The following is a 576,716-nucleotide window of genomic DNA, read 5'->3' as shown; positions in this document are numbered from 1 at the left end:
AGAATCGAAGTTCCAAACTTTGTTCGAAATTGAAAAATCATCAAATTTTCATTAAAATTTCCAACTTTTAAATCGGAATTTTAAGAAAACGTTTGAGCATACAGTTTTGTAGCCTATTTAATTTAATTTAATAAAAGCTATGTACAGCTGCGGTAAAAATAATAGCACCATAGGGTGTTGCGAAATTCAAACTTTAAAAAGTTTGAAAAAAACTCAATTTTTTGAACAAGAAATAGATTTACTTAATTAATTAATCTATCAACATATTTTTAATAAGAAGAGACCTCATATTTCTGGCATATATTCACTTAATAAGTTATTTCAGTCAAAATAAGGTGGTAACAAAACTAACACTATTTCAATCACAATGGCGAAAACAAAAAATTAACTTAAAAATTGAAAACAAAAGCACTTTTAATCCATAACTATGCTATTTAACTAGTGTGTTAAAACTTTGTTGAATATCCTTTATAGGCAATTACGGCCGCTCAGCGCCTTGGCATAGAATCCACTAAATGCCTGCATCTGGTAATAGGAATTCTCTCCCAACTTTCCTTTATAACCATCCAAAGGGCCACATTACTAGTTGGATCGCAAGTGTAAACTGCCTTTTTAACATCAGTGCACAAATTCTCAATTGGGTTGAGATCTGGAGACTGTGTGGGCCATTCCATGACGTTGATGGTCCTGCTGGAAGACCCATAGCATTACATTTTGCAGGATATCGGCGTGGACGTGCTAATCCATGATCGTTCTAATCAAATGAATCGGACCTACTCCATAATAGGAAAAGCACGCCCATATCACAATGCTGGACCCCCGTGTTTAATGGTTTTTTTCTATATACTTCATTTGGTGGTCCCCTAACATAACTACGAGACCAGTACCTCCATACAGCACGATTTTGCTTTCATCTGTCCACAATATGTTTCCCCACTTTTCCACTGGCCAATTGGAGTGTTGCTTAGCAAATTTCATGCGTTTAGCTGCGTGTTCAATGGTCAAAAGCGGAACTTTTCTCGGACTATAAGCCTTCAAATTATTTTTTCTCAGTCGAGTGCAAATGGTTTCAACAGATGCAGCAATATTTAGGTCCTTTTTAAGCTACATTGCTGCCTGGAATGGCTCCTCCTTTGTCTGTCTAACTAATCGCTTGGTGAGTAATGGCGACATAATAGGTTTTCGTCCACGAGACTATACTTTCTGGACAAATTTCTATTCAATATCATTTCATTACTAATTTTGTTTGAGCAGCCCAGTAACCGACTTATTTCGGCGAAGGTTTTGCCCTCGTCAAGCATTTTTTTAATAATTGTCCTTTTTTCTTTAGTGCAGTGCTTTCCGCGGCCGTTATTTGAAAAATAGATATTAATTAGATGTTTTATCTGTCTTGTATTTTAAAAAATCACCTTTTCTAACCAAAAGCAAAGTTAGAATCTCTGATAAATAAATTATTAAAAAATGAACTTTATTTTTATTGAAAATTAGTTAACATTAAATGGACTGAACAACTGCAGCGTTTTCTAAAAATTCTCATTAAGAAGTTTTAAATTTCAATGAAAATATGGTGAATTTTTTCGAATTTCGAACAAAGTTTGTAACTTTGCTTCGCATGGCTTTTGTTAAAAAATTAGCTCCATTTTTAATGAAAAATATTTGAAATTAAATTTAAAAAATTAAACGTCAGAATTTGCAATCACAAGAGGGCGTGCATTGTATTTTTGTCGACGAGCTTGAAACAAAATCCACTTACCTTGCTGGCAGCCAAAATTATGGTGGTGAGTTGCGAACGATCACCCCATTCGGCTAGGAAGGTCATTGTGAAAGCCTGCATTAGTATGCGCATGCTGATGTGCGTGGCACTCTTCTTTGGATTCTTGCGTACAACACCGCTTTCGGGATCCTGCACCAAGCTGGCGGAGCGTTCCAACTGTTGAGCGTGAAATTAGAATACACGAAAGCGAGCCATTAGAAGAGATTACAATACACGAGCGAGTTTGTGTTTTTGTGATTAGGAGTGAGTCGTCGCTTGGTAGTTGGTATACACCAAATAATACAATACTTTTTTTATTTTGTGGTGAAATATACAAGGACAAAAAAAAAACAAGGCTGTACATGTAAGTTGGAGCAGTTTTAACACTGGGAAAATAGATATGGTGATGTGATGAGAAAACAATAGAGGACTCTAATGACTGACTGACTGACTTAATGAATTTTAAAACAAATTAATCATAAATAGTTGAATAAAAGTGGTATTTATAAACAAAATGAGTAACGAATACAATAAAAATGTACAGAGCTTGCAGTGAAAGCAAAAGTTCAGCGTTATATTTTGAAGTCTACAGCTCGCACGGCAGTTGGAGCCCGGAGAATTATCACTTCGGCAGCATGGGGCATGCTGAAATTATTACAACAATAATAATAGTTTATTTTTGGCTAAATTAGAAAGCAAACAGTTACTTGCGTATATTGCAATATCATCTTCCTATTGAAATAAAAAAACAATTGTTTAAAACAAAAGCTTAAGCAATTTAGAAAAATAATATTTGGCCATCATAACTGAAGCCGTCAGAGCTTGTATTACTTTCTTACTATTCAGGATTTTCAGTATATACACCGGAGGCCACAATAATAGCACAGCAACAGTTTTGACTATTTATTTCTACTTAAATTTTTTTTTTTTTTTTTTTGTAGTTTTTTAATAAAATTATTCTAATTTAAAATTAAATATTTAAATGCAACTGTGCTATCCTTGTGACCACCTCTGTTTATTATTGTAATATACCTAAATTTCAGTATTTTGCGGCAGTGCAGAGCCTCAGAGAATATGAAAAAAAATTCAGTTTTTGATTTTTTCAGAAAAAAATATACCTTTGTTCAAAAATTGTGGATTTTTTGCCAATTATTAAGTTTCCAGCAAAATATGCACTATTAAAATAAAAATATTTGAGAAAAAAATTGATTTAATTTAATACACAAATTTCGAAGTTTTGTTTTCTAGTTTTGAATTTCCCAGATTAATTAATAAATACATTTAAGAAACTATCATGTTCAATTTGCATAAAATTTTACGAAAAAAATGTTAGTTTTCAAAATTTTTGAAGTGAGATTTCTTAGGTTCGTTTTAAAACTGCATTTTTTTTTAGAAAAATATAATTTTTAAATTAAAGTATTTGAGAAAGAATTAAATACGTACGTGTATTTAATTAACAAATATTTTTTTGCAAATTTTTAATTTTTCGGTAAAAATGTACTATTCAAATAAATATTTAAGAGGAATTAAACATTTAAGAGGAAATTTTTATTTAATTTCTCTTAAAATTGTGTGCATTTTTTTCTCAACTATTAAGTTTACAGGAAAACATACACTGTTGAAATAAAAATATTCGAGAAAAAGTTTTATTTAATTTATTACAAAAATTTCGAAATTTTTTTCCAACAGATCAAAAAAAAAAAATTGGTTGTCAATTTTCAATATTTTTTAATTGAAATTCGCAGGTTTTCTTTTAAATTCAATTCAAGTGATTTTTCAAACAAAAATGCACTTCTTAAACGAAAATATTGGAGAAACAATTTTATTTTATTGTCCAAAATTTTTGTTTGCGACATATTAAGTTTTCAGGAAGATATTAAATTAATGTCATTTAAATTAAAATTTTTAAATAAAAATAACTGGGTTGTCTATGTCAGTTTTGAATAATTTTTAACTGAAAAATCTCAGGTTTTTTTTTAATTCAATTTGATTTTTGAGGAAAATATACTTTTTAAACGAAAACGTTTGAGAATAATTTTTTATTCAATTTGATCAAAAATGTAGAAAATTTTTCTTGCTAATTATTTATTAAGTTTTCAGAAAGAACTATACTACCAATTTTATTTAATTTATACAAACTTCGAAATTTTTTTTTCAATTAACTTTGTCTGAAAAAAATATACTTTTTAAATAAAAATATTTGAGGCATGAAAAAATTGTTTGTCTGTTTTTAATATTTTTAGCCGAAATATCTGGTTTTCTTTTAAATTTAATTTCTTAGGAAAAATATATATATTTTAAACGAAAATAGTTGACAAAAAATGGCCTAAAATGAAAGAATTTTTTTTATTGCCAATTAATAAGCTTTCATGAATAAATATTAAATTAATTTATTTAAATTTTAACACAAATTTCAATTTTTCAAAATTGTTTGTCAGTTTTCAATATTTTTTAAGTGAAATATCTTTTTCAGGAAAAATATACTTTTTAAATAAAAATTATGGAGACATTTTAATTAATTCGTTGAATATTTTGAGATTTTTTTTTAATTTTTTAGAAAAAACGTACCCTTAAAACAAAAGTATTTGAGTAACAATTATAAATATTTAATTTATTTCAAATTAGAAAAAAGAAAAAAATGTCGGTTTTCAAAAACATCCTCAAATAATGATCTAATTTCTTTTTTTTTTTTGTAAGAATAAGTTTAACCCGTGCACTGTAAGTTTCATAATGGGGTTCCGCTGACATATTCGAGATACATTTAAACGCATACAGTGCAGCAGGCCGCTTCACGCTCTACCACCACAATAACTTCCAGGAAACTGCTTTGCGCACAACTCTACTGAAATGTTTAAGTGAATCCTACTTACAAAAAAAAAAAAAAAAAAAATTAAGCACATTTTTTGACCCGCCAGAGTTTACGGTACTATAAAATTTTGAAGTAAGCTAAATTCAGTTAGTCTAATAATTTGACGTTTTATTCATTAAAAACCAAATGGTCCTATAGGCCTCTCTGGTTTGGCAACTTTTTTAAAATCGCCATAACTTTTCTGGCAAAAAGTTCGTAACCCCATGGCATATTTTCTACCAATATACCGATACCAAAACATATATTAAAACATATATTATTTTTGTAGACCAATTGAAATAAAAAGTAACTGTTTTTTCTATATTCTTCAACTAAACCAGTTAACCAGTTGTGCAGTGACCAAGCAAAATACCGACTATGGCAATATTTTATCGTAACTCACCTGCAGCTCTTCTCTTCAAATGAACTTTTGCTTTCACGCAAACACAATTTTGCAATTTTACAATTTTTACAAAAATATACAATAAATTTAGTAATTCATAATACAAATAACTTAAATATAGCAAAGATAATTAAATAACAGGAATTAAAAAAATATTAATTTGATTACAGAAAAGATATAAAAAGCACAGAAAATAAAATGTGAAAAACGATCACTTCATAAACGATCTACAGCGCGGGCGCAGCGTTAGGAGGCCGAACGAGTTAGAAACAATTAATGCATTACGAGCGTATGAGCACAACATCCGGTATTTGATTAGCGAATCACTGTCGCCGACTGTTTTCGGGGGGTTTTTTGAGCACGACGACGTGAAAGGTGGCTTTAAAAACAACAAAAAAATAAGCGCTGGCAAAGCAATGACTTGCATAGGTACGGAACGAGCGAGTGTGTGTTCGTGTATTGTGTCAATTCGCATTAACAATAAATTAAACAAACCAACTTCTAAAATAATCTTCACTTTTTGACAACTTTTTCTTAGAAAAAAGGAGCAAATTAGTCAAAAAACTGAAATTTATAAAAGTAATTTTTGTTTGTTTGTTTATTTTTAAGGCGAATTATGGATGCTTTATGGCCAGTTGCATGCATGAATTAAAAAAAAAAACCAATGATCAGAATTTAATGAGTTGGAATGAGCAATCCGAAACAATTTTTGTTAAGACGCAGTGAAATATCCAAAACAACCACAAAAAAAAAAAATTTTTAATTTAAAATGCTTCGAAAATTTGTAATTTTCATGTTTGCAATGCATTGTTTTCAAAACATTTTCCTTCATTTTCACAGTTTTCACATCTGCCACATCCTTTTCGACGAATTTACGTACAGTTACCTGCGAATCAGGTTGCTAATTGTTAGTGTTTTTAAGGCAAATTGAAAAAATTTAGTAGCTCCAATGGTTCAGACATTCGCTGGGGGAATCACCACATTGAGTCAGTGTTCGGTGCCAATCACATATCGAAAAATCTTTAAGAATGGTAGTAAAAAAGCACCGCTAAGTTTGCACTTAACCATTGTTTCAATCAGCATTTATTTATATTTCACTGCATGGCCACTGTATGGAAGTCACATAAAAATGTGATTTTTGACTACCATTCGGAACTCAGAGAGAACTTAGGTTCGAATCTCGGTGAAACACCAAAATGAAGAAAAAGTTTTTTCTAATAGCGGTCGTCCCTCGGCAGGCAATGGCAAACCTTCGAGTGTATTTCTGCCATGAAAAGCTCCTCATAAAGAAATATCTGCCGTTCGGAGTCGGCTTGAAACTGCAGGTCCCACCATTTGTGGAACCATATCAAGACGCAAGCCACAAATAAGAGGAGGAATGAGCTCGGCCACCAAAAATGGTGTACGCGCCAAATATATATGTATATACATATAAATATTTCTGTTCACTGGTTTAGATATATAATATATATTATATATGATTAACACGTTGAGTGCTGCCATGTATATATGTATATAAATATATTTTTCATCACCAGATGAAATTGTTGTAATTAGTTGTGAATTCTAGGTTCTGTATTATTCTTTGATCAACGACACAGCCAAACAAAATGCAAGTTTTTATGCCCCCCCATTAAATGACGGCAAAAGTAAAAATTACACCTCCCATACCAAAATCCCAAAAGAAGTTTTAGCCTTTACAATTATTTTTAAAATTGTGTACAGGAAAAATTTAGTAAAATTCGATCAACTGTGCTTTGTTCCTGGTATTCCTCTGGCGTTAATTTTTATAATTTTTTTTCGCCACTTTTTTGTACTTTCATACCAAAATTTAAATAAATAAATAACATCTAGAATCATAAATTTTAGCTAAATAAAAAAGTCGGCTTGAAACTGTAGGTCCCTAGGTTTGAGGAACAACCTCAAGACGCACGCCACAAATAGGAGGAGGAGCTGGGTCAAACACCCAAAAAGGGTGTACGCGCCAATTATATATTACAATATATATATAAATAAAAAGTCTGGTTTGTAATAAAAAATAACTTTTCCTATAAAAATGCTATCTTGCTTATAAATCACTTGATTAAAATAATTTTTTTTTAAGATTAAGGCATTTTTTCTCTAAAAAAATAATAAAATGATTTTTGACACAAAGTGTAGCATAATTTGGAAAATGAAATATATACCAAAAAATGGACTTCTCATCCTAAAAACAGCACAAATACATTATTTCATTAAAAAAACATTAGAACGAAAAAAAGAAATTGTTCAACATTAATTTCTCGACCCAAAAAAAAAGGAGAAATGAGATACCATAACTTTCCAGAAGAATTCCAGGAAAAAAATGCATCAAAGTTTACTCAATTTAAAATTTATTTAAGTTTACTAAACCAAACAAAAAAAAGACAAAGAAAAAAAGAACAAAAAAAAAAGATCAAATATGTAGAATTTTTGTTGTACACAGCCTTATAAAGTGTCGCTTTTCTTGGTATCTTAAAATCTTTTTTCAGTACAGTGCTAGAAGAAATAATCGCTTTTGAAATTCGCTATGCATACATATAACTGTACATAACTGTTTAAAAAGTATCTAAAATTACATTTTCGTTTTACTCAAAAATTGCGAATACTTTTTGAACTCAAGGTGAAGCGTACAAAGCCAGCACAGTAAGTAACTCAACGGGTTAAATATGAATGAATACAAATTTGGTGTATTATTGCACTTCCAATCTTAGAAATAACATATTTCAGTTATGTATAAGGATGGCGTGGTTGCCGCTCGTTTTGGTTTAGAACTTTTGAGATGAGCACATCTTTCGAAAAGAAGCATTTAAAATATAGAAAATTAAACTATTAGTTTCTATTTCATTAGATGAGTATTTTTGAGGAACTTATGTTGTTTCTTATTTATTGAAAAACACTTTTTTCGAATTATCACTATAAAGAAGGAAAGCGTGAGTTTTGAGTGGCAGCCTCCTCGTGGAACGCCTACCAAACGGAACATACATATGTGGCAAGTATTGTTGAGATATTACATTTTTTTTTAGTTATCGCTTACATGGATAGGCAGGCAGATGGTCATGGATAAATCTATACCGTTATTTAAAAAAAAGTTCTTCTTCTTCTTCTTAATTGGCGCTATAACCGCTTACGCGATTTTGGCCGAGTTTAGCAAAGCGCGCCAGTCGTTTCTTTCTCGTGCTAACCGGCGCCAGTTGGACACACCAAGTGAAACCAAGTCCTTCTCCACCTGATCTTTCCAACGCAGAGGAGGCCGCCCCCTTCCTCTGCTACCACCAGCTGGTACCGCATCGAATACTTTCAAAGCCGGAGCGTCTGTATCCATTCGGACGACATGACCCAGCCAACGTAGCCGCTGGATCTTTATTCGCTGCGCTATGTCTATGTCGTCGTAAAGCTCATACAGCTCATCGTTCCATCGTCTGCGATATTCGCCATTGCCAACGTGCAAAGGTCCAAAAATCTTACGCAGAATCTTTCTCTCGAACACTCCAAGCGTCGCTTCATCGGATGTTGTTTAAAAAAAAGTTACATTACCGAAATGCCAGTGCGTGGGGTATAAAAAATGCTTATGCTGGTTAACTGAACGCTTTTTCGAGAGATCACACACAGTGGAGGACATAACACGGTATAGGTGATTTAAATCCATCTAAAATGGCATAACATCTAGCAGGCAAGGGACTCAGGTGCTAACTAGGCTATATTTTTAGTACAAATACATGCAAAATCATCAAGTGTGTGTGCTTTAGGAAAAGTGGTTCTAAAATTGCAGTTAAATTTAAATTGTGCCGAATTAGAAAAAAAAACACGAAAGTGTAAGACGGAAATTGTATTCCCACTTTAAGCACAAAATCTACTAAAAAAAAAAATAAATAATTGGCGCGTACACTTCTGTTAGGTGCTTGGCCGAGCTCGTCCTCCTATTTGTGGTGTGCGTGTTGATGTTGTTCCACAAATGGAGGGACCTACAGTTTCAAGCCGACTCCGAACGGCAGATATTTTTATGTGGAGCTTTTTCATGGCATTACAAAATCTACTATCGAAACTTAAAAGAGAACAATTCGCCGAAGAGTTCCAAATGCTGGTATACTATCAGAAAACCACCATTTATGCCGAAAATGCGCCAAAACGTCTTCATTGGTCTAAACTACATTAAAATTGTACTACAATTGATTGGGAAATAAATAATTTTCTTAGCTCAAATCAAATTTGAACTCCTTGATGCCGTTCATATATCAAATGTATGCGCTATAGCGACGAGTGTTCGAAACGCTGTTAGACTAAGTGGTAACCAAATGGTCTCGGGGAGCATTTCCTATTATAATACTCGTAGTGTTGAACAGTTGACACGGAGAGGAGCGACAGCAAACGTCATTAGATAGCGAAGGCTACGCGGAAATAGTTTGATGCTAACTATTGAAGATTGCTATTCAGTCAGATAATCTTTATAATCTTTGATAAAACTTTAAAGTTAGATAACAAAAATGTTCTATTTAAAACGCAAAATATCAATATCTAATCATCGGTTGCAGTAAGCTACTTTATATAGATATCAACTAAAAAATGGCTAAACATTCGCATATAACAAATAATACAGAGAAAACTTCAATACTGTAGGTGTCTGCATTTTTATATCCGCAACTGTACAAATATGGGTAGAAGTCAACGCCTAGTGGAATATGTGAATTGTGCAAAAAGCTTTCCAGCTCACAGAATAACTTTGGTTTCTGAGAAAAATTGATTCCGGGCAAATTCTTTCGATGCATCTACCCATATGGGATATTTATGATATGTCTCTAGCCAGCCATTCTTATTATGTATACACTGCATTGGGTTATACTATACGGCGATTTAAAGGTGATATTAAACTTCAAAATAAGTTCTTTGACAGTTTTGTATTTGGTGAAGTCAGCTGTGTATTACAGCATTTCAAAGTAAAGGTAAAAAAGAGAAAATTCGATACATTCATCAGTATCACTAACTAAGTTCGAAATTTGAAGCAAGTGGCCAAAAAAATGTGTGTTTTTATGGACTTAATAAAATATCGAGTGCAACAGCAAAGCGGTGGTTCCAGTGATTCCAGTCTGGCAGATCAATTTTCGAAAATATTGTTTAAATCAAGGAGATTGTCCATTCAGGCCGGCATTTGAGCGCTTATTACAATGTTTAGGAATTGGATATTAGTTAAAAAACTATTTGCACAAAGATTACTAATTATAGCTATAATTTCATTCTGCAAATAACACAAAAAAAACACTGAAACTTTCTACTTCATCTAATATATGCCAAAGTCAGAGGGACTAAAAAAATTTTAATATTCTGTATATGTTTTTCGTCCTAATTTTTATCAAAAAATTACAAGAGCCGTTTTCTCTGGTGTGATCATATTCAGCGGTAGCCTGAATCCCATATGACAAAGAGAGTTTTAGACATTGTTACGGCGCCGAGGAAGTCTGACGATTTTTATGAACTAGGAGAGCTGATCCTCTGTGAAGCGGGACAAATGCAAGGAAGAAGACCCACAAAACTGGAAAAGCCGAAAAGCAAAGAATTCTATAAAAAATGTTTGTGGGTTTAGCCAGACTCATTAAGCGCAAATGTGACTATCGAAATAGTTGCCAATGCGTGGGTTAAAAATACGCAATCTAGTGATTTACAAATAGAAAACGTCAAGTCGCAATGTTTTTAAGAGTTCACGAATGCATTGTTAGCTGAAGCATTAAAAAAATAATAATATGTATAAATGTATATACATATATATTGTACATATATATATATTTTATTATATTTTAATTTTATATACATTTTTTTTTAGATTTTGCAACGCTTCAACTCGCTCCTTTAGCTTAATAGCTTCATAACCAACCACTTTGCATGCAATTAAAGCCAACAGTAAAAACGCGTTTTGCTGAAGGCTCGTAAAAATGCCTAAAGCACGAGAACTGCTTTTAAAATGGGCGAATGCAAAAAAACAAAAACCCCTCTTTACCGCTGCTTCAATGATCGTAATGCCCCAGCGCCACCATGCGTTAGTTTTTAATGGCTTTAAGACTTTTAAAGTGCCAGAATATTTTGGGTTTGACACAAGAAAACATAAAATTTTAACACATAAAAATAACAATAATAAGCACCTTAGTAATGTATGTAAGTACTTAATTGTATGTTAGGGGAGAATGTTCGGGGGCGAGGTTAACAACTAAAACAGTGCAAAACATTTATTGGAATGGGTGGGTATTGGGTTCGAATTGATTGATGGCTAACAGAAAATTAGGATATGAAAAAATTACGGCAACAATGAACTTTATGACAATAAAATGTTTGGTGAATAGTTTTACAAATGAATGTAATCGATTATTTATGGATTGTTCGTGTGCGTGGGGTGTTGGTTGATGATGAGATTATTTTTGCTGTACGTTTTTTTTTTGTTTGTTTGCTTAGTAATGGCATTTTAATCGACTCTAACCCTCTTTTTGCTGCCAGCGAGTTGTTTCAATTCGCCATTCGGCTGTCCTCCGACGATGCCACCGCCTACGCCTACCGTAGCCACTACGTCGCCATTGCCGCCACCATTCGCGTTGAGACTTAGGCTATTTAAACTAGTTATACTATTACTGGTGCCTGTAATGATTCCATGCTTATTGTTGTTGTTGTGCAACATAACGACAGCTGAAGCAGATGCTGAACGCACCATGGCCGTCGGCTCATCAACACTACCTGCTCGTATTTGTTGTTTTCCATGTTTATTATGTATCGGTGTGCCACCATGACCACTATCGACGGTCGCAATATCATCGTCAATGCCTTCATCGTCACCGCTATCATTATTTGCCTTAAAATTAATCTTATTTGGACTATTAGTAAATTCATCACAATTCGTTTGTTCAGTTTGATTCGAAAGCACGGACGCTGACAGTGCGGGACTGCTATGGAAGGTGGATATTTTTGTGGTATCACCAAGGCCAACACCACCAACACCAACACCGCCATTCACATCATTGAGGAAGATATCGTTTTCATGATAACTGCTATTATCTGAATCAGCGCCATCCTTGCTCACATCACAGCCATGTTTATTAGTATTTTTTAAATTATTATTATTGTTGTTGTGTTTGCGTTGTCGATGTGACATATCGGGATTCATGTTTTGTGTGACGACAGCGATGGTGGTGGTGGTGGGAGTGCAGCCACTGATGATAGAAGTGGTGGCGCCAGCGCCACGTTCCAGTCCCTCATCTTCCTTGTCTGAGTTGCTGTTCTTACGTTTGACATCAGCGTCGTCGTATTTGCCGCGCTTCGAACGCATCAACTGTGCGCGCGTGCGACGTACATAATTAGGGGAGAATGTTGCATATGCGATTTACGGTCGAGTTTTTGTTTTAAGTTTAATATTTATGCATTTTTAAATTATTATTTTATTTTATTTCATTTTTTTTTTTCGTTATGGAAATCGTGCAACAAAATGCATCCGTATCCAAAAAAGAGAGAAAAATATCAAAAAATACATATTAAAACAATCCTTAACACTTTCGATCTTTTCTTATGGATAAATTTCATGTAATAAAGATTATTTTGGGGCTTATGAATTTCATTAGTTGGCGAGAATTTTTTGCTGGAATTTTGTTTTGCTATTAACAGCTGCAAAATCAAGTTCAAAAATTAAAAAAAAATGTTAAAAATAAGTTTATTTATATATTTATGTAAGTACATTTAAGGCAGATATAATGTGTAGTACATTTTTGCAGAGTGGCGCGTAAATTGAAGCCAAATGAACGTGCGATTAGTCACAAAAGTTGGTTAAAATACAGTAAAATAAATCATAATAAAAATGCGGTTTATGTAAATGTTGAAGTTGCGTTTCAGCTGCCAGCAGTCGGAGCTAGCCTTCGCAATTCATGGAAGGCAAGTTAACACGATATTTTCATTAAAATATTCAAAACATTTAGAAATCATTTACTATAAGAACTTGTTTAAATGTTTTTTCCTCACTCGATGTTGTTTCGCAACAGTTAAAACAACTTAAATTTGAGTCAAAGATACTTCACATGTTTTTATATAAAACTATTTTATACTTCTTCAGATAATCTTAACACTACGTTTGCAATAGCGTAAGCTCATATATAAGGTGGCGCAAAATTAATCATCCCCCCACCCAGGTCCTTGATTGATTGACTTTTACATTTTGAACGTATTTCTGAACTGAATATAACATCTTTCTATTACAGGGCCCAGCACTCAAAGTGTAACCAATTTCAGAACGCTCGCGCAGCTAGCTCCGTTAGTCGGCTAAATGATAGTCCCGAGTATTGTTTAAAAGCGCGCGGAAGCATTTTGGCGAAAGTAAACGCGAAAGAAGAAAATCAGTAATGGATTTCAAACGTAAAACTACGATTGCATTATATTTGGCTGGAAAATCACAACCAGCGATTGTTCGTGAGCTCGAGCACCTTAAAGTAAATCAAGTTTTTACTTACCGCACTATTACTCGCTACAATGATACTGGGAGCTTCTCGTAACGTCATGGAGGTGGCCATCAAAAGACTGCAACGACACGTGAACCATTAAAAAGTGAAGCGACTTGAGCAAAATCCCCGACGAAGTGTCAATCAAATGGCGAAAGAACTGAATATATCTGACCATATCATCAGCCGCATACAGAAAAATTATCTCAAAGTCAAGCCTTACTAGATCCAAAAGGGGCATGATCTCACACCAAAGCAGCAACAAGTCAGACTTGAGAGAGCGAAGGAGTTGCTTCGCTTGGCCGAAAACGGTTAATTTCCGTGTTCCGAACATTGTGTTTTCTGACGAGAAAATTTTTCAAATTGAGCAATTCGTAAACTCCCAAACGATAGGATTTATTTGACCGAACGATCATACGAGAATTTAAGTCATCGATTGGCCGCCAGGAGGTAGCACCCGCCACAGGTAATGGTTTGGGTCGCTGTAACCGCAGATGGGCGCTTTCCAATCGTTTTCATCGAGCCTGGCGTCAAGGTAAATATTATCGGGAAAGTATTCTGCAGGTTGCTTTGAAGCCGTGGGCAGACAAAAATTTGTGTGGCAGACAATGGGCGTTTCCACAGGACTCGGCACCGTCTCACAAAGCTCGAGTGAACCAAGATTGGCTAAAACACAACGTTCCGAAATTCATAACGTCCACACAATGGCTGTCAAATTCACCAGACGCGAATCCGATGGATTATTCTCTTTGGGTCATTTTGGAGAGCAAGGTCCGAATTAAAATATTTACCAGTCTCAAGTCGCTGAAAAAAGTCATTGTACGCGAGTGGGCCAAGATACCTGCAAGTCACATTCCAGCAGCTTACGATTCGTTTCTGCACCGTCTCAAGACCAAAGTCAAGGCAAAAGGTGGTCATATCGAGCAAAATAAAATTGATTCTTAATTTAGTATTATTTTCACACATTTTTTACTTTGAATTGAATAAAATTAATTTTCCAAATTAAATTTATGGCCATTTTAATTGGTTACCATTCGAGTGCCGGACCCTATATAGCTAAAGATTTGAGCTTCTAGGCAGAAAGCTTCCTAAAATTTTATTTTCTCCTTATTTATGGATATAACCTTTTAAAAAGCATTCTCGAACAGGACGAAACAAAGGCCAGACCCGAGTGCCCAACCGAAGGTTTTAAATAAGGTGTCCGATGGCGGCTTACCTTTTGACAATTGCGTCGTACGTCAATCATATTTGACACTTGTGAACTATATAGCTGCAGTATACAAACAGACAAGCAATGGAGCGCGTAAGATTGGGTTCCGTTTGAGTAGCAGCACTGATATATTTGTGAGAAATATACTTAAGAACGATTAGGTCTTCGACCAAAATTTTGTGAATTATATTCTGTTTTATAAAGTAACTGGTAAGTAAGTAAAAAATAAAGTGTCTGGAATATTGGAGTGCTGTCCACTATACTTCAGTTGTAACGATTCGTTTAATGCAAAAAAGGGGAAAATTGCACCCCAGCTCTTCGAAAAGCAGTCATAGATTTGCAAAAGAACGAATTATCCTGCAGTGATATTTCAACACAATTAAACGTTTCAAAAACGATGGTTTTAAAAGTTTTGAAATATTTTCGAGTGTTAAACAGCAGAAAACTTTCCCAGAAAAAAATACAGCGCGAAAGGCTACTAGCCAGATTGATATGATGATCGTTAGATTCTCAAATCTGGAACCTGGAATCCTGCCCAGGAATAGTGCTGCTGATATCCATTGAGCAATTTTTGTTCACCAAGCCAAAAGCGAAAGTAACTTCGATTGGAAGAAGTAGGGATTCACGGTCGATTAGCACGGAAGAAGCCATTTGTAACAGCGTCGCAACGATAACGGTGAATTGAGTTTGCTCTAGAGCACATATTCTGGACTCAAAATCAGTGGCGTTAGTTTTTATTAAGCAATGGAAAGAAATTAAATAGTTGGTCCAGATGGCAGGAAGTACGTGCGGCGGCCAAAACGTGTATCATTCGACCCCAAGTTCGAAGGTCTGCTGTTCGTGGAATGGTGTCGCGCTAATCGTTAATGCTATCTTAAGGGCATGCACATTTAACGGTGATTTGGAAATTTCAAAAAGAAAAATGATCCGAAGCACATTTCAAGTGTGGCAAAAAAGTTTTTCGAAGACAATTTTATCACTGTTCTGGATTTGGAACGACATAAAAAACGCACTCAGTACGCAGAATATTAGAAATTTGGATCCGTTATTTGAAAAGGCCAAGGCATCATGGGAAGCCATTCCTGTTGAACGCTGTAGAGGTTTAATAATATCCATACAAAGGCTTTTCAACAAAATATTTGTAGCTGCACGGCTGTCATTCTGAGCGATAAGATACGCATAGGTATAGTAAAAGAGTCAAGTTTTCATTCAAAGACATTAGCGATCAAGTCATATCTTCCTTTTAATGTTAACTTACGGTAAAGTCAGAACAAATTTCACTGCCAGAGGCTTTGTATATATTTTATATTTTATCCTACGCACGGTGGTTAAGCGATCTAGAGATGATACGTTAAATAGTGACAGTTCTGACGAATATTACTTTGAATAATAAGAAGATGAGGGCATAAGATAGAAGATGACGACATTACTTCGTCAAGTAGAAGAGAAATCCGTTTTTTATTTCATGAAATTTTTTTCTTGTGTTAAATAAGGCCTCAGTTTTTATAACATTCAACGTATTTATTTTCTTTACTGCGCACTCCAATACCTCTCGTCCTCAGGGACGCTCGCCCGGCTCCGTCCCCAAAGGGTTAATCTATAATTTTCCTTTTCGCCTGCACATTTTATGATTTTACTATTCGTTTGCTTTGTTCTTATTTATGTATTTTTCTCGAAGCATTTTCAAATTGTATATTAGTAATTTTTGTTTTTCTTAGGTAAAAAGACTGATGCAGTTTGAAAACATTTTAAATTTATAAAAAAATCCTAATATGCAAAACATTTAAGTGATTTTTGTGGAAAAATTTTCATGCGAAGAGAACTGGGTATCGTTCTTATGTATTTTTCAACGGCTGTACATATATGTATCCGTCCTCACAATAATAGCAAGGCTACGTATTGTAAAGTTTTAATTAATTAATTAATTAATTTGAAATTAAACAAAATTTTCATAAAAATTTCAAATTTTGATGTTTGGCAATTTTTTTGTTGACGGTGCTAGGACCCACACAAAGTACGCGCTCTAGAAAAATTTGAATTTTGATGAAATTTTGAAAACTTTTGTACAAAGTTGGAAGTTTAGCGCTATATGATTTTTGTTGTAGTATGAAACTATAAGTAAAAAAAAATGGTGTTGCGTTTATAATTTTGCAATGCGGTGTGCCTGATGCAGTATAATCATAGTCTAGTGGCCCGAGACACATTCGATAGAGGTTCCCAACACACTTAGAGGGGCAATTAAATTCTTCCAATCTAAAGATTAGTTAAAAAAAAAGTTGTAAGTTATATCGGAAATTGTAAGTAATACTAATTTTTGCAAATAAATCACAACGCTGTCTGGTCCAAAAAGACGGCAATTCTTAAAATCTGCTTTGACTTAACTCTCTCTTCTGGAGTTAGATGTGTTTAGTGAACAGTGTTTGGTTAATCGTTTCATATTCACATGATTACGAAAAACTTAAGAAGATCTCATGAATAAGTTCTTCGAAGATTGAAGTTCCCAAGTAGATATTGATGAGAAAATAAATATTTTTTCATAAATGAATGAATGAAGCAATCACCTTTTCTTAGAGCAAACCTCTAATGTACAGAAAAATTTAGAAAGTTATGCCTTTGGAAAATAGAGCACCAACAAAAAATAGTGAACCAACCGATTGAAAGAGAGAAAATGTTACTATGTAATAGTTATGCAACATTTCAAAGATCGGAGGATACTTGGAAAGCTATTCAAGAAAATCGTATTACAAATTCAATGGCATCGAGAGATGAACGGAATTTATTTAGCCATTTAGACATATTTTGGAAAACAGGTGTTACCCCATTTTATCAAATTCTGCAAAATGTGGCATATACATTTCCATTTGTCCTTATTAATTTTAAAATTAATGGAATCGATCAGCAAAATAACATCAAGTGACTTGCACCGTTCACACAAAAAAAAATTAATTATTATTATTTCTGTACATTCGATTGTTCGTGGAGTGCATAATAATAATAAAAATTGAGTTATCTCAACAATACTTGATACACACTTTGCAATAAGGAGGGATGGCCGTATTCCCAGGTAGTCGATTTGTATCAGGTCAGTCCACAAGTTCGTGCGTATTTTACCCATAATTTCACTTTTGTACGATTTTTGCATACAAAAAATTATTTGCGGAATATAACGAAACTATTTATATTTTCTTTGATATATTGTGCATTCAACAAGTGATTTTAATTGCGGATAGAAGCACGTGTTGTTAAAAAATAAAACGGAATCTTCGAACGCGTATAAGAGGCATATTTTGTATTTTTTTTTTATAAAAGTGGTAAAAATGCAAACAACTGCTGTTGCAGAAATAAACACGGAGAGGATACCGTGACGGTAAGGACTGCGCAAAAGTGGTTTTCAAAATTCCGAAGTGGTAACTGCGACGTGGAGGATGCCGCGAGCGCTGATCGTCCTGAAGTCTTTAACTCCGACGCCTTGCTCGAACTCGCTTAGCGCAATTTGACAGTCGATATGATAGCTCAGAGGTTAAATTCATCGCATGGAACAGTTCACAGGCACCTGATTCAGTTGGGAAAGGTTTCAAAGCTGAGAAAATGGGTTCCGCACAGACTTTCCGTCGCCAAGCTTCAGCAGAGAGTGAATGTGTGTTCTCAGCTGCTGCAACGGCTTGAAAATGAATGTTTTTTTGAAACGTAATGTTACTGGTGATGAAAAATGGGTCCCTTACAACAATCCTGTTCGCAAACGCCAATGGTTAGATAAAGATGAAACACCAGAACCGACCCCGAGAGATGGCCTTCACCCCAAGAAGATTATCCTGCCTATTTGATGGGATATGGCCGGTATTGTTTATTATGAACTTCTGGAACCAAACCAGACGATAACTGCTGATTATTATTCCCATCAGCTATCAAACCTGAATGAGGCACTTAACAAAAAACGACCGTATTTAGTGAATAGACGCAAAGTTTTGTTTCACCACGACAATGCAAGACCTCATACCACAAGGCAAACATTAGGCAAGCTGAACGAGCTCGGATGGGAGCTAATGCCGCGTCCACTTTACTCTCCGGATATTGCACCTTGTGATTATCACCTTTTCCGTGGACTTCAATCCCATATGAGTAACAATAACTACTCCTCAAAAGAAACTATAAAAAGGGATATCGAAGCGTATTTAGGCTCCAAGGACAAACAATTTTTTGAGCAGGGAATTAAAAATGTGGGGGAAGACATTGTAAATAATGAAGGAAAATATATTGTTGATTAATAAATACTTTAAACATCGTTTTTATTAATTTTAAAACCGCCTTTAAAAAACGCACGCACTTATGGACTGACCTGATATCACGGATTACGCCATTAGTCAGCCTTAAGAAGGTTGGTGAGAGAGTAGCAGTCACATCAAAGTTCAATACTATTTTATTCCCACGACAGTCGGTTTTACGATATCTGAATGACGCAGATTTATATCTGGCCAAGAACGTGCCAATCCGGCAACATTGCTATAGCTAAGTAATAGCTATCAGGTAGTAGTTCCAGAAAACTTACTGAATTTGTATAAAAATACATTAAGAGAGTTTACAAGTTATGCCGTTTGACAGGTATGTTTGGAGGAAGGGAGCTTGAAATAGTGTTTTAGGTCTCCTACCATTTGTGTTATTTATCAACGACATAAGCAAATTGTTTTTCATTTGCTCATTTTCTGTGGTAAACTGACGATTTTAAAATGTTTTCAGTTATAATTAACTAATGCATGTACACTTCAAGCAGATGTAGAAAAAGCGATTATGTGGTGTCACAAGTCACGACTAATTGAATGTGTTTCTAAAATTTCTACTAAGATCATTAAAGTATTCTGATTATTTATCCCATTTTCAAGTATTTGGAAAGTAGTAGATTGACCACCTCTCTCTTTCATCTGCCAGAATGCTTCGTAACGTTCATCCTTTCTATCTAAATAAGTTCAAAACAAATTATGCTTGTAATGTTCCTATTTAACGTGCACTTTCTGCTTTTAACACATGGCCTGAAAAGTCCCGGGTCTGACACATAGATGGCATTCGTTTTATTGCATTCAGCTCTGTTTCAGTTAGTACTAATCTTAAAAGGGTAGCTGTTAAAATTTCATGATGCATGATTGCATTCATTAGTTCGTGAGTTATTTTGCCAATGATGGGAATATTGATCGGAAAAAATACCGTTCTACCGAAGCAATGACTTGAAAAGTGTTATGGGGACTCCGCACCATCAGAAACAACAATAAAACGATGGTTTGCTGACTGACTTCCCGTCCAAATGAGGCGGTAACATCAGAAAACATAAAAAACTCCACAAAATCGTTTTGAATGATCGAAAAGTGAAGTTGCGTGAGTTAGCTGACATCGTAAAGATATCAAAAAAACGTTTTGGCTTTTCATTGCAAGAGCATTTGACTATGAGAAAGCTCTGTTCAAAGTTGGTGCCGCGCTTAATCACTGCTTTTGTTTCATCAAGACCACGCACCGAGTTACAAGTCAATCGAAACAATGGCAAAACTACATGAATTGAACATCGAATTGCTCCCTCATCCACCGTATTCGCCAGATTTGGCTCCCAGCGACTACTGGCTGTTCGTGGACCCAAAAAAATGCTTGCCAGTAAGAAAATTCGCTCGAATGAAGAGGTTATCGTTGAAACTGAGACCTATATTAAGGCAAAAGATAAATCGTTTTACAAAAGTGGTATTGAAGTGTTAGAACGGCGGCTGGAATGATGGAAATTCTTCTTCTTCTTCTTCTTGATTGGCGCGATAACAGCTTAAGCGATTTTAGAAATTATGTTGTGTAGGATTGCTCCTGCGACGATAGATTGGGGTTGGGTTACGGTACACAAGACAAGGCTAGTTTAATGAGGTGGAAATGTTTATGCTGCTACAACAGCAACAACAGAGTTGACTTGTTAACTCCCTATTTATAAATAGCGAATGCTTGAAGCATATCAACCGCCATATCTATCTTATCTGTATCTATTTTTAATTATTTTCAAGTTTTTACACAAACTTTTTTACTTCTAAAAATGTAATTTTTTTGCACTTGAAGAGTACTTAACCCATTACAGCATAACGTTCGATATATCGGACATGAGTTAAATTAAATTTGTATCAAGCAAGTGTGATGTGGAGGTGGCTTAAATGTGGTAATCGAAAGAAAACTATTTCTTCAACAATGGCAACCCTTCATTTGTCGACCCATCGCAAAGAGATCCCGTTATTTTAAATTTTTCAGGATGGCGGATTGCAAGCAGACTTTTTCGCGCAGAGTAAAATATTTTTTTATACAATATTTTTTTGGTATATTTTTAGCAAACAATTTTAGTGACAAGTGTTTATTAGAGAATAAGTGTGTTAGTAAGCAAAACATTATAAATTGTGAAGTTTGCTTCATTATCAAACATTTACTGTAGTATTTAGTTGTGGCGTCCGATATATCGAACGTTATGCATAGCAGACTCTAAGTGGTTTGGTTTTTTGCGTTTTCCAGATTGATTGTAGATGAAATTTTGAGCCTTTTGGAGAGCGATGATGGAAATATTAACAATGACGGAAAGCACTACGCTAAATAATTTATAAGGGGAAAGCCCATTAGGTTTGGATTTAAAAATTAGGCTTTGTGCGCAAGCACTGGATATATGGTTGCCTTTAGTTTATATACAGGAAAAAGTGCTGAGAAAAAACCTTTGGGCTAGGTGGAGATGTAGTCCTCACCCTTTTAGACCTTGAAAAGTTACCATCTAATAATGGGATAAAAATGTATTTCGATAATTTCTTTACATCTTTAAGTTTGTTGAAGCACCTCTGAGAAATAGGATTTTATGCAACAGTACTTTACGAGCCAATCGCACAGAAAATTGTCCTCTGAAAGATGTAAAAATGTTTAAGAGTGAAGACCGAGGCTACACCGATTTCAGGACGGCCGACGAAGTATTTGTGTGTCGCTGGAATGATAACAATGTAGTTACGGTCGCAACCAATTTCGAAAACATGACAATGACAACTGCCACGCGGTGGTCACACGTGAATAAAGCAAAAACTGCACTCCCCCAACCGTCTTTAATTTCTAACTATAATAAGTACATGGGTGGAGTGGATAAATGCGATCAGGCGGATAAGAAAATGGTGGTGGCCAATTTTTGCCTATTTCGTTGATGTTTCAATTGTAGATGGATGGTTACTTGCGAAAAAAGTTGGCTGTAATAAGGACACTGAGTCCTTGTTTGCATTAAGGGGCATGTGGCTCGAACTCTGCTTGTGACACACGGAACACCCCCACATCAAGGTCGAAAACCAGCTACACCATTGTCCACTACACGGTTTGATTGCCTCAACCATTGGATTGTTCCGATAAATTCCGAACGCCATTGTGCAAATAAGTGTGGTGGAAAATCAAAATACAAATGCCAAAAATGTGAAGTAGGCCTCCATCCTAAGTGTTTCATGGAGTATCATGTAGAGCCCAATACCTAAATATATGTTATATATAATTAATTTACTTGTATTTCTTCATTTTCAGTAATATTTTAAATAAATTTTGCTAGAAGCATTCGGTTTTTTTTATTTCTCATGGGATAGCTTGAGGTGCCGGTATGCATAACGTTCGATAAATCGGACAGCTTGTTTACAACAAACTACAGGCAAATGTGTAACTTTTCTTTCACCACTCGATTTATGTGATCTTCATAACCGGAAATTTTCACAGAAATTCATTATAAGTATAAGGACAAACTTTATGCAGTAATGGGTTAATAAACTAAATCAATGTGCATTGATTTAGTATTCCCATAACAGTCGGTTTTACTCGACCAGGCATGTTGAAGCAACGATCTAACCTGTGGTTGTTATTGTAACATCTTAAAACATTCCCCATAAATTAAGAAAAAGAAATGCTGTTGGAGTGCCAGTCCTAGGTCGGATATAAATCCGGGTCTTTCCAGTAACGTAGAACCGATTGTCGAAACGATCTAACCTTGTTAAGAACGTTGAATTCCAGAGTGACGAGAATATGGAAAGTTGTGCCTGTTGTGGTTGGTGCTGTAACAGCATAAAAAAATTCCCTCTATGTTTTTGGTGAATACTGTTGAAGTGATAATCTTTGGCTGCATTTAAAATCGCATCGCTCCGGTAAAGTAGAACCGACTCTTGGGGAAACATGGCTGTTGTGGTCCGTCCTTAGTGAAATTTCACAGAATTTGTTGTTGAGCTGACGTAATTTGAGACATTTGGGTGGAATTTTTCTTTACAAACAACTTTTTCTTATTTTATGTCTTCTCTTCTCTTCCAATGTTTACACTAACCTAACCTAACCTAACTTTTAACTGTTGTTCACAAATATTGGCTAATATGACATTTTTCGCGCTTGCAGTTCCTCTAAATTAATTTCACGGCAAGATTACTCTCAAAATTCCACAGCAATACTCAGCTGCAGCTCCACTACTTACTGTTGCGAGTAAGGCAGCTTGACAAAATTTTTTAAATATGTTTTGGAAAAATCATTACGACAGAAAAAGTCACGGCTATTTTATGAGTATCCTATAGATAGTTAGTTGAGTTGGAATATCATTTGCTTATATGGGATAAAATTGTTTAATTAATGTATTAGCTACACTTAATCGCCTTATTATCCAAAGTTTATACAAAATTGAGTTAACAGTGGCATCAACAAAATTTTTACATATGTATGTTTATATATCTTTTAATTTCATACTAAAAACGCACAATAAATTTTCGGTTTGGATGTGAGGCCTTTTTATTTAGTGTAAAGAGATTCGGGAATTAAGCTTCTTTATTATTTACAGCTTTTTGTGGATAATGCAATGTAAAATTAATGGCTTTTCGCGCGCTGAGAGTGAATGCTAACTAACGCGGCTCTACAGAATGAGTGATAAAATTTTGTAATAATTAACATTATGTTTGCCCATGATGAGAGTGTGAATCGCTCGATTGCTGTATGTTTTTGTATACAAAACAAAAAATAAATAGATAAAAAAATTGAAAAAACCGACTTTAAAGTTTAAAGTAAAAATAAAGAGATTTGCCTCGAATGAGAACTAGTTAATAGATAACGCTATTTTTCCAGCAAACGAGCGATATATGTACATATGCATATACACGTGTAAATGTATTTTTGTAATATATGTATATATACATGTATATGTATATATGTTATTACTCTTTAAATATGATAAATAATATTTTTTAAAAAGTGTGCCCAATTTTGCACATTTCTGTGATTAGCCAAACTTCTGTATTTATGTATGTATGCCCAATGTGTAAGTGTTTTTTTAAATTTCTTATATGACGGGGTGGTATGGTGTGTGCTTCATGCGCTGGATGATGAAGTGATCGCAGTTTCGTAAAGTCTCATAGTTTTGACAATTTTTAAAGTATTTTTCTTTCTTTTTTTTTTGCATTTTCAATTGTCACTACATACTTAAGAAAAAATACTAATAATAATACATGAAAATTAATGTTAAGGAAGTATACAAGAAAATAAATAGTTGAAGCAATCATTAACTAAAAGAAATTCATAGAAAAATGTTATAAGCTAAAAGCCAGCTAAAATCATAGTAAAATCAAATTTTAAATTGTCACTACACACTTAATATCGAAGGATCTACGCAAAACAATGGCATACGCACAATAATCTCTTCACTTTTCTTCTTTCATCACACTTCCACAACTCACTCACCTCATCCTCACGTTTACGCAATGTCGATTGCACCTCCTCCAATTCCTCTTGCGCATCACTGTCCTTCATGAAGTAACCCTCGTAGATCATTTTCAAGCCAAATATGGCAAACAACGCCGTTGAAATGTAATATGTATAAATCTTAGGAATAATGGTAGCTGCCATGCCAAACACCACCGAGAGTACGGTCATCAGCGCCAGCGCTGATATGGCGCCAACAAAGACGATTAAGCGCGGATGGCGCATCGCCATAATGGCAGCAATAAAGAAAGTCTTATCACCTAATTCAGTAAATAATATTACTGATATCGATGCGGAAAATGCATCGATAAAACCGGAATTAGTTTTGGTCTCTTTGGTGGCATCACTTTCATTTAATTCATTTACTGCATTTTCATTCATGGCATCTTTCATGTATTGTTTGTCATCGGGGAAGGCCTATAGAGGTGTATAAATGAATATTAGCAAATATTGGAATTGTTTATACGGTATATGGATGTGTACTTTTGTTTATGACACTTACGCTTGGTACACCAAATGTGGCAACATTTTCGTCAACATCTCTGCGTGCCACTTCCGCCTGGCATATCGTAGAGAATGTCAGCACGGCCATCATCGCTATGAGCATCTGTAATCTGGCTGAACGTTTGAGATAGACATTGTGTCTGGTGGTTTGCCAAAAATATGACTGATTCTGCGACATATTTTGGCGTGTTGTTTTTCTTTTAATATTTTAAAGTGAGTGTAATTATATATCTATTTGCTAGCTGTTTCGTCAAACGTGTTACTATTTAACAGTTCAAAACTATATTTTCTATTATATTCTGAATAATCCTCAAGCACTGCTTCGAATTGTGAGTCCAATTGCGACGAGCAACTGTATTGAAATGAAAAGAATTAAAACGTTATTACTTATTATTTTTTATTTAATGCGATAAAAAAATGGTTTTTGGTTTATTTAAAATATATGGCGTCAGCCGTCGTAGACGAGTAAGTTTGTGCGTGACTTACACACGGTTACAGTGGGTTCGAAACACACTGTAGGCAAGAAACATCAGAATCGTTCCTCAGCAACAGGCAAGAACAAACCTCTGAGCGTAAAAGCTTTTCATTAAAACCATTAGCCGAATATAGGTGCCACAAAACTGTAGTTTCCTCTAATTTTAGCCCATTAATACGAGAGAGAGAGAGAGAGAAGAGAGAGAGAGAGAGAGAGAGAGAAGAGAGAGAGAGAGAGAGAGAGAGAAGAGAGAAAGAGAGAGAGAGAGAGAAGAGAGAAAGAGAGAGAGAGAAGAGAGAAAGAGAGAAAGAGAGAAGAGAGAGAGAAGAGAGAGAGAAAGAGAGAAGAGAGAGAGAAGAGAGAGAGAAAGAGAAGACGCATTCCACAATTTGGAAGAAAAGCCCGGCCAAAAACCTCTTAAAGGATGTACCACCCAATTGCATATCTATTTGTATATATTACGACAAAGTATAAAGATAGCCGTTATCTGGTTTACTTGAATAGAGATAGCATCAGCATTGAGATAGCTCCTTTCATCTGATAATTTATGCCTGTTTTACGCGGCATGGTGACAATAAGCAATGCTACAGCACGCTCATTTGTAAAGAAGATGGTCACGTCGCTGCTAGATAAACAATGAAATTTTAAACACCCATTCACTGCATCTAGCACGGTTACTACATACACCTATGTTCAAAATAATAGCAGCGCGACGAATTACCAAGTGTTAACTATATTTTTGTATTATTTTTGTTTTGTAAACAAATTCTACGACTCAAAGCTCCAAAGGTGTCACAAAATTTAGCAAATTAAAAAATTTCTTATCAAAATTTCCACCAATTTTTAAATTCGAGTACTTTGAAAATATGATTTTGAAGACCGAAATAGGCGAGGAAGTAACTCTGGAAACGCAGTCTATATACGGGAAACCTGTTCTACCCACAGTAATGCCAAAATAAAGCTACGAACATGCAACACGAAAACAACCAACTTTATTTTATCACTCCTAAGGTAGGAATATTGGCTGGAAAACTGACGGGCATTGCCTCACTCCATATCACACAGCTAAAGTGGGATTGGTCCAGAATGACGCATGTAATTTATGCGAAGAAAGGGGTACGTTAGAACACCTTCTTTGTCACTGCCCTGCTTTAAGCAGAACTGGTTAGAACTGCCTGGGATCGGTATAGTTTTCATTTCCGAAGAATATTTGGTGAACTGTTAAACTGTTTGTTAAAACTCGCCAAGACATGTATCACGAACTATATTTAACACGACTCCAACAACACTGGTAATACTACGGACCCTTGTGGTCTAAGTTAGATATATTCAGAACAGCCTAACCTATACCTAACCTAACCTAATCCGAATCTTTAGAAAACTTTAAGGTATGCAATTTCACAGTCCATTCAATTAATTATAAAGTGTAAGTTTGAAGTCGCTTAAAAATTGCATTGATTTTTGACAATTTTTTTAGCATACGATGTTGAAAACGTTCTTCAATATAAACCATATGTTCGAAAATCTTATATATATGTGTATATACGTACACCCTTTTTGGGTGTTTGGCCGAGCTCCTCCATCTATTTGTGGCGTGCGTCTTGATGTTGTTCCACAAATGAAGGAACCTACAGTTTCAAGCAGACTCCGAAGGGCAGGTATTTTTTATGAGGAGCTTTTTCATGGCAGAAATACACTCGGAGGTGTGCCATTGCCTGCCGAGTGGCGACCGCTATTAGAAACAACTTTCTTCTTCATTTGGGTCTTTCAACGAGATTCGAACCTACGTGCTCTCTGAATTCCGAATGGTAGTCACGCACCAACCTATTCGGCTATGGCGGCCGCGGAAATCTTTTATACGAAAGAAAATGCTCAACATTTCAGAAAAAAAAAAATGTCAAAAATGAACGGCGATTTTGAGCAACTTAAAACTTGCCCTAATATGGAATTGGCTAAAAACTGCACACCAATATGTAGAAAGTTGGAAATTTTTATGTATTTTTTTATTAATTGGTTAAATTTTTGTGTATTTTGCACAAAGTTTGAAGATTTGAGTCACATGATTTTTGTTTTAAAATGCACTCTACTTTTATAAAAAAGTTAAAACTTGTTAATTTGTCCTCAACCCCAACAACCTTATCCTTCCAATCCTTACTCCCGCATAAATGTCAACGCACTACTTGCATTGTGGCTGCTAAAACAATAGTCCAGTCAAAAGAGACAAAAAAAATAGCCAAAATAGACAAAAAAATGCTGACTCACCACACCCCTACACTATCTAACCCACGGGTACCGAGTCAGACACAGCCCTAACCCCTAGAAACCACCCCTACCATACCGCAAGCAAGTGTAGGGGTGTGGTGAGTCAGCACACTTATGGTGTGAGACAAAATTTTAAGAAAAATAAGACTCAATTCAAGAAAATTAGTAATCGACTATATCATGTTCATGTTATCTTAATCGATTTTCAGGTGTAGGAAAATTTAGAAACATGAAAATTTCAAAATGCGATATCTCAGCGAAAAAAAATGATATTTGAGCAAAGGCGTGTATTTAAAGATGCCATCCTTTAATTTCGGTGAGAGAAAACATCTGCAAGGCTACATAACCTCAAATATGGGCAAAAACGGTGTTTTTTGCACTTTTAGGTTAGGATATCTCGAAAACCAAAGCTGATAGAGCAATTCTGAGGCCAGATTTGGATTCAGCGCATCATAAACCTTCGGAAATATATAGTCTGGTTTCTGGGTCTGAATGTTGGTTAAATTTTGTCGGCCTGTGTAATCATGTACGCGCTTCGCTAATGTAATGGTTGCTCCGCTTAGCAGCTCAAAATCATAAGACTAAATAAAGATAGCGAAAAAAACTTAAGGACAAAAATGTTCACAAAAGAATGCTCTATAAAAAAGCTCTGATGTATATTTTCCATAAAATCAATAAAAAAAAAAGTTATTACGCTTGAAAAAAATGCATCCCTTAATTTTTCGCGTAATTTTGTTTATAACTTTTTTATGATTAATTTTACAATAAAAAGTTTTGAATGAAAGTTGTAGATAATATTATTATCTACAAAAAAGTTTTCACAAAATTTTCGTAACTTTCGAAATTCACGAGATAATCGCAAAAAACCAGTTGCACCCTTATTTCCAAGATGGCGGCCGCGGGACACAACCCCCGACCCCGAAAACTCAAACTTAAGTTCACAGTGATGGGCTTTACATAATAAAACCATAAACTCGCATACTCCTAAAATTACTAAGTTAAATCTTCTTTTGACTGGACTACAAGCAAAAAACAAAAAAAAGACACAGTTACACATAGCATCAGTGGCGCCAGCAAGAGGAAGCGGGCAATCGGGGTAATAGCGCAGACACACCAAATTTAGCGAAGTCCCCAACCATCTGTGTGATCCTTTGCTAGAAAAATGTTGCACACAGATGGTGCTTCAAGCAGTAAAAAGGCGTTGCTCCTATGCAACGACAGGTGGGCATTCCCACTACTTAGGACTGGTAGCGGCAGGCTAATCACCTACCCTGCCAGAAAGCAAATAGATTAACGAAACCAACGCAAGACTGAGTCTTGTCGAGGCCCTATGCTCCCGAGTGGAGAGAACAAGGAAAAAAAATTTGTCGCGCTCCTATTATTTTCAGCACGGGTGTATATTTTCTGAACATAAATGAATGCGTTGGTTGGCTTTGGCAATCTTATCTGGTGGCAAAGTGTTGTCATACGCTAAACTACGTGTTAACGTTAATCGTACATGTACGTTCTTTTTTAGAACACGTAATTAATCAAACACAATATTGATATTTAACATTTCGTAATTCTCTTTTCTTCACTTTCAATACATTATCCCAAGCGAGCGAGACTTAACGTCTTCCATCAGCCAATAAAATCATTACTTTTATACTATAGCTCCAATTGATCTGATTGGCGAACTTTCCCTTATCGACTCAATGACCTAGTCAATTATATCGTAATCGCAATAGCGCGCAATTAAAAGATTCAAGTCAGGGCCATTGGCTTAAAAAGCACTCGTTCGAGTGAGTATATTTAGTGCGTTGCATTCTAACCTTACTATAGAAATAAGTAAATAAACTCCACTTAGTTTCGCTGGCATGTGCGCGAAAATTAGCAAAACAAGTTAACTGTGTACATTTAACTGCCGCTGAAAATCAAACAACACATTTTAAGCTTGAAAAGTATAAATTCACTGAAACAAGTTTATAAAACGTTTAAATGCAACACAATTACAGAGGCACGAAAATCTTGTTAGTTTTCTATTGTTTTTCTAAGTCTCTTATTTATGAGTATGAAGGGCCACTCATACATTTGCGGGGATTTCACTGCTTACAGAGATATATTTTTGCAATATATGTACATATATATGTATTTTTTCACATTCTTGTTCTGCTTGGGTGACTATCGCGTAATTGTTTCCCTTTTTGTTGGTATTATAAAAACTTTCTGTACTTACTACAAGTACAATGAGAAAAATTAATGGAAAGGGAAAGGATGCAAAATAATTGTTCTCTTTCACTTAGAAACAAGTATTTATTGCGATTGTGAGTACAGCAATATTTTCTCCATGATTTCCATACCAGTTTTAAATATTATTAACTCTCAGTATTAATAACAAAATGAAAGGCGAAATTACGCTGAAAGGGTTGGTATTGGCAATAGTAGCGCAAAGAACACATGCATCGCACATTTCTTTTGACTACTCCTGGTCAAATATGAATCTTGCGCCTGTTAACAACGTAAACCTGACCGCAAAAAAGTCTTAGAACAGAAACATCAGGCGGCTTTATAAAGCTGTGCAAGCAGTTCTTGTTAGGGTGCTAACATCGGAACCATACCAGTTGGCACTTGCTGTAGGCTACGCCACCTCCTAGGTACTCCAGATAGCATCTTAGTCAACTGACTGACGCGATCCGAACAGTCGATTTTACGTTACCAGGGACACCCTAATTTACATGACTCACAGACAGTCCATTAACCCTTTTAAGCGTTTTGTTTTATTTTAAAAATGTTCACGGGTGTGGTTAATTATTTTTAGGCGATGATTAGTATACTCCACGAAAACGTCATCAAAGTGTTGAAAGGATTTTAATTTAAATTATTTAAGTATATTCGGTATTAAAGAAAAAATGCCCTCATTTCATGACGAGTATACTCGACATAAACGCTCGCTCCTTAAATGTCGTTACCGGAGTCCAATCACCACATCATTGCAGGCGAAGAGTTTCAGCTCGTTCCCCCCGACAGTCGGATTTATTACAAATATATCCGGCCAAGGACCGACACTCTAGCAGCACTCCCCATACATGTATGGAGAATGTTTTTGCTGTTACAACAAAAACAACAAGAAGAGTTTCAGCTACATCCTAATAATCTATAATTGACACAGACATGAGTTATTTGTGTTTTTTTCAGGTACTGGATAATTGGTCTTGGCCGAAATTTTTCTCTCATTTTCGACGCCAATAAAATTAATAGTGTGCTGATCAATTTTCCTCAGCATTTGGGGATGTTTCGCTAGTTAATAACGCTATCGCATATTTGAATAAAAAATGGAATATTTCAAAATTAGCCTTGAAATAAACCAAGAAAGACCACTGATGGCAGAAAACTGGTTGGTTAGCTGGTGTAGTAACATAAAGATACTTGTTATGGGGTGGAGTGACAAGTTCTTGGCTGAATATAAGTCTAGAAATCAGTCCAAACTGTCCGAAGACGAATGGTTGTTTTTGTTGTGTTAACAGTAATAGGAGCCCCGTCAATGTAGGGTATATCACCGGTGGTCTTCGTCTGGCTCATCTAAAGGTAGGCCCAGGAAACATGCTGTTTCGACGGGTTAGGTGCAGAGGAAGAGGGGTGTTAGATGAGTAGGTTTTAAAGGGCATGTGAAAAGGTGGTTAGTGTCGTGCGGAGTACCTTCACATCTAGGACATATGTTTGGTATGTAGGGGTCAATTCTGGATAAGTAGGAGTTTAAATTGCTACAGTAATTGTGCCAGTGTTACGCGTGTCTCACGGGGAAGCTGGATCTCTTCGTCTGCTATAGGTGATGGTTGGACTCCGATTACGGCATTCACTGGACGGGAACTTAAGACGGTGGTGACGGTGGTGACGGTCTCCCGGTGAATGTCGTTTAATGACTGCCTAAATACTGCCTGGTCCAGATTTTGGACTTTAGTGACAATAGTGGTAGTGTGCGCGCAGAAGGAGAGCAAACTGTCAAAGGTCACACCCAAAATTTTGGGATTGTTTATTGTCGGAATTGGTGTGTCATCATCTTTTACCTTGAGAGGCAGTTTAACCAGGTGGTAAAGAGGGCCACCATGGACTTTGTGGGGGAAAGTTGTAGATTCCTCGCAGTGAAAAAGCGAGAAAGGTCGGTGAGATAGTTGTTTACTTTGGAACACAGACCATCGATGTCATTGCCCAACGCCATTACCGTGCAGTCGTCAGAAAATGAGACCAGGGAGACTCCCTCTGGTGGTTGGGGGAGCTTCGAGATGTACAAGCTGAACAGCAAGGGTGAAGGGACACCTTGCTTAATCCTCCTCTGCTTTGATGTTTGGTCTAGTTTGAATGGACGCATCGCTCGATGTAAGCCCAATGTAAAGAAAAATATGTTGTAAAACGGTTGTACTTTGCCAAATAATATTTTAATAGAAACCTTAATTTTTTTTAATTAATTGTCTGGATAATTTTCCACTAAGTCAATTAATGTTTCTTCGTTTATTCAAATATTCAAATTTTTATCGCAAATATCAAAACTAATGTAAAGTATTTCACGGCTGTTTACAGTGAAGGGGGAACCCAAAATTCAATAGATACATACGGTTAAGGTTATGTTATGGCTACGGCACTATGATGCAGCACCTATAATCGTTTATAGTGCTACGGTTACGGTCATAGCTAAGGTACGGCGCAGCTAATCGCCGTTTTAACCACAACTACACTAAAAACCATTAAATATGGTGGTTCGCCGTCATGGTGTGGTGTTGTTCGGACTGTAAAAATTCTAGGCAAAATTTCTAGAATTATGATCAAGGGAATCTTGTAACAACACTTGGTAGAAATTAATTAATAATTTGCCACCTGTTTGTTTTTCAGAAAAATAGTTATCCCAAACGCTGAAAGCTTTTAAACGCGTTTTTCTCAAAATTATGTTTTTTGAACTGGTGATCACTGTAACTTAAAAACCGCTTAGTAGATTTCAATACAATTTATACTGCTTTTAAAAAGTATAAAAAACTAGGATTTTTTCCAAAAATTTCGTTTTTTTTTTTAAACAATTAATTCTCGGTTTTTTCTCAAAAATCTAGAAAAGATTAAGATTATCTATTAATAAAACTATTTTATCCTGAATCTCCAAGGACTTGTGATGATCACCGCAAGGGACTTCTGAAGAAACGGGCCCACACAAACAGCGATAACTTTTACAATTATTGGTTTTTGTTTTGTTGAAATTTTGCTCAAGTCAAGTCGAAACATGATGTATTACCCCTAACCTCTTAAGTGGCCGATACAAGGCCCCGAACTAAATCCAATAGAGAATTTTGTGGGGAGGCATAAAGAGAGTAGTGCTGCAAGAAAACCGGCAAATTAGGTTTACCTACACAAGTAAGAGAACGAATGGAACAAAATCTCTACAGTGAAAGGTATAGAGTTAATAAAAAAAAATATATATTATATAATATAATTATCTAAAAATATATATTATATTATAATATATATATTCTTTTTAATTAAATTCGCGTTTTTGTCAGATTTAGTATATGTAGATTCGTACTATGCTATATGTTGACTTAATATATGAGCACAACGAATATTTTCGTGTTTGAGACTCGTGAAAGAAATTCGTGTTAACAGTTGACGCAGCCAAATCTCTTACTTTATTGGTGAATTTAAATTTTTACGTGTTAATATACGAACTTAAATTGTGTTGTCCGCATTGATGTATCTATAGTACCTAACTAAACAAATTATAGGGTACTAAGTACATACATACAGATTCTTTAAGCACAATCTTCTGACTCATGGCTTTTGCTTTCACAATGCTGTAAGAAACAAACCATTCCAATTTCTGGCCAAATCGCTATACATAAATACTCCCTGTTTTACCCACTTCACATGAAATGCAAGGTTGCTCAGAAAAAAAGAACAGATTTATATAGTATTAGCAATGCTGGGGTATAGGCCAATACACAATTTATTATTTAGTATGTCTGTAAAATTTGCCAATTGTGTTGATTCTACAATTTTTTCACTTGTATGGGAGCACGATTGCTTGAAGAGAACGCAACCAGACAGTCCATGTAACTTATCGATTGCTCTCGCTATTTATCTTTTCTTCGTCATACATTTTGCACTGCACTGCTAGTAATTTATTTAATTATTTTTAATAAAATCGTTAAAGAGCCAATTCAATGTTAAGCACCCTATGCAGCATATTTTTAAGTAGTTTTTGTTGTCGCTTGGAAATTTTATTTTTGAATTGTTATTGCCAGTTCGTCGCTGGTTTATTTTTAAACAATAAACATAAAGAAACATATATAACTTGTTAATCAATGCTGTGGCGGAAAAAATTTGCTAAACTCTTGGACGGAGGGTGGGCCGGCACCAACAAACTATTTAAATATCTGTCTTTGCCAGCGTCACTGCTGACGTAAAATGCTCGCGATACACACAAGTTTCTTATTCCCAAATTAACGCAAAGGTAGAAATTTTCGAACAATCGAGTCATATAAATTTATCTTTTAGGGAGCAGATATAAAAATTAAATTTTATTAAAGCTATTTTTTAATATTCACTAAATATTCGCACTTAAACATCTTCACTTACTTCGACTATTTTTCTTCTACTAAAAGGAATTTATTGCCCACTGAAAATTTATCAACTGCACAGTGTTGTCAATTCTTTGTAAAGAAATGCTGCCAGACTCGCTCTAAGCTGCGGAACTGCATTACCTACACATAGTGATTTCTCTTAATTCACCATACGAGTATGAGAAGTACCATGGTGAAAAGATTTTTAGAGGTTATTCGCTCTCAATCATTTTGACAGCATTAGCTGATGGTCTGATACCAATAAATCCACCAAATTAATCTACTGTCAATACTGCTTTGATAGGTTTTTCTTCATAGAACACACGTTTTTTTCTGTCAAATGAATCCCTAATTAATAATATTTAACAAACATTTTATTAGAATTATGTTTACAGACCACTTTTCCTTGCCGGCATCCATTTCATGTAGTTTTTATTTTGATGTTTCTCCTTAAATTCGTAATAATAATTCTCAATAATACAGAAAACACAGGGTTGTATGTCAAAAAGTATCGTTATTATCTAGGAATATTTTACAATTTTGGAAGAGAAATTTTGTATGGCAAATCTCGCTTTTTAATTACGGATTGGGAGTTAAGCACGTAAAAGTAGATCATCTACTTATATGTCAATGTATTATAAATTTCGTTTGGCGATAAGATTGTGTTAATGATATACGAAAAAAAAAACAATACAGCTTTCGTTCATGTTGCACCCATGAGGACGTTTCAAAACTTGGCAGCACTCACACTGACGAAAACAGTTCGTTTTTGCTTAATGGAGAAATGACGTGTCGAAATGTTTATAATTATTTGTCTTAAAATTAATTCACTTGAAATGTATTGTAATAATTTGAATTACAGAGAGTTTGTAGAATCCAAAGCTCGTTATATCCTTTTCGACTTCTACTTTTAATTAGTTTTATGTACATAATGTAATTTTATTGAAACCTGTGTGCTGGTTTATGTTAATTTGTATATACGTAAATATTCTATGGTTGAAAAGCGTAGGTAAGGGAATGGAATTTGAGTTTCAAATATTTTGCAAATCTACTTAACTATTTTTAGGTAATTAAAACTTAAAGGTTATCTGTTTTAGTTTTATTCTTATACTAAAAAAATTCAATATTTTATGTATTTATTTATACATTTTTGAGTTCATTACTTTATTATTATTATAAAGCATTTGTACATCAATTTTGAATAATTTCATTTACAATTTTTTGATTTTTTAGCTTATTTATGTATTTAATGCTGATTGTGCTTATTTTTATTATATGTAGGTGTATACGGGCTAATGTTATAGCTCAAAAAAAGTGCTTGTAGCGTAGTACACATAACAGAAGTGAAACTTTCAAGGCAGACAAAAAAAGAGGGAGGGACTCGAGAGACAATGAGAGAGAGAGAGAGATAATATATATCTAAATAAGTTCACAACATTTGCAGAGACAAATAGACAAAATTTACAAAAAACGGAGAAGGGTCGACCGGTGTAGGTCAACGCCGGACACAAATCGTGGCAACAACGCGCACTACTCCGAGCGTTTATCACCCGCACAAACGCAGCGATTCCAGAACCGCAGCAACGGCACAAATTACCGGAAGGCAATACGAATAAATCCGACGCCGGAATGTACGCACAAACACTATCCAGGAAATGGAAATAAGTGCGAAAAATTAGGCACAGAAAAAAAATCCAAAAGAATTGGGACCGAAAACGTAGGCACCAAGGAAATATAACGCCAAAAAGTAGGTGCCAAAAATATATTTCCTATAAGTTTGCACCAACAAACAAGCGCTAAAAAGTAGGCAGTGTTATTTCTTAATAGAAATTAGCAACCGTAAGGAAAACTCAGGATGTATAAGGTATAGCTCTCTCTCTTCTTTTCCTCTACGTTATATTCTTTTTCTCTCTCGCGGAACGAAAATGCCCAAAACGTTGCATGGCCTTGAAATTTTACTCTCCATTCTCGCTCGTCCATCGACCCCTAAGAAGTTATACTTCAAAAAAACAAATATGAACAATTAGGTTAGGTTAATATAAACAAGGAAGGCGAGAAAAGATAATGAAACGAATCAAATTGTTTATTAACACGAATTGTGTGTTAAAAATATCAAAAATTAAAGCAGATCCTGATCAGCAGATCTGTTTTGTTTATATGAGTTTTTGGAATTCGTGAAAGTAAATTAGTACAAAAGGGGCACCTTCTTTGCTTTAAATGATTTATGGTTTAAGCGTCTATTAAAAAACTGGTCCTTAAGTCTTGAAACGTTAAATCACAAATTAAAAGCCACATGAAACCACATATGACGCAATTATGCGAGATTTATTTTATACTTTGCTTAAACCGAGACCCCATCATTATTTGGAAACATGCTATGCTTGCGCAGATTAAATTTCAATACGTGGCGCTTCATCTTTTCCTACATATCAATAACATTAAGTTACAAATTTAATATTTTATCTAAAATTTTCATTTCAATAATTTTAATTTATGTTTCGTTGTTATTTATGTATAATAATAATCCTAAAATTTCTGTTTGATACGATTACTCGGACAATTTATTTTCGAGCCTTGAGGAGCCATCGCCTTTTTGTATTTTGATAATTGAACAACGTGGCATCACTCACATTCACCTCATTGACTACCTTATCGGCGTGCTGACGGAAGTTGTAGGTGACGTAAGTTAAATTAGATAATTTCAAATGGCTTGTAAGTAAATGTCATTTAATTGAAATATATAATAAAGATTTATAATAAAACAAACTGCGATTTTAAAAATTTGAAAATTTCATATTTGTGGTTTTTGTGCGGCGTTTTCTCATCAGATTATCAATCCATTGACTTCAAACCTGCTATGAATTCCTCCATACTTTTACTGACTGTTTCCGCGTATATAGTTGTTTCACTGCCGCAACCATTCATCATATCAGCCACACAAGCGCGTATAGTAATGCGATAAGTTAGATTTGGTTCGAGTTCTTCTAACGTATAGGAATGTAAGTGACCTGGTACTTCTATCCCATCGAATTGTTCCTGTGGCCGACAATTGTTTTGCAGCTGATATTCCACGGGGGCATCGAACAGCGGACACACTGGTCGCGGCTTAATAATAGGGAACATATCTGGGCCAGTATCCTGTGCTCTGAGTGCACGTCTCTCCATCTCCTCTTGGAATCGATTGAAATTGCGTATGGCCTCAATGAAATTCGGATCGCCTTCTAGGTCATGTTCATCTTTGATAGTTGTATTCTTTTCGTCTGATGCTTTGCTTTCATTATCCGATGATTTGCGTGTTCGACGAATATGACTATCAGTGCTTTCCGGGAAATCCATCATGTTATTGGGTGAGATGGGAGACACATCATCTATACAATTTATACCTTTCATACAAGTCGAGACCGTGGCGTCGCGGCGAACTCGCTGGTTATCTAATCTCCGGCTAAAATAGAGGGTGATTTGTATGCAGGGTTAAAATTAGAGGTATTTTTATTAGAATTGATTCCGAACTATTATTTTTCTAAATAAGAAATTAAATAAATACTATTTTATATGGCTTCTAGATTAGGTTTACACCTAATACCATCGGCGACCTAATTCGACTAACATTAAAAAAAAAAAACAAAGGAACGATAATGAGAAAAGAATAAAACGAAACCGAAAAAACCTAGTCACCCAACATTGAGGTTCGATAGAACTTTTGTAGTTTTTAAAAGAGTTAAATTAACCTTTGGCTTTCGATAAATCAATATTTTCGAAAATAGTGAAAATTTGGACTAAAAAATCGCGATAAAAAATATTATTTTTATAAAAGGTCATAATTTGGAATAAAAAATTGTGCAATTTTTAGTCCAAATTTTCGGCTGCGGCGCTTTTTTATTTTAAAATATCCATATATACTACATGTTGAAAAAAATGTGTTAAATAAATATATAAAATAAAATTTTTATGAAAATAATAAATTTTTCGCCTGAGTCACTTATAAGTTTTACGATAAAATAACATTTTCATAAATAGTATGAATTATAAAACCCAAGTTAAATGCTTGCTGGGTTAACAATTGCTTTGTACATTTCTCTTTAACGATATTTCAGTATAAGATGCAAATACGTTCATAAAAAACCTAATTTTTAAGCTTTTCCTGGGGGTTCTGTAGGGACCCCAGGAGGTTGGAACTTTCATTGTTATAATGGCGTGACCTTGCTCTTTCTATTGGGCGTGGTGGGTGGTGGGCAGCACGTTAGTAGTCGTAGCTTCACCTAGGAGCTAAAGATCGACCATAAAACGGTTTTAAACCATTTCCGCAAACATTTTACGAAAAATTAATAGATTTCTTTTCGCTAAACTAACATTATATACATATATACAGCCATGGACAGATAAATAGCACAAATGTGAACTTTATATGTTAAGTTAAGTTTTTAGTACGAACTCTGCTTTGATCAAATAAATTTCTTTGCTTACATTTATTACCGTTATTAAGCTTACATTTATGCCTGAATTTACCGTTTTTTTCGATTGAATTTTTTGCGTTATATTTTATTTATGCTTATTGCTGTTTTGAAGTGGACACAAAAATAGCACATTTTAACTCGAGCAGCGGAGAGTACAACTTTAATATTGTTTCAGCGATTTTTAGTATAATTTTTTGTTTCTTACATTAAATTTTAAAGTAATTACTAAAAATGGGATGTGGAAAACATTGCAAGCCTGATAAAAGAGCTTTTATATACCGTATGAGTCAAAACGGAAAAAGCTATGCAGAAATAGCTGAAATGATGATGTGCTCGCGGAAAATGGTTTATAATGCTCTTAATTTAGTAAAGAAAGATTCATCATATCTAAGCAAAAAACGGAAAGAAAACCAAAGCCGCGAAAAACTGATGTTAATGTGGATAGAGCTATAATACGCAAGAGCAAAGCAAATCCTTTTAAGTTCGCACGGCAAATAATGGTTGAGATAAACCAAGAATCTGGTCTACAGGTGCACAGAATGCTTGTAGGAAGGCGATTTAACGAATCCCAGCAGTTTGGCCGCATAAGCAGAAAAAAACCACTCCTCTCAAAAAAAAAAAATATCAAACACCGACTTGCCTTGCAAAAGCCCACAAATCTATTCAGTTTTGGAAAAACGTACTTTGGACCGACAAAACCAAAATAAATAGGATGGGACCAGATGGAAAAACTATTGTACGTCGTCCAAAAAATCAAGCGCTAAATCCTAGGTTCACAAAAAAGACGATTAAACACGGTGGCGGAAGCATCATGGTTCGGGGAGTTTTCCTGGCATGGTGTTGGGCCGATTTTTCGCGGTATAATTGATAGATTTCAGTATCTGGATATACTCTAGAATAAAATGGAGCAATTTGTGTTTGAGTTTATGCCATTAAAATGGACATTTATGCAGCACAATGATCCGAAGCATACTGCAAAGACAGTGAAGCAATGGCTCAGAAGAAAAAAAATTAATGTATGATCTCAATCCAATAGAAAATTTGTGGAATGACGTTAAGGTCAAAATCGCTAACAAAAATTTTGATGATTTGTGGGCCGCAGTTGAGGAGGCTTGGTACTCGATTCCAAAGGAAAGATGCCACAAATCGGTGGATATAGTATAAAATACTAATCTGGTAAAAAAATATTATTACTTAACTATCTGATTTGTTTACTATTTTTGCTTTTACGTGGAATTTTTTAGGATGTGCTACCCAAGGAGGAGTCGTGTATCCAGGAGGTATCGTGAGTTATCACCGTTCTCGTAAATTAAATCAGAACAGAAATTCTTTTTGACCATTTTTTTGTTTTAAAGTGGGAGTAAATAAGTCTTTTAGTTTTTATTTTGCTTTTTCCCCAATAAAATATAATTATTTAAAAACATATTCAACTCTTTGCTTTCAAAGTCTAGATGTGCTATGGCTGTATAAATAAGAATATAATGGACACTAACAGACTTTTTGGGTGCTTAGCCGAGCTCCTATTTGATTTGTGTCGATTGATATTTTTCTACAAATAGGGAAACCTACAGTTTTACACCGCCTCAGAACGGAAGATGGTTACACTCGGAGGAAGTATGCGCCGCACTACTGTTATTATTTATTGTTATTCTATAGCTTTATTTTAAAACATGGCGCTTATTCTGATTAAACTACAATATGTACAGATATGAAATATATATCAAAAGAAAGGTTTTGATGAGCATACTTCCGGAAAATTATAAAAATTAAAATTGGTTAATTTGTTCATGAAATATTTGCGAGTAAAGTTATCAAAATTTTCATATTGATAACGGCGATGTCTATGCAAAGCGGGATGACACACAAATATACGCATATATATGAGTACGTTTGCTTTGTTTAGCTCTCTTTCTAATGAGCACAGCATTGTATACTTTTGGATTCTCAATAATTGTTTTGTTTTGTTCTCTTTACTAATAAATATGTATTCATGAACATAGTCCCAACGGGAGCTGGAAATTTTTTTCAAAATTTTGTTGTGATGGCAATAATTGGTATGAATTGGCAATTGACTTGAAATTTGTCAATTCACTTAAAACAACGGTAACAGTGCAAATTAGAAAGAGTTTTGGACAAACGCAAAATAGAATTTATTTGAAGAAAAAAGTACATCCATATTTAATTTTAAAATATGCCTGGAGGACGAGTTCGTCGAAGAGTTCCTACTTTAAGTGGAGGAATAGAGCAGGTCAGTAAGTGATAAATGTTTGAAACGTCACGTATTGGATATGATTGGTAGAAGCATCCACTTTTGTTTTCGTTCATATATGGTACAATTGAACTACAATATATAAACGTATGTATGTATTTTAAAATTTTGTGTGCGTTTGATCCTTTTTGCAAAACTCAAAATTTTAAATAGTTTTAAAAAATGAGGAGACAGAGACAAATTAGTTATTTATTTGATATTATTTCAAAGGTAAACTGCATTTGGGCTATTCTCAGAAAAATTTTATAGTAATAGACGATGCCCAACGCCATTTAAAAGAACACTATTACTCATCAAATCAACGAACTTTTTGACACAGATATACATTTTTAAGTGTTTTTTTTTTCTTTGTATTGTATTCTATGTGTGTACATGTATATTTTTATGTATGCAGCCATTATCAAATCATATATGAATATGAACTTTGAACATTTTTTTTACCATTCTTATTAAAATTTTTTAAAACGTTAAGATCTGTGAAAACAAAATTTTTACTTTTGCAAATCCAAGAAATTTTACGAATGGCAAAAAAAAAATTTATAATTGTGTTGGTGAATGGCACACGACTTATCATAAAACAAATGCATCCGAATTGTTTGCACGCGGAAGTATTATGCGGAGAGGCTCAGAGAAGGCGATTTCTATTGACTCGTATAAATTTGCAGCCGAGCGAAACCACACTTCCTTTTACGTTGAAGCGCCGCCAATTTCCCACTACAATAGCCTTCGCCATAACAATAAATAAGGCCCAGGGGCAAACATTATCAAAGGTGGGCCTTCATTTAAAGGAGGATTGCTTTGCTCACGGCCAACTTTATGTTGCGTTAAGCCGGGTTAGATCCAGGAAAAATATACGAGTTCAAATGGGCAAATATTATATGCATAAGTTCTTACATATTACATATGTATAAAAATATACGATTTTCTAATCATCATAACTTTTAATATATAAAAGTGTCACATATGCTGTTTACCTTCCGTGGGAAAAAAGCCCACCCGATTTTCGGGGGTTACATACTAGTTATCATTATTTCGAAACGTATTGGAATTGTCTAGTACTCCACAAGTTTTTCAGTAAATTGTATTTCATATAAAAAATCTACTTATATGAGTACTTACGCTGCAAAAATCAAATTAGGCAAAGTTTCTTCGTAAGCTAATTGAACTTTGCTGTAGTAATTTTCATCAGAAGGTGCTGGCCCACTATTTTCTGGATTTATAATAGGGCATTCGCATGCTGTTGGATGTTTCAAAAAGTCTGGATGGTTACCCAAACTAATGTCTGCCAATAGATACATAAAACTAGTTAATAAAAGTGGGAGTTTAGAAATAGTTAAGTAATAATAACTCACTTTGTTTCTTAATAAACACCTGCTCGTGATGAATTAAATACTTTTCAATAGACCCATTGGGAATGCGTGGTGGCCACCAATGCAGAACCTACAAATACATATGTGCAATAGACCAAAATAGTTACTAAATAAGTATGTAGTTAAATATTTTATATGTACGCAATGAACTGCTTACCACTTTGTCTATATCAAAAGCAGAGTAATATAATCTTCTCACCGGTCCCGGTTTACTGGGTAACGTGCGTACGTATTGAATTTTTGAATAGGCATCCACTTGTATATGATAATCAGTCATAGTGAGTGTCTTCACAAAATATGCGTATTGTGTGTAAGGTTTCAAATTTGAGATGATATAACGTACATTTTTCGTGGGATTTATAGCCATGTGCCAACTGTGTAACAAACGAAGATATTTGAGTTGTATGATAAAAAGAAATGGGGTTAAATAGAAAGCATGAGAATCTAAAGCCATCTAGATAAGGCCAAATTGGCCTCAAACTTCATTGTAAGGCTTATTGAGATTTCTATGCATTTTTTGTTTGAAGAAAATTTTAATCAAAGTAAAATTTTTTAATTTTTGTGTTTTGTTTAAATTCTGTATAGCGTGTCGGTAGAGCCTGTAATAAACATTTATCGAATTTCGCTAACAGAAATAAAAACATTAAAAAAAATGTGTAATCAATTTGACCGTGTCAAGGCGCTTTGACTCAAGCGTCACTTTTGATTGTAATTCAATAGGTAAAACTTAGTAAATTGATTTAAAAATGATTATTCTAAATTTGTGCTTTATGCTTATACTGTCATCGTAGACTATTCGCATTGTGTTTTTGCACTAGATAAAGATTGGTTTATCGCACAACAAAAAAAAAACTATGATTTTACCTAATTTTACCTTAGAAATTACATACTCAAAAATTTAAGTTGGTAAAAATATTTTAAATATTCTGAATTCTGGCGCAACCTCTTTTAGTCCGATGCATAGCGTATTGAAAACTTTCTTTTTCAACGAGATTTTTCCCGCCAGCTTGACTCATAGGTAGAACCAATCCTGATTTATTGACTTGAAATTTGAACTGTACATGTGCTTACAATTAAATTTTGAATGGTAGTGTGATAATCATCAACAGTGTTTGCTGTATAAAGAATTATCGAAAAACATTTTTTTTTTTAATTTTCATTTCTTTTTTGATTTAAAAAAAATTAAAGCGATATAAAAATGATGATATAAACTTTTTTCTAGACTTCTATAGCTTTTTTTCTTTTGTCGGGACAACTAGTGCAGCACTCAGACATGAATTAAGTCCATTGTACTATACTTGGATTCCCTTTTAATTTTCCTTAAATCTAAAAATCTACCCCATCTCCGAAGAAATCTGAGTAGATCTTGTGGTGCCAAGGAGCCAAGATGGTCGCTTCTTAACACATCAATGCCAAAGACCTCAAACCTGATTTGAGCGAAGGCGGGGCAGACACACAGGAAGTGGTCCGCCGTCTCATCCTCCTCTTCACAAGCTGGGCAGAGTACACTGTCTGAGATGCCCAACCTTTCCATGTGTTTCGCCCACAGAAAGTGGCCCGTCAATAGTCCAACCAGCCGTCTGCACTACCCTCTACTTAATGACAGAAGGGTTTGCGACAGTCGATCGGACATGACAGGTAGTCCATCTGCAGCCTCTCAGCCTGCCCAGCTCACTTCTAGGTTGTAGTAACCCATTTGCTAATCGTGGCTTTGATGGCTGCAGAAGGGAGTGGCAAAGCGGGCTCTGCGCCAAAGAAGTTGGCCTCAGAGCCCATTTTAACTAAGGAGTCAGACGTCTCGTTACCAGCGATACCCACGTGTCCCGGGACCCATGTTAGCATCAGGCTATTATGTCTACCGACATAGTTCAACCTGGATTTACAGAACTCGACTATCACTGAGGTGGTTGGGGGGCTGTCTAAGGCCATAAGCACAGCTTGGCTGTCGCTGCAGACACAAATAGAACTGCCTCTCCATCGGTTTTCCACAACAAAGTTCATCGCTTCTTGAACTGCATACACCTCCGCTTGAAATACAGATGCATGCATTCCAAGTGCAAAGTGCAGTTTTATCCCGCTGGATTCCACGTAGATCCCAGAGCCGGAGCCATGCTTGGTCCTGGAGCCATCCGTAAAAATGCGAAAACAGTGTTTGCCGGGCTCATTTTCTGGTTTTGACCACAACTGAGCCTCTGGCAGCATTATATTGTATCTCTTTTCAAGTACGACTCTTGATGGCATGGAGTCAAGGGGCATGGAGAGAATCGTTGGATCGGATCGACCGTACCAGTTCACATTGTGTTTTTATCCTGCAGATGGCCTTCAAGGCCTCTCCTTGGATGAAAGCATCAAGTGGTGGCAAACCAATCAGAGCATCTAATGCCGGACCTGAAGTAGTCGAAAAAGCTCCGGTGCAACAGATGGCCACAGTGCGTTGTAGTCTCGATAAGGTCCTCCTGACTCCCATGAGAGAGAGTCTACTCATCCAAACCATTGATGCATAGGTGATAATAGGTCTTATCATAGCCGTGTAGATCCATAGGACCTTGCTAGTAGAAAGACTCCTCGTTTTCCCAAAGACACCTTTGCAATGCCAGAAAGCTATCAGTGCTTTGGATGTCTTTGTTTCAACGTGTGATTTCCCTAGGAGCTTACTTTCGAGGATTACTCCAAGATATTTAATTTCCTTGGATAGCTGGATTGTGACTCCTTTTAGCTTAGGCAGAACAAGTGCATCAAGCTTCCTCCTTCTGGTGAAGAGGACAATATCAGTCTTGGCGGGATTTGTCGATAGCCCATTCGCACAGCACCAAGTTTTCTGCATTTTCCTGCAGATGTTCATAATCGAAGGGCCTGTTATTAAGTAAGCAACATTGTCCGCATATGCTTGTGCGTAGATTCCCGAATCGTTTAAGGTGGTGAGTAGAGGATCGATTACCATGCACCAGAGCAATGGAGACAGCACACCACACAACACACAGCAAAGGGGGCAGCCTCTATTAACCACGGATGACACCAGCAAACCTTCCTCTGTTCGCACCGAGACGATTCTTTGGGCCAGCATCGAACGAATCAAATTTACTAGCACTCGGTCTAAGCCGTGCTTACTAGCAGAGCTAAACATACTGTCAAAAGTGGCATTTCTATAGCTATTAACATAGGTACATATATAATTGAAAAAAAAAAATTAAATGAAAAATTGTCACCGAAAACTTTCAATAAGATTTTTAAAAAACGACATTTTTGGAGGCAGCTGAGATCATAACTCGAAAAAATGTATACAATTGCACAGTTTTAAGTATACAAAATTTTCGAATAATTGTTTTTGAAAATTTTGAAATTTTGTGTAAAAGTGTAAAAGTTTTGTTGACCGTAAAGGAAAATTATTATTACTGAAAATTTTGAACACGCTTTTCTAAAAACGACAATTCTCAAGTCGTTCGAACTCGTAACTCGAACAAATCTTGAAAATTTAAGTGCATATATACATACATAAAAAATGGGTTTTGTCCACTGTACTTAGTCTTGCCATAAATTCTGCGACAAATTTTACAATGCATACGACGAGAAAAAATTCGCCGAAAAAAGTTCCGTTTTTTAGCTTTTGTTCGTACGCATTGTTTACTCCTAAATTGCGCTCAATTTCTTGGTAATTTTCACTTGTTAACAATGGTGTGGGGATTTCAGGAAAATCGCATTGCAGTATGGTAAAAAAATTTAATATATATTTCGAGAATGTTTGTTTACCACACGATCAATCGTTTATTCCACTCGTCTAAAGTGAGAGACCGAAAATGTAGTGCAGAATCCCATGTATCAACCAGATCCATGCCAAGATTAATTAGAGATTATCTCCACATTAAAGCCTTCCGTAGCTCAACTGGTCATCTTTTGATAACGCGCTTGAAGAAAATTAGACTCTCAGATACAAGCAGCTTCTTTGGTGACACGCGGTCAAAGGCCATGAAAATATGCTTTTCACAGATGAGAAAATTGACACTGTTGAACAATTTTTTAATAAGCAAAACGGCGAAAACTTCTAAATACGCAGAAAATGTTGTTCCAAGGGTTCGTCGTGCCCACCATCTACGTAATGGTTTGGTGGGGAGTGTTTTGTAAATGCGTTACATCACTTCATTTCTGCGAAAAAGGTGTTAAGACCGGAACAAAAGTGTACCAGGAAGATGTCTTAGAAGGCGTGGTGAAGCAGTTGAGTAGTACTCTCTTCAATGGCGAGCATTGGATCTTCCAGCAAGATTCCGTTCCAGCCCATAAGGCAAAAACCACTCAACAGTGACTAAAAAACAATATTCCTGGGTTTATAGCCGCATAAGATTGGCTGTCTGGAAGTCTAGATCTGAATCCATGGGACTACAGTTTGTGGCCAGAATTGGAGAACATGATCTGTTGAAGACCTCACAGAAATTTATAGAGTCTCAAACCATTTTTGATTCGAGCAGTGACGTCAATACCCATTGATATCCATGGAAATCGTACGTGCTGCTATAGCTCAATGGCCTATTCGTTTGAACGCTTGTGTGAAAGCAAATGGTGACCATTTCGCATGAAAATTTGAATTTTTTTTTAATATTTTAATTAAACTAACTTCATTAAAAAAAGTATTAAATTTCATATCTTTAACGGACTTAATTTGACCAAAAGTTATAGAAGTATATGAAAAATTGCAGCCGGAATTGCTCTGCCCGAGTAAGCTGCAAGCAAAAAAAGGGTTAATCGAAATAAAAAACTGTGCAGTCGTCATTTTGACAATATTATATAAGTATATATGTAATTGGCTTTTACACCCTGTTTGGGTATTTGGCCGAGCTCTTCTTCCTATTTGTGGTGTGCGTCTTGCTGGTGTTCCACAAATGGAGGGACCTACAGTTTCAAGCTGACTCCAAACGGCAGATATTTTTTATGATTCGCTTGTTCAGACATTTTAACAATATTACTTTAGAAAACAAAAAAAAAAAATAAATAATAAAAAAAATTTGTGCAGCTTATGACATGCAAAATATAGGACCCAAGGTAAATCCATGTAAGTTGATAGCGGTAGAACAGCTGATACATTTTTTTCGCTTGCGGTTTGGTGATTTCAATGACAAAATGATCGACTTTTTGTTGTTGTTTTACATTCTGATTGAAATTTTAACATTCAAACCGCCAAATGGTAAAAACCAAATAAAGCTTCTTTCAAAAGTAAAGCCTAGCTGTTGGTTGTGAATAATTCCTAGGCGGTACCGTTTTTGTGTCATCTTTGACATTTGTCAAGTATACAGATGCACAATTTTACACAATACAACAACGCGCTAAAATTATTGAAACTCATTATGAAAATGATCGATCTTTAAGCATATTTTTGATGGAAATAATCATTTGAAAGAGTCGACAATTCAAAGGTTGGTGAAGAAATATCCAGAAACTGTTTCTGTAGGGGATAGATAAAGGACTGGCAGACAACAAATTGGTCGTTCTGCTGACAATATTGCTGAAGTAGCGCAAAGTGTTGCTGAACAATTTTCAACATCGATATCTCGAAGTTCTCAGCAATTAGGCTTCATGATCGACTGTTTTGGTGGATTTTACGGATTTTACCGGTAGATATGATCTAAGTGGATTTTTAATTTAATTCATTATGTTCTATTTCACACATAATTGTTAGAGCCGTATGTCGTTTAAAAATTGTGTCATCTGTTACATGTTTTATTGTAAAACAATAGGCCCGCCTTTTGAAATAGCCTTTATGTGCCAATTTTATTTTTGTACTACTGCTATCACCTTGTATGAATTCTCCTTGAAAGTACCTTTTTCAGAATGCGGACGTATTTAAGTTGCAATTAGTGGTGCCGTAACCGTAACCATAGCAATCAGCTGTTCTGGTCAAACATATGGGTATTACTGTAAACGATTATAGGACCGCACCATAACGCCGTAACCATAACCGTAGCTGTATGCATCTATTGAATTTTAGTTTTTCCCCGTAAGCAACTGCGAAATACTTTATACCTATATATTTTAATTTTGCGATAAAAATTTGAATATTACAAAAGTGAAAGACGAACAATTAATTGACTTAGTGGAAAATTATCCGTATTTTCATGGAAAAACGAAAATGTTGTCATTAATTCAACTTGAATATCAGCTGTTTATAGTTACGGCATGACTAATCGACAAATGCTGTAATGCTGCGGCTATGTTTATGGTTACGCCTATGGCGTTATGGCTAACAAAACAAAAGTATTACCAAAATATGCTTATAATTTCACCGTTATATTGTAATAACCTAACCCTTAATGAGACTCGTAGAGCAGTGAAAATATAGTATGTACACTCTTGCAACGAAGTTTGAATATGAAGGAAAATATTAGAAGAAGCTCACGCGCAATTTTATATACTAACTTATCGTGTCCACAGCCATGCCGCCCATCGTAGAGTGTGACATTTTGGATAGGCGCTTCCATATAATAGTATACATATCCAAGTATAATTTGAATATTATCAGAAGTATACGGATCTATTTTCAGGCGTATAGCAGTGGAATTCTTATCCTCAAGAGTCACATTTAGAGTCTTCACTTTACTGTTACCTGCAGATCGTTTATCAGAGTGCACAAAAATGCAAATTATAATAAAATAATAAAATTATTATACAACATTACATACAAATCACACGTTCGCCATTCGAGTGTGGAGAAACATTTATAGTGGTAATGCTCCCGACTTTCTTCAATGATGGTTCCAGTTCACGAATCTTACTTAGGCACAATTGAGGATTGAAGTGGAAGTAAATGTTACCGTTAAGAACGGCAACATTTTGGTTTGGCGTCCAAAGCTCCTTTAAATGGTAGTTATCAACAACATAAAACGCATACCTACAGAAAATGGAAGAAGAATGTTTTTATAAAACAACACAATGCAATTGTTAAGACTAACAGATCCTCAAAAAGCTGTTCGCCGCGTATGGTAACTAAATTGCGTAAGAAGTGTAGCGATAGCAGCTGTGGTGATTTCACCACCTTGAGAGAACCAGTGATCTCAGTTATATTAACCATAGCCTTTTCCAATTCATTGATTTTCGCTGAAATTATATTAAGTTAATGTTTTAGATTTTCAGCTTTAAAAAGCGCCAAGCGCTACATATTTAAACTGCACACTCACTTTTAATATCCTTCAACTCGATGGTCAGTGAGCCGTTTATGGTAATACAGCCGGTTAAGCTTTCGGCATCGCTCGCTGTATTAATCACATAATTTCCAGTGCATAATAATTTACAGAATGGTTGTCCATGCGCATCGATGGTTTTCAAATGGTTCCTGGGACATGCTTCCACGCAAGAGTCGGCGTACGGTATCCAACCTAGCTGCAGGCACTTTGAAGCCGTTATGCAATCGCGTTTCTGATACTATATAAGACAACATGTATGTGCGTGTGTGTTGTAGTAAAAAAAAAATATGTACAGGGTGGCCCAAATAAGACCTACTAATGTTAAGCACAAATAACTTTTTTATTTTTTGGCAAATTTATTTTTCCCTTTTGGAGGGTTATAATTGAATTGTTGGAAATTTATTATGGAACCCTACCGCAAGACCACCAACAACGACTACGAGTACAATGCGCTATTCGTTTTACACAATTAGCCACGGAAATTGATTTTTTAAATAATGTTTTGATGTCGGATGAAGCGCATTTCCATTTAAAAGTTTATGTCAACAAACAAAACTGTAGATTGTGGGGCTCTGAAAATCCAAGGGCAACACACCAACATCAGTTGCACCCATCTAAATGTATTGTTTGGTGCGGTGTTATGGCCACTAGAGTTATTGGTGCATATTTCTTCGAAAATGAGGATGAAATGCCGGAATCGATTTCAGGATCTTCTTACAGAACATTGATTGAAAACTTTTTGCGGCCAATGGCGGAGCAGTACATTAATTTGTGGTTTCAATAAGATAGAGCAATTGCGCATACTGCTAGGCAAACTATGGACCTGCTGCGTGAAATTTTTGGCGAACTTCTGATTTCCAAAAATTCAGATTTCCCTTGGCCACCTCGTTCGCCAGATTTGACTGCGCCTGACTTCTTTTTATGGGGATATTTAAGAGACAAAGTGTATCTTAATAAGCCAGAGACTATTAGACAGCTGAAGCAAAATATTCGAGATGAAATACTGAGCCTTCAACCAGAGAAAAATGGTGGACATTTGTCTGATGATTATTTCCATAAAATATATTCAATGTATAAAAACAACTAACCAAAATAAATGATTATTGAAAAAGTTATTTGTGTTTAACATTAGTAGGTCTTATTTGCCCCACCCTGTATATATAAATACTAGCCAACGGATAAGTAAAAATAGAGGATGACAAAAGGAGGGTAAAAGATGTTAAAAGCCGAACGATAAAAAAAAGACGCGGAATAAATGAATTTTAATAAGAAAAAGTGGGAAGAACAAAACTCAAAATAACAGTATAAGTGTACAGTTATGAGTTTTAAACAAAAGTAATAACATAAAAAGAAAAAAACAAAGCCCAAATAAATAACAGCAAGGATGCAAAGCATAACATACCTGGTAGTAGTTCTGTGGACAAGTGTCAACGCACGTTCGATTCAAATTCAGATTCGCGCACAGCTCACAATCCGTCCCATTACAACTGCTTAGGCAATTATTCTCACAACATACACCATCTCGATTGCAACCACGTACGCTGCATTCATTAACGCAACCGATATAGTTGTACGTAGGTGGCCATCCTTGCGGTGTATAATAGTTCCAACAATGCTTGTGCAGTTTATCTGGAGTATTTTCCTCTTCCACAACTTCATCCTTGGTGCTGACGCATAGCGGGCAGTGATTGTGCAATTTATTATTCTAGAAAGAAGTTGTAAAGCCTTATTAAGTTGTTTAAAATTTGCAATGACGAAAAGAAAAACAAAGCAAAAACCAAACTCTACCTTATGCCAGAAATGTTGCTGCGTACTGTTGCCCAATAGATACACCCAATTCACAGTATCCACATAACACAAAGTTGGATTATTTTCGATACGTATATTACCCGCCTGTATGCGTAGCAATGACTTGAGACCCAAGTCGGTTAAATCACGATTTTCATGCACTACCAATGCAAATTCATCGAACAGCAACTGGCGGCCGCGTATAATTTTGAGATTTGGAAATATGAGCTTTAAACTGTGTAGGCCATGCATTCGATGCACTAACAGATAATCGGTAATCTCTTCTACGGGGATCTTGATTTGCAGCGTTTCGGCATCCATCGGCGTGAATTGTAAGTTCGCCAGCGCAACATGGCCCATCACACGTGTGCAGTTCCGCAGCAATGTTAAATCCTTAGGTTTGCGCACATCGATGGATTTACATGTGCGGGGTGGCGACGCCGGCTCTGATGGTGTATCGCTTGTGAGAGGGCGGACAACATTGGCTGACACTTCTGCTGTGACAACGGGCGCACCCCATTGTATGATTGCCGCCTGCAGGATGAACGCCCAAAGCAGTAAAACAAACGTGCCGCGTTGTAACGTTGCAGGTAAACCCAGATGATTTTCCATTGCCTCTAGGGTAATTGAGTGCCAGCAGCACTCAGTGCATATCCAGCTGACACTGCAGCTACTGAGGTAAATGTGTAGTTAGTTGTTGAACGGGCCGGGATAGAGACTTGCCTGCCGTTATTTATTTAATTTTATTTTAATTTTTTTTCTGTAATACCGTATTACATATATGTTTGTATGTATGTATGCACGTAATTCAATTAAAAGTTTGACCTCGCCGCCGAATAATGTCAATGTAAGACGAAGAACGAACGTTTCATTGTGGTTGTGCCGTTAAGTGAGTGATAATTACTATAGTGCTATTGGCAGCTTGTACAGCATCAATTTATACAATTTATTTAATTCTCGTTTCACTTTTCTAGGAGGCCTGCGCGTTGGTTAGAATGGTCGTGATATGCCGCAATTTTTGTCGCTTATACTTCGAAGTGCGCGCCAACACCGATGAAATTGAACTGTTCAAATTGGATCGTTGAACTGATGAGAAAAGCTCGTATCGACATTCTGTTTACAGTAAGTATTATAACGAGTGATATATGTAGAATGAAGAGCTTCGAATGCAAGAAGTTAGTGGAAAGTCGAAGGTGATCGCTTGGCGGAAAGAGAAGTAATGCGCGCTCAAGAAACATTCTCTGACATAAAGGTGAACTAAATCACTTTACTCAACTCCTGAGTGTTCTAACTGAGGCAAAGAGTTGCGAAATGACTTAATACATATGCATGCACGTTTGCGCGTATGTACAGGTGCATGTTCTTGACCATGTGCTTTGTTTACCACTCCTACTTGAGTTTTTTATTGCAGACTTTTTTTGACCCAAGTAGGCACACAAGTACTGTAGTTTTTGGACAATGCGTCTGGATGACGAAACCGGTTTCAGTAATGAGAAAATCGTGCTCCTTCAACTCTGTTAACAGGAGAAATTCACTTCTGAATTAAAGTTCGCATTAACCGTGAAAGAATTGCATAGAATTCATTTTTAAGCTACCCGGCTGGAATTATTTTTTGATCAACCATTAAATGTCACTTTTCCTATTGCAAGGACAGCACTGAAGTTAATTTGTGAAAGAAATTAGACTATTTGTAGACGCAAACAGAGTATCACCGGTAAGGTATATAAAGCATATAAGGGGGTTTCCATTAAGTGCGCACAAATTTTGAAATTTAATTAAAAGAAAAAAGAAACCAATGGTTTTTATTTTATTGGTTTTATTTTCATATGCATTCGAACATTATTTAATATTGCATTATTTAAAAGGGTAACAATTATACTAGGTTGTTCAATAAGTTTTGCGGTTCGATAAGAAAAACACAATATTTTACACTTGCGAACTAGACAGCTGATGTACGTAAACAGACAAACCGTGGAGCGCGTAAAGGTCAAACTAAAGATTTTCATTACTCAAAATCTTTTTTTATTTAGTAAAAAAGTTATTCCAAAACAAAGTTGGATGATTAATTTTCCGCCAGCTTGTACATATGAGGCCACCGTAGCAGAGTGCCGTACTAAGCATACAACTTCAAAAGGGCGGCAGGTAATGGCAAATCTCGAGGCAAACAAGAAAAACTAATTTTTTAAATAAATACTAGGTTGTCCAAAAAGTTTTGCAGTTCGATAAGAAAAACTCAATTTTATGGTTTGAAATATATAGTACTTTATTATGCAGTAGAATTGCCCTGAACATCAATCCATTTGTTTCAACGAGGTCCCATCCGTGAAGTGAAAATCTGGAAGGGCTGCGAAATGTGTTTCTACAGCCGTTATGACCTCATCGTTTGATGAAAAACGTTTTTCACGCATGAATGTGCTTAGGTAACGGTTGGAAGTCGCTAGTGACTAAATCTGGTAAATACTGGGGATGCCCCAATATTTCGAACTTTAATTCATGGATTTTAGTTATTGTCAAAATGCTCTTGTGACATGCTGCATTGTCCTGATGAAATGGATTTTTTTCTTTTGCAAACTGTGTATTTTTCACGAATTTTTTCTTCTGCTGTTAGAATAATATTCAGAATATATTGTTTTATTAGTTTGCAAGAAATCCATAAATACAATTCCTTTCGCATCACAAAAAACTGATGCTAACACGTTGTTGGTCGATTTCTGGTGGTGATAGACCCTAGTCTCGTCTACTATCCTTTCGCTCGTCTCGTCTACTTTATCCGTTCGAAAACGGTCTAAATGTTGCTGAGAAAGTCACATTTGAATGTGTTTTTGTTCCATTGAAACCCACTACGTCAGTCAAACTATTGCTTACGCTGCCCAATGAGATGCCTAGGTCTTCTATGACTGTTGCTAAGTCTCTTTCAGTCACTCGACGATTTACCAATGCGACATCCTGTAATTTTTTACCATTTCTTGTGTTGTTGCTATTTTTGGACGTCCTTTACGTGGATCGTCTACAAGGCTTGTACGACCACATTTAAATTCAGCAACCCATCTTTCTACCGTACTAAATGATGACAAAAAGTCCCTATACACTTTCAACATTCTTAATGCATCTTTAACATTCCATGATTGAATATCAAGTCTAAATTGGTTAGTTAGGTGTGGCAGCCGCATCGCACATAGAAACAGCGATGCCACTTACCATAGACCACGAAATGGGTCCGTTGTGAGCCGCAGGCACTGGGCTACATTTCCCCTTCCATATTGAAACATCCTGAAGTGTAAAAGGTTGTTGATACCTAAAGTCTATAGATTATCTATATTCATTAAGAGGAAGGATCTTAAATATCGGTTCTTGCTTCTGGGTAGAGCCGGGCATGTGAAAAAAGATGTTGAATTGTTTCCAACTCCTCCTCATTCCTGCAGCTACGACAGAAATCATGCATGTAAACGCCTAATCTTCTTGCATGATTTCCTATGAGAAAATGTCCTGTGAGGGCCCCAACTAAGGTCCTAATTTGAAGTTAACTCAATTTTATATTATTCTTGAACAGACGTAGATTTAACCTTGGCCATGTTTGCCTAGCAGTTTCACAGGTATTGGCACTAATCCCTCTTTGATTTACAGAACTGATTATTGCGTCCTAAATAAGAAGCTTACAAGTTGTGAGAGATACCCCCTTAAAATTACTTATGTTTGGCATACAGGCACCTTCTCTTGCAAGTTGGTCAGCCCTAAAGTTCCTTGGTAGATATCTGTGGCCTGGAACCCAGCATAAGATAATACAATATTTTTTGGCCATTTCATTAAGAGTTTGGCGACAATGCAAGAGACTCCTTGATGTTATTTAGAATGCATCCAGCGTCCGTAGGGCAGATTGGCTGTCTGATAGAATGCAGATATGTATCTATGGATGATATTCTGTTCACCTTTAGCTATTTTAAGGCTTCATGAGTAGAGTTTATTTTTTAGAGTTTATTATTTATTTATTTGAAAAACACTACAGTGATCCGGTAGTTTAAAGGATTCTCTAATAGAAAGCTCTTCGCAAAATAACCCTGATCCTACACCGGTGCCCATTTTAGATCCGTCCGTGTAAATCTTAACTCGTGTGTTGGGTGATGGATCTTCTTCAAGCCATTCTAGTCTAGAAAGGATTTTCATTAAGAAATTCCTCGCAGCAGAGAATGGGAGGATGATAGTCACAATCACTGGGCATATCCATATAGGAGTCTAAGATGGTTGAATGTCCATGTGTGACAGTCTTCCATTATGAGCTCGGTCTGAGCTTTAAAGCGGAACAGACCGCCGAGTATTTGCAGAAGAGATCTAGGGTTGTCAGATGTAATATGATATCCAAAGCCATGGATGGCGTGGTTTTCATGTTGCCGCATATTGCTGATTGCGCTGATCTCTGCACCTTTTTCAATAAATTAGAATAGGTTTTTTTTCTGCATAGCACACCACCAGACCACATTTCCATATAAAAAAATGGATCTGACGACAGCAGTATAAAGCCAATGAGCAACTTTTGTTCTAATTCACCAGGTCTTACCTAAAGCTCTCTTCTTACAGGCGATGTACATAATATATGATCTGTGTGTCATTTGCCAACTTTGACAAATACATATAATATAATCTGTGTGTTTGAATATTATCGCCCGTGGTCGAAAATTCGATCAATAATAATTCGCACTGTAAGTAGTAGGTTTGATCCAATTTGAGAGAGCAAGAATCGATCTTCTACTTTATAACAACTTTAAGCCCAAGCCAAAGCCTTTATAAAGACAAAAGCCAAAGTGATGTGTAAGATGGGATAGGATCAGAAAATTTTACTGATGCTAGTATAAATTTGTATAAATTTTTGTATAAATTTCAAAGACATCTTCTTTACACGTTCGAACCTGCCGATTAAAAATTTATGGTATATTTTTAAGTCGTCAGCATATAACAGAAAATTAGCAAATGAGAAGCAATTGCGAATGTCGTTGATGAATAACACAAAGAGTAGCGGACTTAAAAGATTTCCCTGAGGCACTCTAGAGCAGGCAAAGAATGTTTCAGAGGATTTTCATAAATAGGATTTCAACCATTGCAGGAAAACAGAGTGAAACTCATGCAAAGATAATTTATGTAGTAAAACGTTGTGAGATACTCTGTCGAAAGCTTTGGAAAAATCCGTGTAGATGCAGTCTACTTGCTCCCCTGCTGAGAAAGCTCTAATGTAATATCCACTAAAAACGGTGAGATTAGACACTGTGGACCGTCCACTGACGAATCCATGCGCATTGCACGAAATTGGGTGTTTAGTGGCGAAGGACATCTTTTCTTTGACAATGGTTTCAAGACATACACCACAAATAGAAGGAGGAGTTCAGCCAAACACCCAAAAAGGCTGTAAGCACCAGTTATACTCGTATACGAGGTGTGTTCAAAAAGTATCGCGAATTTTGTGTTTTTTCAAAAATTATTTATTTATTTATTAATATCTGTTTTGCCCCCTTTAAAGTAGTCTCCATTATGCACTTGTGACAACGTTTTTTCTAAGCTTCGAAGCACTTCAAAAAATCATTTTTTTTATCTTGTTCAGCTCTTCCCGCGATGCCGTCTTTATCTCGTCAATAGTAGCGTAGCGTCGTCCTTTCATGAGCCTCTACAGTTTCGGGAACAAGAAAAAGTCACAGGGGGCCAGATCTGGAGAATACGGTGGCTGTGGCATCATTAGTGTGTTGCTTTTGGCCAAAAAGTCACGCTTAAGCAACGATGTGTGAGCAGGGGCGTTATCGTGATGCAAGAGCCAATTTTTGCTCTTCCACAAATCCGGGCGTTTCTGGGGGATTGCTTCGCGCAAATTGCGCATAACGTGCAGGTAATATTCCTTATTGCTCGTTTTACCCTGTGGCAAGAACTCAGGCTGCACAACGCCTCTGCAATCGAAGAAAACGGTAAGCAAAACTTTTACATTCGACCGAACTTGGCGCGCTTTTTTCGGTCTTGGTTCGCGCGGCAGCTTCCATTGAGATGATTGAGCATTGGTTTCCACGCCATAACCATAAACCCACGATTCGTCACCAGTCATGACCCTCTGGAGAAAATTTGGGTCGTCGCGAACAGAGTCCAACATCTCATTAGCAATGTTCACGCGATGCTGCTTTTGGTGGAAATTGAACAGTGTTGGTACGAACTTTCCGGCGACCCGTCTCATGCTCAAATCATTGAAAAAAATCTAATGGCACGAGCCAATCGATATATCTAGGTCCTCAGCAACTTCTCTAATGGTGATTCGACGATTGGCCAATACCATTTCGTTCACTTCATCAATTGTTTCGTCTGTTGTTGAAGTGCTCGGGCGTCCGGCACACTTTTCATTGTTCACATCTTCTCGGCCGGTAGATATATGAAGGTTTATATGAGAAGTGTCCGCCCCCTTTTTCTATACCTACCATTTTTCACCATAAGTACGGTATATGAAATTTATGCTTTCGCGCCAAGTTTCAGTTCAGTTTTAGAGTTTTCTCATTTTGGTGTACATAAATATGTCATATGACATCTATACGCCTCCTAACATATATATCGGGGTTAACATTTCTGCACTAAAGTAAGGGGCTTAGATATTTCAGTGTGGTGCATTTAAATAATGATGACGATGAGGGGATTATGGAAGAAATTTCTTAACATCGTATGCCAAAAAAAAAAAAATTTTAAAATAAACAAATTGTCAAAACTGCATACCTACCAGTTTGATAAAAATTTTGATTAAACATTATATTATACAATTTTAAAGTAAATTTTTTTCAATTTTCTAAACTTTTGTAAATTTTGTATAAAAACATACAAATAAAATTTAATAAAGAAAAAATATGGGGTGTTAATGGAGTAGTGAAGCGATTATAAACCCTCTCCTATTCAACAGTTAACCTCTCCTACACGCTGGTACATCCTGTCGATAACAAACGAGGCACTGACGACCGAATATGGGCGGTATAACCTTATAACCACTTGGTTGAACTCCAGCCCCACTGACGTATTGCTGACAACTCACTCAGCGGAAACTTATTGTCATGAAAGCTACAGAAAAGCCTCGGATAAGTGCAGCGGTTAAGATGGCTGGGTCACATTACAAGAATGGACGGTACGAGGGCGCAGAAGAAAATCGTAGAAGCCAGAGTGTTCAACACTAGAGCAAGAGGAAGGCCGAGAACAAGATGAACCGACGAACTAGAGGACGACATCAAGAAACTTAGAATAACGAACTGGAAAAAAGTCGCAAGCGTTCGAGAAGTATGGAGGTCCCACGTGCAGCAGGCCAAAGCTCACAAAGAGCTGTAGAGCCAAAAGATGATGATGAAAGAAAAAATATAGTTAAATCTTAGTAATTCGTCGCGATCCTATTATTTGTATCACGAGTGCTGTCTTTTAGCTGTTAGGTTAGGTGTTTGGCCGAGTTCCTTCTCCTATTTGATGCGTGCGTCTTGATGTTGTTCCGAACAACGACGGCCACCGGGACTAACAACGTGACTATCAATCGGGCGTGCGTAGGTTAAAATCTTCGTGCATGAAACAGAAACGTTTTTTTTTAATTTACAAACTTATAATGCCATATAAATTCTAGCTTACCGGCGAGCGCTTACGTAACGGTTCACATAAGAGAGTTGTGAGCATCAAAAATAAAATGCGAGGTCAAGTTTTCTTAACGCTTCAAGGAGCCGCTGACGTCTTTAGAAGTACAGAGTACAGATTGGCAAAAAACGAATTGGAAAGATTTTATATGAACAGATTAGTGTGCGCTGAGTTCCGCTTGACAAGCAGCGATGTTTGGTGAGGTGTACTGTTACAGATCGAGTTGCGAGGCTTGCCTTAAAAGTTGCGCAATTCACAAAAATTTACCACGAACCCTACCATCTGAACTTTCTGGCTTCCCAGCAAGAATGATAGATTATAAGCTTTGGACGAAGCAAGATTGTGAGAGTACCTTTGGCTGTCACATCATAAGGGATTCTGCAGCGGAATTGATTCCGCTCATTTCAGTCGTATTCTTACGCTTCTGTGAGCATCGACTGTGTTGATTTTTTTAAATTTGTCGATGCAAGCCACTGTCCTGTTGCGCCCGCAAATCAGCTGATTCCTTCAAAATCACTGAGAGGCGGTTAACATCCTGATGTTAGCCACATCTCCTAAATTCTCTCCAGTAATTTTCCCTTTCTGTTTTAATTTAAAAACAAAGTTGCACAGATGAAGATTTTCGGGCAACAGTGGGATAAAAGCGGTTGCTTAAACTATTTTGCAGATGAATCTAAAGAATATTTGTTGAGCGGCTTAAAGGAATTACAGTTACAAACTGAAAGTGGTAATTAATTTAAGGTGATTACATTGAAAAATAAAAAAAAAATATAAAACGAAAACTTTCAGTCTCTTTTATTAAGTACTTAAGGGGTTATACGCAGTTATGACTTTCAAAAAAATCGATTTTTTTATTGCATTTTTGTAATGTACATATATTCAAAAGTATACGCACGAAATTTGAGGTAGATCTAAGCAATACTTTCGGAGTTATACCTAAATATGTAGAGATGCCTCGGCACGTTTTAAGGTAGGTATTGAAACTTTAAACGTGTTTTTTTCAAAACGGCATTTTTCAAATCGGTGTACACGATATCTCGAAAACGGCTTGTTTGATCGGTCAACCGTTTTAACTTAATCTTCAAAGATACATTTTCTAGTAATTAATCGTTCCTTTTGTAAATCTGATACTTATTTTCCATTTTATAATCAATTTACGGCCAAATTTTAACGTAAAAATCGAAATCATTTCTTTTAAAAGCTGCCATTTTGTGAAAATTCACTATTTTGATTAGCCGAACGATTAATTACTAGATAATCTAATATATTAACAAAATTTGTTTGGTTTTTTCGATTTCAGAGTTTAGTCAAAAATATAACATTTACAATTACTATACCAAGACTTTTTAATAAATATTTAATTCTGAAAAACATACTTTAGGGATTCAGAATCAGAAAATTGTATTACTTTTTTGCACGCCAATGGAATAATAAGATACTTTACGTAAAAAGTTCTGTACTAAGGTTTAGTAATCTGTGCATTTTTTGACGAAAATATTATATACATAGGTATTTTCTACCATAGTTGTTTTTAAAAGTTTAGTAAAGTAGTTGTATTTTTGAATAGAATCAGGGAAGAGTTAACCAAAAATCGAGGAAATGTGGTTCTAAAATCAGTAGATATAGTCATATTTTGCCGGATAAAGGCTTTTGGGTAAGTTTTGTTGTTATTTTTAAAGTGATAATTGGAAGATCTCTAAGACCAGATTGTGACAATGCATAAAAAATGTGTCATAATAGTTGTCTTCCGGCTAAAAAGTCACTGGTTTGTCAATAAAAATAAAAAAATCTCAGAAAATGGCAAAGCTTACATCACCACTTTAGGCTTTATTAATGGAAATATGTTTTTTGTTGTATGAAATGAGTGAATGAATTTTTAGAATGAATGCTAACTGGGCGAACGATAAGCGCAAACTTGGGTGACGCAGCCATTAAAAAATTTCCGATCAGGGGTACACCCCAAGGTGGGGTAATATCTCCACTTTTGTGGAACCTAACTGTCAATAATCTTCTACAAGAACTTGAAAAAATGGTAGGTAAAATAATATCATATGCCGATGATATTGTAATAGCAATCTCGGCGAAACACCTTTCAACATTATGTGATCTCCAACAAAGATCTCTCAACAGATTATTACTTTGGTGTAAAAGTCGAGGACTAGAAGTAAATCCGGAAAAAACGGATCTGATACTGTTTAGTAGGAAACACAAAAGACCTGCTCTTCAACAAATATTCCTAGGATGGAAACCACTTAGAGTAACAGAAAAGGCAAAATGTCTAGGACTTGTACTAGATAGGAAGCTAAATTGAGAGCTCACAGTCGCAGACAGAGCACGCAAAGCTATGACCGCAATCTACTCCTGCGGAAGGCTTATTGGGAAGAAATGGGGGACCCATAATGATTCATTGGCTCTACACAGCAGTGGTTAGGCCAATTCTCTACTATAATATTGTATTATGGTGGGATGCCCTCTAGAAGGGTGTGAACATCAAAAAATTTGACAAGGTTCAAAAACTAGCATCTGTTCTGATAACCGGCGACATGTCAACCACACCATCGAAAGCATTATATGCGACATTAAACTTCCTTCCGGCAGATCTGCAGGCAATATATAACGCACGCAATAAGGCTGAACACTCTAAATAAGTGGTCAAACACGGATTATAGCCACGGTAAAATCCTGGCTGGCACTTTGGGGCTTCCTGGACTGGTGTACTATGCACTCCCACCTATACTTGCCATTACATCGTTTACGACCCTCCTACCCTCAAGGGAAGAGGGGGGAACGGGACGATGTGAGACAGGGCGAGTCTATCCATGTATACACAGATGGCTCAAAGCTCGAGAGCAGGGTGGGCGGAGGTGTATATTCCGAACACCTGGGGATCTCTGAACGAGATGGCTGAGTCATTTCATCTAAAGGTAACATAGATTCCTGGCCATCGCGACATTGAGGGTAACTGTAGAGCCGATGCACTAGCGAGACTTGGCACTAAATTGACTGATGAGTACATAGATAATGACATAGGGATACCCTTGCAAACATGTAAGCTACTCATCCTTGAAGAAATTGTAAAGAAAGCAAACGAAAGATGGTGTAATGAAGCCACCTGTAAAATCGCCCGTCAACTGTGGCCGACTCTAAATGCTAAACGCACAGAATCTCTGCTAAGCTGAAATAAACACAGTCTTAGCACATTGATCTCAGTCATAACGGGGCACTGCCTCATAGGTAGGCACGCCCAAAGGATGGGTGTACAAAGACATGACTTCTGTAGAAGTTATCTAGATGAGGACGAGGAAGAGACAATCTCGCACCTACTGTGCCACTGTCCTGGAATAATTTTTTAATCAGTTGGAAGATCTCAGTTCTACAGTAATCAGAGATATTTTAATTTTTTTGAAAAGCACACACTGGTTTTAGGAGAGATGGGGACAAGCTTCGGCATCACAATGGGCTATGAGTGTGTCCCACAAGACAACCACTTCAACCTAACCTAACCTTGTATGAAATTGCATTCCAATTTGTTCCTAATGAAATAAAATGCCTGCACCGAAGAAGGTTTGACCGAAGATCGATTCCTTTCGCAGAAAGTCGAGCAAAACAAATCCAATGCAGTAGAGGCAAGATTATTGTTTGATCAGTTTTGGCTTGGTGAGGTAACTTCGATTTGCATAGTCGATGGCATGATTAGCAAGGAAAAATTCTTTGTTCGATCTGATAGTGATAATTACAATACCACAAATATTGGAATAGAATAGCATCACGATCTCTATACTTTGTATTCAGCCAAACTTAAAACATCTTCGACTTATTTGAAACCAAACGAGGGCTCTTCAATTTTCTGCTGAAAAATATTTCCATTTCTGGAATGGATAATGAAATGAAGTGTATTCAGCCAAACCTAAAACGCCTTCGACTTATTTGAAACCAAACGAGGGCTCTTCAGTTTTCTGCTGAAAAATATTTCCATTTCTGGAATGGATAATGAAATGAAGCGCATAAATCTGTTGCTGAATGGCATCTATGTCATTGTATAATTTTTTTGAGAACCAGCTTTAATACCGATAATAATGTTGGCCTTTAAGTCCAATGGAGCATCTTTCTAGCCAACGCGTTACTATTTTAGGGTAAGTAACTAACATAGCTGCTCATCATGCAAGAAGAGCAGGTGTCACAAATGTTGATTTTTGCCCCTTGGGTATTCCATTTCTAAGCCTCAAAACTAATAAAAAATAAAATAACTCAAAAATACAATGAACATAGCTTTGTAGAGCTGAAACAAAGCAAACAAATCGTTGTAAAATAAAATAAAATATAAAAACGCTATAAACCTATTCCCCAACTCAATACATGCGAGTAAGTAAAGGGTTAGACCTTAAATTGAATATATAGCCGGTATATTTAATTTGATTAATTATTTTCAACTTTGGCATTTAATTATGATTATCAGTACCCTCTGAAGGGCACATTTTAAGGCATTCTAATTAAGCGAACAATCAAAAAGTCAAAAAGTTTCCTAACATAATAATTATTGTAAGAATTAATAAGGCACTTCGTTGAAAAACATAAATTACCTTAACACATACAACTAATTATTTCCATAGAAAAGGGGGGAATACGAATATAAAACTTTTCTTTGACGAAGTGTCACTGAACACCAGGCAACAGCAGCAGCAGCAGCAGCAGCAGCGGCACATGGCCACAATAGCGTACCCAGACCTGATACGATCCGACCCTACCCTTATATCCTTGCCCTTAGCCGTGCGCTGGGCGTTGTTTAGGCAGCCATTGTCTTGCTCATGCTTCGCGCGACTACGAGTAGTGAACGAGTGGCACAGCCGCAGAGAATGAACAACAAAAAATATAGCTTTAATTAATTGAAACTGTAACATTGGCCTCAGCTGGCACCTAACAAAAAATAAAACTTTGTTTAGCGCTGTAAAAATGCCATGCGGCAGCAACAGCAACAGTAGCAGCAACGGTAGAAGTGGCAGCGGCATTGCAACACTTTCAATGGTGTGAAATGATTATTTACCAGTATTTGAGGACCGCGAGGCATCCGCTAGACGCATACTTATAAATATGTATATATATATATGTACATTCATAATACAAGCTTGCACAGTTAACCTACTTCAATGAGTATATTCGAAGAATGTTAAGTAGAAAAACATGCAATTCAAAATTTGAACTAAACAAATTTACCAGTATTCACAAATTTCATTGAGGGCACTGGAAATTTTACGCGAGAGAAAGAGAGAGAGAGGGAAAAGCGAGAGAGAGAGAGAGCGCTAGAGCGAGAGAGCAGCAGCGCGAGTGTAAGCTTTCTGCGTGAGATTGTGAGAGTACAATGTTGAAGTAGTTCGTAGCACGCAAGCGCGAAAATAGTGAAAGCTACAAAGCTCTTGCCGAAGCGTAATTTAACACGAGTAAATTTTAGAGAATTCTAGTATGAGCGTCGTTTCAAACGACATTCTATTGTTATATGTACGTAAGAGGCTCGTGCATGAATTCATGATGTGCTTGAATGCAGCGAGTATTGTTCCTGAAGGTTCATGGCTGGTTGTTTAAGAATTGTTTTTTGGTTTTTGGTACAAAGAAAATAATGCTATTTTGTATGACAGTTTACTGAGTAAAAAGCTGTTGAAAGATTAGTTAGGCAAAAGTATTGATAGTAGGAATTTGTTTATTAGGTAGGTTAGCAAGGAAACCAATGCAGTTATTATTTTAATTCAAACTAACAAACACCATCTGTGAGTAGTGTCCAGCTATTAAACATATTTCCTGCCTATCCCAACAAATTCCTCAAAGCAACAGTCGTTCCAAATATTTATTGCCGGAAGCTTTAGCACACATTCGCTCGTCGAAGGCTTTTGTCTCTCATACTCCCTCTCTCGCCCTCCTCTCTTGCGATGCGCGCACTCAATACACCATTGTTTATGCGTGTGCCATATATCGTATGCGTTTGTTTGTTTATTCAAAACTCAAAGTCTTTGCAACCTGCCACAACAAGCATTTCTAATTAATTTCATTGCGCGTCGATTTTCGTTGATACCACTACCCTCGCATAACGCGCTCTTCATTCTGCGCTCTTTGGCCGTCACAGTGTCGTCGTTGCTTGCAATCGGTTTGCCAATTTATAGGCTGAAGCTTTTTTTTATTTGTGTACTCAAAATGTACTGTAGTATATTTTGTTTTTGTTGTCGCTAGTCGGCGCACAGTGAGCTTTCATGAGTTAACAGTCCATTGTGCTTTCACGCTTCTATGATTCGTTTGTTATTGAGTGCAGCTACATACGCATACACACACATACATACCCACGTGCACACATGCACGCACTCATACTGGTACATGCAGTTTGGAAAATGCCTGTGTAAATGGCTCTTATCCTGTCGTCGTCCTCGCTGGCGTCGGCCAGCGACGGCTCACAAGTGTTTAGTCGGTTTTGAAACGTGAAACGGCGCTGTTGTATTCGCGGAAAAACGGCGACGATAAAACGAAAACAATACCACGAAGAACGCATGTGAAAAAAAGACGTCGGAAAAGTAGTCGCAAAAAAAAAACAAGAACAACAAAAAGCAAAGCCAAAAAAACGACCATAATGCGAATGTGAGAAAGCAGAAAAAAACACGAAAATTACACGATACGAGCACTTCGAGCCTTCGCCTGTGCTCAACAATAGTCGAACAGCTGTATTGCTTTCGAAACGTTTAACCTAATTAATTGTAGTTAGATAATATCTCTCATTAATGTGCAATTTACGCGCGGATAGCCAAAAACATACACACACAAACACGCATACGCACAGATGGAGATATACGAGTACATATGTATGTTATCTGTTTAGAGAGATATAAATGAGTGTGCGAAAATGAATGAATAGTCGCATAGTGCTAGAGAATAGGCAGTCAAACGCCTGTAAATAGATTAATAAAATAAGAAAAGAAAAGAACAAAAAACAAAAAAAGCAGAAACGCGACGCTGAATGTTCAAATAAACAATGGGATTAAGCGGAACGCCGCCGTGGCTGAGAAGTTGGGAGTTGATTTAGAGATTGAATGTTTGCTGGCGCTTGCCTTGTATCTGTAACCGAGACGCCAGTACATTACTATGTACATATATACATACATACATATGTGTGAATTACTATCGAAGCATTTAAATCTTAGCTGATTTGTTGTAAGTGTCTGCAGACGATTTGTGCGTGTGAATAGTAACACCAACAGCGCGACAAGCAGACAGATAGACGACTGGCAGGCAATAGAAAGCTACTAGGACTAGTTTTATTGACAGTGAAGTATTTGTAGTGGGCGAAAGAGAATACAAAGAAGCGAACAAGTTACAAGAGCGTGGACAAGACAAAAGGCGCGGCCAAGCTCGCAAGCGAGTTACTAGTAGACCGGAAACAGTAAGCAACTCTCTAGGGAAGACGGAAAAAAGGAATGTACTATAGAAGTTATGACAGAGTGCAGATGGGACAGACTAAAAGGCATTAAAATACTTTGCTGGAAGTTTAAAGAAATTCGAAGATTGATAAGATTGAAGATTGATTATTACCCTGCCATCTATGAAACAAAAGAAAAGAAAAATGGTATTGTTTTTGCACCGTAATTATAAAATTTAATATATTTTAACAACTGGGCTAAAATATTTCGGAATAATACAATATTAAGATTTACATGAGCTGAACCGGTTTGAAAGTACCGCCAAAACTCGGATTATATTTTTTTTTGCCAATAAATTTTTAAACCTCTACGTGCAGGCCATGTAACTTAAACTCCTTTATCAGTTAAGGTTAATTTTTGGAAAACATCTTTTTAAAATTATTATTCAAATTTTGGAGGTTACTTCATATCGAACCAGCTCGCATAAATTTTAAAATTTTACCGAACTATTTTCAGGGAAGTCTTAAAATGTAATGAATTCTGCAGCTCCTATGGGAAAATAGTACCGTTGTGGTACTATTTGTATAGAGCGTAATATATCCTAATGTACATACAAGATGGCGCAAAATTGTTCACCTCATTGGCAGATTTATAAATTGTGCAAATGGCGTAGTACTTGTACATAAATCATATTTGACACTTGTGGGCTAGACAGCTGCGGTATACCAACAGACGAGCAATGGAGCGCGTAAAAGTCAAAATAAAGATTTCCATTACTCAAAATCATTAGATTTAAATTAGTAAAAATGTTATAGTTAACAAAATTTCGTGATTAATTTTGCGCCACCTTGTAAATACTTTAATATTCTCGCTTATCAGTCTTAGAAATTCTTTAATTTTATAATTCCAGTGGAAAAACGGCAATTTTTTTTGGTGACGCACCCTAATGTACATACATACATACTATATATGGAGGATGGGAGAGATTTTTAGAGATTACCTACAACTTCAGACTCGCGAAAGTTAGCATCAAAGCAATAGTTTTGATATAATCGGGTGGCCCCCTAAAAAATAAGTGAATGGAAAGGCAGGCAGACACACTGTTACTAAAAATGGTAGATGCTTCGAAAAATTAGTACTAATGCTAGGGAGATGGAAAACCTGAAAAATCCATGACTGTTTTAAAATGGCGTTACTGGAAGGACATGCATTCATAACCGCCATCTATCTGATTTGATGTATATTCCAACAATTTTTGAGGAATTTTTAAGCTTTAAAATGACAATAATAATAAAAATAAATTTTTTCATGTAGCAGAAGTTGATAAATTGAGGAAGTCACAAATGAGCGGGGGTAGCTGGAAAAAAGAAACTAAATTTAAAATTAGTACATGAAGAATGAGAAGATGCTAGAATTGCGTGAAGAAAAATATATATCCACTGAGAAAGATAAATATTACGCTATTTGCTTACTTTTTCATTCACCGAATACAGATGTCTGAAGTTCTCTACCGGCTTATGAAATTATTTATTGGGGGCACATGCCCGTAGCTTATTATAAACAGGCTTCTAGTCGGTTACGTTCTCCTCACTCATTCACATATAACCTATGTGTAAAACTCTCAATTAGTTTATGATATCATAAATTGCAGGCGCTCGTTACTTGTTTATTTTGTCGATTGCTCGATTCAATTGGATCTTATCTTAAGCTAGTTACCTACAATAGAAAAGATCCAGCATACCTCGAGTAATCAAGAGCCACTGAGCTCACATGTTTTGCTTAATAAATGGTGGTTATACACAAGTCAGGCTAATGCTTCATTAATATGCCCTAACATCTACAATTCTTATTAGAATTATGGAAGGAACAGTTCAATTGTATTTACTTCCAAACCATAAGGAATAATATCTGAACTCAGCATGGTAGTCTGATTGACTTACAATCTAATAACTCTATGCAAACTAAGTGATTACATTGGGTCTTTAATCAGTATCCCTCGAGGTACCATAGCTACTCACCAACTGTAAAACTCTACATGAACAAGAATCAAACACAAACGAAAATAATATCAAAAATAAATATACACTAACAAAAAGGTATCGCTACCACTCTCGCCAAGCAGGCTTCACTCTGTCTATGCTAAGCAAGGTAATTAATGTTTACGTGAGATGTACAGTTGATGTGACTAAAAAATAGGAGTATTAGCTAGACACTAATGCAGAAATGAAGTGGATAAAACAGTCAAATGAGGCAGTTGCTTAATAAAGGTAGTCAACCGAGAATAATTTGTGATTATTAGTCAATACAGCTAGTAAGTCAATGAGTCAGAGAGTGCAATGTTTCAGTAAGCTTTTGAAGTATCTCATCAAGGAGAAAATTAGTAAATAAAAATGTCAGTCAACTACGTAATCCTACTGAAGCGCTCAATGTACTAACTCATCTGCTACCATTAGATTTACACATTAAAACAATAGTTACTTGCAGCGCGGCGAGACCCAGAGACATAGAAAGCTGGACAACAAGGTCGTAGGCTCACATTAAGATCCTCCCCTAGGGACCCTCGCTGCTCAAAAACAAATCAGACCACACATTCCCCGACCTTAACTTCAATAAAGGCTTTACGGTACGTTTTCCACCGAGAGCCGAACGGAGCAAAGGGAAGGTGATTGGAAGATACGATATCGAAATCTATACCCATGGTTCTAAGATGAACTGTGGTGTGGGAGCTGGCTTCCATTCGGATCCGCTCAACCTATCTCATTCAATTCGTCTTCCTGACTATGCCAGCGTGCTCCAGGCAGAACTATTGGCGATCAGAGAGGCATTTAAATTACTACTACAAGGAAGTTGGTGCAAGAGCAGCTATCTTCTCAGACAGTCAAGCAGCTATAAAGGCCTTAGACTTCAACTCCATTTCATCCAAACTAGTCTTACAGTGTAGAGAGGAGCTGGAAATATTTAGTCATTGGCTTGAAATCACTTTGATATGGGTTCCCGGTCACATGAACATACGGGGTAATGAGATAGCGGATGAGCTAGCAAGAAAAGGTTCGACACTAGAAATAGCAGATGCGGTGGCAGTGTCCACCCCACTCAACACATTAAAAGCATCCACACATTAAAAGCTTCACACTATCATGCTTTATCCGAAAGAAGATAGAAGCAACTAACTTTCTTTGATTCTTGATTGAGCTATACGCAAAATACGAGTATAGTTAGAGAAACTGAGTTTCGTCTAATGCGTGGTTGGTTATTTGAATAAGGGAGCTAGTGAATTTTTAATAGTAATAGTAACGGAAGAATAGATACTGAGGACTCAGCCGGCACACTCGTACGGTGCAACTTATTACTATTTAGAAAAAACTTTTGAGCTTTACAGTTCTACCAAGAGGCTAGAATTGTCGAGTTAAAATTATAAGCACGGTTCGCTTAACAAATTTAAGTTAATCATCAACTTCATCAGGCAAATAAAATTATGGCAAGCGAAAGAGTTGGATTTTTGTGGAATAATTAGTAGTTGATGATTCCAATAGGGTAGCTAAATTTCGAAGAAGCTTTAGCTTTTGTGAAGTCTTCATAGCTACCTAGTTGACGGAAATGTAGTCAATCAGTCAAAGTAGGAGACGAAATGACTTACTAGACAGTGGGTGGTAAATCAAAGAGGATGATGGATGATCGTGCGTCGATGAAAGGAGCAGAGCAATATATTATTTGAACGATGATGTGAATATTTTTCGTGAGGTGTTATATATTTGGAATTTTAAAAGTAATAACAATTTAATACAAATGCCAAGTATAAGTATATAAGACTCCTAAATGTATGCTTTAATATTGAAACGTGTTAGGCAGCAATTTACGAAAAGGATAGAGATTAAGATAATACAAGGATGAAGCTGAAGATGAATGAAGCGTAAGGCAAAGTTAAAATTGAAATGAAGATATTTGATGATAATGACAAAGATGAAGGTGCATAAGCAGATAAGCAAAATAGTAAAGAGGAAGAGGGGGACAAAGAAAAGGATAAATAAAAAATAAAAATGAAGATAAAGAGAAAGATAAAGATAAAAATAAAGACAAAGACAAAGACAAAGGTAAAGGTAAAGGTAAAGGTAAAGGTAAAGATAAAGATAAAGATAAAGATAAAGATAAAAATAAATATAAAGATAAAGAGAAAGACAAAGATAAAGGTAAAGATAAAGATAAAGATAAAAATAAAAATAAAGACAAAGACAAAGACCAAGATAAAGATCAAGAGAAAGATAAAGATAAAGATTATATAAACATAAAGATAAATATAGAGATAGGATAGAGATAGAGATATGGAAAGAGATAGAAGTAGATATAGGGATAGGGATAGATATAGAGATATGGAAAGAGATGGGGATGGAGATAGAGATAGGATAAAGATAGAGATAGAGATATGGAAAGATAGAGGATAGGGATAGAGACAGAGATATGGAAGGAGACAGAGATACTGATGTGAGTAATCACATGCGAGTGTCACTGTAATTAAAATGGGAATTGCTAATCCCTGAGTTTTCGACTATGTACCAGCGGTACCAGTAATATTAAAAAGAAAAGCAAAAATTATGCTTAACAAAATATTGATAATAGTAATAACGATAATAGTAAAAATTAGCAAATTAGTAGAAAACTGTACGTCGTAAAATTAAACGACACAGCAACCTCAAACTCCTTTTGTTTCTTCATATTATGAACTTAAATTTAATGGTAATTTACTTATATGGCCTGATCAAGGCTCACAATCGGTTACCTGATTAAAGTTGACTGCAACAAGTTTCACCAGGCGTCTATGTTTTGCGCGCATCTTCTTAAATTTGTTACAGCAGGCGATTATAGGGTTCTTTTGGTCCTTCCATTGGTGGCATAGTCTTCCCTACGTCTTTATTTTCTAACTTGCCATCTAAACACCTTCTTTGCTGGAGCTACTGCATCCATACGCTCGACGTGGCCCAGTCAGCGCATGCTCTGAATATTAATACGCTTAACTATGTCAACAACGTCGTCGAGTTCATACAGCCCGTAGATCAATCGGCGTGAGTAGTTATCGCGAACATGAAGAGGTCCGAAGATTTTCCGAAGTATCTTTCTATCGCATATCTCAGGAGCGGCTGCATCAGTCTCCGATACAACCCATGCTTTAGCGCCATAGAGCATCATGGTTAAGATGAGCGTCTTGCAGAGTGTTAGTTTTGTTGGGCGGCATAGGTCTCTGCTACGCATTTGCTTACTGAGTCCATAGTAACACTTATTAGTAAGCGTGATTCGTCGTTTTATCTCCAGGCTGACATCGTTTTTTGTTGTGGCGGCGGTGTATCTTTTCTAGTGAACAGCATATACTTCGTCTTGCCCTCGTTAGCCGCCAGGCCCACTCTAGTTGACTCTCTGTCGAAAGCGGAAAATGCTGCGGTAACATCTGGCTTTCTCCTTGAATGTAGCGGAGAATGCCAACTTGGCCAACTGCAGCCTAAAGAAACGTACATACGCTCAATCCATACTAGCTCTATCATGAGTTTAATAAAAAATCTCGGTCTGGATGAGGTACTGTGATGAGCAGAGAGCGCAAAAGGCTTTGAGTTCGAAGTGCAAACATCGAAGTAATACTTTTTTATTTTACTTTATTTTTTTGTGCAGGAGGGGAAGCATCAAAAGCCTACGCCAGAAGCCATGTCAACTAAACCCCCCTCATGTCCTAACCTATTTATCTAACTGCTCGCTTGCAGTGCTCTATGATGTCAATGTTATCGGCATAATGGCTAAACCTTCATGCTAAAAAGTTCTTGATAGAAAAATTTCACTATAGAATAATTGAAGTTTTTCTAACTCTGCAGGTTGACCATCAAATATGCTGGGACGACTTATCATTCTCAAAATAAAACTGACAATCTGTCCTAGTAGACTTAAGAAGTGCTCGTTTAAATGTATTCCATTGTACTCGTTTATGCAACCAGTGTGCGAAGTAATAGTAGTCCTGCTTAACGGTTAATTATCCTTCATTTCGATTATTTCTTAGTACTTTTTCCGCTCTGAGTTTACACACTCGGTAATTGTGAACATGAATAGCCTCGGTCCTTGAATGATTCAAGATTCATAAAGATGCTTGTCGATTTGCCTTTTGCCAGCTTCTCAACGTCTTCAGTCACGTAATGACCAGGTGGCCAACGGAGTAATATTGCGTTTTTTGCTGTCAAAGGCTTACGGCTGTTGTAACACTTCTAAACAAACTTCAATTTCATTGTTTGATTGAGGGAAGGCTTTGATGCTTGCTTGACTCTATGAAATATTCATGCAGCTTTCAATTTGCCTTTCGAACTATGCGGAGGCTTCTGCTGGTGCAAGATGAGATGGTTAGCATCTCAACCTGAAAAAAAATTAGTTATTTGGCAATTTCCAGATTCATATATCTTATAATCTTATATCTTTTTTTTCATGAGAAAGCTCTTCATAAAAATATCTGCTATTCGGTGTCGGTTTAAAACTGTAGGTCCCTCCATTTGTAAGCGTCAATTATTTCTGTTTTGTTTTTATCTCATCCATCTTTGATTACTTAGTCTCTGTAGCGATGCACAGATTTGGAATCCCGATGCGAACAAGAATTTTTTCTTTAAATATCAAAATTTCATACATATAATAAAATATGTAAACTGTTGCTCATTTTCATCCATTCCATTTTTTTATTTGAGAATTCATGAACTCGCTACTGCCTGAGCTTGTGTAACTTGTTCTGTGAAAGGGACTTTTTTGCATATGTTTGTAAAGTTATTTAAATAAAATCAATCTTTGAGAAATTTTGTTATGCCTTAACGAGCACGAATATTTTGCAAGCCGAGTTGGAGGGGGGCTGTGGTGAAAAGCGACTCTAAAATATTTTTTCTTATTTATTTCAAAAACCAATGGAAGTGTTAGAATTACGCGTAAAATACATATACATATGTACATATAACACAGTACTTAGAAAGAGTGCTTAGAGAAATGGCAGAAAAACATTTCCGATTCCGTTAGTTCTATAAGTATGCTGCCATCCTAATCACTTTCGACTTTATTCAATTTATGACTTATCTGAGGAGTGGCATATTTTGTGGAATGTATTTAACAATATTTTTAGCTAGCACCTAGTCCATGTCTCTCCCTTTTCTTCAGCTTACGCTCCGTCGCTAAACTCAATACTTCTATCAAATTGTGCGCGAAAGATTTATAACCAAATTTTGAATTGTCATAAAGCCAAATAAAGGAGGCCAAAATACACATATTTGTATGCATAAATGGGTGTATGTATAAATGTATGTATGTATATGTGGATGTATGTATACATGCAAATACAAGTTATATATATACAGATATGTGCATGTGTGTGTGCATATGCTAACGCCTTGCAGAGTTGTTTATAATTCAACGCCTGGGCGCGTGCAGTGAGTAAATAGGCAGCGCAGAACGGAAGTGGTGATGAAGTAGGCGCCAACATGTGTATGTATAAGTAAATAGACACGAATGGGAACAATAAAAGAATAAAAAAAGAAAACGAAAGAAAAAAATAATAGTAAAATATAATTTATTACAAAAAATGTGTTTATGTGAAGGCTTAAGGCGCCTTAATGTATGCAAATAATTATTGAAAACCACAATATCAGAGAACAACAACAACCATAACGAAAGCGATGCATTTTTCCAAGCGCAAGTCACACTGCATTTTACAAATTGCTTTTTTCAAAGGTGAGTTTCTACATTTACAGGTGTGTATGTATGTAGGCATGTAGGTAACAATATTTACAAGTATGAGTATTTAGGCAGGTAAAGCTGCCGAGAAATATAAGTAATTATAAGTGCGACAAAAATAATTAAAATTGCCATTGTACTGCAGTTGGCTGGCAGTGTTTTCTGCATTATGAGCTTGTGACTATGCATTTGGCAATGTTTCGTCATCCTTTACTCAGACACACACACACACACACGCTCATACATGGAACAACTACTGGTAGTAGCACCTGCACTTACCGCCTGACCATCTAACCAAACAATGCACCGCAGACAATGCACACAAATAGGTGAACGCGTACATTTACATAAACACAGACACACGCACATACAGACACATCTACAGCCATAGACAATGGGAGACAAACAAATTAATTGCTGCCTATATAGACAATAGCTGGAACGGTTGTGCTTACACTCACACATACATATACATAAATGTCCGCACAAGCATGCGTACATACATATTTATGCTTTGCGGCTGCTATACGTTCTGTAGGACAATAGCATAAATTTTCACAATGCCCTGCAGCAAATGTTAATTACTCATACGCCATGTTGTGCCAACAAAAAGCAAGTCAATGGAGGAGGCGTATGGGCGCATTGGACGTATGAGCGAGCGGGCGGCCGGCAGGCAGGCAGATAGATAGACAGGCAGCACGACTAACAAACAGAAGATCTGCAGCAAGCATTTGTTAGAAATAGAGCTGGAGGCGTGTGAAGAGTTGGTGTTGGCAAAGTGGAGTGGGGATAGGTTAGTCAGGAGCATGGGAGGGAGGTAGGCGTGAAAAGCGATATGTCCGGGAAGATCAATAATGATATGAAATAGGCAGCGGTTGGCTTTTCGGATGGAAAGTGTATATTTGCGTCGGTGTGTGTATGTCTGCGTCGTTTCACGCGTATCTGCAAAAGTGGGGTAGGTAAACAGAGCGTGTGAGGAGAGCGAGAAAGAAAGTGAAGGGTGCAAACTGTCTTTATCAATGGATTCTAATCAATATGCCAGCAAATCGGAAACACACACACACACAATGCGCACACATAACGCGCAAACACAGAATTCGCAATTTCGTCTGATAGAAAATGTGGGGCATCCACCTGAACAGGGAATGAGTAGCTGCAATGGTATGGAGGATCGCGTGGGCTGCAGTTTAAGCGGTTGATGCAGCAAGCAACAACAAATTGGTAAATTTATTCACGCAGCCACACACATACACACACATAGTAGCGGATATGGGTATGTGGTATAATGGTGTCAGCTGCGGCACATGGCACATGCGCCACAAAGTGGCCGCCGACACGAAGAAGGCCGATGATCGTGCGCGCTCTAGTGACAAGCTCATACACACACACACACACACACACACACACATTTATATATAGGCACATTTGCACTGCGTTGACAGCAGTAGAGTAAACAAAAATATTCCACTTCAAAGTTTGCAAGTCGTTTGCAAGTGAATATGTGTGAGTGTGTGCGTGTGTGCGCGTGGGCTTGCGTGCATGTGTGCCATCGCTGCCTCTACCACTTCCAGTGCAGCTACACCAATACACCAATACCCTTGGTTACGAGCAAGCATCTACAGTCACTGAGTGTAGAAGTTTTATTGTGATAAAGTTTAACCAAAAGGAAATTACATAAAAGGCTTTGTTTGCTGCCATCACTAGCGCCCCTCCCTTCCACCTCCTTTACCTTGCCTGTCAAACGTTATTGTTCGCGTTTGCTGGCTTAGTTTGCTTGTTTGTATATGTCGCCGTTGTACGTTGTGGTTGTTGTCGCCGATTTTTTGTTTGCTATTTTCCCCGTGTGCGTGAGTGTCCTTTTGTGGCTAAATATTTCGTGAAGAATGCAAAGAATTATTATTATTATTATATGCGCTAAAAGGGCGAGTGGTTGACAAATAGAATAAGAAGAGGAAGAAAAAGAACAAATTTCCTAATAATGGGGAAATAATTAAAGAAAATAGGTGGCAGTCAAAGTTAAAGATGAGCAATAATGCGAGTAAGAAGCGCTAGCGCTGGGGTTGGACGAACAGCAAAGGCTGCTACCAAAAGTAGTTGAAAAAAAATAAATCCAATTTTTCTACAAATAAAAATTTGGGTTAGGCTTTGATAACGTAGAATGTTCATTTTTCTTTTTCTTTATCTTTATTATCCTTTTTTGTTATTGTTGCTGTCTTACATAGCACTATCTACATACTTGCATCTCAGTGTCGCTATTCGTCAGGCAAGGCGCTCCCTTGTCGGCATATGAAATAAAGAAAAATGTAGGAATCAACAAAAAACAAAGCGAAGCAAGGAAAAATAATAAAACGGCAAGAGCTATAATCAAAATGAAGAAATTAAAAAAAGTTTTCCAAAAGAAAAAAATGTAAAAAGTGCCAGTTAAAAAATCTAAAATAAATTTTGAGTCCAAGCAAAAGTCACAGAAGTACTCATGGCAACTGTAGTTGAATGCCACGCGGCAAAGGCAGGCAACCAAAAAAAGGCTTTCCAGCAAAGCGCTGCCGCTTAAGCAGCGTAAGGGAGCCAAACAGTCAAACAGCTAAGCAGCCAGCCAGCAAGCCAACGAAGAACCAGCCAGCCAGCCAACCATGCTGAAATAGGGAAATGGGCGAAATTAAGAATGCCGCAAGCGAGTTGTGGCAAACTTTTGCACAGAGGACACACACAGAGCATAGCCAAATTTGTTGGTGGTACGCCGACACAACTAACGCTGGATGCCACAGTTATGCCAGAGCAACACTTTTCACCACCCTGCCACCCCCATTCCATTACGCCGTTCCATTCCATTCTTTCCTTATCTCCTCCTCAACCCTCAAGCCCATTTCGCTTATCGCACTCCAATGTTGGTCGCATAGACACTTAGATACATAGGCACACACACACCCATACACATATATGTATGTGTGTGTATATACATATATATTAAAATGCATTTACTTTCCTTCAAGTAAATATGCATAGAAAAACACACAAGCATGTTGTTTATATGTATGCATGCGCGTATGTATGTTTGTATGTATTTTCGTTGCCGTATTTTCGCAAATTCATTGCTGGTAATTTGCAAAATCAAACGAAATCGAGATGTCGGCGCGAGAGGGGGCCAAGCTTGTGACATGCAGGCAGTAAACAACTTTGTGAGGCACCCAGTAGTCAGCGCATCGGCAAGTTCCCTATCACTGCTGTTGCTGTACCGTGCATGTGGCAGCTAGTCAGCTGCTGACTTCTGAGTGGAGTGCTAAGACAAGCAGCGCGTCGCTGAAGTGTCACTGGCTGTGGCAGTTGCTGCAGTGCGCTATTTGCCGGCGTTTAATGTGTACATGCATGTGTTTGTATGAGTGTGTGTGTATTTGTGGTTGGTAGCGCATTTGTTTTAGGCCATTTGCTGCTTTCGACTATATACCCTTTATGTGCAGTTACTGGATAGTCGAACTGTCGTTGGGGTAGTTTATTTTTATGCTTGGAGAGATTCACACAAAAAAGAAATAAATATAATTTCAAATGTCTTCGTTTGCATACAAATATGTAATTTTTATATAAGTATAAGTATTTACTTTGGAAATTGGCTAGCGAAATGAAGTTAGCTTTTAGCATAATAACTAAAATAATAATAAACTTTCTGGAAAATCTTACGTATAGTTTATTTTGAGTAGGAATATCTAATTTCTTACAAAAAAATTTTATTAGCTTTGACAATTTTCATATTCCATGAATATTTTATTTGTGAGATTTTCCTTTTATTTTATTGAGAATTTAGTTTTCGTAGTTTTTATATTGAGAACTCAAAGCCAGTTCAACAGTCAATTTTTAATTGGGTTCGGAATATCGACGTTATTTATTATTTTTATTTTGCATATATGTAAATATAAATTATATATAATAAATGAATAGTAAATTTATATGTATATGTATAAATATATATATATATATATATATATATATATAATTGGTGTTGACATCCTTTGTTACGAGTTTGGCCGAGCTCCTCCTTCCATTTTTTCCACAAATGGAGCGACCCGCAATTTTATGCCCTCCTGTCTTGTTTTTTATTAGCAGATTTTTCACGGCAGAACTACACTCGGAGGTTTGCCATTGCCTGTCGAGGGCGACTGCCCAAGTTTTCGAACCTGGGCACTACCAGATGGTAGTCACGTACCAACCCATTCGGCCACGGCAGACAAAAAGAAAATTTTAACAGGTAACTATGAGGTACTTAAAGCTATGGTTATTAGGGCTTAAGCCTACTTAGTCTATATGCAGTTACATATACTTGTTAGGTTAGGTTAGGTTGACCTGGCTGGCTGAAAGCCATCACATAGACCTATTGATCCTTAGTGTTACCAAATGGAGCGCGACCTTTACGTTTCTTTGTAGCAGATATGTATTACGTCTTTTGCGAGTCTAAGTAAACTCTGAAGCTCTATCCCCGAGAGGCATTCCAACTTCTCATATTGTAAAGCTCCTAAGAATTTTAATCTGGTTCTAACTAACGCAGGGTAAGGCAAGTGAACTCTTCCAGTTCATTGCAAAATCTGCAGCTATCGTTGTTTGTAATTCCTATTTTGTATGCGTGCGCCGCTAGCAAATTGTGGCCTGCCAGGATATCTATGGTAGTTCTGCTCTCTTTTCTATGGTATTTATCTGCACTCTGTGTACACATGATTTTCGCGGTTTTGCAAGTGGCTAGATTATTCCACCTCCTATCTATCCGCGTTTTCATGTCCGCAGCGATGTCTTTGTATACCGTATTTAAAGGTTACAGTATGCCGTTTTCTTGTTTGAATTGTCTGTAAACGGCGCTTTTGGCAATCTCATCTACAATTTCGTTTCCTGCAATGCCCTTATGTCCGGGTACCCAATAGATATGCAACCGCCTGTCTGCGGCTAATCTCTCTATGGCTTCCCTGCTTCTTAGAACATTTTTAGATGGAATTTCATATGAGTTTATTACTTTTATCCCCGTTTGGCTGTCAACGTATATATTTATTTTGGCGTTGCGCGATGTCGTAGCGAATGCTGTTTCCGCAGCGTTTAGCAAAGACTTCTGCTTGAAAGATACTGCAGTGGTCAAGAAGCTTAAATAGCTGACTGATGCCTAGCTCTGCGTAATAGATCCCTGCCCCTACTCCGTCTAACATTTTCGAGCCATCAGCAAATATATTATGAGTATTTGGGTTAGGTTTCATTCCTTTTTTCCATCCTTCTTCTTCTAATGTTGTTCGAAATTTCTTCACTCAATTGCATTTTGGAGTCATACAGTCCATCTGGACTCTGTAACTTATGCCTATTGAGCTATGTCCAAGTGCTTTACAGGCGTGTTCGCCTGTCGCGCTGAGTCTTACGGCGTATTTAGCAGCTAGACATTCCGCTGAGTTGAGTATTCTTTCAAGTGCTGCCGTTGGACCTGTTGTGCAGAGTGTACCATGACGTTGAGTACTTTCCATAGGCTTTTTATATGTCGGTTTTCTTAGCACAGTCCACCACACCAGAGCACCGTATAGTAATATTGGCTTTACTCTAGCTGAGTAGCACCAATACATTATAGCAGGAGATAGACACCATGTAACTCCCAGCATCAGCATCATTTTACATGCGTACATGTAGTGCATTACTGGCCTTTCTTTCCTCTCTAATATATTGTACTTCCATGATAGTTTACTATCCAAAATTACTCCAATGTACTTTGTGTGGTTTTTAAGAGTTAGTTCCACGCGATTTTGTACCTTCTGGTAAAAAGTATCATATTCGTTTTATCAGCATTTATCTCTAGTCCTGCCTGTGCTGCCCATTCGTGCACTGTTACGAGTGTATTATTTATTATGTCACTCACGGTGTTTAGGTATTTCCCTGTCCCTACTATGGCTATGTCATCTGCATATGCTACTAGTTTCGATGCAGTACCTTCAAATTTCTTTAGTAACTCATTAACTGGGAGTAGCCAGAGAAGTGGCGATAGAACACCACCCTGTGGCATACCCTCGCATGCTATCATACTTTAGTGAGTTTAGCTTCGCTCCCTTTCGCCTTTATTATTCTACAACCTAACAGGTTCTTTATCCACGAATAAACAGCGGATAGTAGTATTTAAGCTCGTAGTATTTAAGCCCCTTAAAATTGCTTCTCTCGACACATAGTTGAATGCACCACTAATGTCTAGATATACTCCTAAAGCATATCCTCTGTACTCCAGAGCTTTCTCTATAACTAAGACTAGTGAGTGTAACGCAGTCTCTGTGGATTTGCCTTTAGTAAAGGGTTTTTCAATAAGAGCGGGTGTGCATGCAGAATGTCAATCGTGGCGCTGTCCTGCTGGAACCACATGTCGTCTAGGCCCATATGGTTCAATATGGGCCATAAGAAATTGGAAGGGCCACCACGTCTACCGAAAAATGGGCGCAATGCGTGCAACGTTTGCGTTAATGAACACTCATTTTGATAATAAAGTTTTATCATTTGAACGTGCTGTTCAATCGTGTAACTTGCCATGATGATTTGGCATAAACAACTGAATAATAAACAAAAGATTTGACAGATGTCACCAAAACAAAATGGCTGCCACAGGACGCCAAAATCGACCCGCGCCAATTGAAAAATCCTTTATATGCGTGTTGTGCCTTAGACATAAAGTCTGACATCCTAATTTCTCTGATGTGTGTGTCAAGGATTTTCTCAAGCGTTTTCAGAAGAAATGAGGTCAAACTAATGGGCCTATATTCCTTTGAGACTATATATACCCTCATATACTTTATTTTGACCCTTATGTGCTCCATTGCTTGTCTGTTTGTATGCTGCAGCTGTCAAGCCCACAAGTGTCAAATACTCGTATGATTGCCGTAGGACGATATTATAAATCTTTTCTTAATTGATTAATTTTGCGCCACCTGTTATATACGGCCTTAATGCACCGCGCCAAAATCGATTGATTGCGCGCCCATAAGTGCTTAGTTTAGTATTGCGAGGATTCGAACCAGCTCCTTAGGGGCGAGCATTTCTAAGTCTTCATCATCTAGTAGGTAAGAGCCCAGGATTATGAGTCTCCCGTAACTTAATGCTTCACAACTGGTGATTAAGTGATCCATGATAAAGGAAAATGAGGTTTGCACTTCGACCTTATGCTCTTTTGTGCCCTCTACTCATCACAGTACCTCATCCAAATCTAGTTACTTTGGTAAATCTAAGATGGAGCTGGGTTAATCTGAGCATATGTATCCTTCTTCATGCTATATCATTACATTAGATAAGAAGGTGTGCTGAAGTCTCCGGGTACTGGTCGTAAAAACGACAGAAGTCAGTGGACCGCATCAGAGCTACGCAACCTGCAGTATTGTTACTATTATTATTATTTGCTAGAGCGCCGGCCGCGGGCTGAAAGTGCCAAAAACGTAATCTGCAGTGACCTCAGTTCTAAGCCTATATTTGATGATGTGTTGTCCTATGGCAAGGAAGAGCTCGGGTCCTATTAATAACGACGCCGAAGCCTCTCTAGCCAAGCATCCGCTATTTCGTTCCCAGGTATACCGCTGTGTCTTGGCATGCATATAAACCGGATGCGATTGTGCATTCCTAGCAAATTCAATAAGCAGTTATTCTGAAAGGATGACAACGCAATGAGTGCCGATTGACTGTTGCTCAGAGTGGCAATTCACTCCTTCAGGAAGGGCATACGCTTCCACGTGGAAGATGCTGAGAAGTCTACCCATCATCTCAGACCCCTGGCAGAGCTGGTTTGGGACCTTATATTCCAGCGCCTGCGCCTTCCAGTGCCTTCGAGCCATCTGTATACCAGTGTAAGGTACACTCTTTGAGCTTCCTTACAAGAGCTTTTGTTCTCCCGTTTACTTTATCGTCCAGTTTGATCCTGAAATTCTTCTCTAATTTCACAACCTTAATTATATCATCCTTGGGCAGATGGTCAAGTGTGCTGTAGACTTAACGATTCCATATCCTTTCACTTTCCTTAAACCTTTTCCTTTCCCTAAACCTTCCCTAGTCATATTCAACAGGGCGCGCTTGGCTGAATGCTCAATATCTACGTGAAGCGGTGTCAGCTCGATCGTCATCTTCATCGCAGCTGTAAGGCAGGCGCGCATCGCTAACCGGTGTAGCCTAGTCATTCCTGCACGTACCATCGAAAAGGCGGTCCGTAATACCTACCGGACCGCACCATATATTGCTATTGTCCTAATAATTATGGTGTACTTCCATCTCAAGATTCTTGGGCTACAATCTCATGATGTTCCAGCTATGCGTTTGCACACCATGAGAGCTTTAGTTGCCTTGGACTCGGTTGCATCAGCATGGCTATTTGGTTATTGGGTGAATAGAATAGGAAGGGTTTGCTAAAAATGCCGTTTAGGTTACCGAAGAGAGATATTTTAGGCATGGTTGGAGAATGTGAGAGCTAGCGATTGGTGTGTTAAGATTGATTAATTTGATTGTACTAGTCATTGGATTGGTTTCATTCTGTTTGATGTCTTTCGTTGGCGTTTTTGTTAATATCCTTTTTTGTGTCGTTGTTTGTTGTGGTTTTTTGTTGTCGTTCGTTGAGATTTTTGAGCTTACTATGGCCTCCAGTCCTCTTCCAGCGTTTTTAATATTTCTGCGCACGGATCCAATTTAAAAGTCTTTAAGGGGCAGGCATTTTCACCCATTGGTCAACTTGGGGGAAATTTGATTCAAAATAAAATACGAAAACTAAATTTTGGGAGGCCACTAGAACTGTTTAAATAATTTTTTTTTGTCAAGGTTAGGTTCTAATCCGAATGTGGTTTTGCCTCATTGGGTAACCCTGTGCGCAAAATGGACTAATCACATTACACTAGATATCAAGGGAGATTTGAGGCAGTATACTTCATGTGTGTGTTGAATTTAAATTGAGTAAGGCCAAATGGAGTTTCTGCTAGACAATAAGTCTATGGCGAAAGGACGCCTTTCATTTGACGAACCCTAAAGGGAGCATCGGGATACGTTCAACGGCGCGAGGAAAAATTACGCCTTCACCAAAATAATGCACCACCGGATAAGTCTTCAATTGCGGTAACGCCCATGCCTAGCAGTCTGACTGTTTCTCCGTCAGATCCTCTAGTTTGACATCCTTCAGTCTCTCAAGGATACTGAAGGCTGAACGCTTGGTACGGTAGTACCTTTCTGAAACACCAATTTGCTTCCGGGGGTGGGTACTACCCGGGGCAGGGATTGTGTCAGAAGGGCGAGCTCCAGTAACCATTGGTTAAGCCATGTGGTCGGATGCCGCCGACGTTGTCAGTGGTGTTACTCCTTCTGGAGTTTCCGTATCAACTAGAGTGACGGACAGAGCAAATTCGACTTGTCGTAAGACAGGACCGTCATTGCTTCCCAAGATTTTAGTTGTGAGGTGAGTCCACTTCTGGCCGCAGATGTAGATGGAATGTCATCGCCAACTTGTTTTGAGACAGGGTTGGGATGGAGACCAGTAATAGGGCTCACACCCTGAAGGAACAGAGTGAGAACAAAGCCCTGGGTTAGCCACAGCCTTGGCACCACTCGTGTGTGGTCTTTCCTGCCGCAAGACCTGACCTTCCCGTAGGATTGGGTCTTGTTTTACTTGTGCCTTTATACGAGGCTACGGGTTTTTTAATAATTTTTACAATTCATACCTCCTGAGAACGAATTACGTATACATTCAGCCAATACTCGACTGATCGAAGAAGAATTTATTCACAAATCCTTGTCATAAGATCCTTTTTGTGAACATTCGTTACTGCGTATGCCCGATGTCCCGATGTGGATTCTTGAACTGGTCCTGTAATATCTCTAATTGCCAATTTATTTTAACTCTAAAACTATCTTGCATCAGTCTTTTTCTTTACCATTGCGCTAAGTTGTCTCATAACCTAACCATGCATCCTAAAAAATGCATTGTTAACTGTGATTTGTGATTTTATTATGATCATTAGCGAATGAGCTTAAGGAAAGGACCTGCCAACTAGCCGCCCATGGCGGTTGAATTGTACTACATATTGTGGGATTTCTTTAGGTTGTGATGTCCAAAAGACTTCTCCAGTTAGAGTATTACATTCTTTCAGTCTCTCCCAATTTTTTTGAGATTGCAATGTTCAGGTAGTCGAAGAAGTGATTCTTTAGGAATCTTGGACGCATTTTTTGAAGTGAGGACGTTTGCGCAGCTAGTGCTGAATGAAATTTTTCTATTCTGCCTTTCTGTAACTGCTGCTGAAATTATTATGCAGGATTTCCTATTAGCGGTCGTATATCTAATATGCAATTAAGTGCCGTTTTAGTATTACCGTAAGACTATGCAATTGTGAGTCTAGCATCGTGGAAGCCAAGTTTCAAGCTATCGGATGGGTCACAGGTTGCGGATGCTGAAGAATCTCTAGATATAGAGGTAAGCTGCAAATAAGTTGGCAATAACAAATAAGCTCTCGCGGTCAAGCAGTGAGTTTTATTCCGTAGTGGAGATGTGCAGTGGGCTTTCCACTCTTCCGAGATGCTAAGTGCTACAAGGATGAAAATAACATCGACGGGGCGAGAAGATGTCGCCTTTACATAAGCAACACGCGCAAAACACAAATTCCGCAGCATCTGTTCCATAGGGGGCAACTGCTGCAGCTAAATAAAATATGTCAGCCCCGGATTGTGGATTGGGGACCGTAGGCTGACAACCTATCGCTCTTGAAATACAATTGTTATTGAAACCGAAATCGGCACTTTGCGTCCGCAGCTTTGCGCGCTATGTTCAGTGTTTGTTGTTAAACCAGCTGCGATTGGTGACCTGAGGAATAGCATTCGGCTCGTGTTTAGCGAGAAAATGCCAGTTATGCAAGAAATTCACATTTATCACACGAAACTGGCCGACCGGAATGGCTTTATAATACATACATGAGATAGTCATTTACTTGAAAGTATTGAAAAATACTAACGTCCATTTTCTAATCTAACTTAGATAATGAAATCTTGTAATAAAGTTCTTTAACTATTGTAGGCCTGAGGCCAACTTCCTTGACCCGTTCTGCCGCTCCCTTCTGCAGCCATCAAAGCCACGGTTAGCAAACGGGTTACTCTAACCCACAGCGAACTTGGCAGGCTGAGAGAGGCTGAAGATGGATAAAACTGATGCTACCTGTCATGTCCGACCGATTGTCGCAGTTCCTCCTGTCACTAAGCAGAGGAGATTGAAGGCAGCTGGGCAAAGGAACATGGAAAAGGTGGGCATCTCAGACAGTGCACTCTGTCCAGCATGTGGACAGGAGGATGAGAATGAGAACCACTTTTTGTGCGTCTGCCCTGCCTTCGTTCGAATCAGGCTTGAGGCCTTTAGCACTGATGTATTAAGAAGTGACCACCTAGATTTAAAGAAAATTAAAAGGGAAGCTGAGTGCAGTACAATGGATTTAATTGTGTCTGAGTGCTTGCTAGTCTGTCCCGACAAAAAAAAAAAACAACAAACAAAAAAAAAAAAAACTATTCGTAACGTCAGTGTTCTCTCTAATTCTTTTCGGTTTCTCAACAAAAATTAATTTCTCAGTTCCGAAACTCCGGTAAGGCTGGAGTTAAAAACTACTTTTATCCAATATTCTGAAGGCTGGTGAGATAAGCTCGATGTTATTTGTTTACATTTCTATAATTGATTTAATTTTACTTCACTGTAAACCTAATTATACTTATAAATTTTAAAGACCAGTTCAACTAATCTGTAAATGCATATAATGATCTGGCATATTAAGAAGCTTTTGAAAAACTGTGTTTATCCGCATTGCAAAGGGAGGAGAGAAAATTAGAGGTTAGTTGAGAAGAGAGTCAAAAGTACTGTACTATAAAATGCGCTTATATTTGTACAACAAAGCCAAAAGAGTTTGTCACATCGTAACCATTTTTGTATTTAAACCTTAAAACCTTTAAAACTATCCATTACCTGCCTCAATTTCGTTTGGCAGCTACAAATAGTGAGCACAAAGTTTTAATACCCCCGTCAACTGGTGGTTTGCTGGGTATAAAAAACTTGCAAATGAATAGAGAGGACTTCTTCCTTTGGGAAGCAGGTTGAAAATGTGTATGAACGTATATGTGTATGTACCTCTTTTGTGCTATCTCATATCCACAAATACATATATGTGCTCTAAACAGAACACACATACATGCATACATGATATCCTGCCACATATTAGCACTACTTGAAGGGAATTAAAACTTTGTTCCAAATTTAAAAAGATAAAGTTTTTTAATGTTTTCATTTCATTTCATATTACTTGCCTCTACTTGACTCTTACATTGTATCTCAACTCTATTCTTCTGCTTTATTTATTTGCAGATAAAACGGAAACTCGAGTAACTGAGTAAAAGTAAAGAAAGTAAAAACAAAGAACTGCAACTAGATGGAGGAAGCGGCGCTCTAGCGAAGCAATAAAAAGTGATTCACTACCAGACTGCCACTGAGACAAAGCGTGTGAAGCGAGCTGAGGGCCCATCCATCCATCCAGCCAGTCAGCAAGCCAGTCAGTTAGTCAGCTAGTCAACCAGTCAGACAGTTAGAGTCAGTTGGTGTGTCAGTGGATGAGAAAAAGTCATCAGTCAGCGCAGACGGAAGAGTCAGTCAAAATAATAGTCAGTCGACACATCAGAGCACTTCAGATTGCATGCGAATATTGCTTGAGTTCACTTAACCATTAAAGGCCGGCATTTCCTGTGCACCGACACCCTCTAACACACGAGCCTGCTGGGATTTTCGCACAGCCAAAATTTTCTCGTACAAGGCAATGAACTTTCTGAAGCAGCTACTTGACGGTTGTTTCGTGTTGTGTGGCTTCAGTTTCTTGATTTTCCTATATCTACCGCTCATGCTGGCGATGCCGGAACAAACACGTCTGGCGAACGACTTCGATTACCGTCTACAGCGGGCGAAACATGTGTTGCGGGAGTCACCGCTCATCGATGGGTAAGTTGCCCACTATATTATGTACTGGTTAAAGTGATGATTTATTTACACGCATTAAATATGAGTACGTGCAAGTGTGCTTACAATTAAACACACATACGCACATTCATTTATACACAAAGGGTGGTCGTGTCAAAGTAAAAAATCATTTTTAAAAATTGAATGATTTGAACACAAATTGCATTCAGAACTTGAATTCCTTTTACACGAAGTATTTTTCCTATATTACGAGTTTCTTAAAAAAAGGAAACTTTAATTTTATTTATTCCAAATAATTTCATGTTTTTTCTCGCAGTCTTCGCCCATCGGCTGGCAATGGCAACCTTCCAAGTATATTTCTGCCATGAAAAAGCTTATCATAAAAAACCAACTGCCATTCAGAGGTGACGTGCACTTGTAGGCCCCTTCATTTGTCGAACAGCACTAAGGCACTGACCACAAATTGAAGGAGGAGCTCGATTAAGCACCTCACAAAGGATGTGATTGCCAAGTTTGTTGGCAATTTTTGGTGTTTTCTGGCTCTTTATTCTTTCTGGACGATACTTTCTAAAATTGCAGCTGATTACAGCTTTTCGATGTTGAACATTCTTTGCGTTGGTAGATGGACGTTTTTTGCTGCACAGCGGCGTGTACGCAGTTTGACTGCAACGTGGTAATGATCCCAGTCGATGTTGGGTTCACGGATCGTACGTACATCTAAAAAACTAGAAGCGTGTAATTTATCACAACATAACCGATCTGATTTCGCGTTTTTCGATCATGAGACAGCCAGGTAGCCCGGTGTATCTTCTTATGCTGGAATCTGGTGCTGCAGACTACCATGTTTCGGGCCCCGGCGAAGTCGATCAGCCTCTGTCCGTTACCGGATGTTTCGTTGTGCAGGCTGAATTTTCCGACTGTGGGACCAAAAATTCCCTCCTTGCCCACCCTGGCGTTGAAGTCGTCAAGCACAAGCACATGGGAACGTTCCTTCTTTTCCGTCGGGGTGTGGTCGCAAATGAGCGAAGCGCTCGTCCACCCGAGTGAACTACAGTACTTTGCGACGAAGTCTCTCTCCCACAACAAATCCGATCCTTTACATGGCAGCTGTAGTATACGTCGCAGGTCCTAAGTTTTTCTTGCCTTGTCCCGTCCATCGCATCTCTTGAATAACAGTGATGTCAGCCTTTACTCTCACGAGGTCATCAACCAGCCGGGAAGAGGTACCTTCCCCATTAAGGGACCGGACATTCCAGGTGAATGGCCTCAAATCGTAGGCCTTAGTTCGTTTGCAGGGGTCGTCGTCAGTATAGGAAGTTCTCATCCGAGGCTTTGTACATCTTTTCATTGGGAGGGATTCGGAAGCTACCCGGAGGATACGTGGGCTAGTCCCGGAAGTTGTGAGCTGATTGAACCATATGTAGAAGAATCGTCCTGGCCACTCCCAACTGAATGGCGATCAGTAACTTTCCCCACTTGCGTAGACTTCTACATATGGAACCATCCTCCGAACCATGTACACATTTACAAAATCGATAAATCCTTCTCAAATATCAATTTTTGTGAATGCATTGGCTGTTTTAAAATCACTTGATTGAATTCTAGAAGTGGCAATTTACCTAAGGTCCTAATTGGGCAGCTTCAATGGATCAGTGGTAAGTTTGTCTTCATCTATTGAGTTGATTGATTTTTTTAAGCGTATAACCGAGGCTTTTGTGCGAAATTATCATTCGGCTTATGCGTTAAATATTGAGTTGTGATGGCCGATTAGTACCCAACTAGTAAACTGTACATACATATGTATGTGAATACTAGACAGTACCAGTTGTTTAAAAAAATCTGATTCAAAAACAGGATTTTTCTTGAACCCCCCTTTATTCAGTAGATTTTATGCGGAGTTATATATTTGGCGGCCGCCGTAGCCGAATGGGTTGGTGCGCGATTACCATTCGGAATTCACAGAGAGGTCGTTGGTTCGAATCTCGGTGAAAGCAAAATTAATAAAACACTTTTTTCTAATAGTGGTCGCCCCTCGGCAGGCAATGGCAAACCTCCGAGTGTATTTCTGCCATGAAAAAACTCCTCATAAAAATATCTGCCGTTCGGAGTCGGCTTGAAACTGTAGGTCCCTCCATTTGTGGAACAACATCAAGACGCACACTACAAATAGGAGGAGGAGCTCGGCCAAACACCTAACAGAAGTGTACGCGTCAATTATTTTTTTTTTATATATATTTATAATGTCTATGATTGCCATACATTTTTTTCAAACAGACGGCATCTTAAAATCTCGTGCTTTAAAATAGATCTGTGTTTCAACCACCCTGTACTCAGATATTAACATGCACAAGTGCACATATATATATATATATATGATTACCAGAAATTTATTGCAAACAACCAATATATTATAAGTCGCATACAAATCTCTTAACTTAAAAGAGTCTTGTGTTTGAACCACCCTGTATTTAGAAGTTTATTTACAGAAATACATGTTTGACATTTTTTGTAAACAACAAGTGCCACATCACTTGTTTCAAAACTTCTGGCTTAAACGCAGTCTTATGCTTGAACCACCCTGTATTCAGATATTTATATGTGGAAGTATATATTGAGATATGATTTCCAAAAATGTGTTGCAAACGATAAGTGCCTTATAACTTATGAACCACCCTGTATATAGTTGGGTTTATCAGAAGTATAAAATGTAGAAAACACCAGTGTTTTATCAATTGAATAAGATCTTTTATTCAAAAAGACGCTTGTGCTTAAAACACCCTGTATATATGCGGGCGTACATAAATATTTATATATGATTACTAGAAATTTGTTGCAAAGTGCCAGCTCCGTTCCGATTGTTCGAAAACCTATTATTAAAAAGAAGCTTATGCTTGAATCCCCCTCTATACATATATTATATTTATATAGGAAGTAAATGTGTACGTATATAAGGCGATTTTCAATAGGTGCGCTTCAACTTTTTTCCGATAGGGAGGGCGAACGACGCAATATTTTTTATTTTTCGCTTGTCATTTGTAAACTTCATTAGTATACATTTCATCATGGAACGCTACGCACTTGAGCAACGCTTGCAAATCATTGAATTTTATTATAAAAATGCGTGTTCTGTTAAGAAAGTTTAAAGTCGAAAAATCATCTTCAGTGATGAAGCTCACTTTTGGCTCAATGGCTTTGTCAACAAGCAAAATATGCGTTACTGGGCAGAAAGCAATCCACACCTGATTCATGAGGCACCGTTGCATCCCGAAAAAATCACTGTTCGGTGCGGTTTACATGCCGGCGGCGTAATTGGCCCATATTTTTTCGTTGACGAGAACGATCGCCACGTTACTGTGAATGGAAATTGATACCGCGACATGAAAACCGATTATTTTTGGCCGCAATTGAATGGTATGGACTTAGACGACATGTGGTTTCAACAGGACGGGGCCACAAGCCACACAGCATACGCTACAATTGATTTGTTGAAGAGTAAGCTCGATGAGCGCAATATTTCCAGAAATGGACCGGTCGAATGGCCGCCGCACTCGTGTGATTTGACGCCTCTAGACTATTTTCTTTGAGGTTATGTGAAGTCATTGGTCTACAGTAACAAGCCGGCGACGATTTGTGAGCTCAGAGCCAATATTGAACGCGAAATTGCTGGAATTTCGGCCGATTTATGCAAAAGAGTGGTCGAAAATTGGGTTCAACGATTGGAATTCCTAAAACGTGCACGCGGTGGTCATGCGAAAGAAATCGAATTTCATACTTAAATGTATATGTTCAAACTCGATAATAAAAAAAAAATTAGTTAAAAAAGTCAAACCGTTTGTGTTTTATTCAAACAAAAAGTTGAAGCGCTCTTACTGAAAAATGCTTATATATATGCATTGCAGAAACTCGAAACAAACATGGTGCCGTATTAGCAGTATTTGAACCACCCTGTGTTCAGTTGATTTTATGAGGAAGTATGTACATATTGATATGTATATGATTACCAGAATTTTGTTCCAAACAGCCAGTGGCGTAGAATTTTCAAGTGGTATTGGTTTTTGTTACATTCATGTACACATACATACAAGCATACATATGCACGCAGCATTCACTTCCACAAAATATTTGCATTACTTTCCTGTAATTAATGTTCGCATGTCAACCGAGCTAAAAACAGTGATGTAATAGATTTTCCACTCATCCTTTAACTCTAAAAGGGCGCATCTCTCATTTATTCTACTCTCTCGCCCCAATGTTACTTGCACACTACTACTAAATGCACACACACGAATTTGTAGTTGTAGCCTTGCTTTCCTTTGCTGGCATTTGGCATGATGCTGTAGGTCACTTGCCTGCTGCTTCCTTGCCAGAAATAGATTACGAGTTATTAGTAAAATGTGTGTATATTTGTTGCATTAGTTGTTGTTGCTTTTACATGAGCGAGTACGTACTTGCTGTTATATGCCCGTACAAACCGATCTGGCACACACGCATATGTTTTTGTGTATGCATTTGTATGTGCTTAAGTGTTTTTGTAAGTGTGTGCAAAATAAATGACACTCAGAGTCGTAAATTGATGCACCAGCTGCGGTTCGAACAGCTTTCGGGAATGTTCAAGTAATGCAGGAACAGACAAAAAATATAATTTAATAAAATAACAAAGAAGTTATACAAATACAGTGGCGGTCGAATAGCGGGATGGTTAAGCAAGTTTTTCGTATAAGTAATTAATTAGTTTTAAGAAGATTTATTGCGGAAAGTGCAATGCAAATATTATCATACAATTCATTTTATTTTGTTTCTTTGATTCCAACCAAAATTTGTGGTAGCAGCTACATATTCAACCGCGCTGCCATATGAAGCTTTTTCTTCTGAAAAATAAACTTCAACTTAATCGATTATTCTTTTAAGTGCGACACGAAGTCTACCGGGGATTTCCTCCGACGGTTGTGACCCTAATTATTATTAAAAATTGCTTTTACGACATGTCTGGGACGCAAAGAGCTACATTAAAAAATCCCCACTATTGCCAGTTTCTCGCTATTGCCTTTAGCTGGTTCCAGAATAAATAACTCTCAACTGTCAGAAACTCAGAGTAGATAGATCTGCGCCAGAATTTGCGGGAGCTTTGAAGGTCTTTGGAAGAGTGGGCCACATTCATCTCCTTTTTCTTCCTCTGCTTTCCACATTGACCGGTTTTCGCTTGCTGCGCTTTAGAGGGGTTCGTTATTAGAAGCCCAGGTGTCTAACCACCATATTTGCATAATAGTGCAAAGGCATCAGTTTATAAAGATTGATTCTTTGGTTTTTTTGTGAATTCACAGCTATGGAGCAAAACAGACTTTACATTAAAGTGATTTACTTAGTTCTTTAGAGTACAAAACACGCTTAAAGCTAGAGCAAGCACCCTCTGCTTTCTTCATTCGCGATGCAGCGTCAGTTTTCGCTCTGCCATCAAAGACGAAGCGGATCATTAGTTTTCGTAGCTGTCGTTTTGCCAATACTGATCCTTAGGCCAACACTTGCTGTCAGAGGCCCTCTAGTGAATAAGTTTTGAGGGCATGTGACTCATTAGGCTCAAACAAAAATACTTATCGGGGTGCGGAAATATGGAAGACGCTTGTACCTTTTCATTCACCCAGTATCGTTGCTTTTGCTGCAGATTATAGACTGTTGCTTTTGTAGTAGAGCTAAAATTAAAGTACATATGTATAAACACTATGGAGCAGGCCAACTCGTCTAACACAACTTGGGCAAGGAAAATCTATCAAATAGAAAAATTAATTGGCTTTGAAATGATTCCAAATGGTCCCAATTGGATTTTGTGTGACCAATTCTGCTACCCAAGCGCACCAAGATTGCAGGTTCTTAACTTTCCTCCCTCATTTGTTCAATCTATAATTTCCACAGACTCAATGCCAAATTAAGCAGACTACTGAGCTCCGGCTAATATATAAAAAACCTTTACTAAAGGCTTTAAGTGTCCCTGGGTGAGGATTAGAAGACTCGCCGGAGGCAGTGGAAATGCACCTACCTCGTCTTTTGTGAGCTATGGCTAGGACCTCCAATCTGTGTTAAAAAGTATACGTAATTCTGAAACCCTACCCTTTATCGGCATTTGGCCCAGCTCCTCCTCGTATTTGTGGCGTGCGTCTTGATGTTGCTCAATTAATGGAGGGACCTACAGTTTAAGCCGACTCCGAATGGTAGTCACGCACCAACCCATTCGTCTACGGCGGCCGCCTTAGGATCCATAGCTTCTAAATATTATATAAATAGTAACAGAAACTGATCAAACTCATAAAGCAGGTGAGTGGAGAAGGAAATCTAAAGGGAGTTGTTGAGTACTAACAAAAATAATCGCATTTATGTAAGCACCTGAATGCTGCGATAGAGGGGACATCTAACCTGCTCTAAATACATATTCTATATTGGTCAGCCCTTTTAATACATCAAACCCTTACCTTCAGCGCTTGTCGGCCAGGTTTGTCCATCAATCATTTTTTAGTTATGCGAACTCTGAGGTTAGTAGTAATATTGACACCAATGTCTGCCGCTGTTGCGAAATGGACATAGAAAGCTTAGAACATGAGCTTTGTGAATCCCTGCATTAGGCAGACAAAGACTTTACCACCTCGGTGGTACCGTAGTATCTGTATGCAATCTTTGGAACAACAAACCCAAAATTGTGCTAAAATTTTTAAAAAGCCAAAAACTCTAGGGAATCCAAAATAGGTCATGCACAATAGATCAACTCTGGTCGCAGTGCGTAATGGCCTTCTAATAATAGTAATAATAATATTTAGTTATTCGAACCTAAAGTTCTTTTCGACGGAGAAGGCACTGGGATTCCAATATGGTATCCCAATGGGTCAAAATGTAAACACATTTAGCTCTGTTCATCATCTACTTAGATCAGCTCTGTTCATAATTTCATCAACAATCAAACTGGTGTGGGTGCCCGGAAAGTGAAATCTAAAAAAAGGACGAACTGAACCACAAATATGGCTCTGTTCTGATGGTTTATTTTGGTTAAAATACTGGTGATCGGTTCATATGACAATTCCATTTATCACACATTTCTTTGTGAGGACAGACGACAGATACAATTTTACTACATCTGCTAAGATGAAGTGCGAAGGTTTGAAGAAAGATGTACTGGGAAACATAAATCTTCGCTTTAGCAGTTAGTTTTGCCAGATGTTAGAAAAAAAGTTCGTAAATAGTGTACTTCTGCGCTACTCAATTCAGCGGTGTAATGAGAAACACATCAGATAGGATCTTTGTTGGTCACGCGAAAACTTATTTCCTTAACAGTGGGCAAGGGTGATTCTTACTTACATTTTAGCATGTGGTGGCTCGAAGCGAATTAGGTCTATGGCTCGAACTATACTTCCCAACATCAAATTAAACAAATGACGTACCCTTTTCGAGGCTTTCCTATTGACTATCTCAGTTAACACTGATATGAGTGGTTTGCAGAATAAAAGTCAGATAAACAACGATATGAGTGTATACCAGAATTCAGTCTGACTTCCGTAATTAGAAGATACTTTGACTATTTCACTAAAATTTCCGATGACGTTTAGGCAAAATTGGCACTCGACCCGGTTTACCTAAATTGCTATACAATTAGTATAGTAATAAAGCCCTTAAATTTTCCTTCAGAATAGAATTTTTATTCAGAATTTTAACCTTATTGTGCTGGCCTAACTCTAAAATGTTAATATGTTAGTAATTTTACAAATAAAAAATATCTTTAAGGGGTACTTTCAGACGCAGTCAGAGTTGTTACTCTACAAACGATACAAAAAATTAAATTTTCTTTTATTCTTAGTAAAAATATATTGTATTTGTACATATCTCTTCTAAAAAATGCAGCCAAAAACATAAACCTTGCAGATGATCGCCTTCTCAAAAAAGAAATTCAAACAGTTCTGTTAGCCTTCTGATGTCTGGATACTTTTTAACGCAGTTTATGATAATAACCAGATTACAGTCTGTTCCATAAGTTTAGCTTTATGCTCGCTGAACTTTATAGACATTAACCCGCTTTTTGTTATCATTAATTCTTGATACAAGGTGGCGCAACATTAATCACCCTATCGGAAGATTTATAATTTTTCTTTGTAAAAAAATGCTCTACGACATAGAATTCTGGGGGAAATCTCGATGTTTAACTTGAAAGGAATTGCAGAAAAGAAAATAGACGATATAGTCAGATTCGTAGCCGAATCAAGTTGGTTCAACTAATAAAAGGCAGTGGTTCTAATATACAAGTAGTGTAGCAAAATGCCATTTTTTGGGTTTTTGGCTAATTGGGTCTGGGCTCACTCAATACATCACTTCCACCACAACTACAAAGTCTATGCAGCAAACAATATATAATATAACATCTCAAGTAGCAAAAAATACTGTACCGATGATTTAGACAGGTGAACATCCAGCATACATCATGCTTAGATGGAGATAAAGACGCCACTACTTTGCATTTTGTTTTTTTAAAAAAAAAAAAAAAATCATAAGCACTTAAACAAAATTGTCCCAAGAAGATGTCTTATGGGGTGGGGTGACGAATGTAACAGAAACTCCCTTTAACCCTCTACTGCCCAAATTTTATTTTTGAATGAAAAAAATTGCTTTGGGTGGGGATTATGGTAAAATATGGGTTCTTTATCAAGAAAGTGAAATTTTGTTCCTTGATCCGATTATATAGGGATAAAACCTTACCCGCCTGCAGGCGGCTTTTGGAAAGAACGCCAAAAAAAAATCTAAATGAAAAACTTGCAAATTCAGTGTATTACGTACTTTTATTGAACAAAACAGAAAGTTTTTAAAAGAAATCAATACAAAACAAACAGTCAGTCTTATTTCAAATAGTTTTAGAAAAATGTCCACAAAAGAAAGGCATGCTTTTGGGCATAAATAGGCAGTTAGTGCAAATTATTTATGGTGAAAATTGTGAAAGCAGTCCCTTTGCTGGGAAAAACAAAGATTCAGATTACATTTTCGGCACACGATTTGAGTTTCGGAGGTGCAGCCAGGATATTCGCACCTATTTTTACCGGTGCGTGATAAAAACTTTGCAAAATGTCCAACTCCGTCGTAGCGAACGTCGTCAGGAGGTAAGTAAGCTTTTCTTCCAGTAAATTTTACTTGAGGAGTTTGTCAAGGACGACCTGGAGCTCTTGGTATTGAAGAATATTGTTGTTTGCATAGTACGTATGCGATCTCTGCCCGGAAGTTCGGCAGTTGGTACTGCCTAGCATGTGTGTCAATCTTGTTAATTCTTCTGAGCAAAACATAAGCGTTTATCATGGCCATATCAAGCAGGTGATTAAAAAGTCGGTTTGTGTACTTATTGCTCTTTACCGGAATCTTATATCGCCCAATTAGTCCATCCATGAGGTCGACTCCCCCCATATATGACTATTATATTCACGGACTGCATTGGGGCAATCGACATCAAGAATTTTTTTTTCAGAGCGGACGAACCGCGCCACCTTATTTGTAACATTTGTTTCATTCTGGAAGGGCTTTTCGCCTGCGTAACTCGATGCGAGTCACGCTATTTTATTGTCCTTCCAAACTGATAAAGAAATGTCAACTCCTAAAGCAGATCCACAAAATTCAGTTGAATATCCACGGGGTTGTTTCCTGAGATCAAGATTTGTCGGAAGTTTGCAATTCGGAATTCGATTTGAACGAATAGTTCCCAGCGAATGTATTCCGCGTGATTTTAGATAAACCAGAAGTGGCAGTGGTTTTTAAAATCTGGAATGTTACGGGACAATCGGACCACCACATTCGCTGATGCCCCAAGACCTGGTGTATCAGTCAGAACAGCATTGTCTCCTGCGCCGCAATATATTTCGAAGTTATAACAAAATCCGAAGGAGTCACACAAAACGAAGAGTTTTATACCCCATTTATGTGGTTTATCTGGCAGATATTGTCGAAGGAAAGTCCTCATCTTCGGTGCGCACATTTGTTCATCGTCACATAAACGTTTAGTCATCGGAATGGACTGAAACCTGTTATTGAAATGATCAGCGAGACATAAATTGACAACATGTACATAAATTGACACACACTTCTGATTCCAACATAGAATCTGACAAATTTACCGCCCTGTTAATCAGCTCGTCAATTCCAGTGTCGATAGGTAATTCTGCATCGTCCACATCTTCGTCTAAAAGATCTTCCAAATCTTCTTCCACGTCTGTATCATCGTCGATTTCCAATAAATCCAAAAATGTTGCAATATCTTCATCATTGAGGGATGATAATTTACACTTTTGTCGTTGATCCATTTCTAAAAAACCAAAACTTTAAGCTTAGCCCCCCTCTAAAAATATCAAAATTTCAAACTTACCGCATAATGTTATTTATTCCGAGCTATCCCAGGACCGCCTCTAGACGGGCTGTCTTCAAAGGTTTATAAAATACAGGAAACATTTTTTTTTTGTTATTATTTTTAACTTTCGTATTTTGAACACAACCAGCAACACTACGATAATTTTTATTATAAGCTAAATACACTTCTAATATTTTTATTTAATTTTTAAAATACACCACTTTTGCAGAATAATTAATTTTACCGCTTTTCACTATTTTCCGACTTCAAATGACTATGACGGCTGATTAAAAAACAAGACGCTGCTGCAACTGCACCAGCAATAATTTTGGGATTTTCCGGAATTAGAAAGAGTTTAAAAAGTAACGAAATGGTATTTTAAAAGGGAATAAGCGTGAAATAAACTTAGGCCGTCTACAGGCGGTCTTGGGTACTAGAGGGTTAATCGAAAACTTTGGGTGTTTCAAGAAGCCTAAAAGAACCCAAGAGTGGTGACATCAGAATATTCCGGCTTTTATTTCTACTGAAGAGTAGCCATCAGGCAGCCAAGATTAAAATTCTCTTGCCTCAAATCATGATCAGAGTTAGAGGATATGGCTTGCGAATTTCGCTACTGATATTTAAAGAATCTCAAGCAAGCACTTGTTGCATCAGCGCCATTCATATCTATGGAAACCGTAAGTGCCGCTAAAGGGCGGACCCTTTAAAGCTTGCGCATATTAAAATATAAGACATTCATTTTGTACATTTTTTCGCTTTCGTGAAGCATTATTAATTAATAAAAAAAAATTAATTTAAATACAATACAAATTTTAACATTTTCTGTAAGGCATTTTCTGTTAACTCCGTTCTGTAAAACAGTTAACGAGCTTTGATATGCAACAACTGCAAGGAAATTTGGGCATTCAAATGCCATGTTGAGCTGTAAATAAATGTAAACTACGGTCAAGGTTCGGTGGAAATAGGCTATTGAACAGTTTGTCATTTGTTTTGCTAAGGAAAGTCAAATAATCAATTGACTCCCATATTTCTGGAGAGTCAAGATTTATGAGCAATCTTTCCTGCAAATACTTGCGTACATACAAGCATAGTTCCATCGCCATTTGATATTCATTTCACTTTCGATATGTTGGCTTGTTCCGTTTGATTTTCTAAAAATATATGTCAGTATGTACATGTATGTGCATACATTTTTATGAACTAAAAATATACATACATAAATGGGTATACAAATATTTGTCTTGATTTGCTATTATTTCGTTTTGTTCGATTTTCGCATATCATTCAGATTTTTGGCTGAAAGATGTAGCTGATTGATTGGCATAAAAATGCTTGTGGATATGCGTTGCATACGTGTGCATGTGTATGTGTGCAAATCACTTAGTTATTTGATTCAAATTGATAGTTTGTTTCCATTTGAATTTGTTTCCAATGGCATTTGATGGTTACTTTGAAATTTAAATTCATTCCTTCGCTGCATTGCTGTGGAAAAGCTTCAAATGTCACATATCCAAATTCTTCTGCTACTACTATAGATACAAGTCTACTGATTGCAGCTGACTTATATTTTGCAATTGCTTATATTTCAATAAAATTTTAACTGCTATTGCAATTCTAGTGTATACATTTTACTGTTTCGCATTTAATTTTGAACTGTATGTAAAAAGAGAAAGATTTGGTGTAGTTTATACTACATACTCGTATATGGTATAATTGACATTTCCTTGCTATGTGTTATTGCAAAGGCTTATTTAATCGACTTTGATATATTCATGTTATTGTTTATGAAACGGTTGAATAACTTCATGCGAGAATAACCAGATGACTTACGTAAAATGCATACAGTTTTAACTGAGTGAGTATGCAAACTCTTATGTTATGTTTTTGTTGTGTTATGTTATGTTATGTTATGTTATGTTATGTTATGTTATGTTATGTTTTGTGCTGTTATGTCAGGTATATTATGTTATGTATGTTATGCACTACATTTTTATTTGTTGTGTCACATTATGTTTGCTATGTTATGCTCTGTTGTGCTATGTTTGTTATGTATGTTATTTTTGTGTTACAAGCGAAATAAAAGCGTGATTTTTCGTGAAAAAGCAATTCGAATTTTTTCTACAAAAAAGTATCAACATATCATCTCTATCAAAGATCTGTGCAATTAAAAACTTTAATTAACACCTCCTATCAATCAGTGATATGATTCATTTCCGTAAGTTCATTTAAGCTGAAATGAGTTAAGGGATTTTTTTTGTCAAATCCTGTAAGCAGAAATCATAAAAAAATGTATGAATATGTGTTTACATGACACTTTAGTTATACTCTGAAATTTTTGGTTTGGTTTCTGCTTCTGCTATGAAACATCAAATTGTTAAAAAAAATTGTTTTTTGTTTTAATAAATATGTGCTCTAACAAACTTCCTAGCCATAAAAATATTTCCCATCAACGCATCAGTCAATCGCAAGCGACCAGGGCATTGAGCATTATAGTAGAGAAAACTAAATTGGGAAAACTACTTTAATTTATCAGGTCAGTCCATAAGTTCGTGCGTTTGTTAAAGGTGGTTTTAAAATTGATAAAAAAGATGTTTAAAGTATTTATTAATCAACAATATATTTTCCTTCATTATTTACAATGTCTTCCCAACGTTTAGGCAAATTTTTAATTCCCTGCTAAAAAAATTTGTTGTGCTTGGAGCCAAAATACGCTTCGATATCCCTTTTTATAGTTTCTTTTGAGGAGTAGTTCTTGTTACTCATAAGGGATTGAAGTCCACGGAAAAGTAAAGTGGATGCGGCATTAGCTCCCATCCGAGCTCGTTTAGCTTGCCTAATGTTTGCCTTGCGGTATGAGGTCTTGCGTTGTCGTGGTGAAACAAAACTTTGCGCCTATTCACTAAAGACGGTCGATTTTTGTTAAGTGCCTCATTCTGGTTTGATAACTGATGGAAATAATAATCAGCAGTTATCGTCTGGTTTGGTTCCAGAAGTTCATAATAAACAATACCGGTCATATTCCACCAAATACCATAGACAGGAGAATCTTCTTGGGGTGAAGGCCATCTCTAGGGGTCGGTTCTGGTGCTTCATCTTTATCTAACCATTGGCGTTTGCAAATAGGATTATTGTAAAGGACCCATTTTTCATCACCAGTAAAGATACGGTTAAAAAAACTTTCATTTTCAAGCCGTTGCAGCAGCTGAGAACACACATTCACTCCACTCACTATAAATAGTTTCGTTATATTATATTTCGTTATATATATCGAATAATTTTTTGTATGCAAAAATCGTACAAAAGTGAAGTTATGGGTAAAATACGCACGAACTTAGGGACTGACCTGATAATATCAAAAAATATCTTCATTGTAAACATCGATATATGTTAGTGAATGCAGAGTGCTACTATACATATAATCAATAATAAAGGCGACCCAGTATTAAATTATCTGATCATGTAGCTGCAGTTACTGAGAAAACTATCATCGGAACTATTGCAGGAGACTCTGCTTTACTCACAATTGACTCCATCCCTGATATGGCTTCTCTTAAAATCCAAAAAGGATTTAATGAAATAACTCAATGGCTCAAATAATACTGGAAAATAATATCAAACGAGAAAAAATCTGTTCAAGCTTTCTTTACACTCAAGCGAAATACTCCCGTTAAACTCAATAACACAAACATACGCCAAAGTAATGTGGCAAAATATTTTGGAATACATCTTGACTGCAAGCTTACATGAAAAACCCATATCTTTACTAAACGGAAGGCACTAGCAATCAAACTCCGAAGCCTTTATTGGCTGTTAAATCGCAATTCCCAACATTGCCGCGAGAATAAGTTCTCACTGTACTCAGCTATTCTAGAACCGGTATGGACATATGGCATACAACTTTGGCGCACCGCAGCTAACTCAAACATTGAAACAGGAAATACTCCAAAACAAAAAGCATGCCTTATCACGCAATATAAGACTTCAATCGCACTCAAATATACACCATATACCCAAATTTACGCATCCGAATACATTCTTCATGAAAATGCCTCCGAAAAGTTTTCTCAGTAGTTTTCAATTCCTGGGTTATGGAGGAGGTGCTCGCATGTCGGTTCGATTCGTCGATTTCCCTTATTTTATAAACAATTTCGGCGAAAGACGTATGTACCAGAATCGTTGGAAGCACCGCTTTGCTGTTCCATTCCATATTGCATAAACTCCGTAAAGGGCACTTGTAGTTTTGGTCGTCTGTTCTAACTTTTCACCTCGGTCGTGGTGGTACTGAATCTACCGAATTTTCTCGTTTTTTACCTTTACTCTAGAACAAAACGAACCTTACCAAACACAAAACTTTCCAAGGACTTTTTTTGAAGTACTATTCCAACTACAAATTTCCGTACAGTATGATCCGATACCAGGTAGATATCATAAGATTTGGCTCACTAAACACATCTAGCGGAAAACGCTCAGAACTTTTTACTTCAGCGAATGTTTTTTATTATATGGTTATGCATTCTTTTATTATTAGTTAAGTGATTATTAAAATATATTATTTTATCATAGACTTCATAAGACTAAGAAAGAGTGTGGAGAGAGCATATTTTATTATAAGCACTTTTACGACGATCTCCAGCAAAAATTGTGGATTTAATCCCAAACTGGTAGTCTTACCCTATAATAAATAAATGGGTTTTAAATAAAATTTTGATTTATAGTGAAAATTAATTCATAAGTAAATAATTTAATTTATACGCCAATTCAAACGTTGCCCTGAAACTGACTTTCTTTAACTTACAACTGAAAGAAATGCCGGCGTATTCCGTAGTTAGACTCAGCGAGTCAGGACTGTGACAATTAAGGCTCTGTGGACATGGGTCGATCATTATTTGCATAAAAATAATTATGAAGATACCTAATACATACTTAATTGTATGTTAGCTAGTCTGAGTTTGAATAAAGAATTTTAGGTATGTCGTCCATTTAAAACAAGGTGGAGAAGAAATCAAGTCCTCGAAAATGAGTCTAATTTTCAATACACTGAAGGATGCCAAATTAATTTACATATAGGGTAGGGTTAGAATTTTTTTTTTGTTGGTGGGTGAGGTAGAGTTCAAAATGCCTTCGCACTTACAGCGACCGTCGTCTACTACGTCGTGTGGTGTGGCCCCTGAAACGATCCCTCCTCGCCTTCTGGGGAGACAGGCTTCCCGGAACTGCTTTCTATATTACTTCGGGAGGGCCCAGAATGCCATCCATAAAGGACCAATTCTATTCACCCACGTCTGGGTCCTCCATATTTGTAGCCAGCTTTCATGCTACAGGCTCGTCTTCTTGTGTCTCTATCTGTGCGGCTTCACTTTATTGCACTGTGTCGAGGTCAATCTTTTTTTTCGTAGTACGTTCTCGATGTATTTCATTACCGCGTTCCAGTTGTCCCCACGTTTGAGCTTTTTGCTGATTATGTTGCTTGGTGCGATTTCGCCATTCTGTTCCCTCAGATCATTTCTTTCCGCGAGCCATCTGTCACAACTAAAAAACGTGTGTTCAGCATCTTCGCTCGGTGGTTCGCAGTATATGCACTTGGAATCGGTTACCTTGCCCATACGGTATAGGTAATTCCGGAATTATCCGTGGCCCGAGAGGAACTGAGTTAAGAAGTAGTTCACTTCTCCGAAGTTTCTTTGGACCCATTTGTCAATTGATAGAATAAGTTTCGCCGTCCATCTGCCACTCGATTCAGTGTCCCATCGGCTTTGCAGCATGGTTTGGCGTCTCCGTTCTGGGAAGCTAGTGATGACGTGTTTCTTCTTGGAGTCCCACGCATCCATTCGTTCCTGGACCATGAGGTCGATGGGTATCACACCGCGGATCATGAAAATTGCAGCGCCTGAGACAGTGTGGTAGGCTGAGGCAACTCTGAGTGCCGCTGTTCGTTGCACAGCTTCCAGTGCTTTGCGCTTGGCTTTGCAGCTTAGCACAATTCCCCATACTTCGCTGCCGTACAGGAGAAGTGAGCTTATGGCCGCCATAATTAGCTTTCTTTTGCTCTGTGTTGACCCACCGATGTTTGCCATTAATCTACTTAGCATACCCGTGACCTTTGCTGCTTTGGTATCTGGGCCCAGAAAGTAAGCCTGCAGTCAAGTTGAATACCTAAGTATTTTACTACTTTTTGGGTCACTAAGGACGTGTCGCCTATTTGCATGCTGACCTCGAGTGGCATGTGACCTCGTGTCATAAGGATGAGTTCGGTTTTACCATATGTTTGGCGAGTTCCAGGCCGTGGTCCTCAAGCCATATATGCGTTCTTATCATGACTTGGTTTAGCTTCCTTTCTAGCGTCCTCAGTGTCGCGAGCTGGTATGACCGCCACTATATCGTCCGCGTATCCCACTAAATATGTATCTTCTGGCATTTCTATGCTGGGTTAGCATTTTAATTACCTTGGCGTTGCTCAGTCACTACTGCTGGGCAAATATGACAGTAACTTTGGAGGGTATTGCTAGGTATATGCGAGATCTTCAGAATCTTGGACAGTAAAACTATTAACAGAAAGAGAGTAGTAGAGAGAATAGGGCAACAGCCAAGTGGCGCTTTTAGCATTAGCACCATTCATTATTGGATCCAAACTAGTCAATCAGCGTAAACTCGAATTAAACTTAATGACTCTGTTTATGGTAATTGATTTTATCGGGGTGCCAGGTCAAGTGAATACAGTGACAATGCCTTGTCGCATATATCAAAAGAGGAGTTCAATCACATTTTTTCAAATTGGTCAGGAAAGAAAGTCAGAATATTAAAATAACCCTAGCATAATAGTGAAAAACCAATAATGGCAGTGCTTGCAGTTGTACCATCCATCACTGAGCATTGGATGATAGAAAAACATACTGCAAGACTCGAAGCAACTCAACCCATTGCAGCTCTACACCAACTCCAAGGAGAAAGTCCAACCGTGGCGCCTGAAACATAGCTCGCTTGAGAAGTATATATGTGAAACGATTTGAGCTAACGGTCTTATCAGAGGCCACAATAGGCGATATCAATAACTAAGTCGTTACCATGGATTTTACGGTGTCTCCATTCCACAAAGCTACCAATATTACTTTACAAGAATGTAAGTATAACCACGAAGCAAGCCTAGAATTTTTATTGCTATGTAATACTATGCAAAAATTTTGTTTAATAGTTCTGTTTGTTCCGGCATTAAACAAGGTCTTGGCTCTTTCGGAGCACTTTAATAAGCAGCTTCTTTGGCAAATGTGTCTAGTGGTGGCACATGCCAGACCAAGTCAAAAGTCTCTGTTGGATATGATTTGGTCGCCAAAATTATAGCAACGCAGATCGAATTTCGCAGTATATTCATTACTGCAGGGATATATTCATGTCATTCATCTCAATGGCTTTCCATGAAACCAAAGAATCGTAGGAAATGCTTCAAACCAAAACTACGTACAACCGAAATGAACCTAGAGCATAAAAGCTGACCTCAAGCAGATATTTAAAAGTTTTCCTACAACCTTACTCAGTAGTTTCAGTTTCACATAAATGTATAAGTATCTGTATTAGAAAAAGTTATATCCCATATGGGTGCCGCGTTTGCTCACTATTGATTACAAATTCAGTGACTTGACAACTTCAAAAGTGTGCTTGAAGTGTGCGGCTCTGTGTACCGCAGACGACAAAATGAATTCATTACAACACCTCATATACCAAAGAATTGGCGATACGGCGGACTTTTCGTAGTGAACGGAAGCTGTAGGAAACCGAGGTGGGTCCGTCAGCAAATAGGTATTTTAAGCGATTAATAGGTATACTTAAGACTTTTTCGGCGAATTCAACAGAGCGCGCCAGTCGTTTCTTCCTCGTGCCAACTGGCCTCAGTTAGATAAGTCCCTTTCCACTTTCTCTGCCATCACCAGCAGGTACCGCATCGAATACCTGCAGAGCTAACGTGTTGGTTTCATTCGGATGATATGACTTAGCCAGCGGAGCCGCTGGATCTTTACTCACTACACTATGTAGATTATTGGTAAGTATTAAGTACGTAGCCAAATGGTTTGGTGCGTGACTACCATTTGGTAGTGCGTAGGCTCGAATCTTCGTGCATGAAATAGCAAACTGATAGAAAAATTTTTTTCTAATAGCGGTCGCCCACGGTAGGCATTAGCAAACCTACGAGTGTATTTATGCCATGAAAAATCACATAATAAAAAAACTATTTGCCGTTCGGAGTCGGCTTAAAAAAACATCAAGACGCACGCCACAAATATTTAGTTGTAATTATTAAGAAGAACTGTTAGATCTTTTCGACGTCAATTTTAAGCTTTACCGAACACATTTCGCCAGGAAAAAAGGCTGCTTCCACCGGCACAACGCACCGGCGCACAATTCTGCACTCACAATGGTAAAATTGCTTTACTATATTTATTGCTCTCCACCAACATATTTCACAGATTTAACGCTTTGACAACTTTTTTGGTTCCGTAACCGCCGCTGAAGTTTTCTGATGAATATTTTCGTAGATCATTTCAGCCCTCAAATGTCCTTGTTAAAGGAATTTTTCACTTTATTGGAAAAAGGGGAAATTTCGTCCATAAAAACAGAAGCTGTAATCAGTCGGTCCTTGCTCGTGCTAAGCGGTGCCGGTTTGAAGAGTCCTTTTCCGTCTAAGAAAGGACGCTTAGCGTTTTGTGAATAGTTTCTCTTTTGAATTATGAAAAAATGGCTCGGTGGTAAGTTAGATCTATATTTCTGTCAATTACAAGTAATCGCTTACAGTGGCAAGTTTTATGTCTTCTGTAAGCAATACTGAAATTTTTCGTTATACATTCTAGCCCTCGAATGTCCTTTTGAAACGAATTTTTTGGGTTATTTCTGAAAAAGCGGAAAATTTGCCCCGTAAAAAGGGAAGCTACAGGGTCAAAATGTTCTACGACACTTATGAAATTCCGCTCTAGAAAACTATAATCAGAACTCGAATTGTAATACTTTTTACCCGTACTATAGAGATTTCTATGGGCAAAATTTGGAAATTTTAAGTAACTGTTAAAAAGAAATTGTGACGTGCTGGACTTTAACTTTGCTCTACAAAAATGGCCTATTAATGATATAATTCTAAAATTGAATGCCCGTTTTTCTGTTGCAGACAAAAAATCTGTCTGACTGTATGTAATAAAAATAACAAATTTTCCAAGCCATTGCTCATTAAAAAAAGTTGAAAATTAATTTCAATGGTTTTATTGTGGAGATTATTGTAAAATGTTATGAAGCTGGTTGCCATACTTGTTTAATAGTGAATACATTAAGATAAATTTTCCATGCTTCATAAAAATTTAAAAACAGCAGCTGTTAATTTCTGTTCGTCCTAAAAACAATTTCCTCAAACCAAAAGCGATAAATAAAATGAAGACCGAGTTAATAACGATATTCTAAATGTATCAGTGGATGTGTACACATATATACATGCATACACCCGCATAAACATAATGAGACTCTTAAACATAATAATCGCAGTATTTATCTTTTAATTGATGGCGCCTTAATCTTTGAAACTTTCTCTTTCATGCCTCACAATATTTATTATTCTGTTCGCTTCTTTTCTGCATATCCACTCGAATAAGCTCAAATGAAATGAATGTAATTTTTATGTTCATAGTGAAAATATTTCCACTCACCACAATCGAGCAAAACCATTATTGCTTGACCATCCATCCAGTCTAGGCCAATGTGTAGTAGGAAATGGCAACTAAAAAAATGCAAAGTTTGCGCATAAATCAGTTCAAGCAACCACACTTTTATGGTAGCCGCCAGTACAACAGAGAAAAAATACGCCTAATTAGCTAATTTGAACTTTTTATTAATCAAGATAATATTTAAGTATTTTGTACAAAACGAAATTTCTTCGAACACGTTGGAATCTTTGAAACGCCGTTATCTAATAAAATTTACGAACTGCTTGGCTGGACTAAAATATGGTGGTGGTGTGTGTGTAGAGGATTATCCTGAAGTAAGTAGTCTCTGTAATACAATAGGCGTGGAACGCAGCTAAGAGCGTCATTAACAGGTCAATGGGCGGAGAAGAACTTTGCTAATGAATGCATATTTTAAAGCAGCATCGATTTATATACAAACGTATGTATGTACATAAAGGGTGGTGTAACTATATTACTAGATAAATAAAAATAAAAATTGTGTTCATTAAAGTTTATCTATCCATAATCCATTAAACAAGGTGGCGCAAATTTAATAACTCTATAGGAAAATAAATAATTTTTGAAAATGCCGTTGTACGTCAATTATATTGGACACTTGTGAATTAAACAGCAGCTTTGTACAAACAGATAAACAAAGGTCAAAGTAAAGATTTCCATAACTCAAAATATTTTTTTTATTTAGTAAAAAGGTTATTCAAAAACAAAATTGGATAATTGAAATTGAAATTTGAAAAGGTCGAGACAAGGAGCACCCGGAGATTTGGTGGCTCCTAAAAACACGCAGGCTAAAAAGCCCATTGTATTTAAAGCTATGGAAAGGGGGTAGATAGTCAAGGAGGGAAGGAGAAAAGTATCAAAGAAAGAGATAGGAAAGAATAGAGACTGAGATAGAGATAGTTAGTAGGTTAGTTGGGTGATTAATTTTGCGCATGTATGACTTGTGTGATTTTAATCACTTGGCTGTCTATAGCCTTCATTCATCATCTTAAGTGGTCTAAGCTTGTTGAATGAAATAATGTGTAACAGAAATCACAAACTAGGCAAAGAAACTAACTTCTTCGGGGTATGCATCAATGTGGGCATAGTACTTTTCGTATAGAAGTACAAGAACAAAAATAGAATAGAATAGAAAATTTTCCTCCAAATTGGGGAACACCACGCAGACGTCTCTACATAGAATCCACGAAATCCTTTGAGTTATTGTCAATAGTAAGCTGACACGAAGGTTGAATGTGGAGAAGGAGTTAAGAAAACCTCGAAAGGAAAAGTCCTTACTGAGAAAGTCGTTCAAGTTACTTCAAAATGTGGACTTTAAAAAGATTTTAATAATGTTGACCTTAAGTATCTAGGCCTCCCCATTTATAGGTCTAGAGCTATTTAGTTTCCTATGAAAGAATAACTTATCCTCTCTTATTCAGGAAGTATAGGAAGGACAAAGAAGATCACACTGGGACAATCTCCCGGACTTATAGCAGTCAGAATTCACGAGAAGTAGCTTTAGCCTAAGCCGATTTAAAGATTGTATAAAATTACATAAAAATAAGAATAAATTCAGAATCTTCATAGAAATTTTAGCAGCACATCTTCTTACTAATCGACCGCCGTATCCGAATGGGTTCGTGACTACCGTTCGGAATTCAGAGAAGACGTATGTTCGAATCTCGGTGAAAGATCAAAAATGAAGAAAACGTTTTTTCTAATAGCGACTGAGCACTTTAAGTAAGTAGTCAGACACAGATTATGACCACGTTGGGGCTTCCCGGACAGGTGGACTATACAGTAGCGCCTATACTTGCCATTATAACGTTCATTACGCTCAAGGGAAGAGTAGGAACGGGACGTGGTAAGACAGGGCGAGTCCATCCATGTATATACTGATAGCTCAAAGCTCGAGGGCAGGGTGGGCGGAGGTGTATATTCCGAGCATCTGGGGATCTCCTTCAGCTTTCCGCTTCCCGACTAGCGTCTTTCAGTCTGAACTGGTGGCAATAATGAAAGCCGTGACACTGGTACAGTGTGATGCGTTATCTGGAGATGATATCTACATTTTCACTGATAGCCAGACGGCGTTAAAATCTCTCAGAAAATAGTCGACAACCTCCAAGGCATGAATTGCCGTGCATCTCTTAACGAAATGCCTAAGTCATTTCACCTAATGATAACATGGGTTCCTGGCCATTGTGACATTGAGGGAAACTGCAAAGCCAATGAACTAGCGAAAATCGGTACCAAATTAAATGACTAGTACATAGACAATGATATAGGTATACCCTTGCAAACATGTAAACTACGTATCCGCGAGGAAATTGTAAGAGTAACGAATGAAAGATGGCGTAATGAAGCCACTTGCAAAATCGCCCGACAGCTGTGGCCGACTCTGAATGCTAAACTCACGGAACTTCTACTAAGAAGAAATAAGCACAGTCTTAACACACTGATTTCAGTTATTACGGGGCAATGCCTAATCGGTAGGCACACCCAGAGAATGGGTGTGCAAACATATGACTTCTGTCTGCTCTATCCAGACGTAGATTAGCCATTTGGGGTGAACAATACTTTAATGAATTGGAAGATCTCGGCTCTGTCGAAATTAAGGATCTTACAGGGATTTTTTTATAAGTACACATTGGCCCACGCGGCATCACAATGCGCCATGAGCCTGAGTGTGTCCCACAGTGGACAATCGCTTCAACCTAACCTAATAGCGGTCACCGCTCGGCAGGCAATGGTAAATCTTCGATTATATTTCTCCCAGAAAAAAGCTGCTCATAAAAAATATCTGCCGTTCGCAGTCGGCTTAAAACTGTAGGTCCCTCCATTTGTGGAACAACATCAAGGCGCGCGCCACAAATAGGAGGAGTAAGCGCCAATTATATACTTTTTGCACATAAGTATATGGAAATCTATAAATCTAAGTCATTCGTGAAATAGAGCCAGTAATAGGCAACAAGAGCTTAGAAAATTAGCTGATGATGCAATACTCCGAAGTAAGATTGAGTTGAGTAAACTCCCATCAGTGAGCACATAACGCTGGCTGCTGGCTTCGAATGGCAAATGGTTTTTTATGAGTAGGCATCTTTTCATAGAAAAATGCACTTGGAGATTTGTCAGTCAGAGTGGCGACAGCTATTAGGAAAAACTTTTATTATGTCATGTTTCGTTCCCGGAGTTTCAAACCCATGCACTTCTGAATGGCCATTCGGCTCCGTTTGCCGTCAGATTTATTTATAATTATAATTTTTAAAGTACCTTATTTAGTCGAATGTGGTATAGTATATGGCATAGTTCTATAGTGTGGTATCAGTATAAGTTACTTGGCTTTTTCTTTTCTCTCCTGAAATCCTCTTTAATGGTGTATTTTCCTACTGCAAAAAAGGGCTTGGATTCTATTGGTGTAATTTCCGCAACTTCTGCATTCTATTTATTAGCTGCTCTACTCCTCTTAATTCTTCTTCACGCCGAAATCAAAAGGAGCTTGTATGATTCCGTGCCACGAGCGATTTTAGTCTTACTATTACTCTCCAGAACTAGTGAGGATTTTACCACAAAAGACGATAGAGCTTGGGGTGCAGCTTAAATGCCATTTATTTAACGCTTCATATGAACTGATGGCATATATCTCCGTTTGAAAAATAATATGAAAGTTGGCACGAACATCTTGTCTCCTTAACCTTCAAGCTTTTTGTGCATCCCACTCGGGTCCAGGTGACCGGCATGAATGAAATTTATATCTGGCTAAGAAATGTCATTTTAGCAGAATTTTCCAACAATTTATGTGGACTATTTTTTATTGCTTTAACTGCTATTAGTTTGGTTAGCAAAAATTAGAGATATTTGTGCAAAATTTTCATGAGCCTAGCACTTGAAATGTGGTATTGTCAAGTCGATGCTCTGGATTGAGGACCAGACCTTCGCTTACATTCCCTTCAATAAAAATCGTTTGACGGCGACAAGGACCGCATTGTCCACTAGGAAAACAGTTTGGCGAACTTTTCGCACATATTTGCGCACAACAGGCTTTATTTTGGCCAAAAGTTTCTGTTTACTAGACACATCGCTTGGACAACTCAACAATCACAAGTTTACAATATTTCCCAACTTTCAAGTGCAAGACGATTTATATTATTGTACTGAGATATAACGACGTCCGACAGTTAAGATTTTTTGCGGAAAAGCGCTGTCAGTGTCAAAAAAACTTGGGCTTCAAAAGAAAACTCGTATTGGAACCACCCTGTATGCCACACAGCACATGATGCTAGCCTAGAAGTGCGTGTGTATGTGTGTGTATATAAGCATTTACAATATGCTTTCCTGGGGTATTAACCCATTTTGCATATTTTACCGTTACACACCACCAACTACACCAACCAAGACAATAAAAGTAAACTGAAAGGCGTAATTAACGAATGACAGCCTCAAGAAGGCAATTAAGCATAGCTGTTGTGTATTTAGCAATTTGGAAAGGAATGCAAGAATGTGTTTTAAGTCGTTCGTTAGTGGAGAAAGCTGTTGGAGGTGTAGTGTGACTGCTGCTTTTGGCACTTATCCTTACAGTCCTGTGGTGCTATGTGACAATTCTTTAAAGAAGGGACTTAAAGCAACAGGCAGCTGCTAGCGGCAGTATTACTTGTATATGTGTATAAGTACATATGTATGCATGCTGAGAATAAACCTAAAGCCAAATGTACTTACACTTGCGTGCACACACACCCGAACACGTATGTAGAGCAGTTTGCGTGCAGCAAAGCGCATTTATGCCAAATAGTGATGCAAAAAGGTACTCAGTCACTCACGGTGAGAGTTGAAAAACTTTTGCAGCCCTTCATATATACCTTTTACCTTAATAAAACATTTATTTAGCGCAGTAAAAAAAAGAAAAAAAAAAATAAAATTTCTATAAAAAAAACGACAGAAACCCTTGGAAGTAGGGAAGCTAGCAAAAAAAAAAGAACCAAAAAAAAAAAATTACACACAACTAAAACCGAATGATGAAGGATGAAAAAGCGATCAATAAACAAATCTCTACAGATGCGCAACTTCACAACTTGCATCAGCTAACGAAAACGATGAGGATGACAACGGAAACGACAACAATATTCCTCACACCGACCGCACGAACAACGTACATTTGAGGCTACTGAAGTAAAGTACCTTAGCATAGTTGTAGACATATAAAAATGCTTACCTACTACGTAAATTCATAGTTACGTAGTAGTTGTTGGAATGATAATGCCCTGTCGGCAGGCAGCCAGGGCAACTGTAGCGCACAGTGACCGAATAGTGGTCAGAAGCAAGTGAAGAAGTAAAGTGAGTGCAATATTAAATTAAAATTATAATTAAGATTTTGATTTGACTTTTCAAGGAGATATTCAAGTATAAATAAATTAGAAAGACAAATTGGAATGAAAAATTAAAGCTAGAAATGTTGCTAGATCACAAAAATTTAAAATTTAAAAGTTTTCGTTCATATGGGCATATATACTCGTATAGATGTGGCCCTACGGCTCCATGTGGGAGCAAAGGACCGCGACAAGGTTCCTCCGCTGCCCTTTGTCGAGCACCAACCTCTTGATTTCGCTGCAGGTTTTGTTGGTTTTTGGCTACGTCAGCTTACAGATTTCTCCTCCAGGTCAGTGCTGGTCTGACTCTACGGCGGCTGTCTTGAGTGTTTTAGTCCTTTGCGCTACGGGTGATGCCGGTTTGGTCTCTTCTTAACACCTGCCCCAGCCAGCCTCATTTTCTTTTCAGGATTTCCAGGTGCATAGGTGTCTGGTTACAACGATTTCCCAGGCCGGTGATTGAGATCGTGGAGGCCAGAAAATTCTTAATATTTTGCGGAGTCAACGATTGGTGAGAACCTGCAGCGTTTAGAAGTCAGGGACTGCAAGGTTTCAGGTTTCGCAATCGTACATAAGAGCAGACTTCACGTTGGAGTTTCACACGAAGCACTGCTTTGCTTCTCTTTTTATACGGTTTTCGATGCTTTCTCTTGAGATACCTTTTTGCAGAAATAATACTTCCCAAATACCAAGAGTCCACGTCTTCGAGCTCAACTTTACTGATTCGGAATTTTTGCTCGTAGTTAGTGCTTACACGCATCTCCTTTATTTAGGCAATGTTTAGTTTTAGGCCTACTTCTGCGGCAGTTTGTGCTATCAGCGTTAGTTTCTTTGACATGCCTGCAAAAGTGTGAGCTATGAGACAAATGTCGTCAGCGTAATAAAGATATTCGAGCCGTTCATTTAGTCCCCATGTTATTCCTTTAGTTTGCCGAGTAGCTTTGCTCATCACGACGCCCAAAACAATGTTAAAGAGTAGAGGTGATAGGACGCAACCCTATGAAAAGATTTACAAGTTTTGCAAATTGCGTCGTTCGTCAATCATATTTGGCACTTCTGAAATAGGCAGTTGCAGTATACAACAGACAAGCAATGGAGCGCGTAAATGTCAAAATAAAATTTTTCATCACTCTGAATATTTTTCTTTTATTTAGTAAAAAATTTATTGAAAATCGAAATTGGATGATTAATTTTGCGCCACCTTATACTATAAATGTTCTTTTTGAACTGTACTTACTGAAACAAAAACCTAGATTAAAACATTTCCAGGAAAATTCTTAAATAATATTCAGATTAGTAACTTAAGAAACCAAATTTTTGGCTAAGAGAAATCAAGCGTAATGGAATTCGAAATTTCATTGCCCGCATAACTCGCATAATTCGCACTGAAATAATTTGATATAATAAAAACGGAGAGTACTGGTTGGAATAAGAAAGTGAATAACAAACAGCAGTGAGCGGCAATCAAAGCTGCCATTTATGTTATCACGCCAAATGCAGATAGAGAGAGATAGAGATAGATAGAGAGAGGATGGTGCTTCAAGGTTAATTAAAAAAATACGAAATTTATATCTAGGTACGGATGGGATCAGAAAATTTAAGGGCACTACAGACAATCAGTGATGGAAAAAAGTCTACGTACAGCTCCCCAACCATTATTTTGCCGATACCCAAGGTTGGGTATAGTTCACTAAATAATTAGTGAAATAAGCGGATTTAGTGAATTGAAGATTTAGTGATAATGAAACCCTTATTTTAACTACCACTAAAAAATAAGTGTTAGCCCAATTTAGTGGTAGTACAAAATGCCCAACCTGTTTGACAGTTGATACTAAAGTCTTCAGATTAGGTGGAGAATATTTTTCCTACCAACTTTTGCCATTCCATCGCTGCGAAATATATTAAACTTCAACTCATCTGTTAATACAATTTTTTGCCAAACATCTGTTCCTTTTTCCATAAGTGCTTTGGCGAACTCCAAGCGAAGTTTACTGATTTTTTTGTTTCAGAAAGTAGAGGCTTTTTGCATTTTTATTGGGCGGGATTTTTACATGGCCCAAACGGAGCGCACAACTATATATCCGGGGTTGATTCACCTTCTCACATTGGCGCGCTTTCGAACGGGTGTTCGGAAGCTACCCAGAGGATACTTGGGCAAATCCCAGAAGTTGTGAGCAGCTTGAACCCTATGCAGAGGAATCGTCCCGGCCACTTCCAAGTGAATGGTAATCAGTTTCATCAGTAATCAGCACTTCTATATATGGAAGCATCCCCCAAAAATCGCGTAAGCCGTTATCACGCTAATCAAGAAGAAGAAGCTTCTTGTGTTTTTGAGAAACGTTTTTGCTGTGCTTGCTACATGTCCGCTTATTTTAAAGAATTAACTTTTGGATTTTTGTCTAATTCTTTGAGAATCGAACTGACGTTTCTGTGAAATCGTTTCCTCGGGCGACCACTGTGTAGTTTATTTTCGGTAGAAGCAATATTTTTAAATTTTTTGTTTTTACTGTTGGTTGACTTCAAATTGCTATTGCTTCTATCCTATATAACCAAATATCTTACGTCAAGTGGTATTTATTTTCGCGGAATAAATTTTAGTTAAGGGGACGTGGTGGTCTAGAAATTTCAAAAAATCATGTCTTTTGTTTATTCGATATTTCGAAAGTATAGTATCTTAAGAATATACTGTGAAATTTTCATGCGGAAGTTCCCAATATTATAGCTTGTACAGCTCATTAACTAGGTAGAGCGTGGTCCGCGTGCTCGTGCACCTCAAACTTTAAACTCATTTATCTCGAAACGACTTTTTTCGGCCTGATGTTGTCAAAAAAAAAAAAAAAAAAAAACTGTTCAACCGAATCGTCTGAAATGTTAATATGTTATTCACAACATCAAGGGCTATCGCTCCTACTAGAATCATATTTTTTTTTTTAATTATTTCGTATATTTTTTATTAAATAACTGAAAAAAGCGCGAGAGTGTCAAATTCGAAACCACGCCATTTTGTCAAATATTTTTTTTTTTTATTCTAGTAGCGGGGCATAACTACAGTCATACTGATTAATAATTTTGTTGGTTTTTGTGTTTCAGATAATTAGAAGAGCCAAAATGGACAACACCGTCTAGGTCCAATTTTTCGGGAATTTTTTAAATTATTACAAGTAAAAAAAATATTTTTTTTTTATTTTTGCATGTAAAAGAAGTTAAAAAGCCTAAAAAATTTAAATATCGTTTTCAATTTTTTTTATTACAAAAAAAAAAACCTGAAAATACCCTAAACTTTCGAGCTCTAGACCACCTAAGGGGTCCCGTAGACTTTTGTCAATGCTGTTTTTTTTTATTTTTTCCATATAACTATTAATGAATGGTCTTTTTAATTTCATTGTGATTACAAACAGATTTCAAATAAAACTGTATCAACACTATTTTCAGTACACTTTATGATCTATCAAGCCAACAAAAATAGGGTGTGTATGTAAACTTTTGTCCATCAGTGTATTTACCATAAGAAATATCTCTTAAATATGCTCGATTCTATCATTGACAAAAATATGTTAAGGTATCCAAATAAATGGAATTTATTCAAGCTTAGGATGAGAAAAGATGTCCTCTGCAGATTCAAAATTAAAGGGATCTGTAAAGTTTGAACTATTTTGACGCAGAAAGCCTAGAGTCGCTTACAATTTACGTATCACAAGGTTTATGTGATTATTAAACCAAATATGCCAGTCATCATTTAGGGGTACGAAGTTGAATTAAAATCAAACCCGACGGCTGTTTGGAATTATATTCGGTCATAGGAAGGTTGCAAAAATATCTCTACTTGGATAACATTTGATAGTACATAGGTAGTCTCAGAGTTTAACTGATACCCCAACCCTTTTTGCTGATTTCTCTATGACAAACTTCATCCTCGATAGTGTATTAGGCATAAGTTCCAGGGCTCTATCTAAACAGGATGTTATCAATAAGACCTCTTCCATAGAGTAATAAAAAAAATGTGATTTAGGAATGCAGTGTTTCATTTTGCGTTTATATAGTTTCAATCTTCTACTCGCTACAGGCCAGGCGAAATTATTGACCGCTGGAAAGTTGTATCTCTTAACTCCAATTTTCAAACCTGGTACCAAGAATGATGTAAGAAACTATAAATCTACATCTAAATTCACCACTTGCTAAAAGCTTTTGTAAAAGGTGATGAAAGATAAAATGTGCTTCTATGTGAAAAAAATAATTGATCAGCATCATCATGTCTGTGGACACTCTACGGCTACCAATCTGACTGAACTCTCCCAGTTTTGCATTTTATCATTTATTATAGACATTGACTGCACATATTATATTTTTCTAAAGCTTTCGATACTGCTTGGTATGGTATCATATATTGTTTATATATATTTATATTTCGAAATTGGTAGTATCAAATCACACCTCTTCGTTGCCAACTTGGTCTGATATAATTTGTGCTTTTTATTCGTGTCTGCTTTACCAATGCCAAATTTCTGCTCTATCTGAAAATTTTCCGCAGGCTTATCTGCGTGTCGGATACCGAATAGAGTAACGGTTGCCTAATTTGGTTGCTATGGTTGCCTAGTTTGGTGGGTAGCTCTGCAGAAAGGTTACAGCACCACTAAACTAGAGAGAGTGCAGAGAACTGCATGACTGGGCAGAAGTGGGACATTTTCTACATGCAATGCCATTCTGCACTTACTTCTCTTGGATCTTCAAGTCAAGTCCATTGCTGCTCAGAGCGCTAATAGGTTGAAGGAGATTGGGCTCCAGAGGCAACTTCCTGCAGGACATAGTAGCATCTTGAAGCAGATCTCCCGCCCTTCTCTGTACTTCGTACTGATCTCTCCATCCGCAAACTGGGTTTTGAGGGTTGTGCTAGGGCTATTTTTCCGAGCAGGCAAGATTGGAAAGAGGGAAGGGTCGGCACGGACATAGGTACCTCTGTTTTCACTGCCGGATACAAGATGGAATCTGGAATGGGAGTGCGGGTTTTCTATAAATCAGCCAATATCCTTTAAACTGCCGAAAACGATCAGCGTTCTTCAAGCAGAGGTCTTCGCGATCCCGCAAGCATGCAAAATATTTGGAAACGTGCAGGAAACATTTCCTTTATCTGAGTTCTTGGGCACAGGAATATAGAAGGAAATGAAATTGCCATGAGCTTGCAAGAAAGTGGTCAACAGAACCTGCTTTAGTTGTCCCCTTAACAGATATCGGTGTCCCCTACACCGTTGTTAAAGGAAAACTTCACAATTTCTTTCTAAAAAAAGCGCAAGACAGATGGATGTCTGTCTCATCGTGTGCTATTTCGAAAACACTGTAACCACAATACGATAGAAATAGAACGCGTAAGGTGATGGGAGTTCCCCGTCATTCAATTTCCGAACCCATTGCGGTGTTCACTGGTCACTGGGTTATCGGCACTCATGCGGAGAAGCTTGGAATTTCATACAACTCCCTTTGCAGAAGCTGTGGGGATCCTGCAGAGAAAGAAACTGTTGAGTCCGACCCTGATGGCTAGACGCTTGAGATTCCTTAGCGTGCCCTTTAAATATAATACCTTTAGATGAGACTTAAAAGTATATTTGATTTCAGATTAGATAGAAATATAGATCTGGAAATGCGAAATCACGACCGAGACTATTAAAAGATCACTAATGGGTGCGACCGTCGTAGGCGAATGACTTGGTGTGTGACAACCGTTCGGAAGTGCACGAGTTCGAGTCTCCGTGCATGCAACACCAAATGATAGGAAAAGTTTTCTCTAATAGTAGTCGTCCTCGGCAGGCAATGGCGAACCCTCGAGTGTATTTTAGCCATGAAAAAGCTCCTCATAAAAGGTTATCTGCCATTCGAAGGCGTCTTAAAACTGTAGGTCCCTCCATTTTTGTAAAAACATCAAGATGCTCACCACAAACAGGAGAAGGAGCTTGGCCAAGCACCGAATAAACTGTATAAGAGTACAGAAGCCATCCTTAAAGGCAACGTACAAATAAAAAGGCTAATGTGGCTTAATCGCAGCGCTGAGGCGATAATTTGATTGATTGGTTAATGGCACAATTAGCTAATTCTCTATGGGATATCCAAGAGATCGATTGTTTGCTGAGCTCTGTGAGATGGTTTGGCATTGAAACCAAAAGCTAAGACGGTAATTATAACGATGAATATGAAAATTTTGATTAAGTGTCTAAAGAATATTTTACCTTACACAAATATGGTTCGTGGAAAGATGTTTGCTGAGGTCTACACTCCAAAGTCACTTTTCATGTATGGCTTATATATGGAAATTTTCGATTTTTTACGAAAATATGTCTTATTTCAATTATACTGTGCGACAATAAAAGTTATCTAGGAAACATTCTAAATGCACATGAAACTGTAGACTTCATGCTGCCTACTCAGTTATTCAATCTCTCATCAATTAAATTCTTTTTGACGGGTCTGATTGGCCGAACACCTTCAGAACAATTAAAAGTAAGTTTCTTCAGTTTCGGGTTAGCGAAATGCATCTAGTTTTAGCACAAACTGTTTTTTTTTTGTGACGCTCAAGAAAAATTCTTGACATAAAAAATCGTCCTTCAATGTCGCGAAGCGTTAATTTAATGTCATTTGGATTTCTTTGGTTGCTTTTGAATGAATCGCAATGCTTTTACTTCCATTGATTCCGCAAGCTCTTTTCATGCTGGAAAATAATTTTTCCTAGGTAATGGCTTCAAATCTTCGACTTCCAGCTTTTTCACTTATTCAGGCTGTTGCAACAGTAATTGTGAAAAAAGCTGACTTCACCTCATCAGGTGCTGATACTTCTTTTTCCTATTGTTCTAGAAAAAAACCCTTGTGAAAACCTGACCACTGATGATTCTGTTAGATATATCAAGATAACTATTGAGGATCCTTAGAATAATGCAAGATCATACTCTAACTATTTCTGTGATATGCTTCTTTTTCAAAAGTGCCTTTCCGAAAACAAGTTCTCGACTTTCTCAGCAATGTTCAAGCACTTTGCCATAATCGGCTGCTCTGAGCGAGGCCATCGCCTTTAACTGACTCTCCACTCTCCTTAAATAAAAAAATTCGTCTTTTTTATAATTATTTGCGGCTTGTTTCTCGCTTAGTGAGGAAGTTAATCAAAATATGAATTTCTCGTAATTGATGGTTTCTCCACAATTTACTTGCTAATCCGTCGTTATTTCAATGAATCGATTTGACACACAGTTGAGAGAATACAGAAGTTGGTGACAGCAGTGAATCGCTATGACACTTTCAGTGAATTTGACAGAATCTGTTATTGAACTTATCACGGAGCATTTATTTTCTGTTTATTGCTGTCTTGTTTTTCAATTTTATTGTGATTCTTCTTCTTAATTGGCGCTATAACCGCTTACGCGATTTTGGCCGAGTTTAACAAAGCGCGCCAGTCGTTTCTTTCTCGTGCTAACCGGCGCCAGTTGGACACACCAAGTGAAGCCAAGTCCTTCTCCACCTGATCTTTCCAACGCAGAGGAGGCCGCCCTCTTCCTCTGCTACCACCAGCTGGTACCGCATCGAATACTTTCAAAGCCGGAGCGTTTGTATCCATTCGGACGACATGACCCAGCCAACGTAGCCGCTGGATCTTTATTCGCTGCGCTATGTCTATGTCGTCGTAAAGCTCATACAGCTCATCGTTCCATCGTCTGCGATATTCGCTGTTGCCAACGTGCAAAGGTCCAAAAATCTTACGCAGAATCTTTCTCTCGAACACTCCAAGCGTCGCTTCATCGGATGTTGTCATCGTCCAAGCTTCTGCGCCATACGTTAGGACGGGCATGATGAGAGTCTTGTAGAGTGTTAGTTTTGTTCGTCGAGAGAGGACTTTACTACTCAATTGCCTACTTAGTCCAAAGTAGCACTTGTTGGCAAGAGAGATTCTACGTTGGATTTCAAGGCTGACATTGTTATCGGTGTTAATGCTGGTTCCTAAATAGACGAAGTCTTTTACAACCTCAAAATTATAACTGTCAACAGTGACGTGGGTGCCGATACGCGAGTGCGCCGACTGTTTGTTTGAAGACAGGAGGTACTTCGTTTTGTCCTCGTTCACCACCAGGCCCATTCGCTTTGCCTCTTTATCCAGTTTGGAGAAGGCAGAACTAACAGCGCGGTTGTTAAGGCCGATGATGTCAATATCATCGGCATACGCCAGCAATTGTACGCTCTTATAAAAAATTGTGCCTGAGCGATTAAGTTCTGCGGCTCGCACGATGCTCTCCAACATCAGGTTAAAGAAGTCACACGACAGGGAGTCACCCTGTCTGAAACCTCGTTTGGTATCAAACGGCTCGGAGAGGTCCTTTCCAATTCTGACGGCGCTGTTGGTGTTGAGCAACGTCATCTTACATAGCCGTATTAGTTTTGCGGGGATACCAAATTCAGACATCGCGGCATACAGGTAACTCCTTTCCGTACTGTCGAATGCAGCTTTGAAGTCGACGAAAAGATGGTGTGTGTCGATTCTCCTTTCATGGGTCTTTTCCAAGATTTGGCGTATTGAGAATATTTGGTCGATGGTAGACTTTCCAGGTCTGAAGCCACACTGATAAGGTCCAATCAGTTGGTTGACGGTGGGCTTCAGCCTTTCACACAATACGCTCGCTAGAACCTTATAGGCGATATTTAGAAGACTAATCCCGCGGTAATTGGCACAAATTGCAGGATCGCCCTTCTTATGGATTGGGCAGAGCACACTTAAATTCCAATCGGCAGGCATGCTTTCATCCGACCATATTTTGCATAGGAGCTGATGCATGCACCTTACCAGCTCCTCGCCGCCATGTTTGAATAGCTCAGCCGGCAGTCCGTCGGCGCCCGCGGCTTTGTTGTTCTTTAGCCGCGTTATCGCTATTCTCACCTCGTCATGATCGGGTAGCGGAACGACAATTCCGTCGTCAACGATTGGGGTATCGGGATCTTCACTTTCTCGGTGACATGCGCAGCTGTCACTGTTTAATAGGTTCGAGAAGTGTTCCCTCCATAATTTAAGATTGCTCTGTACGTCGGTCACCAGTTCGCCGTCTTTGTTCTTACAGGAAAACGCCCCGGTCTTAAAACCTTCTGTAAGCCGCCGAACTTTCTGGTAGAATTTTCGGGCGTTGTTCCTGTTGGCCAGCATCTCAAGCTCTTCGCACTCACATATTTCGGCCTCTCGTTTCTTCTGTCGGATAATACGTCTCTCTTCCTTTTTCAGCTCTCTGTAGCGATCCCACATGGCTCGCGTTGCGCCCGATCGCAGCGTGGCTCTATAGGCGGCATCCTTTCTTTCCGCGGCAGCATGACATTCCTCGTCGTACCAATTGTTTTTTCGGGCTCGCCGGAATCCGATTTCTTCTTCGGCGGCGGTACGTAGAGAACGAGAAATGTTGCTCCATTGTTCGTGGATGCCGGTTTGTTGGGCAGTACTCTCTGAGAGCAGGAGTGAGAGTCGAGTGGCGAATCTTCTGGCTGTCTGTTGTGATTGCAGCTTTTCGAGGTCGAACATTCTTTGCGTAGGTAGATGCACGTTTTTTGCTGCACAGAGGCGCGTGCGCAGTTTGGCTGCAACAAGGTAGTGATTGTGATTAACGAGCGAATTTATCGTATTACACTATTTTCTCTCTTGTTTGCGCACTTGTTACGTCACAGCCAGAAATGCTCTGACGGATGTCGCAATCCTGCCATCTATCATTCTTGGATTTCACTTTCGAAACCTTTGGTGATACATGGACGAAAACGAAGCTACTCAATAGTCTAGGTACGTAGGTGAAAGAAGTAGTCGGTCTTCAAACCAACTCACTTAGATCATTGCCGATCCATTGAGATGACAGAGTAGCAGTTCAGCTGCTACTCCTCGTTAAACTATTTTGTTTTGAGTGCAAGCCCATTGATCTGGCTGACACTTATATCTCTGAGGTCGTCGGTATCATTCAAGAACGATGATCCAAATTATCTAAACCCACTGGCATGCCACGTAAGACAGTGACAAAGAAAGTCACAAAGATTGTAGGTTGAGAAGGGCATACCTACATATAGTCTCCTTATCAAGACGTAGGTGAGTGTTGGTGCCTTCTCTCGCTTATTCGTCTGCTTTACAACTTCCTTGGATGCAGAAATATTCTGTTAAGATATGCCCAGCATTTGCGAGCAGTGATGGAACTACTGACAGCTCCACAAAGAGATTTAATCGCCTCTTGAGTATCAAAATAAATATAGATTTCTCCAAAGAGTTACGCGGGCCAACAAGCTGTTAGGATTAAGTACGATGTATTAAAAAACAAAAAAAAAAAAATAAAAATAAAAATTATGTAAAAATTTGCTGACAAGTTGAGCAAAGTTTTCATTATTAGTCTTCTTATAAATACTCGTACAACCACCTCAAAAAATTTGAAATTAATACCGAATTATACCTTGCAGGATGTTGAAAAACTGCTGCGTTTAAATAGGGCTTTTTGCGGCAAATTACACACACACACATATATTCTTATACAGACATCTCGGTCCACTAATACTCTTTGTTTTGCCTAAAACATGTAAGAAATCATCCCACTGTGTAGCATCTATAACGGCATGAGGAGTAGTAGCAGAGCAGAGGTAATGTCATTTCGTTGCCTCTGTCACCGCAACCACTACTTTTGATGCTTTCCGCAAATCCCCAATAAATGTAGAAATCCCATGGAAATTTGCTACCAAAAAAGATAAATGCACATTTTTTTCTTTACGTTATCATTTCACCTGGTCACAAGCGCGGTTGACGTTTGAAAAGCCAAAATAAATGTCAAACTTTTTGCAGCTTTTTGAGCCAGTGACCATGGTTTCCAATGTGGTTGGTAAGCAAAGCCCCAGCGTGCAAGCGCAGCAACTTTTCAGCTCAATCAATAATCTTACTGGAGGGAGCAAATGGCATAAATGTGTGTATGTGTGTAAGTACATATATATAAATGCAAAATATTTCGATGCTTGTGGGAACATACATATGCATGTATGTATATTATGTATGTGTGCATGTATGTATGTAAGCATGCATGCAGGTGTTTGTATACAAGTTTTTATGAAAACTCATATAATTTATGTACATCCTCCATCTACATTTATTCAACAAGGCATATACGCACTTAAATTGAATCGCATTTATATCTCTTTGAAATTGTAGGTGTTTTCGCTCTTAAACGCTTTGTGAACAACCATTTAACACTATTAAACAACTAGCTTATGAGCTTAAGATGACCAATAATCCAATTAAACTGTCAGGCACTTTGCTTTCGCTTTTGTATTTGCTGGCAATTCAAGCATGTGAAATTATGTCGTTAGGGGTATAAAATTAGTAAATGTATTAAAACCAAGAGAGACGAAGGCATTTGATTTTGTGACCTTTGGACATCAGAGTTTATCGAAAGTCTAAACAAGTGGTGCTGCTTTCCATTATACCAACTACTTGCATTTGGGCTCCATTATTTGCAAAAGAGGCAAAGGGGTTTTTCATTACTTTTCATAAATAAAGTATGGTAAAGTTTTCTTTTTGAAAATCTGTATGCACTATTTTGAAGACCAATTCTCACCGATAAGGTTGAAATGAGTTGTGCAATAGTTCGATCCGTCGTTTAAGTCTTCAGTGTCGAATGGCATCTTCTCTACACTTTTGCAAAACTGAAAGATACCGAGTCATATAGACAACTTAAAAAACTGCCAGATGTATAATTACAGGGTCCGGCGCTCGAAGTGTAACCAACTTCAGAACTGCCCGTGCATCAGCTGTCTGTTAGTTGGCTAAATGATAATCCAGAGTATTGTTTACAAGCGCGCAGAAGCATTTTGGGGAGAGTAAACGCGAAAAAAGAAAATCAGTAATGGATTTCAAACGTAATAGTGTGATTGCATTATATTTAGCTGGAAAATCGCAACCAGCGATTGTTCTTGAACTCGAGTACCTTAACGTAAATAAAGTTTTTGTTTATCGCACCATTACTCGCTACAATGAAAGTGGTAGCATCGCGAAACGTCATGGAGGTGGTCATCAAAAGACTGCAATGTCACGTGAAATGGTTCAAAAAGTGAAGAAGCGACTTGAGCGAAATTCCCGAAATGTCAATCAAATGGCGGAAGAACTTAAAATATCTCACCGTAGCATCCACCGCATACTGAAAAATTATTTAAAAGTCAAGTTTTACAAGATCCAAAAGGGGCATGATTTCACACCAAAGTAGCAACAAGTTAGACTTGAGAGAGCGAAGGAGTTGCTTCGCTTGGCTGAAAGCGGTAAATTTCCGAATATTCTGTTTTCTGACAAGAAAAATTTTCAAATTGAGCAAATCCTAAACTCCCAAAACGATAGGGTTTATTTGACCGACCGTTCATACGCGAAATTGAGCTATCGATTGACCACCAGGAGGCAGCACCCTCCACTGGTAATGGTTTGGCCCGCTGTAACAGCAGATGGGCGCTCGTTTTCATCAAACCTGGCGTCAAAGTAAATTCAAAATATTATCGGGAAAGTATTCTGGAGGTTGCTTTGAAGCCGTGGGCAGACAAACATTTTTGTGGCAGACTATGGATGCTTCATCATGACTCGGCACCACAAAGCTCGAGTGAACCAAGAATGACAGAAAAACAACGTTCTGAACTTCAAAACGTCAACACAATGGCTCTCAAATTCACCAGATGCGAATCCGATGGATTATTCTCTTTGGGCCATTTTGAAGAGCAAGATCCGAACTAAAAGATTCACCAGTCTGGAAGTGCTGAAAAAAGCCATTGTGTGCGAGTGGGCCAAAATACTTGCAAGTCACATTCGGGCAGCTGGCGATTCGTTTCTGGAGTATCTCAAGACCAAAGTCAAGGCAAAAGGTGGTCATATCGAGCAAAAGTTAACTGATTCTTAATTTTGTATTATTTTTACACATTTTTTAAATACTTTGAATTGAATAAAATTATTTTCCCAAACTAAATTTATGGCCTTTTTAATTGGTTACACTACGAGTGCCGGACCCTGTACGCTCAAAAAATTTGGAAAGTGGCAAGTATTGCACTTACACTAAAACGAGGTAAGCGCAACTCACTTGTGCAGCAAAGACCATGGAGGTTCATAAGGCTCAACTTGTTCATTTTAAAAACTTAATTGGCTTAACTTAAAATTGAAAGGCTATCATAAGGGAAAGTGCTGACCCCAAACTAATACTCGTGCCAACCAATTAGCAAATATCAACCAATGTAACTTCACTGTATTGAGCTTTAGACAGGAAAGAGTCTCCAGTGCGTGGTATATCGTAGCTCTTATAAACCTCTCCTTTAACATTTCAAGAGTTTCCAAAAATTTTATTTTTTATTATAGTCAAGCCTACAAATAAACCAATTTTTAGAAGAATCGACGTCAATGCTCAAAATACTTGGATCACTTGACATGGAATCACGCAATCTACGACGGTTTTATGGCGGAAAGATGATTCAAGCAGTTTAAACCCTGATCTCCATCATTGGGTTGGCAATCTTTGAATTTAAATATAAGCGCACCTCAAATAAATATTCTCTACCTGTTGATGTGGAAATTAATGACTAATAAAATCTTACTGCAAACGAGCGTTGATGGGTCGAAATTAATTCCTCACACAAGCGGCTTGATTGCCATATTCTCAAGGAAGTGCTTAAAGTTGATGAGCGAAATTCTCGAAGGGACGCTAAAAAAGCCAACAGCTGGGAAGACAAGAATGATAGATTATTTACAAGATTACGACATTCGTGAGAGTATTTGTGGCTGTAACTTAACAAATGCACAAACAAGAAAGTAAACGGTGTAGTGCAATAAATTCCTTCATTAATAATGAGAAAAATGAACAGTATAAAAATAAGAAGAAAGCAAATATTACGTCAGCTGATTCTGTTAAATTCAGTGAGAGCGGGAGTCATGTAGACATTAAGCTAATGCAATGACTAAATGTATAACAGAGGGTTAGAGAAGTCTTCAACACTTGAAACGTGGGTCACTTTTATACGACTCTTAACGTATATTGAATCCACAGAGCGGCTACTTTGTTTGACGAACGGCTATTGCATACAACAATAGGCATATGTTGGGATGACTCTGTTATCTGAGTACCATTTCGCTGATTCACTCCTTCGTTGTAAGTAATTGAATATAACAAGAAAAGCTATGGGAATTGCGTTATGAAACTTGCTGGTATTACTGAGCATAAAAATAAAAAAATTAATGAGGCCGAGCTCCTCCTGTCATTTGAGGCGTGCGTCTTGATGTTGTTCCACAAATAGAAGGACCTACAGTTTCAAGGCGACTCCGAATCGCAGATATTATTTATGAGGAGCTTTTTCATAGCAGAAAAACACTCGGAGGTTTGCCATTGCATGCCGAGGGGCGATCGTTATTAGAAAAAAACTGTTTCTATCACTTTGAACGGATATTCGATCCCTACGCATTCCCGAATGATAGTCACGCACCAATCCATTCGGCTAATGCGGCCGCAAATCAATTCAAAATACTTGGATCTTTGGTAGGTAATTGCCAAGAAAATTAGATGGATGGGGTGCTCATAGACTAGAAGGCTTGTGTTTAACTAGCACTTGGTACTACTCTCACAACCACACTGAAGGAAGTAACTACTAAACCTGGACTCGGAAAGAACTCACCGAAGAAGTTAACACTGAGAGCTTGGGTGATACGACTTTCGAAACAAAAGTCATTCTCTCAAAATAATATAAGCGGACGGAGTGGCAACACGAGTTGTGTTGTTTCTCAAACCAACTTAAATCAACGAAACCTATGTTTTACGCAGGCGTTGGTAGCCGAATTGACCACTCTTATCTCGCATACGAATAACTTCATTTAGAGTCAGGCCGCTACTGGCTATAGTTGCGATGACTAATATGTTGCACTTCTACCCCTATTTCAACTACCTTATAACAGATCTTGACATAGCAATGACTTCGAAGACGAACCCTACAATCTCAACTGGAGTAAGCTAACGCTCATGATCTTTGAAACACGAAGCGTTGATGTATGTTCATTATCGTATATCACTGTATATACCTATCTTACGTTTGTTTATCGCAATCTAAATGATAGATTTTGAATACATAAAGATATACTCATTGGTTTTCAAACACTTTTTCCGACAATACCTCTTGTCTTGAAGGTAATACTATACTAAATTTAGAAAATTTTCATACTTTTTATAGTGATGACTTAGAAGGAGATTAAGAAGAAGTTCAGATGGAACTAAGTCGTTAGTCTTTGGTACAAAATAATAATAATAAAACATTTGCAATATGAATTACGAAGAAAAATAAAAAAAACTATGCTGAAAATATACACCGCCGAGTAATACAAATAACTATATGCAAGCTTATTAAGTGAGAGATGTATAGTGAAGAGAAAGAGAGAGAGAGAGAGAGAGAAAAAATATTCACCTGGGATAATGACATAGTGAAAAGATTCAAGATTTCTGACCAATATTAGACTCTTAACCGGCTCTCAGATTGGCTGACGTCGCCGGGGTCATAACAGTGGTTTGAGAACGAAAAACTGAGATGTACAAAAAAAATCAACACAGTCCCTGCTCATGTATGAAACGGTTTTTAGAGGTGTGCTCTTTAACAGATCTTTATTCGCCTTTGAGCGAGTTTGACAGAATCAACGTCACTTAGGATGCACAATATTTACAAAAAAGTTGAGATTGTGTTGGTGGTATATGAAAAAAAGCAACCAATGACACTTCGTTGCCGTCTGAACAACGATAAATGTGTGAATATATGTGAAATTATCGTGCAGAATTCGGCTGTGGAATCGCCGAAGTGGCGTGGCAGCCGAAATTCCCTTCATAATTTCCTTTCTCACCACAGTTAAGGAGCAAAACTTGTAAATCTGTCATCATTGGACGTTGCAGCCGAAGTTACTCGCTTAATTTCGTTTTTTAACGTAGCTGAAGGCCCAACATGGTAATCTACAGAGTCCAACCATCAAAGTATAACCAATTAAAGAGGAAATAAATTGAGTTTGGAAAATTACTTTCATTCAATTCAAAGTAAAAAATGTGTGAAAATAGTACAAAGTTAAGAATCAATTTACTTTTGCTCGATATGACTACCTTTTGCCCTGACTATGGCCTTGAGACGCACAAGTTAACTGAGGACCAAAAATTGCTCAGAATTGAACATTCGAAAGACCTCATTAAAGAGGCGAGAAAAGGCGAGAACTTCTTCTACAATATTGTAGCTAGTGATAAAACGTGGTGTTTCCAACATGAACCTGAAACTAAGTGTCAAAGTGCCGAATTACCCGACGGCCCAAGACGAGCCACCACCCAAAAAATTGCGTTTGGAGAAGTCAAAAATCAAGTCGATGCTCATTTGTTTTTACGATTCCAAGAGAATTGTCCACAAGGAGTTCGTGCCAATGGACCAAACCGTCAATGCAATTTTTTATCGTGGCGTTTTGAAGCGTTTGTTGCATCGCATTCGTCGAATTCGGCCTGAATACCACCAAGGAGGAAGCTGGCACTTATTGCATGATATTGCACCATCTCATCGATCCACTCTTGTGAGTGCATTTTTGACTAGAAATCGCATTTGAACCATCAATCACTCACCGCATTCGCCTGATATGGCTCTCTGTATTTGGCCATGAACGGAATAGGCTTTGCGTCCGTAGAGACCATCCAGAAGGCTTCTACCGACATCGTGAAGGACATCCCGGTCAATGACCTGAAACACACTTTCGAAAAGCTTGTAGATCGCGATAAACAGGGTATCAAGGCCATAGAGGATAATTTTGAATAAATAAACTCGAAGTTATCAGAACAAAGCTCCTGTCGTTTCTATTTTATCTCAGTCTTGTTTATTTTGGACTTCACCTTGTAGGTACTACTATAAGAAACTATTTTGCTAGCGAGATTGTAGCACAGGCGATATTAAGCTCATAAACTACGAAAAATTTCACTAACTCCGACATATTAGGAAATTTATCCATTGGTGTAGGAAGAAAGATAAAGAAAAATGCTTCTTCTCACACTGTAGCTGCAAAGCTCTGTCAACTAAAAATCCACCCAAGTTGTATCCGGCATGGATTTCTTGTCACATTTCGAATGCCTTTATGTAATTTACGAAGCATATTTCCTCTAAATAACTGAAATTCAGCCAATTATTTTATAGCCAAAATATTTATTAGTTGAATAGTTGTTGCTGCCACTTGGCGCTCAAGTGACTATGAACTGAATATGTAAAGTAAAAACCAAAAAAAAAAAACTGCTTAGCCAATTTTCTGTCAATAAATGTACTTTTGAGAATGCCACTGTGGGCAGCTAATAATTGCATGTAAGTATGTACTTATGTAAGTGAGTTGATTTGTAAACCAATGTTAAACGCCCAGGCGACATTATGTTGGTCCGCTGCCAATTAGCCAATGGACCAACGGACATATTTGGCGGACACCAGAAAAGTGACAAGAAATGCTAAGCAATGTTATTGATCATTATTGATATTTCTATATTATTACATGTGGAATTTTTTTTAGTAGAAATGTAGATATACACCCCTTCTCAGCTGAATGAATTTAGGGGAAGTATCGTCTAATTCATTTTCTGAAGCAATGACAGTTTTGCGCAAAATTTGTTTCGCATGATTTTGTTTTTTAAAGGTGGCAAGAAGCATTGAAAGCCGGAAAGTGTGGGACTTGTCTTTCGACTCACCCACTAAAAACCCACCCCTGCCCCGTTTCCCTCCCGGGGAACAACCGTTAGGTAGTACTTCAACTTTAGCATGGTGTGGTCTCATAAGCGCGAAGAGACTATTTACGCTGCTTACGGCAAAAGAAAAAGCTGACATTCTGTAGAAATTAAATGCGGAAATTTCGATTAACGAATTAACTAAAAACTTTCATGTGCATAAAGCAACTATAATGTGTATAAAAAATATAAGAAAAAGTCTATAAAGAAGTTTGTTACGCGATCTAAAACCTGTAAAAGGAGAACTGTTCAGATTTCTGAGTTTCCAAAAAGGGAAAAGTCGTTATTACGCAAGCAATGATTGAGTTAAAAACTTACACGATGACTAAATGTTTTCGGAGAAAATTACTTTCAAATAAGAGCGACTCCATCAACCCATCTCCGGACAAATTTATCAAAACAATTATAAAGTTAAGTTTCACAAAAGAGCAGATATACAAGCAAGGCTCATCGGGGCTTATTTTGGAAACTCTTACACGATAAAACTCTTGTGCGCTCAAAAGCAACTTCGCCTCCGGGTCATAAAATCACTAGGGAGAGAATAATGTTCCTTGCTTGTACAAATGCTGCTGGAAAGCATAAAATAAAAATAATGGTTATTCGGAAAACGGCGTATCCGCGTTCATTAAAATTGTTTACTGATATGTCTGTTGTCTACAAAGTAAATAAAAGTGCTTGGATGACCTTAGCTTTATTTGAAGAATGGTTTCACAGAACATTTGTTCTAGAGGTATTGATATTTTGTCCAAGAATCCTGTTATTATCAAAAATTGCTTAAATAAACGGAAAAAAGAGTTGTTTCATGCTGAAAATCTTCCGGAAAAAACATTTCTTCTTATTGATAATGCACCATGCCATCCCAAAGAAGGCGAGTTAAAGAGCTACGCCAGCCAGATATCGATAATGTGCTTTTCTCCAAACTGTACGGCTCTAATGTAGCCCATGGATCAAAACATTATAAGGCTTACTAAATTGAACTACAAAAAACCCCTCTTAAGTCACATTGTTGCTCACAGATAAAACATCGATGAGTCACTGCAAAATGTCGATCTGAAAACGGCATTCTGCTTTTTTTGCTAGTTGATGCATTCTAAAAACTGAACTGAAAACTTGAAAAAGCATCTCAAGAGGAGTGTGACGGTATCATTTCCCTTTCGGAGCTAAGATTTCAGATAGCTGATGATGCATCCAATACTCAATTTATTGCAACTTTGTTTCGGGAAGTTGAACCATTGCAACAAGTCTCCCAATCTGAAATCACAAACCATACGGAATTCACAGCTTTAAATGAAGAATACTGTAATGAAAACGACGAAACAGTTTGTGACGGAGTTGATACTAAATACGAATTAAATTACGTCGGAGGCGGCAATATCAGCTTTCAATATATGCTTGGAGTGGGCAGAGCAAAACAATGTTTGCTTAAGCTATGCTCTGGCGCTGCAGAGGCTCTGAAACAATGTTAAACTGAAAAAGCGAGTGTGTACAAAACAAACCGAAATCGAAAATTTCTTTAATTTCAAATGAAATTTATCGCTTTAAATTTAATTAATATAATAAAAACAAATAAACTTGGATTGCTATCAGTAAAAACTTCTTAGGATTTGTATGGAAAAAAACTCAGTTCTTGCTACAACCTCGAAACTAGCACCGAGCCCAGTTTTTATTGCGTGCGAGAATCGAGTTTCTATGTATGAAACAAATTTCAGCAAAATTAAAAATTTTTTAATCACAATTTTCTAAAACAACTTGGGAATGCAGTTTTATTGCCCATTGAATTTTAATACAACAAAGTGCAAGTTTAAAATCTCTCAAAATCGCGTTGATTTTTTACCAGTTTTTCTCCTGAAGATGTGCGCATTTTGCCCATACAATGAAATTCTTCAAACTTTTTCGCCCTTTAAAACCGGAGCCATATACATTCTGTTAAAAAAGTATCGGGGATTGTTCAATAAAACGCAAAATAATTATTTAATCATCAAAATTTATTTTGTCGCTTTCAAAATAGGCTCCATTCGAAGCAATACATATATGCCAACGATTAGTCCAGTCATCCAAGCACCTTTTAAACGCGTTTCAACAGATCTTCTTCAGCTCCTTCAGAGAATTCTCCTTAATGGCCTCTATCGACTCAAAGTGGCGTCCACAAAGTGGCAATTTAAGTTTTGGGGAAATTCATTGAATGCGGTGGTTGTTCGATGATGTTTGTAGAGTTTTTGGCCAAAACAGTGTTCACAATTTGAGCCTTGTGAGGCGGTGCACTATCATGGTGCATGATCCATGGGTATTCTTTCCACAAATTGGGCCGCTTCCTATGCACATTATTTCTCAAACGTCGCATAAATTCCAAATAATATTCTTTATTTACCGTAAAACCATTTGGAATGAGTTTCGAGTGCACAACTCCATGACAATCAAAGAAAACGAGTAAGCATATCTTTCACTTTTGACCGACTTTGACGTGGTTTTTGGGTTTCGGCTCATGTGGATTGCGCCATTCTGCCCCCTGTTGACTGGTTTGCATGTCAAACTCATATACCTACGTCTCATCACCTGTTCTGATGCGCGAGCTACCTCCCTCAAACTAAATTATGGTTTTCCAGCACAACGACTTTGTCGACGTTTTCATCCGTTGATGGGCGACCGGCCGATTCCCAAAAAGCTGGCCAAAAGTGGAAAAAAAAGTTTCTAGATAGAGTTTTTTGTCTTTGGGTTGGCTACAGTAATGCCTTGAGTAGTGAAAACCGTTCATAGCAACGTCCTGTACCCTAAGTATCCTCTGTATTTTCAGTCGCAACGTGGCCTTCGTTTGAGCATCGTATTACTGTCGATGAATAGTGAAAGTTGTACACATTTGAAAGATTTTGTAATGGAGTAAATTGAACAAAACCAAATGGAATCATCTTCGGAAGGTTAGTAAAATACGAGAAATCTTTAGTACATATCAATACCTCGACACAAAATTTTTAGCTGCAGCAATACGTAGATACATTTTTTGCAATTTTTTTATAAAATTTGAGTTTTCAAACTGTATAGTAATACAACGCCGTCATATGCTGCTTTGAAACCTATTAAAGGTTACTCAAAAAAGTAATGGTTACTGAATAAAACAAGATTCAGCTGCTACCACTTGCTACCTTGCGACCCCGAAAACATATAAATTTACATGCATCTTGATTATGTCTTGAATATACGCTATTTCACGTGAGGGGGTGCCCAATAGGGGTAGAAGGGGGTGGATTTTCAAAATTTTAAGATCAAATTCGTAATCAGCGACCTCGACGACCCCCGAGTAAGAAATTTTGAATCAATTACTTAATTTTTTGAGTTTTGGCCAGCTTTTCGGGAATCGGCCGCACTGTGGATCGGGGCAAATCTTCCACAACTTCTCAGCGCTCTGCCGAGGCCGTATACCACTCGTAGACCCGCGTTTTTGATAAAGCGCACTCCCCATAGGCTTTCTGCAGATTTCGCTGCAAGGTTTTTTGCAAAAAGATTTATAGATGGTAGGTCAAGTACGCATTCGAGGGCTGCCGTTAGAGTCGTTCTGAGCGCTCCTGTAATGTATAAAGCAGCTAGTCGCTGTACGTTTGATATAGGTGCACTGTATGAAGATTTTCTAGTCACGGTCCACCACACCAGAGTACCATAGAGTAGTATAGGTCTGACTACCGCTGTATAGCATCAATGCGTCAGAAGGGAATATACCCCAGATTGCTCAAAGCATCCTTTTACATGCATAGAGGGCGATATTGGCATTTTTCTACAGCAGCTTGCTTTTAGAACTACCCCAAGGATTTTGTGTGTTACGTGGGTTGCGTGTGAGAACAAAGGCATCTTATGTGGTAGGACTTATTTTTGGTTAAGTGACTTCGTAAAAACAACCAAAATTTTGAAATTTGGAGTACGAAAATCCATGACAGACATATCACGGAAGCCGCTATTTTGTGTCGATTTTGGTATGACGGTATTAGCGTTCATTATTTCTTCGCAGATACGTAAGGACGTGTGCTTCTTCGTCATTTCTTATGGTATTAAAATTTACTGGTCACTGAAATCATGTGACTTAATGGTGCTCGATTATATTTTGTGTGTACTTGATAAGGTCTTAAATTGAAAGTGACGTTTTCTAAATTAGACCGGACAAAAGCTGAAGCTGTTATGAGTAAATGGATTGAAAAAACGCTTACTATTATGACGAATATTAGCAATTAGCATTGAAAACGAGTGATGTGCGTAACAAAATTAAAGTTAGAATCGAAAAAGACGTTGAGATCTTTCAGTTAATTAAGCGAATTTAAATGTAGTAAGATGTTTGGAGTGACTATTGTGTGATATCTTGGAGAAGGTTACTTCATATTAATTCTAAGTTCATTTATTACACATCAAAACACGTTACTAATAGAAGGCCAGTCAAGATTGATGAGCGACCTAGTTCTGTGCTCATTTCATCTAGGACAGACCTGCCTAGTTACCTCACAAGTGGACTCCGCGTTTTTATGAGGAGCTTTTTTATAGCAAAAATACGCTTGAATATTCGCCATTGCCTGCCGAGAGGCGAACTCAATTAGGAACAAAATTTTCTATAAGTTGGTCCTTCATACCCAGGGTTACAAACTTGGCACTACCGAATGGTACTCATGTACCAACAGATACGGCTATGGCGGCCATTTCCTAATAACACTCTTAATATTCGTAAAATTCGAAAACTTTACTTTTGCTTCTGTCCATTTGCAGATGATTTCAGATTCAAAAGCAATTGCCATTTACTTCAGCTAATGATTGCATAGCAAATTTGCCATGGTGCAAATACATTCGAAAGTTCATAGTACAAAAGTGTTCCCAAAGTGTGAAATGAAAATGCCCAATTTCATAATAGTAAAATAATTTAGACTATGCATCTTGTTGAAGTTTCGGTAAAAAGTGACCATTCTAGAAATATAATAGCCAAATAACAAAAGTGCTTTTGGAGAAAAATAAATAACCAACTTTGGCTAAAATACAACACTGCCCAGAGCTACTGCTAACCTAAATTATATTTTTTTTATCTCTGCTTCTTCTTGATTGGCGCGATAATCGCTTAAGCGTTTTTGGCTGTGTTTTCATTGGAACTTGATTTTTACGTGCCACATCCCAAATCCAGTGCCCAATCAAATAACATGGGCTCTTTTGTCTTTTCACATTAGCTCGCTTCCAAATGAGTGTTCGGAAGCTGCCCAGAGGATACGAGGGCGAAGCCCGCAAGTTTTGAGCTGTATGCAAAATAATCGTGCTGGCTGCCCGCAGGTGAATAACGATCAGATACTTTCGCCACTTGCATGGACTTCTAGATATGGAACCATTATTTCATTTATTTCTTTCATGCTTGTGAGTTGGTTTCGTTCTGCATGCATAGAGTTTTGATTTTGATTGATTGTATTCGTTTCATTCATCCAAGAAATACTTTCACTTGAATTTAGCACCTCCAAATCCGATGTGCTTGCTACTGGTAAGGCAAAATTACTATCCGTTGACCGCGTACCCCTTGGAGACATAGTTTCATATCGATTTGAATTCATGTCTGAATAGTCTGCATATAATGCCAATCATGGGATGAGCTCTTAGATTGCTGATTAAAGGCCGTCTCTAACATGAAGTCAAACGCCCACCTAGTAGCGATGCGGCTCTCAAAAGGCCACTAGGATTTTCTGCGTTTAATTTATTTACATTCCCTTAAATAATTTCACTTTCCTACACTTTAAACCGAGCTAAACATTTTAAAGAGCACATCAACTAACCTGTAAATATATGAGCTGGAGAGCTTAGCAAGCTTTAGAGAGTAGAGAAATATGTTTATTGCCATGTGTAATGCTAAAGAAAAGTTGAGAAAAGGATCCTAGGTGTTGTACTATAAAGCGTGAAATATTTACCTCTTAATTGATTTTCTGTGCTTTACGAGTATTTCAAAAAAGATGTACGTCTCCAAAAACAAAAAAACTAAAACAAAGATAATAATAAAACACCCACTAAATCCTGCAGTGTAGCAGACAACAATGTGTTTTCAATGAATCTAACCGCACATATCTCTTTTATCTTTTCTCCTTTCAACAACGCCCCGCCACACACCCACCGATGTGCACACATAAACAACTGTCTGTGTATGCAGTCACAACGATTTGGCGTGGAATATACGGAAATTTTTGAAAAATCGTCTGCAAGATTTTCCTTTTGCAAGCGATTTGCGTGAAGTGTTGCCATGGTCGGCGAGCGCTTGGAGTCACACCGATTTGCCGCGTCTGAAGGAGGGCATGGTGGCGGCACAGGTATGTAGAACAAAAGAGGCTCACGCGCAGACATATGCAAATATATTTTCACAAATTTATACATACATACATACATATATATATATATATATATATATATGTATTTGTAAGTAGGTATGTTTGCATGGAGGCGCTTAGTTTGCGCGGCTCAACAGGTCGAATTGCGAAAAGTGGAATTTCATAAGTTTCAAAACGAGCAAAAGGAAGCGCACACAAATTGAGTTTGTGGACTGACAAAAAGTTTTTTTGCAAAACAGTTCCTTTTTTTATCTTTATTTTTTTGTTTGCTATTTTTTTTATGAATATTGGTTGCTATTCAACCACATTTGTTTATTTGTTTTTATTTTTGGCAGATTGTTGTTATTGAATAACTTTTTTACTGTGCTTCTTGTGTTTTCTTCTTCTTCTTGTTCTTCTTTTCCACACTACAGTTCTGGTCGGCATATGTGCCCTGCTCCTCTCAACATATGGATGCCGTGCAATTGACGTTGGAACAAATAGACTTAATACGACGTCTGGTAAATTTGTATCCCAATCAAATGACTTTCGTCACAGATGCTTCAGGTAAGCAGAATGCCAAATATGTACGTGATATGTGTGTGACTTGTATAAATGTGTAAATGTGTGTGGTATGTAAATATGTAAGTAAATGAGGTTGTGGAGGTGCATGAATTGTAATACGAAGTGCATGCACAGTCGTTCAGACGCTAGACGACTTTATGTCCTTTGTGTGCGACATTCGTGAAATAGCAGTAATTTTTCAGAAAATCCTAAAAATGGGCAAAATGAAATGAGTGAAAATAATAATTTGCAATGGAATTCAGTCGCACATTATCAAGAGAGTCTTTCAGATTATTAGCAGACATACACTGTTGGAAAATATAATAAAAACAAATATTTTTACGTAATCTCTTTTATTTTTTTTAATTTTTGAAAACTCCGTCTCTTTTTCAAATATTCTTCTTCTTTTTCTTGATTGACGCTATAACCGCTTAAGCTATTTTGGTCGTGTTTAAGAAAGCGCATCGTCATTTCCTTATCGTACTAACAGGTGCCAGTTTTGCAGAATAGGTCGAAGTTTTACACATCGAATACTTTCAGAGCTGAAGCGTCTGTTCCTATTAGGAACACATGTCCTAACCAGCCGAGCCGCTGGAGATTTCCACGCTGAACTATGTTTATGTCGCCGTAAAGCTCATACAGCTCATTGTTCCGTCACCTATGAAACTCGCCATCGTCAACGTGCAATGGTCAAAAAATGCAGAATGGTCCGAAGAATCGTTATTTTAAACTCTTCAAGGGACGAGAAACTTATAAATTACTTTTGTTCGTCGAGAGGGAAATTTACTACTCAATTGCCTACTTAGTCCAAAGTAGCACATGCTGGCAAGAGAGATTCTCCATTGGATTTCAAGTCTGACATTGTTTTCGGTGTTAACGCTGGTTCCTAGATAAACGAAGTCTCTTCGCACCTCGAAATCATAACGGTCAAAAGTGACGAAGGTGTCAACATGTGAGTGGCCTACTGTTTGTTTTATGAGAGGAAGTACTTCGTTTTGTCCTCTTTCACCACTGGACCCATTCGCTTTGCTTCTCTATCTAGTTTGGAAAACGCTTAACCTAACATGGGAAAGGCAGAACTATTATATATAATAGCGGGGCTGTTGAGGCCGATGATGCCAATATCGCCGGCATACGCCAGCAATTGTACGCTCCTATAAAAAATTGTGCCGGGGCGATTAAGTTCCGCGGCTCACACGATCTTTTCCAGGATTAGGTTAAAGAAGTCACACGTCATCGAGTTACACTGTCTGCAACTTCATTTGGTATCAAACGGCTCTTACAGGTTCCTCCCAAATATTCTACAATAAAAATTCATCAAATTTAGGTAACGTTCCTTGGGTAAAATTATAGAAACAAGAAGTTTTGCGACAACAAATCAGTATTTTGAGACAAAAAATGTGCTTACACATAGATAATTTATTTAGTACATCTTGCTGGTTTTATGACTTCTTCATATTTTCATTGTATTGAATATACTTAACTTGCACATTTATACAGAGAAATAGAGCACCAAAACTTCTGAATTTTAATTACACATTTCTGCTCTATTTGTGGCTGTGACCCGATTATCTTTTTCAGCTCTGCCCAAAGATGCTGCGACGGCCATTCTAAAACATTCACTTTTTCAACCACTGCTTTCCTAATTTCGATGAATGCTTGGGATCTGTATTCTGCTTAAATTCCCATCTTAGTGACATTTCTTCTCTTGAATAGGGAGCATAGCCTTATCTAATATTCACACATAGTCCACCGCACATTGGACCTATTCCTTCCTCCTAGGAGCATCTTCCCACCGACATTGATTTGCCACCGTGCTTTACTTGTTTTTTCATATACTTGGGATCAAATGTTGTACTTGTGAGCCATTAAACATATTGTTTTCCGTTAGATCTAAATATTGTATATTAGGTGCGCAACTAAGTTCTCGCTGTTTTTCTGAAGAAAATACCTGTACAACTTTAATCTGAAATAATGGTTACAAGTGCATCATTGAAAGTATTGCCCATCGCTGGCTACTACTTTTTCCCATTTTTCTGGTAGATCTCGTACACCGTCGCGGTAAAACTGTTCACCTTTTGAAGCTATCCTCGGATCAGGCCATTTTTTTGATGTCTTCATATGAATGGAACTGCTGGTCAGGTAGACCATCGATGATGCCACCGATCGGAACAGGTGATAATCCGACGGCGCAATAACTGGAGAATATGGCGGGTGGGGGAGGATTTCCCATTTCAGTGTTTCCAGGTAAGTTTTAACGGGTTTGGCAACATGAGACCGAGCGTTGTCATGCTGTAGAATCACTTTTTCATGCCTCTCCGCGTATTGCGGCCGCTTCTCGCGCAGTGCTCGGCTCAATCGCATCAATTGAAGTCGATAACGATCGCCTAATACGAAGCAAGCCTTTCTTGCGCTTGACACGGATCTTCATTAATTCTGCTATTTGATTCATCCTTTTTCCTTATTTTCTTAAATATTTCATTCATCTGGCTTTTTCCTTCGTACAATACTTAGCGCGACCCATTAAAGGCGACTGTGCGAAATGCGTTTAAAATTTATTGCTATCACCAAATAGTTACTGTTTCTTTTATTTTTTCCAAGCACAAAACTCATTTGTTTACTCAAGTCGAAAATAGGAATGAGGCAAAATAGAAGATAAAATGTAATGCAGGAGAAAAAGCCGTTAACCACTGATCACATATTATAAAGGGTGGTTAAGTTTCAAGGGCCGGTGTTGATTTTAAATAAAATATATATTTTTTTTTAATTATTATTGTATTATTTCTCTTTATTATGATAATACTTGTATGACTCAATTACGAATGGAACAAAATATTGGCCAAATAAGCGCCGCGGCCTCGGTGGCACACCTCCAAATACCACCAAATGCAAATAGTTCCTTATCTAAAGGGTGGTTAAGTTTCAAGGGCCGGTATTGATTTTAAATAAAATACAATTCTCTACAATGAAGGGAATACCCTTCCCTCAATTGCTTCTGATTACCTACAAGAAAACCTTAACAGTGTTAGCGGCTGGATGAAAAAATGGCGCATAAAAGCTAACGAAAGCAAATCGACGCAGATAACATTCACTCTTCGAAATGGCTCATGTCCTGCCGTATCTCTTAACAGCGTTCCAATACCACAAACAGATAATGCCAAATATTTAGGTATTCTATTAGACCGGCGTCTTACTTGGCGATCGCATATATTTTTAAAGCGAAAGCAACTTGGACTGAAATTGCGATCACTACACTGGTTAATCGGCTACAATTCAGCACTTACACTAGACAATAAGGTGCTTATCTACAAAGCTATTCTGAAACCGATATGGACGTATGGCGTTCAATTATGGGGCTCAGCAGCAAAATCAAATCTAGAAATCATGCAAAGATTTCAGTCAAAGGTGCTCCGCATGTGTGCCAATGCGCCATGGTTTGTACGAAACGAGATATTGCACCGTGACCTAAAAGTTACGACAGTTTTCGAAGAAATAAACAACCTCAGCCAGAGATACAACAACCGACTTGCCACTCATCCAAATAATCGAGCAAATAACCTTTCCAAGATAAGCTACTCCTCAAAATTAAAAATATGTCAACCTAACGATTTAATGCAAAGATTTAAACCGTAATATACGTAAATGCAAAAGTTGTAAAATTGTATAATATATGTATATGTTATATGTTGCTCATTATTAAGTAACGAATTCCACTGGGAATTCTTACTCTAAGCTATTCTTATTTAAATTGTAGGTAAAAATAGTACTTATTGTTATTGTTATGACAGATTGTATGGAATAAATGGAGTTCGAAAAAAAAAAAAAAAAAAAAAAAAATTCTTGTAAGAAATTCTTATCATTTCTCTATATTATGATAATACTAGTATAATTCAATTACGTATGGCACAAAATATTGGCAAAATGACCGCCGCGGCCTCGGCGGCACACCTCCATCCGATGGTCCAAATTTTCGATGACGCTGAGGCATAATTGAGGTTCTATGCCGTTAATGTGCCGAATTATCTCATCCTTTAGCTCTTGAATTGTTGCTGGCTTATGGACGTACACCTTTTCTTTCAAATGACTCCAAGGAAAGAAGTCCAGCGGTATCGTTGACGTTTAGGTGTGGTTCACATTCAACAACGGCCCTTGAAGTTTAACCACCCATTATATTACACAAGTAATACAGTCCATTCGAAAAATTTAAGTACACTGTTTCTATTTTATTTTTCAACAGTGTACATTTGTATGTACCTAGCAAATTGATAGGTAAGACTGGATCTCAGACATTGTGAGACAGTTATCTATATTTAGAAGTATTTATTTGCCACCCCTTCTGAACTATCCAGTGGCTGGCATAAATCTCATCAGTCATTTCAAGTTGATGTCTGTCTACTGATTTAGATTGGCTAGAAAAGGTGACACCAGAGTTCGGCACATTTGTAGAAGATGTACTTACATAGGTATATTTAATATTTCTCCTTCTCCAAAATTTTTGCCTTCCCTTTTTACATACCAGACCATGTCCTTTTATTGTTAACATTTAGTTGGACACATGTTAATTTCAACCGAGTTTGATTGGGTCCACTTTGAGTGAACGAAAGGTTTCACCACTTGACCTTTATTTATGGCAAACATAAGCAAAAAGCATAAGAAGAGTAATTATGCTGGGAAGTGAACTAGCTAGAGATGGGTGGAAATAACTGGTTAAAAATATACCACTTCCTAAGCTGTATGAAGAGGTGAAGCAAATGGATTTGGTGATGAACGAGAAAAAGGTAATACAATGTGAAAGAAAAAAAGACATCAAAAAAGCAATCGGCGCAGTTATAATTTTGAAGTGGTAAGTGACTCCGGCCCTCTAATAGCGATTGCCCCTCGGCAGGCAATGGCAAACCTCCGAGTGTATTTCTGCCATGAAAAAGCTCTTCATAAAAAATATCTGCCGTTTGGAATCGGCTTGAAACTGTAGGCCCCCCCATTTGTGGAACAACATCAAGACGCGCACCACAAATAGGAGGAATAGCTCAGCCAAACACTTCGTTTATTTGGACCCGCATTAGCACCGATAATAATATCAGCCTTGATATCCAACGGAGAATCTTCTTGCCAACGAAAGCTACTTTGGACTAAGTAGACAATTAAGTAGTCAATTATTTTCTCGACGAACAAAAATCACACTTTATAAGGCTCTCATCATGGGACGACTTGAACGATGACAACATCTGACTTGTTGTTGGGAGCAGCGGTAGAGGAAGGCCTCCTTTGCATTGGAAAGATCATATGGAGAGGGGCTTGGTTTCTTTAAACTAGCACGAGAAAGCTCGTTTTATTAAACTCGATCAAAGTCGCTTAAGCGGTTATCATGCTAATCAAGAAAAAGGGGAAAACACCTGGCTCTCACGCATGAGAAGGTGTGAAACGCTTAAATTATAAGTACAATAAACTCGTTAGATTAGAATCAATGCCACATTTTTGGCCTACAAATGTATCTCGGCTCATTCTGGCTGCATTCGAGTGCAATCCATTTGAGCTTTTTGTGGTATTAGACAAGATTACTCTCTATCATTCAATCAATGTTGTTCTTATCAACTTGGCGTATTCAGAGCTTTTGAGACCCGGTGAAACCATCACATCATCCATCAATCATCAGCCCGACAACGACTACGCTTGGTTACATGTATTCTATTTCTTGTATGTGGCTCTGCCATAGTTTACCGATTAGGGTGCAAACCAAAAAGCCTCTATGAAAGACTTTTTCCTCTATTGTACTCGGGCGCACTTTTGATTTCTTTGCTATTTACCCTAATAAGTCGTGATTCATATCTGGAGCATGATTAGCCTTAGGTATATATGACGTAGCTAAGTCAAAGCAGTTGTTGAAAGAACCCTTACATGTGAACGTCAAAATGGCCGTATAACACACAGATTACTTCTTCTCCCTTTTACCTACATATGCTGAGCGATGATCCATGGCTTCGTATCCGCAGTTTTTTCAATATGCCACAAGAAAGATGAGAACAAGTTGGCAAACTGTTACGTAGTTCTAGTAGTAAAAGGAATGAAATCAAATAGAAATGGGCTTGGCAGTACAGAAACAAAGATGGTATGAAGGGTCCATAAGGCACCATGAAATGAGGTGAGGTATTCGTCTGAAAGGTTCTATGAAAGGCTGATTTGTCCATATACTTTAGCTGTGGTGAAAACTATGGAGATATTTGGATGAACTTAAAAGGATTGTATAGGAAGTGATTTAGTGGTCAATTTGCTTATTTGTATAGGAAATATCACTGGAATGAGTTTCAAGTACTTCAATTCTGAAAGTATTTGATGTGATTGCGGTGGCAGGCGTTAAGTGTACGTCAATCTTAAAAATGAGATCCCTAATAAATTAAAATGGGTTTTCCGTCAACTACGTCGGTATCGGACGTGCTGGCTAAGGTTCGGATAGTTCGTAAAGAACAGCGTTGCCGTCGCGAATACGATTTGTTAAATATATAAACCTGAATCAATAGCCAAATGTCTTATGTCTAATATGGCAGAAAGTTTAAGAAAACAGACTTTATTATTGTAACAATAAATATGACATAGACTGAAGGAAGACAATAAATATGGGCTGTGGACTTTTGGCAACAAAATTTATCTGACTTTAACAGCTTCTGTTATTAGACCCATAAATCGTGATGGATTCTTGAGCTAAGACTAATGTTTATTAATATTTTAAATAGTACATTAGAAACCATCATTATTGTTCCTTACAGGTAAAAGTACTAAGCTGACCTAAGTTGTGTTTGTGAAAAGCTCCTTAATATGCTGAATAGTTCAAAAATAGGGTCTGGTGATCATCGGATATAAAATCCTAGGATTGCCTTAGGGAGAGTGAGAATGCAAGGATGGAAAGAAGTACTCTAGAGTTGTTTATTTATTTGAGTTCTATGGGTTGTGAGGTCTCTGTAAGTGCACATAAAATTTATTGAGTCTTGTAGCTCGGAGGACATTCGCAAAGATTTTGACGCTTATGGGCAGAGTACGGTGCAAAGTTGTTTGTAAAATGCATGTGGCTTCAACTTTCCATTTCAGAAACCATTTCAGATACAAACGAGTAGATTTTAATTTAACACCAACTTCAAAGATTTTTATTGCAATTCTTCTTCTTCTTAATTGGCGCGATAACCGCTTACGGGATTTTGGCCGCGTTTAACAAAGCACGCCAGTCGTTTCTTTCTCGTGCTAACCGGCGCCAGTTGGACACACCAAGTGAAGTCAAATCCTTGTCCACTTGATCTTTCCAACGCAAAAGAGGCTTTCCTCTTCCTCTGCTACCACCAGCTGGTACCGCGTCGAATACTTTCAAAGCTGGAGCGTTGTATCCATACGGACGACATGACCCAGCCAACGTAGCCGCTGGATCTTTATTCGCTGCGCTATGTCTATGTCGTCGTAAAGCTCATACAGCTCATCGTTCCATCGCCTGCGATATTCGCCGTTGCCAACGTGCAAAGGTCCAAAAATCTTACGCAGAATCTTTCTCTCAAACACTCCAAGCGTCGCTTCATCGGTGGTGTTATCGTCCACGCTTCTGCGCCATACGTTAGGACGGGCATGATGAGAGCCTTGTAGAGCGTTAGTTTTGTTCGTCGAGAGAGGACTTTACTACTCAATTGCCTACTTAGTCCAAAGTAGCACTTGTTGGCAAGAGAAATTCTACGTTGGATTTCAAGGCTGACATTGTTATCGGTGTTAATGCTGGTTCCTAAATAAACGAAGTCTTTCACAAGCTCGAAATCATAATTGTCAGCAGTGACGAGGGTGCCGATACGCGTGTGCGCCGACTGTTTGTTTGGTGACAAGAGATACTTCGTTTTGTCCTCGCTCACCACCAGACCCATTCGCTTTGCCTCTTTATCCAGTTTGGAGAAGGCAGAACTCACAGCGCGGTTGTTAAGGCCGATGATGTCAATATCATCGGCATACGCCAATAATTGCATGCTCTTATAAAAATTTGTGCCTGAGCGATTAAGTTGTGCGGCTCGTACGATAGTTTCAACATCAGGTTAAAGAAATCACACGACAGCGGGTCACCCTGTCTGAAACCTGGAATGGTATCAAACGGCTCGGAGAGGTCCTTCCCAATTCTGGTGGCGCAGGTGGTATTGGTGGCAACGTCATCTTGCATAGGCGTATTAGTTTTGCGGGGATACCAAATTCAGACATCGCGGCATACAGGTAACTCCTTTCAGTTGAATGTAGCTTTGAAATCCACGAAAAGATGGTGTGTGTCTATTCTCCTTTCATGGATCTTTTCCAATATTTGTGTATTGTGAATATTTGGTCGATGGTAGACTTTCCAGGCCTTAGGCCACTTGGCTACTCTGCAAGAGTCCAACTCAGACCAATGTCTTCTATGGATAGACCTCATGTAGTCGTCAATCCATAGTTGAAGCAATGCAGAATTGACACCTAGAAAGGGTTCGGGCCTAGTGATATGCTTCCAGAACTTTCATGAGTCTGTTTATGAGCCAACTCATTCCATGTAGTACCATAATGTCCAGGTATCCAAATAAGACAAACTGGGTTGTGTTTTGTAGCACTGTTTAGTTTTTTGTCTTACATTCACCAACTAAGATCGAAGAGCAGAGTGGGTTAGCAAGGGCTCTTAGTGCAGCTTGACTATTACTATAAATTCCTATGCTACTACCCCGCCATTCTTTCTCAGTCAGCCAGTATGCTTCATTCAGGACTAGTTTGTGTTAGACTTAAACGCAAAAAAAAATGTTGTACTTCACAATGCATTCAAAGAGTTTAGAGATGCTTAATAGCTTGGAAATCGGCCTATAATTGTGAATATCATTTTTTCTTTGCTTCTCTTTTGTGTGTAGTATGTTTTTAACGGTTTTTATAGGAACACTAGGCTTATTGAAATTTTACTTAATGTACAAAAGTTGTGTTTCGGGAGCAATCCCGCAATTTCGGGAATGCGCATATTTGTAAAAAATCCCGAGCAACTACCTCTAATACTTTATAATCTTTAATGTATGTACTTACATACCCAAATGTGTTCAAGTATGTACGTGGGTGCGCTCCTAATCTGCCACATGTTTTGCCACTAATTTAAATATTCTCTCTTATATATTTTTTTCCTTACTTATGCCCATTACATTTTCCAGGAATTGAAGAGGTGCATAGAAGTGGAAAAATTGCCAGCCTGATTGGTGTGGAGGGTGGCCATTCGATTGGCACCAGTCTGAGTGTTTTGAGAATGTTCTATCAGCTTGGCGCTCGCTATTTGACACTGACACACACCTGCAATACGCCCTGGTAAGTATGGAAAAATGTATGGAATTTTGCGAAAATTACGAAAATTCATGCACACATACAAAATATACTACATTTATGGATGTGTACAGTTTGAAAGCAACACACTCATACACACACATCCAACTGTTTATGTCATTTGTTGGCATTTGTAGAAGTACAAATTTGTCGAGGAAAGTGTTATATTGTGAAAAACAAAATTTCCATGTTCAAAACACAAAAAGTAAATAAATAAAAAAGTGGCGCTTTACTTTTTACTCACAATGTATTGTATTCGTAGGATTAGTAAACTTTTTTTCTACATGTCTGATGTTTGAAAAGGGTCACAAAAATGTGGAAAACTTTGAATACAAAATGAAAAGTAAACAAATAACAGTTGATGCCAAGCCAAACCAAATGGTTCACATAGTAAAATTGCTCAGCATCGGAGGGAAATGAAAACAAAGTTGAAAGGAAATTTATAAAAAATGTTTAAATAAAACGAAAAAATATATAAATTCTTAAATAAAAGGTTTTCTAAGTTTTCCCTATTCCTTGTTTCTGGTATTACAATTTGTTAAGGATTCACTCATCTGTTCATAGACATAAGCTCATTTAACAAACTTTCCTAATGCCTTTAGTCTTTGAAAGTAAACCCACATTTTTACTGTAATGCGTGGTAATTGATTTTATAAATGTGTTTTCGTACTTAAGTACAACAAAAGTATGCGCACATCAATCAATAGATTGATATTAGAAAAGCAAACTTTGCTCACAGCTAACTTTTAATGCTTAAATCTTTGACCGTGCTTATCCTCCAGCTTGTGGTATGCCTTGTGTCGTCTGCGAAAGGTGTTATGTGCAGCTTTTTCTTGCCACCAATATACTAGAAGGTTAACCATTGCCTGCCGGATGATGAAAGTTATTGGAATACGATTTTTTTATTATTTCAAGTCTCATGTCCACAGTGGGTATCGAGTTCGGGATCAACCGAATAATATTTCCGCACGCACCCACTCATTACGACGGCCGCGTAATTTGCCATTTTATCTGTTATGTGGCCATAGATGAGTTCTGGTAGGCTTGCTTGTGATGACGCTCTCCCACTGCACCGTGTGCACTCGCTTGTGTCCCGGAGCTTCAGTACGTGGGTTCGAAAACGCAGCAGCAGAACCAAGCTACCATCATAACTATTGCCTCACAAGATAAATTAAATAAATTGCACACGGAGAAAATTAAAAAACTGCCAACATACATAACTTCCACCTACAGTCCTAAACAGCCTAGGAATCCTTAAGCCTGGCAGCGCATGTGTATGTCACGTGGCTGCTCTATACCCACCCTACCATGGCTTTGTAGATGTAAATAAAGCCCCATTAGATCATCTACACTTCCTGCGAAACAAGTAGCATAGTCTTTGACTGATTAGTTGCAAAGGGTGTTTCAATTCAATTAACCGAATTCCTTTCTGACAAAACTCCAAAGATGACCATTCAATTTGATGATAGATATTTAAAAAGTTAGTCGAAGTAAATACAAAGGATGAATTGAGGGGAAATTACTCATGAAAGAAGAAATGGTTGCCTCGGTATCCGATCCATTGAGTTGAGTAATTTTCAGCAAACGGTTTGCATGAGCCATCCCACAAATGGGTGGAGTGGTAAAGTGATGACTGCTGAGCTCCAACTTTGGCGTTGTAATTTTGGGCACAACGAGCTATTCTACATAGGAATTGGAAAGTGGCATCCGGAGCTCCTTAAAAATTTCAAGTTTTCTTTTTTTTTTTTTCGAAATCAATTCATACCAACAAACAATTTTGTTAAAAAGGATTATAGGGAATGAACAGGGAATGAATGATATCTGAGTTGATCTTGTGGTGCCAAAAAGCCAAGGTGGTCGCTTCTTAACACATCAGTGCCAAAGACTTCAAGCCTGATTCGAGCGAAGGTGCGGCAAACGCACAGGAAGTGGTCCGCCGTCTCATCCTCTTCTTCACAAGCTGGGCAGAGTACACTGTCTGAGATGCCCAACCTTTCCATGTGCTTTGCCCACAGAAAGTGGCCCGTGATCAGTCCAACCAGCCGTCTGCAGTCCCTTCTGCTTAGTGATAGGAGGAACTGCGACAGTCCATCGGACATGACAGGTAACATCAGTTTAGTCCATCTGCAGCCTCTCTTAGCCTGCAAAGTTCGCTTGTAGTTTGTAGTAACTCATTTGCTCACCATGGCTTTGATGGCTGAAGAAGGGAGTGGCAGAATGGGCTCCGGGCCAAAGAAGTTGGAGCCCATCCAAGCTAAGGAGTCTGAGGCCTCGTTGCCCACGATACCAACGTGTCCCGGGACCCATGTTAGCATCAGCCTATTATGTCTACCGACATATTTCAGCCAGGATTTGCTTGGCTGTAGCTGCAGATATATATAGATCTGCCTCTGAAAAGTTCATCGCTTCTTGAACAGCATACACCTCCGTTTGATACACAAATGCATGCATTCCAAGAGCAAAGTGTTGTTTTGTCCCGCTGGATTCCACGTATGTAGACCCCAGAGCGTGAGCCGTGCTCGTTCCTGGAGCCATCCGTGAAAATGCGAAAACAGTATTTGTCGGGCTCATTTTCTGAGTTTGACCACAATTAAGACACTGGTAACACCGCACTGTATCTTTTTTTATGTACGACTCTTGATGGTATGGAGTCAAGGGGCATGAAGAGAATCGTTGGATCGAAGTCCATGCCTTCGCTGTTTTCCAATGCCGGATAGTGGTCGTACCAGTTCCCATTGTGTTTCAGCCTGCAGATGGCCTTCAAGGCCTCTCCTTGGATGAAAGCATCAAGTGGTTGTAGACCAACCGGAACAACTAATGTCGGGCCTGTAGGGTAAAATTGTACATCTGTCTGCTTGACAAATGCCAAAAATGATATAAAAGGTATTTGAAAAAAATTTAATTTTTTGTTGAAAATTAAAACTTTTGCGTTGGCCATTTGTGGAAAGTACTACGCCTCAGATTTCTTTCTTATTTTTTTTTCATGAATAGCTGAAACTATGCTTAAGGATTACCTGTAAATTTCATAGTGGCATTACCAAAACTTTCAGCGGTATTCAAATTGCAGTAACTGCTTGTTAAGGTGCGTAGCGACTCTTTGATTCGTTTGCAAACGAAGTAATATACGAGTACGTATGGCAACGCTTCGCTAGAGCAGTATTTTGCACTGATTGGTTCACCTAGAGCAAATTTGAATATAACTCGAAACATAACTATGTGAATCTCATTATACAACTTTCAGGGATTATTGATCATAGTTTTCACTACTAATGGCAAAAATAAGAAAACAATCTGATAGGGTGTGCCTTTCAAACACTACGAAGAAATTTTTTTTCTCAAAAATTTATGAACAAAAAACTAAAGTTTTATCAAAAAAAATTTTTTGTAATTAATATTGATTATGGATCGACTGAGGTACTGATTAAAAATTAAAAAAAAATGTATAAAAACAGACATTTTTCTTTAAAAGTGTTCTACAATATTCGACATTGAATAAATCTCAAAATTATATAATTTTTTTTAACATTATTTCAGTTTATTTCTTATTATAAAAATTATAAAATATTTATTTCTAAACAAAAGCATTTACAATAATCTTGCAAGCTTAGCAAAGCCAACAATCGTAATCATCTCCAAGCTGGTCCATTTGGAAAGAACTCCCATTAACCAATTCTTATCGGATGAAGGTGAACTTCCCACTTAATTGCCCTTTACTGTTTACTACTCCGTTCTCCCTCCTAGCAGTAGACTCACACTTGCATGTAACTTCAAGCGATGCCTATGATCTTTGGAGTTAACTGCAGTGGCACTCACAGCAGCCGACTCACACTTGCATTGTAACTGCATGGGGTGCTTTAGAGTCGTATCTGTATGATGTTCGCTAGTTGGACAACAGAGAGCATGTTCGTTAAAGGAAGGTGACCAGCAGTTATTTCTGCTCAACTTACACAAGCCTACAATTAAACCCGATTTCAGAAAAATTTACAATGTCCAAAATACATGGAAATATTTGAATCACTTGACATGGAATCACTTTGAACATTTTTTACACATTCAAAGTTTTTCTACTAAATAGAATAATTCTGTAGCAATTGAAATGGCTATAGCATCTGATCTTCGCAAACTTTCACTTCTAATGAAGCTCTTTAACGAGCCGCCAATTCCAACGCAATCATTTTTGCCAGGAGATGTGGCAAAGACTTGCAATTTTGCTTCTATTCCACCATCAGCATAGATCACTCGCAACTTATCCAGTGGCTACATGTGAACACGTGAAGGGCTTCTTTGTCAAATCGACGTTCCGCACCAACAACATCAAAGACTAAGCGAGAAAATGTGCACAAAATTACAATTTGAAAAAAAAAAGGAAACATCTTAAGTCTTGGCAAGCATACCAAGTAATTGAATATCTCTCACTCTTCAAAAGTGAATTCATAACCTTTTAGCGATTTTACGAGTATTAGAGTTCAATAAAATGTTTCAGCCATTGTGTATTTATTGAGATCTTATTTACCACTAAATGGAGTTTCCTCGTATTTTCACATAATTTGTACTTTATCCAAACCATTGATATGCAGAGTGATTGGATTTGTAACACTTTAACTCCTGTAAAGCGCATTAAAGCACATACCAATTTGCGTAACATTTCGTCTTTTTCACCCTGTCAAATATAGATTCACATGAATGCGAATGTAAAAGAAAAAACTCATTAATATATTCATGCGTTATGAACTTATCCAAAGACATATGTAAATACACGTGTAAATACATATGTTTCTTCGCCGAGCAGGACAGGTAAGCTGCTACCGAATTACGCGTTCAAACACACACAAATACATGCTGCTTTCTGCTTCCCAGTGAACATAATTTGCTGAATTTATTATCCGTATTAAATGCAAGCTCACGGTTTTATTAAAAATTTTCTCCGAAAGCTCGTGATTCTCTTGAAGAAGAAAATGTAAGGGAAGTTTAAAAATAATATTTTCTCTATTACATAGAATATTTTTTCTATTACATAGAAATTTTTTGTTGAAATTCAAAAACGTAAACTGAAAGTAAACTTAAAAACTTTTCAAAAAAATTGTATAATTTAATTTCTTCAACGTTGAAAATTTTGGTATATTTTTTAAAATGAAATATCTTCGGATCTTTTTGACTTGTTTAAAAGCTTTATTTTTATGTTTTTTGGGGAGAAAACTTTTGTTTTTCTAAAAAAGAAAAATAATTATTTTTGAGTTCCAAATTTTTGAGAGATAATTTTTAATGATTTTTGAAAAATATATTAGAATATAATACCATTTGGAAGTGCGCGTTTCGTGCATGAAACACCAAAAATGATTGCAAAAGTTTTTGTAATAGCGGTCGCTTCTCGGCTAGCAAACCCTCCGAGTGTATTTTTGCCATGAAAAAGCATTTGCCTTTCGAAGTCGGCTTAAAACTGCAGGCCCCTCCATTTGTGGAACAACACCAAGACGCACGCGGCAAGTCAGGTGGTAGTAATCTCTGAAAGTTTCATAACGGGATTCCCCATAACTTTTCGAGTTATAATCAAGTTCCGCCTTTAAAGTATTTTCCATCAACTGCAACGTAGTGATGTCAGCGTTTGATCCAGCTCTCGAAACGTTTCTGGAATTCTATTTTCGGTATATTCATCAGAGCCGTCCTCCATTTTTCCATTACTTTCTTTCGATTGTTAAAACGGCGAAGTGGGTCCCCGTAGTGATTTTTAGACTCAATAAAACAGAAAATTTTGCAAAGAGTCACATCAGGTGAATTCGATGGTTGTTGGATGGCATTCGTTTTGTTCTTGGTAAAAAAGTCACAGATAATGAAGGCTTTGCATGGAATTGAAATCTACGAGTTCGTTTCCTACAAATCCTTTCGCTTTTGGCATAAAAGTCTCATAACGTTCAAATAATAGTCCTTATCAACTGACTGACCTTCTGGTAAAAAAATCGTGGTGTACAATATCGTTGCAATCCATAAAAACCTTGAGCATCGCTTTCTTTTATGGTTGAAAACGACGTGGTTTCTTGGTCTTGGTTCGTTCGGAGCTCTCCACTCACTAGTCTGATGTCTGGATTGCGTATCGCTCTCATAAAGCTACGTCTCGTCTCCAGTAATGAAGCATTTGATGAGTGTTGGATCGGATTCTGGCTTGGAAATCCTGCCTTTGGCGATTTGGAACTAACTTTGCAAAATAAAATCATTATTTACAAATGTCCTGAACGGATTCATAAGCAAATTTTAAGTCCTCTGACAGCCTTCTGATGGTTAACTTGCGCTTATTGGTCAACTTTTCTTTCACTTTATTGATGTTTTCATCAGTTTTCGATGTCGACGGCCTGCCACTAAGTGCGTCATCTTCCAAATACACGATCTCTTCCGAAGCGTTCATGCCACTCGTTGTTTTTTAGAGTATCATTACCGAAACAGTGTCCCAACATCTATAAGGGTTTTCGCATCATTGAGTGCATTTTTGAGCTGTAAAAAATCAACAACACACGCAACTTTTATTAATATTAAGCAATGGCGATACAATTTTGTCATTATTGTTAATCACAGATGTGACGACCTAACAAAAAATTTAACTCAAATCAGATGACTTACAGCGTCAGGTGTGACTGTCTGAGGTTAAAAAATGTGTTGAAGGTAGTTTTTACAAAAAAAAAAAATCTGCCACAAAATGTTGGACAACTTTTGTTCACTGGGTTCCTTGCCAGTTAAACAGTGATGTCTGCCATTTTTCTGTGAATTTGCGCTCGCTTACACAAAATTATGATGATGAAAAATCCACTTCCAGAAGTGAAGAAGTGTTCATCTTGGAGCGCATTTTTAATGTAGATTAATGCATTTTATATTCGATGTTGTTGCTGCTACTTATTTACGTGCATATTATTATATTGTATATTTTTATTTAACGTTTTTCATTTTGTGCTTTTAATTTTGCAGGGCGGATTGCTGTAAGGTTGACGAGCCAGGAAAATATCCACACATTGGAGGACTCTCGAAATTTGGCAAGGTAAGTGAATGGTATAACGAGGTGGGAGGAAAGCGACGAAAAGGTGGAGAAGGAGGACGATTTGGTGTTAATGTATGCGCATTTGAAGCAAATAAATTTGCAAAAGCAGCAGAAAAAAGGAGGGGAAAAAGAAAGAGGAGGGAGATTTAAAAAATAATAAATACACCCAGAGATATGTTAAAATGCTCATCACTTTTGTGAAATATTACTAAAACACATGCATATACAGGTAAGTATGTATATATGAATGTACGTCCGTACTGATTAGAAAGGATATAAATATTTTTTTTTTTTGCTACTAACTAGAAAGAGTAGCTGCTTGATTGCAGTTCTATGAAAAAAATCGAATATAATTAGAATGTGAGAACTTAAATTAGTTAATTATAATATTTCAAAAATATACGGGTGCGTTTTGAATAGCAGTTCTTAATGAAATTAACTTTTGCATTTTGTATTAGGGCACTGATTTGATATTGGTTGGCTCTATAGCGAAGAAAAACGTATATGTGCCTTTGTTCATTAATTAATTTGCTAAATTCGAAAGTTTATTTACTTTTTTCAATGTATTTTAATTTCATATAAAAATATTGTTCATAATATGTATATTGTAACACGAACCAAATAATTTGAAGTTAGCGCAAAATTAAAAAAAATCTACATCAAAATTTCAAACTTTTTAACTAGAACTCTCAGTTTCATAATTAATTTAGTTTTGACCAAATAAAGTACAGATGTATGTATAATATGTTCACGTAGTTCCCAAGTGGAGCATAGAGATTCCAAAAATAGACTTCAAGAAAATATCTTCGCCAAGTACACTAAAGACGTATGGGTGTCCTTCGTGCAAAAAAAAAAAAATGAAATTGTTTATATTCTGATGGATGGAAAGTCGATTCGAGTTAATGAACGATGATAATAATGATTCCAATTTAGGATGAAGAGTGCCATATACACTTCTGACAAAAATTAAGGGAGCAGAAAAATGTCCTAAATTTCTTAGTTATTTTTTAAAAGCTGTACCTCGGTGACAAATGATCACACGGAGTACCGACAAAAAGCAATTTGAAGCTTCAAATTTCTAGTTTTAAGATCTTTGAGCAAACATTTTTTTTATTTAACGGTTATTTTGTAATCGTCAGTTAAAGGGAAACACAAAAATTTTCGAAATTTTTTCATTTTTTTTTTGATTGCACGGGATTGGCCAAATTGTTCCGACTAAAATTAGCCATACAGTCGACTAGCTTGATTATTTAGCTTCAATTTTTGAATTTTCGCTTCAATCATTTTTCTCTGAGATATCCGCATTTTACGAAATAGTACCATTTTACCTTTGATCATTAATATCTCAGCAACTAATAACTCCACAATTAATGGGACAATGGTTTTGGAAAGTAAAATAAATTTCCTATAAGATCCTAGTTTTATTTTTTTTTAACCCTGAACGTTGGTTTGAAATGAACACAAAAAAACGCCTTTTTACGGTTTTTCAGAAAATCTATCGCTCACTCACAAATATTAATGTAGATACTTATCGTCACATGAAATCAAAAAAGCCCTAAGTTACATTTTAAAAATTTTACAGGAGAAGCAAAAAACCTTTTAAAATGAAAAGGTTTTATTCACCGTCACCGTCACCGGCTTTTCGAATTTTGTTTATACCAACGTCATTATTGGTTGTTGGATTATAAAATTTTAAAGGAACATGTATAATGATACGGTGCATAATAATCAACTAAAAAGTCGATTTTGAATTTTTTGTAACTTAGGGCTTTTTTGAATTCATATGACGTTATGTTTTCCAGGGATTTTTACAGTTTAATATTCCACTAATAACCTTTTAAATTTTTAAATCGATCCATCAAGCCGTTTTTCCGGACCGATTGATCAAAATTTTACAAAAAAAATTAAAGAACAAATGCATTGTTTTGAAACATTGGCTAAACATTCTTACATAAAATTGAAAAAAAAATTTTTTTTTAACTTTTTTCGCTTTTTTGCGTTAGTATCTTATTAAAGTAAAAAAAAAAAAATTAAAAAAAAATATTTTACTGGTCGGTAAAATGCGGATATCTCAGAGAGAAATGATCGTAGCGAGAATTCCAAAAAAGCAAAATTGCAAAAAGCTAAATAATCGAGCTAGTTGACTGTATGGCTAGTTTTGGTAAGAAAAATTTTGCCAAGCCCGTGCAATCAAAACAAAGAAAGGACGATTACAATATAATCGTTAATCAAAAACAAATTTTGCTCAAAGATCTGAAGACTAGAAACTTAAAGCTTCAAATTGCTTTTTGTTGGAACCGTGTCTCCGTGCGACCATTTTGCACCGAGATACAGCTTTTCAAAGCTAACTAAGAAATTTAGGAAATTTTACTGTTCTCTTCATTTTTGTGAGAAATATATGAAAAATCCAAACAAAAAAAGCTTCATATAATATCATAAACGGTCTCTGATGTCTTTCACATTCTCAGGTACAAATTTTACTTTAAATGTTAAATTATTTTCCCCAGGATTTTTTGAAACAAAAAAAAAAAAAAAAAACCGAAGCAAGAGACGCTATTTGAGCGACGAAAAGTAAAATTATAGGGAAATATAATATTTTTATAGAACATTTTAACCTATTAACTCTTTCAAAGAGTCGCTTTCACACTTTATTTAGAAGTCCGAAAAAGTGAATGTAGTAGCTAGAGGTACTCTTGGGCAAAATCTGTGTACAAAGAACGCAAAAGTCTATAAAGAATAAAATAACAAATAAAAAAATATGCAACTGCTACATTGAAACAAAATTTCATAGTATGTTTGGTACTGCAAGAGGTCCTTGACAAATTTATCAACACGCAGCACCATTTTGTTTAACGGCATCAGCAATAAACTTGGTGTCTACGCGACACTTATACGGTTAAACAAAATGTGATTGAGCATGCCCTTCAACTCAATTAATGTTGGGGAGAATTTCTAGCCAAGTCGTTCAAATATAATCTAAGCGGTGCTAACTTGAACCATATATAAATATTGGATTGGGAAATAAGTGCGTAGCGTTTTTACCGAAGACTTTTAATTAAACAAAAAACAATAGTTATATCAATTAGTTAATCAATTATAGGTAAACGAGTATTCGCCGTTGCTGTTTACAACCTCTTCCCACCTCTTGACCAATTTCTTGGTGCCGTTCCTCCAAAAATCGCCTGGTCTGGTGTTAAAGAACTTGTTGGGGCAGTTTTAAGGATCTCTTTGTTATCAAAGGTAACACCCTTCATATGGTTTGACAGGGAGCGGAAAAGATGGTAATCGGTCGGTGCAAGATCCGAAGAATACGGCGGATGCTGAAGTATCTCCCATTCGAGCTCTTGAAGTGCGGCTTTGATGACTTGTGCAACATGGGGCTTGGCTTTGTCGTGAAGGAGTATGGTTCGACCATGTCGATCAGGTATTTTTAGTCGAATTGCCTCATTCACGCGGTGTAGCTGGGCAATGTAGAGGTCCTTGTTGACCGTGGTATTCTTTTCGAGCATTTCCCAGTGCACCATGCCCTCCCAGCCTCACCAAACATATATCATGCACACTTTAGATGAAGATCCAGCTTGGCATATCTCCTGGAGCTATTCACTTCTTTCTTTCCTTCATATTGATGAATAGGCACCATTTCTCGCCTCCAGTGACGATTTAGTACAAAAAGCGTTGTTTATGACTGCGTGTTGCTCAATGGCGGACGAGATGCTGAGAAGCGATTTGAAGGCGACTTTCTTTGTTTTTTCGTTGAGCTCGTGAGCCACCCAGGCTCCCAATTTTTCCGTAAATCCCATTGAATGAAGTTGATTGAGAATCGTTTTATGATCGTCGTTGATTTTTCCTGCCAATTTACGACTGGTTTGGCGACCATTGTCCGCCTGATTTTTGCCTTCTGGGTATTTTATTGCTAAGTCTGCAAACTAATAAAAAACGAAATAACTGAAAAATGCTATTAACATGGTTTTGTAGAACAGAAAGAGTTCTATCTAATGAACACTTACCCTTTGCCAAACAGGAAACAAGTCGTTGTAAAATAAGAGAAAATATAAAAACACTATGAACTTATTCCCCAACTGAATATTATTATTATTATTATTAGGTTACGCACACTGCGACTGAAATAAATCTGTTATGCTATTTCCTGCTAAGATACTTTATATTTTAAGGCTTTTTAAAAATTTTAGTGCGTTCTGTGTTTATTGTTCCATAATTTAAATGAATGCACGGCAATACCACCAAGTTGGTGTAGTATTTATCTGCCTAAAGCAGGACATTCCCAATGAATGTGCTCTGAATTATCAGTGTGCATTTCACAGAATCGGCAGATGATGGTCTCCATTTTTGTTTAAGTAAAATTTTAGGCTCGCCTGTTACGTAAACAGTTAAAAGTTTTAAGTCTACTCTGCTAAGCGAAAGTGCTATATCAAAAATTTTGCTAGATTATCATCCATTATCCAGTCAATCACCATTTTTGAGGTGATTACAGTTGATATAAGGGCTTTCAAAGCCCATCTGAAAGTATGAAAATGTGGGTTACTGTCATTTTCCTACGGAGACATTCTCTCACACATATCTCGCTGGCAGGTATTTCTGCATGCTGGTTATTCAATGCATGCTGGTCCCACTAATGTGCAAGGACGTCTCTATCAGCGCTATCAATTGAAACACAGCAACGATTGTTTCTGGCACAGCAGCCCTTTTGGATGGCCAACTCAAAATTCATCTTGCAAGGATCTCCGGCCAAACGGCCACATTGGAACTCGTTGTACCAGCGCACAGTGGTCCCGCCGCGTAGGAAGAGCGGTCATAAGAACTTTTGGTGTGATAAATGACTTTTTAGTACGTTTTTAAATTGAGAAATGTTTATATTTGTTAAAAAAACATTAAGACATATAAAAAGTAATATATATATAATAAAAATATATATAAGATATAATAATAATAATATAATAGGACTATCAATAAGTTCGTGCGGTTTTACAACAGATGGCGTAACTTGATTATTATTCCATCGATCCACATTTCCAAACATTCATTGGAGAGCTACTGTCGTAAGGCACAAACGTCAGTATAAGTTTTTTATTTGAAGCGTAAACAACAATATTTTTACCACACTTGAAAATGTCGAATTTCGTGCCAAATAATGTGTTTTTGCGGGGAATTCTTCTTCATTATTTTAATATGAAGAAAAAAGCAGCCGAAAGTCATCGTATCTTGGTGGAAGTTTATGGTGAGCATGCTCTATCTGAGCGAACGTGCCAGAAGTGGTTTGCACGCTTTAAAAGTGGTGATTTTGGCTTGGAAGACGAAGAACGCGAGGGTGCGCCGCCAAAGTTCATGGATACCGAATTGGAGGAATTGCTCGATCAAGATCCGGCTCAAACGCAAGAAGAGGTTGCAAAAACTTTGGGAGTTGATCAATCAACCATTTCCAAACGTTTAAAAGCCATGGGAATGATCCGAAAGGTAGGCCATTGGGTGCCGTATGAATTGAAGCCAAGAGACGTTGAACGCCGTTTTATGGCATGCGAACAACTGCTTCAACGGCACAAAAGAAAGGGTTTTTTGCATCGAATTGTGACTGGCGATGAAAAGTGGGTCCATTACGACAATCCAAAACGTCGGGCAACGTATGGATACCCTGGCCATGCTTCAACATCGACGTCGGCGCAGAATATTCATGGCCTGAAGGTTATGCTGTGTATCTGGTGGGACCAGCTGGGTGTTGTGTATTATGAGCTACTGAAACCGAATGAAACGATTACGGGGGATGTCTACCGACGACAATTGATGCGTTTGAGCCGAGCACTGCGAGAAAAACGGCCGCAATACGCCGATAGACACGACAAAGTTATTTTGCAACATGACAATGCTCGGCCACATGTTGCACAAGTGGTCAAAACATACTTAGAAACGCTCAAATGGGATGTCCTACCCCACCCGCCGTATAGTCCAGACCTTGCGCCATCCGATTACTATCTCTTCCGATCGATGCAACATGGCCTGGCTGACCAGCACTTCCGTAATTACGATGAAGTCAAAAAATGGATCGATTCGTGGATTGCGGCAAAACCGACCGAATTTTTCACAAAGGGAATCCGTGAATTGCCAGAAAGATGGGAAAAAGTAGTAGTAAGCGATGGACAATATTTTGAATATTAAATTTGTAACCATTTTACGTCAATAAAGTTTCAAATTTCGAAAAAAAACCGCACGAACTTATTGATAGTCCTATTATATATTAATAAAGTAATATATAATTAATATAAAAAGTCAATGGAAAATTAGGTACACACATTTTTTATATAAAATTTTTTTGTTTCGCTTAAAGTTTTGCATAAATCTTAAATTATAAACAATAATAGAAAAAAAACATTAAATTCCGAAAGGATGAGCATAAAGTATACTTTGATGCCAGTTAACTTATTCTTATTTATGAAAACAATAAAATATTCACTTCCAAAAAAGTTAATGTACTTAGAAATACAAAACTTTTAACTCAATAAATCTAACACTTCTCTTGACCTCATAGATTTCTTTCTACATTTTCGTAGACTAGATCGGATCGGAATTAAGAAGAAGCCTGTGCAAAAGATCCGTGTTAGTTACAGTTCTTGAGTGCTTTCTGGTATTGTCACGTCTGAATTGTTTCAGCTGCCTCCTCTGATAATTCTCCAATTGATAATAATCAATGATCGATCACCTCCGACCCATGAATAAGCACTTTATGAACTGATGCAAGTAAATTATACCATGAATATTTCTTCTTCTTAATTGGCGCTATAACCGCTTACGCGATTTTGGCCGAGTTTAACAAAGCGCGCCAGTCGTTTCTTTCTCGTGCTAACCGGCGCCAGTTGGACACACCAAGTGAAGCCAAGTCCTTCTCCACCTGATCTTTCCAACGCAGAGGAGGCCGCCCTCTTCCTCTGCTACCACCAGCTGGTACCGCATCGAATACTTTCAAAGCCGGAGCGTTTGTATCCATTCGGACGACATGACCCAGCCGTCAATGCCGCTGGATCTTTATTCGCTGCGCTATGTCTATGTCGTCGTAAAGCTCATACAGCTCATCGTTCCATCGTCTGCGATATTCGCTGTTGCCAACGTGCAACGGTCCAAAAATCTTACGCAGAATCTTTCTCTCGAACACTCCAAGCGTCGCTTCATCGGATGTTGTCATCGTCCAAGCTTCTGCGCCATACGTTAGGACGGGCATGATGAGAGTCTTGTAGAGTGTTAGTTTTGTTCGTCGAGAGAGGACTTTACTACTCAATTGCCTACTTAGTCCAAAGTAGCACTTGTTGGCAAGAGAGATTCTACGTTGGATTTCAAGGCTGACATTGTTATCGGTGTACCATGAATATTTACTTACTAGAATTTTAGCAGTGCCTAGTGCGTATATTTTGAATTTATTCGAATTAATTTTAAAACCAGATGAAATGCATTGTAGGAGATAACTACATCTGTCTATAACGTGTTTGTCTATTCCTGTGATTTCGGATGATATGGTTGAATGAAGGAAACATTTTCGTGCTGTATTTCCATCATTAGAGGTGCCACTTCGCGGTTTGTCAACTATCAAGCCTAATTGTTCTCTAAACTCCCTCTGAACAAATTCCTTTCTCTTAGCTAAAAGTGCTTTTCCCTCAGATGAACGTGCTAGCCACCTTTTAAATTCGATTCCATAAGAAACATGAATAAAGTATTCAAAAAAACTAGAGCTTTAGTTTCTTAAGCAAATTGAAAATGTATAGGCCGACAAAACCTTGTGGAGGATGGGCGAGGGTTTTTTGAAATTATCTTATCTGGGTCAGCTGTCCAGTGCTGCCATCGAAACCCCATTTACCTACTAATTCATACTCAGTGCAACTTGATCCAGATATATTCACCAATATTGGTTTTTGAGATTCGAGAATTCGAGAACAAGTGTGGTCCAATAAACATTGTTAATTAATTTCGGCAGATGATTCTGTAACGTCAATTCCTGTTAGGTAACACCGTTTTTTTGCGTCAAGAACTTTTTTATAAGATGGTAAAGCGTTAGGCAATTTTGAATGAATAAAGTCTCTTAATAACAAATACTGATGTTTGGTGAGTTTTGCCTCATTAAATAGAGACAAAACTTCGTCCATATTGAATTCTAAAGAATTTTAATTTTATTGCTTTTGAATTACTTAGTATTGCCTGAATAGCGGAACTATCAACATTAGCTAGATCGGATAATCTGCGGTGCTTTGTCCTCTTGCTGCAATCCTCAAAATCTTTTCTGTGTCTCTGCCTGTGTTCGCTCGGAGAAGGATTCGTAGAGTTTGTCACCTCGCTCGACTCCCGCTTTTTCAACACACATAATTCGGTTTCAGTTAACCAATTACTGTACTTGGCAATCAGCCTTGTTTTTGATCTTTGCACTTTTTTCCAGTATCGAGAAATCCGTGAACAGGTCCAAGAAACACGATTTTCAACGTCTTCTAAGGTTAAATTTTCAGAGTTTGGTAAAGCTCATAATTATTATATTATTGTAATTATGTTCTTCAGTAACATAACCACGTGCCCAGAATATGCATGCGCGTAAATGAACACTTCAAATTTACACCTAAAACAAAAAAAAAATCTTTATTAGCAATCTTGGTAGAACCCCTTTTTTCAAAATCCTACACATAGGTACAGATTAGACCCTATATCAAGCGCAATCGCAGGTCATCGCAGCTGGAAATTATTTTTCCTTAAAGAGGACATACGTAAGAATATTTTAATGTATGTTTCATTTGTGCAGATTCGTGCGAACTTAGTTAAAACTTTACAAACTTCTTATAAAAAAAAAATAAACGGCAAATTTTAAAGTACGTATTTCGTACGGTCTGAAAACCTATTAAATAATAATTAAAAAAGATAACAAAACGTTTAACATGTCGTACATACCTTCAACTTGAATTTCCATTGTACAACAGGTCATTAACACAGTAATGCTTAGAAAAATAACACTTCCCGGAACTGCGTAAGTACGCAGCGGAGACCACGCTAACTATCACTTTTCAAATTCTCTTACTTTGGAGGAACAATTATAAGTGAATTGCTTGTGCAGTTGAAATTTCTTTTGTACTCTAAGTTACTATGACTAATGAACTAACATTTAGCTAAATATTGCTGCATAATTTTAACATGACTATTTTCATCCAATGTCCTATGGCGGAACCACTGTGCAGCGTGTTATAGTAGCTAAGTGTGGTGCTTCAATATCAAAAGTCAAAGTAAGTTGATCACTGCACTCCTGTCGCGATAAGGTGTTAGTGGTAATCTGAATATTAGATTTTTTTTTGCATTTTCTTAAAGTATAATATCTTAAAAATACTGTGTGAAAATTTTAAGAGAATCCGACAAATACTTTTCGAGTTATTCAACAATTAACAAAGGGCACTCGGGCGCTCCGGAGCATTCGAGAGCAAGCAGCAGCTGCAAGCAACCGACTTCTCGGGTGAACACTCGAGAGGGTATAATGATGCTACGTAGGCAACAGCAAATCGATATTTTGGAAGCTGCTATGACGGCTGAAGAACTATGTATTATATGGCCCAGGAATAGATGGCACAGTGTAAGTAATTCGTATAACTCTACATAAATCGATAGCAAAACTTTAAATGCCCTTTTCTCTAAACTATGTTTTTTTAACAATTAGTTGTTGGTTTTTATCATGAAAATCTGAAAAATATTTTCTGAGGCCTCCATATTGTTAACTGTGAAGAAAAAGCTTTGATCAAGCACAAAATTATCTATTAATAAAACTATTTTCTCCTGAATCTCCAAGTATTTGTGATGATCACCGCAAGGGACAAACAGCGATCACTTTTACAATTATTTCTTTTTTTTTTTTTGAAATTTTGCTTAAGTCAAGTCGACACATGATGTATTAATACTATGCTTTTATTTTTGTTAAATAAAGCAATTGACTAGCAAAAAAAAAATATTGAAAATCATCATTTTTTCGCGCCTCTGACTACCCCTAACTCCATAAATCATGTCGAAAATTATAATAAATCATCGCATGAAAACTTGCACGAGTTAATTTCAACTTTTGGGCGATATGAATTTCTCAACGCACTCAAAAAAGAACAAATAAAGCGCGTAAGTGAAAACGTTTTATGTAAAGTTAAGCAAAAAATACTAAACTTTTCGATAAAAATACCGAATTACAGCTCATCGCACGTAGTGCACCAAGGGCGTAAAATATAAAAGGCAGCCCTCGTATAGGCTAGTGTAGTGAATATTAAATTTTAATAAAGCAAATGTGAATGTGAACCTCACCTAAACGACAACGACACCGTTGGACTTTTTTCTTTGGGGTTATTTGAAAGAAAAGGTGTACGTCGATAAGCCAGCAACAATTCAAGAGCTAAAGCAGTGGTCGCCAACCTGTCGATCGCGAGCTACCGGTAGCTCGCAAAGGCAATTCTAGTAGCTCGCGCTGCTCACGTTGCAAAAGATCCAAAAGTCTGAAAATCATACCAGTATTAGCAAATTTCAGAAATTTTCATAATAAATAGATAAGCAGCGGCAACACTGCGGTAAGCGATTTCGCGCCGACAAACACGTCGCGAAGTCGCGTCTCCGTTCTAGGATCGGCTGCAACCGATTAGCGTGTTCGAGAATTTTTTGGCTTTATATATACGCAATGCACGTCGACATTGCGCTCAGTTTAATACTGAACGGCATTATCAACGTTCTGCGTGCAGCGGTTGGGTTAGAGTTCGAAACATTATGGCAAGCAGTAGTAAGAAGGCGAAGACATACCATTTCCATTCGGAATGGGAAGCACAATACTTCTTCACAGAAGTTAAATGCAAAAGTGTTTGTTTGTTATGTAATACATGTGTGTCAGTTCCTAAAAAAGGAAATATTGAGAGGCATCATAAAACTGTACATTCGAATTTTGAGAAGGCATTCCCGTTAAATTCTGCCACCAGAAAAGAAAAACTGAAACATTTAAAAATCCAGTTAATTGGACAACAGTCAATATTTTTGAAAACAATCGACAAAAATAAGGCTGCAGCAACTGAAGCATCTTATCGTGTTTCCCAGATAATTGCACAAAAGAAAAAACCTTATGAAGACGGGGAAATCACAAAACAAGCATTTTTGGAAGCTGCAGATTCTTTATTCGCCAACTTTAGAAATAAAGACGAAATAGTGTCTGCTATAAAATCTATGCAACTTTCTGCTAATACAGTGATGAGGCGAGTAGAAGTAATGAGCAATGATATTTTTTTACAGTTAAGAAGTGACTTAGATAACTGTATTTATTTTTCACTGCAACTGGATGAATCAACAGATGTAGTTGACACCTCACAGATGGCCATATTTGTCAGGATGGCCTTTAGTGATTTTACAATTAAAGAAGATCTTTTGAAGTTTATTCCACTCAAAGGACATACTACTGGGCTAGAGCTGTTTTCTCATTTAAAAAATCTCATCTCTTCTGAGAAAATTCCAATATCAAAAATGGTAGGCCTGACAACTGACGGTGCTCCAGCTATGGTGGGTTGTGATAAGGGGCTCGTGGCGCTATGTCATAAGGATGAAAGTTTTCCACAATTTCTTAGTTACCACTGTATTATACATCAGCAAGCATTATGTGGAAATTTTCTAAACTTGAACAACGTTATGAAACTGGTGGTGAAAACTATGAACAAGATTAGAGCTCAAGCGTTACAAAGAAGATTATTTAAAACCTTCGCTGATGAAATTGACTGTCAATACGGAGTGCTACTTCTTCACTCTGAAGTGCGATGGTTAAGCAGAGGACGAGTGCTCAAACGTTTCAATGATGTCCTGCCTGCTATACTCCAATTTTTCAAAGAACGCGATGAACCGATTCCTGAACTGGAAAAATCGACTTGGCTCAGAGATTTTGGTTTTCTTGTGGACATTACAGAGAAATTAAATGAGCTTAACTTGCAGCTTCAAGGCAGGGATAAAGAATTAGCGGAAATGATTTCTGATATAAATGCATTTATTAATATACAATACTTGAATTTTGGGAACAAAACCTAAAAAACCGCGATACTAAGCATTTTCCTATTCTTTCCGAAAAGATATCCAAAAATCTATTAGAGCCCTATAACAGTAAATATCATATGGAAATAGTTTCTAACTTGAAGGAAAACTTCAAAAATCGTTTCAAGGATTTAAGCAAAATTGTTTTACCCAAATTTGTTGTTCACCTTTCATGGACATTTATATACAACAGTTTGCAACTTGTGTTATGAACAACTTTGGCGAAGACATTGCTGTGACAGAAATGGAACTGATTGCTTTTTAAAGTGACTTGACTTTAAAATCTTTAGGTTCAAATACAAAATGTAGGTATAAGGACTTTAGTAAGTAAAGATAAGTATTCAGTTTTGTGTCGTTTTGCGTTGAAAGTGAAAGCGTTATTCAGTTCAACTTATTTGTGTGAATCTTCTTTTTCCAATATGAAATTTATTAAAAATAAATACCGCAATCGGCTTTTGGATAACTGTATTCGAATGACTGTATCAAATTATACTGCAAATATTAAAAAAATTATCGATGAGTCAGAATGTCAACCTTCTCATTAAATGTGCTCTTTTTATCTGCCCATATTTTATTTATACAATAATTTACTATTAGTGTTTTGTTGTGTTTCAAGTCGCTTGTGATTTGCCATTATGACTGCAAAAAATTTTGTTACGATTGATAGGTGTGAACACGGATGTAGTTATGCATAAGTATAAGCACTATAAGTCATAAGTTTATTATATATAGAACGTATATTAGTAAAATAAATGCATGTATTGTATGTCGAATATAACTGTGTATTATTTAATTTATGTTGGCTTGTGCAAGTAGCTCGCTGTATATTTCAAAATCTTGAAAGTAGCTCAACACATTGAAAAGGTTGGCGACCACTGAGCTAAAGGATGAGATAATTCGGCACATTAACGGCATAGAACCTTAATTATGGCTCAGCGTCATCAAAAATTTGGACCATCGGATTGGACCACTTGGCCAATATTTTGTGCCATACGTAATTGAGCTATACGAATATTATCATAATAAAGAGAAACGACAAAAATTTCCTAAAAAAATTGTATTTTATTCAAAATCAACACCGGCCCTTGAAACTTAACCACCTTAACCTTATTTATAAAAGAAGGCGCAAAAAATATTTTTTTCTCCTATAAAAAAACGTATGTACTTGATAAAATGTATTTGCCAATTTTTTTGTAATATTACATTACTCGCTATTTTTTGGAACACTAGGTGGACATTTATATATGGATTCATTCATATTTCAATTTATTTTTTTAACTTTTTTCTGCTGTTTTCTGCTGCTTTTTGCTCTTATTCTTCTGCGCCTACCATTTTCCACTATTTGATAGTGGCATTTTTTTCTACTTTGTGTACTCTTTTTCCTTTTCTAACTACAAATTCATATTTTTTCCTTTCTCCATTAGTTGGTGGTGCATGAAATGAATCGATTGGGCATGATTGTCGATTTGTCCCACGTTTCAGTGCCGACAATGCTGGACGCGCTGAGCGCTTCGAAGGCGCCTGTGATATTCTCGCATTCCTCCGCACATGCCATATGCAACAGTTCGCGTAATGTGCCAGATCATGTCCTGCAGAAAATTGTAAGTTTTTACATTTTTGCCATTTAACACAATTTTTCACATATTTTTTCACTCTACATTTTCTGCATAATTTTTGTGCTCTTTTTATTTCTTTTCCATATTTTTTTTTTCTTGCACCACATTTACCATTTTATCATTTCATTTTCATGCTATTCCATTTGATTTCATTTTGCAAGCAAGTTACGAGCAATATAAGCTCTCAATGGGAGGTTTCTCCGCAAAGCGATTTTCCAGTTGCTCAAGTTGGCACAAAAAAAGACGACAAATATATGTACATCTCTACATATTTATAGCGAACTCTATTTTATTCGCGAAACAACTTCAGTAAAAGTGAGCAGCGCGCAACTTTACTCTCGAGTGTACTCTTTCCCAATCAATTGGTTAGTTAGTTGGCCGTTTGGCTGCTTGGCTGCTGCACAAAGTGTGGTAATCGCAAATAGGCGATGGCGGTATGCAGCATTCAAAGTGTTCTTTAAACGGCGGAGGTTGGTGTCTCACAGGACTACTTTAAAAATTCGTATCGCTTAAATTTTATAATGGACACACTTACCAACACAAATGATGTGCTGTGCGCCTGCCGTTGCTCGCCATTACCCCTTCAATGGGAGCGCATTCATATCTCGTATCTCGCAAAATGACTCTGTTGTGCAACGGAATGCATGAAAGTTTTGCAAAGCATCAGCATACACTTCTACATATTTTTACAACTACATATACTATGTACACATGTATGTATAATACATAAATAAGTTTGTTTGTATTGGTTTTGGTTTGTTTGGCATCGTTTCAGGCTGTCAATGGCGGTTTGGTGATGGTCGCATTCTATCCACATTTTCTTAGCTGTTCCAGTCAGGCGACACTAGAGGATGTTATTGGTATGTAAATATGCACACATACAAATGCATTTACTTATATAAACAGACTGTGGTAATTGAATTATGACCTTTGGGAAATTTCAATTTTAATAGTTGTCTAAAGTAAAATTTTAGATAGAAAAAATATATTCGACCGGACCACAATTAAGCGCAAATTACAGCAAAACGTATATACCACCTTGATCAAAAAGTTCCTCGAATATAATCAGAAAACTAAAATTATAAGCTTATTCCTCAAGGTGGTATTATCGCCTTCAAAGATCTCCCCATCAACTACAGGGTGGGCCATATAGCGTTTGCTTTTTAAACCACCTATTTTTTTGAAAATGGTAACACAAATGTTGACATGTCATTGTGTTCATAATTTACATAAAGGTTTGGCATTTACGAAATGGGACGCTATACGCTTGAACAAAATTGGGAAATATTGAAAACCTATTTCAAAGTGGTGAGTCTTCTTCTTCTTTTCTGATTTTCACATTTCATTAGGGGCTCAGAAAATCCACACCTTACTGTAGAGAAGCAAATGCATCCAGAACGAGTCACTGTTTGGTGCGGTTTTTGGTCTGGCGGCATCATCGGGCCATTGTTTTTCGAAAATGAGCGAGTAGCCGCGGTTACAGTAAATGGCGAGCGTTACCGTGACATGCTCAACGAGTTGTTTCCAAAAATTCAAGAGGATGACATGGACGACATTTGGTTTCAACAGGACGGTGCAACTTGTCACACTGCCAAAGTTACACTCGAACTTTTGGCTACCGTTTTTGAAAACCGACTAATCAGCCGAAATTCCGATATCAATTGGCCGCCTCGGAGCTGATTTAAGCCCGTTGGACTATTTTTTGTGGGAAGCCGTTAAGGACAAATGCTCTGCGAACGATCCAGAGACGATTGATGCTTTAAAACACGAAATCGAAGTTGCCACTCATGAAATTGGAGCCCAAACAATCGAAAATGTGCTTAAAAATTGTGTTGATCGAATGGCCTACTGTAAAGCCAGTCGTGGCAGTCATTTGAACGATATTATTTTTCATTCATAAATGACAAATTCTAAAATGGCCCACCCTATACAACGCACTTATGCTAGCGTTTCGAAGCAAAACTAGAAAGGAACTAATATATATTTTCAGAACATCTATCAGAGCCGTCTTCAATTTTTCCATTACTTCCTTTTGGCTGTTAAAACGCGTTTCCCGTAATGATTTGTCGACTTGATCAAACAGAAAAAAAACGCTGAGAGCCATATAAGGTGAATTCTATGGTTGCTGAATAGTATTCCTGTCGTTCTTGTTCAAAAATTCACTTATAATGATGGCATTGGGCGACGGAGCGTTATCCTGGTGCAAAACCGGCGAGTTGTTTTCACGAATTGCTTCACGTAAAAGTCGCGTAACGCCCAAATAATAGTCCTTATTCTATCTGTCGCTCCATGAAAAATTCGTGGTGTACAATACAGTAGCAATCTATAAAATCCACGAACATCGCTTTTTTTTTGACGAAAAACGACGGGGTTTTTTTAACTTAGTTCATTCGGAGTTCCCCACTCACTCGTCTGACGCCCGGATTGCGTGTTGTACTCATTTCGTAGGTCTCGTCTCCAGTAGTGATGCGTTTGATGAATGTTGGATCGGATACACACTTGGAAATCATATCTTTGGCGATATCAAAGCGGCCCCTTTTTTGCATGAAATTCATGTTCTTTGGGACTAACTTTGCAGTAACAGGGTTCCAGCCCCAATAACTAGGTTGGTATGGTTGCCCAGGGAATGTGCACACTTGAACGAAGAAAGATTCGTCCTTTGTGATACCATTATGAAGGGGGTGAGGTGAGAGAGAAAGACCGATGGGATGCAGAGAGAGGGCGGGGAGAAGTGGTGCTGGGTTGGTTAGGACCGTGCGGATTACGAACGATGACTATGTTTGCGTCAACCGCTTTATGCTGCTGATGAAATTCATTAGATTTTTAATGTCAGCGTCAGCTATATCAGCAGGCGTGGCAAAGAAGTAGGAGCCAAGATGCCTGGATCTTAGCCCTGCCAGAGGAGGGCAGCTAAGGAGAAGGTGCTGAGATGATCCCACCTCATCATCCATACATCCAGTGCAAAAAGGACTCGCGGTCCTTTTAATTAACTCGAATCCATAAGCAACATTTATAGGGGGGCACCCGTTCTGGCATCGGTTTGGTAGACTTTAAGGACTACTTTTTGGATACCATAGGTAATGAACCCGTTTGTTTCAGCAAGAGGACCAAGAGACTCTGCATTTAGCAGAATCAGTGGCCGATAGGTTCCCTCAGTGTTCACCACCTTAAGCACCTTCTTATTGTGCGTAGAAAGTTTTGGATTGCATTAGCAGGATTGTTTTCATTACCCTTCAAAGTAGAGGGTTCGGAAGGGAGCCAGACACGTGTCTGATAAATGATTTAATCAGATTGCTACCAATCCTGGGTCTCTTTGCGAGGGAAATATCCTCCTACTGGGAGCGTTGCCTCTTTACCCCCGAGTCCGGTTGTGGCGCGCTCGCATCCACTCCCTTTCCTCTACCTTCCTCTGCCTCACCAAGAACCTTCATGGCCCACTCAAGCGTCTGAGAATGCTTCTCAGATAGCTGAGAGACATTTTAGTCAGCATAGTGCTCCAGGATTTTGGTAGCCAGACGAAGGCCAGAGAAGGATCGTCTACTTTGTTCTACTTGCCGTTTAAGTTGAACAGGGGGTCTCCGAAGAGAGCCCCGAAGCCCTCGGAAATCTAAGGCGCGACTGCTTAGTAGTACTGGCTACTATATCCTGTATCGCTAAATTAGGAACTGTACGTGTGACAGTTCCGCTTGCGGTCTGCTAGCTAATATAAGCGGATTCCCGCTTGTAATGCCCAGATTCGTGCTGGAAGTTGGTTCCGATCTAGTCGATTCCGACACTTTACTACCACTAGAAATTTCAGCCCTCGGGGCTACCCCACGGAGAATTCGGAAGAAGGCGATTTCGCCTCTCCTGTTGTTAGGTTGGTTGTTTTGGGACCCGGCTCCGATTTCCCACTACCACCTGAAGCTTTTGATATGGTTTTGTTTGCATTGCATTTTTTTTATTATTTTTTAAAAAGGGTCCCCACTTGAAGCCGCTATCCAAAGCTCACAAAGTGTAGTCGTCCCTTAGAGGTCCCTTGGTTGTTTGTGCCATGGCAGGTAGGCTCTGTGAGGGTTGACACATGACAACATACGTTCAGAACTAGACCGGACGGGAGTCATCTCAACCGCACCTACACCGCCAACCCAAGATACTCAGGCGGCAGAATACCGCAATCCCCAGTTGAGAGATGGGAAAATGCAAAATGTAGAATGCAAGGGGTCGTTACCGTTCAGGCTTTTAAAAGGCGGTTAAGACCGCAGATCATTTAGTGCTACCCAGGCTGCACCACACGAAGGCGATCTGCCCTACACCCCACCATAACAGAGTGGAAAAGGGAAGATAGGGCTCTGGATTAGAGAAGGATTACGAGCAAATGGTGGCTAATTATTTACAATTGGGTTAATCACTTTAAGCAACTGCAAATTCACCAAGTGTTTGATATCTAAATATATAATACTAACGGGTGATTTCTTAGCTATTATCTTTTTAAACAGTTGGACACACGTTTCGTGTTTTGTTTCACTGTCAAACATCTTCAGTTTGGTCTATGATTTAACCATGAATCGTCTTACAAACGAACAACGCTTGCAAATCATTGAATTTTATTATAAAAATGCGTGTTCTGTTAAGAAAGTTTATCGCGCGCTTCTTCCATTTAATGGTCAGTTTAATCGACCCACTGAAGCGGCTATTCGAGCTATTGTGACTAAATTTAGAACGAAATTTACATTATTGGACATCAAAAGAAGAAGAAAATATCGCAGCTGTATCGGCCAGTATTAATGATGACCATCAATTATCGATTCGTCGCCGTTCGCAGCAATTGGGCCTCTGTTACTCAACAACGTGGAAAATTTTGCGAAATGATTTAGGTGTGAAGCCTTTCAAAATACAGCTGGTGCAAGAATTGAAGCCGGTCGACCTACCGCAACACAGAGTTTTTGGTGAATGGGCTCTTGGAAAGTTGGCCGACTATCCACTTTTTTATCGAAAAATTGTTTTCAGCGACGAAGCTCATTTTTAGATCAATGGGTACGTCAATAAGCAGAATTGTCGATTTTGGAGTGAAGCTGCGAATTGTAACGTAACTGTAAATGGTGAGCGCTACCGTGAAATGATATCCAACTTTTTTGCCCAAAATGCAAGAGCTTGACTTGCATGACATGTGGCTTCAGCAGGACGGTGCCACATGCCACACAGCACGCGTAAGAATGGACTTGTTGAGAGGGGAGTTCGGTGAACATTTTATTTCACGTTCGGGACCTGTCAATTGGCCACCCAGATCGTGCGATATAACGTCTTTAGATTATTTTTGTGCGGCTATGTTAAAGCTCATGTCTATTCAGACAAGCCTGCTTCAATTAACGCATTGCATGAAATATTCTTCAAACATTAAATTATATGGACTGTACTATCGATTTAAATAAAAATTGCATGCATTTTTCTGAATTTTTCCTATAGCTCTTCAAAAATCACACGTTCTATTTGATTCATACCAAGAGTATGAAGGGGCCCCGGTGATCCATAGCTCGAAAATTTAGGGTAATTTCAGGAATTTTAGTACAATAAAAAAATTAAAAACGATATTTAAATTTTTAGGCTTTTTATTTAACTTCTGGAACATGCAAATATGAACCCAAACATTTTTGTTTTTTAATTCAATAATTTTAAAAATGGCGCTCCTCCCGAAAAATTGGACCTCGACGGTGTTGTCCACTTTGGCTATTCTATTTATCTGAAACCTAAAAACCATAAAAATTATTAATCAGTATGACTGTAGCTATGCCCCACTACTAGAATAACAAAAAAAATTGAAAAAATGGCACGGGTTTGAATTTAACACTCGAAAAATCGGGTTTTTTCATTTCTTTAATAAAAAAAAATACGAAATAATTCAAATAATAATATGATTCTGGTACGGGCAATAGCCATTGATGTTGTGAACAACATATTAAAATTTCAGACGATTCGGTGGAATAGTTTTTTTTTCTGTTTTTTTTTTTTTTGACTACACCAGGCAGCAAAAAGTCGTTTCGAGAGTTTATGAGAATGAGTTTAAAGTTTGAGGTACAGAAACGCGCGGACCGTTCTCTACCTTGTTAATGAGCTGTAGAAGCTATAATATTGGGAACTTCCGCGTGAAAACTTCACAGTATATTCTTAAGATGCTATGTTTTTGAAATATTGAAAAACCAAGAACAACGATTTTTTGAAATTTTTAGACCACCGGGTCCGCAGACGAGATACAAGTTTCAATGTCGTTTATACAGTGAACCCAAAGTACTACCCCGCTAGACGTTGAAAGATACGATTTTGGAACTTTTTCTGTTTACAAAGGGAGACTTTATCCTAAAGCAAAAATAAGTCCCAATGAGGCTCAGCTGACACATTTGCACCATCTATTTCGTCAGTAAAAGGAATTACCTAGAACAAATGTTTAAAACTGGAGATTAGAGAATTTTCTCAGAATAGAAAATATATCAAATTTATAAACTTTTGTTACATTTTACTATCTTTCTACGGGGAATTATCATATAACAAATATGGGGTAATGCGCAAAACTAATCATCCAGTTTTGTTTTTGCATAAATTTTTACTAAAATAATTGTTTTGAATAAATGATGTCTTTGTTTTGCCGCTTACGTGCCTTGTTATATTACTTGTCGGTTTGTATACTGCAGCTGACTAGTATAGGGCCCGCCATCTATCGTTACGGATTTGAACTAGGTATTATTTGAAGGATGGTAACACTTAGCTGTCATCTGATTTCACAGAAAATTAGTTTTATTCTTCCGCTGAACGAAAATGGTTGTGTATACGCTCAAAGAACGCTGGGAAATATTGCGACATTACTTTGAAAATATGGCGCTACTTGCCACACAGCGAATGCTACGATCAATCTTTTGCGCACTGTCTTCGAAGATCGCATTATCAGCCGAAATTCTGATATCGTTTGGCTGCCTCGGAGCTGCGATTTGACGCCGTTGGATTATTATCTTTGGGGTGCCGCCAGTGTTATACCAACAAACCAGCAACAATTGATGCACTAAAGACCAACATACGCGATGGCATAGCTGAAATACAGTAGCATACAATCGAAAATGTGTTGAAAAATTGGACCGATCGTATGGGATGGTGCATGGCTAGCCGAGGCAGCCATATGAATGAAGTTGTGTTCCACCATTAACCGGAAGGATTTTACTTCAAAATAAAAAAAGTAAAAATAAAAATATTGAGTAGTTTCTTTTTTTGAGCATTTTTAATTCCGTAAAGTTATATGGCGGACCCTATATATGTATGTGTTGTCACACAGTGTAATAATTTAAGTTAAAAAATTGTCTACTTATTTCGCAGTTGGTCATAACTCAGTGCACAGTAACTGTACACCCACACACACACCCACAAATGTTGCTTGCGATATGCAACAGCTATAAAATATCAAACTCAATATCATATTAATATTCAGTAAAATGGAAAATCGATGCAACTGCTGATATGCAGAGGCAGCAGTTGCCCTCACACAAACAACAGACATACCTACATACACGTTGACATTATTGCGAATGGTTATAGGAAACTGTGGAATGTCAAAAACCTACAAAAAAAACAAAATACGAAAAACGAAAAATAACAGACATTGAACCAAATTTAAACAACACCCAGTTGGGGCACAACATGCAATCTAAATAAAATTATTTATATGTACAAGTATGAACATATGTCAAATACAACAATGCATTTTGTCTATTGTGAAATTTTAATAATCAACAAATTGGCGTACATGTCGCATAAATTGTTCCTGACAGTTCATAAATTTTGTGTGGTTTTGTTGTTTCGAATTAGTTAATTTATACTACATAGATATGCATTTGAATAACTACAACTAAAAATTCCTATTTGAGTGATTTAGGAAATATTAACAGTTTTTTCTAGTAAATACAAAATTAGCCAAAATTAATAGGAACCTGGTTTTTGTTACACTGTGTGTGATATGCTTGCAAACTGCAAAACTAGTAAAATCCAAAATAGGTCACTTGAGTTCAGTTCACTTTCATGCATTTACAGAGTCTCTCTAGATCGATCTCGCTAGATGAAAGCAGTTGTCTGGGAAAGAGTTAAATTTGAGATGCAGGTTATGCATACTTAGCATAGCATTGCATAATGGCATAACGGCAGAATTGCCACATAAAAAATGCACATAACTAATAAGATATAAATATATACATTCTGTCGAATAGAAGCGTGACTGCCATAACTTGAAAACTATTTGACCAACACACTGCACAGTATAGACTTATACTATTTAATAAACGCAATATGGTATTTAGAAAAATCTAGTCATTACCATTAGCTATGAGGATATTAACATTTTTTTCGATAGTTAAGCTGCGACCAAGGCTCTGGCCACGCCTTGGTGCAAATCCAAACAGTTCAACTTCTGTAAGATCAAATCTTTTGGGTGTGCAGGTAACATTTCTCTAATTTGGGAGGAAATGAAATTGCGGATGAGTTTGCCGGGAATGGTTCGACTGAATTGGTCTCAGAAGTCATCCACCCGGTCATCGGCATCCCCCTAAAGGGGAATTGCACAACTTAACTAAAAGCTAGGTCTACCATTTAACCTCAACTGCAGAAGCTGTGAGTATCTTTCAGACTGTTGAGCACTTCCTCTGTAAATGTCAGGGTTTGGCAGGCAGACGATTAAGATCACTGGGAGCTCCTTACTTCGACAGCTTGGGGTAGTGCTCTAACCTAAGTCCCATGTACCTTCTCCATTACATCAACAGCTCTGGATGGCTGTAGTTGTCGACCCATTAGAGGTTCCATAATGGTATCAAAATGCCGCTTTAGAGCTACTTGGGGAGTGCTAGTTGGGTACTGCAACCATTTCACCTATCTAAATACTTGACCTACCTGGCGGCCTCGGTTGTTTAGCGTAAGTGCGCTAGCCTCCAATCCCAAAGGTTGTGGGTTCGAATCCCACGTACAGCACGGCCCTCGCACTTTTCTAAATTTACCTACTATCCTAGTTTCTAAAAAAAAAAAAAAAAAGAATTCATTCCTCAGTCCCAAAAACCTTTTCCTTCCAATCCTTACTCCCGCACCAAAGAAAAGTCAGCATATTACTTGCATTGCATTGTAGCTGTTAAAACAAGAAAAAAAAACAAAGAAAAAGACGCAGTTACACATTGCACCAGTGGCGCCAGCAAGGGGAAGCGGGCAGTCGCGGTAATAGCGCAGACACACCAAAATGTAGCGATGTCTTCAACGATCTGTGTGATCCTTCTGACAAAAAAATGTGAAACACAGATGGCGCTCTAAACAGTTAAAAGACGTTGTTCCTAAGCAACGACAGGTGGGCACTCCCACTACGTAGGACTGGTAGCGGCAGGCTATCGCCTACCCTGCCAGAAAGCAAAAATAGCTTAAGGAAGCCAACGCAACATTGAGTCTTGTCGAGGCCCTATGCTCCCGAGTGGAGTAAACAAGAAAAAAAACCTATCCTACCATTAGCCATAATAACTTCACAACTTCGAGTCATACTTTGTGTTAATTTCTACGCAAGTTGCAAAGATAATGTCTCCAAATCAGCCAAATATCTCGCGGTAGCAGTTTGACCGTCCATATTTGTTTTGCCCTGAGTTTTTTGCTTAACTCTTGCCCAAACATTTTTAATAGGATTGGCATCAGACGACTGTGAAGGTCAATCCAACATTGCAATCCCATTATGTTGTTTCCACTCAACATACCTTCTGCTTCGATCTTGAGATCGTTGTCTTCTTGAAAACGCAAAGTTGGCTAGTTCTTCCAAACATCTTCGCAGCTGACGGCAATAATGCTTTTTGGTACATTTTATTCATGAAAACTGCATTCAAATTGACAGCAAACACAAATAAACGACCTAATTATTTTTCGGAGAAGCAGCCCCAAACATGAACCTTAACTGGATGCTTAATATTTAGTTCAAATACTCATCTGTAAATATTACCTACGTTTGTCCAATTTCGTTCTGAGTTTGCCTTAGGACAAGCAAGTCTTGTTTCGGTGTTTGATAATGAGGGCAGCGGTTTTTTCAATGTGCTTCGAAATTTGATGATTTTCAACACGTCATGACTGATGTTTTGTCAACGTTTCTAAGTTTATGCCGTACGTGACTTTCGCGACCTTTACTTTGTGGTGTACGTAAGTGTTTTGAACCTTTAAAACGTACCCTTTTTAAATTTCTCTCAAAACTAATAAATTGCACAGGAACTCTAAGTTTGAGTTTTGCCGGGCTGTAAGTGAATATGACATGACATATAAACCCATTGATCTTCGTTGTTGCTTAACCAGCGCTGATGTACTTATATATGTGTTTTATTAGGTACATGGGCACTTATCCCAGTTGATTTTGATAAACCCTTTTTGAATTTATTCGTAATGGCTGTGTATTTGCCTAAATTTTACCAAATAAAGAGTTCAATAGGAGCTGTAGAACTGCGAACTTCAGGCTTGTGCAGCACTGGCGCGTATTATATCCCCCTAACCTCTGACCTAACCTAACTTAATCTACGTGTATATTTTATATCCATTTTTTAAGACAATAAAAAATTGTTCTGTGTGTAGCCCTTTATTTATTAATTTAAATATTTCTACCTTTTGCTCACTACGCTCTTTAAAATTTTAATCCTCAGTTCACATAAATCACATACGCGAAGTCGCTGGAGTGGATCATGTTGGCATTGGTGCGGGTTACGATGGTGTGAATCTGTAAGTTATTAATATAAACTTATTAATCTAATTTACAGCGAAAAAAAACAGACCATCTACAAGGTGGCGCAAAATTAATCATTCAAGTTTGTTTTTGAATAACTTTTCTTTAAATACAAAAAAATATTTAGAGATACAGAAATCTCTGCTTTAACTTTTAACTCTCCTTTGCGTACTTTGAATACTGCAGCTGCCTAGTGTCAAATACAATTGACGTACGACACCATTTGCAAAAATTATAAATCTTCCGATAGGCTGATTCATTTTATGCAAAATCTTAATTTTTTGGATTAAAGGAAAGCAAGTAGATCGTAAAAATTTTAAATATCTGGAGAATCCGTTAACCGATCGGAAAAAGTTAAATATTAAATTAGAAGTAAATAAATTTACCAACTTTAGTTCAAGATAGAAAAAAAAATATGGGTTTAAGGTAAAATTGGGTTTAGGAAAATCTGCGAAGAAGTTTACGTAGTTCCGTTGTCTGTCACATAGCTACAATGGCAACATACATATATTTATGTTGCTTTTTTGTCAAAGCTCGTCCTCCTCAATACAAGCAATACAGGGAGGAATACTTTCTTTGACCAAATATAGGCGAAAAACGCGTCTAAGGTTCCAAAGATTTTTGGTTTGTTTTATACCGAGTAATACCAGACTACATTTTTTTGAAAGTTTTTGATACACTGAAGCCGTATCTAAACTCAGACTAGCCCCAGCTTGGTAAAGTTCTCGATGTATAGCGGCTTAAGTTAACCCTTTGCATTTCTCAGATTTCTAGTATTACAAGGGAAGTTTGTGAATACGGGGAGGGTGAAAACAAAATTTCATTACTTATACAATTTTTTAAACTATTGGTAGGCACACTTCTTCTTTTTAATTGTCGTGATAACGGCTTAAGCGAGTTTGGTGGAGTTTAGCAAAGCGTGCAAGTCGTTTTCATCTCCTGCTAACATATGCCAGTTGGTGTGTAACCAAGTGGAGCCGAGTCATTCTATACCCGATTTTTCCAACACAGATGAATTTTTCTCCGAATACCTTCGGAACTGAAGCGTCTGTTTCCATTCAGAGCACAGGTTCTAACCAGCCGAGCTGCTGGATCTTTATTCGGTGCACTATGTCAATGTCACCGTAAAGCTCATACAGCTCATTGTTGTATCGCCTATGAAATTCGCCATAGCCTACGTGAAAAGTTCCAAACATCTTCTCTCAAACCCTTCAAGGGACGCCTCCTCGGTTGTTGTCAGTGCACAAGATTCTGTGCGATGATGGGGCATGATGAGATACCTATAAATTGTTAGTTTAGTAATGGGAAGTAGCTTTACACGTCGAGAGAGGAATTTACTACTCAGTTGCCTACTTATTTCAAAGTGGCACTTCTTGGCGAAAGAGATTCACCGTTGGATTTCAAGGCTGACATTATTATGGGTGTTAATATTGGTTCCTAGATAAACGAAGTCTCTTACTACTTCAAAATCATAACGGTCAATAATGGCGTGGGTACCGATACGCGAGTGCGCCGACTGTTTGTCTGAGGGCAGGAGGTATTACGTCTTGTCCTCTTTCACTACCAAACCCATTTGCTTTGCTTCTTTATCCAGCTTAGAAATGACCGAATTAACATCTCGGTGGCGGTTGGCGGCCGCCGTAGCCGAATGGGTTGGTGCGTAATTACCATTCGGAATTCACAGAGGGGTCGTTGGTTCGAATCTCGGTGAAAGCAAAATTAATAAAAACATTTTTCTAATAGCGGTCGTCCCTCGGCAGGCAATGGCAAACCACCGAGTGTATTTCTGCCATGAAAAAGCTCCTCATAAAAATATCTGCCGTTCGGAGTCGGCTTGAAACTGTAGGTCCCTCCATTTGTGGAACAACATCAAGACGCACACCACAAATAGGAGGAGGAGCTCGGCCAAACACCTAACAGAAGTGTACGCGCCAATTATTTTATTTTTATTTTAACATCTCGGTTGCTAAGGGCGATGTTGTCAATATCATTGGCGCACAAAAGCATTTGTACGCTCATATAATACTCGTAAATGTTAAAAAATAAATAAATAATTGGCGCATACACTTTTGTTAGGTATTTGATCGAGCTCCTTCTCCTATTTGTGCGTCTTGAGGTTGTTCCACGAATGGAGGAACCTACAGTTTTAAGTCGACTTCGTACATTGAATGGTTTTTTATGAGGCGCTTTTTCATGGCAGGAATACACCCGAAAGCAACGCTCAGTACAATAAATTAAATATAATTTTATTTAATTTGTCTTTTATACACATACATATTTAATGTATTTCACACTTGTTCTCAATTTAGCGTACCCAAAGGACTCGAAGACGTTTCCAAATATCCACACCTCTTTGCAGCATTACTTGAGTCTGATAAATGGTCTGAGGCGGATATAGCGAAAGTGGCGGGGAAAAATTTAATACGCGTATTCAAAGAAGTCGAAGCGGTAAGTAAACAGATGAAGGATGCAAAAACTGAAATAAGTCCACCGGTGCCGGCACCCGTGCCATGCAATCAAACGGCTAATTAATTAAAATGTGCTCGCTCCATCAATCTTCAATCGAAAGAAGGAAAGAAAGAAAGAAAAAGTCAAGTAAAGATTCATTAATCAAGAGCAGAGCAAAAGCCAGAGACTATGCAAGTCTTATAAATTAAATAATCAATAGAAATAAAGTCTCACAAATAATTACGGCTGATATTTAAGAGTAATCCAATCAATATGGTTATAAGTATGTAATTGTGTGTGCTTCGTTAATTGTGCAATACAATCAAAAAATTAAAAAGAGTACTGCAGTAGAAGTTATTGAGAAAAATGTAGCAAAAGAAAAATCTTAAAAAGAAAATATAAACTAAAAGTAAAATGCAGCTGAGTAAAGGGAAGTTTAATAATTGGTTGATGAAGAAGCAAGCAAGAAGTCATTTAATCCGCTTGAAAATGGAAGATTTTTATTCTGTGCAGCATCCCAGTAAATGGCACTTTTACCTTGCAATGTTTTTTCCATAGTTGGTGTTGTTTTGTTTGTTGTTGTTGTTTGAAATATATCAAGTATGCAAACAGGAAGAAATGTAGAGTGGAATAAAAACATAAAGCGTAGCGAAACGAGTTGAAAGCTGAGATAAAATGTTTTGTTTATGTTGTTTTTTTGTATTAAATTTTTTGCCAAGTTTTTTACTCATCAATTACAATTTGTAGGAGGGAAAAACTTGAGTGTGTATGTAGAGTAGAAGAAGGAACTGGTAAATGGCAATGACGAGCGTTGGTACTAGTATGCACGCAGCAGCCATTGAATTGGGCCAGGTATGTTCGAGTTGATAGGGCTTAGGGAAGCAAGTCTGACCCTTTTTCGCACACACACACACACACACATGCACAAACCAACTTACATATATCTTGGGGCCACAAACAAGAATATACACTTATTTAATACACATCTTTAACTAAGATTTGTTGAAAACAAACATCAAATGAGAAGGGGAAAAATAAATAGCAGAAATTTTAAAGTGGCTATAGAACCAACTAACAAACTTAGAGTAAAGCTATAGGCACTTGGAGGTTAGTTATGCATACTCGCCTCTCAGACTTTGAACAACTGCTATTAAATATGAATCTATTAGCCTGAGTGAGGTCTATGAGTATTTCAGCGGAGGAAAAAAAGTGTAAAAGTATATTTACTTAACTACGTACATATGTATGCATATGTAGATGTAAACTCATGAAGATGTCATTCTTATTTGTGCACTACACATTGACATACATATATACGCACAAACAGTACTAATAAAAACAAAAAGAGGAGAAATATTTCTGCTACCAGTAGATTTATGTATTAGTTAAGAATAAAAAAAAGAAGTACATACAAATTACTTTAAAGATGCAGTAGTTGTGAGTAGATTTATAGGGGGGTAAAGTACAGGCTATAGACCAACTTAGTTCTAAACCGGTGATTACGTGACTTAGCATGCTAGTACGCCAGTTACCGTAACCGATTTTACTTTTACCAAACAAATGGATATTTAATCCCTAATTTGAGGTCCTGAAATTTGCAAGCAACAATAATAAAAATTTGATGGGCGCGAAATAGACTTTAGAGCCATGCTCTAATGGTCTTTTTCTTATAACTTTATGTAGAATCCAAATCTACTAGAAACGAAAATGAGAAGAAAATAGTTCCATACAAATTGACACGCCCTAACATACCTACATACCTGTACACATATATTATATGCCATAAATGAAGTAAAAACAGTCATTAATGGCATATACAGGGTATCCGGTGGCAGAATTAGGTTTTAAGTTTAAAGTTTCTACCTAACCGCTGATTGGAAAGGACCCCACGTTAACTTCGTTTTTCGTGCGCAGTGGACGTGTGAACAACGTGCGCTCGCAATCGAAGCGTATTTCGTGTTTAACTGTTAGTCGTAGATTTTGTTCACTTTGCAATATTCGATATTCACGTGATGCCCCAAGTGACGATTCAACCAGTTCATGGGTGGGAAGGTTCCGTGCAAAAGTTCAGGGACAAACAGCTGGGCCCAGTCTGACATAGAGAACAAACGAAAATGATGAACTCGTCGCTACAAGTTTGCATGATAATCCGCGTCGGCCAGAGAGCGGCTGGTTTGAGACTTCCAACACTATTGTTCATGAAATACTGAAGATGGATCTTATACTTCACTCCTTTAAAATATAAATCGTACAAGCGGTTAAGCTTAATTATTAAAACTTGGGTGGTAAAAATTTCTGTGTGACAATGTTGTAGCGATTTTGTACGTACGTACCATTCGAAAGTGGTTAGTTCTAGGTTCGAATCTCAGTGTTTGAAATATCAAAATGATAGAAATAATTTTTTTAATAGCGTTCGCTCTAGGGAGGCAATGGCAAACTTCCGACTGTTTTTCTGCCACGAAAATCTCTTCATAAAAAAACCATTTGCTGTTCGGAGTCGGCTTAAAACTGTAGGTCCCTCCATTTGTAAAACAATATCAAGACGTATACCACAAATAGGGGAGGAGCACGGTCAAATATCCAAAAAGAGAGTATGCGCCATATATGAATATATATAGCAGTGGAAGAATATTTTTGTTAAACGTTCGAGAGCCAGCAATTTCTGTGGATGGTGTCTTTTATCGGCGTTTGCTGAACGAACATTTTCTGAAAGTAATGAGAGGACACTCTTCGTTCAGTACACACAAAGATTCCAGCAAGGTGGCTGTAAGTCGCACACAGCCAGACCAACCATGGCGATACTGCGTGATTTCTTCTCTAACAAACTGATAAAAGGTTTCGGTGACATATTCCGGCCACCCAGGTTGCCCGATCTTAGACCTTCCATAGGCCCATTGCGGTACCACTGGAACTTATCCTTACCCTATTTGTTACTTTTCCAACCATGCCGTAGCTTTAATAAACGAGCAAAACTTCGTTAGTTTTAGATGCGCTATGTCCCTTGGTTAGTTAAAAATGCCGTGTCAAGAGTGCGGAACCTCCTTTTAACTAAGGTTTCACACTCGCATAAAAGAGGTTTGACTGTTTCCTCTCTTCTAATTAAAGAAAGACTCACCACGTTCATTGGTATCCGAGCTCCCTCATATGGTATGGTGGGCATTGGCGTCATCTCCTAGAACTAATTCAGGATTGTGTGCTTTGCAGTCTGCCACAATTGTTCTTATCAGCGGCGCCCGCAGTGGACCTTTGTCGTGTGCAGCAAAGTAAAAAGAGGTTAGCCAGATGTTGCTTCCGCTCACTTCTTAACTAACCGTCGTGTTACTGAAATTTTGAATAATAAATATAATAAGTTGTGTTTTTGCAATTATACATGCCCTTTTAATACCTTCACAATAGGTCTTGTATAACTCATAACCTGAGGCCCTCAAGCCGCAAATTTTGCCATTCCGTGCCCAGTTCCTGTATGAGGATTACATCTGGCTGAACTTCTGCCAGACAATTTGGCAGGCTTCCTTACAGTGGTGTTGAGGATGCATCAGCTGTTAGCGTTTATGTCTGGATCTTCCTTATTTTCCCATAAAAGTTCCCTTTCGAAATACTTACGCTGTTGTACGAAATACTTATCCCTAAGCTCATTTCTGAGCCTGAAAAGGCGTATTTTTCTTCGGTGGGATGTTCTTCTTCACTCATTGGTTCTGTTTCGCTCATGGGTTCTGTTTCGCTCATGGGCTCTGTGCTATCCTTAGTGGTGAGGAACTCTATTGTCTCCGTGTCAGTTTTGTAGTTATGTAGTTTTATTCTTACAAAACCGTATCTCAATTGCCCATCGTAATTCGCTAAAGGTTCAATTGAGTTTTCGGTCAGGAGTAGGAGAGCCTGCATAGTAGCGTGCTTCTGCTCTTTCGACTCTTCTGCGCTGTTCTTACTGCTTAATGTTTTGACATATCTCCACTCCTGCTTTGGGATGTCTGGATTGCAGACCCGAATGACTTTCATTATATTTTCTGGGTCTTCGACTCTTGAAGGTAACCAGACTCTTGCTCGCGGCCTGGACGGAATATCCTTCTTGTCCACGACTACCAGCTTGGCACTCGGGTAGACTTCACCGACTTTTGAGATATCCAAAGATGCCATGTACATTTGAACTGATCTATCATCCTCGCACGCTATTATTTTTATCTGGCCTTGGTGCCAGCCTAAATCCGCGCACGCAGGTGTGCTGGGGTTCTCAGTATAATCTTCAGTGCCACTTTCGTTAGCTCGGCCTCAACCCATTCCCATTAGGCCTTGGGGATCATATCCTCGGGATGGTTTTCATACAGAACTCCTATAATAATGCGGTCTTTTGCAACCTTCGTTAAGGATTTTATGGGTTTTTGTTTTGTGCCTTTTTGCGTTTGGCTTAGTTTCCTCCAAGGACCGTTGTCATTTTGGAGCAGATTGTGTTGGTTTAAAATCTGGGTTGAAGTCAGGAATGATTGCTTTCGCTCTTTCAATCGCTTGCTTCAACTCCTGTGTGAGTTCACTCTCTTTTGGCTGGGTTTCGTACACTCTCCTTAGGAGTCATGTACGATCCTGGTATCTCGCTTTCGCTGGGTTTACCACCCTCACAAGCGGCCATCCTTCGGTACTGGAGCTAGCAAAAGCTGTGCTTACGGGACCGTTTTTGGAGGTTGTGTCACAGTTGACTGCCGGGCTAGTGCACTTCTACTTGTGCTTGGACCTGTGTCCAGTACTGTTATTTGGCTATTTACTGGCCCGGCTTTCGCTCTGGCTGTCACTATAATTTTAGAACGACTTATTAAGCCGATATATCGATTTTTCTTTGAGTCCGGTCGCAGCTCGTATTGCGGAAGTTGTTGTTCCTGTCGGTCGTTTAGAGAAGGACCGATCTACTTTTTTGTTATTTTTATTATTTGGACATAGCATTCTGGACCCAGGAGTGTCGGAGAAAATATGTCCGCCCGTGCATAGCTCCAATCTACAGGGGTAAGGCTAGTTATTACGGAGGGCGCCAGGTATCCGTAAGCTCCGTCTGAGACTTGATTAATTACGAAAAGGGCCCCAAGCCTGACAGATTCTCAGCACGGGTCTCATCACACCTTCATCCAGCCCTTCACCTCCGACCACGTTAAAAATACTTTGAATAGTGCTGCACTATTGAGGAGTATCGAACACTAACCATTGTACCCTTAACTTAGCTAAGTATCTCCTAAAAATAGGACAACTCTGGTACTTATTTCCAGCCGGCACCCTCGGGGAGGGTTCAGTGAAGGATTTTCACCAGCCCGATCATAAGGGTTAACAATCAAAATTAATGGTTGACAAATTTTTGATCCGGAGTGTACACAAATTAAAAATAGCGCTCCGTTTCACATGCCACCGACTTCCAGTACTTATTTTGTTCAGCGCAAAAATTGCTCAATTAACCGCGCGAAATTTCAGATGCGTAGAAAAATTTATTTGAAATATTGGCGTCAGATTTTTGATTAGTTTTGCATATAAAAAAATTGTGGAAGAAAATACATCTCGTTTTTGAAGTCCTTAACCTTTTTTTACCCCACCCTCACATCACCTCTTACGACGTTAAACAAGGCTTTAAGTTTCGTTTCTATGAAAATAATTTCTATAGCACTTTAGTTTATAAATGAATTCAATATCAACTAAACTTAATAACAAGTTTTATAGCTATTTTGTAGATAATAGTGATTGTGCTACATCGCCGGCAGTAGCAGCAAAATAGTTTGGTAGGTACATTTGCAATAATCGATAAATCAAGTATTAACATTTTTTTTTTATTTTTTAGACATCAACTGCTCTGCATAAATATTGTAAATGTAAATGTTGTTTAATTGCCTGTAAAACAAGAAAAATATTTAGTTAGTAGTAAGCAATTTTGTGCAGCACAATGTACGCACACAAAAGCATAGATTCATGTAAACATACAATAATATACATACATACATATATACTCAATCTGTATACTCTTCACAAGCAAATTTAAAATATATGCATTCAATATAAAAGTATTTCTGATACACCAACAAACGTGTTTACATTTTGTCAATATGGGTGGGCATGAGTACCTGTTTTTATACTGCCAAATTAGATAAGAATCAATGAAGCGAAAAAATGTGTCAAATCTGGCAATAGAAGTTGAATGTGTAAGTGTAATTGAGAAAGGATAACTATAGCGCCGACAATGTGCGACATAAGAATAGTAAAAAAGATGCAGGTTTGGTATCAAAACTTATGTAGGTTTGATTTAGAATTTTCAACATTGATTATCGGCAGTTCGTTCAACTGGAATACATTGCATCCTCAACTAGAAGCGAATTTTTTTATGAAAAAATAAGATACATTTTTCAACTTGAGAGTTAGTTCTCAACTTTATCTCAAATATGATTTTGCAGTTAATATCAACTTAATGATTTTTTACGTCATAAATAAACTAGATTTATTTTCTTAATCTTGTTCTTAAAAATGTGGCAAATAAAGCGGCCGCCGTAGCCGAATGGGTTGGTGCGTGACTACCATTCGGAATTCACAGGGAGAACGTAGGTTCGATTCTCGGTGAAAACAAAATTAATAAAAACATTTTTCTAATAGCGGTCGCCCCTCGGCAGGCAATGGCAAACCTCCAAGGGTATTTCTGCTATGAAAAAGCTCCTCATAAAAATATCTGCCGTTCGGAGTCGGCTTAAAATTGTAGGTCCCTCCATTTGTGGAACAACATCAAGACGCACACCGCAAATAGGAGGAGGAGCTCGGCCAAACACCCAAAAAGGGTGTACGCGCCAATTATATATATACAATATATATATATAAATTCCATCTTAAAGCAAGTAAATCATCTGAAAAGCTTTCATAGAATTCTGAGGAATTTGCCATGGAACTAAATAAAGGGTGGTTAAATTTTAAGGGCCGATGTTGAATGTGAACCACACTTAAACGTCAAGTTTTTTTTGCATTTCATTCGACACTGTTCAATTTCAGGCTAATTAAATTTGATCCATGGAAAGATACGCGTTAAAGTTATTCAGACTTGTTATGAAAACGGGCGTTCAAATCAAAATGCATATCGCGCACTTCGTGATTTTTTCGGTCAATTCAATCGCCGAAATGTGCGTACAATCGGAAAAATTGTGCTAAAGTTTGAGCAAGCCGGGTCTGTAGGGAATGTGAAAACACAAGTGCATGGTCGTACAGCGCGTACTGCAGAAAATATTGCTGCTGTTCGCGATAGTGTGGTTGAAGAGCCGTCCACCTCAACTCGTCGCCGTGCCCAACAATTGCACCTCTCACGCTCGTCGTTGATAAACATTATGCATAAAGACTTGCATTTACACGCTTACAAGGTGCAATTGACTCAAGAACTAAAGTCACTTGACCATTTCAAGCATCGTCAATGGTCCGAATGGTGGCAGGGAATGGCAACAGTGGTTCACATTCAACATCGGCCCTTAAAATTGAACCACCCTTTATAACCATCGGCCCTTAAAATTGAACCACCTATATAGCTTATAATTCACACCAAACTGGTTCACTTGAGGTGCATTTAGAGCGAGGACTAGTTTTTTTCTTTCGATATACTTATGTAAATAATTGGTAAATTACACAGCGGGTGCGAATAGTATCTCTTTTGAATAGCTCGGCACTAAATTTTGCTCGTAAATGGCGTAACATTCGAGGAATTAAAACTATGAGAAACACAATCATGTCCTAGATCGCTCTGGTTTAAGGTTAGGTTATAGTGGTTGCTGCTCTCTATGAATGTGTAGAGTGGCACACTTAGATGTGCTTGCGCCACTAACCCACACCGTTTTGAAGTCACTTCGTCTCTCTAATCTCTTCTTCCTCTTAATTGGTGCGATAGCCGCTTACGCGATTCGGGTCGAGTTTAACCATGCACGCCAGCCTCAAAGTTTGCCAGACATTCAAGAAAGTAGGAGTTTACACAGCGATGACGTGTTCTGATCAGATTAGTGTGTGTTCTGATCAGTGGCAAAGAAAGGGTTCAACGCCTTTCACCTACTTTTAGTTTCTGTAGCTGCGACAGACGTCATACGCTTCTCAAGTGTTCTCATCAGGCAGTGCTCTTTGAGGTGTTGGTCGGTCAAGATAGATGAGGGACTTGGATCTGTTTACATTTATTTTTGGTCTGACCTATGGTTGTTGAGTCACAAGTGGGCTCAGTGACTTATTTAATGTTGTAGCGCATTACAGGATTATTTGATTAAGTTCTTTGATCGATATTCAGTAGATATAAAGAAGTGATGCAAGTGATCAGGCTTATTTTACTTCTACTATTTTGTTTTATTTCTTTAATTTATAAATTTATTAATTCACATTTTTTTTTTATTAGAAGTTTTTTGAGTTTGACCGCACTACGACAATTTAGAGCCTTAATGACACCTGTTAAGTGTACTTGCTGCGGTAGACGCTACTTCCATCACAGAACGCAAATACATACTCTGAATTCAGATGTTTTTACTCGCGACTGGCCTAAGGAAGTAATTCAAAAATAACCACTTCCGAACCAGATTTTTATTTAAGCAGTTCTGATTTTGCTACCGTAGCCAAATGAGCTGGTGCGTGAATACCATGCGAAAGTGAACAGGTTCGAAATTCCGAGCGCGGAACACCAATTGATAGAAAAAAGTTTTTTCAAGCAGTCGCCCCTCGACAGACAATGATATACCTCCGAGTGTATATCTGCCAAGAAAGAGCTCTTCACAAAAAATCGTTTGGTGTTCGGAGGCGGCTTAAAACTGTAGGCTCCTTTATTTGAGGAATAGCGTCAATTTACACACCACAAATTAAAGGAAGAGCGCGGCCAAGCACACAAAATAGGTATAAGCTCCAATTATATAAATATATGAACATAGATCTGGTTTTTCCTACCAAATGCTTGGTTTCGGTATATTATCGATTTTTAGAAATGCAAAACATTTTCATTATTTACGAAATACAATTTAATACAAGTGACTGAACCAGCCGATTTTTTAGTAGCCATCCCAACAACCTAATTTTCTATGGCCTCTTAGATGAATGCTAATCTTATCGCACTACTGGCTTGGACGATATGCCTGAATACATAGTTACTGGACTACCTGCACAACATAAAACATTCTTTGCAGCAGCATTTTCGTCACACTCGTTTGACATCTCTTTAATGTTTATTACCGTATTTAATGCAGAAAAGTTTGTATGTTTGATGCAGAGATAGCAAGCAGCGCTAAAAATTCTTCTTCTTGATTAGAGCAATAAAAGATTACGCGACTTTGGTTGAGTTTAGCAAAGTGCCCCAGTCGTTTCTTCCTCGTGCTAACCGAACACAATAAGTGAAGTCAAATCCTCTTCCACTTCACAAGGCAGATAATGCCTTCCTCTTTCTGTGCTACCGCCAGCAGGAGCCGCATTTAATACTTTTAGTGCCGGCGCATTTGAATCTATTCAAACAATATGTCAAAGATTATTAGGGCCCATCTTTTCAATTTCAGCTCACAAAAGGTCGGTTACCACGGCTAATTAAACTCCCACAATCAATGGAATTGCGAAGAGTGCACTTGAGTTTTCAAATCTCTAGAGGCAATAATTTAGTTAGATAACAAAATGGGCATGAAAAAGAAATGTGGAAGAGAAATTTGACACCTAAATCGAGTGCTCTGAGCTCCCAAGAATTTTATTATTTTTTGTCTTCATTTACTTACAGACATGGTTTCTGAAAGCAAATAGTTTGAGATCTTTGTTAAGTTACGGTGCCTGCCATTTTCCCCGAAGTGCAGATAGTCAAACTGAAGCCAAATAGGTCAGTGTCATGTCACGCGAGTGGGTTGGTATTTCATGTCTTTAAATCCCCCATCCAAATAATGAGTTTATTTTATGAAACGCCTGAAACTCGAATGCCTTTTAGTGCCAAGTCTGCTAGGTATTAAAAGAAATAATTTCTGAGATGATGATGTCGCAAATTTTCCAGTTCCACAGGTCTATGTAGAACACTCTCCACTTACTGCTCATCTTTACAGCTGCAATAAAGTTCGTTTGCGTGGAAGCGCCCCCAAAGACAGTGTTCAGTCATAGTATCCACTACAGCTCGAATGGAGGAAACATCCAGATAGATTAGTGATTAATATGTTTTTTTTCACTGAGACGAATCTATATTTTCGTCCAGAATGTAGGCTATTTGCCTGTTCAATGAAAACCGATATAATTGGACTTTACTTGAAGATGGAGGAATGCCCGCGTAATGGGCAGAGTTTACTGAGTGTAGCACGGTGCCCTATCGTCAGTGGCACAGTCCGGGGAACATAGTGCCCACGACGCTTTTTCAATGCAGTGATTTAATATCAGCCTGGCTGATGGAGCAATGAAGAAGTCTACATATATACACGTACTACACGTATGTTATATAGTAGGCTATGAAGTAGAGAATTGTATCCAGTATTGCCTGAGATCTTCTGCTTGTAATAATGACTTTTACTTAAGGATTAAATATAAGATAAAGAAAGGAACGCCAGTCAGCTGAGAATGATCGAAAATTGCCTAGCTATAAAAATTGACAAACAAATTTTGAACTCTTTAAATTCGTTCCGGGCAAATGGTTTATAGAGTAACGATTTGGTTGTGTTGCAATTGTTTCAGAAGTGAAATTCGTTGATGCTGTTGAATCTAAAGTTCTTTAACGCTTAGAAGCCACTGACTGTTTTCTTGCACTGTTCTTTACCACAAAGATGCAAAATTGGCGGAAAGTTACTGGCGGCTCATTTGCTTGAATTTGGTTTACTGAAACTTACAAATTTTAGTGCGCTGCTGATTTTAATCACTTTTTTGTTTAGACAGAACAGAAGGCACATTCGTACAGCGGAGCTTACCATACATTTGGCAACAAGTTTTTTTGCCTCTTTTTAATATTAAAATTAAGTGCTAAGAATATTCAATACACTGATTCATTGGTTGCTATTTTTTACTTTTCTTTATTTCTCTTGATACTTCCACTGTTGTGAGTTTGATACGGCTTCGAACTGACGGAAGTTATCTCTGATGTAATCAGATTCGGCGTGCGTCAACCATAAAGAAATAACATCGATCAATTACTTGTCCTCGTAAGATTTTCCATCTCAAAGGCTGTGAGAGAATTCATATAAAATATCTTACGAAAATATTAAGAAATGGCTATTGCATCTAGAGGTGAACGGTTTACAGGTGATAAAAGGAATTTGCGATGAAATGAAATGCAAATTATTTATTTCTTTAATAAATTCCGGGTAAAAGTGTAACTTAAAATGTTATTTGTAGCACATAGCTGGTATAATACACACATTTTTTAAAGAGGGAAATTATGAAACCCAGCTTGTGTTATAAAATCTTCATTCTACTATTAAGGCCTTAGGAGGAAATATCTTTTGTATGATAAGTTTAGGAAATTATAAAAGAAAGCTATTAAAAAAAGTACCAGTATAACTACATGTTTTACAAATAAAATAAAATAAAAAAACATTGAACGATTTCTTAACAAAGCAGTCGAATAGAACGTCTGTCATAATCATATTCTTGTTTCGGTTTTTATCTTCTATTTCCCTGAAGGTACGCGATCGCATGGAGCAGAAAAAAGTTCCACCTGTCGATCAGACTATACCACCCGAGGATATTATGGGAAGATCCTACTGCCGTTATCAAGGACCACGAACGTGATTACCCTCATAAGATAGAGAGAGAGAAGGAGAGAGAGGAAGTGAGAGTGAAATTCGCCACAACCAAACAAGAAACAAATAAATAACTACTACTAAATATATTGGAAATAAGAGTATTAAACCAAACGAATTTCATAAATTCGATGTATTTCTTTCGCAGCGCACACAAATTTACAAAAACCAATTATACGAACGTTAAATTACGAATTAGAAACAAAAATATCTACGAAATATTAATACGTTAATGAAGAAAGCAAAAAGAAGAAAAAATATTACACAAAAATTTAACGGTGAGCACTAATCGCAAATGGCAAATAGTTATATCTTAAACGTGTAAGTATGTGTATAAACCAAAACAAAAACAAAAAAGAAAAAAAACCAAATATTTTTTCAGTCAGTCTTTATCAATGTAACGAAGTTAAACTTAAAAAGCGTACATATTCATAATAAAATAAATATTTGTATGTAAATAATGGGGAACAAATGCAAAGGGGTACTATTAATTAGGATTTACTAACTGTAAATGATTGGTGATAACTTACTAGATACACATATTTGCTATTATAGGAAATACGATACATGTAACGGTGCACGGGTCTTCTTGCAAATTTTTTGAGTCTAGAGTATTCATGTGAGTGAATACTGTGTCATTGTTGGTATAAAACAAAAAAAAGCAATAAAGTAAAACAAAAATACAAAATAAAATGAAATGAAATAAGAAATTAAAAAAAAATAATTATGAAATAAAAATAAAATAATGAAGCTAAAAAAAATTAAGTAAAAAAATAAAAAATATATTGTAATAAAAAAATAACAAAGTAATACAAAATAAATAAACTGAAAAAAGGAAATACAAGGAAATAAAGTGAACAAAAATAAAATAACACAAATTTAAAAAATGTTAAGTAAAATTTAATAAAATTATAATACAATATATTAAATAAAAATAAAATTATAAAATAATATTTACAAAATAAAATAAAGTAAGACATACAGAATACTCTCTCTTCAGCGGGCACTTAAGGGACTAAAAACGGTGCCCTCTTTTGGGAGATGCCCGTTTATGAGAAATGTGCGAAAAAAGTTTAATATGTTATGGGAGGGTTGTCCGCTCAAGAGAAACATTGCCAAAACAAATGTTAAGGATTTGTGGTATGTTTTGAAAAAAGGATCCGTTTATACGAGGTGACCATTATGAGAGAGTACAGCGTAATAAAATGACATAAAAGATAAAAATAAAATAAAAGAGCATATTAATACAAAATAAAATAAGTTAAAGTAGAATAAAATAAAATAAAATAAAATAAAATAAAAGAAAGTAAAATAAAATAAAATAAAATAAAATAAAATAAAATAAAATAAAATAAAATAAAATAAAATAAAATAAAATAAAATAAAATAAAATAAAATAAAATAAAATTAAATAAAATAAAATAAAATAAAATAAAATTAAATAAAATAAAATAAAATAAAATAAAATAAAATAAAATAAAATAAAATAAAATAAAATAAAATAAAATAAAATAAAATAAAATAAAATAAAATAAAATAAAATAAAATAAAATAAAATAAAATAAAATAAAATAAAATAAAATAAAATAAAATAAAATAAAATAAATTAAAATAAAATAAAATAAAACAAAAGGGGGGAAAACCAAAAAAAAATAAATATAAGTAAAATAAAATAAGCCACATGATAATGTACGCCGTCAAAGACACTCCTCAAGGCGGAGTACTTTCACCCCTTCTCTGGAATCTCGCTGTAAACAGTTTGCTTCGAAGTCTCGAAAAAGCAGGCTGCAAGGTTGTATCCTATGCAGATGATATTGCTCTCTGCGTGTCTGGCAAACACCTGAATACCCTCACTGAGCTCATGCAACGCTCAATCAATATTCTGTCAAAATGGTGCACCGAATGCGGACTAAATGCGAACCCAGCAAAGACAGATCTTGTTCTCTTCAATAGGAAACAATAATCTCCTCCACTGCAAACAATAACTTAAAAAGGGGAATCATTACTTCTATCAGATTCAGCTAAAAATCTAGGAGTTATTCTAGATAGGAAGTTGAGTTGGAAATTGAACATTGAAAACAAATGTAAAAACGTTTTAATAGCTCTTTATACTTGTGAGAAAGCTATAGGAAAAGCTGGGGTTTTTCACCTCGGATCATTTATTGGATATTTACCTCGATCATCAAACCGATACTCTTCTACGGTGTGGTTGTATGGGTGACAGCACTCGAAAAACCGTGTAGAGTAACCACAATTGATCGAGTCCAAAGAACAGCCTGCCTCCTGATAACAGGATGCTTAAGTACAACACCTACTAAGGCTCTAAATACGTTGCTTCACTTGTTCCCTATCGATCTGGCTGGTAATGCGATTGCAGCGAAAGCAGCGACACGCATGAATGCTATATCTTGGCTATTCGGCCATACTGAACAGGAACACTGTTATCTCTTTCGACATAGACTATCATGTAAGTCTTTCATCACCACCCTTGCTAGGGAAGAATGGAAGACAAATCTTACCGAAATCGATGGGCCTCTGATTATATATACAGATGGTTCAAAACAAGACGGTAACGTGAGATTTGAAATCTTTTCCAATTCCCCTCACATCAATCTATCATTTAGATTACCCGACTACTGTAGTGTATTCCAAGGGAAGTATGCGCTATCTGGTATGTTGCGAAAACTCTCTTAGAAAAGATAATATCACTAGAGGATATCCGCTTTTTCACTGACAGTCAATCGGTCGTTCGAGCACTCAGCTCCTCTTATACCCACTCAGATGTGGTTCGCTCCTGTCTCTTATCTCTTAACGAAATAAGTGTTTAGAATTCTGTCCAAGTTATCTGGATACCGGGTCACAGTGGATTGGAAGGTAACTGATAAGCTGATGAGCACGCAAGAGCTGGAGCTGTGCAATCAAATGTTAGTAACTTACCCACTCTCCACATTTCGCTCTCAACATGTAAAATGATCATTGATCGAGAATTTCACAGCATTGCTGATCGGAGGTGGCGAGTGGAAACTACTTGAGTTACGACCAGACAAATTTGGCCATCCTACAATCTGAAACAGACAAAAACCCTTATAAGTCTTTCGAAATACGAACTAAGACATATAATTACTCTTATCACCGGCCACTGCCCTTTGGACACTCTTGCACGTCGGCTCGGGGTACCTCAAAACGACCTGTGCAGATACTACGAGGACGAAGATGAGGACGTATTGAGCAGGCATTTGCTGTGCAGTTGTCCCGGTCTAGCCAGAAGTCGACTCGCTCTTCTAGGCTTTCCAACAATTGACAATCTTTCAGTACTCTCGGACCTGAAAATCGAATCACTCATTAAATTCTCGAAGCGAATTAATATCTTTGACCAAAATCTATAATAAAAATCTCGGTTAGGTGGGGAAATCATATAATATAATGAGCTCTAGGGCAACACAACGGACCCAACTTGCGGTCTATGTGGCACTCCGATGCGGGGTCACCCTTAAAACAACCAACCAACCAAAATAAAATAAAATATAAAAATGTCAATAAAAATAAATTCTTTAAAAAAATAAAATAAAGGAATAATAAGAATACATTTAAACGAAATAAAATAAAATATAATAAAATAAATAGCTACAGTGTACTCTCTCCCAACGGACATCCTTCTTAAACGAAAATTTTCCGTAACCGATCCGCTTTTTCAGTACCACAAAAATTCCTAAGGATTTTTAAAATGTTTCTCCTTGAGTGTACAACCGTCCCATCAAAAAACGCGAATACTTTTCTTCCCACCAGAGCCATTTTAGTTCCTTCATAAGCGGACGGCTTACAACGCCGCTACTTCGTCTTATTCACAAAAGCTCTTCGCTAGAAACGTACGAATTAAACAAGTAACGTCAATTATACACGAGAGCTGACCATGAACTCGGCATCATTTTACGAATTACTGAAACGACTTGTCAGTTTTTTTTTATTTTACACACGAAGCGTTGGGAACTAGTACGTCCAAAGATACTGAAACATTGCTTCGGGAAAGCTGGTTTTGGGAAAACATACATCGCATCATCTGACGGTAGTGACTCAACCGCAGAGGATCACTATCGGCAGTTACTCTCCAACGATGTTAATATAGGTACTTATGGCTCGGAACCAAATCGAAGGTGAAAATAGTAATCTTGAAATGGTAATTGTTTCTCAATAATCGATCAAGATGAACTAGAAAATGAGCTTAATGACAACTTATCTTCTTACTAAGAAGCTTATTTAGCTATAAGAAGACGAAACGTTTTTTCTTTATATCACGGCGACCTCCTCAGCCTTTGAATTGCTTACTGACTTTCAAATGCGCCCTGAATATATTGAAAAAGAAAAAAACTTGAGAAGCTATAAAGTCTGACTTTTTAAATACATTTGAATAATTTTGATAACAAAATTTGTTTTTTACATTTGTCGTATTTTTCTATGTATATTAACATCATGATTCAATTATTAAAGGTTTGCTCACTAGAGACATTCGATTTTTGACACTCCCTTACAAAAGGTTGTATTTAAGAAGGTGAATAAAGGGGAACAAATTAAATCCTTTTTGGTAAAAATGGTAGCAAAAAAGTATTTTTTTACTTAAATGGAAGCAAACAACGAACGGTTTAAAAATAAATTTTAATTAATATTTGAATTTAAATAAAGGTACAAATAGAAGTTATTAGCGGAAGGTATCAAGTCTGATATTAAAACAAGAAATTATTTCATTTAAACCAAGATTTTATTTTGCGAATTACAATAATTTTTAAATTTAAAACCGATCACGAAGTTGCAAAGTTTCGCCAATATGACACTATTGGGTGTTTAGCCGAGATCCTCCTCCTATTTGTGTCATGCGTCTTGTTGTTCCACAAATGGAGGGACCTACACTTTTAGGCTGAATCCGAAAGGCGGATGGTTTTTATGAGGAGCTTCTTCATGCTGGTACTGTACTTCGCTAAGCCTCCTCTGGACAATTCATCCATCCATTGGAAACAAGTTCCGTCAATATCAACATTCTTATAATGACGTCTGCACTGTTATCGATTGCGTCGGCACTATCCAATTATTCTCGCTGTCGTAACTCTTTGGGAAATGCTCTTTTCAAAACATGAATTCCTTCTAAATCACCACATCATAAGAAAGAAAGCTTTTTAAATTCTCCTGTTATCGATCTCGGATTACCTCAATTAGTCTATCATGTCCTGACTTAAGCGGTATGTATTCCATGTCATACTACCACAGTCCTGGACATACCGATAAAAACTCTTTAGCCGGTTGTTGCTCGTAAGCAGACCATTTTGAAAATGAAAAGTTTTTTCTACAAATTTTACTTTTCCTCCACTTTTACTAAACATTTCTAAAGCTAGCAACCCAGTGTATTGCTAAGGGAGCTGATTTGTCAAGAGGGAACGAGAAAGCTGCTTACTGAGCAAACCTTTTATTATTGAATCATGCATATGTTCTAGTTTTTTAAATAAAACAAATTATTCTTCATTTTTTTTACACTTTTCTCACAAGCGGACTAATTGTTCAGTCACTTAGTTGACTTAATAGAGAGAGAGCGCTGTATGATGAAAAAAAAAACATAAAAATAAATAGAAAATACAAATTCAATTGAAGAATTAAATAAAAAAGTTTTATATTACTTTTTCGAAATAAGGTTTGGGTCAATAAAGATACTACACTCTTTTATTTGTACATTTTTTAATTTATGTATTTACTCATATTTCTTAACGAAAATTAGAGCTGGCTTTTCTTGGTTGCAATAAAACGCAATATGTGACCTAGTCTATGAAAAGGGGACATACATAGGTGTCAAAAAATCATTTTGCAGTTTTTGTCGACTCGGATTGAGTTTGAAACAAGAAAGTCATATAAATTATTAAGTATTTATATTTTGTTATTTATTAAATTTTTTAATATTTATTGTTTATTATTTAATATTTATTATATGGTGGAACGTCTTATGAAACAGGTCTGATGCAATTTTTTTCACTTATGTTGCTGGAAAATAAATAATATCTCAATCCCGAAATTGTTATAACGAATCCCGAAAATGTCGGGATCATAAAAGTTGCAAAACTGGCATTCTTAATACATACATACATTATTAATGAGCTATCTGACATGTATGTATGTATATGCGAGATATTACTCCATTTCCTGGTTATCATTATTGAGCCACACCATAATTACCAAACCAAGTTTACTACCAACATTTTGAAGCACATCAACAAACACACCAAAATAGCGCGTATATGTATATATAAGTATGTACAAACAAATATGTTTGTATTATTAGTAAATTAACATTAACATTAAACAACAATTAGTATTTAACAAAGTGGAAAAACGAAAAAACAACAAAAAAAAAAATAAATAAATATCCGATAAACGGTTACCCGTACATAAATTAAAAGTGATAAATACTATGTAATACTAAATAACTATTGGGTATACTCGTATGTATGTATGTACAGTTAAGCTCAAACAGCACACACACACGCGCCCATTCGCATTCACATGAGTTCGTTTAAGTGTGTGTGAGTGTGTATATATGTAATATTATATATAAGCATGATATGAAAGTAAGTAAGCTAATATTAGCTCGAGGCCACAATTACATATGTAGTAGGTATGTAAATGAAAAAAGGATTACAGGACAACTTAAACGGAATCTATGTACTTTAATAATTAACTAAATAGTAAGTCATTAAGCTGATGTTAATATAAATATACAGATAGATAGGTATCTATGAATGATGCTCACAAATGAACAAATGAACCAAAAAAACAAACAAAATAAGGAAACTGTTAACCAATTGTACATACATACAAACAAACGTAAAAACATACCCATAAATGCACATATACATAAAATGTATTATAAAAAAAAAGTAACTTACCAAAAGTTAGCGCATATCTCATATCATTTGTGGTTTACTTGCACGTTTTGTTTTGCTTGATTTTATAAATTTCACTTTGTCACGATATGTGGGTGTGTAAGGCATTTTTAACATTTGGAAAGAAATCTGATACAATAGCGATCACGATTAGTAAGCCTCTGCGAATTTGACAGCATTTTTCAACCTTGATTCGGGAACACATTCAGAAAATTCAAAATACAAGTTTACCCCTCAAAAGTGGTATTCTCGCCTTCGAGGTAGTTCCCATCAACTGCAACGTAGTTATGCTAGCGTTTGATCCAGCTCTCGAAACATTTCTGGCACTCAATTTTCGGTATAGCCATCAGAGCCACCATCGATTTTTTCATTACCTCTTGTCGCCTGTTAAAACACGTTCCCCGTAGTGGTTTTTTTGCTCGATCACAAAAAAAATCGCACGGAACCATATCAGTTGAATTCGACGGCTTTTAGATGGTATTCGTTTCGTTCTTGGTAAAAAATTCACGGATAATGAAGGCACTGTGCGGTGGTGCGTTATCATGGTGCAAAATTCACGAGTTGCTTTCCCACAAATCCTTTCTTGTTTGGCGCATACCTTTACATAAGCATCTCATAACGCTCAAATAATAGTCCTTATTAGCAGTCCAACCTTCTGGCTAAAATTTGTGGCGTGTACTATAATACCGTTGTCACCCATAAAAACCGTGAGCCTCGCTTTGTTTTTTCACTAAAAACGACGTGGTTTTTTTGGTCTTGGTTCATTCGTAGTTCTTCACTTACTGCCACTACTTTCGTCATTCTCGGTTGAATCACGATCTCTTCTGGAGCGTTCATCCTACTCTCAAATAACTGTTTTTTTTTAGAGTACCATTATGGAAACAGTTTCCCTAAGGTTTTTGCTCCATTGAATCAATTTTGAACGCAAAATTTAGTACAAACTCATTGCTGCAAATTCCAATCCATTTTTGAAACCGTAAAAAATCAAAAACACGATCAAATTGCGATAGCGATAAAATTTTAGTAGGAATGTTAATCGCAAATGTGGCAACCCAGCAAAAACAGAACTCAAATCAGTCGACTAAGAGCATCATCTGGCGGTTGTTCCTGGAGGTTTTTGTTTTTATCAAGATGCTACATGTACCACTTGTTTACTGTAAGAAGGACGCAGGCAATTAATCCTTCGAGATTTTCAATATAGTAAACGAAAATACTCATTTTCTCCTAATGAGAACCTGTAAATATCTCGATAATGACATGCATTTTTAGCACAACATAAGGAAAAAGTTGTTGGTAATTTCTGCATACCTATCTAAGCAATATTTTTTTTTTTTTTTTAGTTTTGAAGTGAATAGGCGATTATTTATTTATATATTAATTTATGCGATTATTTATTATAAATTATTTCCTTGAGCGGTTGCAGCGGCCAAAGTATTTTTTGTTATTTATTATATACAAAAAAAAAAAGGTTCTTATACTTGTCGAAATTTGTTATGATTTGAAGAATTTTACCTGCTGTCCGACTTGGATAGACGGAATCAAAGTCTATCAGAAACAGTCTACAATTGAGAATAATAGCCACGATAACTCGCGAAAACCTTTAATGTTAAATGGCCTACAACAACAACAAACTACATATATAATATTAGTGTACGGTGTTTTATATCTGAATGTCTCCCTGTAGGAAAAAATATGAATCATTTGGTGTCGTTTTATGCACTTTGTCTTGAAATTTTTCTTCTCTTCTTCACATTTTAATTTTCGGAACTATGATACATATCTATTTGCATATTTTGTCGACAACTTTAACAGGTAGTCAAGCACAGGTTGTCAAGTCACAGCACAGTGTGATATTTCAACAATTTAAGTAGAGAAAATTTCATAAAAATATAAGACATGAATTGTTTTATCATTGTATACATAATACAAAATGGCCGTCGTAACCGAATGGGTTGGTGCGTAACTGTAATGTACAGGTTTGAAACTCCGAGCATGAAACAGCAAATGATAGAAAAGGCGGCTATTTCTAATAGCAGTCACCTCTCGGCAGGCAATGACAAACCATCAAGTGCATTTCTGCATTGAAAAAGCTTCTAAAAAAACATCTGCCAAAATAATCCAAACAAAATAAAAAGGAACAATTAATATACAAGATGGCGCAAAATTAATCATTACATTTAACTTTTGAATAACATTCTTACTAAATAAAAAGTGATGGAAATCTTTATTTTCACTTTTACTCCCTCAATTGCGTGTGTGTTTGTTTGCATACTTCAGCTGTCTAGTTCAGTCAAAGTGTCGAATATGATTGCCGTACGGCACCAAATAAGCTGATTAATTTTGTGTCACCTTGTATTATCAGATAAGATACTAAAAGTATTCTCGTAAAATTTTTTTTTATTGAATTTTAGTTCAATTTAATTTGCTTATGTATCTCAGTTCTTATCCACGCCATTTTTTGAGGCAGCCAATTATTAACAAACCACTGGATAATTTTTTTCTCAAAAACTTCTTTTTATTCTCAAAAACTTCCGATAAGCGGGTATTTCGTCCTCGAAAAAATATTTTTGCTATAGTGACAAAAAAAAAATTCTGAATAGACAATTTGTCTAGACCCACTTAAGCCTATTAAGTCCATCGTACCTCACTCGGGTTCGTTTTTTAATTTCCTTTAAATCTAGTCGATCTTCAAAGAAATGACAGGAGGATCTGCGACAGTCGGTTTGACGTGACAGGTAACATCAGTCTTGTCCATCTGCAGCCTTTCTCTATACGAAATTTATAGAACTGGCGTTTGCAGTGAAAATTAAATTAGGGCAAGAGGAAAAAAAAGCTCTGCTGTGAATTGTGAGTGAGTTGTAATTGTTACGCTCTTCTGGAAAACAAATAAATAATCAGGTAGAAGGGGGTTTCTACGCCTCGTCCAAAGGCTTTGAAAATATTTCTGAGAGCGAATAGCTTTTTATTTATTTTTTATTTTTTATATTAATAATACAATTAAACAATTTTTTTTGTCTTTTGTTGCATTTTGTAAAGTTCCGTTGGACCTTTTTTAAAAACCTTCGGTTGGGTTTATCCGGGCTTATCCTTTTTTTCGTCCGTTTAAAAGGTTAAAAGGTTATATCCATAAATTGATAAAAAATTAAATTTTAGGCAGTTACCTGGGAGGTCAAGTCGTTAGCTGTAATAGAAATATTAGATGTAGATTTAATAAAATTAGAAATAATAGAATTAAATTCACGTCCACAGTCGAAAAAGCCAGTCTGCCCAGACACGGGTGCCCAACGGAGAGTTAATAAACATAGTTTTGTCTATCCAGACTGTAAGAATATCATTGTCTAGTTATTTGGCTCCACTGAACCATATGGCTTTGGACTTTCTTCTCATGGCAAATCATTTTATATTGAACTGAAATGCCTTGCGCGTCAATATTTTTCTAAAATAAAAAAAATATGGTTTGTATACATTTTTTTTTGACACATAAATTATTTTCATTGATGGTCTGTTCTTATCATAAATTGCGTTGAAAACAAGACGTACGTTTTAGAGCGCCATATAGCTAAGATAACTTTTCGGAGCCGAGTGGACTGTTTTGAAGAGTATGTACACAAAAAGGAGCTCATTAAACACTTTCGGTTGACTAAATTAACTTTCTGCGCATAATTATTATAAATATCGCCAAATCCAAATACATGCATCCAACTTCTTATTCTCAAGTACATCTTGGTATTTCTCTACCAAAACTAGAAGGAACACCTATTCCTCGGCAGTGATCTTCTTAACTCTCTTCTTCTTTGTGTGCTAAAAACTTTTCTCTCACAAACCACCATATTTACCATTTGTTGATATGAACATTGGATTTTGACAGTTTTTTCCTGTTCTTCTTTTGTCGACAAAGTTAAATCATGATTCTCACATTAATAGGCAGGCAAGTAACGGCCCTTAGTTAAAAAAAGTTTCTAATATAGTTCCGGCATGCGCTGCTCTGCCATTAATGCATAGTACTCGTAAAAGTAGTGAGCAATACTAAATATGCATACTCGTACATCAAATAGCATACATTTCCACCTAAATAGGACATAATGGCCAAATTTGGTTAATGCAGAATGATAGACAACATTTTATAGCAAGCAAACATTACTCCAATGGGTTGAACCATTTCTGATTTGTTCCTGCTTGAAAATTACATGGTCCGGCACTCGAAGTATAACCAATTAAAAAGGCCCTAAATTAGATTGGAAAATTACTTTTATTCAATTCAAAGTAAAAAATGTGTGAAAATAATACAAAATTAAGAATCAATTTACTGTTGTTCGACATGACCATTTTTTGTCTTGAATATGGCCTTGAGACGGTCCAGAAGCGAATCGCAAGCTGCCCAAATGTTACTTGCAGGTATTTTGGCTCACTCGCGCACAATAGCTTTTTTCAGCGCCTCGAAACTGGTGAATCTTTTAGTTCAGATCTTGTTCTTCGAAATGACCCAAAGAGAATAATCCATCGGATTCGTGTCTTTTGAATTTGAGAGCCATTGTGTTGACGTTATGAAGTTCGGAACGTTGTGTTTTACCCATTCTTGGTTCACTCGAGCTATGACGGTGCCCAGTCATGTTGAAACGTCCATGGTCTGCCACCCAAATGTTTATCCGCCAGAATACTTTCCCGATAATATTTCGCATTTACCTTGGCGCCAAACTCGATGAAAACGATTGGAGAGCGCCCAAACCATTACCTGTGGCTCGTACTGCCATTGGTTGGTCAATCGATGACTCAAATTCTCGTATGAACGGTCGGTCAAATAAACCCTCTCGTTTCAGGAGTTTAGGAATTGCTCAATTTGAAAATTTTCTCGTCAGAAAACACAATCTTCGGAAATTGACCACTTTCGGCCAAGCGAAGCAACTCCTTCGCTCTCTCAAGTCTGATTTATTGCTGCTTTATTGTGAGATCATGCGCCTTTTGAATCTTGTAAGGCTTGACCTTGAGATCAGTTTTCAGTATACGGCGGATGATAGGGTCAGATATTTTCAGTTCTTTCGTCATTTGATTGACACTTCGTAGGGGACTCACGTCGTTTTTTCACTTTTTGAACCATTTCACGTGACGTTGCAGTCTTTTGATAACCACCTGCATGACGTTTCGCGATGCTACCAGTATCATTATAACGAGTAATGGTGCGATAAACAAAAACTTTATTTAATTTAAGGTGCTCGAGCTCACGATCTATAGCTAGTTGTGCCATTCCAGCGAAATCTAAAGCAATCACACTATTACGTTTGAAATCCATTACTGATTTTCTTTTTTCGCGTTTGCTCTCGGCAAAATGCTGGACTGTCTTCTAGCCAACTAGCAGACAATTGATGCCTGACCTTCAGCTGCGCGAGCGTTCTGAAGTTGGTTACACTTCGAGTGCCGGACCCTGTAGTTAATACAATTTCGCTTATAGACACGCCTCTTTTGTTAGTTTATGAAATTTATGTCGAACAAAAAATTCAAAAATGGTAACTTCTGCGCAATTCGAGCATTCTGTGCATAGCTAATAACTAGATGTCTATTCGTACATATTTTAGAACTTTGGTTTATAAGACTTGCTTTAGTAGAGATTTTCCACGTCGAATTTAGATACATTTTCGAACTGTGGCCAATGTTTTTGAAATCAGTATACACCTTGAATACTCTTCATGCTACTTTATTCAACTTTTTTCTGACCAGTTGCTCTCATTTCACATGTGACATTATTTTAATAATGATACAACACAAATACAAAATATGTTCAAATAGTTCTTTTCTATTAAATTATTCTTGAGGAAAATCGGACCTCGTTTTATACCTGTTTAATATAGATTTGCCACTGAATAAGAATATATAAACTTTAGCGTGGTCGAGGACACTGACGCACTTACTTGTTTGCTTTCAAACAAAGCGTATGCGTTTTACTTTTGTCTCTCTTAGTTCATTGAACAAAAGGCATGGGAATATGGGTTACCATGCAATTTTCGTGAAACAAAGTTATTATTTCGGCTTACAATATCATTTGGTATTTTACTTTTAAAAGTTTTTTATACGAACATATTTTTTTATTTTATTTTTTTTTGCTTACTAAACAGCTCTATGAACATGTCACGACTCTCAAAGTCCACAAGTGACCGCAAGCAGTTCTCGATGCCAGTTTTGATGTTTTTATTTTCACTCAATCTTAATTTGCATATCAAGCACTGACAGACCATCTCCTCAAGCATTAAGTGGCATGCCAGTTGTTGGGTTAGTTTTTGCTTTGTGTAAGCCACAATGAAATTGTTTGTGTTTGTAGCAAGATCAGAGGATATGAAATAACATGTTGTAGGATACAAATACATAAGTATGTATGTAGGCACATTAGGATGGGCTCAAATAGTTAACCAGCTGGGATAAGTTAAACGTGTGAAAATGAAATCGTACTTATATATATTAAGATTATTATGAGGAATGAATTCCAGTTACCAGTTATACCCTTACCTGTTGGGGTGCATGATATTTGGGACGATGTAAAACCACTTAAACTCCGTCATTCCCAGCTCTATATGTGGTACATATTTTTTCAATATTTTGCATAAAATATTTCTTCAAGAGAAACATCGCTTATCACATTTTCGTGTGTTTTTAACCATAACATATCTCCTTAACCTTCAAATTTCCATTTCCAATAGCAGATATCTTTTTGAATTACTTGGTATTTAGACACTGACAGCATTTTCCCTCTCATAACTTGATTACCAGTTAGTATCATACCTCCGTGGAACGAAGTCTGCCGCTTACCACTTGACTATAAATGTAAAGTTTTGCAATCAATATCCAAAATGAGAGCTGTGGTGTCTTAACCATACGCATTTTATCTTGAATCGAAAGAACCGCTCGAGAAGTCAATGCATAGGTACAGAGGCGCAGTATAGCGTAGATTTTTGGAGCGGTGACATCATTGGCCTATTGCTTCGAAAATGTCTCTGGAAACGTTATTTTGCTGATCGAGCTAAGAGTGCCAAATTTTTGTAGGCTGAAATTGAAGACACAAACTTGGATGACCCTTAATTTCAGCAGGTGGCGCACCGTACCATATCGACCATCATATGTGCAATGTTTTGGATACTAAGACCAGTCATCCAGGCTATGCTAATTGGTCGCTTCAGATTTACGAGTCGTCCTTATTACACCTTTCTTGCTGCGGTAAGACCAATTTGTGGGTTATTGTTTCAGAACATTTTTCTGCAAATAATCCAGGAAAAATCTAGACTCTTAAAGCGAGTATCATCCGACGAGGATCGCAATGCGTGAGAGCCAAAAGGTATTGTTGATAGTATCTTATAAATTGGGCTGCAGGATTTGCTACGGCGAAAGCAGCCGAGGTGTCACATGAGAGAAATCGTATTTCATAAATAATGAGCAAGATTTATTTTTACTAATAAATTCTTAGTATTAAAATTAAAATAAGAAAATAGAATTTTTGCATTTTTTTTTTTTAATTCATATAAATATATCTATCTATATTTGGATTACCTATATAATTAAAATGTCGACGTGAACTTTTTTTGTTTAGGTTTATGCCTAACTGCTTATTTCTTAGAACTCTCTAGATATAAACGTCAAAACTGGTCTTTGTGAGAGGCTTTATAATTTAGGGTTGCCATGTTTTTGAACAATTTTTAAATTTCTTGCAGAATATTAAAATTATATATGAAAGCAATCCGCTTTTAAATAAGCCACCGAAAGTAATTTTGGCATTTTGGCGAGGTTTTTAAGATAGGGTTGCCATAACTTGGATCAATTTATACATCTTTAGCTAAAAGTTATAAATGTGTGTAAAAGTAAGGTCCTTTTATATAAGCTTTAGAAAGTTAATTTGACTTTCTGACGAGGTTTTTAAGATAGGGTTGCCATGATTATCAACAGGTTATACATTTTTTGCTAAAAATTTTAAATATGTATGAAAGTAATGCACTTTTAAATAAGTTTCAGTAGGTCATTTTGGTGGTTGGGTGAGATTTATATAAAAGGGTTGCCACAATTTCGCACAATTTATACATTTTCAGTAAAGAATTATAAATGTGTATGAAAGTAAGGCCTTCCCAAATAAGTTTCCGGAAAGCGTTTCAAACAGAGTTGTCAGTTTTTGAAAAATTTATATTTTTATAGTACAACAATTATTTATGAAAGTAATGTTCGTGTAAATAAACTGACGAAAAAAATATTTTGGGCAGGGCTGCCACTTGTTTAAAATAATAGTCTCAACGAAAAATGTTTTTTTGCAATAAATTAAAGGTTATACATTTTTTAAATTTTAGATAGAGTTGCCAAGTTTTCGCTTAGTTTGTGTGTTTCAAGAAAAGTTTGAGTATGATAGTTAAATCAGTTAAGGACAGCTTAAAAAATTATTTTTAAGGAAATATTATTTTATAAGGAAACTTTTTTAAGAAAAAATTAGTATGATAGTTAGATCTCCTAAAGAAATCTAAAAAAAAACATATGTTCTCCAAGGGACTCTTCTTTTATAGGGTTGCCGTGTGCTGATTTCAGTAAGTGGCATTTTTTCCGAAACTATTTCTATTAAAATTTATGGGAGGGTTGCCAACTTTTTCTACAAATTGTGTGCAATTGTGCTTAATTACTATTGGACTTCACAAATTTTAAGTTTGAAACAGGTCTTTCGAACATACGAGTACTTATACATATAGTGTATTAATCTGGTAGTGGCAGGCTAATCACCTAACGAAACCAAAGCAAGACTGAGTCTTGTTGAGGCCCTATGCTCTCGAGTGGAGTGAACAAGGAAAAAAAAATATTATTGTAATACTAATTTTTTATCGCCCTCCCTAATATTAGTTAATGTATAACCGGAGTTAAATGTATAAATGTATTTAAGAAAAAACCTTAGTAAAATTAGGGAATATCTTTTATGTTTCCTTGTATTTTCTTTTGCTTTTAATATTTTTTTTTTTCGCCCAGTTCTTTTCATTTCAGCTTTAACTTTTGCATTGCTTCTGACGGTTAGCTATTCGACCATGAAATGGAAAAATCCTTGCATATTACCCTAGCATACCCATACATTTGTTCATTTATAAGAGTCCGGGTTTGAGCTACCAAAATTTTGCTCCATCTAACTTGACCCATCCTAATGCATATTTAGATCGTATAGCTAAAATGGGAAATTTATTTAAAAAAAGTTTCACAAAATGAGGAAATATTCTGAATTTTTTTCCCTGAAATTTGTGTTATTTTTATTTGTTTATTTATTTATTTTTGTATTTTGATTTCAGCATTTGAGTTGGTACCAACGGTCATTCTACCGTGAAATGGAAGAGGCGTAGTACTTTTGTTATTTGCATACATACATAACAAAGTATGTTTGTTTGTATGAGCCTGTGCTTTAGTTGCATAGGCATTTTAAAGTCATATGGGAATGAGATATTCTTTTCATTTAAATTCATTGAATTCTACGAGTAGAAGTGCAGTAAAATGGTAGATATTTAGTATCAACATTTGAAATATCAAATTTCCATCTGCATCATCGAATTGAGTTTTAAAAGTGGTTTGATAAAAAGTGAATAACTTTACTAATTTTTTTGCACAAAAATATTGTATTTCTCAACATAAGTTTTTCCGAGAATGTGCTTTATTATGAAGCCCTAAAAGTGGCAGTTAGGTTTTGGTTAGAAGGTATCATATTGGATTTAGGGAAAATTCTATTCTATTACACTTGAGGCCAAAGATTAAATGTAATAGAAAAGCAATGGTATGTGTACAACTTACCTCTACTCTTATTGGATGCTATGCAGTTCATGTAGTTCTCCATTCATCGACCGATTCATCTGTACCCTTAAAGCCAAAGTGCTTAAAGAGTTTCAATGTTACTTCATTAAGCAAAAACGTTCGGCAGCTACTTTAAAGGTGCCCCTTAGACGTTGCACGGAAAATGTTTGCAAATTTTGATTGAAATTGAATTATTGAAACTTCTTTTCGGCTGTTCATACATATGCATATAAATAACACTCTTCCCTTCCATTCTTTGACAGTTAATCGGATATTGTTTTTGATTTGCAATGATGAATATTCCTATTATTTCGGACAACGGGGAAATTTTAGCTCAAGAAACTAAAGTAGCTAGCAATGCTGCGAAATCTTCGACATTCTGCATCACCGATTATAAAATCGATAATAGTCAAAGTAGTGGGTAATAAATTAACTGATTGATAAATAGAAATAATAATTCGATATAAATGGATAAGTGATTAAAAAATTGGAGCACATGAGAAAATGCAAATAATGGGCAAAATAAATCGGTAATACAAAATAATAAATTGATAACTGATTAAAAAATCTATGCGTATGCAGAAATTTAAAAAATAAATTGATAATACAACACAAATCGATAGTAACAGTTATGAATGGATAACAGCATAGCAAGAATTGGAACCCGCAAGGAGGCAAAAGTCGAGGTGTCACCACTTGGAGAAGATCCACACTCCGCGATCTTGCAGCAGCCAATATAGCGTGGGACACTGCACAAATATCTGCCCAGAATTGGGTCAGGTGAAGTAGTCTTGTAGAGTTGCTATGCTTCTAAGAGAAGTGAAAGGAGGAGAGAAGAAAATTTTTATTTTTAATCGACAAAAAATCGGTGCGCATTGTGAAACGTAATAAAAGTTACTTTGGCAAAAAATATATTTATATTTAAAAATTAATCGATGAAAATTAATATTCAATTAAAAATCGGTGTGAAAATTCAATATAACAATAATACAAATTTAAAAACTAACAAAAACTTAGACGATAATAAAAAATAAATCTATAATAAAAGTAAATTCATAATCACAAAATGAAAGTAGAAAAATTAAATTGACATAAATCGAATTTAAAAATTTATCGATGAAATAAATTAAATCAATAATAACAAACATAAGTCGATAAAAATTTATAATCGAGAAAAAATCGGTCTTTATTTAGAAGCTGATTAAAAAGTTTTGATAAAAAAATATATCAATAAAAAACATATATTAAAAAAGAAAATTGAGAAGAAAATTGTAGTGCATTTTGAAATATAACAACAAATAAAAGTAAAAAACAGTAAGAAATTAAAAAAATCAAAAATCATACGTGTAAAAAATAGAATTAAAAAATCATTCGATAAAATGAGAAGAAAGCAATAATAAGAATCGATAAATCGATAAAAATTTATAATCGATAAATAATCGCCGCGCACTATGAAACTTAATAAAAAATGTAAACTAAAAATTGAAAAAAAAGTGAACTAAAAAAAAGTCGATACAAATGTATGACCACTGAAAAAATTGGATAACATTTTGAAATATAAAAAAAAATCAAAAAACCTACGCGAAAAAAATGCATTAAAAAATTATTGGATAAAATGAAACAAATCAGTAATAAAAATTATAAATCGAAAGAAATTTATGACCAATCGGTCATAAACTTGATAAAAAAATGCATTGATAAAAATTACGAATTAAAAAATAAATCGATACAAATTTATGGCCGATAAAAGAATCGGAGAACACTTTGATACATAATAAAAAGTAAAAATATAAAAATAGTAAAAAATTGAAAGATCGGAAAACATATGTGAAAAAATTAAATCAATATAAATTGAGAACTGATGAGAAATTGATGCTCATGGTAGTTTTGAATTGAAAGATTAATTGATGATATAAAATAAATCAATAATAAAAATTATAAATCCCTAAAAGTTTATAATCGATAAATAATCGGTATGCGTTGTGAGACTTAATAAAAAATAGATTGATAAAAAATGTTTGTGAGAAAATAAGTCGATAAAATTAATGATCTATAAAAAAATACGGAGCACATTTTGAATATTAAGAAAAAATAAAAATTAAAAAGTTAACAAGACATAAATCGATAATAATATAGCAAATACATTGATAATAAGAAATAAATCGATAATGAAAAGTAAATCGATAAATAAAAAATAAACGCTAAAAAATGAATGCTTTCATACTTTCATGTTCATAGACTACGCTTGTACAAATACTACAAAAATTCCTCGAAAAGAAAAATTTTCTGTGCAATTGTGTGTTTTGATGCGTTTGATGTTAAGTACCCCTACTAGCATAGCTGTCTGTACTTGTTTTCTTACTAAAACCTTTTATAACAGCCATAAAGACCGATTCATGCCCTATTGAGGATAATACTTCACTCTTGTAAAAACAAATGTGAGCCTTCACATTGCCTATAACAGCCAAAGTTTACTACGTTATAGTCACAATCTTTTTTAAAAACATTTTTGTTTGAGCGAGATCGGACTTGGAACGGTCCCTATTACAAGAATAAATCATGAACTGAATCAGACTGTATAATTGAACAAGAATTGTAATACAAAGAGTAAAAAGCTATATTTATATACTTTATGGCGTTACGAAAATCGACGAAAAGCATGTATTGAGGACAAGATTAACTCAGTTCGTACCGTATTTCCCAAGCTGAAGTGCAAGCGCAAGAGTGTTTTTAGGACAAGAGTTTTTTTTAGGAATTCATATTCAAAACACCATAACTTCTTTGTGTGAAATTAGTTTTTATTGATTTCAAAGACAAAATTGTTCAAAAATGATTACAATTTTAACATATATTCACTTTAGCTCGATATGACCGCCTTTTGCCTTGACTATAGCCTTCAAACGGTCAAAAAATGAGATGCATGCTGCACAAATGTGATCTTGAAGTATTTTGACCCATTCTCGTATAATCGCTATTTTCAGCGCATCCATACTAGCATATTTTTTAGTCCTCACCTTCTTCTTCTTCTTAATTGGCGCGATAACCGCTTACGCGATTTTGGCCGAGATTAACAAAGCGCGCCAGTCGTTTCTTTCTCGTGCTAACCGGCGCCAATTGGACACTCCAAGTGAAGCCAAGTCCCTCTCCACCTGATCTTTCCAACGCAGAGGAGGCCGCCCTCTTCCTCTGCTACCACCAGCTGGTACCGCATCGAATACTTTCAAAGCCGGAGCGTTTGTATCCATTCGGACGACATGACCCAGCCAACGAAGCCGCTGGATCTTTATTCGCTGCGCTATGTCTATGTCGTCGTAAAGCTCATACAGCTCATCGTTCCATCGTCTACGATATTCGCCGTTGCCAACGTGCAAAGGTCCAAAAATCTTACGCAGAATCTTTCTCTCGAACACTCCAAGCGCCGCTTCATCGGATGTTGTCATCGTCCAAGCTTCTGCGCCATACGTTAGGACGGGCATGATGAGAGTCTTGTAGAGTGTTAGTTTTGTTCGACGAGAGAGGACTTTACTGCTCAATTGCCTACTTAGTCCAAAGTAGCACTTGTTGGCAAGAGAGATTCTACGTTGGATTTCAAGGCTGACATTGTTATCGGTGTTAATGCTGGTTCCTAAATACACGAAGTCTTTTACAACCTCAAAATTATAACTGTCAACAGTGACGTGGGTGCCGATACGCGAGTGCGCCGACTGTTTGTTTGAAGACAGGAGGTACTTCGTTTTGTCCTCGTTCACCACCAAACCCATTCGCTTTGCCTCTTTATCCAGTTTGGAGAAGGCAGAACTAACAGCGCGGTTGTTAAGGCCGATGATGTCAGTCCTCACCTTGCTCTCCAAAATGGACCAGATGTAATAGTCCATCGGATTTGCGTCTGACAAATTCGAAAGCCCTTGTGTGGACGAAATGAAGTGTGGAACATGATTTTTTAACCATTCTTGGTTCACACGAGCTTTATGAGACGATGCCGAGTCCTGTTGGAACGTCCATGGTCTACGACCGAAATGTTTGCGTGTCCACGGCTCTAAAGCAGAATCTAAAACATTTTCCCGATAATAAGTCGCATTCACTTTGACACCAGGCTCGATAAAAACGATTGGAGAGCGTCCATCAGCGGTCACTGCGGCCCAAACCATTACTTCCGATGGGAAATTGCTTCGAGTGGCCATACGTAGGCTCAAATTCTCGTATGAGCGTTCGGTCAAGTAAACACGATCCTTTTGAGTGTTTATATATTGCTCAATTGGGAAATTTTTTTCATCAGAAAACACAATGTTAGGAAATTCGCCACGTTCGTGCAAGCGCAACAACTCCTTTGCTCTTTCGCACCGCACTTTTTTTTGCTGGGGTGAAAGATCGTGTGCTTTTTGGAACTTGTAAGTCTTGACCTTGAGCTCATTTTTCAATATGCGTCGAATGCTGTCTTGCGATATTTTCAGTTCTTTGGCCATTTTTCTTCCACTTCGACGTGGATTTCGTTCAAGTCGAGCCTTCACTTTCCGAACCATTTCTGACGTTGTTGCGGTTTTTTTTGGTCCACCTTCATAGCGTTTTGCAATGCTATCAGTATCATTGTAACATTTTATAGTGCGATACACAAACATTTTATTCACTTTGAGGTGACTGAGCTCACGAACAATGGCTGGTTGTGATTTTCCAGCCAAATATAACGCAATCACACTATTACGTTTGAATTCCATCACAGAAAAAAAAGTTTAACAAAACTGAGACGCAAATGCTTTCGATGGCTTATAAACAATATATTGAACTGTCGTTAGAACAATTTTGACGTTGATGTCATCAGCTGTTTTACAGATACAAGCTGTGCGAATTTGGAAACAATTCATATCGTTCATCCTGTATATATACATAATTGGTGCTTACACCTTTTTTGCGTGTATAGCCGAGCTCCTCCTCCAATTTGGGACGTTCGTCTTGTTGTTGTTCCCCGAATGGCGGACCTATGAATTTAAGCCTACTCTATCGGCAGATATCTTTTATGAGCAGCGTTGAATGGCAGGACACACTCATTTTGGTGTTTCATGCAAGGAGATTCGAACCTTTGTACATACAATCCATTTTGCTACGCCAGTCGCCTACATACGAATTTGCTATTGTAAAATTTGCGTTCTAATTTTCGGTGTATCTGCAACTCTTGTTTTGTTAATTTGTTTGCTTGTGTATTTGTCCCACTTTCAGTTCGACACCTCCACAAACACCTAAAAGTATGCTACTCTCGTCAACAACTGAACATTCCATTAACTTACAATAGGCAATTGGTAACTGACTGGCTTAGTCTGCTATATGTTAAGGAGCTTAGTTTTTTGTTTTGTGGAAATGAATACAATTTATTTAAAAATTGATAAATTTGCTGAGATTTATTTTGATTTATTGTTATTGCGCAAATAGGTTTTAAAAACTTGTATTTCGTAAAGAGCATTTATTTATAATTAAAAGTACAAAATATTCACCATACATGTACACATGCAAGCTGAAAGCCTTGCGTACACGGCTATCGTAAAGTGCATATTTTAAAATCCTATGCAATCATCATGGAATGGAAATTCTCTCAATCGATATACTGAAATACATACATAAGTATGTTGTTGATTCGAATGCGAAGTGCCCAGCTTAAGTTCAATGGATTGTCGAACTGTTATGTACTGTTACGTTGTTATTTTTATTGTTGTTCACTTATGTATTAGTTTTGTGCATTCATACATAAACAAGTATGTATGTATACACATGTAAGCCATATAACATTTGAGTGCATTTAAGCAAAGCGAATCTGCACAATTAATTTATTATTATATTCGTACCAACAAACTCCCACACACACACCCACACATACAAGTACATTCGTACAGACATACATTCATCAAATAATACCTATTTCCCGCCAAATTGTACATACATAAATGGACTAAAACTTTTTAAATCCGAAAATAGAGAATTTAGACAAAGGCATGAAATAAATATATGTATTTGTATTAATAATGCAAGTTAAAATTTAAGTAAAATAATAAATAAATACAAAGATGATGAAATAAATTGATATTATATGAATTCGAAATATATCTTAGTTAAATATTTAATATTTTTGAGTACTAAACGAACAAATATTGTACATACCAACCTATATAGATAAGCGTATATGCGTACACGCATACACACACATAAATACATACATACAATACATACAAAGGAACGTAGTAAAAGCTGTTATACAAATTTATCGAAATACAGTGGATTGTATGAGAAATTAAATATTTATGAAAAGTTTGAAATAAACGAAAATGCTGACCTTTTCTATGTAAATAAGTTTCATTTCAACTAAAGATCCGTACAAATTGTGAATAAATAAGATATAAAAATAATATTATGCTTGGTGCGTAAGGTCATATACTTACAAACCGGTAATAGGAAACACATAGCCATCTAAGAACACCCATACACACACGTAAGTATAAATGTGGCCAAGCATGAAAATGAATGCGTTATGAAAAGCTGATGATTAGTTTAGCTTACAGTGCGCAGGGCTAACACGTAAGTACAGTGCAGGTCAAAAGTATGGAGCATAACTATTATTAACCCTTCGTGGGACACCTTTTTTAAAACCCTCGTTGCATTAGTTGGCACCATAGGATCCAACAAATAATGCATTCCATCAGAAATGAAAAAGAAGAATACTTGTCCAGTGCTTGCGTCATTGTTTCGTTTTCATGGAAACATTGTTACAGTCAGCAGCTATGTACCATTAAAAATAGAGTGCTTAGTTTACATATATATAATATATTTTGTAGTTTACGTACTACTGTGGGCAAAAAGTAAGGTGAATTTGGTTGTAAAATGAAAAATCTCTATTTATTCTTGTAAATCAATTTCACCCCCTTCAAAATAATCCCTCTCGATGAAATACACTTATGCCAACGATTTTTCCAATCCCCGAAACATGCCAAATATTCCATTTCCGGTATAGCCATCAGCACCTTCTTCGATTCAGCTTTTATCTCCTCAATCGACTCGAAACGCGTTCCCCGGAGTGGTCTCTTCAGTTTTGGGAATAGCCAGAAGTCACACGGAGCCAAATCAGGCGAATACGGTGGTTGCGGAACGATATGCGTGGAATTTTTGGCGAAATGGTCACGAAGAACGAGTGCAGTGTGAGACGGTGCATTATCGTGTTGCAAAAACCAAGAGTTGTTGGCCCATAATTCGGGTCTTTTTAGATGAATTGCTTCACGTAAACGACGCATAACGCTCAAATAATATTCCTTATTAACAGTTTGGCCAGGTGGAAGGAATTCATAGTGCACCACACCTCGAAAATCGAAAAAAACTGTCATCATGACCTTTATTTTTGAACCACTTTTACGTGCTCTTTTCGGTCAGGCCTCGCTTTTAGCACGATATTCGCTTGATTGGTCGACTGTTTCAGGTTCGTAAGCATAAATCCAAGTCTCATCTCCCGTAATGATGCATTTGGATCCTGATAGTATGAAAGCATTGTTTCACACACATCAACGCGACGACTTTTTTCCAAGAAATTGAGAGTTTTCGGTACCAAACGAGATTTGACTTTTCGTAGGCCCAAATCGTCTTTCAAAATGGTTTTCACAGATCCTTCTGATAGACGAGTACCGATCATATCAGTAAGGTCTTTAACAGTCAACCGACGATTTTTGAGCACTAACTCCTTCACTTTATTGACGTGTTGGTCATCTGTTGACGTCGATGGTCGTCCGGAGCGCTCCAAGTGATCAACACGTTCTCGACCCTCTTTGAAGTCCTTGTACCACTTATAAACATTTTTCTGCGACATGGTCGAATCACCAAATGCCTTCTGTAACATGCTAAACGTTCCGTAGCCGAAATTTTATTCCGCAAGCAAAATTTGATGGCACTTCTCTGCTTAATCAAATCAGACATTGTAGAAATCGATAAATGCACTCTTGGTCGTTTGGTAAACACAAGCGTAAATATATTACTGATAATGACATTCACATGAAAGTTGGCCCAGATGTTATTAACAGTGCTGCCAACTCTTGGAAAAAATAACCAGAGCGAAATTTTAATCCCGCGAAGTTTAACAAATAAATTCACCTTACTTTTTGCCCACAGTAGTATATACCTATGAAATGAGACTTTCAGCTATTAGTCCATAGATGTCGCCTGGAATATTTTTAAACCTTCCCAAATGTCTTTTTTTTTCGTCTGTCATCTGTTAACAAAATTCAGTTCATTGTTTGTTACGTTTCATACAACAATGCATTATTGTCGCTCTTAAAAATGTCGAATTTCGTGCCTTCAAAATACTATTTGCGGACATCGTTGATTTTCTGTTATCAATTGAAGAAAAACGCTTCTCAAGCTCATCAAATGCTTATGGTGGGCATGCTCTAAGTAGAGCCCACTGCTTCAGGTGGTTTGAAAAATTCCGAAGTGGTGATTTTAGCGTGGAGAACGAGGACCGTGGTCGGCCACCGAAAAAGTTTAAGGACGCCGAATTGCAAGCATTGTTGGATGAGCATGATGGTCAAACGCAAGAAATGATGTCAGAGCAGTTGGGGTTGACCCAAAAACCATTTCCAAACGTTTGAAAGACATGGGCATGATTTTAAAGTTCCGAAGATGGGTGCCGCATGAGTATGTAACTGAAAGGCAGCAAGAGAACCGAAAAACCACTTGAGAAATGCTGCTCTCCCGGTTCAAAAGGTATTTTTTGCATCGAATCGTTACGGGTGATGAATAATGGGTGTATTTCTGGAATCCCAAGCGTAAACGATCGTATGGTGCGCCCAGCCACAAGCCACAAACAACGGCCAAACCAAATCGCTTCGGCCGCAAGGCAATGCTGTGTGTTTTCTGGGATCAGCGTGATATGATTTGGTACGAGCTATTAAAGCCAGGTGAAACAGTTGACGGTGCACGCTACCAACAACAATTGACCGATTTGAACAGCACTATATACCGAAAATGCCCAGAATATGCCGATCTGCGTCACAAAGTAATTTTTCTTGGTGACAATGCACCACCATATCGAACGAGAGCGACCCGGGAATTGGTGGAGACGTACGTTTGGGAACCGCTGGTGCATGCGGCTTACTCACCAGACTTGGTGCCTTCCGATTATCATTTTCTTGCATCGATGGGCCACGCACTTTTCGAGCAGCGCTTCAATTCTCACGAAGAATCTAAAAAATGGCTCGATGACTGGTTTGCGGCAAATTCGTTTGGCGCGGCATCCACAAATTGCCAGAGAGATGGGAAAAATGTGTTGCTAGTGATGGCTATTATTTTGAAGATTAAATTTGTAACCATTTTTTGTTAAACATCGTTTGAAATTGAAAAAAAGTCTCATTTTATAGGTATGCCAGAATTATTTACTTTCCACCATTCATTATGCCAAAGATTGTGAAGGCCTAGAAAAAAACCACTGTCCATTATTTATTATAATGCATCCAAAGCTGGCGGCTATTGCATGTATAAAAACTTGATAGGCTCAGAAAAAATGATGCGAGACTAAATTTTTTGACGACTATATCGAAAACATTGGTCCTTGCAAACATCGCAATCGTATGAATAATCCAGCCGTTATTTCTCAATGGGCTGCTCGCTTGGCTAGGAAATCATTTTTCAAAAACCAATTACTATGCCTGGGAATATTGTAGTCAACCAACCAACAACTCACAGCGTAGGGAGATTATACCGTGCGAAAGCAATTTTCGAGCCCAAACCAAACCAATTGCTAATGAAAGTACTCATGTAGAATAGTAAAACCCCAACTGGGGTTTGGTCTACCGGGTCACAATTTTTTCACATTGTATTGAAGTTTCGCAATATTGATCAAGTGCCATATTAAATAATATGGTTAATCCAATACAAATATTGATTTTTCTTAAATTTCGTCTTAGAAGACTTTTATTAAAATTTCATAGTTCATTTTTTTGTAGAACATTTTAACCCGTTGAATCTCACTGTTATGTGACTATTTAACCCATTTCTTCAAAAGTTGTTCAAAAGCCCTCTTAAACTGGATATTAAAGGGTTAATATGTTCTACAAAGAGATTCATTGGAAAATTTCACTAGGGGTTGTCGAAGACATTGCGCACCTATGGCTTAAACGTACTGGAAAAAAATGTAACAGAAACGAATGTGTGTATTTCATGTATTCCATATCAAATAAAACTCTGAGATGTGTTTGGCGGGCAAAGTGCTGGGATCTGAAAAAACCACCCGTTTGATTCATTTATCTAGTTTTTTCGGAGTACATATTTCCTCATCGCTATCGCTGTCTAACTCCGCACCATCGAATACAGCTTTTGACCACCAACAATTTTCAGCCAACACTGCATTCGGGGGTTTTTCTTCTTGTAGATATTTAGTAAAAAGATTACAAGAGAGTTCAATAAGAAAAGAATTGCTGTAAAATTGTATCGTTTTTTAAAGTCGCCTTTTTTCAAATGGCAAAGATACCTGATGATATCGTTTTCCGTGCTCCTCGGATTCGGTGGCGAGTTGTCTACTAAATTCATTCAAATGAAAATGCATGAAATAAATTTTGAGAGACATGTTGAGTTGAAGCTTTTCGAATACATCCAACATAGTTTGCACATCAGACTTGTCGATTTCTGATCTTTTTTTACCTAGAAAGCCTTCAATAACCATTTCGATTGCGTCCCAAGCAATCAACTCAGTGTCTATTAAAATATTAAACATTAAATAATTAACGGCCTTTGTATACAAGGAGGCGATCAGCTTCGTGGAAAAACTCGTTTCTATTGCATTGTATGCAAGAATCCGGAAATTTAACAGAACTAAAAAACCTCTTATACATATTTTTCTTGCCTTCCACCGAATCCGTAAATAAATATCATTTCATGTTTTACCACAAATTTTATTGTAATCAATGTTTTTCTTCAACCTTCCTCGAACTGAGTCAAAATAAAGAACAAAACAAAAAATTCTTTTTTTTTCACAAATCAAAATATTTTCAGCGATTATGTTTGCTTCTGTAGGTAGTTTAATGCCAAAACCACTGAAAAAGGTAAGCTATGAAAAATATACATCTACGATACTTAAAAATTAATTATAAATGTGGCGCGTTTGCCACATATTACTTTACGAGTATGAAATACATAGGGGCCCAACCAGACTTGAGGTTCCCAACCGAAGATGCAACTTATTAAATCCTTTTTTTCGTTCTGTTCGATCCATAAATCGATAGAAAATAAAATTCTCTAGTCGCTGCCGCGGTTGGCAACGCAGTAGCACATCCAGTTAATTTATTGTAGTTTTCCATGACCTTGGCTTCTTACCATCTCTCACGCAAGGTGTGCTCCACATTCATTTTAAGGCTCTGAATTATTAATGGATTAGATTAAATTAGATTTGTTCGGGGTTGGACAAGTCCAAGCAATCAGTCAGTAGACCATTGTACTACACCCGGATAGATATCAGTAGAGAGAATAGAGATAGGAAAGATAAAAAGTGGATGGTAAGACGGATAAATTAGTTTGAGGTCACTCTTCCACAAATCTCTTGGATTCATTGATGAATTTTAAGAGATCCGGAAGAGGAAGAGTATGAACTTTATCAATACTCAGTATATCGCAACCCAATATCCTGAGTTTGATTCTGGAAAATGCAGGACAGCTACAGAGAAAATGCTCTGCAGTGTCGTCATCCTCAAGACAGGATAGGCATATCGGGTTGTCTACGACCCCCATGGTAGTCATATGCTGACCACAGACGTTGTGCCCTGTGATTACACCCACCAGTACTCTCAAGTCCTTTCTGCTGAGTTTTAGGAGAACGGTCGCTATTTTCCTGTTTGGTTCTTTCACAAAGCACGTGGCTACTCTGCACGAGTTCAACTTAGACCAACGATCTCTGTGGGTAGACCTCATGAAGACATCAATCCATAGTTGAATCGATGCGGGATCGACACCTAGAAAGGGTTCAGAGTCTAGTGGCATACTTGCAGAGCCTTCATTTGCCAATTTATCAGCTAATTCGTTTCCTGTAATACCACAATGTCCAGGCACACAAATGAGACTAACTTTGTTGTGTTTTGCAACACTGTTCAGTTTTGTCTAACATTCGTCGGCCAACTTTGAAGAGCAGCGTGGGTTAACAAAGGCTTTCAGTGCAGCTTGACTGTCACTACAAATTCCAATACTGTTGCCTCGCCACTTTTTCTCAATTAGCCAGCACGCCACATTCAAGATGGCATAGACTTCCGTAAGGAATACCGTGGCCATCTGTCATGTGGCATAGGAGTCTGAAAACACTAGTCTAAGTACCATCCAGATCCGCTTCCCTCAGTGGTTTTGGATCCGTCGGTGTAGAAAGTGTGTTGATATCCCGTTAATAGGTTCTCTGGACTTAACCATTGATCTCTATCTGGGATCAAAACATCATACTTCCTACCGAAGCTAACGACAGGCACCCGATTGCCCACCGGCATCGAGAACAGTGTGCACCGCTCCGACAACTGGTGACATATCTGACAGTGGGCATTGCTTGCTTCATTTCCCCAGACTCCGTTTGTACGCCGCCTTCATTGCTTCCTTTCGAATTTGAAGACCTAGAGGTTGCAAGTTAAGAATGGCATTAAGGGCATCACCAGATGTCGTACTTATGTCACCTGTGATACCCAAGCACACACTTCTCTGTAGCCTTTTTAGGGGCTTTACTCTGGAATAAACCATTTTGGTCTAGCCACATTAATGGATTGGTCGCATAGTATCAGTCTTTTTCGGAATTTTACTAAAAAAGTCCAACGAAATCGCAGCTCCGAGGTGATCAATTGACATCACCAGGATAGCTAAGTACCTAACTTTGCCCGCAAAAGATCGAATGCGCTATTGGCTGTGTGGCATAGCGCTCCATCTTGTTGAAACCCAAAATCATACAAGTCCAAACTCCGGCCACTCTGTTATCATGCCTCTGTAGCGCTCACCGTTAACCGAAATGGCGTTTCTTGTAGCATTTTCAAAGAAAAAATGTGCCAATGGCGCCACCGCTACAAAATCCGCACTGAACAGTAAATCTCTGGCGCCACCGAACCGAAGATGGTATTTTATGAGGAGTTCATTCAAGGCAGAAAGACACCCTGAGGCTTGGTTATGCCTGCCGAGGGGCAACCGCTATTAGAAAAGGTTTTTGTGTCAGTTGGTATATTTGAGTCCCTTTGTTTTGAAATGTGTGTCGAAAAAATGTAAAATTCAATAGAAACATGCATTTAAAAAAAATTACACTGGAATATGGTAAAATGTGTACACACTTATGCACTTTTGTGCCTTTAAGTGTGTTTATGTGCAAGATTTCGAAAGGCGCATACAGCCGTAAATTGTACGGAGACCCTGATAAGGGCACTCAATAATATTATGTGTTTAAGAAAGTTATTAATATTTTGTTGATTGCCCAGCTGCTTGGTGTCGCAACTACACCCATACAGATAGGCGCACGCATCTAAATGGTTGAAAGCAGTTCGCACAATTGATGAGCTATGCGCTATGCAGGAAATGAGTTGATAAGTGATGATGTCATCAGCGCAAATATTCGGTTTCGCAAATTTCGGCTGCATTAAAGGAATTTACTCGGACACTGCAAAGGTCCATTTTCATGATCAGAAAATTGAATTGTTTTCCAATTCTATCCTTAAACAATCAATTCCGAGCCCTCGTACATAGATCACTGCATAACTGGTGTCTCGTGCGACTACTGAGCCTATTTATTTCTGAAAGTACGAAGATTTGTTGGCGCATACAATCAAATCAGCGTTCCGAATAAGCTGTCTTCTAGCAACTTGAAGCGAAGTGGGCAGTTTAGATATTCAGGTCGAAGTATAGGGTTATTCAATAGGTGTGCTTCAACTTTTTTCCGATAGGGAGGGCGAACGACGCAATATTTTTTATTTTTCGCTTGTCATATGTAAACTTCATTAGTATACATTTCATCATGGAACGCTACACACTTGAGCAACGATTGCAAATCGTGCAAATTTTTTATGAAAATAATCGTTCTGTTGCTGCTACTTTAAGAGCATTACGACCATTTTACGGTCCATTTAACAAGGCGTCCCGTTTTGGGGTTATGTGAAGTCATTGGTCTACAGTAACAAGCCGGCGACGATTTGTGAGCTCAGAGCCAATATTGAACGCGAAATTGCTGAAATTTCGGCCGATTATGCACGCGGTGGTCATGCAAAAGAAATCGAATTTCATACTTAAATGTATATGTTCAAACTCGATAACAAAAAAAAATTAGTTAAAAAAGTCAAACCGTTTGTGTTTTAACCCTATACATACCTCATATCAATATCGTTCGATCTAATTTGATGCGACTATTTCGAACTGATGATCCTCTCCATTTGTGAAACAACATCGGGACACGCTCGGCCTAACAATTGATAAAAGCAGGATGTAAGCACCAATTACTAAATTGTTCAATACGTTTTGCGGTTCGAAAAATACAATAGAAAATATCAATTATCGTGCATTGAATTTATATTTTTGGAGGACTTAAAATCAAAGGAAATTTATGACTGGATGTTGAAAGTGTATAAGGACTTTTCGCCTTCAATTAGTACAATTAGCAACAATACCAGAAATCATAGAAAAAATACAGGATATCATGTCGGAAAATCGTCGAGTGAAGTATCTCATTGGGTAGTGTAAACAATATCTCGATTGAAGTATTCGGTTTCAGAAAGCTGTGTGCACAATGGGTGCCGCATTCTCCAACAATGAAAAAAAGCACAATGAAAAAAACAACAGAGCGTTTTCGAAAGGATAAAGTAGATTTTCTGCGTCCATTCATCACTATGGATGAGACTTGGATCTATCACCATTATGCTAAATATACGCAAGAGACTAAAGAGTGGTGTGAACTTGGTTCTTCGGCTCCGAAACGAGTTCGTGTTCAGAAATCGGCCATGAAGGTTTATCACCAGTTTCTTGGGATGCGAAAGGAATTTTGTTTGTAGGTTACTTTCAATCGCGTTAAACAATAAATTATGAATCTTTATTATTATAAGCTTCTAGACCAGCTTAAAAAAAATCGTGAAAAACACATAGTTTGCAAATGAATGTTTGACTCAAAGTCCTCAAGAAGATCGTCGCTCTATTGTATATAAATACAATGACCTGCAGTGCCTTCCTCTTAATTCCTCGAGGGTGTCATTAACGGTTGCTTGCTTCTGTACAATGGAAAGTATATTCCCGCAGCGTTAGAGGCAGTAAGGAGAGAATAACCTCGATTAATCTGATTCATGCACGGAGAGCCATTGTATCTCGTGCGGTATTCACAGTAAAAAAGAAACGGGAAACAATAGCCGGTGAGTAATGAGGCAAGTTTTGTTTTTTTGCACCCAGATACTGAGCTGTATCTCGAACATTATTGGTTCCAAAGCAACTTTGGGCCTCTTTTGGTAAAACTATGTGAAACAATTATGAGCCAAATTAACTACTACGATTCTGATGCTAAAAAGTGAACTCACGTTCCAGGACTCGCTTTTTTATTATTAAGGTAGCAACATCCTGCCAACCAGCGCAATGTGCGCTTCTTTTGCGGTGCGCTGACCCTTCAAGAGAGATTGTGAAAAGCATTCCAGCATATTAGCTGGAGAAATGGGTCTTCTGAATATATTTTTATGGAAAAAGTATGTCTAAAGAGCTCCTTAGTTGAATGAATTTGGCGTTACAGAAAACTTCCTCAGATAACGCACAAAGGCTCCGTGCAGACTCTTCTATTTACATTTGATTTTTTAAAAGGAACTCCTTAAATCATTTGAAGATATGATAGACGGGGTGTTTTGGGACTATTTTAGTTATTTATAATTAATAAGTGAATGCAAAAAGAATCAAACATTAACAAGTTAACAAAGAGAGACAACGTTATTATTAATCGCCTCACTGCAGTCCTCTTGGGGACTTTCTTGTCATTTCATATTCAAAGTACTTCGGCCGCAGTAATCGAATGGGTTGGTGACTACCATTCGGAAGCACGCAGGTTCAAATGGAACATCAAAAGTTAGATGAAGTTTTTTCTAATAACGATAGCCCCTCGGAAGGCAATGGCGAGCCTTTGAGTGTATTTCTGTCATGAAGGCGCTCCTCTTAAATAACCATCTGCGACTCAGCGTTAGCTTAAAACTGTAAGTCCTACCATTTGTGGAACAACATCAAGACGAAGCTACAAATGTGAAGAGGAGCTCGGAAAAATACTCAAAACAGGGTGTAAGCGCCACACACCAGAAACTAAGCAACAATCAAAATAATGGATTTATACCGGTTATCTGCTCCAAAGGAGGTGAATACAATTCCTTCAGCCGGAAAGTTCATGACGATGATTTTTTGGGATGCGAAGAGCGTCATGGCTTTTTTAGAAAAAGGAAAAACGATCACTGGACATTACTACAGTAAGCTATTGAACCGCTTTCACAAAAATTTGAACTATACATGGCCGCCTTTGGCGAAAAAGAAGGCGCTGTTTCAGCACGATAACGCACCAGCACATTCATCCGGAGTTGTCGCCTCCAAGCTGCATGAATTGCTACTCACTCCCTGCGACTTTTTCTTGTTCTCTAACATGAAGAAATGGCTCGCTGGGGAAAAAATGTAGTTCAAACGAGGAAGCCAGTCAGAGGCGTATTTTGGAGAATTCGGCAAATCATATTTTTGAGGGGTTAAAAAAATGGCCGGAACGTTGGGAAAGTGTATCTTTCTAAAATTAGACTATGTTGAAAAATAGAAAAAAATGTATAAAAAAATGGTGTCTTGATTTCAAACAGATGTACTTATTGAACCCCCCTCGTATATGTTCGGCAATTTTATCCCTCACTTTCAAGCAACCTTTACATAGAATTAGGTAATTAACTGATGCCATTGACGATTTATTCAATTTTTAAATTTCCAGAGTGAAAATTTTATTGAATTCGGGACTTAAAAGGGAGTTTCGGAGTCAAATGCCTCCATTACCTATGCGATTCAATGCGTTCCTTCCTTTCATTGGTTCAAAATGAATTTTAGTTTTGTAGTATATATTTTTTACATACTCGTATATGGACTACTTGTATTCAGAATTCGTGTTCAGTCTCGATTTCCATTTTCGACTTTCGACTTGAAAAAACCATTTCGGCCACACACTATTAAGTTAGTGGCTAGTGGAGTGGCTTATAACCCATTCATGCGTTTGTGTGTTATGGCTCGTTAGTGCGCATATTCGATCAAATGGGTACAAATTAACATTACTCGTATATCTGCATATTCTGTGCCCATTCATGTAGATGTGTATGTCTGCGGGTGCTGCAAAATTTAATATTCCCTAATCACACACTACGCGATGACCAGTTAATTATATGTACCTATTCTATTGATAGTAAAACGTATGTTTGTGTTGGTGCAGTAGTAGTATAGCGGTAATTACTGTATTTTCCTAACCGTTTTCCCTTAAGTAAAATAAAGAAATATTAATACGCGTGTCACTCCAAGTGTACTAACCTACACACCCATACATATTCTCATACACACATACATACATATATTTTCAGACTTGTGTAGTAGTAATCAATGTATTGTCAGTTCATTCTCTTCTACTTGAATACCATATTTTCCCCTCGGAATACGATAAGATTGATTCAATTACTGTCACTATTTCCACTGGTTACTAGTGTAAGAAAACTCAGTAGGCCATTCCTTTAAGGTCGGAGAAGATTTAATTTTTGAAATTGTCACTGAAAATATTTTAGTTTTTAAATGTCGGAGAGCTGAATAAAACGTTTATGAAATAAAGAAAATTCGAAAGGCCATTTCCTTTCAGGTCAGAAGCGGGATACTGACTCCTATTTTTTTTGTATGAATGCGCATAAATTCGTGCTTTGTTATGCGCGTTGGCAAGATGCATATATGGCGTAGTGTATAAAATACATGCGACGGTCGTGGGAAAAAAACTATGAGCAGATTAATACGTGCGTGTTAATGTGTGGAAAGCGAGAGTTGAAAGGGAACAAGGAACAAGCAGATATACAAAAAAACGAGTGGTGCAAGCGTGTACGAATGTACATATTGTGCGGGGAAAATGCCGAAAATAGTGAATTTAAGAGTGGAACAACTTAAAACGCTGCTGCGTGAACGGGAAAAACCTACGACTGGTTCTAAGGCAGAACTAGTCCAGCGGTTATGCGAATTTGAAAACAGTGACGAAATAAATATGGACGAAAGGTGTACAATGCAAGAGCAAATTAACGAGTTGCGGGAAATGATGCAAGGCATCACTACTTTGTTGCAACAACAAAGCCGTGAGCAACGACCAAGTGTAGAACAAACGGCCGCGAGTGTAGAAACTGCAACTACCCCGGTATCAATGGTAGATTCTTCGAGTGCAAGGTGTTCGGTGAAAGAGATTGCTGAAACTTTACCTACCTTTGATCCAACGAATGAACTTTCTTTGCCGGTTGAAAAATTTGTAGAACGTGTTAATCAAGCGCATAGTGCCTATCAGTGGAACGAAAGAAGTTTAATGCTAGCAGTTTTTAGCAAGTTGAAAGGTGTTGCCAAACTATGGTTAGATGCTTCACCAGAGTGTTACTCGAATTGGACAATTTTCGCGGAAAGGTTAATAGAAGAATTCGGTACTAAGCCAAACGAGGCAGAGATACATTACAAAATGAACAGTTCGGTGCGTAAATTTGATGAAAAAGTCATGGAATATTGTTTTCGTATGAGTGCCATTGGGCAGCGATATAATTTGAGTGAATCAGCGATTATAAAATATACGCGGAACGGATTACGAAATCGGGAACTGCAAACGGCAATTGCTCCAATGCGATTTGATTCGATGAGACACTTGCGCGAAACGCTTGACGAGTATGATAAAAATCGTAATAGTACTCCGGGTTTGAAGTTTGAACAAAACAAAAATAGAAACACGAATAATGACGGGAATAAAGGTAGCGCTGAGAATAAAAATAAAATAAAGTGTTATAATTGTTTTGAAGAAGGTCATATAGCGACCAGATGTTCTAAGCCACTACGAAAAGCGCAGTATGGTGATGGTCAGAAAGTTGACCCGAAGGTTGAGGTTGTGGAGCGTAATAAGAGAAATGCTACAATGACAAACCGTAAAGTCGAGTGCGATGAGGAATTTTGTATTAAACTGGTGTATGTTAAAAATCAAGCAATAAAAGCATTCGTGGACACAGGAAGTGAATGCAGCATGATACGGAAATCATGTGCTGATAAATTCGAAATTGAAACAGAGCCTTGCGTGTTAAAAATAAAGGGCATATGTGGAGGTGCGCGGTATGCAAGTGAGTTGATGAAAACTGAAATAAAAATTGACAGTGTAAAAGTAAATGTAATACTATATATAGTGGATGACGAGTTGTTAACGTCAGATGTATTGCTTGGAAAAGAGATTTTCAATCGGAATATTGTCGCGCACATAAACAGTGGACAATTGAAATTCGAATATCTACCGATCGCGGAAAATCGAGAAACGACGGTATCTGAACGCAAAGTTATAAATGAAAATCAAATAATATGTGGAGAACTTGAAAGTGCGCAGGCGGGAAAGCTATTCAGACTGTTGAACGAGTACAATGATATATTTGCAAATAATATCAGTGAGATAGGACAGACAAATGCATTATCCATGAAAATTAAGTTAGATACTAATGTACCTATTGCACAAAACCCATACCGTATACCAGAGCCGAAGAAAGTGTTGGTTCAACAGATGATTAGAGAATTATTAGTTAATGATATAATAGAAACGTCAGAATCTGAATATGCGAGTCCAATTGTACTCGTGAAAAAGAAAAATGGAGAATCGAGATTATGCGTAGATTATCGTAAGGTGAATCAACATACCCGAAAAGAAATTTATCCAATGCCGCATATTGAAGAACAGCTTCATGAAGCAAAACGTTATAAATATTTCACAGTATTAGATATGAATAGTGGGTATTATCAGATACCGATACATCCAGATAGTCGTAGATATACTGCGTTCGTAACCACAGAGGGGTTGTATCAATTTAAACGAATGCCGTTTGGGCTAAAGAATGCCCCAGTAGTCTTCCAACGCTTGATGGCAAAGGTAAAAGAACGAACACAGAATGGAGATATGGTGAACTACATGGATGACATTATGATAGGGGGTTCAACTGTCGATGAAATGTTGGCCAAATTGAGGCGTGTACTTGATGCATTACGAGAGCTTAATTTGACTTTGAATTTGAAGAAATGCGAGTTTGCAAAAGAAACAATTGAATTCTTGGGCCATACATTAACTCCAAGCGGAATTAGTCCAGGTACAGCAAAAACAATAGCTATTACAAATTTTTCAATACCTAAGAATGTAACTGAAGTACGACAATTTCTGGGGTTGCGTGGATACTTTAGAAAGTTTGTGGCAGGGTATGCCATTAAATCAGAGCCACTGCGACGTTTACTTTGTAAGGAACAAAATTTTCGATGGGGCGAAGAACAGCAAAGGGCTTTCGATGAGCTGAGGTTGGCGCTGGTGTCCAAACCGGTGATGACGTCATATAGAATTGAAGCTAAGCATGAGATCCATACCGATGCAAGTTCCATTGGATTAGCTGGCGTGTTATTGCAACTTGAAGAAGACGATTGGAAGCCGGTAGTATATTTTAGTCGATCCACGAGCGAAAATGAGAAAAAGTATCATAGTTACGAGTTGGAGACTCTTGCAGTAGTGGAAACATTAGAGCGTTTTAAATATTATGTCTACGGGAAAGAGGTTACTGTAATAACCGACTGCAATGCAATCAAAACAGCAATGGCCAAGAAAGAGCTCATCCCGCGCATAGCGCGCTGGTGGCTCAAAGTGCAAGAGTACGACATAAAAATAGAGCATCGTTCCGGTAAGCGGATGGAACATGTCGACGCGTTGAGTAGGTCCCCAGTAGAAGCATCGCGTGAAGTGGACGAAGCGTCCTTGTGTGTCTTGAAAACAGGTATAGACGAGCAGGACTGGTTATTTAGTATGCAGATACAGGATGTTGATGTCAAGCAAATAGTCGATAAAGTGAAGTCAAAAGATATTAAAACGTTAGATGAATATATACTTGAGAATGGTCGATTGTACAAGAAATATGAAGGTGCGAAATTGTGGGTAGTACCAAAGGCACTTCGATCAAAAGTTCTGTATGATTGTCATAATAATGCAGGTCACTTAGGTGTTGACAAAACTATCCAGCGACTACTGAGTTATTTATGGTTTCCAAGGATGAGAAATTATGTCAAATCGTACATCAAGTCGTGTATAGAATGCGCCTATAACAAAGATCGAGGAGGGCGAAGAGAAGGGGAATACCATTTCGACGATATAGAACCAATTCCGTTCAAGACAGTGCACTTAGATCATTTAGGTCCATTCCCTAAAAGTAAACAGAGAAACGAGCATCTGCTGGTCTTAGTTGATGCCTTTACAAAATTCACAGTAATACGAGCGGTCAAGAGTACCAAGACCAAACCTGTACTAGAAATAATAAACGAAGTTAGTAGTTACGTCGGTATGCCAGCACGAATTGTGACAGACAGAGGTACCGCTTTCACTTCGAAAGAATTCACGAAATATTGCAACGACAACTGTATAAAACACATCAAGAATGCTGTGCGTACTCCCAGAGCAAACGGACACGCAGAACGAGCAAACAGAACAATTTTGTCAATGCTGTTGCCAATTACCACTGAAGATAGATGTTGGGACGAAAGGTTACGAGAAATACAGTGGGCAATAAACTCAATGAAAAACAAAACTACTACTAAGACACCTCAAGAGCTACTGTTGGGTTATGCCCCCCGAGATGTCCTACAAAACAAAATATTATTAGCAATACAAGACGAACACTGTGCAGTTAACGATACTGATTTGGAAGAGGTCCGACGTACGGCAGCAGTCAAAATCAACGAGGCAAGACAAAAAGCCAAACTCAAATATGACAATCAGCACAATAAACCAACAGTATACAATGTAGATGATTTAGTGCTCGTCGACAATGAACCAATGAGTACCGGGCATTCACGAAAATTAGAGCCACATTACAAAGGACCATTCATAATCACGGCATCTATTGGTAATGATCGGTATGTGGTTGAGGACTTGCCAGGTTCACACAGGAAGCAGAGACATTATTCATCGGTGTACGCATCTGATAAGCTGAAATTGTGGTGTAACCTACCTCCATGCGACGATATCGAAACAGACGAAGATGAGACTACAGGAGAATCTACGGAACCTGAGCGGGGTCGCACCAGTATGTCAGGAGAGGCCGAGTGTAAGAAAACTCAGTAGGCCATTCCTTTAAGGTCGGAGAAGATTTAATTTTTGAAATTGTCACTGAAAATATTTTAGTTTTTAAATGTCGAAGAGCTGAATAAAACGTTTATGAAATAAAGAAAATTCGAAAGGCCATTTCCTTTCACTAGTAATCGCCATGGCTGGGATGAATGAAGTGGTGACAAATTTTATAATTAACAGCGTTATTTTCCAAATCGACTTGACAATGACGTCACCTCTACAATAAGTTAAAAGGGTTGTGGAAATTTACAAAATTCGATGGAATAAAATGGAATAAAATTGTGGGGGCCAGAAATTTTTCCAAGCATTACTCGTTGTACTTAAGGCCTAGAGAGATAATTTAAAGGATAGGGAAAGCCAGATTGCACGTCCGCAAACTTCGCAGATTTCATTAAAAGCTTTAGCAGTTTGGCGAGGGAACTTAGCTGCTCTATTCTCAATACCTACGACCAAAAAAATGTATCTTTTAATTCTGGCAAGAGCACTGCACTATCCGTATACTTCAATCAAAATGGATGTAGGGAATCGTCAATGATAAATTAAAAACAAATAAATAATTAGCGCTTACTCGCTTTTTGAGTATTTGGCCGAGCTCCTCCTCTTATTTGTGGTGTGCGTCTTGATGTTGTTCCTCAAATGGAGGGAGCTACAGTTTCAAGCCGACTCCGAACGTCAGATATTTTTATGAGGAGCTTTTTCATGACAGAAATACACTCGGAGGTTTGTCGTTGCCTGCCGAGGGGCGATCGCACTAACCCATTCGGCTACGGTGGCCCCCTGTCGAAGATACCTACGATTACTATATTTCGTATGGATTCTGCTCTATAATTAGTCTTATCAGGGTTTTTAGTTCCTACTTCTTCACTGTTTGCGGAAAACACTTGGTTGTTTTGCAATTGTCGGTGCTGTAACATATTTATTAATGAAATATGTTATGTACCCCACTGTTCCCGCTATACGCGGTCCCAAAGTCGTCTCCGGTCCTATTGGTTGCTTCAAAGAATCACAGCCCGCTAATTCACCAGTTTCGTTGCCTCGAACAGCAGAGTATTCCGGCATCCTCCTTGATCTCAAGCTCATTCATTTGCAAAGAAGCTGAGCCTTAGCTTAGATTTATGGACTGTCTTTGAAGAAGTGAGAGGCTCTAGGCCTTTAAAATAGCAGGTTGTCCCTATAGACCCTGATCTTATGTCTCCACCACATTTCACCAATTATCCAGTCTGCTGCTACAATTAGTGTAAATGCTTCATATTTAAAGATCAGTGCTAGTAAATATATCTAAAACAGTAAAGCATCCGAAGGTACTTCAAATGCCATCCAGATCCAGTGCTATTTGCAAAATTTCAATTGTGGAAGCGCAGGTGTAAAAAGTAAAAAAAAAAATAAGCAAAAAATGCAAAGGACTTTCAAACACAAAATCGAACTTTCAAGATGTTAAACACACCATATATTTAAACTGTGATGGAAGTGTTAAAAAGAGGAAATGAGAAGCTAATGCTACTATGAAAGGTCTTTAGAATTTAATGTACAGCTCAGATAGTAATCTATAGAAGGTATAAGTAGATATTTTTCTCGTCTTCTTGATTAGGCCAGTTACCGCCTAAAAGAGTTTTTATCTTAATGCTTACCAGTGTCAATTAGACGAGAACGTAAAGCTAAATAACGACGAGTTAAGGGTCTTTATCATCGCGAGAATGGCACTGAACTGGAACCCGCAAGGGAGGAGAGGTCGCTGCCGACCAAAAAACACTAGGAGAAGGTCGATATTGCGCGAACTAGCAGATGCCGACATCTGATGGGACGGTGCACAAACAGCAGCACAGAACCAGGTACGATGGAAGACTCTTGCCCCCGAGAGGAGTGAACAAGGAAAAAAAAGAAAAAAAAAAGAAAAGGGTTTTTATCTTTTCTGTAACCTTATGTATTTTCATTCAGCGCATTAAAGAGGAGTTTCCTCCATAATTTTAATACGCTTTAGAAAATCACTCCGGTCTTAAAACATTCTGTAAGCCACCGAATTATTTGCTATTTCAAGGGCCGATGTTGAATGTGAACCACATCCAAACGTCACTTTTTTTCTGCATTTCATTTGACATTTTTCAATTTCAGACTAACTCAATTCAAACGATGGAAAGATACTCAATCGAGCAACACGTTAAAGTTATTCAGGCTTATTATGAGAACGGGCGTTCAAATCAAAATGCATATCGCGCACTTCATCTTCAGTTATGAGGCACATTTTCACCTCAGTGGATTCGTCAATAAGCAGAATTGCCGCATTTGGGCGATTGATAATCCAAGAGTGATTGCCGAAAAACAAATGCAACCACAAATAGTGACTGTTTGGTGCGGTTTATGGGCCGGCGGCATCATTGGGCCGTATTTTTTTTCAAAATGAGGCCGGTCAGGCAGTTACTGTGAATAGTGTTCGCTATCGTGAGATGATAACGAACTTTTTATGCCTCGAATTGGAAGATATGGATGTGGACGATATGTGTCTTCAACAGGACGGTGCCACTTGTCCCACAGCTAACGAAACAATGGCTCTTCTGCGCGAAAAATTTGATGGCCGAATAATCTCACGTCGCGGCAATGTCAATTGGCCGCCGTTGGACTTCTTTCTTTGGAGTTGTTTGAAAGAAAAGGTATACGTCGATAAGCCGGCAAGAATTCAAGAGCTAAAGGATGAGATAATTCGGCACATTAACGGCATAGAACCTCAATTATGCCTCAGCGTCATCGAAAATTTGGACCATCGGATGGAGGTGTGCCGCCGAGGCCGCGGCGGTTATTTGGCCGATATTTTATTCTATACATAATAAAACCATACCAGTACTATCATAATAAAGAGAAATGACTATAATTTCCTAAAAAGAGGTTGTCTGTAGAGTCGGTTTACTGACGATAGTTTAACGTGATAACGTCATAAGAAAATACTGATTGAATGGTTGCATTTTTCAAAAGAAAATTTAAATTTTATTTGTTTGATAGATATTTTGTATGGATATAGAGAATGAGTTAACATTAACATAACATAATATACTTTAACATAACATAACATAACATAACATAACATAACACAACATAACACAACATAACATAACATAACATAACATAACATAACATAACATAACATAACATAACATAACATAACATAACATAACATAACATAACATAACATAACATAACATAACATAACATAACATAACATAACATAACATAACATAACATAACATAACATAACATAACATAACATAACATAACATAACATAACATAACATAACATAACATAACATAACATAACATAACATAACATAACATAACATAACATAACATAACATAACATAACATAACATAACATAACATAACATAACATAACATAACATAACATAACATAACATAACATAACATAACATAACATAACATAACATAACATAACATAACATAACATAACATAACATAACATAACATAACATAACATAACATAACATAACATAACATAACATAACATAACATAACATAACATAACATAACATAACTTAACATAACATAACATAACATAACATAACATAACATAACATAACATAACATAACATAACATAACAAATTACCCCGTATTAAAGCACTTATCAACAGCTTTCATTTGATACCCATATTGTACATACACAACCAAAGGTTACCCGGGTCCACGTTTTGACCTATATCTCGAGACCCCAGTCACGGAGCGGCATGAAAAATACTCTGTACTAAAGCATTCACCAACAGCTTTCATTTGATACCCATATTGTACATACACGTCCGAAGGTTACCCGGGTCCACGTTTTGACCTATATCTTGAGACCCTATCTACCAATAGGTATTCAAACTATACGGAAATCATCTTCAATACCTACTTAACAATGTGTGTAAGTTTGGTTTAATTCGGTTCAAAGACACGGCGGGTCCACGTTTTGGCATATATTTCGAGACCCTAGTCATCAATAGGTATGAAAATTACCCCGTATTAAAGCACTTATCAACAGCTTCCATTTGATATCCATATTGTACAAACACATTCTAGGGTCCACGTTTTGGTCTCTATCTCGAGGCCCTAGTCACGGAGCGGATGGAAATACTCTGAACTAAAGCATTCACCAACAGCTTCCATTTGATACCCATATTGTACATACACATCCGAAGGTTACCCGGGTCCACGTTTTGACCTATATCTCGAGACCCTGTCTACCAATAGGTATCCAAACTATACGGAAACCATCTTCAATACCTCCTTAACAATGTGTGTAAGTTTGGTTTAATTCGGTGCAAAGACACGGCGGGTCCGCGTTTTGGCATATATTTCCAGACCCTAGTCATCAATAGGTATGAAAATTACCCCGTATTAAAGCACTTATCAACAGCTTTCATTTGATACCCATATTGTACATACACATCCAAAGGTTACCCGGGTCCACGTTTTGACCTATATCTCGAGACCCCAGTCACGGAGCGGCATGAAAAATACTCTATCTCGAGACCCTAGTCACGGAGCGGATGGAAATACTCTGAACTAAAGCATTCACCAACAGCTTCCATTTGATACCCATATTGTACATACACATCCGAAGGTTACCCGGGTCCACGTTTTGACCTATATCTCGAGCCCTATTTCCAAAATAAAATATAATCCATGTTACTCGTGGAGGATGTAGCTTTCGAATGGTCAAAGAATTTGCAGTTCATTCAATGCAATGAGCAAGGTAACTACATATGAGCAAGGTAACACTAATGAGCAAGGTAACACTAATGAGCAAAGTAACACTAAAGAGCAAGGTAACACTAATGAGCAAGGTAACACTAAAGAGCAAGGTAACACTAAAGAGCAAGGTAACACTAATGAGCAAGGTAACTACATATGAGCAAGGTAACACTAAAGAGCAAGGTAACACTAATGAGCAAGGTAACGACACATGTTTTCGTGCGTGCAGCCTGTTAAATCGAATTATAAGACGTTATCACGTCAAAAATTCCATTTTATGCAAAATCAACACCGGCCCTTTAAACTTAACCACCCTTTACATAAGTATGTAAATTTCATCCAGTTTTCCTGTCGGCCAGTACCTCAAGTTTTTCGCACTCACGTATCTCAGCCTCTACCCCGTTTTTCGATTAAGACGTCGTTCATTCTTTCTTCCTCCACAATAGAAATTCAATACGGCTTGAATTGTGCCCTTTGTCCTCTTTATGAGTAGGTGCCATATGAAATATATTTTAAGAGACAAAAGTATGTGAAAGTAATCGCACACAGTTATTGGCCCTAATTAATGATTCAATGCACTTTCTACAGAATAAGGACAATAAAAAAGCTCCTCGATTTTTGGGGCCATCTGCCATTGTCTGACCCCTGTAACTTATTAAAATTCTGGGATACTTGTACAGTTCCGTAGAGGCCGTAGAAGATTAATACCTACTCGATGAGGCAGTTTATGGTTCCGTCTCCTCTTAACACTTTGCCTTTGATCTCAAAATAGCGTTCTACAGCTTTATTAAGTTATTTCACCTTAGCAGCTATGTAATTGCCTTGATTATCTGAAAATATACAGATACTATTGTAGATATGATCACTTTAACCCTTTATCGAGGTAAGTACGATCATAACTTCAGGATACTAGCAACTCTGCCTGCAGCATTGTGGACTATTTGCCCATCACCATGAACATATTGGTTCCAGATTCGTGTAGTATATGAGTTTATGTGTCCGGCTTTTACTACCGAAACACTTTGGTATTGTTTATTTACAGTATCTCTCACAAGAAGATGCGTTAGAGTGAGCGCGCTAGGATCCCTTTTACTCACCGCTTGCTTTACGATAGTATCTTTTAGAAAGCGCTCCTTAGCAGTAATAGAAAAACAAACTTTTTGTTTGATTACATAATTCCATTATTAACCAGGGAAATTTTCTCGTAAACAGGTAGAATTTGTAGAAGGTTCTGAAATCATATCCAAAGCGATTTTAAGGACTTTGAGGAAAAAATTAGAGAACGCTAAAATATATAATTAACAGAGACCAGTGTATTGAATGATAGACTCCCTTTTAAATTCCGCTTGGAAACTCAGCACAATGGGGGTAATGCAAAACATACAAAAAAAAAAAAAAAAAAAAAAAAAAAAAAAAGTGAGGAAATGTGCCCTTTAAGAACTTTTGTTGTCCGAAGGGGTTCCACCATTTTTTTTGTTTTTATTTCAATCAACCATACTTTGTTGGTTTAAGAAAAGCAAATAAAGAAAGTTCATTTTGCTCACCTCCCCTCCAGCAACAGGCAAAGGATATTAAAGCGGACAAATGCCAAGTAAACTAGGTACTTATACGAAAACAAATTCACACACACACTGACACTGCATATAAGCTAACATTTTTGTATGTGAATATTGTTGGCAAATTTTCGTTTGTGTTTTGGTATGAGTACGAGCAGGTGCCACCTGGGACTGCGCGCACTTATACACATGCAATTGCTAAAGGAGAGCGAGGAGTACATTTGTTTTGCCAACTCTACTACGTAAATAACTACAGGTAGTTGTTACGTTTGGTTTCGCTTGGCTTGGCATATCATTACCTTTATTATTATCATGCATATCAAAGTTATAATAGATGTAGTGGCCAACCGACCAACGGACCGGCGGGCCGCCCCAGTCGACGTCCCACACGTCGTTGCCAATGTGTGTGGGGAGATACATATCATCAGTTTTGATGACCGACATTTCGAATTAATGACTACATTAATAAAATATAAAGCGTCGATGCAATCGTAAAGGGAGCTTAGTCAAAGGAAATAATATATATAGTAAGTATTACAAACACATACACAAGCACACATATATGTATAAATGATATAGAAGTATTATTTATTCGCACAAATGCTTGTAGGGGTATTTGTGTGGGTATGCCAAGGTGTGCTTTCAAAATTTAATAAACAGCAAAATAGCCTTTATTACCACCATCACAAGCTGGCTGTCAGTCAAATGAAGGCATACGTGTAACTAATAATGCAAATAATAAGACATAAAATAACTTACTTATGCACACACGCAGATAATATCATAATTGGACGAACACAAATGCATCGGCATGGGCACCTATGATCAACTAGTAAATACAGTTTCCAGCATATGAGAAAATTTAACTTCTCCGTTTGGTATCAGAAGTTCTACTTGAATAATTATCAAATTATTCCTTAATGATGAAAATGAGGTTGAAATTTTAAATTTGACTTTTATTCGGAAAATAAAGTTTGACAGTTAAGGAGATAATGAGCTTTTGTTCATCAAAGTTGAATTCAAGTTGAACGGGTGGCGCAAAATTAATCAGCCTAAGAAGATTTAGGGAAATGGCGTCGTATGCCCGTCATATTTGATAGTTGTGAACTAGACAGCTGCTGGATACAAAGAGACATCAATGAAGGATGTAAAATTCAATAAGAAATAAAGATTTTTCATCACTTAAAATCATTTTTTTTATTTAGTAAAAAAATTATTCGAAAACAAAATTGGATTATTGATTTTGCGCCACCTTTTAGAAGCTATAAGCATTAAGGAAAACTACAATATTGGTGAGAAAAAATAAATTAAACTGTAATAGCTAATTACGTGCACTTTTGCTTTCGTCGATTCAGCTCAGGCATTTAATGCTAAAGAAAATCTTGATAATGTCGATAAATCACTGAAACAATCGAAGTTGACCGACATGTTAGTAGTCGTAGCATCACTCCGGAGCTAAAGATCGAGCACAAAACAGTTTTAACCCAATTGCGCAAATCTGGATTCAAAAAGATGTTCGATGTTTGGGTGCCACACCAATTAACACAAGAAATATGATGGATCTAATTTCTAACTGCGAAATATTGGCCAAACGGAATGAAATCGGCCGGTTTCTTAAACGGCTGCTGACTGGGGATGATAAATGGGCTACATAAGACAATATTGTGCGAAACTGATCGTGGTCAAAGCGTGATGAAGCAGCTCAAACGGTGACCAAACTAGGACTAACGACCAGGAAGGTTATACTGTGTATTTGGTGGGACTTGAAAGTGATTATTTACTATGATTTATTATGGCCAAACACTGAATTCAGATCTTTACGGTCAATAGCTGGACCGTTCGAAGCACGCAATTGACCAGAAACAGCTAGAATTGGACAATAGAAGAGGTGTTGTGTTTCATAAGCACAACGCAAGGCCACACACGTCCCCGAGGTCTAAAGGCCCACTATCCTTTTGCGGCCAGGGGGCATAGCTGAGCACCAAGCTGCCGGGGTGGTCAGCAGGTTGCGGATGGTAGGAAGGCCTGTAGTAGCAGGTTAGTTGTGAATAAGTCTTGACAAATAAGCAACCCCCGACAAGGAGCGGCAGAGGAGGAGGAAGTGGTCTCTCCGTTGATAGCTTTGCGACAAGGCGACTAAACACCGTCCTTAAATAGATGCCCTTCGTGAGGGCGCTAGGGACCAAAAAATCCAGGAGCGTCGGACTCAAAGTGAGCGGTTATTCTGGTCAGCGTCTGTTCTCCATAGTAGTAGCGGCTCATTACAACATGTTAGCGTGGTCTACAGGTCATCAGGATCGATACCACTAAGATCCTGATTATGGCATACTGGTTTGGAAGCAGAAAGCGATCGGGCTGGAGCAGTGAATTTCTGTAATCTGAGTAAGCAGAGTGGAATCTAGTTGAAATGACTTACAGAAGGGTTTGCTGCTCCTCCGCCCTATTAAAACTTGGCAGGTCTCACAGAGCGCTCAAAGCGCGTAATCTTCAGTGACTATGTAGGTTGGGTTGAGATGACTCCCCATTAGTTCGGGCTTGAAGTCTGGCTCTGAATACTGGTGCCCATAAGGACCAGTGTCAACCTTAGTATGGCTTCCCTGTTCCATAGATAACCATAGGACTTACGGAAACTACATACACGCGTGGAGATAGCGGTTGTGAGTATCGACGACAGACACAGACGCTTGAGCCAAACACTCACAACAGTACCGAACTGAAGACAAGACAATAGTTTGTGAGTATCGGACTACTGCATATTCTCCGATGTTTCACTCCCCCCAAAACCGCTTTCGAAGACAGTGGGTGGAGTGAATACTATCGATGGCGTAAAATATCCATACGCCCACAGGAGCGGAACCTGGATGAAGGAACCTGTTGCGTCAATAGACATCAACTCCTTGAAGAAATGCTAACGCGGTTCCAGGGCGGAAATCAGCCAGGGAGAGGATTGTTATAGTGTTAGTAAGCCCCACATACCATTGGTGTGACGGCAGCTTTGATGATGTTTCAGACATTTTGATTTCCACCTCTCGACGAAAAAAAAAGGCCACACACATCTGTAGTGACTCGTTTCGTTGGGAACTTTCAATGCATTCACCATATTTTTACTCCGGACCTAGCATCAAGCGATGACCACCTTTTTCTCTCGTTGCAAAACTTCCTGAGTGATAAGAAATTGGTATCGAGAGAAGATTGTGAAAATACATTTCCGAGAGTTTTTCGCCAATAACAAGACTTCTATGAGAGAGGCATTATGAATCTACCTTTAAACAAATCATTAAAACAAAAAGAGGTTGTCTGTAAGGTCGGTTTACTGACGATAGTTTAACGTGACAACATCATAAGAAAATACTGATGGAATGGTTGCAATTTGCAAAACAAAATTTTAATTTTATTTGTTTGATAGATATTTTGTATGGATATAGAGGAGGAGGTAAATGGAATTGCAATGGAATAGGTCAAGTTACATTTACACAAACGTGAAAAATGACGAAACATTTATCAAATTCATGAAAGATATTTTCAATTTCGATTGTGCATCAGACGTTAATAAGTCAACAACACTAAGAGGCACCATCATCGATTTGCCTTTTTCAAGACACTTTACACTCGAAACACTCCCTTTCATTTCCTACTTTTTCTATCATCGTCCTATTCTCAACAGAGAAATGGTTCATTACCATGCACACAGGAAGAAGGCATATGCAAATACAAATATGTGAATTTATATACAAATGCGCATATACATATATACACATACATATATATGCTCACTCAAGTAGGAGAGAGCCAGATGTCGAACGTTGCCGAATGCGGGCGCCAATTGTGCTCTTTGTCGTTCGTTCCGCGCTCTCGTTTGCAATTCAAGCAAGGTAACGACGCATAAGCAAGGTAACGACGATTGAGTAAGATAACGACGATTGAGCAAGATAACGACGCATTTTTTCGTTCGAGCAGCGGGCTAAATCGAATTATAAGACGTTATCACGTCAAAAAAAGCATATTTGACCCAAATAGGGCAATCCGAAATATCTTAAATATAGTTTTGAGTTTTACGCAAAAAAATTGGATTTCTTTTTCCCTACCATAAACTTAAAGTTCAATTAAATAAAAAGTAGTAGTAAAGTATAGTAAGACAGGTGGAGCAAAGGAATTTGGTTCTGTCACAACTATACTTTCTTTACAAATTAATCTAAAATTACCGTAGGCGTGGGAGCCGCTGCATACTAGCACCCAGATTACTGCCCCATTTTGCAAGCCAACGTCGTATTTCAAGGCAACTTCGTGCAGACCTCGGTAAGTCAAGCGGTAGGTCCGACGTCCTTTCGGTGAAGTGTTCCAACGACTTTGACATTTTTGCCAGCAACTCTTTTTCTCTGCTTGACGGCTCACCTTACTTTTTGAGAATTCAGCCATCTCCTCGTCAAAATGTCTATTGGGCAAAGCCCAAATATTACAAGAGCTGCTTGCTCTGATGTAGTTCGGAATGCGCTACATACTCTTATAACGCAAAGCCGGTACAAGGATCTTATTTCGCGTGCGCATGATGTTTTATCCAGTGTATCAAACTAGATAGGTGTACCGTATATAGGAACACTTCTTACCACGTTTGCGTATAGCAGCCTACGTTTTTGAGTTGATCATGAGTTGAGATAACGCCGCTGCTACTTTTACAGCTTTCTCTACGGCATACTCAATATGGGGCTTAAGGGGGGAACCTGGTTTATGAGGTCTAAAAATTGCAAATCTTTGCGATTTTTTTTTATTTTTTAGGAAAAAATTAATTTAGCACTGCAAAGTTTTTTCTATCTTTTAATACACATTTAAAAAGTTTAAACAATTTTTGTACTTGTTAAAATAAGTTGAAAAAAATGTTTCACATAGAAATTAGTAGAGCGCTGCAACGCTGGAGTTTCCCACTGGCGTACAAGATACAGCTCGTAATTATTAACTAAAGCAAAAAATTCAAATGGATTTCTAATTATCATGATTTTTTATTCTAGATGAACTAAGAAAACTGAGAGAAATTCCTAAATTTCAACTTTTTGGAGGTTTTAAAGAAAAAAATGGCTTTCTATAAAAAAAAAAATTCACTTCAACTTGGTATAAAAATCTTGAACATTTTTTTTTATCTATTTTATTAGTTCAAATAGAAGAGAATTTAATACTGAAGGGAACAAGCTATGATTCATTTCAAAAGGCTCATTAGTTTTTTTTCATTCATGTACGCCAATTCAAAGAAATCATAAAAATGAGAAGACGAGAAAAGAAGATAAAGTTTGTACTATAGCTGTCCGGTCACAGCGTAACTACCTAACGCTCGCCTACCTTTGGCATTGTATTTACGGAAATATTGAGAATAAGGCTCTGTAACTTTGTGTAAATATTCTGAAATATATTATATTAGGAATCGCTTAAAACGAAAAAAAAATGATTTTTTTGACCTTATAAACCAGGCTCCCCCCTTAAGTGTTAGCCTAGCATGAAACATAATGGACCAAATATTTGACGTCGGACTTTGAGACGATTTCATGTCCCCCTTTGTGATATTAACAATCTCACGTAGCTTTCTGCTGCTTATTAACACTGCCTATGTTTTATGTTGCGCTACCTCGAGGCCCGCTTCCGCCAGCCACGTCTGGATTTGTGAAATTACTATTTTTATCACATACACCTTTGCATATGTAGGAATTTGCAATCGCAGCATGCCGTCGTACATTACATTTCAGAGTACTCGTAGCAGGTGTAGGACAGATTCTTGTGGCCACCTCCAGAGATTTTATATTTTTTTGACACCTTCCTTCGTATTGTATACCAGCACTGCATTTTTCAAGCAGCTGCTTATGGTATAATTTTTCTCCAGTACGTTGAAATTTCAAAACCACGGATAGCTTCGGCAATTGTTCCCTAATTTGCCGTATTGGACGCGTTTTTATTGTCTGAGGTAATCATTAAGCGGTACTCCTTTGTGTCCTCTTTCCATCAAACTCCTCCTATAGTCTCTCTTACTATCTGCCTCACCAGCATGGCGACATCCACTATAGACCGTTTCTTTCTAGTTGTTTTTTCTGTTGTTAGTCTTTTTACTATTATGCGTTCCAGCAGTTTTCTTGACATGTCCAGCTTACATATTTGAGGAAATACAGTGGCTTCCCTGTATTACCTAGGTAGGAAGACTATTCGTTGACGTTTCCAGATGGATGAGAGAAGTGCATGTGTGTAGGGAATGCTTGTGCTTGCGTGTTTATATGCGTTTCACATGCCTTTAGCTTTTCTACATTATTCTATGAAGCTTTAAAAATAATAAACAACTCTCATAAAAACCATACCACCTCTTCCTATGGCAACAAAAACAATGAGTACATAAATTAGCCAAATAAAATGCAAACTAAAAGCGAAATAAAAAATTAAAAAATGCTTTATGAAAAACTTTCACCTTGTTGCACTGTGCTATATAAAATGTGTAGTCAGAACTTTGCTTTGCCGACATGCAAAACAGAAAAACATAAATTCGCAAAATTTATTTGTTTGACGGACTCAACAGTAATTAACTATACATCATAATTCTGCTATTTATATGAGCGCACACATACATGCGTCTACATATACATATGTATATATAAGTGAACATTTGCAAGCTATTTTAATGCTATTTTATGATTTCGTTTGAACATATTTTTGCATTTAATATTTCCATTAGTTACATATAGTAGTTTTTTGTGGTAAAGCCTTCGATTTCGTCCAATTCAGGCAGGTAATTACCACAGCTGGGAAATCCTTTCGGCGCTGGCACCATTTCACTCATATTGCCCACCTGTAGTATTAAGCCCATGCCGATGGCCAAATGCCATTCGTAGTGGCAGTGCATCAGCCAAAAGCCTATTGAAATCGGGTGTGAAGAGAAAAAGAGAGAGAAGCAGCATATTATTATTATTAGTTTGAAAAATATAATAGGCGTGTTTAGACTGTCGTATCATGTAATTAAATGATGTATATTAATTAATTAATTTAATTTGCTATTCTGAATATAAGTGCATATATTACGATAGGTAATAAACTTATTTGAGCTATCATGATTTTGGTTGCACAATGTTTTAATTTTTTAATCGAATAATGCTTCAGTTTTGTTTAGGGGGTTATACGCAGTTATGAAGCAAATAAAAGACGGGCTGTCAAGGATTTATCCTGAAGAAACTTCAGAATATTTTAATTTGAAAATGTTTGGCGGTTATAAAAGCATCCTTCAAGAACGTAACAAAATTTTTTATTTATGAAAATGTTGATTATAGAGCGCGCTGCAGGCGATTTCTGGAACCTCCTTTAAAAAAAGGCGATTTACGGTGTACATCGTAACTCAGGATTGGATTATCTGAAATCAAAAAACCAAACAAATTTTGTTAATATAATAGATTATCTAGTAATTAATCGTTCAGCTAATCCAAATAGTGAATTTTCACAAAATGGCAGCTTTTAAAAGAAATGATTTCGATTTTTACGTAAAAATTTGGCCGTAAATTGATTATAAAATGGAAAATAAGTATCAGATTTACAAAAGGAACGATTAATTACTAGAAAATGTATCTTTAAAGATTGAGTTAAAACGGTTGACCGATCAAACAAGCCGTTTTCGAGATATCGTGTACACCGACTTGAAAAATGCCGTTTTGAAAAAAACACGTTTAAAGTTTCAATACCTACCTTAAAACGTGCCGAGGCATCTCTACATATTTAGGTATAACTCCGAAAGTATTGCTTAGATCTACTTCAAATTTCGTGCGTATACTTTTGAATATATGTACATTACAAAAATGCAATAAAAATCGATTTTTTTGAAAGTCATAACTGCGTATAACCCCTTAAACGGATTGGGTTTGCTTAGATGAACGAGTTGCTCCAAAAAAGTGTTTACCATCTATATTGTGGATAGCTGGTTCGAGGAAGGCAGACTGAATGGCAATCATAAAAAAACCCGAAATGCTGCTATTCAGAAACAAATAAAAGAACTGGCTTTCAAGCTCAGTCACCAAAGTAAAGTAGCTCGGCATTATTCTAGACCAAAAGCCCAATCAGAACGTAGAATACAGATCCAGAAAAGAGGGTATTAACTTATGCATGCCAAACGGCTATAGATAAAAGATACACCAATGCAGCACCTTTCGCAGGTGTAAATCAAAATGTCTGAAACCTCATCAAAAATGCCGTCACGCCAATGGTATGCGGGGCATGCTTCCACTATCGCTATAATATTCCTCCTCTTCGGTTGATTTCCACCCTGGGACCGCGTTAGCATATCTTCAAGGTGGAGCCGCGTTTATGTCAATCGACACAACAGGTTCCTGCGTTCAGGTTCCGCTCCTGTGGGCGTTTGGAGACTTTACGCCATCGATAGTATTCACTCCTCCCACTTTTCAGGCGATTGCGAAGGAAATGAAACATCGGGGAATGTGCATATAGACCGATACTCATGAACTATTGTCTTGTCTTCAGTTTGGTACTGTTGAGAGTGTTTACTCAAGTGTCTGTATCTGTCGTCGGTTTGTCTAAAACAGTTAATCTCCACTGTCCACCTGCTAGCAAACGTACAAAAACTTAATAATAAATGAATAGACTATATTATAAACTGTATTATTTATAAAGTATATTTTTTTTTCCAAACCGTCGAATTATGACTTAGCTGTATTAAGTACATTACGTAAGAAATAATCTAGCACGCCTTGCTACCTAATTAATTAAATATTTTAAATAGTATTGAATACTTAATCTATCTTTCTGCTTCTATTGCTGCTGCGCTGTTGTTGCTGCAGTTGCAACTGCTGCTGTCGTTTCCTCTTCCAGTCAATGCGGTTGAGCGTCGTCACGACTGTAGCCGCGAACGTTTTTGCGGCGTCCCATTTAGTGATGGTCGAGCACATATCCTGGACAAAGCTTGTGTGGGATGGCGGGTGTTCGAATGCCTTCGCCAGCATTACTCGTTCTTCACTGAAACGTTTGCAGTGAAAGGCCCCATGTTCTGCGCTCTCAACAGTATCCGAGCAACTCGGCCAAAAAGAACCTCACCTGTCGCAGCACTATCTACATACTCTGACAGTCAAGCTGGCATTAAATCTTTACAGTACCAAGAACTGGTTCAGCCATGCACCACAAACGTTGTCTGAGTCCTTGGATACAGAGACATTCCTGGATATTGCATCGGGGATGAGCTGCGTAAAAGGGAAACTGGTGCTAACTCAGTGAATTCTGACCCTTGGCCATCCTTTTATTATCATGCAAGGTCTAGACCAAGTCGGTCTATATCACATAACCCAACAGTAGATGGACAACGGAGTTCACTTGTGAGATAGGTTTCGCCTAAAGTATAAAACTAGGTCCTTCGTCAATCCAAACTGGCCCTCCATTAGTACATTGGTAGACGACATCTCAGTCTAAACTCTTATTTTTTCGATGTCTGGTAGCCTTATTGGAGAGCCGAAGTGGTTTCACCACATTGAGAGCTAGTCGGGTAAACTTGAGCCCAAGCAAGTGGGATCACAATAAGGCTCCAGATCAAGATATGCCTTCTACATCTTCATGGAGCGTGATAACCATCGTAACCTAACCCAACCTCAGTCATAATTGATAAGAAAATAGTAAATTTGGTAACGCTCCTATAAAAAAACGAGATTATGATTTAAAAAATGCTTTTTTTTTTAACTCAGCTTTTGTTAGCTAATTCAACTTTTAGGACCTCATTTTGAGATTATTCGCTTTTTATTCCAATAGAAATAAAATTTAGCGGCCACCGTAGCCGACTAGCCTTCGGAATTGCGTAGATTCGAATCTCCGTGCATGAAATATCAGAATAATAGGAAAAGTTGTTTCTAATAGTGGTCGCCCCTCGGTAAGCAACGGCAAACCTCCGATAGTATTTCTGCCGCGGTTTAAAACTTTAAGTCCTTCCATTTGTGGAACAATAACAAGACGCATGCCATAAATATGATTTGGGGATTGGCCAAAGATCCACAAAAAGTATACGAGTCAATTGTATAGATAAATAATAAAATCCATCTGCCTCATCCAGAACAAGTCATGTTTCCAATTAGAGTTTTTTTCCTCGCACATTTCGGCGAATTTTAAACTGGGAGCCTTGTGCATTATAAAGCTCAACTAAATATTATAACATTACCGCTATTCTAGGTTCCCCCATTTTCCCCAAGCTAAACTTTCTTAAACTGGGATGACATTTCAAGCTCAATGTATATACTAAGAATTTAAAATGAGGTGTCTCTAGTGATTGACATTGCTTTCAGTTCGGCTTGTTTTTGAAACTGGGAGAATTTTGTGGGTTATTCTGTGGATTGAACCTACTCATAGCTATGGTGAACCTACTTTGTGATCCATTGATTTCACTTCCGCTCTCCCTCTCTGCTTGTGTTTTTCCTCAATTTCTTAAGTCAATCATTGTTTGCGCTTTAATTTCACTCGTAACTATTACTCCCGTGGCATAATGCGATTTTTCTAATAGCGTGCGAAAAACAGTAATACTCTGCAACTGCTTACAATTTCGAATAAACTGCTTAAATGGATAATTCTACAAAAAGTTTGAATAATTAAAAATAAACAATTCGTTGAGTTAAAAAAGCTCGCGTGTTTACAGCTTTTCGCATGAATACAGCCCGAATTCATCGCTCTGATGTTAAAATAATAGCAAAACATAGTTTTAAATGAATTACTAACAAGCTGAAAAAGTTTTTTATAAATACGCATCGCAGCTCCTCATGCTAAATTAATCAAAACAAAAACAAAAATTAAAACTTTTATATGTTAATAATTACTCGCAGCGCTGTAAATACCGAAAATTAGGAGAAATAAAAAATACGTAAGCTAATATGAAATACGAGTGATGTGGCGCAGAGAAAAACATACGTAAAAAGCTAAAGCTAAAGACGGTCTTGATTTCGTGAAATCGAAATCTAAAGCCTTGAAGACTAAATTTAATTCAGCAGAAGTTCTTGATATGAGAACGTTGACACCATAATTACTTCTAGAAAAAACGAAAATGGTTCTGCTGTCCTCAAGTGTAGAAAGGCTTTTTAGTAGGCAACGGGAATAGGAAGAAGTTAGTGGTAGTGCAAAATTTAGTGAGCAGAGAGCAAATTTTAGAAAAAATTTTTGAACTCGCGGTTGGATTGAATGTTTGTGTAACGCCTCCAAATAAACACTGCACACTCTAGTCTTGACCTAAGCAATGCACAATACAGACAGAATGTAAGACAGAGTTAGCAATACTACAAGAAGTATGCAAAGTATTGGTATGCCTACTATAATTTATATAAAATCATTTATTGATATTAAGCGTCAACTGATTATTACGGCACCATTCACTGACTCTATGTCGAATGGTAGCTTGGCTGAGTCGCGTAAAACTGTGATGGTTGCAAATATTTTTGTGTAAAGCAAGAAAGTAGCAAAGTTGAAGCATGAGCTTTAGGGCGGGTCGATTTAAAAATCGCTCATTGCTCTGTGAAAATCGTATTCTAGCGATCAAAATAAGAAACTTTGCCGAAGGAACCATACCTCTAAAACGAATTCTGATTTCACCCAATTTGGGTCGAACGAAAAATCCCACTTTGACCCATTTAGAGTGCTCCAATCGAGTCCAAATGTATGACCGACCCCGACTAACTATGGACGGCCGATCCACCCGTGCCAGTGGCACACCCCCTGGAACTCTCCTGGGGGGTTCCCCATACAATCATTTAAAAATATCACCATTTTTGGCCTTTACATGAGAAAAGAAACTAAAAAGTTCGACCCAAATTGGGGAACATCAGAATTCGTTTTAGAGGTATGGTTCCTTCGGCAAAGTTTCTTATTTTGATCCCTAGAATATGATTTTCGCAGAGCAATGGGCGATTTTTTTGCCTACCCACAAATCGACCCGGCCTGATGAGCTGATATCCCATATGAAAAGAACACAACTTAGATGCTCGATAATGCTACCTTGAAGCACACCTGAGGACGCGATGAATGGTGATGAAACAACGTTGTGAACAGCTGCAAAGCAGTTATCCGTTATCCGTTAAGTAGAATTCAATGTAGGACAAGAATTTTGAATGAAAACCAGAAAGGGTCAATTTCAGCAGAAGGCAACGATGTGATACTGTTTCAAGAGCTATCGAGAAGTCAGAGCAGATAGTATCATATTTACCTGAGACTTATTTTTACGAATCAGTGCACGAGAACAGGGAGGATGATTGGATAAGACTATGCTCGTATAAGTATGACGCGTGGTAATGATGAGAATATTAAGTCGATTGATTTCGTGGAACCACTTCAGGCAGATTCAGATAAAGGTTCGGATTGCGTCCTAAATGAGGACGAAGCTTCATATGTAGAAGTGGAAATACGGGGTATGATGCAAACGTAGATGTGGAATATGATGAAGAGGAAAATATTTAATTTGAAATCATACAATCTTAAACGCTTCTTAACGCTGATTTATTCTCAGAAAAAGATGACACGTGCAAGACATAGTGCAAGAAGCCTCCAGCGTCAACCAAAAATGGGCAGATGCAATCTCGTCGTCAGGAAAGAGGCCCATTGGAAGATCTAGAATACGCTTCTCGCATACAAACCTTCAACCAGATAATTACTGAAAAACTAGTAGACTTCATTGTCACGGAAACAAATGGAAAAGGTGAAGAGGTTTTCAAAAACATGCATACAACAAAATCTCTCGCGCTGCCGCTGGAGTGGGCAATTTTTACAAGGAATGAAATCTGTTGCGTTTCACACATACATTCCAAGTAAACCGGCAAAGTATGGAATTAAGTTATTTTCGGTTTGCGATGAGATTACTAAATTTCCATTGCAAGGAAAACTTTACACCGGCAAACCGCTTGAAGCTCAGCAACACAGAAATGTGGAAGAAAATATTGAGAAACGTTTAAATCGCAGGTATTACAATACGGGTCGAACAGTTGTGGGTGATAGCTTTTTTACATCACTTCCACTGTGCAAATATCTCATGTCCAACAGCTTAGCGTACGTGGAGACCTTACCAAAGAATAAAACTTGCGTTCAAGAAGAATTTCGTCGTGAAAGCTTAGATTCGCTTTGCAATGAGTTCGAGAAGAAGAAAAGAATTAGATCGTCGTGTAAACGATACAAATATTATGACTTAAACTACTTGCTAAAAATGTATTTACGGAAATTACTTATGAAAACAACTGTTGCCTCAACATCATCGTCATTAGGTCCAATTGCAGTAAAAGACTTTTGTAAGCTGTGAGTGATTCACGATAATAGATATCATAATACACGGCAGAGGTGCTCGAAACGCAGTGATCCTAAATGCGCTCAGCAAAGCATCCTCCATATATGCAAAAGTATCGAATAAGTCTCTTCCTTCAGTATCTTACACTTATATTTCTCTCCTTTTCTTGTGTGCTCTTTGAATTTGTACATTTAATTTTTCACTTTGATAATAACAAAAAATAATAGCAACAAAAGGTCTTGATGCAAAATATATAGAAACTTGAGATCTCTTGTTTTTAATGCAATATACCACATAGTAACACAGCTGTACCAACCACAATCAGTGAGATTATGGAAGGAGCTCCGGGATTACTTAGCTATTCAGCCACGGACTGTTTAAGTGTAAACCCGAGAGAAACTGAACTGATGCTATTCACCAAGAAAACCAAGGTACCAAACTTTAATCTCCCAAAACTAAACGGCGTTAGAGTCACTCTAACCCAACAGGTAAAATACCTAGGTGTTATCCTAGACCCCAAACTCAGCTGGAAGTTCAACGTAGAGTACAGGGTAAAGATAGCGAATATAGCACTTTTCACGTGTAAGAGAATGTTAGGTAAAAAATGGGGTCCCCAACTAAAACTAACATATGCAGCACTAGTCTGGTGGCCTACAACAGAAAAGAAATACAACAAAACTAAGCTGAACAAGATACAAAGAACAGCGTGTATCTTAACTACAGGAGCGCTTAGCACCAGTCCTACTGAAGCGATCAATGTACTAACTCATCTGCTACCATTAGATTTACACATTAAAACAATCGCTACGGTCACAGTAGGATCCTCCTACAAGGACCCTCGCTGCTCAAAAACAGATCAGACTACACTGTCCCCGACCTTAACTTTAAGAAAGACTTTACGGTGCGTTTTCCGCCGAGAGTCGAATGGAGCAAAAGGAAGGTGATTGGAAGATACGATATCGAAATCTATACCTATGGTTCTAAGATGAACTGTGGGGTGGGAGCTGGCTTCCATTCGGAGCCGCTCAACCTATCTCTTCCTGACTATGCCAGCGTGTTCCAGGCAGAACTGTCCTACAAGGAAGTCGGTGCAAGAGTAACTATCTTCTCAGAGAGTCAAGCAGCTATTAAGGCCTTGGACTCCAACTACATTTCATCCAAACTAGTCTTACAGTGTAGAGAGGAGCTGGAATTGCTTAGTCATTGGCTTGAAATCACTCTGATATGGATTCCCGGTCATAGGATCGACACTACACATAGCAGAGGCGGTGGCAGTTTCCACCCCACTCAACACATTAACATTACATGTATTACAACAAAAACACATGGCCATCGTACAAAATCCAAAGGACGAATGATCTGTTAGGATGCTCTCGGCCAAACATCTCACGCATCACTGCAACCCTTACAGGCCATTGGAAAGTAGGGGATCACGCAGCTAGACTCAACCTACCTTTCAATCCTATCTGCAGAAGCTGTCAAGCGGAAGGAGCGAAGAAAAGTCTTTTCCACTACTTATGTGAGTGTCCAGGGCTAGCTAGAGCACGACTCCGCTCCTTTGGTAAGTGTTTCTGGTAGCAAATTAATGAGATCTCAGGCATCGAGATAAAGAATTTGGTGCTATACTTGGACCTCACTAAATGGACCTGACTTAGAACAAAAAAGACATATCATTATACGAGGACGGTGGTAGTAAAACGCTCACTAATTAGGATTATTTCAGGGGAAATACTCAACCACTTCAACAACAACAACAACAGCTGTACCAAGGATGCCAGTGGACAAGTTATGACGTAGAATACCACAGAAGGCTTAAAACTATTTCACATATGCAGTTATTAACTAAAACAATATTTCCCCATTTAAATGAAATACTCCTAAACCAGCTTGCAGCTGGCAAACACGGCGTATGAGTAACATCAATGGAGTCAGAGAGAGAGGGTTGCTGGAAATTATTTGGTCTCAAATCTTTTGGTTTTCTTCAGTAGATACAAAATTTTCATATCCTTTGTTATGCAGGCGGCTTAATTGCCACTTAAAACTATTTGTGGAACCCAAGAAATATGGCCATTATTGCGGTACGTTAGTTCTGGCGTTTATGCCAACTTTGTTGTATTATACGTACAAAAACTCGTACAGCAAAATCGAAGTGTCATGAGTTAATGGCATGGAAAATTGGCATTGAAAATTGCTCTGAATTGCAATTGCATATAAATATGTGCTAAGCACGTACACCTAGCCGTATGTCCACCTCAATCGGAATATATTGCAGAAACTTGCTGAGCATATCGTTGCTTGTTTATAGGTTGTGAGCAAACAAAACTTTGATGCTAACACAGGAGTCCGTAGTTTTGCACATGAATACAAAACCGAACATTTTTTAATTAAGCTTTCATGGAATTTCACGAAAATAATGAAATACTAATAGACACTAAATAGAGAGCCATATTCGAAATTTTTTAGTGGCCAGTGAAGGCTTAACCGTTGCACGGCCTGGGCTGCTCTGTTTTTGAAGCAAAGTAGTAGCAAAAGTAGTAGTAGATATATTCGAAAGAGTAATGAGCAACACAGTAACAAATCAGCAGATATAGATATTAGAGATCACACATATGCGACCTACCATTTTCCTGCTTATTAATGCATAGTAAAGTTTGGCACCCAGCGAACATACAAACCAAAATAATTTTTCTTAAAGAAATATTCCGTTTCTTTTCAAAACTTTGATAGTATTAGGAAATATTTGATAACACTATCCAATACTAAGTAACTAAATGTGGCCCAATTTCAACAAATCCAGAATTTACGAGTGTTAAGAAAGCAACGCGCAGACATTTCCAGAATTACCAGAATTACAACAGTAACCGGCCACTGGCCTTTGGGAGGGGGTGATGGGTGAGCGTACAACAATAAATGTAGAAGCTGCAATCAAGAAGAAGCTAAAGAAACAGTTTTCACTATGTGCGTGATTGATCAAGTCTGGCTGCTCTACGACACAGAATGCTGGGGGAAATCTCGAAGGCCAGCTTGAAAGAAATTGTAAAAAAGAAAATTGTCGACATAGGCAAATTCATAGTCAAATAAAGATGGTTCGACTAATAAAAGGTAGTGGTATCAAAATGGCATCTTTTGTGCTAATTGGCTCTGGGTTGTGTCACTCAGACAACACCTACCCCAACCAACCATCCAACACGAGTTAATCAAATCGAACACTAATGACCTTTAGCGAAGGCAGTACTAGTCAGGGGATCTTCAAATTAATTTTTATGTGTTCTGAGGCTATTCACTAAGTCTGATTTCCACACAAAATCATCCTCTCTAACGCTGTATGTGTTGGCAATCTAAAGGGTGATTTTTTAAGAGCTATGGGAAAGTTTTTCAAAAAAACACACGTAAAATTCAGAAAACTGCATGACATTTTTATTTTAATTGATTGTACAGTCCATATAATTTAATGTTTAAAGATTGTTTTATGCGACTGCGCTTTAAATGGTCCATCCGCTTAGTCTAATTTTGGCATACTCTTTCCAATGTTTCGGCCGCTATCTCACATATAAATGCTTTAAGGTTGTCTTCCAATACGTAAATTGAAGCATGCTTGTCTGAATAGACATGAGCTTTAACATAGCCCCACAAAAAATAATCTAAAGGCGTTATATCGCACGATCTGGGTGGCCAATGGACAGGTCCCGAACGTGAAATAAAATGTTCACCGAACTCGCCTCTCAACAAGTCCATTGTTACGCGTGCTGTGTGACATGTGGCACCGTCTTGCTGAAACCACATGTCATGCAAGTCAAGCTCTTGCACTTTGGGCAAAAAAAAGTTGGATATCATTTCACGATAGCGCTCACCATTCACAGTTACGTTACGATTCGCAGCATCTTTGAAGAAGTACGGTCCAATGATACCTCCAGCCCATAAACCGCACTAAACTGTGACCTTTTCAGGATACTTTTGGTTGCTCTTGCAATTCTTCTGGCTGATCTTCACTCCAAAACCGACAATTCTGCTTATTTACGTACCCATTGATCCAAAAATAACCTTCGTCGCTGAACACAATTTTTCGAGAAAAAAGTGAATCTTAACCATTCTTAAGAGAACACGCATTTTTATAATAAAATTCAATGATTTGCAAGCGTTGTTCGTTTGTAAGACGATTCATGGTTAAATTATAGACCAAACTGAAGATGTTTGGCAGTGAAACAAAACACGAAACGTGCATCAGCTGTTTAAACCAACTGTTTAAAAAGATAATAGCTAAAAAATCATCCGTTATCTGTACTAAATGAGCAAGCATTAGCTAGAACACTCACCTTAATCTTGCGCACCCACCTTAAGCCGTACAAGTTTTTGTCTTCGGTTACCCCCAGTAAATTTGTCTGCTTGAAATTTCTGTAGAACAATTTAATCCACTAGCTGCATTTTTATATGAAAAAGAAGAGGAACGAAAATGCCCATTTAGGCAGAGGTTTAGGGTGTTTAAAATATACTACCAAAAAATTCATACTTTGAAAAAGGATGGAAATGCGGATTGAGGTAAGAGTTTGAGGGTTAAAAAGTATTACCAAGAATTCCTATTTTGAAGAAGGATCGAAAATGTTTTTTTAGCTAGAAGTTAGAGAGTTAAAATATACTACACGAAAATTCCTATTCTGAAGAAGCGTCAAAAAGGGGTTAGGTAGGTGTTAAAGGTTTAAAATGTAAAAAAAATCCTATTTTGAAAAGGGATCAGAAATGCCGATTTAGGTTTAAAATATTTTACCAAAAAAATCCTGTCTTGAAGAAGTGTCAAAAATGCCCATTTAGGTGGGAGGTAAAGGGTTAAAATGTGTTACCGAAAATTCCTATTTTAGAGAAGAATAGAGAATACCCTTTCGCTAGAGGTTAGAGGGTTCAAATATACTGCATAAAGATTCTCATTTTCGAGAAGGGTCAAAAATGCCGATTTAGGTAAGAATTTCGATAAACTATTCACGCTTTCGGTCGAAATTGTATGCTTCCGTAAACCTAAACAAAGACCCTCTAGACTAGTGCTGTATTCCACAAAGTTAATATCGAATATATCCTCTTTCATAATTTGCAGTATTTATGTGTCTTGAACAACAGTTTTGTAAAATGATTGAACTATGTAATTTTTATTAATGCAGCATTCGTAAACATTTTAAAGTTTTGTAGCAAAAAAGTCACTATTCCATTCGATTGAGTCATTTCTGCTTTAACCCTTAATGGCCGAAATGCCCCGCTATGAGGGCATAGCACTTGTAGAGATGAGGGCATAGTACTTATGGAGACATGAAAAGAATTCAGTTTTCATTTAATTTATTTATCATCGCTGTAGTTTTCTTAAACGAATATTGCAACTTTGTACATCTCTGGTTTGTTGATCATATAAAATTATAAATCAAGTAAATATATTGAGTTCATATCTGAATCAATCAGCTTAAATGTTTAGTTTAAGTTTTCATTCTTATAAACGTTTTAGAATTTCACCTAATTTTCCGTCGTCTTAACGAAAAAAGCTCTCAGCTGTTAAGGGTTAATACAGTTTGAAATTTTGTGTGTGGTTTTTTAGCATATTTTGGCTTACAGACGCGCTTCTTTTGCAGATTCGTGGAATTTATGAAGAAAAGAACCTTCCAGGAGAAATTAGCTGCAAAACTTTAAATTTTCTATGCAAATCGTAGCTTGCTGCTCAGAGTTATTAGCTTACATCCATACATATTTTGGGGCTTTACTTTTGCAATACGTAGATGGTTATTACGCTGGCAGTTTTTTTTTTTCAAAAACTTGACAAGGCTAACCTGTAACTCACATCCGAATGCTCAATTTCAGATAGTTCAAGAGTACTCTTTTTGGTAAAAAGTTCCCGCCTGTGACTAACAATCGCCCATAAGATGCTGGTAGTTTAAGAGGATCCGGTGTGTTGCGCTTGTCATATCCGTGTACTTCACCACGAGGGTACAAGCATAAAGAAATAGAAGTGGATATAGACATATAATTACTCTACTAATCACTTCTAATTTGTACCCCTAGGATTTTTTCTCATACGAGTATGTATTTACCATGCTGAAAAAATAGAAGCATACCACTATTTTGTTTATAAAGTTCGTACTACAAAAAGACATATGCATAAGTTTCAAACTTCATATACAATTTTCCAATTTCTTATTAAAACGTTCAGCCTTTTAACAAGAATTTTTTTGTGTGCGCAGTTTTATATCCCAGTTTAATTTAGGTAGAGCAAAGTGCGTGTTTCAAATGTCTAAAATATACCATTGTTTTTGGATTTTTTTTTTTGCTGTCGATCCCAGCATCTTCTTACTATATAAAAAAAATTCTGGCATGAGCTTTCAACGAAGTTAATCAATAAGCAGGCAAGTCTGCCATATAACATTAACTTAAAAAAATACAAAAAAAAAAACAATATATAGTATTTGTTATAAGTGACGAAAAATTACAAATGATGGTACAAATGAAAAGGAAATATAATGCAAGTAAAATTCTTAAAAATAGCCGCTGCCACACCTTTTTTGGGTAAATGTGTGTATCCGATAACGACTTCATAAAACATGGCCAAACCTGATATACAAGGTGTCGTAAAAATAAATAGTTCTTGTGAACTAGACAGCCGCTGACACGCAAAGAAGCGTATAAAGTTCAAAATAAAAATTGCCATCACTCTAAATCATTTTTTTTTGTATTAAAAAAAGTTATTCAAAAACAAAATTGGATGCATAAATTTGCGCCACCTCGGTTAGATTCGACTTAAGTATTATCGAGATCTGCCAAAGCCATACCCACTTATTGTACTCTAAGACTAAACTTTCGCCCAGGCATCCTTCACATTTCATAGGATAGAACTTCCATTGTTACGAGTTTGCTTAATTGCAAAAATCAAAAAAAGTCAGCCCAAATAAAATTCTACTCAAATAAGCGTGGGTATATAAATTTTGTTTCGGACCGAATTTAGTACTTCCTTACCTGCAGTATTTACTTCATAAAGTAGTTTCCGCTTAAACTCAAGTCACAAATATTGATACTCACCCGGATTCTCCGCACGAAAACGTACAACTGCATATCCGCGACTCGGTATCGATACAGTATCCTTGAATGGTGGGCTTGTATTGTTGCTGTTATGTGGCAACAATTTGTTGGCTTTCAATTGCTTGGCAGCCAAAACAGTTATTGGCGCTCCACTCGAATCACGTCCCAAGCCAGTTACAATAAAACGATGGCCATGCAAGTGAAAAGGATGATGCAAGCGGCCAACCACTAGAAGGCAACACACATAGAAGCATACAAACATACACTTGTATAAGTATATAATAAGTGCATTTCAAGTATAAATACTTTTTTATACGAGAGTATTTGAGAAAAGGTAGAATAGCAAATGAAGATAATATTTGGAAAATAAGTTCAACTACAAATATGAACTTTTGCACTTTGAAATCTAGTGGCCAACTAATAACAAACCCTTAAACACACTGACCTACATATGTACGTAAGCACAAACACACTTACATTCCGTTGCATCTACTAAAATCAGCTCCACAATACTGCCCAATCGTATGTGTAGTCGATGCACACATGGACAGAGACGATTTCCCAGACATGCAGCTGGTCGTTCAAGTTCAGTGCAAAATTGTGTTTCGTTTATTGCTTCCGGTTGCGTCAGTGGCGGATAATTGGGAAAGACGAAAGTAAGATTGTTAATGGCACCCACTATGGTTAGGTTGTTTTGAAGGTCTAGAGTGATTATGAGAGGGATTTTTGTTATTGATGTAAGTATATAAATTTATCTATATGTGCACTGCTGAAAGGATAAGAGAGGAGAACTCACTCGCAAAGTGATAGTAAGTGCCATTCTTGAAGATCTCACTATTGGGTACAGGGAAGTTATGAAAAGTCAGCAAGAATTGATGATCTGGTATGGCAGTGCGCAATAGTTCATCTTGTTCCAGAGCTTCAAGTTCGCTAATGCAGTGATTGTCGGCAGCACCACAGGTGCCGTTGGGATGATTGAGAAACTGGTGAAGAAAGAGAAAGGTTGAATTTATGAATTATATAAGTATAGACTCTCACTTCAATAAATCAATGGTAAATTAGCCGAATTACTGTATGGTCGGTGGTAGGAATGGGATGACATTAACCTAGCGAATGATATTTTCTTTTAGAGATGAGATGGTCCCTCGGTTTGATTAATAGACACAGTAAAAGGTCCATAGGGGTAAGATCGGGCAACCTGGATATGTACCCGAAACGGCTTATCAGTTTATTAGGGAAAAAATCACGCAGTATCAACATGGTATCTCTGGCCATATGTGGCGTGGCATCGGCTTGATGGAAACGTGTGTGTGTACTGAAGAAAGAAAAAAAATATACATCATCTAGAGGAAATCTTTGCCCTCGACGATTTTCAATTTTTCTGCAGCCTACAATGCAAACCAAACGTGACTTTGAGATTGTGAAGTGGATGCTGATGTTTTAATGGTAGGTTCTGTCCTTTCGGTGACCATTAACGAGAATTTTACTTGTAAATAAGAAAAATGTAAATGGGTCTCATCATACCAAAAGTTAGTGTTTACGTACGTACGAAATCGCATCAATATTGTATCGCAGAAATTTCTACCCAAGTTGTAATCATTTCGCCAATGACATCTGCCTCCTCTCTCACAAACTCACTGGCATGCAAGCAAAGGCGGACACGCAAGTGACGCTGGTACGCACTATCGGACTGGAGGCCAACATCGCCAATACCAAAGCTGTGATAGTCAACCAAAATAAAGACCTGTAATGGTTGGCGGCCGCCCGGGGGAATTAGTCGAACGCTTTTGCAACCTTGGCTGGGCTATCACAGCAGCCGACGCAGCAGATGATGATGCCCACTGTTGGCTAAACAAAGCAAGAGCGGCGTTCGAGCGAATGCCTCCGGTATGGGCGAGTTCGCAAAATTTCCAGGCGCTCTAAACTGCGAATATTCAGTTCTAAGATGCAGTCAGCATTGTTGTACGGAAGTGAAACATGGCTGGTCTCTAATACCATCATGCAGAGGTTAGAATCTTTCGTCAACAATGATGCGCTGTGGAAATTAACAAATGAGGAACCCATCTTATGGCAAATGTAGAAAGTGGCAATGAATACGTCACACGCTTATAAAACCACCAGATAACATCACAAGAATCGTGACGTTCCCACGACAGTCGGTTCTACGTAACCGGAACGACCCGGATTTATATCCGGCCAAGTCATGTCACTTCAGCAGCTTTCCTCGTATATGCACGGGAATGTTTATGCTGCTACAACAACAACATCACAAGAATTTCACTGGATTGAAACTCGCGAGGGAACAGAGGTCGCGGTCGGTCAAAAAATACTTGCAGAATGACATCACATGGGATGTCGCAAAAATAACAGCCTACAACCGTGTAAGTTGGAAGAGTTTTGTCTGAGCCCTATGCTCCCAACTGGAGTGAACAAGGGAAAAAAAGAAAACAAATTAAATCATTAAGCTCGAACCCTAACACGATTTGAATTTTGTTAAGTTGAAGTCAAGATCCTTCCTCCATCTTTCACGCAAAATAGTTTTTAGAAGTCCCCGGGCAGTCGTTCTACAGCGCAAGGTTTGAAGCAGATTCTCATGCAAACTTGCAGCGACGAGTTCAATATTTTTGTTTGTTCTCGATGTTTGGCTGTTCGCGCGCTTGTTGTCGAAACCTTCGTATCTGTGAACGAATGTTCACTTGTGACATCATATAAACGTTGAATATTTTTACGTGAAGAAATACTACGGCGAGCTGTTACATGCGATTCGTTGAACTTGAAATAAAATTTGATTTCGAACGCACGAAAAATGTGGCTAATGTGGGAGGGGACCCTGCTCATACGCTCAGCCGTTAGGGAGAAACTTTAAATTTAAAACCAATTCTTGCCATTTCGGAGAAAGGGCCATTGCTGAGCTTTGAAGCCGGCATAGTAATTATCAAAATATTTATTCATTTGAATTAAAAAGAAATATATAAAATTAAAATTGAATAAATTTAAGCGAAACGGATTGATGCTGACATAAAGGGGGGCAAATAGCTTTGATACTATTGCCAATAAAGACTCAGTAGCTGTCAGAAATACTTAAGTCATTGAACTGTGAAAGCATTTAATGGAGTTTGCCATTTCATTATGCTTAGTTTCACGCTCACCGATCTTTCAGAATGTATTATGATAAAGAAGCATCGGAGTTGCAGCTCAGTTGCCGCTCAAGTAATTGTACAATCGAGTAGCTTAGGAAAAAAATTGAGGGTTCTGTTATGATAAGTATACATATAATTGGGAGATCGAAATTAAGTAGGAGGTGTGTTCAGAGCGGAGGGTGACTTTTTTATTTTTCTCGAAAAATATTTGCTTATTCACTTATTTTATTCCAACTTCTATATTGTCCACTTCACACTAATTCATACCCGAAATAATACACTTGTGCTAACGCTTTTTCTGAAGTTTCTCTAGAAATATTTTTGATCTAATATAATAGAATCAGGAAACTGAAGACGAGGCTTGCTTAAGAAATAAGGTGACTTTTTATTTCTCACAAAAAAAATATTTATGTATACATTTATATATAGATCAAAAATATATATTTTGTCGCTTATTTTGTCTCATTGGGCGATACCAGAAAATAATATACAAAGTGGAACAAAAAAGAAAACAGTAGTAGAAAACTGTAAAGGAATATGATATTTTCAGAGATTTATTTAGGTTCCTCAAAAAATTCCTTAAAACCTGCCATGATTCTGATTTTATTAAAAGCAGGATAAAATTTATATTCCAAAAATATACCATATTTGGCAAGGGCTTTCGCAAGCGGAAATTAGCTTTGGCCAGCCAGCAATCAAGGCACTCAACTCTTTCCCGGTTAAAACTGGTACCGGAATGTCTCGATGAGCTGAATACTTTAGGCCAAATTTAACAGGTACATATCCTACGGGTTCTAGGGTGCATAGGAATTACCGGGAATGAAATAATAGGCAGGAAGGGATGGCCTCTACATTTATGGACCCAAAACTCTTTTGTGGCCTAGGAAAGGGTGATTTATTCTCTCATATTCAATAAGTAGATGACAGTCAAAGTAAATTATAGTTGGAATCTCTACCGGATTTAGCGCAATCAAAATCAATGATAGGCAACTTTAATCTAAACCGATTTAACGATTGTATGAAATTAAATAAGAAAAACTTGGCTAGCGGGACATCTTAAAATTGGCTCACATACTAAACTCTGAGCACTAGCATTTCTGCCATAAAGAACTAAAATTTTGCGGCAGTCACTGTTTAATTCACAAGATTTCAGTCTTCGTCCGATGGGCCTAAAATGTGTACATAGATACGGAAATCATTGTAGGCAAATCTCGAATTGGTAAATGTTCTTAAAACTTTAGTTAATCATAATTATTATCCAGAAAATGCCGATTAATAACCAGCCGCCTTCAAAAGCAAAAGGCGTAGCAAAGGACTTTGGCTGTCAGCCAATATTATTTAAATCCACTAAATGATAACTTACCACACCCGGAATGAAAGTCTCATTATATAGCGGCATTGTTGGCAGAGGACGTTCATCATCAGACTCCCCTGTGGCATCATTACTTACATAGCGTATCAAGGCAAAAGACTCGGTGGGTAAAATAGCGCACACGCCCATGCCACGTGCACGAATCCAGTAGTCTCCAGCCGTATTATTAGCGGTCAAGACAAAATCATAACGTTCACCTGCATTGGAAATTAGCGTATTGAAATCACGTGACTTTAAGTCATAAGAATCAGACCCAATGATGCTTATATTGTGACGCTCGATCTGGAAGATGAGTTGGAAAAAATTTGGTTTAGTAAAAAGATCTGTACAAAGTCAAATAAAATAAGAACTTAAAATGATAGGACAAGGTGAAGTCCAAAATAAACAAGACTGCGCTAAAATAGAAACGACAGGAGCTTTGTTCTGAGTTTCGAGTTTATTTATTCAAAATAGTCCCCCCTGGCCTCGATACACTGTTTTGCGGGACCTTAAAGCTTTTCGAAAGAGTGTTTCAGGTCATTGCCCGGAATGCCCTTCAGAATGTCGGTACAAGCCTTTAAGATGGCCACTACGGACGCAAAACGTTTTTCTTTCATGGCCAAATGCAATTTTTCGAATAGGTAGAAGTCACAGGGAGCCATTTCAGGCGAATACGGTGAGTCATTGACGGTTAAAATGCGATTTCTAGTCAGAAAATCAGCCTCAAGAGTGGATCGATGAGATGGTGCATAATCATGCAATAAGCGCCACGATGCTCAGGGCGAATTCGACGAATGCGATGCAACAAACGCTTCAAAACGCCACGATAAAAATTGCATTGACGGTTTGGCCCATTGGCACGAACTCCTTGTAGACAATTCCCTTGGAATCGTAAAAACAAATGAGCATTGACTTGATTTTTGACTTCTCCAAACGCGATTTTTTGGGTGGTGGCCGTCTGGGGCCTTCCGTTCGGCACTTTGACGCTTAGTTTCAGGTTCATGTTGGAAACACCATGAACGCCATAAACTTTTTTCATCAATTCAAAGGTTTCGGTAAACGTTTTACCGATTTTAAAACAAAATTTGATACCAGCTCTTTGTTGGAAACTCTCTCTCTCTTTTTCGTTTTATCCTATCGGTCTTCCTCCTACTTACTTCCTTCACAATCTTACTTCCTAGATATCACAGTGGATGAATTTGATTTCTTCGTCCAAGTGTGCTCACTCTTTGGGCAACTATTTTGATCTAACCTAACCTAACCCTGGTTAACCTGTTGGATAGCATGCATTTGATAAGGTTGTGATTATTTTCGATGCTGTGGGTGGACCAATTCTGTAGAGCATTCTCTAGCCGAACAACCTCATACTGGTTCACTCGTTCCTTCACCTGAGCTGTACATCTGCACAATTGGCCCACAATTGTCTCCTATTCATTTTTATATTCTCATTTCATACAACATGGACTGTAAGCTACACCCAGATTTTTGGCTGAGGAGTCAATATCCTCATACACATTTTGAACGGCAAAGGGTTTCATATGTTTCATGAGTTTGGCTGTATTTCAGGATATTTACTGTACGTCATCTAGGTGAAAACGCTTTAGGGGAATGTTCTTAGACGGCAAAATCAGACAGATGAATAGGTGTTCTTGCACCCCCAGTAAATCAAAGAAACTCTCAGACAGAGTTCTACATATCAACTTTTAGCCATGTCTTTCGCACTCAGAACCTCCAAAGGGGTTCGTGGGTGTCCATTTAAACTGTATATTATCTTTGGTTTATCCGATCGCAGCCAGGAAATGAAATTTTACTATTCTTCATCATCACTTTTTTCTACAAGCGCACTCTGCAAAGTCCTAGGGTTCATATGGTGTTTTTGCGCACGAAAATAAATTGGAAAAAAATCTGTTAGAAAATTGAGGCATCTATAAGGAAAATTTTAATTGCATGCACAGCTTGTCATTCTCTGAACTTGATTCACTAAGAAAGTATAACATAGAGTTGATCCCACTGCAGCTGTGCCCATCTATAGAACTATTTCGCTTCCTAGAAAGGACGCCTGCACAGTAATCAAAGTCGATGCACGTTGTGTTCACCTTTTTCGAGCATCACAAGCTTCGGTAAGTCAACTTTGGTGGCCAGCATAGCCGAAAGGGTTGGTGCATGACTACCATTCGGGAGTGCGTAGGTTCGAATATCCGTCCACGAAACCGCAAAATGAAAAAGTTTTTTTTAATAGCCGTCACCCTTGGCAGGAAATGGCAAGCCTCCGAGTGTTTTTCTCTCATCAAAAAAAGCTCCTCATAAAAAACCATTTGCCGTTTGGAGTCGGCTTGAATCTGAAGGTCCCTTCATTTTTAGAATAGCACTAAGGCGCGCGCCACAAATAGGAGGAGGAGTATAACAGAAGTGTACGCGTCAATTCTTTATTCTATTTATCTCAAATCTCGGAGCCTTAGTCAAGACCGTAAGTAGCATTAATTCTATTTTATTCAAGTCAATTCCCATACTACACCAAAATCTGATTTAACGGAACCAGAGCGAATGATTTATAACGCATTTATTTTCATGCCGATAGACATTCGTTTCCAAGGCAGATTTTGTCTAAATCATCGTGTTTAATGAGTAAATTTTAATTCTATTAAAACTGAAACGGTATACTTACTTGTAACTGAAAAGGACACGAATGACTAATCGAGTTAATTAAACGAAAACGATAGCGCTTCCCAGGTATGACATAATAGCTCATTGGAGGCACTATGGTCGGTGCTCGCACGCCATCTTTTGTATAATAAATACCACGCCCATTGATTAGCACCGCATCTGGAAATATTCCTGCCGCACTGGGCTCACCAGGAAAATATTGCTCGGCATATGTATGCATCCAATCGGACATGAGTATATAGTGTTCGGGTAAATCGAAATCGTAGGTGTTGCTGTTGAGCATAAGCGTCGGATCGTCCCGCACGATAAGCGCGCCATACTGGCCGTTAACCTTGTGATGACCTAAATGTGATGAATAAATACTATGATTTAAGTTGTAGTTCTCTGTTTTATACGCAGTGCACTGCTAGCGCATTGGGGTATTTTAAATTGTTAACATAACTGTTCTTTGTAAGAGCTTAATAGAATCCAGAAATATATGTTAGGATATATTTATTCATATAACAGCGACTCATGACATGATCTTTTGGATGAACATCTCATGAATGTTGTGTAAAAATTTCCTGATATTCCGTTCATAGAACTTGGGCCTAATGAATCAAAACATGACGATCGCTCATGCCATCCAAGATCTGCTATGAAAAAAAGTTTTCACCGGGCATTTGAGTTTGAGCAAGATTTTTGCACGTTTTGTTCCAGACGGATGACCAAGAACTGCTTCGAATTTTACATTGCAAGAAAGACAAATACATAGTATCCAAATGATCGGAAAAATATCCCGACGGTGGACAAGAAAGACAAGCCACAGAAATTTAAGTTGGATTAACCTGAATGGAATTCAAAAAAATTGGTCACATTCTTCATGCAGCTCTTTGAAGTCTGTTCAATAAAAAGAGCAAAGGCAGTTCAATTAGTAAACGAAATATCATGAAAACAAAAAAAAAATTAGTTTATAAAAATATGTTTTTTTTTCCTTGTTCACTCCTCTCGCGAACATAGGTCCTCGACAAGACTTGTTTTGGGTTGGTTTCGTTAATCTATTTGATTTCTGAGAGAGTAGGTGATTAGCCTGCCGCTTTATAAAAATATGGGTTTAGTGAAAAATGTGTGACGTATAGTCAAGAAGTGACTCTCCTTGATTTGTGGCTATATATTGTTGAATTCTAGAATTCTAATTCAGTGCAGAGCTAGGAGGAACAATAAACTCTATTAAGACCACAAGACGTTGTCTGCAAGGAGGAGCACTTCTTCTATTCTGTAGATAACTTCTCTACAAACTGAACAATTTAAGTTTTCACACGAAGGGTTATGCTGATGACCTGCTAGTATACCTAGCAGGCTGGCATGAGGTAACCATCTCTAACCGCATGCAACAAGCGCTTAGTATTGGGTATGGGAATAAGTTTCCATCCTTTCTTCTGTGTAATTGGAAGCTACAACTTTACTCCATCTTTCAGGCAGCATACGATTTTTTCTGATGAAAAATTCGAGTTTTTTTGATTAGATTCATTATTTGAATAGCTGACTGCATTGATCGGAACCCTGTACTCCGAAGTTGTAATGTCTGGGGAATACGGGGGGTGGGCCAAGACTTCTTAATTCTGTTCCTCTAAATATTTCTGGACCAATTTAACAACGTCTGCCCTGGCGTTGTCATGCAGGAAAATCAGTTTGTCATGTCTACCATCCCATTCCGCCCGCTTTTCTTTGAGAGCTCAATTCAAACGCATTAGCTGCAGTCGGTAATGATCGCCAGCGATGGTTTCAGCTGGTTAAAGAAGTTTATAATAGATGACACCCTTCTGATCCCACCAGATGCCCAACATAATCTCTGAAGCATGAATGGACTCGCTGTCGATGGACTTGGTTCACCAGGCAGGCTCCAACATTTTCGACGCTTAGGGTTATCACAATAGATCTCTTTTTCAGCGCCAGGGACGTTGCGATGCAGAAAACCTCTTATTTTCTGTCATTCAAGAAGCATCTCATACTTCACCAAACGTCTCTCGATATCCCTCTCCTTCATGACGTTTACCGACGGTTGATCTGTCAACTTCCTACTCTTTATCCAATAATTGTTGTAGTTGAGAATCTTCGAATTTTTTCGCTGCTACTTCGCGATCTTTATCACTCACGTCGAAATCGCCACTTTAGAAGCGTCGAAACCACTCTTTACTAGTTGCATTTGATGGAGCGTGATTACCGTAAATACTGATCAATATACGACACGTTTCAACTGCACTTTTCTTTAAAAGGTAATAATGATGCATGAATTCTCGCAAATGCTATTTTGTCGGGACGACCTTAGACTTTTTTGACGTCAGATATAAAAGGATCTTTACGCTTCAAACGAATGTCAACTACTGCGGTCGAGACCTCACGTATAAACCTTCAAATTACCAGTATATTACTAGAGCGAACACAAAAAAAGTATCAGCAAAGACACCTCTTTTACGAGAGCGGAAACTTATTCCCATACCCAATATAATAAACGAATGTTGCACCGACAAAAAGCTTTCTCCCATAGAAAACTGACGTAGTGTTATTAGTGCCATTAGGAAAATGAACATGAACCTAAAATGACCTGTTCTAAATGAATCAACTGTTCAACTCTCCCCAAGAGAACATCAATCTTGATAAAACACTCATTTGGAACTCTCATCGTGAGAAAGTTTTGCAAAAGCCACAAGGCCATTCTTTGCCTGTACAAGGCTTTCTGAAAAAAGATGGAACTCAGTGCTCTAAAATGACTTACTGAACATTCACCCCAGTTGTTTCACCCATAGTCACTTCCGATTTCCTGTCATGGTAGCATAAAGCAAAGCAACGAATCATCGTTTGTGCCAGTATAACAAGACAACGAAAACATGCCCAACTGACGTATTAGGTGTGCTTTTATGCATACCACCGCTTCCTATTTTAATTGAAAAATAAGCTCGTTTGGGCGCTTTAAGATTAAAAGACATCTCCGATCTAAGAAGTGGGGATATGGAAGGACATTTAAAGATCTTAGAGGACTTTTGACATACTCCTATTCTTTAAAGGCTTGATACATTATCATCCAAATCGATTATGTTCAGGAACTTTCAAGTTCTTATTAATGAACGGACGGCCTGGCGAAATAATTCTATAACCTTCAAACCTGGCTCCTAGATATGGTTTACTGATGGTGGTAGAACACGGGCAGAAAGTAATGGGCCTAAATTCAAAAATCGATGCCAATGGGGTTTTTACGAACAATCTTCCAAGCAGAAACACCTGCCATCGAAATATGTGTGGGTAAATGCTCTCATAGGAAAATGAGTGAAACCCACATTTACGTACTTTCAGATCGTCAGACGGCTTTAAAGGCCCTTCTATCAACTTATCACCTCAAAAGTGGTATATGACTGCCTGAACCTTCTTAACGCGTTAGGGAATCTTAACACAGTATTTATAAGTTGGGCTCCTGAACATGAGGCTTGTGAGCGAAAAGAAATGGCTGATCATTTAGCTAAAAAAAGGGAAAACATGCTCCTAATTTGTACTTAGTCTTTCTGTGCCTTTACAAAGGGCCATATTAATGGATTTATCAGAAAGTGAGTCAGCGACAACCGAAACAAATTGTAACTCTAGACAGAGGCGTTTCTGATTACTTTCGCTTAGGAGAGTAGTCTTAAGACTTTTAACTGGTTACTTCACAGGCCACTGTAACCCGAGAAATCACGCTCTCTGAGACCATCAATGTCCACGCCAAAAAAAATATGGTTTATGCTTCGCTCAGGCCGTAATAACTACAATCTACACGTAATGCCAAGTAATCTAGCTATAGATGATTTTGTTTTTGAAAGTGTAAATGAATTCAAATACTCAGGGTTCGTTCTATTAGCGAGACACATCAATTGCAATACATGAAAGAATTAAATCTGCTAATAAGACGTACTATACAAAAATAAAATTGCTCAGATCAAAGGTTTCATCACAAATGCAGAAAATCAATATTTATAAAACTTTGATAGGTCCGGTTTTTATTTATATATAATATGTATATGTTTATAATTGGCGTGTACACCCTTTTTGGGCGTTTGGCCGAGCTCCTCCTCCTATTTGTGGTATGCGTCTTGATGTTGTTCCACAAATGGAGGGATCTACATTTTCAAGCCGACTCCGAACGGCAAATATTTTGTATGAGGAGCTTTTTCATGGCAGAAATACACTCGGAGGTTTGCCATTGCCTGCCTAGGGGCGACAGCTATTAGAAAATACTTTAACCATCATCTGTCGCTTTTGTGATATGGACACTAAAAATTCAGTACACATTCATTGTGAATGTCGTGCACGAGGAAGAAAAAGGCTACACCACCTTGGTATTGCCATGGATTCATATAAATTATGAAACAATACACACTAGAACGTGCGAAAATTTTTAAAAAGCCTTAAAATATAGGCTTTGCATCGATTTTCGTTGCAGTACGCAGTAGCCTAATAATAATAATAATAATGGTACAGTTCTCGGAAGAACAGAAAAATTTGTGTATTTACTCTGAGATGGTGCTGCCCTCTCTAAGTTGGGGAAGCGCAAGAGAAATTGCAAACTTTATTTTAAGGCTAAATTTATTTTTCAATTCTACAAGCAAAGTGGAAAGCTAAAAACAAATTCCAATTTTACAAATTAAATAAAAATGTTTTCAGGTGTAAAATGCTAATTGGGTAAGCTTAATTGAGTGTGTGTGAAAACCAAAATCAAATTAAATTTTAAAAATAAAAAAAACCAGCATATATAAACATAGTCTAACCAGAACTTTATAACTCCTGAACAAAAAATGGGCCAACGATTCCAACTGCCCATAATTGATACCAAATAGGCGTTCAGTAAAATTTTTATTGGCATATCATTGATGGCTTACTAATTTTGTCCAGCAAGTTTGGTTATCGCTGAAAAATAATTGTTTGATAGAGAAGATAATCAACCTTTGTTTGATACATTCCCCGGACGTATGATATCTCTGCGGTTGCACATTATCAACGAGAGTCCCTGGTTATTTTACTAAGTACAATAGTTCGAATGGATCGAATGTCCGCCATAAGATGAGCGCAGCGACGTAAGCGAAGTTTTTCGAACTGAATTACGATTTTCGAAACTATTTGGCTCAATTTAATGCCATATTATTGTAAATACATAGATCACAAATCAGTAGCCACCTGCCAAAATCACTTTCGTTGGAAGGGTCGTAGACTAAATCGAAAAATAAACCTCTATAAAAATCTGATTTGTAATATATACCCTCAGCACTTTGATGCAATCACTTGTCGCATGTCATTACTTGCTTCGTAACTCAATTAAAGAGTGAGTCCATACTTATACATACATACATATCTACACATACAGCTGTAATCATTTGACATTTCCGCGCCACAAAACTCACCTGAATGCGAATGGTATAAATGCGTACCCACTTCGGTGGCCCAAAAGTAGTAACGGAACGAATTGGCAAAGTGTATTGGACATTGAGTGACAAAGGGTACACCATCCGACCAAGGGGTTGCAACCATATGCTGACCATGCCAATGAATAGCTGCGGCAGTGCCAAGCGCTTGGTTGACCACATCTACTACAATCAAATCATCCCGACACACCTGAATAGCAGGTCCAGGTAGCTGACGGTTAATGCTCATAACACCCTTCTCATAGCCATCTGCCAAGATGCATTGCGGTGCAAAGCAATCGGCGGTAATGCCAAGCGAGCAGCGGCCACAAGCACTGTGGATTGTGGGTAAGAGAACGGGAGATAGTTAGATGTTAAGTAGGGTAAAGGGTGACTGGCATACACAGTGCCGGACAAAATATATTAAACTATGTATTACTATAAACTTATTACGATATAACTTTCAATAATTAGCAAATAATATCAAACAAATTAGGGATCCTAGGACCAAGTTCAATAATTTTTCTCCATAATCGCATACGATTTGAATTATTATTAAATAGTTTTTAACAAATTAAAAAAAAACCAACAGAAATGCAAAAAAATGCGCGACGAAACATATTGGACTCGTCACAATTTATCACGGTAAGTGACGGAAATACCGTTATTTCTATACAAATGTACATGTAATGCGTAGTTTAAGTAAGCTTTAAGTTAGATATCTTTTGATGAAGCTCAATTGAGTGCAAAAGTTTTGATGCATTTAATTCTTTTAATATGGAGCTGTGGAATCTCATTAAAATGGAGGACGTTAGGCGATGATTACAGATGGCCAAAGATGATAGATTACGAAGGTTTGACATCCGAAGGAAAACTGTGAGAGTAACTTCGGCTGTCACGTCATAGGGGATTCAGCAGGAGAATTCTGTCCGCTCATTTCACGCACTCGTCCAATCAGTCGTTGGTCAAACGGCAACGAAGTAATACGAGTATGAGCAATGGGTTGTTATAGCGGTGATTTTTTCTTATATCACCAGCAGAATCTCAGTTTTGTCGTAAACAAACCGCTATCACATCCCGTGTTACGTTCCCAAATCAGCTGATTCCGTGAAATGAGAGGTGAGGCTGAGAGTCGGTTAACACAATATCTCTTGAACTCTCTCCACCGTGGTCTAAAGCTACAACACGACAAGAAGACTTTCGGATACTCATAGAACAAAAGCAGTACCCAGCTAAAGCGCCACCAAGCATAGTTAAGGCGCTAAACATAAAAGTAAGCAACGGAATGGAAGAAGTTATAGCGCAGCTAAAAAATTATTCACTTCATGAAAAAATCAATTTGTTAGTGGTACGCAAGACAACTGTACTCTTTTCGTGTGAATCCAAATTTATTTTGAAATTTTTAGACGGAATGAGAAAAGTTCGACAACCGCGAAATAAGGGCTTAGATCCACCATATTGTCAAGGTGCTGTTAGCAAAGCGTAGGAGTTTAATGATGTGGGGATAATTTACTGGTTATGACATTGAATCCTGCTCACATCAAGAACAAAAATGGTAAAACAGTGACGACTGAAGCAAGAATTGAAGTCCATTGGGCAGAATACTACAATAAACTGTTGAACGAGAACAATGACCATAAATCTTTTGAATTAGGTAGATCAGTCTTAGGGCTAATAGAGAAAATTGAAGAAGTGCAAATAACGCTCGCTATTAACAAAATGAGGAACAACAAAAGCTGTGGACCCGTCCCGATACCGGCCGAAGTCTAGCAGCAATGTTGTACAGAAGGAGTAAATTGGCCATTTGATCTGTTTACCAAACTTAATCAAATATCTATATAAAGGCAAAGGAGATGTATAAAAATGTGAAAACTATGAAGGGTTAAACTTACATCGCATACCCTTAAGATATGGGAAGGAGTTTTAAAATATCACTTTGAAAACATGCCAGATATAACACCAAGCCAATGCGGATTGGTAGCTGGACAGTCAACAACAAGTAATTCGAGTACTAAGGGAGAAATACCGCATTAAGAGGAAAAATCTGCACATGGGTTTTGCCTTCGATAGGATAAGTAGGCGATTAGATGGCTGTCCTTAAGAGCCAAAGGAATACCAGAGCAATACATCAATCTGATTCAAAACATACACCACGCAAGTATTTACGCCGGGCGGACTAACGCAAAAGATCCCATTGATGGTCGGCGTGGACCAAAGTTCAGCACTCAGCCCGTTGATGTTTAACATTGTTATGGATCATATGACAGTTAAAGTTCAAGACAAACCGCTATGGAATAGCCTCTTCTCGCCGACGATATAGTCTTCATTATTGAGACACGGAATGCGCATAAATTTGAAGAAAACCGAATACCTTTACCTACCGTTGGGCAAAGAGGAAGTAGACCAACGGGAGGCACCCTATACTAATGGAAAGCCAATAATAATAGGTCTATTTATAAGTTCGTGCGGTTTTACAACAGATGGCGTAACTTGATTATTATTCCATCGATCCACATTTCCAAACATTCATTGGAGAGCTACTGTCGTAAGGCACAAACGTCAGTATAAGTTTTTTATTTGAAGCGTAAACAACAATATTTTTACCACACTTGAAAATGTCGAATTTCGTGCCAAATAATGTGTTTTTGCGGGGAATTCTTCTTCATTATTTTAATATGAAGAAAAAAGCAGCCGAAAGTCATCGTATCTTGGTGGAAGTTTATGGTGAGCATGCTCTATCTGAGCGAACGTGCCAGAAGTGGTTTGCACGCTTTAAAAGTGGTGATTTTGGCTTGGAAGACGAAGAACGCGAGGGTGCGCCGCCAAAGTTCATGGATACCGAATTGGAGGAATTGCTCGATCAAGATCCGGCTCAAACGCAAGAAGAGGTTGCAAAAACTTTGGGAGTTGATCAATCAACCATTTCCAAACGTTTAAAAGCCATGGGAATGATCCGAAAGGTAGGCCATTGGGTGCCGTATGAATTGAAGCCAAGAGACGTTGAACGCCGTTTTATGGCATGCGAACAACTGCTTCAACGGCACAAAAGAAAGGGTTTTTTGCATCGAATTGTGACTGGCGATGAAAAGTGGGTCCATTACGACAATCCAAAACGTCGGGCAACGTATGGATACCCTGGCCATGCTTCAACATCGACGTCGGCGCAGAATATTCATGGCCTGAAGGTTATGCTGTGTATCTGGTGGGACCAGCTGGGTGTTGTGTATTATGAGCTACTGACGACAATTGATGCGTTTGAGCCGAGCACTGCGAGAAAAACGGCCGCAATACGCCGATAGACACGACAAAGTTATTTTGCAACATGACAATGCTCGGCCACATGTTACACAAGTGGTCAAAACATACTTAGAAACGCTCAAATGGGATGTCCTACCCCACCCGCCGTATAGTCCAGACCTTGCGCCATCCGATTACTATCTCTTCCGATCGATGCAACATGGCCTGGCTGACCAGCACTTCCGTAATTACGATGAAGTCAAAAAATGGATCGATTCGTGGATTGCGGCAAAACCGACCGAATTTTTCACAAAGGGAATCCGTGAATTGCCAGAAAGATGGGAAAAAGTAGTAGTAAGCGATGGACAATATTTTGAATATTAAATTTGTAACCATTTTACGTCAATAAAGTTTCAAATTTCGAAAAAAACCGCACGAACTTATTCATAGTCCTATTAGTAACAACAAGCTTTAATTACCTAGGATCGATACTGAGAGAAAATGGAAACATAAACGAAGATGTTACACACAAAGTTAACTTGGCACATGAGCATAAGAAGGGCCAACCCCAAATAGGGATAAGGCAAAGAGAGAGAGAGAGACATTGAATCCATGTGCCAAATTAATTGCGTAATGGACCGATTTATGTTCAATAATATCTTTGAAAGTGTATTGCTTCCCTATGTAGAATGGAATATGCTACTTTCACGGGTAACATGATAATGACCCAAAGCACACCTCAAAATTCTTAAGATATTGGATTGGATGGGAAATTGGACCGACTGAAAATATGAATGTTCTCAAATGGCCTACTTTAAGCCAGTAAGTAATCCGTAGAAATAGTAATATAAATAGAAAGTTGGGCAGTGACCCCCTCTCTGAACAAATATAAGTTAACTGAAACTGCAGAACAAGCCTAGTTAGGTATTCCTCAAGAAATCATAACAACCTAACAGGTGATATGTTTCTATGGAGATGCATACCTCATCTAAAGTAATGGTTCTGCTATAAAATATTGTATTAAAGCGCTTACACACTTCATTGGGTGTAAGGCCGAGCTTCTCCTCCTATTTGCGGTGTGCGTCTTAATATTTTTACACAAATGGAGGGATTCACAAATTTAAGTCGTCTCCAAATGGCAAATGTTTTTTATGAGGAACTTTTTCATGGCAGAAATACACTTGGAGATGTGCCATTGCCTGCCAAGGAGCCATCGCTGTTAGAAAACACTTTTTCGTTTAGAGTTTCGTGCCCGAGCTTTCGTGTACTACCAACCCATTCGACTAGGGCGGCCGCTCTATTAAATATATATTAATAATAATAACTAGTCCAATATATTTTGCCAAACTGACCATTGAGAATTTGTCGTCTTATTTTTATTTATAATATTTTTAAATAAAAATTTCAATAATAAGTACTAGTAAAATATATTTTGCGCGACACTGTATATGATGAAGGAAAGGCAGCTAACAGCGTAATGATAGGGAAGAAGTTGTAGCTAAAGAGTGGAAAATGTGATGCCGCAAGAAGGTAGAAAATATAGGGCAAGCAAATGATTAGGGGAACAATAAGTTTGGGTGGTGAATAAAAGAAGAAACTCCGATAGGTGGTAGTGGGGGAGGTAGTTCAAAGAGAGAAGTAATGGGAAAATGTTAGGGAATAAAAAAATGCAGCAAATGTGGTGATGGTCCGCAAAGTGGGAATGTAGCAGTAACTCAGTGCAGCAACCAGGCAGCGCTGTAGTTCAACGAATGACCCAATAGTCGACAGCAGTATTTAGCAAACGTAATATTCCACAACAACAACGCGGGTCAGTTAGTCGATTGGTGCGACAAATGCCAGTGTATGACTCTTAAGCCAGACGGTGTACGGCAAGTCCCCGTCAGCGTTTAACTCATAGCGGTAGAGAGAAAGAAAGAGAGATGCGGAGTATTGCAGCAGTTACGGAAAAGCAATAAAATATCAAAACGGGGAAAATGTGAATTGGAAGAAAGTGAAAAAGGGGAAAAATTTAAAATAAATGCAAACAAAAAACAACAAAAACACGTTAATATGCTTATGCGAGAATGCCAAAGTGCTTTGACGGCTGACGACCACAGGACACAGGATACACAGAACGCAGGAAGTTGTTGGTTGCAGGTTGCACACAGCTTTCAGGAAGCCAGCACACGGACTGTCGAGATATTTTTGCAACAATCAATATTTTATTGTGCATACACTGGTTGCTGCCTGAGTCCGAACTGACTAGTACTCGTATTTGTGGCATTGACGGGAAGGGATTTTTGCGCTTATATGTTTTTTGTATACAAAAATGCTTATCTATGAGCTTGTGTATGTTGTGGTGTATGTGTATGGGTGACCGCATAAGTACAGTGGTTAGTTTTTCATGCTATATACATACATATGTATATATGTATGCATGTATATTGTTCTGGTCGTACATACACTCCCATGACCTGGTAATGCTCGAGCACAAATTTGAAATAGCAAATGCGACTGTCGCCAGCCACGCAGCGACGATTGCACAGCTCGCCGGCATGTTGACTAACATTTAACGGTGTGGTAAAAGAACTTTTATTTTTGTTACTCTCCCAGCTGTTGGTATTAGGATTACTGTCAAGCGTTGTGGCAGCAACAGCTGCATTTACAGCTGCTGCCCGACGCTTCCTACCAAACGGATTAAATTTGCCAGTTAAAGTGAAGTAATTTGCAGCGTTGGTGCGACTCAATGGCGGCAGCATGGATATTAAGGATGAAGCTGAGACTGAAGCTGCCTCAGCTGTTGTGGGTGTGCGTGTCAATGTGGATGTGGACGCGAGCAAAGGCTTTGCAACTGTTGCTGCTGCTACTGCTGTTGGCCGTAGTTGCGCGGTATTTGGATTTATTTTTCGATTTGCTGTATATGGGATTTGTGGATTTGGCGTTGCCACTTTTGTTGTTGGTATTATTGTTGATATTGTTATTGCCGCGCTGGCATTTGTCGTTATAGCCGTTGTCGGAGTGTTGAGTGCAGCAAGCCCAATCCACAGTAAAGCTATGGCAATGACGTCGCCACCACCACCACCGTTGCCGCTCCAGCAACCGTTTCTATACATTGTTTCACCCAAACGGCACCGATTTATTGCTCCAAACGAAACGAATCGTTAAATCCGCGCACTTACTCATTCACTTTGCGCCGCGCACAATGCAGAAATAGCACTAAAAGTTAAGGGGAAGCAGGCAGCGTTCTAAGCTGAAGTTGGCTATTGGTGGCATGCCCCAGCCGATATGCTTATACACGTTACGGACAATAAAATAGAATTATTGTGTTTACAATAAAATTCTTATCTAATTTAAGGTCATTGCGGAATACTACGGCATAATAATAATTACGAAGGTGGCTTCTTTCAAGAAGTGAAATGTAATAACCGTAAAGTCCTCGATAGCAATTGGCGATTTCAAGCAAATGGACAGTATAGCTAGTCTTTAAAAATCGAATAACAAATGTGCAATTTGCAAAAAAAAAAAAATATTTTTTTTGGACAAGAAAAAACAAATTTTCTTTTTTTATTTAAAAAAAAATTGTTTCTTTATCAATTGCATGTCTGTATTCAGGATATGACCCAAATCATATAATAAACACGACTCTTTAGCAAGGAAACCGAGGATTGATTGAGTACTACTGGAATTTCTGGATGAGTTTCTTTTCGGGTTTACTCATCGATCTGTTAGTTTATAAGGGTTTTCATCGTATATCTGTGCACTTTTGGATCAAATTATTGAACCTTCTGGCTCGGTGGGTCGTGTAGTCGCAGTTATGAGAAGAGCTTGGTGATCCGATGCGCCATGCGCTGTCGTCAGGCTCGTAGTATGCGCGAAGTGTTAAGTTTATCATTTTATAAGCTCTTCGAGCTACGACGTATAAAATGCGGAGGTATGATCCACATCACATCGTTGACGGTTTCTCAGATTTTTTAAAGAATTGGAAATCGCTGGGGTGATGAAGGGCTGCCAGAAGTAAGGCATAAAAAGTAACTGACGAGAACAGTTGGTTTTAGCGTGAATAGAAAAATGTTGAGATTTATTTATTTATAATTACCTATTTATTTTATATTAATTCAATTGAAATGTAATAATTTAAATTAAAGTATTTCTAGTACTTTTCAAAGCATCTTATCTGCTTTTCTAATTCTTCTAATTTTAATTCGTCTGTAAATTTATATATATGCACTAGCGGACCCAACAGACTTCGTTCTGTCAAATAGATTTTGAATGTGGCAGTTTATATTTCGACCACAAGACGTTTTTACTCTGCTGACCCTCATACACCGCCCTATCATCATGGTGACGGTTCTGTTCAGGAAAATTAAAGAAAAGGGTCAACTCGGGTGGCCTAAGTATCTTCACTTCAACGAACTTTGGCCACCCTTTTGGGACCCACTATATAGGTACCCCTATATTATAGTTGTAAATATTTTATGGTTGATAAGCGAAGGTAAGGGAATTGAATTTCAGTTTGAAATATTTTCCAAACATACTTTTGTTAAATACAATAATTTTAAGTTATAAGCAATTAAAAGTTATCTGCTTTAACTAATTCTGTTCTTTGTCTCACAATTTTTTTGTTTTTTTTGTCACCCACTTTTAACGTTATATTAATATAATATATGTTTTTCGTATTTTCGTATAATAATAGAGTAATATTATTATTTTATTACTTTTGTGTTTCAGTTTTGAATACTTTCATTTAAATATCATTTTTTGCTTATTTTTTGCTTATCTATGGCTTTTATACTGATTGTGCCTATTTTTATTATATTCAGGTGTATACGGGCAACCGCGCACTAAATATTAGCCTCAATGGTGATGTGGAAACTGAAAATTCCCAATTTTTGTTTGAGAAATACCCATTCAATGTTTCTTCTGATGTGGTATTACTGACGAATGTTATAAAAAATGCACATTTTTACATTGCTCTCATGAGAAAAAGAGTTTCGCATCTAGTCGGCTATGGTTCGAACAACGACTGATTGGAAGAGCGTAAGAATACGTGTGCAATGAGCGAGCAGAATTCTCCTGGCGAGTATCCGGTGACATAGCAGCCGAAGTTACCCTCACCCTCACATCTGATGGTCCAAATTTTCGATGACGCTGATTCATAATTGAGGTTCTATGCCGTTAATGTGCCGAATTATCTCATCCTTTAGCTTTTGAATTGCTCCTGGCTTATCGACGTACACCTTTTCCCCAAAGAAAGAAGTCCAACGGTGTCGTTGACGTTTAGGTGTGGTTCGCATTCAACATCGGCCCTTGAAATTTAACCACCCTTTATAAGGATACTAAAAATCAAGTTTTATTTAACTAATTACTTAACTTAACTTAACTAATAACTGAATTCGTTTTAAGAAGCATTTTACAATATAATCGTTAGTCGCTCTCTATTAGGCCTGCTGCCGTTCAGCAGAAGTACCTAAGTTAAATGCTGCATCGTTGATATGATTTTTTAGCCGCTGTTTGTGAGCTATGACAAATTGCTTCGTTACTTCAGTCACAGTTGGTATACAAAAATCACGATGAAGATGGCTATTCCTTATATGTATACTTATTATAGCAGGTTTACTATGCTTTCCAGGATTTCGTTCTACAGACGTTTATTAGAGGTGATGTAAGTAAAAACCGTGTTAGTGTTTGTTTGTAAATAAGTAATTTTTGCCGAGTGGTGAGCTTGATCACCTTCCAGTGAGCTAAATATATCATATTTAATTCAAGTCGGGCTCTTCTCCTTTTTTCAAGTCGGGCTCTTCTCCTTTTTTCTTGATATGAGCCTTCCAGCGCAGTTTGGCGTCAAGTGCCCAGATATTTCGCGTCTTCGACGTTTGGGATTATCGACTCATCGATGAAGATTGGCTTGTAAGTAGCGCTTTTTAGGGAATACACTACATGGGCTGACTTGTTATTGTTTAGCTTTATTCTCAATTTCTTAGCCCATGTTGTGTTGTGTTTTCGATAGTGTCATCTACAGCCAGTATGGCAGTGTCATCCGCAAATGTTAAAGTTACTTGTTGATTTACAGATGCAGGTCGTGTGACTGTATACTCGGCTATGTAAAATGATGCTCCTCAAAACCAGTAGTGTCGTCAGAATTGTAAGCCGTTGGAGACAAAACGAGGTTTCAGACAAGGTGACTCGATGTCGTGTGACTTCCTTACCATGATGCTAGAAAAGATTGTTCGAGCCGCACAACTTAATCGCTTCGACACAATTTTCTATTTATAAGAGTGTATAATTGTTGGCGTATGCCGATGATATTGACATCATCTTGTCAGCCTTGAAATCTAACGTAGAATCTCTCTTGCCAACAAGTGCTACTTTGGACTAAGTAGGCAATTGAGTAGTAAAGTCCTCTCTCGACGAACAAAATTAACACTTTATAAGGTTCTTATCATGCCCGTCCTATCGTATGGAGCAGGAGCTTGGCGATGACAACGTCCAATGAGGCGCTCCTTGAAGTGTTTGTGAGAAAGATTTTGCGGAAGATTCTTGGACTTTTGCATGTTAGCAATAGCGAGAATCACAGGCTATGTAACAATGAGCTCTATGGCCTTTACGACGACATAGACATAGTGCAGCGAATAAAGATCCAGCGGCATTGTCGGCTGGGTCGTGCCGTCCGAATGTATACAAACGCTCCGGCTCTGAAAGTATTCGATGGGATACTAGCTGGTGGTAGCAGAGGAAGAGGAACACCTCCGCTGGAGAAGGACTTGGCTTCACTCGGTGTGTCCTACTCGCGTCGGTTAGCATGAGAAAGAAACGACCGGCGCGCTTTGTTAAACTCGGCCAAAATCGCGTAAGCGGTTATCACGCCAATTAAGAAGAAGAAGAAGAAGGTATGAAATCTGCTCCCCGAGAATTTACTTTAAGAATTTTTTCTCGATGAAAAATGGGTCCGCGAGAATAATACGGTCAGGGAATATTTGTGACTGGGCTGTTTATTTTCTAAAAGGTGAACATAAAATTCACTAAGGAAGTTGTGAAAGAGTGCTTCAGCTTTTTATAGTACGTTTTCTTTAATTAGTAGTACGAAAACTATTTATAAATGTTTCTATTTCATCGCCCGCCACTCACTACCATAAACAAATAAAATATTGCGCTGGTCATTGTGCGCACGCTGTCGCGCTTTGATGGCTACAACATATCAGAGGGTTGATAAGAAGATGCTTGCGCTGCATACAGTGAACAGAAAAACATTCACTTATCCGAGCATGCATACACACATACATACATACGCGCATGTATGTATATGTATAAAGGCATGTGATGTATCGGCATTTGCGAAAGTGAAAAGTGTGGCAAATTGATAAAGTTCGCATATAAATATTTACATATAAGCTGCTTAATATTATACAAACGCAAGCATAGTCGTAAATGTATGTAAGTATATGCATCTAACTTCCCGCCATAAATAAAAATAGAACGTTTGTTTGTAAATTTCGATTTAGTATCAGCTTTTGAGTTTTTGTGATTTCTTATGAATGTCCCTGCCGTACGCAAAGTAGCGATCACTGCAATTTCATTGGGGAATTCAAATGTGAATTTTCGGGTCAGGAATTCAGATATGATCAGTAAAATTATAATTAGTGATATTATAGTAAACTAGAAGAAGATGTGGGTAGTGCACTCTTTATTTATCTCGTCTCGTACAGACAGCAAAGAAATACCACTAGAAGAGCAATAACCAGGAACATTTAGGTCACCAGCCAAGGCTAAGTTTTAGCAGCTGACTCCAGCAGAGCAACAACAAAATTGATATGAATTTTATTGGTATAAATATCATCGGCATACGCCAACAACTGTACGCTCTTATAAAAAATTGTGCTGGAACGATTAAGCTATATGGCTCGCACAATCTTTTCCAGCATCAGGTTAAAGCAGTCACACAACAGCGAGTCACCTTGTCTGAAACCTCGTTTGGTATCGAACGGCTTGGAGAGGTCCTTCACAATTCTGACGGCGCTGCTGCTATTGAGCAACGGCATTTTGCATAGCCGTATTAGTTTGGCGAGGATACCAAATTCAGATATTGCAGCATAGGGCAACTCCTTTTCGTATTGTCGAAAGCAGCTCAGTCGACGAAAAAGTGGGACTTTCATGAATCTTTCCAAGACTTGGCGTATTGTGAATATCTAGTCGATGGTGAGCTTTCCAGGTCTAAAGAGTCTTCTGGCGGTCTGTTGTGATTGCAGCTTTTCGATGTATCCTCCATCCATCACAACATTATCGATCTGGAATCTGGTGCTGCAGTCTACCATGTTTCGGGCTTCGGCAAAGTCGATTAGCCTCTGTCCATTACCGGATGTTTCATTGTGCACGCTGAATTTTTCGACGTTCCAGGCGCTCGTAGAAGAAATCCTTGGTCGAATCGCCGTTCTCTTCCGTTGGGGCGTAAACGCAAATGAGCGATATGTTAAAAAATCTTCCTTTGATGTGGATTATTGCGAGAAGCTCGTCTAACGGTACCTGAATCGGCTACTTCAAGGTCCAATGCTCTTCTTGTATTGCTCCATCTATTGCATCTCTTGAATGTCAGTGATGCCAGCTTTTGCTTTCCCGAACACGTTAACCAGCCCATTAAGGGACCGGTCATTGCAGGTGCGTGTCCTCAAATCATAGCCCTTAGTTCGTTTGCAGGGGTCGTCATCAGAATAAGCAGTTCTCATCCGAGGCTTTGTTTGGTTTTTCATGGTGAAAGGGTTTTTATTTGGCGGGATCCAAACCCAGCGCACAACCATCCTGAGTTGATTCACCTTCTCACATTAGCTCGTGCTCAAACGGATATTCGAGATCTAACCAGAGGATACTTGGGCGAAGCCCGGAAGTTGTGCGCAGCATGGACCGTATGCAGAACAATCGTCCTGGCCTCTCCTAAATGAATAGCAATCAGGTACTTTCACCATGGACTTCCACACACGGAACCATACTCCGTTTAAAACACTCCACACATGGTGAATTTCATCAATTTAATTAGCCACTGTTTGATCGTCGTTCTCTAATTCAAAGTCCCTTCCTCCCTCTGTTTGGTTTTCTCACTCTCTACTCTCCCTCTGCCCTCTGAAATATTCATTGCTGCTCTGGAGTAACTCAGGGAGTATTTTAGACCTCGTTTATCAACGAAGAGATTCAGTGCTGATGCTTACTGGAGATATGTAATATATTCCAAATACAAGTCTACTTTGAATACATAAAAAACAACAACACTGAAATACATACTTACTTTACTATATGAGAATGAGAAAATTATAAGAACTTTGGATTAAGATTTCCTCGTATTCATTTTCATAATTAAATTGACTTAATAACTGAACACGAACGAACATCAACTTCGACATTATTTTCCAGTTACATGAAAATTTCCAAAAAGTCAATGCTTTCATAGAGAACCGAAGTTTGCTGCGAGTTTTGTGGTCATGGTGACAAGAATTCAGAAGGTGTTGTCGACATCAGACAGTTGACCTGCTCTCGAACTCAGTTCTCATTTTAAGGAATTAGCTGAATTGCTGACGTAACTGGGGAGGGATTGCTGCCGCGGTTTGTTTACGAAAAAAATGGGATTGTGTTCGTGATACAAGAAAAACTGAATACACTCAATGTTCACATTACTTCGTAGCCTTTTGAACAACAACTGATTAGACGAGTGTATAAATTCGTGGGAAATGAGTGGGCAGAATTCTGCCGCCAAATCCCATGTAACATGACAGCTGATGTTTCTCTCACAATTTTGCTTCGGATGGTCAAACCTCGCAATCTCTTTTCCTTGTTTGTGGTGGTGGCGACTTAATTAGATCATGTTTTTACTTTAAATTCTGCATGAAATATTCTTTTGGTCAACAGCGAGCACCACAGGTCGGTTAATATCCACTTTTTATAGGATGCTTTGAAAGACAGATGTTATACACTCCTGAAAGTATTATAAAGGTACAACAATTTGACAAGTTTTGACTATTTATTTTTGAATAAAAATTAGATTTCTTTTGAATCTTAATTTTTAAATTTTCATTCTTCAATAGCTTTAAAAAAATTAGGTATGTAGTCTTACAACCTATCTAATTCTAGTAAAGGGTCTTTCAAAAGTGACGCCTCGATGTCAGTAGTGAATAATTCCTAGACGGTACCTTTTTTATGTCATCTTCGCCGTTTTTCAAGTACACAGGTATGCATTTTTACGTAGTAGAAGAACACATTACAAGTTTTGAAACTTATTAGGAAAATGGGCTTTAAACACAACCTATCGCAAAATTCGTAATTTTATTGGCGGAAATAATCATCTGAAAGAGTGAACAATTTCATGAAAATATTTGTAGAAACTGGTTCCATCGAGGATTGAAAAAGGACTGACTAAAAACTGAACGTTTTGTTGCGAATATTGCTGCAGTAGCGCGAAGTTTTGCTCAATAACCTTGAACATCGGAATCTCGACGTTCTCAACATTCCTTAGGCACTCATGAATCGACTGTTTGGCGAATTTTATCTGTTGACGTGCTCATGGTGGACATATAAATGAGGCTATTTTTTACATATAATTGAATTGTATTTTGTATAAAAATAGTGGAAACTGAAAGAATCTAAATTTGTACATATTTCATATCTAGGGCCGTCTTTTGAAAACCTCTTTATAATAAAATAATTTAACGCTAATTTAACGTAACTCGTTTTCTTCTTCTCTTCTTAATTGGCGCTATAACCGCTTACGCGATTTTGGTCGAGTTTAGCAAAGCGCGCCAGTCGTTTCTTTCTCGTGCTAACCGGCGCCAGTTGGACACACCAAGTGAAGCCAAGTCCTTCTCCACCTGATCTTTCCAACGCAGAGGAGGCCGCCCTCTCCCTCTGCTACCACCAGCTGGTACCGCATCGAATACTTTCAAAGCCGGAGTGTTTGTATCCATTCGGACGACATGACCCAGCCAACGTAGCCGCTGGATCTTTATTCGCTGCGCCATACGTTAGGACGGGCATGATGAGAGTCTTGTAGAGTGTTAGTTTTGTTCGTCGAGAGAGGACTTTACTGCTCAGTTGCCTACTTAGTCCAAAGTAGCACTTGTTGGCAAGAGAGATTCTACGTCGTTTTACGTTTTAATAATTTAACGTAACTCAAAAATCCCGTTAATTTTTTCTCCTGAAGGTGTTGCGCATTTTCTTCATATAATGAATGTACGAAAAATTTTGTATACGGAGGAAATCCAAGATATCGCCAGGGGAAAAAATTATCAAAAATCGAAACAAATTTTCAGTTATTTAAAACTTGCACTTTATTGTAAATATTAAACTTTAATGTGTTATAGAACTGCATACCTAATTTTGTTTTTAATTCTGATACATTTTTTTTTGATATTTTAATAAAGTCTTTTCGAATTTTCATAGATATTTTACTTATATAAAGTTTAAAAACTGTTTTTTATTACGGAATGAACTTTATTATATTAAATTGTTGGCAAATTTTTTACCTATCATATGAATCACCGAAACTGCGCTGATTTGGCTTTGCAAGGCTTATGTTTTATAACTAATTAGAAACTCTTTAACTGCCCACTTCCACAAAACTAAGCCACCGAAGCACAAACTCTAAAACGAGTAGTCAGCCATTCCAAGCGAAGCCTTGTGCCACCAGGAACTTTTGCCATGCAATGCGTACAAACATACACATCTTCATATGAACAATAGATGCTTATTGAAAATGAAAACAAAAGTGGAAAAAAGTGAAAAAAAAATCATAAAAGCATCAGCAGTTTATCTCGAAGCATGAAAAGCAAATGAGGTTGACGGGTTAAGCACGCGGATGCATTCAAGCGTACATTTGCACATGAACTTACACAAATGCTTGCATACACAGCACGAGTGCATGCATATGTATGTGTGTACCTACTTAGAACCTGAAAAGTAAAATTCATTATTAGAAAAGTTGCAGAGTTTTTATTTAAGCGAAATAAATAAATTCTCACATGCGTTTTTTTTTTTGCATTTTTAAATTGACCCACTTTTAATACAGACCAGCGGACACACACACACACACACACATAGCATATGTTTGTATATATATCCATGCATATATGCATATATACCTTTCAAAGTCCACCACCACAGCTGTAGACCACTCGTAGCTTAGCTGCTCCCAAGCTTCTTATTTTCGACAGCATTTTGCTGGCAAGCGCGTGCAACTGGAAAATTTCTATTATTAGAAAAATGTGATTGTTTTAAAATGAAAAGAAAAGCAGGTTCACAGAAAATATAGAAAATTGTAATAACCCACCGCTTCTGTTATTTATTGTTGGTTTTGTAATAAGAATGTTAGCCTTTTACTTATTTCGTGCCCACGGGTGATTGCGTCAACCCAATTTTAGTAAGCCTACCACTTACCAACCACTTATTCACCCCCTTTGATTTCTCTTTCATTGGTAGACTGGAGTTGTGTCAAGTTGTGATTTGTAGCTTACTTTGAAGTGATGCCGCTAAATTACTTTCCTGCTCAGCGATAAACTTAAAGCACTGCAGAAATGGTTTGCTGTTGAAAGAAAGTCGGAAAATATGTAAGGATGAACTCTTCATGCGAGAATGCAAATATTCGGGCTTTGGAAAAGTACGCAGTAAATATTACACTACTCACTGCCCTAGCGAGAAGAAAGAGTAGGCATCTTGACCTGGAACAACCAGAAAAAAAAGGCGATTTGAAGCAATTGCAGTTCCATCCAGCGAACTGGGTTTGGATGAGATATTTAGTTGAGTTAAGGGCACAAAAGATTTTTAGGTCGGATCTCCCTTTATTCTAATTCCAACATGATGCACTTAGAGTAGAGCCCTTCGTAAAAAACAAATTCAGACCAATTTGGTTCTATACCGAATGAGGTTTCATACAGTAACATGTAACTCCATATCGAGTAATTTCGTTAATTTGAACGGAGGATTGGGCACATGCCATACCTGAAAATATTCGAAACAGTGTCTGCTGTTGTGGCAAAGAAAAGGTAGGAATGCCCCTTTTTGCGGGAAATACCAAATTGAGGAATACTTTTCTTCATTTTGTGTTCCTTGTTCTCATCGTCAAACACAATGCACGGGCTGTTTTGGGCAAGATGGAAGCAATGGCTGAGGGATGCTATATGAATGGGCTTAAGCTGGTATGTGAATAAGTGATAAGTGGTATGCGAAATACTTTCGCATGAATGAGTATATCGTGGTCAATTCTAGATAAGTGGGAGCTCAACTAATTGTAACAAAAGTCTCATGAAGCAGTTGAAGTTCTTCACCTGCAATATAGGCCATCGGGGGCGAGAGTTCGTGAAGTGGTAATGGACTCCCCGTGAATATCGTTTAAGGATAGACTGACTATATGTGACCGCATCCAGTGATTGTTTTAAGTCAGTCTGCATCTCGTTCGTGATCCTCAAAGTAGATGGTTTTTGAAGAGATCTGCTTCCTGCGACAGCACGCCAGCCTTAACTGCTTGTTGAGCAAGGCGTTATGCTTCCTTAAGGCACCTTTTTGGTGTAGAATTTCGAAAAAATCGGGGTTTTTTCATGTTATGATAGTTTATATAAAATCTTTAAAAATATACTTGCAAATTTGAATATTGAAATTCGTTGTAGTTTAGACGTTACAGTCCCTTAAAACGCGACCGGTTTGGAGTACGACGCCCAGGTATAAGCGCGTTAACCAATTTTTTCCGAGTTAGCGTTGGTAATTTCTCAAAAAGTACTGAATCAATTTTTTTTTAATTTTTAATATGTTATTAAGTAGACTTGTGGCTCTCGCGGTTAGTAGAATTATAGTTTTATAATAAATTTTTCTATTTTTTTTAAGAGCCAGAACGTGAAAAAATCTTTTTTTTGTGTTTTTCCAATAAACAGATAAAATATGTAGAAAACAATTTTTTTTTGTAAATCTGCTACCCACCATAGCGACATATCTCCTGATGAATAATAGATCGAATTAGTTTTTCAGACGTACCTGAGCAGTCCAATCAGTTACGCCAGTGGCATGTGTTACGTCAGGGGAAGCAATTTGTTTATTATTGTCATTGAAAAAAAAATTTTTTTTTAGTAAATAAAGAATTGGTGTAATGAATAACAACGATTTTCAATTGATACCGATTGTTTTTTTTCAATTTTTATGTTTTAAGACCCGAAAGGTGTCTTAAGTAGAGCACATACACATAGGTACATGCCTTGCTATGGAGATCGCATTCAGGCGACATCAGACGACATTCCTCCGCTGAATGTAATATCTTATCCTTGAAGGGAGCTGTGTAGTTCCGAAATGGCCAACAGATTGCTTTAAATATCACCAGCAGCATTTCTTTGTATTTGCCATGAGTCGTATCGGCTTTCAGGACCTTGTTGCCGCTTTGGACTTTGGTAGTGATGGGTTTTGTATGTGCTGAGGAGGCGACAAAACTTTTCAAAGTAGCACATAACAATTTAGGGTTGTTGATTATCGGAGTTAATGTGTTATCGTCTTGCAGTAGGAGTCGAAGTTTGGCCGCTTTCATTCAAGTAGTAAAAAGGATCTCCGTGGGTTCGTGGAAGTCACCTGTTGCTTGTTTTAGGTAAATACCGTCGCATTTCGCTAGATTGGTGCTATGTATACTTAATGCCAGTCATGATCAGAAGTGTGCTCCCGTGAGCTGCAAAACTGCATACTGAAAGAGTTGTAAAAAGCCTGAAAAAATGAGTTGATAAGATGAGATGATATTTAACGTTTTTTTAATTAATATTTTTAATGTTAGAATAAGAGGTATTTTTTTTTTAAATAAATAAATATTACACGAAAATAGTTGAACGATTTATAATTACTGCTATAGCCAGTAATTATTTCAATTTTTCATTTCACTGAAATCATGAAATTTAAACTTTTGAAGGGCTCATATCTCACATTCTTTTACAAAGACTGCGAAAGAAAAAATCAACATATTTATATGTATTAACACGTTGGCTGCCACGTCGCACGTTTTCATGCGACACCTAAATGTTACCCTGAGGCCACGTCGCACATTTTCATGCGACACGTAAATGTTACCCCGAGGCCACGCCACACATTTTTGTACATTTTAATATAGAATTTTACATAATATAGAATTTGGATTCTCTGGCCTGTGGTGAACATTTTGGTGTATTTCCCATGGCCGTTGTGTATTTTCAATGGTATATTTTTGGATAATAAAAAAGTTGTAAATTAAAATTTGTCCTTTTATTAATTCTTTTAAAAATTAATTCATTTATGAACAAAACAAATATAAAAATATATATGTATGTAAATTCAAATGGAAATCAGTAGAAAAACAATAAACTTAAAATTAAAAATTCAATTTTTTAATGGAGATCAGTGCAAAAATTAATTTTTCTGGTGGGAATATTTAGGAAAACATTCTACACATAGTTGCGGTTTATTGGGCAGTAGGTGGTGGTCCTTTTCAAGCTCTTTCTGGCGGTTACTCTATTAGCATAACACAGTACAGATGCACGCCTTATTGTTTTTCCGTTGACGTCCTTTCTTTTTTCTATAAAATGTTTTCCTTTTGTTATGGGTTCTGGAGACATGAAGTCCAACAAAGCATTTGAAGTCTTCTGCCTGAACTTGGTTATTGAAATTTGTTTGTTTGTAGCCTTTTTATATATTATAAAGGCATTTACGACAGACATTCCTAGTAACAGTTCAAAAGCCACTTTGCGGAACCACTTAACACCTCTTCTGAGAGTGGTGGCGTAGGCGGTTATTTGATCGGATATATCAACACCTAATTTGGCTTTGTTGTAATCAATAACAGCAAGAGGTTTTTCAAAAGCTCGTTGCCTTCGCTTCCTAGTAGAAAACTAAGTAAAATAAACCAAATATATCAAATACAACTCAAAAACTACAAAAAGTTACTGTCGCACATTTTCGTGCGACGTGGCCCCACAACATGTTTTATGATCTCCCAGGCCATGTCGCACGAAAATGTGCGACACAAAAAAACCATTATAACTGCAAAATTAGCGACCAAAATAAAGTCGCGAGTAGTCAAAACTTATTTTTAGGCACGAAGAAACAAAAAAGAACATAAATAAATTGTTGGCCTCAGGTGACCAAAATTGGTAAATGACACTGCTACTGAACGATCAAAATTCTAAAAAAGCTTTGGCAGCCAACGTGTTAACAGTTATTTAACCTTTACCACCCCGTAGTTGCCTGAGAGCAATATCGTATGTCTCACTGCCAGAGGTCAGGGTTGTTTTGTTTTTTATTTGTTGACCCACATTGATAACGGTAACTTTATGTGTACTCTACCTTCAAGTGTGATCAATTAACAGCTTATTTATGAATTCATTAGGGAAGTTATTTCCATTTAAGCACACGTGTGTTCGAAAACGTGTTTGCGAATACGAAAAGTGCTTTTTAAAGATGTGCTACTTTTTTCTTAGTAATAATAATATACAAAATAATAATGGTAATAAATTTATTTTCATTTGGATATAAGATCAGAAGAGATGGGGTGTGCAAACGAAGACATTGAACGAATTTAGACTTTGAATGGGTAGCCTGTAGTGATGAAGAAAGTGGAGATGAGGACTAGAAGAATTTGGGAGTGATCGTGGAAAGAGGAAAAAGCATAGATGTTGATCTTCGCGATGACATAATTGTGGAAGAATGCGAGCAAGAAGCCTGCAGTTTTGTTAAAAATTTATCAGAGGCCACTCAAATTGAGATCAAAGGCTTGAAATGAGCCATTTGAAACTCTAAATACTGTTTGGGAAGAATACAATATCATGCAAGTTAACGTTCTATCACCAATTGAATATTGTAGCATCTTTTTTGATACTCGAACTATTGATTTGATCGGTGAAAAGTCTTCCTTAACACAAAAACTATAAACTCTATTTTGACAACTGGTTTACGTCAGCAAATCTTCTTATCGCCCACAAGGAAATGGGGATATTTGCAACAGGTATTTGTGTCAAAACCGAATAAAAAATTGCCAGTGGTTTTCAAATGCTCTACTAAAGAGGAGAAGAGACAAGAGAAGAGAAATGAGTTATAATCTTGTATACTTCCTCTCCTGCAGATTTCAATCCAAGAAAAAAAGGTCGCTTATCCAAAGCAGATAATGATAGCTCGACATCTTCACTTGGTACCATCGAATAGTGTGTCTTCACAAGGTCCGAAAAAGTACAGGTTCCGGCCGAATGCTCGAGATACAAAGCGCTATGATACAGTGGAAGATTGGAGAGTGTTTGATGAAAAAAGGCGTTGCAGATTGTGCCATACTGGAACCCCTATATCGAAAGTTTAGTCTAATGTCAATATTGGGAATTGGAATAAGTTTCCGTCCTGTCTTAGCCAAAGTTACGAATTATTTAAACAAGTAAATCCGAAGTTACAACTTTACTCAATCTTTCAGGTAGCTTACGGAGTCCTCTGACGAAAAATTCGAGTTCTTTTGACTTCACCCATTTATTGAGCCAGTTTGCGATGCTCTCGTAAGAAGTGAACCGCTCTCCAGTAAGGGCTGACTGCATTCGTCGGAGCAGATGGTTATCCGAAGGTGCAATGTGTGGGGCATACGGCGGGTGGGCAAAATTTATCAATTCAGTCCCTCTAATCATTTCTGGAGCGTTTTAGCAACGTGTGACCTGGCATTGTCATGCAGCGAAAATCAATTTGTCATGTCTACCGTCCCATTTCGGCCGCTTTTCTATGGGAGCTCGATGATAATGGTTTCAGATTGATTAAGGAGTTCATAATAGATTACAGCCTTCTGATTTCAGCATATGCACAACATAATCTTTGAAGCATGAATGGACTCGTTGTCGATGGACTCGGTTCACCTGGCTGGCTCCAACTTTTTCGACGCTTAAGGTTATCATAATAGATCCACTTTTCATCGCCAGTGACGATGTGACGCAGAAAACCTTTTCTTTTCTGTTGTTCAAGAAGCATCTCACATGTCACCAAACGTCTCTCAATATCGTACACATTTCACGTCAGATAAAAGAGGATCCTTACACTTCAAACGAATGTCAACTACTCCGTTCGGGACCCCACACATACACCTTCAAATCACCAGTATATTACTAGAGCAAACACAAAAATAGTATTAGCAGCGACACCTGTTTAACGAGGGCGGAAACTTATTCCCATACCCAATATATTTCCGCCCTATGTTCCGACTAGGAGCTATATAGTATGCATTATGATGTTTTTCTTATATCGTTTGTTTATTTTCTATTGAGAATGCCATTTAAATGGATAATTGGATCTATGTAGTTAGTAAGAAACTCTGTATTTCTTGACTTACTAAAATGAATTAATCCTCTTTGTAAGTTATAAGAAATTTTATCTTTTTCTTTTACTCATTACAATTGAAGCTGGTTAATTATAAGTTTAGTTTACTTTGATTAATTAATTTAGCATTAATCTGTTTTCATAGTCTGTAAGAAATACTGTATTTTTAGACTATTAATTGAATTAAATAAATAATTTATCAAGGAGTAAAAAAAAATTCAATATTTCCTGTAACAACGATGAACACTGCTTTTTGCCATTTTCCCATCTAGTTTCATCGAGGTAGATCGCTGCAGTGATCGATATCTTGAAAAGTAGTTACTTTTAAGTTTATGCTCGTTACCAAGGTTCAAGGAATTTTCACACTAAAAAAATTCGTTTGCTGTTTTTAGTTTGTTCTATTCAGTTGTGAGTTACAAGTTTTTACCAATGGAAGTCAACAAAGAGAAAATTCGGTACATTTTACAGTACCGGCCGCTTTGAATTATGAATGGCCCCTGAAATTATGAATGGTTTTTATGGTGCCGATACTGTTACAGTAACAGCTAAATACGTGTAATTTTGGTTTCGTTGATTCCAGTCAGGCATTTTCGATATTAAAACAAATGTATATAATATCGAATAAGTCGATAAAATCACAGAAATTCTCGAAGTTGAAGGCCATGTTAGTAGTCGTAGCATCGTTCAGGAGCTAAAGATCGACCATAGGATAGTTTTAAACCATTTTCGCAACAAATTTACGCTAAAATAATGGATTTATTTTTGCCCAAACTAATATTTCGTTTATAAAAAGATTTTTGAAGTGAAACTTCTTAGACGTCAATGGACGAGCGAGAATTTAGAGTAAAATTTCAAGGCCATGCAACGTTTTGGGCATTTTCGTGCCGCGATAGAGAAAAAAGATATAACGTAGAGGAAAAGGAGAGAGAGAGCTATACCTTATATACTATATACCTTAGATACACTTTAGGCTATTTTTCTTCAGTTTTTCCTTGTGGTTGCTTATTTCTAGTGAGAAATAACACTGCCTACTTTTTGGTGCTTGTTTGTTGGTGCAAACTTGTAGGAAATATATTTTTGGTGCCTACTTTTTGGCGTTAAATTTCCTTGGTGTCTACTGTTTGGGGCGTTTTTGGTCCCAATTTTTTTGACGTTTTTTTTTTGTGCTTTCTTTTCAACGCTTATGTCCGTTTCATGGCTAGTGCTCTAAAGTGCTATCCATTCCGGCGTCAGATTTATTGGTATTGCCTTGCGCTCCTGGAATAGCTGCGTTTGTGCTGGTGATAAACGCACGGAGTAGTGCGCGTTGTTGCCACGGTTTGTGTCCGGCGTTTACCTACACCGCTCGACCCTTCTCCGGGTTTTGTAATTTTCGTCTATTTGTATTCTCTGCAAATGTTGTGAATTTATTTAGATATATATTCTTTCTCTCTCTCTCTCTCTCTCTCTCTCTCTCTCATTGTCTCTCGGGTCTCTCCCTCTTTCTTTGTCTGCCTTGAAAGTTTAACTTCTGTTATGTGTACTATGCTAAACGCACATTTTTTGTTTCTAGATTCGTGCTAGAACTAAAATTTCGTGTAAAAATATTTATTAGTGAACCGAATTATTTCAAAATCGTAAAATTGCTAATTCTGAGCATGTAAATATTTGCTCAATCGAAATTCCTGATTTTAGGCAACGATTTAAAAATTAAAAAAATGCTGGGTTGGACACTAGTCGAAACCGAGTTTGCTTGAGGGCACCGATATTACACTAGTATTTCAATAGTAAATAAATAATATTCGTAGAAGTTCAGGCCCTCTGCGTTATGAAGTCAGTTTTAGCGGAGACCACAACCATTCGATCGGGTGCATTAAAGTAAGGCTTCACAAAAGTTTAAAAAGCGCAAGCTACAGATGGCGATCATAAGCAAATAACCGATTACAAGCAAAAAGCTCAAAGATAAATAAAAATCAAAATTACTACTTGATAAAATTAAAACTGGTTCTGAGCGCACACCGCTAAAGTGCTTTAGGCCAAGATGCTCGCCGCTGGCTAATATGAGAAGCGAAAAAAGCTTTTAGCGCTATTTGTATATGTAGAGCCAACCAATAAACTGACAAGCGTACATGTGTGCTTAGATTGCATAGCACAGTACTTGCGGGGAGCACTTTGTGTTGATTCACTACAAGCGCGCGTATCATAAGTGCGAGCACATGTAGTCAAGCTTATTAGCTAAGAAACGCAAAGATCGCGGCGCATAAATGTGGCAGCAAAAACAAGCAGCAAGCAACAACAAACAAAAGCACAAATCGCCGTAAAGCGACGGGGCAGCTCTGCTGGCCGTTGATCTAGCCAAGTCAGTAGATTTGCTGTTCTCAGCTCAGAAAGCGTAGCAAACAGTCTTCATCTGAACATCGGTTCGAACACACACGCGTTTTGCAATTTAGTCACGCCAAAGTCGATGAAGCTGCGTCGCTACAGTTAAATAAGAAATTTTTAACATTACCGCAAATTGTTAGTCAAGTAGCAAAATTTTCGACACACATACATGCATATCTAGTTTGTTTTTAGCTTTTGCAAAGCTGGTGTATTTTGCGGTTACGAATTCTGCTGTCAATGCTACGCTTCATTTTGACGGGTTTTCCGCGTTTAGCAAATCCATTATTATTTTTATTTTTATATTTATTTTTGGTTTGTTTGTTTCTTTCTGCGTGTTTGCTTTGTTGATGTCAGTTTTATTGCAACAGTTTGCTGGAAACTAGTCGGACGTGTTTATTTTCTGATACGATTCTTTGTCCCAGAGCGGAGAAGCGCCTACAAAGAAGCACACAAATATATGTGCAATTACATACATACATACATACATTCGCTGAAGTGCAAGTCAGCGTGATTTTGTGTAATAGAGAGCTCATAAATAAAGAATTAACTTTTGAAGAAAAAAATAATCAAGAAAGAAGAAATTAAACAGCTTAAGATTCTTGTGTTTGTAGCGCATAACAAGTTCCTGATTCATTGTTTACGCCAAGTCGAAAGGTCACCGAAGACAGAGCGATTTTTTGCTGTTTCATTTAATTTTTATTACTTGAAAAATTCTTAAACATTTTTTTTATGATTTGTGTTGCTGAATAAGCAGCGAAAAAGTGATTGTGCATTTAACAGTGTTGTTATTGTGTTGCAACTCGAGAACAAGGAAGCCTGAAAAAAATTGAAAGTTAAACTTGAAACTGAAATTGAAACTGAAACTGAAATTAAAACTGTATCTTACAGCAGCTGTTATTTTCCGCTTACTACAACCACAGGTAAGTTAGTCGCTCAAGCTCATCTCTTCGTATGATTACAGGGTGTTCTTTTTAGATTAGTAGAGTAGGATTTAGGGATTAGCAAGGTAAAAAAAAAATAGTTGGCGTTTAATTGCCGGTTCGCATTTAGAAGGAAAAAATTTTAAGAAAAAAAACCGGTTCTTAAATATATAAATGTATGTTTTAGAAAAGAAAAAGGAAGATAAAAATTAAAAATAAAAAAATGTGTAACAAATTAACCTTTAACTACTGAGGTGAAATATTTGGACGTAGTTACTGAGGTGGGGGTAAATTTTACCCCTTTATAATCTATAAATAATTTTTGTGAACGAAGAATTTTTTTTAAACTATTAGTTTTTAATTGGAATACTAAAACATATTTTTAAATGAATAGTGTAATAAATTTAAAGAAAACGAACTTTTAGTTTAACAAAACAAGGACTTTATTTCATAGTCACTTTTCTTAAAACTAAAAAAACAGAACTAACATAACTTAAAAAAAATTGTAAGACAAAATTCAAAACTAGATAAAGGCACTTTTCACAGCCAAATTGATGACATTAGAATCACAAAAAAGAAAAGAAAACAAAAATTATGTTCAAAAAAAAAAAAATTGCAGATCGATCTTTTTGGAGGATTTTTACTCATCAAATTCCTTATTTGCACACTTCACGCATACGCGTTTACTGCATCCCATACACATAGGCTTAGTACAAAACAAACAAACATGTGGAGTCTTCCGCTTCAACCTACTAGGGCAAATGTAGCATAACTTTTTCGCAGTTGTGGCCGGCTGTACTAGAGGGGAAGCTACGGAGTCTGGTCCTAAGATGCTACTTATATTGTCTCGAATTAACCTGGGTAGTCGAGGATTATGCTGTCGCCTTTGCAAATGTGGTAAAATCAATTGCCGGCCTTGACTTTTCAAAAAGTCTGCCCTCGATTTATCATCAAACTCAGCACAAGATTGATATATAACGTAAGCATTTTCAGCACTTATATCCAGTAGTCTATAAAAAATTGCGAGTGGCCAGCGTCGCGTACGTCGAGTGGGTGAATATATGGAGCACTTCTTATCAAGTTCATCAACTCCCCCTTTTGTGTTATTATAATCTGCTATTATTGCCGGCTTTCCACTTTGGATATCGCTTTCTTCCCTGTGATGCATAGAAGATAACAAAAGAACAGCTTTTTCTGGCACATATGATAAAATGGTAACTTCTTTGGTAAAACCGTACAAACAAGATCCAATTGGTCTGTTTTTATTGGGCTGAAATTCGGGAGGTATTTCCCTTTTATTTTTCTTTAATGTACCCAAGTACGTAAGCTGTCTTTTTTTAATTCTTCTATAACCTGCATTGAGGAAAACCAATTATCAGCAGTAATATTTCTGTTACTTCCTTCCATAATTTTAGTTAGCCTTAATACGGCTTGTGATGGTACTGATAGCCTTTTTTCTTCAGTTGAGAGACCATTTCCGTCAGAATTTTTGCCATGGTATATATAAGCGTTTTCTATAAACTTATTGAACAGTTCTGAAATGGCAGCCAATGAATCCGTTAATAATCGTTCCTTTCTGTCTGTGTAGTCATTAAATCGTAAGCAGCTAAGGATGCATAGGAATCGTTCCTCCGACATTATGGACCTGAAAATTTGTCTGCCTGTTCCATCTGTTGCAAATATAAGGCTAGTGTGTTCGTGATTCGATTTGAAAAGGGACGAATATATCAAAACACCGAAAAATGCGAAATGTGTTGAAGAATTAGGTTCTCTATATTTCTATCGAAAAATCTTGACCAAAACCCAATTATTCCATCTTCAAGGTTTTGCTGCAATGCTTTTGGCAAGCGCACGATGTTATGTAGTGGAGTTTTACTGCACCGTGCTGGCTCTTTTGCTGACCACTTATACCCATTTTTTCCATAAAAATATTTGGTTACTCCTATTGACTCAATTGCGTCTTCTCCATCTGCATATTCATAGCATTGTCAATTTCTTTAGCAACATCGTCCTCGGAAACATCACATTCACTTCCTTCTTCATCTTCAATGCTCATTATATCATCTGTATCACTATCTTGAAGGCAAAAATCAGGATCAGCAATTTCATCATCAACGTCACTGATTTCGTCATCGTTTTCCAGCAATCTGGCTATCGCTAAGTCATTTAATTTGCTTGAATTTGACATAACCTAATAAAATAAGTTGCAATAAATCGTAGGAGTAGTCAAAATGATTCCACGAAAAACTAACGCTAAGCCTGAGAAGTGGTATTTTATTTTCTATTAAATACTTACGCTTAGTCTGATGTGGTGGTCAAATAATTTCTATTAAAAAAATACGTAACCCCGGACGAGTGGTAATTTTGACACCAGCACTGGTTATCTCCGCTTATACAATACCCCCGACTGTAGAAACACAACTGAATAATAATCATAGGATGACGAGAAGATACCAAGAGAATGAAATTGATAGCGCTCAACTGCAGAGAGGAAGAGAGAAAACAAACTACGAGGTGTAAAATTTACCACCACCTCAGTAGTTAAAGGTTAAAAAAAAAAAAGAAAATTAAAAAAAATTTAAAAAAAGTAAAAAATGAAAGATTATATAAATTGTATAATTATATTATAAAAATTATGAATTAAATACAAAAACAACAACAAAAATGTAAAAAATATATAGTACAAAACAACAAAAAGGTATTAAAAAAATTTTTTTTTAACAAATTAAAAAACGAAACCATCAGATATATACCATCCGAACGTCAGATGAAAGAGAAAGATAAACATTTTTTGTCCTACCTCCTTCGCATATACGCTTTTTTGTTATCCTTTCGGGGGAAATAGAAAAATAACAGGTAAAAGAGGTGTATAAAGGTTTTCCATATCAAATAAAATAATATAAAATTGGTTGCACTAAAACTGTGCCTATGTATTAGCAAAACAAAAAATGTAAAAAATAATAAAAAATTATAAAAATTATAAGAATTATAAAAAATAATAAAAAATTATAAGAATTATAAAAAATTAAAAAAAACATAAAAAAAACAAAAATAATAAAAATAACTTAAAAAAATTAAAAAAAAGTTATAAAAAAAAACTTAAAAAGAACGTAAAAAAAAGAAAAAAATTATAAAAAACGAGAACATCATATATAAAGTACATATAGGTACGACTGCCAAATGAAAGTGAAAGAAAAACATTTCGTCCCCTTTCTGGGTTAAGCCAGTATCTACAAAATCATAATTTTCAGTAAATCGATAAAAATGTTTAGAGTTACTTAACTTCTATGAAAAGTTATAGCTTATTTGATACGATACTTATAATATAGTATGTAGAGGTGTTTGAATTCAAACATGTAGATACGAGAAAAATCGAAACGCTCTGAAAAGAATTCTATAATTATTATGATCATTAATCATTATGTTTTGTTTTACGTAACTGGAGTGTTAAGGAGGGGTTTTCACTAAAAATCTCAATTTCGAAAAAAAATGAAGTCTCGAGGTTAACACACCTCCTTCGCATATGTGTTTTTTATCCTTACGGAGAAAATAGAAAAATATTACATAAAACAGGTGTACTATATAATGGACAGTCAGAAAATAAAATAATGTACACTTTTTTGTCATATAATTCTTTTACCTACTCAGTAGATCATGTTTGCACATACTTATAATGAATTTACTAGATTTGTTTAATTTCACTTTTTTCAAATATGCAAAGTTACCCAAACGCATAATCAGTATTGCATTTTTCATATTGCTTTTGCTCCATAACTACGTATAGTTTTACGTTAATTTTGATCCCAATTTGTTGTGCCTTATTTGTCCTATGAAATTTAAAATCCTGGCAATTCGTTTAACCGTTTAACTGAAACAATTTATACGGAACAATGTGTTCCATACAAATCGAAAAATCGTGCAACAAAGTTCATGCACCTAATGTTTTGTGGACTTTATGTTTTGTGTAAATGTAATAACTGCCTAAAACCTAATAGGAAATAATTTTGCCAGTTTTTGCCAAAAAAAACATCACACTAAGTTCTCCTCCACTAAGTCTACAAAGCATTTTTTAGAGCAGAAAAGGTTGGAGAAAAACGTATGAGGCTATAGGAGTGACCAGAATTGATACGGGAGGCATATTCATATTCATTTTTATTTTTTGCAGGACTCCCTTCCACCTCTAGAAACGTTGTCACCAAAACAAAAAAAACTGTTAAATATGAATTTTTAAGCCGATGGAAGAAGGTTTAGGGGTTTGAAATCTGCTTCATGGAAAACAAAATGTTTGAAAAACACCCTCATCAGATTTTTTTCTTAATTTTTTAGTACCTGAGACAATGATCAGTAATCCCTATTAGTTTCAAAATGGGATTTCCATGACGTTTGTAAAATTATATTCGGTGAATTAGTGGAAAATACCGTTTTAGCAAAGCACTATTTAACATAAAATTGTGTGCACTTGTTGCTTCCCTGAGTAGTCCATTTCACTAGATCACTGGTATTTCGGATTTTAGAACGCTTGAAAATCGTTATTTATATTACGATTCTCCGTCATATTATGATTTGCTAAGTTTTTATGTTCCGCATTGACTGGAATATACAATAATATTATTTGGAAAATAAAGATGAGTCGCGACTAATTTTTTTACATTATACATCACATTATATTTTCATACAATTTTGTTATTGAATAACTTTTTTAATAAATAAAGCAAAAAACAAAATATTTTTAGTGATGGAAATATTTGCGTGCTCCATTGCTTGTTTGTTTTTATACTCCAAATGTCTGATTTTATACTCCAGCAGTCGGGTTCACAAGTGTCAAATATGATTGACGTTAGACGTCACTTGAAAAATTTAAAAGCCTCCCGATAGGGTGATTCATTTTGCGCCACCTTGTGTTATCTCTCTTTAGAAAAAATACCAATTCCAAACATTAAGCTCATGTCGGAACCACTAAATCCTATCCGACTGACTAAGTAGTTTCTTGGGCAGCTTCATATCTCTTGAATAATACAAAATTGCAGAAATAGCGGCCACCCTAATGTACGTACATATACAGTGAGTGTCGGTGAAAATCGAACAGCTATTTGCAATATCAACTTTTGTTTTTTAGTTTATCATAAATATTGTTCATATTCTAACAAAAATGGTATAAACCGTGGGTCAAAATATTTTACAAAAAAATCGTCAAAATTAAAAAAAAAATGTGGTAATTTTTTTCAGTTTTTTTCTAGTTTAACACGACTTAGAAAATAAAATAAAATTTAGGAAAAATCACGCAGTCATCTACAAAAACTTTTTTTTGGTATTTTCGGGTTTTCAAATATATATATTGTACATTGAGTGTCCTCGAAAATCGTACACCACAAATTTTTGGATAAAAATAAATTGCTGTAATTTTTTTATAAATTTAGTTCGCTTCTCTCAAAAATAGTATATATATAAATATAATTGACGCGTACAGCCTTTTTGGGTGTTTGGCGAGCTCCTCCTCCTTGTGGTGTGCGTTTTGATGTTGAAGATCTTTTTCATGGCAGAAATACACTCGGAAGCTTGCCATTGCCTGCCGAGGGGCGACCGCGATTAGAAAAATGTTTTTCTTAATTTTGATGTTTCACCGAGACTTGAACCTACGTGCTCTCTGTGAATTCCGAATGGTGATCACGCACCAACCTATTCGGCTACGGCGGCCGATAAAATAGTACATAAATAATATTAAAGAACTTACAAGAATTCCATACATTTTCATCAAAATTTCATCCCCAGACTATTTTACCTAGATTTTACTATGCCCAGATTTCTTTTCCATTCGGGAATTGCGTCTTAATATTCATAATAGGATAGAGTAAGAATTATTTTAAGTAAATATATGTATCTAGTCTGCAAGGTTCTTGTAATCATGACTTTAATAAAATAAAATCACAATTAAAGTGAAATTTCAAAAAATAAAATATTAACTAATTTTTACTTTGCTCCAACGAAAATGGCACAGGAAAATAATCTAACAAAAATCGTAAATACGCCTATGTACTTGCAAATATTTAAAAGAAATTGTTAGTTGAAACTTTCCTTTAATAAAATATATGTAAAATTTGACTTTTTCTTTACACTGATTAAATTATTTTGTTGATTTAATACAAATTTAGCATATATTCTTCTAGCATTATTTTACATAAGTTATAGTCCCAAACTCCTTAAAAGGCTTACAAAAACAGATGAACAAAGTTCTTTAAATTTAAAATCCCGTGTCAGAAAAAACCTTACAAGGCTTACTGCTTATATTTCTGATCTAACAAAGGAAAATGAAAATTGAACGATTTTATTTAATTTCAAAATATTCTCCATGCCGATCAATGCACTTTTGCATTCGTTTGAACCAATTTTGGAAGCATTTGCAAGCAGTGCGGGCTAAAAGCTCAATCTCACTTATGGGAACTCAAGCATCTTTAGAAACTTCGAGTTGATCCCGCTGTCAACGGATCAGTGAATAACCTCGCTTAGTCCAACCGGAACCTGCTCCACTCATATTCCGTCAAGGGAAGAGTGGGCGGGGTGCTAGATTTGGGTACAGGGCCTGATGAACTTCTTCACGGATCGATCGAAGTTGGAAGGAAAGGTTGGCGGAGGAGTTTTATGCGAGGAGCTCGCCATCACACTCAAATTCAGGTTACCGGACCACTGCAGTGTGTTCCAGGCAGAGGTAGCCGCAATTAGGGAGGCAGCTGATTGGCTGCTCACATGCGTACTAACCAGTCAGGAAAGTAAATATTTACTCTGACAGCCAAGCGACAATAAGGGCCCTTGGGTCAGTGACGGTGCATTTGAAACTGGTCAAGGAATGCTTGACCTCACTTTCGACTGCGCCCGAATGATATAAGCCTCATCTGGGTTCCTGGTCACAGCGACATTGCGGGAAACTCTCAGGCGGATGAGCAGGCCAGACAAGGGACATGTTACGTGATTTCCACGCGAAGGGAGAGAATTGGGATCCCTTTGATTACCTGCGACCTGCACATAAACTTGTAAGGTCGCGAAATCCTTCTAGCCACGTGTGGACCGCGCGTGCTCGGACGAGCTTCTGAGGTTGACAAAATATCAGCTCTCGAATCTCGTGGGTTTTCTCACAGGTCGCTATGCGCGAGGAATACATGCTGTGAGACTTGGAATCACCTCGAGTCCTTTTTGCGATGGATGTATGGAGGATGAGGTGGAACCATATCAGCACATTCTCCTCAGCTGCCCTGCTCTGGCGAGACTAAGATCCAGGCATCCTGGCTCTCACTTCTTTGCTAAGCCTGCTGATATAGCTGGCGCTGACATGCAAAATCTGATGAATTTCATCATTAGCACAAAGCGGTTGACGCAAACGCAGCATAATCATCGTTTGTAATCCACACATTCACCTCACCTCCTTCATAATGGTATCACAAAGGACAAATCAATTTTTCTTCCTCCAAACGTGCTCATTCCTCGGGCAATAATATCAACCTAGCCTAGCCTTTCTTCTTTCCGCTCCTTCAATAGCCTATGTTTTAAGGAATCGTCAATATATGTTAATAAATATTATCAGTCATATCCAGGCGTAAATGCCTTTTACTAAGTGTGGTACTTAAATTAACCCTTTGCGGTCGTAAGGCTACTCTCAGCCATGGGATCCAGCCATTTGTTTTGACGAGCTGAACTTTTCAAGCCACTGTAAATAACATTAATATAGCTCACTTGACAAGATTACCTACGTTCGTTTACAGGAAGTTATGATAAATTTTTCACTGGAAATGTCAGATGGAATCTGACAACGGAAATAACGGAAATTCGAAAAAAATTCATAAAAAAAAAAATTAATACATCTTTTTCTTTACTATTGCATATATACAAAATCTAGTTCAACAACATCAATATAAATCATAGTTACAATTTAAGCTAATATAGTTTTAGCAAAAATTTCTTTATTATACATCTGCTTCATATTTTCACAAAAATAGTATAATAATTAAGTTTAAGAATTAATTTTGTATCACAGAAAATCGATAACTATTTTTCTGTTAATTGATTTTCTCTTAACTTAGTTTTGTTAATTTAATATCAATGGGGCTCATATAATAATTTAATCATAGTCACAAGTTTTTTGAAAGATAAAAGTGGCTAAATTTCATAACAATTTCTAAAATTTTAAACAGTTTTTAAGTGTCCTTTAAAAGTGTTCTAAATCATATTTTTAAATATTTTGAGAAGCTTTGTCGAAAAAAATTTATGAAAATAATTTAAGATTAATTTTTTTTCGACAAAGTTTCTTAATTTAAATTGTACATCATTTTTATATATAAGAATATATATAAGAATAGATATATAGAATCTAGTTTATATTCCCACAAAACCAATTGAAGTCATAGTTCCAGACATTTTAATATACTTAGTTAAAAGGAAGCATACAATTTTTTGGTAATTTTAATTAATAAAAAATAAAATTATAGTTTAAATAAAATTGTTTATTAAAACACTAATTCATATTCATACAGAGCACACTAATAGCATTTAAACATTTTTTTTTTTAAACTTAGAAGAAGCGGAAAATTCTCATCGAAATGTGAAAAATTTCAAAACCTTTGAACAAACTTTTTGAAAAAATTTATAAAAAATTAAGAAAGTTGCATCAAAAGTGCTAAAATTTTAAATAAACTTTTAGAACTTTTTCGGAATTCGAAGTGGCTCGAATTGCAAAAATTATATAGTTTTTTTTAAATTTGGTTTTTTGATTTAGACTGTTACTGATAAATGGTTTTAAAATGAATGAATAAAAAACAAAAAAAAAAAAAACAAAAAACTTTGAAAATTTTGCAAAAAATGGCGGTGCAATTTCCATTGGCCCTCATGTGTCCTTGAACCTTGCCCGGCCCTGTCCTTGAACTTGTGTAAGTGAAAAAAAAATGATATACATTTTATTTATTTTTTTTTGTTACACCTGGTGTGGTTGTGAAGTAGGTGTTCATTGAAAATCGAAGCTTCATCTTGCACTTTTTCTAGGTGCCAATTAATGAATTACTTAATCATTAAATTTCGTACAAAAATATATTTTCCCACCAAAAAAAAGTATGTAAATAAAAAAATGTGTATGTACTGCTGCAAAATATACATAAATGCAGAAAAATCAGCATTTAGTGAAATGAATGAGACGATTAACAAGAGAATAATTAAAAGGATGGTAAAAAAACGTAAAAAGCAGTGTATTTTTGTCCTCCTCACAATAAATCATGTGCAGTTCGGAGTCTGCTTTAAGCTGTAGGCCCCTCCATTTGTGGAACAACATCAAGATGCACCGCACAAGTAGGAGGAGGAGCTTGGCTAACACCCGATAAGCTCCAATTATATATATCATATAAATTACAGGTGATTTCGATGAGACATTTTTTACGGCTGAAATAAATTTCAAAGCTCCGAATTGTCTGCCGAGTAGTGAGCTTTGTACGAAAGTATTCACATATCGCTTGATGTTTTGTGTCTACCTAAAATAAGTATAGAGTCTGAGAATTACAGGGTAATTTCGTGGATTCACTTCATATATTTCCGCAAAACAGAGTCCAGCAGATTTCAAGCACTTCATTTTGGAGGTCTTATCATAAAACATATTCTTCATGAAATCGATAGCTTTGCAAGCATTGGGCTATGGGACGTCGCGCTGCTGAAATCAAGGGTCTTCAAACATTTGCACGCACTTTTGGGAGCAAAAATCGTTCTACATGGTTTCATACTGTCAGTTATTATTATTGTTGTTGTTGTAAAACTATAACATAAGTGACAATCCTTAGATGGTTGCAAATCAGGGCCATCCTATTAATGAAGACCCCTCTATCACCATACACGTTGACTGATCGATGTTCATCGCGTTTGCGGAGGTGTGACGCCTTCAACCAAATGCATTTTTCGGGTCATGCCAGTATTTGATGAGCCACATGTAGGTTGGTGATGGTAACGATGAAAATATTTTGCTTACTCACAAAGCCATTGACTCGCCTCAGTTAGTCGCTGGTGTAGAGTAGGTCATTTATAGGGCAATTAGCGCTGTGAGTTTTTTTCACTAAACACTGATTTTGGAAATAAAGTTGCACAATTTCTATATAAAAGAATATTGTGAAATTACCCGGAAAAAAAGAAACAACAAAGACTAAATAAAAGAGCGGCATGACTTATCAAATTGACTGTCACCAAATACCACAGATTCTCCCTCGTGAACATAAAAGCTCCTAATGAAACACACTGTATAAAGACTTTAATACAACGTTGCATGTGTGTGAGCATTCATGCGTGCGTGCGTTCGTGCGTATGTTGGTGTCGCCTTAAAAAAAGCGTTAAAACTTAAGCTTCATTCGAATGAGCAAACAAGCGTTCGGACGTTTATCTCATTGTCGCTTCGAATGGAAAGCGTTTCAAGGTCAAGACACAACATCATGCGAGATATTGAGATTTTTTCTTACATTTTTGGTATTTGCATTCAATTTTATTTCATTCGCGCGTGTGCGTGCATTTGTGTGTGTATGAGTGTGACTATATAGTTTGTTATGTGTGCACTAAGCATGCAAAATGTTGGACTTTTTTCTTGTATCGTTTTTCTGCTGCCTTTTGTTGACTTGAATGAATAGTATTGACACATGGCTAGCAAACAATTCATACACACACACCTACAACTGTACAGGCAAGCATATAATTGTTAGCACTTCAAGTCCACTGATTCATAGACACTTCCCAGCCAGCTTTGGTAGATGTGAGAGCAAGTAAACTTTCATATGAGCATACACACATACATATGTAAGTATCACAGATAGATAAGTGGGGTATTCCATCAGTGAGTGTCGAAAATTTCGTGCTATAGATACCGAACGGATGAGGGGCTCGATTCAATAAATAATAAACTTTGTTTTAAACTTTTAGTAAAAAATAAACTATTAAAAAGTGGAGAGGTCAAGCTTATGATTCAATTGTCTGGTACGTCGTGATTCTTTTCCACAAATACAGGCAGGAAATTCTATAATAAATGCAATGGCACATGCTGAGACATCCAACCTATGAAAGCCGGTATTCCTCAAGGTATGTAGTGTCTTAGAACAAACGTTGTAACTCTTATAAACGGCTGACCTACTGATACCGAAGTAAGAAAATAGCGGCATTTGCGGATGACAAAGTCCTTATGGTACACAAAACGAGTTAAAAGTGACTTAGAAACTGGTTCAAAAAATGGAACATCGAAATTAACAGTGCAAGTAAACTACACAAACCGAAGGGCAACCACCAAACCAATTTGGGTTTGGCAATTTGGACATGTATATGGACACTGGGCCAGGTCAATTTGTGTGGAGGCAAAAAAATCGCTATTGCTCGTGAAAATCATATTGCAGGGATCAGAATAAGAAACTTTGCCGAAGGAACCATACCTCTAAAACGAATTCTGATGTCCCCCAATTTGGGTCGAACTTTTTAGTTTCTTTTCTCAAGTAAAGACCAAAAATGGTGATATTTTGAAATGATTGTATGGTGAACCCCCCAGGTGAGTTCCAGGGGGTGTGTCACTGGCATGGGTGGATCGGCCGTCCAAAGTTAGTGGGGGTCGTTCATACATTTGGACTCGATTGGAGCACTCTAAATGGGTCAAAGTGGGATTGTTCGTTCTACCCAAATTGGGGGTCTTCAGAATTCGTTTTAGAGGTATGGTTCCTTCGGCAAAGTTTCTTATTTTGATCCCTAGAATACGATTTTCACAGAGCAAAGAGCGATTTTTAAATCGACCCGCCCTAATGGACACCAAATCAAAAGATCTAAGTATTACGATCGTTTCAAAATTAAACTGGCAGGCTGGTTGTTTGGGTGGTTAAAGTCGTGATTCTTCCAGAATCCAATTAGCGCTTCCGCACCATTTTGTTGCAACATTCTCGTTACCAACTTATTTAACAGTTATTTACAGCAAGACTATATCCAGTCTGTGCGGTTTAACTAGCAGGACCAAATAAAGAAAAAACGAAATAAAGTTAAAATTGTTTTAAGAAATTGTAGGGGCGGCTTGGACCGCAGTCCAAATAAAGTACTTATTCATCGAAGGACAATTGCAACGAACTGGAAATATGAAATTGATATTTGCCTTAAAGTAATTTAAGTATTCAACGATCCAGTTTTAAATATTATACTTAGAGCCGTGACTGACGCACCTTGGCACATAACTAACGCAGATATTCATCGCGACTTCGATATCGATGCTATTGATGACACAATACAAAGCACTAGCAGAAGACATATAAGCAAACTATTGACGCACAAAAATCCTATGATAAGGACGCTTCCAAATAAACAGAACTCCTCGCAAGTCAGCTTAACCATCAAACACGAGCAGATATTGCAAAATCTAGGTGGTTATTTGTCAACTAATCACAATTGTCATTGGATATTAGTCAGTTGTTTTAAATGTATGTATATTTCGTCGACCGCAGTAGCCGAATGGTTTGGTACGTGACTACCATTCGGAGAATGTAGGGTCGAATCTCTGCGAAATATCAAAAAGAAGAACAACTTTTTTCTAAAAGCGCCTGGCAAAGGCAAATCTCCGAGTGTATTTCTGCCATGAAAAAGCTCCTCACAAAAGCCATTTTCCGGCCGTCTCCGAATGGCATTCAATTCCATCCTTTTTTGGTTTAATGGCAGCAATGTAGAAGATGATTTATCTAATATTTTCGAGCGAGTCTTCCTTATATGGGAACAACTACTTAATTTATTAAAAGTGAACCGTTAATGAAAAACAAAAACGAAATTTCAATGCAATCTGCTTGTAAAATAGTAAAAGGTTCCCCAAATTGAGTTTTCCACTTAAGTTCTGACAAATTAAAACTCTAAATTCGTGAATTGATTTTCAAAGTTGTGAATGAAGCAATGCTTCACCAGGTACTGTAATGCTAAGAAAAAGAAATTCAGGAAGTAAAACGCATAGGAATTTTATTAATTAGTTTATTATATTATATTAATTTTTTAGTAGGTAACATAGTATTTTGAAAAAAAAAAAAAACAAAATCTGTTAATTTAATGTGCTACTTTTATAGAGATTTTTTAATTAAATATTTAGTGGGAAATAGACTCTTCTAAGTGGGAAGTAATGGGCTCTACAAAAATGTTCCTGCGGAATGTTACTGTATATATCGTAACCCTTCACTCCACTCAGACATATATTTTAACAATTTTTTTCCACTTTTATGGAGACAGCTTACGGTGGAACTTGAAAACTTTAGCAGGCCGTAGACGGTAACTTTTTTTATATCATCTCTGACTGATAGATGTACAATCAAATTTATCACTGATACTTACGCGATAGAATAGCGCATTTAAAATTATTTAAAGTTTCAATGAAAATGGTCGATTTTTAGGCACAACATATGGCAAAATTTGATTTTTTCGGTGGAAATAATCGTCGGAAAGAGTCGACAATTCAAAGGTTGGTGAAACTTCAAGAAATTGGCTCTGTCAAGGAAACTGGCTCTGTCAAGGAAAGCAAACGACTGGTAGATGGACTGGGGTTTTTTGAAAAGTGAAGTTTATATATATAAACCAATAGCGGTTCTAAAGCTCAAGCACATTCAATATTCGAACTGAGATTGTTGAGCCCAACGCGATAATGTGTGAGTGAGTCTTTGAAAATTTCAAAGACGTGCCCCAGATGGACATTTAACTGATGTAATTTTTCACATAGAATTATTTGGAGTACTTTGAATAAAAATAGTGACACCTGAACGAATCTAAATTTTCCCACATTTTATTTTAAGGGGGAAGGAACACCACTGTGAACGCGTGAAAATTAAGTGATTTTCATGCATTTTTTTTTATAAGTAGGAATGATTACTTGAGGATCGGACAAATTATAATTTATTTAACATATATTCAACTATACTGACACAAATTTTTATTAAAAATATTAAAAATTACAATTATTATTAATATTAATGCAATGACGTCATAAAAAATTGATGCACCTTGGGGGCCACGATACGGCGGTAAAAAATCATCTAAAAGCAAAAAACCAAAAAAATTCTTAATCTATACATCAATGGCAATCGTCGGACGTGGCGGTTTTTTGTTTTTTATTTTTTTGAGAAAATGGTGCAGGTCTGAAAACCGAGTTTGTGTTTTTACTCTTCTTTTTGTTTTCAAAAGGCTTGAAAAAATATTAATTTTGGGAATTTTTAAAAATGAAATGATATGTAAAGTATAACTTCGTAAATTTTCAAGATTTTAAGTTAACATTTTTTTACATATTTTTGAATATATCTACTTTAAGAAAACGCAAAAAAAAATCTAGTTTTTTGAAAAATCACAGTGGTGTTCCCCCTTAAAACTACATCCATATGAGTCGTTTGAAAGACCCTTTTTTGAAAAAAATACAAAATTAATTTTTATAATAGCTGCTCGAGTTGCCGAAGATTGCCCCGACTCAAATTCCAAATGAAATTTCTGTCTCGTCATTTACACATATCTGGTGATTGCACATATACATGCATGAAGTAAACCTACTTGTACATATACATACATACATACATACATGCCAGTGTACACATCAAACACAGAAATTGCTGCTGAGCAATTTGTTTCAAGAGCAGTCACTTTTTCTCCGCATTGGGAGTGTCTGTTGCATGGAATATTCGCAGTTGAATGCAAAAACCTTAAATATTGTACATATGCGAAATAGTTGTAAGAGTGTTTGTGTACGCCTCAAAAGTACGCATTAAACATGCACTTGTGTATGTATATTTATGTATTCGCGTATGCAGGGCAAATATGAACCACTCGGAGCACTCAAGTGGTAAAAGAGAAAAAAAATTACAAAAAAAAAACCAAAAAGAAAGAAAAAACTAGAAGAATATACTTCCCCATTCTTATACACACGCACATTTATTTGTATGGCTGTGTGCATTCCTGTACGTACGTGTGAACACATTTCATATTCGCACATTTGCACATAAAACTATTTACTTGGCCGCTTTGCACTGACTTGGCAAAAAACTACACCTCAATAACACAGAGTGCCGCCAAGAACGGCCTGCAGACAGCAGTCAGTAGTCAGTAGTCAGCAGTCAGCTTCCAGCTGCTAGTCACCGACCCGCCGATTTGGCGAAGCATTGACAATTCTCGCGAAAAACCCTGAAGACATATTCGCACGTTTAAATTTCGCATTATGCCGATTTTTCACAACAGCGCCACGCGCACACACACACATACGCACACGCACGCATACACTTGCGATAACATGATTTTTTATGTACAATTACCCAAAGTGTGCGCAAACTTGCAAGTACATCTTAGATTTGGATTTCACAGAGAATCAACGTTTATGTTTTGACATAAAAATCTACATACTTACATATGGCAGTATGCTCACTTGTGTATGTTATGCATAGTATGTTTAAGTACTCGTACATTGTTAGATAAATATTTTAAAAGCTTGAACGTGAATTTTTAGCAGTCTTCAAAGTGCCGCTTAAATTTTGTTGCGAATTGGGTGGGATTTGTCGTTTTGAACAGTTTATGTTGTGCTATTCGTAAATATTCTATTAAAAACGCTTTAATGGGATAGTTAATAAAAAAAAAAAAAATTAAGAATATTATTATATTTTGTGGGAATAAAATGCTTAGGGGCTTAATTGAATTTTAAAGCTAATTGCATCATCATAGGGAATAGAGCAAAAAAAAAAACTATATATGAGCTGTTCATATAAATTTTTGCACACGAATGTGTATGCTGTGAAGGTTAAAAATCTACATATGGCAATAAATTATTATTTTTTTCATTTAATTGTTCTAGTAATTGAATCATAAAAAAATTGCGATGCAGCTTAGTTTTTATATGAATTTACTTAATACAAATTTAAAAAGAAAGAATTGATTTTAACAGCTCTTAACGAAGTATGATACTTGCAAAACTATACAGGATGATCCAAGCGCAAGTACCTCTTGCAAATTGAAATTAAATTAACCTATTTAAGTCCAAATGCCAGTTTTTTGCCCCTGCTAATCAGACTCTAGCGATGATGCGGCTAAAAAATAACAAAGTCGCGGGAGCCGACGAGTCGCCGGCTGAGCTATTCAGACAACGGCGATTGGCTAGTAAGGTGCATGCTTCGGGTCCTATGCAAATTAGCATCAGCCTCTATGCAAACTATGGTCGGATGAAAGCATGCCCGCCGATTGGAAATAGAGCGTGCTCTGCCCAATCCATAAGAAGGGTCACCACCCAGCATTTTGGGCCAATTATCGTGGGATTAGTCTTCTAAATATTGCCTACAAGGTCGTGTGACAGACTGAAGTCCATCGCCAACCAACTGATTGGACCTGGTCAGTAAGGCATTTTACTTGGGAAGGCCACATTTGACCAGTTATTCACAATACGCCAAGTTTTGGAAGAAACCCATGAAAGGAGAATCGACATACAACGTCTTTTCGTCGAATTTAAGGGCGCATTAAACAGCACGAAAAGGATTTGCCTAAAAGAACTAAAAGTCTGACAAAAAACAAAACAAAATGATGTTGAGCAAAACCAGCGGCTTCTTAGAAATCATCCGAGTCATTTGGTATCAGAAGACATTTCAGGCAGCCTGGCTCGCTGTCGTGTGACGTCTTTAATTTAATGCTAGAACAGATCGTGCGTGCTGCAGAACTGAATCGCTCGGGCACAATTTATTACAAGAATGCACAACTGCTGGCGTATTCCGATTATATTGACCGCATCGGCCTTAAAAATCGCGTTGTTAGTTCTGCCTCTTCTAAGCTGAATAAAGAAGCAAAGCGAAATGGCCGAGCTCCTCTTCCAATTTGTCAATTTGTGGTGTGCGTTTGATGCTTTTTTTCTTTTGATGCTTTCCACTAAATGGAGGGAGCTACAGTTTCATGTCGCCTCCAAACAGCTGATGTTGTGTTTTTTGTTATGAGAAGCTTTTTGATGGAGAAAATACATTCGGAGGCTTGCGATTGTCTGCCGATGAGCGACCCTTATTAGAAAACACTTTTTCTGTCATTAAGTGTTTCATTATTTCTGCTCCACATCTCCAATACAAGACTTCATAGTGGCTCCAAAAGCTTATTTCGAAAATAATGACTATCAATACCTCCTTTAGACCAGGAATAGTGGGCAAGTGAGCTGTCAGGAGTAAATCTCAATAAAGGAATTCCATCAAATTATTATTTTACTGCTTCTAGAAAATTAGAATCTTCGTCAAAAATTACAAAAAACAAAAAAAAAAATGTTTTCCAAAAAAATGTTAAGCAAAAATATAACAGTTGTTTTTCAGAAAAAGATTTTTTTACGTGTATTTTATCAATGTTAATAGAAGCGATGGAGTTTGGTTTTAAAAAGCTTAGCGCTGGAACATTTGTATTATTTCCTGCGATACATTTTAGCCAGCCGAACCGCTGGTTGATTACTTGCCGAACTATGACGATATTCGCTGTTTCTATTGCAGTTCACCTGGTGGTTGTTAGAGGCGATTCTTTTGCAAACGGTTTAATTCACTCAGAACCTTCCACTTCCATCAAATATTCTCTAGGGATCCATTTGAGGGCAACCCGAAGGGAGTAGGTGATGCCCACTCCGATTTATACGTCTGCAGGGTATGCGCCTGCGATCGAAAACGCCTGAAAGTTCGCGAAAAGCAGGGCAATAGATGTTGCGATGCTTCCGTCACAGATGTATCGGAAAGGGAATCGAAACTACATCAAGGCATGGAAATAAACGAAATGTTTTGCTTTATAGGATAGTTCTTGCTTTAAATAGGGGAATGGATATGAGCCTTCAGAAAACAGAATTATTGCTGTTCTCGAGGAAATATAAAATTCCACAATTTGTGAAACCATAATTAAATGGTGTAAAGCTAGAAATAGGAGATATCGGCAAATATTTAGGCGTAATTCTCGAGAAGAAACTTAATTTTAACATGAATGTAGAGGATCGTTATCATACCTATACTCCTTTACGGGATTATAGTCTCGTTGATGGCTCTCGACAGAACTACGATTAGTAGCAGGCTTCAGAAAGTTCAAAGTATTGCGTTTATATGTATCAGTGACACTCTTAGAACTACATCCTCTGATGCTCTGCATACGCTCTTCTTCTTACCTCCCCCAGACATGGTTGTTAAACAGAATGCAGGTTACACTGCTGCTCGGCCTGCCACAACTAGTAATAGCTCGATATGGACAATCGGCCATAACACTGGATCTGGGTCCAATTAAACCAGTTGGCTAATTGTTTCGTATTAACCATATTTTAATAGTGTATTAAGTACTAGAATTTCAGCTAGGCGTGAGTGGGTTGGCAATATTCTGGGTCGTAAAGACTGCTTACGGTTCTTCTATGGCTCAAAACCTGACAATAAAGTTGGCTTTGGCGTCTGCTGTAAAAAGTCAAAAGTAAGCATTTTGGCTCGTCTCCTAATCACTGTAGCGCATTTCAGAATGAAATTTTAGTCATTAATGAGGTAGTGATCTGGTTGGACACTCGATATTTATTCTGATATCCAAGCGCCGATTAAATCTCTTTGATGCGTTCTCACTTATCCCATCATTGCTTGCAAATGCGGGCATCTCTTAACGAGATGGCAGAATATTTCCGCATCTGCTTGGCATTGACACTTTAACCAACAATAGATAGTTGATAGTCTAACCCACAAGCGGGCTTGGCAGGTTAAGAGAGGCTATATATGGACTAAACTGATGCTGCCTGTCATGCCCGACCGACTATCGCAAATCCTCCTGTCATTAAGCAGAAGGGACTGTAGGTAGCTGGTTGGACTGATGACGGGCCATTTTCTATTCGCGAATCACATGGAGAAAGTAGGCATCTCAGACAGTGCAGTCTGTCTAGCAGGTGGAGTGGAAGGTGAGATGGCGGACCACTTTCTGTGTGTCTATCCGGCATTTGCTCGAATCGGGTTTGAGGTTTTTGGCTTTGATGTGTTAATGAGCGACCACCTTGGCTCCTTGGCATCACACGATCTACTCAGATTTCTTGGAGGTCGGGTAGATTTAAAGAAAATTAAAAAGGAAATCCGAGGGCAGTACAACGGACTTAATGTTGGCTGAGTGCTGTACTTGCTTGTTGTTTCGGCAAAAAAATAATAAGAAAAAGATAGTCTGACATGTACCGCTACAAGAAGACAAAATGGGGTACTCAAAGGCGCTACCCAAATATTTAAAAAAAAAACTGCGTCTATGTTAGTTGCTTTAATCTCAGGCCATTATTACCTAGGTCGACATGCTTGACATTGAGCGTACCTCATTTCAACTATTGCAGAAACTGCAAGAATGAAGATGAGAAAGAGTCTGTCAGGCATCGTTTTGTCATTGTCCTGTTTAGATACTTTGGTTCAACATTTCTGAATAATACCGGTGGCCTTGGGGATATAAGTGTCAGCTATCACAATAGATCGGCAACGGTCTAGATGAGTGTGTTAAAACACAGACTCTCACTTCTACCTACGAAACTAACGTTGTTCTTGAATTAAGTGCTTTAACCATTGCAGCACTTGCATATTTATCGCTGAATTCGAGTACGTGCGTACATATGCAAATCTCTCAATTCATTCAACCAGGCTATGCGTTAACATGATTGGTAACAACAACAAAAATAAATTACGTAACTATTTGTGATAAAAACTACAGCAAATATGCTGTAGGTGTTGAATGTGCAATCAAATAAAAAAAAAATGCTGCTTAATTAAATGGTTTGTAGGCGTGAGTGCTGGTGAACGTTTACCTTTAACTGGATGCATCGATTTTTGCGTGTAGCCGTACATGAAATTGCGTGTGGATTTACGATTACCAACTTTATTTTATCACTTGCAAATGTTTGTTCTTTTGCAGTTGTTTCTTTGCTATTGCTTTTTGAGTTGTTGTTGTTGTTGTGTTTTTTGCTGTTAGTATTCTGTCGATCACTTTTATGCTGAATCAGCGGAAGTCAGCAAAGTTTCAAGCGGTCGGTCGAGTTGCAAAGTGTTGAATTGAAAAAAAAACAACAACAATAAAAATCTAAAATAGAAAGGTAAAAAATATGTACGTACGAGTATATATAATTATGTGCGAGAAAAACAGGTACATATTACAGAAATAAAATTGCAAAGTCTGTTTGGCTCACTCGATTTAGTATACACTTTTAAGTTCTTCATACCGGGGAAACTCAATTATTTATTTATTTATTTATTTACAGTCAATGGAGTATTACTTTCTTAGAGATTAAATTTACAGATATAATATTAAATTAGTAATAAAAATAAGTGATTTTAAAGGGAATTTCCAGAGACTTTATCACCTTGATCTAAAAATTCGCTGAACAACTGCCAGGTGACGCTCTTAGTTTTTTTTTGTTAGGCTGCCACATCTACCTAATTTGTATCGGCATTCCTTGTCATTTGTAAAAGTTACGCTGCCTTGAGTAAATCTACTCTAAAGAAAGCAGCCGGTTGCTAGTGGCATGAAGACTTCAGAAGAGATCTTGAGTTCATCGAGGATGACGAACGTAATGGCAGACAGTAAATATCAATAAAGTAAAAGGAAAGTTGATCAGTAACCGGAAATTAACTATTATGGAGCTGGCAGAGGACTTGAACATTGCTTATGGATCCACTTGGGACATTGTAGTTAATGATCTGAGTTTGCGCCTTTCTGCTGGAAAGCGACCTAAAATTCATGTAAAAAAGGGACCGCGTTGAAATGGCCAAAGACATGATTTGAATGAAAGCCTGAATCCGATCCATTATGCATCAAACCATCATTACGGGGGACGAGACGTGGGTTTATGAGCAATCCCAACATCAGACATCAGTCAAGTGATTGCAGAACTTCGAATGAGTCAAGATAACAAAAAATAACCACGACTGTTTACTAAGAGATCAAACAGTTAATAAGAGATTTTATTTGGGTTTGTGAATTCGCATGACGTAGTTCATCAAAAAAGGAAAGATTGTGTGGTAAAACAATTCGTGGGCTTTGCACCATGATAACGCACCGTTGCGCAGTGCCTTTATTATCAGTGAATTTTGGACCAAAACGAATCGAGTCAAGAAACCTCTACTGGGAACGCATTGTAAGAGCCAAAAAGAAGTATTATAATGGAAAAATCAAATATAAGTTCCAGAGATTATTCGAGAGCTTGAGTTGGTGGATAGTACATTGAAGGGAACACTATTACTTTGAAGGAATTAACTTGTATTCTGAATATATTCCGAGAGCTTTTCTTATCAAGGTGGTATATAACTTTCGGTTAAGAAAATCTCCTTGCAATGAGATACTCAAAAAAATTATACTCTGTTAGGTTAGGTTAAATGCCTGCCCCAGCTTGGGGCATACTTGGATAAATATTGAAAATTCGTCCGTTGTGATGTTATACATGGGAGAGGAGAAAGGAGAAGGGACGGCAGAAGGAAGAAGGAGCCTTGGGATTAGAAATGATGATGACCATGCATTTTACGACGACGCCGACGGTGGCTGATTTGCGTTCGTAGTTAGCCGCAACAAGCTACTGATGAACTTCACCAAATTTATGATATTTAGACCCGCTATATCCGCATGCGTAGGGGAAAAATGAGAGCTCAGATGTCTAAGTCTTTGCCAGACGAGAGCAGGGCAGCTGAGAAGAAGGTGTTGAGATGATTCCACCTCGTCCTCCAGACAGCTTCTGCAGAACGGACTTGAGGCAATCCCAAGTCTCACGGTATGAACACCTAAGGGCCAATGTCCGGTAAGTATACCCACCAAATTCGAGAGCAGGGGCTTTGTTAGCCTTAGGAGTTCCCTTGAGCGTCCCCGATCTACACGTGGCCAGAAGGATCTCGCGACTTTGCACGTTTGCGCACTAGCCCAGCGCTCGCTCCCATCTTTCCAGGAGTAGACCACAGGTTCTTAAGGGAACCCCAATTCTCTCATTTTGCGACGAAACTGTCTTCAAAGTTCCCTGTCTAGCCAGCTCATCAGCCCAGCAGTTTCCCTCAATGCCGTTGTGACCGGGAGCCCAAATGAGCCTGATGTCAAAGTATTAGGATGCAATCGAGAGAGAAGCCAGACATACCCCGACCAATCTCGAACGCACAAACAACGAGCCCAAGGCCCTAATTGCCGCTTGGCTATCGGAGTAAATATTTACTTCTTTAACGGTAATTACCGAGGTAAGCAACCAGTCCACCGCTTCCTTAATTGCGGACACCTCCGCTTGGAAAACACTACAGTAGTCCGGAAGCCTAAATTTAAGTTTGATGGGAGGTTCCTTACAGAATACTCCCCCACCAACCCTTCCATGCTTTGTTAATATGCTTTTAAATTTTAAAATCCAGTGACCGAGAATAAGGGGTCAGTAAATGCCTTGTTGCCACATTTAACAAAAGCTAGAAGTAAATACCCTTGAAGTTTAATGTAGTTTAAGTTGCCAATGAATGGGAAAAGGGAATCAAGAACCACACCCAAATCCAGGATTTCAACAATGCTGGATAAAACAAAGTTTCCAAAATGATACGACGACAAAAAATGAGAGCGAAATTTGGAAGAAGTTATTTAGAGCATTTCTTAAGATTAAAGAATAACCGGCTTTGGTTGCACTAACTATAAAGTATAACGATACCTTCTTGTAAGCGAAGCAGAGCATTAAAAACACATGCTCTTAGATAAATCTTTGAATCAACGTGTTATAAAACACTTTGTGCTTCCACAAAGTATTGAGAAGTATCAAGAAAAGAAACAATAAGGGCCCAAGAATACTTCCTTGAGGAACACCAGACGATAGAACGAATTTATAGGATCCAGCATTATCCACAATTATCGCTGCTTTTTTAACAGCTTGAGAACTTAAAATGGTAATAGAAAACAGAAATATTTGCTGGAATGAATTTTTTTTTTTTTTTTTTTCTTTTTTAATCTGGTAGATAATTCCATGGCATTTCTTTTTTGGATACGATATCTTTATACATATAAAAATGAAAGTTTGTCTGTATTTCCTCGATGAACTCAAAAATGACTGGACCGATTATTATAAAAATTGGTACACATATGTATTTCTCTACGGAGAAGGTTTGTAGAATATGCTCATTGCTGCCACTTGCCACAGCTAGTATATACTCGTATATATAATTGACGGGTACGATCTTTTTGGGTGTTTGGTCGGGCTCCTCCTCCTATTTGTGGTGTGCGCCTTGATGTTGTTCCACAATTGGAGGGACCTACAGTTTCCGGACGGGAGAGGCTTTCCCATGGCAGAAATACACTCGGAGGTGTGCCATTGCCTGTCGAGAGGTGACAGCTATTAGAAAATACCATTTCTTCATTTTAATCTTTCACCGATATTCGAACCTACGTTCTCTCTGAATTCCGAATGTTAGTCACGCACCTGCCCATTTGGCTACGGCGGCCGCCAAAATACGATATTTGGCATATTTCTGCCATGGCTAAGAGTTACATGGCTCATTCTATCAGTACAATTTTTTACTTCTTGTTTCTTCTTCTGTTACTCCGGCTGTATGTCGTCAATGGCCGCTTCCGGCAACTTGGAAGCGTTATTTCGGTGTTAAACGATTCATGATGCCTTTCCAAACCTTACGGAACAGAAATGTCAACAGGGTGGGCCAATTTCAGCTGTAAAACCATGGGTATCGAAATTGACAGTTTTGTTTGTTTAGCTAAGCTTAATATCATCGATCACTATGAATTACAGTTATTTGAGCCAATTGAGTGTGGTGGACAACCTTTTCAGGGAATAGGTGGCAGATCGCCTATCGTTACCGGAACGATTTAGTTTTATATCCCGCCAAGTACTGTTACTCCTGCAGCATTTCCCGCATATGTATAGGGAATATTTATGTTGTAACAACAACAAAAACACACCGATAGTTTCCATGCTGCTAAAAAAAATACACCCGATACTACCGAATATCGGTTAATAAGGTGAGATTGAAGCCAAATTTTTAAAGCCAAATTTTTGAATTGCTCATAAAATACACCCACAGATAGGGATTTATTAAAAATGGCAGTAATAGAAGAGGATGAGGAGATTTAAAATTTTTAATTAAGAAACTCGATAAACTTAGCTCCTCCTCTTATTTGTGGGTTGGGTCTTGATGCTGTTTCACAAATGATGGAGGGACGCACAGTTTTAAGTCGATTCTCATTTAGACTTTCCTGCCCGAAAACATGAGCCTGGAAATTTTCGAATGGTAGTCGCGCACCAACCCTTAAGGTTACGACCGCCCATGTGTATTTATATTATTGTCAAAATTAGAGACGAAAAATTTGCGAGTAATTTGGCAGTTTCTTAAGTCGATTTTGATCTTTTTTCTTTGAGAAACATTGATGCTGGAATATCAGATACAGATTTTTTTGATTTTAAGAAGCTCCAAAATGATTTACGGTTCCTAGTTATGTTACTCACACATTGCAAAATATATATTTATAAAGAATTTTACTATTTACTATTGCTACTGACCTTAGTGCCAGTGCGACTAATAACGAAACAGGGACATTCACATCTGCAATACAAGACTTTATAGTGGCTCCGAAAATAAGGGCTGTGAGTGGTGTTTTGGGTCCAGGAGCAGTGAGAAAGCAGACTAGCAGGTGGAATACGCAATGAAGAAATTCCAAAAATTAAATTTTGAGAACCTTATAATAAATGAAGTTTTCCGAACCAAATGAAAATAGACCCAACATTTTTTCCCTAACCTTTTGGGCAAAAAAGTAAAGTATTTGTTTGAAAATAATTTTTTGAGAAAAGGATATTTTATCATGATTTTCAATGGAAAATTTATTTTTAATTTATAAAGGGTTTTCCAATATCAGGTATTATCTATCGCTATCCAGAGATGATTAACGATTTTTTATGACCAGAATTGGATGGTATTGATTTGGATCTTCAACAAGACGTCGCTACGTGCCACACCAGCAACGAAACCATTGATGTTTTAACGGGAAAAGTTTCCGGACCGTTTTATCTCTCGAAGAGGTGATCACAATTGCCCACCGAAATCTTGTGATTAACACCTTGTGACTTTTTTCTTTAAGACCACGTGAAAGGGAAGGTCTACGCCAACAGGCCAGGATCGATTCAAGACCTCAAAGATGGAATTTGTGAGGCTATCAAGGACATAGGACAGCCATTTTGCAATTAGGTTATGGAAAATTTCATGAAAAGGATATTGTCCTGTAAGCGTGGTCGTGGTGGTCATTTGCCTGATGTTATTTTCTACTATTAACGGTATACCTTCTTCCTCTTTATAATGAAATAAACATCCGATCATTTATATTAAAAAATAGCATTTTTCTTAGAATATTAAAATAACACCTCTTATTTGAAAACCCTTTATTAAAATTCATTATTTTTATTAAAATTCTAATTTAGTTTGAAAATCTTTATACCCAAATTTTCACTATTGAAAAACTCTCAAAATAATAAAATTGTTTAAAAATTTTATCACTTGACTTCTTATTATACAAATAAAAAAATTTTCAGAAAAAATTACGACCATGCCCAAAATACCATATTTGCATCACTCGACAAGGAATCGCTAATCCGCCACGAAGCCTTGGACAACAGTCTACTATTATATATAAAAATTGTACATTTTGGTAAAGCAAAAAAAAAGCTATTAATAAAATTGTGCAGACTAATGATACGATTGCAAGTTTTTGTTGTTGGACTTTTTGTTTGGTCTGCCATTGCCGGCCGCTAAAGTATTTGTATCGCAATTTTCATTACATCAACAATTGTTGTCCGAACGTGAGTGTGTTTGTGTGGTATGTAGGTTTGTAGGCAGATTTGCGATTGTTGTAATTTTTCGCTATTGTGAGATGTGTGAGGCATAAAATATATTTATATAGATATGGAAGTACGTACATTCACACACATATACGAGTAGGTATGTTTGTATGCTAAGGTACTTAAGGTTATTTACTTTACATTAAGGTTTTTACTCGCTTGATTCACGCAATTTTGTAAGTATGTAATTATTTGCTCATATACACTTGCTTTAATAAAAAGGTATAACAAAAGAAAAGCGAATGAAAAAAAATTATAATATAATTAATGAACAAAAAAATTGCACGATGAGTTTGTTGTTTTGAAACAAGAAGCGGCAGAACCAGGTCAATGTGTTACGAAGTATGACTGTAAATATTTGAAAGCTGGTTTTGTGAAGTATTTTTGTGCGTTTTTTTGTAGATTTTTGTTTTTCGGGTTTTTGGTTTTCTTGTTTTGTGCTGTACTCCTATTGCCTCGCTTTAATATTCATTTACTTAACGTCTGCAACGGAAATACACTTACATGGAATGCGCGCACACATACAACTATAAATAAATTATTTTCGTTTTTTTGTTTTAAAAACCTTTACAAATAGTGCACCTACTCATGTTGTTATACACACACATATGTATATGTGCACGAATACATACATACATACATATGCACATACGGGCATACAGTAGCAGTCCGTCTGGAGGCTGCTATAGAGGATGTAGGCGGTCTATCACCCCGACAATTCGGATTCCGGAAAGCCCGTTCAACAACAGATGCTGTGTCTGCAGTCAAGACCATTGCGCAGAAGGCAATTGAAGGTACTCGATGGCTAAACGGTAGCAAGGAGTATTGCCTAATTGCGACACTAGACGTCAAGAACGCCTTCAATACGGCGAATTGGAGCAAAATTCTGATCGCGCTTGATAATTTCCACGTCCCAAGGTACATTGGCAGGATTGTCGCCAGCTACCTTTCCGACAGAACCCTGCGCTATAAAACCGATGCTGGGGTAAAAGAGCACAAAATAACTGGCGGAGTTCCACAAGGCCCAGTCCTGGGACCCTTACTTTGGAACGTCATGTACGATGGAGTGATGCGCCTCAGTCTGCCTCTAGGGTCGCAAATCATTGAATTTGCTGACGACATAGCTGTGGTCGTGGCCAAAACACTCCGTCGAGCCGAAGAAACATGCAACCGGGCTGTCGGCATGGTAAAGAGATGGTTATGCAACAGTGGTCTAACTCTTGCGGACCATAAAACTGAAGTTGTATTAATTAGCAGCAGGAAGATTGTAGAGTCAGCTAACATAATGGTGGGCAACCATGGTATAGAATCGAAGCCATTCATTAAGTACCTGGGCGTAATACTTGACCGTAGGCTCAATTTCAAAGAGCACTTGGTGTACGCGAGCAGCAGGGCAGCAGAAGCAGTAACTGCGCTAACACGACTAATGATGAATATTAGAGGCCCTAGGCAAAACAGCAGGAGACTTCTTAATACTGTGGTCTCATCGATTTTGCTTTACGCAGCTCCAGCATGGGCGGAAGCCACAAACTACAGCTCGTATGTGAAGTGTATGAAATCGGTGAGTGCCCTCAGAGTGTGCTGCGCGTTTCGCACGGTATCCGAAGACGCCATTATGGTTATAGCAGGACTACTCCCAATCAACCTAATGGCAACAGAGTATGCTGAAATCTACAAAACAAAAGCTACTTCAGAGCGGGTGACAATACGCAGGATAGCAAGGGAGCGTAGCCAGCGTTTATGGCAGGAAAAATGGAGCTCGTCTCCCAACGGACGCTGGACGTACCGTTTGATTCCCATAATTTCCAAATGGATTAACCGTGAACATGGACAGTTAGATTACTACCTGACCCAAATACTAACAGGACATGGGTGCTTCAAATCCTACTTATATAGGTTTAAGCACGAAGACGACCCGTACTGTTCTCATTGTGCACCAACTGCAGAAGACGCAGAACATGTTTTGTTTGTCTGTCCGCGATTTGCGTTCGAAAGGCAGGAATTAAGTACTAGGGTGGGGAAGCCAATTTCGGCTGATAACCTAGTCGATATTATGATAGAGCCCGAAGAATATTGGTCCGCTGTATGTAATATGGCAAAAATAGTAATCTCCAAACTGCGTAGCGCTGAACAACAGCGCAGATCTTCATAAAGAGGCAATAGGCCGCTCTCCCTTCCGTGAAGTACTACTTAACGGTTGTCCCGGGAAACGGAGCTGGGGTGGGTTTTTAGTGGGTGAGCCGAAAGGCAAGTCTCACACTTTTCGGCTTTCAATGCTTTGTGCCACCTCCATAAAAAAAAAAAAAAAAAAAAACATACGGGCATACATATAAACACATATTTACATATCCACAAGCAAATATACGTACACACTTACCCACATACATACATATATAAAGCCATACACACGTATATACAAGCATACATGCAAACATACATGCATACATACATATAAAGGGTGATCAATTTAGAGGAATCGGGTTTTAAACAATTAAACAACGAAAATTCAAATTGATTGGGCAATCTTTAGTACTTTGAATGGTTCTCATCACATTTATTTTCTAAAGATAATCTCTTTCAAAAGTTGGTCGCAACTGCGCCATAATTCAGTCATTCGTAAATATTTATTTTGAATGACTTGCTGAAGCACTTCGGTTGGTATCTCGTGAATAACTTTAGAAATGTTGGCTCCCAATGCCTCAATCGTAGTTGGTTTACCCACAAAGGAATTAGTCTTTACATACCCCCACAAATAAAAGTTCAAAGGTGTGATTTCACACGATCTTGGTGGATAATGTACTGGTCCGAGACGAGAGAAAAATTGCTCACCGAAACGACGAGTCAATAAATCCATTGTTTCAAGGGCTGTGTGGCCAGCCGCACAGTCGTGCTGGAATCAAATGTTATGGAGATCACAGGCTTCAATTTCCAGCATCAAAAATGGTTTCTCATGCCGCGATCGCGTTCGCCATTCACTGTCACTTCGGCGTCAGCCTCGTCTTTGAAGAAATATTCCTTGATTCCTCCAGCTCATAGGCCGCACCAAACAGTTGTTTTCAGTGGATGTATTTTTTGTTCTTGAGTGGCTTCGGGTGGTCTTTAGCCCAAATACCGGAATTTTGCTTATGGACGTAGCCTTTTATCCAAAAATGGGCCTTATCGCTGAACACCATAAGTTGGCCGGAGCGCGCTTTTCACAGAGCGTAGATTTTCGTAATACAACTTTACGATTTGTAAACGTTGTTGAGGCGTAAGTCTTTCCATGTTGAAATGTCAATGAATACTGAAAAAAATTATGTGCTTAGTTTGGCAGTAGTCACGTGTGATCGGCCCCTATGGGAAAAAGTACCTACAATCTGATCACCCTCTATATACAATACATACACAAATCTATACACACATATATACAAACATATATCCATGCATACATACATACATCCCTACAAACACGGTGCGCCTATTGGCAAACAACCTTTTGCTTTAAGTCATTAATTAACAACTAATGGATTTTGCAAAGAAGCAGAAACATTTTTATTTCGTTATAATGGCCTCATTATGCTTTTCACAAACTCATCCGTTAGCTTGTTAGGGGCCTTGAGAAAAGCAGGTAATTAAAATTTTTTATAATATATTTATTATTAAACTAAATATTACACGCTCATTTATAAGCTGCACACATGCCACTGATTGCCACCGTTCGCTATTGTCCTAACAAAAGTTCTTGCAATTTAAAGCACTCAGCAAGGCGGCACAGCGTCACATTTTCACCCAGTTAATGCATTTCTATAGTACCGTAATCTAATTGCCATGCATAAAATAAAAATATAAAAAAACGAAAACAACATTTAAATGCCAATTATCCCAATATCCAATGACACTATTGCACCTAAGTACAGTAGCACTGAGTGGAGATGAGGAACAAAAAAAAAACCGTTTACTACCTGCCAATCGTCATTACAAAATCAATTAAACTTTGTAGTTCAGCTATCTCATAAACGCTCGAATAGCTGCTCAATAACGCGCAAGTAATGGCAAATGTAATACTGCGCAAAGTCCAATCGCATTTCACAATGGGTGCGGATAGCACGTGCAGTGGCTGTTTTTATATGTATGTACATATGTAGAATGTAGTCTATAATTACACTAGTTTACTTGCATTAATAAAAGCAACTTAAAAGCTAAGCAAATGCAGGAAAAAATACTACTAATTAATAACAAATTTATAATATTAGAAAGCTAAGGCAGCTGAAACTGTTCAAACAGTCACTTAGTCTATTAAAGCAGTGCAATTGTACTTAAATATAAAGGGTGGCTAAATTTCAAGGACCGATGTTGAATGTGAACCCCACCTAAACTTCAACGACACCGTTGGACTTCTTTCCTTGGGGTTATTTAAGGGGGTAGTATGGTATTTTTTTTTTTCATTTTTTTTTTTTTTTCATTTTTTTTTTTTTTTTTTTAAATTATTCTATAACATCTTAAGATTATTGTGTGAAAGTTTGAAGTGCATTAGAGTAAAATTGACAAAGACACAAAGGATTAAGTATCTACCTCTCCAACCGGATTTCACGCTGTAAAAATCTTCACAAATCTTTAAACGCGTTTTTCTCACACTTGCCTTTTTTACGGTCGGTGTCCACTGTAGATTCATATCTACTGCACCGATTCTTTTCAAATTTGGTTTTTTTGTTTCTTTACTTTATTCACGAGGTAATGACGTCGAGTTTTTTTTTTTAAATTTTGTCATATTTTAAAACAACAAAGTTTTCAAGTTTTTTTTATGAAAAATCGGTGTTTTGACTTCAAAGCGCTTTAAAAAATTAAAAAAAAAAAAAAAAAAAAAAAATTCGACGTTGTTACCTGCGAAACTTTATTAGCTGATGAAATCAATTTGGTTTTTTGATTTAGTTCATCCAGTAATGAGTTCTGAGGGACACCGCAATAAAATTTTTTTACTAGACGTTCGCGAAGATTCGCTGCCACCAACTCATTTCTTCATAAAAATCAATGAAAATTTCACACAATATTCTTTAAATATGACTTTATAATGAAGTAATTTTAAAATTTTGAATAAATCAACTGTGTCGACAAAAAAAATTTCGAAAAATATGCTTGTTTTACACCGAATTAAGCATACTACCCCCTTAAAAGAAAAGGTATACATCGATAAGCCAGCAACAATTCAAGAGCTAAAGGATGAGATAATTCAGCACATTAACGGCATAGAACCTCAATTATGCCTCAGCGTCATCGAAAATTTGGACCATCGGATGGAGGTGTGCCACCGAAACCGCGGCGGTCATTTGGCCAATATTTTATTCCATACGTAATTGAGCCATACCAGTATTATCATAATATAATAAGAGAAATGGTTATAATTTTCTAAACAAATTGTATTTTATTCAAAATCAACACCGGCCCTTGAAACATAACCACCCTTTATAAAGAATTTGCGAATGTGAGCCAACCAGTTTCCAGAACGGAGTGTTTGGATAACGAAATGGACAGGGCTTTTTCACTAAGCACTGCCTGGAGACTGCATTTCTGTAATGAAAAAGGCACCACGCATATGGGATTATTTGTATGATTTAGGCGGCCATAAAATAAGTTAAAAAAATTAAATAAAACCGCAAAAATAAGTAGCACCCGATGGAGAACATTTCGAAGAACATTTCTCAACCCCTGCCAGCTTTTTATCTTGCACAGCGATCGTTCACCTTTGAACGTAATTAAAGTATCTTTACGCTGCATATAAATTAGTTTTCGTTCCCTAGAAAGATCCCAATGGTTTCAAACACTTTTTTTTTTGTTTTACTAACTTTTATTATTAAACTGAAGTGCTGGTTCTTTATACTGGAGATAATGATGCAATTAAGTGTTAATTTTTTATCATTTTATAAGCAAAAGTTCAATTTGAATGTTTCAGCAGAAGCACGCAATAAGCACTTCCGATCGTAGTGCCAAGATTTTTCAAGAACATTTTTTAGCGGAATGCATGAGAACTATCGATATCGATAATTATAGGTTGATGGCTGAGAATGGCAAACTTTGTTGGCATTTGCATTCAGTAAGGTTTCGCAAGTCCTCATAAATCGTCTAACGGCAGAATAATGCTTTCGAATTGTGGAAATATACTTTGAAAAAAAAAAAAACACAAATCTGCCCGCGAAGTTCACAGAGCACTTGCGGTAACATCGGTTCGAATGGCAGAGTTTCGACATGGGGAAGGAGTTTCCGTTCCGACGAATGGCGAATGTTAACTGAATTTTTGTTGCCAGAAATTAATCAGTTAAACATAGACGACATTTCACTTCAACAAAACGGCGCAACTTTCCATATAGGGCGATTTATATCGGTTTATTGGACTGATTATCCATTTATTGGACTGATTGTAGCCACAGCGGAAATATGCCGCATACTATATTCAAAAAATAAATGCCAAAATATTTCTCTTTTGAATTAACATTTTAAGTTCTCAAGCTCTTAAAAAAGCATACATGGATACGGAGAAAGTCGTCCTAGATAATTGAGCACATTATTACTTAGGCCATTTCTGAATTATGTGATTATGAGACATGATAGCCAAAACTTAACTGTTTCCGAGACGTTCGATTTTAAAAAATTTTTTGGTTTGCTTGTACGTCCAATATTTTTTGCATAGCAAAAAATTCCCAAAATTTTGTTTAGACTTGTAAATTTGCAGATGCCACGCGGTTCAGAGATTCTTACTTACAAATAACAGCTTGAATCGGAAAAAAATTTGTAGAAGTCATACATTTTGGTCCAAATTATGCAGGTAACAAAGGCAGGACAAAAAGTCAGTACTTGCGAGCCGCGAAATTAAAAAGTTGAAAGTAAATAAAGTGAATAGCCCCACTTAAATACACAGGGAAATGGATTTAAAAATACGACAGCGGTTAAATAAGTACCCGTGTTTGATGACAGAGAGCGTTCCTGAGAGAAGTTGGTATTAGCATCGGGAGCAAAACAAATTTCAGACTGATTGATAGGTTAGCTTGGGTTTGGCAGGTATTCGACTAAGGCGTGTTTCGTGATTTTCACTAAGATGGAAAAAGAACTTATCGTGCAGTAGTTCGCTTTTTGTTTTTGGATGGGAAAAAATGCGAGGAGATAAAAGCAAAGTTGGATGCTATCTATGAGGACGCTTCCCCATCTATCACCACAGTTAGATATTGGATCAACGAATTTAAAGGTGGACGAACATCAGTTTTTGCTTAGGAGTGACCAGGATGCCCGGCATACGAGGAAATCATTCAAAAAGTCCACGAAATGATTCTCGCTGATCGACGAACGAAAGTGCACGAAGTAACAGAGACCATAGGTGTGTCGACCTGAATGGCAATTACTATTTTACATAATAAGTTGGCGATGGAGCTTTGGAGCAATTTAAGCGTCGAGTTGTCACCGTTGATAAAATCTGGATTCATTATTTCACACCAGAATCTAAGCAGCAATCACAACATTGGATTTTTCCCGGTGAATCTGCTTCAGAGAAGGTAAAAGCAGTCCCATCAGCCGGAAAGGTCATGGCGACGAACGGAATGCGAACGGCGTCATCCTCATGGATTTTTTAGAAAAAGGAAAAACGATCACTGGATAATACTACAGTGAGTTATCGGACAGCTTTCACAAAAAATTGAAGGAGACACGACCGCATTTGGCGAAAAAGAAGGTGCTGTTTCACCATGATAACGCAACAGCACCTTCATTCGGAGTTGTCGCCGCCAAACTGTATGAATTGCTGCCCACTCCCAGCTACTTTTTCTTGTTCGCTAACATGAAGAAATGGCTCGCGGGAAAAAAATTTAGTTCATTCGAGGAAGTCGTCGCCGAGACAGATTTGTATAAAATCCTATTTTTTAGAGGTCTTAAAAAATGGCCGGAGCGTTGAGAGAAGTATATCTTTCTAAAAGGGACTATGTTGAGAAATAAATTTTTTTTTTTGAAAATAAATGGTGCCTTATTTCAAACGCGTGTACTTATTGAATCCCCTCGTAAGTGGAGCCATACCATCAAATTTTACACAAAAATTTAAGTCTTAAAAGTCTACGGCTAATATGTCACTCATTTATTGGCAAACAGACTGTTGTATTTCTGTTTCAGTATTAGAAAAGTATATTAAATATATGAGAAGAGGAGGGAAAACCCGTGGTATTTGCAGATAGAAAAAAATTTAATTTAGATGGAATGCCAATTAAGCGACAAACTATGATGACCAAGAATTTCGTTCGAAGTTCATTAATGCCTCCGGCGCTTATAATTTCAACAAAAATGAACAACGAAACGTATGTGATGAGTGGCTTTTCCAGCAGGAAAATACTGCAGTCCGCACTGCTAATTTCACAAAGAAATACTAGAGATTAGAATGGCCAGCTTGCAAAGTGAACTTAAGCCTTAAAGGAGCCTTTAGGCTTTTCCATTGCGTGGGTGTATAGCCATGCAAAAAAGTATGGTACACTTGAAAAACTCAAATCAGTGTTTGGCGCGGGCAGCAAAACAAAATTAAATAACCAAAATTTCACAAATTCATATTTGCAACTTGCCCAACGTTTGAAAAATAGTATCATGAAGAACAGAAGTAGAATAGATTAGTAGTTTAAAATTGTTTTTTTTAGCGAAGCGTTAGTTATTGCCAAGGTGAAGGTAAAGCTTCTCCATTTAACACATTTGCTGCAACAGGGCGATTATTCAAAAAACCAAAATGTTGAGAAAAAAGGCTTCACAGTTTAAATTTACTAAGTCGACCTGCACTTTTTATTCTACTGAGTTACTGTGAATAGATATTTGCATGCATTTTTCGGACTGCCCAAAAGAAGAGCTGGTGGTTTCTGTATATTTATTGTTTGCTATTGTTTGTTTGTTTAATTATAACACTCTTCCTAGGGGAAAAGTAATTAAAATTTTTTTTAATACTTTGTTTTTTTTTGGATAATTAATTTTGCCGCTTTGCTTTGGAAAGCCGATGGGCACAGTTAAATAAAGAACAATAATTATAATATTCCTTAATACAACACTAAATGTTTTGCAATATGCACAGGGTCATCTGCGTTTGAGCTTCGTTTTTAGGAGTCTTTCATTTTGACAATCACGGTGCGATTGGCAAATGATTTATAAAAAACCTGCATCTTATGAAAGGTATACAAATTACAAAAATAATGAGAATCTACTAAAGAAATGGTGAAGTTGTAAAAATTAATTCATATTCCGGAATTTTCGGCGCTATAATTACTCAACAAAGCCTGGAATATAAAAAAAAAATTACGCAAAAGACTCACTTGTATCAGGACTCTTTGAGAAACTAGAAAACTTAGTGTAAAAATCAACAATAAAAACAAGAAGTAAAAATCTACCATTTTCTAAAATGTGTTAGATTTCGCACGAGAACTGACAAGACTAACAAAGGACCGCAGGGTGGAGTCCTTTTTGCTAATTGCTATTGACGAAGTGCTGATAATTCTAAATAAGGGTGGGGTTAAGGTAGTAGCATACGCCGATGACTTGGTCCTGATGGTACCGGGACCGTTTCCCTCTGTCATGGCTGAGATTTGGAAAGGTGACACTGGCTGTACTCAGTCGCTGGGCTGTCTATAGTGACCTAGGAGTCAACTCTGACAAAACGGAGCTGGTGCTATTTACCAGAAAATATAAACTTCCACCCTTTCGACTTCCCAAATTAAAAAAGCACAATCTCCCGCACTCATCGGAAGTTAGGTATCTTGGAGTGATACTTATATATCTTAATATTGCAATCCATTACCGACATACGCTGAGTTTGGGTCCTCTTCAATCTTTCCCCTTGCGGCAGCAACATTTTCAGTTAAACCGGGAGGCACGTGGTGTTTTCATACCTTATAGCAAGACAATCGACTCAAATTTTTCAATTAATGAGGTTACAGGGTTCAGACAGACTTAAGCCTTTAAGTTAGAAAAATCCGAGCATGTAGCAACAAAACTGTTCACAGTTCACTTATTCTGATCGAGGGACTTTTCATTGATTATTTTTTTTTATAGTCCTTAGGTAGGTAAGTGAAATAATTGAAGTGTACCTGGCACTCCTCAAGTAGCACTAAAGCGCCGTTTTGATATCATTATGAGACCTCCAACAGGCAGATATCTACAGCCAGCCAGAGCTGTTGATATAATGGAGAAGATGGATTGTATTTAGGTTGGCGCACTACCCCAGGCTGTCGAAGAAAGAAGCTCTTTTCTGCGCTTTCCTGAGAAATAATTTGTGCAGTTTTAATTTAATAACTGTCAAGGCCCGGGTAGGAGGTCTCTGAGGCCATTTGGGTCTTCTTCCTGGCAAGCTCATCAGCAATTTCATTTCCCCCTATGTTTCTATGTCCTGGAACACAGATCAGAGAAATGTTATATGCAAACCCAAGAGATTTGATCTCTTCTTTAAAGGATATAGATAAACTGGCTGAATTAGAGAAAACCCCTGCTCCGACTCCCGATTCCATCTTTGATCCCTCGATCCAATCCTGCCTATTTAGAAAGATTGCTCTAGCAAGACCCTCTAACTCTAGTATGCGGATAGAGAGATCTGTTCGAAGTTCTGCCGAAGTTAACTGCCCGAAAATGTTACCATGTCCCTTGAGAGATTGCCTCCAGAGGCCAATCTCTTTTAACCTGATTCCACTTTCAGCTGGAAATGACGGAAAAGTCGATGGAAAGTAGGTGCAAAAGGACATTCAGAGCAGCACTGGGGCAAGCTTTGCATGCTCCGGTGATGCCAATGCATGCAGTCCTTTGCATCCTCCACAGTTTAGTGATATTATAGCTCTTCCGAAGAGTTTGCCACCAAACTAGGCATCCATACTTCCATACATCCACTGCGTTGTATATATATATATATATATATTTTATTGACGATATGGAGGTTGATGATGTGTAGTTTCAACAAGACGATTGCTGATGTAACAACAAAAATTTATTTTAAAGCTTATTGGGAATGTTTTTGGCAGTAAGATATTTTGATACTGAGGTAGCACAGTGATTTCACATACCTAACAGTGTTCCAAAGTTTTTGGACAATCTCAAGTTGAAAAAATGGCACACGGCACTCTTCGAGGCGGTTCAGGCGTGGATCCATTGATTTGCTTGAATTTCTCGGCTTTCTTTTAGTTCCTTTCATATTTCTGAACTACAATTCGCTACCAACTAGTTTAATGTTTTTTACCGCATGACTATACCCAGTGGGGGCGGTTGAAGAACCTTATTAGGTCGTTTGACATCTAATCCAGACAGTTGTTCGAGACTCTTGAGCAGTGGTTTGCCAAGGGTTGAAGGGCTGGGCATTCACAGAGGAAATATAAAATCGTTTCCTTTTTCTCAGGTTGTTTATGGCTGTGACAGTGTGTTGTGAGGCATTCCCATTTTGGCTACTTACCCCCCGACAGACCAAAAGCCAGTTATGACTGCCGTGAGTCTCCAATAGTTCCGTCGTCCCATGTTTATCAATATTGACGTTTGTTTGAGGTTGTAGGTGGGCTATAACGATCTGCTAACCTTGCCTGTTGTCTGATCTCTCTATCTATGATTTACGATTCGGAGGAAGTTTGAGGAAGATGTATTCTTGATTGCCCCTAATTAGAGGTTGTTGTAACTCGCTCCAGTGCCTGGATTACAGCTTGGCTAAGAATAGCGAGATTGCCCTGAGAAGAGAAATCTGCGATTATTAACCTGGAAGACTCCCCAATTGGCCGTACTTCCGTCTTGAAAACAATGCAAGTATTAGGAAGACGTACAGATTTTTCAATTTTAAGTCTGTGAGAATACCAACACCATCATTCGTCATCACCATCATCATCTCTATAGACTAGTGTCGTAGTTGTTTGGTGAGAATCCTCCGATGGAAAATTCCAATTGAACGATACTATCGAGACGATGTAATCAGTCCTTTCCGAGGTGTAGTGAGTTCGTCATAATAATAGACTGGCTTGGTGTAATTCGAAACCATTTGGCCTCCATTTATTGTAAAATGGGGTTTTTAATAAGAGGTGTTATATTGATATTCAAAGAAAAATGCTATTTTTTATTATAAATGATCGGATGTTTACTTCATTATAAAGAGGAAGGTATGCCGTTAATAGTGGAAATAACATCAGGCAAATTACCACCACGACCAAGCTTATAGGTCTGTGTCCTTTTCATGAAATTTTCCATAACCGAATTACAATGGTTTCGTTACTTGTGTGGCACGTTGTTGGAAATAAACGTTGTCCAGATAAATACCATTCAATTCCGGTCATAAAAAATCGTTAATCACCTATCGACAGCGCAATCCGTTCACCTGTAACACCTGTTATTGGGAAACCCTTTATTTCATTGAGAGTGCTTGCTGTCAAGTCTTTCGCTCACCCGCTAGATTTTCATGGGTGGCTTTGGTGCGCAAGGCAAATATTTTGATACTCTTGTCTTGAAGCCAAGTTTTTGATCTCTAATGATGTGCTTGCAATCACTCTCCATATGGATAAATGTATTTTAATAAAAAAAGTCGCAATTCTTAAACTCTCAAAAATAATGCACTAGGAAATGTTTATGTAGTTGGTCGCTGCCATTCGCCAATCAATGCTGTAGAAGTTTTCCACTGAAGTTGAGCTCACAGTATCTGCAAGGCGTTGTCAAACATCAAAACTTTAATATTTATTTATTTTTCATTATTGTCTAACAAGATTCAGAACAAACATTTAAGATTTTAATTCAAAACTAAAATACTAATTTTATAATATTTAAGATTAAAAGGAGTAGTACCTACATAGCCACATAAGCGTTGCAGGCAATCCCTGACCTGTCTGGCCCCACTCTATGCCACCCATCACAACAAAATCTATGAGTTTTCGCCTGCTCTTATCAATGTTTTCTAGCTTTTGGTTATGCAATTTCTATACGTTTTTCTGTGCCCTCTTGTAAAAAATGAGTTTCCTAACCATATTTTAACGCCTTACGCAATTTTCTGTATTTTCTCTCGTAGCATATTTCGCATAGTTTCAGTGAAAAAATATTTATAGTAACTGAATTTTAGGTTTTTATATATTTCTTTGGCCTGTATTATCGCTTCCACCTAGCTAAATTTGCCTGCCCAGGTTCCATCTCGTTGAATTATGTAGCAAACGTTTTCGTCCTGCGCAAAGAAATTTTTAAAAAATTTTCAAAAAAATACCTTATCTTGGAATGGGCCACAACACTGCAACTTCTCTACGGAAAATGCATTTTTCTGAAAAGAGCTTCATTTTATATACAAAAAAGTCCTGCGTTATTTCCGCAAGCTTGTCTTTGCAAGCGCGTAGTTCTAGTTGTATTCGTCGCATCAGTTCACGCTAGAGCTTTTTGGAAAGCTCTTTTCACGTGCTAACACGTGTTTGATTAATTGTTGTTTGCTTTTAGTCGTTCGTGAGTTATAGCGTCGCAAACATGGAGCAAAATAAAGAGAAAATACGGCATATTTTACAGTACTACTACGATAAAGGCAAAAATGCATCCCATGCTGCCAATAAAATTTGTGCAGTTTATGGACCCGATACAGTTTCCATTTCCACCGCACAACGATGGTTTCAACGTTTTCGTTCTGGTGCAGAGGTGATCGAAGATGCGCCACGGTCCGGAAGGCCTGTCGTCAAAAATTGCGATAAAATCGCTGAATTGATCGAAAGAGACCGGCATAGTAGCAGCCGTAGCATCGGCCAAGAGCTGGGCATGAGTCATCAAACCGTTATAAACCATTTGAAGAAGCTTGGATTCAAAAAGAAGCTCGATGTATGGGTGCCACACGACTTGACGCAAAAAAACATTTTTGCCCGTATGGATGCATGCGAATCGCTTCTGAATCGCAACAAAATCGACCCGTTTTTGAAGCGGATGGTGACTGGCGATGAAAAGTGCGTCACTTACGACAACGTGAAGCGCAAACGGCCGTGGTCGGAAAGCGGTGAAGCTGCCCAGACGGTGGCCAAGCCTGGATTGACGGCCAGGAAGGTTCTTCTGTGTGTTTGGTGGGATTGGCAGGGAATCATCCACTACGAGCTGCTCCCCTATGGCCAAACGCTCAATTCGGACCTGTACTGCCAACAACTGGAGCGCTTGAATGCAGCACTCGTGCAGAAGAGGCCATCTTTGATCAACAGAGGCCGAATTGTCTTCCATCAGGACAACGCCAGGCCACACACATCTTTGGTGACGCGCCAGAAGCTCCGGGAGCTCGGATGGGAGATTCTTTTGCATCCACCGTATAGTCCGGATCTCGCAGCAAGTGATTACCACCTATTTCTGTCCATGGCGAACGAGCTTGGTAGTCGGAAGTTGTCCACATGAGAGTCCTGTGAAAATTGGCTCTCCGAGTTTTTTGACAATAGGGAAGCGAGCTTCTATAAGAGGGACATTATGAAGTTGGCATCTCGTTGGAAACTCGTCATCGAACAAAACGGCGCATATTTGACTTAAATCGCATTATTATAACCAATTTTATGAACAATTGAAAATTCAATAAAAATACCGCAAGACTTTTTTGCCAACCTTATATATAAAGATTTGTATGAGATCCTGAAAAGGGAACGTTATTGTGATGATAATTAGAAAGCAATAACATATAATGACCATTGCCTTCCTTTTCCCTGCGTTGAGTCATATTTCGTCTCATTACTTCTTACGCTGCTTTTATATCCCAAAAATTGGTAGAATGAGATATTTCCCACAATGACCAAATCCGATAGCAAATGCGAATGAAAGCACGTGAAAAAGTAATAGGTGAAAAGAAGTAACCTAACGGTATATTTTTCCCAGTAGTATAAGCAACGTGTTTGAAAATGCCCAGTATATCAAAGTTCGAGTATAATTTGAATTAAAAAAAGGAATTCGAACTGCAAAGACCTTGAATTTCGTGCAGTGTAGCTCTTGGTTTCCCTGCAGGCATATTATTTCGCGCTACATGTATTAAAAATTCTAATTTTTTTCAGTAAATTTTCAAATTCCCCAGCTATCTAAATTTAACAAAAAACAGTTTTATTTTTTGTTAAAAACTCCAACAGGCGCTGCAGAAATTTATGGCATTCCTTAGCAACACATAATTGGCTGAAAATAATTTATTTGGAATTTATTTGTCTATATAAGTATGTGTATATGTAGCATGTACACGTGTGTGCAAAAGAAAAATTTATGCAGGGCAGCTGGCGATTTTAGTAAAATGTGTACTGACTAAAATTTTTTCCTTTGTGCAAAAATAATAAATAAATTACCACATTTTAATTTAGGGAGTACAAAAGACTAATAAAGTGAAAGCTTTTTTGCAGCTAATGTAGTTAATGTAGTGATGGCAGTGTGGAGAACCGTTTAGGGAATGGAAGGAATTTAATGTCGAAAAAAAAAGAAATATTTATTAGGGTCACAACTTTGCTTCCGCTGTTCGACGATAGATGCTTCAACACAGCAATAAAATATAAAAAAGTATGCTCGGATATCTGTGAATATAACCACAACACCACAATGGGTAATTTGTGTTTCTTCATACATTTATTCTTGGTCAAATGCGGCAGTTTTCCAGTAAAAAAACAAAATGCTCGACGTTGGAGGGATCTGCGTTTTGCAGCTCTGATTTTTGGCATCCATTTCAAAAACCAAGCGCTTCAGTTAAAGAACTTAGCTTAATTTAAATATATTAATTTAAATTAACTTAGGAGTTAGAGCTTAAATAATTTGATGCACAGTCTAGAACTAGAGTTTAAAATTGTCGTGGTATCAGAATGTTACCAGAAAGATTGGAAAATGTCGGAGCTAACAGTAGACAATACTTTCTCTGAGGCTTATTTCAGAATATTTATTTTTTTATTTATTTTTTAGTATAAAAACGATGGAAATTTATTTGTATACCTGACACAAATTTCACAAATCACATATAATGAACTTTTATTTTTTTTTATAATTTTCAGAGAACTTATATGGACTTATGAGTGGTGGCCTATATCGATTTATAGAGGTAAGTACGCATGTGGATTCCTTTATGTTGATTTATTGTTAATTTTTCCTATACAACCTATGAGTGCTGAATTATTTTGATCTATGCTTGGGTGAAGATATACGAGGGATGTGTGAAAAGTTGGTGCAAAAATAAAAGATACTTCATTGTTTGGAGTAAACTTTTTTTATTTTTCGGCATAATCTCCTTTAGGCTTATACACCTCGCCCAATGCTATTCTAGTTTGTTGATCACTTCCTAATAATAGGTTTTGTCCAAGTATGAAAAATAGTCACTCGTTCCTGCAATCAAAACTCCTCGCACAAAATAAATATTTTTCTCGCACTCAGATACAATTAAGTCTATTGTACTACACTCGGATTCCCTTTTAATTTTCTTTAAATCTATCTGACTTCCGAAGAAATCTGAGTAGATCTTTTGATGCCAAGTAGCCAAGGTGATCGCTAACATATCCGTGCCAAAGATTTCAATCCTGATTCGAGCGAAGGCGGGGCAGGCGCACAAGAAGTGGTCTGCCGTCACATCCTCCTCTTCGCAAGCTGGGTAGAGTGCACTGTCTGAGATACCTACCTTTTTCATCGCCATTTCGCCAGCTGTCTGCAGTCCCTTATGCTTAATGACAGGAGGATTTGCAACAGTCGGTTCGACATGACAAGTAACATCAGTTTAGTCCCTCTCAGCCTGTCAAGCTCGGCTGTGGGTTGCAGTAACCCATTTGCTAACCGTGGCTTTGATGGCTGCAGAAGGGAGTGGCAGAACGGGCTCCGGGCCAGCCGTTTCTTCAAATTGGGGAACAAATATTAGTCCGAGGGAGCCACGTCCGGAGAATAGTGGGGATATGAAACGAGTTGGAATCCTATTTAGATTAATTTTGCAAGCATAAAAAAAAGATAATGCTATCGAAGTGTATTATACTTTACGAAGAATACATCCCCAAACCTATTACAAAGGCACCTCATATTGACAAGTTTTGACTATTTACTTAATTTTTTTTTTCCTTAAATGTAATTAAGTCCATAAGAAAGACCAGAATAATTGAAGTTTCAAACCTTGTGTAAGATTTATTAAAATTCAAATTCCACAATATTTGTTGTAGCTCTTGAGAAAGGATTCTAGCTCACGCTCTTGGTTTTTATTTTTTAACGATGATTAGCTACTTTTAAATATCATATCGTAAAAACCGGTTCTAGTAGGACCATGGAAATTATTGTATTGAAATTTAGAGATTTTATTGAATAAAAAAAGTTTGTTTATTTCAGTTATGTTTATGTTACTTTTCTAATTTTCAAATCGTCAAGAAAACCACGAGTTCGGTAATGGCACTTTACAATTTTTCGTGAAGTGCTTCATTTACGAAATAATTAATAAAAAACATTTTGGTACAATAGTCTATGTGTCAGGTCGTACAAGAATTAACAACTCATTTTTAAACTCTTTTGTAACTTTGAAAACTGTATTGTTGTAAATAAATAAGTTAATAGTTTCGGAAGAAGCGTATCAGGACAGCATCAGTTTGTTATTTTTAATTTTTTGTTTTTGTCTTGATTCTTTGCTCATTGCACGTGCCAGTTAAGTTTTTTTTGTGTGTTTGTTAAGCCAAGATGAAAGTTTTTGCCTCGTCGCACTCAAAGTCACATTTTTTAAACTGAGGATTCTTGTGATGCTCTATTAGAGCTCTGCCGATATTGGAAATACTTTTAAGATTTATGGGATAAATAGCCCTGCCATACCTCATCTATCTGTATTTAAAAATAAAAAAAGTATAACTGCATTTACGTATTTGCGAATTCTAATATAGGGTGGGCCATGTAAAATTTGCTTTTTGAGTCGGCTATAAAAAAAACTTATCAATATTTTTTCAAACTTTTTTTTTATTTTGAAGATTGAACATTGCCATTTATGAATGAAGAATAATATCGTTCAAATGACTGCAACGACCGGTTTTACAGTAGGCCATTCCATCTACCCAATGTTTAAGCACATTTTCGATTGTTTGGGCTCCAATTTCATGAATGGCAACTTCGATTTCGTGTTTTAAAGCATCAATCGTCTCTGGATGATTCGCATAGCATTTGTCCTTAACGGCTCTCCACAAGAAATAGTCCAACGGGCTTAAATCACAGCTCCGAGGCGGCCAATTGATATCGGAATTTCGGCTGATTATTCGGTTTTCAAAAACGGTAGGCAAAAGTTCGAGTGTAACTTTGGCAGTGAGACAAGTTGCACCATCCTGTTGAAACCAAATGTCGTCCATACTCTTTAATTTTTGGAGACAAAAAACTCGTTGAGCATGTCACGGTAACGCTCGCCATTTACTATAACCGCGGAAGAAGAAGAAGACTCACCACTTTGGAAATAAGCTTTCAATATTTCCCAATTTGGTTTAAGCGTATACTGTAGCGTCCCATTTCGTAAATGTCAAACCTTTAAGTAAATTATGAACTCATTTGACATGTTATTGGTGTTACCATTCTCAAAAAAATAGGGGGTTCAAAAAGCAAACACTATATGGCCCACCCGTATAAGAAGGTAAAAAATTGTGTTCTCTTACAAAAAATATCGTCGCTTATGCCCGCTCAAATTTTTCATTTTCGATATGTGCTTTCTCACATTAACATGCACTCTCTCAACATATTTGTGATCTCCAGCGCAGCTTTGCTGTAACAGCCGCAGCCGCAATCGCTGCGAACGTCATCGTCAACATCGTCTACGAGCATTCACTAGAGTTCTGCTGTCGTCTAGTTCTGCTGTAGTCTGGTTCTCCTCTGTTCTCATCTCTAACAGTTTCGTCGCTCGAATTAAGTTTTGTCACTTAATTTTTTTAACAGTTAATTTATACAACATAGGAATACGTCACCTTTTTTTTGTTTGTTTACTCTACTATATAAAAAGCTAGACTATATAGTCAGAGGAGGTCATTCCGATTTTTTTATATATCACGACATATTATAAAACAAAGTCGCTTTTTCTGTCCCTATGTCCCTTATACGCTTAAATCTTTAAAACTACGCAACGGATTTTGATGCGGTTTTTTTTTAAAGATAGATTGATTGAAGAGGAAGGTTTATATCTATATAATGTGAAGAAATATATAAAGGGGGTCTGGCAATCGGTCAAAATGTGGCAAAAAAACATAATTTTTTTGTTTTCACGGCCATAAATCATAAACGAATCAACCAATTAAAATGAAACTTTCTTGAAGTTTAACTTTGAAATATTTACTTTCGTTCTGCATCAAAAAAAATAATTTATTTGTTATTTAACCAAAATTGTTTACACAAAAGCAGCTCTTTTTCCAAAAAAAGCTGTTTGTGTGTGTGTTCGCTGTTAACCGAATGAAGCAACAGGCGTTAAGCGATAATCTCACCACACCTCATTAATGTTGAATTACATCGTATGGTGACGTATGTATGTATGTATTTACGAATCGCTCGCATTATTTCATTTCGGACATATGTACATATGTATCTATGTATGTACTGAATTCCATGTAATTATATGTACATACAATTTTACAGCGAAATAAAACGCTATTTTCAGGTTCTATATTAGTAAATCGCACATAATTAAAATACAGTTTTTGAATAGTTTTTATTGATTCGGAGCGCGTTTAGTTTGCTATCAATTCCATACAATAACATTTTTTGTCATTTACTTTTTACGACAACTAATAGCTTATTTTCGAAGCGATTTCAACAAATAGGTACAACATTAATCCTTATCCAATTAAATACCTTAAATACATTGTTGTTTTCATATAGATCTATGTATATGGCTCTTTACAGCATATAATTAAAAACAATATTTTTCAAGATATTACAACAGTAATTAGTAATTGAGATCTACCGGAAAATTTGCGTTAGCTGTTGCGTCATCCGGCATTGCCGCTACTCTTTTGGAAAGAGTCTTTTGGAAATAGGCCGAATCACACACTCTACAATGAAGCACCCGCTGAAAATCGCCACCGATGATGATAACAGCGTCTGTAGTGTTTCTAGACAGAGCAATACAGGAAAATTGATGCGTGACTGCTCATTAATAGTCTGGGACGAAGCTACCATGTCAAACAAGACGTCTGTGGAAGTACTGGATAGGACAATGCGCGATTTGCGCAACAAAAATGCACCTATGGGTGGATGTACAATTCTGTTCTCAGGAGATTTCCATCAAATCCTACCAGTTGTGACTCAAGGAACACGTGCTGACGAAATAAATGCTTCGCTAAAAAGATCCCACCTTTAGTCGTATGTCAATAAATTAGAGCTTAAAACTAATATGAGGATTTCGTCATCTTCACGTGAGAACAGGCTATTTCCAGAGATGCTGCTAAAAGTTGGCAATGAAGAATTAACACAAAGTGAGGGAAGGATTAACCTAGAAAACCTTTGTGTTTTGATAGACAACATCCAAGAGTTAGTCAACAATGTCTATCCAGACATTGATAACATAAGTTATAAGACAATATCTTGGTTTAAAGAAAGAGCTATTCTGTCACCAACTAACGAACAAGTAGATAAAGTAAATAACTTGATTATTTCAAAGATTGATGCGCCGACGAAAATATACTACTCGGTCGATACTGTTCTCGATTTGGAAGAAGCTGTTCATTTTCCTACAGAATTTCTAAATTCTTTGAACCCGTCTGGACTCCCTCCTCACAAAATGAAGCTGAAAATAGGTTGTCCTGTTATTTTATTAAGAAACCTAAGTCCTAAGTAAGAGAAGATGTATTGATTCCCCGAATCCCTCTGATACCATCGGATCTACCATTCCAATTTAAACGCTTACAATTTCCGGTAAAGACATCTTTTGCAATGACCATTAATAAATCTCAGGGTCAAACCTTCAACGTTGCAGGCTTAGATTTGAGTGTTGACTGTTTTTCACATGGCCAACTGTATGTCGCTCTTTCAAGAGTAACCTCTAGAGAAAACATGTTTGTATTGTCTAATGACAAGAAGGCTATGAACGTTGTATATAAAGACAATCTGTAATATAGTAATTGTTGTAAAAATAAAATAAATATATATGTAAAAATGCAAAAAGTTAATATGCAAAAATGTAGGGTATGAATTTAGATATCCCAAAGATAGCAGGAAATCTTCATGCTATAAAGAAAGGGGAATTGTTTTACTCCAAATTTAACGCGTGTGGGCCACGGGCAATAATGAATAAGCCAAAACTACTGGATCGATTTTAATCATTTTTTCAGTGAGTGACATAGGGTATATATTTTATACCCGTGCGAAGCTGGGCGGGTTGCTAGTTATACATATATTTACATCTGCTTACTTTATTGTACTAGTTGTAAAAAACGATAAATAAAAATTGTATTGCCAAACCAAGTTGTTTTTTTAGTGTTTCAATTCGGCGCCCCTAATTATTTTTAAAGAAAAGGTTCCTTAAATCACCATTCATTATTTTTTCGTTTTTCTATTCTTCATAAGCCCATTATATATTGCAATATGCATTATGTCAATAAATAACAAAACTAGAATTGTTATTTATTGGTATGTTGTGTAATATGAGTGCCTTGTTTTTGCAAATATTTACATACTTTTAATTGATTGACTAGCACAGCATTTAACGTCATTTCAATTACCTAAGCTGTCGAGTCTGTAATTTGTAAGCCCCGTTTTTTTGTGAGCCAGTTTTATTTATAACAACAACACAAAACTATTTAATTTATGTAATTGTGAGTGAAACTTTCCTGAAGGCTGCTGCCCTTGCGTGTTCAGAAGTTCTCAGAAAACTTACAGTTTTGGCATTGAAATGAAAATAGGAATCATAAATGCATACATACTCACACACATGCAAGTGCATATATGTATGTATGTGTATGTTCGAATTTAAATTTAAAACTGAGCTTTAACTTATTTTTTTGCACGCTTGAGTGTGCGCTATGCTGAATAAATGTAGCTGTAACTTTACATGCCAAACTTAGATACGAGTATACCTGGCAGTGCAGTACGAATAAATGTACAGAAGACAGAATGGTGACATAAATGACTAGTTCGAGACTAGTGTTGTTATAGACTATTTTCTAGACCACGGCTAGTGAATAATTCATTGATAAAAGACCAGCATAGCCATTCGTCTGCGAATCAGAAAGCACCCCCAACATACTTGAGCCAAGCGCTGCAAAACGCAATCAACGATATTATTCCTTTCGCCACCAATTGGAATTTCGTCTACTAGAGGATTTTCAAGTAAAATACTATAACATTTCCGATGAAGGAATTAAGGAAATGGGTTTTCGGGAGTCCTCGTGAGAAAAATGATTGTGCCACATGCGAATGCTCGACATTTTCTTTATATGCATAAAAATACTCAAATCCGTCAGCAAAAATTTTCACAAAAATCAATGCAATTATGGAACCACTTGAAACTTGCACTTTATTTTAAAAAAATTAATGGACTATAAAAAACGCACTCGAAATTTTGATTGAAATGTGTGAATTATTGTTGAAAATTTGTTGAATTTTTTTTAATTTGCCCATAACTTACAACTTGGTTCTGTATGACTCTTATAGGCGAATTAATTTTACTCTTAAAACAAATTATTAAAATTTAATTAGAAACAAATAAATTGTCGAAATGTGTAATTCTCAAGGTATTTAAAATGATGCTGGTAGATATGCGTACCGTTCGGTACGGAAAGGCAACTAATAACATCACCAACTCTCATACCATGATTGCAAGAGGAGCTCGCGTTGCATCTTGAGACCACTATTTTTTCAGAATAGACCCTTCACAAGTAAAAACTCATCACCTCTTCAGCTGCTATCTCATTAAACACCTCTCTCTCTCTCTTCCTCTCTCTAATCTGAGTCCGTAGAAAAATCATATTTCCTATGTAGAAATGCACTTCTAGTAGTTTTTATGTTACTCGTGTGAGTGAAGGATATTTGGGGTAGGCCATCCAGTATTTGAAAATTTAATTACGGATTGTTTGTAATGTGTTAAATAAAATACATTTTTATTATTTACATATTTATTAAGGTCGAAAGTTAGGTTAAAATCTGCAATTCAAGAACTGTATCGAGCCTTGCATGGAGCCTTAAAATACTAAGAAAATTATGTTCTGAACACGGTAGAAGAGAAGTGTATTCTGTGCAATTTCTTCATCACTCAGTACATGTAGATGGCTGCGCTCCTATATGAGCTGTGGGTAAGATACTCGGAGAGATACTAAGGCGATGCGCCTACCAACGGTGGCGTGTCATCTCACATGCAAAAAATAAAAAAAAAAATATTGCTTGGAAGCTTAACTAGTATACAGTATGTAAGTGTTATAATGGACGAAATTATAAGATCATGCAGTCATGAGATCTTAGGGTTGAAAATTTACTTGAAGAGCCGATGGATTATCGTGTTTCAGGCTTGTGAACATCGAGTATAACGATTCCAGTTAGAACAATATGAAGACGCACGCCACAAATAAGAGGAGGACCTGCCAAACACCTAACAGAAGTGTTCGCCCCAATTGTTTTTAAACGAATGTACGGTTCCAGTTGATTTAGGTGTATGTCTTGCGGTTAAAGCCAAACACTGACATCCTAGGCTTTAATTCGGTCTCTTATTTGGATTAAGCGACGTAAAAACATACGGTGTACGCAGCAAACCTGCTAGGCAGAACAATTTTTGTCTTGTCTTTCAATTGGCAATATACACCTTAGGATAGGTTAAGTGAAGTGGCTGTCCTTCGACGCACCTAGGCCAGTTAGACGCCCCTTGCAATACCACCAGAACTATTCTATCCTTACTAAACTTGGTCCTCTCTAAATGATTTGGAGCATTTAAAAAACTGGATTCACATCATCCGGAATGTTGTCCAGAAAACTTAGATCGTCCAATCTCAATTATCCTTCTGTGTTACACAGAGCCATGCAACCGTAAAGAAGGTCTTCGACTGTCTCTTCATCTTCTATATGTCTTCCTATTAGACATTGCCCAGATGGGACACCTACGACGATACTGAACAAGTATTTTTAATAATTTGTAGCACTCTTTTATTGCCTTATACGAGTGTTTTCACATGATAGCAGCGATTTCAGAGCTGCCTGACTATCGGAGTAAATGGAGATTTCTCTATCTCTGACCACGCTTTTATTTAGGACTAAAAGGTTTTTTTGAGATTGCCAAGATTTCGGATTGGAACTCGCTGCAACGATCAAGCAAGGGAAACGATATATTGGTGCCTATAGATTCGGAGTGTACACCCACTCCCACTTGATTATTGAGTCTTTAACCATCTCACCCCGTTTTCATTATTTATCAAACTATTTTTCCAGTCCTCTCTGGATAGAAAATGGATTGTATATGGCCTGTCTAGGTATGCATTCACCAAGTCATAAAAGTCAGTGGTTTTAGGAATACCAGGAAATATCCCAAGCATGCTTGAGTATCCCTGTTTGTTTGCCTTGAGCACCGATGATTCCCTCAAACTGAGGGCCGCTTTGGCGGCTAGTTTCCTACAATATAGGTCAATTTGGCAATAAATGCAGCATAACATTCCATTTGTGGAACTACATCAAGACGCACACCACAAATAGGAGGAGGAGCTCGGCCAAACACCTAACAGAAGTGTACACGCCAATTATTTATTTTAATATATAACATTTAGAGCCAAAGTTGGCGTTGTTTTCAGCGTCCCAGTAATACTGAGGCTAGCCGCCCTTTGAATACTATCTTGGCCTCTTGAACAACGTTTTCTTATCGATTGGTCTAACAATAGCTGTGTATAGCCTGTGAACTATTTTAGGGCTACACCCCATTTTAAGCCTACAGTTTTTTACATGAGTAGAACACCGTAGCAGCTTTCATTACTCTGTCCTCAACATTCAGCTTTCCATGTAAGTTTGCTGGCAAGAGTTCCACCAAGGAAGCTTGCATTGTCATCGACCGGCAGAACAGTTCTGTTGAATGTCGGAAGCTGAAAGTCGGAAATTTTATATTCCCTTGAGAATAACAATAGTTCCGTCTTGGCCGCAATGAGGCTTAGACCACACGTTTTGGCCGGGTGTGTACCTATATATTTTAAGGTTCTTTGCATTCGACCATAGAGAATGTCTGGAAACGTTTCCTTTCGTAGTATAGCTAAATTGTCCGCTTAGGACACAAATTGAATTCTCCTCTAGGTCTAACAACAACTTAGATTCCACAGAAGAGGGGAACGCTTCTGTGGTCTGGTGGCGACGGAGCATGGTTAAGTCCACAATCCGGGAACTATACAGGCTGCAAAGAAGTGTATGTTTATGCATCACGGGTGCCATGAGTACAACCTCTGGTGATGCCCTAAATGCAATGCTTAATTTGCTCCCCCTGCATCTTAAGATACAACAGGAAGCAATAAAAGCAATGTGTAGACTCCATAAATATGGTTTCTGGCACGAAGATGGAACTTCGGGACACAGAGAAATCTTTAAGTTGCTGTCGGAGCAGTATCCACTGTTTTTGGCACCTAAAGATGACCTGATACCCACAGTTTCGTTCGGAAGGAAATTTGATGTCAGATTTCCATTGCGTGAGCAATGGAGCAATCCAGAATGCATGCAGGGAGGTTTGACGGATATTTTCTTTACCGATGGATCCAAGACTGAAATAGGGTCTGGAGCCGGATGGTACTTAAACGATAGTAATAAGTATCACAATGCTATGGGGGAATGGCAACTGTTTTTCAAACAGAAGTTTTTGCCATCCTAAAAGTAGCCGAATGGATAATCGAGAGGAGATGGAGCGGGAAACAGATTGGAGTCTTCAGTGACAGTCAGGCTGCATTGAAGGCCCTGGAGAACGCGAAGCAAACCTCGAAGATTGTTCAAGAATGTAAGAAGAAGCTTAATTCTGTCGCAAGACAAAACAGGCTTGTACTTATATGGGTTCCGGGACACTCCGGTGTTCAAGGAAACGAAATTGCCGACGAATTGGCCAACCGTGGATCAGCGGTGCCCCCACAGGGGCCAGAGCCAATAATCGGAATCAGTCCCGCAGGAATCAAGAATTGGATCAACGATTATGTAGGCAATCTACATAAAGAGCGATGGTCCGGTCTAGAACGCTGCAGAACTGCAAAGTGTTTTGTGACAAGTCCGAACAGAAAACTGTCAAACTTTCTACTAAAACTTAGAAGGAAAGACATTCGGTTGATGGTCGGCATCATTACAGGACACAACCCATGGGGTCAGCATATGACCACCATTGGAATCATCGAGGACCCGGTATGCCTGTCCTGCTTGGAGGAGCCGGATAGCACTGATCACTTTCTCTGTGAGTGTCCTGCCTTTGCTAGAGCGCGACTACGGGTATTGGGTTCCGATGTCATGGGAATGAGTAATATTCGTTCTCTAAAACTGGAGGATATTTACAGATTCGCCAAAGAATCTGGAAAATTCTCACAGGACTAACTATCTCTATCTCTGTCTCTATTCTTTCCTATATCTTTCTCTGATACTTTTCTCCCTCCCTCCTTGACTATCTACCCCCTTTCCAGAGCTTTAAATACAATGGGCTTTTTAGCCTGAGTGTTTTAGGAGCCACCAAATCTCCTGGTGCTCCTTGGCTCGACCTCTTCAAATTCAATTCAATTCAGAGGGGAACGTAGACCGCCTTGGGGAGCACCGCTCCTGACAGGTCTGCGCATAATCGAAGAGCTTAACGTCGAATTCACGAGCCAGCAGTCTACAGACCTTGTATTACTCTTTTTTTCAAATAGGGAGTGGACACATATATTCTATTTGAGACGCATCACGCACTAATCATCTCTTCTATGCGTAGGAGTTGAGGTATGGAATTTACCAACTCTTTCCAATATATTTGAATTACTTGACAAGCATACCAACAATTTCGCAGCTTTATTACTCTTCAGCTGGACCAATTTTATTCGCATATGGTCATATCTATAACAGCACTCGTAAGATATTAGTTCTGCCATCCTGCCAAATTGTTGGTGCACCATTTTCATATTCTCTCAAATTGCATTCTAGGGTCCATGTCATGAATCTGAACTCGAATCTGAATTTGCAGAAGGTCACCTGCTCGGTACCAGTGGATTTGCCTACAGGGAAATATCACGTGTGCAATTGTGTGCATCTCCATGGGAGAGTATGCACATCCATATGAATGTGTACGTTTGCGTTGTGTATGCATTGGATATGGAGGAAAATGCGCTTAGTCTATTTGCTTTGTCATGCGATACGAACGAAGGTGTTGAATGTGACGAATGAATGATGCCTTGCAGATGTCTTACTGTTTCGTATTGTTCTGAATGCTTGCAAGTCTCCATGTATCTACATAATCTCACACGTTCATACATATATAATATTATAACTGTGCTCCTGTGCATGTGGGAGTATCAAATTTATAGCGTGGTTCTTGTCATATGCATACATATGTGTATGTGTGAATGTGTGTATGCACAGTCATTGTCAGAACCTTGCATCCGCATACGAAAAGGACCAAGTCAAGCAGCTACAACCAGCTGAACGAGTGAGATGTCACCAACCGAGCGTGTGAATTCCTTGAATTAAAATTGATATGTTTGTATGCTTAGCTATAGCCATTTGCCTGTACGCGCACACATCTATGTATACACCATTACAAGTGAGTTTGTAAGTGCGCATCATCAATGCTTAGTGTTTATCAAATAATAACAAACTTTTGCACATTTCCTGATTCACTCTGAGTTGACGTTTCTTTTGTCATTGCTGAGTCGACTAACAACTTAACGCTTGAGAAGTGGGGAGAATAGAAAATTTTCTTAGCAGTAAATGAATGAAAAGAAAATTAGAAAAAAGCTACTTTTAAAAGTTTGTTTCCTTATAAAAGCTTAAACACAAAGCAACCCATGTATACAAGGGTTGCTGCTTATGTTTCGAGATTGAAATGAAAATGGAAATTCAATCGTATATGGCCTTATTATCTTTTAAAAAATTATTCGTGAATATCAGCACAACTTTACATACCTACATTTGAAAAAATGCTCGAGGCACTTGACTTGAGCGATTGCTAAATAATGCAGTTGCATTGCAACGGCTGCCAAATGGGTTGGCGCGTGACAACCGTTCGGATTTCAGAGAGAGAACGTCGGTTCGAGTCTCGGTGAAACATCAAAATGAAGAAAACAGTTTTTTTCTAATAGCGGTAGCTCCTCGTCAGGCAATGGCAAACCTTGGGGAGTATTTCTGTCATGGAAAAGCTTCTCATAAAAAGTATGTGCCGTTCCGTGTCGGCTTAAAACTGTACGTCCCTCCATTTGTGGAACAACATCAAGACGCACACCAAAAATAGAAGGAGGAGCTCGGCCAAACCTCCAAAAAGGGAGTACGTGCCGACATATGTATGTATGAAAGTATAACTAATACGGAAACAAGCCCAAGCTCATTGTCTGCCACATGACGGTCTTGTGATATTGGCATCGATATTTAGCTTTACTTTTGAAAAACCTTGAAGAAAAGTCTTTGGTAAGCTCTCATACAAAGTTTTTAATTTCCTTTCATTCTCCAGAGATTTTTGCCGTCCAGGTATTATCATCATTGCTTCCTTGAATCCTTAGCGGTATACAGAGCACCGACCAAATCTACGCGCTATCTGGTCCAATCACTAAATAACGCCTTCATCTGCTTCCAGTTTAACCCAAGTTGAGCCGTCTCGCGATCGACAATTCTTTTTCAGGTCTTCTTTTGCCTGCCAGGCGCTCTTCCCCTCACTACGGCTGGGTTCCATTCCATTGTCTTCTTCGTTATGCTACCGGCTTCCTTGAGTAACGTGTGACCAATTCACTTCTATTTCTGTCTTCTAATCCAAATGTCTAGCGGCTCCATGTTTGCTTTTTCGAGCAATTCCTTGTTTGGCATTATTTTTGGCCAGAAAATTCGGAATATAATCCTTAGGCAACGGTTGACAAAAACTGGTAAGCGACTGATTCTAACGCTGATTTTTTAGGTACACCGGCACCAACAGCACATTCAACTTGAATAGCCTAACCTTTAAACTGGACCTCAGTTTGTTGATTCGCCATATGGAGCATAACATCCCGAATGCCCCTCTAGCTTTTCCGATTTGGGAGCGTATGTCTACATCTGTGCCACCGCCCGAGGCAACTTCGCTGACAAGGTAAGTAAATTTCTTTCGATAGTGTAACCTGCAATCTTCTTACACCCACCTATCCCATTGGGTATGAAAAGTAGCGGCTCAAATTCGTGCTCCTTCATTAACAGCCGAAAATTATTCCCGTGGTTGTCTATCCAAGTACAGGGAGGCCCCGCGAGGTTTGACACGAGTCCTTACGGGAGCTTGTGTTCACAGTCTGAATCAGACACTAGTCAGGAGTTGTCTCAACTGAGCGACGTAGCATCAAACGTACTTGAAGATCTGAAAGGCCTTTAGAGAGACGGAGGCGATTGTAGCATTAACCTATCAGCCATTTCGGTGGGCTCTCATCTTCCTGTACTGAGAGGGTAGAATAGTACTTTCACCACAGTACTTAGACTGTTTATTCCGACATTTTTTTTCAGTACACCATAATCAGGATCTTACTGGCCTCGATCTCGATGAGCTTTGCACCTTTGCCGCTGGAGGTTATCAGTGTAAAAGAGGCCTCTTACGACAGGCATGCCTTTTCGCGGATGTGTTCTTTTTACCGATCCACTGGATGAAATCAGTATCCGGGTGCAAAATTAATGACCCTATCGGAAGTTTCGTAATTTTTTCTCTTTGGGCGACCAAAAACGCCTTCAATGCAGTTTTGTTATAGGACTATGAATAAGTTCGTGCGGTTTTTTAATATTCAAAATATTGTCCATCGCTTACTACTACTTTTTCCCATCTTTCTGGCAATTCACGGATTCCCTTTGTGAAAAATTCGGTCGGTTTTGCCGCAATCCACGAATCGATCCATTTTTTGACTTCATCGTAATTACGGAAGTGCTGGTCAGCCAGGCCATGTTGCATCGATCGGAAGAGATAGTAATCGGATGGCGCAAGGTCTGGACTATACGGCGGGTGGGGTAGGACATCCCATTTGAGCGTTTCTAAGTATGTTTTGACCACTTGTGCAACATGTGGCCGAGCATTGTCATGTTGCAAAATAACTTTGTCGTGTCTATCGGCGTATTGCGGCCGTTTTTCTCGCAGTGCTCGGCTCAAACGCATCAATTGTCGTCGGTAGACATCCCCCGTAATCGTTTCATTCGGTTTCAGTAGCTCATAATACACAACACCCAGCTGGTCCCACCAGATACACAGCATAACCTTCAGGCCATGAATATTCTGCGCCGACGTCGATGTTGAAGCATGGCCAGGGTATCCATACGTTGCCCGACGTTTTGGATTGTCGTAATGGACCCACTTTTCATCGCCAGTCACAATTCGATGCAAAAAACCCTTTCTTTTGTGCCGTTGAAGCAGTTGTTCGCATGCCATAAAACGGCGTTCAACGTCTCTTGGCTTCAATTCATACGGCACCCAATGGCCTACCTTTCGGATCATTCCCATGGCTTTTAAACGTTTGGAAATGGTTGATTGATCAACTCCCAAAGTTTTTGCAACCTCTTCTTGCGTTTGAGCCGGATCTTGATCGAGCAATTCCTGCAATTCGGTATCCATGAACTTTGGCGGCGCACCCTCGCGTTCTTCGTCTTCCAAGCCAAAATCACCACTTTTAAAGCGTGCAAACCACTTCTGGCACGTTCGCTCAGATAGAGCATGCTCACCATAAACTTCCACCAAGATACGATGACTTTCGGCTGCTTTTTTCTTCATATTAAAATAATGAAGAAGAATTCCCCGCAAAAACACATTATTTGGCACGAAATTCGACATTTTCAAGTGTGGTAAAAATATTGTTGTTTACGCTTCAAATAAAAAACTTATACTGACGTTTGTGCCTTACGACAGTAGCTCTCCAATGAATGTTTGGAAATGTGGATCGATGGAATAATAATCAAGTTACGCCATCTGTTGTAAAACCGCACGAACTTATTCATAGTCCTATTAGAAATATATCATTTGCATATCTAATTAGAAGTCTAAGCAGATAAATTCTTCACAAAAATTTTTAAATTCTAAACCATCTGAGCATGTCGGGGCAACATGGTTTGCTGATCTTTTCTTCTTGGTCACGCACAATCACGTAAGAAGTAAATTTGTTGTATCTGTTGATTTCTAAAGCCTTCGCTTCAATTTATATGTTTCTTTTAAGAGGAGAAAGCAACGAGAGCCTAACCTCGTCAGTGTGCAACTTTAACATGACCTCAACCGCCACCCGTCAAAGTAGCAATCTCCCTAGTACTACCGTCAACTATTTCGTCGGGGGGCGATTTGAACATTACACTCAACGTCAGTTCCTGATGCAATGCGTCAGAAGTTGCATGCACCTGTTACCACCCACTGTAAAATCATTTCAGGAGAGAGATACCCCTGTCGGATCGCGGTCTTTACAATAGAAAAGTTAGTTTCTAAGAGTGGTATCGTCAGTTTAACCGCATTTCCACCTCTGAGTAAGTTTGCTAGTTTATATACATACTTGGCAATGCGCCTTGTCTGGTCGCTGTGCCGAAGTTGCCGCATTATTTCGGCAGCCATGTGTTGTACTTTGTTTCATGTATCCTGACTCATCAACATCTGAGACACTAGGTTCTCGGGCGTGCACTGCTGTCGAGACTACCTTCCAGTTTAGCCATTAGACGGAGATATACGAAAAGTCCCTGTTCCGAATCTTCAGCTGCTGGTATACACTGCTCGCGGTATGGGGTCTCTTCGTGGTAAATTTAAGCTTTAAAACAGCCATGACCACTCAAGATTTTGGTGAGGTAGTAGTCTACTTCTCCGTGCTTTCTCTGGAGCCAAGTTTCAACTTTCGGGAGAGGCAATTTATATCTGTCGCCATCTGTGTGCCAATATATGGTGCGAATTTGGCCATGAATTTTTAAACGGCGTGCATTTTTACTTCTACAAGAGCAATAGGCATATCTGGGTTGATACCAATAATGCTGTAAAACTGGTGTTCCAGGCGTTCTTATACTGTTATCTGGGAGTTTTTGTGATAATTGTTCTCAATAACTCAAGTAGCGAATGCAAGTAGAGATTTTGGGGGTTCAATCATATTTTAAAAATCCGCTTGAAGTTTTTGAGTTCACCTCTGTCCTTGTCGTTGCGTTTTTTCAAACACAAGTAATAAGTAAAAAAAAAAAAAAATTTGGGCTACTTTCATTTGTCCACTGAAGTTTATGTAACCAATCTACTTGCAGCTAAATGCATTCACTGTGTCACTAATTTACTATCAAATTATACCCGCTAGATTCTATTTCAGGCAGGTTTTTAGAGAAAAAAGAAAAAGGTGCATGTCCGGCAGCCTTTCATATGGAAAAAAGGCTCAATAAAAACCAAACCAAATCAAAAAAAAAAAAAACAAATCAAGACGATTTTTGAGCGACTTCCGACGGACATTTGTTATATTAAAATTGAATGGCCTATAAAGCTGCACACTCAGAAGTTTTCAAAAATTGTTGTTTAAAAAGTTAAAAATTTGATGCTAGTTTTTTAATTAATTTTAATTTGTTACATTTTTGTGAATTTGTGCCCAGCTCGGAATCTTGATTTATAAGGTTTTTCTTATACGTATGGCTAGTTTTTATAAAACATTTACGAAAAAAATTTACATAAAAATATTGCGAATATTGTAAAAAAGTAAAATGGCTTAAGGGACCAGATACCTGTAAAATTTCGAAAAAAAAATTTTATTTTTCATAAAATGTTAATATAGTCCTTTAAGAATATGCCAAAAAGTTTTTGGAACGTAGTTTTAAGTATTTCTTATATTATAGATCGTCAACCGTGACGACTCTATTCATTGCGGAATTTTCATGTATTCAAACTTTGGACGCGTTTTTCTCAAAACTATGTTTTTTCGAATAGGCGTACACGATAACTCGAAAAGTTATTGACCGATCTCCCTGAAATTTTGCACACATCTTTTTTATGATATTACTTTCTATGTGAATACAAGTTTTCGAACATTTTTCAAAAAAATAATTTTTTCTAAGCAAAACTAGTAGGAACATTCGCCCCAAAATTCATTTTTTTAAGCATTTTATTCCGCGAAGTTTTTTTTCCATTTTTGTTTAATTTAAATAGAAATTATGACATTAATAACCAAAAAAATTGTGTTTGTATTGAGGGTGTGAATAAGTTAAATGTCAAAATAGCACAAACAAAAATGAATCCTTATAAAGGTTGGCCAAAAAGTCTTGCGGTATTTTTATTGAATTTTCAATTGTTCATAAAATTGGTTATAATAATGCGATTTAAGTCAAATATGCGCCGTTTTGTTCGATGACGAGTTTCCAACGAGATGCCAACTTCATAATGCCCCTCTTATAGAAGCTCGCTTCCCTATTGTCAGAGGAGAGCCAAATTTTCACAGGACTCTCTTGTGGACAACTTCCTACTACCAAGCTCGTTCGCCATGGACAGAAATAGGTGGTAATCACTTGGTGCGAGATCCGGACTATACGGTGAATGCAAAAGAATCTCCCATCCGAGCTCCCGGAGCTTCTGGCGCGTCACCAAAGATGTGTGTGGCCTGGCGTTGTCCTGATGGAAGACAATTCGGCCTCTGTTAATCAAAGATGGCCTCTTCTGCATGAGTGCTGCATTCAAGCGGTCCAGTTGTTGGCAGTACAGGTCCGAATTGAGCGTTTGGCCATAGGGGAGCAACTCATAGTGGATGATTCCCTGCCAATCCCACCAAACACACAGAAGAACCTTCCTGGCCGTCAATCCAGGCTTGGCCACCGTCTGGGCAGCTTCACCGCTTTCCGACCACGACCGTTTGCGCTTCACGTTGTCGTAAGTGACCCACTTTTCATCGCCAGTCACCATCCGCTTCAAAAACGGGTCGATTTTGTTGCGATTCAGAAGCGATTCGCATGCATCCATACGGGCAAAAATGTTTTTTTGCGTCAAGTCGTGTGGCACCCATACATCGAGCTTCTTTTTGAATCCAAGCTTCCTCAAATGGTTTATAACGGTTTGATGACTCATGCCCAGCTCTTGGCCGATGCTACGGCTGCTACTATGCCGGTCTCTTTCGATCAATTCAGCGATTTTATCGCACTTTTTGACGACAGACCTTCCGGACCGTGGCGCATCTTCGATCACCTCTGCACCAGAACGAAAACGTTGAAACCATCGTTGTGCGGTGGAAATGGAAACTGTATCGGGTCCATAAACTGCACAAATTTTATTGGCAGCATGAGATGCGTTTTTGCCTTTATCGTAGCAGTACTGTAAAATATGCCGTATTTTCTCTTTATTTTGCTCCATGTTTGCGACGATATAACTCACGAACGACTAAAAGCAAACACCAATTAATCAAACACGTGTTAGCACGTGAAAAGAGCTTTCCAAAAAGCTCTAGCGTGAACCGATGCGACGAATACAACTAGAACTACGCGCTTGCAAAGACAAGCTTGCGGAAATACCGCAAGACTTTTTGGCCAACCTATATTTGTATGCCAAGGTGTTTGGCCGAGCTCCACCTCCTATTTGTGGTATGCGTCTTGATGTATTCTACAAATAGAAGGACCTACAGTTTTAAGCCGACTCCGAATGGCAGATATTTTTATGAGGAGCTTTTTCATAGCAGAAATACACTCGGAGGTTTGCCATTGCCTGTCGAGGACGACCGCTATTAGAAAAACGTTTTCTTAATTTTGGTGTATCACGGAGATTCGAACCTACGCCCACCGAATGGTAGTCACGCACTATCCCATTTGGGCACGGCGGCCGCATGACGGCTAGCAATCAGCTTTGTCTTTCTTCTGCCATGTTGAATCTTCGGTGATGTGATCTAAGCAAATTTTGCGTGAAGAAAACAAACCTCAAAAATAAATTTCTCCCGTACTTACCCTCTTAATAAACTTGGTGGTGGTGGAAGGACTAAGTTACGTATTTTCGTAATTTTTTTAACAAGATTTTCCTTATTTAGCCCATAAAATATATTTACACACATACATAAACAAAGAGCCTATTGAAGTGGTTAAAGAAAAAAAAAAAAAATAAGGAAAACAGCATACCGCTATTGCTATACGGAAGTTATTAAAAACCCACACTTTCTCAAGTTAACAGCATAAATTCCAAGAATGTTGCAATCAAAAAAATGCTTTATAAAAATATCAAAAAAAAAAAAAAATCCAATAACAGCGTTTTCTCTTCACTGCAATTTAATTGAATTTACTGCTGCTGTTGACAACGCTAATATGTACAAAGCACATATTTGGACATTACCCTCGGCTACTCCACTGCCAGCCCCACCTGACACAGCGCACAGCTATTTCGCGGTACACAGGTCCATTATAACATAAACTTCTATTTGGTCGTTACAGTTCGCTACAGTTCACTTAATTACGCGCTAAAAGATTTATTTTCTATGGTTTTGGCATCGATAAAGTTCAGCGTTTACGACACTGGTACATGTGTAAAATACATACAAACATACGGGTATGCGGGTATAGGTATGCTTATGAAAATAGCCTCTGTTATAGATTTCTATGTGTGTGTGTGTATGACTATGTACACCATTTGGCACAGCTGCAAGTATAAAACTGCGTGTATATGAATGTGTGTGTGTGTGCGGAAAAATCTATTAAAAATATTTCAATTGCTTGTTGTTTTTGTATTCAATGACCCCTCAACTGTGTTGCTCAATTTTTTATTTTTTTTGTGCGGTTGGGTTTTTCTTTTTTTGAGTGGCATGCTTTGTTTGCATTTCCATAAAAGAGGGGGGTTATATTGTTGCTCTTACACAGACCAAACTGTTGAAAGAAATCTTTGATTCACATATAGGGTGTTTCATACACGGTTTTTCAATATCAGCTATTTCTTTTAATTCAGGCTTAACACACACCTATTTTAAATGGGAATTTATCATACCTCTTTAAGGACATACCTGTATAAGAAATAAGGTCCACATTTCAAGAATCGGAAATGAAAAACATTCTGAATATGAACCAAAACGGACTATTAGTGGAAATTTTTCAAATACCTCTCGTACAGATCGATACTTTTAGTGATATTTTCGATGATATTTAAGTACAGGGGCGACAATTCCGTGCCAAATGCCGTTTTTCGGAGCTACAGTTGCTCCCGATTTTTTCACGTAAGGCTTTTTTTGAGTTGATACTATAGAAAATACTTCAAAATTGTAAATTTCCCGGTTAAAATTTGCAGAATATCAGAAAAATATTCTTCCCAAGGGATCTATGTATATGCGCCTACTTAATTGTTTCACTAGCTATGCGCCAGTTGATGCCCTTATTGAAGCGACTATGCACCATTATTATCCACTTCAGCAATAACAGGCCAAAAGTATATATTCAACATATTTCAATATCGCAATTGATTGGCGATAAGTGCAACTCCATTCCAACTTTATTCTCGAAGAAAAAAGACCAAATAACACTGTCTAGATCACAATTAGCGCCAAACAGTCACGCCAGCGGAATGTACAGGTCTCTTCGATATTTCCGCATAATTATCATTACACGAATTTGTTTTTTTGTGTGTGTTTACCTATCATTTCGGAATGCAATTAGCTGTGCCTAAAATATTATTTTCCCAGCAAAATTATTCATAGTGGTTCTTTTTTAATTTGCATTATTTTTGAGCTAAATCGAATAGAATTTTGTAAATTGTATATTTTCGAAGTTTTGACGTAAAATTAATCATCCCATTCGAAAATTTCATAATTTATACAAATTGTGCGTACGTCAATCATATTTGTCACTTGTGAACTAGACAGCTGGAGTATACAAAAGACATGCAATGGAATACGTAAAGGTTCACATTAAAATTTCCTTCACTCAAAATAATTTTTCTTTTATTTATTGAAAAAGTTATTCAGAAACAAATTTGGATGATTAATTTTGTGCCTTCTTGTAAATATGTCAATGGAAACACCAGTGCTTTACGACAGCTAGGCGAATCTGTTTCAAGTGATCCAAGTATTTTGGAGATTGTCTTAAATTTTTCAGAAAATTATTTTATTTCTAGGCTTGAATATAATAAGAAGTATACTCGAAAAGTTTTAAAAAAGAGTTTCCAATTTTGATATTTATTAAATATGTTGAAATTCTAATATATGTGTGAAATTTTTAGTATTTTTGGTTTTTGAAATGCAATACTTATGTTTTTTTTTGTATTTTTCTAATATTTTTCTTTTTAATTTTAAGGTAAAATTCTTTTTAGAAAAAAAAAGTTTTGAAAAAAATGTTTAGAAAAAAAATTTTTTTTGGGAAAAAATTGAATTCAATTTTTGGGAACAAGTATACCGAAAAAGTTTTGAAAAAGAATTTATAATTTTGAAATTTATGACAGGTGTTGAAATGCTGAAATCTTTAGTACAGTACAATCGTGATAGTCCGACATTTCTTAATCCGACACGTTCGGTAATCCGACAACCTCATAACGTCTATGGATGCAATTGGCATTAATTTATTTTGATCAGCCGTAGCAGAGCAGCAGAGGGGGATTGTGTTTTGTTTCCCGGTCACAACGTATTTGTCATTAAATTTGAACGACGCCTGTTCTATCGCGATTTCTGACGGTGTTGATGTGTTTTTTTTCTGTCTTTTCGTGTCGTCATTTTGGTTTGGATTTGGTTTTACTTAGTGATGGCATCGACGTCAAACAAACGTAAACAACACTTATGCTGGATGATAAATGGGCCATAATTCAGCGATACGAGCGTGGTGAAACACCTCTTTACGTATGTGGGATCTACGGAGTCGGGCGAGCTACTATATATGACATAGTGAAGCGCAAAGATAAAATTGAAAAGATCATAAAATCTGTCGTAAGTCAACCGGGAAATCGAATTAACATTGATTAAATGGAACCTTCGGTAGTCCGGAATATTTGATAATCCGACAATGAGTCGGTCCCGTATGTGTCGGACTATCACGATTGGACTGTACATATAAAATTTTTGAAGTGCAATACTTTTGTGTTTTCTGCATTTTTCTATTATTTTCTTTTTTAATTTTAAGGTAAAATACACTAAATGAAAAATTAATTAAAAAAAAAAAATTTTTTTTCGAAATAATTTAATTAAAATTTTGGGGAAAAAACTTTTTTTAATTATATTTTAACCAATTTTTTTTCAATAAGATTACTTTACCATAAAAAAAAAAGTATTATAACTATCCTAAAAAACTCGAAGATATTGCACTTCAAAAACCTTTATACTAAACATTTCAGAACATAAACCAGAATTCCAACGCATTCCATAAATCTGAAAATTATACATTTCTTTTCAAAACTTTTTTTAATTTATGAAGAAGAATAATTTTTTATTGAACATTTTTTGGATTTATTTTTAATTTAAATTGTTTTTTTAATTTTTGTCTTGGAACAATTTTTCGTTGAAAAACATTTCTCTATCATTTTTGAAACACATTCCCTGTGTGTTTGAGTGTAACTCGAAAAGTTATGGGAATGGCACTAAGAAACTTTCAGGGGTGACTAAGCATAGTCTCAGCTATTAATGGCCAAAATTAGAAAGAAATCTCAGCTTATAAAAAAAGTTTGTTCCCAATATATTATCCTTTAAAAAAAAAAATTTAAGGGTATTTCATCGTAAAACTTAGTAGGAAAAAAATTATGAGAATGTTAATTAAACTTTATCAAAATTTTCAACATTGAGTTAGTCTCAAAGTTATAGATTGTTTTTTTTTAATTTTTGAAGATTACTTATTATTATACGCAAGCCTACAAATTGCCCAATTTTTAAAAAATTGCTGACAATATCCCAAATAATTGGATCACGTGTCATTGAGTCGCTCAGCAGCGCAGATTATTATCGCTCTAAGGGTCGTGATATTAAGGATTTAGTCGACTGAAATTTAATAATACTTTTGAAATTATAGGCTCTGTTGGGCGATTATAATGTCCAAAAATATTCACAAGTATTAATATAAATTTCGAATTTTCACAGATCGACCATTTAAATTTAAATTTTTTATAAGGTTTTCTACTCAAATCGAATATACCCTATGATCAAAAAGTACCGGGAATGTTTAATTTAAAAGAACCGCGCGCGGGGGAACCGGTCCATATTTTTTTCTTATGTTGGTAGGACTGTAAGATATATATCTGCCACTTTTTAGCGCCATCGGATCATTTGAGAGATTCTGTTCGTCGCAAACGGCCGGAAATGTAGGCAAACAATTCTTGGATTTTGCATGGTGATAACGCGCCAATCCACCGAGCCGAAATTGTGATGGATTAGTTGACCAAATACCAAGTAAATACCATCGTGCAAGCACCGTATTCACCTGATATGGCCCCGTGCGGCTTCTTTTGGTTGAAGTTACCATTTTGTGGAAGGAGATTTCAGTCGATAGAGGAGATCAAAGAGAATGCGACGAAGGAGCTGAAGGCCATCCCTTCGTCGGCCTACCAGGGGTGCAAGAAGGATTGGGTTAAACGTTGGCTTACATATGTGTGTTGCTTCAGGCGGGTCATATTTTGAAGGAGATACAATAAATTTGCCTGAAATTTGACTCTGTTTTGTTTTATTTAAACATTCCCGGTACTTTCTGATCATAGGGTATGTATTTATATGAATAAATTGTTGATCTTTAACTTAACATTACGAGACGCGTCACTGAACTGTGATAGCTGTCAGCACAAAACAAAAAGATAAAAAAGAAAGTCGATCTTGTAAGACCCAATGCAAATACTGCTTTTTCGAGGAAAGGTGACTAAAATCCCACCAGTTGGAAGAACTATCATCTTGTAATAAGACTCTATTACCTTTCAAGTATTTATATATAATTTTTGCATTCGCCTTTAAAAAATCAACAACCTATATTTATTAATATTATTATTAATTATTAAATTCATATACCAAAAGTGCTTATATATAAATACATAAAATTGTACTAAGTAGCGGCCACGGCTTACAGCTCATTATAATATTATCTCTCTCTCTTAGCTTCACAGTCTCTGGTGGGCCATAGCTTCATCAACAATCCACCTTCAATTCAGTCTCTCTCTTGCCTCATTACTCAATAAATTGAACATTGCTTTCAAAAAATATTTTTCTGAAATATTTTTCTAATATTTTCAACTTATCTGACTGCTGTCAGGTCTATAAGCCCTGAATTTCCATACCATAATTATTTCGGTTTTATTAAATACTTTTGGGACCTTTTTTATTTACTAATTATTTAAGCTACAGCTGCGAATACCTAACAATTTAAATTTTGTATTGTAAGCCACCATTTTTTGCTTGGCTGGGCGGAGGGCTAATTCGACTCAGATTTTTTTTGTCAGATATCCTCAAAGAGTATATCCTCAAAGACTATAAATACATTGAATACTATTAAATTATATAAATTAAAAAAAAATTAAATTTTCACTTCTCTACAGTCTGAAAAGAGCTCTATTTAAAAACTGCTTAATTCATTTTGTTTTTCTTTTTTTTCTTAAGCTCTATTTAAAAACTGCTTAATTAATTTTGTTTTTTTTTGTTGTTGTTTTTAAGCTGATGGCCTAGCAGCTAATGCTTTTAATTCATTGTGATTGTAATTCAATACTTTTCCAATTTAAAAAAAAAAAAAAAAAAAAAAAAAATTCTTTTTCTTTCCATTTATTTCTTTACGTCTATGATTACAAGAACCTTACAGATTAGATAGAAATATTTACTTCAAATTCGTTCTTACATGCTAAAACAAAAAAGAGCTATTATGAATAGTGGGATGCAAATCTCGAATGGAGAAGAAATCTTGGCATAGCAAAATCTAGGTCGCGTAGTCCGTAACTCAGGAAGAGCCCTCGTAATAGGCGCAAAGTTATAGCAGTTTGATTTAACTGATTTGACGTTAAATGGATAGAAAATCCGGAAAGCTTTGTGAAAAACATTGAAAGCAATCTGTTCGGAGGACAATCAACAGAAGCACAAATAACATAAGAAACATCAAAGACTAAAGGGCGCATCTATTGGCAGGGGACCCTTGATTTATTGGCATGCACTGAACACTGTTGGGTGGTAGTGTTTCAGAAAAGTGAAAAGGTTGCAGAGCGCATCGAATAAAATTTCGTTCCACACTTTCAATTCTATTTGAATGAGGGGCATAAGACATAGATTCCAAACTAAAGATACATACTCGAGCTTAGAGCAAACTAAGCAGTTATATAAAATGAAATTCCATTACAAAAATATTAGATACTAATTAAACCCACCACTGTAATTCCAACGAATCTATGAATTGACATTACCGATTGAAGTGACACCCGACTACTATACAGCCGTCTCCTTGTTTACTGTTGTTTGCAGTTATTACGACTCAAACTGCCTTCTTCTGGGTTGGTAAACAATAATTCAATCCATATGACCTGCTAATGCATGATTTTAAAAGTTATTAAAAGATCACAAACAAAGATCAAGCTAATCCACACTTGGCATACAAATTGCACTTTTTCTTACAGGGCAATAACCTCGCCACCCCCGGTTGATATGAACGAAAGCACTGCAATTTATTTGAGCTTAGAACGTACGCCAAGTAAATACAGGAAAAACACATAGGTCATTAGTCAAATGTATAAGTAGATATTAGAAAACATTTATCGTTGCTTACAAAGAAAATCAAACTTCTAAATACCTTCGTACATACATATGTGAATCAAAATAGTTTTTTTTTATCAATTTCTCACATATTTTCATACTCTAAAAATAATAAAAAATGTACATTGAAAATTAAAGTGCATATTTTCGTTGTTTTTTAAATTGCTTTATTCTTTCATGCCTTGTGAGCGAATATTTGTTAATAAGTCAATTCAATTTGCTACCCATGTAAATGTACATTTAAGCAAATTGAAACATGAATTCGATTTTATTCAAAAGTCAAATCGTGCAAAGAGCATTTGCGCATATTTCTTGTGGTCAAACCTAATAAACGCCTAAGTCGCGAATCATGTTTTCGATAAAGAGTATTTTGTACACTTGCATACGAGTGTTGGCAAGTGGCTAAGCTTACAGGTCTACTTTTATCAAAAAAAAAAAAAAAAAAAAAAAAAAGGATAGATATAAATAAAAATAACAAATTTTATTTAGAATAAAACAAAAACGTCTAAAATTTCTTGGAAAAACTTTTTTTTTCAGGTTTGAAAAACACTTTCGCTCAGATTTTTTCTTTATATATTTTCACTAATAGCTGAGACCATGATACAAAAAAGAAGGTAGTTAGTTTCATTGCTACTATTTTTTAATTATAAAGCAGATTTTTTACATTTATCCAGGCATAGCCTTCCCATATGTAAGTTTTTCGAAAAGAAAGAGATTTAATGAAATATATTGGACTATTTATTGGGTGTTTGGCAGAGCTCTTTCATTTATTTGTAGTGTGCGTCCTGATGCTGTCCCACAAATAAGGGGACCTATAGGTATACAGAAGGGCTAACGGTTTATACACTCGGTGGTTTGCCATTACCCGAGGGGTGAATTATTATTATACCCGAAATTGAACCTGCGCTGAGTATAGTCTCAGCTATTACTTACTTACTTACTTATATGGCCTGATCGAGGACCACAATCCGTTACCGGATAAAGGCTGACTGCACCGAGCCTCGCCAGGCGTCTCTGCTTTGCGCCACTCTTCTCCAATTTAATACACCAAGGGATGATAGATTTCCCTCGACTTGGTGCTTCCATCGAAGGTCAGGTCTTCCACTACGTGGTTGTCCTTTAACATGCCATTTGAACACCTTCTTTGTTGGGGCTTCTGCATCCATACGCTCGACGTGTCCCAGCTGGCGAAAGGGCAAAATATTGATGCGCTTAACTATATCCACAGCGTCGGAAAGCTCATAAAGTTCGTGGTCCAATCGGCGGTAGTAGTTATCGCCAACATGAAGAGGACCGAAGATTTTCTGAATTATCTTTCTCTCAAATATCCTAACAGCGACTTAATCAGTATGAGTATTCAGCCATGCTTCAGCGCCATAGAGTAACACGGATAAGATGAGCGTCTTGTAGAGTGTTAGTTTTGTCGAGCGATAAAGGTCTTTCCTACACATTTGCTTACTGAGACCATAGTAACACCTATTAGCAAGCGTGATTCGTCGGTTTATCCCCAGGCTGGCATCGGTTTTTGTTATGGCGGCATTGCCAAGTTATATAAATTAATTCCTAGACAATTTCAAATGTATAGTTGCCCGCTGAAATGGTGGATCCAAAACGCAGTGTGTCTTTTCTAAGGGGCAGTTTATACTTCACCTTGCCCTCATTAACTGCCAGACCCACTCCAGTTGACTCTCTTTCGAAAGCGGAAAATGCTGCGGTAACCTTCGCTTGCAGTGCCCTATGATGTCAATGTCATCAGGATATGCAAGAAGTTGGACACCTATGGTGGAAATAGTGCATTTCGATTAACACTGGCTCTTCGCTTTACCCCTTCCAAGAGAAAGTTGAAGAGGTTGCACGATAGTGGATTGGCTTGTCTGAAACCTCGTAACGTATAGGTGATCTCTTATCGGGCTATCAAAAGCAACCAACCAAAGAGATGATGAGTTATGTCGTTATCGTTTTCATGGCCTTTTTCAGCTATTATATTAGTAAAATTCAATAATATGAAATAAAAGTGGTGTTTTACAAAAATGGCAAAACAAACATTTTTTTTTTAATTCAATTTTCTAAAAACAATTTTTTAAAAGTACATTATGCCATACAAATTATAGCAATATTAAAAAGAACAGAAGATATTTCAATTTGAATAAATCTCAAAATTAATGATTTTTTACAAAATTTTGTCACCTCCAGCTATTACTTATTTACTTACGTATATGGCCTGATCGAGGATCACAACCCGTTACCGGATTAAGGCCGACTGTAAGAGAAATTTTCGACAATGGCCAAAGAAATTGGATTACTTGACATAGAATCGCTTTGTTCTTAAAATACTTGATGCTATTTTAAAATGCTTTCCCTTAAATTATATAGAATATTTTACGGAAAATTGCTGAGCCAACCATAAACCTTAAAATCCGAATACCTTAAAAATATGTAGATTTGTTGACTCAATTCTTTCCCGAGTCCACTTGGGCAGTTATTGCTTGTGACCGCAGATTTTCTGACACTACATTTAATGCGGAATATTTAAAGTGAACAAATACACACTCATATATACATATACATATAATGGACATATGCAAATAAAACCGTTGTTTTTTTATTGCTTTAAACGAAAAACTGCCGCATAATTTGTTAAAAAGTGATACGTGATGTGCGTGACGATCAAGATTTACAAGCCAGTAAAGAATTTGGTAAGGCAATAAATGCTCTGATAAACTGTGGCTACATTTTCAAATATTGATATTTGAATGCGCGTTTCTACATATATACATGTGAGTACACACGCTTAAATGTGAGCGATTCTGTGGCAAGTGATCCCAGCATTTTGGACATTGGTGTACATTTTTCTGAAAATGTGTCTATTTGTAGACTTGGGTATAATAGGAATAAATTGAAAAAATTGTTGGAAAAAGTTTATAATTTTGTAGCCGAAAGTGTTAAAGAAAACCCAGGTTTGTCCATTCCTCGTCGTTCTTTGGAATTAGGCATTCCACAAACGTCATTACACCGTATTTTGCGTAAAGATTTGCCTTTGCTGATTGGGTCGTTGAAATGCATGAAAATGATCCGGAATTCCATCGAAAAGTCATCTTGAGTGATTAGGCCCATTTCCACCTCGGTGACTTCGTCAACAAGCAAAATTGTCGGATCTGGGGCTCAAAAAATCCAAGAGTTATTGTTGAAAAGCCCCTCTATCCTCAACGTGTGACTGTTTGGTGCGGTTTATGGACCGGCGGAGTCATTGGACCATACTTTTTTGAAAATGAAGCTGAAGCAACAGTTACGGTGAATGGATTGCGCTATCGAGAGATGAGTAACGATTGTTTATGGCCGGAACTGGATGGTATTGAGCTGGACAACGTTTATTTTCAAAGCATGGCACAAGCAACGAAAGCATTGATCTTTTACGGGAATAACACCTCTTATTGGAAAACCCTTTATAAGTACAACCTCGTGCAATGCCCTAAATGCTGTGCTTGATCTCCCACCCGTGGATCCTAATAAAGGGTGATTTTTTATGAGCTATAGGAAAGTTTTTCAAAATAACACACGTAAAATTCAGAAAAATGCATGCAATTTTTATTTAAATCGATAGTACAGTCCATATAATTTAATGTTTGAAGATTATTTCATGCAAATGTTGACCGCGACTGCGCTTTAAATGGTCCATCCGCTTAGTCCAATTTTGGCAAACTCTCTCCAATGTTTCGGCCGGTATCTCACATATAAATGCTCTAATGTTGTCTTCCAAAGCGTTAATTGAAGCAGGCTTGTCTGAATAGACATGAGCTTTAACATAGCCCCACAAAAAATAATCTAAAGGCGTTATATCGCACGATCTGGGTGGCCAATTGACAGGTCCCAAACGTGAAATAAAATGTTAACCGAACTCGCCTCTCAACAAGTCCATTGTTAACTGTGACCTTTTCTGGATACATTGGTAGCTCTTGCAATTCTTCTGGCAGATATTCACTCCAAAATCGACAATTCTGCTTTACGTACCCATTGATCCAAAAATGAGCTTCGTCGTTAAACACAATTTTTCGATAAAAAAGTGATCTTAAACTTTCCTAACAAAACACGCATTTTTATAATAAAACTCAATGGTTTGCAAGCGTTGTTCGTTTGTAAGACGATTCATGGTTAAATTATAGACTAAACTGAAGATGTTTGACAGTGAAACAAAACACGAAACGGGCGTCAGCTGTACAAACCAACTGCTTAAAAAGAAGCTAAAAAATCACCCTGTACTTAAAATCACTTTTCGAGAATATTATGATACCAAGCGAAGGAGGACATATTAAGTTGTTATAAAATGTATGCTTACATTTCTATTTTGTTCTTCTTGCTGTTCTATAAAAAGCGGTTGAAATTTTGTCTTATGACATAAAGAATCAATATTTGTTGTGGAGAAAAGATAAATTTTTGTTTTTAAAAGGTGAGATATTCTCTATCCTTTGATATCCATATGAATATGCTCAATATGTTAATATAAGAATTTAAAGCCATTTTTTGAATGTTTAGTTCTTTGAACATTTAAATTGATGAGAAGATGAAAAACTTGATGTGTGGTATTTCTGCAGCAAATCCATAGCTTTACATGCATATGAAATTTTTTCTGGTTGACAAAAACGTTGATTTTTGTCGCACTTTGTAATAAGCAAACAGCATGCACATTTAATTATTTGTTTCATTAGTCAGTTGAGAATTGCATACATGTGATGCGTGGAACGAAATGAAACGCGCAACTGGCTTTAAGGTGACCAAGTGTAAAATCAGGATTAATATGTGTATGTAATGTATGTATTTGGCAAATGTAAATACGTAAGTTTTTTAATCACTAGACATTTTGGGAATGTTTTTATAACCGAAGGCAAGCATGAAGTTTAAAAAAGTACAGAAAGATCTACGTTCCGGCGAAAGCAAATCGAAATGCAGGCAATATTCTGAGGAAAAGTAAACTTTTTGTAGATAGAAAGAACTTATATAAGTACATATAGGGTTTTTCAGTAAGAGCGCTTCAACTTTTTAACTTTTTTGAATAAAACACAAACGGTTTGACTTTTTTAACTAATTTTTTTTTATTATCGAGTTTGAACATATACATTTAAGTATGAAATTCGATTTCTTTTGCATGACCACCGCGTGCACGTTTTCCGAAGTCCAATCGTTGAACCCAATTTTCGACCACTCTTTTGCATAAATCGGCCGAAATTCCAGCAATTTCGCGTTCAATATTGGCTCTGAGCTCACAAATCGTCGCCGGCTTGTTACTATAGACCAATGACTTCACATAACCCCAAAACGGGACGGCTTGTTAAATGGACCGTAAAATGGCGTAATGTTCTTAAAGTAGCAGCAACAGAACGATTATTTTCATAAAAAATTTACACAATTTCCAATCGTTGCTCAAGTGTGTAGCGTTCCATGATGAAATGTATACTAATGAAGTTTACAAATGACAAGCGAAAAATAAAAAATATTGCGTCGTTCGCCCTCCCTATCGGAAAAAAGTTGAAGCGCACCTATTATATACATATACATTTACATATACATATGCATATAATTGACGCTTACTCCCTTTATTGTTTGTTGGTCCGTGCTTCTTCTGCTATTTGTGGTGTGTGAAATGACGTTTTTCCTCAAATGGAGGGATCTCCAGTTTTTTATGAGAAGATTGTTCATGGCAGAAATACACTTGGAGGCTTGCAATTGACTGCGGAAGAAACGAGCGCTAATGGGAAAACATTTTTCTGCCATTTGGTTTTTCATACCCCGCCTTTCGCCCACCTAAAGCGCCATTCACTGGACAAAATTCGATGTAAAAGTTTGGCATTTTCATGCTGTGAAATTAGTTATTATGACATTCGGATGTAAATAGTTCTTATTATTGCGCTATTTTTGCTAGTATTTATTGTACTGCGTTCAAAAATTTAATATAATTAAGAAAGGCTGGCAGTTGGCTTTCCACTCGACCTTGCTAATCTTTTATCAAAAGAGGCGAGATGGGTAAAAAATTACATGATGGTGATTGTTTATTCCATAGGTAAATCTATGCGTGCGATTTCAAAAGGGTAAAAAAATGCTTTGTGACTATCAAACGGTAGGCAGTTCGAAGGCAAGTCGTTAATAATTGTTCGAGTTTTTAGCCAAGAACTAGATTAAGCTCAAAACTGATTTTAGAATATGCCCGCATGTTAGGTTTTTGAGGTATTAGGCCTTAAAGAGCAAACAAAAATAGAAAATTGTGGATATATTTGAAGTTATGTTATAAATACATGCCCAAATATATAGGGGTTTCCAATAACAGGCATTATTTTGAATAGCCCGCTATTTCGGTAGATGCCACTTTTGAAGCTGACAAGTAGAAACTACGCCATTAATAAAAATGGAACGATACGGGCTAAACAACGCATTGAAATTATTAAAACGTACTATAAAAATGGTGAAAATTTGGCAGAGAAGGTTCGTAAAACTCGAACATTTTTGGGTCATCGTCAAGCACCTTGTCGGACCGCAATACAGAAATTGGTGAAAAAGTTCGGGCTGTTGCGACAAGTTAGTGATATGAAGAATAAAACCCGTGCACTTCGCCCAAGAACAGACGAAATTATTGCTATTGTAGCCGAAAGTGTTGCAGAAAATCCCGGTTTGTCCATTCCTCGTCGTTCTTTGGAATTAGGCATTCCACAAACGTCATTACACGGTATTTTGCGTAAGGATTTGGGTCCAGTTAACACAAGAACTCAAGCCGGCCGATCATCAACAACGTCGTGTCTTTGCTGGTTGGGTCGTTGAAATGCATGAAAATGATCCGGAATTCCATTGAAAAATCATCTTGAGTGATGAATATTATGATACCAAGCGAAGGAGGACATATTAAGTTGTTATAAAATGTATGCTTACATTTCTATTTTGTTCTTCTTGCTGTTCTATAAAAAGCGGTTGAAATTTTGTCTTATGACATAAAGAATCAATATTTGTTGTGGAGAAAAGATAAATTTTTGTTTTTAAAAGGTGAGATATTCTCTATCCTTTGATATCCATATGAATATGCTCAATATGTTAATATAAGAATTTAAAGCCATTTTTTGAATGTTTAGTTCTTTGAACATTTAAATTGATGAGAAGATGAAAAACTTGATGTGTGGTATTTCTGCAGCAAATCCATAGCTTTACATGCATATGAAATTTTTTCTGGTTGACAAAAACGTTGATTTTTGTCGCACTTTGTAATAAGCAAACAGCATGCACATTTAATTATTTGTTTCATTAGTCAGTTGAGAATTGCATACATGTGATGCGTGGAACGAAATGAAACGCGCAACTGGCTTTAAGGTGACCAAGTGTAAAATCAGGATTAATAGAAGAAGTCATGAAATGAAAATAAATGTAAATTAGCTTTCAATTCAAGTAAAATATTATAACTTTCTCTTCAGCTCTTAAAAGCCACCCGTTCTATGCATACTTTCAAATATACGCATATAAATTTCAACACTAATTCCGCAACCTCTTAACTCTAACTTCTTCAATCAGTGACAAGAAAAAATCCTCTTTTACAACATCTAAACTGAACGGTTAAACTATTCAACTTTCCCATGCTGTGCCTAAGATGAGTAAATGTCACGCAATCAGAGCTAAAGTTTCTCAAAAAAAAATAAAAAACAGACATCAACAAAAAAATTCAAAAGGTACACATTGCACAGTGGTCGGAATAGCTAATATGTGTAAAAATTAAAATATAAATAATTAAAAATAAATTTTAGAGTCCGATGGGCTGACTGAATGCTGTACTCCAAGGTCTATTATCAGCCTTAATAGTTATCACAGATATCAATAAAAAAAATTATCATCTGCACTGATATTGCATAAGTTTTTTCAAGTACTGGGTTTAGAAAGAATCATTGGTTGTATATTATTTGGGCTCTTTAAAATGTTCGGTTTTTTTTTTGGCTCCAGCTGATATTGGCGGAAGTTCGGTTCGGCCTTAAAAATCGATGTTCACTCGTTCTCTACAGTCTTTAAAGACACAAAAAATATTCTATTGGATGATAATTCAGTTATTGAAATATAAGGGCACTTATTAATTTATCATCGAAAGCAAAATTAATCTGGTCATGCAGGTATGTACAAAACTCGCTCTTGGATTATATTTCCATACTTACAAGCCGTGCGTACCAAAGTGCATCGAAAGAATTTTCTTTCAGTTAAAACCTCTTCTTAAAAATGAATGGGATATATACCAGCAACTTTATAAAGAGATCAAATCAAATGCTCGTAGCATTACATCACCCACAAACACTACTACGTGTACAAACAAAAGCCTTGGGCTCGGTTATACTCTGCCAAAAAACGAATACGTTTAAAAAGGTCCAATCACCTTAAATAAACATACCTTCTTTAACGAGTCAGATCAAGCTATTCTCTACTGCTTGCTATAATATCCGTTTTTATCGTATCCTCATGCTCACGTGCCAAGTTTATTGAAGACAAAAATATACAGTTTTCTTATTTGAAGAATTTTCACAAATCGACTAAGCCTATAGCTTTGGGAGATAACGCTAATGTATGTATCTATAATTTTAATTATAATTAATAGGATGCTATTAATAATAAAAGCAAATTCCCTTGAATAATCAGTAATATACCCTTTCAAATCAAAACATAATATTTGAAAACACAAAAACATCTTTGCCGTAAGAAACTTAAAGAAAATTCGGTAAATAAGATTTTCATTATCAGCGTGAAGTCTCGTGAGTTCAAATGACTGACAAACAATCAGCCAAGAACGGTTCAATATCTGACACATAGCATTTGGACCGATATAATAATTCTTGAAAATTTTCAATCTCATAGGACAGCCAGTAGACGTGCTCATGGCTGACATTTGAAGATGTCATTTTTTACATACATATTGCACCCTAAATACAAAAGGGTCACAACTCAAAATTTTCCACACTCGAGCTTGACTTGTTAACAGTAGCACAGAAAACAAACTATGTGATATATCACGCTGAAATTTGCCATGTAAGCTTATAACAGTCCTACCAAAAAACAAAAAATTTATTTTTGCCACACGTCATCCGCGGACCGTTTTATTGATAACGTCTCGTTCATATTTGAGCAGAAGTACATTTTGAGTTGTGACCCTTTTGTATTTAGGGTGCGATATGTTTAACGTACCACGAATATTGAATAAGTTATAACTCTTCCGATAGGGTGGAGCTTAAACCCCTTTTTTTGTTTGGTACTATATCGAGCTCCTCCTCGAATTCGCAATATGCGCCGTAATGTTTGTGCCACAAATTGAGGGAGCTATAAAACTAAGCCGTTTTTGACCGATAGTTGGTTTTTATGAGAAGTGTTTTTCATGTCGGAAACACTTTGAGGTGATGGCTATTGCAAGTCGAGTAAACTTTTACTATCATTCGATGTTTTATACACAAAGTAGGTTTTGCGACCTGCGCAGCCGATTGGTTATTATGCACAAACTGACTCGGCTACTGTGGCCGCCTTACACACCTCGTGATTCCGGGATAAATGTACTTGGCGCTTACACCCTTTTTTGGTGTTTGGCCGATCTTCTCCTCCTATTTGTGGTGTTCGTCTTGATGTTATTCCCCAAATATAGGGACCTACAGTTTTAAGCCGACTCCGAACGGAAAATGACTTGTTATGAGGATATTTTTCATGGCAGAAACACACTCAGATGATTGCCATTGCAAGTCGAGCGGCGGCTGCTATTAGAACAAACTTTTCCTTCATTTTGGTGTTTCACAGAGATTCGAACCATTTTTTTGTAGTTTTCGTTATATTACAACACAATAACCGCCATTCTTCATAAACTCATTCCATGATTGTCAAAATAGGCCATGTTAATTTCTATTTGCAGTTATTCTTTGTTGTGTTTACTTTTCTTGTAGGCTCTGCGCGTTATTGAATTTTGAAAGTTTAGACTTTGCATGACTCCAATACTAAAAAGTTGACTCCAATAAACTAGCAGCATGTAAAACAGGTAATAAAAGGGCAAACTATTCTATTACTTGCGAAATAATTTTATCGAAAGCAGGAAATACTTTTCTCGAAAGCACCTTGAACAGCAAATATTTAGAGAAATTGTTTTTTCATACCTCAGCTAATTTTTTTTTGCTTTGTTATGCTAACTGTAAAAATATTAATTTTTTTTATTCCGCTTTAGAAACTTATAACAAAACTTGAAAAAAAAAAAAATGACTGTTCAATAATAAAAAAGGAGCATTTTTTCATAATTTATGTTTTTTATTCGATAAGTAAATATACGCGATATTTATTCAGTATTCTATGCCTTGTTTCGATACCAGAGGCCAGCGAAACTATCGCAACCAAGGGGAGATCTAATGACTAAATGATAATCAGCTAAATTCAAAATCGCAAAAATAACTCGAATTCAACTCCAACTTGCCTAAAATTTTAAATTAAATTGACCTTGGATGCTTTGCAACCACTGTGCAAAGTGCGCTTGCTTCTTTTTTTCTCGAAAATTTTCGCAGTAAATTTACCTGCTGTGTTATATATAAGTACATTTAAGTATATAAGCATATGTATGTGCCCTTGCTGTTATTCTGAGAAATACTTCCAGGTCACTTGAAATACTTTGCAGGCGAAAAGTGGCCTTTCAATTTTTCTTAATGAAAAGCTCTCACACAAATGTAAATTTAGCTGCTTCCTTACAAGGGCGGAGTCCACCAAGGCGCTCTGTTGTATTTGAAAAATTTAAATTGCCTAGTTTGGTGATGATGTTTTCTTAACTACACTCATACAAGGGTAAACCTGCTCACTTGGAATCACTAGAGTGCGTCATTTTTATTACCACAGCTGTCACACGAACGGAAATGTCAAAAAACGAAAAAAATAGCACGAAAAAAACAATTGAAGAAAACACAAAAATTGTAGATAAAAGGTAAAAAACAAGAAAAGAAGAGAAAAGAAAACAACACGCAAAACAAAAACAAAAAACAATTTGAGAACTCGAAAAACTAAATGAAAAAATGGGGAAGCGCAAAAAGTTTTGGTAACAGAACTAAAGTGAAAGGAAAACTATGCATAAATGGAAATTACAGCGCCAAGTCAAAGGGAACAAATCAAAGCAATAACAATAACGTAGTGAAAATATTGCAAAAAATGCCGCATACAAAAACATTATGTATGTATGTATGTAAGTATGCTGGGCTGAGAAAAAGCACAAAAAAGTAGGCAATTGAAAAAAGATGTTTACATATGAACGGACATTGCAGGATATTTCACCAACGCACGGCACGGGGGTTATCCCTACTTTTCAACTCTTCAAGCCCTTGACATTAATAAAACCAACTGTCAAGCGAAGCAAAAAGTGTAGCCAAACAATAATAACAACTACAAAAATTGGCATAATTGATGTGGACACACATCAAACTGGCAAGCACCTAGGCAACAACAACAACAACAACTATGCCAAAAACGAACAAACAATAACAATAACAACAACACCAACATAAGCAAAAACATTTTCAACACCAACAACATCCTCAACAACAACAAACTCAAATAATACCGCGCAATTGAGCGCTTTGGCGGCATTTTGGTGAGCAAAAATTCTACCTACATATGTATGAGTGTAGCGGGATGCTTGACGCTAGATGTATCCGAGCAACGAAGTGGTGGTGAGCACAGAGTAGGCGTGAGAGACTCAGTGGTTTTATTAAACTAGAAGTGGTGAATTGATGCAAAATGTAAAAAAATTAGAGGTACATATTTACAAGAGCGACACATAAAAAAAAAATTAAATAATAACCAAGTGAGTTTATTTGGCTACAATTTAATACGAATTTGAGAAAAAACTTACAATTTATACAGAAAAATTAAAAATGACGCTTAAAAAAAATTGAAATGCCAGAAAAGTGAAAAAATTACGAAAAAATAGAAAAAATTCGAATGCGGAATGAATGCAGGCAAAAACGAAAAATGCAATGTAATGTATGTATGTATTTGGCAAATGTAAATACGTAAGTTTTTTAATCACTAGACATTTTGGGAAGGTTTTCATAACCGAAGGCAAGTATGAAGTTTAAAAAAGTACAGAAAGATCTACGTTCCGGCGAAAGCAAATCGAAATGCAGGCAATATTCTGAGGAAAAGTAAACTTTTTGTAGATAGAAAGAACTTATATAAGTACATATAGGGTTTTTCAGTAAGAGCGCTTCAACTTTTTAACTTTTTTGAATAAAACACAGACGGTTTGACTTTTTTAACTAATTTTTTTTTTATTATCGAGTTTGAACATATACATTTAAGTATGAAATTCGATTTCTTTTGCATGACCACCGCGTGCACGTTTTCCGAAGTCCAATCGTTGAACCCAATTTTCGACCACTCTTTTGCATAAATCGGCCGAAATTCCAGCAATTTCGCGTTCAATATTGGCTCTGAGCTCACAAATCGTCGCCGGCTTGTTACTATAGACCAATGACTTCACATAACCCCAAAACGGGACGGCTTGTTAAATGGACCGTAAAATGGCGTAATGTTCTTAAAGTAGCAGCAACAGAACGATTATTTTCATAAAAAATTTACACAATTTCCAATCGTTGCTCAAGTGTGTAGCGTTCCATGATGAAATGTATACTAATGAAGTTTACAAATGACAAGCGAAAAATAAAAAATATTGCGTCGTTCGCCCTCCCTATCGGAAAAAAGTTGAAGCGCACCTATTATATACATATACATTTACATATACATATGCATATAATTGACGCTTACTCCCTTTATTGTTTGTTGGTCCGTGCTTCTTCTGCTATTTGTGGTGTGTGAAATGACGTTTTTCCACAAATGGAGGGATCTCCAGTTTTTTATGAGAAGATTGTTCATGGCAGAAATACACTTGGAGGCTTGCAATTGACTGCGGAAGAAACGGACGCTAATGGGAAAACATTTTTCTGCCATTTGGTTTTTCATACCCCGCCTTTCGCCCACCTAAAGCGCCATTCACTGGACAAAATTCGATGTAAAAGTTTGGCATTTTCATGCTGTGAAATTAGTTATTATGACATTCGGATGTAAATAGTTCTTATTATTGCGCTATTTTTGCTAGTATTTATTGTACTGCGTTCAAAAATTTAATATAATTAAGAAAGGCTGGCAGTTGGATTTCCACTCGACCTTGCTAATCTTTTATCAAAACAGGCGAGATGGGTAAAAAATTACATGATGGTGATTGTTTATTCCATAGGTAAATCTATGCGTGCGATTTCAAAAGGGTAAAAAAATGCTTTGTGACTATCAAACGGTAGGCAGTTCGAAGGCAAGTCGTTAATAATTGTTCGAGTTTTTAGCCAAGAACTAGATTAAGCTCAAAACTGATTTTAGAATATGCCCGCATGTTAGGTTTTTGAGGTATTAGGCCTAAAAGAGCAAACAAAAATAGAAAATTGTGAATATATTTGAGGTTATGTTATAAATACATGCCCAAATATATAGGGGTTTCCAATAACAGGTATTATTTTGAATAGCCCGCTATTTCGGTAGATGTCACTTTTGAAGCTGACAAGTAGAAACTATGCCATTATTAAAAATGGAATGATACGCGCTAAACAACGCATTGAAATTATTAAAACGTGCTATAAAAATGGTGAAAATTTGGCAGAGAAGGTTCGTAAAACTCGAACATTTGTGCGTCATCGTGAAGCACCTTGTCGGGCCGCAATACAGAATTTGTTGAAAAAGTTCGGGCTGTTGCGACAAGTTAGTGATATACAGAATAAAACCCGTGCACGCCGCTCAAGAACAGCCGAAAATATTGCTGTTGTAGCCGAAAGTGTTGAAAAAAACCCAGGTTTGTTCATTCCTCGTCGATCTTTGCAATTAGGCATTCCACAAACGTCTTTACACCGCATTTTGCATAAAGATTTGGGTCTTAAGGCTTATAAAGTCAAGTTAACACAAGAACTCAAGCCAGCCCATCATCAACAACGTCGTGTCTTTGCTGGTTGGGTCGTTGAAATGCATGAAAATTATCCGGAATTCCATCGAAAAATTATCTTGAGTGATGAGACCCATTTCCACCCCGATGGCTTCGTCAACAAGCAAAACTGTCGGATCTGGGGTTCAAAAAATCCAAGAGTTATTGTTGAAAAGCTTCTCTATCCTCAATGTGTGACTGTTTGGTTTATGGTCCGACGAAGTCATTAGACCTTACTTTTTCAAAAATGAAGCTGAAGCAACAGTTACGGTGAAAGGATTGCGCGATCGAGAGATGATTAACGAGTTTTTATGGCCGGAATTGGATGGTATTGATCTGGACAACGGCGCTACGTGCCACACAAGCAACGAAACCATTGATCTTTTACGGGAAAATATAACAAATAGCACATCTTATTGGAAAATCCTATTTATATATTATATACAAATAAATATAATAAATAACATATATTAGAGAATAATAAAAAATATTGTGCCAAAATTTGTAGTCGCTTGGAGCAAAACTGGTGAAGTTATGACTATATGAGCGTCCTTTGCCTCAGGACAGACTTCTACTCGGCTGGACTGAAACTTTTTTATTCATTTTAAATTTTGCATTTCTTCCCATAATTCACCAGGTATACCTGGAAGCTTTTTGTTTATTATTAAATTCACAACTTTAAACTAGCCGATTTTTTTAACGAAAATTTGATTTTTAGCTATCAAGTGCAATGAAAAATTATTAACATTTTCTAATTTTTATTTTCAAATATTTTGTAGAGAGTTTTGATGTATACCGCAAAATAGCTTTTTGCTGTGTGCCATCGGAGATTCATTGGACTCACTCAATTATCTCAAGAAAATTTAGAAAAATATAATATAAAACCATTTCTGAAATATCAGCGGATACATTTTGCAAGGGTACTGGTGTGCTATATTTGTTTTTGTAAACTTTTTTTCAATAGCTGAGTACACGCCCTTCGTTTGGTACCCATATTAATATCAAGGAGTGCGCATAAGTATTTAAAAATGTTTTTTTCTTTTAAAACTTTAAATTCATCTTAAAAATTGATGAGAATATGAAAAACTGAGTGTTCATCATTATTATCTATACAAAATCTATAGCTTTATTTGCATTTGAAGCTTTTTCTAGATAACTTTAACCACCACACCTTGTTATTTTTGTCATGTATCCCTTCACACTAATGCACTGATTTACACAAATCTAAGTTTCACAGCGGGAAGTATTGAATGTATTGTAACTCCCTTTCATCTCAACAGCTCGCGCAGAAATTGTTATTTTAGGCTTCAAACCTGGGAATTATATGATTGATTTTCCAGCAACCCGCGTCACGTATTCGTTTTTGACAGCCTTCGCTCTCCATTTTAAATGCTGTCCAAAAATAAGCAGTTTCAGCCTGATCTGTTTTCCCTTCGTCCTTTAATCGCTGACCATTTTTCCCATTAATAATTCGAATAATTGCTTGTGAGACCTGAGAAACAGTAGTTTCACTTTAAGAACAAAAATTTGTTGAATAAGTTTTCCCTATCACACATTCTTCTTTGAGAATTTTATGCAAATTTTCCAATCGAAGTGACCCCCTACCAAACACGTACGCAATATATGCAAGACAACCTTTCAATATTTATGCTTAAGTGACATGTGTTTGTTGTGGCATTTTTGAATATATACACCCCTACTTTCCTGTAACTGTTTATAATATGTTTAATACATTATGCCTAAGCTAGTTATGTGTTCTAAAAAAATTGGTAATCGAAAATCGCAAACCCCCAGGCGACAGATGTCAGCAAAAAGGAAATAGTCGTTAAAAGTCGGAACAACTCAGGTGTGCTGCGCGATTTTGTTTCTGTTCGTTTTTGCTTGGTTGCTTGTGTTTGACGCTTGTTTGATTTTGCTTTGCGCAAAATAATACGAAAATGTGTCGTAATAATATTTCCTTTAACGGGAGGTTGCGTATACGCAACGTCCGACATATGAAATTAATTTTTAATATTTTTTTCTCTACTCCACAGTGTGTGACGAGAAGAAGTACGGAAAAAAGTCGATACATGCTATTTACAATTGTTAAACATTAAAAATTGCTACTTGGATGGATTTTTAAAAAGTGGATCACACCTATGTAATCTTTTGCATTGTGGAATTTTCGACTATTTTTCTTCCTTTGGGTGTTCAGTATTTTTTATAAAAGTGTAATTCATTGTCTAACAAAATCCTATAAATCTCGTTTTCAAATATCATACACAAATTAGACAAAGCGTAAAAACCTTACAATCCAATTCCATGGTTTTAATTTGTATTTTTAGACAACTTCTTGACATGCATTTTTTAGTTTATTATTTTAATATTATATAATTAAGGGGAAGTTTAAAGTTGCAAAAAATTACGTTGATTTTTTTTTAATTTTTTCCCTGGAGGTATCGCGCATTTTTTTCATATAATAAACGCACGAAAGTTGCTTATTGATGAGAGTCAGCTCCAAATATCGGACTAATACTTCTAGAACAATAGCTTCGCAAGTTGATTGATATCTGCACCTCTTTTCTTTCTTCTCGATGGCTGACTAGTAAAGGGCATCCTTTCACTCTTACGCCCTTCGATTGAGCGCGATTGAGTATTGAGGATGAGTGCTTTTTATGCAACACAAGAAATCGCAAGAATAATATAATACAAGTTTAAGCAGATTGAAGTGCAAAGATTTGCATAACTTTGCAGTGATGTAACTGTGAATGAGGAGTGCGAGTTGTAGTGTGTAAAAAAAAAACAGGTTGTGTAAAAGGAGATGAGAAAATTTAGGTTAGGTTAATGTAAACATTGGAAGATAAGAAAAATGGGAATAGAGAAAAATAGTTGTTTGTGAACCAAAAATTGTAGACAAATCTTAAAAAATTGCGTCAACTCAGCAGCTGATTCTTTCACACTGTCACAAATTCATTGAGAGCCATATAGCGGTATTGAGATATGCGCAACCTTCTGTACTAAGCCAAATTGATGTAAGGTGATAGCAGTAGAACAGCAGATTTGTTTTTATTTCCTTTCAGTTTTGTGGTTTTGAATGCTTCTGTTGCTTACATTCTGATTGAAATAGAAAAATTCGTCGGATTCGTGGAAAATTTGGGGAGTCCTTTAAAGCCATGAAAAGTAAGCAAAAACCAAATTACATAAGCAGAATACATGTTTTTGAAGTGAAACTTCTTAAGCGTCGATGAACGAGTGAGAATGGAGAGTAAAATCTCAAGGCCATGCAACGTTTCAGGCATTTCCGTTCCGCGAGAGAGAAAAAAGATATAACGTAGAGGAAAAGGAGAGAGAGAGCTAAAGCTTATATATATCTTAGATACACCTTAGGCTATTCACGTCTCCCTTTTGTGCGGCCGTTCGTTTTTTCTCCCATTCCTACGCTAAGGCTCTAGTCTAAGTCGTGCGATGTTACGCGTATTGTAGGAGCAAGAGAGAACCACGTTTACAGTATATACAAGGCGTTAGAATATAACAGAGAGAGAAAGAGAGTGACGCCTACAGCACTAACGCCATCTTACTATAGTAGAGCGAAAGAGAGCAACATATTGTTAGAATATGATCGAGAGTATTGCCCATGCACGTACCTTGTCTATGCACGTTATACTGTTAGACGCTATATGTGCGCACGGCTCTAACACCACGCTAATACATTGAAGCGAGAGAGAGCAACGAATAGTTAGAATACGACAGATCGTATTGACAGACGCTATATATACGCAGTTGATATACTACGTGTATTATTTTTGTAAATTTTGTCTATTTGTATTCTCTGCAAATGTTTTGAATTTATTTAGATATATATTTTTTCTCTCTTTCTTTCTCATTCTCTCTCGGGTCTTCCTCTTTTTTTGTCTGCCTTGAAAGTTTCACCTCTGTTATGTGTACTAAGTTACACGCACTTTTTTATACATTTGATTTTGAACCTTGTTCTGTCTTCTCTCAAATGCCATCAAACTACTTTGCACCTCTGAGAGTGTGTTTTACCATCTACTCTTGCTAGGGATGTCAGTATTAGCAGAACATTTTTTTTCGGAATTTTGGTGTATTTTTAAAGCAGTCCCGACTATTTTCGGGATTCAGCTCGACACATTACTTTTTTAAGATCCATAAAAATGCAATAGTTAAAGGCAATTAAATTAGCCAAGAATTAAAAATACATAAAGTTTAAAGTAAACTGAGTTTAAAGATCAAATTACTGTGGTTTTCTGTCTGAAAAAATGAAATATGCACTTGTATATTTTTGTATTTTTCAAAATAGCATCCATTCTTTTACTATTCATAACATTTTAGTTCGGTTTTTCTGTGCCTTTGCTACGCTAACGGTTTCGATGAGGACCTAACCCTGGCGGGTAAATTGACATCTTTGCACACTTATGAGAGTAAATGTTAAGTACAGAATAGTACAAAAAAACCAACATACAGCTGCAAAGAAAAAAAAACAAAAAAAGCTCCTCAACATTTCGACAAGTTTTGACCATTTATGTTTTTAATTTTTATCAATGGGATTTTTTTTATAAAAAGATAATTCATTCTATAGTTAGAACTATATTAAGCCAATTTTTTAACTTTATGCAAGATTTATAAAAAATCGGTAAACAGTCACGAAAATTTCACACCTTTTAGACAGAATTCGCAGAACAATTCTGGGTGCGCAGTTTTATAGCCCATTAAATTTAAGTTTAAAGCGGAAGTTTGAAGTAGCTTAAAAATGCCGATGATTCTTAGTATTTTTTTTTCTGATGATGTTGCGCATTTTCTCCATATAAAGAGACAAATTTCATGGATTTGTTATATGAAGAAAATGCGCAACACCATTAAGGAATAAAATTATAAAAAATCAATTGGATTTCCTAGCAATTTAAAATTTGCACTCCTAGTACGAGCTATAAATCTACATATACAATTTTATTAATTTGTTTTAATTCCGACTAAGAATATTAGAGTTTTAATGAGAGTTTGTCAAACGTTTCTCATTTTTGTAATTCTTAAAAAGTGATCATCATTAAAAAGAGAAGGAAAAATAGCCAAAACTGGTCAATATATTGAGGATACTACCTTTTGCGCTTATGTTTCCACGCTGTATGTATGCACATATGTATGTGAGGTTAAACACCCAGATTATGCATTAGCAAATGTTTTTTCTGCTGGATTAAAAAACAAATTTAACAATAAGAGGGTGATCAATTTAGAAGTAGTGAATTACAAATTGAATTCAAATTGACGTTACATTCAAATTGATTGGGCAATCTTTAATACTTTCATGCAAAACCATTCATGACATTTATTTTTTAAAGATAATCCCTTTCAAATGTTGGCCGCAACTGCGCTGTAATTCGGCCATCTGTAAACTATAATTTTGAATGACTGGAAAACTTCGGTGGGTCGGCCGGTATCTCGTGAATAATTTTAGTAATGTTGGCTTCCACTACCTCAATCAAAGCTCGTTCCATAAAAGAGACAAATCCATTGTTCCATAAAATATTTAGAATTTACACACCCCAACAAATAAAAGTCGAAAGGTGTGATATCACATGATCTTGGTGGCGAATCTACTGGTCCGAGACGAGAGTAAAATTGCTCAGCGTAACGACGACGCAGTAGATCCATTATTTCGTGGGCTGTATGGCAGGTGGCGCCGTCTTGTTGGAACCAAATATTTTGGAGATCATGGGCTTTAATTTCTATCATAAAATACTCGTTTATCGTAGTACGATAGCGTTCGCTATTCACTGTTACATTGGCGCCAACCTCGTCTTTCCGTCTATAGGCCGCGCCAAATGGTTGTTCTCAATAGATGAACTTAGATAATTGGCTGTTTTAGAATGGTTTCGGGTTGCTCTTCAGCCCAAATATGTAAAATTGACAAAGTAATTAAGCCAAAAATGGGGCTCATCGCTAAACACCATAAGTTACCCTAAGCGCGCAATGAACACTTTTCACAGAGCGTCGATTTTCGTTATAAGGCGTTTTTCAATAGGTGCTCTTCAACTTTTTTCCGATAGGGAGGGCGAACGACGCAATATTTTTTATTTTTCACTTGTCATTTGTAAACTTCATTAGTATACATTTCATCATGGAACGCCACATACTTGAGCAACGATTGAAAATCGTGCAAATTTTTAATGAAAATAATCGTGCAAATTTTTTATGAAAATTTATAAATTTTGCAAAAAATTATCTTCAGTGATGAAGTTCACTTTTGGCTCAATGGCTTTGTCAACAAGCAAAATATGCGTTACTAGGCAGAAAGCAATCCACACGTGATTCATGAGGCACCGTTGCATCCCGAAAAAATCACTGTTTGGTACGGTTTACATGCCGGCGGCGTAATTGGCCCATATTTTTTCGTTGACGAGAACGATCGCCACGTTACTGTGAATTGAAATCGATACCGTGACATGATAAACGATAATTTTTGGCCGCAATTGAATGGTATGGACTTAGACGACATGTGGTTTCAACAGGACGGGGCCACAAGCCACACAGCACACGCTACAATTGATTTGTTGAAGAGTAAGTTCGATGAGCGCGTTATTTCCAGAAATGTACCGGTCGAATGGCCGCCGCGCTCGTGTGATTTGACGCCTCTAGACTATTTTCTTTGGGGTTATGTGAAGTCATTGGTCTACAGTAACAAGCCGGCGACGATTTGTGAGCTCAGAGCCAATATTGAACGCAAAATTGCTGGAATTTCGGCCGATTTATGCAAAAGAGTGGTCGAAAATTGGGTTCAACGATTGGACTTCGTGAAACGTGCACGCGGTGGTCATGCAAAAGAAATCGAATTTCATACTTAAATGTATATGTTCAAACTCGATAATAAAAAAAAAATTAGTTGAAAAAGTCAAACCGAAAAAAATAATGAAAAAATTATGTATTTAGTTTAACAGTAGTCATGCGTGATATGACAACAAAACCGTATTGGAAAAAGTCCCTCCAACCGAAGTAAATTAAAGCAAATTTTGTGGACACTTTTTATTTCAATACGCTTTTGTAAAAAAACAGTTTTACTGCTCACAATTAAATATTTAAATTTTTCGGGATACCGGCATTAAACTATGCTGAGAACTTTGGGGACTTGAAAAACTCTGAGATTTCGGGATTGATGCCCCTAATACTTAGATGTCTTATGTATTAAAATGCATATTTGTTTGTATTTAAAAGTTACCAAACTAATCATGAAATTTCGTCGACTTATTATTTGAAATTGCCGCAAGGATATAGGCATAATAAATTAATTTAAAATATTGGGACGTGACTCCTCCCATACGAAATAATTTTTTAATATTACATATATTCGAAACCATTCGTCGCTGAATACTCAAATTTCGCCCAAAGACATAAAATATTAATACCGTAAAAATTTATATTTTATTTAGTGGGGACATTAGGAGTGGGAGCTCTCATATAAACTAATTTGACTAGTATTACGATTTCGAAAATATGTTTAAAATGTCAATGCCTAAGCAACGCCAAAAAGTAGCGAATTGGTAATTGGTAAATGGGGCGTGACACCTCTAAGACAGACCAGTTTTTAATATTACATACGATGGTTGGGTCATGTCGTCCGAATGGATACAAACGGCTTTGAAAGTATTCGGTGCGGTGCCAGCTGGTAGCAGAGAAAGAGGAAGGCCTCCTCTGCGTTGGAAAGAACAGGTGGTGAAGGACTTGGCTTCACTTGTTGTGCCAAAGAGACGCCGGTTAGCACGAGAAAGAAACGACTGGCGCACTTTGTTAAGCTCGGCCAAAATCGCGTAAGGGGTTATCGCATCAATCAAGAAGAAGAAGAAGATGTTTAGAAACCATTTATGGTAGAGTAATGGGATTTAAGACAGATGCATAATATATCAATACCGTAATAATAATTACGAGAAGTGGGCAGTATTGGCAAAGAAGGCATGACACCTACCATAAAACAGAATTATAAATAAATATTGCATGATTTCGAATCCATTCAATAACAATGTCTTGACATTGCCGTGATCCAATGTGATCGGAAATTGCTAAAGAGAGCACAACAAAAACAAGTAAGTACTGAAAGAGTATAATTCAGCAATATTTAGTGTTGATCTGCGCACTATCCTACAGATATGCCATTTGATTTGAAACGACTGGAGTTCCCTATTCGACTTGCGTTTTCAATGACCATCAACAAGACAGAAAGTCAATTACTTCAAGTAGGCGGATTGAATTCGGAAAATACATGTTATTCACATGGCCAGTTTTATGTATGTGGTATGTTCACGTGTGGGGCAGCCAAAACATTTGTATGTTCTAAAGCACTTGAATAAAATGTCATGAAGAAATTATTAAATGCCAACAAGTGCACTCATTAGATGTCATAACTAAACAAAATAACTCTTTCAATAAAATTAGTTTTTCTGCGGTAGCCACGTGCTGGATAATTGGTAGCTGACCATGAAAATCACAAACCATTATGAAACAAACAGAATACTAGCCCGCAATAAGTGCAAGCCGCGCCAGTCGGTTAAGGTGAAAGATCGAAAATAATTCAATGAACAACCTTATTACGAATGAGGAAGGATATGTACATTTGTACTTACGTGCGACTTTTTCATCGACGTGAGTAGAACTCAATTGGAAATAAGTGGAAAAAAACGAGCATTTAATTGCAAGCGCTTTTTCAATAAAAATAGCACTTACACACATACTTTATAGCGTCGCTTCGACGGAAATTTTTGCAAAAATTCCGAGCGAAATAATTTGTAGCATCAGCACAAAAAAAAAAGTTAATTAATGAGAAGTGCATAAAAACAACAGAGCCGCAAAAAAAATGCCACTTGACCTTTGTGTACGCTTTGAACTAAACGCTGACGGCGCACAAAAACAATCAAATCGCTGCATAAGAAACTGGTTTTCGCAGCTGACGCCGCCAACAGATTGTGCAATGGTCAAGAGCAACAGCAGCAGCGGCAGCGGCGCCAACGCCGGCGATGATGACGGCAACAGCGGTCACTTGCTGATGACTAACAAAGCGATTTTTGAACCACAGCAAAAAGGAAAAACAAATATCAAACAAGAAAAAGCAGAGCAAATGAGCAAATCAAAACATGGGCACCGACTTGCTACCAAGCGCCTAAGGCAACTGAGCGGCACCAGTTGTTGTTTGTTGTTTGCTGTCTGAAGTATTACAAGTAGGTATATACGCGCATACATAAATATGCCAGGCGGCCTTTTGACGGTAATTAGTCAACCGCAGCGCAAGTACGTCCAGTTTTACAACTTTGCTTTTGTTGTTGGTGTGTTTACCCTTTTATCGCTTGCCACTAGTTTTGTATTTTTTTCGGGCCGTTTTGCGTTTTCCACGTATTCAGCTGGGTTTTAAGAAAATATTATATCATTTTTTTTTTTTGGTTTTATGCTGCGGCCCACAAAAAGACCCAAGGCTGTGCTACAAAAGTTTTAATAAGGAAAACCAAAAAATCGAAAAAAAAACGCAAAACAGGAATGAAAATAATCGACATTAAATTCGGAGTGCCCGCGGCTGCGTATTACATACACATGTAAATATATATATATATAAAAATATATAAATGTATATACACATATATAAATATATATATTTATACATACCTGTGCTCACAATAATAGCAGCGCAACATATTGCAAAGTTTTGACTTTTTATTTATTTCATATTTAATTTTTTTTATATTTTCATAAAAATACTATATATACTACACAAAGACCATTTAACTTAAAATTTAAAATTTGTACAATACAAAATTAAAAAAAATTGCAGAAAAATGTTCAATAAAATTTCTAACTTTTTGGTCAGCTTTTTTTTTTAATTTTGAAAATTGAACCCATATTTTCACCAAACGGAAGGCTCTAGGAATAAAACTCAAAAGCCTCTATTGGTTACCGCCTCGAAATTCTGATGCTTCTCTCGAAAGTAAGCTCTCACCTTACTCAGCTATCGTAAAACCAATATGGACATATGGCATTTAACTTTGGGGCAGTGCAGCTAACTCAAACATCGAAATACCTCAATGATTCCATTCAGAAGCCGCAGAATGATTCAAACACCCCTTATTATAGCACAAATGCAGAAACTCATCGGAATGTCAAAGTGTCCCCCAATTGAAGAAATAAGAAAATATACTACATCACGCAACACTAGACTCCAACCGCACTCAAATCCTTTCATCGCAGAAATGATTGCCAGTACCACAACCTTCACCAGACTCAAAGGAAAGTCCAAAATAAGCCTCATATCTTAATAAATTTTTCTAGATTATTATTTATCATAAAGTTAGGAAAATGGTGGCTCCACTTGGTGCATTCCATAAATATTTCTTCTCTTTAAAGAATTTAAAGAATAAATAGCTTTAAGTAAAAATTTTGCTAATGTTCAAAGAACAGATCGGAAAAAAGATATTGCTTAAAAAAAAAATAATAATAATTCAAAGCAAAGTAGCAGTTTAAAGTTGCTCAAAATTTGCATTGATTTTTGACAAATTTTTTCTCTGGCGGTCTTATGCGTTTTTCTCATATAAAAAAATTTGGTCTTTCGTTAGATGGCAGGTCCGTAATTTCGATGTTTGGCCCCTCGACGATACGCAGATCCGTCAAGAGGGGCACCCCTCAGGGCGGTGTACTTTCTCCTCTGCTGTGGATTTTGGCAATGAATCAATTGTTGAAGAATCTAGAGGGAAGGAGGATACACGCAGTGGGCTACCAGACGATGTTGCAAAATTAATAAGAGGCAAATTCCCAGATACCCTCTGCAACATAATGCAAAATGCTTTGAACGAAGTAAGCCGGTGGCTGCATCGAGTGGTCTTGGTATAAATCCCAACAAAACAGAACTAATCATGTTCATCAGAAAGGTATCCCGTACCTGTTCTAAACGCCCCAACCCTTGAGGGAATCACACTATCAATTAGAGAAGAGGCGAGCTACTTAGGACTAGTATTAGATAGGAAGTTCTCGTGGAAACATACGATTAATGATAGAGTAAAGAAAGCAGCACAGCACTCTATACATGCAAAAGAATTGTGGGGGCAAAATTGAGCCTAACGCCAAAAATAGAGTACACTGGCTATATACAGTAGTGGTGCGGCCTATCATGACACACGGTGCCTTAGTCTGGTGGCCAACACTCGACAAATGAACAACAGTAAAATGCCTAGAAAGTATTCAAAGAGGTGCTAGTCTCTGCATAGGCAGGGCACTAAGACTACGCCCACGGCAGCGATGAATGTCATGCTGCACTTATTACCGATTGAGACCTACAGCAAACAGCTGGCAGCGAAATCGGCACTTAGGTTAAGAGAATCTTCTAACTTAGTAACTAACAGAAGAGGTCACGCAAGAATACTAGGCAAATACCTCTTCCTACATGAAAAGACAGACTTTTGCAACTCAGTAGAGTTGCATTTAAACACACTTCCCTTACCACAACTTTCCCAACGCGAGAAGATTGGGACAATGGGGTAATGGACAATAGAAGCGGAATCAGCATTTATACTGACGGTTCCAAGCTGAATGATCAAGTAGGCGGAGGAAGGAAGGAATGCCAACATCTCATTCCGGTTACCGGATCACTGTAGTGTATATCAAGCTGAAATATTGGCTATCAGAGAAGGCCTGCTAGCCCTAAATAAAAGTGTCCTCACAGCAAGAGATATACAAATATATTCAGATAGCCAATCGGCCCTGAAAGCTTTAAAATCGCCTCATTTTAACTCAACTACAGTAAAAGAATGTATCGACGTTCTGACAGAACTATCACAATACTTTGTAATAAACCTGCTCTGGGTGCCGGGTCATAGAGACTTAGAAGGCAACTGCAAAGCAGATGAACTGGCGAGATTGGGTACTACATTACCGATCCAACCAGACAAAGCGAACATACCTATACCTCTAGCAACTTGTAAGATGCTCATAGATAAACACACTGTGGCAACTCCCAATAATTGCTATTTTCTCTTTCTCACTGTGAACGTCAGTTGTTCGTTTTTACTTCCGGTCGTGTGAGTCGGCCACATATTCTCCTTTTTTTTGTCTTCACGTGTCAAGCTGACAACAACGAAATTCCGCAAGCGCTCCTGCTATAAATTAAAACTTTATTCATTTATTCGTGTACAATATATTTAAGTAAATAAAAACAGCGTTATCATTCACGCACCAAAATTGGTGACCCCGCATCAGAACATTTAATCAAAAATAAGTTAGTTGGTCGTGAATGACAAAAAAAAGATGCCTAACAATGAGGAGCTTTCAAAAGCGAGGCATTGGCTACCAGCGCGCAACAATCAGCAGAGCAGATCAACCCATCCACTGCAAGCCAAATTACATCGATCGCGGAAATCAAATTCAATCAGTTCTACGAAAACGATCCGGAACTGTGGTTTGTTATAGTAGAATCTCATTTTGAGGCACGGAAAATAACCTCAAATAAGTCAAAATACTTACATACCGTTGCAAATTTATCCAGCAAGGTCGCATTACAGGTAAGGGGATTGCTTCTGGAGCCATTCTGCGATGAAAAGTATGAAAAATTGAAGCAGCAACTTATTTCAATTTTCTCCGAGTCTGCGACTATTAAATTTGAAAAGTTAATTTCAAACGAGCCGCTAGGTGATATGAAGCCTTCTCAGGCACTACATAAAATAAAGTCACTCGCTTCCAAAGATGTTGGAGACGACTTCATCAAGAACTTGTGGTTAAAAAAATTGCCGCAAACCACGAGATCAGCCCTGGCCGCATCAAAAGACAGATTAGACGATTTAGCCCAAATCGCCGACCGAATGTGGGAAGTTTCCGACAGAGTGTATATATCCAGCGCGGAAAAAGCTCATCCGTTGGAAAGGACGCTGGAAGCAATACAAATTGAATTAGAGAAATTATGCTCACGACTCAATGCAATCGAAACTCAGAACCGTCCGACACATCGAGAAACAACACCACGTCGACAGCGTGGCCGTTCTTCCAGTAACAATCGAAATGGAAAAGGAAGAAACGACGACAATGATTTGTGTTGGTACCACCAAAAATTAGGAGATCGCGCCAAAAAGTGTCGTTCACCGTGCTCATTCAACTTACAGTTAAAAAACTAATTCGTGCGGTGTCAACTCAGGCGCCGACACCATGCACGTCTTCCAAGCGCCTGTTTATACACGATATACTATCGGATCATAACTTCCTAATCGACTCAGGTGCTGATCACTCAATACTGAAACCAACCCACCGTATGAAGGAACTCATACGCAGCAGCTACAACAAAAACAACACAGAAGAGTATGCACTATACTACGCCGCTAACGGGTGCCCATACAAACATACGGTAAACGTTTGCTGAGCGTAAGCCTGGGGTTGAGACGCGAATTTCCATGGAATTTCACCATAGCAGATTGCTCAACATCAATAATCGGTGCAGATTTTTTAAACGAATATGGTTTGCTTGTAGACATCAAACGCAAACGGGTAATCGATCCATTGACTGCAGTGTCGTCCAAAGGTGAAGTAGTTACTTCGATCTCACCACAGGTAACTACCATCGATGTGACTAACAAATTTTCGTTTCTTTTATCCGAGTTTAAAGAATTACTTGACGATAAACCCTCGTTGCGAGTTAAAGAACGGGCGAATGTAACGCACTTCATTGAAACCACGGGACCACCGGTCACAGCAAAAGCAAGACGATTATCAATAGAAAAACTAAAGATTGCTAAACAAGAGTTCAACGAACTGCTCCGACTTGGTATCTGCAGACCCTCAAAGTCCAACTACGCTTCGCCGCTGCATATGGCACCAAAAACTAATGGAGACTGGCGTCCATGCGGTGACTATCGGCAGTTGAATTCACGTACAAAGCCGGATAAATATCCGATCCCTCACCTCCAAGATTTTGCAAATATCCTGCACGGAAAGCGTATCTTTAGCCGCATCGACTTACGAAAAGCTTATCACCAAGTCCCAATCGAAGAGTCTCACATTCCAAAAACGGCCATCATCACCCCATTCGGATTATTCGAGTATGTTTTTATGTCATTCGGACTGCGAAATGCGTCACAAACGTTTCAACGATTAATTGACGAAGTGTTACGGGGAGTTGACTTTGCTTTCGCGTACATAGACGACATTTTTATCGCATCCGAATCTTATGAACAGCACGTCGAACATATTCGAAACGTGTTCAAGCGCTTGTGTGATTTTGGACTAAGGATTAACGCTGAAAAATGCATATTTGCTGCTAGCAAAATAACATTTTTGGGTCATGAAGTCACAGCTGAAGGTGTTAAACCGCTACCTGAAAAGGTGGAACGAATATTGTCTTTTAACGAACCGACTGTCGCGAAGGAGTTAAAGCGTTTCATGTTAACGATTAATTTCTACCGTCGTTTTATTAGAAATGCCGCTGAAACGCAACAACGGCTACAAGTTTTAATTAAGAATAATAAAAAAAACGATAAAACACCTTTATTGTGGACTGACGATGCAAGACAGGCATTCCAACAATACAAAAAGCAGTTAGCAAATGCTTCATTATTGGTTCACCCAGCTCCAAACGCTAAGCTAATTCTGGCAACGGACGCGAGTTCAACGGCTATTGGAGGGGTTGTCCATCAAGTCGAAAATAATATTTGCAAACCGCTTGGATTTTTTTCAAAACGGCTCAGTGACACCGAATCCCGCTATCCAACGTACGACAGGGAATTACTGGCGATTTATCGTTCAATAAAATATTTCGAGCACTTACTGGACGGGCGCGACTTTGAAGTTTACTGCGATCACAAGCCACTGTCATTCGCATTCACTAAATTCAGCGAAAAAATTATTCCACGTCGTGCAGCGCAATTAAGTTACATCAGCGAATTCACAACTACCATTCGCTACGTTCCAGGAAAGAACAACATAGTTCCGGATATGCTGTCAAGAATCGACTCTATTGAAATGAAAGACATAAATTTTGAAGAAATGGCTGTCGAACAACAAAACGACAAATATCTCAACTCACTGCGCAACAACGACAACAATACGAGTATTCAACTTAGTCGAATGACAGTTCCTGGCACCAATACGGAACTAACATGCGATATTTCTGGTAACCGTATCCGCCCTTTTGTTCCTAACAAATTTCGAAATCTCATTATAGGCAAACTCCACAGCTTAAGTCACCCAGGGGCGCGAGCTACAATGAAGCTAGTTCAACAACGATTTGTGTGGGACAACATGCGACGAGATTGCAAACAGTTTGTGCGTCATTGCCTTGCATGCCAGAAAGCCAAAGTTCATCGCCACACACGATCACCTATCGAACATTACGACACCAGATGTGATCGCTTTGAGCACATCAACATCGATCTTGTGGGGCCACTACCCGAATCTAAAAGCTTTACATACTTACTGACTTGCATCGATAGAGCAACCCGCTGGCCTGAGGCGTTTCCCATCGCGAACATTTCTGCCGAAACGGTTGCGAACGCTTTGTTATCAGGGTGGATCTCTCGCTTTGGCGTACCTAAGCGCATTACAACGGACCAAGGTCGTCAATTCGAATCCGTTCTATTCAAGGAATTAAATTCGACGCTCGGAGTGAAGCATCTCAGAACGACACCTTACAATCCAAAAGCTAATGGAATAATTGAACGATGGCACCGTTCGCTGAAAGCTGCGTTAAAAGCAAAGTTAACAGACTGCGATTGGGTCACTGAATTACCTCTTATTTTACTAGGGTTACGCTCAGTTGTCAAGGACGATCTCAATGCATCTCCAGCCGAACTTGTTTTAGGGAAAACACTCACATTGCCAGGGCAATTTTTCAACGATCCTATCATAAGAACGAGCGACAATGACTTCATCACTTCATTCAAACAATCGTTAAAAAAAGTAAAGCCTCATGAGACATCTTTTCATGATTCGCCGTCAGTTTTCATACACCCAGAGCTGCCGGAAGCAAGGTTTGTTTTCGTTCGAATTGGCGGTCACAAAACACCATTACAAGCACCCTACAACGGCCCATTTAAAGTTTTAGAACACGGAGCTAAACACTTTAAATTAGACATCAACGGCGAACATAAAATTGTATCAATTGATCGTCTTAAACCAGCGTTTGTTGAGAACTTAGTCGACGACTCAGACAATCGATCAGCAAATTCTAAACCGATTGTAATCGAAACACAGCCAATCAAAACTACAAGATCGGGTCGTCGAATCAAACTTCCTGCTCGATTGTGTAATTAGCGGGGGAGTCTTGTGGCAACTCCCAATAATTGCTATTTTCTCTTTCTCACTGTGAACGTCAGTTGTTCGTTTTTACTTCCGGTCGTGTGAGTCGGCCACATATTCTCCTTTTTTCTGTCTTCACGTGTCAAGCTGACAACAACGAAATTCCGCAAGCGCTCCTGCTATAAATTAAAACTTTATTCATTTATTCGTGTACAATATATTTAAGTAAATAAAAACAGCGTTATCATTCACGCACCAAAACACTATCAGTGCCGCCAAAAGGCTATGGTCTCAGTCCCTGACCTGTGCAACTAGTACAATGACGTGGCCGGAATGGAAAAAGCGCCACACAAACCGTCTGTTGAAACTAAGCAGGAAAAACATGAGAAATCTTTTCGGGGTCCTAACAGGGCATTGTCTGATTGGCAGGCATGCCAGCACACTGCGAGCGCTCTATAACGACTATTGTAGAAGCTGTAACGACATCGAAGAAGAAGATACTATAGAATACTTGCTATTCGGGTGCTTGGCTCTGGATAGAAGAGGGTTCAATATTTTACGAAAAAGTTCCATGAATAACTTGGCAGAAGTAACCCATATAAAAATAACAAGTCTTGTTAGATGTATCAAAGCCACAGGTTGGTTCAATGAGCACAATGTAGAGTGAGGAGAGGGGACAGCCCTGGTGGTACCACAATGGGCCTAGGCCAGAGCAGGCCTAGGTGTGTCAATCGATAACCACTATACCTACCTACCTACCTAGATGGAAGAAAATACATTACACCATCAATAAAACAAATTTTATAGGAAATCGATGCAAATTTTTAGCGTCCCCAAACTTATATTATTTTATACCAGAAGTAAATGGGCTAAAACATTGCATACCCAGAATTTTTTAAAAGAAATTTGTCAAAGAACTGTGAAATTTTTAGCGATTTTTTTTTTAATTTTTATTAAATTTCATACAAGGTTTGAAACTTTGTGTTGCGTGGTTTCTGGCTGTATTACTGAACTATGTTTGTATCAAAAATGAAATGAATTAAATGAATAGCTAGTTAGAGCTTTGCAATATGTCACGCTGCTATTATTGTGAACACGAAAGTAACATACGCGTGTGCATGTGTATGTGTATATGTTTGCATGTATGCATGTATATATTAACAAACAATCACCCGCTTCAGCTGCAATGAAATATGGTTATTTTAATGTCGCTGCTGTCGGCATCTCGTATTGCGACACTCTTTGTGTGTTTTGTTTGCAATTACTGTTTGTGCAATTATGTTGTATTGCTTTTGTTTTTGCATTTTTTATGTAGCTTCGCGCCCAATGTAATTGATAGCAACAAATTTGTTCGCTATTTTTCATATCCGAATAATGCCCGGGCATATCTAGATTTAAAACTTCACACATTCTCACGCCCTGCACAAGCGCACTGTGAGGCTGTTGGTTGTGTAAAAGGAGTGCAAATATACGGAAAATGTTTTACGGTGTGAGATTGTTAATTTTGCTGCTGGCCCTCTGGTCAATGGGCCTGATCGCATATGCAAGTGGCTACATATCTACATATCTCACCTTGGCTGATGAAGCGAAGGAATTGATTTGTTTTCTATTTGATGCCTTAAGAGAGTGGAGATTCAACGCGAATTTTTGTCCTTTATTAACACTATGAGTGCCGTGTGTACGAACGGAAGCTGTGTGTAAGCTTGTGCTTGATACCAGAAAAAGAAAAAGGTGCCCTCTACCACCTAAAATGTGGTTATTTCCTTTAATTATTACATAAAACACACCAAATAACTTTCAACGCCAATTTCGACGCATAGCAAAGCTGGTCGCTTGATGATTTTTTGAAGTATAGAATTAATATAGAAATTAAATTCATGCACAGGATATGTCTACTTTGAGTTCTTGCCAATGTTTTTCACTATCACTAAATATCCAGTGATAAATAAATTCGCGTTTTAACTACCACTGAAGAAGTAATGAAACGCTTATTGCTTTTACTAGCTCACGTCTTATTTTTTTCTTCATCCTACCGCATACATTTGTTTCGTAAAATTAGTCGCCTTTACTTTGGTCTTTTTTTGTTTTTTTTCTATAATTTAATATTTACCAGCGTTTTGAAAAGTGCCATTAAAATTGCCTGGGAAAAATATATATTCTTACTGAAAAACGCTTTAAAAGAAGTTAAGTAAAAAGCCTAAAAAAATTGAATATCGTTCTTAATTTCTTTGTGATAAAAAATAATTCCTGAAAATTCCCTAAATTTTCGAGCTCTAGACCACCGGGAGCCCTTAAGTAATCTTGTAATCTAGTCTGTAAAGTTTGTTATCATTGACTTAAATAAAGAAATGAATATCAATGTTCATTTAGCCATAGAAATCAGAAGCGCACCTTTTTCTAACGCGTCTATTTTACCCTATAATTAAATAATTATGTAGATAATTTATAAATTACATACGTTCGAAATAATTTTAGAAATAAAAAGCAATCTTAACAGAAATTTGTATATTTGAAAAACTTTTAAACAGAAATCGCTAGAGCCCTTATGAAAACGTAAAAGCATTAATGTTCATGATGCTCGCGGCTCTGCGATGTAGAGGAGTTTCCTATGGTTAGTATGTATCAATAAAAAGTAACCGCTGTCTGAACAAAAAACTGCTAAGAATGTAACTCAAACTGTAAAGACTCTGTACAAACTTTGCACAGCGGAACGCTGTGCGCTCATGACTCAGCAGCTTCAGTACCTTCGACGAGGTAATTATTGCAGTGTAACTGCATGTGTGGGTGAATTATACCAGTTATTGAATGTCTGATGTATGTACGAGTATGTGCATATGAGTATCTATGTATGTTCTATGTACCGCTATGAGTATTAGTATATAGAGCACACGTAAAGCATAGCAATACATACCCGTATTTACGCATACATAAAATATCTTAATAGATTCTTTTTTTTCTTCGCTTTGCAAGTGAAGTTCCGCAGATGTGCATAAAATTACATTATTTATGTGTGTGTGTGTGTGTGTGAGCGTGCGTGCGGGTGTATGCATCGCAATACGTGCGACAACTTCATAAAAATCAGGCATAAATGGGTAAAAGCCAACAGATACTTTGTAGCTTTTGTATTTATGTGCGCATATGTGTTAAATATGCATTTGTATGTCAATAAAATTTGTACGCTGCTCTTGAATTTTACATAAAGCTCTTGCGAATTATTTGTGCTGCGTTGTTTTTTTCTTTTTTCTTTCATAGGCTTTTGTAACACGCTCTTTGTTCTTTATTGGATTTGTCAACTGATTTTGTGATTACTTTTTTTATGGATGAATGGCTTATGTGTCGGCGCGTGTGTGCGTCTGTGTAGGCATAAGCGACAGTTTTATTATTTGGCTATTTTCTTTAGAACTGTTTTGAATTGTAGCCGATTTTTTGCTTTCAATTCACTTCATACATTCGATTTCAAAACGTATTATTCAATAGAACAAAACAATATACCTATGTAGGGTATTCAAAAATGTACAATTGGAGAGGGTTGCTAATAAAATAAAGATAAGTATTTCGAAGATTATACATTGTAGAAACAGACTCCTGTTTAAATGCAATAAGTCTTGTATATAAAAAATAAACAGAAACGGCCCCTATTTTCAACAGCGGCAAAAAGAGTGATGTGTGCAATAACAAGCCAATGTCGAAGTTTTCTACTAACATATGGGCTGAAAAGTCACAGGCCTAACTCATAGATTGCACTGGTGTCATTGTATTCACCTCTGTTTCAGTTTGTATTAATCTTGAAAAGACAGCTGTTGAAATTTCAAGATATTCTATTTATTAGTTCGTGAGTTATTATGCTAGAAGTGACGCTACTTTTCTTATTTTCAAAACAAATAATCAAAAAGAATTTCGTGTTTTAATTTTGTACGGCTTCTTGATGGAAAAAAATACCGTTCAAGCAAAGTAATGGCTTGACTTTGCTCCATCAGAAACAACAATAAAACGATGGTTTGCTGACTTCAAACGTGGACGTAGAGACACCGATGATGCACAATCCAGTGAATGTTCAAATGAGGCGGTAGCTGGTAATACCAAAAAACATCAAAGAATCTACAAAATCGTTTTGAATGTTCGAAAAGTGAAGTTGCATTGAGTAAGCTGACTTCGTAAAGATATCAACATAATGTGTTGGCTTTATATTGCATGATCTCTGGACTATGAGAAAGCTCTATTCAAAGTGGGTGCCGCGTTTGCACACTGTTGAACATAAACAAGAACATATTGATGATTCTAAGCAGTATTTGGCCGTGTTTAACCGCAATAAACCGAATGAAACATGGATCTATCACTTCACTCCTGAATCAATAACGATCGTTATCTAGGTAGACAGCAACTGCTGAACCTCGACCAAAGCACCCTAAAGTACAACAATCATCGACTATCCTGAGAAGGGACATACCATCAACAGAGAATGTTATGTAGCGTTATTGTAGCATTTGAAGGCCGAAATTACAAAGAAACGTCCGCATATGGTACAGAAGAAAATTTCGTTTCATCAATACAACGCGCCGAGTCACAAGTCAATCAAAACATATACGCATGTGTGGCAGCTATACACATTTCTTATTTTATTACTATTATTGTGAGTCGCAAATGCCACGCGGACAGATGGCTTGCATTTCATTGTGATGCTTTTCTTTGTGTTGAAATGATTATTTTTTATTAACTTCTACTTGCTTCCGCCGGCTGCCGTAGCCGAATGGGTTGTGCGTGGCTACTATTCGGAATTCGAATATCCGTGAATGAAACAACGAAAAGTCGCTCCTCGGCAGACAAGAGCAAACCTGAAAATATATTTCTGCCATAAAAAAGCTCCTTATAAAAAAATATCTGCCGTTTGGAGTCGGCTTAAAACTGTAGGTCCCTCCATTTGTGGATCAACATCAAGACGCACACCACAAATAGGAGGAGGAGCTCGGCCAAACAATCAAAAAGGGTGTACGCGCCAATTATTTATATGGATATATATATATATGGATATATATATATATATATATATTATTTATATGTATATATATATACTTGCTTCTGCATCCTTCCCTATAACATTCGATTATAAATAAAAGGAAAAAAGTTATTCCATTTTTATAACTTTCTAATTTTTTTATTAATTAACTCTCTTTGTTCATCGCAGTACTTTTTCCTTGATTTCTTCCATATGCAAGCACTAAATAACTCTAAAATAGTATAGAGAGTTTGTGAAAAATTAAAAGACAAAAAAAAAACTACCCGACTTATTACGAATGAAAAACGTAAAAACTGAAACTAGTGAAAGAGCTAAAAATTTAGTTTTTAGAAAAAATAATCTAAAACTTCTTTAAAGGCACCCAAGGCAATGTTTTTAATTTAACTTTTTGACGTGATAACGTCTTATAATTCGATTTAGCCGGCTGCACGCACGAAAAAATGTGTCGTTACCTTGCTTATTTGTCGTTACCTTGCTCATTTGTCGTTACCTTGCTCATTGCCGTTACCTTGAATGAACTGCAAGCGAAAGTGCGGAACGAACAAAGCAAACGAACGGCAACGTTCGACATCTGGCTCTGTCCTACTTGAGTGAGCATATATATGTATGTATATGCGCATATGTAGGTATATAAATTCACATACTTGTATTTGCATATGCCTTCTTCCTGTGTGCATGGTAATGAACCATTTCTCTGTTGAGAATAGGACGATGATAGAAAAAGTAGGAAATAAAAGGGAGTGTTTCGAGTGTAAAGTGTCTTGAAAAAGGCAAATCGATGATGGTGCCTCTTAGTGTTGTTGACTTATTAACGTCTGATGCACAGTCGAAATTGAAGATATCTTTCATGAGTTTGATAAATGTTTCGTCATTTTTCACGTTTGTGTAAATATAACTTGACCTATTCCATTGCAATTCCATTTACCTCCTCCTCTATATCCATACAAAATATCTATCAAACAAATAAAATTAAAATTTTGTTTTGAAAATTGCAACCATTCCATCAATATTTTCTTATGACGTTGTCACGTTAAACTATCGCCAGTAAACCGACTTTACAGACAACCTCTTTTTTTAAACCAATTTTTCTATTTATTTTTAACCAAATATTCTTAAAATTCTCAGAAATAATTAAATTAGAAATCTTAAAATTTTTTTTACTTCATAAGTCTTTTCGAACCTTAAAGGTAGCAATAAAATAAAAGATAAAAAACTGTAATATGCTACTAATGAAAACGTAAAAACTATATAAAGGGTCCACCATATAACTTTACGGAATTAAAAATGCTATAAAAAAGAAACTACTCAATATTTTTCCAAACTGTTTTTTTTTATTTTGAAGTACAATCCTTCCTGTTAATGATCGAACACAACTGGGCCAATTTGGACTTTGTACGGCGGCATACGAAGGTCTTTACGCAAAATTCGTCTCAATGATGTCTCCGAAATTTCCAATTGTTGAGAACGACGGTGAACTGATGTTCCTGGTGATTCACGAACATTCTCGGCCACAGGAGCAATATTTTCGGGTGTACGCGCGGTTTTTGGTTGGTCACGTGTTGGTTTGTCAATAAGCAACCCAGTTTCTCTTACTTTTTCCCATTGCCGTACGTAATTTTCGTACACATTCTGCAACATTACCATGATTTTCAAAGTAATGTCGCAATATTTCCCAGCGTTCTTTGAGCGTACACACAACCATTTTCGTTCAGCGGAAGAATAAAACTAATTTTCTGTCAAATCAGATGACAGCTAAGTGTTACCATTCTTCAAATAATACCTAGTTCAAATCCGTAACGATAGATGGCGGGCCCTGTATTTCTGTAAAAAAATATTAGGTGCGCAACTAAGTTCCCGCTGTTTGTCAATAGATGCCGCCAGCAGTGTGTGCTAGGCGATTCTAACAGAACCTAGACGTCATAAACCAAACTTAGACATATGGTAAACAAACTGTTTTGGCACATTAGTTATTTTGTTTTGGTATCATACACTTTTGGTTTTGTGCCGAATAATTGTCATTAGCGGGAAGTGTTGATTTTCCTCTTTGGTTTCGTCGCTTCAAAGACGGTGATTTAAATGTTGACGACGGTCCGCGTGAAAGAAGACCAAAAACCTTCGAAGACGCTGAATTGGAGGCATTGCTCAATGGGGATCCATGTCAAACGCAAGAAGAGCTTGCTCCAGTATTAGGAGTTACCCGCTCGATTGCATGCTTTGGGAATGATTCGGAAACAGGCCCCCGGTTGGATTTTTAATGACAGATTTGGCAGCTGAGAGGCATGAAAAAGTGATTCTACAGCATGACAACGCTCGGCCTCACGTTGCCAAATCCGTTAAAACCTACCTGGAAACACTGAAATGGGAAATCCTACCCCACCCGCCATATTCTCCAGATAGTGCGCCGTCCAATTATCACCTCTTCCCATCGATGGCACATGGTCTAGCTAGCCAGCAGTTCCTGACAAAAAAAAATAACTTGATCCGTGGATAGCCTCAAAAGATGAACAGTTTTACCGCGACGGTGTGCGAGATCTACCAGAAAGATGGGAAAAAGTAGTAGCCAGCGATGGGCAATACTTTCAGTGATTCACTTGTAACCATTTTTTCAGAATAAAGTTGTATTTTCATCAAAAAAAACAGTGAGATTTTATTTGCACACCTAATAATTTAAAATTTCTTCAAGTCTACTGAACGGTATTTTTTATGTTCCCTTTCGAGTCTTTTTTCTACTCGTACCGGAAACAAATTTACACAAAAATCCTCCCCACTTCTTACGTTTAGTTGATACGTCAAACATTACATTTTGTAAATTTCAATAGTCTTCGGTGCGTGTTTACCTTTTGAAACTTTATGATTGCAATGAAAACCAAAAAACAAGAAAAGGAAAATAAAATCAACAAAAATTGTGTAATGATAAACTTTGACATTTTGGTTTATGGAAAAATAATTTTATTTAGAACACTCAGCGAAATTTCTTTCATATAACTTTATCATTTAACGTTTGCTCTTAAAATAATTTAAAAAATGATTTTGCTAATTTTTTTCTTATAGATTTGTATTCAAAACCATGTCGTTAAATTTCTTGAAATTTAGCAATATTTGGATTTTTTTTGTGTTTTTATTTTAATTTCAACAAGCCATTTCAGATAGCAAGATAGCAGAAAAACAAAAACAAAAAAAACAAATCGTGAGATACTGATGGGAAACGAAATTTTTTTTATTATTTCAAGTTTACATTGACGTTTTAGTCGCATTCTCCTGAAAAAAATTTAATCGGGATTTCACCACTTCTCGATTTTGTCTGATGCCGTTAGTATTACTTTTGGTGAAGTTTTATTATGTTTAGTGATTTTTTTACTTCGCTTATCTTTTCGAAGCTTTTGATATATTGGGGAAATACGTAAAATCAGGTAGAATTTTATTATCCGCCTTTTCCGTCATACTTTTTGTTTCAATTCATGGCCAAATGGGTTCTTGCGCGGCTACTATTCAATAGCGCCCTGAAACACCACATAATAGAAGATATTTTTTCTGTTAGAGCTCGCCCTGCAGCAGACAAGCGTAAGCCTCGGAGTGCATTTCTGTCATGAAAAACCATCTGCCATTCGGAGTCGGCATAAAAGTGTATGCAAACCCCAATTTGTGGAAAAATATCAAGACACACACCACAAATAGGAGGGGGAGCTCGGCCAACCATCCTACATAACGCCAATTATTATTATTATTTTACTAGAATTGAAATTTGTTCGTATTTTGCAGTTACCGTTTATAAGCTTACCGTCGACATGAGATTCAATAGTGGCTAGCACAATTTCATCTAACACCGTGGTACAACTTTTCAATCTACTGTGAGTAGGTTCCTTTTTAGTCCTAAGGAATGGAAGTAGAGGGTTTTTGAAGTATTCACCCTGTTAATGCCCATTTCTTGCATGCCCGACACGGGCGCTCTCGCTAAGATTTTTAATTGAAACATTTTTCTTGTTGCCATAAAGGCACTTTTATTGAGAAGCAGAATTTCGGCACCCTGCTGGCTGGTTGCGCCTCAAATTATAGCCATTCTATGCCTTTGTGCTGCATACAGGCGAATATATTTTAGTACTACCACGCATAAATATACACGTACACTTTGAAGCATAAAAATAAATTTGTGCTGACATTAATGCCGTACGAAATTAAATTCACAAAAGGCAATTAAATTTGCAAGCGCACAGTTATTAGCCAAGTGCCATTGTTGGCCTCGAGATTCAGCTTCAACACCGCTCGTCCAACAAGGGGGTTGAGCGAGGTTGTGGACGGTCAATTGGCGCCTTGCTACTCAGCCATTCAGCACTCAAAACTCAGCACTCAACACTCAACACACTTCAGCTATTAAACATTTTAACACTCACAGCGCTCATGTGTGTGTAAGTAGGTATGCGCTGTATGCCCGATTCATGTGTTTGTGTTTGTTGCTACTTTTTGTTTGGAATGCTTTTGCAGTTATTATTGTTTTTGCTGTTGCTGTATGGTAATAAAATGGTTAAATTCTTCGAGTCCATTTTGATGGTTAATTGTGCGCTGCTACTGCTGCATCAAAAAGAATTACTGCAGCCTCATTCATTTGCAGCGACTTTTATGAGTATGGAAATTTTCGACTGTTAGTAAAGAGGTTGGATTGAAGGAGGAGAGTACGGCAGACGGTAAAAAAATCAATAAATAAATAACATGGGATTCGAAGAAATAAGGTGAAGCAAACGTAAGAAATTTTCATGGCAGATTAAACGTTAGGAATTAACAATTGCAGGTGGCTTAAACCAAATTTCAAATAATTAAAAGATATTTTCGGCGAGATTAAATCCAAGTAGCTAGCTCCAAATAATATATATGTCTACTTATATAAGTACAAGATGGCACAAAATTAATCATCATATCGGAAGATTTATATTTTTTTGCAAATTGCGTCGTACGTCAATCATATTTGACACTTGTGAACAAGAAAGTTTGTCAGTATACAATCAGACAAGCAATGAAGCGCGTAAAGGTCAAAACAAAGATTTGTATCACTCAAAATCACTTTTTTTTTTATTTCGTAAAAACCGGCATCCAGCGTACCGATCACTTTTGTTTCGGCACTGAACCAAGAAAGTCAGGGGTTTGTTAGGGGTTTGTCAAGAGTCGAGATCTAAAATTCTTTAGGAACAGTAAAAAAATTGTCAGCTGAATAAAAATCTAGAGCTATACCAGCGTCATTCATTTACTGGGAGAGGATACTCTTAGTATTTCTTTCTTTCTTTATTAAAAAACTAGAAAAAAATATATGAAAAGTGCTAAAATTAGATAGGTTATGTTTGTATGTCCAAGCCTTAGGCTTGTAATTTTATGAAAATACAGTTCATTCTCCTTCCAAAATCATATAAATACTAGTTTCAGACCTTGTGCAATGCAAAAAAAAAACAAAAAATCAACGAGTTTTCATCAAAATTGCAAAATTCTGAATCAGAATCTTTCATTTGATCCGTATAATTGAAATTTGAATTGGTCGAGCCAAAAAGCACCAAGAGATTTGGAGGCTTCTTTAACACTCAGGCTAAAAAGTCCATTATATTTAGAGACACAGAGACAGAGACAGCGACAGAGACAGAGACAGAGATAGAGATAGAGATAGAGTTAGAGATAGAGATATAGATAGAGATAGATATAGAGATATAGATAGAGATAGAGATAGAGATAGAGATAGAGATAGAGATAGAGATAGAGATAGAGATAGAGATAGAGATAGAGATATATATAGAGATAGAGATAGAGATAGTTAGTCCTGTGCGAATTCCAGATTCTTTGGTAAATCTGTAAATATCCTCTAGTTTTAGAATTAAGTTTCGTAAGTTAAGTTGTTTCCTGTACGAAATGCTCGAAATTTTTTTTAATGAAAGGAAATGCTGTTCACCAAAACTAAAAAGTTCTAAATTTCTGATCAAAAATAAAATCAAAAAAAGTGATTAATATTTTGGTATTTTCTTTTTAACTTTCCTTTTCTTTAATTTTGGGAGGGTTTTCAGGGCCACCATAAAAAATAGATAACAATTTTTTTAAAGAAAGCGTAAGACATCACCTTATGACTTTTGAATGGAAATTATAGGAGGAGTTTAAGTAATATTGATCTGTCAATATTTTATACGAAATTTAAGGAAAAGATAATTTTTCCTTATGCAAATTCAGTTATAATATTCAAAATGCTGGTGGCATGGGCTAGTATAAAAAAATGTGTGTAAAGATGCCATAGTTTTAGGCCCTGCATACATTTAGGGGTATCGTAAAAACATCTTTTTTATGGCCATCCTAATCTACATATCCTTATGTGCATATGTTTGTTTCTGTAAGATTAATCCCATTATTGTCAAATCACATCCAATGGTACGCACCGCAAATTGTCTGGAATCGCAATCATTGATAAAAGCAACTTCAAAGGATTTCAATCACAATGGCCGAAGCCTGTTAAGCACTGCCAGACACACAAACAGAACACACGCACACACAAATGTAGGCGGTATCGTATAGGATGTTTTCGTTATGTGATACTTGTGTATTGGCGGCTGTTTGTTTTTTCTGGTTTTTTTTGTTTTGTTTTTTTATTTTTTTATTTTTTTAATAGGACTATGAATAAGTTCGTGCGGTTTTTTTTCGAAATTTGAAACTTTATTGACGTAAAATGGTTACAAATTTAATATTCAAAATATTGTCCATCGCTTACTACTACTTTTTCCCATCTTTCTGGCAATTCACGGATTCCCTTTGTGAAAAATTCGGTCGGTTTTGCCGCAATCCACGAATCGATCCATTTTTTGACTTCATCGTAATTACGGAAGTGCTGGTCAGCCAGGCCATGTTGCATCGATCGAAAGAGATAGTAATCGGATGGCGCAAGGTCTGGACTATACGGCGGGTGGGGTAGGACATCCCATTTGAGCGTTTCTAAGTATGTTTTGACCACTTGTGCAACATGTGGCCGAGCATTGTCATGTTGCAAAATAACTTTGTCGTGTCTATCGGCGTATTGCGGCCGTTTTTCTCGCAGTGCTCGGCTCAAACGCATCAATTGTCGTCGGTAGACATCCCCCGTAATCGTTTCATTCGGTTTCAGTAGCTCATAATACACAACACCCAGCTGGTCCCACCAGATACACAGCATAACCTTCAGGCCATGAATATTCTGCTCCGACGTCGATGTTGAAGCATGGCCAGGGTATCCATACGTTGCCCGACGTTTTGGATTGTCGTAATGGACCCACTTTTCATCGCCAGTCACAATTCGATGCAAAAAACCCTTTCTTTTGTGCCGTTGAAGCAGTTGTTCGCATGCCATAAAACGGCGTTCAACGTCTCTTGGCTTCAATTCATACGGCACCCAATGGCCTACCTTTCGGATCATTCCCATGGCTTTTAAACGTTTGGAAATGGTTGATTGATCAACTCCCAAAGTTTTTGCAACCTCTTCTTGCGTTTGAGCCGGATCTTGATCGAGCAATTCCTCCAATTCGGTATCCATGAACTTTGGCGGCGCACCCTCGCGTTCTTCGTCTTCCAAGCCAAAATCACCACTTTTAAAGCGTGCAAACCACTTCTGGCACGTTCGCTCAGATAGAGCATGCTCACCATAAACTTCCACCAAGATACGATGACTTTCGGCTGCTTTTTTCTTCATATTAAAATAATGAAGAAGAATTCCCCGCAAAAACACATTATTTGGCACGAAATTCGACATTTTCAAGTGTGGTAAAAATATTGTTGTTTACGCTTCAAATAAAAAACTTATACTGACGTTTGTGCCTTACGACAGTAGCTCTCCAATGAATGTTTGGAAATGTGGATCGATGGAATAATAATCAAGTTACGCCATCTGTTGTAAAACCGCACGAACTTATAAATATACCTATTATTTTGCATTACCAGTATATTAATACAGTTAAGAGGCGTACCCCTCTTACAATTAGAAAATTTTGGGAAAGGTTTAAGGATAAGTGACTTCATCAAAACTTAAACAAAATTCCATAAAATACGCTTTGAAATATTATAAAAACCAACTCAGTCATAAACTTATATCTGTTAGCTATGGAATGCTCTGTTCCAGCCTTCATTTTTGCTGCAGCAGTTTAGCAATAAAAAATAGCCAATAAATGTAGTTGGCTATAAAAAGGAAAGGAAAGTAAATAATAATAAAAAACGGGAAATAAAACTGCAATGAATTGCCACCTATAAAGTGACGCCTCTTTGAGTTGGGCGCTGAATGGCCGGTGGCACATCATTTAGCTGTTCTTGATGCAAAAGTAAAAAAAAAAAAAAAAAAAAAAAAGACAAGCTAATTTGATTAACTGAGGAGCAATAAAAAAAATATAAAAAAAATATTATATAGCAAATAAAGTAAAAAAAAAAACCACTGAAGTTTAAATAATTCAATGAAATAACTTTTTTAAAGCCTACGCAGTGGGATTTACTCAACACCAAGCCACGCATATGTGATAAATACACTTCACTTTTATTTTATGTGCAATAAAAATACTTTTTTAACTTTTTCAGAATTTTTTTTCGTTTTTCTGTTTTTGTTTTTGTTATTGTGTAGAATTTGGTTTTGTGGTTGCGCGCAGCACATAGCTAACATTGTTTATAGATACTTTCATGTAGCTAAGTTTGCGCATATGTGCATCTATGCAGATGTGTACGCACTAGTAGTCCATATATATGAAGCCACTTACGTTCGGTTGCGCTACGTTTGTCATAAATCTTCAACACGCGACTCGTGCGACAGCTGTAATACACCTATAACGCGGCTGGTCCATAAATATTCTAAATATGTTTTTCCACAAGCGCTGGAACAACAACAGCAAAACAATGGATATAAGTTTGGCACACAAATAAACAAAAAAAAAAAAAAAATAGCAGCAAAAGAGGAAAATCCTAAAAAAAAAAGAATAAAATATGAAAATGGAAATAAGTCTAACAACGGCTTTGCTGTCAACTTAATGCCTTTTGGCATTATCATTGTTGTTGTGGTACTTGTTATTCTTGTTTTTGTTGTTGATGACACATGTTCTCGTTGAAAATTTACACCAGCATTAGAATAACAATGGCAAAGAATTGGTTAAGTGTTGTTATCCTATATTATTACCCTACTAACAATGGGCATTATTAGCATGACAAATTCCACGTCGAGAAGTGCTGTGCTGCATGTACAGGGTGGTCCAAGTAGAAGTGAAATTTCTTAGAATTGTAACACAATGAGAAAATTGTAAGCTCTTTTGACCCACCCTATTGGTATTTTGGTAATAAGCAGGCAGTACTTCTCAAGGTTGTTTAAGCATAAAATAATTCATTCCACTCAAGAATTTTGCATGCAAAAAGCTGCAAGATAACGAAATAATGGTGAGTGTTATTAACATAACACTTTCCATATAATTAAAAAGCTATACCGGTATTTGGACCACCTTGTATGCACAAGTAAGAGAGTGAGGATGTTGACGCCAAAGCAGCTGACATTTCACAGGAAGAAGTTCAAAAAGTCAAAGAAAAGAGTTTCAAGATATAAAATAATGTCATATCAACATAAATGTATGTACTTGTTTATGTAATTCGCGCATGCATCCCTCAGAAATAAGTATTTCATTCATCCACCTATTATGTCAAGCTTACGAACTTCTGCAGCCTGAAAGCAACTTCTCAGCGGAAGTGTTAGTCGTAATCGAAATTTGCAAATCCTGAAAAGGTAAAAGAAAAAAAGTCAGAAACATATCGAATATAATATTAGCACTCACCGTCAAAATACAGTGTACACCACATATTGACTATTTACTATTTTTTTTTTGTTCTACATAAAAATAAATTTCATACTAAAACAAAACTATGTAATGTAAAGCTACAAACTTTTTACAAAATTTAAAAAAATTCAACAAATTGTTTGCCAGAACTTTTATAAAGAGGAGAATTTTTTTATACATATTTTTATACAATAAAAAAGAGAATTTTCTTATAAAATTTTTTTTTTTATAAAAGAAGATTTTTTTTTTTAAATTTTATGCATGCAATTTTATAGCTGATTGAATTTTAGTATGTGCAAAGTTTCAAGAGGCTCGAAATTTTCGTTCATTTTCGTTCATTTTTGAAATTTTTTTTCGAGCATTTGTTATATAGAGAAAGTGCGCAAAACCACGAGCAAAAAAAAGCAAAAATTTTCAAAAATCAACGCGAGGCTTGAGTCAATTTAAACTGGGAAAATATTACACCAAAATTCAATGAGTTATAAAACTATATTCCCAGAATTTTATAAAATTTATAGTAAAAATTTTAATTTTTTATCACAATTTTTTTACTTTTTTTAATTTTTTACAATATAATATTTGAAACTTTGAGTTATGTGGTCTTTGTTGGAGTATAATCTATATGTTTATAAAAAAATAAAAAGAATTAAATAAAAATAAAATAGTCACGCCCTTGCCGTATACTGCGCATCTATTACTGTGAACACAGATTGAGGTGGCACAAAGCATTGAAAGCCGAAAAGAGTGGGACTTGCCTTTCGACTTACCCACTAAAAACTCACCCCAGCTCCGTTTCACTCCCACCACGGGACAACCGTTAGGCAGGACTTCGCGGGTGGGGGAGCGGCCTATTGCCAATTTTTGAAAATTTGCGCTGTTGTTCAGCGCGATGCAGTTTGAGATTACTATTTTTGCCATATTACATACAGCAGTCCAATGTACTTCTGACTCTAACATAATATCCACTACGTTATCAGCCGAAATTGGCTTCCCCACCCTAGTACTTAATTCCTGCCTTTCGAACGCAAATCGCGGACAGACAAACAAAATATGTTCTGCGTGTTCTACAGCTGGTGCACAATGAGAACAGTACGGGTCGTCTCCGTGCTTAAACCTATATAGATAGGACTTAAAACACCCATGCCCCGTCAGTATTTGGGTCAGATAATAGTCTAACTGTCCATGCTTACGGTTAACCCATTAGGCTATTAAGGGAATCAGATGGTACGTCCAGCGTCCGTTCAGGGACGAACTCCAATTTCTCTGCCATGAACGCAAGCTACGCTCTCTTACTTTCTTGAGTATTGCCTGCCGTTCTGAAGAGCTTTGTTTTGGTAAACTTCAGCGTACTCTTTTGCTATAAGTAGATGCCACAAGTAGATGTACATATGTATATGTGTGATTTCAGGTGTCACTTGATAAGCAGAAATGGGGTGATTACCAGGAGAGCACTTTATACTTTTAAACTTTTGAAATTTTTTTCTAAAAGCATACATAAACTAAAACTTGCGGATTTATTGATGAGCATTCAAGTGCTTTACAGCTTTTGATTTCAGTTTACTTAAATGAATATTTAGTAAGTATAAATTACGAATACATTTGTAAATAAAACAAAAAATATACCCAAGTGTGCTTGGTTGTTCTCAATTTTACCGCAGAAATTTTTCCTGCCAGTCATTTGGTGGGAATCCAAATAATGCGTTTCCGACTTTTATTTCTGTCGAACGAGCTTAAAAGGAGGTAATAGGAAGAAAGAAAATATGCGGGGCAATACTCTGACGTAAATTCTGTTAGCAAGCCTATTCTCTATGCTAAAGAACCAGTTACTACAATACAAGGAACCATTGATATCTCCTAAACCTTTGATGTTCTAACGAACTTAAGTCAGACGTTCATGCCGGCAAAAACGAGAAAACTCCTTTATTCAGAAATCGGGAGTATCTCAGTGACCTTTTAAGGGATATGTATTCGACGAAAGAAAACTTGGGGCCCCTTGCGCTCCAATTTAAACAATGGAATTTATTGCCAAACTCTGCTGTTTCGTGTGTGAATATCGAGCTCATACAGAACTTCACTTTATTCTTAAAAAACAAAAAAAAAAAAAAAAAAAAAAATGGCAGAAACAATCTTATGCGGGGGTCCTTTGAAAGACCGTGCAATAATAAAATCCATTGATTTGTTTGGGGTAAATCTGTTTTATTTTTCAATCTAGTCTTCTTTTAAACTTAAACACCTCGTTGAACGCTGTTCTAAGTAGTTTGTTGATCCCTTTGTCCACATCAAAAAAACGCCCATTCGTTTCTGCATTCACGCCAGCGATTTCTTCAAATTGGGGAGCAAATATTAGTCTGAGGAAACTAAGTTTAGAGAATAGTGGGGATATGAAACGAGTTGGAACCGTGTTTTCAGTAATTTTGCGACCATAACCGCTAAGGCGTGAGTTGGTGCGTTGTCGTGATGGTAAAGGAAAATTACTCGACTTCCGCAATTCAAACGAATACCAAGCACTAAGAAATATTCCAATCTGACTGAAACTTAGTGTGAATTCTCCCAAGAGATGGTACTTATAAACATAACCTCGATACGGGCCATATAGGTAAAATGACCCTCGTATATGTATACCAGCTCAAAAGAACATTAGGTATAAACCACCTGAGGACCACAATAACCCACTTGTGCATATAAAATTGGGGTTGATTAAAGTCTTTGTGACAGCCACGAAAAAAAGTTCACCAGGTCTTCTACACTTAAAAAAACACCTTCCTAACATACAGGTGAAAAAAAATGTTTTTCGGAAATAACAAGTCTCCTAACTATGATCAAATAGTTCATAGATTACATGCATATCGGTTGATGAGTTGTAAAATGCAGTTAAAAACACATCTTTTGCATTTTCGTCTATGCGTTTTTCCGAAAATATAGGAGCAGCGAAAATGTTGCCAATAACAAATGAAAATTTAAGCCGGATTTTTGTATTTAACAGACCAGAGAATATGAAAATATTACAGCGACGTAGTGCTTGGCAGCAAAACTTTTCGACCTAGGAAAATGGTATTACAACAAAGAGGATTAATTCTGCAAAAGTTTCCTATTTGATTTACGCCCATAAATAATTAAGCAAAAATCATTTAAAAAAAACAGAAAAATGTTTCTTCATATTTATTTGTTTAATATTGTTGTATGCAATTTCGCATGTAAATAATAACTGCTTGCTCAAAAATGTTTTCGAATTTTCCTTACACATACAATTTTTTATGCAAATATTTATTATTTGTTTCCATTTGTGAGAATCGGTTAAGACAACAATACTTAAAAGTGCAGAAAAACTAAGATAAATTGTGAAATGCTCATCAACCGGTAGCAGCCTCGCAATTTTTAGTAAATCAATAAATAAATTTGTATAAATCAATAATGCATAAAGTTTTATTGCTTTTGATGTTGATGTTTGAAAATCAAAGTACGTCTGTGAAAGTGAGTGGACAATTCGACAACTTTAAACACAGAGCCATTGTTGCACACTCGATTTCAACCGCACATTGGCCTCCACGTTCACTTGAAGCAATTCTACTAAGCTTTCAGATACGAATTGTTTTCCAGACCAAGATTACCAGTAAAAAAATACAATGAAAATTGCCAAAGAATAGTAGTACAATTGATTTATGACCAGCATATCAATTCATAACCGATATAATTCAATCAATGACTATTGTGTAGAATGACCAATGAATAATCAAAAATAAACGCCCCATTCAAACTAAGCAAAATGTTGCGTATACGCCATGCCGACGTTAGGAATGTTTCGAAGATAAATGTGAAAGTACATACGCACACAAAAGTAATAGAATGTACACAAGTTAATTAGTAGTTGATTAACTTGCTGAAGAAGGATTTAAAACTATATGCTAAAAATATTAAAATGTCATGAAAATGGCGAGATACTTTCAGACAAATTTTGTGCAGGAATGCCGGGCTTACCTAATAATAAGTTTAATAGCTCTGCAAGCTCTAAAAAAGATTAGATAAAATGTAAAATATTTTGTGCGGTCGTATGACATAGTTAAGGAAAAACGTCTCTATCTTAGTTACTTTGTTGTGTAATTGGCGCTTCTCATCTGGTATCCACTGAAATTAGTAGTAAGAAACCCAGCCGAAAGATATGCGCTATGACTGATGATGATTGGATGATTCTCACACAGGATTTTTGGTCTTAGCAACCTTCAGGACATAAAGGGAACGTCAGACTACGTTATTCCGCATGTAAACTTTGGCAAGAGACTTGGTTTTGTAATATAACAGAATGGCTGGCATAAGAGCTTAGAATGTCATTACAATGTATACAATTCCTTTACAGATAGATCCAAAATGACGGCAGGAGTAGGAACAACTGACTTCTGTCCTCAGTTTGATCTTCAAAAGTCTTTCAAGTTTCCTAATCACTGGAGCATATCTCAAGCTGAGCTATATGTTGTAACCAAATAATTCAATTAACGTTGGAATTTACTCCCCTCGACATTCGCCCAAACGCCTTCATTGCTAGTCAATCTGTTATTAAAGTCATAATGGCTGGAATAACTAGCTCGGAATTCGTGAAACACTGTAACTTCAAAATGAAGAGCTATGCAAGAATAGACAGGTCACAATTTACTGGGTATCAGGACTCAGGGAAATAGAGGGAAATGCAATCGTTACAACTGCATGGGATCGGTATACTTTTCATCTCTGAAGGATATTGCCCACAAAAGTTTAAACTGTTTAATAAAACTCGCCTAGTCATTTATCATGAACTATATTTAACACAACTTCAAGAACACTGGTTACTAAGGACCCTTGTAGTCCATGTAAGATTTATTGAAATCAGCCAGATATACCTAATCTAACCAAGTTGTTTTGCTCACAGGCCACTCACTGTATCTCATTTCGACTATTGCAGAAGCTGCAAGAATGAGGAGCAGGAAGAATCTGCCAGACACCTTCTTTGTGATTGTCCTGTGTGGTATGCCAAGAGGTTAGATAATTTGGCTCATCGTTCTTGAATGATCTCAATGAGCTTAGGGATATAAGTGTCAGCTAAGTCCATGGAATTGCACTTAGAACAAAATGGTTTAACGAGGACTTAAGTCGAAACGCTTTGTTAAATGTTTATGCTAGCTCGTTCTATACATAAATTGAAATAAGAAAAAGCAATAAAAAAAAAAAAATAAATGGTTTAATATTTAGAAAGCTATAAGAAAACAATTTGGTTTATAATCTAAGTTGACCTACGGTACGTGACCACAGGTGTCTTAAGGGTGTTTAGCGCACTGAGTTGAAATCTGCGGTCATAGTTGACAAATTAAAAATGGCGAACTCGTTTATTTTGTTTTTTTTTGTTTAGCTGCTAATTACGAGCCTAATTTCAAATTTATCAAGTAAGGTATAAGATATATCGCGTGTTTTCCTAGCTGCATGAGAACTATCGATATAGATAACTATGGTTTGACAGCTGAGAAAGATAAATTGCGTTGACATTCCTGCTAAGTAAGGGTTGGCACATCAGTATGAAAAACAACACTTCCAAATTGTGGAAATTTACTTTTAAAAAACAAAAAAAAAATGAATCTGTTTGAAAAATTCAGAAGAAGATGCCAAAATATTGATTCGTTGTTGTTTTCAATTTGTTGCCTCTCGTCCTTCGACTACCTTGACAATTTTACATTCAAGATTAAGTGCCACGAAACTATCTATCAGATAGTAATAATAATATAAGATTAATAAGATTAATAATAAAACAAGCAAAAGTACTAAAATAATATTTCTATTTTGTGTTATCATTTTCCGCTATTCAATTTCCAAACTCATTGCGCTGTTCACTGGTCACTGGGTGATCGGCACTCATGCGGAGAAGCTTATAATTCCGTAAAACTCCTATTGCAGAAGCTGTGGGGATGCGGCAGAGAAAGAAACTGTCCGGCTCTGGTGGCTAGGCGCTTGAGATTCCTTAGCGTGCCCTTTGGGGATGGCTTGAGGAAATTCTCCATAGATGGTGTTCTCTTCCCTAAAGTTTTTCCACATTGTAGTATCAAAACGGCACTTAAGTGCTACTTGAAGTTTACCTGTGGTACTCTTGCCATCTAACTTACCTACCATTATCATTTTAAGTTCTCAACTCCGGACCGAATTTAATTTGCCCGCGCACGTTTTAATGGAATTTAATTTAAGCTGGCAGTTAATTATTGGAATAAAAAAAAAGTTATATGAGAGGTGGGATTTTATGATAAACTTATCTCGCTTGAAGATAAGTATCCTTCCTGAATTTCGCAAGAATACCAGAATTTTTCTTAAGGTACAGCTTATAACATCAGACAGACAGCCGAAAACTTAGACGTACCATACAAAAAGAGGGAGTGATATTTATTACCGTTATAAGGGAGGTGGTCAAAGTCTACTGTGTGTACTAAGTTTCATTGGAATATATTAATTTTTGCTGGAATTATCAAGCGCATGGGTGGACAGACCGACGAACGGAAAGAGATACATAGCTAAATCGACTCCTCCTCTCATTCTGAGCATCTATGTATGTGTATATGGTACGTACATATGTATATGTTTATATCTGTCTCGGTACTTTTATTCTTAAAATTAAAACACGCTTCTGCCCAAGTAGGCGCTCTTTAGTAGAGCAATAGTCCAAAACAGGCCCGTGCGCAGGGGGGGGGGATCGAATTTTTTGGTGGGTTTACGTATTCAAATTGTCATTTACGTGCGTGCACTCACTTGTAAGTGCAAAGCGGTTTAAATTTGCCTTATTACTTATAAGTGAACCGCAATGCGGCATTTTCTCTCGCTTTCGCACACATAAAAAACCGAATTGAAAGTTTGTAATTAGATATACTTATTTAATACATATGTAAATATCCTTTCTGTTTGTTGTTGTTCCCGCAATGCGTATTTTACCGATTCGTCGTGATACTGTGTCTACATAGACGACAGCGAGCGACAGTCAGCATCTGTCAAATTTTATTTACACGCGTTCTTATGGAGCCGATTTTTTTGACGACAGCACAACTTCAAGCGGCAAAACTGCAAATTGACATTGTCGCCGAATTAATTCTATTCTAATTTTGCCGACGACAACTTACAAAGCAAGTGTTGCTACTTAAGTAGGAACTGTGACATTTTATAAATTTCTTTATAAATCTCATAGTACTTAATCACAGAAGCATTAAATAATAATTTATGCTCTATTTATCGTTTCTGGTACAATTGCAATCTCGATTCTTAAATCACCGCAATATTTTATCAAATTTCGCTTGCCTTTTTCCCAACAAAATGCAAATTTTCGAAGAAGAGTCCTGCGCTCAACTATTCCAACCATACTGTTCAATTTTGCACGACGATTCCCGTGAAATCTGGGTGAACGAAGTACAACTTTCGCGGAAGCTCATTGCCGGAAAGGAAATAAAAAACTCACTTGAAGCACTCGATATTTGTAATGAAGATGCGTTTCCAAATGTTAACCAGATGCTTCGCGTGATGGCAGTTTTGCCTGTGACAAAAGCGACGAATGAACGATCCTTCTCAACTTTGCGACGACTGAAAACGTATTTGAGATCAACAATGTCTGAAGATCGCCTGAACGGCTTAGCCTCACTCAATGTACATCGCGATGTCAAAATCGATCCGCAAATAATTTTGAAAGAGTTTTTTTCAGTACTTCGAAGAGTTGATTTATTACATACCTAAATGTAGCTAATTATTACTTTTGACAATAAAATTTCTGTACTCTAAAAATTTTTTTTTTCTTTTTTCATTGTTTACGTAACTTGAGTTAAATCGTTGGTTTTCTTAATAAAAGCAGAATCGAAATAAAAAAGTGTACTTAAGACTTATTATTTATTAAATGACGGGAGAGCTTCTCAAACAATATTGATGCAATATTTTCGAGATAAGTTGTTGCAAAAAATAAAAAAAATAAACATCTAAATCTCAGAACCAGTTCCTCGATCCCGATCTTATATTAACGAGGTCCCGAAAATCTCGCCCATTACATTAATAATGCGTCTTCTGTCTTGATACATTTTTTCAACAAACCATACATATATACATACTCGTATATGCATAAACATACTTCCACCCACTACTGTTGCGACGGCCAAAGAATGCAATGTCTTACAAGATGAGAGAAATTGAATGCAGCAGCCGGCTCTCACAACTGCGAAGTACATTTTCGAATAACTAATTCTCTTAAATCGCGCATAAACATATATTTTTACGACAATTCTTTAAAGACTGCCATATTCCAGCAAATGAATCTCATTACTTAATATTTATGAGCCAGATATTGGAATTTAAAGGAACCAATGCAATGTGCGAACAATAATTCTATCATAAAATATTTTTTTAACTACTGCCATTTTACAAAAGTTTCACGCCTTAAACGGGGCATAAAAACGTTAAGAAGCGTAAAATATGCAAAATGAGTAACGCGATAATACGCTCTATTTTATGTGATTGAAACTTACAAACTGCCATTCATATCAATTCAAGTGGGTGGCGGCGGCTGAATGATCGAATAAATGTACGAACGAGCGAATGGGTTAAATTTACGATTCATTTCCGCTTAAACGCGCCGTTAACTTCTTTCGAAATGGGAAATGGAAAGAGACTCAAATAAGTGCAAAACATCCTCTTTAAGTATACAATTTTTTTTTCAGCAATGATTGCTTGATCATGAGCAACAGCAAATGAGGAAGGAAAATATAAAGAAATCACAATTTATTCAATATTTATTCAATATTTCTTTGAGTAGCAGAAGTTGTTAGTAGAAAAAGAACCTAGAAACGATTTCCTATTGTGCGAATATGAGGGCATTTGATGTAAACGATTGCAAATATATAGCGATGTGTGCTTGTGCCACAAACTGTAACTATTATGCTCATACTGTCGGGGCACCATAAATACTTATATTATATATATGTATTGCTTTATAAGGGTGCATCGAAATTTGTGTTGGAAAATTGGCTAATTGGGCAATTGGCAAAAGTCTCAAAAAATCAGGGATATCGTGGGGGTGGGCAAGCACCTATGCACTAAATTCATCTCCACTAATAAACAATTTCACCGCGGTTTTCCATGAACCCATTACTTTACGTAGCTGGTTAACTTAATGGCTCCTTAAAGAGATTATTGACGCCTGCAGAGCTCTTTGCGTCTCAGATCAGTGTAGATAAGTCTGGCATGTACACCTTTTCTTTTACAATTGTCAGCCGCCTAAAACATGTAATATAATATATACATGAGGCATACATACGTAATGCGGACAGAAGATATGTGGGTTACGTTTGATGTATAAGAACTGAATTGATACCAACCTCTTTTTGCTGAAACGTAGGAACGCAACCAAGTCGAACAATTTCTGACGAGGTGTATAAATGGGGATAAAAAAATAGGGCATCAGCCGCCAATCAGCAAGCCCCCATTGTTGATTACGAAGGTTTTGCTGTGTGCTGGGGGGTATTCGATAGAAATCATCCTCTATGGGCTACTCCTATCAGCCCAAATACTCAAGTGGCTTCTTTATTATTTGCAATTGACCAGATTGAAGTAGGCGATATAGCAGAAGCAACCAGAATTGGGGTACAAGAAGGGTTTTGCATTTCGGCGAGACAACCACAGGGCACACACAATTTGAACGACACGCCACAAACTTCCAGAGCTTCAGTAGGAGGCTCTTTCGCATCTGCCTTGGAGTCGAGACTACAACACATCCTATGATTATCGCATTTTCTAGGCATTGTAAAATTTTCTGAGGGCATTAAACGCGCTACAAGAAAGTCTTACGCAAAGAGGCGGTAATTTTTTTCTAATTCGGACGAGGACTTCATCAAACGCGGATTTTTAAGGTTGCCTATAAAACGCAGCAAAGATTGGAACGGCGTATATTTTTCTAATTCGGAAAGTAACAACTACTTTTTAGTTGAAATAATTTATGATGATTTTTGCAGTTCTTTTTCATCTACAATTTTCGAAAGTTTTATGAAACAATGAGGTGTTTTTATGTGTGATTATCAACTAAATGCGTTCAGATCTGACTATAGTGATTAACAAATATATATATGGCAAAAAGATAAGGTATATTTGCATCCCAAAACACCAATTGAATGAGCAAATAACTTTAATTTTGGTTTCCAAGTGTTAAATATGAAAACATCTTTTCCTTGAGATTTGATTCCGATATACCTCGCGATCTTCATAATAGGTTAAACTTTAATCAGAAAAACTTTGTAGTTGAACGATGATCCAAAGAAAAACTCGCTGATTGTTTGGCTATGGAGGATCTACAGTTTTAAGCCGCCTCCGAATGGCAGATGGTTTTTGATGAGGAGCTGTTGTGCCACTATCAGCCATGGGTAGAAAAACCTTTCTTATATTTTGTGTTTTATTCCCACTCGGAAATTTGAACTCGGGCTCTCCCGAATTATAGTCATGCTTTCGCCGAAGGGTCGCATGGGTGAGTTTAGCAGCTTTCTATGCTGCTAGAAAGAAATCTTGAAATTTCTATGGATTGTACGCATGATTGCTTTTGACTTCGTCACTCATGAAAAAAAAAATTGAAATAAATTTTTACTTAAAGAAACAGCTACCATTTTATTATTATTATTTATTCTATACTCTTTTATGAGCTTAAGAATTAAACAAAAGTTGTTCAAACATTCCTATTTATAGTCATAAGTATCAGTTCATTAAACGATTTGCCGGTTTTATTGCGAATAGTCCTTTACCGAGTCATCAGCTGTCTGCCTCTTCTTCTCGTTCCTTGCGGGTTCCAAGTCAAGGCGGTATGCGTTATTTCATGGTAAGACTTTCGCATAGTATGCCTTTCCATTCATATTTGGCCTTTTTTATTTCGGTGTTGATGCGTTTTTGGCGCGTAATTCTCCACAGCTCTCGTCTATGAATGGCTATAAAAAAAAAAATACAAATATTATTGGGATGTCGCGAGCCAAAAAAAATTGTTTAATTCTAATTTTTCTAAATTTTAGATGGGTAAGTTTTCAAATAAAATTTATTTTCTAGGATTACCAACCTTTTTTACACATAAGACTTTAAAATTGAAATAAAATTAACTTATTAAAATTATACCTTTTTCTCATGTTTCTTCTTATGTTTGAGATTACAAAACCTTACATACTAGAGATGCAAAATGGCTTGATAATAAGGCTTAAAAGTAATTTGATGCCAATTTGATAAAATCGGCGATGAAGCGAAAAGCGAAAACGCAATATATTTTGGTTGCCCTGAAGTTTATTTGATCCATTAGATACGGAAAATTAATGAGATGTAGAAGATAAACATCAGTGAGTGTATTATTATTTTCTGCCTGGAGGAAAACAAGCAGAAATGTTTGAAAAAAATATTAGGGTTACCGGAAGTAAAACTTGTTCTATTTAATTGCACCATTTGCAAGACTTTGTATAAATAGTTTATTGAAGAAATTTGACTTTGCAGGGTTGCCACGTTTTCTTAAAACTTACACTTTTAAATTTAAAATATAATTCTATTTAATTGCCACTTTTGCAAAATTTCATATATAAATGGGTCATGGAACCAATTACAACTTGCAGGGTTGCCACGTTGTTTTAAAACTTATACTTTGAAATTTAAAATTTAATTCTATTTAATTGCCACTTTTGCAAAACTTCATATAAATGGGTTATGGAACCAATTACAACTTGCAGGGTTGCCACGTTTTCTTAAAACTTGTACTTTGAAATTTAAAATTTAATTCTATTTAATTGCCACTTTTGCCAAATTTCATATAAATAGGATAGGAACAAATTTCAACTTGCAGGGTTGCCACGTTTTCTTAAAACTTATACTTTAAAATTTAAAATATAATTCTATTTAATTGCCACTTTTGCCAAATTTCATATAAATAGGATAGGAAATTTTACTTTGCAGGGTTGCCACGTTTTCTTAAAACTTGTACTTTAAAATTTAGATTTATTTATTTCCCACTTTTGCCTAATTTCATATAAATAGGATATGGAACAAATTTCAACTTGCAGGGTTGCCACGTTTTCTTAAAACCTACACTTTAAAACTTAATTTTATTTATTTGCCACTTTAGCCAATTTTCATATAAACAGGTTGTGGAACAAATTTCAACTAGCAGGGTTGCCACGTTTTCTTAAAACTTATACTTTGAAATTTAAAATTTAATTCTATTTAATTGCCACTTTTGCAAAACTTCATATAAACAGGATAGGAAAAAATTTGACTTTGAATGGGTTGCCACGTTTTCTTAAAACTTATACTTTAAAATTTAATTTTATTTATTGGCCACTTTTGCCTAATTTCATATAAATAGGATATGGAACAAATTTCATTTTACAGGGTTGCCACGTTTTCTTAAAACTTGTACTTTGAAATTTAAAATTTAATTCTATTTAATTGCCACTTTTGCCAAATTTCATATAAATAGGCTATGGAACGAATTTCAACTTGCAGGGCTGCCACGTTTTCTTAAAACTTACACTTTAAAATTTAAATTAACACAGAAAATTGAGCTATTCGTATACACACACTAGAAGGGCAATTTTTTTGTTTAAATTTAGAGTTGCCGCAAGTAAAAACATTTTAACTTGTAATTAGAAAAAATGACTATTATTTCCCATTATTAAAATTTATGAGTGTTAAAAAAATTATGAAAGAAATTTTTAAAATTGTTGCAATAGTTCATATGAACCCTTTTTTTTAATAAAACTTGTTTTGTACGACATCTGCGTTTTTACCATTTTAAAATTAAGGAAAACAAGCCAGTCTTTTACAAAAGTAAAACTATGATAATTAATGCCGTGAGCAAAAACGATTACTTAGTTATTAATAATTTTTCTAGATTTTAAATGAGTTCCTTAAGCATAATTTGTATGCAAATTCATGCAGGAATATAAGGAGTTTGCGTACAAAAACAAACCTTTTTGAGAACAGCTATCTATAATATTTGCAACTATTTTTAGTTTCCTGCCAAAAAATAGTTTAAGTGATTCAATTTGAAAAGATTCACAAATTTCACCCACCCTAATGTCGCTATTGTATATACTTTACATAGATATATGCGTGCGTCCGTTGTTGAGTATATCTTTCGGAATCATCATTTTTATCTAGGAACCTTCTAGTGCTAACAACATAAATGTCACACCGCTCGGTTGTCGGTATGATTTTAGCGCGTTTATATGTATGCGTGAATTGGGCGTGTATGAGTTAGTTTTTTGCGCGCGTGTTTCAGTTCAATGGAGTGTTTGCGGAAATACGCAACTACAAGTACAATTCATATGCAGATGAACAGTTATTTTTTTTTTTTTTTGTTTTTTGCTTTTCTATAAACGAATATACATAGGTATGTTGTGTACGCGGGTGACTGAGAGCGGCAGATGAGTGTGATTTTTATTGTTGTTCTAGTAAATAAAAAAAAAATTGTTTTTTACTTAACTATGCATGCGCTTAAGCTGTTGTGTGCTCGCATTTTGTGGTAAGAACTACGACACATTGTTCTAATATCGAATGCTTAGTTACATATCGGCATACATTTGTATATACAAAGGATTCCAAGTAGTATCGGAGCACTTGTCGTATGAAATTGAGGCAAATGTATTTGTAAATACAAACATATATTTCATGTAAAATAAATAAATATGAGGACATGTGCAGAGATGCCAAATTACCCAGTAAAGTATTAGGGACTTGAATAGTCAAACACTTTTAGTTTAATACAGTCTTTATACTAATTTCATAGCACACTACTAAAAAAAATTATGACGTTGCATGATTGGACTACATACATACACTCATCCCTCGATTTACACTATCTACCGTACATACACAGTTACAAATCTACCAATCCACGTCCTACAAATGAGACACAGAGTTCATACAAAGCATACGGATATGTTCAATAAACCTAAAAACCGTATAAATCGATCTGAAGAAGACAAGGAAAAGTTGAAGTTATGTTGATATAATCATGTAAAATAAGATAAGGATTGATTCAGTTGAAATTCAATTTATTTTTGAAAATTAATTTAAGAAATTTTTTTTTTTAATGCTTATAACTTAGTCAAAAACGAACCGATTTTATTGATTCCGGGTTCAAAATGATCATAATTACTTACACAAGCGACTTCATGTAGAAACAATTGCAAACCCGTATTTTGTTTTACTCAAAAATTCATTACTCAAAAATAACTCATTTTAGCTACTGGGCATACAGCTCAATTGAAGTTCGAAATATCCTCTTGATTTGGAAAAAGTTAAAAAAAAATAATACACTGTTTGAAATATCGAATTTCGAATTTTTTTTTTTTTTTTGCAAAATAAAAAATGAAATCGCTCGCACAAGTAATTACGATCTTTTTGAACCAAGAATCATTATAATCGGTTCATTTCTGACTAAGTTATGAGCATTTAATTTTTTTTTTTTTTATGAGCATTTAAAAAAAAATTTCGTATATAATTAAAAAAATCGATTTTGAGGCGAAAAACAAAATTGCCGATAAATCTTAAAAAAAAATTTTTTCGGGCGACCAAAAAAATACGTGTCTCATTATTTTGACCAGAGAGCAACATATTTCAGTTACATCGAAATCGAAGAACATGTCCCGAATAGCCCAGTTGAATTGAAATGGAAAGAATCAGTAGTTTCCCTAGCTACACTTTTTCGAATAGCAGCTTCAATTCCCTTTTTTGTCCTAAGAGTGGCCTCATTCATTTCATATTCGTTTGCTACGCAAGTTGAGCCTTGTCCAAATTTTAGATTGTCTAACATTGAATTCTTTTTTTTCCCAAACTGATTGTTTTACTTTTCTTGGGTTTTCTTTTTGTTGATATTTTAGGGCCCTAATGAAATTAAAGCAAAAATACAAAATAAATTTTTAAAACCAAAAAGAACTGCCTGTTCCCCTGTTATTGGAATCCAATCACAACTAATGACTGATAAAGTTTTTTTTCTTCTTCTCGCGCCTTTATAACTTGGTAACCTTCAACGAGCTTTTAAAAGAATACATTCATCAATATGATGATTAGTGTACCAGGGCATAATGCAAAACTATCAGATTAAGATAAAAAATAATCTCTTGTGTGATTTAACAACAATGTAAAAGGGAAATCGTGTTATTCGAGTGCCGTTCAAATCGGGAGACTGGTGAATGTATACGAGTATTTTGGGTAGATAAATTACGCAACTAACCACTCCTCCAAGACCCTCTTCTTTGTGGCATACTTTCTTTCTTCGATCACATTTTCATTTTAAAAATTTCAGTTTGATGAAAAGCGGGCGGCATTTTTATCCGATTTTACTATATTTCAATACCAAAAGTGGCATGACTACAACTAAAACGCACTTCCTTTAGTGTAAATATTGGTCAGGTAGAATAATTTTTTCACTTTGCTTATATTTTGACGACCAAGCTGGTATATTGTAGCTAGATTTATCCGAATAAGATTAAATATACGCTTTTTTTTGTTAAAAAGTTTTGTGTTTTTGGAAAACAAATTTTCGCTTAAAAAGTTCCTGAATTTTTCGGGATTTTTATTTGTTAGGAAATATTTGAAATGGTAAAAAAGCAATATTGACTTTGAGGGGAGAAACCAGTTTAGACTGATTTACAAATCGACTTTTTTATTTCATAAATTGTTAGTATAACTACTAAAGAAAATGTGGTAAAAGTTTTAAAACGAAATTCGCCTTATTCCCGATTCTATGAGCCGTCCATCGGTTCGGCACCGTAGCGCGCGGTATTTAGAATGGAATGGAATGGTTATGAAATTTTTTCGAAGTATTCTTTATTCAATTCTAATTGATATAAACCTAATTCTGGGCTTATATTATCATTAGAAATATTCCTTTTTTAAGCAAAATAGATGAACAAATAAAATTAAAAAAAATAAAAAATTGGCGCGTACACTTCTGTTCGGTGTTTGGCCGAGCTCCTCCTCCTATTTGTGGTGTGCGTCTTGTTGTTGTTCCACAAATGGAGGGACCTACAGTTTCAAGCCGACTCTGAACGGCAGATATTTTTATGAGGAGCTTTTTCATGGCAGAAATACACTCGGAGGTTTGCCATTGCCTGCCGAGGGGCGACCGCTATTGGAAAAATATTTTTATTAATTTGGTTTCAGCGCGATTCGAACCAACGACCTCTCTGTGAATTCCGAATGGTAATCACGCACCAACCCATTCGGCTACGGCGGCTACAAATATGGTATGAAAAAATGACTTTGTGTTCAAGCACCTCAAAAACATGCAATTTTCAAAAATATTTTTATCACAATTAGGTTCCTATTCTTAGGAAATATGTTGTTAACGAAAAAAAAAAAAAAAAATGTTGTTGATTACTGAGAAAAATTAAAACGTAAGGAATGCCCACCACTAAGATACTCGGATGGTGATCGTCCAAGGGCAGCACGCTCTAACGCCACTATTTCCTGCGGAAATGGCTTTAAAAAATTTAAAAGTGTATTAAAAAGTATGAGTAAAATACCCTCCAAGTTTGAACAATTTCTGCTTATTCCTTCCTTGTTCAAAAAATTCACGAAAAACACCAAAATTACGGCCTCCTAAGCCGGTTTTCCCCCTTAAGTTTTTAGCACAAATGGATATGTTTGAGCGTTTTTGGTTTCGCAATTTTTTTAATACAAAACCTAATACTTTGTTGTAAGTTTCATAAATTTATGAATGTTTAAATTCCGAAATTTAAAAAACGGAGTCCCGAAATTGCGTTAACGGTATCCCAAAATCTAAAAAGTCGAAAAACTTACATCTCTAGTTGTAACACCTACCGCAGCCATTGGATGAACTTGTATGACAAATAGTTGAACTTTCCTCCTTTGCAACAAAGTAAACGCCAAGGATATTTCTGCAACGATTCTTCTTTGAAACCTTAATATAATTTCAAGCTATAATTTTTTGAAGAAATGGAAAAACTGGGTATGCGGGACTACATAAACTCTATAATTTCCCTTGCATCTAAAATGTGTCCTGATAAAAAAAGAAGTTGATTTTTGTCGCACTTTATTCGAACACTAATTCACTAAATTTACGTTTACAATTCTCACAGTGTAATTTAGCTATCTAACACCCTCTTCTCCAATATGTTTGACTAAGCTCTCAATAAATTGGTATTTTTATCAGATACGCAAAATCTTTCTGCTGAAAGCGCCCAATGTTTTTACTCAGATGATAAGTACTAATGAATTCTTGCAGTCCTCTATCGAATTGGCGCCTTCGAAGGCGTGCCAAAACACCACAATTTATTCTTATGCCCACTGGGTATTTCACGCCAATAACTATAAACATCAATCGTTCAACAGTTTACCACCGAAGTCACAGAGAGCTTCATATTTGCCTAAAGAGGTGATGGAACCGTTATCAACACGCGCTACCACATCATTCAATAATAGCTTAATTTTTATGAACAATAAAACTTGTACTCATCATCTTTACATGCATCTACAACAATTTCCATATCTGCTTATGTTCACCATTATTTTCTTTTGTGTTTCGTTGCAGACAAACATTGTTAAATGAAGCATCAGGCATTCATCCAGTTAGAAGGAATATAAAAATAGTAACAAAACGCTGCCGGCAATAGCAACGACAATAGCAGGCAACAGCCGAGGGTGAACAGAATTCAGCTAAAATTGCATGAACAGCCAGTGGGCGTACGACGGCGGCGACAAGTCAACGCCAACATACACGCACGCATTTTTACAAGTGCCAGTGAATAGAGACATTTTTACATACATATACGCCTTTATGCATAAATCAGAAGGGACAAGAGCCAAGTCGCAATCGCCCCGAGAGAACGAAAACGAAAGCGAAGTCTACAACAACAGCAACAATAGTGAAGCATCGAAGTAAAGGCTTCCCTTTTTGCGTAGGCTTGCTGTCACTGCTACTATTTTAATACTAGCGCAGTAGCAATAACAACAGCAACAACAACAACAGCAGCAGCAGAAATAATATCAGTAATACGCCATTGCCATAGCGACAACTATCACTGCACCAGTGTTGAACTGAATTGGTCTGCTTAACATCAATTGTAACACTTGACGAGACAATAGACGAACCGGCGGGTGGTGAGTAGAAAGAAGAAAAAGAAGAAGAGGAAAACAACAAGTAGTAAAACAGTGTTGTGAACGAGCCCCTAGCAGCAAGTGCAGTGAAAGAAGTGACATAAGAGAGAGAGCGGGTGAGAAGGTGAAAAGTGCTGTAGCAGCAAGAGGCAGAATACCAAAACGATAGTCAGCAACATTGCATGCACATCATTTTTGGAGCACAAAGACGTTGCAGCCATTGAGGGACGTGGAAGCAACCAAAAAGAATTATTGCCAACTACACCCAGTGGGAGCACAGCACAGCACCGAGCAGCACAGTGAATGAATAGTGGCAGCGTCGACGCTCGCAACCAAGACTTGTCCCCAAGACCTTACCGATATATACATAGTATATAGCCATTGTTGCTGTTGTTTGCATAAGTGAGGCATAAACATTGGCGGCCAAGCACTAAACCAGCAACAGAAGTTGTAGTGGTAAAGGCAAAAGCGACGACAATAACGAAGCGGTAAAAGTGCGAGATAACAACAAGGGACAAGATAACCGCTGAGCAAGGAGCCAGCACATAGACATACACACATATACATATTACCCTAGCAGAGGAAGACATACGACGGAAAGTAGTAAAAAGTAACGAAAGAGGTATTGGACTATTGGACATGCAACGCCACTGAAGTCGAGTGTATACACTTGTACGCCAACCCAAGCCACCCACATTGCACCACACAGCAATACACAAAAAACAGAGAAAAAAGAAGGTAGAAAGGCAAAAATAAAAATAAAAACTCAAAATAGCCATTCCAGACGAACGCGTGCGCCAGAGTGTACAAAAACGAAGGTCGACGGCAAAGCAGCTGAAGAGCATTGAACGCTGCGACTACTGGCTGCTGGCTCTGGTTACTGGCTGTTGACAGCAACAAACATAACAACATAGCTTCTGGTAGAGTGAAAACAACAACTCTAAGCGACACAGGGGTACGACACCCGCACGCACACTCACACTTACACACAACAAGATAACCAAGTACGCGCTACACGCCACGCATAGTGGCATATAGAACGTGTTACGTATACGACACGACGTACCCACGTCGCACGACGACAAGTGTTGTGCAAGTGAACGAGTTTGCTCCCATATTACTGCTCATTGTTGCTTTTGTTTTTCGTTTTTGATTTTATTTGGTGTGGTAGCATAGAGTGTGACACTTTAAGAGCAAGCGACGACTACTAATACAACTACAAATACAGCAACAACAACAATAATAACAGCAGCGCCAGCGTACAAAAGCACGCCGCGCAAATAAAAAGCAACAAAAAGGCAAAGAGAAAAACTTCAAAAAATAAAAAAATAAAAACCAACAACAACAACAATCACTTTTAGTCTAGTACCTAGTAACAGTAGCAGCTACAAAACATGGATGCCGAAACAGAAGGTTTGCCACCCAACAACACCATCGTGGAGGTGACAAGCAGCGAAACGGATTTGGCAACCCGACGTCGCCTCTTCAAGACACAGCCGTCGACATTGGCCTCCCGGCGACAACAGGCGGTGTGTGTGCGAAGGGCGCACAAAATGTATGGAAATAGCAAAAATCCGAATGTCGTGTTGGATGGCCTGAATATGACTGTTCCTAAGGGCTGCATGTAAGTGTAAACTAAAGTAATTTTATATTCTGCTAAACAAAAAAGAAAACAAAACAAATACAATGAAATATATGTATGTTTATAGAACAAGTAGGTATGTGTTACACGTACATATGTACACACCCTCCAACATAGGAATAAAAGACCAAACCAAACGAAGGTATAAAACATTTCAAGATTCTACAGCATTGTACTCGTAATAAAAATAGGAGGTAAATACTATTCAATTGGGTATGAAGAAGTGTACCCAAAAGTTTTGTGTAGAAAATCTGACACATAAAAATGAAATAAAATCACAAATCACTGCGAAAACGAAGCTGTGTAAATGGAATGGTTAGCTGGCAATGAGGGCTGTATAAAAATCAGGCAAACGCATATAAAGTAAGAAATGAAAGAAAGTGTAATTTGAAAACTTCTTAAAATATACTTGAAATTATATTGCATATATATTTTTTTCTCTTTTGTGATTTTAATTTTGTTGATTTATAACCACCAAAGTGCGTTCGGGAGCATGCAGTAAAGTGCGCTTGTTATTTCTACATTTTCGTGCTAGCATACCAACTAACGGCAAGTCGAGTGCTACTCAATTTGGTATACACACTTAACACAGAGAAGAGTATCTTTCGGTACTGGTAGCTACAACGTTTGTAGGGCAAAAATATTTCAAACAAATTAGAGAAGCAGAAGAAAAAAAAAAAACAAAAATAGCCAGTCAATGAAGTCGCTGATTCATAACTTTGCTTTATTCACTGAGATTATAGTCAGTGCAAAATCTGTGAGTGTCTTCTCATGAACATTGCTCAAGCCTTAGTGTCCATTTAATATAAAGCGAGCCCTCCTATGTACTCATAAATGGCTAGTTGGGATGGAAGGAGGTGAATATTCTGAGCATCTGGAGATATCCTTCAGCTTTTGGCTCCCCGATTACAGCAATGTTTTTCCGGCTGAATAATTGAAGAAGTGACATTGGGGCAGTGTGATACGATATCTTGAGATCATATCCACATTTTCACGGACAGTCAGGCGGTGATAAAATCAAAGCAATCGACAACCTCTAAGGCAGCCATGAAATGCCGCACATCACTTAACGAGACGGCTGGGTCACTCCATCCAAATGGGAACTGCAGAGTAGCTGAAAAAGCGGAATTTGCACAAAGCCAGGCAAAGCTTATGTAAACTAGGTATAACCTTACAAACATGTGAGCTACTTATTTTTTATAATTAATTAATGAAAGTAAAGTTGTTTACTTCGCGGAAATTTCATAAAAGAAATACACTTTCTGCGTGGAATTTTTGTCTGTCTTATGTGCAATAAGTGTTGTATTACCATGTATCTAATATGCTCTTATATACAAAATCTGTATGGACTAAAACTCGATTGCAACTGTCACAATTTTGGCAGTTGCACTTTGTTGCACTCTAGAAAATATTTTATGCATTCATGTGACCTGGACAGTAGTGAAACATAAAATTAATTTTTGAATGCTTTTATATACACTTTGATTTGTGATCTACTCTGAGAAACAGAAGCAAATTATATAACTTCTTTCCTATTTGGCCTATTTTATTGAGCCCCAAAAGGGTTAATAATAATGTATTTTATGATTCTTATACTTATATAATATGATATTATAGGTATGAGCATTATACCAACACTCGCACTTTTCGTATATGGAAGAAAACACCCAACAAAAATATTCCCAACAATCAACGCGATTTTCGAGCCACTTTACTATGAATAGGTTTACACTTATATTTTATTCGAAAGGGTTACACGACTTCTCTTTTTCTCTTCTTCACTTAAAATTCAAAATCCAAAAACTTCCTCCATCCTGACTTTGAAGTCGCCAAGCGCGATTTGTATGTCGGGGGGGGGGGGGGGGGGGGGGTGCACGCTTGGTAGTAATGTTCCAAGCGCTCATAGAATAAATCTTTGGCCACATCGTTCTTCTCTTCCGTCAGGGCGTGGGCGCAAATAGGGTAACAAAACTGAGTACTTGAAACTTTTTCACGAATTTCGATTGAAAATAGTGATATTTTTATGAAAATTTTTTACATCTTTTTAATTTGCACAGAGTCTCAAACTGATTATCAGCAAAAATTAGTTTTCAAAACTTAGCGCGATTTTCGAGCTGCTTCAAGCTTACACAGATTAAAACTGCTTACCTGAAATTCTTTCAAAAATTCTGATTAAAAGGAGTGAAGTTGCTTTTCATAATTGTTTGAATTTTTTGTTTTTGAAATCTTCACATTTTGCGACTTATTTGACTTTTGTAGAAAGTTTTTTCATATAATTAAAAAATAAATAAAAACTGCAAACTTTTTTTTAAGTGTTGCTTGTGCTGTAGTTGTTTGACTCAGTGTAAGAAACATTTAACATTAAACATTTAAATTCATAATATTTATAAAAAAGTTTTAAATGGTAAGTCTAATACGTGTTGTCCTTTCTCCTACTTCTTGATTGACGCTATAGCCGCTCACGCGATTTCGACCGATTTTAACAAAGCACGCCAGTCGTTTCTTTCTCGTGCTAATCCACCAGATGGAAGAGAAGACTTTTCTCTCATACCACCAGCTGGTACCGCATCGAATACTTTCTGGATCTTTATTTGCTGCGTTATGTCTTGAGGCGTCGTAAAGCTCATACAGTTCGTGTTGTCCCTTAAATCTAATAATTATATTGGTTTCATCAAATAAGGTGATTACCAAAGGGTTCTAATGACAACTGATCTTGCGCTTCAGAATTTCAGGTTTTATAAAAGTAATTTGATTAATAATTAGTAATAACTAAAATAAATAAATGCGTAGTTTTGGCTGAATATAATGCCAATAATATAAAAGTAGTACGGCGGCGACCGTCGGAAGAGCACGGTTTCGAATATCCTGGCATGCAACAATAAATGATACAACAAGTTTTTTCTAATAGCGGTTGCCCCTTAGCAGGCAATGGCAAACTTCCGAGTGTATTTTGACCATGAAAAAGCTCCTCATTAAACCATTTGCTATTCGGATTGTAAAATTATAGGATCCTCCATTAGAAGGAAAACATCAAGATCCGCACCAAAAATTCGAGGAGAAGCTCGAGTACTTCCCAAGCATATTCAAACTGCAGCTCATATTCTCTTACTGGACCCCAGTAGTAGTAAGCCCACGTTTTTAGTTTCTTGCGCATAACAATTAGTCTATAAAAAGGGTGCACAATTTTCATTTCCGCTATTAGAAAAATCTGTTTTTTTCATTTGATATTTCATGAACGGAGATTCACGCACCAACTCATTTGGCTACGACGCCCGCGCTCCATATACCGTTATTTAAAAAGGGTGAAGTAGAATGTTTTTGATATTTTCATACTTCAGCCCTTTTTTGCTATTAATGTTTGTGTCATCAGCTTCTTTCCCACTTTGTCGCCCCGGGCGTTTTTTTTAAATCCAAAATCTTTGCCCAATGATTCACGCAGTAATACTTATTTCATATTTACACCGAACATATTTTTTTACTTAAATAAGTCCTTCAAGACCTGACGGGCGATTAGCAAACATCATAGTACGGAAGTTATTACAATAAGAGGCTGCATGGTTTCTAACCCCCGAAAGTTCCACTAGTAAAATAGTGTTTTAAGGGTTTTTGCACTTTTTAGCAAAGTTTTCTTTTCCGCTTTGGCAGAACTACCGCAAATGTAGAATATCCTAAAAATGACCGCAGTGAAAAACTAAGGTTGGGGCTAACTATTCTATATTAAAAACGGAATGCATTTTTTATTTATAAATTGGATGATATTTAATGGCGTCTTAAGTCTCATGAGGTTGCCCACGTACTTGACGCGAAAAAAGTAGGTGCAGTTCTGTAGTCCGATGCAGCACATGCTTGCACTGCTATTAACATTTTATGGATTTTTGTCTTATAATTTGCACAACAGCCATCAACCGCTTTGGTGATTAACGATGACTAATAGTGTCTGGAGATTGTTGTCCCAATACCGGCGTTTAACTATTTACCGTTGAAGTTCAGTTAAGTCATCTAACAGTAGCAAAATGCACTTATGTGAGTAAACAAGTTGGTAAGAGGTGTTGTTTAAAAAATCGTTTCAATCACTTGACTTTGTATTGTTGTTGCTCTGCTTCACCTGTCTTCTTTCGCGACTTGACATCAATAGATATCATCCTTCATCCTTCATCGCCGACTAACTTACTGACTTTCAGTTTAAACAAGATACATAGTTAGTTGTTGAATATTTCAAAGGTCTTTCTTCCTATTTCGCTTTTGTTTATGTGTATGTGTCAGTGCTGCTGTTACTTTTTGATGAGATTTGAAGTTTTTCCTGTTCTATGCAAAATCAGTGTAAGCTTGTAAAGACCATTTCGCCAACTCATAAATATGTAAAACTCTCTTCGAAAAAATATATTGACACTTGAAACCTGTCAGTTATAAAACAAAGAAACAATGACCCCCAGTATTTGTATGCGTGTGTGTGTGCATGTATATCCGCATATTTACCACAAGTTTGTGCACAACAGGAAATATGTATGAGAAAACTTTTAAGTCATAGCCACAGACTTAGGTGGTCAGACCACACCAGAGATTAAAAAAATTCAGATTTTTTTCTTATTTAAAAATTTTAATTTTTTCGAGGAAAATTATAAAGTAAATCGAAATAGGGAAAAATGTATTTATTATAAATATCAATGAATAAATGCATAGTATACCGGACGGTCAGTATAGTGATTGATTTATTCAAAAGTGAAAACATTCCTATTAATTATGACACTCAATGTTATTCATCTTGCTGCCTCGGCCCGCTTCGCAGTAGTGTAACCTGTTAACCCAGTTCTAAGCGATCTTATTGACAATTTCTTGTTATAACTCACGAAAAGCGTGCTCGATATTCCGTCAATGGATTATTCACAAAATATCGATAACTCACGGTACCTCACAAAAAAAATCAAAAAATGTCAAGTCGTAGCTTCGAGGTCGTCAATTTACACCGTCGAGTCGACTGCAAACACAATTACTGAATTTGAAAATTGAAATACTCGTTTCTTCCAGAATTTCAAAACTTTGTAAAAAATTTTAATCCACAAATACTTTCTATATATTCTCAGAAAAGTTGAGCTAGCCCTTAGCAACTTTGATATTTCTTAGAAATTTTTGCCAATATGCAAATGCAAAATTTGAAAGTACCGCTAACTGTCTAGAACGTATTTTTTTTTTTTTTTTTTTTTTTTGGTCTTGATAAGCTTTATTTGACTTTGCTTACAACATTGCCCTTAGCCATATTCCGTATTTTTGTATGCTGAGCGAGCAACTAACTAGTCCGTTAAAAATTAGTTGACCTGAAAGTTTAAGTTTTATTAATGAGCTCTTTATTTCACAAATCTGGACCTGAATATTGAAAAAAAATTTTAATAATAATAGTTTGCAAAAGGAAATTGTTTTCTATGACTCTGCACATTTAGGAAAAATCCGCCTCAGTAAACATAAAAGGTGATTAGCTACTCTTAATATAGTTCATTGGAAGGTGTAAACAAACCCTTCGAGAAGTCTTTCTTTAATACTTCTCATCTCTCTTCTGAAATTTATAAGTAACTTACACTATGTGGCATACTGAAAAGTATTCATAGGTATACATAATTATGTGCTTTGATGCGTGAAGTCAAACGTTTATAAAGTTTTTTTTTTATTTTTTTTTTTGAATTTTGCTTCATAAATTTTTGGTTTAATAAATTCTTGGTTTATTTCATTTGGGTGAAAGTTAGGCTCCATTGAGCAATTTTGTAGTTGCTGCAAGTAAATATACTGCAAGTAAATACACACCTGTTTCAATAACACAGATTTTACCTGCAGGGTATTCTGAGAAGATTCGTTGAGCTCTCCATTCAATCCACTCCACTCAAAACTCATAAATATAAAATGGCGGTAGTATAATAGATACCTACTTCTGAAGTGCTGGTATGTGTTGGCGGCTGCCTAACCATGAATAATTCGAAGGTTGCTTCATCACAAAACAAGAAATGAAACAAGGCACAACAATACGGTCTATGCCCTTTTAGCGTTCTGGCAGGTTGTTACCAACACTACATTGTTGTTACTTACTAGCACAAACATAGTTACACAGTAACGGTACGATAATGCGTGCGAATAGTAAGATCCGAAAAAAATCAACAAAACATAAAATACGAGTAAATAAAAATAAAATATTGCGAAAATGTTGAATGTGCAACTTTGAATTTTTTATGGCATGACAACAACAAATTTATGTGAACGTGGTCGCGGTGGCTTCGGCAACCACAAATCGTGTGGTCAATACACATAATTTACAAAGCTACAAAATGTAATAACAATAAAAAAAAACAGCCAGCAAATAATAAACGAAGTGGTCGCCCAACAACAACACCAACGCAAACGTTAATGCCAACCAGGAACTTTTGGCCGATGGCGAGCGTTGCTTTTATAATGAGAGAATGTGAAAGGATGAAAGGATGAACGGCCTAGAATGGTCAAGGGCGCACGCAAGCGATGCTGATATGTAGACGGCAGGCAGAGCAATGGGGAAAAAATGTGTAGCTGCGGGTGTGAGTGAGAATGTGCGTGTGTGTGGGTGTGTCATATGGAGGACAACAAATGTGTTGACCAGTGAATGTTGAGCACGGAAGCACGTTTTTCAATGAATTGTTGCTATTTGCTTGGACAGGAGGCGCAACAAAAAAGTTGCGGTGTGCATGGCCACAGGAACTCGAAACTATAAATACATATTAATGAGCTGACCTTGTTACCATTTTAGGTGTTTTTTTTTTTTTTTTTTGAAATACTTTCCAATAATGAGTGTGCCATCGCGCTGATAAAGAAACTTTCAATAAATTGATTGGGTTCGCAAATAAATCGAAAATTACAAATTACGTGGGTGATAAAGAAATTGAATTGTTAATGAGTGAAGTCAAGCAAAATAAAATAAAATTAAATGGAATAAAATTAAATAAATAAATAAAAATAGCAAAATAAAAGAAAAAAAAAAATTACCAAAATAAATTTAAATAAAATCAAATAAAAAAAGGTAAAAACCAAAATAAAATAAGGGAACAATTAAAGTAAAGTAAAATAAAATAAAGCAAAATTAAAAAATGGACTTAAATGAAAAAAAGAAAAAAAAACAAATAAAATAAAGCAAAATCAAGTACAATAAATTAAACTAAATAAGAATAATATATAAAGATTTCAATGTAAGATAATTAGAATGGAATAAAATAAATTAAACGGACTAAAGCAAACTAGAACAAGCCAGTGAAATAGAATAAATGAAATTATGTGAAAATAAAATATACAAAACTAAATAATCATAAAAAAATTAAAAAAAAATTAAATTATTGACTGTACAAGTACTCAATTTCGTATTTTTTGTTAAAAAACCATTTATTTAAGCATAAAAGTGAAAAAATATTTTATTAAAAATATTGTCCACCGGAAGCGGCAACTTTTTCCCATCTTTCAGGCAATTTATGGATTCCATCCCAAAAAACCTTCTCCTCTTTTGCCCCGAGAAAGTCATCAAGCCATTTTTTAATACCTTCAACTTTGGTGAACCGTATTCCAGAAAGGTGATTCTGCATCGACCGAAACAAGTGGTAATTAGAAGGAGCTATGTCTGGACTATAAGGCGGGTGAGGTAGAATTTCCCATCCGGCAAATAATTTTTAACCGGTACTGCCACATGTGGCCGAGCATTGTCAGGAGGGAATATCAATTTCTCGTGTCTGGTCACCCATTCTGGCCATTTTTCGGTTATTGCTTGCTTCAAACGTTTCAATTGTTACCTGTATAGCTCTCCCCTGATCGTCTGGCCCGATTTTAACAGCTCATAGTACAGCACACCCTTCTGATCCCACCAATTACAGAGCATTACCTTCAAACCATTAATATTTGGTCTTGGTGTCAATTTGGCTGGTTGGCCTGGCTTCACATATGATCTTTTACGCTTTGGATTGTCGTAATGAGTCCACTCCTTATCGCCACTGACAATACGATGCAAACACGATTTCTTTTTGTGGCGATTAAGCAGCATTTCAGGCATGCAAAATCGTCTCTCAACGTCTCTCGGCTTCAATTCGTGTGGCACCCAATTTCCTTGTTTGTGAATGCATCCGGCTGCTTTTAAATGTTTAGAAATCGCTTACTGAGTGACTTCCAATGTTTTTCCAAGTTCTTCTTGAGTTTGACATTGATCTTAATCGAGTAATGCCTTCAATTCTTCGTCTTGAAACTTTTTTGATGAACCTGATCGCTCTTTGTCTTCTGTGCCAAAATCACCACTTTTAAATCGTGCAAACCACTGCGGAGATACTCTAACCTCTGGAGCATTTTCAGGATAAGTTTCTGAGAATAAACGATGTGCTGTTGTTGCACTTTTCCTTAAATTGAAGAACAAAAGCAAACCTCCCCGCAAATTCTGTTTTGTAGGAACGTAATTTGACATTTTGACTGTAATAAAAAAAAAATGTGTGTTTACTAATATTCACTGTGACATATCAAATTTACTTGAGTTTTTGGCGTGTTTTAACATAGAATAGCTGTCACTGTCAAAATATTGACTACATAAATAGATATGAGGTTAGTAACAAATACGAAATTATTTAGTTGCACACCCGATAAATAAATAAAATCAAATGAAAATAATATATGCAAATTAAATATAAAAAAATAAAACTAAATTAAATTTAAAAAAAATTAAAATAAGATAAAGCCAAATGAAATAAAATAAATGAAATTATATTACATGAAAGTGAAAGATAAAAAATTGAATAAAAAGAATAAAATAAAATAAAATACATTACAATAAAATATAATAAATTAAAATAATAAGACCGAAACTAAAGTAAATAAAATAATCATTTTATAGCTTCAAAACCCCCTTAATACCTCTTATCATATCACTTATATGTACATATCTTGCTTCGCCCGATGTGTTAAAAAATTTAGGCTTTTTCTTTGATTCAAAGCTTAATTTTATCATGAACCGAAATTATGCAGTTTCCAATTCTCCTGTATGGTCGCTTTTGTTAGACGTTACTCATCGCACTTCACTGACCCATACACTCTTAAGACATTATCATGCAGTCCATATAAATCGAGTGGAGAGGGTTCAAAAAATTTTTGTGCGGTTCGCACTACATTAACTCAGATTCTCAGACCCGAAGCAATCATATGAATCGCGCTGTCGCTGGATTAGTCTCTTTCCATTAAGTGACAGACGTACTTTTCCGGCAGTATCATTTATCTTTGATCTCATTTATGGCAAAATTGACTGCCCGGTCCTTCTTGGAATAATACAGCTTAATGTTCTTTGTAGAAATTTTCCCCGTTGCAAGATTTTTCGCATTGGCTTTAGTAGGACATTATATAGTGCCAATGCGCCTCTCGTTAGAACGTTGTTTGACCTTAATTATCTCTCCTCCCTTTTGGATTTAAACTTTTCTAGCGCCAAACATGTATTTCAAACGCAATTAAAAAATTACTTTCTATGTAAGAAATCAAAATAATACCTAGTATATATTTGTTATTCTAGTTCCGTAGTTACTAATTTCGTTAAAATTCAATTGTACCTTGTATGAGTATATATATTTAACAATTTAATGGTTCCTTATGTAGATAATCCAATTTTTCTACATTTTTTAATGCTATATTAAATATTGTAAATTTGTATTTTACTTCTGAATTTATATCTTAAATGTCTGTTCTGAATTTTGTTAGACATAAATAAATAAATCTTTGTAAAAATAATATGATTCTATTCAATGTTATTTTGGAAACAAAAGGGTGGTTGCAAAATTCCTTTTCACACAGAGGAGGAGTAAGCTACGAGTGCTGATAAGACTAACTAAGGCGTAAAAGCCATAGCGAGGGCATAGGGTTACCATAGACATCATCGAGCATTCACTGTGTACAACTTTTTGGGAAGATGATGATAGTACAAAGTAGTTTCTCTCTCGCTACCAACCTTCGCCAAACTTAGTTGGCACATTTTCGTGTAGGATGTAATGAGAATGGATGAGCTACTTTCACTTTCCAACGACAAACTGCTGAAACTCATAAAAAATCTCGGAAATTTTTAGTGGAATAATGAATCACCACCTTGCCTGTCACTCGCTCTATTCTAAATGATATTTTTTGGCTTTAAGTGCAGTGTGCTATATGGCCTGTGTGCTTGGAAAAAAATTTCCGGCCATTCGCAATTCCATTCCATTACAATACCGCCTTTGCTCTGTGACTATAGTATCAAAACAAGCGACCTCTTTGAAATTTGGCTGCAAGACGAGCATTTCAAACATTTAATTACATTTTGAACACCTAAATGCAAACAATAAGGCAAACAGATTCGCGTTTGCGCTAATTAAAATTTTTGGTTGGTGTGAATGCGTCAACTTGCCCTTTTTACCATAATTATTATTTTTGTACGCTAGGCAAGAGTTTTTGGTTCGCATAATTAATATTTTTATATGCCAGGTTATGGTTTCTGGTTCACATAATATGGCTTTGTGGTTTTATGAATTTCGCTCCCAAAAATTACCCTTTGTCTTACTGCACTGTGGTAATTTTGGAGTAGGAGAGAATATGGAGTGCGGAGCGGAGTACAGCATATTAAGAAATTTCTCTAAAGGTAGCTAAATATCAGAAAATATGGCTTAGCAATGCTACTATTTCTCAATCGTATTTCCGATAGTTCGAAAAAGTAGATGGCATTGCCCTCTGTAAAGCTCAAAGTGATTTCTTTGCTGCCAGTTCGCTGTTAACTATTCGCTATTGATCCACTAATTTTTATCAGTGCAGTTCGAAATGCACAATAATGTGCCAATTATTTTACAAACTTTCCCATCTACTTACATCATAACAGTTTACAAAGTTTTTTAAATCAATAAACTAAAACAAAAATTATTTGACATCCTCAAAACTTTAAAAAAGTGAACCAGTTTACCTCAGAACTAACGATCACAGCTTTAAATATATTTTGAAGAAATCCCCTAGTCATTGCAAACTCAACGCTTTATTTAAGAAAACAAACTTTGGCAATCTTAATAACGGTACTATATGCACAGGTACAAAATAAAATGAATGAAAAACAGAAACAACAGAAACAAACACAATAACAAAAGTAAATACCATAGCCGAAACGAAGAACTAAAACTATTCAGCATCAAACAGAAGTTTTCCCTTGATGGTAGTTGGTTGATGGCTTTGGTCGATTGAAATAATGAAATAAAATACGAAACGAATGCATAAAACTTTTCGGTGCGAGAAAATTGCAAGAAAAAGGGGCAGCTGCTGCTTAAGAATGAGGAAGAGAATATGTATTGGTTGGGTGGGTGGTTGGTGAGAGTAAGTTTAGGAAAATGTTTTTGTTTTTTTCTGTTTTTTCATTGAATGAACATTCAGCACTTCAACAGCTTTAAATGGAAAAGAGTTATATTAAATTCAATAAAACGATACGAAATGACTGAAATGGAATGTGGTAACGAGAGACTTTAAGTGAGCTAACCACAAAATTAATGCCAAATTATGTTCATATATACATACATACATACATACATATATACACAGATATGTTGTATAAAAAATTATACCAGAAGTAATGCGGTTTATACAGATTATTTGAGAGAGTCTCTGCAAATACCGCAGAATATACGATATTTTACTTCGATTTGTTTTTGTTATTTTAACACACGCGAAAAGGCCAAATAATTTACCGCTTCAATTTATTTTCCATTAAATATTTAATAACTGTATGTAATAGCATTATTGAAATAAATAAACGATTAAATAGTACCGAAAATACTTCAGGAGGGGTTCACTTTTGTGGAACAAAGTCATAGGCAACCGCGCCATAGCTTTTTTTAATTTCCAAATTTTAAACATATAAATGTTTTTTATTATAAAAATTACTATTATAAACTCATATATGATATTCTTATTGTTGGTAATACTCCGTAGCAGAGGAGATTTTTAATCCTTAACCTTACTTTTTTACGCGCCAGTTTTACTATTATTTTAAGGAAAATGGTAAGAATCCTTGTAAACTGGACGTTTTAGTATTAAAATGTTTCACGAAAATGTTTTTCGGAAAATTTCAGTGGGGCTGACCGAGCACCCAAAAGCGGTCAATATAAGCGTTCAAACTAAGGATGCCAATGTTAGCGAAAATATTTGATTCCCGAATTTCGGGATATTTTCAAAGTAATTCCGGGGTTTCGAGATTCATTACAGTGTCCCACCTTGGGACATAACTTTTGTAATAAAAATAAAAATTCAATAATTGAAAGCAATTAATAATACCATGAATCTCGAAATTTTAGGATAATTTTAAAGTAACGCCGCAGTTCTGGTACTCACCCTGAGATACAACTTTTTAATAAGAGTAAAAATTCAATAACTGAAAGCATTTAACAATGCCATGTATCCTAGAATTTCGGGATATTCGAGATTAAAGGAAGCCCGCGATCCCGGTTCGCTCGTTGGTATTCATTTTGGAATATAACTTGTTTAACAAGAGTAAAAATTCAATAACTGAAAGCACTTAAGAATACACGGAACTGTGGAATATATCCGGAGTACATCCCGGAATTCAACAACTAAAAGCATTTAATAAGTAGTACCATGGATCATGGAATTTCTGAATATTCGGGATTCAACTAATTTCCCTATCCCGGTATTCGTCTCGGTATTCTCCTTGGGATATAACTTTTGTTAAAAAGAGTAAACATTCAATAACTGAACTAATATCATAAATCCCAGAATTTGGGGATATTTATAAAGTAATCTTGGGATTCATCGTGGGATGCACCTTGAGCCATACCTTTTCTAATAGGAATAAAAATTCTATAACTAAGAGCGTTTAAAAATACCATGTCGTTAAACCATTTATTTACTAATACAGGCAAATTTTCAAGTAATAAATTTTTTGAATTGCATTATAAAACATTGCGACTCGCAAATAAGAATGCAAATACAAAAAATTAAAAATACTTAACAAAAAGAAACAGAAGTATATAAAACTAAAATCTCTGAATATATTTCTTAAACTCTAAAATATAGGCATAAGTAATCATAGGTATATAACTAAGGTCGTATTTGAAAAATAGAAAAAAAAATATTATTATTATCGCATCTAAAATGCCGGCCGCCGAATGGGCTGGTGCGTGATTACCATTTGGAATTCGGAGATAACGTAGGTTTGAACCTCCGTGAAACACCAAAATGAAGATCACGTTATTTCTAATAGCTGTCGCCCCGCGGCAGGCAATGGCAAATGTTCCCGTGCCTTTCTGCTATGAAAAAGCTCTTCATAAAAATTACCCTTCATTACATTAAGTCGACGCCACAAATAGGAGTAGGAGTTCGGCCAAACACGCACAAAATTTTTATATAAGACTCCACTCAGATGATTTGATACCTAAGACCATATACTAAAATCTTAAAGTCGTTTTGTATTCTTTGGCCAAATTTCTTTGCTATAGCAGCTTAAAATTTTCAATATTTTTCCTAAGAGTTTTTAGAATAAACGAAAAAAACAGTTAAAATACATATCGGAGTGAAATATGATATTTTGTACAACGATTTTGCCTGAGAGAACCCCTAGTGAAATTTTATGGCGAAACATTTTCTAGAATATGTTAACCCACTTGCGACCTTTAAAATATTATTTTATTCCGATTATCAAAAAAGGGGCCAATACGACCCCTTCGTGAAAGTGCCAATAGCTTTAAAATGTTCTACAAAATTATTCCTCGCAAAATTTTCATATATGCAACTTAAGTACATATTTTTCTCTGATATGTATTTTAACTCTTTTTTTATTTTTATTTTTTAAATACTTAGTAAAATATTGCAAGTCTTCTTCCCAAAAAGGCTCAGGCTGTAATTTCTAACGCACAGTTTGAAGCTCTTTCTGAACTGTAGTGGAAGAATATGCTATCAGCATATTATAAAAATCATATTTCAGCTCATACACTATGATCAGAAAGTGAATATTTAAATAAAACAAAATAGAGTTCAATTTCAGGCAAATTTATTTTATCTCCTTCAAAATATGACCCGTCTGAAGCAACACTCATGTGCCAACGTTTAACCCAGTGCTCCATGCACACCTGAAGGGCCGACGAAGGGATGGCATTCAGCGCCTTCGTCGCATTCTCTATCCACTGAAATCTCCTTCCACGAAGTGGTAACTTCAGCTTGGGAAACAAAAATAAGTCGCAGGGGGCCATAACAGGTGAATACGGTGTTTGAACGATGGTATTTACTACGTGTTTGGTCAAATAATCCAGCACTATTTGGACTCGGTGCGATGGCGCGTTATCATCATGCAAAATCCAGAATTATTTGCCCACATATCGGACCATTTGCGACTTACAGTATCTCTCAAATGATCCGATGGCGCTAAAAAGTTAAAGCGTTTAAGTTAAACATTACCGGTACTTTTTGAACATAGGGTATATGTGTTTTATTAGTGTTCGTTAGAGAAGAGAAAACGTCTACATAACCGTTCATCACTCACTGTTCCTCCAATAACTTTCGAGATTAAAATCTTATTTAAAGGGAATTTTTTACTTCTTAAGTATAAGGGCCTCTGTAGCCGAATGGGTTGGTGCGTAACTATCATTTAGTTTTACCCGGGTTCGAAAAAAGTATTTGCTAATTGCTGCAGGAAATGGAAAGCCTCCGAGTGTATTTCTGCCCTGAAAAAAAACTGCTCATAAAAAACCATCCGCCGCTGGGAGGCGCCATAAAACTATAGGTTCCTCCATTTGTGGAAATGTTTATACGTCCTTAACAGAAATACTCGCATATTCACTTCTAGCATTCAAATGTTGTTTTTACCCATCTCTGGTGCTCTGGAACTAGATATTGAATAACTTCTTAGAATCATAGATAGTAAAGCACAATTCAGGCTTTTTTTCACTTTGATGCTGCTAGAATTAGCGCAGCTGCTTTTATGAGAAAACACCAAAATTGGTTGAGAAAGGGATATGAATTGAAAAACATATAATTGGCAAATTGCAGCTCCGTCTGCATTGGTGGCGCAAAGTTAATCACCCTATTGAAAGATTTATAATTTTTGCAAATGGCATAGTACGTCAATCATATTTGACATTTGTGAACTAGACAGCTGGAGTATACAAACAGACAAGCAGTGGTGTGCATAACAGTAAAAATAAAGGTTTTTATCAGTCATAATAAAGATTTCCATCATCAAGTACTTTTTTCAAATTTTATTTAGTAAAAAACTAGCAAACCCGGCCCGCTTCGCTGGGCACACTAAAATAGAATAGATATGGTTTAGAACAGAAAAGATATGGTTTTCATATTATTTATTTCCTTATTCTTTATTCAAGCGCCTTGGCATAAAGAATATTTTTTGTTTTTCTATTTGTTTTTGAGTAAATATAAAATATAAATTGAATATCAGGAAAAAAGAAGATGGTTTTTAAATTTCAAATCAACGCAAATGAATAACTAAGAAACATTCGTCTTTTTTCCTGATCATCCATGAATTTTTCGTTTCAATTTATATATTTTATTAAGGGGTAACACCACTGTAGAAATTTCAAAAAATTGATTTTTTTTTATAAGCTTAAAAAATTCTTTGAACCTTTTAAAATACAGAACAAAAAGTTTTATACGTTACCGAAGTTTATTTCATAAATATTTGAAGCTTTTAACCAACACGTTTTCTGAAATTGGCACGCAGCATAACTCAAACAATTTTAAATATTTTTAATCAGGTTTTTCACTACGTCTGTATAATAACCTTCTTAAGAGAAGAGCGTAGGGGATTTTCGATAGATTAATTTAAACGATTGTTATAATTATTTAAGTGCCGTTTTTTTAGTCCAAAATAGAGTTTTTTCCTTCAAATGCTTGCTAATTCCACAAAAATAAATATTTTTTAAATCCCCTACGTGTTTCTCTAGCTATTCTTATCTAGATTAAGAAAAAAAATGTTTCTTTGTTCCAGATTAAAATTTGCACCCTCTGTGCTGCGTGCCGCGGAGCTCCTTCAAGAGAAACCATATTACAAAAATGTCTCCAATGCCGCCATTTTGTAAAATTTTTCGATCAAACTTTGTAGTTTTGTATTTTAGTATATAAGTAATAACTTCCCAAATCAGAGTGATTGTTTTCCCTTTTCTTCTATACAAAAAAATTCTTCTAAAATCGTGTTTATTTTACGCGTGTACAGTGGTGTTACCCCTTAAGAATTGGATCTTTTTAACCATTATCCATTTATATTTTTCAAAAAAAAAAACAAAACGAAACAATTTTTTTTTTCCACGGACACATAATTTCGTTCGGATTTCACATTAAATTCTCAAATTTCGTAAGAAATTATTCACTGTTCCAAAATCCACTCCAAAAAAATTCACAAAAAATGTTTACACTTTGCCCTCACGTCTTCTCCTTATGGCATCCAAATCAGCAAGAAATATTGACACATTGTAACTCACATTGTCAATTTGACAGTTCAGTTCCGCCCCAAGCGTTAAAAAAGTAAGCGACATTATGGCTGGCTCAAAAGAACGCTGTACGCGTTGCCAGTGTTCCGAATTACAACCAAACTTTACGAAACCCATTTTCAATACTTACTTAACAATGTGGCATATATTTAGAGACCCTAGTCTTCAATGAAAATTACCCCGTATTAAAGCACTTATCAACAGCTTCCATTTGATACCCATATTGTACATACACAACCAAAGGTTACCCGGGTCCACGTTTCGACCTATATCTCGAACCCTATCCACCAATAGGTATCCAAACTATACGGAAACCATCTTCAGTACCTTCTTAACAATGTGTGTAAGTTTGGTTTAATTCGGTGCAAAGACACGGCCGGTTAGCGAACACACACAAAAAGTTGACTTTATTTTACATATAAGATTGATTGAAAAACAGAATTGGATGACTAAGTTTGCGCCACCCATATCACATTAGCTAAATGAAGTTTGTACCTTACTTAACTCACACTGGAAAATACCGTGCGAGTGGCTGACCTCTGGCTCTTTTTTCATCAGAGCACGCGGAATTATTTTACATGTCTAAAGTCAAGAGTTACACTAATCAATCAGTAAAAAAATCACTGAAAAATATTCATGCATCTTCCACTTAGCGACACACCACCCTGTAGTATGGTAGTTACACTAAAATAACCAGTTAGCATGTAAGCTACAGAACAAGTCTGATGAATTTCAGTGCCTTGTTTTCTACAAATCCAAGTATCAATGCATCCGCTATTAATATTCGAATGCCTGAAGTTCATAACGAAATGTTTATATACATATTGAAATTTTTATTACACTTGATTCTATGATACTAATTGCAATTATGAAAACAATTTATTAACAGCTTTTTTAATGCTTGCATAGACTATTTCATATTATTGTACACATCAGATTTATTTTAATACTTTTTCAATTCACCCGCTGACCTGCAATTTTCAATGAGCTTCATTTTATCGCCTTTAAGACAGACTCTTTCCAATCACACTGAACTTGAGTTCGCATCACAACAAACAAAAAAAAAAAAAGAATAATAATAATAAAAATCTGTCTTGTTTCCCTGCTAAGTATAAATATGTACTCTCACCTCGCCGACCCCGACTCCTAAGCCCCCTTTCAGCTACCTCGTAAACGAGACCTCAGTCAGTGAAATTTATGGTTGCTAACAATAATTACCCACTAAAGCTATAAAGCAGGTATCAGCTGCAGTTATTCTCGTACAACAACAAGTATACCAGTATCATCAAAAAAACATTTGTTTACTGTAAATTACTCGTTGAATGGCTCAAGTCCGCCATTAAGTATTTAGACAGCACTTTGCTAAACTCTAAACTGGCAATGAATTAAATGTTGTTGGAGTAATTAATCTACTTGTGATGCGGCAATGTTACCCAATGAAGCGCTCATTAAAAGCTAACAGCAGTGATTAGAACAGAATTAATGCTTTATACTCATTAAAATTGTCTTTTGATTAATAACAAGGAGAGCGCCGATGTACTGCATTAGAGGAATATTCCATAAACACGTAAAGGCATTGATATTAGCAGATTAGTTAACCCATTTGAAATTCTGAGAAATAATTTTGCATTTAAGAATTTTTTTTTATAATTGTGCTTAGGCTAGTGCTACGCAGTGTTTTAGAGTCAGCAAGTTCTCGAAGGCTTGTCATTGCTTGTGAAATGACATCAGCTATTGAAAATGGTTCTATACTATTCTGGTTTTTCTATTAAATGAAATTAAAGATACAAAGAATTATGATTAAGTATATGTGGATTATGAACGATGACTGTGTTGCGGTGAATCTCTGAGGTGGTTTAGGACGCTGTAGAAATTTCAAAAAATCAATTTTTTTTCCTTAAAAGGGCATCTTAGTACTGATATTTAAATAAAAAGTATCTGATATTTTTCGGAGGAAATCTGCACAATGGACTTGGACAGCTGAAGAAATTAAAAAAACTCGAGTTTTTATTTATTTGTTTTGTTTTTTGCCCCAAGCTTTAAAAATTACACACAAAAGGATTATGAGGAGAAAAATATTTAAATATTGACATTTAAAATAGCACATATCAAAAATCATTTTTCGGCAGAAATCTGTTTATATACGCAATAGGCTTGGATCGCTGAAGAAATTAAAAAAAAAACCAATTTTTTATTTATGTATTTTTTCGTTTTTGTTTCACCCTCGTAAAAGAGGTGTCGCTGCTGATACTATTTTTGTATAATATACTGGTGATTTGAAGGTGTATATGTGACGAAACAGAAATATCATTCCTCAACTCCAAAACCGTATCCCCTTCCATCCTTACTCCCGCACAATAGTCAGCGCATTATTTGCATTGTGGCTGCTAAAACAAGCAAAAACAAAGAAAAACACACAGTTACACATTGCATCAGTGGCGCCAGCAAGAGGAAGCGGGCAACCGCGGTAATAGCGCAGACACACGACATTTAGCGAAGTCTTCAACCATCTGTGTGACCCCTCTGGTAGAATAATGTGAAACACAGATGGCGCTCAAAGCAGTTAGGAGGCGTTGGTCCTAAGCAACGACACGTGGGCATTCCCACTACTTAGGACTGATAGCGGCAGGCTAATCACCTACCCTGTCAGAAAGCAAATAGATTAACGAAACCAACGCAAGACTGAGTCTTGTCGAGGTCCTATGCTCCCGAGTGGAGTGAACAAGGAAAAAAAAAAACTAACTTTTTACCGATTACTTTTCCCATTTTTTCGCGAATAGGTAAACCCAAAAAACTAAAATGGAATATTTGCTTAATTTTTTCAATTTCATATTGTAGGCTACTAAAAATTATTCTTAAATTAAAAACTACAATTTTCAAACAAATTTTGTAATTTATTCCCTCTATTCTGATTTCTCTAAGTGCAAACTCTGATCAAAGAAATTAAATGCTATTAAAAGAAACAAAATTTTAAATTCAGAAGCTAGATCCGTGTCCGCCGGTGTTAGAGCTGTATGCAAGAGAAATACTATTTTTTATATTTGTTGGTTCTTTGGTGTATTTACTTATAATTTTTACTTGGAGCCATTTTCATTTCCTTTTGAATTGAATTAAAAAATATACCATGTAAATTTTAAGAATAAAATAAAATGAAGTCGAATTAGAAATATAAAGAAAAGAACAAAAAATTATAATGCTTAATTCACTATAAAATATTTTTTGAAATTTTCATTTATTAATTTTTAGTTACTTTACGACTAGTTGAAAACTGGTGATTTTCGTCATGAATAGGACTAGATATGTTCTTTTCATGAACTGATGTAATGCAGATGCGTGGGCTGACTAGTTCGCTAACAAGTGTAGTGAAATTAAAAAAATAAGCTTTATAATTTTAAACAATAAAATCAAATTATGTCGAATAAAAAATTTAAAAGTAAGAACAATTTTTTTAACATCTGACTTCACAAAAAAAATAGTTTTAGAAACTGTCATTTATGACCACCTAAATTGGTGATTTACGCCGTGAATTGGATCAGATTATTGTTATCTGTTTCACATATTATTTCACCAAAAAATATTTTTTAAAACGTTTATAAATTTTTAGTTACTTTTCGACTAGTCCAAACCTGATGATTTTCGCCATGAATTGGACTAGATATTTTTTCATTATTTCCATTCATTAACTGTTGTAATGCTGATGCATGGGCTGAATAGTTCACTAACTGTTGTAGTGAAATAAAAAAATGAACTATATAATTTTTCGAAATTAAATCGAATTATGTCGAAAAAAAAAATATAAAAATAACAACACATTTTGTGTAACATCTTATTTCCCTAACAAATAATTTTTGAAACTATGATTTGTGAAGCTTTAGTTACTTGCTCAACTAGTCCAAAAATAGTGATTTTCGTAGTGAATTGGACCAGATATTGCTTATCTGTTATGAACTAGTTCGTTAACTGGAAAACTCTGGTGCTGTACATATATGTATGCTGATGCAGATGCTCACAATCGACTCTCAAAATAATCGTTGCTACCATTGAAAAATGCTACAAGACTAGAGAGATTCAACTGGAATGCCAGCTGGTATTTAAGTAAGTAATTCAAAACTAATACGAGTGGCTGCCGGGAAATAGCGAGTGACAAAAACAACGAAAGCAACTGCAATTTGTTCCTAAGTTCAAACAATTATCAGATTTTGTGTTAATAAAGTAAATTCTTATTGTCTCAACAAATTAGAATTGAGATAAATCTAATCGACAACGAATGTCAGTAGAAAATATGAATGATGGATCAAAGCTGAATAATAAAAAGGAAAACTGAGAAGGCAGTTTGATTTTATGCGCGTCAAACACATGCATTAGAATGCACACACACATACACTTATATAAGCGCAAGCTCATGTCACTTTACCTGACACGTGTACTCAGTTATACCGTCAGTCAGTCAGTCCGTCATCCCGTTAGTCAACATTTGAACAATTATGACGGCACTCACTAACACACTCATTTACTTACAACTACGCACTCTCCCCCTCATTCACCCATTCAAGCGGTTACGTGAATAAGACAGTTTACTCACTTAGTAATTTTTGTCGGTTATCAAACGTCAACCGCTTACCAGCAAATTTATGCATAAATATATGTTTACTCATACAAATGCATGCACTTAAGTATATATATATGTATGATACTTACGTACTACTTACTTGAATTGCAATGTTGCTAGCGTGTCGTAGCCACCCCACCTTCATCGTCAGCTTGTTGTTCGGCTCTCATCAGTTACCGCAATTGCAAATTGTTGCAAGCAGGTATTTACTCGTACTTATGGGTATTTCATGGTCAAGTTTTCTGACGACTTGACATGTCTTGCGCCACTGCTCGCTAAGCTTCTCTGCTACTCTAAAGCTCTCACAGCAGCTGTTATTATTTGAGTTTTGCTTCCTACATTCCGTTGTCGCTGCACGCCACCCATGCTTCACTCAACACTTTTATCTCCTGAGCCCTCAACTGTTTTCGCTCTCTCCAGCCCGCCAGCTCCTGCGTGTTGATGATTGCATTTGCATGTTGAGGCTAGCGCACCACAAGTACGCGGTTGTAGACGTTACACTTGCTGTTTGTCTCGTTTTGTTGTTTTTGTTGTTGTTGCTTTTGTTTTTATTCCAATATAAATGGCAACTTAGCTGGAGTGACGTAGCACTGATGCAGTGTGTGCTTTTATAGGGTGTCAAACGTGTAGATGATTGGAGGTGAAGTGATTTTAATGGATATTTTTCTTAATTGGCAGGTTAATATTTATATAATTTTATAGCTATGTTTATTCCTTCGTTCGTTATTTTTCCTTTTATAAATAATTAAAAAAAAAAATAAAAAACTACAATATTTATATTGACCAAAGGTTTTATGTTGATTAATTTCCAGAAAAGCAATTATTGTACTTATCGTATAGATAATCTGATTACCAGATACTTTGCCTCATAAACATGTGAGTTCAAGGGCTGCAATTCCTTGACTGGCATCACAAACTAATAACATAGGCTTACAAAAAACACAGTGCAACAAAATGAAAAAATCGATAGTCCCTTAGTGTGATAAAACTGTTCTGATAGGTTATGGAAAGTAGCCTCCGAAATGCTTATTATTTTATATGAAACTCTTAGATATTATGCCAAAAATTAAAGAAGCAGACCATTCACTGCCAATCTGAAATCAGTCGTTTTGAAAATCCACGAAATCTGTTTTTCTGTTATGTAATTTTCGAAATATCGCCAAATAACAGTTTCGGATTCAAGAATAAAGATAGTTCATTAAAATGTTTAATATCTAAAAAATCCGTCAAGCCAATGAAAACGAAAGGCAAAAAAATTTATTATTATTCGCTCCTGCTTCGTTTTTCGCTGTAATTAAATTTACAAAATTAAACAAAAATAGTTTTCTTTGCAAAATTTGTAGACTGCAAACACTAAGTGCCACAAAATTAATCAATCAATTTTGTTTTTGTATAACCATTTGCAAAAATTAAAAATCTTCCGATTAATTTTGCGCCACATTGCATATATTAAAATGCTTTAAAAAAAAATTATTTCGGGGCGAATTTTCCTACTATTTTTGCTTCGAAAAAATTATTGTATATTTTCGAAAAGTTTTCGAATTGTATTGTAAATTCACATGGAAAGTAATATCATAAGAAAGGTGTGTGCCAAATTTCAGGGAAATCATTCAATAACTTTTCGAGTTATCGTGTACGCCAATTCGAAAAATATAATATTAGTTTTGAGAAAAACCCGTCTAAAGTTTGAATACAACGTAACTATACCTCTCCCAGCGCTCGAACGCAAAGAATAGAGTCGTCACGGTTGACAATCTATAGGGTGGGCCATGTAATATAAAATTTGCTTTTTGAATCGGCTATAAAAAAAAATTAATTAATATTTGTTCAAACTTTTTTTTTTATTTTGAAGATTGCACATTCTCATTTATGAATGAAAAGTAATAGCGTTCAAATGATTGCTACGACTGGCTTTACAGTAGGCCATTCGATCAACCCAATTTTTAAGCACATTTTCGATTGTTTGGGCACCAATTTCATGAATGGCAACTTCGATTTCGTGTTTTAAAGCATCAATCGGTCTCTGGATGGCTCGCATAGCATTTGTCCTTAACGGCTTCCCACAAAAAATAGTCCAACGGGCTTAAATCACAGCTCCGAGGCGGCCAATTGATATCGGAATTCAAAAACGGTAGCCAAAAGTTCGAGTGTTACTTTGGCAGTGTGACAAGTTGCACCGTCCTGTTGAAACCAAATGTCGTCCATATCATCCTCTTCAATATTTGGAAACAACTCGTTGAGCATGTCACGGTAACGCTAGCCATTTACTGTAACCGCGGCTCCTCGCTCATTTTCGAAAAAAAAAATGACCCGATAAAGCCGCCAGACCAAAAACCGCACCAAACACTGACTCGTTGTGGATGCATTTGCTCCTCTAAAGAACGTGTGGATTTTCTGAGCCCCAAATTCCACAAATTTTGCTTATTGACGTAGCCACCGATGTGAAAATCAGAAAAGAAGAAGAAGACTCACCAATTTAAATTATGAACACATTTGACATGTCATTTGTGCTACCATTCTCAAAAAAATAGGTGGTTCAAAAAGCAAACGCTATATGGCCCACCCTGTATAATATAAGAAATACTTAAATTTACGTTTTACAAATTTTTTGACATATTCTTAAAGGATTATATTAACATTTTATAAAAAAAAAGAAAAAATGTTTTTTTCGAAATTTTACAGGTATCCGTCCCCTTAATTTTTTGCTCCAGTTAATCGCCGCTATCCATCAGATATCTCATATTCAGCACATAAAACTACGTTCACATATGCAGTAGTTAGCAATAAATCCACAAAATTATTCCTCCCGTTCACATATGGCAGTTTACCTGCAAAATTGACAAGCAGATGTCAATACTGCTTTGAAAGGTTTTTCGTCATAGAAGTTGCTTTGGTGGTATATTGGGCAGTTGACTGCTAGTAATAAAGAGTTCGAGGAAATTCGTAAACGAGGTTTACTGAGGTTTCAAAAAATGATGGCAGTATTCGAAATTCAGTATTACATTTTAGAATAAGTAATAAGAGGGCAAAGCGTTTAGAGTTCAGCACGAAAAAATAGATAATCTACTTATATGCGAACGTATTATAATTATAAGACGGGTAGGTATGACTGTATTTCATATTTCTTGGAACAAAAGCGATTTCACGAGGACTGTGATTATTTTACTATGTCTATGCGCGTGAATATGACTATGACTCTTAGTACGGTTATGGCTATGACCAGGTCTACGACTATAACTATTGCAATCATTATGACTTTGATTTTGGATATGACTATAAATAGGAACGTAACTGTTACAATGACTGTAATTAAGACAATGAATATGACTACTATGGTAACTAGGGCTACGATTACTACGACTAATTCTATGACCATGACTTTAACTATGATTGTGTCTATGAATGTGATATGACTTCGGATAAGATGATATGACTACTATGATAATATGTAGGTTATGACTATGAATATGACTGTGTGATTATGACCTTAACTATGTCTGTGATTATGACTATAAATATAATTTTAACTATGAATATGACTAGGACTATAAATAAGACTTTGTCTTTGGTTACGACTATAAATATGAATATGACTGTGATAATGACTATGATTATGATTATGACCAGTACTATGAATATAAATATAAAAAAGACAGTGACTGTAACAACAGTATAATTATGACCTCGACTATGACTACGGCTAAGTCAATGCTTATGAATTTAACTATGACTATTACTATGGTTGCGACTATATCTTTTTTTCTGGCATCGCGCCCATGAAGAGGAAACTCTCATGAATACTGCTATACCAGCATAGGAGTATGCACGACTTGTAGCCTCACAGCTACACCTACGTACTAAACAGCTCTGCACTATCTAGGTACTACTCTCTCCGCGGAACTGCCAAGAAGGTATTACCTCACTGGTTAGCTCAAAGGCTCCAAAATATTGTTACGAAACTCCGCACGTCTTAGATCGTTATGAATATGTTTTACATGCGCACAAATTCGCTTCCAGTTATATGCTGATTTCAGCATAAAACTCTTAATATTCTCTCTACTTAAATTTTTAAACGTTTCGGAAGCATAGCGTGGACAAAGGAAAAATACGAGTTCAACAACTACTTCTATCTCCGTGCAGAATGGCAGTTTGGTGAACTATCATGGCCAAATCTATGGAAGTATTTTCTAAATACTCCGTGCTCTGAAAGGAATTGAGTAAGGTGATAGTTTGTTCCCTCATTGTTTCTTTCTAACCACGTCTTCGTAAGGATGGGTATTAACTTATGCGCCCATCAACTCTTAGGTAATCTGGTCCGGGCTGTGGGCGATAGAACGATGTTTAGCTGCAATTTCTTTATGTGTTGCTCTACCGTCCGATTCGGATAGTCTTATAAGTAATATCTGCATTTCTGTAGCCAGAATGTTTACCGAGATTAGTCCTGTAATGATGAAAGATGCGTCTTCAGAAATTGTGCGGAAGCCGCAGATAGTCCGCAAAGCGCTTAACCGATAGACAGCTATTAGCTTTTTTGCGTAGCTATTTATGCTCAATGCATCAGGACTAGGCCATCGTTGCACTAGGACTAGGCCATCGTTGTTTGACATTGTGGTTGCCAGACAGTACTGCATACTCGATACCGGGTTTTGAACTGATAGCTACGGGTCGAATATTTACCTTCACAGATTCTACTGCCTTCACGCTGCTTATCCGAATCACATCAGTTTTGTGCTCAGCTAATGCTATGTTCATGGAAATCAATCGAACCGTGATGCCACTTTCGGACTCGCTAGCGATTCCCTCAATATCTTGGATGTGTTTGACTTTCATTCTAGGAAGCATAGCTAGTCTAAGTACACCGTCATAAATAAGGTTCCATAGTAGTGGGTATAAAAGTGATCCTTACAGAACCCCTGATGTTACATTGTACTCCTCAATGCGTTTTTCGGTTCTAAACCTCAATTTGCGCTTCGAAAAGTAGCTCACAATTATTCTGATAATATAACTGGGAGCCCCTTCTTTTGAGAGATCTTCTAGTATACGCTGCCAGTTAGCTGTGTTAAAAGCGTTTTTAAGGTCCAAAGTTACTGCACCGCATGACTTTGATGCCCATGATTTTGTCTATGACCTCGTCTGTGACTGTAACCAAGATTATGACTATCCTTGTGAGAGTGACTATGAGCATGATTATGATTGAAATAACTATGATTATGACTGTGGATATAACATTAATTTCTCATGTACACATTTTCTTCTTCTTTTTGGCGAAATATTTACCCACACACTCATATGTCCACATCTAAAATTAGCCAAAATGTTTAAGCAATATAGATTAACACAAACGGTTGGTCAACACCCTATATGTAGTGTGTATGTGTGTATGTACCATCTACATATTTATGGCAACAATCGTGTAAATTGTGTGGTGGCTAAGTTTCTTCACACATACTTACATACATATATGTGTGTATGTATAGATTCCCACCTAGGCGCGCATTACTTAAGCACATAAGTACAGAAGCAAATCAGCGACTTAAAGAGCCCACAAACTCAACCGCCTTCCAAATGAAAACATACATCTCGATTTGTATGCATGTAGCTGCATACATACATACCTAATTACGTACAAATACACGATTACAATATTTCCGTTGCTAAAGCGCGTGGCGTGCAAGTAGCTCTACAGCAACAACAATGCTAACAATATTTAGCAACAAATTTGAAAAACAAGTTCGTTTGGATTGCGTCTGTTTTGTGAGGCAGCTGTGCTGTGCTGTGCGATGGAATGCAATTGCAGTTGCTTGGCTTGGCTAAAGTGCATTGTCCATGGTCAAATGTTGATGCTGGTCGGCTGGCTACATGATGACTGCATTTGCGGTTGCAGCGGCCGATCAGCTGTTTGATTGACCCGCATTTGGCCGTTACTGTGGTTTTGTTTGTTGGAATTTTTGTTGGCTCACCGCTCGGGTTGGTAATTTTTAAGCCCGAAAATGCGGCAGCAACGACAGTGGCAGTGACAGCGGCAAGTGACTCAATGGAGTGCTGAAAAACCGGCAGCATACACAAACACATCGTTGTTGGTCCAGTGACGGCAGTAGAGCGCTGGTAAAGCAACTTTAAATCGGAGTGATTGCATAACTCTTGTTTTAATGATGTTAACTACATGTGCAGATACATATTTACATAGGTGCATATGTATGTATGCAACACAAAAAAGGCTCTCGTCGAGCGCTAAATGTTTCCATATACTTGCTGTGCACCAGTTGCGTTGCGAACAGGTGTATCTGCGTGTGTGTCCGTGTATGTGTGTCTGCGCTATATTTAAGCTGCTTTGATTTAAAAATGTTGACATTGACCTACTTCATTGGCGCGATGCTGCTGCTGTTGCTCTTACTGCCGTTGTTGCGTACCATCTGCGTTTCCGCCAACCAAGCCAGTCATCCCAGTTATCATATATGTACATCTGTCCGTCCGTCTGTTTGTCGAAGTTTTGCTTCGACGCTGTTAGTTGGTCGCTCATTGCTTTTTGGATGGTTCGCTGTTTGGCTGAGTGCTTGCTTGGCGTGTTTTAGATTAATTTTCTGTTCGTTTCGCCACGCTTTTGTGTTAATTAAATATGTATATTTGAGTGCGAGTGTGTGTGTGTGAATTTTTTAATGTTTCTACATGCACACACAAGCCGCATGTTTCGTTTTATGCCATGTGTACGGTTGTAAAAACATTTTTTATAACTACTTACATGTTCGTATGTATATATGTATGTATGTAGGTATGTGTGTGCGTGGTATTTTGGTTTGGAACTCTGCATTTTCGTCGCGGTTACTCTGCGGCTCACTTTTTGCTATCACCATTTACTGTAGCTATGTTTTTGCCTTGCTGCTTTTAACGACATTAAACGCGGTCACTAGCACTGGGACATGGACACTTTTCAACATCGTTTGGCCGGAGTTAGTACCAAGCGAAAAGCAAAAATAAAATACTCTTGTGGCAGAGTAAAGTTGATTATTATTTTTAGTACAGCGATTTTATGAGGCGCAAATATAAGAGATTCCTAGTAGATATTCACCTAGATACGAGCACATCCTGTGCCATAATGGCTGATCTGCATACACATACATATATAGGTATATATGAATATACGTACACTTGTGGTCATATAGTGAAGTCACTTATTTATTTTTAAATATTCTCAATATTTTTTTCGCGCAAAATTGTTTCGTTTTTTTTTTTAATTTTTATTACATAACAAAGAACTTATAAATCAAAGTTCCAAGCTTCCCGACTAGAATTACAGTGAGGCATGCCGAAGAATCAGTTAGGCCCGAATTAGGCAGGCCTTACTGAGGCACGCCTCACTATTACCTTACCAGGCCCACGTTAGGCAAGGTAAAGATTGGCATGCCAGAACAATACCAAATTTGGTTGTGGTCACGAAAATCTGTGGCACTGTCTCACTTAGGCATAAATTGGAATCCTTAACTGATTTGTAGAAGGGCATCCGGAATATTACCGAAGTTCGGTTTTTCGAGCCTGCTCATTAGGCAGATGTGTGGCGATACCTTTCGGGACTTGGGCCTAGTTTGGCTGCCTTATGAGGGGCAAATTTGGAATGCGGTCTGCCTTATTTGCGCCTAATCACCGCCTTACCAAAATTTCTTGTCGGGTTTGTACAAAATTCAAATAATATTTAGAAAACTTCTGGCTACGCAGTTTTATAGCCTATTGAATTTTATTGTAATACAGTGCAAGTTTTCTCGTACTCATTTGCGGTTTAAACTATGTTATGACAGATCAATAAGTATCAAAATCGAAAGAATACAAACAGCTAATAGGGCGTACTTCTCACTTTCAAAACTTTTCGAATTAAAGCGGCTTAATAGACGGTGCAAAATTACTATGCATCAATCTGTCCACGAATCAGAGTCGCGGACATTAAGTGGAAACGACAATGCCAAACTCCAAATATTTGAAAGAAAAATTTTGAGAAAAATCTTCGAAGCAGTCACAGACAATAATAGTGAATGGCGGAATCCTGAACTGGACCTACTAATCTGTTAAAAGGAGAGATTATTGTGCGCTTGACCAAAGCACGAGGAATCAGATGGCTAGGTCATGGTCACGAGGATGGACCTAACGATAGTTCAACGAAAAATTATTGATGCTAAAACATTGACGACGAAAGCAAAAGGTAGGCCAAGATCAGGATAGATTAACAAATTGGAGGATCACATAAGAAAACTCGAAGTAAAAAACTGGAAGGAATCAACCAAAGGAAGGACTTAATCAAATGGCGACATTTTCTTCATCAGGCCAAAGCTCAGTACAGAGTTGTATCGCCAGACGATGATGATGATGGAAGTGCAAGTATTAAGTTGTTCAAAAATCGCGTAGTTTTTTTGACAATTTTTTGTCTGCGGTTGTCTTGAGCGACGAATGCTCGACATATTTTTGCGTGTCAGAAAGTTTTTAGGTATGCATTTTGATAGCGCATCTAATTTTAGTACAACGAAAAGGAAAAACTTCTTAGTCACTCAAAAATCGCGTACATTTTGGGCAATCCTTTTTTTTTTTGAATACCATGCAAAAGAAAATTCTCAACATCGTATGAAAAAAATTGTCAAAAATCAATGTGGGTTTTGAGCGAGTTCAAACGTTAAGTTTAAAAAAAAAAAAAAAAAAATAATTGGCGCGTACACTTCTATTAGGTGTTTGGCCGAGCTCCTCCTCCTATTTGTGGTGTGCGTTTTTGATGTTGTTCCACAAATGGAGGGACCTACAGTTTCAAGCCGACTCCGAACGGCAGATATTTTTATATTATGAGGAGCTTTTTCATGGCAGAAATACACTCGGAGGTTTGCCATTGCCTGCCGAGGGGCGACCGCTATTAGAAAAATGTTTTTATTAATTTTGCTTTCACCGAGATTCGAACCAACGACCTCTATGTGAATTCCGAATGGTAATCATGCACCAACCCATTCGGGTACAGCGCCGCCAAACTTTAAGTTTATTATTCGAAAATTGAAAGGGCCTTAAACTGCATACCGAGAAGTTGCTTATAAATTCCAGTTTAAAAGTTGAATTAAAGTTCAACAAAAAAAATGTTTCGTGAAAAAGATGAAGTGACCTAATTGTGTGACCACAAGTGTATATATATATATATATATATATATACATACATGAGTCCATATATATTCATATAAGTGAGTGTGTAGAGTACAATTCCACATACCGCATTAGTTAGAGTCACATCCTCGTACAAGCGCAGCTGTGCCACAATGGCTACAAATTAATTTGGGCATGCAGTTCCAAATGCAGATATGCATGCATTAGGGTATTCCATTCGTGATGAAAATTTATGTTGCTTCGAAAAGTTTAGAGTTTGTATATACACAATTTTTCTTCTGAATATTCCATCTTTGCAGGCTTGCGATTGAATATTAGTTACTTAGTATTTCTCAGTAAGGCAGTTAGTTTAATCTAATTTGTTTGGTCTGACATAAGTAAATGAGTACGTTTTTGTTTTATCTACAGAGCGAAGCAGTCATTCAAAAATTAGTTCGTGTTTTTTTTTTGTCAGTTACAAATTTTTATATGAAGGGTGGTTAAGTTTTAAGGGCCGGTATTGATTTAGAATAAAATACAATTTTTTTAGGAAACTATTATCATTTCTCTTTATTATGATAATACTGGTATGGCTCAATTACGTGTAGGAGAAAATATTGGCCAAATGGCCGCCGCGGCACACCTCCATTCGATCGTCCAAATTTTCGATGACGCTGAGGCATAATTGAGGTTCTATGCCGTTAATGTGCCGAATTATCTCATCCTTTAACTCTTGAATTATTGCTGGCTTATCGGCGTACACCTTTTCTTTCAAATAACCCCAAAGAAAGAAGTCCAGCGGTATTGTTATCGTTTAGGTATGGTTCACACTCAACATCGGACCTTGAAATTTAACCCCCCTTTATTAAAGTAAATTTTTTTTTCCTTGAATAGGGCTTCGACAAGACTCAGTCTTGCGTTGGTTTCTTTAATCTATTTTGATTTCTGATAGGGTAGGCGATAAGCCTTCCGGTACCAGTGCTTAGTATTGGGAATGCCCACCTGTCGTTGCTTAGGAACAACGCCTTCTTACTGCTTGGAGCGTCATCTATGTTTCACATTTTTCTGCGAGAAGGATGGCACAGAGGGTTGAGGACTTCGCTAAATTTGGTATGTGTGCGCTATTACCACGGTTGCCCACTTCCTCTTGCTGGCTCCACTGATGCAATGTGTAACTGTGAGTTTTTCTTTGTTTTTGCTTGTTTTAGCAGCCACAATGCAAATAATGCGCTGACTATTGTGCGAGAGTAAGGATGGTAGGGGATAAGTTTTTGGGGTTGAGGAGTAAGATTTTTTTTTTTTTTTTAGAAACTGGGAAAGTAAGAAAATTTGGAAAAGTGCGAGGATCGTGCTTTACCTGGGTTAACAGCTGGGTGTCCTCTTTATTCGGAACACTTAACTTTGTTACATCAGCGCCTCCCTAATCAAATAATAAATTAAAGTAGGCAATGAGGTCACCCTGAATTTCAGTTAATCTTGCCGCTCTGCTTCAATTCTCGAGCTTCAGCTAATCCCAACGGAAGGTAATACTTGTATAAAGAGGACGAGCTAGCTCGTAGTGATACATTTTCTTCTTACACCGATATCAGGGATACCCTTCTAAATTCTGTAAACTTTTGCTTAATACAAATTTGTTTCCGATTATTGTTTGACAATTTATATCTACTCAAGGCGCAAAGTCTCTATTCACTCGCTTAAGATCAATGTTCTTATTGAAGATTAGTCATTTAGTTTACATCCTCCTAGATTCACCTTTCCTCCAATGATTTCCTTTCGCTGATTTCGGTAGAATTTTACAGGTTTCCTAAAGCACTGTATGTAGGAAAGGCTCAAAATCTTGGCAGACATTTCTTTACAGAGCTTGAAGATCATGGGTCCATAACTGTTACGAGCCTTACGAAAATAATTGACACCCAAAATTGATTTTACAGAGGACAGGGTAATTTTTAGCTGCACTGCGGTATGACAAAATGCTGAAAATCTAGGTATTAATTCGAATAATAACACAGGCCTACATGACTTTTTAATTAGTCGGTTTTCTCAGAGTGTTCAGTTTGATCATCTTTACTTTTTAGATTTTACATACGCCATATTAGATAGACCATTTTGAATTTGAAAAAATGTATATCGTATTTGTTGTCAGCGACCCAAAAACTGCCAAGTATTAATTTTTATGAGCTTAGCTCAATATATGATAACCTTTATCCGGTTGTAGCGTAGGGCCAGAACAAAAGTATTGACGTCATTTCGATTGTGAACAAGAATTCCAGGTTGTCTTTGAGTTTGAGTTTTGGTCTTCCACGGTTACTAACTCCTTGCAGATTACCCCATAGAGGAGCCCTGCATACTTCGCCGGCATCTTTCCCCAAAGTGCGGCGTATCCAGCGAAACTGTCTGCGCTTGATGATGAGCTCGATTGCGATTTCTTTGGTCGAATTAAGCAAGTCCTGATTTGAAATAGCACGAGTCCACCATATTCGCAGCCATATAGCAACGCCGCTTTCACGTTGGTATTAAAAATTCGTAGTTTAGTTTTAACTGATATGGAGTTTACAGGTATATCCCATATGTTGCACAACTGGGAAAACCCTGCACAAGCTTTATTGATACGGTGTGCGTTGTCGTCAATCGTTCCACCTGCTGGTGTTATTTTACTCCCGAGGTAGCAAAATTCTATCTTACGACTGACCTCTTTTCCATGCATAGTAAACCGGCGGCCCGGGTTTCTGTACAATTTGAAAAGAATTCCAATCACAGCTCCTTAAAGGGTTAATCCCATTTTGTCCAAAGTTGTTTATTTTATATGAGTCTTATTGTTCAAAGGATTGAATTTTATAAATGTAATTTTTTTTCCGTTCGCAGTTTTGAATTTTATTTTTCGGCTGTATTCTCTATTTAAGCAAATTATTTATAATATCTATCAAAAAAAAAAAAAAAATGGAAAAAGGGATTTTAGTTATAATTTTAAGTGAGACCTTGGGAATTGCCATATGCCAAATGGCAGAACACAAAACAATTTGTGCCACCCTAATGTGGGCAAATGGCTATGAATTTTAAAATTCCTTACCTGTCTAACGAAAATTCCACGTCATGTCACTTGCTGCTAACTATTTCGCTTAATAGTATATTTTATGTTGCCGCTTCCTATTCTGCCTGATGCTAGTTTTAGCTACCAAGTCCTTTAATTTTTTCTACATATTTTTTTTCTTTTCGTAGTTTTTGGTTTTTTGTTGTTCATTGTTGCTGTTGTATTTGTTTGTGCCGCACTGTCATTGTTTAGCATTAATTCACACGCGCTTCAAGCAGAGAGAGAGCATTAACATTCTCTGCCTGAAGTGCGTTTATGCAAATTTCAAGCAGCACCTGTTTTCAGCTTCAGCTAGAAAATTTGCAAACTCAAGCACCTAACAGTATTACGCTGTGAAATTGTTTGCATTTTTTTTCTGGTTTGTCTCTTTTTTCTTAGTCTTTCGCTGACAGAATATTTGAGGTTGCTTGTAACCATGACACTGCTATTTAATTTTTGCTGCTTGGAAAATAACAGTGTTTTTGAAATATTTTACTGATTCGGTGAAGTTTATTGCTCGAATGGAATTTAAAAACTTTGCAACAAAAACCACTTCAAGAGGCAAATATTGATAGCAGGATAAGCAGTGACAGAGGCTTATGAAGTGCTTGGGTTATGCAAAGCATGGTGTTGTAGATAAGAGAGAATACTCGGAATGGAGTGGAGACTTCAGCTGAAAGTCATGCATTTACTGCATTTACCTACGAGTACATACACACATACTCGTGTACTATAACCTCACAACCCTTTCTTACATACAGCGTGCAGTCTTTTGGCCAGTACTGTAAAGGGTATAGCAGCAAGCCGTATTGTCTCCCCACGATAGTCAATTCTGAAGTATCTGGAACGACGACAATTTATACGTGGCCAATGATTAACACCTCAGTAGCTTTCTTCAAAAGTGTGTGGTGAACAATAAGCATGAATAACCATTCCTGCATAACACTTTTACTCAAATGTTATTCTATAAACTTTTTTGCAAAGTGCTCACTTCTACAACAACAATGAAAATAAAACCATAATAATGATACAAGTTTATGAGACACGGTCCGGAACGATCACTGACTGGTTAACTTACACGGCTTATTCTGGGTTCGTTCCCGGTCTAACTCTGCCCACAATTCGGTCTGTAGTATGGTATTGGCATTCATACTAGCGACCATATAGTTACAAGTTCGATCTTGTTCAAACAAAAAATTCATTGAGACTACTTGCGACTGGAACGGGATCGAATCGCTTCTTGACTCTTTCGGACGGATAGAATTCACGCAGAAACTGAAGCGACATTGACGCAATTGCTTGGGTCGGTCAGTAGACTTCGTATTTATTGAAGCGTAATTCGGGCCGTAGCCGAATGGGTTGGTGCGTAACTACCATCATCAATCCAGGACATAGAAACATAGAGGGGAATGAAATTGCTGATGAGCCCGCCTCAATTTGCCTCAGAGACCTCCCGCCCATCGGCATACCCCTGATAGTTGTTAAAGAGGAACTACATAAATTCTTCTCAGGAGAGCGCAGAAAAGATGGAGCTCCATTTCTTCATGTGGTAATTTTGGCCCCAATACGGTATACGGAGGACTCAGAAAGTCCTTTGAACTCGTCGCCATTCAATTTCCAAACTCGTAGCTGTGTTTTACCGATCACTTGCGGAAAAGCGAGGGTTACCATTTAACCCCCATTGCAGAAGCTGTGGGGACCTTTCAGAGAAGGAGACTGTTGAACACTTTCTTTGTCCGGGTTTGACAACTAGGCGAGGTAGTGCGCCGCCCTAATTCCTATTTGGTGTTTGCGTCTTAATGTTGTTCCACAAATGGAGAGACCTACAATTTTACACCGACTCCGAACGGCAGACAACTTTTTTGAGGAGCTTTTTAATGGCATACAAACACTCGGAGGTTTGCCATTGCTTGCCGAGGTGCGAAACCTATTAGAAAAAACCTTTTATTCATTTTGTGGTATGAAATGATAGTAACTCACCAACTCATTCGGCTACTTCGGCTGCCGTAAAAACTTAAACTTTAAATTTTAAATTTGACAATAATTTGATGATATTAAACTGTAAAATTAAATTATTATTTTTTTGTTTTGTTTTTGGTTCAAACTAAGTTTTGCTTCTGAGAAAATTTATTAAAAAAGTAACACTAATCAAATTAAATTAAATCTGCAAACAAGCTTTTTTGGCATTTGGCACATGAAGATTTAGTCATTCGCCGTTTGGATGCCAGAAAAGTCGCTGTATTTTTTTTATTTTTTTAAATATTAGTTGCCACTTCTCCATATACAGCCTTATAGAAACGAGGTGTATAATTATCACCATATTTCGGAATAAAAATTTCCCACACCTTCCTCATTAGAACAAATTTGTAGTTATTTGCGTACTGCTTTATCATCAAATCGTAAGCAGGACAATAGGAAATTTGAACATGATTTGAGTCATTGCAGAAAGATATTTAGTTCCAGAGTAGGAGGAACCAAATAACTCTGCACATGTGAGGTGATTATCCTTCATGACAGCTGTTAGGACATACCAATGCAAGCTTTAATTTCCTTAGTTTTTATTTGTTTTATCTGAGCTGCATCATTGGTTTTTTCCTCGTAATGCAGTTTTCGAAAATCCGATTGTATTAGACCTTTCACGCAAAATATGCGACGGGATATCGTTTTCGTCTGAAGAAAAGTCTTGAGAAAAACTGGCATCATCTTTCAAGTCAGACTCATGTTCGTCAATTGCACCATCACCTTCATCCGATACAATAATGCCATCGACTTCAGCCAGAAATTTTTAAATTTATGCATAATAAAATAATAAAAAAAATTGAATAATATAAAATTCACAATAATAAAATACATGGTGACAAGATTTCAAAGGTGAGCTCTTTAACAGACCGTTATTCGGCTCTGAGAGAATTCGACAGAAGCAGCTGATTGGCTGATATCACTTGAGGTGTGTTTACAAAAAAACTAAGATTGTATTGTTGATATACGAAAAAGATCAACCAATGACACTTCGTTGCCGTCTGAACAACGATTGATTACGCGAGCGTGTGAAATGATCGTACAGAATTCGGCTGCCGAATTCCCAAGTGAGCCAAACTTCCCCTCACCATTCTTTTTTTCACCACAGCTAAATAGCAAACCTGGTAATCTATCATCCGTGAATAAAATGTAAACTGCTATCGACCGTCGCCAAAATGACGAAGAATTCCTCTAGGATTAAAGCATCATCTAGATGCATCTTTTGAAAGATCCTTTATTTCGCATGTCTGAAAGGTAAAACTTTATGACGTCAGGAATTGACGACAATGTCCAAAATACTGGGATACTTGACATGGTAATGCTTATCAGCATTTGAAATTCTACAGTATGATTTCAGTTCACGTTCGTGTTTTATTTCTGTTCTCGCTTCACTAAGCATTCTTGTCTCATGCTATTTTTTTTGTTTTTGCTATTATCGTTTTCTTTGCCGCCACACTTTTATTTTGTTTTTACATTAAGTCGTCAAAAAAGCCACTCTCTGCATTGACGGTGATTTTGGCTGGGCATTCACTTATTGGAACTCATGCTGTGAGATTCTAAATTGCTACGAATTGATATTTTGGTAGCTATTCGATAGTTGGTGGTGCCTGGTTTTTTATTCTGTATCTTCCAAGTCAATCGGTGAATCGATCAAATTACAATAACGCAGATCTTTTGAGTTGGCAACAAATTTTTCTCAAATCATTCCATGCCTATCTTGATCAAACACATATAGCCATATGGGCACACAGACCAAAAATTTTAAAGGGTGTTTTTTTTAGAGGTTAGGTTTTCAAGATGAAATAAAACGTATATAATTTAATGTTATGGCCAAGAATTTAGCTTTATTATAAAGATAAGGGTTTGCCATTATGTTTTAAAAATGATTTCGGGCAAGTGGCCACCGCGGCTGGCTCGAATAAATTCCAGCCGAGAGGCCCAATTTTCGACCACTTTTTGCAGCAATTGGGGCCGTATGTCAGCAATAACGCGCCGAATATTCTCTTCCAAGACGTCAATCGTCTCGGGCTTATCTGCGTAGACAAGCGACTTCACATAGCCCCACAAGAAATAGTCCGGCGGTGTTACATCGCACGATCTTGGAGGCCACGCCACAGGTCCACGGCGCGAGATAATGCGCTCACCAAAAGTTTCCTTCAATAAATCGATTGTTGCGTTGGCTGTATGGCATGTAGCGCCCTCTTGTTGGAACCAAAGGTCGTCCACATCAACATCGTCCAATTCAGGCACGAAAAAGTCATTAATCATGGCTCTATAGCGCTCTCCATTGACTGTAACATTATGGCCGGCTTCATTTTTAAAGAAATATGGACCAATGATTCCCTCTGCCCATAGAGCACACCAAACAGTGACTTTTTGAGGATGTAACGGCGTCTCAGCAATGGCTTGTGGATTATGTTCACTCCAAATGCGACAATTTTGTTTATTGACATACCCATTCAACCAAAAGTGAGCTTCATCGCTGAACAAAATTTTCTTGTGAAAATCGGGATCGGTGGCCATCTCGTTTTGGGCCCAAACTTGCACGATTTGCAAACGTTGTTCAGGTGTAAGTCTATTCATTATGAAATGGCAAACCAAACTGAGCATAAATCAAGTTACAGCTGTCAAAAAGACCATCTACGAAAAAAGTAGTGCCAACTTTAAAACCTAACCTCTAAAAAAAACACCCTTTACAAAAGAAATGCTATAGAAAGATATGTAACTCGCATAACTGATTAAAAAAAAAATTAACTCATATATTTATATTCTTTGAGTTGCCCTTTTTTGCTTCTTTCTACGAGTACAGTTGAATGAAATTTTTAAAAACCGGTACATTCATTGACTATTCATAAGCTTCGGGAAAGAAGAAGGAAAACGAAAACAAATCGCAGTATTTCTGTTTTAAAGTTTGTGAAATTATTATCGCACACTTCGCTTGTAAAGTATTTGAATACACAAATTTATTCATGTATCTTTATTCAGTTATAAAATTTGCTAATATAAATTTACTATTATTTTGTTTATTATTAATGACTTAGAAATACAAAGACAACAGAATAATATTTTTCAAAAGAAGTAAAATAAATAGTCCGCTCAAAAATGGTTCGCTCATGATTTACTTTAAAGGTCATATGGTCGCTTTTCTGTAGAAAATATACTGGGCGGTGTAATTTATTTGCGTCCCTTCGCTTTCGTTTTAGAAATTCTCTGAACTGTACTTAAATCTATACCTGAAACAGAAACACAGTAAGTTATGGAGAAGATATTGCACGTGCTTCGAATATCAATACTATGAAAGATATTTAACATTAGAAAATAGTTTCGCTGCTAAGTTTAAAACTTTAACACAGGACATCACTTTACTTTTCCACCCCTATGTAGCCTGATCATTTTCTAGAATAACAGAATAATTTTTTTTTATATTTGAGTGCATCTCTGTTAGCAAATCTGCCATCTGAACAAGCAATAAACATCCATTTATAAAGAAATTATTTCTATGCAGTCTTCAAAATCAATGCCCATTAGTTGACTTTGTACTCTCATCCGTAAGGCTGTCGGCACATTGCTGTTTAACTATCTAAATATATTGACATTATTTGCTCTACCAATTGACATTAGCCTGTTATTAAGCTATGAGTAATTTACGGTAATTAATATTTATCCACAGGAAACAACTGTATACTCACATACCTATGTACATATATTTAGTAATACGAGTATGTGCAAAGCCACTTATCTGTTTCTCAGAAATACAGTACACACATGTGCAGAGAATTAGATGTTCATATGTGTGTAAGGGAGTACACTATGGAGAAGAAGTTAACAGAAGAAAACGGCTTCAATGTTTCAGACCCTTAAGGCAAACAAAAGTAAAGACGAAGTAGACTGAAATGCTTTGTAAATAAACCAGGTCGTGCTTAACATGTGACTAACGACAACTTAGAAAACAAAAAAAGCCGAACATGCCTTTCGGTCGATATAACCAAATCTACTTATACGGGTTTTAACTGCTGCTCAAAGAAAACCCGGAATTTGTCAAAAAACTGTGACGAGTTCATAAGTATTTATTTTAATCACTTCAAAACAACCTTCCCGACTACCTGTACATATGTTTCGAAATCTCTTCTAATCGCCAAACCCCTTTCAAAAGGGCGATTATGAAATTGCCATCAGTACTTTCTGCCAAATCTCTAACATCGTTTTGAAACACTTCCGCCAAGTTGTAAATGGAGTCGTGGAAACAGAAAAAACGTGAAGCGGGGCTAAATTAGATGGACATCAGATGGGGTTGGCGAAAAGATTTGGGGTGTATCAAAATCACCAAATCAAAGAAAACTGTCAACAAAAATAAAATTTTGGATTGATTTTATTGAAGTTTTTTGGGTTTGGCTCTACTATTTTTTAAATAATTTCGAAATTTCTCTCATTTATTCATATTTTGTCTGCAATATGGATGCCTTTTGCTAAAATAAGTATTTCTTTAGCTTCAGCAATGCGATGTGATTTTCCCATAAAATTAGGCTCTCTAGGCACAATCCCCAATTCTACTCAACTGATACTCTACACTATTGAAAGCCAGACACCAATGTCTGCTGCTATTTCTCTGGCGCTTACTTTTGAAAGATTTTCTTCAGTCAAAGAGGTGGATGGACGGACGGCCGGAATAAAACACTCCAAAGATGTTTGTTGAAATTTGGTCAATGCTGCTTTTCTATATCTCACTTACCTTTATTCTATCCATCAATTCAATTCCGATTCTCTCGTCTTACGTCGGTTCAATGACTTTTATAAACTAGATAAATCTGCGAGTGCAAACTCGAAACGCAGGCTTTTGATATAGCCGATGAGAAGAACGCAGAAATTGCAATGGTCAGATTGTATCTGCAGATGTATTTCAGGGTTTTTATAAAGCTGTGTTGATCGATTTACTTCTTAAGCTCAGGGTACCGAACTACTAGGGAGGTAGCTGCTATCAGATAAGCAATTAATTGGCGGCTCACTTTGTAACAACTGTCAAGGAAGTTAACATTTATTCTGACAGAAAATAAAACAGAAATAAAGGCCCTCAGCTTGCTAATTGCGTGATTGAAACTAATCAGGAATGTCTAATTGCCCTTTCGACCGCTTCCGAATACTCTGATATTAAATCCATGTGGGTACCTTGGCTCCTGGCTAATGCAAGAGAACTGCATGACTGGGGAATTAACTGCACGGAGATCCTGGGATAGAGATCCTTTACTACCGCTGGTCTGTACCTGTGTCTGTGTCTGCATGGGCAAACAAAGCCATTTGTAAGGTCGCAAGACCTTTCTCTTCATAAGTGGGGTGGTAACTTTTACTTTTTTAACTTTTACTTTAAATACTCTTCTGCTCTTGATTGTTGTGGATGTCTTGCCCATTCATTGCCAGCTAGTCATCCATGTGGTAGGATTTTTTTTTTATTTGGCGCCTCTTTTGCGGAAGTTGTCGGAAAGTTGCAGTATAATCAGTTCAGCACGTACTCTTCAGCAGTTATGCTTTCATTTGACATTGCGGCTCTCTTTTCATTGCTGTGCCAGCAGATATCACCTACTTGTCGAGTTTCATAACCCTAAATAGTCATCCGCTTTCTTATTTCATTTTCCTGCATCCTTTTTCCACTTGCAAGAGTAATACAAGGAACAAACTTAACTCCTTTCCAAGCTAACTTTCCTATCCTTGTGGGCCACTATGTAACCTAACCTTACCTGAGTTCCTGAGAGATTACAGAAAGATAGATCCAACTCAATACTCTCTCTGTAAATGTTCTAAACCTCGAAGGATGCCCTTCAGATTTCTATTGGACAGTTCAGATGAAGTATATTTAGTGAGGCAAAGGCAAAGCAGGATTTAAGCTATTCACTATTGACACCTGGACAAAAACGAAGATCAAATCAAGGTCACTATATATCTAAATTTAAAGTTTTTCACTTTGAATGCGTGAACCTCCTTGGCTTTAAGAAGTTTACAAAACTCAAAATCTAATTCAAAGAAATTAAAAAATTATTAAAAAAATTCTAAAAATTAATAATAAGATTTATAAAAATATTTATAGAAAAGAAATAAAAAAGTATTAAAAATTAGTTAATCACGAGCAAATATCAAAAACACTAATAAAAAATTTATAGAAAGAGGTTTCAATAAGTTAAAATTAAAAAAAAGTTTACAATTAAAACAATGTTATGAACAAATCACATAAAAACTGAAAAATTAATTTATGGAAAATTAAAAAATATCTATAAAAAATGCATTCATTCATTTACATTTAATTAATAAAAAAATATATAAAACAGTATTAAGAATAACATTTATAAAAATAAAGAATAAATTATAAAAAAACAGTTCATAAAAATTAAAAAATTTTAAAGAAAAAAAATATTATATTTCAAAATAAGGCATAACATAACATAACATAACATAACAATAACAACAAATGAAAAGGGAGAAAAATTTATAAAATTAAAATAAAGTAAAAACAAGTTTCATAAGAATAATTTTTAAAAAAACAGTTCATAAAAATTAAAAAAAATTTTAAAGAGAATAAAAAATATGATATTTCAAAATAGGGATCAAAACCAATAACAATAAAAATTTTGTAGAAAGAGAAAAGTTAACAAAAAAAAAAAAAAAAATACAAGCCTCACAAAATGTTAAATGAAATTTGTGGAAAATTAAAAAAAAAAACATATATAAAATGTGTTTCAATATTTACAAAAAGGTCAAAAGTTTACAAAGAAATGTTAAAGAAAATAGAAAATAATTACAAAAAATTTCACAACAATAAAAAATAAAACTCATAGAAAAAAGATTTGATAAATCCAAAAAAATAAAAATAAGTATAAAAATTTCAAAATAAAATTTATAGAAAAATACACTTCTCACAAAAATTAAGGGAACAGTAAAATTTCCTAAATTTCTTAGTGATTTTTGAAAAGCCGTATCTCGGTGACTAATAGTCGGAAGGAGTTGTGACAAAAAGCATTTTAAAGCTTTAAATTTCTAGTTTTAACATCTTTGAGCAAAATTTTGTTTTATTTAACGGTTATTTTGTAATCGTCAGTTAAAGAGCGGCACAAAAATATTCGAAACTTTTTCTTTTTTTTTTTTTTTTGATTGCACGGGCTTGGCAAAATTTTTCGACTAAAACTAGCCACACAGTCAACTAGCTTGATTATTTAGCTTCAATTTGCTTTTTTTGAATTTTCGCTACGATCATACGATCATTTCTCTCTGAGATATCCGCATTTTACGAAAAAATACCATTTTATCTTTGATTATTGATATCTCAGCAACTAATAATCCCACAATAAATTGGACAATGGTTTTGGAAAGTAGAATAAATTTCCTAAAATATCCTAATTTAATTTTTTGAGAAAATATTTTTATTTTACCTTTAACGTTGGTTTAAAGTGAACACAAAAATAAATAAAAAATAAAAAAATAAAAATTTTCACATTTTTTGTTTTTAATTTTCAATTTTGTTTTTGTTCTGTATATCTGTATATCTTATTAAATTAAAAAAAAAAGAAAATTGCAAATTCAATTTTTTTTTTGTTTTTTAATTTGCAAAAAAATTGTGTTCCGTAACAATACTGAGCACTTATTGAGACTATTTATGTTTAATGATTTTACTTATATTTATTTTTTTGAATTGATACCCCCAAGACATTGTTCAGTACTCGATTTACGGAATTAGTGCAATAAATTTACATATTAAATTTTCTACTGACTAAATATACGTCCGAACAACAGTTTTTTTTCAAAACTAATCTTTTATCAATATAAAATTAAGCAAAATTAAAAAAGAAAAAAAATTATGAAAATATTAATTTATAGAAATAAATTGTATAGGAAAAAAGAAAAATTATAAAAAATTTTCATAAATAGTACTAAAAATATCGTATAAAGACTTTGAGCCAGCACTGTATTCCTTCGTTATTTGTGCAACAATATGATGCTGTTGTTGTTTACAAGTAGCATAACAGCAGACACTTAATAAATAGATATATTGCATTGTCCCGCAATTATGTTCATTTATATGTATTTGGTATATGTGTGAGCATATGTGTATGTGTGCATTCAATGTGTTGACTTGTCGATTAGCAGTATTTTGTTGCACAAGCACAGCATAAAAAGCCAATATTGCTAACTACTATGCAACTTAGTTGCTGATTTGCTATTGCTGCTCTTGACGTTGTTGACGATGCCGATGCCGAGGCCGATGTCGATGTTATTTGCAGTATGTAATTTGTAGTTGTTGTTATTGCTATCGCCAACGCTACATTAACTTTACTACCCTATAAGCTGATGCTGAGGCGATAAAGGGCATTATTAAAGTTAAATTGCCAGTACAAATGATATCTGATTAAATAAAGGGAGCAAAGGACCAGAGGACCAGTGAGCGAATGAGCAAGTGCATATGTGAGTAAGCTCGTCACCAGTGGGGTGAGTTAGTGGCGAAGTCAATGAGTGCGAAGATCTGTGCCCCTGTCCGAAGTTCTATGCTGTGTTTTGTCCTGTCGCGCGGAGTTTTTTCCCTTTTCTGCTTCTTTTATAACCAAGTAATACTAACAAAATGAGCAATCGCAAAGAATACAACTTAATTACTATGCCATAAGATTTGCAATCACTCAGTGATTGTGCTAATAAAGTGTTGCTGCTGCTAAAACTCCATCAATAACTACCTTTAAATCAGTGAGTGAATTAACTAAGATTTTGCATGAATCAGCTATGATGAAACGATTTTCTCACTGCTCCTTTCAGCTTGGCGCCAGCCAGCGCTAGTGTTAACGCTTTTATGTTGGAAATGTTGATTGTGCCGGCAAGTGCTTAACCACCGACACTTAATACCAACCTACCTACCGTACTAAGCGAAAAATACGCGGGAGTAACTTGAGAAATATTCAATGGCGTCGTTTCGTACACGTGGAACGAGACTATCCCTTCTTGCCTTCCTTGTCGGCAAGCTGCTTGGCTGGTATGTTGCACTCTAAGCTGCTTTAACGCCATTCATTAAACTTCAATGAACTGACTCAAGGGTAAAGCTATTTTCAGACCAACGCTTCGACAGCAGGTTGTCAGCACAAGTAATAAGGAGATGAAAAATATGAAACCTATCAGAGCAGTATTTAGAAAGGAGAGACTTTTTACTAGAATGCAAAAAAGGAGATTAAAGAAACAAAATTTTTAGGAAAATGGAAACAAAGTAACTAGGTGTATTAGAAATCATCAAACTAAGTAGTAAATAAAAACAAAATTGTTCAAAAGTTTGCTTTGGTTTATTTTTGCAAATACGGCTCGTCTGTAAGGAAACCTAAGGAAGCCATTTACGGAAGTCTTGTGTGTGTTGGGTATTAAAGTGACTAGCGGGAATCTATAACGACCTGTAAGGGAACTGGTCGGAACTCTCGCAAGCACTCAGGCAATATTACCTATTGCAGTTAAAAGCAAGAAAGAGGATTTAGAGGTTAAGGAAAGACAGGTGGGGTGAAATAAGTGGGTGAAAGACGGCCATGAAAATATTATTTTTACAGATGAGAAAATGTCCACGGTTGAAGAAGTTGTTAATAAATTCATTACTCCTTTGCAACTCTCCTAGCATCTTTTACGTATTTTAGCCGTTTCTCGCGTGAAAGACAATGAAGCTCGTTCACTCTCTATACATCCAATATAGAAATATATTATTTAAATATGGCAAAATACGGACAGCGGTAGAAAAATTAATCTGTACTGTATTCATACTACTGTCAAGATGTATAGAGAGAACCCTCTGCGATGACTATGGTGACCATATGTTGGCTCCAATGGTTATGCTCCTTAATTATAGTTTCATCAGGGCACATAACTTACCCTTCCTCTGTTTGAGAAAGAGTTTTGCTATCATCCTGTACGCCCTTTTTAGGACACACTTTGTTGTTTTGTGGTTATCGTAAGCTTTATCCATGAAAATCTTGATATATTCTATTGTTCGCGCTATACAAGATTCTAAAATTGGCTTGGACTCAATAAGACGCTTCACCATTTCATCAGCCAGTTCTTATCCTTGAACACAATTTCACAATTCTATTTATTATATATAGCATCCCAGCACTTATATAAATTGAAGCTCATTAATCCTTGCAACGGAGTTTGGCCACAACTTACATTTTTTTACTATTTTTGAAGCAGTGCGAGCAGTTCCTCAGACCTTCAGAGAAACTTGACTGCCACTTCAGACTCTGACTTTAATTCCTCGCTACCTTTTGTCAGTTATTCATTCGTTATCATACCCAAAGTAGTAAAGCATTTGAAGTTAATGCCCAAATGCCATTCCGCTTCAGTAAAATTTCATGTTTTGGAGCCGCCGGTATAGGAAAAACACTAAGGAAGTCAATTTCAATGAAAATGTTCGGCAATTCATCGCCAGGTTATACACAATGGTGATCTATCCTATTTTTTTTTTGGGATCTGGTGTAACGCTTTTGAGAGACTGTAGTGCACCTTAACTCTCTAATAATCAGTAGCCTGCAACGGTCGAACTGCATTGTGGTCTCTGGGGTCTAGCCGTGGCTTGGAAAATAATCTGACTTATGTTTCCAATAAATCAATGTATTAGGGAAGCTGTTTTTCAGACTAAGAGAACTGATACTTTGATACTGATACTGATACTGCCTTAGGCAGCTCAATGAGTTTAATTGCAAGATCTTAATATTTTCTAGGGAACTCTGAAATCCCATGAAGAAGAATAAAAAGTAGTGAGTTTAGTTCAGAAATATCCGCTTTTTTAGATAAAGTTCTATATACTCATAATACTAATAAGATCGAACATATCAAGATAGCTTTGTCGAAATGCCTTTTTTGGAATATTTGATAATTGACATTATTATTATATACCCGTTCAGGCCATCTATTCAATCTTCGCGGGATATAATTATCCCACCCAATTTTTCAGTATATACAAGGTGGTGCAAAATTAATCATCCTATCAGATTTGAGATTTTTGCGTACGACGGCTAATCATATTTAACATTTATATTTGTTTCTTGTATAAAACTTGTTTGATTCACATTCAATCCCATATATTAAATATATGTAAGTAAATATAACGTGCAAGAAACGAGAAGGAGACAGAGCTGCATAGCTTTTGAGTTCTGAAAAATTGTAGGTGCAGTGTGGGTACATTGAGAATTACTGGTGCTTTCAAAAAATTAAAAAAATTCAGAGAGTGTAATATTTCTGTTTAAAATCGATGGAACATTGACTGGATAAAAACTTTTACTAAACTGAGATAGTCAGATAGTCAGTGTACACTGAGCAAAATATCAAATGAAACTAGGACTTATTGACAAGTTTGGACGACTAAATTGTTTCTTACTGCATTTTAATAATTGTTTTAGGAAAATACAATGCATTCTATAACAAAAACCTTATAACTCCAGGTTTTAAGCTTCGAGCAAATTAAAAGAAAATCCACCAATTTTCATCCAAAATTTCAAATATGGAAAAATTTGAGATATGCAGTTTTACTTAGTCTAAAAATTCTGTGACAAATTTTACAATGAATATAATGAGAACAAATTCCCAGAAAAAAAATCCGCTTTTGTTTGCATTATCTACTCATAAATTATACTCAGTTTCGTGGAAAATTCCGCTTGTTAATAATAGACTCTTAGATAGCAGAAAATCATGTCTAGGGAAATCAATGTCAACCAGATCTATATCAAGACTAAAAGAGACGATCTCCATATGAAAGCCTTCCGTCGTTGAACTGGTCATCTTTTGACAACACGCTTGAAAAAAATTAGACACGACAGACGCAAGCAGCTTCTTTGGTGGCACGCGGTCAACGGCCATGAAAGTATTCTTTCCACAGATGAGAAAATGTCCACTGTTGAAGAAGTTGTTAATAAGTAAAATGACAACATCGATGTCAAAACTTCTAAAGACACCAAAAATGTTGTTCCAAGGGTTCAGCGTGGCCACAATCCACCCTACGTAATGGTTTGGTGGGGAGTGTCTTGTTAAGCCGTTACATCTCTTCATTTCTGCGAAAAAGAGGTTAAGACCGGGGCAAAAGTGCACCAGGTGGATGTCTTAGAAGACGTGGTGAAGCAGTCTCTTCAATGGAGAGCTTGAATCTTTCAGCAAGATTCCGCTCCAACTCATAAGGCAAAAACCATCCAACAGTAGCTAAAAAACAATATTTCTGGGTTCCTGGATAACAGTAGAAGATTTGCAGCCAGGAAGTCCAGATCCGGATCCGTTGAACTATAGTTTCTGGTCAGAGTTGGAGAATGATCGGCCTGCCGATGACCTCACAAACATTTGGAGAGTGTCAAACAATAGTTGCGTGCTGCAATAGTTGCATGGCCTAATCGTTTGCAGGATTGTGAAAAATCAATGGTAACAATTTCAATTCAAAACTAAAAAAAGAGATTGTCTGTAAAGACGGTTTACTGACGATAGTTTAACGTGACAACGTCATAAGAAAATACTGATGGAATGGTTACATTTTTCAAAAGAAAATTTATTTTTATTTGTTTGATATATATTTTGTATGGATGGAAGGAGGTAAATGGAATTGATCAAGTTACATTTACACAAACGTGAAAAAATGACGAAGCATTTATCAAATTCATAAAAGACATGATCAATTTCGATTGTGCATCAGACGTTAGTAAGTCAACAACACTAAGAGGCACCATCATCGATTTGCCTTTTTCAAGACACTTTACACTCGAAACACTCCCTTTCATTTCCTACTTTTTCTATCATCGTCCTATTCTCAACAGAGAAATGGTTCATTACCATGCACACAGGAAGAAGGCATATGCAAATACAAATATGTGAATTTATATACAAATGCGCATATACATACATATATATGCTCACTCAAGTAGGAGAGAGCCAGATGTCGAACGTTGCCGAACGCGGGGGCCGATTGTGCTCTTTGTCGTTCGTTCCGCGCTCTCGCTTGCAATTCAAGCAAGGTAACGACGCATGAGCAAGATTACGACGCATTTTTTGGTGCGGGTAACCGGCTACATAAGACGTTATCACGTCAAAAAATTGTTTAATACTTACGTGATTAAATGAAGCTAACTTCATTCAAAAAAAGTATTATAATTTCATATCTATAACGGAGTTAACTTGTAACGGAACTTATGGCACGGCTAAGTTATCCCATTGACTTATAGACTTATTATGTTTCGAGTAGCTGAAAAATCCGTCTTGTGCATTTTTGCAATATAACGAATGCTCGACATTTTTTTGTATGGAGAAAAACAGCCAACAGCATTCAAGTGTAATTTCCTTGAACGAATAAAATATATTTTAAATAATTTAAGAAACTTTTGCCAACTTAGATATCATTTTATTTTAATTTTTTCCAATTCGATATCTTGCAAAATAGTTGATCATCCCTTTTTCTACTCAAGTTTAACCTAAATCAATTGGCATTATATATATGCATTATTGAGCCTAAGCGCAAGCTTTTCCCGTGGCTACTCACCTTGCCTACATGCCTACAAATACACAAATTCCATCACAGCCGCTTCTTCTTGGCTCGCAGCGGCTACTTTGTCTGCGCGCCAAAATGAATTGTAACAAGTGGTGAAGAGTGTTTGTCGGTTGCTCTTGCTACGGCGCTTGCTTAAGTTTCTTTAACCTCTCCATGTAGCGACAACGACGCGTCCTGCTGCAGCAGTGAGTTCGTGGAAAAAGTGGCGAAGAGGGAAATCAAGTAAAATTATTATGGCATTAGCGTCGGTGGTGGTGGGTGTGGTGGTGGTGGTGAGAGTGACAGTGGTGACAATAGAGGAGATGGTAGTAGCTCCAGCTGTGGGTACGAGTTGTCGCCAGAGTTGACGTTAGCGTCATGTTCAGTGCGTGTACGACAAGCAATTCCCGCTGGTGGTTCCTGAAAACAATAGCAAAAACAAAAATAATAACAAAAACAAAATGGCAACGAGCGCAACAACACAGCTAAGTACAACGTCTACAACTACTGTTCCAACTGCGACGAACAAATCAAAGAGGCAACCAACAAACGGCAGAATCTATGTGCCCCAGCAGCTGAGCCACCCACTAGCCAACTCCTTTGGATGCATATAGCACTCACCAACACAGCCAGCTCTTGTTTGCTACCATTTTGTGGCAGCAACTAGCCTTGGTAGACGGCAGAAAGCAACTTGCGGTGAATAAATCGAAACTAACTTGCAACATTTTTCTTTATATTGCACATTTATTTGTTTTTGTGCTGTGTAAGTTTTTCCTACTACATTCATGCATTGTTGTTGTTCTGTGTTTGTTTGTGCACTCACTGTTGCTTTTTTGCGACTGATAAATGTCGCCTTGACAAATTAAATTTTCAAGTGGTTTCTGGCTTTTATCTGCTTTCCGTGCACTTTTTCCGGCACACACACACACACACACTGGCGCACAATTATGCATGCAAATATATACCAAAACAACACCAACAAGCAGATACACTCACACATTCAAATGGTAGCTGGCTTATTGTTCCCCTTCCCCTTCCTTTTCCTCTTCCTATCTTTGCTACATGCATCCATTCATCCTTACTTGTTCCTTGCTACCCCTTGTCTTCCGCTTTGGCGTTGACTTTTGCTGTGCTAAAAAGTTTTTGCTTTTCGTTTGCACAAACAAAAATTGTTACAATACAACCATTCATTATATGCGGGTTAGGTAATATAATGAGAATTAAAGGAAAGCCAACTAAACGAAAAAAAAGAGTTACTAGTAAACAGGAAAAAAGTCCAAGGAAACGGAATGCTAGAAATTCGTCTAGAATACAAAATATTTACTCTACGAGTATTTCTCTGCGTCGAGTGCTGTTGGTCGTGCAGGTGTTCGAGCGTGCATACATACATGCACATGCACATGCACGTGCACATACTTGTGCATGCAGATATTCGCCAGCTCTCGAGAAAACATTAAATGTCAGTTGGCCAAATTTAGTAGCCACTACTCACAGATTATGGCCAACACGCCACAGCTTTTTCTAAGTTTCGGAAAGTAGCTGCAATTTTAATCAGTAATTTGTAAGGTAAATATCTACTTCACAATTGCGAAAAACAAATGGGATTTATATGCCTTTTATAATTTACAAATTGCTCACATTAATTATTTCCCCATAGCCGCCTTTGTCGATTAAACAGATAAATGCGATTATGGCCGTCTCAAATTTGGATGCTTGGCTGCTTGAATATATTAGCTAGCACAGGCACCAACACTATCACAGTGCGGGCATATAAAAAGGGTGTAACAAAATGGCTTGCCATTTAACAATAATAATAATAATTGGCGCTAAAACCTTCTGTTTTTTTCCACAAATAGATGAACCTGCATTGTTACGCTGCCTCCGATCGGCATTCGGTTTTTATGAAGAGCTCCTTCATTAAAAAAATACACTCGGAGGTTCGAGGGGCGACCGCTATTACTAGGAGAGACTTCTTCTATCATTACGTGTTTCAGGCGTAATTTGTGATTTACTTTTTATTAATAAAGGATGTTTTAAGAGGAGTGAGATTAGAATTAAAAATCAAATAAGTGTAACTTGTGTGAAATCAAAATCAAATAAGTGTTAACTTTGTGTGAGACCAATCTTTACAGGAGGTCAGGCTATTAAATAACAATATAAAGCAAAAACAATAACAATATAACCAAAAAATAACAAGGTGCAGCAATGAAATAACCTATGAAAGGTATTGTATTAGATTAGATTAGATTAGATTGGATTTGTGGGGGGTTGGACAAGTCCAAGCACTCAGTCAGTAGACCATTGTACTACACCCGGTATAGATATCAGTAGAAAGAATAGAGATAGAAAAGATAAAAAGTGGATGGTAAAACGGACAAATTAGTTTGAGGTCACTCTACCACAAATCCCTTGGATTCATTGATGAATTTTAAGAGATTCGGAAGAGGAAGAGTATGAACTCTGTCCATACTCAGTTTATCGCAACCCAATATCCTAAGTCTGATTCTGGAAAATGCAGGATTGCTGCAAAGAAAATGCACTACAGTGTCGTCATCCTCAAGACATGATAGACATATAGGGCTGTCTACGACCCCCATGGTAGCCATATGCTGACCACAGACGTTGTGAGTTGAACTCGTGCAGAGTAGCCAAATACTTTGTGAAAGAACCAAACAGGAAAACAGCGACCGTTCTCCTAAAACTTAGCATAAAGGACCTAAAAGTACTGGTGGGTGTAATCTCAGGGCAGACCGACGATCTCTGTGGGTAGACTTCATGAAGTCGTCAATCCTATCGGGTAAATGCCATCGGGTCCTGGAGACTTAAAGTTATCGAATGACGACAAGGGGAACCTAATCGTTTCCTCGTTAACTATCCTGAATGCAATAAACCAATTACGCCTGCTGGTAATTATATTGACATGATCAGATTGAACGATAGAGCTTTGACCAACAACATTCCTGGAACCAGGGAAATGTGTTGAAAAGAGGACATCGTACACTTCTGAGTTTGAGTCCGTATAAGTACCATCTGGTTTGAGCAGTGAGTCTAGCCTAGCCGTCCGGTCTCTTTGGAGAGCTTTGCATAACCTCGCTGAACTCTTCCGTTCCTCCAGTTCACTGCAGAAGGCTCTATAAGATGATCTAATTTCCTTTTTATATTCCTTCCTCAGCTTTCGGTAGGCAGTCCAATCTTCTTCCAACTGAGTTTTAAGAGCTCTGTTCAGAAGTTTACTGGAAGGTTTTCCAGAGTTTCTAGAGTTCGGCATTCCACCAAGGGACTGTCTTGCCCCCTCTAAAAAAAGGTATATGCGTGTTGGTAATTTGAAAGTTTAGGTCAGAATTTGATTTTAGAACGTCAAAGTTTTCGCCCTTTTGCACATTCTTATGGTAAATCGTTATAAGAACTGTGTGATATTCACATTTTAGATAATATTATGTGTTTAGTAGTTCTATGTAAAAATTAACAGAGAAGCGTTTTTGGGATATTTTAATCCACTAACAATTCAATAGAATGGGTTTTTTGTCTACTTTACAGAATAGGGTCAAATATACTCATAGTGGTGGGATATAACTTGTTCATATGTACCAAAAAATAGTTCACATAAAATTCTACAGAAAAATTTCATCAGTACTGTTTATAAGGGGAATAGCCACAAATCATATCAAATGCCACATCTTATTCGAGCTAATAATTTTTAATTGTCCTACTCGTAACCTTATCAATATATCCTATTTACCTCATTACACCACCAATTTTAGTCGTAATGGACCGCATCCACATTGTATAAGGCAGTCTAAACAATTTTTTAAAATATTAGACACTTTCACTAACTCGCCAGAGACTTTTATGTCAAAACTTAATCTGGATATACACTTTTTGAATTATGACTAATGCATTTCTCCTTATTGCTTATCATACATATATTAGTTTGGGGGAAAAGAAATCTATAAGTTTTGCACAAATGGCTTAAAATTATTTTATGGTCGATCTTTAGGTCTTGGGCGCTGCTACGACTACTAAGATGCCGGTCAACTTCGAATATTTCTGTGAGCTTACCAACGTTTTCCACATTATCGACGCCTTCTTTAACATCAAAAACGCCTAAACCGAAACGATGAAACCAAGATTGCACGTAATTAGCTGTCACAGCATCGGCACCATTCACAATTTCAGCGGCCCGGTCTACATTTTCGCTTTTATCAAAGAAAAACTGTAAAATGTACGGAATTCTCTCTTTTTTGACTTCCATTGTTAACACCCTGTAACACCCAACACAACTGAGTAGAACAAACAGAAAAATACTTTTTTTTAGTGTGAAATGTAGACTTGAGAACGAGCACTCTGTAAGGCACAACTGAATAGAACAAGCAAATAGAACAAACAGAAAATAATTGTTTTAGTGTGAAATGTAGCCTTGAGAACGAAATATTTTGATCAATACTTTACGAGCTATCGATCACTACAGCCATCTACCGAGAAAATAATTAATTTCTTTTTCTGAAACTAATATTTAAGCTTTAGTATTAGTAATCTATTTGAGTTGTACCTTAATTGATGCATGAATAAGCAAATAAATAAATATTTTGCAGTATACTACATTAGACCTTCATCACATAGCACTCCAGCTAATCCTGATAGTTTTTTGATTTTTTTATTTGTTTTTCATAAGTGGTGTTTATATAAGCTTCCGCCCTCGTAAAGAGAAGTCGCTGCTGATACTATTTTTATGTTCACTCTAGTAATTTGAAGATTTATATGTAGGGTCTCGATCGCAGTAGTTGATATTCGTGTATAGCGTAAATATCATTTTTTATCTGACGCCAAAAATGTCTACGTTCGTCCCGAAAACACAGCAATTGCGAGAAGTTATGCTTCCTTATTAACTTTTAAAGAAAAGTGCAGCAGATGTTGACAGATCAACCGTCAGTAAACGTTTGCACGCCTTGGGAATGGTCCAGAAAGTAGGTAACTGGGTGCCACATCAAGTCAAGGAGAGGGATATCGAGAGGTGTTTGGTGACGTGTGAGATGCTTCTTGCTAAATCGGTCCAGAAATATTTAGAGGGACTGAATTGGGAAGTCTTGTCCCGCTCGCCCACATTGCACCTTCGGTTTACCATCTGTTCCGATCAATGCAGTCAGCCCTTACTGGAGAGCGATTCACTTCTTACGAGAGCATCGCAAACTTGCTCAATGAATGGATCAAGTCAAAAGAACTCGAATTTTTTGGCAGATGAATCCGTATGCTGCCTGAAACATTCTTAAAACAAGTTAAATTATCAAATAAAAATTGCTTATTAGTAGCCCTTTACATATCCTGAGTGCAATTGTACAACGCTACTAAAAAATGAAAAAGAATCGTTAATAAAAACAAGTGCTACGAAAAATTTCAAAATCGGAAATAATTCTATTAGAGATATCTCCTTTCGCAAATGCATTTTGATGCTTTTGTTTCAGATAACTCCTCTGTGCGTTATAATCTCTACCGCAAGACAATTTTTTCTCGAGACACCTCACTGAAACTCACTATCACTAGCTGAATTTTCAATATTTTCCAACTAAAATTTAGGAAAATATTGCTCAAGTAATCCACTATTATATAGAAGTTGATTGAATAAAATAGCAAACGATGCAAATGCAAAAAAAAAAAGACAAAATTTTAATGTTGTAAACATGCCTCTTTTTCACCGAATAAATGTTATCCCTTAAATTTATTGGAAGAATTTCGTGAAAAGTGATTTCGATTAACTAAATCATTTCAAGTTGATTTTAAAATTTTTAAAGCATTGAAAAGCATTTATTTTACAATATTCATTATACATTTTCCCTGATTCCCAGAGGGATAGGCTATTTACCAAAATTATTACCTCGATTTCTTTACTGAACTCTGCGGAAAAGAATAGAAAAAATGTCCAGCGTTAGCGAAGAATAAGTCATAGGATCTCAAATTACTGACGTAATATTTCGACCATAGCATTTTAAAGTAGGCTTACGCTCTCCAAAAACATTTATTTTTAGGAAGACAGGACATATCCCGAGCGCACACCAAATAAAACCATAGAACAGATTTTTGGACTTTCTTGAACACAAGATAGAACACAAAAGCTTTATTTTAGGCATATATGATCGATTTCTAGTTTTGTAGATGTAGTTTGCTTATTTTACAATCTACTAACTTTTTGAAAATATTACGATATTTCACTATTTTTGTTGTTGCCTTGTAGTAAAAGCACAGATTACAAAAGCTGTAAAATTGAAACTGCAATCTATTGATCTGGGAGGCCATGGAAGGGCTGGCCGCAAACAGAAATCTGCACATCTATTGGGTAATGGGTCACAAAGGTATCATAGGAAACGAAATAATAGAAGATATAACTAAAAGTGCTGTTAACCTACCATTTGAGCAAGAGAACGACATACAGCAACCGCTACATAAAAAATAAAGCGTGAGCTATGTGGACTAATCTGACCGCATGCAAAACTGCAAAGGTCATTGTAGAATTAATGATAAAAAACTGACTCAATTCGTACTTAGGCTCGGGCGAAGAGATTGCAGAATTATTATAGATTTGCTGGCATGTCATAATCTTTTGGCTGCACATGATTACAAGATAGGTTTTGCTAGCAATGACAAATGCAGGAAGTGCAGAGGTGATATAAAGCAAACTTTAGAGCACCTTCTGTGTCTTTGTCTGGTATTATCAAAAGCGCGGTGAGAACGCCTGGGAGCCCCACAGTTTGAAGGTCTGGAGGATGTCTCATAAAGGGATCTTTCAGCGCTGCTTAAATTTGCTGAAAGCGTTGACATCGCACTTGGTGACTACTTTAAATCTTTATAGAGATCAGTATCCATCTTGCGTGGCTTAATGCCAGCCGGGTTGACCTAACATAATTTATTGATTGCCTGTATTTAAAAATTGAACAAGAAATGAGCAAAGTAAGCTAAGCTTTTGTAATAAAACCTTTCTTCATGAAGCATCTTTAAATTGTTCTTAAATTTTTCGCTTTTTCACGTACAGCTGACAATTGCAAATTATAAAGTTACCAGCCTGCGAGTATCCACAGATCGATTATAAATTCGTGGTAAAGTTACTACTTCGCTTTTTTAAACCAAATCTTAAATAGAAGTCCATTGCTGTCAAATAGGAAAATCTTGGTGGTCATTTGAGCAACCATGTTTCATTTTGTGATATATTTCATCCTGAGCACTTTACTTGCAATAAGTTCTTTGTTTCTTGTGCTGCTTGGCAAATGGCACTGCCTTGTAGAAATCACATGCTGACCAAGTCCATATAACCCATAAATAATTAAGCTCAGTAAAAAGTTTGTTATGTGCTATCGGCATGAAGAGGTACGGTCGGATGACTACACCAGCTCAAAAGACATCTAACAGTGACTCGTTGCAGGTGCATAGTTTTTTTTCTTGAATGAGATGTGTGGGAGGTACCAAATGCGGCAGTTTTAATTGTTAAGTATTCGTTTAGGTGAAAAATTGCCCCATCAGCCAATGGATTTCTTGCAGAACGATCATTTTTACGAAGCTTGGATCACTTCAACGTTGTTCAACTGAGTATCACTTCATGAAAAAAATAACATACCACAAATAATTGCTGTCAGAGATCTACATCATCCCACAATAGTAGCAATTAACTATTGTGTATGAGCCCTCGATATAATTTTCGAAGAATTTGAATGTCTTCGTAACAGATAAAAAGCTACTCGGGAGGTTTTCATTGAAAATTTTTATTCGATTTTACATCACTTTTTTCCATAATACTGGAGTTAAATAGTTTGATTGCCTTGTACACATGGAAGACACTGAGCTGTTTTGAGAAATACTGAGCATTCTTACCCAACTTTCAATGAAGAAAACCAATGTTAATTTTGAAGCAAACAATCAAGCATGTGGAAACTTTCTATAAAGTAAGAAAAAGCGCGAATATTCAGAAATTTTACGGCTGTTTTAACTTAACACATCAAATGAAATATTAAATTACAATTTTTTTTCTTCAACTTTCGATTTTTTTATTTTTATTTTGGCATCTCATCATTTTTTGTTACTATTTCCTTATTTTACAACTTCTTTATTTTAATTCATTTCCACCGCCGTTGCTCTTCTTCTCCTCCTGCTGCTGCTGCTTTTGCTTTTGCTTTTGCTACTGTTGATTCAATGGCGTGTTTGCTTTTCAACATTTCCAGAATAAATACGAATATTCAATGAACGAGCAATTTCGCTTTCACACCAAAAACTCTTTTCATACAGAACGTCAGCTACACTCGTTGCAATTTCAAGCAATTTTCTTCCAGCGTCGTCTGTCTATATTAATTCTTTTGCATAATTACAAAAATATGTAAAATCGCTTCGCAAGTACACGAGTTCAGGGATATCCTGTTTTTTAGCTGGTGGCCTACTAGTGAATTTGTGACTATTCGTTGTACTAAAAGGGAGAAGTCAGTTGTTCCCTTTTAGAGAGTAAAGTAGTACTTGTTTGGGAAAAATGTAACCAGCTCATCAAAGAACTCTTTTTCCTTAGTTTCGTACTGAACTGAGAACTATGCGCTCTCGAAAAAGCTAATGTTGATTGTTCAATTGATGAGTATCATTTTCGTAATTATCGAATTGAAACTTAATGGGGATATTGTAATTTAAACGCTTCATCATTCAACCCTTTTTGGTACTAGTGCTTTTGCGAGTACTCATTTTCAAAAACTGAATTTTTCACTTCAATAAGCTTTCTTTCGGATATTTTTAGCTAGTTCTTCTTGGGAAAAATGTAAGTAGTTCAGACTCCAACCCTTTTCCATATTTTCGGACTAGTTAATTTGCGCGTGCTAGCCGAAGGCCCTCAGCTGCTGGTGATAGAAATTATATTGCAATTTATAATTTATTTACTTTTTTAAATAAATAGTAGTAATAATAATGTATTCGTATAATTTTACTTGTGAGATTCTTTTCAGAATCTATTCGTCTAGTATTTATTGCGAGAAAGGTGACTAGTCGATCATTAAATGTTTTTCCCTTCCTTTCTTACTATTTAAAATAGTAACAAAAGAATTGCTCACTTCAGGAATATTGGACGAATGCTTTAACTAGCATTTTTTTGAAAAGCCCTGTGAACTAGTTGCCTTGCAGGTATTTGTCTTTAGTTTTGTACCAGTGAATTAGGGACTATTTGGTTGCAGTAAAGTAAAAAGCCGATTTCTTCGTGGCGAGAAAATGAAAAAATGAAATTATTTAAGTAACATTTAACCCTTTTTCCACAGTTTTGTGCTAATATGTTGGCGACTATGACTCCTCAGTTAGGATGGGCTCTGAGGCCAACTTCTTTGGCCCGGAGCCCGTTCTGCCACTATCTTCTGCAGCCATCAAAGTCACGGTTAGCAAACGGGTTACTTTATCCCACAAGTGAGCTTGGCAGGCTGAGAAAGACTGCAGATATACGAAACTGATGTTACCTGTCATGACCGTCCGATTGTCGCAAATCCTTCTGTCATTAAGCAGAATGGACTGCAGACAGCTGGTTGGACTGATGACGGACCACTTTCTGTGGGCGAAGCACATGGAAAAGGTGCGCATCTCAGACAGTGCACTCTGCCCAGCTTGGGCGAAGTACATGGAAAATATAGGCATCTCAGATAATGTACTCTGCCCAGTTTGTAAAGAGGATGAGACGGCGGACCACTTCCTGTGCGTCTGCCCCGCCTTCACTCGAATCAGGCTTGAGGTCTTTGGCTTTGATGTGTTCAAAAGCGATCACCTTGGCTCCTTGGCACCACAAGATCTACTCAGATTTCTTCGGAGGTCGGGTAAATTTAAAGAAAATTAAAAGGAAATCCGAGTGTAGGACAATGGACTTAATTGTGGCTAAGTGCTGGTTTTACTAGTTGTCTCTACAGCAACGAAAAAAAAACCTTTTCGATAAAGCAAAAATGTGAATTGTTTACTTAGCGAGACTCTTTGGAACTAGAACATGTTTGAACAAATTAAAAAAAAAAAATAATTTTTTATTGGTTTCGTATAAGTGAATTTATGAGCAGTTCTTATCAAAAACCCATAAAGAGAATTCTTCACTTCAGGAAGCTCTCTTTCGTATATTTGTAATTAGTCCTTGTTTATCCTTCAGCCATTTTTCTATGGTTTCGTACAGTGGATTTGTGAGTATTTATTTTATAGAAAAAGAGAAAAATAATTGTTCACTTTAGGAGGCTCTCTTTCGTATACTTTTAGCTAGTCTTTGTTTGAAAAACAATAATTTAAATAGTTCACCAAGCATTTTTACTTAGTTTTGAGAAAATGAATTAGAGACTATTTGTTTACGAAAAAGTAAAAAGCGGATTTTTATAAGTGAGGCCCTTTGTGAACGTTTTGAACTAGCGCTTGATGTTAACAGTTTATCAAGTTCCTCGTTCGATCATTTTTCATTTGTTGCGTATTAGTTCCATGTTAGCCCAATTTTGCAATTTTATATTTATAAATAAGAAACACAACTCGTTTAACCGCTTTGACGCGGACACAGCGTCCGATACCAATGTCGCCCTTACCTGTGGTGCTCAAAAGCTAAAATGATCTACGATACCAATTGGTAGTGTGGAATAAATATCAGCCAGATTGGTAGGGTTCGAGGCCTATTTTAATCTCTGTTGTACTTTAGGTCCCGCATTTAGTTGCAATGTAACTCCAATTCAATCAAAAATGTCTCTACCCACATTTGAGTGTTAAACCACAACCACACTACGATATGCCCCGAGGGGCTATCCTCAAGAACAGGTCAGAGCAAGCTCCAAGGGCTCCTGTTCCCCATGGTACCAGATAATAAGTCTCCGGTCAGATTTCGTAGCCAATACTACGCTCAGTTGAGTTTCCGTACAGCTCTGCACTGGTGGCCACCCCCCAACAGCGCACGCAAGCTTCAGCTAATCAACTGAACGCTTAACAATTCCTCGTCGTCTGAATACTTTTCCCACATAGCGACCTAATAATTCGATATTCAAATGAGTGAAGACTACACCACTCACATCATACTGTCCATCGGTCCAACTAATCAGTGATGCCGACAGTACATATGAGTACCAAACGTCTCTATAAATTTTAATTTGCATTCAATAAGAGGATGTTTAGTTTTGTTTCTTCCACTATGCTCAATTTCTTTGCTTTTGTGAAGACAGCAGCTCGAAAGTACAGCATGTGAAAGTTTTGATATAGATTTATTTGTATTTATTGCACTTCTTAGTGGATACATATAAAAATATTGCAGCAAAATAAGGTTGTTTTACCAGTTGCAAGTAAAAGAGGCAAGGAAATTTTAGCCATTGATCATTTTTCACCGGTAGTCTATGTACTCTGATGGTATACCATATATGACATATTTGTGCTAAAAGGCTGGTGAATATATAATTATTCTTAAAGGGAACGCTCATTTCTTGAATGCTGAGAATTCTTAAGTTGTTTGCGCATGAATTTGAGAGTTGCAGCGATTTAGAAGACTTATCTTCCGGAAGCTCCGACAGTTTTGTTCGAAGTGAAAACAATAGCTTCAACGGTGAGGTAGGTTGTTCTGGTAAGGAGTACTCAGATGGTGAAAATATCAATAAGGGGACAGGAGAAATAGCAGAACTCGTAAGAAATAGATTAACCAAAGAAAACAAAAGAAAATTTCCTTGTCAATCTGCTGACGAAGCCTTTGTTTCTAAGTTCGTACTTGCAGAACTTTCTCATATGTAACATAAAGCCAACACGTTCTTTTCATATCTTTACTAACTCCCGAAACCTGACTTTTGGATCATTCAAAACGATTTCGTGGATTTTTTGATGTTTTCTGGTTTTACCGCCTTATTTGATCGTCTACTGCGTTGTGCAACATCGGTGTCTCTACGACCAGGTTTGAAGACAGCAAAGCATCGTTTCATTGTTGTTTCTGATGGAGTGGAGTCCTCATTGCGTTCAAGCCATTGCTTTACTTGAGCTGTATTTTTTCCTATCAAAAAGCAAGGCAAAATTAAAACACAAAATTCTTTTTGATTCACTGTTTTGAAATTGACCAAGTTAGCGTCACTCTTAGCACAATAACTCCCGAACTTTTTAAGGCTTATATTAACTAAAAAAGTATGTCACATTCACACATTGCTTAGATCTTTCACAATCTGCTTACGAAATCTGTTTATATTAGCAAAATATTTGGTCGAGCGTTTAAAAACATTTTTTGAAGAGTAAACAAAACAATACTTGCTGAAGTAGTGATAAATCGATGATAAAATTTTAAGGCCGTGGCTCATTAATTCCTGCTTCTAAAGCCGATAAAATTAGACATGTAGATATGTGGGGGTGCACATTAGGCGTATGCATTTTTCTACATATAATAGGACTATGAATAAGTTCGTTTCGGTTTTACAACAGATGGCGTAACTTGATTATTATTCCATCGATCCACATTTCCAAACATTCATTGGAGAGCTACTGTCGTAAGGCACAAACGTCAGTATAAGTTTTTTATTTGAAGCGTAAACAACAATATTTTTACCACACTTGAAAATGTCGAATTTCGTGCCAAATAATGTGTTTTTGCGGGGAATTCTTCTTCATTATTTTAATATGAAGAAAAAAGCAGCCGAAAGTCATCGTATCTTGGTGGAAGTTTATGGTGAGCATGCTCTATCTGAGCGAACGTGCCAGAAGTGGTTTGCACGCTTTAAAAGTGGTGATTTTGGCTTGGAAGACGAAGAACGCGAGGGTGCGCCGCCAAAGTTCATGGATACCGAATTGGAGGAATTGCTCGATCAAGATCCGGCTCAAACGCAAGAAGAGGTTGCAAAAACTTTGGGAGTTGATCAATCAACCATTTCCAAACGTTTAAAAGCCATGGGAATGATCCGAAAGGTAGGCCATTGGGTGCCGTATGAATTGAAGCCAAGAGACGTTGAACGCCGTTTTATGGCATGCGAACAACTGCTTCAACGGCACAAAAGAAAGGGTTTTTTGCATCGAATTGTGACTGGCGATGAAAAGTGGGTCCATTACGACAATCCAAAACGTCGGGCAACGTATGGATACCCTGGCCATGCTTCAACATCGACGTCGGCGCAGAATATTCATGGCCTGAAGGTTATGCTGTGTATCTGGTGGGACCAGCTGGGTGTTGTGTATTATGAGCTACTGAAACCGAATGAAACGATTACGGGGGATGTCTACCGACGACAATTGATGCGTTTGAGCCGAGCACTGCGAGAAAAACGGCCGCAATACGCCGATAGACACGACAAAGTTATTTTGCAACATGACAATGCTCGGCCACATGTTGCACAAGTGGTCAAAACATACTTAGAAACGCTCAAATGGGATGTCCTACCCCACCCGCCGTATAGTCCAGACCTTGCGCCATCCGATTACTATCTCTTCCGATCGATGCAACATGGCCTGGCTGACCAGCACTTCCGTAATTACGATGAAGTCAAAAAATGGATCGATTCGTGGATTGCGGCAAAACCGACCGAATTTTTCACAAAGGGAATCCGTGAATTGCCAGAAAGATGGGAAAAAGTAGTAGTAAGCGATGGACAATATTTTGAATATTAAATTTGTAACCATTTTACGTCAATAAAGTTTCAAATTTCGAAAAAAACCGCACGAACTTATTCATAGTCCTATTAGAATTATTATTAGAAGATGAGAAGTGGAGGAAAAATAATAAAAATTATTTTTTTATATCAATAAAAATTATATATTTCACTTTACAGTTCCACTTAACATTCTATTTCAAATTTTATTCCAAGATTTCATTTGCTGAAAAACACATAAAAACTGACTCAATATATTATATAGTACAATGCATCATAAATTTATGAAAACAAACTTTAAATTCAAAGTACGCGGCGTTTTGCATGCATAAAATACACCCAACCGCCTTAATCGCCCGTTCTGCTCATATATGCCCAATAATAATAAAAATAATATTACTGCGCTGCTGGGTAACAATAACGGATGCCTCTTTTACTCAGTGTCTTAACAAAGAGTTGTGCGCTTTTTTAAACTCAAGGACATACCATTTATTTCAAGGATGCAAAATCGCATTCACGAAAGTGGTTGTTAGAGAAGCAAACATTGTACTATGCACCGCATATAAATTGGCAGACTGGAAGCAATAGAGCTTTAAATTTTGGCAGGACAATAAATGCGAAGATGATAGGAAAAGGTGGTAGGGATTTGAAATATACTCGTATAAGGAAACGAAATGTCCTGTTTGTAATGTCTCAAACAAATATTGCACTTTTAGCCGCTTATCGTTTTATGTGTAGTGGTTTTTGCGATAGTCGTAGTTACCTAGTGGCTCTAACAGAAAAATTTAAGTAATATTTGGCGAAGATGTTCTTCCATTCAGCAAATCGTCCTTTAGCTCGTCCTCCTCCTATCAGTGATGTGCGCCTTTATGTCCATGACATACCTTAAAATTAGTTTAAGAACATGTTGCTGACCTCCAATATATGGTTGGTAATAAGAAATTTCTAATAGCGGTCGCCCCTCGGCAGTCAATGGCAAACCTCCGAGTGTATTTCTGCCATGGAAAAGTTCCTCATAAAAATATCTGCCGTTCGGAGTCGGCTCGAAACTGTAGGTCCCTCCATTTGTAGAACAACATCAAGACGCACATCACAAATAGGAAGAAGAGCTCGGCCAAACATCCAAAAAAGGTGTAATAAGAAATTTGTTTAAATAACTTTAAAGTAGGCTAACAACGCCATTTCACTCTCCAGGTTGTTGTATCGGAAACTATAATCTTTATGGATTTGAATAAGCCAAATTATTTTTTATCCCATTCTACTCATACCCAGCTTAAGCTGTCTCATTTTCGAGTAGCAGGACATCCAACTTTACTTCCAAATTTTCATTTTGACGAATTATTATTTGAACTTCTTTTCTTCCAAACTTTGTTTTTATATAGCGGAAATATGCAGCACTTCCAGAGAAAAAAATGATAAAAAATTAAAGAAATTTGCATGCAGTCTCAAACGTGCGCTTCGTTCGACTAAAACTTATAAAAAAAGCTATAAAACTGCTTACCAAAAATCTTTTTAGAAACTCTAAATAAAAATCGAAAAAATATGTTTCCAAAAATAAAGCTTGAAAAGTCCTATGACTAATATACATACGATTTAAAGTAAAAAAACCTTTCCGATTGGAACTTTTTGATCCAGATGATATGGTGGTGGTAGAAATATTGTCTGCCAAAGACCACATTCTCATACACCACTTGTAGAACCACTGTTTTTTATTAGACGAACCACCTTGATTTAATAGTCAAATCATGCCTATGTTGTCTATTTCATTTTCTGCAATTTCTTTCAACCACTGAGAATTGCCCCAGTATTCGATGGCGTAGAGTACCCAGACTTGGGCGCTCACACATATATTGAAGGACTGTTTCTTTAAATTCTTTTTGATTGCAGCTTATGTATCTATTTTCCTTGTCATGGTACTCCAAAAGTCAGTTTGTATACGTACAAAGAATTTTCAACAATTTAATCCATTTTAGCAGTCTTTCATCTGATAATAACAATAATTAAGATCGAATAAGTATCAATTAATGTGTATGTTGTTATGTATGTGTGTGTTGTTATATTTTAAAAACAACACAAACTCTATAACGAATATAATAAAGCATTAATTAAAGTGCCTATAAATACTCAGAACTTTAAGACAACATTTCTGAAATAATTGTGTACATGTAGCTCAACTATGCACAATTAGCTTGCATGTGTGCGTGTGTGACATGCAGCTGTAGCAACAAAAACATAAGCACATGTGTTTGTGGTATAGTCGGACGAAAGTCAAATGTGATTTTGCTGATGCAACAGAAATTTAGCATTCTGAGAAATATTCTGTTTTTTTGTGTTGCTGACTTTATTGTTATTCCGCTGTTGTTGCTGTTCTTACGAGTAGTGGTGGTGACTGCCATTCTCCGGAGCAAATTAGTTTCTTGCATCAGCAGACACGAAATAAAACCGCAAAGATATATAACTTAGAAATAATGTATATATAAGTATACAGATATATATAAAGGGTGATTTTTTAAGAGGTATAGGAAAGTTTTTCAAAAAAACACACGTAAAATTCAGAAAAATGCTTGAAATTTTTATTTAAAACGGTAGTACAGTCCATATATTTTAATGTTTGAAGATTATTTCATGCACATGTTGACCGCGACTGCGCTTCAAATGGTCCATCCGCTTAGTCCAATTTTGGCATACTCTTTCCAATGTTTCGGCCGGTATCTCTCATATAGGGGTTTTCAGCAAGAGCGCTTCAACTTTTGAACTTTTTTGAATAAAACACAAACGGTTTGACTTTTTTAACTAATTTTTTTTTTATTATCGAGTTTGAACATATACATTTCAGTATGAAATTCGATTTCTTTTGCATGACCACCGCGTGCACGTTTTACGAAGTCCAACCGTTGAACCCAATTTTCGACCACTCTTTTGCATAAATCGGCCGAAAATCCAGCAATTTCGCGTTCAATATTGGCTCTGAGCTCACAAATCGTCGCTGGCTTGTTACTATAGACCAATGACTTCACATAACCCCAAAACGGGACGGCTTGTTAAATGGACCGTAAAATGGCCGTAATGCTCTTAAAGTAGCAGCAACAGAACGATTATTTTCATAAAAAATTTGCACGATTTGCAATCGTTGCTCAAGTGTGTAGCGTTCCATGATGAAATGTATACTAATGAAGTGTACAAATGACAAGCGAAAAATAAAAAAATTTTGCGTCGTTCGCCCTCCCTATTGGAAAAAAGTTGAAGTCGATGTCGTATATGAAGTTAGTGTCGTATTCCAATGCGTTAATTGAAGCAGGCTTCACTGAATAGACATGAGCTTTAACATAGCCCACAAAAAATAATCTAAAGGCGTTATATCGCACGATCTGGGTGGCCAATTGACAGGTCCCGAACGTGAAATGAAATGTTCACCGAACTCGCCTCTCAACAAGTCCATTGTTACGCGTGCTGTGTGGCATGTGGCACCGTCTTGCTGAAACCACATTAGTCCAGTCAAAAGAAGATTTTACTTAGTAATTTTAGGAGTATGCGAGTTTATGGTTTTATTATGTAAAGCCCATCACTGTGAACTTAAGTTTGAGCTTTCGGGGTCGGGGGTTGTGTCCCGCGGCCGCCATCTTGAAAATAAGGGTGCAACTGGTTTTTGCGATTATCTCGTGAATTTCGAAAGCTACGAAAATTTTGTAAAATACTTTTTTGTAGATAATAATATTATCTACAACTTTCTTTCAAAACTTTTTATTGTAAAATTAATAATAAAAAAGTTATAAACAAAATTACGCGAAAAATTAAGGGATGAATTGTTTTAAAGCGTAATAACTTTTTTTTATTGATTTTATGGAAAATATACATCAGAGCTTTTTTATAGAGCATTCTTTTGTGAACATTTTTGTCTATAAGTTTTTTCCGCTATCTTTATTCAGTCGTATGATTTTGAGCTGCTAAGCGGAGCAACCAATACATTAGCGAAGCGCGTACATGATTACACAGGCCGACAAAATTTAACCAACATTCGGCCCCAGAAACCAGACTATATATTTCCGAAGGTTTATGATGCGCTGAATCCAAATCTGGCCTCAGAATTGCTCTATTAGTTTGAGTTTTCGAGATATCCTAATCTAAAAGTGCAAAAAACACCATTTTCGCCCATATTTGAGGTTATGTAGCCTTGCAGATGTTTTCTTTCACCAAAATTAAAGGATGGCATCTTTAAATACAAGCCTTCTTTTTTCAAATGGCGTTTTGTTTGCTCAAATATCATTTTTTTCGCAGAGATATCGCATTTTGAAATTTTCATGTTTCTAAATTTTCCTACAACTGAAAATCGATTAAGATAACATAGACATGATATAGTCGATTACTAATTTGAATTCAGTCTTTTTTTTCTTAAAATTTTGTCTCACACCATAAGTGTGCTGACTCACCACACCCCTACACTATCTAACCTTTGGGTACCGAGTCACACACAGCCCTAACCCCTAGAAACCACCCCTTTCATACCGCGAGCAGGCTAACCCACAAACTCCAAATTTACATACTATTAATCCATATATTTCAGGCCCTCAAACCCCAATGGTGTTTTTTGCACTTTTAGGTTAGGATATCTCGAAAACCAGAGCTGATAGAGCAATTCTGAGGCCAGATTTGGATTCAGCGCATCATAAACCTTCGGAAATATATACATAGCCTGGTTTCTGGGTCTGAATGTTGGTTAAATTTTGTCGGCCTGTGTAATCATGTACGCGCTTCGCTAATGTATTGGTTGCTCCGCTTAGCAGCTCAAAATCATACGACTGAATAAAGATAGCGGAAAAAACTTATAGACGAAAATGTTCACAAAAGAATGCTCTATAAAAAAGCTCTGATGTATATTTTCCATAAAATCAATAAAAAAAAGTTATTACGCTTTAAAACAATTCATCCCTTAATTTTTCGCGTAATTTTGTTTATAACTTTTTTATTATTAATTTTACAATAAAAAGTTTTGAATGAAAGTTGTAGATAATATTATTATCTACAAAAAAGTATTTTACAAAATTTTTGTAACTTCCGAAATTCACGAGATAATCGCAAAAACCAGTTGCACCCTTATTTCTAAGATGGCGGCCGCGGGACACAACCCCCGACCCCGAAAACTCAAACTTAAGTTCACAGTGATGGGTTTTACATAATAAAACCATAAACTCGCATACTCCTAAAATTACTTAGTTGGCTATTTTTTTTGTCTCTTTTGACTGGACTACATGTCGTGCAAGTCAATCTCTTGCATTTTGGGCAAAAAAAAGTTGATATCATTTCACGGTAGCGCTCACCATTCAGAGTTACGTTACGATTTGCAGCATCTTTGAAGAAGTACGGTCCAATGTTACCTCCAGCCCATAAAGCGCACCAAACTGTGATCTTTTCTGTATACATTGGCAGCTCTTGCAATTCTTCTGGCTGATCTTCACTCCAAAATCGACAATTCTGCTTATTTACGTACCCATTGATCCAAAAATGAGCTTCGTCGCTGAACACAATTTTTCGATAAAAAAGTGATCTTAAACTTTCCTAACAAAACACGCATTTTTATAATATAATTCAATGGCTTGCAAGCGTTGTTCGTTTGTAAGACGACTCATGGTTAAATTATAGACCAAACTGAAGATGTTTGACAGTGAAACAAAACACGGATCGTGCGTCAGCTGTTTAAAACAACTGTTTAAAAAGATAATAGCTAAAAAATCACCCGTTATATATAGGGTTTGCTAATAACAGGTATTACAGGTGAATGGATTGCGCTATCGAGAGATGATTAACAATTTTTTATGGCCGGAATTGGATGGTATTGATCTGGACAACGTTTTTCGGTAGCAAACCGGGCTCATAGCTCGTTCCTTCTCTGTCTGAGCAGGAATTTCGCTACCATCCTATCAGGCCTTTTCAGGAACACTTGACTATTTTGCAGGGGTGAGTATTGCATCAATGATTCTCATAAACTTTTTTAACGAGTCGCAGTTCACCAATTCGTCAGCGCTACTGAGTCCCAAAACCTGCATAAGTTTAAGCTCATTCCAACTTGCCAAGACATTTCTTACTCAGCTCAACAAGAGTCTCAATTGCTCCTTTGCACTTCCTTCTAAAATAGACTTCCGGAATTAGTTTTTCATTAGGTGCCAAGAATCGAGTTTACTACTCTGAGAACCGTTTAACTGACTTTCTGTGTCCGGAACTCTGAATGTCCAGTCTATGAGAATGCAGTCGACACATTATTTTCATACTCTCCTTTGGGATTGCTAAGTCTATTGGTAGGAAATCCAAGAAAGCATTAAGAGCTGATCCAGACATTGTAATCATGGGAACACACTCCTTTGTGGGCCGTTTATCACAGTAACCGTGAGTTGGCTGATACTATAGAGGAATGCGTAACGATTGATCCGAAACGAGCGGGTTTTAGACTCCAAGTCTTACTATAAGTTCGCCAACACTGTCCGAAAACGTTAACTATTCGGCTTAGCTTCAGTTCAATGTGTGTTTTCCATGTTAGCTTCAAGTCGAGGGTCACTTCTATACATTTCACTGCGACTGGAATCTTGAGAGGTTTAATAAGTTTTCTTTTCTGCGCAACCCAGGCTAAGGTTGTCTTAAAGGGATTGACTGTACGACCTTGTAAAGGGCACCATTCGTCACTCTTATTCAAGGGCCAGTGTGCTTTTACACAAACCTCCGTAAGAGATTTTCCTGGATGATAGTGCACGATTACATTAATGCGAAGGATGAAAATTAAGTTAGGTATTCACCTAAGTCAACCTCTTTATGTACGTGTTCTGGTATTTTATCTCTCAAACAACAAAAACAAAAAAATTAGAGATTTAATACTGCATTTCTTTTGCTTACTGGCCATGCATTAAATAATTAAAATTTGTGCACGTGCATTTGCATGAAGTAGGTAATTAAATAAATAAATAAATATATAAAGAACTGAAATAATAGCAAACTTTTAAATGTGGTTTGTCTTAATGAAGCGTGTGTTGTTGTCACCGAGATTGATGTTGCGCTCCAATTGCTTGGAAAAAAGTAACCGGCCAGCCATTTATTGCTGTCGGCACTACCTGCGCTGTCTGTGCGACTGATAGTACAAATCAGACACCTTTCCCATGGACGAATGTTTACGTACAAATAGAAGTATTCCTGCACAAACACACTCATATGCTTTGTATTGACTTGGGCAGACAGCCAGGACGATACGGGAGCGGCGGTGTACTTCTCGTCGCAGTGGTGGCCGTCACTGTAGTCGAAATTGCATTCCAGCTTCGGTTCTCCTTTATCTACCCGGGCATATGACACTTATTTTGTTTCTCCTTCTCATAAACAGGTTTGTTCTGGCAATTTCTTGCCACCACTGCAGCACTGAAAACATCATAAATCATTCAGATAGACTTCCATAGCTGTAGCTACTGTTGCTGCCACGGCATCTACACTGGGCTGTGCTGTGTTGCACTATACTGTGCCTTTGCCTGTGCTGCCTCAGAATGTACTCCTGCTGTAGCTGTTGTGGCTGATAAAATATTCTGTTTGAGTGCGAATATTTTAATGACGCAAGAATTAAGTTTTCGAGCAATTAAAGCCGCAAGAATTGCATAATATTAAATTAAAACAATTTTTAGGTCAACACACATAAACACCCAACTTTGATACATATACCTACATATATACTCGCGTAACAACACTTTAACATAATTTGGTGATTTAGTGAGCAGCAACAAGAAAGAATGTTCACAAAAAACTTACAGTGGCTCTGCAGCGCTCGTACATGACGGTGCAGTTGGGAAGCAGTAACAAAAGTAAAGACTGGTATACAAAGTTGTGACGTACCATTTCTAAAGATATATGAATTATATCACTTTTTTAAAGGCACTTCCATATAGGTAATTTTATGCAAAAAATAATCTTGTGTCTTTGGTGGAACCTGTTGGTTCCGAGGAGATTTTGAAATAGAAAAATTTCTAATGGTAAGAGATACCGAATACAAAAACTTCAGTAATTTTACATTAGCATAAGCAATAACCCGAAACATACTGATTTGGGCTAGAAACTGGTTCAACTGAGTTCATTAGTATTAACCCTTTTGGGGACTGAGCCGCTTGACGGACGAGGGCGAGAGGTATTGGAGTACGCAGTAAAGAAAATAAATACCTTGAGCGTAATAAAAACAAGGTAGGTAGGTAGGTAGGTTTTATTTAACACAAGAAAAATTTAACACTGCTAATGTTGAAATGCCTGAATGGATTCCTTATTGCACGGATTTCACTTTCGCTTGACGAAATAATGCCATCATCTTCTGTCTTGTTAGATTCAAAGTAATATTCGTCAGAACTGTCACTATCTAACGTATCATCTCTAGATCGCTTAGCCATCGTGCGTAGGATAAAATATAAAATATTTAACACTTATCCTGTATTCAAAAAAAGTAACGTACGTGACATAAGTGGGTCAATTTTGCCCAACGGACAAATGAATAGATTTTGATTTTATTTCAAGGTTTAAAATATTTTTTTATTTAATAAATTATAGAATGCAACATTTTTTATTTAAAAAATTTAAAAATTCAGTTAAGTAAGTACAAAAAGGTTTTCTTATGGCGATTTTAAGCAACTAGTACATAAGATAGATGTTTCAGAATGAGTCTTACAAATAAAGTTTTTGCAGCTTCCGCATTTACTGCTATATTTTGTACTATTTGATCGACTTGGACAAATAAAGCAACGACCACGTTTTAGATTTGTAGGTTTCGGAGTCTTTTTAGTAGTTTCTGCTATTTTTTGAGTGTTTATTACGATCATTTTTGCTGCACTGCTTCGAGGGAGTACAGACCTGCGCGAAATTTCCTGTAAAATAAGTTCATTTCCGAGCTCTTCTAGGAACAAACGATGCTTAATTTTTTTATTCTTGTTCCATTCAGTGTTTATTTCTCTAAAAATTACAAAAGCATTGTATGCACTTATATCCAACATATTGTAAAACAAGAACTGTGGCCATCGATTTGTCCTTCACTTGCAGGTATATGTCCTAATAACTTGGTCTAGTATATCGACCCCGGATTTAGTATTGTTGTAAAAATCTATGATTTCTGGCTTTTCAGTGTTGGGATTGATTTCAACATTATTGTGGAGAGTACTGAGTAGATATACAGTTCGATTCTTTTTAGGCACATATCCTACTATTGTGGTTCTGTTCTTGTTATCAAAAAAGAAGTGTGAATAATTTTCTGGATTATTTTTTAACTTTGTAATTTCCACAGTCAAAAACGTTTTATTCTTTCGAACCGTACCAAGTAGGGTTATCTTACGTTTCAAAAGTTCAATCCCCAACTCGTGAGATGTAAAAAAATTATCGCACGTGATTTTACGACCTTGTATATCCTGCACTAGATCGAGTACAACACGACGCCCCTGCTTTTTCTCAGGCTTACAATTTCGATCTTTAATTCCGTATTTTCTAGGCTTCGATGGGATATATTGTTTGAAATGACAACGTCCGCGAAATGTAACCAATTGTTCATCGACTGTGGTGAATTCTCCAGGAATATACATCTTTTGTATGTTACATTCCCAGCGATTTCAAACATCCCTGATTGGTGGCAGTTTATCTCGCGCTCGCCTCTCATTCCTGTCAGATTTCTTGTCGAACCTCAGGACTCTAGAGATATTCTGAAATCTGCGTAAAGTCATTGTTGATCTGAAAATCGGACGGCCCTTAGAATCATCCCACAAACTTTCGAGTGCTTCTCCATGTGATCGAAATACACCTGCTAGGAGCAAAGTCCAAAATATGCTTCCAAACTAATACTATCTATTTCGACCCAATTATTTTTAAACACTGATTGACCTGAAACAAATCCCCAGGTATTACTTTACATGCAGGTACATACTTCTACTTATATAATTATGTCTTTCAATTGCAAGTGACTTACCTTCTAATATATATTAGTCATCTCAATGATTATTTTCACGACATCGGGCGGCATAAATAACATAAATGTAGATTTTATACTATCGGTCCGAGCAATGGCATACCGTGTAGTACCGGGTGCGGTGGTAATAACATTTTCTGCAGCCCGCCTGCCAGCTCCGCTTGCAACTGATTGGTTATACCACATATATTTTCCATCCTTAGACGGAAAAGCTCCTGAAACATTATGCTGAAGGACAGAATTGTTTTCTTCGTCTGTTTCATCTGATAAATTGGGATCGTAAAGGGATTCAACTTCTGATATCTGGTCTTCTTCATCATCACTTTCGGTTTGGTGCTTCATCATCCAAATCGGAGTTCTCTAGAAGGGCTTCAATTTCTTCTCTATTCATACTGAAACATAAATAAAACACAACCGCACTAAAAGCACTTCTTAATAATTCACAAAATAATATTGACTTCACTTTTTTACACTTACTTTATTCCTTGAGAAAAACAACCTGACGATTCAAGAATTTTTTACGACTGAGCAAAAGATTGTAAACATCGCATCATCACGTCAGTCAACCGCGAGGTTCATTGATATTGTCAGTAATGTGCCGGGCATATGCACTTACAAACATATGAGTACACATACTGCTTTTACTATTGGGCAATTTTGACCCACTATTTCTGCCCAGCCTATCCTGTAGATGACACATTTAAACGAAAACTTTTTCAAGTTTAATTTTATTAAATAATAAAAGTCGAGAAGTTTCACCAGATTATATGAAGCACAAAAAAAGATATGCCACTTTTAAAGTCGTTTAGGCAATTTTGCCCCATTTATACAGGATAAGTGTTAAAAAGCCTGCTGGTTTCTCTGGCAGTGACACTGACAGACTGAATCGAAGAACTGAAATTCGTTCTGACTCTACCGTCGTCTCACATCGTAAGTTTACATTATTAGGACGATAAAACCTCATCGCTAATGGCCCCTAATGTCTTTGAATGAAAACTTGACTCTTTTACTATACCTATGCGGCTGCCGTAGCCGAATGGGTTGGTGCGCGACTACCATTCGGAATTCACAGAGAGAACGTCGGTTCGAATCTCGGTGAAAACACCAAAATTAAGAAAAACATTTTTCTAATAGCGGTCGCTTCTCGGCAGGCAATGGCAAACCTCCGAGTGTATTTCTGCCATGACAAAGCTCCTCATAAAAATATTTGCCGTTTGGAGTCGGCTTGAAACTGTAGGTCGCTCCATTTGGGGAGCACCATCAAGACGCACTCCACAAATAGGAGGAGGAGCTCGGCCATACACCCAAAAAGGGTGTACGCGCCAATTATTAATTTTTTGACGGCTACCACATCTTTGCATGACCGTCTTGATCAATAATTATATATTATAAGCTGTGTAAATCAAACTGCATAGAATCCAATTATGGAAGTTCGCAGTAATCTCGATATGCAAATAGGGCGATAAACCTCCTTTTAGCACACCTACTACCAGAAAAATGGGAAATGCTGAGACTCCAGCAGGGAGGTCCCTCAAATTGATTTAAATAATTCAAATTGCAACTTTGAGCTTAACAATAAGGCAAGAGTTTCTTAAAAAATACTCAAGTGACCTTCACGTATTCAGGCGTTTCAATAATCGCTAACCACTTTGACCCAACTAAGTGATTTCGTGATATAGAATTTCATGCGGTTTTATTATTTGATTATTGCCAAATCTTAAAGCTACATCACAGAGCAGACACACACACCTTTTCAATCTGCTGCAAGTAGGGAAATCCGCCTTCTACTTTGCATGTATTCAACGATGAGATGAGTTGGCGAAAAGTTGAACGGAAAAATAAATTTATATATTAGATGAATGGAAAAGGTGCAACTCACCCCTTCGTAGTTCTACTACATACAATTCCAGTCAACTGCCTTGGACAAGTGATTGAGGCGAGATGTGTTAGTTGACTGGCAAATGTCAAGCTCTTGAGCGCGCCTGCTGCTGATGTGAGCATTGTGATTTCATGATACAAAGAATTGCATGCAAAAAGACACGAGTAAAACTTTAGTGTCAAAGAAAATAACAAAATTCCTAACGCTACTTTCATTTTTCTCCTGTTGTTACATGACGACGCAAAACTATTTACATGCTCGTACAAATATTTGTACGAGTAAGAGTTTGGTGGCCGGTTGTGCCACTGTCAGCTGAGCTGGGCATGTCATGTGTAAAGGGAAAAGTTAGACCAGTTTGCGGTTACCCAAGCCAGTGGTAGGTAGGTGGTGGTCAAAAATAAAGGAGGAGGCAAATGAGTTGGAGTTGACAATCAGCGCGCCGGACAGATCAAGCCAAGATATACGTGTATACATGTCCGGTAATACCCTGTAGGGAAAATCATTGATAGCGCACTGGTGTGCTTCTAAGCCATTTATAACATCACTTAATAGAGTTTGGGGACTTTTTTCAGGACGCAGTGGAATGTGTGAGTGAACTGGGTGGAAAAATAGGCTACATTTTTTATCAGACTGAATACAAATACTCAAAAACAGCAGCGACATAATTGTAATAAGTAAATCTAAAAAATTTAGAATAATTTAGAATAAGGGTTTATTTAAGAAATTGATAACTTCAAATGACAACACAAAACAGAAACATTATTGGAATTGTTAGCTTATATACTATATTAAATGCACCCCTAACTTATCAACTATCCATTATTTCTTTGCACTATTTTTTGTTACCTTGTTATCACATTTAATAAATCGTGAACCGCCTAAGGTTTAACAACGCCTTTTGCTCATAGCTCAATAGCTAACGGGATTGCATTTTTTTTCTATTATAATCTGTTAGATAATTTTATAGAATTTTTTTTGTAATATGATAGCCGACATATATATAAACATATTGTTAAGTGCGCTGTAGTAAGTTGCTTCGTCTTTTTGGGACCCAATTCCAGCGATGTTTAGCTGATTAATTTTTGGAAACAAAAATTCAGTTCACATGGCTTGATAGCGCCCGCCATTCACTGTAACGGCAGCTTCTTCCTTATTTTGAAAGAAATAAGAGGAAATGATGCCTAGTTCATTAAAGATAGAAACCAGCTTTGCTTACGCTGGTCTAAACTCAGATCATGTCAGGATTTAAAAATCGAATTCAACAGCTACACCCCAAATTATACCTTAAGGGATTATATACAGCTAGAAGGCCGAAAAAGGCCCGAATTTTTCAGAAGTTTTTCTGAGAAAACTTTTAAATTTATTTATCTAAAAATTTGTACACATATTTTGTTATTTTTTAACTCTATTGCAAGACTTAGTATTAGTAAAAATATTTATTTGGAAAGGAGCTACAGCTGATCTCCGGGAGCTCTTCTCAAAAAATACGTTTTGCGGTGACCAATATATCCCTGAACTGAATCCTCTGAAATCAAGAAGTAGTAGTAGTCGTTAAAGTTATGTTAAATCTAGTAATTAGTCAAAGGAACAAACAAAATAATTTTTTTTTGGCAAAATGGCGGTTTCTAAAACAAAATCGAGTATTGACCAAAATTTCGGCCTTAAATTATTTATAAAAAAAAAAAAATATTTATCGGTGAGAAAAAATCTTCGATTAATTACTAAAAACTATATTTAAGAAGCTCGTGTTAAAATTTGATACTAATCGGTTTAGCCGTTTTTGAGTAATGTTGGTCACCGACTTTGAAAACACCATTGTGAGAAGAACGCGCTGCAGCCCGCCTTGTATTTTCTGAAACGCCTCTTCAAATTTGCGTGTAACTTCGAAAATATTCAACGGAACGATACCGAATTTTCTGTGTGTATTTTGTAAAATCGATTTTTTTTAATTCTAACTGTATATAACCCCTTAATCATTAGGCTGTTTGAGATCGCAAACTTTTTTGTCGATATGCACTCTCAAGGTTTCGCTGATATCCGCAACGTAATAAGCTACACGCGTTAAGCTAATGCCTTTGTGCACTGCGAACAGATTAATCTATTGTGCGCCTCCAAGGGCTTAAATTTAATTATTTAGTATTACTCCTTACGAGGGAGCATTTGTTAGTCCTCATCCTTTAGTAGGTACGAACCCAGGATTCTGTGTCTCCTGTGACCTAATGCCTCACAACAGGCTATAATATTCCATGGACTCCTCTTCATTCCAGCAAAACCTGCTTAACTAGTGCTAGATAGTCCTATTTGATTGAAATGTTTGAATTGAATAGCCTCAATAGCCGGTCCAATATACCGAAACATTGGTGATGGTGCGCTGTATTTTCCATAATAAGCATAGTAAATATTACTGTTTGAGTTGTTTCACTAGGCTGTTCAAGAACTTTTGTGTGCCGATAAGAGCGGGCGTTTTTACTAGCATACATTTAAACGTATGGAAAGTCTCATTTCAATCTGTCAATTCATTCTTTGTTTACAATCCATTCAATATCGATGGTCCACATTCTTTCCTACAATGGAAAAATCAAAGATATTAAAGATAAGAGTTTATTAAGTAGAAAAACATTACAATATTTATGTTATCGCACAATTTACAGAATATGATATAAATCTTAATTCTACATTATTATATTTGTATATTTATCACAGGTTTGGTTTTTTAAACGATTTTCTCTTTTTTCGAAGGAAAAAACTACTATGAAAAACCTCCGCTATACATCTTACAAGCTAGGGTTAATCTATTCGCATTTAAGTACCAGGGCCTAATTGAACATTAAGAAAGTTCAGTTATTAGTAGATTGTCCGAAAAACTGGAACGAGTTTTGAATCTTTTAGTCAAATTTTGTATTTGATCTGACAAAATCTTAATTTTTGATTCATCATGAAGCTTTCTGGTGGAGAAATGCCATGGGAGTCGTAGCATCATTTTGAGTACCTTATTTTGGCAGATTTGCAGTTTCTTAACATGTGACTTTGCGATATCACTCCAGGCTGGACAGGCATATAATATTATTGGCTGAAATATAGACTTATAAATGATTAGCTTATTTTCATCACTTAAGCCTGAGCGTCTATTTATTAGGGGATATAACATTTTAATCGCCAAATTTACTTTCTCCTGTATGTACTTTACATGATCGCAAAGAGATACTTTTTTATCAAAAATCACCCCCAGATATCGTACGGTATTGGCCCACGGGATATCATAACTACCTAATTTCAAGCCTGTACTTGGTATAAAGCAATGACTTCTTTTTCTAGTGAAAAAGATAGCTTGCGTCTTACCAATGTTTAATTTTATTTTCCAAGTACACAAGTAGTCTGCCATGTTTTGTAGTGCATCTTGAAGTTTGGTTACGATTTGGTTGGAAAAATCAAGTAACGTGCAATGATTGAGTTTTTATTTTTGTAAGGTTTAAAAGCAAAGGAAATTTATGAATGAATGTTGGAATGCGAATTTTTCAGCAATATTTAAAGCGTTTTCAAAAAAAAGGTGCTAAAGAATGTTGTGAACCTGGGTATTCGGCTGCGAAACGAGTTCGTGTCCAGAAATCGGCAAAGAATGCGTTAGCATCAGATTTTTGGGATGCGAAAGGAATATTTTTTGTAGACTACTTGCAAATTGGTAAAACAATAAATTCTGAATATTATTGTAAATTTTTAGACCAGCTGGAGAGAAAAAATTCATGAAAACAAGACCCACTATGCAAAAGAAAAAAATATTTTTTATCAGAACACCGCGTAGAGCATTTTAGTAATGGATAAAATCCATAATTAAAGTTCGAATTGGTGGAGCATCCGCGGTATTCACCAGATTTGGCTCCTAGCGAGTTCCATCTGTTTTCAGATCTAAAAACATTCATGTGTGAAGAACGTTTTTATATCAAATGATGGCGTCATAACAGCTCTGGAAGCATGATTTGCAGCACCCAGATTCTTACTTCAATTCGTAAATTGGAATCTAGTTGGAACAAGTGTATTGAAGCTCAGGGAGACTATACTGAATAATATAGTGTATTTTGAACCATAAAATAGTGATTTTTTATCGAATCGCAAAACCTATTGAGCAACCTAGTAACTCTACTACGGCGAAAAGCTTGATATTTCTGAAACTTTGCAAATTTCTTAACCTTACTTAAACCTGTTAACTTTAGTTAAGTTCTTGACGTAAATGAGCGCTTATATTCCCGAAAGTGCATAAATGGGAAAAGAGAATGTAACCTCACTCCCACTGCTACTTCTATCGCAGCAGTCGTCGGTGGGCAGAACATTGGCAATGCATTCTGTGGGTCCTACCTTCAGCTTTTGGGACAGGTAAAAATAAAAATTACAGTTTCTGAATTGAATATTTCGCATTTTACTTAAAACAGCAACATCTTCAGCTCCTATCGAAGCAGCAACATAATGCCATGATTAGAATGTCAACGGGACTCTTTTTGATGCGCAAACTGAAGCTGTCACATTCTCATGACAGATGTCGCTATACGCAATGTAAGGAGCGAAATGCTTTGCAATTGGCGAAATCCTGCTAATTCTTAACCAGCACTCACTTTCATTGATTCAGGCTCTATTTACAGCGTGCGAATCATTCTCACATGGTATTTCGCCCCTACTTGAGTGGACGTTATGTGGCCGCTGACGCGAATACCCATTCAAGATGGTGGCACTAACGTTTGCGAAATAATTGCGATTTTCTGGCAACAGCTGACTATTCAGGTTTGAGTATGAATGAATTTGGTTTAACAAGAATTTTGGGTGGTGAAAAGTTTTGTTACTGACCGGCAGGCTGGTTCGTTGTTCCGTTGGCATACCGTTGCATGTACGTGTGGCATAAACAATGCATGTACAGCGGAAACGAGGAAATGGTTGTCTGTCGGGCTGCTCAGTTGTACACTTGACCAACTAGCAGGACGATTGGCTGCCAGTGGCTGGTGAATGAAAATGTCAATTTTTCATGGCAACACTGTCGTTCGGCGCCCAATGCCTGCGTTCTTCGTTTATTAAGTTTGCATGTTCCACTATTGTGTGATTTTCATTTATTCTACACTCCGACCATTTCAGTTGCTGTATGTCCGATTGTATTTAGCTCTTGTCCAAACTTTTCATATGCATTCCTGACACGCTTAAGCGCATAGCTATTGCCGTCGATTTAGGTAAGCTGAGTAAGTTGGGTAAGTTAGGTAGGGAGCAGCAGCAGCTTGTTGAATATACTTGGTAATTCCTTTTCATTTGAGCTCTTCATCTTTCTCCCTCTCTCTCTCTCACTCTCCCTCTCTCTCTCTCTCTCTCTCCCTCTCTCATTCTTCATCTTTCTAAGAATGCAACAATCACTTAAGCGGATTTGTAAAAGTTGGCATTAATTTCCGTTTGGAACCGCACACATCGTCGTCGGCTTGCCGCATACCATACTCCATTATTCGAATATATTCACTCACAGGCACTTCGGTTACTTGAATGCTAAGAGGCAAAACATATCAAGAAAACTGCATAGCAACATATACATATGAATACACTTGTACACTTACACACTGAGGTGCAGGCGGTGGGGAATGTTTGTAAAGGGTTTAGTGCCAGACCCAGTAAACATTGAAAGGCCACAGCTGTTAAGCATTGCAGTGATTAGTGAATGAATAGTAATTCAAAATTAGAAAATCGTCTATGAATTTGCGAGTATGTGTGCAACGACATCTGAAAATTTGAAATGAAATTAAGCCGGTGATTTCAAGAAGCTCGTCTGGAGTTTAGATAGGAATACTGGTGAAATGTAAATACAGTGAGACAAAATAAGAATTTTATGATTTAATTATCAGTGAAAATTGTTTTTCTTTGACTTTTTATAATCTATCTCAATCAAGAACTTAACATCAATAAGCCAACTATATAATTTTCCCCCTTAATTCCAACTTCTCACTTTGTTATATTTATGATTGGTTGATAACATGGGGCTAATAGAGCTGCGCAAAGGAGGCCATCTGCCAGTTTTTCTTATTTTTGTATTTCAGAGTTTTTCTACCTTTGGTCCAATTTACTTCCTTTATTATGCACAATTCACATTTATACTGGAAATTTGCGGAAAAAGTAGTTTTCTGAACGAAAAATCTGCTCTACAAAACTTAATGTAACCGCTTCTGTTTACTGCTCTTTACGGCTATGGCTGCGCCTGAAAGTGTATTTTAAAAAATGCTTACATATACAGTAGTGCAATCTCTGTTAAAATAACATTAACTGTTAAAGTTTTCCTGCCTTTAGTTTAAGTTAAGCTAACTGCGTGCTGAGAGTGAGTTGACTAGTTTTGGTACAAAAACAATTGGATAGAAATCCGGATATTTTAAAGAAGTTAAGGCAATTAAATACATATGTATTGTATACATTCAAAAAGTTTTTTTTTTATTTTTTGCTTAGGAAGTATAATAAAAAATATCGTTGAAAGTATTATTCGTTGATACCCGTTGATACCCGTTGATTGATACCCCAACTTTTTTACAGCATTAGAATATTATTTTCAAGAAAGACTTAATTTTTTATAGCCACCCATGAATCGAATTATATGAAAGCTGCTTAAAAAAGATCGGGATGTTTTTTCCAGCCACTATGAGCTACCTTTTGTCCATAAGGAGATACTTCATTGCTGGTTTATTGAAAAATATCCTTAATCGAATATTATTTTTAAATAAAAGACATACTATTATTTTTTAAATTTTTGGTTTTTCTTAACCAGATAATATTTTTACAAGAACGAGCTAAGATTTCAATAACAATTATTCTTTTTAATTTTATGACAAAATAAATAGTTTGCCGAACTTCATATAACAATAGCATTTCCTTTCTATATTTACGTAGGTTGTTGATTCCGTGAACTATTGAAAATTTTCAATATCGAAAAAATAATTGAGTGGAGTTGCCGCCTACCAAAAAATATATAACCAAATCAGATAATTTAAAAAAGTGTTAAACTAAAGCAAGTAGGAATACCGTCATATAAAAATAATTGAGTAGAGTTACCACTTACCAAAAAAGGAGATATTTGAATATTGTTATCAAACTGAAACTGCTAGAAATACTTTAATAAATAAATGATTGAATAGCGTTGCCACCTAGTGAAAAATTTATTTATTTATTTATTTTATTTTATTTATTTATTTATTGTCTTTGAATGGATACATTCTTACAGACTATATTAAGCTAATGTACAATAGTTTAGTAGTTACTAAGAAAAGAACGATTTAAGATGATTGACTAAGATGCCATACGGCCATGTAAAATCAGCACCAGAAGAATTGAAAAACATATTTAAATCTGTACATGCCCATCGGAGCATTCACCCCATAGTTGGTTCTCGAGAAGCCAATTTTAAAAGTTTCGTACTGTCGGAGCCTCATATTGGGTATATTAAATTGAATTTTACTTAAAAGGGAAGGACAATCAATAGATCCAGAAATGATACGAATAATAAATGAGCAGGATAGAATAGATCGTACAATAGATCGTCTGCTATCAAGTGGTTTTAAGTCAATCAATAAACATTGAGAGCGGTACGACGGTACAAGTTCAGAAAAGTTTAAAGATCGGAGCGCAAAACGAAGAGAGACTCTCTGAACTCTCTCAATCCGATTAGACAGACCTATTTGGTACGGTCTCCAAAAAACAGCGGCATACTCTAATCTTGATCTAACAAAAGCACAATATAATGTTTTGAGAGTGTGTGGGTTGGTAAATGCAGAGCAATTTCGGCGAACGAATGCTAGCATCGCATATTATCGTCTTATGACGTGGTTAACATGGCTGGTGAAATTCAGCTTAGAGTCGAAAATAACGCCTAAGTCTTTAATTTCCTCAACGCATTGCAAAGGTAAGTCAGCAATATTATACGAAGTATGCAAAGTATTGTTTGATTTAGCATATTTTACGTGAAAGCATTTGCTAATATTTAGTGACAAACGGTTTGAATAGCACCAGTTCCGGACATTGCGCAAGTCGGTAACACTGTTAATCACCGCAAATATTTTAAAATCATCAGCATACAACAAGTGTTCAGCAATAGAAAAGCAAGAACCAATATCGTTAATAAAGAGTATAAAGAGAAGGGGTCCTAGAATACTTCCCTGTGGGACACCAGAAGGCGCAATAAATGCACGGGATGTCGCATTATCAACGGCTACAACGCAGTGCCTGTTGGATAAATATGATTTTATCCACGACAAAAACGTGGAGTGTATACCCAATGATGCAAGCTTCGACAAGAGTATTCGGTGCGATACTTTGTCAAACGCTTTAGAGAAGTCTGTATAAATTGTATCAACTTGAGATCTGTTCTGGAAAGCTGAGATGCAGTAATCAGTAATAATAGACAAATTAGTGACAGTGGAGCGACTTGCAACGAAACCATGCTGGTTGATAGATATTAGGCCTTTGACAGCAAAATATAACTTATCATTCACTGTTATCTCAAAAAGTTTTGAGACAGACGATAGCTTCGAAATCGGTCTGTAATTGCTAACATCGTTTTTATTTCCACTCTTAAATATAGGTAAGAGGTGAAAAACTATTAGAGGGCAAACCAGAATCGAAGTCTAAGTCGGGTTCAAAATTAGAGCAAAAAAAGTGGGCAAATAAATTGGCAGATTCTATGGCAGAATTTGCATATTTACCATTATAAAAAACATTGTTTGGCACCATTGAGCAAGACTTTTTTGATTTGATGAATTGCCAAAAGGCCTTCGAATCCGAAAAATTAATAAGTTAGTTAATTATTTATAACGGCATCAGCCAAAAGCTATTAGGAATACAGTTATGCAAAACAATAATTGAACATTGTTGCTATCAACCACAAATTAAAAAAAAAAATGTATGAGATATTTTATACTGACAACAAACTAATGCCAGTTCCTAAAAAAATAAATAATTAGTGAAATATTTCGTTGGCCTACTTCTAATCAAAAATTTTATTTTTCTTCGATTGTTCAAACGAAAGAAATTTAAGAAAACTTTAACTGCCGCATACATACACTTACACATACATACACTTCGCATATTTCTCTAAAACAAATGTGAAAACTACGTAATTGCGAAGAAAACAAAAATAGTTTTGCCAAATTAAAAATTATAATTCCGAGTAAAATTCTTACCCTGTAGGCTAAGAGCGTTACCGCAATTGAAAATCTTCCAATTTCAAAAAGAACTTCATGTTGTTACTTAAATTTTCTCTCACTGGGTAAGCAAGCATTGAAATGCATGTCTAAGTGAATTTGCAATGCGGCAAAAAATATTCAGTTCGACAGCTGTGCAAAGTCTATTGAGTCGGGGATTTGCACAACTACCGCACTAACTCATCATAACCTCATGCCCACCTTCGGCTCAGAATTTTTACAATTCATTGCATTGCACTTATTTAAGAGGGTACTATGGCAGCTGAGATGGTTTACAAAAGTGCAGGCAGATGACAAGTAGCAAGTGGCAGGCGGCAGGCGGCCAGCGATAGGTGGTAGGCGGCAGGCAGCAGGTGCGTTCAATATAATCGTTCGCCTGGTAACTGGCCAAATTACACCTGTTCAATTTGTACCACTGCATTGCATTACTAATTGACATGTCTGCCGACAAAAGGGCATACAAATCTACATTTATATTTACTTAAGTGTGCTAGTAGCTGGTTATTAGAAAAGTAGTAGGAGTTGGGCGGCGAGCATCGATTGATCGGGTAGAATTGGGAGTGTGCTGTGATTGTGAAATATTTGTAGACATTTTTGAAGTGCACAAATACTTGTAGTATAATTGCTTTTTAATTGAATTCGCAGATTAATTATTAAGGTGTTGTGATTGTGTGGCTATAAGGTTAACGCAAGTACGAGAGGGAAGGTGGTTATGAATAATACAGATTACACATACAGTTTGTAGGTACATTTGTGAGTGCATTTGGAAGAAACCTCTCCGGCACGAATGTAGGTAGGTGTTAAATGCATGCACGAAAGTGCAGTCTAACTTCCAAGTTCAAACTAAAATAGCTGGCTAATTGGATTTACGCCCCTAATATTCAACAAAGTTATTTACAAATACATACTTTCTCACGCACACTAATACGCATATGCACACGATTTCATCGCCCCTTTTTATTTTTTCTTCAAAGTTAATTTAATGGTTTGAACTTTGTACGATTATGAAAGTACTAGCATTAGGCTCTTAAATGTGTGTTTATATACTGGGTGCCAATCCCGAAATGTTGGGATTACGAGATCCTGGTATTATTTGGTATAAGTTGCGCTAGAATTTATTAATTTATTTTATATGTAGTGTAGGACAATTTTTTGATAGAAGAGCTACGGAAATTTCTGGCTTATTTTGTATGAGCTTTGCACAATTTTGAAAGAACGAGGGATAGATATTTAAATATGTGTTCAAAACCTCGGAGTGGAAATCCGAGATTTCGCGATAATATAAATATTAATTTAGTTGAAAAATTAAGAGGTGAGCCGATTCCGGGATTTTGGGATTATGGGATACCGGTATTATTTCGTGTGAGTCTCGAGAGAATTGTTAATAAAAATGTAATTTTAAATTAGGAGGTTTGCTAAGTCCGGAAAGTCAGGATTACGGGATCTCCGTATTATTTGGTGTGAGTCTCGAAAGAATTTATTTACTTATTTCTAAACGTAGGAAAAATATTGGAAGTTCCAGGACTAATTCGGGACACTGGGTTTATTTCATATGGATAGCGGAATAATTTGTCTCCAAATATAGGGAAGATTTATTTCTTTATTTAAGTCAATGGTAAAAATCTTACTCACTAAATTTACAGCAAAACCTTACTGACTATTTGACTAACATAGATGAACCTGCACCTGGCACTGAAGGATGACATGGAACTGTCAAAGTGTAAAGATTGAGGAGCAAAACGTACAAACTTGCGCTGAACTCTTTCAATTGTAAGAGAATGCGGGGAACACATCAAATTCCAGATGATGGATGGATGGTATACCCCAACTTTGAATGGAGTAAAGTATTACATAATATTTTTCTAGTGGATGGGTCTTTAAAATACTTAGCATAGCGTCGCAAAAAAGCTAAGTTGGCATATGACTTCGGAATAATAGCGTTAATATGAATAATGAACGTAAAATACGAATCAAATTATAACACCAAGATCACGAATTTCATTGACTGAAACAAGAGGAAACGGGATTGATGGACTTTGAAAAGGTCAAGTGATAACAATTACTAGTATTAAGACATAGTTATAGGCTATATCTCGTTAGAGTCAGGAGGACCTTATCGAGACTACAAGGTAGGCCATCTGTGTCACCGAAGCTTTTCCAATTACTTCAGGCCCGACATTAGATGCTCTGGTTGGTCTACCACCACTTGAAGTTTTGGCCCAGGGAGATGCCGCGAAATCCATCTGTAAGCTGAAACACAACGAGAAATGGTACGCCCCCTGTCCGGCACTGCACCACAGAAAGGTATGGACTTCGAGCCAACAAACCTCTCCATACCTCTTGACTTTATGCCATCAAGAGCCCGGCAAACACTATTTTGGCATTTTCTTGGATGGCACCAGAACCAAGCACGGTTCCGGCCCTGGTGTCTACGTGAAATCCAGCGGTATAAAATTACACTTTGCTCTTAAATGTACGTATTTTAAGCGGAGGTGTATGCTATTCAAGAAGTAATGAACTTTGTTGGGGAAAGCAGAAGGAGAGGCAGATATTTAAGTGTCTGCAGCGAAATTATTTAGGCCTTAGACATACCTCCAACCACTTCAAGGGCAGTTGAATGCTGTAAATCCAGTCTGAACTATGTCGGTCGACATAATATCCCGATGCTAACATTGGATCCCGGGACACGTGGGTATCGCAGGTGACGATATCTCTGACTTTCTAGCTAGGATGGGCTCTAAGGCCAAATTCTTAGGCCCGGAGCCCGTTCTGCAACTCCCTTTTGCAGCCATAATTGCCACAGTGAGCAAACGGGTTACTTCAACCCACAAGCGAGCTTGGTAGGCTGAGAGAGGCTGCCTGTCATGTCCGACCGACTGTCGCAGATCCTCCTGTCATTAAGCTGAAGGGACTGAAGGAAGTTGGTTGGATTGATGACGGGGCACCTTCTATTGGCGAGGCATATGAAAAAGTTGGGCATATTAATTTCAACAAATGAGATGCTATGACAGGTATGATTTCAACAATAAAAGGAAAGCCGTTTTGAAACTTAGATTTTCAAGTTTCCAAAAGAGAATTTTATACGCGGTCGTGTCAAATGCTTTCGAAAAATTAGTGTATGTTATATGGTGTCAATGCGAGATCCACTCCTAAACTTGGAGACACAAAACTGAGAAAAAGTAGCTAAATTTGCAAAAGTATATCGTCCACCAACAATCCCATGCTGGCAAGGATTAATTAACCCTTCAATAGCAAATTCTAACTTGTAATTGAAAATTTTGCAAAAAAAATTTGAAACAATTCGATAATTTATCAGTAGAAAAACCCTATAATTGTTACTTCATTCTTATTACCAGTTTTGGTAAATGAAAACACCAGTAGATATTGAAAATATGACTTAATGGTGAACAAAGTGAATAACTACAGTTTATAAGTAAAAAAGACGATGTCCCTTTTCGATGGGGCTTGTAAAGAGGAAACACCATTTTAATAATCTGGTTCAGACAATGACAACGACCCGAAGTCTGAGGTGTAGGATGTATCAACACAAAAACCATAGTTGGTGTGTGCTGAGTCCGCGACATCATTCAATTTGAAAAAGTCCATAAATAAACTCGGAGTCAGCCAAACTCTCTGAAAAAGTGCCAATAAATTTATCTCTCGTTGGAGTATTAGAATATCTCTTTTTCGAATTGATGTATTTCCACAAAAAGCTTTGTTTTGCATCGAGAAATATATTTAGCATACAAGAATTTGTTCAGGGCATTGAATTGGGCCATATAATTTATGTATTTACTTTTAAAGGCAATATTTTTAGTTTCCTTATATGGGTTAAACTATTTTATTATATTGTATATTATAATATATATATTCTTAGATTTTTCAACTTTTCTCACTTCGCAGTATTTTACCTAGGAGTAAAAAGGGAGAGTATCGAAAATCCCAGAATTATTTAATATGAATAGAATTTTTTTATTTGCTTTCAAATGTAGGAAAAATCGGAATAAAATCTTACTGCAAGAAAGTTTAAAAAAAATGAAATCAGAAAATGTTCCATACTTTGCCGTACAAAAACCAGAATGAGTGTGCACTATTGCCAATTCGAGAAGATTCATTTACCATTGGGGCGTTTTTTCTCAGTAAGTTTTGAATACGGGCTATGAGCTTGGATCGCAATTATAGGCAGTGATGGTAAATGTAGGGAAAATTCCCTACATGTAGGGATTTTTGTCGAAAAATGTGGGTGTAGGGAAAAGAAGGACAGATTTTTTTAAATTCTGTAAATGTAGGGAATTTTCAAGAAGGACAGAAACAATTTTTAAATAGCGGGGTAAAATTAAAAAAGTTCATTTAAAATAAAAATCCGCAGTAAGATTTCATGCCAGACTTCTTTTCCTTATTGCAGCATACTTTAAAAAGCGTTAATATGGCAACATTGCCGTTTTTTTCTTCGTTAACGCTAGCACGATTTTTTCTTTGCGCGGAAATTGTTAGTTGTCCCACGTTTTCTGATGATTTTCACTTTTGAAGTAAGTTTACAATTATTTTAGTTTTGGCTTTTTTTATATTTAAAATGCATATATTTTACAGAAATGAGCTCCTCCTCTTCGACTGACTCTTCGGAGGAACACCAGGAAAAACAATGCAAGTATCGGAAACAAAAGTTCAATAACAAGTAGCTTGACGACGAAATTTTAGTGGCTAATTGGAAGCTGTGGCTAACGATCCATTCAAATGAAAATGCGCTGCGTGCGACAAAGTTTTGAACTGCGGCAAGTCTGATTTTCAGAAGCACGCCGAATCAGAAATGCACCAAAAAAACTATGAAGGCAATAAAAAAGACACCTAAAATAAACAGAGTTTTTTAAGAAAAAATTGAGTAAACCAAATGGTTCCAGAAATTTCGAAATAAGACTTAGCATGTTCTTCGCTGAGCATAATGTTGCGCTGCAAGTGGTGGACCATTTAATCCCACTCTTAAAAGAAATCGTGCCTGATTCTGAAATAATAAAAAACTCTGAGCTCGGAAGAAAGAAGTGCACCAACATAATAAAAAATGAATTGGCAAAAGAAGAAAAAGACAATTTAGTTAAAAAATTAAAAGTAAACAAATTTTCCATATAATCGATGAGAGCACAGACATCGGACTCAATAAGCTTATGTGTCTCATGGTGAGATTTTTCGGCGAGGAAAGCGAGCGGCTTGTGGTTAAGCTGCTGGATCTAATTCCAATAAGAACTGAATGCACTGCAGAAGCTCTGTACGGAATTTTTAAAAAATCTTAAGCAAAAAATTCAATTTTGACTTTGCAATTGCCTCATTATAGTGTAAACACAGGAGACAAAAATGTAGGGAATTTCGTAGGGAAATTTTGTTGTAAGCGTAGGGAAAAGTAGGGAATTTTTTTGGGTTGTGTAGGGATTTTTCAAAAAACCATTTACCATCACTGATTATAGGGCTCAACTTAAAATGATTTGCTATTTTCACAAAAATATTTTAAATATAGTAGACCCTGAGTTTCTTATTTCTAGAGTTGTAACTAAGTGTTAGAGAAATTTAAAAATAAAACCGAAATTTTGGAATTACCCATATATTACTTTTTAGTTATATGTATGTGTGTGTATTGCGCGATTTGTTCTACTCGTATACGATGTGTAGTAAATATGTAATGATGTGTAAAGAGAAGATATCAATGCTTGAATAAGTCCCCAAATTGTTACTGAATTTTTAAAAATTTATTTTACAGGAAGAGTCCCGAAAGTCTTTTTGGGATCCTGAATTTACATTGCGAATATCTCGGAATCCCGGTGGCAGCAATCGTCTTACAATAAGTTTTGCCTACCCCACCCTCACTTTCGCTGCTCTGCAAGTAGGCACTTGAGTATTGCAAGTATTGTAAGTACATATCTCATCGCGCTTGAGTGTTTGAGTTCGGGGTAGGAAGGCTGCTTAGCTAGCCATTTAGTTGTTCGTTCAGTTGGCATTCTCTCATTTGCTCATTTCGCTTGCTCATTCATTCATTCATGAATGTGTAATAATTAAGCGTGAAAGTAATGAAAGTTTAGTTAAGCCGCTAAATAACAAGTGTGTAATTAAAAGTTTAATTTATTTGGAATTGTGCGCTAGCAAAACAAAAAAAAATATTAAAAAACAAATACTAAACTTTTCGTTTAATTACCGGACATGTTAAGGTCAGAAATGCAAATAATTGATGTAAGTAAAAATAGAAATCCGTGAATTTCATTGCTTTATTTTTTGCCGTATCATTGCACTTGCAGCTGTGCGTGCTTAACTAGTCAATTTATGATTTTTAAATAAATGCAATTAAATGGTAATAATCAGTGCAATTAGCCGTTGCATAAATAACTTACTTTATTTACGCTAATTTGCGTTAAGCAGATGCGATTTATGTTTTTTTAAGCGTAGCGTCGCTTCTAATCGGCTATTAACTTCTGTTCAAAAAGTACGCGGAATTTGTAATTTTCATTTCTTGAAGTGCACTGAAGAGATTGCCGGTTCATTTTTTTTTTGGAGATCATCATCTTTTGGCTCTACAGCTCTTTGTGAGCTTTGGTCTGCTGCACGTGGGAGATGGATAGATAAATAGAAGGTCATCTATTGTTTATGTGTCATTTCTGAGCTTCTGTTTCTTTTAGTCTGTGAGTTTCGGAAATTTTGTATTTAATTAAGCAAAGAGTATGACTGAAATTTTGTTGCCAGATTAGGTTAGGTTTACCTGGCTGGCTGAAAGTCATCACATAGACCCATTGGTTCTTAGTGGTACCAGATGGAGCTTGACTCTTACGTTTTCTTGTAGTAAACATCTTGTAATACGTCTGCGTCTTTTGCGAATCTAAGGAAGTTTTGAAGCTCTAACGCCGAGAGACATTCTAGCCACTCATATTGTAGAGCTCCTAAATATTTAATTCGGGATCTAGCTAATGATGACCAAGAACATAGAAGGTGTTTAAGAGTTCCCCTCTATTCCAGTTTATTGCAAAATCTGCGGTTATCGTTGTTTGCAACTCTCATCTTGTATGCGTGTGCCGCTAACAAATTGGGGCCTGTCAGTATATCTACGATAGTTCTGCTCTTCTTGCTAGACAGAGCTAGGACGAATCTGGCGTATTTATCTGCATTCTGTACACACATGATTTTCGCGGTTGCGCTGCAAAATACCATGCGCGAAATAATTGAAAATGCCAATAGTAGCCTCCATTTCCTCTATGAATGCCCTGCCTTATGGAAGGAGAGAGTGTCAACCCTGGGCAAACCACGAGAGTCTCGAAAAATTGTCCGGCTTAGACGTCAACAACCTAATAAGGTTCTTGAAGCGCACATACTGGAAATAGTCATGTGGTAAATAACATTAAACAAGTTGTTATCGATGATGTGACAACAAAATAGATGGGTCTCCACTTTAAGCAACCAACCAACCAAACCCTAGTAACTCGGTAATGTCAAAAACACAAGAAAAAGATAGGGAAAACAATGTTAAAGCAGGTCATACTCTAGTTGATGCTTCGCTGTATTGAACCAAATTCATACTCAGAAATAGGTTTGAAGTGATACTCGCTTTGCTGTGCATGAATTCGTTAGGCAAACAGCAAATATTTTTATGTCATCCTCTTCTGCCGTCTGCATGCGAGGCACCTTAAGAATTTACTAGAATTGTGAGAGAATACTCAGAGGCTTCTATGCAACGGCAACGCTTCTTCGCATCGAGCAAACAAGATGAAGAAATTTAAAGTAAATAAATCCATAAATCTTTAGTCAGTTATCGTACCCGCTAGATCTTGCCACGTGTGATTTTCAATTTCCCTAGAAATTAAAAAATGATTTTGGAGTAGCCTTTTTGAGACTATTGAAGCTGTAATCAAAATGCGCTGGAAGTGCTAAAGCCAATACCGAAAAACGCATATACAGATATTTGAAAGTAGGAGAAAAGAGGTGAAAAATAAATATAAAGTACCGCTAAGGCAACAAACAAAAAAATGTTGATGATTGCACCGTGCAACAATTTAGGATGAAAGAATTTGTTATGGCCCTTGCTTTTCAAAATTCAAAATGGTCGTAGCCAGTGACTTAAAAAATCTCAGAAAACTCAGTTTGATGAGCTTAGTTTAGCTTTTTGATTTCATTCGAGCGCTAACCGCTAAAGGGCTTAATCGATCAAATGTTTGATTTTCTGTTTTTGATGCAAATCGATAACTTACTGCCATGTGCTGGGTGCTCGAATTTTAAAGACCTTCGAAGTACCAATACGAAGTTGTGGCGAATGCAATTTCGGCTTAAGTGCTCAATTTTACTGAAAAAAATCGTTTACTAAAAATTTTACTTTTTGTCGCTTACGGCCTTCTAGCGGTTAGGAATTGAACGAGATAAAGAAGTTGAGCTAAGGTTATCAAATTTATTTTACTATGAGCATTTTGAATTTCGCAAAACTCACATCTAATTTGTAATCAGCGGCTCCAAAAACTCCCGAGTTGAGCTTAGTTTGCAATTTGAATGTAATCACGAAACCTTAAAGTATTAAAGCCCTTCTATTCAAATGTATTTTAGTTCCGTTTCTTGGAATGTGCTTCTGTGGGCTTTATATTGTACGCCTGAATTATTTTTGAATACAGCTTGTAGTGAAAAATAATTTTTGAGTATTTTTCCACAACCATTTTTCTCCATCGCACTTGTGGACCACAGAATCGTGTTCAGCGCACAAAAATACATTGGTAAGCCATCGCATACTCTAACACTCTACAAGACTCTCACCATGCCCGTCCTAACGTATGGCGGAGAAGCTTGGACGATGACAACATCCGATGAAGCGACGCTTGGAGTGTTCGAGAAAAAGATTCTGCGTAAGATTTTTGGACCTTTGCACGTTGGCAACGGCGAATATCGCAGGCGATGGAACGATGAGCTGTATGAGCTTTACGACGACATAGACATAGCGCAGCGAATAAAGATCCAGCGGCTGTGCTGGCTGGGTCATGTTGTCCGAGTGGATACAAACGCCCCGGCTTTGAAAGTATTCGATGCGGTACCAGCTGGTGTTAGCAGAGGAAGAGGAAGATCTCCTCTGCGTTGGAAAGATCAGGTGAAGAAGTACTTGGCTTCACTAGGTGTGCCCAAATGGTTAGCACCAGAAAGAAACGACTGGCGCGCTTTGTTAAACTCGGCCAAAATCGCTTAAGCGGTTATAGCGCCAATTAAGAAGAAGAAGAAGAAGCCATCGCATATAAAACATAAAGGAAGAAAAAATCGTACAGATCTGTGTTTTCCTGAAGTCTTTAACTCCGACGCTTGGCTCGAACTCGTGGGAGCTGGGCCTAATTTCACAGTCGATATGATAGCTCAGAGGTGAAATTCATCGCATGGAACAGTTCACAGGCACCTGGTTCAGTGGGGAAAGGTCTCAAGGCTGGGAAAATGGGTTCCGCATAGACTTTCCGTCGCCAACTTTCAGCAGAGAGTGAATGTGTGTTCTCAACTGCTGCAACGACTTGAAAATGAAAGTTTTTTGAACTGTATCGTTACTGGTGATGAAAAATGGGTCCTTTACAATAATCCTGTTCGCAAACGCTAATAGTTAGATGAAACATCAGAACCGACCCCTAGAGATGGCCTTCACCCCAAGAAGATTCTCCTGTTTATTTGGTGGGATATGGCCGGTATAGTTTATTAAGAACTTCTGTAACCAAACAACACGATAACTGCTGATTATTCATTGAGTTATCAAACCTGAATGAGGCACTTAAAAAAAATCGACCGTATTTAGTGAATAGACGCAAAGTTTTGTTTCACCACGACAACGCAAGACCTCATACCGCAAGGCAAACATTAGGCAAGTTGAACGAACTCGGATGGGAGCTAATGCCCACCTACCATACTGTCCGGATATTGCACCTTGTAATTACCACCTTTTCCGTGGACTTCAATCCCATGTGAGTAACAAGAACTACTCCGCAAAAGAAGCTATAAAAAGGGATATCGAAGCGTATTTTGGCTCCAAGAACAACAAATTTTTTGAGCAGGGAATTAAAAATTTGCTTGAACGTTTGAAAGACATTGTAAATAATGAAGGAAAATATATTATTGTCTAATAAATACTTTCAACATTTTTTTTATTTTAAAACAGCCTTTAAGAAACGCACGAAATTATGGACTGACCTGATATTATGGACCATTTCTTATTGAACTAATATTAAAAAAGTCAATGCAATACTTGGAGAAATTTGCTGGTGGTGCAAGCATTCGGTCGAAAACAAATCTAACAAAAAATGAAATTACTTACTTAGATAACAGCGTTGTGCATTCGCAAGGTTGATGCCTTTGGAAGAAAGAAAAAATTTAGCATCCCTTAAGTACAATATAACTGGCGAATTAGTTGCTATTTTAGTTTCTGTAGAATTTTGTTTTCTTTTGATGTAAATTTTATCTGAGAAAAGTCCTAATGAAATTTTTCGAGGGATAAGTTTCTAGCCTCTATCGAAATTACAAATGCATTGTTTTTAAAAATTTTCTATGAAAAAGGCAAAACGAACCAATTTCAAGGAAGTTAATGGGTTGAAATATTCTACAGAAATATTTCGCGTGCAATTCTGCTATACGTGCGTCAACTAGGTATTTCGTTTAAGTGAGTATTTCAAATGTTCTTTCCACTTTTTCCAAAGCGTTTAGGTACGTGATATAAAAATTAATTAGGCTATATAAAAATGCCTTTGGGAATGCAAAAAGCTTTTGGGCACTTTACTACATAACCCTAGTACTTTTTTCCTTAATTGGAATTAATGCGCTTCAAAACTGGCTGTTGAATTGTGTTAGCTGAAAATTGTATGTCTTATTGGTGAACTCCAGATAGAAGTTAGACTATGTGTAAGTTTTTAGAACTTGATAAGCTAAAACTGGATGGTTCAAAAACCATATTTTTTCTAATATGAAAAACGAGAAATTTGATTTAAAAATGTTTACAATTGGAAGTTCAACATTTGGCAAATATATGGATTTTTATTTAAAAAATTTTAAATTTCAGCCATGTGAATCACATTTTTTATGACCTTTCGGAATAAAGTTCCTTGGTGTTGCCGAAATAATGCAACTTTATGTAAAATAAACAAAAAACACCAAATTAATTTTAGTTGCAGATATATTTGCAAATAAAAATACGATAATTTTGTTGTATGAAAAAAAATTTGTAACACCGTGAAGATAAAAAATTATAGAAAAAATTAAGGCATTTGCAGCTACTTCAGATATGCAGTTTTTTGTGTTAAAATTTAATAAGATCTAAGACTGCACCTAAAAAAATGTTTTCTTAGAAATTCTATTGAAAACGTAGAATTGGAATAAAAAAATGTTTCTAAGTTTTGTATAAAGTTTCAAACTTGGTGTTATATGGTTTCTACCTACCTCACAGAAATAAGTATATGTGCAAGGGTATTTTCATATGAAAAACTATAAAGAAGTGAGGAAAGGTTCAACCAATAATTTTAATATATATTCAGAAAAAATAGGAGCAAAAAATTATACAACAAAAATTCAACATAACTAAACTTATTAAATTAAAAAAGAAATTAAAATAACTTCTTATGAAATAAGTATATGTGCATTGGCCTTTCTTTACACTTTTTTTCAACGTTTATATAACTTTCGATTTTCTAATAATTAATATGTTTTCCATTTCGAGAAAGGACATCATTTATACGTTTAGGCATAGAGTCTGTCAAGTTTTGAAAAGTGAAATCTCTTATCTTATCCTACTCCTCCACTCAAGCACCTTTCAGGTCTTTGATGGTCTCAAACTGCCGATAATTTTTATAAATACGGGCCGACAATATTCCCCAGAGGTCCTCAATTGGGTTTAAATTGGAACTTAGTGCTGGCCAATCCAGAACTGAAATTTTTCTTGCCGATAGGAAGGCCCTAGTTAAACGAGTCGTATGGATTGAGGCGTTGTCTGGCGGGAAAACCCTGTGGTCTCCGTATATGTTTCCCGCAAACTCAATGAAAACATTCTCTAATATTTCAACACAGAATTCTGCGTTGGTTCTTGTCGGAATAAAACAAATTGGAGACTTTTCACCATGTCCGAAAGCGGCCCAAATCATCAAAGACCCACCACTGTAGTTCCGCTTATGACGCGTTTGCCGTTTTGCGTGGTTACCTAAGGTCCCGCCAATATTTCTGGCAACCATCTGGACCATCTAAGTTGAACTTTTTTTCGTCCTAAAATACAACGTTTCGGAATTCCTTAGTCCAAATTTTAAATGCTAAACAAGCCTTAAGACTTAAATGGTGTTTGATTTCTTGCAAGGAAGGTCACCGATAGACGAATACATCAAATTTTGTTCGAGGACGGAACACTTAAATATTGTTTGCGGGAGCCGGTACCAAGACTATTAGCACGCCACATTAAGGCTTGTTTAGCATTTCTTTTTGAGCAGCCAGGCGACGAATTTCTCGTTCATCTGCGATCGATGTTAGCTGGCCGGCCGCTTCGGTTGAGTTGACCATTTGTTTCTAGATTTTTAAGAAAGTTACTGATTTTTAAAGAAATTTTTTAATAAAAGAAAAAAAATTATAAGAAATATAGGGAATTTTTAAGCGACTTTAGATTTACACTTTATTGCTCTAGAATTTATTAGCCTTTAGAACTGCATATCAAAATTTTTTCTAAGAATTCTTGGAATGAAAAGTTAGTGGAATGTCCTTAATTTGTGTATAAAATTAAAATTGGATTAAGAACTAAAAATAAAAAAATAAAAATTTCAATTTCAGTTCGAAAAAAACCTCTTTCAAGCTGTTACTTCATTATTTTTTAAGAACCGATTTCAAAAACTCAGTTTTGAGAAAAATATGGCACATCACAGCGACCAGACAAAAAATAGCGGAGCTTCTCAATGGTTTATCTGCTAAACTTTTATCTATCCCCAGCTAAGACGTTGGGTAAACATTTTTGGCATATTGTACATTTTCGGCGAATCGCATAAACGGATAACACCGTGCTACAAAATTCAAATATTTTTGTTGAAAATGAAAACATCGAAATCGATATACGAAAATATATTGAATTTGCCTTTTTAGTTCTTTTACATAACGTCTGATTTTCATTTTCAAGGATCTTAAAAAAAAACCGAGTAATTCCAAAATTGTACGAGGCATGAAAATATTTGTGTTGAATGAAAGAGGAGAGTACACACAATCCTAAAAATTAGTTTCCATGCTACCCTGTGCAAAAAACTGAAAAATATTCTTTATAGTTTTTATCCTTGCATATCCTAGAAGATTTTCATTAAAATATTTGACCGGCTTTTGTGTGTACAACAAAATAGTTCAGACCTTCCGTGAAAAGCAAGAAACTCAAATTTATTATATGCGCGCTCTAATCTCGCGCCCATATTGACTTCCTCATGTGCTATTTTGATTGCCCCTTGGGGTGTAAGTTAATAGGAAATTTTTTTTTTTAATTTGTGAGCCCATTTTATTATTTTTACTTAGTAAAAAATTAGCTTGGCAGTAAAAACATCATCATTAATCTCAATCTTTCTCTTCCAGTTATGGCCTTTTGGGCGCTTCAGGTTGCGGTAAAACAACGCTACTTTCTTGCATCGTAGGCAGACGTCGCTTGAATTCCGGCGAGATATGGGTACTCGGTGGACGGCCAGGTTCCAGAGGTTCCGGAGTGCCAGGGCCGCGTATCGGATACATGCCTCAAGTAAGTTCATGTTGATATTTTATAAATAACCTAAATACATTCGAAAAAAAACGAGTACTGTTTAACGCCTTTCACAGTTATTTGCTCCATGATGTGATAAAATATGTATAAGCACAGTCTGTGTCAGAAAAAAGGAACCGCGATTAATCATGAAGTTTAAAATATATATATTAAAATTTTTGTTTCACATAAAAGTATGTATAGCCTGACACCTTCTCGGCATGCTTTGAAGCTTTTCTGCGTAGCTCGTCGACAAAGAGCACCAAATTTTGCGAACTTGACGCACAAGTGCTTTAAATCTTGGACTATCTTTTTGACAAGCTGCGTTTTCATAATTTTCCACACATTTACAATGGGGTTGGCGTTTGGGGACTGAGAAGGCCAGTCCAATGCTGTGACGCCATTTTCTTGTTTTGTTGATTCTCAATGTGTTTTTCTGAGAGCAGTGGTTTTGATGATGTGGGACGGTGGTATATATTCGCCTCCGGCAGTCGTCGTTCGATGGTGTTGATACTCACATCTATTCCTTTTTTAACAAGAACTGATCGTGCTTGGCGTAGTCGCAAAGAAAGGTCCCGCTTAAAAAGTTGGACGATCTCTTTATCCTGTTTTTTCGTCGTCATTCGATTCAAGCCGCACTCGGAATAGTCATCAACATTTTTGTACGCTTTATACCGCTGATTCCACATCACAACAAACTTTTTTGATTTTTTAATCACTTTTGCAGCCGCGGCGTAAGATAATTGAGGCCCTTTCGATTGCGTGCATAAAAATACTGCCTCAAAACGCTTTGTCTACTTCTCACTCATTTTTGTTTGGTTGCGTGTACGGGAAAGTTTCGAACGACACTAACCTGAGTTAGCACTGGCGTCGTAGCCCTTGAGTGGGACTATCATGCAGCAAAGGGCAGAACGAAATATATCTTGAAGTCACAAGAAAAAAACCGGTTCTTTTCTTCTGACACAGACTGTATGTGTTTTATGAAATTGGTCATTTCTTCTAATAATATTCATTCTCATATCATTCTCGATTTGATAATTTACAATTTTTCTAATGCGACTGGTAGACAGGTGTTTTTTGGACGATTTTAAATAATAGGACAAAATTTATTTAAAAGAACGTAAAATTAACACAAGTGAAAAAACTGTTCTAGGGCCAATGGAAACGATGTGGAAATGCTTTCTTAGCTGGAAGTATACTTATTTCTAGGAGTCACCTAGATGTCACTAGTGAACAGTCCCAGATGGTACCTTTTTTGCATCATCTTTGGCATTTATCAAGTAAACTGATGTACAATTTTAGCCGACAAAACAATGCTTTAAAATTGCTGAAACTTGTTTTGAAAATGATTACTTTAAGAACGACATATTACAAAATTCGAGGTTTTTTGGTAGAAATAATTGTCCAAATGAGTCGACAGTTCAAAAGTTGGTGTATGGATTTCTCGAAACGGGTTCTGTCGAGAATAGAAAAAAGACGAGCAGACCAAACATTGAACGCTTTGTTGAAAATATTGCTGCTGCAGCGGAAAGTGTTGTTGAACAACCGTTCACATCGATAACACGACGATCTCAACAATCAGGCATTCATGATTCAAATACGATAGCTAAGAGCCGTATTTATTATAAAAATAGTGAAACCTGAAAGAATCTAAACTTTTACATGTTTTATTTGAATACAACGCTAGGCGCGACTTTTGGAAGACTTTTTGGTATAAGCGCATCACTCATACGCCCTGTGTCACAACACATGTAGAGTGTGGAAATAGTCATGAAAATTAGACGCGTTATCCATACGCCGCAACGCACCTTTCTAGCTATTAGACCGTGCTTTTCTTACTTCAGGTTTCTCTGTCCCTTAAATAATTCGATTCGTATGAAAAGCAAGCATGGATTTTCTGATTTTCTTAAACAAGCTATAAATAATGATTGGGGGTCTTTTAAAAGAAATTCGTTTAGATCAGAAATCTACCCTTAACTTCTATTAGAATGTTTTACTCTTAACGCTTCAGGTATTTTAATCTCAAGTTACTATTATTAGTCTTGAAACCATAAATGTAAATCAATTTTCTAATAATAGTCGAACCAAAACCTTTGAAAAGTAAACAGATGCCCCCAGGGTTAAGAAATTGAAAATAAATATAGCGAATAACTCCCAGGGTTAAAGAAATTGTTTCACTGCCTGTGCTCCCTTTGCTTCCCTTTACCTATTTTCCTATGTTTGCCACTTAAGGCCTCTGCAAAACTTAATTAGCACTCAATATTGCCTTAAAAGTACCTATATTACATAAAGTTGCATAAGAAGCTCAATCCGACACCAACAAATCACTAATCAGTAACACAATTAAATTGCAAAAAAAAAGTGCGTGCAGCGTAGTACACATAACAGAAGTCAAACTTTCAAGGCAGACAAAGAAAGAGGGAGAGACCCGAGAGAGAATGATAGAGAAAAATATATATCTAAATAAATTCACAACATTTGCAGAGAATACAAATAGACAAAATTTACAAAAAACGGTGAGGGATCGACCGGTGTAGGTAGACGCCGGACACAAACCGTGGCAACAACGCGCACTATACCGAGCGTTTCTAACCCGCACAAACGCAGTGATTCCAGTACAGCAGCGACGGCACAAATTACCGCACGGCAATACCAATAAAACCGACGCCGGAATAGATAGCACTTTAGAGTACGCACAAGCATTAGTAAGGAAACGGAAATAAGCGTCAAAACGTAGGCACCAAAAAACAAAAACGCCAAAAAAATTGGGACCGAAAAATGCCCCTAACAGTAGGCACCGAGGAAATATAACGCCAAAAAGTAGGCACCAAAAGTAGATTTCCTACAAGTTTGCAACAACAAACAAGCGTCAAAAAGTAGGCAGTGTTATTTCTCACTAGAAATTAGAAACCTCAAGGAAAAACTCAGAAAAAATAGCCTCAAGTTTATCTAAGATATATACATATAAGGTATAGCTCTCTCTCTCCTTTTCCTCTACGTTATACCTTTTTTCTCTCTCGCAGAACGAAAATGCCCAAAACGTTGCATGGCCTTGAAATTTTACTCTCCATTCTCGCTCGTCCATCGACACCTAAAAGGTTTCACTTCAACAAATCGCTTCAAGCTCATTTACGTAGCCTAAAAATTAATTATTCAAAATCGATACTTCAGTTAACTTGACTTAAATGAGCCAAAAATAGAAACTTAACTGAACAAAGCTCCTGGTAGTAGCACACACGCACACACACCGCTGTACATGTCTTTTGAAAACTTCTCGCTTAACGCGCATAACAAAAAAAATGCATCGCATTTGGATTGTGAAGAATATTCTCAACTTTTACTTCAAACTGCACGACGCGCTGAAATGACATATTCACATACCCACACACACACTCACACAAGCGTACAAAGTAGTAACTGAATGTTAGTACTAAAGGAAAATGCAACAAGACCATAATAATTGGAATTCAGCGAAATACTCTTACCCAGAAGCATTGCGTTAAGCTACCGCATAAGCCACTTTTGTTGCACTTAAACAAAAACATAAACAATCGAAAGCTGAAAAGTATTTTATGCGGCTTTTCGTGAGTTCGCACGTGAAGTTGCATTGAGTTTACGTAGCAGGCTTCGCTATATTTATTTTCAATATTTTCGTTGCTCTAGTAAAATATTACCAGCGCAGCAAAGGTGTGCGTAGCTTGAGGAGGGTAAGAGCGAATGCGATAAATTCAGATTAAATAGTACTTACAAAAAATTAACAAACTGCGTGGAATAGGTGTAGCGCAAGCGCTTCTTGCTAAGTTTTTACAATTTAATTCTTTCTTATTTACTTTAGAACGATATAACTTAGAGTTTAAAGCTTTGTGCATGTTAAAAAAAAAATTGCTAAAAATTTCGTGGTTTATAGAGTTCTGATATGATAAAGTGTAAATATGATGCGCTTCAAAAATTGCGTTAAATTTTTACAATTTTTGTCCTGATTGTGTAGAGCATTTAAATCGGAGCCTGAGAACCCATAATGATAATACAAAACAGAACTATTGTTGCAATGAACTATTTTAAATTTATTTTTTTTTTAATATAACACCCGCACGGTCCATAAAATCAATTAAACGTTTGCTTACTTTTTATCTGGCCGTATGCCGTAATGGTGGTTTGAATATTGCAATACAATCGCTATATGGTAAGGAGCGTCGTCTTGTTGAAACCAAATGTCTTCGATTAATTCGCTGATTAATTTTTGAAAACACATACACACTTAGTCAGCATGGCGCGACAGTGCTCACCATTCTCGGTAACGGCAACACTTTCCCCATTTCGAACAAATGGGCCGATGATGCTGTCAATGCTCTTTGTGAACTTAGCATACAGAGCTTTTTTTTCAAAGTAAATTTACACCATTTGGAAGCGTCGGTTTGGCGTTAAATGATTCATGATGACTTGCCAAGCTTTACTGAACAGAAATGTCAATACAGTTTGCCGTTCTCAGCTGTCCAGCCATGGTTATCTATAGCGATAGTTCTTATGCAGCTAAAAAACACCCGATTGTAAAATTTCTTAGACCATAACTTTTTTTTTATTTTTTTTTAAGATTCCTTCTAAAAAGTTTGCAATTTTGATTTATTGATTTTTTTACTATTTATAACCTGGACTAAAATGTTTTTTTTTTTCAGGAGAATAAAATATATTTTCTTAAGGAAGTTATTAAAATTAAATAAGAGACAAACAAGTGGTTAAAACCTATCAGTAGCTCCCTGAGCTAAAGTTATTTAACGCAGAGTACCTCTCAGAAAAGAGTAACTGGCTCCTCGTACACTTAAGCTCAGTTGTCATTTATTACGCAAAGTCTGCCTAATCTATTTGCGCTCAGTTAGGTCTATTGGATTGTATTTCTTATTTTGTTTAAGTCAAACATAGAACCATTGCGTATTTTTACAATGATTGACCTTAAGAAGAGATTACATATTTAATTATTGGATTTCAAAAATTAATAACTAATATAAAATTAATATTAAAATTGCAGTAGTGATTTAAAAGCAGAAGTAGCAAAAAAGTTGAAGTTGTAAAAAGTATTAAAAAAGAGATCAAATTAAAAATAATAGTGTGTTAATAGTAGAGGTAGGGATTGAGTAGTGTTAAAGAATGAGAAATTACTTGAGTGCGTTCAGCAATATTTGGCAAAGTATCGAAGTTCTGAAGCGCACGTTCTCTTTTATACACTTAATTTTTAGCAGTAAAATATTCCAAAGACGGACAGAGAACAGAGACAGAGACGGGACTAAGTTTAGCGAACGGCAAGGTTTTGAAAACATATGTCGATTTTAGAGATATCTGCTTAAGATACCTATGACAATAAAAATGTGGTTAATCAATTTCAAAGTTCTATTAAATGTAACCCCAATTTTTTAACAGAGTCCACGTATTTAATCACAGTGTTATTTTTTTTGTCGGGACAGACTAGCAAGTACATCACTCGGACAATATTAAGTCCTTTGTACTACACTCAGATTCCCTTTTTAATTACCTTTAAATCTACTTGACCTCCAAATAAATCTGCGTAGATCTTGTGGTGCCAAGGAGCCAAAGTGGTGGCTTCTTAAGACGTCAGTGCCAAAGACCTCAAGCCAGATGCACAGAAAGTGGCCCGCCACATGCTGGGAGGAGTGCACTGTCTAAGATGCGTACCTGTTCTATGCGTTTCGCCAATAGAAAGTTGCCCGCCAACAGTCCCTTCTGCTTAATGATAGGAGGATCTGCGATAGTCGGTCGGACATTACAGGTAACATCAGTTTTGTCCATCTGCCGCCTCTCTCAGCTACCAGGCTCACTTGTGGGATAAAGTAACCTGTTTTCTAACCGTGGCTTTGATGGCTGCAGAAGGGAGTTGCAGAATGGGCTCCGGGCCAAAGAAGTTGTGCCGCTGGATTCCTTCCGATGAAAACATGAAGTGGTGGTAGCAACGTAGCAGTCAAGCTTGAAATATGTCCTGTATATAGCGATGAATTTTGATTTATCAGTATTAAGGATTAATCTGAAGGCCATCTGCTTACAGGTATAAGTCTCAAATCGGAATTCAAATTGCTAATGCAAATGTCAATGCAGTTAAAGGGACAAGTAACATAGGTAAAATTGAACATCATTGGCATATACATGGGCATCACTATATAAGCTCACACTGAACAAATCATTAATACACAGCACAAACAAAAGAGGGCCAAGAATTGGACCTCTCACTATGGATATGGTCTTACCGGCACATACTGCTTGTAATCGGTTACTCTGATATTTGCCAGAGCTAAGACTGAAGTTGAAAATGAAATAAGTTCTTGAGCTTCAGGGTTAAAAGTTCGTAGTGTACAAAGTCAAATGCTTTGGAATTGCAATTCCTCTCACTTTCTTCCGGTCCAAGTTAACGAAGGGATTAATATTTGATTCAGGAAAAACTGTCTCTGCGCCAGCATTTATCAAAAATGAATGCTTAACTAAAATAATATGATGACCCTACGAAACACTGAACCCTAACTTATGAAGCAAATAATAAATCTCAGGCCTATAGGCTGGCGTAACACACGGTGACACACTCTGGTGAAAAATTTATAACTTTATGTTGTGCTGTGCAATAGATATGGTAAGCGATGAGAAAGGATCTAGCCCACGTGAGCTGTGATAGATTCACAGTAGAGAAAAGTTAATTTCCAATTTGGTTTTTGAATAACTTTTTCACTAAATAAAAAAAAATTATTTTGAGTAATGCAAATCTTTATCTGGAACTTTGCAATTTTTCCTCTTAAAAGGTAAAGATAGCATCTGTAAACAAGGGCGGCAGCCACAATGTTAATAAACATTTGAGGCCGCTTAATCGAATTTCTCCATGACTTTCCGCAAGATTTCCGGTGATAATCGTTCCCATTCCTGTCGAATATTTTCCTTTAGGGCTTCGTTTATCTCAAACTTGTTGATACCTATAAACCCGTGACTTCAAGTAGCCCCAAAAAAAAAATCTGGAATGGTTAAATCGGGCGATCTTTCAGGCCAAGCCAAACCGTCAAAACGGGAGAATACGCGGCCAGGAAACGCTTCCTTCACAATATAGATTGTGGTCAGTGCTGTGTTTGCGGTTACACCGTCTTGTTGAAACTACTTATACATGCTCACCAATCTCCGCTCAGAATGTAGTAATCTCCAGTAACTGTGACCGTGTTGGCGATGACGTCCTCAAATAAAACTGGCCCATTCACTTCTCTCGCGTGAGCGCCGCACCAAACAATGGCTTTGAGTGATTGTAATGGTTCTTCGTGCATTACACGTTGATTTTCAGTACCACAAAAACGAAAACTTTGCTTATTGACGTAACTGCTTAAGTGAAAATGCTCCGCGGTTCTGATGATGATTGATGATGATTTTCGACCTCGAATCGCGGTTAAAATTCAAGATGGATTAATTGATACACGGTGTGCACTTTGTATGGAAACATTTGTAATTCTTTCACTAAAATTTGCGCACGGTCCATCTGATGATGCCTGTTCGCATGGCCCATCATCTAATTGATGTTTCATCGCTCTTAGTGACATCGGCAGCCACAGCCGTGATATTCTCGGTTGAACGGCCAGACCGATAGCAGTCGCGCTCTGCTAGATCTCATGTGGTTCCAGTCGAGCAACGAAGTGCCGAAATTTTTGTCCAGATGGCGCTGCACGATTAGGAAATCGACGTCTATATTCACGCTGCGCCAACTCCGTTGATCGCTTATTTGTGCAAGAAATTTAAATCCAATTCTTGCGCAATCTAGCGCTCCATTGCTTGTCTTTTGAATACTGCGAGATTGCGCACGACGTCATATGCAACAAACATACCATACGCCGACAGGGTGATTAATTTTATGTCACCTTTTACACCCAGCCTTTATGTGCATTGGGTATAAAAATGCACATAGTACATTTTTGGGGTTTTTTCTCTAAAGAAATTTGCAATTTTTTTGTAACATTTTTTTTTTGTGCTTTCCAACTTTCATTTTGTTCTCCTCCTCCTCATGCTGTCTTCCTCGCTCTGTAGCTGACTTTTTGTATGCATGCATGTGTCGCGTACAATTTTTAAGTGCTTTGGCAGCAACTTTCTCTTATCGCAAATACAGCTTAACATCCTTAAAATGTCCTCTCAATGTCTTCATAGTTGTCGAAAATGTCGAAAGCGAAACAGCAGAATGAAAATCAGACTGCTATTTTCTAGTAAACATGCATGTTTGTGGGCATGTGTACTTATATAAATTCGCTATTCAAAATTAATAGGAAACTTTTTTTTCGTGGCGCATACAATTCTTAAACCCATCCACTTGGTGACATACTATGTTGCAGCCGATACGCAACACGCACACACATCTAGTCTGCCTTAAATACTTCGTCTTAGCGGCGTGCTGCAACCAGTGTTTGTCGCCTCTTGATTGTATTCATAGTAACATGCTTGTGGGAATTCGAAAATACATAAGTACCCACGGCTAAGTACATTGCTCGATTTTGAAGAAGAACGAGAACGCACAGGAAACAGGGCGTGAAAAGCGTAAATGAAAAAGAAAACGCATAATAGCAGATGTGGCGGCGGATGGTGGGGAAAAGAGGTGTACGTCAAAAAAGAGGTAAAGTGACGCGAAAACGCGCGCGCGCAAGCATACATACACACATATACACACGAAAATTCTCACAAGCGCGCTCACGACGATAGACAAAGTTGATGGAAAAAAGAATCCTTCCAACTGGTTAAACAACCGACATGGAATACCCGTTCTGTTGCCGTCTTCTCAGCCATAGCAGTACTTGCACAATTGTCATGCTCGCCAGTGCGGCTTGTCCATTGTGATGCGTCTGCATGAATCAAGTCCGGATTATGGGCGGATTTGTGAGCGACAACTCAAGGATTCAACTGGAGTGAAGGAAATAAAAAAAGAAAATTATTATAAACCAGTACCAGTACGGCAAACTCAGTTTTGCGCACAGCAGTGGCGACAGCCGCAATAACCGCCAATGCCATTCCCGACGCCCTGAGCGTGATTGCACGCACGCACGCACGCACGCACGCACGCATACACACATACAAACTTGCTAACGACACACGTTTCGGTTGTAGTTACTATTGTATGCTTGTTCGCAGATTTTTGGTCATAAATCTAGCAAATTTAGCTCACTTGCCTCCCACCCCCCCTATTCCTGTCGCTCACTTAGCCTCAACACACCACAACTCATCCTATCCACATTTATTTTGCTCCTTTAACGCCACCGAAATGTATGAGCGCGCGCCACAAAATATATAGCCCAACGCGACGTTCTCGCCTTTTACCTAACATTCAACGCAACTGGCTGAGCTTGCTTGTGTCGCGCGTTATTTTCTTTTCTTGCGGATTTTTCGGCATCTATTTGTGGGTGGCGTGTGTGCCTGTGTGAGTGTATGAATATTTGTATTGTGTGCCGATTGTTGCCACAATAACGAAATTCCCGCAGGCCATGTCAGACAACAAGCGAATCTTTTGAGCTGAGCTCCTGAGATGCTTAAAAACGCTTAGATGTGTACCATTGAATTACCGAAGACGCTGCCAGGAGGCAAATACACGCACCCGCACAAGGTTCTGACCGAGGGAGAGAGAGAGCGGGAAAGAAAGAGTGAGAGCAACAGAACGAGGCGTTAAACCCAAGTGTTTCTTTTGGTTTTTCTTGTATTGGTTTTGGTGGGTGTGATGTTCGCCGCAAATAGCTTAGAACGACATTTTGAAGATCGGATTAAATGTTTGGCGCTTTGTGCATTGCCAATACGAGTAAATACCAAAAATCTACTCGCACTTGTTCTACACACATTTTACACATCGCGTGGCGCATAGTTTTTCATTGTTGATGTGCGTTGCTTTGGTTCAATGAAAAATGATTTGTTTTTTAGCTGTTCGTGTAGTAAAAAGTATTTTTTTTTTGTCATCAGGCGTCCGGAAAAACAATTTTATTTGACAGCGCGAAAGTGCGGCAGTAGCATGGAACACACTCATCATGACAGTGTTAAGTTGCGGCAAGGGAGGCTCAAAATTTTGTCCAAGATTACTTAAATTTAAATGTTTCAATTCGATATCGTTCAGTGTAAAGAGACATGGTTCTTGATATGCAGTTCCACTCTAATATACTCTATAGTACGAGATACTCACTTTTATGGATAAGCTGCACAGTCTATTTCTAAAGACCCTATGGGTGAAATCATGGGAGAAAAGGAAAAACAAATTTGGATCAAAAAACTTGTGTCTAAAAGAATTTAGTCTATCGTCTTTGGTTAATTCATCCGATAACACATCACAGAACTGACATTCTTAATCTGCAATCGGCTCTTATTTTTGCGAACAAGTCTGTTTTACAAATGTCAAACTGGCCTGATGGCATAAGCTTTTCTGAGCATCTCTGCACGATTTTGATAGCGTAGTATTTATTTGCGATTTTTAGTAAATAAATACAAGGACTGACATACTTAAAAAATACGCCATTTATTTTAGTGCGAATAGGTAATCCAATTGAACAATTAGAGAGGCACTGTTATGGAGAAAATCGACCGACGATGGTAATGGTAATTGCTGTACGGGTTAGGCTAAGACCTTTATGCACTGCGACCAGATTAATCTATTGTTACTTAATTATAATTATTTAATATACCGAGGAATCGACCCAACAATTGTAGGTCTTCCTCCTCTAGTAGGTACGAGCACAGGATTCTGCGTCTACTGTGGCCTAATGCCTCACAGTTAGTGATTAAGTGTTCCATAGACTCATCTTAATCTCAGCAGAACCTGCATGATCTTGTGCTAGATAATCCTATTTTTTTAAAGTGTTTATTACAGGCAAAGTGACCTGTAAGTGCTCCACAGAGTAATCTGAGGCTATTTTAATCTAGGATTTAGGATTTTGCCCTGTTGGCATTGAAGTTCAAAAACTTTTTGGAGTCATTAAGGACGCTTGTGCCGTTTCAGTGTTTCCTGATTTTATTTTGCATCCATTTTTTTGTTTCCTATTTAAATTATTTTTGTTAAAGCCGAAAAATGGGGTTGGCCCAATAAATAGCCCTTCTGCCCCTTTTTTGGCATAAAAGTCTGCATTATCGTTTTCTTCGTATTCCTCATGTCCTGGTACCCAAATCAGTGAGACCTGATTATGAGTGGCCAGTTTGTTGAGTGCATTGTTACACTCTATTAGGATTTTTGACTTGAATGTGAAGCTATTCAAGGCTTTTAGAACCGATTGGCCGTCCGAAAGCATTTTAATTTTTACTTTCTCGAACCCTCTTTAGGATATGATTTCCACTGTTTCCATTGTGGCGAAAAACTCCGCAAGAAAATTGTGGTTTCAGACTCCAGGATTTACTTAAGAGTTGTTTTGTTATCCAAAGGGTTTCCGATGCCTTTTTTATTACTGAGTTGAGGTGGTCCTCCCAAGTGAGTTCTTTATTCAAGATAATTCCTAGATATTTAACCTCTTCCTTTAGAGGTACGTCTATTCCATTTATTCCCAGGGTGGGTATATTTAGAACCCTTTTTCTGGCAAATGGGATAGTAGTGATTTTGAGAGGGTTGATTGATAATCCCTCTTTTCTATACCACTCCCAGCTTATATTTAAGGCTTCCTGCATTAAGTCCTTTACGGTCCTTTCGTGGTTGCCTTTACTTATTACAGAAATGTCATCTGCATACCCTATTGTTTTATATCCTTTATTGTTAAGGGTTTGTACCAAATCGTCTGCCAGGATAGGCCAGAGCAATGGCTATAGTGGGCATCCTTTTGCGGTTGTAACACTTAGGATAACTTGCCCCAGACAGGCTGTGATTATCCTTATTGGAGAGTGCCCGTTCTATTGCTTGAAAGTTCACGTTATCAAATGCACCCTCAATGCCCATAAAAGCACAGAGGGCTATTTCCTTTAGGTCAAGGGCCATATTTAGCGTTCCACAATTCTTCGATGCATTCACCATTGTAGCGATAACCAATATCAAATTTATCCCACTCATGCATATCATAAGTTCCCTTTGAGAATTCGTCATATTTAATAATTTTATTTTTCAAATGGCTGGATAAATAACAATAAAACTGACAAAGGATTAATAATTTTTGGAGCGGAAAAGTTGTTGGCAATAACAGAAGAAAGAACAGCGCAATAAAAAATAAATCAAATACAGGTAGGGGGAAAAAATGTATCTAATTATGAATGAAGAGAATGAAAAATAAATGGACAAGCAGCGGGATACGGATGTTTCGATTATTCGTTTGGTAAAGGTGGTCGAAATTTTAGTGTATTTTCAGGAATTTGTTTTTACAATAAAAACAAAGGAAAAATGATATATAAATTTTTTGGGTCTTTTAATTAACTTATTTTACATACAAAAATAAAAAAAAAATTATTTTAATAATTTTAAAAATTGCGCTGAAGTTGACCCAACCGAAAAATTGGACCTGGATGGTATTGTCCATTTTGGCTCTTCTATTTATCTGAAACACAAAAACCAAAGAAATTATTAAACAGTATGACTGTAGCTATGTCCCGTACTAGAATAAAAAAAAAATTAGAAAATGGCGCGGTTTGAATTTGACACTCTAAAAATCGCGGTTTTTTCAGTTTTTTAACCAAAAAAATACGAAATAATTGAAATAATAATATTATATGATTGTAGTGCGGGTGATAGCCGTTGATGTTATGAAGAATATATTAAAATTTCAGACGATTCGGTTGAATAGTTTTTTTTTCACAACACCAGGCCGAGAAAAGTCATTTCGAAATAAATGAGTTTAAAGTTTGAGGCACAAGCGCGCGGACCGCTCTCTACCTAGTTAATGGGCTGTAGAAGCTATACTAATGGAATTTCCGCATGCAAATTTCACAGTACATAGTACATTCTTAAGTTACTATATTCGAGAAATATCGAAAAAACAAAAAATCGATTTTTTGAAATTTGTAGACCACTGAAGTATTTCTATAAACACAAAACAAAAGGTTGTGTTTCAGCATCATCTCTCACGTCTTGGGACAAATATGCGGTGCCCGAGTTGTGCCCATCTTAAAAATCACTTACAATGTAATTCTTAACTAACAAACTAATTTCATTTTCGTCTATCTTAAATGGATTTGAAACATCAGTTCGATATTGGCCGTAGAGTATGAAAACACCAAATGGCAAATGGGAGGAAAAGCACATACGCTCAATCCAATCCAGCTCCACCCTGGGTTTAATAAGGGCACTGGACCTGGATGAGGTACTGTGATGAGTAGAGAGCACAAAATACCATAAAGTCGAAGTGTAAACCTCACAAAGAATCTAATCTAATCTATCAAATGGTGTGAGCAGTGACGCAAGCAATGTTACGAAAACATTGAAGCAAACAAAACTAAAGCCAATATGACCCACAAGTCTGAATTATTAAACTTTTTCCAAAAAAATTTTTTTTAATCAAGTACAGTATCATTGTTAAAAATAGGATGTTTCCCGCTGTAGTAACTTTTTCTTTTTATTAAGTCTAGCTTCCCTTAATAAACTATATATACATAGTTATTTTTGCTCAAATCGTGCAGCATTTAAAAATTGGTTCGAATTTCCCAGTCTTGGACATCCGACATATAAATGGTCGTGGGTAAAGCAGGGTTTTCCTAGCGCAAAGACAGTAAATGCTAATGCTTGATTTTGCAATTTTTTTTAAGAAAATTTAGAGAATTTAAGTAAAATGGAAGAACTGAAGAAATTAATAGAATTCTTGGCAGAAATGCTTTTTCGCCTTCGCTGCATCCGGCAATGATTTTTGGGGGAGATTTGCTGGTATCCACTATTTACTCCCTCAAACCATGCTGGGTTAAGCAATCACAAAAGTGCTTGCTTGGGTTGTCCCACACTGTATTACGGGTGTTAGCAACACTGATGTAAAACTTCTGACTTGGCAGTATGAAAATGAAGAAAACACGTAAATAATTTGTTTTACTCTTCTACAAGAATTAGTATCGAAAATTCATTCGGAATACTTAAAACAAAGCCCAGATCCTGTTGATTTAATTTGAAGGAAAATAGAGATTTGCGCTTAGTCGTTGCAATATTTATATGTAGATACATTCTATAAGTGCACAACATTTGCTTTTTAGATCAAGTCAGCATTGCCAATGAAACATTAATAGAACGTAAAGGACCTGTTGGTTAAAAATAATTTAAAGAAAACGACATGTCAACACAAAAACGGCGTTTTTCAAGAGCTGATCAGTTCGAATTTCGTTGTATTTTAACACATGAGCTGAAAAGTCCCGGGCCTAACTTATATATGTATGTAGTTCTATAACATTTACCTCTTTTTTAGTTAGTATTAACTTTAAACAGACAGCTGTTAAAATTTCATGATATTTTATTTATTAGTTCGTGAGTTATTGTGCTAAGAGTGACGCTACTTTTGTCATATTCACAACAATGGATCAAAAAAAATTTCGTGTTTTACTTTTACACTGCTGTTTGATGGGCAAAAATACCGCTTAAGTACGGCAATGGCTTGAGAGGTGTTATGGAGACTCCGCTCCGCTCCGACAATAAAACGATGCTTTGCTGACTTCAAATGTGATCGTAGAGACACCGATGATGCATAACGCAGTGGAGGTCCAAATGAGGTGGTAACACCAGAAAACATAAAAAAATCCACAAAATAGCTTTGAATGATCGAAAAGTGAAGTTGCGTTAGTTGAAGATATCAAAAGTACGAGTTGGCTTTATATTTCATGATCTCTTGACTATGAGAAAGCTTTGTTCAAAGTGGCTGCCACGTTTGTTCACTGTTGACCAAAAACAAGAACGTGTTGATGATAGAAAAACAATTGCAAAACTGCATGAATTGAATTTCGAATTGCTCCCACATCCTCTGTATTCGCCAAATTTGGCTCCCAGCTACTACTGCCTGTTCGCAGGCTTAAAAAAATGCTCGCCGGTAAGAAATTTCGCTCGAAAGAAGAGGTTATCGCTGAAACTGAGATCTATTTTAAGGCAAAAGATTACTCGTTCGACAAAAGTGGTATTGAAATGTTAGAGTGGCGCTGGAATGATAGCGTTTTTCTTGATGGGAATCACATTGATGAATAAAGCTGATTTTGAATATTAAAAAAAACGTGTTTTCTTTGTTAGGCCCGGGACTTTTCAACCCATGTGATATGTCTAATAGCGTAGCATTACATTTTTTTGCAGAAATCCTCATTAAACATGAAACTTATCTCTGTAAAAGTTCAGTGCTTTAGACTTGCTTTTTATTGGATATTTTATTGCTCGTGGATTCAAAATTTTCCCGATTGCTAAGCACAAGTGAATAACTGCAGATGAAATGCTCGTTCTTATAGCCCTCCGTATAAGGATCTGCAGATTGTAAGAAAAAGGCAAATATGTATAGTTGCAATAGTAAACGGTCAAAACTTGAAAGTAACACCAGACTTAACTTGGCATTAAATGCCGTAACGATATACAGATATGTCACAATAACGAGATACTTACAATTAGTAATTAAAGGAACAATGGATGGCAATTTAATCCTGTAATGAAACTGCTACATTTTTAAAATAAGAGTTTTTCTAATTTGCTTTGTAAAACTCCATGTTTATGCCTACACTCGTTAGTCAGAGCTACCAAATATAAAAGGCTGTGCTGCTAAACTAATGGCGAAAAAAAAAACAAAACGAACTGAACAGATTATAAATTTGAACAGATCTCTATCGTAATCACTTTGTTGTTGTTGCATTGGCATGCAGAACTTGTTTCCAGATACCAAGTGTGTTTGCCGTTCCGAGGCGCCATAAATATGTAGGCCCCACCATTTGTGAACCAACATCTAGTCGCACACTACAAACAGGGGGAGGAGCTCGGCAAAATACCCAAAAATGCAAGAATATATATACATATACACTTGTATAAATACATATACTTACATAGTTTACCAAAGTCACCTGTTGGAAGAATAATGGATTTATTTTTATTTCACCTTGCCCTTGTCTACAAGTATACACACAAATACCCACCTCCTTGGGCACTACGGAATTGAACGTCGCAGGCTTTATTTTAAATATTCATTAATTTATTTCGCGTAAAGCGGCTGATATCCGTTTTGCTGCCCTCAGCAATTGACTTTGTTTTTGCCTCGTTTTCTCCGCCGTATTATTCAAACGCATGCTTCATTTCATTACACTTTTTTTTGCTAGTTTTTATTTCAAATTAAATTTTCATTTTCAATACTCCCACTTTTCGCATTCCATTATTGATTGAATTTAAGCTGACATTTTAAATTCCGCCATTCGTTTTCCTCGAAAAATGTTAACCGATTTTTTTGCTTATTTTGTTTTTCTCCCTTACGCAGGAAGTCGCACTCTATGGCGAGTTCACTTTGCGCGAAACACTAATCTACTTCGGCATAATTGCGGACATGCCCCGTAACGAAATCGATGACCGCACTGAGTTTTTGCTCAAATTTCTGAATCTGCCAAATGGTTCGCGACAGGTAAAAAATCTAAGTGGTGGACAGCAGCGCCGCATGAGCTTGGCAGTGGTCTTGTTGCACGAACCGGAGTTGCTGATACTTGACGAGCCAACCGTGGGCGTAGATCCCGTGTTGCGCCAGAGGTAAATTAATAGCGTGCGGCGTGTATTATTGTACACATGTGTATGCTTGCATTTTGGTATATATTTCTTTTTCATATATCTTCTTGCTTTTTGGCTTGCTTGTGGTTTGCAGTATCTGGGATCATCTGGTTGACATAACAAAAACTGGGAATACAACTGTGATAATCACAACTCACTACATCGACGAGTGCGCTCAGGCACATGTGGTAAGTTTTTTAAATTACAATTTATTAAATTACAAAAATACAATATATTATAGAATTATACACAGCGTGGGTCCTTTAACTGTCACACCTTATCTTTCGAGGTAAAGAAAAACCTCAAAGAAATTTAGATATGAAACTTTATTTATTTGAGTTTTAGAGTATTCTCCAATATTATTTATAATTGAGTTCAAATCTTTCACTTTTTTCTTTGCTTACTAGCTTCAAAGGCTCTTGAAGCCCAGAGCAGGCGGCATGGATGAATTCGTCTTGTTTTATCAACAATTTTCTTGAATAGACGCTTAAATTGTTACCATTTCAGGGTTTTAAGATTTTTGAATTTCACCAGCATATATTCTCATATTGGTACAGAAGGGGGTTAATAATGGGCTTAGGTGCGGAGAAGATCAAGGCGATCCATCCTTTGGAATAAAATATGAAATATTGGCATTGTAATACAGGGTGATTTTTTAAGACTATAGGAAAAATTCAGAAAAATGCATACAATTTTTATTTAGATCGATAGTACAGCCCATATAATTTAATGTTTGAAGGTTATTTCATGCAAATGTTGACCGCGACTGCCCTTCAAATGGTCCATCCGCTTAGTCCAATTTTGGCATACTCTTTTCAATGTTTCGGCCGGTATCTCACATATAAATGCTCTAATGTTGTCTTCCAATGCGTTATTTGAAGCAGGCTTGTCTGAATAGACATGAGCTTTAACATAGCCCCACAAAAAATATTGACAGGTCCCGAACGTGAAATAAAATGTTCACCGAACTCGCCTCTCAACAAGTCCATTTTTACGCGTGCTGTGTGGCATGTGTCACCGACTTGCTGAAACCCCGCATGTCTCTTGCATTTTTTCCAAAAAAAAGTTGGATATCATTTCACGGTAACTGCCTGGCCGGCCCCATTTTGGAAAAAATACGGCACAATGATGCCGCCGGCCAATAAACCGCACCAAACAGTCACTCTTTGTGGGTGCTTTGGTTTTTCGGCAATCACTCTTGGATTATCATTCACCCAAATGCGGCAATTCTGCTTATTGACGAATCCACTGAGCTGAAAATGTGCCTCATCACTGAAGATGATTTTCCTCAAGAAGGGCGCGATAAACTTTTATAACAGAACACGCATTTTTATAATAAAATTCAATGATTTGCAAGCGTTGTTCGTTTGTAAGACGAATCGTTAAATTATAGACGAAACTGAAGATGTTTGACAGTGAAACAAAACACGGATCGTGCGTCAGCTGTTTAAACCAACTGTCTAAAAAGATAATAGCTAAGACATCACCCGTGACTTCTGCACAGTTTTTGCCTTGTGATCCGTAGCAGAGCTTTGCTGGAAGCAATATGGCTCTTCACCAAAAAGAACTTATGAGACCAAAAATAATTGAACAGAAATTCTTCCCAACAATACCGAGCCTTGATTTTAACTCCTTTGTGGATAAAAAGTATGAGTAGTTTGCATTTAGTGGATATGGCTCCCCAAACTATATTGCATGAGGGGGTTTGATAACTTTTAATAGTCTCCTTGTTTGCTGGAATACCTGCTTTACTTCTTGCATACTCGTACACTGTATTGTACTGCGTTTTATGCATTTTTTGCAGCAGGTACAACTTCTCATCAGAAAATACGCATTTCTGTCTTGCCTGTTCTTGCAGCACCAAAGTAAGTGCCTTTATCCCTCTGGATTGTTTCTGATGCTCCGTAGGACTATGAATTTTCTTCTTCTTATAAGCTTTCGTCTTTAATTTATTTATTAATATTTCGAAAGGTCTTAAGCTCTCTTTTAGTGTCGAGGCCATTTGTCTTTGCCCACAACTACGCAATTCCTTCTTATTCGGGAACGGTCAGTCTTGGTGAAACCTTCAAGTGCTGCGCTGCATTTTCGACCATATTTATGGGATATTTCAACACTTTCTGCTGCCTCATAACGAACCCCTGTACGTTTTACAAGTCTATGGTTAACTCCTAGATTCCTTTGCGACTTGACAATCTCATTTGTTGTAATGCCATGCAAATTATAACTTGTTTGCCTTCATAAATCACAAATATTTTTCAGTTGAATAATTTTCTTCAAAATAGTGCGACAGTTATAAGGGCCTTGGGTAGGGCTGCAGGTTGTTTGTATATACAAAGTGGCGCAAAAATAATCATCCAATTTTATTTTTGTATAACTTTTTTACTAAACAGAAAGAATTATAATTTTGAGTTAACAAAAAAAAAAGATATTTTGAGTGATGGGAATCTTTATTTTGACCTTTACGTGTTCCACTGCTTGCAGCTGCCTAGTCAAATATGATTGACGTACGACGCCATCTGCAAAAATTCCAATAGGGTGATTAAATTTGCGCCACCTTGCATAACATTAAAATTATCATAAAAACTAAGAACAAGCACCACACTAGTGTCAGAAACTTTTGGAGGCTGTGGTGGAGGCTTTTGGCATATGAGTTTTTCGGTATTGGAAACATTTTGTTTTGTGGTAGCCACAACTTCTGATTCTACCCTGACTTGGTCGTGCCATAAGCTCCCATATAACTTAATGTTAGTGTAAAAAAATTTAAATAGCGAGCTTTCAAGCTCAGATATCAGATTGGAAATTCGATTTTTTACTAATAAATAATGTTTCTGGAAAACTAAAAAAATAAAAAAAATTTTCGCTTTTTGTTTTGTTAAAGATTCTCGGTCGTTTATTGCACTATAGTGGCACGTCTGGCTTTCATATATTAAAACAGATGTCGCTGTTGCAATGAGCGCTTACTTGAAATTCTCCAAATTTCAGTGGTCAACTTATGCCCTGCAAATCCCGTGCAACTCGAATCAAAATTTGTAGTCGAGGGAACTTAAGTCTTCGCTGCTCGATAGTCAATCAGCGGCATAAATAAAAGTTGACATATGCCGCAGTCACTCTTGAGCTGTTAAGCTATTTTTGGCTGGGAGAAATCTTGTTGAAGGACCTAGAGTTCCCTATTAGAGAGTGAGGACGGTTTTTAAAAAATCTTTTTGGTACACTGTTGCTCCAGTATTTATGCTCTTTTCCCAAAAATGCAATGCGGCATGGGATATAGCTTTCTTCTTTGGTTAAAATATTTGTTGATTTCAATAATTTTTTATAAAAATATATTTAATTTCCTAACAGTGTCTCAAACTTTAAAAAAACAAGACAAAATTTCCTAGAAAGTGTCTTCAAATAATTGCCTTTCCCTATTGAAAATTCAGCAGTGTAGCTGAAATAATAAGTCAACTGACATTAAATTAATTTATTTATTAAAATTTGTGGCCTTAGTTTCGTTTTTGTTATTTTGCTTCGTTTTTGATTTTTTTTGTCTTTGCCAACATCACTACTTAGTGCGTGTCGCGTAAATAAATTCGTACTACATTAGCAAACATTTACTTTTGAGTTCATTTAGAAAGATGAAATCAAGAGAAATAAATTAGCTTATTGTAATTGTAGTAGTTGTTGTGCAATTTCAATTTACGAAAATGGTACACCGCAGCTGGCTTAGACGGGTGGCTTCACGCGTGTCTACCGCATGTGGGGTCCAGTGTTCAAGGCACACTGTTCACATGAATTATCTAATGATATATAAATAGCAGCATTTTTTCTGATAGCGGCTACCCTTCAAACTGGAAGGGTAATAGTAGTTGACTGCGAGAGCTTAAATTTCGATTGCGACCTTAATTTCCCTACCACAAATGAGAGGCGAAACTCGGCCGAAAACGCCTAACAAAAGCTGTAGGTACCAATTATTTTTATATACTTGTATGTATATGTATATTACAGCACAATCAACGGAAGAAAATTAAAGGTGCCAATATGGTGACACATCAAATTAGACCCAAATATTGGGTGTTAGAATTAGTCGCGAAAGATTAAACATATCCGCATTAAGTACGCTGAAGGTTAGAATTTTTATTTCCAATGAAGTGTACATTAAGTGTACAAAATATGTGGTTGTTAACCATTACATATATCGCGTGTTTCTTAAATTAAGGAGCTTGAGATCCTAGGATGATTACACAAAACAGAAATATGATTAGAATGAATTTATTATAATCTGGTAGATAATTTCATGGTATTTATTTTTTGGATATCGGGCATATGTCCACTCAATGGTGGCTTGAATATTGCAATAAATCGATTCTCAAGTACGGTGAATGGCAAGTCTTGTTGGCACCAATTGGCGTCGATGTGTAGTCGAAGGCCTTTCCTGCTAACGGTACTAAGAGATTACTTGTTAAATAATTAATTATTACACAAAAGTTAATAAATAAAAAAAGTAATAATATTGGGAAACAAACATTCAATCAGAATGGCTTGGTAGTGCTCGCCATTCACCCGAACCTCAGCTCCTTCCTCATTTCGTAAGAAATAAGGGCCGATGATGTCGCCAGTGCTCTATGAACGCGCGAGCATATCTAATTTTTTTTGTAAAGTAAATTTGCACAACTTGGAAGCATTGCTCAGGTGTTAAACGATTCATGATGACTTGCCAAACAGTACTGAACAGAAAATTCAACACAGTTTGCCATTCTCAGCAGTAGTTGTCGATATCGATAGTTGTCTTACTGCTAAAAAACATCCAATACTTTTAACCAAATATTTTTAACCAAAATATGGTACATCACGCCTATGCATATGTACCGCGCTTTGTAGATGAGTGCCTGTACTTCAAAACTATTTTTCTTATATTTAAATATCTTTCCTTTTGTAAATGCGGCTTTAGTACGCATTTGAGCACCCAATATGTTTAGGCTGCTTATTAACTTATCTGCGCCTTCTTGCAGCCAGCTTAGCGGTAAATATCAACCAAAATAGTTGATACCGAAATTGATAGTTAAATAGATTTGTTTTCCCACCGAAAATTTGCAGGCAACTTTATTTGCACAAAAATCAGCGAATGTGTAGAAGGAGGCGCAACTTTTCGCAATCATACTGAGTAGCAACGCTATTTTGCTTGCGATGTGAGTGGTTGTGTTGGGTGACCTGCTTATACCAACAACACCTTAGATACACAAAGAGTCAGTGGAAACTTGCGCGCAGTCATCACTTTCGGCAAACTGAAAAACAACTAGCAATCCATGTGAGCAAGTGAGTGTGTATGTGTGTCTGGGAAGATAAATATAAGGATGTATGAGGATATCACATACGCGCAAGCACGAGAAAAAGCTGACTCCGCTAAGTGCGCACGGCGCATGTAAGATTGTTTGTTCTATCATTGCTTTTATACACCGCGGGAGCGAAAATTGCGAGTCAACACATACATACATACATACGCACAAGCGTGTGTGTGTATACAATTGAGTGCGAAATATTAACAGAGATATACTTGTATAGGTGGAGCTGTGATTGAAGAAATGAAATACAAATAAAAAAGGATTATATTATTGTTTATCTTGCATTAGCTTTGTTAAAATGAATCAAAAAATGCTCATCGTTCAAAAACACGTAGAAAAATATTTCAGTATCTACATTTTTTCAGTAATTGAGCTGGAATTGTGGCTTGCATGCTGTTCAAAAACATTGTATCTACATCACTGCCTGTTCCTAGAAAGCACTCAAAAACTTAAATTTTATAAAAGAAGGGCTGGAATTTATAATAATGTCTATTGGGAAATTTTTGGCAAACTATAATGTCTTTATTAATGAAACTTGGTGGAGATGCTAGTGAGGTGTTAAGGAACACTCCTTATAGCTTCAAATTATTCGGGAAATAATTATTTCGAAATTATGTGCCTTCAAAATGCCCTCGGGAACTTTACTATAATTTGCCACATTACACTATATATTTTTTAACACTTCACTAACATTCACCAAATACACACTCACACGCGTGTTTTTACTTATTTTTATCCTTATATTCGAATTATTTTTATTAAAATTAAATGCAAATGCATTTGTCCATATAATCAACTCCCAATTTTAAACGCGAATAAGAAGAAGATTGGAATGACAACAGTATGGTGTTGCCGGATGCCTGCAAATGAAAACAAAAATATAAACAAAAATTAAGTATTTGAATTTAGTGTTAATGATGGGGATGGTCGTTATTGTGCCTCCTTACTACATACACGCATATGACGTTTTAATTTTGGGTTCAATGGTTTTAACACGGAAAGGAGTTCTACGCAAAAATACTGTGGACTGCGTAGCCGGAGTTGGACTGATGAGGGTGAATACATACCAACATTGAAATTTTGAATTTGAAAATTTGCAATTCTCTTAAAAATTAATAAAAAAAAAGTATTTAAAAAAAATATGCATATCTCCCAATGTTCTAAAAAATATAAAATAAAAATAATAATAGAACAAACAAAAGAAAAATATTTTTTAATAATATTAATTTAAAAAATTAAATATAATTGCAACGAAATAAATAAAAACATTTAGTCTCATGAATATATAAAAAGGAAATGTTTCTTGTTTTCGTGATTTTTTTTTAATTCTTCCCAACATCGAAATTTTTGTCCCTATAGATATAACCGCTCTTGTGTACTTCTTAAATACCCTATGATCTGAAAGTACTGGGAATGTTTAAATAAACAAAACAGAGTTAAATTTTAGACAAATTTATTTTATCTCCTTTAAAATATAACCCGTCTGAAGCAATACTCATGTGCCAACGTTTAACCCAGTGCTCCATGCACACCTGGTAGGCCGAAGGGGTGGCCTTCAGCTTCTTCGTCGTATTTTCATTGATCTTCTCTATCGACTGAAATCTCCTGGCACGAAGTGGTAACTTTAACTTGGGAAACAAAAATATCAGGGAACATATGAGGTGAACTCGTTGCTTGCACGATGGTAGATATTTACTTGGTGTTTGGTGAATTAATCCAGCACAATTTGGGCTCGGTGCGACGCCAAAATCATCATGCAAAATCAAAGAATTGCTTGTTACATTTCCGGCCGGCCAGGCAGACACTAATGATCCGATGGCGCTAAAAAGTGGCAGATGTGTGTCTTACAGTCCTACCAACATGAGAAAAAAATATGGACCGGTTCTCACGTGCGCGGTTCGTTTAAATGAAACACTCCCGGTACTTTCTGATCATGGAGTATATTCCCATATAAAGAGTTTTCCTATAATAGGTATTATCTATCGCTATCGAGAGATGATTAACCACGTTTTATGCCACACAAGCAACGAAACCATTAATCTTTTACGGGAAAAGTTTCAGGACCATGTTATCTCTCGAAGAAGTGATCACAATTGGCCACCGAGATCTTGTGATTTAACACCTTGAGACTTTTTTCTTTGGGGCCACGTGAAAGAGAAGGTCTACGTCAACAGCCCAGTGTTGATTCAAGGTTTCAAAGATTGGATTCGTGAGGCTATCGAGGACATAGGGCAACCAATTTGCCATTCGGTTATGGAAAATTTCATGAAAAGGATATTGTCCTGTAAGCGTGGTCGTGGTGGTCATTTGCTTGATGTTATTTTTCACTATTAATGGCATACCTTCCTCTTTATAATGAAATAAACAGGCGATCATTTATATTAAAAAATATCATTTTTCTTTGAATATCAAAATAACACCTCTTAATGGAAAACCCCTTACATATATGTATATAAAAATATATGAAAACCTAAACCAAATCAGTTTGTTTACTCAATTTCCTCCAAATAACTAAGTTTTATTAATAAGCCCAGTCACAGCCATATACAGGTAAATGTATGTACAGGGTGGCTGATGAATTTTGCTACATTAAGAAACTCAAATAACTTTTTTTTTAGTGTATGGAATTCATTTATTTTTTTTTTTCAAGTTGAAGGTCATTAAATTTTATTAAATGTAGCTTAACTAGTTTTAAAAATAATTGAATTTAAATGCTCGTTGACACAAGTGCGGCATCTTAGTAAAAAGTTGTTCATTGCTGCTTTGAGAGTTGCGACAGGAATAGCCGCAATTGTTGCCCGAATGGATTGTTTTAGTTCATCCAAATTTGTTGGCTTTGTTTTATAAACTTCTTGTTTACATAAACCCCACAAGAAAAAGTCAGGTGCAGTAAGGTCAGGCGACCTGGGGGGCCAACGAAATTCGGAGTTTCTTGAAATCAGTTTATTGGGAAATTTTCGTCGCAACTCTGTCATAACAGTCTGGGCTATGTGAGACGTTGCCCCATCTTGTTGAAACCACACAGAGTTGAAAGGACTTCTCTTTCGGCGTAGTTCTGGATAGAAAAATTCTTTCAGCATTTTCAAATAATGGTCTCCAGTAACCGTAACGGTGTGACCATTTTCTTTAAAAAAATAAGGGCCGACAATACAGCGTGAAGAAACCGCACACCACACTGTCACGCGAAGAGGATGCAATTCCGTCTCGTGGAGTATCTGTGGGTTAGAAGTACTCCATATTCGACAATTTTGTTTGTTCACATTGCCGTTTAAATCGAAATGGGCCTCATCAGACATGAAAAGGCAGTTTAACATGTTTTGGTCTTCTTCCACCATTTGCAGGATCTTCTGGCAAAATTCCAAGCGAATCGGCAAGTCTGCTGCATTCAGTTTGTTAACCATTTGAATTTTGTAGGGAAATAAGTCTAAATCTTTGTGCATTATTGTTTGCAAAGACTGTCGGCTGACACCAAGTTGAGCAGATAAGCTTCTTGTTGAAACCCTTGGATTGCTTTGTATAGCTGCAGCTACAGCAGCGATCGTTTCCTCCGTCCGAACTGGTGGGTTTCGATGATAAGGCCTTCTTGCGACTGTTCCTTGCTCAGCAAAATTATTCACCAGTCTCATTATGGTCCATCTGCTCAGGGGATCGCCGCCAAACATCCGCCTGTACTCTCTCTGTACCAAAACTACGGACTCCAGTGCGTGATAGCGGCGGACTATCCAAATTCTTGTTTGCGTGTCCCAGTTATCCATTTTAATAAATTTTAAAGATCAATCTGCAAATTAAAACAAAAATGGAACAGATAACTTAAAAAGAAAAAAAGTTATTCAATTTTTTTTTGGTAGCGGCTTTCATCAGCCACCCTGTATATGTTGAAACATGCGCTGTTTTCTTATTTGACTTCACCACGCACGTGCGCATTCGCATCCTCCGCAAACCGGCTTACAAATACAACTTCTCCGGATATACTCTACGATTCTGTTCGTGCTGTTCGTTCTATTAGTCCAATAAATAAGCTACAGTTACAGCCCCTGTTACTGCTAACAAACAGATATTCCTTAACGAGCACATAAATGTACCCCTTTGAAAAAATTCAAAAGCGCCTAACACAGCTTCCATTTCGTAAAAAAAGTAATGTTCGGTTCCATATTTTCACATTTAAAATTTTAAATAGAAATTGCATTTTAAAATCAAGTAAATGAATTTTTACTTTTCGTTTGTCCACTGCTATTATTTCGAGCATTGTTGTAGGCTGATCTAACTAGTTGTACACGTATTTGCTTGTATGCGTGTGATTGTAGCGAAGCTCAGCGTGGCTTTCTACGACACCAGTGAGACTCTACTCTTCCGCGCCCATACCTAAGCATAGATATTCACATATTCTTTGTTTTCCCTGCTGCGCTCAGGCACACTCAACGCCTAATCCCTTTCGTACGAATGATACATTGCGTATACGCCGTGTATATCCTTAAGCAGTCATGGTGCTTTGCACACTGTGTACTCCTTTCTATCTCCTCCCCCCCTCTCATCTGGCTTGATGCATTGCTCGTACACGATGAATGTCCTTCCTGCTGAAAGAAGCTACTTCTCTGGCTTTTAGCTTTTGGCGCTTACAATGTGTGCCAAAAACTTTCCATTGATATTAAATTAAGTTGGACGGAAGTCGGAAATTGTAAATAATGTCAATTTCTATGCAATATAATCCAGTACAAACTTACGGATTAACTTTTATTTATTAACAGATTTACGCGGAGGCCGGGCAAGTGATGTTCTTTTTTTTTGCCCAATACGAATAAATGTAGCTGGTGTTACCTTGGCTGTTAATATGTACATATGTACATAAGTATTTGGTGTGTGCATAAGAGTATACACATGTAGAGATTAAGGTATAATAAATAAATATAATTGAATGAACGCATGTCGTGGCATATAGTGGTATGTAGTGGCATATAGTGGTATGTAGTGGTATGTCTTATAGCGCCTCTTGGCACTTTTGGCGCGCATCACAACGACCAGTCAGTCGATAAAATTTGCTCGTCGATACAGCTGTGTCCTTAATTAAGCCACTCTTCGGTTGGAAAGCATTGCGTATCTGGGGTTTGAATAACTAGGGAGAAAAAAGCGATTGCTTGCCAGTTTGGTGTGTTATCAGTCTGGTAGGTGGTGGGTTGTGGGATGCTGCTATGTACTTATATGTGGAATGTCTTTAAGGAGAATAGTTTTTCTTTTGTTTTCTGCATTCCACAAATCAACTCTCTATCTTGTTCGGTCATTTACTTCTCCTCCTTCGTTCACTTAATACTTATATTTCTTTTACCTTCAGCTCCTTTGTTTTATTTACGCTTCTTTCACTCTGTACGCTTAATTTATTCTTGGGAGTGTCTGCTCATGTTCAAATGGTAATCAATTATTGTAGTTAATTTCCGCACGTTGCAGCCATCGTTCCAACATTCAACTTTTTCAACTTTCCGCTTAACTAAATGCCACCAGAAGAGAAAAGTTGAAGTTGTGGATACTGAAGTGGTTACTCGTACTAAGATGTAAATTTAGTTAAACGACTAAACGCACGTACGACAGCTAACCATTTCTAGTTGAACAGTTTTTAATAAGAAAGTGAAGAAACAGCGCAAAAGCATGAATGCAGTTTGAAAGGATGCAGCAATAACAGTGGCAGAATTTCAGTAAAGTCTCTCAATTTTAAGGAAATGCCAATGAATTTTCTTACATACTTAAGGGGTCCCGGTGGTCTAGAGCTCGAAAATTTAGGGTATTTTTAGGCATTTTTTTTATAATAAAAAAATAAAAGGATACTTAAATTTGTTAGGCTTTTATATAACTTCTTTTACAAACAAAAACGAAACAAAATTTTGATAATTTTAAATGTGACGCTGAAGTTGACCCTCCTGAAAAATTGGACCTGGACGGTATTGCCCAATTGGGCTTTTCTATTTATCTGAAACACAAAAACCAGAAAAATATTAAACAGTATGACTGTAGCTATGTCCCGTACTAGAATAAAAAAAAAAAATTAGAAAAGGGCTTGGTTTAAATTTCACACTCTAAAAATCGGGGTTTTTTCAGTTTTTTAACCAAAAAAATACGAAATAATTGAAATAATAATATGATTGTAGTACGGAAGATAGCCGTTGATGTTATGAAGAATATATTAAACTTTCTGATGATTCGGCTAAACAGTTTTTTTTGACAACACCAGGCCGAAAAAAGTTATTTCAGGGGCGCGCAAACTGCTCTCTACCTGGTTAATGGGCTGTAGAAGCTATAATTTTGGGAATTACCGCATGAAAGTTTCACAGTATATTTTTAAGAGACTATACTTTCGCCGCCGTAGCCGAATGGGTTGGTGCGTGATTACCATTCGGAATTCACAGAGACGTCGTTGGTTCGAATCTCGGTGAAAGCAAAATTAATAAAAACATTTTTCTAATAGCGGTCGCCCCTCGGCAGGCAATGGCAAACTTCCGAGTGTATTTCTGCCATGAAAAAGCTCCTCATAAAAATATCTGCCGTTCGGAATCGGCTTGAAACTGTAGGTCCCTCCATTTGTGGAACAACATCAAGACGCACACTACAAATAGGAGGAGGAGCTCGGCCAAACACCTAACGGAAGTGTACGCGCCAATTATTTATTTTTTTAATTTTTTATTTATACTTTCGAAATATCGAAAAAACAAAAAATCGATTTTTTGAAATTTCTAGACCACCTAGTCACCATGAAATCTCCTTTTGTCGCCAAACTAGTGAATTTTTATTGCTTTTGTGTTACAGTATAACTATCGCGAGTAACAGATAAAAGAAATTTAACCGTATTTATCAAATCACTCACTGCACAAATTGTAGATCTCTCTTTGCTGTAGCACTTTTTCTACTCAGATCTAAGTATGTCATTTAGAATGCCATTCCTTTACAGGACTTGTTTGTTCACAAGTTTTGAAAAGAAGAGTGCACTATTTGGTTTTAGTTTTTTTATTGATTTATATATATAAATCCATAAAAACTTAGTGAAAATAAAAAAAAATCAGAAATTTGATTTGATTTTTATTCGGAGTCTTTAGAGCAACTTTAAATTCTGTTTCGTAGGCCACTGAATTTCTATAAAATAAAGTGCAAATTTAAGGAGATTCAAAAATTGCGTTGACTTTTGAATTTTTTTTTTGTTGTTGCTGATGGTGTTGGTGTTTTTTCTTGTATCAAAAAAGAAAATCGATCATTCGTTTCATGAAAGTTGTTTAATGGGATCCCATAACTCTTCGAGTTGTGTTAAAAGACGTTCAGCCAATCAATGCAAAATACTGTTCTACCGAACCGCTAGCATACACCGGTACGAAGTCCATTTCACTGTTTCACTTACATGAAATTTGTCGCGATTACATAGAACAATCTCAGCTATTAATAAAAAAACTAATAGGAAACAACTATGAGTGAGAAAGTTTTTCTAATATTAAAAAATAAATAAAATTGTCCCAAACTTTTGAAAAATTTTGTGTTTTCAGAAAACTAAAGTGAAAATCATTTCCTTTCTACCAAAAAAACGTTTTTTAAATATATTTTTGCCAAACAAATGAAAAAAAATTGTGAAAAAGTTAAAAAGGACCAAATAAATTTCACTTCAAAAACACTCTATACCAAAACTTTCAACGTTTAAAAAAAACTTTAAATTATAAAAAAAAAATCTAAATTTTTTCACGTCCTGTTAGTTCTTATTGTACTCAAGATTTATTTCCAGTCTTTATTTCCAATTTTCAGAAAAACTTTCAACAATTTCCAAAATACTGGGATCATTGACAAAAAATCGTTCAAAGTTAATAACGAAACAAAGCACTTTTAGCAGTACTCTCAGCAGGCGTTCGGTATTTTAAAAACTAATTTAAAAAGCCCGCGAAACCTTTTAACTAGCGCTCATAATGCCCGCTCCTTCAAATAGTTCTCATTTACAGTAAATTCATTAAGTTTAATCACTGTACAAATTTTCTCAAAATCTGCACTGCGTTGTTTTGCTGTTGAATAGCAGAGGGGGTGATGTCAGTTTGAGCGCATGTGTGGCAGTTGGTTGCTACTGAGTTTCACTAACTCAAAAGTTAACTTTTTCCCCCCCCAATCCTACTTTACCGAAATGAAGGGCGGCATAGTGACCACCAACACATACATACATACACCTGCGTACTCCCTCGTACACTTCATGTCCAACTGACTGACCAAAATTGATAGTCGAGTTGAAGTTGTGTAAAATAATTGACTGCGGCTGGGGTCAAGCAGAACTGTACAATGTGGTTTATCACAAAGTTTACTCGACCGCAAGTGGCTAACAAGCCAGGGCATACAAACTTAGGCGACTAAACATTTATGTATGTATAAGTAAAACAAAAAAAATATGCACACGCATACAAAAGCGCATAAACATCTACCATTTACTGCAGAGTCGCATATACTAATTTCTTTATTAGCAACAGAAAAAAAATTTTTTTTTTTTTTTGTAAGTATTTTATTTGCAATCTATCTTAAGATAATGATATTCAGCAAATTAGGTCTTATAATCTAATAGCGGCGGTAGTATTTGCACAAATGCAATACTACTTATAAAATTACGATATTTGTTCTAATATTTGATCTTAAATGTATTAAATTTCAATTGTACTAATGAGTTGCTTATCTTCATATAGGAACTTATGTATTTTGTTTTTTATTTAGTGTTGAATAAATAATTTAATTCAGTAAAATTAGAGAAATGGCAAGTCTAAGATATGATTACGCTTCAGTCGTATTGTTTCATTACTTGAGTTTAATAAGCATATAGCATTCGTATTTACATGGTTTGACAGCCGTGCGAGATATCTGTTAGAAAAGTTTGGAATTTCACTCTTTACAAATGGGATATCTAAGTCCTTGTGTATTGCTTCATTTGTGACAAACCAAGGGGCGTTAACAAGAGCACGCAAAGTTTTTGATTGGTAGCGTTCCAGGATTTCTATATTCGATTTGCTAGCAGTTCCCCAAAGCTGTATACCGTAGGTCCATACAGGCTTTAAAATAGCTTTATATAGTCTTATTTTGTTTTCAAAACTAAGCTGAGATTTACGACCAAGCAGCCAGTGCATTCGCTTGGTTTTATTTTTAAGCTGCTCTTGTTTGGCCTTAATATGGGATTTCCAAGTAAGGCGTCGATCTAAATGCATTCCTAAATATGTTACCTTGGTATTCATTGGTATTACAGCATTATTTAAAAATATTCTAGGGCAGTTATCTTTTCTTAACGTAAAGGTGACATGGGTAGACTTGTCGGAGTTAACTTTGATCCTCCATTTGTCAAGCCAAATTTCAAAAAAATGTGCAGATACTTATTAGGGATGTACATTTTTCTATATTCACGATTACGGAATTTTTGGGATGCCGCTATTATAATCCCGGAAATTCGGGAGAAGACCCTGGATTTAGTTACTAAAAAAAATTATATCAATATTGCTTGAGAAGTTCTCCTAACATGTGGGCAAAAAATAAGGTGGATTCGGTTGTAAAATGAAAAATCTTTATTTATTCTTGTAAATCAATTTCATCCCCTTAAAAATAATCCCCTCTCGATGAAATACACCTATGCCAACGGTTTTTCCAATCCCCGAAACATGCCAAATAGTCCATTTCCGGTATAGCCATCAGCACCTTCTTCGATTCAGCTTTTATCAATCGACCTCAATCGACTCGAAACGCGTTCCCCGGAGTGGTCTCTTCAGTTTTGGGAATAGCCAGAAGTCACACGGAGCCAAATCAGGCGAATACGGTGGTTGCGGAACGATATGCGTGGAACTTTTGGCGAAATGGTCACGAAGAACGAGTGCAGTGTGAGACGGTGCATTATCGTGTTGCAAAAACCAAGAGTTGTTGGCCCATAATTTTGGTCTTTTTAGATGAATTGCTTCACGTAAACGACGCATAACGCTCAAATAATATTCCTTATTAACAGTTTGGCCAGGTGGAAGGAATTCATAGTGCACCACACCACGAAAATCGAAAAAAACTGTCATCATGACCTTTATTTTTGAACGACTTTGACGTGCTCTTTTCGGTCTGGCCTCGCCTTTAGCACGATATACGCTTGATTGGTCGGTTGTTTCAGGGTCGTAAGCATAAATCCAAGTCTCATCTCCCGTAATGATGCATTTGAGCTTGTCCCGATAGTCTGAAAGCATTGTTTCACACACATCAACGCGACGACTTTTTTCCAAGAAATTGAGAGTTTTCGGTACCAAACGAGATTTGACTTTTCGTAGGCCCAAATGGTTTTTCAAAATAGTTTTCACAGATCCTTCTGATATTCCGATCATATCAGTAAGGTCTTTAACAGTCAACCGACGATTTTTGTGCTCTAACTCCTTCACTTTATTGACGTGTTGGTCATCTGTTGACGTCGATGGTCGTCCGGAGCGCTCCAAGTCATCAACACGTTCTCGACCCTCTTTGAAGTCTTTGTACCACTTATAAACATTTTTCTGCGACATGGTCGAATCACCAAATGCCTTCTGTAACATGCTAAACGTTCCGTAGCCGAAATTTTATTCCGCAAGCAAAATTTGATGGCACTTCTCTGCTCAATCAAACCAGACATTGTAGAAATCGAAAAATGCACTCTTGGTCGTTTGGTAAACACAAGCGTAAATATATTACTGATAATGACATTCACATGAAAGTTGGCCCAGATGTTATTAACAGTGCTGCCAACTCATGAAAAAAATAACTAGAGCGAAATTTTAATCCCGCGAAGTTTGACAAATAAATTCACCTTACTTTTTGCCCACAAAGTGCCAAACAATAAGTATCAAATAATAAATAATATACAAGCGTGGCCAGTCAAAGTTGCAATAGTGAAGAGATGTGGATCGGGCACTTTGCCTATGATAGCCTTCTCCTTGAAGAGACACAAAGCGTCCGCTATGCACATGCGTCCTTCGGCATCAGTGTTACCAACGCGTATGCGTACACCAGCGCGTGAAGTAATAATTTCATCGGAGACTTATGATTCCTCACCTACCGAATTTCGTACCATGCATAGAGCAGCCATAACGTGCACATCATCGGGCTTTTTCTCATTGACAATCTGCATAAATCCAGCGACAGCAGCTGCACCACACTTAGCTCGTGACATGCCAGCCATTACCCCCACCGCCAGTATCGTAGATGACTCCCTTACCCACCAGCATGAGAGTCTTGCGTGCCGGCTTCGGTGGCACATACTCCAAAAAGATGATACAACCGCGATGACGGAGAACTTGATTTGTAGCGCGATTGACAGCAGTGAAAAGTGGATACTCTTCTTGCAGCTCATACACATCTTGGACTATTTGCATGTTCATTGAAGAGAGTACATTGTTCACCTAGACTTCCACGCGCAATGGCGACATACGCTCCGGATCACCCACACCAATATCACGCGCTATTCTTCGACCTGATTCCAAGACTAAATCCTCCTTTAGACAATAGACTCAGCTTTAGGCGTATCAATTAAAACAGAAAGCTCCTTAATTCGACTTGCCTCCGCCGGTTTATCCTCGCGCAATTGAATTGGTACATATAACTGATCCAAAGCACCCAGTACGGTACAAAGTTCGCTATTGGTGAAGCGTTGGCTCGTCGGCACGACCGGCATGGGCGATTCAAAACCAGTCTTAATGGCGCTCTCCATGGACTTGGCCGCTACTTTTTGATATGTGCGCACATCGTGGTAATCAGTTAATTTTGGTACGTCTAGATAAACTATGGGCAAGTCCAGTTTATGCTATTGGAAGCATGAGACTGCACTGTCAAAAGCCTGATCCAACGTACGGAATTCGTTAAATAACTCGGCCAATCCAGTGGGCACTTGACGATCGATAATGCTTCTTTACTAAGCAAACAAAAGACAATAACTAATTTTAATTGTAAAAGCATATCTGATAAAGTAGCTTAAGGTGTATCGAAAGAAGCTTGATGCAAAATATTAAAAATCGGTCAAGAAGCCTTCTGACTCCCATTTCGGGATATGACTTCAGTAAAACGGTTTCAACTTAAAATAATGAAGACGAAACTTAATATATTATTTATATACTTATACATATCGGAAATGGATGACCGTTCACTCATATTATTTTAATATTAGTTGATATAATATAATACGAATATTAAACTTTTAGTAGTCCTTAGAGTCAAAAAACACGCTGATTCCTACCGCAAAGGAGTTGTAAACGCAAAGTGCTTTTTAGTGTTGCTTTATCGCTACAAAAGGGGATTTTCTTTTTCAATTTCCTATACAGTGAACCAAAAATAAACTTGGATACTTGTTTATTCTGATTTCAATCTTTTATAACTTGAGAACGGTTCAATCAATTTTCAATAGGCAAAAGCCAAAATAAAATATTGAATTCAATATCTTATTGTATGTAGAAACGAAAATAGTATAGAGTAAGATCGGGTATTGTGGGCTATTCGGGTAATGTGGACCACGTCTGTATTTTTCATAATAACGAACATGCACTAGAAAGATTACTTACGAACTTTAAAATTCATATAACGGATGTTTTACGCTGCTTGTCTTTTGAATTGGACTCTTTACTGATGAGCAGTCGATCAAAATATTTTATGAAATGCAGTCGTTTTGCTTTTCAGTGGTATTATTAATGGTATTTTTTTAGCAAGTAATTATTTTTGGAGTGTGAAAGTTCAGATAGAATTATTAAACTATTCTGCATTTTTTAATGCGGTACGAAACTTTTTTTAAATTATTAAAACAAAAGTTTGTAATACTTTTTTCTTGTAAGTGGCACAGTGTCTAATGTGGGCTAGTCAGCGTCGAGCATTGTGAACTAGTAGCCCACATTACTCCCTTAGTATTTTCCTAATTCTGGTTAATTTTTCTGTTTTGTATTTCCCAATTGTACATATTTAGACTTGCCAAAAATGGACAAAAAAGGAAATGGGACCCCGGTATGATGAAAAAAGCCATTGTAGCTGTTAGGCATGAGGAGATGGGCAGGCTTTTTGCATCAAAGACCTTTGATGTGCCGTGTTTTATGGCAAGGAGTAATGCATCCCATAGCCTGCTTTTAAAAATACCACCTGGACGTAAGCCAATACTGGAAGAAGCTACAGAAAAAGACCTTGTAAAATATACATTAGAAATGGAATCAAGAGTTTGCGGCGTCACAAAACACGATATTCGTTCCCTGGGGTTTCAATTGGTGGATAGAAATAGAGTGCCAAACAATTTTCGGTCCATAAGCAATGTGCAGGGAAAGGTTGGCTGCATGCATTCCTGCGCAGACCCACAAAATAAGTTTAGTTTTCGCTCTCCAACGGGATCGTTTTTTAATATAGCAATGGGTTTCATAAAAGAAAATGTAAAAAAGTTTTTAGATTTACTTAAGCAAGAGTATGAGAATTGAAATTTCCACCATCTGTTATACATAATGTGGATTTATACAGGGTGGCTGATGAATTTTGCTACATTAAGAAACTCAAATAACTTTTTTTAGTGTATGGAATTCATTTATTTTTTTTTCAAGTTGAAGGTCATTAAATTTTTTATTTAAATGTAGCTTAACTAGTTTTAAAAATAATTGAATTTAAATGCCCCCCATGCTCGTTGACACAAGTGCGGCATCTTAGTAAAAAGTTGTTCATTGCTGCTTTGAGAGTTGCGACAGGAATAGCCGCAATTGTTGCCCGAATGGATTGTTTTAGTTCATCCAAATTTGTTGGCTTTGTTTTATAAACTTCTTGTTTACATAAACCCCACAAGAAAAAGTCAGGTGCAGTAAGGTCAGGCGACCTGGGGGGCCAACGAAATTCGGAGTTTCTTGAAATCAGTTTATTGGGAAATTTTCGTCGCAACTCTGTCATAACAGCCTGGGCTATGTGAGACGTTGCCCCATCTTGTTGAAACCACACAAAGTTGAAAGGAATTCTCTTTCGGCGTAGTTCTGGATAGAAAAATTCTTTCAGAATTTTCAAATAACGGTCTCCAGTAACCGTAACGGTGTGACTATTTGCTTCAAAAAAATAAGGCCCGACAATACAGCGTGAAGAAACCGCACACCACACTGTCACACGAAGAGGATGCAATTCCGTCTCGTGGAGTATCTGTTTGTTAGAAGTACTCCATATTCGACAATTTTGTATGTTCACATTGCCGTTTAAATCGAAATGGGCCTCATCAGACATGAAAAGGCAGTTTAACATGTTTTGGTCTTCCTCCACCATTTGCAGGATCTTCTGGCAAAATTCCAAGCGAATCGGCAAGTCTGCTGCATTCAGTTTGCTAACCATTTGAATTTTGTAGGGAAATAAGTCTAAATCTTTGTGCATTATTGTTTGCAAAGACTGTCGGCTGACACCAAGTTGAGCAGATAAGCTTCTTGTTGAAACCCTTGGATTGCTTTGTATAGCTGCAGCTACAGCAGCGATCGTTTCCTCCTTCCGAACTGGTGGGTTTCGATGATAAGGCCTTCTTGAGACTGTTCCTTGCTCAGCAAAATTATTCACCAGTCTCATTATGGTCCATCTGCTCGGGGGATCGCCGCCAAACATCCGCCTGTACTCTCTCTGTACCAAAACTACGGACTCCAGTGCGTGATAGCGGCGGACTATCCAAATTCTTGTTTGCGTGTCCCAGTTATCCATTTTAATAAATTTTAAAGATCAATCTGCAAATTAAAACAAAAATGGAACAGATAACTTAAAAAGAAAAAAAGTTATTCAATTTTTTTTTGGTAGCGGCTTTCATCAGCCACCCTGTATTAAGTTAATAATTTTTTTTTTTTTTTTCAAAGTCAACCAAGAAGGTCATTAATTTAAATAAAAAAAATATATGAATAAATTCATTGGCTTAAGATTAACTCTCACAATTGTTTTTGGTGATTTTATCTAGTGTCCCACTTTATCCGAACACCCTGGGCCACATTAACCACCATTTTTCTTTTCATCAACTTTTAAGGTGGTTTCAGTTTTTCTATATTATCAGACGAAAACGGTCATATTAGGGTATATTTTGCAGTAAAATGTAAAGATAATTCAATATCTGTTAGAAAGAAAACAAGATCATTTTCCCATTACTATTATTTTGACAGAAATTAATATCAAAGTAAAATGGTGCCCACAATACCCGATACTCTAATATTTAAGTTATTTGGAAGTTTCACAGTAAACAAAACAATAACTTGATTGTACAACTCAAACGTGAAGTGGGACAGTAATGCAAATATGGAAATAAAGTAAAATTCTTGGTTTAGTATTTGGTGCAGTATCTCTTTGCGCTAATTTCTGCTTAAAGGCGTCGTTGCTACTAGAGTTTTGGTGTCATCTCTTGGAATATTTTCCTATATCGCTTCAGTGGCTGATTTTAGGGCATTTTTAGCACTAATTTGCCTTTTGTACAATTCTCTTTCAATGAGGGCCTATAAGCGCTCAATGGAATTGAGATCTGTACTCTGAGGAGGACTAGTAATACTTTTTTTTTGCATTTGCATTGCAACCATTACAACTTACGCGCAGTATGGCATGTTTTGGGTCGTTGTTGTACATGCAGGTGAATGTTGCTGGCAACTGAAGTTTTTCCACAGTTTTCGGAATATGTTCCTTAAATATTTCTAGATAATTTATTTTAGCCACAGAGCCTTCAATAAAACAAAAAGAGTCCACTCCATTTGCTGTCATTGCTCTCCAAATCATTACATGTTCGCCTCTATGTTCTACAATACCGACCACATTAGGCAGATTGGGAGCTGTACCTTCTCTTCTCCAGACAAAACTGCGGACTTCTGACCCAAATAAGTTTAATTTCGACTCGTCGGTGAAAAGAACATTGCTCCGAAACTTATTTAGCTTGCTAACGTATTCTTTAGCACAGCGAACTTTTTGTGGGAGTGTACGCTCTGCAGTCGTTACTGTGCAGAAAATTTCTGATAGTTTGTGGATGTTTTGTGATTTTTTTTTTTAAGTGATTTGGCAATATTAACTGCAGAAACTGTCGGTTTCTCGTTTACCAAATGTATAATCCTTCTCTTGGTCACATTTGAGTTAATTTGGGAAACTCTTCCAGTACCATCTTTTTTTTTAAATAATGGTTTTAATTTTTTTTGCATATTATGAAATTACTTTCGAGTGAGCTTTTTTCAAAATGTCCACGATTTGGCGCTCACTTTTCCCTGCGGTATGGTATTTCCCCACTTAAAAACGATCAAGGGATACCGGGACTGACGTCCCTAATACTTCCGCTTCATATAAAAAAGAAATTACAACAAAACAGCAAACAATTTCACAAGTGACCAACTAAACTTTTTATCTCCAACTTTCTTTTTGCTTTATGTTTACAGATCGGCCTCTTGCGTGGCGGTCGCATGCTTGCCGAGGAGGCGCCTAACTTTTTGCGCCAACAATACAATGCCAACTCACTGGAGGAGGTCTTTCTGAAGTTATCGGTAATGCAGAATATGGGACGGCGGCGTCGTTCTTCGATTGCGCAGGAAATTGTCGAACAAGTGCAAGTGCCAGCGATTTCCAATCCAGCATTGGACATGTCGGATGAGCATAATACGGCCGATATCTCTGGTGAATTTGGTGATAACATATCAATGAACTCGGCAATACGTGATCCGATAACGGCATCGGAGGTGCCCGCACTACCACTCCCTCCGGAAAAGGAATCGCAAGCAACGCTATGGCAGCACTTGGATGTGATCAGTTCGCATCATATGCGTGCGCTAATGTGGAAGAATTTCTTGTGGATGTTGCGCAATGTGGGGTGAGTTGAGGCATAGAGGGTTTCTCTCTTCGATTTTTCAATTTTTTAGATTTATGTTTCAATATAATTTCCTTTCTCTCTGCAGCATAATGCTCTTCATTGTCGCTTTACCGGTCGTGCAAATCATACTTTTCTGCTATGCTATCGGCCACGATCCAACTGGTCTCAAGGTGGCTGTCGCAAACGGTGAACTCTCCGAACAAATGGTAATCGATCAATTTTGTCCAGTCTATCCGGGTTGTAATCAAACGCATTTGAGTTGCCGCTATCTGGATTTGTTGAAGAGGAATAAAAGCATGGAAGTGGTGAGTTGAGGGCAAAGTATTTACATAGTGAGAGACAAAAAAAGAGTGAAGGAATTAGCCTGAAGTCTAGGCTTTCAAATCGAAAAACCTGGTAGTTATGTGAAATTTACGTTGCCTTTCGTTTTCAGAAATATTTCCAAACTGAGGCCGAGGCCAACGAAGATGTGCGTCTCGGCAATGCTTGGGCGGCATTGGTTTTTGATCAGAACTATACGAAATCATTGAACGAACGCGTGGAAAGTGGACGATATGCCGATAATGCGACTATTGATGCTTCAGACGTTAATGTACGCCTGGATATGTCAAGTGAGTAGCATTTAGTGTGAATAAGCGTGCTATAAACGAATCATAATATACATATAGGGTGGCTTAAATACAAGTTTCTTTTTAAAATTAAATTAAAATTATGATTTTGTACATGAGTAGAATATAGTAGAACCTTGGGTTCTAACAGGAAAAGAGTTTCCAGTTAACATTCACTACTCTACCTTACAAATGCAAGCCATCTATATTTGTAGGATAGCATCAACATGTGCATCACAAATCACAGAGTGCAACAAGTTTAAATTGTCTTTCACCCGTGAAAAATTCGATTTGTATTAAGCTCTTGCTTAATTGTAGAAAAAAGGCTTTTAAGGTTTGAGTTTAGACCTGGAATTCGAAAAATTAATATATTATTATAAATGAACTTATGGGTACCAAATGAAAGAAGAATTTAAAGAAAAAAAACTTTTCCATACAATGATCCTTCCCAAAACTTGTGGAAAATGACCTTCGAAATGATTATCCTTTAATATTTTTGATGGCACTCATTGGTAAATACAGTAAAATCAGTAAATTTAGTTAAAATCTGCCAAATTATATACTCCCTACTTTACTTCTTCTTCTTGATTGGCGCGATGACCGCTTACCGTTTAACAAAGCGCGCCACTTCATTTCTTGCTCGTGCTAGCTGGACATACCAAATGAAGCCAAGACCTTTTCCATGTGATCTTTCTAAAATAAAAGAGGACTTCTTCTTCTGCTAGCACTAGCTCGTAACGCATTGAATACTTTCAGAGCCGGAGCGCTTGCATCCATTCGGACTACATGACCTAGCCAACGTAGCCGCTGGCTCTTTAATCGCTGCGCAATGTCTATATCGCTGTAAGGCTCATCAGCTCATTGTTGGATCGCCTATGATAGTTGCCGTCACTGCCGTGCAAAGGTCTAAAAATCTTCCGCATAATCTTTCTCTCAAACACTCCTCATCGGATATTGTCATCGTCCAAGCTTTTGCGCCATACGCGAGAACGGGCTCCATGAGAGACTTATAAGGTGTTAGTTAGGTTGCCTATTTAGCCTTTGTTGGCACGAGGCTAACTTTACCGTTCCATAGTTAAAAGCTGTATATGCTGATTTTTCTACATATATACGAGGATAATAGAGATGGGTCGAAGGTGCCTTTTTCTTTAACGCCTATAAAAGTAGATGCGAATTTACTAATATTATGCTTTTCAGTTGAATTAAAATTTTCAAGAATATGAAAGGCTAAAAATTTCGAAGAACACTTCTTTAAAAGTTTTAATAAGAATAATTGTGGGGAAACAATTAAAATTCTTTTTTGTATTTTTCTTTAAATTAACATCCATATGTCCTCACCTAAAGTAGGAATAAGATTCCTTATGCCTAGGGCTGACGCGCGGGAATTAATGCATAATTGATTATCCCCCGGGTAGTTGATTTATGTTTGGCTACATTTCATGCTTTCTGTTTTGTATCCAGATAGGTATTCCGCAATAGTTACAAGCCCAAGACAGAAGCTTAATAGGTCCTATCAATCCGTGGGTGGCTAAGCTCACCAGTGGTTGGAGACCCCCAATGGACAAAATAGCTAAGCAGTTCCGCAGTTATTCCTATTGTGTCGCCTCACCGTAACCGCACATATTCCCTCTTTGACGCACGAACTTGAAAACTTCAAGGTGAACCAAGCTTAGCCCGTGAGTCGACAAGGTTACCGAAATGTGGCACTGAGAGCCAAAGGAGAAGAATTAAATGCCTCACGAGAACCAGGCTCTTCCAGATTCTTCAACATAATCCGACTGCCAACGGAGTAAGGTACTATCTCTGCCACATACCCTATATCCCAATTTTTCGGTCCAATGCCTCCCCTGGAATTAGAGAAAATGATGGTTATGATATGCCCACATCAGATATTTGCATAGTTTTATAAAAACACACCAACATTTTTACAAAATTATTCCTCAACACGTTAATTATGAAAAAGGTTGTCTCTAGACCAACTTTGTCGATGACAGTACTAGTTCACATGGTTGGATTTTTTTCACGGGGGACATAGTTATCGAAAACTTCTTGCATAAAATGACTTAAAATAAAATGTTTGTCTGCAAACTTTTACAGCAGATTTTAATAAAACATTTTTTGTAGTATATTTTAGCCTTCTAACTCCTACTTAAATTGCCATTTTCGAACCGTTCTCAAAACAGCTATAACGAAAGGTCTTTAAAAAGGCAATTTCAGGGTTAAAATGCTCCACAAAAATTTTTAACAAACAATTTTACGGAAGGTTGTCGTAGATGAAAAACTCGCATGGGTTAAGTTAAGTGCATAATAAAGCTTAGTTGAAACTAGTGTTTGGACGTTTGTTGTGCGTAGATACATTGCGAATACTTATGAGAATTAGGGAGGATATATTTGCATGGAACGTAGCATGTGGAGCTTCTGTACCGCCCATCTTGGTGAAATGTTATTGATGGGGTTATTCTTTCGAGCCAAAAGACCTTCAATCGTTTTGATCTTTGTTATATGGCATTGATCTTTTATGGCATCCTAGAAAATAAAGTCTAATAGATTTAAATCATAGTCTCTAAGCCAGCTAATTGACATCGCCCAGATGCTAATGATACGACTACCGAAATATGCACGCGAAGAGTACCTTATTTAATGGTGTGTGCGGCATGGCGTGGTAAGCTACTGACACCAAAGAGCACACAAGTTCATATTTTCACTTTCAGCTCACAAGAAATAAGCAAAAAAGCTCTGTAGCGTACGCTGCTTGCCAAAATTGTATTTCTCGTATCATTTTCGAAAATGGGACAATGATGCCACAACCTCAGAATCCAATGAAAAATATGCAAATCCCGCAAATACGGAAAGGCAATTCCTTGCATAATTTTTGATCTTCATAAGTAGTAATTCCATTGCTAACATAGCCGCTGGGATGGCTATATGCTTTATAAGCTAAAGAAAAAATGTCTTTTTCGAGCCCAACCGAGAAGCACAAAGACCGGTTGGTCGCAACGAAATACTACTGTTTGCATTTGCCGGGATCGTTATTTGTGGCAGAATTCCAAGTCATGTAGTCGCTTGCAAAATCGGGGGGGGCCGTCTTTGCGAAATTTATTCAAAAGTGTTTATTTTTCTAATTTTTTTATGCCGCATACGAAGTGTTTTTATAATAGCTTTTCAAACGGTGGATTTGCTGGCTGCAACATTTGCCATTTCTTGAATTTAACTGTTGAAATGGCGGAATTTGATGCAATCCTAAGGATTTTGCGAGTTTCCTTTAGTGGCAAACCCACTGCAATTCTGCCTTTTTAGTTCTTACCATAGGGGGCACGTAACGATCCACAACATTTTGACTTCGACAAATCTTTCTGGCCATTTGGCGATTGAAAAGTCTCGATGAGGCATCTCGATCTCGATTTGTCCTTTTTTGCGATCTGCTAAAATTTTCGGCTTTCGAATTTTATTAGAATTAAGGAGTTTTTGACCAAACATAGTCAATGCTTCAAATACGATACCTTTGAGAAGATTTAATGCGCAAATAACGTAGGCTAACTGAGCGCCGCCATTCAAGTGAACCAATAAATGAAGCGCAATATTACATCTGCTGAAGTTTTAGAGCTGCGAAATACCGTTAGATGGAATAATATTTTGATGTATGTTAATTTTCGAGGAAAGTATAGACTTTACATGAATTATCAAAAAACTTTGGGTTACCAGATCAAATACGGTTGCTTTAGTAACCATTTTATTCCATAAAAATTATTGCCTTTAACCAAGTGAACCGAACTGTAACTATAGCACAGGGACTTATTGGCAAGTTCTAATTTATTTAATTTTAATAATTCTTTTATAAAAATATAGTTCACTCTGCTACAAAATCCATATGAATCCAAACTAAAAGAAATAAAAAAAAAACAATAAATTTTCAAAAAAAAATTCAAACTTTTTAATCAGTTCTTAGAAAAATTTCGAGTGTGCACTTAATTCAAAGAAGCTAAAAAGTGCTCGTTTTTTTACATTGAAGAAAGCACTGCCACAAAAAAAAAAATTACAAAAATTAAAAAATCAACACGATTTTTAATTTATTAAACTTACATTTAATATCAACAATAATATTAATTGGTGCTTACATCCTTAGTTGGGTATTTGGCATAGCCCCTTCTGCTTGCTGAGGAGTGTGCCTTAATGTTTCTCCATAAAGAGCGCTACATTCAGCTACGGCGGCGGAAAGGTTTATAAAGCAGAATACCTGAACATTTTCCGTATATTCTGATTAAAAGGTGGACAATTTTGCTTAAATTTTTTTTTCAATTTTTTAAATTTGTGCATATTTACAAATTTGACTTATAAGTTTTTTGTTTTGCAATGAACTATATTTGTATGCAATAAAAATTTATAAAGAACAATTTGGAAGAAAAATATCGCGAATTGTGTAAAAAGATAATGTGACTTAGTTCTGTGAGCACAAGCGCTCATGCTTATATTAAACTTTTTTCATCACAAATATTAGCCACACTTCATAATCTCCCTTTTTCTCTCTCGTCCATCCACAGATCAACAAATATCTACATTGCTATATCGCGATCTTCAGTACACCTTCTTCGATTTCGTCGAACTCATACTCACCGACTGTGAATTAAATGAGAAGATCGGCCGTATACCAATCGACTGGAGAGATCCCATTTACGGCACACGCAGTCCGAATTTCACTGACTTTGCTGCACCTGGCGTCATATTGACCATCATTTTCTTCCTATCGGTGGCCATCACATCGGGTGCCATGTTGATTGAACGCAACGAGGGCATGTTGGAACGTTGCCTGGTGGCGGGCATTACCGGCCCCGAGATACTCTTCTCCCAAGTACTCTCACAATTCACTGTCGTATTGCTGCAAATGTCCTGTGTACTATTAGTCAGCTTCGGTTTCTTCGACTTGACCAACGAAGGCAGCATTTGGCTAGTGATTGGTCTCTGCCTCCTCAATGGGTTGTGTGGCATGTGTTTTGGTTTTGTGATTGCTTGCGCTGTGGACACAGAACGTACTGCGACCTATGTGGCAATGGGCTCATTCTTGCCAATAGTAATGTTGTGCGGCATAATTTGGCCAATTGAGGGCATGTATCCGGTATTGAAGTTTATTGCCACTATCTTGCCATTGACCAAACCCACCGAGAGCCTGCGTTCGGTACTACAACGCGGTTGGGGTTTCTCCGAACCATCTGTGTATAACGGTTTCATCTCGATATCCATATGGGTGCTGGTCTTTCTGGTGCTCAGCATATTGTTCCTCAAATTCAAGAAGGGCTGAGCATGCATAGTGGCTGCGCTGCGTGTTTGTGCATGTGCGTGTATCGGTCTGCTAGGCTGTGCAGCATGGAGCACACGGAAATGCGCTTTATGCTATTTTTCGGTTACAGGGTTACAGTGAACAAACAAAATTACCTAAATTAAACAGTTATATATAATAAAATAAAGTTAATGCGATAGTAGTACTTTTATGTACGTATTTGTGTATGTACAATGTGTAGCTTTACAATTCGTTTAATGCCTATTTTAATGTGTTAATTTCTTGGGGGAAATTCGCTCTGTGTTGGCGTCCATTGCGTTGGCAGTCGCCACAGCAAACCATGATTTTTTTCACTTATTTTTTATTTTTATTTTATTTGATTTTATTTGTAGATTTTGTAGATTTAAGGCAAGAGGATTTTATTGTACTATATAAAATGTAAATTATGTTTAAATGGGTTAAGTAAAATGTCAAAAAAAAGAAGAAAAATCAAGTATATGTACAAATATCAAATCTACACATACTTATATATACATATATTTGTATGTGTGTGCTTGTATGGATTGTAGTAGTAATTTATGCAATAAAATTTATACTCACAACGATGATAACGGTTTATTTATAACACTTGGCATTGATGTCAAAATACATGGATAATCCAGGACAAAAAGTAGGGCGCATTTGCATATTCAAATGGCGCTGATTTAAAGCAGTGTCTGTTTGTTTAACGTAAGGCTCTTTAAGGCAATATAAACAAAAAACAGTATAAGTACGATATTGAAAATAGTACTTTTTTAATTCTATTCAAACGCCGGTTAGTTGGTTGATTGATGTGGCTGCGTGATTAACACTCCAATTAGCGCAAAAATGAGCTATTTAAATGTCAAAAACCTCAATTAAACATTAAAAGGAATACTGAGCGTTTTCATGCCGAGTGATGCAGGTATTTTGGACATTGCTGTTAATTCTTCTGAAAATTCGCTTAATTGTAGGCTTGAATATAATAAAATGTAAAATGAGGAAATTTTAAACAAAATTAACAATTTTGATAAATCTTTTACATATTTGAAAATGTTGGTAGAGTGTTTTCAAAGTTAATTATCTATGGTTAAAAAAATAAATAATTGGCGCGTACACTTTTGTTTGGTGTTTGGCCGAGCTCCTCCTCCTATTTTTGGTGTGCGTCTCTTGATGTTGTTCCACAAATGGAGGGACCTACAGTTTCAAGCCGACTCCGAACGGCAGATATTTTTATGAGGAGCTTTTTCATGGCAGAAATACACTCGGAGGTTTGCCATTGCCTGTCGAGGGGCGACCGCTATTAGAAAAATGTTTTTATTAATTTTGCTTTCACCGAGATTCGAAGCAACGACCTCTCTGTGAATTCCGAATGGTAATCACGCACCAACCCATTCGGCTACGGCGGCCGACGGTTGTTTTAACATTTATTTCTTTATTTTTTTAATTTTTAGGATACATTTTCTTTACTTCTTAAGAAAAAAATGTTTTTTTTCATTTTTTAGGACACATTTATTTAATTTTTTATTTACTTTTACATTTTTGGGAAATTTAGTTTCTTGCCAGTTTTGGAATTTAAAAATTTTGATATAGAGTTTTCAATGTTAATTATCTACGGTTGTTTTAACATTTATTTTTTTTTATATTACTTCTTAATTTTTAGGATACATTTTTTTTCACTTCTTAAGAAGATTTTTTTTTTAATTTTTTAGGACACATTTTTTAAATTTTTTACGATGTTTTATTCATTTAACATTTTTTGGAAATTTTTTTTTTTATCAGTTTTGGAAGGAAGCATTTCCCGAAAAACTTTTGTTAAAAAGCATTTTTTATTTTAAAAAGGTAAAAAAAAAATTTATAAAATTGCCCTCTTGTGGCTAGAGAGTTCTATTTCACTAAATCAAGTGTCTCTTATATGAAATTTTTTGGGATTACCGAGCGCTTCGAGCTTTCTTTAAATAAATAAAAGAAATTGATACGAGTTTTTAAAAAATGACAAAAAAAATTTCTACCCCAAATTTTGCATAAAATTTTGTAATTTTTTTTATAAAAACCCTTAAAAAAAAGGTTCTATCCTAACAAACATATTTTTAAAAGGTTTATTATGTCTAAAAAATATCTTAAAAAAGAGCTGAAGATAAAAAAAAGCTCTATACCAAATTTTTCAATATTGAATTAATGTCAAAATTATAATTTTTTTTATTAATATTTTCTCAGTTTATTCCTTATTTGACTCAAGCCTACAAACAAACCAATTTTTAAAAGTTTCGGCGGAAATTTCAAAAATACTTGGATCACTTGACATAGAATCATTCTTGTTACTTTGAAAAATGTTGCAATGAAATCAGCTCGAGCAAAACAACTTATTTTCATATGAGCGCGAAGTGCACAAACTTAGAAAATTCAGAGACCTCATGTTGCTCAGATTTGTTCAACTATCCACGAATGGATCGCTTAAATATCCCAAAATGTATGGTTGGTTGGTTGGTTGAGGTGCTGTCTGGGTGACACACCCCAGTCTCACACAAAAGGTGCCATTTTGATACACCAATAGCAGAACTACTGTCATTATTTGGTCAAACCATCTTGATTTGGTATAAATCTGCCTATGTCATTTATTTTCTTTCCTGCAATTTCTACGAAGTTGTTCATTGAGAGTTTTCCCAGCATTCTATGTCATAGAGCACCCAGGCTTGGGCACCCACACAGATAGTAGAAGACTGTCTCCCTAGAATCCTCTTGATTGCAGCTTCTACATCTATCGTCATACGGCTGCTCCATCGTAATTCTAAAGATATCTGTTCTTGGCTTTGCTGGTTTTTCGGTGTTGGTCGATCTGTCAACAGCCTGATTCTGGTATTGCAAAAAAACCTTCCTTTTGTAAGCGCTTCGGGGCAGTCCACTTCTATCACTTTGGGTACACCAGAGGAAGCCCGCTGCCTTGCCAAATGACAGTTATGTCTGTCATGTGTGCTAAGGCATTTAATTCTTCTTTCATTATCTGACAGTTTTTGAGTTGGTTGTTGGTGACTTTGCAGCTAAGATGGCTGCTTGATCATCCATAAGAATACGTTCTTCTGATAGTTGTTGTGAATGATTCCTGATTATCTTACAAGCTTTTCTTATCCCGAGAACCTCTGCTTAAAAGATGCTATTTCAGTTCGCCAGGTGAAAGGACTTGGAAGTTTTGAGGGCTTTCAAATATACATCCACGCCGACGTCACAATCCATCTTGAATTCATCGGTGTAAAATGCGGTAGTATCTTCCTTGACTAATAAATTTAACTTCCATTCCTTTCGCGTGGGAAACATTACCTTGAAATCTTGTCTGATGTCCAGAGTAGCAATAATGTATATTTCTACGTAATGCTGATCAGATGCCGAGCATTCTTTCTATGTAGGAAATGAGGTTAATATTTTCCCATGTTTGCACCGATTTAATAACAGTTTTTTCACCTAAAATAGAAACTATTGACTCACCAGTTTGGCGAGCGGGTAAGTGGTTTCCATATCGCAAGCCCAAAATATTTGTACAGGGTTGCCTATATTCGACGGATCCATCTGTCAACCCTGTATTTTTTGACAGAGACGTCAGATCGCTTAATGACATACCGCGTTGGAAGCGTCAGTCCAAGCAGAACAGTACACGCCACGCAAACGCACGCAAATTGTTAAAATTTACATTCAACAAAAGAAGTCAATTGTGAAAACTCAACGTGCGTATAAAAAATTAAATGATGTGAAAAGTGCGCCTTCTAAGAACACCATTAAACGTTTGTACGAAAGGTTTTCGGCTGGTGATACTCTTTCTAATCCAAAGAGGCCAAATCAAAACCGACCAAGGCGATCGGATGAGAATATTGCTCTTGTACGGGCCATTGTTGAGACGTCGCCAAGGACATCCCAAAATCGCCGTTCTCAGCAGTTGGACATTGCTCGGACTACTTTACAACGAATTATCCGCATTGATTTGCGTAAGATTCAATTGACGCAAAGGTTGTTGCCTGCGGATTTAAAAAAAAACACATAGGTCCGTCGAATATGGCCAACCCAGTATACTGTATTTTACCGCTTTGGACGGGATATATTGTCGGAACGATATTCTACCACGGATGGATAAAGTAGCTCATCGACTATTATGCTGATATTTGGTCGATATAGTTTCAGTAGAATTTTATTCATAAACCTACGCTTATACCTGACACATCATATTTTATAACACTTCCACTAGAATGACTTGTACTAATTGTCGGCGCAGCTTTGGTGCTTGAAGACCATTTGGGACAAACTTTTTCTGACTTCGACATTAATCTGTAACCTCGGTTGGTGTAAAGCGATTCGGTGTAATTTTTAAATTAAAATGGATTGGGTGAAAATTTTGTTCAACATCACTTTACATAGTCGTATAAGTTTTACCGGTAAACCAAATTTAGGCATCGTAGCATCGTTTTCTCTGCAATATCGACAAAAAAAGTTATGATCTGATTTTTTGCAAGATTTTATGAAATTTAGGGAAGAACTTTGCTTTCTATAGTTGATTTACCAGATTCAAAGTCAGTGTGACCAATCAATTTATATACAGATACGTTATTATTTTACAAGATTTATTAAATTATTGATGGTACAATAAAGAAAGTGAAGAGGAAGTCTCTCCACCCGGGCGTTTGTGGGTTACTTCTAGGATATAAACTAGGCTTATCAGTGGACACCGGCGATTTGTTATGTATAGGAATAAATAAACTGATCTACACTTTATCAGTAAATTATGCCGTGTTCTTTAGGCTCAGCTTAGAAACACTGTGGCTTTGATAAAAAAAGTTCTGCTGCCCTCAGGGATTGTTCAGTTTGCCAAAAGTATCGGGGTGGTAGAGTTTGTTTTCTATCAGGAGCAAAAAAAAAAAATCTGTCAGGTGATAAGATCTAACAGTCATCATTGTATAATTCAGGCCATTAGGGATGATGTATAGATATCATTTTTTGAGTATTGAGTTGAATAACTCGGTGGAGCTGGTGGTATAACTCCTAGTTATCTATACAACCACACCTCTTTTTATATCAAATGCAGCGTCTGTGCTTTTCTACGTTATTTCACATATTCATAGAAGCTTCACTACAGATTTACTTGGATTTTAGTATTTCATATAATACGTATTATGAATGAGGCGACTACGATTAGAAAAAGGCTGCGGAAAGTTTAACGTATGGCACGTATGTGCACCATCGACGCTCTTAGAACCACACCCTCTGATGCTTTAAATAGTCTTTTCTTTTTACTTCGCTTAGACTTTTACCAACCAGACGCAAATAACACTGCATTTGGATTCCGCAACTAATCAATAGCGCAATTGAGGTGTCAGCCACTCTGTCGTAACACTCAGTCTGGGTCCAACTAACCCTGTTGACTATTGTTTGGATGAACCATGTTTTAATAGGTTATTTAGTACTATAATTACAGTTAGATGTGTGTGGGTTACCAATATTCCAAGTTGAGAAGACTACTTACAGTTCTTTACTGAAAGCGCAAAGCTTTACGAAAAAAATGGCTTTGGTGTCTACTGTAAACAGCCAAAAGCAGAGATGGCGGAATATTTCCGCAACCATTTGATATGAGTGCCAGGGCATAGTGGCATATCATACCAAGGAATTGTAAGGCAGACAAATTAGCGAGGGAGGGATCTATCACTTGGTATCGAGATTGTAGGTGTACCTCTCTCAACCTATAAACTGCGTGGATCAAGTAGCATTATCACTTCAGCCAAAATAAAATGACTGACACAGTACGCTACAAAAATAATTTCGCCAAAATACGACATGAGGCGCTCAAAGGCCTTACTTAATCGGTCAGCCTCAATTCGACTATTCCAAAAGCTGCAAGAATGAGGAGGAGGAAGAGTTTGCCAGTCATTTTCTCTATCTGCGTGACATGCCAGTAGGTTTAGATACGTTGGCTCATCATTCTTGAATGGTATTGATGATCTTAGGAATACAAGTGTCAACTAGTTCAATGAGTTTGCAGTTAAAACAAATTTGTAGGAAACGGTTTAAGTAAGTTGGTTTGAAAACAGACTACAACTTCTACCTACCAACAATACTTAAATTAAATCGACTGCCACATTCGGCATATGAGTAGAAGCTTGCACGTTATTGGTTTCTCTCTATCATATTTTAATATACCAGCTATCAGTACATCGCCGGACAGTGAGTTTTTTATATCTTATCAAGGTTATTAAGCAGAGGACGAATGCACTGCGATAAATAGGTGTAAACTAGGACTTATTCACAAATTTTAGCAATTCCTTCTTGAAAATATAGTTAATTTTTCTCCATAAACCTAAAAAATTCATATTTCTAACTGTGTGCAAATAAAAAAAAAATTCAACAAATTTGCACAAAAATTTAAAATTTTTTAATTAAAATTTTTAGGGTATACAAATATATAACCAATTGAATCAAAAATAGCGTTGTTTTTGATATTTTTTTTTTGTGTTTTTGCTGCCGTCTTGTCCATTTTTCTCTATAGTGAATGCTCGAAATTTTTTTCGTATAGAAGAAAACACTCAATATTTCTTAATAACATTGCAAATACTACATTAACTAAATTCCATAGTACATAAAATTCCATATATATAAGTATAATTTAGTGATAATTCCATAGACGGCAGAAAACGGAGCAGCAGTGAGTTTTTAGTGCGCCGAACGATACTTTTCCGTGTTCAATGATTAGTGCCACCTCTACAGCAACAAATAAATGCTTTGAGCTACCGCAAATGCGCAAAAAAGTTATGGGAAAGTTCTGAAACAAGCAGGTACAACATGCAGCATTTCCTACGTAACAAAGCAACTTTTGCGTCTAAGAAGCCTGGTGTGAAAAAATGCGATATTGATTGGCCAGCAAGGATTCTGGAATTTAATCTACCTGACTTCTTTTTGTGGGAGATTGTAAAGCACAAACATTTTATGATTTTAAAAACCACTTTTTAAACTAAAAAAGTATACTGCCTAGCTTATATAATGTTGGACACACCCTATAACTCTTTTTATGCAACCTATCGGTTGTCCGAATTTTTAGGCGTGCAATTTTACCTTCAATTAACGCATGCATTCCCGTATGGCTACTTGGCCGAGTTTTATTACCGAGGTGCTATTACTATTTGAAAAAAAAAAAATTTGATTTCTATTTTCACCATTTTTAATTTCAAGCGCACACTAAGAATCGCATCCCGGATTTACTGAAATAGTCTGATTATAGTCTCACACAAACTTCTATATCTTTAAAGGCCTATGAGTTTACCCAGAAAATATATGCGTTTGTGCAAATAACTGCTATATGCCCACTTAAATCTACAGAGATTCCGTTACATTTACATCAAAGGAGTTGCTTAATTTTTCTGATTTTTATATTTTCAGTCACATTTCAAATATTTAGATGTTGTACCCCCGTTTGACTTTGACCAATATTGGTGAGAAAACTTTGTGCGGTATTACTGGAAATTCAAAAAGTTGAAAATAAGTTTATTACTGCCAAGTGTGGCATTTCCGATTTATACATAAAAGTTGATAGCCCGAAGCCACTTACACCAGTTCCCTGACAACCAGCTCGTTGTGGCAGAGTGACGAAAATTGTTGTAGAATGAATGTTTATGGACATTTCGGGGTCAATAAATATATACATGTATGTGCATAAATAAAGAAACATACATACCTACGTACCCAGTTGGAAGTTTCATTCTTTATGACATTTTGTGGTAGTTATTTTCAAATGCAGAATTTTACATTTAGGTAATTTGAAGGTGGCTGCAATATGCTGGTGGATTTTTGCAGTCAAAAGTCTCTCTTGATAGTTTCTTTTCGTTAATACTTCTAAGCATACCTTGGCCGTT

The 576,716-nt window shown here is 36.9% G+C and overlaps 5 protein-coding genes across 11 annotated transcripts in view; 2 read left to right on the top strand and 3 right to left on the bottom strand.

The window, feature by feature from the left end:
* LOC128869852 (transmembrane protein 165) overlaps window positions 1-34,345 on the bottom strand; it is a 35,261-nt gene extending 916 nt beyond the window's left edge. Inside the window, exons 1-6 of one of the 3 annotated variants that reach the window (XM_054112460.1) lie at window positions 34,268-34,345; window positions 24,935-25,288; window positions 24,412-24,849; window positions 11,737-12,328; window positions 11,486-11,640; window positions 1,754-1,930 (exon numbers count right to left, since the gene is read on the bottom strand). In XM_054112460.1, coding sequence (XP_053968435.1) covers window positions 1,754-1,930; window positions 11,486-11,640; window positions 11,737-12,328; window positions 24,412-24,849; window positions 24,935-25,114 — 1,542 coding nt within the window. In that variant the 5' untranslated portion in view covers window positions 25,115-25,288; window positions 34,268-34,345. Of the gene's footprint in view, window positions 1-1,753; window positions 1,931-11,485; window positions 12,329-24,411; window positions 24,850-24,934; window positions 25,289-34,267 lie in introns of all 3 variants that reach the window. The other 2 variants (XM_054112456.1, XM_054112463.1) reach the window with 2 other exon arrangements.
* Window positions 34,346-36,957: 2,612 nt separating this feature from the next.
* On the bottom strand, window positions 36,958-52,437 carry LOC128869851 (insulin receptor). The gene is made up of 10 exons (XM_054112454.1): window positions 51,299-52,437; window positions 50,913-51,215; window positions 49,505-49,748; window positions 49,280-49,424; window positions 49,010-49,218; window positions 48,747-48,933; window positions 42,502-42,718; window positions 42,327-42,414; window positions 42,094-42,256; window positions 36,958-37,693 (listed from the first exon to the last, which is right to left on the bottom strand). Exons 1-10 carry the CDS (start codon window positions 51,908-51,910, stop codon window positions 37,084-37,086), a joined length of 2,778 nt encoding a protein of 925 aa, XP_053968429.1. The 5' UTR covers window positions 51,911-52,437; the 3' UTR covers window positions 36,958-37,083.
* A 12,912-nt stretch (window positions 52,438-65,349) lies between these two features.
* LOC128869834 (dipeptidase 1) lies at window positions 65,350-192,712 on the top strand. Of its 3 annotated transcripts, none has more exons than XM_054112442.1 (12): window positions 65,350-66,006; window positions 73,704-74,037; window positions 86,387-87,010; window positions 136,294-136,450; window positions 136,882-137,014; window positions 146,179-146,329; window positions 153,296-153,365; window positions 166,847-167,023; window positions 167,814-167,898; window positions 177,697-177,772; window positions 180,086-180,224; window positions 191,811-192,712. In XM_054112442.1, exons 3-12 carry the CDS (start codon window positions 86,832-86,834, stop codon window positions 191,916-191,918), a joined length of 1,275 nt encoding a protein of 424 aa, XP_053968417.1. In that variant the 5' UTR covers window positions 65,350-66,006; window positions 73,704-74,037; window positions 86,387-86,831; the 3' UTR covers window positions 191,919-192,712. The 3 variants fall into 3 exon arrangements, with proteins under 3 accessions (XP_053968417.1, XP_053968412.1, XP_053968423.1); XM_054112437.1 differs by having other exon boundaries at window positions 65,350-66,100; XM_054112448.1 differs by lacking the exon at window positions 65,350-66,006 and having other exon boundaries at window positions 73,603-74,037.
* Window positions 192,713-243,830: 51,118 nt separating this feature from the next.
* LOC128860323 (uncharacterized) lies at window positions 243,831-276,456 on the bottom strand. Its single transcript, XM_054097820.1, has 8 exons — window positions 275,807-276,456; window positions 270,125-270,459; window positions 264,721-265,061; window positions 262,068-262,358; window positions 258,361-258,547; window positions 258,042-258,266; window positions 257,565-257,792; window positions 243,831-244,144 (listed from the first exon to the last, which is right to left on the bottom strand). The coding sequence occupies exons 1-8, from the start codon at window positions 276,454-276,456 to the stop codon at window positions 243,966-243,968; spliced, it is 2,436 nt and encodes an 811-aa protein (XP_053953795.1). The 3' UTR covers window positions 243,831-243,965.
* Window positions 276,457-294,018: 17,562 nt separating this feature from the next.
* LOC128869817 (ABC transporter G family member 20) lies at window positions 294,019-569,443 on the top strand. 3 transcript variants are annotated; one of them, XM_054112429.1, is made up of 11 exons: window positions 294,019-294,145; window positions 294,622-294,930; window positions 336,682-336,728; window positions 424,914-427,103; window positions 524,033-524,192; window positions 540,557-540,819; window positions 540,932-541,025; window positions 562,511-562,938; window positions 563,024-563,243; window positions 563,372-563,549; window positions 568,085-569,443. In XM_054112429.1, the coding sequence occupies exons 4-11, from the start codon at window positions 426,874-426,876 to the stop codon at window positions 568,837-568,839; spliced, it is 2,328 nt and encodes a 775-aa protein (XP_053968404.1). In that variant the 5' UTR covers window positions 294,019-294,145; window positions 294,622-294,930; window positions 336,682-336,728; window positions 424,914-426,873; the 3' UTR covers window positions 568,840-569,443. The 3 variants fall into 3 exon arrangements, with proteins under 3 accessions (XP_053968404.1, XP_053968399.1, XP_053968396.1); XM_054112424.1 differs by having other exon boundaries at window positions 294,379-294,930; XM_054112421.1 differs by having other exon boundaries at window positions 294,365-294,930.
* Window positions 569,444-576,716: the final 7,273 nt, after the last annotated feature.

The sequence above is a fragment of the Anastrepha ludens genome, chromosome 2 (genome assembly GCF_028408465.1).
Source record: "Anastrepha ludens isolate Willacy chromosome 2, idAnaLude1.1, whole genome shotgun sequence".
Classification (NCBI taxonomy): Eukaryota; Metazoa; Arthropoda; class Insecta; order Diptera; family Tephritidae; genus Anastrepha; species Anastrepha ludens.
The sequence above is the reverse complement of the archived record's forward strand: the minus strand, read 5'-3'. Positions and strand labels throughout refer to the sequence as shown.

Bases quoted from the DNA above. Each gene is read 5' to 3' on its own strand.
- LOC128869851 (XM_054112454.1), bottom strand. From the start codon at position 51,910: ATGGAAAATCATCTGGGTTTACCTGCAACGTTACAACGCGGCACGTTT. The intron at 48,934-49,009 runs GTATGTAATGTT...AACGATCTGCAG, and splicing joins GAATGGCGAACGTGTGATTT to GTAACAGTAAAGTGAAGACT. The intron at 42,415-42,501 runs GTAAGCAGTTCA...ATGTATTTGTAG, and splicing joins CTTTTGATATAGACAAAGTG to GTTCTGCATTGGTGGCCACC.
- LOC128869834 (XM_054112442.1), top strand. From the start codon at position 86,832: ATGAACTTTCTGAAGCAGCTACTTGACGGTTGTTTCGTGTTGTGTGGC. The intron at 167,024-167,813 runs GTAAGTTTTTAC...GCATCGTTTCAG, and splicing joins ATCATGTCCTGCAGAAAATT to GCTGTCAATGGCGGTTTGGT. The intron at 180,225-191,810 runs GTAAGTAAACAG...ATTTCCCTGAAG, and splicing joins TATTCAAAGAAGTCGAAGCG to GTACGCGATCGCATGGAGCA.
- LOC128860323 (XM_054097820.1), bottom strand. From the start codon at position 276,456: ATGTATAGAAACGGTTGCTGGAGCGGCAACGGTGGTGGTGGTGGCGAC. The intron at 265,062-270,124 runs GTGAGTTTTGTG...CATCACATTTAG, and splicing joins TTTATACCATTCGCATTCAG to GTCATCACAAGGTTAACGGC. The intron at 244,145-257,564 runs GTGAGTATCAAT...CGATTTCAATAG, and splicing joins TTTTCGTGCGGAGAATCCGG to GCTTTTGGCTGATGCACTGC.
- LOC128869817 (XM_054112429.1), top strand. From the start codon at position 426,874: ATGGATGCCGAAACAGAAGGTTTGCCACCCAACAACACCATCGTGGAG. The intron at 427,104-524,032 runs GTAAGTGTAAAC...TTTCTCTTCCAG, and splicing joins ACTGTTCCTAAGGGCTGCAT to TTATGGCCTTTTGGGCGCTT. The intron at 563,550-568,084 runs GTGAGTAGCATT...GTCCATCCACAG, and splicing joins TGTACGCCTGGATATGTCAA to ATCAACAAATATCTACATTG.